At 40.6% G+C, this 541,297-nt stretch overlaps 6 protein-coding genes and 1 long non-coding RNA gene across 11 annotated transcripts; 4 read left to right on the top strand and 3 right to left on the bottom strand.

The window, feature by feature from the left end:
- The first annotated feature begins 192,006 nt into the window (after positions 1–192,006).
- Positions 192,007–238,383, top strand: DCBLD2 (discoidin, CUB and LCCL domain containing 2). The gene is made up of 15 exons (XM_037378339.1): positions 192,007–192,250; positions 209,889–210,116; positions 214,348–214,485; positions 215,706–215,757; positions 217,108–217,180; positions 220,683–220,816; positions 221,486–221,526; positions 224,153–224,368; positions 225,956–226,080; positions 230,036–230,183; positions 230,558–230,725; positions 231,690–231,783; positions 232,166–232,215; positions 233,931–234,068; positions 235,121–238,383. The coding sequence occupies exons 1-15, from the start codon at positions 192,142–192,144 to the stop codon at positions 235,561–235,563; spliced, it is 2,157 nt and encodes a 718-aa protein (XP_037234236.1). The 5' UTR covers positions 192,007–192,141; the 3' UTR covers positions 235,564–238,383.
- On the bottom strand, positions 230,733–252,048 carry LOC119143753. Its single transcript, XR_005102779.1, has 5 exons — positions 245,583–252,048; positions 242,776–242,875; positions 239,194–239,296; positions 235,274–235,420; positions 230,733–231,422 (listed from the first exon to the last, which is right to left on the bottom strand). It is a non-coding gene; the product is annotated as an uncharacterized LOC119143753 (long non-coding RNA).
- A 2,363-nt stretch (positions 252,049–254,411) lies between these two features.
- On the bottom strand, positions 254,412–264,391 carry LOC119143752 (cell cycle control protein 50C-like). Its single transcript, XM_037378350.1, is given in 8 exon segments — positions 254,412–255,767; positions 256,819–256,868; positions 256,870–257,023; positions 258,016–258,153; positions 260,336–260,426; positions 261,829–261,951; positions 263,223–263,333; positions 264,144–264,391. Coding segments are annotated over 8 exon segments (1,068 nt in total). The 5' UTR covers positions 264,357–264,391; the 3' UTR covers positions 254,412–255,579.
- Positions 264,392–264,505: 114 nt separating this feature from the next.
- CMSS1 (cms1 ribosomal small subunit homolog) lies at positions 264,506–501,878 on the bottom strand. The gene is made up of 10 exons (XM_037378348.1): positions 501,668–501,878; positions 284,950–285,050; positions 280,128–280,199; positions 277,051–277,180; positions 274,080–274,139; positions 273,284–273,386; positions 271,926–271,986; positions 270,995–271,082; positions 269,106–269,194; positions 264,506–265,797 (listed from the first exon to the last, which is right to left on the bottom strand). The coding sequence occupies exons 1-10, from the start codon at positions 501,726–501,728 to the stop codon at positions 265,714–265,716; spliced, it is 849 nt and encodes a 282-aa protein (XP_037234245.1). The 5' UTR covers positions 501,729–501,878; the 3' UTR covers positions 264,506–265,713.
- Positions 418,407–429,579, top strand: LOC119143751 (filamin A-interacting protein 1-like). The gene is made up of 3 exons (XM_037378349.1): positions 418,407–418,867; positions 422,051–422,224; positions 429,290–429,579. Exons 1-3 carry the CDS (start codon positions 418,601–418,603, stop codon positions 429,470–429,472), a joined length of 624 nt encoding a protein of 207 aa, XP_037234246.1. The 5' UTR covers positions 418,407–418,600; the 3' UTR covers positions 429,473–429,579.
- On the top strand, positions 465,685–485,721 carry FILIP1L (filamin A interacting protein 1 like). 2 transcript variants are annotated; one of them, XM_037378338.1, is made up of 2 exons: positions 465,685–465,783; positions 482,607–485,721. In XM_037378338.1, exon 2 carries the CDS (start codon positions 482,722–482,724, stop codon positions 485,380–485,382), a length of 2,661 nt encoding a protein of 886 aa, XP_037234235.1. In that variant the 5' UTR covers positions 465,685–465,783; positions 482,607–482,721; the 3' UTR covers positions 485,383–485,721. The 2 variants fall into 2 exon arrangements, with proteins under 2 accessions (XP_037234235.1, XP_037234234.1); XM_037378337.1 differs by lacking the exon at positions 465,685–465,783 and adding an exon at positions 469,433–469,816.
- Positions 501,879–503,011: 1,133 nt separating the features above from the next.
- TBC1D23 (TBC1 domain family member 23) lies at positions 503,012–538,957 on the top strand. 4 transcript variants are annotated; one of them, XM_037378342.1, is made up of 20 exons: positions 503,012–503,138; positions 511,024–511,135; positions 511,373–511,478; positions 514,152–514,356; positions 517,395–517,518; positions 519,137–519,261; positions 519,366–519,409; positions 520,342–520,445; positions 521,205–521,327; positions 522,331–522,423; positions 524,188–524,358; positions 524,576–524,618; positions 525,307–525,416; positions 526,086–526,228; positions 527,573–527,617; positions 530,655–530,743; positions 533,574–533,709; positions 534,871–535,065; positions 536,266–536,400; positions 538,527–538,957. In XM_037378342.1, exons 1-19 carry the CDS (start codon positions 503,101–503,103, stop codon positions 536,345–536,347), a joined length of 2,088 nt encoding a protein of 695 aa, XP_037234239.1. In that variant the 5' UTR covers positions 503,012–503,100; the 3' UTR covers positions 536,348–536,400; positions 538,527–538,957. The 4 variants fall into 4 exon arrangements, with proteins under 4 accessions (XP_037234239.1, XP_037234238.1, XP_037234237.1 ...); XM_037378341.1 differs by lacking the exon at positions 538,527–538,957 and adding an exon at positions 537,765–538,051; XM_037378340.1 differs by lacking the exon at positions 538,527–538,957 and adding an exon at positions 537,765–538,051 and having other exon boundaries at positions 536,266–536,499.
- The last annotated feature ends 2,340 nt before the right edge of the window (positions 538,958–541,297 follow it).

The following is a 541,297-nucleotide window of genomic DNA, read 5'->3' as shown; positions in this document are numbered from 1 at the left end:
TAATGGTTCAACTGGTTCAGTTATGTACATAAAGCAGAATTCTGCTCAGCTAATGTCTAAACAATCAGTCAGTTTTGTACTTAGAGAAATCTAGGTCAAGATTTTCATCAGTTAGTGTAAACAGGTACCCACCACCTTATGTGATGTTTAAACTGTTCTTACCATCTCAAAATTGCTGAGATTTCTGCAGGTCCCTTTTAAATTCAGTGGGTAGTTCTATAAACTCAGTACCTCCTAAAATCAAGCTCTTTTTCTCTTGGGAACAGCAGTTTAAATGTAGAGGACTAGCTGTATGTTTATTTTTTTAAAAATTAATTATTGATTGATTTTGCTTACTCAAGCCAGCTCAGTGTAACTCCTCCATACTCCATTGGTTGTGTGCACTGAATATGCATCCTGCTGTACTGCAGACTCAAGGATAGCCTTACCTTTTTATACTTCTAGAAGAGAAGAATGTAAGAAGTTTTCCTTTAGTTCTTTTCTTTAGGGAATCTTAAAGCACTGTACAAGTGTTAAATAAACCTATGAACACATAAAACAGATATAAAGTGTTGGACCTATATTAATGATCATTAAAACACCACCATGATGCAATTATATGGAAGATTACCTTATGAGACTAGAGCATGAGGCATAACCTGTGATTTTCTAGTTACCTCATCACTTATCTTCCCTAAAGAGATTTTTAGTAGATGAAAACTTTGCCACAATATTCGTGGGAAATTTGATTTAGGTTGTCACATGATGGTCTGGATTTCAGGGCATACTGCCAGGCTGATCAATGAACTCAATGTGGACACGTGGCGGGAAGGGTTGTCATGTTCCTATGGCTAGAAGCGATGTCCAATCTTTCAGTTTCCATCTACCTTTTAAGAATAAAGTTACTCTTTCAAGAGATACTTCAGTGCTCTAGCTCTCTTGCTCCATTCTTGCCCCAAAACATCCAGATTGGTTTGCCATGAACTTCTAAGAACTGTTTGAGGCAGCTTGTGCTTTCAACCAGTGCTTTCCAAAATCTGAATCAGGTATTTACTTTACTTGATGGCAAGGCTACACCTGTAGCATAGAATAGAACTATTAGTAAGGGAATCAACTTCATGAAAGTATCTTAGACTTGGATAGATTGTTTTACCACACTTGTGGGAACCATGCATATTTGCTTTTCAGTGAGTCTTCTATGAAATTAAATTTGATTCAGCATACAAAGTGTATGACAAAGAACAATTATCAACAGAGGTGGCACCATCCTTAAAACACAGGTTAAAATTATAGCTGTACAAACGACAGGCATTTTACTCTAGGTCTTTTAAAATGACCTAAGACAAAATCCTATAATTTGTTTCATAAAGGAATTCGGTATTACTCCCAGTTTGCCTTGAATGTAACTGAGCTAATGTTGGTGGTCGATGCAGAAAGAATCACCCTGGATAGACTGGGAGGATAAACCTTTGCAAATAAATGATGATTTATGTAGCATCACAGCAACAACAGCTCAGGTAGGTGGCTACATGCTATTTGGTGACATTGTCAAAGAAGGAGGGTGCCCAAACCGTTAGATAGCATGGTGGTGGCAGAAAATTAGCTATCAAGATCAAGGTGTCAACATTTTTTTAAACGCAAACCAGACAGAATTAGGTGAAGATCTCCTAATGTAAAGTGGGATAATAAAGGTAATGGCAACCTCATGAGGTAAAAGTTAACACTTCCAAATTTCAGCTACAATTTTTTAAATGCCATAATTAAAGAAAGAACAAGACATTTCAGAGCTTTGCTGTGACGCTTGTTAATAGAAAAATATTCTGAACAGCCTACAGGTAAATTTCTGTTAACCTACACAACCCTCATTTAAATATATTGTATTTTTCATCTTGTTTGACTGTAGGACCGAAGACACAAACAATTTCTCCATTTGACCAGTAGTATATTTTATTAACCTATGGTTTTAGGCAACATTCTGTCTTCCGCATGCTTCCCATCACTGTAAGTTTTATCCAAAGTCCTTGCAGCAAATTTGCCTTCTGAAGAATCGAATGTGACAGTGTTGCATTTTTTATAGAGCATTGTTTGGTTTTACAGTAAAGATTCACAAACCTAGAGGGGAGAGTAAGGGGAGAAAGTGAACAGTTTTCAAAGTGCCAGCTCAGTTAAGTTTGTTTTGTCTGCATGATACCGAGAATCTTGTCTGATACTGCCTTTCAGATTTGCATCCACAGAGTAGAGCTGTGGTCTGGCTTCAAAACCACTATATGCCAGTCCAATGCAAGATACAAAATCAGGATACATTTTGAACGTGCAGATCTCGCATTCTAGGTAAGCATACACCAAGTCCTGAATATACATTTGAAGGGAGCACATGTAAAAGATACGTGCCTACGTATCTTTTCCAATCAATGTTTCCTCCTGTATGACAAGGTTCATTCTTTAGCGCACAACCTGATAGAGGCAGAATTAACAAACAAATAAACAAAAAACAACCCCAAAAAGAATTTATATAGAAAATATTGTAGCCATAAGTAATGCCATTTTGTGTGCATCTTGGCTGTGCTGACTCTTTTTAGTGTTGTGTCCACTAATTAAAAGGGAATGCAGTCTAAAGCTGCTAGTATTAGATCAATAAATCCAGACTACAATTGTATCATTTATCGCCTATATTTACTGAATTCCTATATGTGTGTGTCACTCTGGAGCTTCTGCTAGGATTCACTAGCTGATGTTGATACTTACCACATCAAAACGGGAAAAAAATACATACTTTTAACAGGTGACTCTTGGCAGTGTTAAAAACTGGCTGTTTTTCTAGAAGGTGTATGACACAACATAAGCCAAATCGAACATATAAAGACTAGGAACTTACTGGCTGGGGAAGCAGTTCTGCTAAAAACAATGGGCAATGGGAGAATCTTGCTAGACAGCAAACAATGTGAGCCTACAGTAGGCTGTGGCAGCAAAGGAAAACAATGTCTTGGACTCTAATAATGGGAGCATAGCCGGCAGCCTGAGGAAAGTGATTATCCCCCTCTACTCAGCACTTACTAGGCCATATTTAGAAGACTATGTCCCATGTTGAGCCTGCCAGTGCAAGAAAGACATCTCTGAACTGGAGTGAGTTCAAGTGGAGGGCCTTCAGGATTGTCTTTGGGGCTGCAGCACTTACATTTTGAGGGGAGGCTGCAGGAACCAGGCTTGTTCAGCCTGGACAACAGTTTGTTGGGGGGACCTAACAAACAGCAGCCTCTAGTACCTGTGGAGAGGTTATTAAGAAGATAGGAGTTGGGCTCTTCACGGTGGTGGGAGGACAACAGACAACAGGCCTACGTTGAAAGAAGGGAGATTGTGTCTGGATATAAGGAGGAACTTTTTCCCTGCAAGAACAAACAGGCAGTGGAGCTGGTTGTCTGGTGAGGCTGTGCAGGCTCGATCCTTGGAGGCTTTTGGTTACCAAATGGATAAAGCCTTGGACAGCTTACTCTGACCTCATGGCTGACCCTCTTTCAAGCAGAGAGTTAATGTGATGAGAGATCTTCTGAGTTCCCTAATTACCCTGTGGTCCTGTGTTATTTTACAAAAAATACTAAATTTTCACTTGAGTGATACTGTACAAGTGTTTAGGTTAGCTGAGTTAGCAGGGTTTCAGTTCATCCACATTTAAGAGACTGTGATATTGGCCCAAGGGATGATCAAAGTTGATAAAATACCCTTGTATTCAAATCTAGTAGTGTTTGTGCATTTCTGAAAAATAACCAAGGTAACACATGGAAGTCTTAACTTTTAATGTATCACTGAGAATTAAATAAGACTTGTCTTCAGTTCCACTAGAATGTGCTTGGTGGCAGTAGTATGCGTTCTGTGTGTGCTTTTGAGTATTTTTCTTCTAAGTAAGTTTCCTGAAAGTTTACTTAATGAAGCCAAGTGGCACACATTTTGGCTGTAATATATATTCTTTTAAATCTCTCTGCCAGAAGTTTATATTGTGTTTTTTAGTTTAGAAAGATAATTTGTGCTCTGTTTCAAATGAAATATAGCATCCTTGGGAAAATATATTTCTGATCAAAGGAAATATTTGGCCCCGTGACAATGAAGTTAAAAAGAGAGTGAAACAGAATTTGAATAAAAATGTTCATGTTTTCTAATCCATTTCTACCACACAGGTCTTACGCCTTATTTCACAGGTATTGCTCACTTTGTAACTCCACAATTAATCAATTTACACATAATACACAGGTTTTGCTACCTTACTTACATCATTACTAAATTCTTTTGCCTTCTGCACAAAAAAGCTGTATAGAGGCAGAATTAAATTATTTATCTTCACTAATGTTCAAACTGTCTGGTATTATGAGAAAATCACTACGCCATAGGAAATTGATCCTAAACATAATAATGTTTGTTTTTTTCAGGATTGTGGAAAAAGTAGTTTTATTGCATATTTGGTCATTGGCAAAATTATCTTTAAAGTGTAATGACTGAGATTTTTTTTAAACTCAAAATTGCCTTGAATTATTATGGAAATGGACATGTGGAGACTTTGAAGAGAACACCTAAAACACACAATCTTCTTACTTTGCTGTAATAGATCAGAGCGTGGCCTATGGAGTGTGTAGGAAAGAGCCTGACAGCTCGGTACTGTTGCGTCTCATTGATTCAGTTATTTTTATCTTGTCTTGCTCTCTCCTCCATGCCCACCCCCCCACCCCCACCCCCCAACTTCTGGAAGAGCACTTAACTCTGGAAACGAGTCCTCTCAGTTCACATTAGCATGATGCATAATGAAGACTTTTGAGTGCTCTGTCCAGCTTCTGTCTCTGATTTTTCATGGAAGTCTCCTGAAATCATTTCTACCCGGCAGCAGCTAGATCAAAAGAAGTTCTGGTTACAGATGAAGAGGTTTTCTGGCATTACTGGTGAACAGATACAACATCAAGTAAATTTCAGTGGCATTAAGCTTTTTAAACATATTGGTTTATTATTAAGAACTTTGCTTGCCACTGTGTTCTCCAGGAAAAGGAATAAAAAATGAATCTTTCATGACACATCAGCATTTCTGCATGCAGTCCCAAATTGATACTTCGATCTTTTTTCCCATGGTGTCTCATCTGGAAAAAGCTCTTTTCTTGTGAACGTTCAGAAAATTACTTTGAAAGAATGAGTAGAAAATTATCACTTCTATGTTATATTCTTGACAAAGGCCTGTTCCTCACTGTAGAAATTCAGTTAAGGCAACTCTTTGAGGTTTATAATAATTTCTTTGTTTTTTGTTAACTTGTCTCATTTTTCATAATGGATACATTCTCAGGGTGTCCCCCTGCTCATGTTAAAACTGGATGAGTTAGATCAATGTTGACTTTTTTTTTTTTATTCTATCCAAAGCTTTAGATAGCCTTCATTATTAATGCACTGTAATGCATTTAGTAATGCTAGATAAACTAATAACAAGAAAGTTCACCACTTAATTAACAAAGACCTTTTGCATTTAAGATGATAATGGTAAGCTTGTTTTTCACTTGTTTTTGTCTCTTGGAGTCTCAGTGGCAATCTACCAACCAACCTGCTGAAAGGATTTTCCTGTTTTCCTCATCTCTGATCCCCCTTTGGTCTAGATATTAAGAGGAGCTTTTGTAAAATAAAAGAATATAGTGTGTGATTAATTAGAGAATTCTTCTCCTAGTACAGACCAATTATTAGTTTCAGGGGGATGAAGTATCCAGAACTGTATTAACTTTGTAATAGCACTGTGCTTCCACTACCGGAGAAGGAGAGTGGTGCATCTAGTACAGACCCTACGTTCTGCTATGGGAGATGTGTAGACTTACGCTCTAAGTCACTAATTAGCAATGTGGCATTCTTGCACTAGAATACTTTTAGACTGTTTATCAGACTGCTTATAAGCCCATTTCCATGTCAGAACTCAATGTTATAATTTTTTAAAATCACAGAGAACTTGACATTGTTTTATTTCTGTGAATGCTCAGTTCAGGGTTGTTTATTTTAGAGAAGTGCAAGAACTCTTCTAGCTAGGATCTGCCATTCCTGCAGTTGCAACAAGAAAAGGCAGGCTGAACTACTGAAGCTTCAATTCTCACCATAGCATGTTATGTGAAAGCCTTTCTGCTCCATCCAAATGCAAAGGCACTTCATATCTTAAAGCATTTATTTCTATTTACGCTGGACTAGATGGAGTATCCAAGTGTTACTTTTTCCCAAGCAGTTCAATGTTTATATGTTGCTGTTAACATCAGAATAAGCACTAAGCCAAAATCATTTTGTCCCATAGACCTTGGATGAAGTTTATGTGAATTAAAGAAACTTTGTATTTGTTCATTTTTCATTGTTTTTTTTTTTTTTTGGTGTGTTGTGTTGTGTTTTGTTTTTCTAAGTGAATAGAATCAGCTCTCTGTAGCTGTTAGGCTTCTCAGCAACAATTCTAGAGCAGTTCTTCACAGAGATTTTTAGGAATGAACCATCAGAAGTACACAGTTGACTATAGAAGGAAGTCGACTGTTTGGCAAGTCAGCTGCTGTTTTGGCAACTCATATCTGCATATTCTTGCCATGCAGCAAAGGTGAGCTAACTCTGAACAGAGAACCATTCAGGCAAGAGGAATTTCATGTAAAATGCTGACAGACTTGCTGTGTTGCATTTATGTGTTTGTGCCATTGTTTATCACCGTTTTGCCTGATGAACCTTATCTGGCTATTCCAGATAAATTCTGTGGGTAAGTCCTTGTTCGGTTTTTTGTTTGGATACTCAACTGAAGTCGAAGATACTTATTTATACCATCTGATTCAGGAACAATGGGAATAGCTTTCTCACAGGATTCTCTCTGCTTCTCTGGTGTCAGAGGAAATACCATGACTGCAGCTTTTCTCAGACTTCTATGTGTGGTTTTGGTTGAGGAGGACATTGTCACATGTACTTTGTTAATGATTTGGCAACATCAACTGATTTTCTCCAGAATTTTTCTTTAAGAGAATTTTCATATTAATATGTTTTTTTAGTTTTATGAAAGTGAGAAAATCACAGCAGAGTAGCCTTGTGCTGAGCTGTTCTGATATTTGCATCTCAGAAGATAAGCCACCCTGCTGAAAGACTACACAGACATTGTCATACTGTTTCCATGCTGGAGGGTTCAAATATATTTTGAAATTATAGTCAGGTTGTCTGAAGGAAATTAATTTTTTTAGTGTTTCTGTAATTATGGACTAAAGAAATGAAACTGGGATGAAGTGGCAACTTGAAGGCTAGGTAACACACTGTTTTTTGTTGTTTGTTTTTTTTTTTAAAAGAGAGTTTTGGTTTTGCACAATTTGCTTAAGGTTGTTTTAAAATTTATTACAGTTTTTTTGTCTTGTGCTTTCTATTCCACTTCTGGCTCTCAAACTCAGTTCCTCTGGCCAGTAAAAAACACTTTTATTTTTCATCCCTCTATACTGCAGGTAGTGAAGTAGTACAGTAACAGCAATTACCACTGTGTGGTAACAGCAAAACCCAGATTTTATTTTGTTTTTTCATGTTGTTCAGTTCAAGGCCTCATTGTGATGAGGAGCAGTTTTCATCAGGACTTTCCATTCATGTCTCTGTAGGCCAACTTTATGATTCTGGAACAGCAAACTTCAGGGTGAAGTTCATGAGAAATAGAGAAGGAGACTCAATCAAAGCTTTGCACTATGGAATAATCTACAGAGAGAAGACAGAGCCAATGTCAATTACACTCAAGAAATTTGCTGATCCTATTATTTTTGTCAAAACTTTTAAAAAAAATTTCATAGCTTTCCAAGATGACAACTTGAGGATTCAAATATGACTGTACTTGAGAGCTGGCTGATTTTTATTATTTTTTTTCTTTTTAGAGAGCACCTTGCACCTTTTTCTTTCTTTTTCTTTGGTAAATAAGGGCCCTACATCAGGTCTTGGCCTAGATGCTGAAGTTGCTAAATGTTTTCTAAACTTTGCTAACTAATTTATGGCACTCTCACATAAAAAAACCCAAACAACAAACTAGTAAAAGGGCAAATCTTGGAGAGGCAGTGTGCTGTACCAATATATTCTCTGTAAGTAAAATTTATCCAGTCAGAATTGTTGTGTAATATTTAGATTCTGCAGTAATTCTGTCAAAAAAGCCTAACATCAATATGTCTATATAATTTTCTTGTCAGTCAAAACAGAAGTCCTTATGTGCAAATCTGAGCTCATGTTACTTCAACATATTTTTTTTCCAGACTTGTGAGAAGCAGGGAATAGGAGGGTCCTCAAGAGATTTTTTTTCTTGTTTGACTGAACTTAGGATCTTTAGGAAAGAGAACGGTGTATCCCAAGTGTGACTGACTGGTGGAGAAAATTCCAGCATATGTGTTAATTTATTTACTTAAAAACAAGGCTTGAGAACCAGTTACAATCTGTAGATTGGTTAGTAAGTAAAATGGGAATGCAGTTCTGTTTAAACCTGGCATTGTAAAATATATGCGCTGTGCACACTGGCTACAGAAGGAGGATCAAGGGCATTTACCGAGTACAAACATTTAACTTTCTCAGTGCTCCCAAATAACATTTCATGGCATGATATTTTCCACATTTCTGAAGATAATTGAGAATACATGATTATATGTGTGAGGAAAGAATCTGTGACTTTTTATAAGGACAAATATGTGGTTTTGAGTATTGTCTCTGTGTAACTGTTTGATTTAGCATTCGGGGCTCTGTGTGTGTGTATTTCATGTATGCATATACATACGCAGCCGTCCTGTACTGGGTTTATGCAAAATGGCTTAATAGTGAGTCATTAGAGAGGTGGCTCAGAGCTTGTAATTTACCTCCCCAAGTATTAAAACACCCTCCTATTCTTTAGGTGGAGCATTTAAAGTTTAGTTGAACAGCTTCCAATGAAACTGGCATTGACTGATACGATCATAGTGGTGAAATGGGTTCAGTGCATTCCTTTTGATCAATTATTCGTTAATTGTCATTCAGCTGGTGCTTAACAATACAGGTTGAATAAAATAAAAGCATAGGTTATGGATATTCAGAGAAAGAAAATTATTTTCTTTAAACTGAAAAAAGATCAGTTCTGGCTTTCACTGTCTGGATATTTGGAGTATCACCTTCTCTCTGTTCACATTTGTTTGTTCACATAACATACAATGCTTTTAGAGCATGACAATTTCTGCAAAAAGGTGTCCACCTACATAAGCAAATACTCATATTCTCCACAGTGCTGACAAGGGTCCGCTTCAGGCACCCTGCTTCTAAAAATGTGTGTACAAATAACAGGGAAATCAGAATACACCAAGAAGAATGATCAAAGATCTGTGACTTCTTACAAGGAAATGTAGGAGAGCTTGGGTTGTTTAGTTGAAAGAGGAAATTTAGGGGAAATGTTAACAGCCTTCAGAAGCATGGCAAAGAGTCAAACAAATAAAAAGACAAAATTTGGATCAACAAAGAGCAGAGTTTGCCATCATATAAATTTTTTATTTGCAGAAGGATCTCAACTAGTCTGTTTACATTGGAACATTTGTACAGCCAACTTCTGTTTTGCACTGGGAGTTACCCAGACAGTGTGAGAATCGGTATCAAACACTTTAAATTACTGATTGCATGCTTTGAATAGCAGGTACTTAAGGCCATTGTGACTATGAAAACTTTGTGTGCGGTCCATAAAGTGGAATATGCACACATAAAAAGGTACTTAAATAATTTTGAATGCTGATAGTCTGTTCAGTGACTGATTCTGAACCTTTTAGGGGCTAAATTATTCCCATGAACAGTCCAAGCACTCTCAGTATTTATTTTCACTTGTGAATCATTCAGGATTACTGTTTCCAGGTTTTCCTGTGTATTCAATCTGTATGTTTCAGATTATTTTCCCCTCCTAGTACTAGCTTGCATTAATTTTGTTAAAAATAATATGGTTATTTTCTGCTAATGTTTCCAGTCTGCTATGTCTTTATTTCTTGGTCCTTGTTGGTAGAACTGTTAATAAAGGGTTATGTGTTGCTTGGAAAAAGAAAATATATGCTGAACATCTTTTCCAGATTTTATCTTAAGATACTTCAGAAACATTGGCCTACTTACAATTGTCTTTCAGTGTCACAGGAATCTGCTAAATTCCGGAAAACTGGGAAGCAAAAAAAAATATTGTTGCAATTTCTAAGTGGCTCTCTCTCCTCCCTTACCGTTTCCTTCCTCTTCCTGAAACAATTTCACCGTCTCCCCCAAATCTGATTAATATTCATGGCAAATTAATAGGATAGATGTTATGAGAGAAAATTACTAGACTTCTAGATAATAACTTTGAGTTTAATGATGGCACATTGCTGCTTTTAATAAGAGAAGAAAGCAGGCTTGATGTATGAGTCTTGTGTCTTAAATGTGAAGACTTCCAGTGGATGAGTGGAATACTGCAAAACTATGGTTTTCATGTATGATCTTAATATCCAAATTGTGAGAAATCCAGCTGTAAAATGGGTATTCGGGATCAGTATCAGCAGGTAGTAAACAATTAAAAAAATATTTGCTGCATTTGTTTCTGAAACATCACCCAGTACTCCCATTTAGTAGAATAAATGATAAACTGCTGCAACTTAGAGCTACTGTGTGCCTGTGTGTGACTGTAGAGATCTCAGAGCAATGTAAGTTAGCCAGTTTTTTTGTTTAATTGAACTATCAGATGGTTTGTCTGTTCCTTGCTCAGTAGCAAGGTAATCAAACATTAGCAAGGAAAACATTTTTGAAAAAGTAAAATTTGCTGCACCTTTATTTATGTCATAAATTTCGATTTATGACTCTGGAGTATGTAACTCAATCCATGTTCAAACTTAGGGTATTTGGAAGTATATTTGAAGTTTCAGTTGTGTCTGCAATTCAGTTTTCTATTGACTTACAACTGATTCTTTGTCATTTTATTAGGGAGAGGTGGTACATACAAGAAAATAGCTAGCAAATTAAATGAGTGTAGGTACAGTAAAATAAGCAATGAAGAATTGTTGAGGGATTTGAGCTGCGCATGTGTTTTCCATTTTCTCTCCGTGGTGGTGGAATGTTCTTCTATGCTGCAGGGGTTCAGAAGAATCATTGTGGGCTAAGGGAGACATGCAGGACATACAGAGGAGGCTGCATGTCAAATTCTGTGAGACTGAACCTGCTCCGCAGCATCCAGAAGGTGCCTCTGCAGAGGGAATAAAGGGGGGCAAAGGGGAGAATGTTGCATGCTGTATGCGTTTCAGGACCACCAACAGGCAAATCTAGCTTATTACTGACCATGTGATGGGGACTGTGACTGAACGTCACAGTTCTAGATCTTTTAAAAGACTAGGTCAGTTACTTCTTTAACAGTTCTTCTTAAAGTGGAAGAATTTTTCATACAAAATACAGGGAGAGGAAGGTGGGGAATAAACACACAGAAATGGAAGCAATGATAATTCTAGAATCTGCAGTGAAGAGAGAGCTGAATAAATGCTAGGGAAAAGGCTGTTAATTCCAATGGTCTGTCCAGCTATTAGTTTTTTTTCTTGTTCTTTATCTTCCTTCTCCTCTTCTCTCTTCCTCCCATTATTACTGCTTTTTTCTCTCTGACACACATCACAAAGATATTTTGTGCTACCTGAGAACACAAAGAAAACATTGTTTGCTGTTACAACACCACCTACTTCAAGTGTTTTAAGAATGATCCCTTGCCAGTAACTGCAGTGAATGTTCAAAAGTTTTTGTTGTTTTTGTTTTTGTTTTTGCATTGTGTTTGAATTATTTTTGGACAACAATGGAGCACAATCTGAACTAAGTTCCTAAAATGTTTGAAATAGTGGTTAAATGGGGGAAAAGAGAGGGGAAAAAAGTCTCTCTGTAGATGACTTTGGAGATGTGGGCCAGATCTACTTGTACATGCCCAGGTGTACAAGGGAGCTTTAACTGCTGTAGCGACCTTCCAGATATCTTACTGGACTACCTGCTCAGTCTGTCAATGAGCAGAACATCTGGGATGAGGGGCCTTCCTGGTTTTTCTTGTGTGAACTCAATGCTTGCTCATCATAATCTGATGATTTTTGCCCAACTATTTTCAAGATGTACATGAGGCAATAAGATGGTTTTTGCCATTCTTGTTTTTAACTGATCCCAAATATGGCTATTGCTTCCTCCAGCTTTCTCTCATAACTTTCTCATACATTTTTCTGTGCCCAATACCCACTGCTGTCTGGGTGAAATATCCTGGTCTGTGAACCAAAGTGCAGGGTACCTGTTTGCATCCATAATTGCAGGCTTGTGAAATGGCCTGTGCCATGTATTCTGACTTCAGCCTGAAGTTTATGTTTGTACACAGTGATGCATATGGAGGCCTGATTAGGGTAGGGCACTAGCTGACAAAACAAGCATTGGGGCAATTAAGTCATCCAGACATAATTTTGAGTGCTACTGAAAAGGCTCATAGAGGAGACAACTCTGTGCAGGGCAGTCATTCCGGACCATCAGGCAGTCAGAAAGAACAGTGCACCGGAAAGTTTATTATAAAAACAAATATACACACAAATACACACATGCAACCACTTAGCATAAGAAAATCCCTGGCAGGAATCTTAAAAATGTGTTTATGGAATTGTCACACTAATGACAATGTCACTGAAAATATAGTTAAACCAATGAGTATTTATGAGAGAAAAAATTACTTGGGCCTTCTGACTGTTTGGGGCATTTGCAGAGCTTCTATCACAGCTGTAGTGCAGTAACACCTAGATATGGATGCTCACTGCTGAGTCTGAACCACAAAATTGAGCTTGTGAGGGAATGATATTTAGGGGCAAAATAATATTATTAGTAAGGGTGATGATGTAATATTGTGGCACAGTTACAGAATAAACAGTGCTTTACACTTCTCTGAGTGTATCCTGGCTTCTCACTGAGCCTTGCTCTGGACAGAACCATGTGTACCAGTTGGTGGGGACATTTGGGATAACAGGGCAGCCTTGCCATGCTTGTTTCCCAGCTGTATTGGCTTGCTTGGTTTGGCACCTGTGGGCCCCTTCACCATGGGAGGATGTAGGCCTGTAATTAGGAAAATACCTCAGGAAATGGTCTTTGTTTTATCCTTTTGTCATGTGTAGGAAAAAGGGTAGAAGGAGTAAGGTAGCTTGTGTCTGTCTTGTACCTTCAGCTTTCCTTGCCTGCACTGTAAATCCCTTTCATGTCAGAGATTATGATGTTGGACAGGTTCTTCCTGTCTATTTCTATGAAAACCTGATTCCCTCATCTATGCTGAGCTGCAATTTCCTAGCCCCAGTATAACAAACTGCTGTAAATGGCTAGAGGGAAAATAGAACCTTCTCCTGTCTGAATGCCAGAGGTGCTGCCAAGAGAAGGCGTCAAGATCATCCTTCTTGCAGAAAAGGCCATGCTGTGTCTTTTAGGTAAGAACTATAAATGTTACACACTTTTTTTTCCATGTTGGTCTAAAATAGCCTCCAGACATAGTGTTTATAAAACCCTGGAGAGGACTGAGTGGTACTTAAATCTTTAGATGGTTCTTGAAAGCTGTTATCTTGCACAGTCAAGGTAAATTTGAATTACCTTGTATGTGACTGTAGCTGAAACTCTAGGCTACATGTGATAGGGGCAAAGATGTGATATAAGGCTTGTGTTTAGTCTGGGGAATTGCAAATAGTTTTCAGGGACATGTAATTCCTCTCACCTTGTTGTTTTTTTTTAAATGAGTTGGACAAATCGTGGAACTTCTTTCTCCTGTGTGATAGAATTGCAATATAGTGATAAATGTGGAAGATGTCTTTGGGCAGTTTTTGTCATCTTGATAGCTGGGTATTGATGCAGGCTGTTTCCCGATGCATAGTAAACCCTCTCTGAGTGAAAACATCTTGTCATGTTAATACCAAATTATATATACAGGAGTGCCATGATAGGTGCTAAGCTCTATGTGATGGCTAAGTTGTAGTCTTGATTGTTTGGTGATTATCTCCAAAAGTTGTGCTTTGTCTTAGGAGAGAAAATCCTGTGCATTCTTACATAATAAAAAAGGTAATTATTAGAGTTTGTCTTCTAGCCCAGATTTTGAGGATATGCCTGTCTGCAAGAAAAGGAGGAGGGAAAGCAATCTTTCTTCTGAAGTGACAAGTGACAACACCTCTTTTTTTTCCAGTTCGGTTTCCCAGGGATGTCTTGTCCAACTGGACTCACACTTTCCCAAAATAATTTCCTCTGGCTACAGACCAAACACGAGAACTTCAGGCAAGAAATGTTTCTTTAAAAAAAAGACTGAAAGGGTATCTATTGAGAGAGGGAAAAGATTACCAGGCTTATCATGATAAAAACAGAATGATATATGATAATGTTTATTTAGCACTTAGGACTAATAATTGCATTCAAACCAAATTCTGATTTTTATATGTCTGCTGTAGATTTTCTTCTGTCTAGTTGTTTGTATACATACAGTATGTAGGAATATCACATAGAAAGACCTTAGTGATATGTAAGACTTCGTCCCAACCAAATTCTGGCAATGCTCCATCCCCAGACCATTCACAGGACTCCTTCCCAAGGTCTCTGGTGGAAGGAAGTGGCACTGTTCAAGGCTTGCTGGCCTCATTGCTGTTTACTCACATGGGAAGAGCAGCTGGTCCAGTAAACAGCATAGGGTGGTGTAACCCTTTCATTCCAGTGTTTTGGTCACTACTTTGGCCATCTGTCAAAACTCAAAACCATCAAATTCAAAGCCCTCAGTGGGCATAGGTTGCAGCTGTTATAATAGCTGCATCTTCAGGCTTGGTATGTGCCTGTGGCAAAGGTGAGAGTTATGTTTTGGTTTTTGATTTTACAATAATGCCTAGATTCCTCAATCTAGATCAAGTCCTCTTCATTCTTTGCCTTGTACAAAAAAATGTAATGTGAAACAAGCCGTCTCCTGGGAAGTTCAAAATCTTGACAAATTTAGTAATCTAAATAGCTAAGAACACAGCAATTGCACTCTTTGTTAGAGATTTGCTACAGAATAAAGTAAAACACCTACATCCCAGCCACTGTTTTCTTTTAGTTGTGGAAGGATAAGAGGAAGGATTGAAATAAGAGAGCCAGCATTTAGAGATTTCTGTTAACAAAATACTAGATGGTGATGAAGGTGCATGTCACTGGACTATGTATAGTCCCTGCATATCACCAATGGTAACCTTAAAAATAGGGATAAAGTCATCCGTTGGGTCAGTTGCCAAATTTCACATGGAAGCTTTGGTTTTGAAAGATCCAAGGGTGAGCAGTGGATGCAAAGTTTCTTTGCTTGAGTTCTCTTTGCCTTTTAGGGTTAGATTTCCTATGACCTGTAGCGTTGCAGGAATGGAATCTGTAGCCCTTTACCACTTGTGGAAGGAAAGATAGACAAGCCCTGCTGTCTATCAGAGCATGCTATTTTGAGAAACTGCACAAGTAAATACTCAGCAGCAGCATTACAGTGTCAGACTGTTGCATGTGTAAAGTGTAAAACATGGAAATGAGTAATGTGGCCCTCATACTTACAATAGTTTTTTCACATATGTAAGCAATCAGTAGACTCAAATAATGAAAATGATAGTGCGAAGAGGGTAGAGAGGACGTAAACCTGCTGATTACAAACAAGATTCCATTAGCTAAGAAGGGGTGTACATGTATTGTTGTTTAGAGTAATTTATTGCATGTTTAAATAAGTGTCCTATTAAAATGTATAAAGTGTGTCTGAGCTTCTGCTAAAAAAATCTATTACAAGTCACTCATTTTCTGACAGACACGTGCTACTTTCTGCTTGAATTTCCCACAGATGTTATCTTTAGATTCAGCAGTGTCCTAATTTGGGCATAAATATCTTTTCCCTTTTTAACAGAGAAATTAAAATGTTAAACAAGCCAGAGTTGTGTTGTTGGGGTTTTTTTCTGCTAAGTCAGCCATATGATGTTGGTGACTTGCAAGATTCATCGAAACCTCACAAAACATGGATAGCAAGTGATGCTAATGGGGTTAATTTCTAAGTTTGTTGGGGGTTTTGTCGTTTTTTGTTGTTGTTGGTTTTGTTTGGTTTTTTTCCCCAAAGAGGTAATGAAGTGGATCAGGGCCTGTCACTTACCTGAAAACTGATTACAAGCAGGCATGATGACATATTTCACAGATCTGAGTATCTTCCTGGGGGAGCTTTCAGCCGTTGTAAGGTACCACTGTGGGATGCTGCAGAACCCACACTGGAATGTACTCAGCTGAAAACAGCAGTAGGGCATTGGGGGTTTTCTGCCAGCAAAGAGGCAGATGCTGACGGAAATGCTTCCTGTATGCATTACCCCAATTGTGCAACAGCCTCTCCAGGAAGGGAAAACATAAGCAGTCCCTGCCATGTCTGGTGGGCTAATTTGGTGGGTGTTGTGATGCAGGCATTTGTTTTCTTAGAACTAGAAGGAAACACATTTAAATTATGTATTTTGAACATTATATTCAAACCCTTTCAAATAAATAACTAATTATTCAGAATAGCTATTCCAAAAGAAGCTTGCTTTCTTTAAAAATCTCCTGGGGCTTTTGTTCATCTGTTTGCTTGAATGCCCAAATCACATCCGTCGTGGTGCCGCCCACCCTGGCCCTCCACTCCCACCCCCCAAAAAAAATATCATAATTACTCTGTAGCATAGCAGAAAAATCTTTCTAGGTGGAATTCTCCCAAAATGCATTTTTGTCTAAATTCCAGTGACAGTCAGTGGGGTTTGTGCTCTAAACCCAGTTGATTTCTTTTTAAAATCCTACTAATGAAAACAAATTATCACCTCGGTTTTACTGGGTAACATTTACAGAGCCTCCATGTAAGTTGTCTCCTCAGTGCAGAGGGAGCACAAAATGTTTTTAGAAATCTAGCTTGAAGTAGGGGTCATGTCAGTTACAGCAAAAAGTAATTGGTATCTTTCACTTCAGTGTCTTTTCAGTGAATGAAGCCAAAGATAAAGTGCTGTGTATTCAGCTAAATGCTGGTAGCCATGGAGGGAAGCAGCAGGTAATTGAAACCAAAAAAAGTAATAGCATGAGTCTCTTTTTGTTAGACAAACCAGTTTTGTCCAAGAAAGTAAAAGGCATGTGGTAACAATGAGTATAACTACCCTTCAGTTTTGCTGTGAGATGGTTACACTTAACAAAATACAGTGCAATTACCTGTTTAATCCCAGGTTTAGATTTAGAAATCGAGTAGGGCATGGTATGAGTGAGGTAGTTTCTTTAAATGCATAAATGACACATAGGAATCTAGTTCTTCTGTCTTTCAAAATTTCTTCTTCAGTGTATGCTACCACCATTTATCCTTTCTCTGATAGCAGAGACTTTAAAATCTGCCAAAGGCATCTAATTGCTCTGACAGTTTTCCACTTCTCAGTTTGGTGCTGCAGACCCAAAGTGCCTATGCAGACCCAAAGTGCCTATTCAGACCCTGGGTGTGATGCAAGAAAGCAAATATTTGCCCCATTAAACAGAAATGTGGACAGAGGCAAGTGACTTGCCAAGTCATAAAGTGGAATCCTTTCATCGAAGCACTCTTGTATGGCTTTTGGATCTAAATGTTGACGCTTTGATACAGTGTCTACAGAAAGGAATGAGTAAGTTTGAAACAGAACTGGGCAAACATCTTGGTGCAATTACCTGTTTAATCCCAGTATTAGAAATCGAGTAGGATATGGTATGAGTGAGGTAGTTTCTTTAAATGCATAAATGACACATAGGAATCTAGTTCTTCTGTCTTTCAAAATTTCTTCTTCAGTGTATGCTACCACCATTTATCCTTTCTCTGATAGCAGAGACTTTAAAATCTGCTCACAACCTGTGAAAGAACTTTGCTCACAAAACCTGTGAAAGAAAACGTCATAGATACATGTTAGTATAGGTAAAGTTTTCTGGTCAAAATAAGTCCCTAAGGAAAAGTGACATAGATATGGTAGCCTCTTATTTCTGAAGGTTTGCAAATCAAACACTTTGAAACAAGGCATTTCAGACAGCAAAACCCCAGCTAAATATTTGGAAGTGTGTTTTCAAAACCATTGTAATTTAAAAAGCTCCTTTGATTAGACCAAAACAAAAATAAAAAGAAATATATCATCCCTTTTGTTTTGCTAAAACCTGAAGACATACATTGGTTTATATTGTCATGCTGTAACTTTCACAATTGTAGCAATTGCAAAAGGTATCTGTACAGCCTTGATCAGCAGTTCTTAGATCAGTGTGAGAGCTCCCTGATAGTGATCTCTTTCAAGTTAATACCTCTATGATTGACCATGTTTTTATTACTGCAATGATGCTACCTACAGTTGCTGACCCTAGCTTGGCTGTTCATCTGTCTGAAGTTGAAGCTCATATAGTAGTTAGATTATAAATGGGAAAGGAAATACAATAGGATTTTGATATTTTTTCCTGTTTGTTTTTTTTTAAAAGAAATTAGACAGCTATTAAAAGATTCCCACAAACATGTACTCTTTGAATTTTACCAAAGTCCTGTTCTAAGAGCTTAAGTGGAATATGGGTTTTGCTGGTTGTTTTGCATGGAAGTCAGCTTTACTTTACATTAATTACTTTACTGCATGCAGTACTCAGCTGTTTCTGGTAACTGACATTAACAGAACTATCCAACCAACAAGTATTTTCAGTTTAAATATGAAAGGAAAGAGAAAGCCTGGCTGTATTATGTTGAAACACAGTTGCTTCATTTTTTTCTCCTGACAGTGTTTGATTGCATCCTTCATTATTTCTGACAGTATTTAATTTCCATTTTGCTTTACCCTGTGCCTACAAAAATAAAAGGAGCAAAATGACTTTAAAATAAACCACGCAAGACAACTGATTTACAAAAAAAAGAAAAAAGGAAGGGGTTGCCAAACCAAAACCCTGAATTCAAATGCACCCTCACAATGAGTTTCTAGAGAGTCCAGAACAAGACCTTGAATTTTGTGGCTCTGGTTATGCTCCAGTTTCTCCATAGCCCAACATCAAATATCTGGGCTCACAATTACACATGAAGTTTTAATAGAGTAAATGGATTGATTGGAAATACTCTGTGAAGAGGTTATGAGAAAAGACTTACATAGTAAGGGTGGCCAAGATTTAAGTCATTATTTCAGATGTGAAGCATTTGGCAACAGAAGGTGATTTTCATCAAAAAGGAAGTCCTAGTTCATTATTTTTGGTCTGAGAATAATTTGGTTCTTTGTTTAATGATACTCAGTCTACCACTAAACAAAAAATTACATAAATAGAATGAAAATTATTTTTTTCTTTAATTAAAATATCATCGCACCCTAAAGGGAAAAAACTAGTAACATTATTTTACAACCTTATGAAGTGTGAGATATGACCTGTTAATACGTGAAATTCATGCACAATCCCCCATGCAAAATGGGCCTATTTATTTCTGATTAGGAACTGGCACACTTGGCCCAAGTGACTATAAAGCTAAGTGGCTTTCCATGTGTATTATTGCAGTGCAGCATAGTTTCCACTGCATAGTTGTGCTAAACTGATGCTACTTTAATGCAGAGATGTATATACAAATGGATAGACCCACTCAGAGACTTAGTTTGACTATGTTTTGTAACTAGAGCATCTTATCTGAGCATCAAGCCCTCCCTTCTCCCTACTGCGTACCTCTGATCATCCTGTCATGCTAGGAAGTGGTTTGCTCCTCCTTCCCTCCTTCCTCTCTTCCTCCCATAGTACAATTACTACAGGCTTTTGATTCTTCTCACATGTTGTGGGACTTGGGTTTCCCTTCCTTGGCCAGTTCCTTTGGGAAGAAAATTGTTACTTTGCTGGGCTCTGGTGCTTGCTTCAGGGTACCAGGAAAATTCAGGAGTATTGTTTGGCCTCCCAGAGAATCAATTCTGTTCTACTGGGTTTGGAGGGTTTGATTACAGTAAGACTCATGACTGTGGAAAAGCGAGTAGACCTCAGAGGACTGTCTTAAAAGCAGGAGCATCTGGTAACATGAGGTCTGATGGGATGGGCATGGAAGAGGGGGAAAGAAGGGAGCCCAAGAGATCCATGACTAACACAGCAGTAGTCCAGACAGATCTGAATCTTAGGACAGATTTCAACTACGCCATGCACTGGCTTAACTCTGATCCCACTGCAATCAGACTTCAAGGAGGGGGAGAAGGCTTAGGCTACTGCTTATTGCTTTTATATCATCCTACCTTTCCGTCAAGTTCTGATGAAAATACTGGAGTGTATTTAATGTACCCACAAATTACATTTAGGAGTACCTTGCTGCTACTGCCGACGATAAATTTGTGAAATAACATACACTTCCTGTGCCTTGTGTGTGCCAAGTTTGTGCATGTCTGCATTCAAATACAGACGAAAAATTAAATTTGTTTGGCTTGAACAGTTTTCACTGACAGCATAACTAATTCCTCCTGAGTTCCTGGATAAGCTGTAGCTGAAACTATTCGTTCTGCGTTTACTGCCCAGTGCCTGAAAGCTGGGGTTAGAGCTGGCTTGCTTTAAATCAAAGCTCTGCTGAGACACACCGACAACCAGGACAAAGGCAGTAGGCTGCCTCCTTCCTAATCCTCCTGGTTCAGCCACACTTCAGAGGAAGTCTTTAGAGAAGGAATAGACTTGGTTGCAGATGATACTGGGAATTTCATATGACATTCAGTAATTGCATTCAAATGGGTTTCTTTGTATGATTTTTTTAAATTGTCTGATATTTGACAGTAGCCATATGTCTACATATCCTTCCTTTTCCATGTTGGAAAACAAAATACAAAATTGATGTCTTGCAGTATTGGTAATTGAAGTGAAAAGATATTCTAAGATCAGAAACTGTCAACCCCTCTTTGTTGAAAGCATGTCTGTTTTATCTCGACAGCTAATTTACCTCAGCACTTTTCCAGGATCAAGAGAGCATCACTCCAGTTAAGCAAAGACTCCCCACAGCTGACAGAAATGTTAGTTAACATTGGCAACTGCACCAATACTAAATACCAGCTTGATTTTAGAAGAAAGTGTGGAGCTTTTAATCCTGCCTGTTGATTAGATAGGGTGACTGTCCAAGAAGGAAATGTGGGGACACTTCCAGCTTAAGAATGTGTCTTTAAAAAGTGTTCAAAGCTTTTTGCAAGCATATTTATTAAATACAGGACCAGTTCTGATTTACAGTATGATTAGTGCCATTACTCTGGAAGCATAAGTTGTCCATAAAAATGTTAGAAATCAATTAAGTCCAACCCTGTAGGTTGCTGCTTGTTAAAAAGGAAAAATTCTTATAAATGAGAATTCATCATTACCAGCATTCTGTAGCTGGATTATTCTTGTACTGTTCTTGACTAGGAAATAATGGTTGATTAATAAATGAAGGTATTTCCTTCTACATGAAGGTATTAAGCATGCTTACCAACTTCTTCTGGTGTTATTAGTGCTTTGAGACGCCCCAGTTTAGGACATACTCCAGAGAGCATAGTTTTCAGAAGAATCAGGAAGGTACCATGTCACTTCGGGAGGTATCAAGTTGGTACAAAGTATTAGCTGTCACTTGTGAAAGAGTGGACAGTGTGGCAGATGGAGGCACAATTTTTGAATTCCAGAATTTATACCATTAGTGTACTAAAAATATTCTTTGCAGCCTCAAATTCTGTGTCTTCTATGCTTACTCATTCCTACAGAAAATACATTTTTGACTTGCTGCTTCCAGTATACTGAATACAAACTTTTTCTTTGATATTGCAAGTATTCCAAAATACTGAAGCACTCCAAAATACTGAAGCACTATGAGGGAAACATCATCTGTATGTTTTGCCAAACAGATTGGCTTTGGATACCCACATAAATTTTCTGGATCTTTTGATCAAATCCTCCACCCTGTTGCAAATTTGGAATTCATGCCAAATACAGCATCCAGCAATGAGATAGATCTGAATTCTTTCATGTGAGCTACAGTGGGTTTTAAAAAAAATGTATTTGTGCTAAATATTCTGTATATATTGTTATCAAAGCTGGTCAAATAATTTATTCCTCAAATAATTTGAAAATACTGTTGTTGCTTTTTAATTCAACCAACTTAACAGGCATTCTCAGAAAACTCTCTTACCAATACTGCTTACAAGTACTACTGCTTTTAATTTCACAAGTATTTTCAAATACATATTGCTAGCTTTTGTTACTATCCAGATTTTTGATGTTGGGAAAATGATATTTTTACTGGAAAATGACGTCTGGATATTGGAAAACAGAAAGCAGACAGGGCTCACCCATTGAAGTCAGTGGGACTGTTTCAGAAATTTCCATTTCGTGTGTCTGACAGAAATGGGCTTAAATGCATTATGCTACTTCAGTCAAGGTATTTCCAAAAACACTGCTGGGTGAATATTGTTGCTGATGGTTTTCATCAGGAATACTGGGTACAGCCAGATTACCTGTTACTTAAGAAATTTTAAATCAAAAAGGAACAGGTGTAAAAAAACATGCTTAGATTGTCTGGGGTTGGAAGGATACTATAAGGGAGAATAAGAAAGTTTAGCCAGCATAGTCAGGCAAAACAAAGGGATATGATTGTAGTCTATAAATATATTAGAAAAATAAATGCTATTTAAGCTAAGGGAAATGCTGACACAAGAACAGATGGGTAAATCCAACTGTGTACAGGTATTCAGATTTTAGAATGTGTATAATTCTAAAAGAAATGAGAATCTGTGACAACTTTCTACTAAGAGTACTAGGAGCAAAAAAACCCAGCCCCCAAATCAAAAAACTCTAATTGATTATAAGCAGAGCCTGAGCGGCATATGAAAAAGATTATATGGCATGGCTGCCTGCAAAAACAAGGGACTGAACTCAGTGACCCAAGAGTCCCTTCCAATCTGCTGTTCTTAATTAGATATATGAGTATCATGGGAGCTCTCCTAGCCTCCAGCCTGTTCCTGCAAGAGGATCCTTTTATTTCTGTAACTTCCCACTGAAGTCCCTGCAGATCTGCAGATCCCCACTGACATGTAGGTGATATGGATTCTTGGATCAAATTCCAGGGAGGGATTGTGATCCCAGAAGAAAATTCTCTGGCTTCTGTTTTCCTTCTTCGTTTTGCATACAGCTGCTGTTTCGATCTGTGAAACTCCCTTCTCTTCATTGTTTCATTTTCCTTTTGAAGGTAACTTTTCTTCTTGAAGAATTATTTAAATGCTAATAAATCAAACATTTATAATTAAAATCCATATGGCAGGAAATACTTTTATGTGCAGAGTACCTGTTGCCAAGGCCTGAGTGCCCTTGTCATTGAAATCAGTGCAGGTGGAGCATTTCAGTGGTTTTTCTGTCCCTTGAACCAACATTATACCTTTCATCACCACAGGTCAGGTCTTGCGCCATGAAACTTTAAACACATACTTCTCATAGGATCAGTGGGTGAATGTTAAGGTAGCCTAAGCTTCCAATATTTGTGAGGAAAAAAATTGTAGTGGGACCTTCTGAAAACAAAGTTCTTGATCTGGTAGCATCATGGACAATCGCACAGATTTTTCATGCCCTTTATGGTGCTCTGTAATGCAGTAATTTTTGAGATTGGATTCTTACCTTATCACTTGTGATCAATTCAAAATACTTGCTCAAGTCTTTCCTTTATGCAGGATAACCTGGCCGTTTCTGCCTCTATTACTTCACCTATAATTTAGTCCAGTGTGCTGAGGACCGAAAAGATTTGCAAGGGATGCCTGGAGTCTCTGATCCAGAAAGTCCTACTTGTAAATTATTATGATATTATTATGATAAAGATCTTTCCTAGAAATTAAAGATTGCATTGGAAGTTCTTACTTGCTGTGATGACAGATGGGAATGGAATGATTCCCACTAATTTGGGGTGGTTGGTAACAAAGCCTGACAACTTGAGTTACTGATTTCAATTGTTCAGTGATTCTCTAACATGCTGTTTTCCCAGGGAAGTTCACCAATGACAATAACCACAGCAGTTCTTACTGTTTGCTAGCTTGCTGTATGAAAGTCACGATCTCCAAAACTTCTGAAGCAATCCCAGGACCATTTGCTCATACCAGCAGTCATACTGGGTTTGACTGGTAGGCACCCTCTGCCAAGAGGGAAGTATGGTACCAGGGCCTGAAAGGAATACAAGCTAGCATTAAATTCTGAATAAAGATGATTGAAATTTTCTTCTCTCTCCATCCTGAGAGGAAAGGAAGGGGTTCTGGCATTTTTCTTTGGCAGTGTTTTTCTTTGACTTTGTACCGAAAATGGTGTATTTCCTTGTATTCTGGATACTGGAATCAATAACCTTAGAATTTTGTTACATGTTAAAAAATACATTATTGAAGCAAACCTCTGCCTTTGACATGATTTGTACCATTGTTAAAAAGTTGTTAAATTCAATCTTGATTATTAAACCAATGTAAAATCCATAATGCTGCTATTCTGCACTGCAGAAGGTAGGTGGGTACCTTATCTCTGGGAGTCTAAGGCACAACCACTAGTCTGTGACATGCGCAGACTAAGAACCAGTTTGTGTGAAAAAAGCTGCAGCTCTCATCAGGCACAGGGCAAGAGGTGGCCATAGATTTTTCAAACCTCTACAAATGCCTTTCTACTCCGAGCTTTGCCTGTGAATGGAAAAGAGAGAAATTTTACCCAAAGCAAGTTTGGAACTCCTGCTGCCCTTTAGCTGTCACGTGGAAGCTGAAGTGTCTTTCATTATCATGCGGCACCTGACATGCAGCTCTTTTACTTGAATTCTTCTCAATTTTGTCTGTACAGATGACAACCTGCAAGTGACTTAAATTCAGGTGGTGAAACGTTTTAGAAATGCAGATTGTCTTGATCTTCTAGTAAGTAGAACTGAATTCATGAATATCAGATCAGCTTTGTTTGTGCAGAGAATATGGGCAAAGGCAAGACTGTCTACCTGTGAGAGGTGGCAGGACAGCCTCCTTGCTTTATGCTGTTCATGCTCTTATTTACCATTTAAAAATGCTCAGTAATCTGTACTGCTGTTTATTTATCTTCACAGGACTGTCAGGGATAAGGAATTAACAGCATAGGGAAATAGAAAACATAGTATATGTTTGAATACTGTCATTTGCTCTGGAGGGAATTTCAGTGAATATTCTGGGCAACTTTATTTTCTTTAATTTTGTCTTTATAACTATATACTGGATCTGCCATGGTCCCTTTGCCAGTGCAAGTCATTTTGAATTTCACTTAACAATTTTCTCCTTTTTTTTCTTCACATTTAAGGTAGCAAGTGTTTTGTGTCTGTGGGAATCCTAGATTCCAAAACTTGCTGGCGCTTTTTCTCTTTATTTTGAAGGATATATTCACTGAAGTGAAGTTTTGGAGGAATTAAAATCTGCCTATTTAAGGAAATGCATGCAAAGCGATAATGGAAACATATGAAGTGTAACCATTTGTGAAAGAAATCAAATCTGTTGTCATGGAAGGAACTTTGATTTCACCTCTTTTGGCCTTAAAGTTTTCTTCTTGCAGAGGTCACAAATCTTTATTATTTGATGAAATTGGTGATTCTGAGATACCACAGAATCAGAGAATGGTTTGGGTTGGAAGGGACCTTAATGATCATCTAGTCCCAAGCCACCTGCCAGGGACAAGGACCCCTTCCCCCAGACCCGGCTGCTCCCAGCCCTGTCCAGCCTGGCCTTGAGCCCTGCCAGGGATGGGGCACCCACAGCTGCTCTGGGCAGCTTCTGCTGCCAGCACCTCACCGCCCCCACACTGAACCATTTCCTCCTCACACCTGATCTAAATCTCTGCTCTTTCAGTTTAAAGCCACCACCCCTGGCCCTATCACTACATGCCCCTGTACAAAGCCCCTCTCCATCCTTCCTGTTGGCCCCTTCAGGTACTGGCAGGCTGGTAAGGTCTCCCTGGAGCCTTGTCTTCTCCAGGCTGAACCACCCCAACTCTCTCAGCCAGTCTCACAGGAGAGGTGCTCCAGCCCTCTGACCATCTTTATGGCCCCTCCTCTGGACTTGCTGCAACAGGTCCGTGTCCTTCTTAGGCTGGGGTCCCCAGAGCTGAACGCAGCACTCCAGGTGGGGCCTCACAAGAGCCGAGTACAGGGGGAGAATCCCCTCCCTCGACCCAACCTGCTGATCACGTTTCTTTTGACGCAGCCCGGGATTTGGTTGGCTTTCTGGGCTGCAAGCGCACACTGCTGGGCCACGCTGAGCTTCTCGTCCACCAGCACCCCCAAGTCTTTCTCTTCAGGGCGGCTCTCAGTTCATTCTCTGCACAGCCTGTATTTGTGCTTGGGATTGCTGCCACCCACGTGCAGGACCTGGCACTTGGCCTTGTTGAACTTCATGAGGTTCGCACAGGCCTACCTCGCCAGCCTGTCAAGGTCCCTCTGGATGGCATCCCTTCCCTCCGGCATGTTGACCGCACCACACAGCTTGGCGTCATCAGCAGACTTGCTGAGGGTGCACTCAATCCCGCTGTCCATCTTGCTGACAAAAGATGTTAAACAGCGCTGGTTCCAGTACTGACCCCTGAAGTATGCCACTCATCACTGGTCTCCACTTGGACATTGAGCCACTGACTGTAACTCTTTGAGTGCAAGCATTCAGCCAATTACTTATCCACTGAGTAGCCCATCCATTCCGTGTCTCCTCATTTTAGAGACAAGGATGTCATGTGGGACTGTGTCAAATGCTTTGCGCAAGTCCAGGGAGATTACATCAGTTGCTCTTCCCTCACATGCCAGTGCTGTAACACCAGATGTAGAAGGCCACCAAATTTGTCAGGCATGACTTGCCTGTAGTGAAGCCATATTTGCTGTCCCCAATCACCTCCTTATCTTCCATGTCCCTCAGCATAGTTTTGAGGAGGATCTGCACCATGATCTTGCTGGGCACAGAGGTGAGACTGACCAGCCTGTAGTTTCCTGGGTCTTCCTTATTTCCTTTTTTATCCCTTTTAAAAAATGGGGGTTACATTTCCCCCTTTCCAGTCAGTGGGAACTTTGCCAGATTGCCATGACTTCTCAATTATGATAGATGGTGCTTTAGCCACTTAGCCCACCAGTTCCCTCAGGAACTACAGACGCACCTTGCCAGGTTCCATGGACTTGCCCACCTTCAGGTTCCTTAGCTGGTCTCAAATCTCATCTTCTCCTACAGTTGGTAGTTCTTCATTCTCCACTCCCTACCTTTGCCTTCTGCCGCCTGGGTGGTATGGCTGGAGCCTTTGCCAATGAAGACTGAAGCAGAAAAGTCATTGAGTACCTCAGCCGTCTCTGTGTCCCAGGTAGCCAGGTTTCCCATTTCCTTCTGGAAACGGCCCATGTTTTCCCCTGTCTTCTCTTCCACACTGACGTACCTATAGAAACTTTTTTTGTTGACCTTGATGTCCCTGACTATATTTAATTCTATCAGGGCTTTAGCTTTCCTAACCTGGTCCCTGGCTGCTCACTTTCTGTGTACTCTTCCCAGGCTACCTGTCCTTGCTTCCACCCACTGTAGGCTTCCTTTTTGGTTTGATTTTGTCCAGGAACTCCTTGTTAACCCATGTGAGTCTCCTAGTGTTTTTATCTGACTTCCTCTTTGTTGGGATACATCACTCCTGAGCTTGAAGGAGGTGATCCTTGAATATTGACCAGCTTTCTGGGGTGCCTCTTCCCTCCAGGGCTTTATTGCATGGTGCTCTGCTAAGCAGATCCCTGAAGAGGCCAAAGTCAGCTCTCCTGAAGTCTAGAGTAGTGATCTTGCTGTGCACCCTCCTTGCTGCCCTAAGGCTCTTGAACTCCATGATCATATTTGGATTTGGACAATTTGAAAGAAGCAGTGAAAATCATTAGCTACATTTTCATCTCTTAGGTTGGCACCCTAAACAGTCTTAGGTTTACATCCCTAAGGGATGAAATTGCTACCCTGCTCTTTTTGCTTTCTCTGTGTCGTCTGGACTTTCATTGTATTGCTTGATGGATGTTCAACTATTTAAAACACTTTGAGGAGATTAGTAACTTTGATTACAAAGTCCTCAGTAATCAAGAACTCTACTTCAGCATCCTTACATTCTTACACAGGGGCTCAACATTATAGAGGTTAAGAGTCAGAAAATCCACGTAGAACCCTCTTGAGTGTCAAATTGAAGGTAAAGGAGAAAATCAAGGGTGTTCTCTGCCTGTTTTATTTCCTTTTTGGGAAAAAGCCTATACATTTAATCTGTGAGTTATTTAAGCAGCTTGCAAACATATTAATAAGATAGCAAATCAGCAGATTTTATTGTGATTGCTGTAATTCCTTTCCCCACATGGAGCCAAATAGAATCTCTGTCAGCAAAGGCTTTCATAGGTACATGTTTTGCATCTAAGGCTGATAGCATGTGTTAAAGTATGTCAGAAATGTGTTGTCTGATCTGCTTTCTCTGTATGATCCAAAACATGCTGGCAATATTCTTCAGGTTAGATATGTCAGAAGAAATAATGGTGCTAAACAAAATCAGAATTCTGTACTTAGAGTCAAATAAGAAGAAGCCAGACCCACATAAGAATAAACTTTCAGCTGTTGATCTATTTTGCTTTGCAGCCATTATACCATCCCTACTGGGAGATAAGGTAGGAAATGGTCTATCAGATAGTAGTACCAGAAAACGGCAGAGCACCGCACAACCGCTCAAAGATTTATAAGAATTACCAATAAAATGTTGCTTTACTTAGTATTTCTGTAGATGCATTCATGAGCAAGAAATGTAGGTTTGAGGTGGTAGGCTTCTGTAGGAAATGATGGAAGGAAGAATGTCACACTTTGAGTCCAAATCAGTTTGCCTCACACAGGGCACCAATTGCTGCAGCACAAGCAAAACTAGCAAGCTGCAACAAAAGCTTTGCTGTTGGTCAGATTCTACTGTCCATGCTGTTTTTCCATCCTCCAGAGGCCAGGTCACACTGCTGCTTCTCTCTGCCACTTTGGGGTTCTTCCTTTTCAGGGCTTCTCCTCCATCCAGCCTCCCTCTCCTACACTCCTCAGAGCTATTTAACCACTTTGCAGGCTGCGCATCGTCCATGTCAATCAACCCACTGCCTCGAGGCAAGGCCACATCTGCATATTATCAATAGTATTGAACCCATTGCCTTCATTCCTCTACAGAAGAATATTCTTCTTTTTTAGATGACTTGCTTTATACTGTTTTGTATTTTATTTTTATGGGGCAACCCTCCCACCCCACCCCAAATTATGGTATACAGCACAATTTTTGAAGGGTATTTGGATTTCAGACAGGGACTGGGACAGAGCATGAGCACAATGAGGTTGGGTCAATCCGCACCTATTGGGTAGACACATTCTGTGTGGTGCTTTTAAGTGCCTGTAAGTTTGTGTTATGTAAGGATGAAAGTCATGGCAAATATTCTTGTATGCATCTTCCACTGTATAAATTATTTTGACAGCTTTGTTGAATTGATCAAGATTGACTTCATATATACAGTCCTTGAACACTTTTCAAATGTTTTCATAGAAATCTCTTCAATTTCACAACCTGTTTACGATAATCTCTTATGAAGCCATTTGGCTCTAGTGAAAGTTTCACTCAGTGTCTGTAGACGTAACTTGTCTTCAGTGTTACAAAACAGCAGTAAGACTTACTGGCATCACTACTGCAGCTTCTGCAAATGAAGTATCCTTTACACCATCACACTGTTTCTAAGGCTAAGGTGCATCTTTTTTTCAAACCAGAGAAAAACTGCAGGAATTTGATGAAATGAATCTTACAAAGGAAACCTGCATATGTTGTATCACTACATCAGATGTTTTTGCTGTATGCGATTTTAAACTGAATGCCATTTTCTTGCATGTGTGAGTTTGTTGCAGCTGTCATTTAAAGTTATTTTATAGATACAAAACTGCAGACAGCTGTATGTATGTTGGTTAAAACCTCTCTGCTGTAGCGTCATATCATAGGGCCTCAGATTTCCCCAAACTTCTGTTTGTGGCTAGGTGGAGGAGGAAAACTTCTTCTTGTCTCTGCTTGTCTATGAACCCGTTTAATAAGGTTCAGCTCAAGTAACAAATAACTTTTGAGAATGAAAGAAAGTAATTTTTCCATTATTAAAGAAAAAGTTTGCAGTCTTTTTGAACAGCTGTACTGCTGAGGTGGGTGTGGGTAGAATGTCGAAGTCTGGTGGGAAAGTTGCCAGAAAGGGCTTTGTGAGTTGGAATGTGCTTAGAAAAAAACAGCTCTGAATTACTTATATTTTTTGTGGGGGTGGAGTGGTGACTAAAGAAGAATATTCTGAATAGGTTTTTTTCCTCATAAGGTAAATCCTTTGGCTTGATTCAGGTCTGTGAACAGTGCAAAGTCAACCTGCCTTTGAGGGAACAACAGAGGCTGTTCTCTTTCTGGACTCCTGATGCCTTCAGGAGTCGTCTAACACATGAAGAGAGCGCCACAGAAACTCCTGCACCCCATTGTTGCACATGGCACTTGCACACAGTCCAGAGCCTGCTCTCTGCCCTTTTTGTTTTACAGCAAGTTTCAGTTAAAAGAATTAGGATACTGCTGTTCTACTCTTCTGAGTTTAGAGAGAAGAATGCTTTTTATGCTTTGGCCAAGCCCTAGAAGAGATGCTTCTTCTTACTTTATCCCCATGCTCATCGTACAGAACGAGTAGGAATGTAGAAACAAGGATTAATACTTCCTTCTGAGATTCTTCTAAGGATTTTATGACAATCATGAATTGACTACAACATGTTATGACATTAAATTTCTGCCACTGCACTTCTGTAGCACGGCATACCAGCTGTTGAAGCTTTAATACATCTTCATGTAGTATTTATCTATCCTCTGTTAGCCTTCCCTCCTGTCACCCATTTAGACTGACATTAAATCTTCCAGAGGAACATTTATGGTGGTGCTGCTCTGAGCTTTCTAGTACCTAGCAAAGACATTCCAAAGTGTGTGTGGGGGGACAGGGACAGGGACCATGACTGCTTATTACCAGAGTTACTTCTATTACATTTCACACAATTAGAATTTGAGTTATGATGAATAAACCAGTGAATTAGTGTGTTATAGGTCCTTCTAGGGTCAGTTTTTTGAAGCCATACTCTTATGTTTGGAAGTTTTATTCTCTTGGACTCCAAAACTTTAATCTCAAGAGACACCTGTATTAATTTTATATCAGAGTCATAGGGCTTGTTGACCTGGGGAAATCGACCAGCATCACTATAGCAGAACTTTACTTCAGTGTAACTCCCCCATGTGGACATTGTGCTGTGGAATAAAACTGACTTCATTTTGAAATAATTACTCTTACTAATTGTTCCAGAATAAAGTGTCCACAGGAGGGAGTTATGCAGAAATAGCTATAACAGAATAGTTACAGTGTAGCTGATTAAGTTCACTGGATAGGAATCCCCTGTGCAAGGTTGGCACAAGACTTACAAGGGTAAAAATGCAGTAGTTAGTCAGCTCTGCTCTCGTCAATGAAGGGTTGCTGGTGTTAGCTGTTTGTCCTATACAAAGATTTGTAGTTTCCGGAGTGCTCTGGGAAATTGCAGCAATTTTGCTTTCATAGCATTCTCCAAGTAACTCAATAAATTTAATATAAAATACAGCTTTGTTATGTATTGCCCCCCTGCCCTTTCCCCCCCCCCCCTCCCCTTTCTAAATTTAATTTACTTTTGGACATATAATTACTGGGTGAAAAATAAGCTTTTTATTTTTTCTTACTGTGTTCCCTGACCCTTCCTTCATGCCTGTCATTACATCTGAGTTAAAGAATACCTTCTTGAAAGATCTGTTCACCCTGGTCACTATATGGTCAGCCTGTACCACTAAAAGAGACGCAGGATTTCTGGTCTTTTGGTTGTTTTTGTCCCCTGTAAGGGCAAGGAGCTGTTTGCTGATACCACATTCTCTTTGTTTTCTAAAATATATCTCAAACATTGCTGATAGCTGCCTGATTTTCAAATGGCTGGAAGAAAACCCAGAGATGCCAAATAAAAGTGAAACTGTAACTTCTCCCATAAAACCTGCAGTTACAAAATACTCTTTGAGACTCTTCAGAAATCCTAAGGAATTTAGGTTTTTTGCAGTTTTGTGCAAGCTGTTCTGTAAAGGAACCAGTATGCAGCCTTAGTGGAATCACTAATGTGTCACCATTTGCTCTCTCTATGCACATAGACATGCTATAAAGCATGTCTCACAGTTGAAACCATCAGGTAACAGGTGCCATGCCCCTGCAAGTGCTAAATGTTACTTTTTATTGCTAAACGTGCAAGTTCTTAAAGCAATCATTAAGGAAAATGGCTCAAGAATGGGAGCAAAGGTGCTGAAACTCTGATAACCTCTCTGTTATATGTTGTGGGCAGTAATGAGACTACTCTTCCAGTTCTTCAAGCCAGTTCAAAGTTAGGTGGTTGCATTGCCGTAGAGATGAGTCCAAGTTCATATGCCTGTTTTTCCAAGATGTAGCACTGTCCTAACATAGTCACTTATGCTGCACAGTAACCTGGCTGTCACTTATGCTGCACAGTAACCTGGCTACCTCTAGGAGTGCTGGCACAGCAGGCCAGAATATACAGTGTAGACATTGAATACAAAGGTTCCTAGGTGAGGATTGCAAGAGGTTTGGAATAGTCACCCTCACTGAACCTTTTAATTGGGTTTCCAGCTTGCAGGAGAGTAGTCGTAGCCAGTGTATTCGGAAGGAAAGAGTGAGTGGAGAAGATGCCTGAAAGTGAAGGAGAAGTTTAACTACAGTTAAAATCAAAATTAATCCAGTAAAATGGGGTTAGCTGGCTCACTGTTCAGAGCATTAGCAACATGGATGTTTCAAAATAGTGACGACTGCTAGTATAGAATCAAAGAACCTGCATTAAATCTAGTGAGAGTGTCTGTAGTTAAAAGGGCAGAATTTGCCAAGGTTGAATGAAGTTCTGGTGGAATCACAGAAAACCAGCTAAACCAGATGGTTCCTTTCCCTTCCCTCAACAAATAGCCTGTCCCTCTACCTGTGCTGTTTCCCATGAACATAAAAATCAGTGGAATCCTCTCCACTCTGCAGCAGTCCTTTACATATTGAAATATTGCTTCTCCCTTTGGTTTTTTTTGTCTTCACTGAAGAAAACAGTTTCGGCTTACTCAGTCTTTCCTGATAGGTCTTGCTGCGTAGATCTCCACTTGTTCTTGTTGCTGTCTTCCAGACTGTTTCTACAAGTTCCTCTCTCATTCATACACTGCACTTGAGGCTTTAGCTGCACCTCACCTAGAGTCTGAAGGGCTACTTCATGTATTCCAAGTACTTTATGTATTCTGGTATGGTTTTTGTTTGCACTAGTTTTATGTGAGGAAAGAGAAGCAAGTGCTTTTGCAAATAAACCAAACTTACTCATTCAAATTCAGACTAAGAACCAAAGTGAAAGGGGGGAAAATAGGCTAGACCTGGGCTGCTACTGAGCTTAACAGGAGCTGGGAATAAGGAGTGATTTCCTCCCACAGAAGCAGTATAAGAGGAGAACCAGGAAAATGACAAGAGAAAGACCATCAAAGTGAGATTCTCTCAGCTAAAGGAAACAGAAAGATCAAGCAACTTTAGATTAAAAGGCTGTGCCTTGCTGTTAGATCTACAATTCAGTTGTTTCCTCTAACATGAGACCAATATGCGTCATACAGCTGTTAATTCAGATGTGTTTTTTTCTAACTTGGAATAAACTTGTTTTGGCTAGCTTGATGTGGAAAGAAGCAGAAGGTAGAGTGAGGATTAGAGACGGAGCTGAAGAAGATCAAGGGAACCAAGTGGTCATAAGACTTATTTTTCTTTTCTGTTATGGAAGGTGTATTCACTTTGCCATTACTTACACATTTGCATTTTAGCCAAAAAGGGGCCCCTGTATTTTCCAAGCTGCAACTTTAGCAAAGCTCTTCAAATGTTATGCTACAAGGTCACCGTGGGTACTTGTCTAGCATGCTCTTTCCAAGGGTTTAAGGCAGCATATTTTGCTGCTTGACTTTAAAACAGTGTCTCAGCAAGTACGAAGAAAGTATTAAAAAAGCAAGGCTGTAGAAGGAACTCAGGTAGAGTAGAGAAATCTCTTAATATGGCCACAAAGTGCTGATCTGTAACAACTGAGGCTTTGAGCACTGAAAACTTTTAATGCCCCTCCTTCTTTCTAATCTGGTGCAATGCCTCTGTGGGAAGTGAACTCTTAAATCTGCACTTAATTCTGACAAGTTGTACTGAGGCATTGAAGAGATTTTTGTAAAGAAGGATGTTAAGACAGATCTGTTTCTCTGCCCTGGTTATTGAATTACTGAATTCTGAAATTAGATGTCTACGTGTCCAGTGATATGATACTTTTCAGTCACTGGATAATGACCTCTGCAGAAAAAGCATAGCAGAACATTATCCCTGTGCTCCCATGTGTCCTTGTTTTTCAGCAGATTTGTGGAAGACTAAAGCTGTTACTAGGAGTACAGCGAAGCCCACTAAAATGGGTCACCCATGGCATGGCTCACTGCCCTGTTTGGAACACGTGACATCGTGGCAGTGTGAATAATACCCTAAAGGAATATTTACTTGAGATTGATTAGTTGGTAACTGTAACAGTTAAACCTATATGCGTTTAACATTATTCTTCATTAAACTGAGAGACAGGATGTTGATTAAAAAGAGGAATGTTTCTTCTAAGTTAAAAGAAATTGTAAATCAGACCAGCTGCTCACCTGCTGGACTCCTACAGTGCTGGAAGTGAGGGGATTCAGTGGGAAGGGTTTTTGAACAGCACTCATGTGGTCAGAATAGTCTCCAAGGTCTTGTCCTGAAGTACTGCACTGCAGTTGTTTCAGTAGCAGCAACCCATGTTAAAAGGTGCCTGGATATTAAGAGGAGGACAATGGGCATCCCATTCACCTGTCTCTTGGACACAGATCCTGACATAGACAAGATCCTTGGCTTTTTCCCCCCCACTCCCTGTGCAACTCAGAAAGCAGTCAGCTCTGTGCTTCCTCAGGTCTCTCATCACTCACCTTGCTATCTTCTCCAAATATCCCAGTCCAACATGATAACCTGGGACATCTGATTTGGTAGTGATAGACCAGTTTGCAACTGTGCCCAATTAAAAGCTCCAATGTAAAGCTGTCCTCAGAGGGCTGTAAGATCTGATCAAGGGGGTAAAGAGTGGTTTTTCTGTCCTCTTAGCTTGGCATGTGAAACTGTTTCTTAAAGAATTTAAACTATGTAGTTGAGGCTCTTTGTTTTGTTTTGTATTTTTCTTGAAACAGGACTAATATGGAAATTTAAAGATCTAAATAGTCCCTTCTGAAAGTTCCTAACATTGCTATCAGTATCATTCCTTTTTTATAAACAGAACTGTTACAGTTCTAAGAAATAAAGTATTCAAAGAATGCACTCGTAAAAGATTACGCATACAATGGAATTTTTTAGCCTCAATGGGAACAGAAGGCTTTGTGAGAAGTGTTTGTTTTGTGGGCAATGAACATAATGTTTAAATCAATTTTTAAGCTGTTGCTAATGAAACACCACCCTTTGAATAAGGGGCTACAAGGCATGCGTCTTACAGATACACAACGTATCAGTTCCTGGCCAGCATATCAAGGTCGTATGGGTTTAGACTGAGAAACAACTGTTCAAAAAAAAAGCATGCTAGAAGAGGAGCGGAGCATGGAAATAGCCTGAAATGCAGCTTGGACTGATGTGAGATTATTCCCTTAGCTTGTGTTTTCCATGGTTTCATCATATGATTTGGCAATTCTGCAGAGCTGATGTTAAATACATCACATAGGAATCTGACAGAAATACTTCTGAGCCTTGGATGAGTGACAGGTCTCACAGAAAAGTAGTTACATGACAGTTCCTACCTGTTCCCCTTTTGTAGTCCAGCTTTTGTTTCTGTTGTGGTCTCCAGTCTGTTTCTCACCTCAGCGACTTCCTTTAGGGGAGCATGGTTGCTGACAATGCCCCTACTTAAATTTTTCAATGAATGGGGAGGCTGGGGGCATCCTTCAGCTTCATCCTCCCATCATGTACATTATCTCCAGGCAGATAGATATCCTTCACAACTCAACCCTGGTTGGTCACTTCGCTCAACCCACTGCTCAAACTTAGCAGTACAGAAATGTGGTTCAGGATGAACTGGTTATTCTGAAGGGTTCAGTGAGTGGTTCAGGTGGGTATGTACCTTCCAGCCTCTAAGTTGCTTCTGAATCATTTCTTCAGAGAGCTGTGAAAGTTTGTTTCTTTAGTCTCCTATTAGGTTCATTGCCAGACAATATGGGTTCTTGGTCTTGACTGGATAACTCTCAAACTTAAAATTAATTTTCAGTGTGGGTATGTGAATGTTTCCATTGCAGGTAGACCTTATTGTAAACATCTACAAAACCTTACTATTGCAAATGTTCTCTTGCACACACATTTGTTCCTATGAACTGTCATGAATAACAAGAAAATGAGACACAAAAAAAGCCATTAAGTAAATTTAGTAGTTCTTCATTCAAGTGAATGTTTAGATTGACTGTTGCACAATAGTTGCCCCAAACTACATTGAGCTGAGTATCTCCAGTATGAATTTATCCCTGGAATTTCCACTGGTGAGCAGTTCGTTACATACTCACTTCAGCAAGGATAACCCACTAGAAAACAAGCCACTGGGAAATACTGTATCTAGCTAGACCTGTCTTTGGTGGGTTTTTTTGTTTGTTTGTTTTTGGGGTTTTTTGTGTGTATGTGGTGGTTTTGTTTAACTATCATTGCATCTGGCGCACATGTTCAGACTGGGGAGACGAAAAAAAAATAAAAGCACAGAGAGCGAGTGAGAAGTTCCTGGAATTTTACAAGCTGCTATGTCACTGGGAATGGCAAGGCAGGCAGGCAGAAAGCTCCTCTGTCCAAAGCTGATGCTACAGTGGGAAAATTTGATACTTACTAGGTAGTGGATTAACTGAACCCATAACTTTGAATTAAATGTATAGTTGCAAAGAGGTACTGAATATCCTGCTCTTAATTAATCTTCCCCTTAATTCTTATACCGTATGCTTTTTTAAGATATGCTTTCTGAACTGTATTCTTGGAAACCTTATGGCCCAGATGGCGTTATGTTTTGTAGACCTAGGGGCTACTGTAAATTTTAAACCTACTTCAGTTGTTTTTGTTTTAAAGTGATGGTCTCACTTAGACAATAAAACAGATTATTGTATAATTACAGTTTATACATGCCACTTGGGATGTGGCAAAATTTACCTTGTGTGTATTAAAGGGAGAAATTATTTTGTTCTTCCATCAGCAACAAAGCTAGAACTGTTCTGAATCCTCAGAGAAAGAAAAGCCTGGTTCCCATGCTGTCCTGTGCACCATGTTTCCCAAAGAATGCCATCTTCTGGCACATACAGCTCCTTTAGCCTGCAAATGTGTAAGCTGTTGTGTAAAACGAGAGGATGCATTGTCCTTAGAGCAGCAAAACCTGAACTCTGAGAACAGAAAATTTCTACCCTCATTGTTTACGTATGGGTTTACGCCATTATCAGGATGGCATAAGCAAAGTGCGTCTTCTTGTAGTCTCCTATTTCTTCTCCCTTAGAACTGTGCTCTCTGAGAGATAAAAAGGGGGATAAAACCAAACCAAAACTTGAGGGAGGTGTTGAGGGGTCAAATTCATATTCATAATTTCTAACCTTTCCTTACCCACCCCTCAAAGGCCTAACCACGGTGAGAATTAACTTTAAAATGTACTCATTTCTGGCTGGATTAATGGTTTAGGGCCTGGTTCCCAGACCCAATGAAGAAAACTGAAAGGCTTTCCTTAATTGATCCTGATAAACAAATTCATTAAAGAAGGTTACCTGTCCTGGCAGTTTAGGTATTCTTGTTGCACGGTAAGCAACAATTTTTGCTTCATGACAGACAAAAGTAATGTTAAAAAGACTAAAACATTACTCATTCCAGTCAAAGTTGAACATGGGGAAGAAGAGGGGAGATAAAGCAGTGATCCATGCACTTACCTGCAGGTTTCTGTAAAATGAGAACTTGGGGACCCATCCTCTTGTTAAGAGTCCAAACTGAATAATCAGTAAGGTCTGTAGAACTCTCATGGTGTAAACAAGTGTAGCCACTTGGTCAAAGGTTGTTTCTCGTCCCCCCTCCACCCAAGTGCTAGTAGCTGTTTCAGTAACCAAAATAAAAAGGCTCAGGATTTTAACCCTAATGTGCATGTTTTAAAACCACAACTAAGTTACAGTGTTTTTGGGGTGTATCTGCATAGTGATTATAGCTTCACGCAACCCCCAAGCTACAGGGGCTGGTGACAGCTTAGACTCGCAGACATTCCGATGCATGCCCATGCTTTAGCGTGGGCACTGATCCCATGCTAGTGCATCCCAGCCACTTCTAGAGCCATGCACATCCAGGCGTTTGGAAACGGAGGCAGAGCAAATTCACACTTGTCCGCACCTGAGTGCATAAACATCCCCTCTGATGCTTTCATAGCCTCAACATTTCCCCGTTTCAGCGGAGCTTAGCAGCTCGTCATTAAAAGTTTGCAACTACTTTTAGGGGAATCAAAGCATGCTGACTTAACTTTGACTTAACATCAACTGCAGACAGGCTTGCCAGCTTATTAACAGCAGTTGGCTGCGCAGGGCTCTAAAAAGGAGGCTGTGGCGTACGGATACATAACGCGGTGGCACTGGAATGGAAACCCTTCTTTCCTATACGTGCAGTAGTGGAGCATCTGTTAGGCTGCAGTGCAGCAGCGGCTGGGCGCAAGAGAGAGGCGGAGGAAGGCCCGGCTGGTCTGGAAGTCGTTGGCCGGTCGGCAGCCAGCGGCCTGGGGTGGCCCCCGCGCAGGCTGGGTCACCAGCGGGGCGCAAGGAGGGCGCCCCGCCGTTAGCGGCTGCCCGCGCCTCCGAGCTGCGCCGGGGCCGCGCGGGTGAGGCAGGCTCGGCGTGTCTCACCCTGCCCCGCACCGGGCTGGGCACGGGGCCGCGCCACCCGGCCGCCCCGCTGCCACCGGGCCGCCCGCCGAGGGGCCGCGGGCGGAAGCACCTGCCCGCAGAGGGCGGTGCGGCGAAGCCGAGCAGCGCGGGGCGCCGTTCTGCGCGCGCCGGGCGGCGGTGCGCGGGGCCGCCCCCCCCAGAGCTGCGACGCCGCCGGCCGCGGGCCCCGCGCCAGGCGGCAGTGCCGCCCCGCCAGGTGGCGCCTTCCCCCGGTCGCAGGCGGCGCGGGGCGCTCGGCGGCCGCCGCCCCTCTCCGCCGGCGGGGGGGCGCGGGTGCGGACCCCTCGGGGAGCCTCCGCGCCCGGCCGGGACCCGGGCAGGGCGGCGGCGGAACGCGGGCCTTGCTACCCTGCTCCCGCGCCGCCTTCCGTGGCCGGCGGGCGGCCCGCCCGGGGCAGGCCGTGCCGTGCGGCCCGCTCAGCGCGGCGGGCGTGCGCGGCGGCGGCTCTTGGCCACCCGCGCTGGCTGGGTGCCCGTGGGACGGTCGCAGGGGCTGGTGGCGCGGCAGCGGCGGGGCTGCGTGTCTCTCGCGGCAGCTGTGCCGTCGGAGCTGGGGAAGGAACGTTCTCAGCCAGACGAAATGCGTCCCTGCGGCTAGGAAGGGATGCTCTGCAGAGCCGTGAATGTTTCCACCGGGAAGGCTTTGGGGGGGAAGAGTGGCGCTTCGTGAGGGCCTGCGGGCGGCGGCCAGGTTCACAGCCCGGTGCCGCCGCAGGTCAGCCTGCTCGGGATCGGGAGTGGGGACACAAACCTGAACGTCAAATTTTAAAAATTACAGTAAAATTTCAAATCCTGTCAGAGTTGCAGTAAGACATTTTGATAACGTCTGTTTTTTATGAAACGTCACTTGGCTTTATATATGAAGCAAATTTTAACTTAGTAATCTAGAAGGCTGCCATGAAATGGAACCTTGTCCTTCTGTCAGCTCTCATGGCAATTGATTGCATTTTATCCTAATCATGGTGAGTGGCCTCTAGTTTATCAGGCTGCTATATTTATGTATGTTCTATATCTGTTTTATTATTTGCTAGTCACCATAAAAGCTGAAGTAAATAGCTCGATTCCTTGACCATTGCTTACATGCACTTTTCATAATTTTTACCAAATACTATCATGTATGTGTAAAACATCTATGTTTCACTTCACTATTTGGGTCTAAGGCCCCGAGGGAGAGAAGAAGCTCTGCTGAATGTTGCAGGCTCGTGTTTCAGTTTGCACTAGTTTTACAGTGACTGATAAGCACTCTGTTGTATTTCTTAGAAAAATCTGAACTTCCCAGAAATGTCTGAGGTATTGTAGTGGCAAAACAACTCAGTTTCGCAGACTTTTGATGATTTTGAACTTGATGGCAAACACAGATGCAAATGTGTAATGCAGCGTCGAATATAGGCTCTCTTTAGTTCAGTGGATTCCTCTGGAATGTTTGCAAAATTCTTTTCATTGCTGGGGTTATCTTTCTTGTAACCATTCATAGGTAGGAGACTTGTTAGTACTCTGCGCTATTAATATATGTTCTTGTTACTTTCTTCTAAGATTAGAAGCTTGAACAAATTCCTGGGGACCTGTCAGAATGACTCCCCATAGGACTGTGAGAAAGTTGTTTCTTTGTGCCTTACGGTGGGCTCAGCTGTAAAATGGGAATCACATTATTTATCTGTGAGAGAGGTCAGGACTCATAGGTGAAAAATGTGACTGTAAGTTCAGACTTTAGGAACAGATGAATGTGCCTTACTCTGTCTAGAGAAATAGAATGAAACCCCCACCCTTTTGTGGAGATTGATCCTGTTTCTCTGAAGCCTTTTGGAATAGAACTGAAGTATTTCACGTGTACAGAAACCTACACGAAGGCTATCCAAGCTTGTAAAGTGTCAGATGGACCAAGCTCACTAAATATGTGCAAGATTCCAAGAGCACTTTGGAAAATTATTATTTTCCTTCCACTGGCAACACTGAATTTTTTGTATCCCTGCACAAAAATGTTTATCATGCATTAAATTGTCACTGTATGGTGTTTATAAAAATTATTTCCTTCCTCTCAGTACTCCAAAAAGAAAGAAAAACTTTTATTTGTACATGCTAATTTTTCCCATTAAAGCACTCACACACTATAAACATCCTTTAATCAAAATTCCATGTGAAGAACATAGGTGATGATGACCAAATTATTTGGCTAACAGTAATTTCTATAGCAGTAGATTTAAATAGACTCTTGTTGTTTCCACAGGATTTTTGTTATGAGAACAAAGGTGGTGATGATGGTTTTCATTTGAAGGTGCAATTGTTGTAACTTGTCAAGCTGCTGCTTTCAGATACTCAGAACTTTCACAGCTTTCAGGCAGAATTATTATGTTCTTGTTTACAGACAAGCAAAAATATTATCAGGAAACTTTTAACAGAATGTATCCACCCTTTTTAAGTCACACTGGTCCAAGTATTAGAAACCACAGTCACAGTGAAGAATGCTTCTAGTGCTTTTACCAAAACATAAATGTGCACGTGCCTGTCTCAACAGCTGCATATACTATAACTCGTCTTTTTTTGTGGCTCTTACTGAGTCTCAAAACTTTGAAGAATAGATTATAAAGTTATGACCACTTACCTAGATTTGTAAATACCATATTATTTGCAAGTAGTGTCAAGGACATAGGAAATACTATACTTCAGCAGCATCTCTGTATTTGTTTTACCAGGGTGGGGCTGGCAAACTGCAAAACGGAAGGAACAAATATAACTTTCAAAATATATCCCCCACCTCTCATGTGTTTTGATGTTAGTCTTCCTTCTGTAATATTTAGCTCTGATTTTCAGAGTGCAGAGAAAAGCTTTAGTGCAGTGTTAAAGTTTACAGGTTCTTTAAAACTGACATGATTTCACAAACGCTTTAGGAAAGCTGTGAGTTTTGGTGCTGCTGCTGTACTCAGGCTTACAAGAACAAGAACAAGTGTTAGTATGAAGGCTCTCAAGTTCTGTTTCCCATTTGGTTGTCATCTGGCCACACAAATATTTCCATAACACAGATAAATAGGCATCCCTTTGGACTGGCTCTTACAACCATTAACATTTCACAGGTGGGAGGACTGAAGTTCAGGGGAGGATACAGGTTCACAGGGGTATGGGTGAGGAAGGAATCAGCATCTTAAACAGGATGAGGCTCTACCATAAGCAAACTTTTAACTTCCTTATGTCAACTCTTTCTTTGTCTCTAGGCAGATTACTTTGACAGTCTCTGCTTTCTTACCTGAAAACGGAAAGGAAAAAAGAATGATTGAAAGATAGTAACACTCAGTTGTTTAATATAGAATTCTTCCTTTGCTTATTAGCTTTTTTATTTGTTGACTGTATGAAGATGCCTAAGGCAGACACAGTGGTAAATTGTAAGTTAACACATTATATAATGCAAAGTTCAAGTGCAGTAAGTTTCAGTACAGCTCATGTATTTTTCATATGTGGCTCTGTCTTCAAGTTTCACAGAAACACACATGGAAGCCAAATTCGAAGATTTTTTTTTTTTTTTTTGAGCTTTCACACTGAGAAACTTATTCAACCTTTCCAGCAGGTTAGAAAGCCATTCTTTTGAAACTCTTCATGTAGGTTCCACTTGTATTGACATTAACATTATTAAAGTTGTTAATCATTGCTTTTCCTTCTGGTCTGAATTAGAAGGCTGCCCTCTCAGATCCCGCAGATTGCTAACTGCTGAGCTAGAAGGTGACTCTCTTGAACATTTATCCTATTTCTTTGTTTTCCTTCTGCTGTATCTACAATGTCTCAAAAAATCTTTTTTAGTATACCATCTCTGCAGGTCCACCTTGTTTTTCCATGGCCTGCAGAAGATGAAGCAGGAAAGTGAGAAGCTTGTTTCTGGTCTGTTAGTCTACTTCCTGTGAATTTAGCTACATAGTGAATATGTATGTGCCAGTTTAGTAGCTCCATGAAAGATTTGGTACCCTAGGAGAGCTGTCATAGCCTGTCCCTGCTTCATTTTGGTTGTACAGCATGTATAATTTCATAAATAAACATCTATTCACAGAATATAAATTTGGCTGAATCATTCTGCATATGTGAATCATTTACTTTTGAACAGAGTAATGTTCCATATTCAGTAACTTAAATATTATATAACCACTTCAAAACTTGTCCATTTAAAGGAAAAAAGAAAACACAGTTTTCTTCTGGCCTCTTTCCTTCATTTCCTTAGAAACCTTTTCAATTGTGATTCAGCTTTGAAACACAAAAATATTACCTCCATTTTATTCAACAGAGCTTTAGCTTGTGTTTATCAAAGGCACAGTGGAAAAAAATAACCTTTTACTGTCTTTTGCTTCTGTTGCTGTTTAGAGCTATTATTGCCCTGAAAGACAGATTCAAGTTATGTTGTGTCACAGGCAGCATCAAAGCTGTTTACTAAATTTTTAGCTTTCACAATACAGAAGCAAACCCACTGCTAGAGATTTAGCAAGTGTCACTTGAGTCACACTAGGAATATTGGTTTCTGTGCCCAGTCCCTCTGGTACTGTGGGCAATATATGAGAAAGTAAGTACTTCACATAATTTGAATAGCATGGGCTGTGTTTGCACACTCTGCAAATGATTATGTTCAGTTCTGAATCACTGAATGCAGTAAGCAGGGAGCTTCATGCGCCATTTTGCAAAACTGACTGCAGTAACTAACTGCTGTTTGCAGATGTGTACATCTGCCATCCAGAGGGACCTTGACAGGCTGGCGAGGTGGGCCCGTGCGAACCTCATGAAGTTCAACAAGGCCAAGTGCCAGGTCCTGCACGTGGGTGGCAGCAATCCCAAGCACAAATACAGGCTGTGCAGAGAATGAACTGAGAGCCGCCCTGAAGAGAAAGACTTGGGGGTGCTGGTGGACGAGAAGCTCAGCGTGGCCCAGCAGTGTGTGCTTGCAGCCCAGAAAGCCAACCAAATCCCGGGCTGCGTCAAAAGAAACGTGATCAGCAGGTTGGGTCGAGGGAGGGGATTCTCCCCCTGTACTTGGCTCTTGTGAGGCCCCACCTGGAGTGCTGCGTTCAGCTCTGGGGACCCCAGCCTAAGAAGGACACGGACCTGTTGCAGCGAGTCCAGAGGAGGGGCCATAAAGATGGTCAGAGGGCTGGAGCACTTCTCCTGTGAGACTGGCTGAGAGAGTTGGGGTGGTTCAGCCTGGAGAAGACAAGGCTCCAGGGAGACCTTACCAGCCTGCCAGTACCTGAAGGGGCCAACAGGAAGGATGGAGAGGGGCTTTGTACAGGGGCATGTAGTGATAGGGCCAGGGGTGGTGGCTTTAAACTGAAAGAGCAGAGATTTAGATCAGCTGTGAGGAGGAAATGGTTCAGTGTGGGGGTGGTGAGGTGCTGGCAGCAGAGGCTGCCCAGAGCAGCTGTGGGTGCCCCATCCCTGGCAGGGCTCAAGGCCAGGCTGGACAGGGCTGGGAGCAGCCAGGGCTGGGGGAAGGGGTCCTTGTCCCTGGCAGGTGGCTTGGGACTAGATGATCATTAAGGTCCCTTCCAACCCAAACCATTCTCTGATTCTGTGATTTGCACAGATGAGGTTTTATATTAGGACAATAATAACTGATTTAAAAAGCTGCAGTCCTAGATTGTGAAGGGCCTTGTCTGATGTAAGACAGGAAAAGCTGGTGTATCAGTAGCAGAAGCATGATTCACTCATGCAAGCAACTTCTTGTGACTTCTGAAGTCAGTTTATAGGGTAACAGGTGAGGGGATTTAAGTATTTATATGTAGATTTCCCCGTTATTTCCTCTTACTTCTTGGACTTTGGCCATGTAACAAAAACTTGCTGATGAAGGATCAGGTTTCCTGTGCTTCCTACTTAATTTGCCATCAGTTTGCTCTTACAGAGTGCAAAAAGCTTGGTAAGTTCAAGGAGATGGGACATAGCTGTTCCCTTCTGGATCTCTGTGAGTAACCCCCTAGGCATGTACAAGGCCTCATGCCTTCATCTTTTTTTGTTTTCTCACAGAACAGCAACCTGTCAATAAGTTGGGCTTACCCAGCAGGCTGTCATGTATTTCTGGTAACTATTGTTGCCTTGGACTAGCAAATTTGTGACTGAGTGGGAACAGAGGCTAATCTGTTTAAGCTAAACCGCTGTTTAATTCTAAGAATAGGCAAAACATAACATTAGAGAAGCAGAATATTAAAATTGTTTAGAAAACCCTCCAGTTTGTCTATTACAGGTTCTTATCAAAAAGAAAAAGAAAAAATGTTCTTGCCTTATTTTTCAGGTGCATGGTGAAGAGTGTTATTCTAGCCTCACCTCCATTTTCCAGCCTGATTGTCCTGCTGTTATATTGGTTCAGTATCTCTGTACAGTGAACAACACATCAAGTCAATACTTAGGATTCAGGAATTATCATGGGTGGGTCCCAATCTGTTACAGAGGAGAGGCTTCTTCTTTGCTTTTAGTCAAAAAAACAAAACAAAACAAAAAACCACTCAAGTGAGATATCATTGGTATTCACTCTCAAAAATAAATCAAAGTGGGGAAGGCATAAAAACTGCAGAAACAGTTTGCAGTTGCTCAGTCTGTGATCTGCGTCCCCGATATCTTTTAGGGTGGGATTTAAAGTATCTAGGTGATTAAAGATCAAGCCTGTTTGAGACTTAAAGCGTTTTTGTGCTTTTAAGCCCTCTCTGGACACTTTAGGCTATACTGTGATGCTAATTTTTCAGTCCCTAATGGTAGAAAACTGGAATGTAATAGCATCTGTGTGTCTGCTATGGTACTACTGGGCTCAGAAAAACACGGTAGGCCAGATGCATGTCTAATGTGGCTAGGCTCAACGATCCTGAAAATAGGATGTGGTTTGATCCAAAGTGAGAGATATTAGCTTAATTTTCCATCTACGAAAGAGTTCCACTGTTCTGTTTACATTACTTCTCTGAGCCTTCCTCAGCCTGAACACTCGGTACAGTTCTTTGGAAGTGGGTAATTCACCCTCTCCCTTCACAGGATATTTCTCTGCAAACTCCTGGGTCTCTGAGAGCCCCCTCTGTTCCCTTTTGCTTTACCTTTGCAGACCTTGCCACTCTGCTAACGATTCTTCCTGGCCAAAAAGTTCTGGATGTGGGTCCCAGCAGGGCCATTCAGCACTGCTGTTGAGTCAGGCAAAGGTCTGAATACAAAACATGTGCTGCTCCTTGTTACACAAACTGTGCTTCCTGCCTCCCCACTGCTCAGCAGAGCTTTCAGTGTAGCTCCTATTTAATGAAAAAATCTGACAAAAAAATAAGTAGCCTATTATCAGCTTAGGACTTTATAAAGATGCTGTTTAAGCCCTTCAGCTGTCCCAGAGTCCAGTTTACTTGATCCTCTGCTGCTTTCGGTAATATACCTTCTGTTTCTGGAGCCTGATCCAGGTTTGTGTGATCAACCTTAGGAGGCCAGAGTAGGTAAGGAGTTGGAAAATGTTTTCTGTTCTTCCACAAAGCAATTACCTGTTGTATTGTGATGTTCCACAAATGGTGTAGTCTCTGTTCCTGAAACAGTATGATACAATATTGCAATGTGTACTATGTATACTTTTGTGCAAAATTAGTGCTGAGAGCAATATCCTACTTTGGAAAATGTGGTCTGCTACTCAGCAGAAACTTGATGCTTTTCAAAGGCAAACATTTGAAGAAAAAATATCTTTATGTCATTGTAAGCAAGGTGGGTTTTACGTCTTAAAAGGTAGAAAGGAACTCATCAAAGGCAAAAGAAATCTCCGAGGTCTTCACAGTCCGAAAGGGCAGAGGTTCATAACTGGTGGCATTCAGGTTGCCACAGAACTGAAGGCATTCTGTAAGTGAGGCTGAGCACAATTATAAACGTTAAGCCCTCCACAGTAATCTGGAAGTAATCTCAGGAAGGGAGCAGTCCACCTGGTCATCCCAGTGAAGGGACAAAGCTGCCACCAGCAGCTCTATGTAAGGAAGGGAGAACAAAGTGGCAGTGAGGCTCAGGGAAAGGTCCAAAGACAAACTGAAGGTGCTGAAGCTAGAAGGGGCCCTGTCATGTGGGTAGTGAGGGATGATAGTAGCAGAGAAAAAAAACCATGAGACTTTGAATCAAGCATATGAATGGCATTGATAGGAGCACTGCAGAGAAGGGGAGAGTGCTCTCTGCAAGATGCACAGCCATGAAATTGAGAACACCTGACTTTCACTGATGGTGGTGTGACCATAGCAGAATCTTTTCCTTGTGTCTGAATTATTCAACTGTAATCTGGGAGCTTGTCTCATAGAGAGTATTCATATTATTTTGGTATTTGCCAGGTAAGATGTAAGAAAGAAATATTTAGTGAAATGTCTTCAGCAAAAGCCTCAGTGAATCTGAGAACTAAGCTGGCAGAGACATAGGTACTATACTGTCATTGACAATATATTTTTTCATGCAAAAGCAATTGTTTGTACTTACTCTGTAGTGTTCTTTATCAATGTCAGTCATTATACAGGTACTACATACATTCACAGCTCAGATTCCATTAAATCATTTCTGTACTTAGCAGCATTCTTGCTCAAAGCTTGTAGGTACAAGCAAAATCCTTAATATTTTCCATTGTGTCAGGTAGGGCAGACACTCTTCAAAAATCAAAGCTTTCACTATACCATTTCTCCTGCCAACATCTCTGAATGCTGAATGAGCTAAATTTCATATTTAGGAGCCAAAATAAATATTTCTGCCACTTACTGCTCACTGTTAGTCTGATTCCACTCTAAGCTACAGTAAAGATGTTCCTGGAAAAAGAAATCATTGGGTGATGGTTGTCTTTCAGAATGAATTAGAAAGCTGGATGTATCCTGATCATCAAGGATACAGATTTAAGTGAAAATTTATCAAGAAGGTTTCTATAGTGTGTTTATGTACATGCCAGCATGCTGGGGAGTATTTATTTCAGCTAATATGAGATCTCTTACAATACAGATAATTAGTCTAGCTCCTTATATAGGCTTTTTGTGTAGTCAGCAAGATCAAAAGTTCCAGAAGGCAATAATTCTGCTTACCTTTGACATCTTTGCTTTTCCTGTGAATTTCCCTGAGGTGTCTGTCTCCCTTCACTGACTACAGAGGAAGCCTATACAATCAGCATAATCTAGATGCCTAAGTGACTACAGTTACCTGTGATAAATTCACCTGATACTGTGAGTATACGTACATATGCAGCACAGAAAACTTGGAGAGCACAGAGAATGCAAAGTGGTGTGATGTGGTGTGGCTTAGAAGCTTTATTGTTTTACACAGCATACAGACAACTTCCTGTCAGCTGTGGCTTATCCCAGATTTGTCCCATTTCTGCAGCCTAGAACCTGGCTTCCCAAAGTGGAGTGTAACTTTTAACCACATACGCACCCTCACACATCAGTGACAGTTGTTTCATCTGCTGTGTGATACAGAAAATTTGTGTGTACACTTGGATATTACCAGTCATGCCCCAAACTCATGCTAAGTTACTCTTTGATCACACTGCATCTGTTTCAGAAAACATGTTCTCCAAATGTCACAGTGTTTTCCACAGACTGTTTTGGGTAGTCTGCTGAAATTCTGGTTGCTTTTGCAGAAAAAAGTTGGTTGCACAGGATTCTGAGGTACAGGAAAACTTCCTTCTGAAATAGAACCAAACCAGAACTGATGAAAAATTAACCTTATCTCCATAAAATTTCATAATCTGAATTTCTTGGATCTCTGACTGTCCTAGAACTAGAAGAAAGTGCTCAATTCCACTCAAATGAGCTATGGTGGACTGTGGCCCTTAAGAACTTAGGTGGTGGCAAATGCTGAGTTGAATAACCTGTATCTGGCAGGCAGAGGGATTGCTACCTAAAAAAAGTTACAAGTCCCTCTCTAGGCAATTTTCCTTGCAATTTTTTTGATCTGCATTTGTGCTGCAAGCCAAGGATTTTGCATAGGGCCGAATACTGTAAAGGCATATGTTCTACGCTGTGAGGAAAGAAAAAGGAAAGGGAAGAACAGATGCAGAAGAGGGGAAATGGACCATTGAGGTCTACCCACACTACAGGCTCCAGCATTTTTACCCAGCTATTTCTTGGATTGTATATTTGGTGATAAATGAAAACTGTGTAACTCCTGACTAAGAGAATGATGTCCAAGCTATGCTATAGTTAGTCCAATATAGTTAGTGAATATAGCCTGGTCTTCTAGATTCCTCTTCCACTGTATTTTGTAACCTCCCTCAAAATTTCTTCTAAATTGAACAAAAAGCAATTTATTATACAGTACCTGCTAGCTAAAAGAACGGAAGAAAACCACTGAAGATGCAGGCAGTGTGTGGTTTGTTTGTGTTTTTGTTTGTGTTTTTGTTTGTTTGTTTTTTCTCACAGAACTGAGAGAAATGGCATTGACTTATCTGGGTTTTTTTTGTTCTCACTGGAGATGAAACAATAAGGCAGACTTAGGAATCCAAATTTCATGCTTCAAAATGGCATCAGGTTATGTCTGAAATAATGTCAGGAGCAGCAAGAGCCCCAAAGGGGGTGAAACAGTAGAGATTTTATAAGACTGGTTTTTAATTTGTGTTAAGTGGGCAGTTCCAAAGAAGGCTCAGGGGTGAGATTTAAAGATAAAGGAAAACCAGTAACACTGGCCTAACAAAGCCACAAGTAGTTAGAAAGTAATACAAAACAACAGTTTGAAGGAATGGCTAAGGTCCATAGTACTCACAGCAGCCAAGCAGAGAGTGAGGCACTGGTTTGTTTGTGTATGGAAAATACTCTTCTCGGTGGCTGATTGGGGAGTATCTGGTGAATCTGTCCTCCGGCTATAATCATCACCTCAGGGACCACAACCTACAGTAACTCGTTTATAATCATCACCCATTTATAAATACAGGATCCAGGAGTTTCCTAAACAGTGGAGAATCAGTTGGAATTCAGAAGAGTAACCGAGGGTGTGAGTTCATTCTCACTTAGTGGCAGAGGAGAGGCAAACGTGGATTCACACACGGTCAGAAGTTCTGAAACTGCAGAAAATTCCCTCACCCTAGTTGTCAGGTTTTGGGGGGACAACCTATATGTGGTGATCTTCCCCCTCTCTCCTCCCCCTCCTTTCCAGTTTATCCAAGACAAGTATTGCTCATTACAGGCTATTCAAATACCAAGTTTCATGTTTGTTGTTTAGCCATCCTTCAATAGCTGTCCTGGAAAAACTTTCTAACAATGGGCAAAATGTTCAGTACATTTCTTTCTCACACACATAACTCAGAAAGTGTCTCAGTAGATTTTTTTTCTTTTTTTCCAAACATTCTCAAAAAATTTGTCTTTGGTCAAATACCAAGAATGAAAGACTTTGGCCAAAAAGACTAATATTTTATGAAGTTAAGGGTTTATCATGGAAATTACTTGATAACCTGTGCTAAAATGGATATTAATGATGTCAACATGTCGGTGTCACATGTGTGGTTGGTAGCACTGTCTATCTGCCCCCACTCTTCCCATAATAAAACCTTGCTTTTCCTTGCTTTATAGCTTTGTCAAATGTACACAGTTTGGGCTAAACATTTCCATGTCAGTTGTCTGCCCAGGGCTGATTATTTTGGAAAACTCCGTTCAGCCATTTCCAAAAATAAGACTATAGGAAAATATGTTGGTTCTGACCATGTCTAAAAAGCTGTGGCAAACTTTTCCTTGAAAAGCTCTAGAACTCCAGTGCCTTAAGGCACAGATGTAGCATTTTCTGGGGTGATGAGGCTGAAAGCAGAGAGGAAAAGCTTCATGTCAGTAATATAACTTCTGTTGTGCCACTCAATGCTGAACACATATGTTCAAGTTATAAACCTCTAAGAGCGCACATTTTGCATGGGCTCTGAAAAGACCTGCTTGAACACAACAGTTTAATGTTCCCAAAATCTATCTCTATACAGGCCACTTTGCACCTTGGGGTTTGGCAGGACTTTCTTTGCAACTACAGATGTGTGCTATGTCTGATCTAGGTAAGGGCAAGGCAAACAGAGAGTTGAACCTGTATGGGGACAAGAGAAGAAGATTCAGAGCAAAGAGGGGAAGAATAGCAGGGCAGAGAGAACAGAACTGGCTGAACTTGTGACTCAGTCAAGGGCAGAAACAGGGAAGTGGACAGAGACCTGACATCTAACAGTTACGTGAAATGTGAAGGGAGAAGTTAGCACTGGTGCAGAAGGACACTGGAGCAGAACTGCTGCAAATGAGGAGGCAGATTTGGTAGTAAGATGTTCTTTGAGATATGAATTGAGATTGCTGGGAAAAAGAGACTGAATAAGGGTAATGGAGATGAAGGGGGAAAGAGACACTTAAAAGTGGGGGCCATGACAGCAGAAGGGACTAGATAGGGAACTGAACAAGGAGGCAAATATGAATTATATTCAGAGATGGAGCTGGGATAAAGTAATTATCTGTGCCTAGTCCAGGGGGCAGGAGTAAGGAAAGAAGATCTAAAGGAACAAAACTGTGAGCTCCTGAACCAGAAGATGGATGCTAGGTTTGGAGTCTTGGGGAATGGCTTCAGGGAATGGACTAGAGAAGGAAGAGGAACTCTGCAGACCTGGCCCTAGACATATGCAAAATACTTAGGAGAGCAAAGCCCATTTACTTGCTGCTTATTTTGCCTATGCCAAAGCCCTGAAAGGTTGACAGGCTTCTGATGTTGAAGGAGGAGATGGGATATGCAAGGAAGCATGTGCTTCTCCTAAATCTCTAGTCTCTCAGTCTCTGTGTGATCAGGATGTCCCACTCCTGGTTGGTCAGGAATGGCTAAGCATTCATTTTGACAATCTGACCATTTGTTCCCAGGCCAGCCCTGAACAAGCAACAGCATGCATTATCCCTAGGGTGGCAACAGGCAGATTTGGTCAGAGCCCTAAGCACATCTTCATCTTTTCAGTGCATTTGTCTGCCTGGGCTCAGGATCTGTGTACATCGTACTTTGCTAGTGCAGTGTCCACAGCTGGTCTTGAATCGAAGAGCCTTGACGAGGTCTTGCCTGCTTTCCTCAGGAGCTGCTTTTAAGCTGAGGATTTTGCCCTTGGTTCTTGTCTGCGTTGCATTACAGCTATGCCCATGCCTGACCATGTCTCTTGCTCACTTGACATCCTGGCTTGACCTCAGACCTGCCTCATCACAATGGACTTGTCTGGCAGTCTGGGCTCTTGGCAGAACCTGGCTGCTATCATCAGACCTGTTCTGCTCCTGTTTGCATGCTATAGGACTACACCCTTTCCTGGTGAGGAGACTATGCCTGCTTGCCTTTCTACCACTCCAGCTCCTGGCTCCCCTTCCTTTATGAAGCAGCACCACTCCTGTTACTTCCTGACAGTTTTGAGGAATCTTCAGATGGCTTTGGACATCATGGAGGGTATTAGAGGAAATAGGACTTATGTAAACACATTCAGGGAAGATAGGCAGAGGCTGTGCCTAGGCATAGGCTCTTTGAGAGCCTGAGGTGGTACTAATACTGGAGGCTTAAATTCCTCTGCTGTCAGCAGCTACCCGTGAAATGCACTAACTTTTCTGATTATTTTTTTTTTTTTTTACCATGAAATGGAAATCCTAGCAGAAATGCAAATACTGCTTTTCCTTTGGAGAATTAATGTTTATAACACTGCGGATATATAGTAACATAAGCTGTTACTTTATTGCTGCTTGTTAGTTATTCACGGTAGGAAGGGTGCTGTTCAGGTGTCTATAGAACACCACCTCTGAACTACAAATACAAAAAGCACATCAGCTTAAATAGGGTAGGAAACAGAACCTATAAGTAAAGCCTTGATCTTGTTTGTACCAATCCAGCAGACAAAGCTCACACATGAGTGAAGCGTTGGCCTCTTTAAGTACATCAGCAGGAAAAGGATGACTAGGGAAAATGGGAGCCTGCTGCTGAATGAGGTGGGTGCCCTGGTGACGAAGGACACAGAGAAGGCAGAGTTATTGAATGCTGCCTTTGCTTCAGTTTTCACTGCCAAGGCCGGCCCTCAGGTTTCCCAGACCCTGGATGCAAGAGAGGAAGTCTGGAGAAAGGCAGACTTTCCCTTGGTCAAGTAGGATCGGGTTAGAGATCACTTAAGGGAACTCGACACCCACAAATCCTTGGCCCCTGGTGGGATGCACCCCGCAGTGCTGAGGGAGCTGGCAGATGTTATTGCTAAGCCACTTCCCAACATCACTGAGACATCACGGTGGACAGGAGAGGTGCTTGAGGACCGGAGGAAAGCCAGTGTCCCTCCAGCCTTCAAAAAGGGCAAGAAGGAGGACCCAGGCAACTACAGGCTGGTCAGCCTCACCTCCATGCCTGGAAAGGTGATGTTCAGCTCATCCTCGAGGTCATCTCAAAGTGTGTGGTGGAAAAGGTCATCAGGAACTGTCAGCATGGATTCACCAAGGGGAAATCATGCCTGACCAACCTAACAGCCGTCTGCGATGGAATGGCTGGCTGGGTAGATGAGGGGAGGGTGGTGGGTGTTGTCTACCTTGACCTCAGCAAGGCTTTTGGCACGGTCTCCCATAACACCCTCACAGGTAAGCTCAGGAAGGGTGGGTTAGATGAGTGGACAGCGAGGTGGGTTGAGAACTGGCTGAATGGCAGAGCTCAGAGGGCTGTGATCAGCGGCACAGAGTTGAGCTGGAGGCTGTAGCTAGCGGGGTTCCCCAGGGTCAGTGCTGGGTCCGGTTCTGTTCAACTTCCTCATCAATGACCTGGGTGAGGGGACAGAGCGTACCCTCAGCAAGTCTGCCGATGATGCAAAACCGGGAGGAGCGGCGGATACCCCAGAGGCTGCGCTGCCGTTCAGCCAGACCTGGGCAGGCTGGAGGGTTAGGCAGGGAGGGACCTCATGAAGTTCAACCGAGGCAAGCGTAAGGTCCTGCCCCTGGGGAGGGACAGCCCCATGCACCAGTACAGGCTGGGGCTGGCCTGCTGGGAGGCAGCTCTGTGGAGGACTTGGGAGTGCTGGTGGGCACCAAGCTGCCTGTGGGCCAGCAGTGTGCCCTCGTGGCCAAGGGGCCGGTGGGGGCACAAGAAGGAGCGTGGCCAGCAGGTCGAGGGAGGTGATCCTCCCCCTCTGCTCTGCCCTGGGGAGGCTGCATCTGGAGTGCTGGGTCCAGTTCTGGGCTCCCCGGCTGAAGAGAGACAGGGTCCAGCGGGGAGGGTCCAGTGGGGGCTGCGAAGATGATGGGGGGATGGGAGCATCTCCCTCATGAGGGAAGACTGAGAGGGCTGGGCCTGATTAGCCTGCGGGCGGGGATCTTATCAATGTCTACAAGTATCTTAAGGGCGGGTGCCAAGAGGACGGGGCCAGGCTCTGTTCAGTGGAGCCCAGCAACAGGACAAGGGGCAACGGGCACAAACTGCAGCACAGGGAGTTCCGTCTGCATGTGAGGAAGAGCTTCCTTGCCTTGAGGGTGATGGAGCCCTGGGACAGGCTGCCCAGAGAGGCTGTGGAGTCTCCTTCTCTGGAGACATTCAGAACCCACCTGGACATGGCGGAGAGCCTGCTGTAGCAGGGGGTTGGGCTGGGTGATCTCCAGGGGTCCCTTCCCACCTGACCGTTCTGTGATTCTGTGATGAGGTTGGAGCCCAGTGTGCTAAGTGCTGTGTGTTCTTGCCTGTGGAAATGCAATCTCAGTAAACAAAACAAAAGATAGGAGGGAAGAAGATGGGAGGTGCAAAGACATGAAATAATCAACATCAAGGCAGCTGAAAAACCAAATTGTAATCCATGTTTTCTAGGTTATATATGGATCACACTGACAACAGTCAGAGATATAAAAAATTTCATCATCTGAAATACCCACCATTTCCAAGTGGTCTTTGACCTTTACATTTTAATTAGGTATTTTTGATAGGACAGACTGTGAGTCTGTCTTGAGAGGAATTGGAAAGGAAGGGGTTGGGGGTGTCTTGACAAATGAAATCAGAATGCAGAACCATAAAATTACATGGTTTTCCTTGCTGGGTAACCCCTTTGGCTTGATTTGACACTTCATTACTTTAGTTTTACACTACTGTAGTTGTGGCAGTAATACTAACAAAGAACTGGAATTAAGCCTTGGCAGATCAGTAGGGAGTGTTCTTAATGTGGCTAAAATTAACTACATTTCTGAACATTTATCCTACTTTTTTAGGGGTAAAAATAGTAAGTTTGCATAACAATTTATCACATTGATACTTACTTTACCATTAAAGCAGGTTTTTCAAGTCCTGATTAAGAATGTAAATGTCACTACTGTGTGTCAGCATTCACAAACTTGTTTTCAATAGAAACACAATACAGTGTTTATCTCCAATAAATATGAGCGGAGTGCCCAAGGCATTATTGTCCGGAGTGAATCCTGACATTGTACAGTCATATTGTAATGCTTGGAAGTAATTTGGTTCTCACAGTACATTAGGTGATTATGTTATGCAGTAACCTAAGTTTGACATTAAAAAAATTTAAAAAATAAAATAATTTAATAAATCCAGAGGTCAGTTTGTGTCAACAAGTGTGTCGCTGATTTAGAAAAAAAAAAAGCACAACGCACCTCTGCTATATGCTATTGTGTTGATCAACCAGCTTTGATGTTCAGATGGCCAAGTGCTTTTCTGAGTACTGGCAAAATGACTCCATAGGTGGGTAGGATGTATTTGACAGTGTCCCTGTAAGTAGAAGAATTTAAACAACTGGAATACAACAGTTTATGGCAGGTGGTGGCTTATAATGTAGGAAGAAGAGAATAGGAGGTTGTGTGGTGTGGCATACACAGTTTGTAAGTACGGGTGTGGAACATTGCATCTAATGGGAACAGCAGGGAAGAATTGCACATAGATAATTGCAAATACGTGCTAGTGAAACCTTTTATCAAACTTACAGTTTTGTATTTATTGTATGTATACTAGCAAAACTACTCCAGGAATGTGTTTTAAAATTGTATTTGCAATTTAAAATTAAATTTTAAGAAATAAATAGAATAACAGTGACATTAACATTCAGAATTAGGTTGGAGTTGGTATGTAGCCCGATTTCGAAGTATGTGGAGATCGCTCAGTTTAGAGGCAAAAAAGTCCAAACATGAAGCCCCTATCCTCTGGGAAAGTTAAAATATAATTCCATAGTCTCGGGTGAGGCCTAGGCCTACAACATAGTATTTGCCTGCAAGCTTGTACACATAGGAGAGAAAGGTGAAAGGGAGGTCCTGTTTTGTTACACCAGAGATATCTGGGGTAATTCAAGTGGAGTAGGCAGAACCATGTATTTACAGCTGCATGATTAAGTGAACAGTATGGTCCGTGGTCTCCAGAGTGTTAAAAAAAAAATAAATTAGGGCAGTCTCTTGAAAGTTCTCTCTGCTTTTATACTATTGAAATTATATAACATTTAATAATCCTTTCTTTATTTTCAGTCTTATTCGTTAGGTCCAGGAATTATTACTTCTTGGCAACAGCAAATTCATCATTCTCTAATTTCCCCACCTTGGAAACTGCATTTTTTATTTTATAGTTGGCATCATCCTCAAAAGAAAACAAACAAGCTGCTAGTCAGTGAAAGAAAGGAAAAGAAATATTAAAGAAAGGAAAGGAAAAAAACCTTCAAATCATGTTTAGCCCCATCTGGCCCTAGAAAAACATGGAAATGGGTGATTGAGTAGTTTCCAGGATGGGCTGCCTTTCAAGGGAAACAAAATCTGGATATTTCTATGTCTAGACCACAGAAGAAAAAATTCTTTGGTGCTAATTAACCCATCAAAATCTTACAAACCCTGAGTGGTGCTCGGCAACATAGGTAGGGTAGTTAGTAGATTTAAGCTGCCAAAGGAAGTGTGGGAGGGTGCAACCTGGGACTCAGGAGATCTGGGTCCTGCTGCTTACACTAACTCTGGCTTGCTCTTTGATTTCAGGTGCATCAATAGCTCAGTTTATTGCTGCCTCATTTTTCCTTGCTTTAAAGCGGGGTTTTGACATTACTCTCCTTCCAAGAGCTCTCTGATATCAAGAGAGGAAAAATGCTGCGAAGCAAATGCTAAGTCTTGCTCTCCTGCGTGGTATATAATTTATCTGGCCGTCACCTAAGTAGAAACCACAGTCTGTAAGGTGTATGCTGTAATCAGATGTTAAACAGTCACTGAGTAAGCACCCCTTTAGGACCAGCTATATAACTAAAAGGGTCTATGTATCTGAAAATATTATATTCCATGCTTCTCTCATGCTGCGCTTGCTCAGAGGGGAAAAGTTGTTTGTTTCTAGGGGCAGTTTAGAGATGTACTGATATTAGTCCCTCAGAAACTAATTATGCTTTAGGCTTAGTTTTTGAATGACTAAAGCATGCGTACCATGAGCATGCCCTTAAAAAATTGTTTAAATATGGATGGAAATCAAAAAAGTAGAAACAATATTTCACCAGGCAGGTGCTGCCTTTGATTCTTCCCATGCTTCTCAGCCCATCCCTGCAACCACTTGCCATTCTGGTCCTGCTGGTTGTGAACAAGAGTGGAAATCATTCCCATACAACTGCTTTTTTAGTTAAACAAATACCCACTAGAAGACAGAAAAATCCGCATTAGCTGCATTAAAGGGAAATAAATCAAAATCCAGGCCTGCCTGCTTCTGGGAAATAAAGCGATCATCTGGTATCTGAGTTTTACCTTGTACTCCCTTGTCAGCTCCTTCCAATACCTTGGCAACCCTCCCACTCCTCTCTTAGCACAGCTGCTAGCTCAGGCCTAGCTGTACTAATTTCACTGTCTGCATTACCCCGTTTCCCATTTGGAAACACATGTTCTCATCTGTTTACATGCCACCTTTTTCTTGGATTGGTCTGAGCATTCACAAACTGGTGACTTCAGAAACCGCTAGGGAGGGAAGAGAAGTTGGTGGAGGCTTCTTTGGTGATGGCTAAGAGGAACTCTGTGTTAGAGCTTCAAAACTTAGATGAAACTTCAGTAACACAACAAGGTAATGAATGAATGTTCAGGGAAGGAACTTGGGAGGGAAGGGTCAGCATCTCTGTACCAGGCAGAGAGCGGCTGTGTAGGCTCAGAGCATCCCTGTCCTTCTGAATGGAGTGTTGTCCCTACAGGAAAGCACTGAGGTGGCAGTGTTACCTACTTGTCAGAGTTGGCAGGGAGAGGAGTAAGATGGGGAAGTACGGGTTAGAGCAGATGAAAGCAAGAGTGAGAACATGTGCAGTCTTTTTCAGACCTCATACAGATCTCTTTACTTTCTGGAATTTGGCATTTCTTCCATGTTTATAGACATTTCACACTAACAAATTAGTTCACGGTGTACCTTAGCATCTGCCTAGCTGATGTTTGGGTTGTTACCCCCTGATTGGTAGCTTAAGAAATGCCCAAACAAAACTTTACAGTCCTCCCATGTTGAGATGCCAGTTCAGCAGCAACTCTGGCATAGATGATTAAATAAATATTGGTACCTTGTCGTTCTAGATTTGCCTGGTAGGATCTCCTGCCATGCTTCTCTCCACTTTTTTTCCTCTGTATCGCCTCCTTTTTCTCTCTCCAGCTTCCTAAAGTGTATTTTTATCCTTCATCCTGCATAATTTAAATCTTTATTTTCATTCATTCTCATTGTGGATCTCATCTCTCCTTCCGATGGTGCACCTGCATCCATTCCTACCCATCTTTGTCACTGAATCACGAAGTGGCATCAAGTAGCTGAGGTTGAACCTTTCTGTAGGTCTCTAGACCGGTCCGTATGTTCAAAGTGGGTGAGCTAGAAGAGGCTGCTTAGGGCTGTATCCATTTGGGTTTTGAATATACCCAAGTATGGAGACTCTGCAGCATCTCTGGGCACCTTTCCCAATGCCTGACTACCCACAGAGTAAAAGAAAAAAAAAAAAAAAGATTTTTCTTAACATTTAAATGGAACTTTCCATATGTCAGTTTGTACGCATCCCCTCTTGTTCTGTCAGTGTGTACCTCTGAGAAAAGTTTGGCTCCATCTAGATCCATCATCTCCTCCCCTCAGGTATTTATATATACAGATAAGATCCCCCCTTTCCCTTGATAAGATCCTCCTCTTTCTTTTTTTCCCCTCTGCTGGTTATCATACCAAATGTAAGACAGCGAGAGGGCCACTGCAGTGAAAAAGCCCTAAGAAGTACTGGCTGACTACAAGATGAGGCCACCTGGAGTCATAAGCCTGTGCTTGGGAGACAAGTGCCCCAAGACAAAAGTGTATTTTTCAGGGAGGGGAACAGGGGGAGCATGGGTGGGAGCTCTCTCCTGGACTTTTCTGACAGTGCTGACAGGCCGTTGAACTCAGTATTCAGCTTAGTACTGGCTTGAAGCTGGGGAAAGGGAAGTGGTGCCAGAAGAAAGCCTTTTCTGGAGAAAAGGAGCTCTAGACAGAAAGGCAAATAGCTTAGAGGGGAATAAGGTCAGGCGTCTTCTTGATAGAGAGGTATGGGACATGGGTCGTTGTTTACATAGAGCAGGTTACTGCAGCCCTCTGGACAGAGGCAGAAATTTGAAGTTCATTTGGGGAGCACAGGGAAAATAGTATCCAGATCCTAGAAATTACTCCTATGCTGACAAAAAACACCGAAGGGAGCTTTGATAACAGAACTTTGCTAAAAGTGGCGTTACAGGGTGCAGAACACATTGGTGCAACAAGGGTGTCAAACACTAAGTTGTAAAGTTCAGGTTTACCTTTACATCCATTGCTATAACGTATTTCAGCATTTCATTTTCTCTCTTCAATCTAGTCTCCAGTCTGAAAATATGAGTGTTATTTGCCCTTTCCAAAGACTTTGTAAGTTCACAGGAGTGAGACCTTTAAATCATATCCTGCTAATACTCATGCCAGGAGCATGAACAAAGTGTGAACTCCAGAGGAGACAATAACATAAGGGAAGTCAAGAGAGCTGATCTTCTAAATCTGGTAAGCAGATTTGTAAAAACACGCTAAGATTTGATAATATGAGGGAAACTTGTTTGAATTTGGAGCTTTGTTATAATTTATTTTAACTCCTGAGTCAAATACAGCATGCCAACATAGTAAACTAAACTTACCTAAAGCCAAACTGTCGCATTAATGATGATTTATAACCTGTGAGATTATAAAATTACAATTGAAGAAAATGCAAACTTTGAACAGTCCAACTGCGAGTTCAGTTTTGGTCACTCAGGAAACTAACTTTTGTCCTTATCATTCCAAAAGCATTTTCTTGTCTAAATGGGAAACATTTCTCTTAGATTGAGATGCAAGTGTAAAACTTCATGGTTGAAAGTAGAAATATTTTGTTATTCTTTGTAGATAGATGGTCTTTCCACTCTTCTCCAAATACAGTGTATATGCATTTGTAGTACATACAGATTCCCAGTGTAAACCCTCACAAAGTTAGGTCGTGTCAAATAAAAATACTAACTTCAACCCAGATTTCCTGCACTGATTTTATAAAAACTGATTTTTCATTCAATAGCTCAACATTTAAAAAGTCAGATCGAAATTGAATTTTCTATTCCTGCCTAATATGAATAAATGACAGGGTTTTTGTAGGTCAAATTAACATTTTGGCATTTATAAAGAACAGATAAGCGGAGATGAATGACTTGACTTGAGGAATGTGGACAAAACCAGTGAGGGGGCTTTGAGGCTCTGAGTTAAAGGAGGAGTATTCTTGCTTTGGCTTTTTTTTTGCTTTTTGTACAACTGTTGCAGTATGTTGCAGTATTCTGTTAATGCTCAAATGGAATGTCCTGTGTGCAGGAAAGTACTTATTTTCCCCAGTTTTTCCTCTAAAGTAAAGAAAGGAAACAAAAAAAAATTGGTTCAGTCTAATATTTTTAAAATGTCTTGTCAAATGAGAAGTAATTATTTGCTCATTCCTACTGACTATTTATAGTTTGAGTGGAAGTAAGAGGATACACGAAGAAACAGCAATCAGTAGTAACTTCCCAATGATGTACAGAGAGCTACTTGATTTTGGGTTGATTTGAAGAAGCTCATCATTCCCATAAAATGCCCCATGTCCTATTAACTTTTTCTTTTTTTCTCTGAAAAAAAAGTTACACTGTGCTATATAATTACTCAGCATCATTCCTATTAATGTTTTATATCATTATTATAGAACATGGTGCTAAAGATTATACTCCTTTATCTTTCAAAATGCTTCAACATTAAGTAGTCAAAGTGAAATTAAGCAGACTATGTTAAAAAAAAGTCAAATTATTTCATATGATTTTGAAAAATACCGTGTTTTGCTCATGTAGGATCATTCTGTTAACTAAGTAAAAAGGTGAGCAATTTTTTTCACATAGCAACTCTGCTCATAAATCTATTTTTGTTTCTTCTTTCATTTCCTGAAAGATGAAAGCACATCACAGAAGAATTTGGAAAAAGATTAGAGAGTGTTTAAATAGTTTGGTAAGTGGGATTCTAATTTGGTGATTCCTACTACTTCTATTGGAACCAAATTTCATTAGAAGTAGAAACAGGCAGACTGTGCAAAAAATATTTTTAGTATCTGTTTAAACAAAACACAAAATTTTACACAGAAGTCATGATGCCCCCTGTTAATGTTCCCTATTAGTATATTGAATTGTGAATGTACACGTGTATCAAAATTCTCACCAGAAGCATTGAGATCCCACTTTCACATGTGTTTGTTTGGAAGGGTTACCTGCTCAAGCAGTAGGGTGAAACCATGTGACTCAAGCAACCATCACAGTAGGAGTAATGAAAATGTAAAGCAGTAGTTATTTCAATACACTGGATCTAGATTACAGGTCAAAATTAGTTTGTCTAATGTATTTCATGGCAGTGAAGGCCTGTACAACCTGTAACAGATGAAAAGTGCTAACTTGGTTGAATTCATAGTCCATTGTGAATAGTCAATACATCTGAATGAAGACCAATGTTTGGCCTCATTGGTGCAGGCTGATAAAATCATACTGGAAACCATTGCTGCTTACTCACTGTTTATAGTAGGTCCTCTGTGTAGTTTTGATTTTCCTCTCTTTCACACCTCTCTAATGATGCATTGCAATTAGTTTGTTGTCATGGTTTAACCCCAGAGGGTAACTAAGTACCACCAGTCACTCACTCACTCCCTGTGCAGAGGGATGGGAAGGAGATTTGGGAAAAGTAAAACTCGCGGGTTGAAGTAAGAACAATTCAATAAATAAAGTATAACATCATCATCATCATCATAATTGTAATGAGAAGGAGAGATAGGGAGAGAGGAATAAAATCCAAAAGGGAAAAAATCCCCAAGTGATGCACAATACAGTGCTCACCACCCACTGACCAATGCCCAGCCAGTCCCCAAGCAGCTATCAGCAGCCTCTGGCCAACTCCCCCTGGTTTATATACTGAGCATGATGTTCTGTGGTATAGAATATCCCTTTGGCTAGTTTGGGTCAGCTGTCCTGGCTGTATCTCCTCCCAATTTCTTGTGTCCCTCCAGCCATCTGGCTGGCAGGGCCTAAGAAACTGAGAAGTCTTTAATGTAGTATAAACATTACTTAGCAACAACTGAACGCATCCAAGTGTTACCAACATTATTCTCATACTGAATCCTAACACAGCATTGTACCACCTACTGAGAAGAAAATAAACTCTCTCTCAGCCAAAACCAGGACATTTGTGAACTACTGAAACGGAGTAGCCAATTTCTTAGCATTCCAGGACTAGCTAGTATTTGTACTTTTCCCATGTTTCCCTGAGTGGTAATGTCTGTTTTTCAGTTTTACTTGAAGCCCATCATCGTACTGTGTTAAGAGTGGTTTATGTCACATTAACATCATTCAGGGGGACCCCATTTTACACGAAATAGTCTGTCATTAGCTTCCTGAGCATCAAAATGCTGCAAGGAGTGTGGTTTGTTTTTAACTTTTTTAAATGTGATTCATTTCCTTTGTGGTGTCTGGCAGAGGTTTAGAGGTTGATAGGATGTAGTCCTGTTGAAACTACTTTATGCCTACAGTAGTGTGGTCCAGCCATTTTACATCTCATCACATGATGTCCAGCTGTTTCTTTCCCTTACCCAGCCATTCACATACCCCATTAATTTTCCCTTCATGATGTAATGGAGTGACATTTGTATGAGTAAAAGATTCCTTACATAGCCATGGCTGTGCAAAATCACCATGTTGTAGTTCACAGGTAGCAGCCCTGCTGTAAAATGCTTTAGAAACATGCAGATACTACAGTGGGATTTCACTACACTAATTACTGCACTGTTCAGGATCTTTGCCTTTCTGCTTGAATAGCAATCTCTGCCATTTTTTCTGGCTTTCTTAGGGTTAAGGAGAGAAAGACAGCAAGCAGAGAGACTCAAAGGACTATAGTCAAAACAACTTTTCCAGTCCCAAATCACTTAGTCTGTGAGAGTCTGTGAGGATGCTCAGCTGATGCTGCCATTACAGTTCCTAAGGCACTCCCAGTGCAGTGTTGTGGAATCAGCTGTATTAAGATAGTTATCTAGTTCTAAAGGAAATTTTAAGCATCTGAATTTAGGTTTTGATTATAATATAAAAAAGCTTGTAGAGAAATAAACGCTGCAGAGCAAATTCCCAGATGGTTATTTGTCACAGCATGCTGAGTTATACATCAGTGGTTTGCATGGGCATTTCTGTCTTTGAAACATTTGTTTTGGAAACTCTTGCCCCATTGTGAAACACAGAAAAGCACATATTCCTGTTCCTCATTATCGCATATCCTTTGGCATTGCTATTGATACTGCTTGAGTGTAACAGTGTGGCTGGTGCCCTTCTATCATGAGGGAAAAATAGTTCTGGCTTCAAATGCTATATCACATGTTTTCTCACTGGTCAAACTACTCTTTCTCTCACACTCACTCTTTTGTATTTGTTGTTTGGGCTTTCTTTATAGCCTTTCAGTAACACCAGTTTTCTCTACAAAAACAGGAGTGACTTCCCGGGCTGCTTGAAGCAGCTGGAAGTTTTACTTCGGTGTCAAAGAATGCATAAAAAAGGATTTTTCCCCATAGGGAGTAGTCCTGATAAAGTGTAATTATTTTTGTTACTGTTATGACTGTAGGGTAAGATTCTTTCTGGGTCTCCTGTGGGATTGGGATAGTGCAATGGAAAAAGCCAAGAAGAATTATGGTGAGATTTTTAAAAACATATCTTGCTCTGTTAATGTTAAGCAGGCAAAAAAAGATATGCGGTCAACCTGAGGAGGTTTGCGCTTGAATTATCAAGGCTTCCGAAGAAAAGAAACTGAGATGTGATACCTGAACGTCTCACAGAGACTGTGGGTCTGACAAAGACACATGTAATGTTTTGCTGCTCTTGTACTGCAGTGCCACATCCCTGGCAGATATATCCCTGCAGACTTTTTGGTAAGCTTAGTTATTGTGGATGCCAAGCTGGCTGGCAGTGAAGCTGAAGAAGAAAGACATGTGGGTTTTTGATTTCTTTGTGGGCCATGACAGAGCTCTTGTGTGTACAATCTCTAGGATCCCTGACTTTAGGTCTGCTAAGGTTCCTATGGAGTCCTGTATGAAAATGAACCCCAGACACAAAATGTCTGTCACAGCTGGAATTTTCTTAAAATCATTAAGACCTTTTTTGTTTTTGTTTGTTTGTTTTAATTTGGGGTTTGTTTACTTCTGGGCTTTATTAGAACTCCAGATAGCATTTGTAGCTGTTACTTCCAAACTCCAAACTGTGCCCTACAGTGATTATTTTGCAAGAAAAAAGCCATATAAGATAATAGTTTTAATATAATAAAAATAATAAACCCCAAGTAGTTTTAATTCTCTTTGACTTATGATAATATATTAAAAGGAACATTTGTTTTTATGTAACTATACTTAAATGTGGCAGATGTGCTGGGAGTGGTAATGGTATCTTGTCTGACTGACTAAAGAGTTCACTTCATTTGGACATGGAATAAATGAAAACAGTTTTGGCCCAAGTTGAAAATGAGTAGAGCACAGACTGATCTGTTGCCTCTTCTGCAACAGGATGTTACTAATAAAAACCAACAGTGAGAATTACGCAACATTGCAAATTCACAAATATTGGTTGGATGATAGTTCCCATTAAAATGTGCCCTTGACATCAAAACACGTTCATTGGAATTCAGTGGTAAATAAAATACTTAGATGTGATTAAGCAAGTCTACAGGAATGTCAGTCTACCTTTCATCATATTTTAAGTTTTCCATAATGACATTTTGGCAAGTAAACTTGGTTTTTGTCTCCATAATTAATGCACTTTGGGATGATTAAAGGCATACCAAAATTCTGATGGGAGTGGTCAAACTTCCCTTGTTTGACTGGCTGGCTCCACAACAGATCAAGGAGAACTCTCTGATCCAAGGTCTCTGTGTTCTGGTGGAGGCTCACACCACAGGTCTTAACTATCATGGCTTATGCTCACTTCTAGAGTTTACTTTGATGGCCATTTTGATTATATCCTATTGATCTTGAGCCTATATGACTCTCTTTAAAAAATTTCCCTTTTCAACAAAGTTTGTCAATCATAGCAAGATAAATGTCTGAAATTTTCAGAAAGGCCTGCAAGACCCTTAGACATTGTAGGTGTATCACAGACACATGTTCCTGCAAGGAGTGCTGTATTTGGTCTCATCAGGAGTGCCTGTTATTGCAGCAGGAAAAGTGAGAAGAATTGCAGAAAGGGGCTGTTACTTCAGAGGCCAACAACAAGGAAGTTCTGGTGGGCAGACCAGCACCTGATATTAACCACACAGAATTAGGTAAACAAACAAAGGCAACCAAGCAATGCACTAAGAAGGATGCAGAGACACTTCATAAATCTCTAATTATAAAAAACCCAACAGTTCAGCCCTTATTCTAGGCTGACATTCAGGGCAGCTTATTGTATTCAAATCTTTTCCTCTCTTTTCATCCATGCCTTTGTAGCATTGCGTTCAGCAACCACCGGTACAAACAAATGGTTAAAGTAATAAAATATCTTGAACTAAGCTTATCCTGTGAAGGAACTGCTGATGCTTAGTCTCTGAGAGTGTTGAGAGAACAGAAAATTGGTGGGATGATGGGTTGGAGGAAGACACAGAATGCCTGTTGAGTATATCACTTCCTATTCAAGTTCTCAACTGGATGCCATATCAGGAATGTACTTTTTCATTTGGCCAGGAGAGTCGGTCCTTTTTATTTCAGTAAGTGGTTGTTGGCATGTGAACCTGAAATCAAAAGAAAAAAAATGGAAGAAGCCAAGTACTTCATGTAAGATTCAAAAAATAGTGTTAGGGCCGCGTACAGCATTATACAGTTACGATACTTTTGCAGTGTTCTTATAATACAATAGAGAAAAATAACTGGCCTACACAGCTACCAGCTCTGTATCTGTGGGAATTTGGTGGAAGAAGTGGAGTTATCAATCAGCAACCTGATTACGCTTCCATTGAAGTTATCTGGAGTTTTGCCAACGGCTTTAGTAGGTGGAAGAACAGCATCAGGGAGGCTATAGATGAATAAAAGAAGAGTTTTCTCAGCATGTTAATGGATAAGTGCCACTGTCCAAAGGGCAGTGGGTGGCTCAGAGACTAGTTTCAAAGAAAAGAGATTGAAAGTGGATTCAAATAATTTGGGGCAAAAAGTCTTGTGTAAGAGGAAAGACTAGGCTTTTGAGGGACATGGTATCTCTGATCTTTCTGTTGATAGTGACAGCGGAAGGGCACGCTGTATCAGAAAAAAAATATCAGTAACAAGTCAAGGTTTGAGTTTTTAAGTGTGTTGTTTCACAAAGTGTTGGTATCAGAGAGATGCGCCAAACAAATAAAATTAGATTTGGATGGCCAATTGATGTTTGTAGCTGTTGGCCCACAGGAGCCAGGCATGAAGTGAGGGTGCAGGAAGATAGGTGCCTTGGAGACTTTTGTTCGTATATCCTTGTTTTAAGGAAAAATATCTTTCAATACTTGTAGACTGTTAAGTCAGGTGACATTGTCGCCTTGGTCTCTTAACTAAATCCTTTCCAAGGGGACTGCACATCAGTACTCTGTGTGACTCTGTGTAGCCCTATCATATGTGTCAGCATTGACAAATCACTAAATCGGTTTCCTTGTTGTCAGTCCCAGGACCATGTGCAAGAGTTGTTGCAAGCATTTGGAAAATTGACATCTTATTATACTCCCCACTCAGTGGAATGTAGTGCTGTAGTTACCATCCTGAGGAAGGGGCACAGTCAGGGAAGGGGGTATGTGAGAACAGTTCACACATAAAATAGGAACAAAATGGAATAATGAGCTTGATTATTCAACCACCCTCATTGATTTCCATTGGGTGGCCTGCTAAGAATATCGAGAATGGTGGTATATCAATTGAGGGTATGGTTTTTTCCACTTGCAAATGAGAATTGCCGAAAAGGATATATAGCTCAGGAATTTATCAAGGCCACATCGACTTTTTCTTGTCTGTCATCCGTGAAGACATCAGGAAGATGCCTGCTGGATACACAGACAAACTATATGTCAGGTAGTCTCCACATAGTAGTCAAGGTGCTATGGATAAGGTCAGGGAGAACTGAGCAAGTCTGGTCTTTGCAACACTGCTGTCACCATCAAAAAAACCCTCCACTAAATTCATTCAGATCCTGTACGAGAAATCATGGATAGACTGTATTCGTGCAGTTTGTGTGTCTAAGTGTTATTGTCTTCTTACCTTGATAAAAAACCGGGCAATTGATTACAAGTACAGGCATCAACATAGTTGAATCTACCCAAACCATCATGATGGGCATGGCTATAGGTGTGTAGGACAACACATGCACAGAGAGAGACTGACTCCTGGAGTACCAGCGTTAAGTATACAGAAAGAGACCTGAATGTGCTGAATTTAACAGGGCAGCCTTTGAGAAAGCAGAAAGACAGAGGTACTTGTATAGTGTAGGAGTGTTATATTGGAAGCCAGAAAAACTGACAGATTTGAAGTCTAGCGCTTGCTGTTATCTCTGAATGCCTGAACACACTATTCTACCCTTACATCTCATTGTGTAGAAACATAAAAATACATGTTGTTACTGCAGCATCTGCGTTTCTGGTTTGGGAATCCTGAGAAAAGTGCATATAAGTTAATATACTTTGGTTTGATCTGGGTCTGAAACCACTGTTTGAAAAGTCAGTCCCCTTAAAAAACACACCCCAAACCAACACCTCATCCACACTGGGTTATTGCTTCAAATATCCTCAGACATAACAGCAAATTGAGTGCAGAGGCCAGTAGCATAGCTTTAATCTGTTATGGTTTCAACCAAGGTTCAGATGGAAAGACTAAGATCTAGAACTTAAGTGCTCTGCTTTTCTGATGTTTTCCCTTATTTCTTTCCATATGTTTGATTGATTTCACATTATGTATGTTCACTGGCAAGAATTCAAGAGAAGATAATCAAAAGACAGAACAGGCACTGGTGCTGTGTTATCTTTCCCAGATTAAACTACTTAGAAGTAGCAATAGATGTTACCGTTTGCAACAGGAGAGGTCGGAGCACACGATACAGACTTTATACTCTTTACAAAAATACTATAGAAGGCCACAAAGTTATGTGCTAACAGCGGGAACTCCTAATTCAGCTTTTGTATCCCTTTTCAGCATTCACAAGAGAGGGATACAGTGGAAATTTATGTACCAGATGAGCTAAATTAAGTGACAGTCTAATAGCTGTGAATGACCTCATGCCTTTCATTAAACCATCAGATGATCGAAGACCTCTCTGTATATCATCCCATTATATTTATCTGCCAAGAAGCTTGGCTAATCTGTTCATCAGTTTTAAGTGGAAAATCGGTTTGTGTATGGTAAAGAACTTGCGTTTTCTTCTTATCAAATTTTTAATATTTACAATGAAAAAGTATGCATCTCATCTACAAGCTAGGGGCCAGTCACTATTGGGTAGATGAGCATAAGAAAAAAATTGGAAGGAAGGGGGACTTCTGTTCCACTGCTGTCTCCTTTTGGGATCCTTCCAGCAAACACACATTTAAGCACTTCTATAAACCTACCATTTCAGAAGAAATATCAACACCAATTGCATTTCAGTCTCTTTTACAACCTGATAATTGTATGTGCTTTTTTAGGGTCTTACGAAGCTCTATTTCAAATTGTAGTCACTGTTTTATATTGCTTAATGGCTTTTCCAATTTGCCCTGGTTAAATCTGATATTAGCACTGTGTGTGAACTGCAGGTGGGGATATACAGATTTCATACTGTGTATGTAGCCTGTTAAAGAGCACTGGCTTGCAATACTTACTACAGTGTTGCAAAAGTCCTACCTTACAACAAAGAATATGGGAAATACTTTTGCTATGAAGTCTCTTAGCTGTCTAGGTTTAGATGCACAATGAGGCCACACAACACTGAGCATTAGAAACGTTCTTTGCTCTTTACAAACAATACCTCCTTCTTGAAAGAAAGATAAGAGAGCTTTTGTGATTTTGCTGAGTTTACCATACTGTTTAAGAGCTGCAATGGCTGCCTGAGGAGTAAGTCCACTAAAGTGGCGGATTTTCAGGTATACGCACTGGTCAGGGAGCAGTGCTAAGAAAGTGATGGCCACATCCTGCTGCTCTTCGTGATGTCCTGTACTGAGCGCATACTCTGTTAGCTGGCACAGAAGTGGCTGCACAGATACACAGCACACATCATCAGACCAGAACTACGTTCACTTCTGCAAGGAGACCAAAATTAGCACCCTAATCGTGGTTTGGTCAGATTGTGTATCGATAATTTCAGGCTTCTCTCAGTTTAGTTCTCCTGCTTTCTGTAAAATGTTCAGCAATGTAAGCTGGAGTGAAGCAGAAATAAATCACAATTCAGAGCTTTCATTTGTTTCCACAAGCAAATTTAAGTGCTTTTGAATTCTGATGCTGCACGAGGTATCCTGCAAGTGGTACCAAGGGCTGTGCTAGTTGTGAGAATCATTGGTAACTGCTTTCTTGTTAATGCCTTCCTCTGAGGAACTGTGCTATAAACAGCATAGCTTTCATGCAGAGTAATTCTTTACACCAGCTATGCAGAACGCACCTTTATGCACATGCAGTCTCACACACTACTCAAAGGCGCATTAAAAAAGTTCAGGATATCACTTTTAAAAATATTATTATTGCCAAAAAATGCTAATTAAGGTACTCCAGATTAATAAGTTAAGATATAATATATAAGATAATTATAAAATAATTATTTTTAAATTTTGAAATTAAAAGTTTAATATTCTTCTAACACAAAGTGACAACATATTTGGAAATAAAACTTAATTATTTTTAAAAATCTTGCAAACAAAGCTGACAATGCTTCAGGTCTTGTTTTATTATTTTTTTCAGTTTGTTTTGTGTTTCCTGCAAACCATAAAAAATTCTTTTTTGCAATTGTGTTTAATATTTGCAAAAAATAATATTTTCCCAAAATACTTTCAAGAAAAAGGGAAACTGACAGCAGCATATCCAAGAAAGAGCAGCTTGGTGTATTAGAAATTAGTTAATTTTGGTAAGATCTAATTGCAGAACAAAATGAAAAATACATTTCATCTAATCTGGTTTGTACTTTTTAAAACAGTGAAACTAAGAATACAAGTTTTAGGATAGCAAACTATGGTTTTATTTTAAAAATAAAATGTTAGAATGCTTATATCTCAACAGGAATGTAAATTGTTAAATTTGCCACACTTGAAGAGCCTTCTTCCAAAACACCATGGTAAGGGTGGATGTCTAGCTTTTGTGGTCTGCAACCATTTATTAATTTCAAGCCATTGCTTTCAACATTCTGATTTTTTTTTAAGCTGTCTGTATTGAGATTGTGGTGCAGTTTACTGTGTCTATAAGTGTCTGTAAGTTTCCTTTTCACCTTTTGCAGCCGTGGCCCTAAGCTCACAGTCTGAAAATAAACAGATACTAAGAGTAATATTCATTGTAGTACTCAATTTAGCATGCTTAGTATTGACACAAAAAATTACGTAGTCTCCCTGAAAGCACTCATAAGGTAGTAATGAAAGTGCTACAACTAACACAGTGGTATAATGACCTAGAGTGTAGTCTCATGTACCCATTTTTTTTAATCTGAACCTCCCTTTTCCACAAGGATTTGAGAGGTACGCATCCACTATGTTTCCAGTGGAGATCCATGCAAACACAGGATCCAACCACACGTACATGTTCTTTGGTTCACATATAAAACATATGAGGTTGAATTCATTGGTTTTGTTGCCTGGGTAACTTCCACATTTTGTTCTGTGAGGTCTGACCAGAGGAGTTGCTGAGGGAAAGGTAGAGGCGATACAGTGTAAATGTGTCTTACAAAGTCATATTGCAAAAAAATTTTACGTGCCAAACAGCAGGTTCCTCAAAACCATGCTTAGCTTTAAGGACATGAATAGTTTCTCATACAAAGTGACTAATGTCTGGTCTTAATACGAGAGGAAAAAAAAAAAGATGGACCCCAAACTGGTAGCTAAATTTTGCTTTTTAGCCTAGAGTACTTACTCAGATGCCAAGCCTGCTAACTGTACCCCACCTTCAGTATTTGGCTGAAAACACTGATGAGCACTGTGAGTAGGAAGTTTTACGCCAAGCAAGCCAGCCGCAGCTTAAGTAAAAAGGAACTTTAGAATGGGATAAGTGAAAACAGACACTAATACTCTTTCAGTCTCTGCTTCAAAGCTGTGTGGTTCTCCAGGAATTGTAAGAAAGACACTATGTATGACCTTACTGCAAATTAAGTACTGTGATTAAATGAGCAATAACTTCAGACATATTTTTTTTCTGTGAAGATGAAAAAGAATCTCATAAAAATGAAACTTCACACACTTGATAAGGTGAGGGGAAAGCCTGTCACTTGACGAGAGTTAAGACGACTTTCTATTGGACTTCACAGTGGCTTTGGTTTTTGCTTTTGTTAGGAATTAAGTGAGAGGAAATTTGATTTGGATTTTCCAAGTTGCACTGCCAGAGACTTATGACAAAAACAGACTTTCAGGAACCCATTTGAAGGAAGTATATTCCACTGGATCCCTAGGACTTCCATGCTCTGACAGAGACCAGCATTTGTTGAATAAATGGGAACACTGACTCTTCCCTGGTCCAGTGGGGAATCTACTTACAGATCCCATTCTGGGAGATTCAGTGGATCTGAATCATATGGGAGCTGGATGAATGCCTGGATGCCAGCACAGATAAACAAATGAGCACAGTTTACACAGGAAAATTAATTTACCTTCCTTGTTTTGTTACCTTCCTTTAATTTCCCAACCAAATAGCGTATGGAAACAGCAAAAATTAACCAATACTGAAGAACAGCAGGGAACTCTGGCTAGCAGGTTTAAGGGTCTGCACTTAACCTGTTTGTTACGGGGCTTATATTGGCAGATGTATTTCCCCTCATTTAGGCTCAGAGTTTTGTTCAGCAGGTCAGCACTGAATTTTTTCAGGGACCTCTCTCCACATAGATGCAGCTGACAGGCATTTGATGTTGTCCAAGTGCTGCTCATGTAAAGAATTACTCCTCTGAACTACTTAAACTGGGGCCAGTAGATTCTTACTGGCTTCAGGCGAGATTGATCTGGGATTTTTATATCTGCTTTAGCTGTAGTGAGAGAAATCGTAGTGCCTTGGCTAAATGGCTCTCCCATGAGCAAACCAGTCTAATAATTGTCAGGGATGGGATTTAGGGATTGCTGTTTTCTTGAGAGGAGCAGGTCAGTGATGTTTTGCTATTCCAGGGTAGCAGATGGTAGGCAGAGACTGCTTCGGTTTTGTTGCTGCTGGTGCCCTATGGAAGAGTGAAGTTCCTTATGAGCCTCCTGCATGCAACTGCAGAGGGAGAAATGGTGTGTCTGGGGTGACCTGCTCGCCGTGCCAAACGTGCAGGGTGTGTTACCGTCTTAAGAATGAAGAGCATCTCCGCAGTGCTTTAATTCCCCAGTGCTAGTTAGCTTGACAGCATGTCCCACTGCTTAGGCTATGTGCTGGGTACCAGAACAGAGGCTGTGTTAGAAATAAAATAGAAATTTTCTGGAATATTCCTGTAACACAGGGGTTTCCTTAAGGTGTGTCACTATTCTTTGTGTCTCCCAGGTCACTCAGTAGACTTCTTTTATGTCAGTAAGTCACATCTGTTTTTCCCCTTCAACTACTGTGTGATGGAGGGATTCTTTGGATTGGTCCCTTCTGGATGATTCTTCGGCTGTGTTCAGGTTTAGGTTTCCCATGGCACATGTTCTGGGCTCATACTTCTGTCTGCTCTAAATATTTTCTTCTTTTGTGCATAAACAAAAAGATAAGGAAACATTTAGCTGTGACAGATACTGGCATTTGTTGCAGATGCATTCCCCCTAATACCTAATGCATTTCTAAGTGATTTCACTGTGAAGATTTTTAGTCATCTGTGTATCTGAAAATTTTGAAGTTGCATGTTTGATGGAAATAGCATTTGAGCTGGCGAGTCCTACTTGTAGGTTTTCAATGACAATAAAATGCTTCTAAGCTGACAAGCACAGCTGGTGCATTGCCAGTTTGTGGCATTATTTTCTTCTAGACTGAAATTTTCACTTGTGCAGATTACTGCCAGTAATTAAAAACCAACTCGCTCCTTGAATTCCTTTACTTTTTAAAGTAATGGTTGTCTTGGGTTTTCTGAGGTTTTAATCAGATTTGTCTTTATTACTAATTCATTTATTTTTTTATTGTCATATTACTAATTCATTACTAATCTGTTTTTTTCTGCATCTGGAGAATCTTTTATTTTTTTACTTGCATGTAAATTGAGTTTAGAAAAGCTATACCATCCGCAAAAAATGCATTGTAAATTGCTGTGATGTGTGTTATGTAGAGTCATTATACTGGTTTTTATATAGTCTTTTATTACATGCAAAGCTGTTAAATGCTCTCCTCTTAAATTCAAGGTTTCCTGAGAGATCCCTTTATAAGACTATTTTCATTTGAGTTAACTTTGCCAAATTTGAACTGTTTATACTGATATTTTCCATGTATGTCTTAGCCTGAATTTTTTGTTTTAATGTTTCAGATTAAATGGTACAGATGTTTCCAAGAACAAGATTAGGGAAAACTGCATTGTTTTTCTCCATTGCGGATTTTTTTCATAAGTTCATCATGAATCTCTAGAGTCTTTCATTCTCTGGAGCAAAGATTTGAAGCATTAGAATAAGAGGAAAGCCATGAAGGGAGGTGCAAGAAGAAATGAGATGGAAACAAGCCCTAAGGAATCAAATGGTCTATCTAAACAATGCTCTCCTGAATGCTGCTCTGAACCCATGAGTCCCAAGTGTTTCTTTTCCTTTGCTCTCAGCAATTAGTTCTTAGATGTTTTGGAAAATTATTACTACCCTTTTTTAGGGGCATGCTGGTGTCACTTGATCAGTCTTCATTCTGGCATTTCTTGGTGGTTTTTTAATGTGCTGGATTATAACTAACATGATTTTAACCTTTTTTCCTTTTGTGTGGGTATGCATGTAGTTTATATCATGAGGGTATTCCAAATGCAGTTAATGCAATGCAATGCAAAGTTCAAGGAAGAAATGCACCTCCATAGAGAGCTCATATTTTAGTGCAAGGCCTGACACAACATAGGAAGAATAGCAGCGCAAGAGACAAGGGCAGTACAAAGCTAAACAATGGAGGTACATAAAAAATTTTAGTTTTTTTTAATATTAAGCTATTACATAGTTAGAGACTCTAAGGAAAATCAAAGAAAAATAGGGCTTATATGGGAACTGGTTTTCAGATGCTCTTGCTAGTATAAAAGATTGTAATGTCTTTATAATTCCTGCATCCATCTCTGAAAAAAAAATAATTCTTTTTTAAGCTTTGACTTAACGCTGACTTATGCTATGATAACAAACTTCAGTGTGTATTATTTTCATGAGGGACATTTTGTCACATGGAGTTTTCAGTCTTTACAGAACACATAGTCATTATTCCTTTGCAGGAAGATACTGTATCTTGCAACATATCACATGTGCTAGTCACAGAATACCACTTGTCTGCATAGCGTGGTATTTTTCCCTGGCAACTCTGAGTGACTCACACAGTTCAGTCTTGCACCATTCGCTAATTAGAGTCTCCTTCCAAAATAAATGTCAAAGCATTAGCCAGGAAACAGATAAGATACTGTGTAAGAGGTGGGGGGGAGCAACCCTGTTCTGTAGGTCAATTTTTAGGACAGATAATGTAATGAAAATTTGTCAAAAGAAAATTGTTTCACAGATCTAAGCAGATCAATACTACAACAACAACTCAGGGTACCTTTTTTTTTTTTTTTTTTTTTTTTTTAGAACAAGGAACTTTATTGTTGTTACACACCTCTGCTAACACTTTCTGCATCCTTGGCTATCATAGTCTTACATGACTGTGGGGAAGAGAACTGATGCTTAGGAAACATTTCCCCTTCATGTAGTCCAGCATATTTCACAGGTCTGCATTGCCACAAAGCATAGCCAAAGATCAGTAAAACTTGTATTTCTTGTGAGGAAGGTCTCTGAGTCTGGAGAAGGCTCAGGAACACATGGAAGTCAGGGTTCGTATCCACTGAACACAATTTACTGGGTCAGATCAAGAGACTGGACCTGCAGCGCTAACAGCATCACACTGCTACCCAAACTAGTTGTGTCCCACGGTGGCAGTAGAGCAGCTGTTCTCATTTGCAGCCTAAGCATAGATGAAGGCTTATTGCTGACCTAAATAAGGTCATATATTATATACAATGAAAAGGACAAGCCTGAAAAAGCTGAAAAGAAGGAAAGTGAAAAGGCTGGGAAGAGATCTTACTGAGAAAGATGAGGCAGAAGGCAGGAAGATTGAGGAGATATGGCAAAGACCCTGTAATGGTCCCAAGAAAAAAAGACTGAATCACATATCTAAGCATGCTGTCATCATGCGTGTGCAGAACTAGACTACCTTAACCTTGCCTTTGACATTTCCCAGTTTTTGAGTGTCCTACTCTATTACTTTTTTTTAAAGTTTGTTGTTGTTTGGTTTGTTTTTTTTTTTAATTTGGAACTATATACACATGAATCAAACTTTCCATAGAGTGTGTGGAAGGGTGCATGTTGCTTTGAGTTGACATACTTGCACATGCAAGTCATTGTAATACGCATTTTCAGATGGAAGATTTGAACAGACATAAAGTGGCAGAGGTGGAAGATAAGGTGATTTGTTGTGACTGCAGCAGGAGTGTATCTTTTTTTTTTGTGTACATCTGCATGTTCTTCCCTGTGCTCTGCAAAAGGACAAAATAAGCTGAATCCATGTTAAAAAAAAAACTTCCAGTATGGCAAGCAGGAAAGATTTCTGAGTGCAATGGTTAGGCGTAACTTACCATCTGAAGGAGAATGTACCTGGGTAAAAAGCACAATGGGGATATGCTGGAAGTGAAGGAGAAGACAAGCTATTAGGGCCACCCTGTTTGCTATTTCCATCTTGTCCATCTGGCAATCTGGCATGGATCAGGGTTAGTTTTAAGTCTCAAAATACTAAGTCAGTCATGTACATGTCCTATAAAGCTGCATAACCTGCTGCTGTTCTGCTCTCACTCTAGTTGAGTAACCAAGAAAAGGCAGAGGTAAGGACTATTCCTGCTTATCTCCAGATCAGTTCTCTTGCCTGTTTCGGTATTGGTTTAACTAGCTAGCTAGATGGGCTAAGAATTTAACTCCTCATAGAGTTCAAAATCATTGGGCAGGTTTTGCTTTTAAATCAGATTTATCTATTCAGCACAGAACGCTATAGGTCTGTTACAAGGAATAAGATAAAATGCCAGCCCATTCCCCCCTCCCTTTTCCTTCTGTCTCCTTTTTTCTCTTTGAAACTTGCTAAAATGAATACCAGACAGTATCCTTTCACAAACACATAGAGCTTTCTGTGGGTCAGTTCAGAAGCAGTTCTCAACTTCTTACGGGAAAATCAGATTGCAAATTAACAAGTCCACATAGAATATAGTGTTTAAATACATCGTTGCCTTTTTGTTTTAACATTAGCATCTATCAAATACAATAATTTGTTAAAACAACATGAAGAATTTGAGGCTGCAATAATTTGTTTATAGGGAATAATTTTTATGTGATTTGTTGTAGTGTGCAGGTACTGTTAGTGAGTGAATGAAAACTGAAATTTGCAAAGGGAAATGGGTGCCAATGCCCATTTTGGTGAGATTTGAATACCTTAAACTCAATGTGATTCCCAGCCACAGTTCTTAAATATATTGTTTTAATCTGTAAATGTTAGAAGATACTCCAAAGTTTTAAAGAAAGATGTATTCATCTAAAATGATAAAGGCTCTGGGTGTAGGGTGGTAATGTGAGTTTTTTTCAGATGTTTTTCCTACACACATTCACATGCAGGAGAATGGGGCTGTCAAAGCCCCAGATTCTTCCCCCCTCCAATCCAAGCAGTCCCCACTCCTTCCTTCCAGATGAATATACAAGACTTCACATCCTTTTTTTTTTGCCGTCCATCAACTCATGACAGACAGTCTAGAAAACAGTGAGCCCTAAATGTCATGTAAATGTTAGTCTTAATCAGGCAGCCAAATATAATATTGTGCTACAGCTAAAAATGAATTAAAGAACCTGCCACACACACGTTTAAAAATTTCCCTAGAAAGGAAGGTTTAGGGAAAGTTGAAAAGGATAGAATAAGTAGAATGTAGTCATAACAGGATATGCCTTTTGTAACTGAAAAAATGAGGAAGAGTCAACATCTGAAAGAAATTATACCTGTTTAAAATGTTATTGTCGAGGGAATCCATTGATAGTGGGTGAGAAGGTCTACCTCTCTGTTCTCTCTGGGGAACATGGAAAGAGGATAAACAAAAAAAACCCCAACAAAACCCAAACCCATCTGCACAGCACGATATAGGAAACTAAGAAGACTTGAATCTCAAAGCACTGTGGAAGAAGAAGTAGCAGGGAAAGCCTTTTCCATCATTTCACTTCCACATTATCAATAACTCTGTTTCACAAAAATTGCCCACAACCGCCTTTTATCCTTACCTTTTGGCACTGTGTTAGTGATAAGTGGTTGGCCCCTTTTATAGTAGAGCTACCACTATAGCAATTAAAGCATTCTCTGTTTCTTAATGGTCTATACCGAACTTTGCAAACATCTAAGAAAGCTATCCTATAAATAATTACACTATATTTTGAGCAACCCAATGGTCATCTGAAGGGGCAGGCTTTCTCTTGGTTAGCAATTCCCAGTTCCGGCTCCAAAAAGTGACAGCAAAATGATACTGAGGGTCCTTTATTGCATCTCATTAATTTCCAGGTCAAAGCTCCAACAGACCGGCTACTGAATATGGTTTTTATAGTGTTCGCCACGCTCAAGTTCCAAATGCTTGCTTTATGTGGCATGCATGAAAATTTACCCTTACTGTGAGTTGTTAGTCGTGTGATGTGATGCCTTTCGCTTGTATTCCAGTCAAATATAGTGGCTGATTTTGGTTTGTTATTATGTTCTCACTTTAATTGCTCCTGGTAGGAGGATAATTAGGTGCAATTTGGTATGTTTGCTAACAGCTTTTACTAGCTCTGTGGATATCACTATTTGCAAACTGTTTTGGGGGCGGAGCTCAACAGCCTTGCTCTGACTGTAATCTGCAGGCTTTTGAGGAGGATTTTCACTTTTACATATGCTCAGTACAGACTGTAATATATTAGCATGTTAGCTGTCTGAATTCATACCCCTTTTATAATGTAGGCATTTAACCAAATAGCTAACCATATAATCTTACAATTGGTTTCTTGTAGGGAAAATGAGAATTAACGGAGTTACTTCCTTTTGTAAGGAAAGTTGGTATCTCATTTTAAATGCCAGAAATTAGGCAATAAAAAGTTGTTACACGTTATTTCCACTTGGAAGAAACAACCTGATGATGGTAGGGTACACATTTGATGCAATCCTGCTTATACATAGATGTACACAAATTGTGTTCATTGGACCAGATTTGAACAAAAGCAGTTACTTGGCCTGTAGCTCCACTCCTGTCTTTCTGGCAAGCTGCAATCTAAACAGCTGGTGCTCTGCCATGCTGTTTGTCTCCTCCTTTCTGTTTTCCTCCTTGCTGTTTACAGTATGCACCTAGGGCCAAATCCATCTCCAAATCCTGATGGTTTCTTTTGTTTTCTTGCTTAATAGAAGGGCACGTAACCTTCTCTGCTTTTGCCTAAGTGGCCTCTTCCAGTTGATTAATTATAGAGGTTTGTGATTTTCTTTAAATCACAGACTTATCAAGTGGTGTCTAATCAACCACTGATACTCTGGGCAACTGTGAAAGTTTTTTCTTATCAATTTCTTTCTGAAGCTCAGACTGAAAAGTATTTTAGATTTTCTAAATGTTTGGGTTGATTTCTCACATAACATAAAGAATTTTACCACTCCTGATATCTCTTCAGTATCATGTAATTCCAGGAGGGAAATTGGATTCCAAGCCAGGATCCCTTCCAAATAATTTGTTGCGTTTCAGTCAAAGAGTTGGTTTGGGATTTCAGCAGTCAAAGGAGCTAATCATCCAGCTCATTTAGCCTGGGAATAAATTCTCCCTCACTTTTTCTCTGGCTTTAATGGTGTCAGAGATACAGCAGCAAAACGCAGCTTTGTTTCCAGGTCCTTTTAATGTGAATCGTTCACACAAAAGGCTATAGCTCTGGCAGCACTTTAGTGCATCACATTTGTAGTATATTGGCAAAGCTGACAAATCCCATGAAACTACTAGACTTAGATTTGCTTCACTCAAGCTGTGATAAAGTTAACTCATCATAGTATAGTCCTCCAGGCAACGACTGGTAAGTCTTTACAAACTGCAAGGCACCTATTTTTTAACGGAAAAGTACCTATCTTTACTGATGTTGACATTAAAAATACTTATTTTCTACTTGATTCAAATTCCTCGATGTAAGTAACATTGACATTAGGTTGAGAATGTATTGTTTTTCTGAGAGGAGAGGTGGGAAAGAGGTAAGAAAGCTCCCCAGGTATTATTTTGGCAATTCATGTTTGAAGTCTGGATACAAGTATTGACTACCTCTTGTTGCTTGCTACCTGTGCTCTGCCTTTGAATAAGAAGTAGACTTATCTGAAGTTTTTTATGTGATGTATAAAATCATGCATAATCATAACTTTCCTTCACATATTTTGTGAATATTTTTACTGTTTATAATACAGACCTAAAACTCTTTCTTCTTTCAGCTGATACATTCAGAGGTTTGCCTTTTGCCTTGAATATATGATATAGGAGAAAAAGCTAGCTTCATCCACCATATTGCTAGGTACTGGACTGTTCAGTCTGTTTTGCCCTATAGTCCTGCCAGTAGTGATCATGAACATTCTTTGCCCTCCTAAGATTTCAAAAACCAATACACCAGAAGCAATTCAGAGCCACTGTGGGCTTAATTCTTAGTTTACCTAGGGGACTTAATTCTCCTTTGGTAGAGTGAAGGACCACAGAGAATCAACATAAGTTAAATTAACTTTAGGGGTTCTTCGTATTGCCTGAGCGTCATCAAAATATTTAGGACTGGATTCTCACATGCCTCGTAGCTCTTAGGAATCAAGTAACTTGTCTGCTTTCTCTGCCTGAAGAAGAAAGATGGTGCAGCTGTGTAGACTAAAGCTATACCAGGATGCTTTTGGTAGCAAGTATGAGAACTTGCACTTAATTGTGGGTCTGCAGATGGCTGCAGTCAGCCGCACCCCTCGTACTTCTGATTCTGGTGTCTAGTTGGCACCATTGTGTAGTTACAAATACATGAGACTCAGTAAGTTGAAGCAATGAATCCTGAGTCTGGCCAGTTTTTCCCTGGTCCTCTTTTTTTCTTCTTACCTCTCTGTTCCAGGTCCTGCTCAATTAGCATGATCTTGAGCTAGGCCTTCCTACCTCATATGATAATCCCAGCGCTGCAGTGTGATAACTGTCTTTGTCCTCACTAGGGAGGACAAAGCATAAGGGGTTTGCCTTGGCAAAGTAACTTGGCAAAGAGTCTTTGGCAGTAACTTTTTGACCGCCTTTTCCTGAACCTCTTGCAGTCAAGAGCTGGTTTCTCAGACTAAGGCTAAATTACTTATGAACGCACAAATTTCCTTGGAGCTCTGCATGGGTGTCTCATCTAGACACCAAAGCAATCTATAAAGAATAATACCCATTAACTGCTGTCAGTGAAGCAGAAGTGGGAGCTGCACTTATTCCTCCTGCTAAAAGGCAAGAACAACATCCCTTGCTCTTGCATGTGTGACCTGCACAGTAATAGGTCTATTAGTTCTTCCTTTGCCCACCTGTGTCCACTCTGCTGTTCTTTCTTGGCATGCAGAAATGGCATGGCAGTTGTGTTCAGAAGTTGTTATACAACTGGATTCACCACAGGGAAGCACATCAGCTATGTTTTCTCCTGAGCATTTTTTTCAAATGCTTTTCTGTCCTTGGCTCCTAATACTTCTGCTGCATAAAAGCCTTGACAAGGTTGTAGAAGGACTTGTGCATTCTGGTGTAGGAGCTAGAAGGACATTATCTGATTGACTTAGCTAACAGCAGAGTATCTCACTGCAGGATCTTCATCACCTAACACCTTTACCATATACAGCAATTGTAAATACACAGTACAAATGAGATTTGTGAACCTCTTTATAGAATCCTTCTGGATGCAGTGATATTTTATGTGAGGTTCAGTGTCAATGACTGTGAAATCTACAGCAGTGCTTTCCTTGCAGTTTGAAGAGACCCTGGCTTGCTTGTAACTTCAGTTCAAGGCACAGCTTTTATTATAGTGGCATTTCTGATGGCACAGGCACATACTATTAGTCTCACTGAGTGGGCCAAAGATAATCTGTAATAATCTCTTAGGAACTGATAGCTACATGAAAATTACAGTTTCCAAAGCAGAAAAGTATTGCTTTGTTACTTAGTACACTTTTTACACAGAGGGGCATTTGTTGCATGTGAGTCTTTGGCAGTAACTTTTTGACCGCCTTTTCCTGAACCTCTTGCAGTCAAGAGCTGGTTTCTCAGACTAAGGCTAAATTACTTATGAACGCACAAACATAGTTATTTTGCTAATGCTTTGGATATTAGTGTGAGTGATACCATAGCTCTAAGCAAATTTCTCTTCAGATTTTAGACTTGTGAAGGAACAGTAAGACCAATGATTTACAAAGGGGTTATTTATTGTAATTCTTACATTGTGTCTTTGCAGAGCTTGCTATTTTTACCATCTAAAATGCAGGGAAATTCTCAAAAGCAGTTTAAAATAATAAACTTGTCTTAAGTCAAGAACAGATCCCGTCAACCTACTGGCTCCCAATTCTGTTTTGAAAAGAGCATTGCTGTACCAGCAGCCCCTCTTCTGGTGTGAGTTTCCCATGGGCTTTCACTGTGGGCAATCTGTAAGTTTTGACCAGGTCTTAGACAGTGACATTATTGGAATTAACAGCTTCTGAAGTTCCACAGCTGCTGTGGAACAACATTTACATAATTTACGCCTTGTTTGACAGGTTAGCATAAAATCTTGACCTTGTAAAACGAGCCTTTTCCTCAATCCAGCAGAAGTCACTGAGAAAAGGGAGAGACCATTAAAAAACCAAATAATCCCCATTTCAGATTGTGGTTGCTTTGTTGGTTTTTTTTTACCCCCAAGAAATGAAATAGCCTATAAGAATTTGGGTAATGCATATACATGGTTTCTTGACTGTATATTGAGAATTTATGTAGGACGAAAATCAAAATACACAGTATCTATGTGAAGGATGTATGCTTGTCTTGGGGAGGCTTGACACAGAAAGAACCCACAGCAGTGTGTGACATGGTACCTCAGGGCTTGCTCTGCAGTGTGTGCTTCCCCAGAGGGCATTTAGCTGCCATTGCAGTGTTCCTTGGACTCTGTCTTCTTGGACCACAAGAGCTTTACCACAAACAAGTCTGACAATAAGCCTTTTGGATGTATAGGTGCCTCATGCTTATGGGCCAGCAATTAAAAAAAAATACTTTGCAGACAGAATGGTAAACAAATTCTGGAAATAGGAACATAAAGGATAGTCTCCCAACAAGGTTTTTTGTGGGTCCATGCAGGGAGGTCTGCATGCATCTGAAGCACTGCAGCCATATTCCGGGATCTAACCTGTCAGTTACTACCTTGTTGCATCCCTGTCAGCTACAGGGAGCAACACACGATGACTACAGGAACCTCAGCAACATGGTACCCAGGAAGTGGGATATCATTAAGACAGCTAGATGTCATCTATACTACCAGAAAACCTACCTCCACCTTCTTCCTGCCTGGAACAAATGGCATCCTATCACAACTGACTCACTGTTCCATTCCAGTACAGCTCTCTAGAGGGTGGTGGTCAAAATGGCTTGCACATTTTAATTCCTCTCTGTGGTGCTATATTGGACTTCTTACAGAAAGATTGCTGCCCCTATTAGAGATGCAGACTTAGCTCAGGCTTAGAGCCAGATGGAATCTCTTTGTTTCAGTTTCCACCATTAGTGGGGCTCCAGGTTGAACTGCACCCTGACAGACCTGTGCCATCTCTTTTTATCGGCTTTCAAATAGGTTCAAGGTACCTGGCTTGGGGAATTACTACCAGAATGATATATGAAAAAGAAGGAAACCACAGAAGAATATGCGTCTGCACATGGCAAATCTACTTAGAAATGGAAGATCCATCAAAAATGTGAAATCACACAGTGAAAACTTTAAAGCTATTTTTCAGCATAGACCTATAGTACCTATTCCCCTTGTTCATTATGGGATCAGGCCAGGTATGGTGACCAGAGAAGGCTGGCAGGGGGTACGGATTCCTCAGTTCTTTTCCGGAGCTGTAGTCAATCCTCTGGTTCCTGCTGTTAAGGCAACAGCAACAGCAATATGTTTGTATTTGAACAGAATATTTGGATTAGATCCCAAATGAGCTCAGCTAAATCAATTAGCATCTTTGCTATGTCTCATCTGTATTTGGTTCAGTAATACTTGTTATACATGGCACCTGGGAACAGTGATTAATGATCAAGATGTGTTTTCGAAATTCTTGAATGAAAGCAGCTACATCAGTACAATGTCTAAATACTTTAATGAGTTTGTAATTTTTTCTGTCAGTGGCAGTATTTTGTATATTGTAAACTCTTCAAACAGCATGAAACTAATCCCATTAAACTTTATTGAGCAACTTAATAAAAATGAGTTGTTCCAAAAAGAGAACAAAACTTAAGTATGAGCACAAAGAACAGTTTTGTAAGCCCTCTGGTGTGTCTGTGCAAGGATGCCTGGGTACCTATGGAGCCCTTCTTACTCTGTTGATGCAGGCTACCCCTTCTTGACATGAAAGTGTTAATCATGAAGAAATAACTGCAGAAGATCTTATTTCTTGTGCAGCGTATACTATAGCAGCAGTTTATATCTGCACAGGCAAACCTGCATTAGACAGCATTCCATGTGCCCAAAGCCTGACTTGCAAAGAGAGAAATCAAAGGTAAGGAATGTTAAGTGACTTTCTGGCTCCACGGCTGAGGTATGAGCCTTTCCTAATAGGGTTTAATCTATTTTTAATATTTAAACACTCTTTTCTCATTGTTGCTTCTAACCTGTAAGGTCGCAGAACTCATGAGCTTCTTTGCTTGTAATGATATCCCATGATAATTAGAGAGGCAGAAACAGCTAAAAATAGTGTAACTTTCTTCTGTTCAGCCCCCTAGGAAAATATTTTGATAAGCCCAGGCAGCAAGCAGGAAGGCTTGAAAGGAAAAGTAAGACATACCTCTCTGAATCTGAACAAACCTTAGGAAAGCATGGCTTAAGAAATAGACTACATTTAAGCTTTTATTTCATATGAATCAATTTGCCTATTGAATGTAAAACAGATGTCATAATCCATTCAGGTAATAGGAACAAGGAAAAATCTCTTTCTGTGATCTTGCTGCTTTCTCTGCACCCAGATGTCACCCTGGCAAATGATCAGAGACTTGCTTTACATTTTGTTGGTCAGCAGTATACGTCAGTAAGGCAGCCAGGGAGCTGCTGTTTTTTGTTCTTGCATTTCCATACTGAGACAGAATTATCTGGGCCATGCCGTGTCCACAAAACAACAAAAATGTTGATTTTACATGGAGCGATTATAGGTGGCAAAAAAGGATACACTGTAGCTCTGATTATCCAGATACTCATGATTTTTGGGTGCTGTACCCTTATGATAAGTAGTATAACACCAAGGAGGAGGAAGGGGTTAGAAACCAGGAAGCTAATTTTCTGAGAGTATGCACTATTTCCAGTTGTATTTCAAGAGTACTGACTCAGTATCTGACTTCAGTGTCTACCTTAAGTGCTGTGCCCATGGGAAGTTCAGTGCCTACCCCATGGTAAAAACTGCCACTTTCTGATCACTTCTGCAAACCCTGTCCCACAGTTTCTGGTGTAGTAGCAAAGGTGAGAAAGGACCTTTGCTTTGCAGCCCATTGTATGTGTGGTGACAACATAGTAATTTTTGTACTTTGGTCATTTTAGGTAGCAAGTTATTAGCAAATTCTGGTGAGTTTAGGACAACTTCCGGTACTACAGGTGAAAGCCTGTCTTTACAAAATAATGGGTATCTACATGCATGTCAGTTCTGTGAACCAAGGTGGGGGGGTGTTTCTCCATAGTTTCTACAGTGCTTATCAAAAAAACCCCAACCCAAACCCAGGTTATTTCTTAAAGTGATTCACCATGAGTACAGTGAGTGAGAGCATATCTGCAGGTCAGTGCCCTCATCTTTCAGGCCTGCCTTGAGAAAATTCAGTGGTTTCTAACTCAGGGAAAAGCTGGATAATGGTTTACCTGTCAGGAAAACATAAAATACCATATGCATCTGTGAAGTTTTGGAAAGCTCCCCTTTCCTATGTGCTTCATGTTCTGTTCACTGAGGAGCTCATGTAAACACACATCATGCCATACTCTGGAATCTGACTCTACCAATGTAGCAAGCAAACAGCTGTCAGAGTTCAGGCACTGTTTTCAAAACCTTGTAACAACCAAAAAAAGCCTAACCCAAACAAACAAAAAATCAACAACCAAACCTCTTGGCTTTTATCACAGTATTATAAGGACATTTTTCAAGAGGACTGTTTTCCAGCAGAGAGAACTGGAATACATATAGAAGAACCAAGTCAGTATATTTTGGTCAAGGCTGACGTGAACTTTGATATTTGCACTTGACTCTGACATTGAGTCCTCTCACTGACTTAAACTGCATACTGGTTTTGTCACCCAGTTTCTTATCTGTTAAATGTGAAACATACTTTCAAGGGAGTCATTCTAACACTTAGGGATTTTTAAAAGGATAAAATGTATGTGCTAAGGATTGCATATTTAATACGAAGTTGAATTGCAAAGTGGTCTTAAAATACTTTTGACTGCATAGAAATAGCTATGCATTCCCACTAGGAGAGTATTCCTTAGGTCATGATTCTTTATTTTGATTGTGGTACATATGGAAAACTCATCATCATGTACTCACAAATGCTGTAATTTACTGGAGCAAATGCATTGGGCTGGTACGTTCTGTGTTTGGTCAGACTGCTCTTCTGGGATTACATACCTTTTCTATAGTCTACATGGGTATGAAATAAACATGCTTAATGGGCTGGTCAAAGTAAGGCACCCACATGACACTGTTCAGAAAAAGAGTGTGTTACTTCCTAGCATGTTTGGAGAAGGCCTGGAGCAGAAAAAGCAGAGCTGTAGCCTACCTTTCCAAGAATTCTTAATGTCAAGTGAAGTCTGGAGCTAGAAAACCATTTTAATACCAGCCAGACTGTTACATGCATAAAGCTGGTATTTTATAGGGCATTAGATATTTTTGCCATATTTGTAGTCATTTTCTCTTGTTGTTGCCAATTCAAATACATGGTTCATTTTCTGATCTTTGTTACTGTCTCCTGACTAGCTCCCTGTTCATAGCTTTCCTTCCCTCAGCCTGCAGTTCTCAGGGGCATCTCATTTTTTGCTTTTTCCTCCTGCTATTTTACTGGTTTGTTTTCCACAACATCTACATCCTTTACAAGTTATTGATTTCATCTGTTCTTTCTTTCTGGTCTCTTTCTTTCTGGTCCGTAGTAACTTTTCATCACTTCCATTCATTTATAATGTTTTTTCTTACCAACTTTGTTTTCTATTTCTGCCTTGTGGAATCTGTATTTATGCTTTAACCTCACTCATTTAGTATATTTCTACACTGTCCAAGGAAAATACAGTCATGAGATAAAAGGCCCCTTCTGTCTCATACATTCCTTTCCCAGGAGACGAGGATTGTTCCCATCAGTGCAGGACCTGACTTGTCCCTTCCTGAGGTCGATTAGATACCAAATTTTCAAGCCCAGTTTTCAGTCCCTGAAACAGAAGGAACCAATCTCATTTCAAGTATGATTTTTTGGTAATGATCTAAGAATTAGATGGACATCTCAGATAATTAGTTGGTTAGTGATTGACTAGGGTGGGTAAAGGAAAATGAATGGGAAGAAAAGGGTGATCTAGGGGAAGAATAGCCAAGAAAGCTGTTGCCAAATAGCTGTTATTTCCTTGGTGTCCACATGGATGCTTGAAATTTCATTAAGTTTTGGGTGCAAGCTATTTTGCTACTGTGAAGATTTTGAAGCTGTGGTGCAAGCAGATTTTTATCTTAACCTACTGAAATGGACAGCTTTGTGTCCCTAATCTTGCCCTCAGAAGGGCCAAAACATTTTAATTTTTGCTAATTCACCAAACTTCATCTCTACATGTATACTGAAACAAGTGTACCTGAACACACTCAGTGTCTTCCCTTACTCATGTAAATATAAGCACATGAACTTGAAACATAAAGCCAAAAAACTCAATGGTAACATTATGAAACCACTTCATTTTAATCCTTTCCCTTAGCCAACGCGCTACAAATCTTCTGCCCTATATAGAGGAATGAAGACTGTAAGGACTCCCTCTTCAAAACTATGCAGAAGGCAGGTGCAGCAGCACGCTCAGCTTTTCAGTCTGGCACTTTAAATGGCAGCCCTCCTGTTATAGGGTGGTGACAAGTGCAGCACAGCCATCACCTCTTGTTGTATAAGATTATAAGGGCAGAAAGCAAAGCACTGTTCTTGTTCCCTGACAGAGTGGACGGAAGAGGGAACTCTCCGCATTACACAGAAATAGCAAGTCTGGCAGCACTGCCACTGTTGCAATTGTTTTTCCTCAGTGCTGGACTAATGAAACATAGGGCTGACAGTTGCATGGGAGAGTTAGCATGAAATATAAAGTGCATGGCCTTGGCCAAGCCTTGTCTGATAACTTCCAACCTACATACATACATCAATGCCTTGTGACACAGGGAAGAATATATATATGAAAATCCCTTGTCTCTCCCTTAAAAAAAAATGTTTTAAAAAGGAATATGGAGTATTTGAGAAGAGCTCAGCCAAGACTGCTAAGCACATCTCACAGGTGAGCTCCCCTTATTTTTGTATCGCCTGACTTGGGAGCCTGCACACACCTGCAGCTCCTTTGCTGTAAAGGTGCACAGAAGCCCCTGGCGTGGCCATGCCAGCTGAAGCCGCAGCCATCCTCTCCCTTCTCCTGTAGGACCAGCAAGGGCATTCTGCGCCTCTGGATGTTTGGATGGATCTTGTTACAAGTGAATTGGAAGCTGCAGTTATAGCTATCTGAAATGATAGGATGTGATTTTTGTTATTTTTCCCCTTCCTGGTACATGCTTTCTTTAATTTGTTACTTGAAGAAATATACTACTGATAGGTCTATATAACTATGGGAACAGACTGTAATGTAACTCCAGCTGCTGCATTTGAGTGTCAGTTACTCAGAGCCTGACACCTCCCCAGAACAGCAAAGTTTGCATGCACAAGCAAGAGGTAGATTTATTTCAGAGAAACTGTCTTGTAACTCCTAGCAGAATAAACACTATGCTGGTAACAAAACCTTAGTAATTAAGGAGTCCTTAGGATATTTATACAGAAATTGGTAATGTTGGCAGATGTGTCGCTTCAGGTTCTCTGTATAGCAGACATTATACTTCTCAAAATACAGAATCTGGGGTAAAGAAGCATTGGGCTGGATGAGAAGGTGAATCAAACTCTGGAATTTGAATAGTAAATTGTAGTAAGAAATACAGTACAGGCGTAGCATCTAGTTCAAATTAAACTTAAGAGACAGTTTTCAGAAGGCTATTGCAATTGTGGCCTTGCTGAATAGAGGTTTATTTTCTGTGCATTTGAGCAATAAGAGGGTTTATTAATCACTCACACTTATGTTAGTGAGCTGTATGTAGCATGCATATTTAATGTCTGGCATTGTCTTAGAAGTATGCAAGAAGTATTTTTTAAAAGCAATAATTAATGGTTTATTTGAGGAAAAACTTGGAAAGACCATGTTTCTCTTAAAGGATAAGAGTTCTGTGATTGGCTTTTTAATTTTGTCATAGCAAAAGTAAAATATAACAGCTGAGATTTCTTTAAGAACAGAACACAGCTGCCAATATCAAGTTCTGATAAATCTAGAATCAGCTAGCTAACTTAAGATCTAACTCCCCTCATCACGTATATGTGATTTTGAACTGTTCACAAAAAAACCCTGAAAATTCAGGTCCTGAAGTTTATCCAGTTGCGCATGTTAGTAATGATGATGACTGAAGATATTCCCATTTCCCTTTTGCATGTCAGTATATTGTTCAGTTGTCAGAAATCATCTGACTATATTTCTTGTAATTCTGGTTGTCTGAAAACATGAAATAATGTTGAAAGAATTCAGAAAGACAGTGATTCTTCCTTGTTTCCACATGGCCTAGGAAACTGATTTACCATCACCAATGTTGTAAGAAGGGGAGAAGGAAACTGCATTAAAAGTATGTAAGGGAGAAAGTGTATTATGAAAAGGGAGAATGTTGCCTATGTTTAGAAAAAACCAAAAAATCTAATGTACAGTTCTTTGTGCAGTCATTACTGTAGTCTAATACATGAAACGTTTCCAGAACTTGACACCACTGCAAGTGCACATACAAGGACTCACTTGTAAATGTCAGTGTCTTTTCTGGGAAACAGGCTACGCTATTCTAGAGTGCTGACAGGAGAAGATTGTTGCTTAAAACTTCATCTATAATATGGAAGTGGCAAATCCTGAAATAAGTGCAACAGTAGATGGAGTGCTCTCATTCATGCTGATCCTCTTCTCTTGTTGAATTCAAGGAGATGAACATATAACTTTTAAGATGAACCCTGGAACAGAGTTTATGGGGAGGGAAAAAAAGCGCATTTCTCTCTGATTTGTGTCAGACACTGTGGCAAGACTAGGGAGATCCTTAAGTATTGAGATGTTAATGGACATAAAAGATCAAAATTCATAGGTAATTAAAAGAATTCTGTTGCATTCTGACTTTAGGCACACACACAAGTTTTCTGATAAAACATCTCCCTGAATATGTGTTTTCTGAAGTGCAATCTAAGACTGTTTCTATTGACAGAGGTACTGCCCTTGAGAGGTGCTGAAAGCCCCTTGGACTTGAAGAGTATCCTGAATTTCCACTATCTTCATTAACAGAAGAAAATACTCAGCACCAGGTAGGAAGTAAAAAAGAGCCGATTTACTGTACAAAAAGTGATAAATCTTGAGATATATCAAACGGGCTTGCATTCCAAAGTCTTGCAAGTCTTCATGAATTCTGAATGAGTTTTCTTTGTTCCTTACATGAAAACTCTTAAGGATATGCCTGTCATCAAGCCCTGAATTGAATATAACTTATGATAGTCCGATTGTATCCATATTAGATTACTTTCTTGGCCTTACATGTGTTCATGATGGTGCCAATTATTCCTTTTAATTCCCCTACTTACTTTAATTTGATAGCCTGTGTTAGCAGAAGTGCAACAATTGGGGTAAAGACACCTAAAATTACTGAATGTTACCCTTTCTACTCTCTTTACCCTGTGTATATGATACAGCTAGTATCATTACTGACATTTATAGTCGTTCTGGCACGTTGCTCCATATACTGGAAAATCTCCAGCAAGGAAGCTTGCTGAATATCTGATCCTATTCCTAGTAAAGGATGTGGAATTGCACCAACATAAACACTGATACAAGTTCTCTCAAATAAGGGCATCTGACAAACAGAAAATATTTCTTTTGTTTGTGGATGGAAGTAGAGCTTAAGAGGGTGTTAGGATTTCTGAATCTACATGTACATGTGGCTGTGTCTTCAAGAATCATCTCTCACAAAGTATGAATTATGCAGCAGGTATAAACAGTTGCACCAGGCCTTAGGAGCCTGGAAGGGAGTAGAACGAAACATGCTTAAAGCACTGGCAATTAGTCAGCTAATGACAAAACATGTTTAGGTGTTAATGAAAACCCTTTGGTTGTGGCCTAGCTGGGATGCAGTTAATCCGCCAGTGGTTCTATATTTTTATGGTGGAACAAAGTTGCTGAGATCCCAAAGCAGAAACGGATTTTCAGAAGGTCAGTTACATGTGCTTGAAATCGCAGTGTGGTAGAGTTAGTAGGACAAAAAGCCCACCAATCTTATGCTAGTGTGAGAAATAAATACGTAACCTAACTACCTAACAAGTGGAAAATTATGTTGTTTAAATTACTAATCTGTATGTATCATAGAGGTGTGGTAGTTCTTTAGCAGAGCGTGGGAACTGGACACAGAAGTCTCAGATGGCCTTGACTGACTCCTTAAATTCTGCAAGCCAAGCTGGAGGTCCATGTATCATGTCAGCTCTTGCAATGAGGTGGGAGGGCAGAGCAGGAGAGGATGCAGCAGAACTGAATGATGGTGTATCAAAAGCTGAAGTCGGTCAGTGCTGGGTTCCTTTCCCCCCCTTTTTCCCCCTTTCCCCCTTCTTTCTTCTTTTGCCTGCTAGCCTGAGCACCAGGTGTCACTGTGAACTTAAGGGTTGTTGTCTGTGGCTGCTCCCAGGTTCCTGAATGTACAAGTAAATACTAATTAAGGATAAATGCTTAAAACCTGAAAGTGAATTAGAGATTCTTTAGTTAGTAGTGATTCTTTGGTAAGTAGCTGATACTTTGCCTCCTCACAGCAGAGACAGTGGAGGAAATGTTGCTGGCTGTCCTGCATCTGGTCTCTTTTCACATTCCTTCCAAACAGTCTGTGAGAACAAAAGGCCAGGCCTGTAAGTAGAAAAGCTGATTTTGCATATCATCACTATGTGATAAAAATAAACAAAGCCTGTTCCCACAAATGGTTTACAGGTGTTTTCCATATGACAGGCTTTAAAGTGCATGAACATAAAAACCCAGCACCTGACTTTTTAAATGCAGGTAGCAAGAAACAAGCTTGCTTACTTGTGACCATGAGTCGCTAAGATACTTCATAAGGAATCTCTAGTGAGGTGATTTGTATTAGCATAAGGGAAAACTTCCTTTGAGTCTCTCAGGGAATTCAAAACTGTGCTGACAGTAGTGGACTGTATCACTTCCTATGGGCTGACATTTCTTCCTGAGAGATCACTGTCTCTGGGGGCTTTTCTCCAGGTTTTCCAGGCGAACTCTCTTCCGTGCAGTATGTGGTTACTGCAAGCTGTCCTCAGATGGTCTGCGGGATTTCCTAGGCAGGCATTCCTGAAACTGAACTGGGATTACAGAATAGCTAATTTGAGAGCCCAGCTACAGTTTAAAATAAATTCAGTCCTGTCCTTGATGCTTCCAATTTTAACTTCTACACTCAAATGGTATAAATTACTAGAGTACTCAAGTGCTAGAGTCTACCAGCTGAGCCTGCTGTCATGCACCTTTCTGGCTCTTAAAAAATTAAAATAAAAAGGTAGTGAAGAGCTGTCAGAGAACAGCAGGAAACTGTTTCTTGGAGCTCAGCAGTGTGCAGCGTGGAAGCGCAGCATACCCTGCCCTGCCCAACCAGCAACAGATGCTAGCTGATGGGGAACATGTCCTCAGCATTGCATTTAGGCTGCGGTTTTAGATGTAATGGTAGCTGGCTGGTAGCTGTGACCAGCACGAAGACTACAGCTCTGACCAGCTCACAAGTTACAGAGCAAAAGCAGTGAGTTTAGAGGTCTGAATAAGGTGGATCAAGTCACCTGTTTGGTTAGAAGAGAAGGTGGGTAAGTGCAGCTCTGAGCTGGAGACTGCGCTATGAAGTTACTAACCTCTGTGTTGCCTGAATGAGAAGTGAGCAACCTGTGTTTATCTATGTTTACACCTGATTACACCACAGGGCAAAATGCAGGACAGGCCTCTTGCACCCTCTCCCCTCGCCTGCGCTCCTCAAAGGCCAGACATGGCCTGGCCTTTGCTCTGTGTGTGATGTGTCTGGAGGGGAATAAAAAGGCAGCTGGAGCTCTGGCATTTTGCCGTCTTGGTTCTGCCATGCACTGGTGGGGATGTAAACAAGGGTGGGGAAGGGGGAGAGCTTCCGTCAGCTGCCAGTCTACTCTCAGGAAGGTGGGAAGCCCAAGAGCCGAAAACATTATAGCATTGTCTTTTGGAATTGACTGAACATGTGCAAAATCACTGTCCTAATGACAAACAAGTAATACATATTGGCAGGACATGAATCCAGCCTCTACAAAGGCTTCTTTTTAAAAATAATTATAAAAGCAGCTCAAATCACCTTTTTATCACATTTTTAAAGTTTGTTATCCTGCACCCCTCTCTAGATTGCCGTATGGTGAAAGAAATGGTTCTTAGAACTGTTTTCTGTAGAACTGTAGTAGACATGAATACCAAACAACTTCACAAAACCACTAAATATTTGGCAACCTTCTAGTCTACTGTAATTTTTAAAAAATGCTCAAGACAAATGTTTATGTTGAAGGGGGGAAAAAATCCCCAGGATAGAGCTGTCAATTAGTGCATAATTTCATCTTTCCTATACAACCCTCTTCTATAAGCCATACTTCATAAAGAATGACTACTCTTCTAATTAAACTTTTCTAAAACCTTAAAAAGCATTTGAATTGTGAGTGGATGCTGCTCTGGCTTTTCTGGCATGTTATATACAGGATGTCTGGCCAATTCTCCAGTTTTCTCTCAGATATGTTACTGATCCAAAATATTTTCACCAGACACCCTGAAGTGGAATCTCAAGTTTGCCAATTTCCATGTCATGTATCTTCCTTAGAAAACTGAAAACTACAGCTCATGAGCACTGGCAATTTGATTGCTCAATGTTCAAACTTAACTCACTGGAACAAAATAACAACAAAGATGAAGAAGATGATGCCTGGCCTCTATGAGACAAGATTGCTTAAAAAAAAAAAAAAAAGAAAGAAACAAAAAAAGAAAATAAAAAAGAGGTTATATTATTTTGAACTCAGAAGCTAGGCCGGGGGGGATTGGTGCTCTTAAACCACTGATGAAGTACAGAGTACAGATCAACAATTACCAGTAGACCTTCATCAGCAAAGTTACTGCATTATAACACTGACATTTTCCTGAACCTGCCCAAGTCTCCAAAGCAATTCTTGGTGTCTTTACACTGTGTAATTTTCAATTTTCTTAATTCTCTGAGTTCCAAGTCAGCGTTTTTTTGGGAAACATATATGTTAGAAGAAAAGTTCTCAACAAACGTCTCGTATTCTGATTTCCTTGGACTTTACAGCAAAATTTCAAATGCTGTTGAAACTGCCAAAAAAGAAAAATGTGTGTTATAGTATTACAGATGATAACATAGTCCAGTCTGGGTTTTTTCCTTCTAACTGGTGCTGTGAGAGCTTAAGCAGTGTTATTTCACTAGGCCAGGAAGTCTAGGCAGAACTTCATTAAAATACAGCTGAATGACCTGTTACACAAATGTGGCTCTGCAAGGGGGTATTAGGGAGTTTGGCAGTGTAATGGTCCTGCAAGTTGGTTCCTTGTTCACTAAAGCTGTAGCCTGAGGCTTGAACATCTCTTGTCCTCTGGAAAGGGATAACTTTACCTAGATGCCAAATACAGTTTTCTAGTCCTCATATCAAGAAGATCTGCTCTGAGTCAGGTCAAACTCTTAAACTCCTTACCTATCATCCTCACACCCACCCAGTTTATTCAAGACAAATGCTGATCCGCCGCCACAGCCCATGATTGCTAAGTAGTTTGTCCTTGCTTGTTCCAAGCTGGGGCTACGTGTTTAGGCCACCTCTTTTCCTTCCAGAAAATCTTCAGGATGGAAGGAATATGGAAAATGGAAGAGAGCTGTGGCTTTAGCAGTGAATCCCAGGGGATATATGACGCTATGGTAATCTGACTCTGGAGGATAAAGATCCAGTTGATGTTGCTAGAAGCACTCCAGGAAGCTGGTAAAGATTATAGCTAGACCAGGTCCAATACTCCAAGTATGATTGCTCAGAATTACAGGGTACTTAGACCAGATGGCCAAGGAGGGACTGTTTTAGGAAGAATTTCAGATTTGTAGAGCTGGGGGTTGAAGCCATAGCCATTTTGAAGAAGACCACAATGTAACCAAAGCCCAGAAGTTCCGTAAGTTCAGACTTTGGTTGAGAAGTTTTGTCCAAACACACTTTGACTTTGAAGGTGCTACAAATCCCATGTAACTGTAGTCAGTGAGAGTTTCAGGAGCTGGATCTTCTAGGGAAATCCCTGTAGGGCAGAGGGACCACAGTTTGCAGGAAGTGATACTAGAAGCGCCCTTAGAGCTGAAAGGTGCCTCAGGTCAGGCGTGGACTCTGGTTTGTGGATGGTAGTAGCCCAGCTGAGTCTGACATTCCTGAGCTCTTGCACCAGCCTGGTTCTTCTTGAAGCCTGAAAACTTTTTCTCAGTCCTTGCTCAGTGTAATGTTGCTGCCCCACCGAGAAGCCCAGGCAGGAATTCATGGGGAGCGTATGGGTGATTTCCAGTGAGATCCAATGTGCTTTGTCTGAATAGTAAGCTTTACATAGTGAATATTATACTTGTTAGCTAAAAGAGTACTAGCTAACGAGGGAGGGGCTGCAAGCCCATGGACAATCACCCAGAATTGTAAAGGAAGGCTATCGTTTATAGTACTGTGTATTGCTTTATAAATATCATCAGAGGGTTAAAGTAACTGCTTACAGACAGGTCATAAAAATAAGGGAACCCTGAGGGGTTCCAGGAGCAGCTTAAGTGGTGAGAACATAGAATTTTTATTTGTAATTGGATACAGTCTATGTTGGTACAGCAGCCTCTTCATTTTGTGCAGAGGGGACAGTGTCACTTCTGGCTGTGTCATCCCAGCAAGTGCTTTGTGTCGAGCACTGTGTTGAATAAGGGCTTCAGTCCTAAAGACTACCATCCTAGCACATTTCACTGAGAAAAAGAAAACATCACTTTAAAATGTTAAAAGCCTTTATTGCCAAAACACATGTTCTGTGCTCGGGGCAGCAGCAAGGTGGACATCTCATGCCCAGCGCTCTCCCTCTCTGCTGCCATCCTGAATTTCTGCAAGGTGAGCAGGTGCAAAAGAATGGAAGTGGGGCAGATTTTGTATTTGGTTACGGGCAGCCTAGCTCCTTTGCAGCCAGTGCACCGGTGTGCATTCTGGCCGGTTCCCTGGCCCTGGTGCTCTGAGTTGCCCAACTGCACCCCGCGGTCCGTGCCGGGCAGCAGCGGGCCCGGGCCGGGCCTGGCCAGTCACCGCGGGCGCCCAGGCCAATGCAGCTGAGCGGGGGAGTGCAGCCGGGCGGCTGCGGGCCTACTGCAGCTGCCGGTAAGCATCACTGCGTCAGAGCAGGCTGGCGTCGCCTTTACGAAGGTGTTTCACAAGTAAAAATAATAGGGATTATTTAATCCAAATCGGATGATTCCTCCCCCGAATGGCGGCACATGCGGACTGTCCCCTCTGCCGCCTGGTGGTTGCTGACGCGGCCGGGCCGCCCGCAGGCCCGTGCCGCGGGTGAGGGCCGGCTGCGTACTGCGGGCAGGCGAGGGCAGGCGAGGGCAGGCGAGGGCAGGCGAGGGCAGGCGAGGGCGGCGGGCCCCGGGCCCCGCCACCGGCCAGCCCCGCCACCCAGCCCCGGCCTGACCCGCCATCCGGCCCGCCCCGCACCGGCCTGCCCGGGCCCCGTCCGCCCTCTGCCGGCCGCCTGCGCTGCGGCCATTCCGGTGCTTGGCTGATCGCTAACCGTCAAGAGGGAAATTGCACGTTGTGGGAAGGCCTGGTGAGAGTTGGTGACCCAAAACCACCAAGCAGAGGATCTTAAAGGGGTTTCTGAAGCCAGAGCTTTCAAGTGCATAGCCTGAAATTAAACATTTAAATCCGTGTTTAGGCATCAGAATAAACTGATTTTTAAGAGGTATGGAAGAACTCTGGTTTTCCACCCAATTCCCCGGAGGCTGTAAATTTGTTCATTTCCTCTAAAAATCTGGCAGCTTCTTCAGATGTTTAGGAATGGAACTGCAGTCCCAGCAATCCAGGAAAGCCTGAGAGCATCCCTCAAAACTTTGCTGAGTAAGGAACTGAGGGCTGAAATCCAGAAAAAAACCTGAGGCCCTTTGAAACACAGCAGGAATCTGGGTGTCTGTGTTCAGGAGCAAGACAAAAACAAGCAAGCAAAAAAAACCCCCCAAAAAACAGGTCCTATCTATTTGCTCACTTTCTGGCCTTGTTGGTCTTGTATGGCTTTCCTCAGCATTGCAGTTTCCACATCACAGCTAGATCCTTGGGAGTCAGTGTGCTACCTTGGGAGAGGACAGAAGTGGGCTCAAACCTGCTGGACTTGGGGGGTTCTCTTTTCTGAGCCTGTGTTCCAGTTCTTGTGCTGTGGTAGGAAACAAAGCACTGTTCTCGACTTTGTCCATCTTTTTTTTTCCTAAAGAAAACAATAGCAGTAACCCCAGTTGCCAAAAGGGTCTCATCATGTAGCCAAAACCATGAGATTTCTGCTACCCTCACATAATTGTATATGTGGCAAGACTGTAGCTGCTTCTCTCTTTTGATAATTTCAGTTCAGCTGCCTTAGGCAGCTCTTCCTCAGCACAGTTTTTTCTTGCTTGTATTCCTGTGCGCTTAACTTTTCACTGTTCCCTGAGTAAAAAAATCACCTGGGGCTGTGAATTTCTGCCTTGAAAACTCTGTGCCTAAAAATCATGGCAGCAACTACATTCCCCTGTAGATCCTGTGACCAGCAGTCCTAACACCTAATTGTTGCCATCTGAAAAGCAGATGCATAGTCTAAAATGCTTCCCTAGATCCTCTCTGAGATCATTTGAGGGAGGGTGAGGCCCCTGCTAAGGGCAATCCTGGCCAGTTAGCTTTCTGTTGGAAAGGGCAAATTGACCCCGGTTCATTGCTCCCACCAGTGAGAGGAAACCTAGATGACCAAGTTGGATTAGATACCTAATTGTTGGGTGGTTTAAAGTCAAGTGCAGTAATATACCATCCCCAGGGTCTGACAGGAATTTCTGCCATGAGCAAGAAGCCCATTAGTTGAGAATATTTAAGAAGGGCAGACCTGCCAGCCTGAAGATGGCTGTCAGTTTTCACGGGGAGTCATTAAAAATGTGGTGTGTGAATGGAGCTAGGACAAGCATTTCCAATCAACACAGTATCTCTCCTTGCATGCACGCCATTGTTACAAGGCATTAGTGAAGAATTCGAGTCACCTGTGCTCCAGGAAGATGAATTCATGCTGGAAGACATGTAGAGGGAGGAGAGTTGCTAAATAAAATGGGAAGTGAGGAATCTGTTTTAGGAGGAAGGATTAGAAGAGCTGGGTTAATTTGGCTTAGTGAAATTAATTTTGAGAGTGGAATGTGATTCTTTTCACATACAGAAAGAACATTATGGAATGGGAGGAGTTGTTTGATTTAAATTAGAACATTGGTAGAAGCTCCAGTTGCTATGAAGAGATCACAAATAAATGCAACACGTTTCTAGAACTTGCTTTGTCCCACAAAATTGAGCATATCTCTTCATGGCATTTACACTGCAGCAATTGGGGAAAGACAGCCCTGACTAGGACATGTTGCAACTCCTCCCTTATTGTGCGTGCCTCTGCCCCCTTCCACCTCTCCTCAACATGAAAATCAATGAAAAGGGTTGTATATTGAGAGAAGCCTGCCAAAAAACCCCCTCCAAATATATTGGCTAAAAGTCGTCTTTTGGAAAAATTATTATTTTACCACTTAAAGAAAAAAGTAGTCTTGTGACAGCCTTTGGAGTCATGGCTGTTGACCCTAGTGACTGATGTATGTGGCATTAGCAATCTTGGTCCAGCTGGAACGTGTGCTTATTTTCCTGTTGGCTATCCAAATCTTGAATGAGCAAAAGGTGGTACTTTCTTGATCAAATTGCCCCAGCTCAAAGGCAGTTTTAGGCTCAGAATCCCTGGGAGGGAGCCCTTCTAGGAGGAGATATGATGTTACCTCCTCTGCCAAATGGGTTGATCAGGTTTATTGCTGACACTCCCATGGAATCACTGATAATTTCCTTGGATATTTTTGTGTTAGACAAAATGTGATCATTTACCAATGAAAGCTACGTCACTTCTTAAATCCTTGATGCATACTAATGAGCTGTTAGACATTTGGGTTTTTTTCTAACCAGTAATACTCTTAAACATCTCAGCTGATAAGACTTTATTCTCAAAACTAATTTACAGCCTATTACAGGTGATGCCTCCATTTGTTATTTATTGATTTAGTGTTACAGATGGCATTTCATTTCTCCTTTTAAATGTTAGTAACCTGGAAAGACAGCCATTACACATACTTCATCTGTCCATGCCCTGTGTCAGAGCCAAACTGAGAGATGTTGAGAATGCTGGTACAATCTCTTTACTTCTAGAAAGGGGATATGAGGAAATCAAGGTTGACACCTTGACTTAAATCCATTGGTTAAAAAGCCATGTCCACCTATAACCAACGCTATAAAGACCAGCTATCAAAAATCACTGTCCTTGAAATCCAGCTTCGCAGAAGGCGAGGCAGAAAACAATGCTGTTTTTAGAGGAACTCCTGTCATCTGCGTAAGCCCTTTCTTTCTGGTAAGTTGTTTTAATGCAGCCAGCATTTTTCGTATGACAGATGTCTAATAAAATGCTAGTGATAGTTTCATATCAGCTAAGCAAGGGTGTTATGGGCAGGACTTGTGGCTTGGTGCTGTTCCACCCAAATTCCAGAATGTGGCTAAAATTCTGAATTTTCCTGCACTGGCTTTAGCTGTTTATATCGGTCATTAATGGGTTCTCCATAAAATCTGTTTGTTTTCTCTGTTTCTCATCTAGCTTTCTCTTAATGTATTAGCAATACCTAGTTTGTGTATAGTGCTTTAATCAGCAGGCCTTGTAGTCCTTTGCTGAGAGGTCAATGTCATTTGCTCTGAGAAATGGAGGTTCTAGGAGTGAGGCAGTAGCACATCAGATGATGAAGACAGCAGTTCAGTATTTTGTTTTAATAAAGTTAGTGCCATCCTTTCTGTCTTTTGGAAGGAGACACAGTTTCTGTGTGGAAAATGCAATAGATGACCTGTGATTAAAGGTTGCAGCAGAATGCGTGCCTGCAAGAAGGCCGCATTCATATTTATCAAGCAGCACTTGATTCTGACATTGCCTCACATTTTAGTGCTTGATTTTGTTGCCCTAATAGTGTTGTTTCTGGATATTTTCTTTAATCAAAAGTTCTACATACCTACTGCACCATGTTTTCCTAGTTTAAGTCCATCCAAGTGACTTATAACAGCATAAAACTGGAGCAATGGGTGTAGACCAGGGGTCCTCAAACTTTTTAAACAGGGGGCCGGCGCGCGGATGAAGTGGCAGGACGTCATCTGCGGCTGCTTGGTTTCCCCCCCTCAACCCCCGGCAGGGGGTGGTGGTGGTGGTGGTCTGTAAATACCAGGGGCCGGATTGAGGACCCTGGGGGGGCCGTATCTGGCCCGTGGGCCATAGTTTGAGGACCCCTGGTCTAGACTGTAAAGACAAATCTTTGTTTTGATGTTAGTGAGTGATAAACCAGCACTCAGAGTAAGTTTCGAAATATCATTTGGTATTAGTGCAAAGTACCACAGATAACTGTCTGGAGACTTCTGAACATTTTCATAGTATGAAGCATCTCCTGATAGAAACTTAAGCTCAGGAAAATGTTACAGCATGTTCTTAAGCCCCACAGAAGACAAAGCACATCCTTTTCTGAACCAGGGCCAGAGAAACTGTCTTATCCCCTCTTGCCCTCCCATTCACAATCACATAATGTCTTTGTACCAACTCAAAATATTATATACATGGAAAAATGTGTGTGTTCCATTACAGGCAGTTATGGATAAGTGGTTCTGTCCATTCTGAAATAAATTAATTATCTTGTCTGCATGTGTTCTTTGTTTCATCTGCTTCTCCCATCTGTTCTCTTGCTCCCTCTCTTCCAGCTCCCTCTGTTTTAGCAGAGTTTCTCAACTGAACTGAGATCAGAAGTTGGCCCAGCATGTGTTTGCAAATTTTTATTGTGTTAACTTGGTTTTATTAAGGGGGTTGTTTTTTTCTTTCCTAAATGTTTTTCTCTAAAAATGGATGCAAGTCCCAGGCCTTATGGTCTCCCTTTTGTGGGTAGTCGTAACATTTTCCCCTATAGGCGGTCAAGCGAGGAAGGCAGTGTTAACATAAACCTGCCTGATGGAGCCTCTCTGAGTTCAATAAGCCATTCAGCTTCCAGCCTGGTGGGCAAGACTTGCCTGATAGCCACATTTAGGGAGTGGAACGTGGGGTCTTTGTGAGGCAGGGCTTGGAGGCTTTATGCTCCTCTCTCAGCTTCTACACTAGCGTTCCACCCCAGAGTGAACATTGCACCACATGAAGTGCTTTGTACATACTCTTGAGAGTATGGCCAGCCATGGCAGTTTTATTTGTTTCAGTTAGGTATACATACCCTATTCATGTAGCTCCGAATGCAAACACTCATCAAAGTAGATTAAATAGACTAATGCCATCCATAATGAGACAAAGCTTCCAAGTCACTGTTTTCATGATGTATCTAATTCAAACATTCCTATATAGTTTAACCTGTGCAATAAGCAACCGGTTTGCTTCTTTTCTTCATCTGCTGTGAGGGCATCTTCAATATAAAGAAAAATGTTGCAAACCAAATATGTCATGATTCACTTGGAACATGATTTAAAGTTTCTGAAGGGTCACGCAGTTCTGCCCTGCTTGACTGTTCTTGCTACCCCGCCCCCCCCCCCCCGTTTGCTGCAAATGCATGACATTTGAGAACTTTTGTAGGTTTGTAGAACAACCTGATGCATTCCAGAACAAAGCACACTTGTAACAGTTATATGCAAAGCCCTGACTCTTACTGATGCATTTGGAAAGCAGAAAGTTTTCCAGTACAACTGAAGGATTGAATTCTGATCTTCATACTGCCACTGAAAAGTGAGAGTAACTCTGAAATCAGCTAAATTGTTACACTGGAGTAATATAAAAATCAGACATCAGTTGCTAGACATAACATTTTTCAGTTTTAACAGTAAAAGCATGGGATAAAACCTTGAAGGTTGCAACCTTTTTGTTTCTTGCCTGATACTACTGACTTTCCCTTCAGCCAGTTGGTTGTCAAGTCATCCAGTCTTTTGCAGGCACCCAGTACTGGGTTCATTCTGTCGTTAGATTCATTATTCTTGACTATTCCTTTTTATCCCATACTGTCTAGCACATACCACTTCTGAATTTGCTTCAGTGGGTTTCCTCTTCCATGCTGTTGGTTACTGGCAGTCATGTTATTAACAAAGAGAAAAGGAGGCTCCCTGCTTTAAGTTCCTATATGTAGTCTGGAATAATTTTCAGTTGCTATTGCTGTCCCTCAGTAACCCTGTGCTTGGCACCACAGCCCAGCTAATAATCACTGGAGCTGGGAGCAGTCTGATGATGCTCTGTGAGACAAGAGCCCTCAGAGATTATAGCTACTAGAAAAATCAAGGATTTTACTAAGTGTCTGTGAAATGCATTTTTTAAAAAAAAGCTTTCCCAAAGACAGCAAAAAGGACTCCTGGAAGGAGTGTCCCTTCCCCTGCCAAATTTTATATACATCATTTAAAACATTAAACAAATTGCATACAATAAATGGTCTCAATTTTTTATATGTGGGCAAAATTTATTTCCCTCTAACTTTCTTTTCAGAAACAACTTAACCATGACTCTTGAAATTTAAAAACACATGAATAACAACAGCCTGGAGCAAACACCAGGCATGGAAAATTTCAGCTGAACTTATAAAAGTTTAACTAAGTTGTAACAGCGTCTTTTAACATAAAATGTCAAAAAGTCGCTTCATAACAATAGAATAATGGTGAAGCAAATCAGTATTTCTGTGGAGGGTTGATTAGGGAATGAATAACATCACAGGAAGAATAAATGGAAATAAATGAATGGTAGGTAGCAATAGGTAGCACACACAAGCTATAGGAGTTGTAGAAAAGTTTAGAAAGCACTTCAGAGTCCACTTTTCTTAACATATTCTTTTCTAATAATAAGAAATGTTAGTGGCAGGTTTCATAACCTTTAACCTCATCTTTCCTACAGTAATAAAAGTATAAAACATACTGGAATGTTGCAAAGTGGTGACATAGTGAGGAATGCTTTTAAATATCCCAACTCTTTTCATGGGTGAGGAATAATATTTTGGGTGATCTTTTGACTGTGTCATTCCACTCTGATATTTTTGTAAACCAGGCTGATGTATGGCAGTTAACTCTGTGGCAGCCACTCCTGTTGCAGTGGTATAAGATCTCATTCCTCGCATCCATGGCAAAGAAAACTCTCCATTGCAGGAAACAAAACTACCCGTAAATCAATTTTTCTTATGCATTGTCATGTATGGTTTGTTAGATGTGGATGGCACTACTAGTGTACTTTGGGCCATGGCACAGATGAAGCTTTCTGAAACCCTCTCTTGTGCTTGGTTTTCCCATGTATTTCACCCACAGTGGATGTATCCTCTTTTCTGTTGCTGAAACATGGAAGAACAGATTCCCTTTCTTTTCTCTCTAAAAGGAGTGTTTCATCAGAGAAAAAATAAGTAGTAATTCACAAAGATGAACAGGCTCCAGGTGACGTTTTTTGTCTAGGAGCGTACAGGTTGTCTTTCCTTCTGAGAAGAAAAGTGTTAGCAACAAAGATGGGGTAACCATTTACTGTCATGGTCTATACTGTACCTGCACTGTGGCTTATGAAAGGTCATCAGTCCCTGGGGCTGTCAGTCCAGAACCTACCAAACCAACTGGATTTCCCTGTTTGTTGGGACTTCCTCTTATCTAGGATTCATGAGTAACTTTACACAGATATTTGGTCCCTCTTGTCTATCTGCAGTGCAGATGATTCATATGAATGTGCATCCATATGACTGGGACACTTTGGCCCTCTCATTAGATGGTTCTTGAGTAGAATAAAATAACCTGGGACAGTTGTACACCTTCTTTTCCACCTATTCTTGGAAGAGCTGTTTGTGTCCATAGGGGAGTATCAGCTCAGGGCTGGTCCCTTCCAACCGTTCTGTTCTGTCAGCCGTATTTTCTCCCTTATCCTGTATTATGGGTTTTCCCCCAGATCCTAGAGATTTATTTTAATAGACAAAAAAAACCCCACTCTGTGCAAGCAGCTGTAAATCCAGCTGACCTCAGAATAGGTACTGGTGCAGCTTTCAGCATTTTCAGCAGTAATGAGTTAGAACATACAACAATAGAAAAAATTTGTATTTTCTTCTGTGGAAATGGAAAGGAATAAGTCCCAGTCCACACAGGGTACAGTCCTTTAGGCAACATTGCCTGTCTGAAAGTCTTTATGAAAGCTGGAGCTTTGTGGTATGCCAAATGCAGAACATTCTGACAAAAGAGTAGAAAAGTATATTCCAAAGAAAGGAATGTAGTTATATTTAATTCCCTAAGAATATTTCTCTAGGTTTGGGCTTAATTTGTCCTCCAATATACTTTCCCCCAAAAGGCTTAATTTAATTTTATACTGTCTCTTTAACATGAAACAGTGGAATGCATCATAATATTTTCCCACTTGCCAAGATTTGCTTTTCCAAATATGTGCATTTATTGAACAAGGTAAAACCAGATTGTTTGCTAGTTGGGCAGCAGACATAGTAAATATCTCTTCAGAAACTCCCTAGTAAATGGCTTGAACCGTCTGAATCCTACATGGTCTAGCATCCAAGATGTTGAGGGGAGAGACAATGACACTCTAAGGAGTATTTATCAATAGGGAGAACTTTCAAAAAAAATGGCTTAGTTTTCACTAGATTGATGTGCTACTGACCTAGCCAGACATGACACAATACATTTCAACCCATCTTCAAGCCAAGGCAAGTTAATTATGTGCTGATTTATTTAGACTATGATTATTATTTTTTTTACAATTGGACATGTTCTCAAAAAAGACTGTGTACTGTGCATTCGTCAGTGCTGGGTTTTTCCATCCTCAACTGGAAAGCTGCATTTTCTGTTAAATATTTTAGTGTCATTTTCAACCTGATCTGATTTTGATGGCAGAGGAACAGTATCCCTTTTACTGTGTTTTGTGTTGCAGAACAACAACAACAAAATTACAAGGAGTCTCAGGTGGCCTACACAGTGATGGCTGCACACAGTCGTTATTAGTGATCACTACAATTTCAGGAGCGGATGTCCCTAAGGATATTTTATGCAAGGAAAAAAAGTCAGGGGAAAGGACACTGGCCGTTACTTTAAAAAAAGAACAAGCAAACCACAGTAAATTTAGTATAAGCAAAAATTATTATCTTGATTTCTAGAACCGGTTGGTCAGATTATTAATCTGTGGGTTTATTTCTGCCTAAGTGAAAAATGGCTTCTTGCTGGGGAGTTTATGTGTATATGCTCGTTCTCTTTCATGTCCTTCTAAAGCCTGAGGCCTTGCTTTTGGTTTCACTTATGTTTGGGGTTTACTCTACAGGCTAATTTAAAGCAATATACATCTGCTGTTAATGAGTCACATTCGCCTCTGTGCATCAGGAACAGCAAGCAGCCATCAATTCAGGATAACTTGTTATTTAACCCAGATTTACAGCTGCGTATTGTCAGTGGACTTCCCCTCTCAGCTTGGTTGTGCTGCAGCAGTGTTTTTCAAAGTGAAGGTCATGGTCCCCTTGAGGGCTGTAGAAAGGATCAAAAGAGTGGGTTGGAAGTTGCAGGAGAAGTGGTGTTAATCACTAGCAGCCCCAGCTGCGGTTCCACCAGTTTTGCTTTGACTGTGGTGCTGGTGCGTGTAGTCATCCTGCCCTCCCTCTCAGCTGTTGTCTCCGCTCCTGCACACCAGCCTCTGCGTGGCTCCAGTATGCCTCTGTGGAACCACATCACTGTGAACCAGGTCAAGGGGTGAGCCTGGCTAATGAAATGCTCTGCCAGGCAGACACGCACCATCACAGCCAGATCTGTTTCCAAGCCCAATTCACCATGCAGACACAAAATATGAAGGTGTCTGTTGGCTTCGTGCAGGCTGCAGCCCAGGGTAAGAGCAAGCAGCTCTGCAGAGGAGAGTACACAAACTTTGGACATGAGTTCAAGCAGCACAGACACCAGTTGAGAGCATGTAGTGTCAGGTCATTCAGGGTAGGGGAAAGAGGAGGCTGTAACTACTTGCTGCAGTTTTTAGACCAGCCAGGAAACTAGGACACTACAAAGTGACTTTGATTGCAGACAGTTTGTCTGCATGAAGATGTGAGCATTTAACTAATACAACATATACAGGCTGCCATTCTGGGTCAGACCTGTGTTCTTATTAGCACTGTATCCTGCCTCCAACACGAGCCAAGAAGTGTACAATTTCTTTGTACATAGTACTTTCCCCAAATACCCTCCCTGCTGCCAGCCACTTGCAGCTCAGGGGCTTTCTGAGCCACATATGGTTGAATTTAGCAGTCTTCAGTGGATTTCTCTTCTATGAATTTCTATTATCCCTTGAACCTATGTAAGATTTTAGCGTCTGCAATGTCCAAAGACAGGTTATGCCTTCATGTAGTAATTGCAGCAAGTCCTTGCTTCTCTGTCCTGGAGGGAATGGTGTCACACCAAGACAGATGAGCCAAAAGGAGTGGATGGGATTGCCACAGTTCCAAAAGGTTAAAGAAAACTCTCTTTTATGCAAAAGAAGAAACCCTATCAAAGTGTACATGAGTAGTCTCTTCAAGAACTTAAGAGATTGGATCCTTTAGCTGGTGAGCACAGGTTTATCTTTAGAGACTTCAACAGCAGCAAATTGCAGTTGAGCTTAGCTTTCTAAGTGTCCATCTACTGGCATGTTAACATCTGCTTTTGCTGCTGGGGGTCCTGTTTGAGGGGGAAAGTGGGACTAAACAACAATGAATAATAATTCGCTCCATGCATAATCATCACAAAACCAGAAAGCAAATGGCTTAGATTGTCATATGACAAGTCATTTGTTAGCTAAACATTGGCAGAGCTCTCTGGTCATTGATCAGATATTTAAATATCCAGAATTCAGTGTTTGATTTTTTGCTTATTGGATCAAAGCCCTGCCAACTTAATTTCTGCCAAGGTTCCATCAAGCTTTTGTAATGACCACATACTGCAAACGAGCTGTACAAATTCTTTGTGTTGATGCATTTGTCTCTCTAACAATGACTATTAACTGGATAGGTGTACAGTACAAGCATAAAGCCTGTCCCATTTAACTTCCAGTTTCTGTAGGTTGTTGGTTTGGTTTACCAGATATTGGCTGAGGTACATCTTCAGCAGAATGTGTACGAGCTTTCCTTCTGGTAAATTCACATCACAGCCTCCGTTCCTAGCTCACAGTAGCAAAAATGTGCCCTTCAGAGTCTCCATTTATTTTCTCTCAGAGTGTGTATCTTAAGTCTGCAAAAAACAGCGCTAACCTACAAGTCGCCCTTAAGGAGAGAGGCTTGGAAAGCTCAGAAATACCAAGCTTACAATTCCTAAGGGCATCTGAGCTGTGACATGATAGATGGGATGTACAATCAGTACCAGAGAGGAAACATGTACCATAACATGCACATTAGAAGATGCTGTAGGTTAGCTCTGGCAGGCAGCTCAGCCCCACCCAGATGCTCGCTCACTTTCCCTCAGTGGGAAGAAGTGAGAAAACCTGTGGGCTGAGATAAAGACAGTTTAATAATAAAGTCAGTTGTGTGTGTAAGCAAAGGAAAATAAGGAATTAATTCACTACTTCCCATGGGAGGCAGGTGCTCAGCCATCTCCAGGAAAGCGGGACTCCATCATGCGTAATTGTTACTTGGGAAGACAAACGCCGTAACTCCGAACGTTGCCCCTTCCTCCTTCTTCCCTCAATTTTTATTGCTGAGCGTGATGTCATGGTATGGAATGTCCTTTTGGTCAGTTGGGATCAGCAGATGCCCTCCCAACCGCTTGTGCACCCTCAGCCTCCTTGCTGGCAGGGCAGGGTGAGAAACAGAAAAGGCCTTGATGCTGCATAAGCACTGTTCAGCAGCAGCTAAAACAAGCCTGTGTTCTCAACACTGTTAATCAGAAATTCAAAGCATATCACCCTAGGAGGTGCTGTGAAGAACATTAACTCTATCCCAGCCAAAACCAGTACAAAAAGTCTGCATTTTCTCTGTACACTGGGTGGGTTATGTGTTGATTGGCCCACCATCACTTAGCAGTTATAGCATTTGACCACTGGAAGTCAGTATGTTTCCTAAACATTAAAGAGAAAATAAAACAATAAAGTCAGTAGCTAGTGCTGAGTAAAAGCCATGGAAGTATTAAGATATTATCTTCACCACTTTTATCATCCAAGTCAACTAGCTACTTCCTTAGTTTCAGCAATACTTCCTGTCGGTATTCAGAAAAAGGCTCCTGGAGGGGTTGATCCAGACCAATGCTCTGAATTGCTCTTGGAAGAGCTACTCACTCTGCTGTCATCAGAGGCAGAACTTACGAAACACCTGCTATTTTAGGTGCATAGAATTAGATGGCTTCCCCCCCTTTTTCAGGGGGTCTAAGTGACTGAAAATCAGAGAAATTCAATCTCCATATTGATTTAAGTCTTTTCAAAATTTTATGTGTTTCCAATATGATCTTTTAATTTAATCTGAGTTGTACTGCCACATTTAAAAGCCCTGCAGTCTCTTTGTGTAATTAATATACAACCTTGGAGTCCTGTAGTAGTGGTCTTAATCTGTCTAATGATAAGGCTGACGGTGGACTAGGGCACTGGATTAGAACTAAAGAGATGCAAGTTCTCTCCAGCTCTGCTGCTTGCCTACTGGAGGATAGCAGGAGTGGTGTTGTCCTCCCAGTGCTCACTTTGGCTTTCTTGTCTGTAGAACTGAGATAAGAAGAGTGTTACCATAACCTTCAGTAAAATGTATTGATGGAAAATTGACATAATAAATTTTACTGTAAGGTTTAGCACTATGGACTGTTTGTGTAGGCTCTTTCTCATCAATCAGATCTAGTATAACTTCTCAGATCTGGGCTCCAGGTACCTACTCCAACTGCATCCTGACTCCCAGGGATGCACACCATCTCTCCTCCTTGTTAGAAATGCAGGGAACCATGGATTTGAGGGAATCAGAGCCAGGACACGAGGCTGAGCAGTCAAGGTACCAGGACTGTGGAGTCCCACAGAGCATACCTGATACAGGTATTGAGTGCTGCAACCATGCATGCTAACTACATGCATGCATACACACATACACACTGAGTATACACATGTAACACCTTGATTTTCTTAGCTAGTTGGGTCCAGAGATCAAGGCCCCTGCATTTTCCCCACTGTCTTTATTAGGGGATGAAAAGAAGGGATGCAATTAAAGTTGTCTTTTTCACTGGCAGCTGTAGTGGCACTTTGTTACTGTTGAAGTATACCTGTGGCACAGAAGAGGTGTTTGAGAAGTATCTGACATACTGTCTTCAGGGTGGCAGCACCTGAAGTCATCTTAAAATCTTGCAGACATGAATGATATAGGTATGGCATAGCTGCTGTGAGCCTGGTGGGTTGTACACAAAAAATGCCAGCATCCCCTGCTGTAGCAAACAGCTGTCCTTTTGGTAAGGATCGCATAATAAGAGGAAGTTCTTTTAACCTCTGGGACTGTGCTCATTCAGATTGTGGACTCTGAAGAGCAGTGCACTTGAAAGGGTGCAAACTTAATAAACCTTTTGGATGCTGAAAAATAATGTCTGTGTACTGAAGCTAAATGTCATTTTGTATTTTTACTGCCCTTGGTCCTCTCAGTCTCCCTCAAGGACCACATCTAACTTCTAAAACCTGAAAGAATTTTCAAAATTATCTTTTAGTCACAGACCTTTTCTTTCAGTCATACTGATCCAGGGTATTTCCCACATGTTCATTTGCTCTAAGCTGCTTTGACCTGAGGTGTAAGACAGGCAATAAGCAGGTCTGAACTAATGGCAGATTTCAGATCCAGTGTCTCACCAGAGCTAGACTGCTCTCTGAGATACTTGATGGCACTCTGAAATCTCTAAGAAGTTATAGAAGTTTTTGAAAAAAAGAAATGCTTTCTTGATTTTTTTTAGAAGTTTCTAAACTGTGTTAACTGCAGATTCTATCTCTGAGATCCATGGTAGCTTTAGGTAGGAGAATAAGAAAATTTAAAATCCTCAGCACACATCCTGTATATTTTCCTTTAAAATGCACAGTGTTTGTTCAAACATACAGAATACTTGATAGGTGGCCTGATAATTTCTAGATTTTAGCTATACCTGTTTTAAGATATTTCATATAACTCATGTAAATTTTGACGATGTATAAACACAGCTGGGAGAATAATGTGATTTTTACTCTGTGCCTGAGTGGAAAAAGTTGAAGAAATACTATTTAGATCAGCTTTGGAGGGCTCAGGGAAATTGAAATGACAGGTGGTTTTGGATCACTCCAAATGTTTTTTTTTACTCAGAAATAAAACATTAGGATTCATTTGTCATTATACCTTTGTTTTTTAATAAGCCTTTTGTCTTTCCTTACTTATAAGGTAGGTGTTTCTAATGGAAAAAGGACATTTTAAAACCAGAAGTTAAAATGTCAAAGCAGACCTCTCTGGCTCTCCCTACACAAATATTCCATACAAAGAGAACTGGGGAAATAACCTTTTAGTCTTTACAATTCTCTTAGTTGATCTTGGCACAAATTTTGGACTGTTTCACTGCCTCCAGAGCTCCATGTCTTCTGCCACATCTACTGCTCACTGAAGGAAAAAAAAAAACCCAAACCCATCCAAATTCATGCCAGGAAAACCCTTTTGCCTTAGCACTATGTTCTGAAAACCTGCCATACAGGTACTATATGCTGGACTAATGTAGATTCGCTACAGCAGTTGTTAAATTGCTTCATCTTAGTCTACACTCCTGGCTGCCTTTGAGCATATCTGCAGCATTTCTGCATACACGGGGGACCTGCTCCATGTGATGACCCAAAGGATCTAACCAGCCTCTCTGAAACTACAGAAGTGTTTGTGGGGGAGTGGCCAGCTGCTGCCTTGCACACAGGGTCCGTAGGCAGGTTCAGCTTAGGCAGAACTTTGCATCATGGCTGATAGCAGCAGCTACTGTGATCCAATACTTACCTAATCACTGGAGTCAATGACTTTGAATTAAATATAGTGAAGGGAAGCCCAGCAGGACAGTAGCATGGAACAAAAGAAGCCAGCCTCGGACTAAGGGCATCGGTGAATGTTTTGAATGAAGAAGAATACAACAGCACTTCTGGGAAGATCCATTCCACAGGGAAATTCTGGAGCGACTGGCAACAGCTCATTAGGATGACAGTCTGTCAGAGAGACAGACCACAACCTGTACAACTAGCTGTTACTGCTGAAATGAACCAGTTTGTTGTTGTCACTAAATACTGCATCATGAAAGTTTCTGAAGTTCTGTCTTTTTACAGGTATAGTTCCTAAAATTGCCTGATGTCTTCAGCTACTTTTTGTGGGCAATACAAAGTACCTGCTAGACTTGCCATATTCATGCTTTCCCATTTGAAGAGTTTGTTTCATATGTGTGGAAGGGATGAAGTGGGCAGGAAAGAGAGGGATTTCTAGAATAGTTAATACTTTCTTGAGCCCTTATTAAGCATGTGCACATGGTGCATCTCCTTCATCTCTTGCCCTAAGGTATGGGTTTGATGCTTTATCAAAAAGTATTAAAAACCCCCAGAGAATCAAAAAACCAAACGTGCAGTTAGACTGAAAGAACTGGGAAACAATAACACTTTTTCTCAAGTCTGATTATCTTCATTTTACCTGCATAATGAAATGAGAAAACATGTTTTCAAATGGAATTATTTGGAATCAGACTAAATGTGGGATGTGTCATTCATCTGAGATGTACTAACTTCTGGGCTTATGTAGGAAAACATTGCTTTAAAGGGAGTTCCTCAGAAGAAAGCAATTACATTATATCTAGGAAAAAATGCATATTGCAGCGTAAATTATGAAATATGATTGCAAAATGTATAGCTTTCTCTCCTGGATTTATTTTTTCTGGTTGGACCTTCTCCACATACCTGGATGTATCCTGAACAGCAACAGCTAATCTTACTGAAACATAGGAAAGTTTTGGGGGGTTTGGGCGTGGGAAAATACCTACCAAAAGGACAACTTCTTGTTGCTCAAACCAGACTTACAAAGTTCTGATCTGACTCAAATTCCCAAGGGTGAAAAACAAGTGTATTGGAAGCTCATAAAAATCAATGGCAGTCTTTCTTGTTGCTCCACTGACCTTTAAAAATGAGTTTGAGGTTGAAATCCTGCCCTCACTAGCTTCAGTGGTTCTTGGATGAGGTCCACATAAAAACGTTTACTACCTCCAGAGCATTTCTTCAAAAAATGGGGAGCTTCCCTGTATTTGTCACATACCAACCCCATTGGCAAAGTGGAACCAGAACTCAAAGACAACTTTACATTGGATCAAATGTATTTATTGGTGAAAGTACTTCAAGCAATCCTGGTGAATGCCTGCATTCCTCCTACCAAAATCTTACAGATGCTGAGGGTTTTTTTCCCTATGCTTGATTCTGCCTGAGGAATTTCTGCCCTCCTCCTCCACAGGGCTCTGTGCAAGCACAGCAATCCTCATGGCTCCCTGCTCCTCACAGGTGAGGGCTCCCATGTGTGTGCGGGTTGGAAAGGTATCATGCTGTTTTAAAAGGTGCTACACTACCATGACCTGATTTTTCTCCTTTAGGGGTGGGAGTAAAAACCTGGATACTTCTCATAGCAGCCAGTTTCTGTATTTAAAAAAAAAAAAAAAAAAAAAGGAGAGACTGAAGACTAAATTTTCTCCCTTCATTCTCTGCTCCATCTTCCGTTACTTCTGTCGGCATATGTTGAGATGGCAGTATGTTTTGCTTAGGGAGCTGTGGTGACGTAGATTCCGTGCATGCCAACCATCCTGAAAGCGACCCTAAAAAAAGATTGCTGAAAATCTAGGTTTCTGTTAGGTCTCTGTTTTCTCTAATCCCCACCCCCACCCCCCAAGTAATTTTCCCACACTTAAGTATTGTATACCCATCAACAACTACAGTGGCAAGCAGAAAAAAAAGATCTGCACTACAGTTTTGTTAGTTGATTTCTTACCACTTCTGGGGCTACTACAGAGACTGTCATCTTTCTGTTTTCAATACTGAAGCTGTACTTCAAAAATGTATTAAGGTACTAAATATAAAAGCAGAATTGTATCAGCCTCAGCCCTCTGTTCACTTGATCCCCACTAGCTGGGACAGCGGTTCACATGCTTGAAGTGATTGTGGTTAAAAATGCTTTTGTTTCTATCTAAAGTTACCACCAATAACACAGGGCCCTCTACCAGCACCGTTGCAGGGTACAAGTTCTTGGAAGATGTAATAGCAGGATTGTTTCTCTTCCTGCTTGTATGATCATTTTAACCTTAATTATAGCTGTTCATTTATTAAAATAAATAACTCAGGAATATAATAAGTTTTAATTCCAGCTGTTTCAACAGTACTTTTATTTTCTTTGTGCCCACTGTTTGGTGGGCAATTTATTGTATCCATTTTCCTCCTTTTTTTTTTTTCTCCTTTGTTTTTTTCCCTAAGAATTGTGCAATATATTTTCCAGATAAGCTTGGGAACAATGTATGCAACCACCACTGGTTCAACGCAAAGCCATAATGAAAAATTAACTGTGATGTTCATTGGTATCTAATTCAGATAATGATTTACAAAGTATGCTTGAGACTGCTGCTGTCCAGCTTGATATTCCACCTGCCCCTTTGCTCTTCTCTTTGTGAATTACCTCCTTGCCCCTTTCCCCTGAGCTTGGCTTAAATGCTTGTTAGTGTCCTCCATGCCTTCTCCCAAAGGAATACTACTCTCTGTCCCTGACATAAACACCACACTGCATTTAGCAGCCTCCTCTGAGCTGAGCTTGATTTCCTACATCAGATGGCTGTGTGATGGGTGGTGTAGATTCAAGGCCAATCCCTCCCCATCTTTCTCCACTGAAGCCAAAGGAGGGCTTCCTCATTTTCGTCCTCCAAAGGAAGATGCAGGAGGGCAGAGAGGGTCTGGCCTCAAACTGTGCTCCCATGCTCTGTCAGTCCTGAGGAGATGCAGGGAAGGGGAGGCATCTTGCAGCCGTGGAGAGATTCAGCAGTGTTGGCTGGCATCCAGGGATGATTCAGAGCGCAAGTTACAAAAATGTGCTTAGGAGCTGTTTATGATTTTAAACTTTTAAATACTTTATCTACTCAGGACTAGACAATAGGATCACTGAATCCAAATGGAGTCTTTAAAAAGGAATTTGGTTTTTTTTTGTAGTTTCATGTTCTTCCTTGTTATTGCACCATCTCACACATCAAACTAATGGCCTTCTCACATTCAGTGCTGCAAAACACATAATGAAGCACCAGTCCCAGCAGTAAGACAAGAGACAAAGGAAACAGTATTTTGCATCTGCTGGGGAAATGGGACACAGAAATATGAATGCCTTAATTTTCGTTAGCATTTAAAGTTGGCAGTAGATTTGTTTAGTCTTAAAGTGGATATAGGTCCCCACTTTAGCACTGGAATAGTCCTTGTAAATCAAACCAAGGACAGGGTCTTCTGACCACAGACAGTGTAAAACTCTAATGTGGTCATGAAAGCCTCAGCCTGCAGCTTTCCTGCATGTTGACAGGTTTAAATAATCAGGAACAGTGCATATAAGGTCTGCTTCAGCTATTTTCTATGTGTGAATGTCTGTTTTATAATTGTGACATGCAAAAGCTTCCCATATCCTAAAAATGGTAAAGCCTATATAATTCACCACCGATCACCCTGGAATTCTGAATCCAATTTGTGAAAGGAGCCAACGAGTTCTGTTTCAGGATTTTACAAGTCAGATGTTTCCTTTCAAAAGCCAAAAGAAAATCTTTGTGAAGGTGTAGTTGCTCACAGGACTCCCCTCTTACCTGCTGACTCTCCTGATTTTCTCTGCATGATGTTATCCTTTACACAGACCAATTGTCAGCACATTCTGAGTGTGTCATCCAGCTTCCAGTATACTATAAGATGCTCACAGAGGAAAACATGCCATTATTATAAAAGATAATGTGCTGTCCCATGGGAGATACTTGGCGGAAGGAAGAAGGAAGTAAAGTTGGTCTGAAACTATAGCCGAACATTTGCAGACTCTGTTACAGAGCATGTAAAACAGGAGAAATCCCAGCATGTTTCAGCTATATTGGCTCTCCTATATTATGCACCCTGTGATCTAGACAGCTCTGATCCGCAGTTCATGAGAGAGTCATACTGGGAGAGAATAGATTAAAAGCAAAGAACAAAAAGAGGCAAAAGGAGGAGAAGAAGCTTTTCTAGCTTATGATGAGGAATGTCTAATATGAGTCATAAAAGCTGGCCTGTCTTCAGAAACATTTGCTTGAAAGTCCAAATCCTGATAATGCCTCGGGAAAAGTATTTTAAGCCTTCTGTTTAGGGGCAAGCGTGTGTGTGTGTGTGCGCGCGTGCAATATACTGAAATGCTTGTAACCTAAACTAGAAGCTAAAATGTTCAGATACCAAGACAGGCAGAGCGCTTGTCTGGAAAAATTTAGAAAGTTGCTCTGAATAATGTGTAACAAAAGATCCCCTTTCCACTTAGACAGTAGATAAACCAGAATGAAAAGAACTGCTTTCCACAGGTATGGCAAAAATAACTGATTCCTGTGAGAACCATGAACAGATGCATGAGGAAACCTTCTTCCCAGGGTTAGCAAAGCACTGCTTAAAGGGCATCAAAAAGCTTTGCAGCCTGGACCGATTGCTGATCTTTTTTGCTGAATACCACACACATGCTACCAGCCACCAGGGAAGTTGGAGATAAGTGATTTTGTCTGAATCCCTTCCCCTCACTGCTTTGCACACATCAGCACACATCCAGTCCCATGCAGGACTTTCCAAATCGCACATTGTGCTTCCCCTGAAATGTGCAAGCCATCTGCCACTAACTGTGTTTGGGTTTGAGCCATTTCTTTGTGAATAGGTGCTTATCAGTTTCTCTTATTATTTGTACTTTGAGGTAGACGATGGGGAGTCCAAGACCACCAATGCTGTCTTCATCTGACCAGATGCACGTACAATTATTTTCTATAAATAATGGAAGAAGTTTCTGAAAACCGTATTCCTGTTTATATTTCTGTTGGATTTTTCGTTAGTTCTGTCTTGTGTATTTATTTTTAATGTGTCAATAAATAAGAATAGTAAAGTATTTTAAGTATATTATGACAAAAGTTGTAATAACTTCAAAGAAAAAATCTGGTTTATAAAAAAAGGTGAAGACAGAGTTTAGGATTCACTATAAATGCATGCTAATGTTTGAGAACCAGTGTTATTAGCAAATGTTTTGAAGTATGTGAGGTACTAGTAAGCAGTACTTTTTTTCCCCCTGTGGATAGCTGAGATAGCCATTATTGATATATGGGAAGCAAAATGACTGTTTTTGTTTGTTTTCTTTTGGTTTGGTTTGGTTTTGAAGAAAGCCCTGGTGAAGAAGTGGCCTTTTTATTCCTTTGACCTACATGAGCCTAGGACTTGGTCTGCTCTTCCATAAAAAATTCCATAGCCAGTAATTGTAATCCCCAAAACACTCTCCCCAAACACTGCCTAAAAGCCCAAATACATCTTTCTTTGCACATACTGTCTCAGTGGAGCACAGCTGCTCTGTAGGCTGTGGACGGAAAGGTGATCTGATGCACACTTCCTTTGTGCATGCACATGAATATATTGCATTTATGCTACTTTTTTTTCACAGGAATTATCCTGAACACAGTAGAAAAATAAATTTGCTATTCTGTCACAAAATGGAAAAGGTCTCAATAATTCCATAACCTGAAGTATTAGTTTGATAGAAGTGTTTCTCACTTCCCTTTGAAGGTCGCAGGTTTATGTATGTGTGTGGAAATAAGATGTAAAATCAAAGAATCAAAATAATTTGGGGTTAGAAAGGACCTGTAGAGCAGGGCCAACTTTAGAGTTATTTCAGGTTGCTCACGGCCTCATCTGGTCCAGTTTAAATACCTCCAAAGAGAGAGAACCCACAACCTCCCTGGGCATGAAATACAATACCTTCATATGTTTCTGTATTTTAAATGGGAATCCCCATGGTCAGTTTAGTATTTCCACAGCGGACCTAGCCTTTCATATCTGTTACTGGGAAAACACAATTCAGCTTCTTGTACAGTTAATTTAGATTTTCCTTTTTCAGAAGCCTTCAGAGCGAGGGAACATGTCAAGCATACCCGTGTTAATTAAACTTAGTCACACAGATAGGAAGACAATAGACACAAGCTGTAAGCCTAAGTACCACTAGTCAGACAGATTCTAGAAAATACCTTTCCAAAAGCCTTTAGAGTTCTTAAGGCAAATTGTAATTTCCTTTTCACAAAAAATTGAAAGTGTTCAGTCCACTTGAGGCCCACTTGCCAGGAATATTTTAGTAAATTAACTTCTTTTGAAAAGTAAAAAAAAAATATTTACAGGAGATTAATTTAGAAGTTTCAGCCAGAAACCTGAACCCGAGTGTTAAGTTTATCCCATTACCATAATGCACTGTCCAGAGGAATAAAATGTTGTATGTTTGCAGCAGGCAGCAGTGCAAACAAATGACAAACTGAGACTCAGTAATGGGTAAGTTCAGGAAGACGGCATCCTTTCTGCAAACACCTTTCAAGCAGAAAAAGCAGCAATGTGTGCCAGGCACAATACTTGTAACAGTTTTTCATACACCTCTTACATGGGTGCAGTCTGGAGAATATGTTATTTCAGAAAATTACAAAACCAGGTTGGCTGCCTGGTAAAAGGGTCATCCACTTTCTCAGTGTTTATTTCTTAGCCTACATTATTTGCACCACTTCTGACAATAACCCCTAGGAAAAATTCCACTACATACACAAAATTTGCAATTATCTTGTCCTGAATGGAGGTAGTTCCTGTAACGCTGTCCAGAAAATAAGTTTTTGCTGAGTGATAAATCCAGGCCATCGGACTTCACATACCTTCCCTATGTTTAACTAACAAAGTGCAAGCTTTCAAAGCACCAAAGTACTCATATAACTCTATGCCAAATTCACTAGTGCTAGTAGATATGCTGCTGGAAAACAGCAGCAGGAAATTCCCTGGCCAAGGAGGTGAGAGACAGCTGCCCCTGCCCTAGACGGAGCAGTCAAGGAAGAGTCAGCAGCACAGGCTGAAAAGGGATGGATCAGCTGCGTAGCTGACTTAGCCCATGGGTTGATTCTGAAAACGCCATTACTTTTAATGGTGAGTGTCATCCAAAGCAGGAGGAGTTTAAGCTAGTTGGTGGGGCAAAGGGATTACAGTTCCTACTGTTGGGAGACCAGCTGTCTAATGGCAGTAGTTTTGGATTTATCAACTAATTTAATAACTTTCTCTAGCATCTAAACTATCTCCAGGTATCTCCTTTTTGGGCTCTATCATCAGCCCTTTGAAAATGGTGCTTGCTGCAGTCTGGAGGAAGCTGTAGGAAGCAGAATACAGGCTGAGTGTTTTAGCAGCAGACGGATGTGGAAAGCATGGGTTCTTTTGCCAAATCTTCTTGGCTTTTCTGAGCTGAATTTGACTCGCTTTTTTTTTCTTCTGTTTTGACCTCTCTGACAGTGTTGTTTTGGGGCTCTGTATTGCATATACCTGAGTTGCTGCTATGGCTGAAGACTCAGACAGTCACAGCAAAAATCTAATGACTTACTCATCCAGGATGTCAGGTTTTCAAGATCTAAGTTATTTTTTAGTAGCCAACACCTTTCTTAGCCGCAACTGTGCATCTCTTGGGCCTGATGTACAGGAGCAGCAAACACTCTCATAAAATTAATGCTTCCATTCTTTTCAATGTGGACAGAAATGGTGAATGGACTTCATTAAACCTTTAAATCTCCCAGTCCTTTTGATAACATGATTCTTGTTAAAATGTCCTGCAAGTTCTATTCACCAAAAAGAATAATAGTAGTTTTTATTCCTTTTAACACCTTTCTTCCCATAGTGATTCAGAGACTGACAAACTAAATACAGCCAGTTCCAAGGTGAAACACAGCAGCTATAAAATGGCAAACAATAACATTTCAAAATGGCTTAGGAGAGGACAGAAGGAGAAATAGTATACAAAGTGAAAATTCAAGGAGAACGTAACACTACAAAACAGGAATTTGGTCAGTACATACTGTATCTAAAGCTCATACTGAAAATAAGAATTGCAGTGGGAAGGTTAGTAGCTGAATATTCTTTTGATCCTACATTCAGCTTGTTGCCAAGCGTGTTCAGTGTGTGATAAAAGCAACTGAAATCTTTGTCCAAAATGTGAAACATTAGGGTTTTGTTTCACATTACAACTATTATTAGGGAATTATTATTATTTTTACCAGTAAGAGCTGTTCAATGCAAAGTAAAGAGCTACCCAGGAAGATAAATTGGCATGGAGAGGATCCATCAAGTTCAAGCCAAGAAGTGCTCTGGTTCAGTTGGCACTCTCACTCCCTGTCGCACCTTGTCCGCAGAGAGAGGGATGTGACACTCGCTTACTGACACTAGGGCACACTGTGTCTTAATGGTTTTATGTATATATATATATATATATAAAAAATAAAATCTGTATTATGTATAATATCGGTATTCTGTAAGTAAAATGAGATATCCAACCAACCACAGTTTAATTTGCAACTATTATTGTAAGAGGCCCTAGAGCTGAGGTGTCTTTCAGTAAACCCACTTTGTCTGTATTCTCTTATATCCACTTGTGATTTCCCTGCAGTACCTCTCAGGCAACGTGAACTATGCTGTATTCAGCCTGTGAAAACTCCCATTTGCCCACCGGCCTCATGGAAGTGCCTTGGGCTTAATTATTTTCAGCAAGGTAATATCGGGGTTTGGACAACGTAGACCCAACCGTGTTATTAGTCTTGTCCTGACAATCTTTCTTTATCCACTGCTCATGTTTCAGAGGCGATGCATAGCAGCTGCTGGCACAGCACCCCGGGGCGCCAGCCCTGCACAGGCACCCTGCTGAGGACACTAAGCTTTCTGCACTGGCGAGGGAAGCAGAAGTAATGGCAGCTAAATGATGCCATGTGCAGCAAACCTTTGGCTTCGGCTGAGGTAAGACACTTGCATCTCAGCCTAGGTCTGGTTGGGCAGTGGAAGCAGACCTGTACCCCAGACCGTTTTCCTGGCACAGCCATAGGCATTAAGCCCACGTGAAGGCAGGGCAGGGGGACCAGGGCTGGGCAGAGCTGCTTCCCCCTCTTCCCCACAACCGCTGCCCACCTGCCGGCACTGTGGGGGCCGGGGGGGAGCCCCAGTAGGCACCCTGTTAGGGACCACATTGTCAGTTCCTGGGGTTAATCTCTCTCCTTCTCCTGTCCCCTGGACTGGCACTCTCTGGCAGCTGGAGGAACTCCTGCAGGGCTGGCCGGGGAGGGAGGGTGAAGGGGGGAATTGCTCTGCTGCTGATGCAGGGTTGAATTTTGCCACATCTGCGCTGAGGACTGGAGAAATTGTTGGCTTTGTTCCTCCCCTCCATCATCAGGACAACAAGATTTGATTTTGCATGGGTTGCTAGGAAGTCTGGAACTAGCTTTCAGTACGCAGTAGAGCTTTATGTGTCTTTTAAGTGCCTGATACTGTTTAGCTCTCCTGAAAAAAACCCCACTGGTTTAGTGTGTAGCCTGAAAATCAGATGGATACTCCATGTCATTAAAATTATTTTGCTGTTAGTCCAGCTGAAGTGTGAGGAAGGAATCTAGCCATTTGACACATATTAGACCCTTCTGATAGCTGTTATAACCTCTAAACCCAGATGTGTCAGACCAGAATGTTTAGCAGAGGAACATGCATTTCAAAGGAGAAGCGTGTTGCTCAGTAGGTGTGATGGGAAATATGCTGTATTGGCGTTCAGCTAGCACAGAGGCCAGCTTCATTCTTTTTGCCGCATTGACATTCTTCAGCTTCTTTTCCACATTTTTTCTGTTTGTTCAGACAATCTGAATCTTGAAATGATGGAATGATGCCTGCAGCCTCCTGGGTAAACTGGTGGTGTTGGCAGTTCAGCCAAACGCTTCGCTATAGCTTAAGACTCCACCAGAAATCCAGTGGAGAAATCAAATGTCCATATACTCCAGCCCAAGCAGACAGTGTGTAAATGTTTAGTCTGAGGTATTTTATTATCTTGTTTCTCTTCTATTTGAGAACCAACATTTAACCTGTCCTGGATTTTTACTAATTTTTTTTCTGCAGTGGTTGAAAATATGATAAAGTCAGTTTGCTGAACCGGTGTCCTCCTTGTCTCAGTAAAAGAATAAAAATTTTAAAGTTCTCTAGGTTAAGGGGGCGAGAAATTATTGCTATGGACTCCAATTCTGTCCAAATTATTGCTATGGACTCCACAGAAGTCCATGATTTGGGGGGAGGGGGGGAGTCTCTCAAGCAGAATTTTTCAGAAGAAGATTTTAAAAAAAAAAAATTATTGAAAATTTTATTCGGTATGGACAAGAGAAGACATTCTTCCTTGAAATGCTGGAGAGGTTTCAATGTAATGGCAGCTGGGAAACATTATAGATCAAATTAAAACCTTCTGAATTGGACTTTTCATAGCGGTTGGTGATTACTACTTATTACAGTACATGTTAAGTTGCCTTTGCTCATTCTTGATGATTTAGCTTACATATTCACTCTTAAGTAGCTGAAAGGTTTGAGCAGTGAAATTGATTCCACTTGGAAAGAGGGTCCCAGACTCCAGCATAAGATGTCTCTTTCTGGTCAAGTATTTACTGCCTTTCCTGGTTGGAAGGTTTTCTTCCAATGAGAAGGCTTGAAAGGAAGATCTTATTGTTATTTCTTGCAGAGATGTGTGGGTGCTATTTTGTAGTTTTACTAAGTGACATAATGATGTCTCTCTTAAAATAAATGCTTTTTGAGAACTTCATTTTCACAGACATTGCAGATCAAATCCAGCTGAATCACTGGGCCAGAAGCCACCCCAAATAACTTAATTTCAGGAGAATGACATCAATGTTCAGTTTGCCCAGGAAGAAGAAGATTCAATATTAGTCACCTAGGTTAGGATGTTGGGTTGCTCTTTAGGTTATTCCATTCACTTACAGTCAATTAACTCAATGCTGGTATAATCAGAGTACCTAGCCATGTACCAGGGATCCAGTGAACCAAACCTCATTTTTCCATCTTCATGTCAGTATTTTACAGTTGTGGTGACCAGTAGTGCCAAAGCTTATGAGCTTTCAGACTTACTTGAATGTTATTATCAAGAGATCGGAAGGAGAGGGGCAAACTTCTCATTTAGTAGATTGCAGTGCTATAGGTGCTAGTGAAAAGAAAGGATCTTCAGCAGCATAGGTTGTTGTGATGTTCACCAAGTCATTTATTCAGTAGTGACACTGGGACTAGAGACCCACAATTTGAATCACTCATAGTCTTTCATCCAAGTTCACTTTGCTGCAAGGTAAGATTCAACAAATGCTTCAGCAGGTTTTTTTTGTTAAGTCTGTATTTAACAAATTAGGCAGAACTGCAACAGCTTAGAACAATGAAGTCTTAAACCAAGCATGAAAATATTTTAAAGCTTTCATCGGGATGGGTGATTGTCCGCCAGAACTTCTCCATGGTATAAGAACAGGCAGGATTATGAACATGTGCTTTTTACTTTTATGTTTGCAAATAAGATGTTTCTTCCTTGTTGCTCAAAACCTGTAATCCTCTAAACTTTATTCCTCTTGTCATTGTACAAAGCTATCTCCATTACTTAACTCTGCACAAACATAGAGGCTTTGTGACAAAGGTGTGTTTTTCAGGCACGGTAGGAAAATTCACAGGCAAGTTACTGCTCTATTGGGTTGAAAGAGAAAGCTATTTAACTCTGTTGTCCTGTCACATGATGGAGGGACATAAACCACATGTTTAAGGGGGGGTTGCTAAAACCTTTCTTGTTACCCTCACTAAGTAAATCCATGCCACCAGCTTCTACTGTCAATATGGGTTTCATTGCTTTAGTGTACTTACTTAGGTATTGAGTCAAAGGTCTATTAAAACCAGTGGGTTCTCCATGTGGCCTTCAAGAGAAAGAAAACCATAATCTAAAATTTCTTAACATCAAAAAAACTCTAAGATTTTTTTTTCTTTCCATAAAAGCCTGGAAAATATTACAAAAGTTGTTTTGTGAATTTTCATTCAAAATTTTAACTGGATGCTTAATGCAAAAGCAATCAAGATAGTTCTCTGCCTTGTTCTACCCACACATGGACAAAACTTCCTATAAAGTAAGACTTTGTTAGTCCTTCCTTTACAATCATGTAGGAGGTCCAAAAATTTACCCACCCCCCGCACCCCACCCACCCCCAGTTGTGATGGTTTTCCTTATGATCTGAGAGTTAGGATACATGGCAGTGCATCTGGAAACTTTTTCTACTTATCTCCAAGATCTTAGTGCAAATGATACTAACAGGCGACCAACCAAGGAAATTATGATGCTCGGACTGTGTCTTTGAAAAGGATGTTTTGAGTGATGCATGGTTATAATTTTCCGGATTGCAATTCAGATGTCAGAACTGGCAGTTGCTTCCCCAAGCAGCAGGTGTTCAAGCTGACAGAAAAGATGCTAATAATAACCAACAGAAAATTTATAAGGAACTCTATATAGCACAATATCTATGTTTGACTACATGCAAAGTCATTAGGCAGTGAAAGTTTTATTTAATCCATAGACTGATACAACAGAGATTGAATTCAGTCACTGAATTTGAGGAAAGTAAGGGATGTGTGCAAATGCTCCTTTATTCCTTGCTCAAATGACAAAGACTTTCTTAGTGGGATCTCCATATATTTACCACAAAGCTGTTCCATGTGAGCACCCCTGTAAGCACCCCTGAGACAATTACCTGTCCTAGCTCCTGGGATAGTCTCACTGTAAACTAAAGTAAAGAAAAAGATAGTGATAATAAATGAATTGTGACCCTGGAAAGTTCTGAGGCATAGACATGGGTAATAGAGGCAAATTTACAATTCGATGTATTTTTAACCAAAGTAAGGCTACATCAAGGTATTCAAAACCTTTTGTATTACAGCTCACGTAGAAGTGTCATGGGATAGTTTAGAAGCAATCAACAGAGTGTTTCAATACAAACTTGGCAAAGCAACCACAAAAGCAGTGTTAAAAAAAAAAATCATTTTTAGGATGTCTGTTTTCAGACTGTAGAAAGGATACAGGACTTGTTCTAAACTGCTGGATGATCCTTCTCACAGACCTGTGCTCCTATCCTGAAACGTACATATTAACTTAAAACATATATATATTGTTGAAATTTCTTCCAGGACAAAATTAAGCTAAAAAGGTGGGTGATCCAAAGAAAATGTGCTTGCTGTCCAAAATGTCTGTTGTTCCCTCACTTCAAATATTGACATTTGTCTGGGTGCTTCTCATTATTTTGGTTGTCCACAGACCAATTTAACTGAAGCCATCTTTGCCAAGAAATAGGACTCATCTCAGTAGGAAATTTCATAATTATTACCACTCTTTAGTGCACACTTTCTGTCTCATTTAATTTTTAAATTATAATCAATAAATAAACTTACAAATTGATGAAGCTTATTACCTGGATGTCACCATGCCACACTGTTCTGCCTTCATAGTAATGTTAAGTACACCATTTTTTCTATTTTCATTTTAATGTTTAGGTGTGCATTACTAGATCAATATTGTTTAAAGATCTGTTCACTAGTATGTTACCTCTGGGTTTTAATTCACTGCTACGTGCTTGGAGTCAGAGAAGGCAGTTAAAAGAAACACGTCACACACTATTACAGGGAAATGTTTCCTTAGGTCTAGTTTTCACTCTTTGTAAGGCTGGAAGATCTTGGGAGAAGGCAAAATCTCATAAAAGACTTGCTAATCTTAAATTTACCTTAATCTGTCCTTATTGTATTGTAGCTCTTGCTTTATAATTACTTTATAAACTACTTTCTATTTCCTATAGTTATGTTGTCATTTCAAGGGGCAGCTTAATGGCACAGGAGAACAGAGATATCAAGGGATAATCTGATTTGATTCAAGAAAAAGATACTCACAGTGAAGGAGATCAAACACTAGAACAAGATGCCCAAAGAAATATTAAAATCTTCATTCTTGGAAATATTCTGGATTTGCCTGCATATGGTCCTGAGCAACTGCTCTAACTTCAAAGACAGATCTGCTTTGAGTGGGGACTTGGACTAGATGACTTTCCAGAGGTCCCTTCCAATCTAAATCATTCTCAGATTCTGAGAATATTCTGCTCTTTTGTCAATAGTTTGTGAAGCAAGTGCTAGGGTACAAAGACTTATAAATTCTGATTTTTTTAAGGATAGCAATAAAATTGTAATAGTAATGTTTTCCCTCTGATTATCACTTACAATGACAGAAAATATTTCACCAAGTTACCATAGACTGAATTCACTATCATTTGTACCAGGGAGGTCACTACTGTTTCTCCCTGGCTAATGGGCCTAACTCCTTTTTGATGAAAATAAAGCATTGACCTCCAACTTCCAGTGATTTTTTGCTGGCATTTTGCCAATTAAAATAACAGAGATTGACATCTTCATGAATGGTTCATTCTGTCTCCCAGCAGTGGAAGAATCTTCCCTACTGCATGCTGATAGTGCTTTTCCTTGTCTCATTTTAAATCTCCCAAATGGTAGGGTTTCCACTACTGCATTTGCCAATCTAATTATTGAACAATAGAGAGAGCTCATGAAGTTTTGCCTAATCCCAACCTAAGTTTTCACCTCTTATCTTTTCCTGTTAATCTTAATTCTGTCTCACACACTATATTAATATACCTGTCTCTTTCCTTGTGTTTAAATATTTCTCATTCTTTTGGTAGTTTATGTGTTATCACCTTCATTTTCCTCTGGGCATTGCTCTTCCCAGCCATTTTTTGCTTCTCTGAAGTCTTGCCGTCTTTTTGATCAGTGGGCATGTGGAAATATGCAGCACCATCAATATCCACATGTACTGGAGCCAAGAAGAATTTAGGTTATTTTTCCCTTGCTCTGTGATGAGGTACCTCTGCAAAAACAGGACAGAAGTGCATTTAACTTTGCTTTCCTGAATTTATATTACAGTGCAGCTGTAGAAGTTTATCATCCAGTGCCCCATCAGGGCTCCTTCAGCATTGCTGCCTCCCCATGGAATAGTCCTGCTGCGTAGGTGTGCTCCAGGATGTCAGAGATGATCCTTTAAGACAGGTTGTTAAAATTACGGGGTTCATATTTCTCATTAGAAAAAACCAGAAATGGAGGATGAATGTAGTGAAATGCTCTATATGTACTGAAACCAGCCAAGCTGTGGGATCTGGCTCCAGTATAGCCTTCTTTTCAACATGTTAAAAATATTAATAGATGCTACCTGCAGCTATATGAAAGCACAGACTATATGCAGAGATTTTCATGCAGCACTTAATTCATGTCATGTGTTATAAAAAGGTCATCTGATGGACATGGGACCAAATGAGAAATACTTCAAGCATGTGAAGCAAATAAGCAGAGAAATGAAGAAGAGAATCAAACTCAGTGTGGGAAGGAGGAGGGAGCAGGCCAAATAAATGGTAATTCCCCAATGTAAATACCCTATATAGGTCTCCCACTCTTAAGTTCACATGATAAACTAACAGCTATCCAAACTCTCATTCCCTTTCCTCCTGCCAGTCTCCACTCCATCTCACTCCAGCCCCAAAGAGGCCTGCTGAGTCTGTGTCTCTGTGTGTGTGCACAAAAGGACCACTTGTACCTGCTTATCGTTTGGGTATTTTCTTCGTTCAACACTACCAGGAGTATGTTTCTGTTTAACTAGAAAAATAACATGTTCTATTTCACATTGAACCTCCCTTGAGGGAAAAGCAAACAAATGTGTTTAAATTGCAAGAAGAAAAAGTTCACCAATTCAAAATAGTCTGATGGGTCTCTAAACTCAAAACAGAAGCATGGGAGGTTTGCCCACCAGTATGAAGATGTGAGCCTGAATCCCCAGAGAGGGAGGCCAGCATGCCAGCAAAGCCCTCCCTTCACTATGTCAGAAAAAATCAGGGGCCCTGGGTTAAATGGCAATTCAGCAGCCTCTGACCGTAATCCACCCACAGGCAAAAGCGCTGTGCATCCACATTCCCACGTTTGCTGTGGTGAGGCACGCAGGCAGTCTTGCAACAGATGAATATTCAGCCCACTCCCCAGGGGACGTTACCACAGTCTGACCTGCAAGACACTGAATCCAGTGTCCATCATTTACAGCCCAGTCTATATCTGCCTCTGTTTATCATGAAACTTGACTGTAGAATCTGTTAGATAAAACAGCCTTTATTAAGCCTCTAAATAATAGCTGCACTGCAGTAACAAGCCAGTCACGTCTGTCAAAACCTTGGGAAAAGCTGTACTCGGTTCAAAACAGTACTTCTATTTCCAACTTTTTAACAGAGACCAGCTTCTAAATATGATATCTTTCTGCTAGTGTTTCTGGAATTCAGCCTCTCTGACTGTTTTTCTTTGGCATCTACTATTTGAGCAAAGAATGATCTTAATATATTTTATAGAGAGTCGGTTAGATTTTCATCTCACAGTTATTAGAAAAGCAGCGCTTACGAATTGGTCGATGCTTCAAATATATTCCAGTTTGCACCTCCAAAGTTAAAGCAATGATGATTTCTTTTTATTTATTCTGTTGTTTGGGCACATCTTGGGAACAGCACCACTTTTCACTTTAGCCTGCCTGTGGGCTCTATCCTGCTGTGTGTTTTCCAGCAAGGTTTGCACTGGCTTCTCTGCTTGTCCTTTGTGCTGTGTGATAGCAAAATGGCTTCCCCTTGGTGGGCAGATGGACCGTGGCCCTCTCACTCTGTCTGGAAGCTGTTCGCAAATTAAAAGCCCATGAAACCGAGAAACAGATTTCACAGAGATGTTCCAGAGCTCTAAACCAGGCTACTGGACTCTGCAACACAAAACTCACTTAGCAAGACTTTTAGAAAAACTTGTGCTGATGTTGTGTCTCGCAGCTGGGGAGGAGGGGAGGGCGCCATTAGATACTCTAAATGAACCTGATTTTCAGGAGATACAGATTCTGAAAAAGGTCCCCTTTAAAAGTATATCAAAGTAGGAAATTCCATTCAAACATTTTTTTGAACAACCATTGTTTTTCTGTCTTTTGTCTGTACCTGTTCAGTATTACTAGCTTGTTCTAACAGTCCTTTTCTTCAGCTGTGTAATTTCCACACATAATATCTAAACATCAAGTGAAAAGATGCTGATGTCTTAAGATCTTAAAAAGGTGATTCTCTCTTTACATCTAATATCTCTGTGATGTGGGAGTTGGCATCCTAGTTATTGACATAAATACAAACAAACACGTTTTATTTGTGAAACAATAATCTGAAAATACTAATTAGATTTTTATTAAGGAGTTATTTTTATTTCCTTGGGAAAATTTTTTACAAAAAGATCATTATCTAGAGATGAAAACCTTATTAAAGCAGGATTTTCCCATAGGACGTATGCTCTGTTTTATTTTTCACTGGTCTTTGTCCTTTTGCTGAGGGAAGGTGGAGTGCCTGCAGTCCATTGCCAGGGAGCAGCAGGGATCAGCGGCTCCCTGTGGGCTGGGGTGCTGGCAGTGGTGGGGGTCTCGGGCAGCGGGGCAGGGTGTCACTAGGCCCTGCTTCGCCCTGCTGCCTCTAGCCAGGGAGCAGGGCAGGCCAGGGGGCAGGTGGGGACAGCCCAGCCCTGGGCATTGGGCACCACTGTGGTGGTGTGGCAGGTTCAAGGCCAACTGGGAATGTAAGCCAGTGAGTTAGGGTCAGGATGGGGTCTGGTGAGGGTAACCAGGGCCAGGCATGGCCTGGTGATCACCGGATACATCCATTGTGATGGGAGGCACCAGACCAGCCTGTGGTCAGGGTCTGGCTCCAGGTCAGTGGGGTCCATGGGCAGGTGTGGGCTGCAGCGTGGTCGGGGCCATAGCTCAGGCTGGGGCCAAGGAGCCCCAGCTCAGGGCAGCTCCCACAAGAAGGGGGGTCAGCCCTGGCTGAGTCCTTCTCCTGGTCACCAAAGGACGGGGTCATCCTGCAGCTGCATTACCACCAAGTCAGCCCTGGGCCCTGGCAGCCAAACCTAGAGGACAAAGGATACTCTCACAGTGCTTACATCCTTTCTTAATAAATATTTGAAAATACTATTTTTGGAAACCACAAAGATGCCTGTTTCTAGTGGAGGCTGCTTATTATAATTCATAGAAGAGCTAAGGCTAGGTAGCCACCTTGATGTTTTTTTTCAAGGGGTGACAAAATTCAGCGAAAGACTTCCAATTGCCTACAGCACTTTTCCATGCAGTACCAAGAGACGTAACATGCAGGGACTATGCTATTCTAAGGATAGTGAATACTGTGTATTCCATAGATGTTTTTAAGGAAAAGGTTTCTTAGGGGTCAGAGGGAGAGGAGGAGAGGAGAAGAGGGGCTGAGTGATCTGGTCAGGCTAAAAGTATAGAGGTTGTTCAAAACTGACCATAAAGAAGATACTAAGATTCTACTTTACTACAGTTTAACAGCTTTGGCATAACTCCTTGGGTACAGCAAGCCCTTTCTGCCTCTCAGACTCTGCACTGAATTCCCAATTAGAGCTTTTCTTGGATAAAACCAGTAAGATCAGTATTAGGGATTTGATTTCCTACCATCTCTTGTAAGGGGGACAAACTGACTGTCAGCTGGACTCTGCAGCTGAGAAGCCCCACCTTGTTCTTCATAATTTCTTTAGTGCAACAGAGTGGATGACAATCAATCCATATAGCCATGAAACAGGGATTTCACACACAGATATTGAACTTGGTATTGATCATTTGTGACATGAGCAACTTAGTGCTTGTTGTAGCACCTGGCTCTTTGCTGTGCTGAACACCTACCACAGCAATTGCCTCAAATACTTAAACAGAAGTCAGGCCCTAAAATAAAACAGAAACCCCACTGTGTTGTCCCAGTCAGTCTTTGTACCGTCCTTAGAAATGAGCTTGTTCTTTCTCAAATTACATTTTCTTTCTTCTTCCTGTTGAAAATTTTTCCATTGTGAACTCAGACAATTAGTTTAAAGTTGTCTCTTCTGCCCAGCAATGACCTGTTTTGCACAGTCTGGCTGTAGCACAAGGAGAAAAATCTCTCTTTCTGGAACAGCAATTGTAATCTTCTTTTCTCACCAAATCCCTTATATTTTTTAGCAAATTGGTAGCGGGCAATAGAAAGAAAACTGTTTGTTCAGGCTTTTTCATTGTGTTATCAATATAGCAGGGGCCTGGGAAAGCTTAAGTCCTCAGAGGTTTGCCAAAAAGTATCCTTAAAGAAAACAATGAAAGAGCTATGTTGTACCGTTCGGGAAATAAAGAGGCTCTGTGTTGCAGTAATACGGCATCCCTATAGACCTGGAGATAGTATTATTTATGGTAATAAAATCTAGTTCCTATTTGGCATTTTTTCTGACTTGGTTGCTAAGTGTTTCACAAACCAAGTTTCTCACCTCCATTTTGCAGACACAATAACTGAGATATGGACTGTAAACTGCCTGTAAATCATCACCCCAAACACTAGCAGTAGAGCAGCGTCAGAATTTAAGACTTGTGGGCACTACCCTTTGCACGGAGCAGGATGCCACCCATGCTGCCCCTGCAAGGGCGCTGACACCACCATGTGGGAGCACCAGCTGACAGGAGAGATTTTTTTGGGATGGGTTTTGGAGAAGCACTCTGCTCTCCCTCCAGTCAGCCACAGTTCTGCTACTGGAGCCAGAGAGAGCTGAGTTTTAGATCATGAGGGTTTTTTTTAAGAAACCCTCTTCTTACGTGTAGCAGCACCTATTATTAGGGTACATATTTGCCTTAGTCACCGTGAGTCTCACATGGTTACACCTCTGCAGCTGAAAGCCTCTTCTGAACTCTGCTTTGGGATGAAGCAGCTGCTCTGCAGGCTGTTGAGATTGTCTCCACACTTAAGAGATAATACACCAAAGCCTATTATACCAGCAACTTAGGGCTTACTTATGGAACCATAATTTTCTTGTGTAAATAATCAGTCAAGATTTGGTTTGCCCAGTTCTTGTCCTGCTTCCAAAAGGGCAGCTGATTAGCTTCAGAGTGCCTTGGGTTTTTCTCCTGGCTGCAAAGTAGCCTGAATCTTCACTAATATGGGAAGCCCAGCGCCTCAGTGGAGTACCAGCTAGCAGGTTTCCAAAACACTAGAGAGAGGAAGACCTCTGAAGCTCTTAAACTTCTTATCTCTTACTGACAATGTCCAATACATCCCTTCTGCTCTGCTAAAAAGTAGTCCCCACTGCATCCATAAAAATTAGGGATAACAAAAGCATTCCATGCAAAATAATTGTTACTAATAAGAATCTGCCTCCCTCCTATTTACTGCAATTTGAACAGCTGCAGCCTTCTTTTCAGTCATGAAGGAGGTAATTTTTAAATTACCTCTGTCCTGATATTTTCGTTTTAGGGCTAATTTTATAGGGAAGGATGAATGGCTGTATCAGATTGAGTTGAGTTGAACTCTAGCTGTCCAGAATACTGCAACCAAGAAGTGACTGAAGCCAGATGCCTAGAGAAGAGTGTCAGAAAGGGGCAACTTCACATTAATACACTGTCAGCATAGTCTAGTCATGTTTTCAAGCAATCTGCAATGCAGAGACCGTCTGAAGCAGAGATGATACTGTGTTTAAGTTCTGTCAGGAAAAGGGGATCATCAGTTGAGGAGACACTGGGTCTAGGTCTAGTGCAGTCACATGACTAGTACATTCATTTTTTTGATGCCATATTACTTTCTGTTTAATTCACATATTTTTTTCTGCAGTTTGCATAACTCTGTAAATTATTTTTCAAAAAGCCCATTCTTGCTACTTGAACACAGTAGAGAATTTTTATTGCTGCATGAAGAATTTATCTGATCTGTTGTCACCTAACTCAGAAGTATTTTCCTTTTCGCCATGTCTGCCTACTAGCACTGTTTCCAAAAGATGCCAAAATCAAATTCTGTATGTTTCATGTTTAGATCATTATCAAACATCTCTTGAAAAGGATGAATCCTAATGAGAAACAAGCACCTTCCTGTATTACAAGTTCTTATATGTTTAGCTTTTTTCAGGAGGACCCTTGGATATTTTGCCTATTATGTGCTGTAATCTGGGATGCTACAGGGGCTCCTCCTTTTTTTTCCCTTAATAACAAGACCTGCAACAGCTTCTCCAAGTTCCTGAACAACTAATCAACTGAAATTAGGATAGTATGTTAAAGTTAATTATGTGCTATACTGTTAACTTCCTGACTTACCTGACCAAAACTAGAGTCTACATCTGTAGGATGATGTGCCTTACAAGCTTAATGTTAAGAAGGAAGTGGAACTGTGTTTACAATATAGAAGTTACAAATCTGATTCTCAGCAAGTTAATTTATTGTGATTTTGGGTAATAAATTGTGCTCATGCACCATTAAGGTTACGTTTTTCTCTTACGTGCTTCAACAGGCTAGTATATCAGTATGCATCATTACTATATGGTGCTAACAATTAAAATTCCATTGATGCTAAAGTGAACAAAATCTCTTAAGTCTTGAATGATGAAAGTCTAAAGCAAACAGGTGACAGGACACTGGACCAAAGACTTGGCATCAGGAGTATGTGGGGAGTTACTCTAGAACATGAAAGAAGAAAGGATAGCTTTGAAGAAGTACATTTTCAAGGTCATGAAAGTGTGTTTTTCGCAGAGCCTCAGAAAGCACTTATTGCTCAGAATTATACAAGAGATTTGGATTGCTGTAGGAGAGCTTATGTTGCAGCATACCTAAATGAGAAAATGTGTTCATTTATGTTAAAGAAACACTATCTCTTCTAATGTGTATACAGAAAGGCTATATCCTGTTCGTGCTTTTGCTGTCCTGTTAACTGAAGTCACCAAGGGACTAAGGCATACGATGAGTTGGTTCTGTCTAACCCAGCGACAACCCCACTGTTCCCCTGCTGCTAGAGACCTCATCTCAGGCTTTAGGCTGTATGTGAAATGCATCTTTCTTATCATTTGGCTACAGGGAAATCTTCCCTATGTCTTCTCAGTGAAAGTCGTTTGCAGTGCAGTTTGGGTTCTCTGTTGCACCTCCTGAGACACGTGGCAGAGGAGATGTGAAGTGAGAATGTATGTGTTAATGTGGTTTAACACCTCAAGGCAGCTATGGGAGCCAAAACATCCTCTGAGTATTTGTAAGAGGCTTTTATTTCTACCTTATGGTGCACTGTGCTTAGCAGCACAGTGAAACTAAACATAGGGGGACCGCCATGTACAGACATGACAGATCTTGTGGTGCTGGTGTAAGGCTGAGGCACTCGTCCCTGTTCTCCCACTCCCCAGCCTCAGCTTCTGCGGTTCTGTCCTTTGCCATGCAGCATGTCTCCTGCCTTGGCTGCATGTGGGGTGCTGAGCCCTCAACCCAGACAGAAATGCTGCTGTGCTGTGCTGAAGCTTGAGCGGTGCATCCCAGTTGGGCCCCATGCCTCATCTTCCCTCAACCCCCCTCCTGTTCCATGGCCAGCACAGGCAGCAGCCCTGGCATGCAGAACAACCTGAGAGCAACAATGAGAAGCTGAGGCAGGGCCCGCTCCCGTCCATTTATTTTGACAATGACTTCACATTTCTCCTGTTTTGCTCCTGGATTCACCAGCAGCCAAGTAAGAGTAAAGTCCCTTCCCAGGACAATCACAGTCTTCTCAAAGGTTCATTCATCTGCTTCAGAGGGTGCTGTTTTCCCTGCGCCGCAGCGACCCTGCCAGGCTGCCTGGCTGTTCATGTGCATGTGAAGGATTTAGGGGCTTACTGCTGCCACAGCTCAGGAAGACTAGTGCCCTCCAAACAGCCGAAAACGTTAGAAACAAACCCACAATTATTCTTTCAGTCCTCATTTAGGTGCTTTGATTTCAAAAATATTATTTTAATAGCAGCCTTTTTAATATTACTTATTACCTTCCCGGCTGCTTTGCACGTTGTTTTCCATTTCACTTAAGAGGTATTGCTTACGTTGGGAGAAGTTGTGTGGCCAGTGGTTTGAGAACAAGGACAGATGGCAGGAGTTCCCACATACAGTTTGCCACTGGTATGTGTGGTCATGGGCAAATTGTGTAGTAGCACTGCATATCAGGGCTCCTACGCATTTGTAAAAGGAGTAGAAACAGTAAGAGCTGCCCCATGGTAATGCTCTGACTGTGTCTCAAAGATCGCCTCAAGCACACAGTGCCCAGTGCCTTGCAGGGACCAAGTGCTTTTCACACTCCAGCAGACCCGCCTGTGCTGTCAATGGATTTAATCTGAAAATGTAGCATGGGAAGGAGGGTGTAAGAAGCAAGTGGAGTAAGTAGGGGGTAAGGGGAATGCTGGCCTGCTTCTCACCAGCATCATTCTCCCTAGAGGAAATCAAAGAAACATGAGTTTTGCAAACACTAGCCTTTTAGTTTAAATGCCTTCTGTGGTAAGCTTGATTACAGCTGTTGTTGGATACCTGTGCTTGGGCTTCACGTAATTTTTTCCAGGGCAATAATTCTGTAAGTATAAAATTAGAAATGTTTATTATTTTTCTTGGAAGATTTTTTTCCTTTATAATAGAACTATAGAAAGTTTTCTGACTGCAACATAACCAGAAGACAGATTGGTCTATACAGTCCTGCTGTTTTTTTTTCACTGAAGTTGTCTTCAAATGTGAAATGTGGTGGGGAGCTAGTCAGCGTTTGACAAGTTTGGCCAAGCAAGTGTCAAAGTTTGCTTTGAACACAGCAAGTTTTTAACCTGAAGCACAGTGTTTTTCCATTGTGTGTTATCCCAAAGCTCAAGTGACTCGCAGAAATGAGCAGGTCATTTTACACATAAAGAACTAGTATGCAAAGATCATTGAATAAGACACTTTCTTTTTTTATTTTCATTTTAAATAATGTATTCTTCCTTTTGGTTGTAAATTGTTCCACAGCACTCAGATCTGTATAGATGCTAACTAAAAGTCATGGAGTAATTTTAAGTTTCTCAGCACAAGGATGGCTCAAAGGTTAGGTTTAGAGCTGAATTATTTTCCACAAGAACCAGTCAGCCATTCCCCAGGAGTATATATTGCAGTCCATGAAGCTTTATTAAAACATGTAACCTGTTTAAAAATGGCAACCTGCTTTTTCTACTTGAAACTACAGAAGGTATGAATACCTGTAGGTGCATGTTTTTTTAAGGAGAGTTTCATTCAAGCATGATTATCAGAAAAATAGTTTAACGAAACATTTTCTGTTGTTACATGTTATTCATGCAAAGCAATGTGCTATGATTGGTTTTTATTAAACATTGGTCAGACGGATTATCCAGGGAATTCTCTGTGATAGCTTTCCTATGGGCTGTTTTCTCAGGTGTAGGAAAGGCAGAGCTAATGTCTCAAAACCACAATTCCCTAGCAGTTTCAGAAAGAACCAAAAAAAAAAAAGTTACATCAGGTCTCTCTGCTCACATTGCTTATTCTCCTGTAGAAGCACCTGTATTTAAAATCCACTCTGTGTGTTACCCCAATAGTGAAGCCAGGAGAATTATTATTGGCAACGTTTTCAAGCCTTAGATGCCTAGATTTAAGCATCTAAATATGTGGCTTGATTTTTGAAGTACTGAACACACACACACACACGCACAGACATACAGATACATTTTATTGAAGTCAGCTGGAGAAGCTGGGTCATAAGAATTTTTTTTAAATCAGGCCACTTATTTAACTGTCTAAATATGGCTTTATGAGGCTAACTTCAGACACGCCCAAGCCTAGTCATAGCTTTCACAGATACTAGTATATTGTCCCAGCACTGTGTGTCCTGCAGACTTCAAACTAATTTTTAGGTTCCATTCCAGAGCAACACTTCTGAAAATTAGGCTGGATGAAAAGAAAGTTGTTTGGGATAATCATGTCCATAAATTAAATCCAAGTTTTATTATTGTCTTAATTCTAGGCGGGAAAGGATATTATCCTTTCTCTGCAGTAACTGGAACTTAAACATGGTTCATTTGAATAAATGAGTAAGTATGGTTCATTCAAAATAGCCCTGCTGTTAGCTTGTGAGCATTAGAAAATCAGACTCATTTATTGCCCAGTTTTCTCTTTTGCTTCTTTTAAATCAGTGGGGCAGCTTGTGATTATTGCTTATAAAGAGCAAGGGCATTCCCAGATAGCCCTTGTTGTGCCGCTGCAGCATTGTCATTACACACCGCTTTCTGTTCCAGGCTTGGGACAAAAATGCGACCTTACCCAGGGGCATTAAAACTGATCACTGAAACTCATTTAACTAAAATTTTCCTTTGAAAGCTGATATTGACAAGGTGCAATTCTGTTGATTAGCACTTGAGCAGGCATTTGTCTACAGTGCGAGTTCATGCAAGCCTTGGCAGGGCAGAGTTTTCACAGAATCATGGAATCAGAGAATGGTTTGGGCTGGAAGGGACCTTAATGATCACCCACCCCCAGCCCCCCGCCATGGGCAGGGACCCCTTCCCCCAGCCCCGGCTGCTCCCAGCCCTGTCCAACCTGGGCTTGAGCCCTGCCAGGGATGGGGCACCCACAGCTGCTCTGGGCAGCCTGGGCCAGCGCCTCATCACCCTCACTGTGGAGAATTTCTTCCTCATATCTAATCTAAAGCTACCCTCTTTCATTTTAAAACCATTACTCCTTGTCCTATTGCTACAGGCTCTACTAAAAAGTCTCTTGTAGTGCTGCAGAAATTTGCTTTCAGGCCTTCTTTTGTGTCATAAAATCTGTGTCGTAAAATTTGTGTCAGGAAAGTGTAGAAAGCTATCTCAATTGTTGCACGTCTCTCATACAGTTCAGATATATTCAATGAACTGTTTTTATCCCAGCTGATGGCACAGAATTGGCGAAATTGACTGGAAGAAAGAATTCTTGGGAGTCCTGGTTTATTTGGTTTTTAGCTTTGAGGCTTTTTCCTTAATGTAGCATCACACCAGCTGCTAAGTCTGTTCACCAAGCATTGGTGTGAAGCATTTCCTTTACTGATAACTTGACTTTGTCCCCTAAACATGCCCAGTGCAGAACAAATTCATTCTTCTTCCTCAGTGGAAGACTCTGTGTGTTCTCAAAAGCTAGCATAGCTTATAGTCAAAGGTGGTCCAGAAAACATACAGGCACAAACACATTTGTCTATTTTGATTGAGCAAGATATTTTATGGTTTAGTTTACTCTCTCAGGTACCCTTAGACCATCTTTTCAATTGCCTCTTAGCTGGAAAAACATGAAGACTATTTTAATAAAATCTGGTTGCAAGGTCAGTTGAAAGGTACAAAGTAATCCTGTACAAACATAACTATTTCTTTTCTTCTTTCATACTACGACAGTCACAAATAAATGATGGGTTCATCCCTTTTAAATCTTTAGAGTGTACGTATATGTTTTTGGGATGGTATTAGCCTATATTTGTGCTAGTTAATGGAATGGAATCACACACTTTATGTTTTACTGAACAAAGCACAAATTAATCTGTCATTCTACTTCAGCTGAAGTTTGTTATCTCCTTTCTGTTTCTCTCTCCCCTTGCCACAGAGAAGCTGTTCAATGCAGCAGGCACTGCAGGGCTGAATCAGCTGGGCTAGAACTTTTGATCAAATCTGAAATAGTTCTTCCCCCACCTCAAGACAACTTTGTTTCCTCTGCCTTTTCAGCACAGAATTTATAAGGTGTATTCTAAAATTATCTGAGTGCTGAAAACATAAGAGCTAAAATGCAAACCAAAGAAAGATTTCCCATGGCTGAGTCCACCCAGCAAAACATCCCAGTGAATGTCAACAGTGTTTCATGGGGCAAGCTCCTTGAAATGTTCTAATTTGCTTTATGCAGGTTCAGGTACTGTCAATGGAATCCCCCCCCCCCCCCCCCCCCCAACATACCCAGAAACATACATTTAATATAGAACTTCCATTGGTATTAATTTTTCCCCACTGCAGAATGGCTTTCCCTGCTATTATTTCTATCCTCTTCTGCAGTACCTTGCTTCCTTGATGCTCCTTAACAGCTCCATAAACAATGAATGACAAACTAAGGAGACAGATTAGTAACCACTCTGGTCTCAGAAAAGAAATAGCAGGAGAAACTATATCTAGCTCTGAGAGTAGTAGAAGTAGACAAATAAGAAAGGGAATGGTTCCCAGTGAAGAGTGAAATGTGCATGCCAAGACCACAAAGGAAAACTGGTTGTGTTTTTTCATTATTTTTTTTTCTCCAGAGACCCAGTAACAAAAGCTTCAGTCGACAGCAGTGGCAGGTTCCCAGTTCACTCAAACAGCAACATTGTCAGGGCCCAACTTTCTGGACAAAGTATCCAAACAGTGTAAAAAGGTGCTTTTCACAAGTAGGGGAATTGTTCCTCTCCCACAGATCTTGAAAGCAAAGGGTGAAAGCAAGGAAGCTGTAATACTGAGTAAAGGGACCAGGGCATAAGCAGGTACAAGATTTTTGGCTGGCTGGCTTTTTGCTTCTAGATGTATAAATGTCCTATCCTTTAGCTTCCTACCGTGATTCAGTGCCTTCTTTTTTGCCTGCATCTGTTCACTCTCCATTCAGTGTCATCGCCCTGCTACTTCCTTACAGTTGTCCTGTCTTGCCCACATGAATATTGAGATAGTAAATATGCCATCTGCTTTGCTCCTTGCTTAGAAAGCCAGAGGTCTTCAAGAAAGTCAGTTGTCCTGTACAGGGAGCATACTCCACAGTTAAGAGGTGAAGGGGAAGAAGTGAACTTGACAGAGTGATGCTGATCGCACTCTGCAAAGACAATCAGATAGAAGCATGGGTATGTGCAGAGTATGAAAGTCAAATTACTTTGATTTTTTCACTCATGCAAACAATTAACGTATCGGTGTAAGGTTACCTCTGGTACTTTCCACCACATAAACAGGCTGTCTCACAGTCTGGGAATGATCTGGGAATCATCTGAAAAGTAGATCATTTGAAATAATTGTGCCAACCCTGGACAGCGCAGCAGTAAGAAAACTTAGATTTGTTAGGAAGAGAGGGGTTTGAGCTAGTCACACTATAAAAAGATATTAAACAATGACCAAAAAATGCATAGAAATTGGAGGTTGTGTCAGAAGATGAGATGTAAGAAAGGACATTTGAGGTTAGAAACAAATCAACATGTTTCTAAGACCTGGAAGCATACAGTGAGCAAAGTATGTTGATGTCTTAACCACAGCAGGATTTTCAGTTCCTGGCTACCTTCATCAATAAGGATCCCACTACAACAAAAGAAAATTTCATGTCAGATGTTTTTGGCAGCAGGACAGCAGTTATTCAGTTATAGGGACCTGTGGGTCATGTGCAGTACAAAGGCATTTATGACATCAGCAGGACAGGGATTTTGTTGGTTTTCTTACTGATTACTCTCAAAAAACATTACAAAATCAAGAGTAACTTTTTATTTATAGAGTAACACTTACATGCACATAGGCAGGACTATATGAAGAGGTCTTGGACTGATGTGGTGTAACTTAGGATTTTGGGGGGCAACGTTGGTTACATGTTCCATGTTCAGTATTAGGAGAAGTAGAATCGGTAATAGATGCTCCACTTATGGGCACACTGAGTTTGCTACAAACACAGAGCACAAAACCCGTTGCTTCTCCAAAAATCATTAAAGCTTTGGTTTTTGTCCAGTTATAGGAGTTTTTTGAACACATCTGAAGTTAGGCAAGCTAAAGCCTTTTTCTCACAGGCTTAGAAGCCTGAGTTTTCTAAAAAGACCTTGGACAGAGGGTTAATGTAAATTTACCCTGCTTCACTCTCCTCTTATGCAGTGAAGTGGTAGAGAAATGCTTCTCACCATTGTTAAAAACTAGGCACGTAAAACTATCTACCTGTCACTGTACACAGAACAGTATGCTCTGATTTCTCTCCTCGTTTAATCTCCCCTGGATCCCTGGCAGCACACTTCAGCATTGCATTTTTTTTCTCCATTATTTTCTAACAAATATATTTATCAAAGCCTGGTCTTCAGCAGTATAGCATTGATTGGATTCCTGAACACAAATATAGGTGAATTGAACTCATTTTTCTCATACAAGTGAAGAAAATTAGAAACTTTTAAATTAAACTATATATAACAATAAACCAAGTAAGCCTGTATTGTTCACTGAACCACCTCATGTAGATCATGCTAAAACTTCTGTATTCATTCTTGTATGAATTTCATTTACCAAAGAACAGCTATTTATCTGAACTGCTCTTATCCAGAGGCTTTAACTCATACAGTGCTTTGTCCTTTTCAGAAGTCCTTAAGAAGCATATGAATCTGAAGTTTTCTTAGTTTCCATAATAGTAGCAACCAAAAACTCACAAATTGCAAAGGGCGCCAGCTTTTCTCTGTCTTACCAAATTCAGAGAGGGTCTGCTACTGTTCCCATATTTTTTTTCAGCATCTCTGGGCTGATGTCATGGTGTGAGATGGTAGTGAGGAAAGGATTTTCTCCTTCCCATAATGCAGCCTAGCATGGTAGAGTTGAGGTGAGGTGTATTTAGGTCCCTTTTAACACTGGAGGTTCATCTGCCCTTGGGAATAATTTAGTAAAGGGATTTGATCAATCTGTTTCCATGAAATGGAGTGCTTCAAGGATCAAATTCTTTTGGAGGGAACAGTGATAGCAATCTGCAGCATAGACATTGCAGCAGATCGCGTGCAGAAGCAGAGGGATGTGCACACCAGCTGAAAACACATCTGTCAAATGAAAAGAGGCCTCACTCCTGCGTGTGTGTTGTCAGGAAAAGAATATTGGATATTGTTGATGCTATATGAAAATGTGAGGGTACTGCCTGAAAAATGTCAAAGTTAATGCCCGTTTGAGAGGACAACAGAAAATCCATGTGTTTCAGTCTCAGGCTGCACATAAATTTGTTGCCAGATTTGTAAAATACACTGCTGATGGTGTTTTGTCAGCTGTGAATCCTGTAGGTACAGGATTGCATCCTGGCCCCCCTAAAGCTGGAGTTGGGGAGTTTTGGTGATTTACTGAGCCGCAGCACCAGTGAGTCATGACTTAAATGGGGCTCTGAGACAGCACGAGAGTAGTGCTCCCCACAGAAATACAGCTCTGCCCCATCCCTGCTCCTTCTTCGGCCTCTGCGGTGCAACCTCAGATGGTCCCGACGAGTACATCTTCCTGCTCTTTCTCCTGCAGGGATTTTTGTGTGCTTTAAGGACGTGAGGCAAAGGTTGCTGAAACCTGTTCTCCTTTGACTTAGCTTTGTTTTAGAAGAGCATAACTATGTAAGCATGAACAGAATTTATTCTTATTTACAGATGGTCAGGCCTAGTAGGCAAACTGCACTTGAGTTACACTGCACTGCAGTAAGCCAGTGGAGCTGCATCACTGTAGCTGTGAAGTGTTTATTTACCATTCCGGCACGGGCCATCTCCAGTCATTTTTTTCATCTGGTGCTGCCTCCGAGCCACCTCTTTCTGCCTGAAAATGTTTGAATCCTTTGTTTTCCTCACCATCTCAACAGTATCCAATGGGCAACACATTTTCCCTCAGATATTTAACATTGATTAGGTAACTGAATTTAAATTTTAGAACTATGAAAGTTTGGAAACATCTGCAGACATTGAATAAAGTCTGCTTTCTCTTCCACAGTCTGTGAACAGCTGGAATCCTCAGCCTGAAAAGCCTTCTTTGTTTCCCAGGTTTCCATTACACATTTTTGTACCACAGGCAAACTATCCAGGCCTGTGAAGGAGGGACAATTCTTGTTTTTGTGAAAGATGTTTGCCATTTTCCATTCTGCACTCTTCAGATTTCTCCTTGTCCAATAAATGTTAGGTTGTTAAAAACATGCCTATTTTTCCCTCTGCAGCTATATTTTTAGTACAGATACTAGGCCAAAGTTTGGGTTTGCACCAAATTTAATCCTGTCACACACAATTAACTTCAGCAGGGTTCCTCTAGATTTGTGTTGAGGCATGACACAAGCTTACTTGTTAATCTCTGCCACAGAAGCTGTAGAACAAAAAGGGCATGTATTAACCACAGTACCTGCTCATAATTCTAGCAGTAGCATTGGTGAAGAGCTGTGTGCTCCTCTTTTTTTCTCATATTTCTAAACATAAAGAATGTTAGATGAAGTTTTATAAGCCTTACTCTGCAATCTGTTATTGAGCGTAATTCTCATCTTGATAATGTGACTTCACTGATACTCCTCTAATTTTCTATGATTAGGCCTGTCAAAAACTGTTCCCTAATAGCATGCTGGGCATGTTGTTGGTGCATGAAATTATTCTGTAGTTGAAATGTTACATAGATAACATTTGCTTTTGAGTATTCATCGGTAGGCTGACTCTAAATCCTTGGAATAAAAACAGTGTCTGGCCAATGTCTTATCTTATTTTGTCCAAGGTAACAGAATTGTTTTCAATGTGTAGTACTTGGTTCAAAGAATCATTGAGTATAGATAGAAATGTCTATGAAACTGAGTGATCCCAACTTCCTAGAGTTATGTGACACTATTTTCAAACCTGGTGCTAAAATCAAAAGATTGAGTTACAATATGTGTGATATTCTTGGTCCCTGTAATTTTAGACTCACAGAAAGAGAGGTTTTATAGAAGGTGGCTTAGTCTGCCCTTTACCAAGGACAGGATGAACTGCACTGTACTGTACTGTACTGTACTGTACTGTACTTTTAGCTGTCCTTGATGGGAAAAAATCCAACTTGAACTAAAAATGTTCCATGAAAACTCTGTTGCTTTCCCATGCCGGGAATTTCAGGCTGAAATCATTTGATGCTTTCAAAAGTTTTCCTTTGTCTTCTCTGACTCTCCACCTTTTTTCCTGCTACGGTGCACTGTGGAGAACAGCATACACACCTCCTCTTTGCAACAACTTCTCACTCTTTGGAGACTGTGCCTTCAAAACATTTTTGAAGAGACAGAGAAAAGATTGTCATAATCAAGGCATTTTGACTGAAATGCAGCACAACCTGGATTCAAAGAACTGCCTGTTGGTGACTGTGTCCGATGATACTTGAAAAGACCTGGAACAAATGTAAGTAGAGCATTGACAGAGAGGGAGACCAAAAGTAGTTCTATAACTAGGGATGTTGATTAACTAAGGAATGTAAAATTTTTTTTGGAATCATACCACCAGAAGAAAAAATAAAATAGCATACAACAATGGACAAACTAGTTAAAAGACAGATTTGCTAGAACTTAAATCTATTTCCACTGAGGGCACAGGTTAAGGGCAGAGTCCTGAGTTTTTTTTATCAGTGTGGAACTAATTTTTGCAGAAACATGTTTCCACTAAACCCTCACATTTCAATCCCTTAATGGAACTGACTGCATGTAGAATAAGTTCAAGCATGGATTTAAAAAGTAAAGCTGCTTCATTACTATCAAGTGGATATATTGCATTAACATCACATTTGCCCTGCCCTTTCAGGAGTTTGAGATACCTCATTTCAAAGTGACCTTTTCAAAAAGAACCCTGTGTTAGCTACTTACATAAATTTGATTTCCTAAAACTTCCTCCTCTTATTTCTAGGTATTCTGTCCCCTCTACCCCTTTACATTGACAATATTTTTCTTGGTTATGAACAGAAATGTGGCATCTCTGGATTTTATTTTATTCCAGTCAAGACAGAAAGAGAACAGGAGCTCAAATAAATTATAACTCTGGATAATACTAGTTATAAAAGAATGCCAAAGCTTCTTGGCGACCACATTTGTGAGCCAGAGCCAGAGAACCAGAAACTAATGTCTAGTAAAAGATGTCAGATTCAATTCTTGCTGCCAATGTCTGGCAAGGAAAATCTGCTCAATAGATGTTTTACCTCATATGACCCAGTTGGCACTCAGAGCAAGGATGCCTAATCATCAGGAAGATAGTGCAGGTAAATTGTAAGGGAAGCATGTAGTACTTCCTATACATCTCATTTCTGGCATGTTATTGTTCTCTAGATTTTAACACTAGGCATTTATCCATAACAGTACCGCCAGGGGCTTATAGGAACCTCAGTCTGCTTAAAATAGTGAAATATTTGTGATTTGAGTAATTGCTGGCAGTGAATGCTAGCCCAGTGGATTCAAGAAAGCTTCTGCTCTTCTTCACTGACCCTATCTCTCTCTGACTGTATTTTCATAAAGAAGTGAAATTGTAAAGTCCCTGTATTTCTGTGAAAAGAGTAACCTTTCTTTCCCTTCGGCTTCCCCGCTTCCAGATGAGACACCTTTTTCCTGGTTTACTATCATCTGATTTCTGTCTCCCCAAAGCCACAGGTACCTGGACAAGGAGGCAGTTTCATTTGTTGTTCTGGTTGATGTGTGTATGTGTAACAGTATTCCTCTAAGGGAAAAAGGCCAGGGAAGGAGCTAAGCCACCTTTTGTAAATGCAAAGAAGACCGATCTTTCTTGTGATAGCCAGCCAGTGCAGGAGTGACACTTGCATTTTCATGGATGTCTACAAAGATCAGGTACTCTCTGCCTGGTAACTGAGCCCCCTACTTCCACAGGCAATGATGTGAATGTTGCCACCCAAGGACCAGAGAATGGGACCTGCCTGGGGCTGGCTGCTTCTGGCCATGGAGAAGGCCAGGAGAAGAGGGAGCTGGAATAGTTTCCTTCTCTGCCACTGTTGCCATAGAAAAGAGTTGGATAGAGATAGATGGCAGTTTAGACACATGTAAGCCTCAAAGCACAGCATAAGCTGCAAGTGTGTGCCTCTCGTTGGCCGACTTAGGCACACTAAGCAGTAGGTCCATGGCTGCACTATCTCCCAACTCTTCATTGACCCAAGCAACGGCCTGCTTGGCCAGCTCCAGAGCTGAGCAAAGCTGTGTATTGACTTATACAGTGTTATTTTAACGGTCAGAACACAATTTCTGTGAAACACATGAAGCAGAGCTAGCCATGTTTCACTTCTTGTTCTGGAAAGTTGGGAGATTGTGTGCTAGATTTTGATGGCTGATTGGAGCTATTCTTGCTCAGCCCAGAAGCAGCCTTGAGTAGGTCTTCACCTGTACTGACTGTGATGGAATGGCACAAGAGCAAAAATGGCCAGCAGGTTTATCTAGTTAGTGGCTAATTGGCATTAACAGGAGCTCATGTCCCAGAACTGTGACACCAGCACCAAACTGACATCTCCGAGAGTATGCCTTAGATGGCCCGATAAATTAGATTTGGTATTTTAAAAATGTCTTTTCCCTCAGGCCATGTAGAAGATACTCCCTGCACAATAAGATCAGCATGCACAAACTGTAACTAACACCTTGGCAAACACATGCTCCCCAAAAAAGTCTGAAAACAGTCTAAGTCTTATCTTCACTAATTACTTCTGAATGGGTCTCAGTCAGGAACTCCATTACCTTGACAGCTTGATCCTAGTGAGGCCAATCAGATGCCGTTGGCTATTTTTAAAAAGCAGAAACCAGCACATGTCTTGTGCTCCTTGACAAAAGAAGGAAGATAAAGTGCAAAGAAAAAATCCTGGACCATTGGTAAAGAAACGAGATAAGCAGGTCAAATTTATGCCTACTTATAAAAGAAAGCCCAAATAATGTGAATTCCACCTGAACTCCTGAAACAGCATTTCATTAACATTCCAAGACATCTCTACAAAGTTAAGAGAAAATCAAATCAAGGCAAGAAAAGTATGCTTCAAATGAAGGAGAACTCAAGTTCGATCAGTTAACACTGACTGACAAAGTGTTAATCAAGACCAAGTTACTCAGTGCTTGCTTTGGTCAGCAGGGTACCATTCAGGAGATCATTTCTGTATGATGCCCAAAACATGCTCTGCTTTGGTATCAGCAGCTTTTGTGGTCATCAGGGAGGCTAGTCTGCACTAGGGCTGCCCAGCATGTTTAGTCCAGCTGGCTGGAGACATGCCATTTAAAAAAAAAAATACTGTTTGCAGTGCTGCTTGCAGTGTTCACGCCTGACGAGATTTCTGACTGACTATGCAACTCCCAGATAGCAAATACACAATTTACAGTTTATAAAATCTGATGAATAAGCTGTCCCCTGGGGTCTGGCAGGATTTGCTAGCTGCCTGAGATCTGCTGTAACTTTCTCCACTTGGCCTAAACTCTCTCATATGGGATGCCTGAAAGTTACACAACTAAAAGCCATCTTTAGTCCCTCATAAAAACAGACTTGGTTTAGTGACTCTGAAAACTACAATTCCAGCAGGAGCATATGGGAATGCTTGCCGTGAAAACCAGGCCATTGCCATAAATGAGTGCTTTAGGCACACAAGTCTGGAAAAAAAAGGCCCATAAACTGAATGGTATTGTTGGTGAATGATGTGCCAGTGGCATTTGGTCAAAAGCTTGGAGATAGCAGTTTGGATTTCATTCATTAAGATTTGCATGCAACTATTTTCCCATCTGCTCTTTAAGGAACATTATGGAACAACAGTGAGAACTCTTTTTTCAGTTTGGGTTCTGTACTTGGAGTGCATTTTTTATGAAGCATGTGTTTGGCTAATAGTTGCAATTTCATCTTAGCGGCCTCTTTGATAACATGCATTTTTGAAACAGATGCTTGTGCTGATGGAATGACATGTTCCAGGGTTAAGTGGGGCCTCCAAGACATAGCTCTGACTGCCTGCTGCTGGGGTCACTAAACTATTTCAGTGGTTTTATTTTAGCTCCCTGAATGACACCCCTTCTGATGTTTTTTAGCCTTCAGTCACATTCCTTTGCTTCCTAAGAGACTCTTCCTGACTTAACCATGCATGCAGAGGACAGTGTTCTAACAATTCAGTCCTGACTAATTTTCTTTTTTTCAGAGGCATTATAATTAACCATATCCATGGGTTACATGTTAGTCTGCCTCCCAAAAATTAATACACAGCAGCAAGCAAATATTGTTAGTCAAATTTTCACAATCCAGAGTGGTCTAGTTTGCAGCCATCTCTCATGAAAAGACATACACATCTTCATTCAGCACTTAAGAAAGCTTCCAAGAAAAGAGCAGTCCAGCTGCCTGCTCAAAGTCTCCAGGGACTGGCGTTCAACTCACAGTTTGTCAAGGCCATATTCTTATGTTTCTTGCTTTGTCACTTCATCTCTCAGTGTTTCAGATCCCTTTCTGTGTAATGAGAATACTACAGCCTCCCTCATCTCACAGTCTGTTGCTTTAAGATGAAACTTTTCAAGGACTGGGAGGCACTCTAATAATATGATAGTACCATAATTTAGCTTCTGTCAACAAACCAGTCTGTGTGTGCTGGTGCATCTACCACTTTTAAGCAAAGCTGCTCCTAAGGAGTCAAGAGTATTACTCAGAATCAGCAGCTGTCTCTCTTCAAGGCTTCAAGGAAACCTCACTATTTGCCCTCCAAGTATTTGTCAATTCTTCTTCAAGTTCACCTTTCAGGTTCTATTGTATGAGAATAAGAGCAGATCCATATGTCTGAGGTTCTTGTCATTGTCCCCTTTGCCACAGTGTACAAATACTTCATAGTCCTTAGGATAACTACTCTCACTGCACTGATGTAAAGTAGGGAACAGCTAATACCTCTTTCACAGGTAACACTCCTTACCTCTTACGTGGTGCTTTCTGGGAGCAGCTCTGGAGGACCACTATAAAAAACAGTTTTTCAGAAGAAACAAGGGAAGGAGTACAAGTCAAGTGCATAATGCCCTTTTTTAGCTCTGAAGTGAGATTTAAATAGAGTTTAGGTGCCAAGTCCAGGAATCTGACTTAGTTAAGCCCTCACATTCTCTAACTTTGCCAAGAAGGGGTCTCCCAAGAGCTAAACCTGTGTTTCTGCATATGCTCAGGAGAGCTGATTCAGCAAGGCTCATCCACCCCTAGATTCGCTGTTCAAGAGTTTAATCTGATGTCTCTGGTAATTCCTGCCACAGCCCTCTGCTACAGTCTAATTCAGGTATCATTTGTAAACAGGTTTTGGTAGGAATTATGTATTGTAGGTCAAGCCAATTTGTAGTGTTAACAATGCTACTGTAGGACCAGATCTCCAGGGTTTACTCACAAGCAGTTCATCTAGTTTACCTGAAATTCTTGAAAAAAACATGTATTTCTTCTATTCATAGTTGATGTCCAGACACCATTTTGGCTAAAGCAAAACATCTGGATTGCCTGAAGATGTTTCCAGTATCTTCTTGCCAGACAGGCATTACTTCCCATAGGGCAAAACCACTACTGTTTAATTTGTCCGTATGCAAGGCAACAAGTATTGACTGGGAACCAGAAACCACCCATCTGCACCAGAGAAGACATAGGTAGAATACACTGTGGAAGAGAATGAGCATACAGTTGTGGAAATGGCAGGTTTTGAGATCTAGGAGGCACGAGGCTTTGCATGGTGCTTCAGGAGATGGAAATGAGGCATCAGAAAAGAAATGGAGGCATTATATTCCAGTTCCCTATAACAAGCAGTAAATACATAATACCTGATATTCAGGTTGCCCTATGTTTAAGTATGGTGATCAATAAACTACAGCTATAGATTAAAGACTCTGATGGTTTGAAATTCACACCATTTATTGAAAGAATGAGTGGAAAATATCCTTAGTCCCAGCACTTGCTGTTGAATTCCCCTGCTTTTCTGTTGTATAACTATTACATTTTTTAATTTTAAAAGAAGTGAAGCAGACTAGACAAAAGATATTGTCAAATGCCCAAGGCAAATAAACTGGAAAAATACTAAGACAATTATATATAATTTTCTGTAATAGCAAAGGGAATATTAAGTGAACAATATTAAATTAAGAAAGGATTCTGACAAGAAAGGTAAAAAGTTGGTATCCCTTTAAGGCAAATGTCAAAAAGTCCACTGAATCCTAATGGGTGGAATGTTTCTGTGTTGCTTCAACACAGAATATGGAATATGAATCAATATTAATTTATGCAGTAGACTAATTACACTTTTTAAATGTGAATCAGATCTCTCAGGTTCTGTACTTAGAAAAAACACCTTTATTGGCCCCAGATGAGAGCTCAATGCCAAGACCACCCAGTGACAGGGCTTTTACTTTGAAGGATGGAGGAAACTGTGTAGTCTTAAATTCTCATGTGAATGCTGATTCTCGAATTCCTGATTTACAGAATAGGAAGATGGAAACTCATAGCACTCATTACAATAAAAACACCCTTTGCACTTAGAGAAAAGGTCACCTGTGAGGTTCCCTTCTTGGTTTCCCTATGCTTCTCAGGGATGTCCCCAGAAGGGAACAAAAGAAGTCTTACCTTAAAGGCAATTATCACACATCCACTACTTCCATCCCAGGGCATTATGTAGGTCCCCGAGGAGCTGCATCATTGAATCCATTCTGCTCTTTGGAAGGGAAAGACCTAAAACAGGAAAGGTGGCCAGTACCACGTTAAACTACTTAAGAGGTCAAGCAAAATCTGACTGCAGCCAGCAATGTTTGGATTTTTCCTTTGGCTCAGAGAACAAACTGCAAACCATCCAGCAAATATGTACTCTGCAAGGGGTTGGAGGAGAAAATATCTGCCCATACTGAGCAGCCACTTCAGTTCTTCTTGTTGCCAAGTTCCTAAAAAGTGCTCAGAAGCACTTAGTCTGATGCATCTGGTCTCCTGCCTCTTCCTGGGCTGGTGGGCTCATGCTGACCCCTGACTCTTGTGCATTAAACATGACATGGAATATGAAGAAAGAAGGGGAAGAGCACTCCTGAAGCATTCACTTGCCTTTCTCCTTGACAAGGCTGCACCTCTTACGTTGTTTTTTATCCCAGCTTGAAGGGAATTGTGGAAACCTTGAGAGAGCTCCTCACTCCTTTGCTGGTTTGCGTCCAGTCCACAGGGTTAAAAATCAAGGATCTTCCAGTCCTACCCTGGTGACAGTTTGTCTACTTGCAAGAAAGGAAACAAGATTCCCAGTTCAGTGGAGAGCACATAACCAGCCTGTGTCCGCTGCATTCAGCCTCAGTGGAAAAGCCAGCAAAGCAGGAGGTGGTGAAACCTTCCTGCAGAGCATGGCAGCATAGGAAAAGTGCTTGGCACAGGAAGGGGTGGTTGCATTAACATTTCCTGACCTGTGTTTTTCCTGTGAATATATATTAAAATATATACGTAGGTTTGTGACTGTGTATTTATCAGTCTCCAAAGCTACAAAAAGTACAGCATTTATCGGTAACACCAGGGACAGACTTTTAACAAAATCGGCTGTTCTGAGACACACTGCAAAGTAGAGTCCTTTCATAGATGTGGGATTTTTTTTTTCATATACCTGTAGCTCTGCTGGGGATGATTTCTGACAGGGTAAAGCAGACAAATGCAAGGAGAACTCCACGGTGCACTGAGCATGCTAAACTTTACAGCTACCTGCACTCATGACATTTTTGACATTTTTAGTGTTTCAGTATGATCTGAAATGGCGGTATCTGCAAAAGGGATGGAAATGATTTCTCATTTTTCTCTGAATGGGCTATCTACCAACCTGACTTTACTGAAAAGAATTTAGATTGGAGCCAGCCCGGGTATTTGGCTAATATACTGGCTTCCTGCCTTCACCTTGAGGTTTGGTTTGGTTTTTTTTCTCCTGGGCACAACAAACGCAGCAGTCTGCTTAAAGATGAAGAGGCCGTGACACCTAGCGGTGAGCGCGACACAGTAACTCCATTCCCTACAGAATTACTGCTTGTTTCCCGTCGGCGCATTGCTACGGGTCAGGCTGGGAGGAGCGGGATGTGAGCGCAGCCCCGCAGCCTTGCCGCCCTGCAGCCCTGTGCCATGCCGCGTCGGCTCCTGTGCTTCCCCGTCCCCGCAGAAGGCCCTGCTCCTTACGGCCTGGGGTGCAGCCCTCTTCACACTCCTTACTGAACGTGACATTTTGAACAGCCATTTATACTGAGATCAGGTTAAGCGCTTTGACTTTGGAGAGGAAGGGAACATGGCAGAACTCTGGTGTCAGACCAAGTGGGAATTTCAGACTTTTTTTCTTGTTGAGTACTTATTCATCAAGGCTATTTTTAGAAGGTGACTCAAAAATGTATTGTATGGCATGCAGCAAATTCCTGGCAGGCAGTTTAAACTGACTCAGTTGCTGGCAAATTCTTTTGCTTTTGAAGACTACTTAGAGTCTGCCTTGGTCAGCAGCAGTCAAAAAGTACACACTGGCTGTGATACCATGACAAGAAGTCCCATTGAAAAGCAGTAAACTGGTCTAGACATGTGCAAAAAAGTTATAGGTTCTTTCCAAACAGTGGCAAGCTTTGGAGATGGTTTTGTTTTGTTTTTTTTTCTTCAGGGAAGCAGAGCAGTGTTGAGTTGTGCTAGTGGTAACTAGGCTGCAAGCACCCAGTGGCAAGCTTTCTTGGCTCGTTGAGCTAGCTGTTTGGGGACCTGCCATTTTTTATCGCAAGAATGAGCTTCAGTGCAAGAAATTTCAAGTCAAAACATCACTGTTATGTTGTTTGGGAATCTGGGCGCATGCTTCCTTGCATCTGTAAGAGCTGCTAGCTGTGCAGCCTCCCAGTTTCATGTCCATATTTGTGCATGCTATATCAAGCATACTTTCCATTGCCTTCAATAAGACAAACTCTTTCCTCCTTCTGTGTCTTTCAGAAGAGATGCATTATAAATTTGCATGTTTAAACCAAGAAATGGAAACTAGATTACTTGAATATACATGATTTTTTTCATCTAAAGATTTATTTTACCACATGTACACATATATTAGTACCTATAACTTTCACAGTTTGCTGTGTTGGGTATAATTAACACTTCTACCACCAGAGTGTCTGGATATAGGGCAAGTGATTATAAAAACATCAGTTCTGTCCAAAATGTTCCAGTTTCCATCCCTTGAATCATCAGCATGTGACCTATTCTGTGCCAATATTAATAACCATTGCTTATGGCTTTCAAACAACTCAAATTATTCAAAAATTAATTCTGTTTACAGTACCTTCTAGAGGAAGTATTTTGTAAAAGTGAATAACTCAAAATGACCAGTGGCTACCCACAAAATATGACTATCCAGTAACAAAATTAATCACTTAGAACTAGTTGGCAAGGAATGGACATATTGTTGGAGAAAATATCAAGTGGAGATCAGATCCAGCAACAGGGAGTCCTGGGTTCTCTTTCCACTGTACCACACATTTCCCATGCTGCTCTGACATAGGCAGGCCTAACTGCAGTGGTGCAGGCAGCTACTTGCCCCAGTCATCCCAAATCACACCATTTACTTTTTTACACTGGGTTGTAAGCTGTGGGCTGAAGTTAAGTCCCCTTTCAGCTGTCGCCCCTAGAAACACTTGGAGTCATGAGTTGGAGCCCACAGGCGTGCTGGTTTGTGCTTTGTCTTTGTTTTCCCCTCTGTAAAATGGAGATGGCCACCAACTGGTGCATAGCAGGCTTTTCTGCAGTCCCTGGTGTGAGCCAAGGGCTAGCATTACTTTAGTCTTCACTGGCAGTGATGCCACTGCCATTGCTGAAGAGAAGCAACACTAAATGGAAAAGCAATACTAATGCTGGCAGCTCTAAAATATAACATAAAATATGCAATGCAGTCCTGGGTAAACAAGTGCAACATCTGGCAGAGCAGAAAGTTAGGTTCTGCTAAAGCCTTGGGTGATATTTGTTCCATTTTGTATTTGTCATTGTTGCTACAGCCAAAGCCAGGACATAGACTCTAAGCAGCCCCAAAACAGTCACAAACAGAAGTAAACCTTTCTGCTTCTAACCTCTCTCTAGGAGAAATGGCTTGACAGGCTGATAAGGGAAGGGAAGTTGCACATGACTTAGCACGGGTATGCTAGCCTGTGAGGCAAAGCTTTTGGAGTGCCAAATAGAAGATGTGACCTTGGGCTGTAGGTCCCGCAACAACAATGTGTTTGAACATGAGTGTCATGCCAGGCAGGACTGTCTGCTGCAGTCTGTGTTACATGGGCATGTCAGAACCTCTGCTATCTCTTGCTCTTCCATTTTCCTGATTCCCCTGCTGACTGATGTGACACAACAACAGCTGTGAGGGATAAAGCAGGTGTCAAAGACAGCACTGGCGAGTAAATACCAAGGCGATGCTCACTTACATAGGACTTTGAGTACTCAGCCGGGATGTGCTTTTTAAGCCAGTGTCTGTATTGAGTGCAGAGATGGTACGGGCAGTGAATCCCCAGCATGTTAGACTCACTTGCATGGCTAAGCCTAAACCTGCAATCACAGAATCACACAATGGTGAGGGTGAGAAGGAACCTCTGGAGATTGTCTAATCCAAACCCCCTGTTCAAAGCAGGCCCAACTAGAACAGGTTCCGCAGGACCATACACGGCTGATTTTTAGTATCTCCAGGGTCAGAGACTCGAAACCTCTCTGGGCAGTCTGCTCCAGTCCTGAATCACCCTTGCAGTGAAACAAAGAGTATTCTGATGTTTAAATGGAAATTCTTGTATTTCAGTTTGTGCCAATTGTCTTGTTCTTCTTCTGGATAGCACTGAGAAGAGCCTAGCTTTGTTTTCTTTACACCCACTGTATCAGGTGTTCATGCCTATTATTAAGAATTTGCTCTGACCCTTCTCAAGGGTAAGCAATGCCAGTTCTCAGCCTCTCCTACTGTGTCAGATGCTCCAATCCATTTGTCATTCTCATGGCCCTTCACTGGACTGGCTCCAGTATGTTCATGTCTCTGTTGTACTGGGGAGCCCAGCACTGGACCCAGCGCCCCAGATGTGGCCCGACCAGGGCTGAATGGAGGGGAAGAATTGCCTCCTTTGGCCTACTGGCCACGCTCTTCGTTGTGCAGCCACAGATGCTGTTGGCAGCCTTTGCTGAAAAGCACATTGCTGGTTCATATTCAGCTAATTGTCTACCAGGACACCCAGGTCTGCCTTCTGATAGCTAGTTTCATATTAATGGCTAGTTCCAGCTCTAGCTTTCTTCAGCTTCCTAAAAGTAGTGGCTTGGATTTCTCTCTAATACGTAGAGGAGCGTACATGGTTTGTTGAATAGCATGAACTGTTTCTGCATCAATGCTGCTTAATTGTCCAGTAGCGCTGAGAGGTCTAAAAAGGCCTTCAGGCTGTTGACCAGTTTAGCAGACTGGATACATACTTAACTGCCTAGAGCAAACAGAAGCAGCATCAACTCACTGTGTTTTCTGCTGAATCAGGGTAATACCAAACCTCTTGCTATGCCATAAGCTTTAATGGCATCCCAACAACTGCAGAATAGCTTGAACTGGAGGAAGGAGATGCTTCTAGTAATCTGGTTGTTGTCTGTCTTGTGGACCAAACAATGACACGTTCTCTGCATACACATTTGGGCCACCTCTCAGGCCTACAACAGAAAGGAAAAATCACCCTTTCCCTAGTAATGGAGTGAAATCCTTCTACAAAACCACAATTTCATTCTCCAAAGAGCAACAGAAGTGGACACAGTGGGTTAATGCTCCAAAGACAGGAAATACCCCTAACCAACACTATGTCATCACATAACCTAGATTTCAGTCGAGACTTTGGGTGTTGTTTTAGATAACAAAATACAACATGTGTTCATTGTTAATCTTCTTGAACATTTGTTTGGCCAGAAACTGCCTCTGATCAACCCACTTATGTAAACAGCTCTGTGCTTCAGACAGAAGTGGTAAGATGTTATTCCAAGTACTTGCATTATAGGGAATCTCTTCTTAACTCTAACAAGATACATTTAATGACAGCCTGAGTATTGGTGGCTGTACTTCAAAGACTTTTATGTTCAGTTTAATTTCAAAATTAACTAAAAATTTATCTTGCATCAAAGGGGAAAAATAGGACCTAGCAATTGTCCCTACTGTTTGAGGTAGTATCAAACACTTTTGCATCTGGCTTGCAAAGAATTGAAAACCGTTTTCTTCTTTCATTACCAAATGTCAGATGCTGCATTCTTTGCAGCTGAACACCCTGAAGATGTTTCCATTCATAATTTAATTTTTTACAGGTATAGGATCATATACAAAAATGGAAGAAAAAAATGACAAAAATAAGCTTTGTTTAAGGAAAATAAATGCTGCATTGTATTTGTCTCAGCTAGTACTGGACACAGTTGGTGCTTTTCATTTATGTTTGAAAATGTAGTCACATAAACTATCAAAAATTGCAGAATATTTGTGGAGTAAATGAATACATGTGATTTCCTACAAGCTCTTGCTCCCCATAGTTGATCTCTTCGTGCCTTTTTGTTTCAGAACAAAACAAGAACAAGCAAACAGCTTCAGTCCTGCCAGTCCAGAGACAGTGCATGAGTGGGGAACAAGGCTCTCCTGGAGTTGCAATCACTGCAGCTTCTTACTGGCTATGAACCTTACCCAAACTTCTTTGTCTCCATTTCCTCATTTGTAGAATGTAAAATTTATCTGAGAACTAGCCAAGAGCCGTATGCTTACTCACTGCTGGGGAAGTTAGTTCTTCACAGTCAAAAAGAGTTAATGCTTTGATTGCTTGAAAGTTAATCCAAGGCTTTAAACTGTCTGATAGGAACATACCCAGATACATGGAGCCCCAAATTTGCAATAAACCCAGCCATTAGAAATATCTATCATTGAGTTAGAGCACTGAAGAGGATTAGTCCCAACTGTGCCAATTCCAGAACTTATTATCTTAATTGCATTACATATTTTGGACGTTGTCCTGAAATGCTTCTGAAAACTGTAGAGACACAAAACTCTTTGAGTTTTGTTTTGATTTTAATCTGGAATTCAGCTTACCCATGACAATTGTTTTAAGAATTTCTTACAAAGTCCTGCATTCAGTAGCTGGGAAAATGGTACAGAAGAGACTGTGTTGATACAGAGTACTCAGGAAAGGACAGAAGCTAGGAGGAACAGAGTAAGGGGAAAGAAGAGACAACTGCACTGGCTCTTAATATTTCAAATGCCTGGAGGGGTGAGAAGAAAATAGAATTGCTTTTGTAGGTGGAAAGTCAATTTGGTAGCTTTAGAAAGGTGACAGCTGCTATAAATGACATGGCAGGTCCTTCTTCCTCCTCTTGGCAGAAATATTCCCCTCAGCAAACATGCTGCCATTCAGCTGCATTTTAATGATTTTAATGCATTTTAAAAGGCCAGATCTGCAGATCTGCAGAGCTTGTAGCCACAGAATCAGAAATGCTGACAAATGAAATGAGCTGAAGTCAGGCATGCCTTTCCAATTCCAAAACTATTAATGCCAGCTCTTTTCCGTTTGAACTTCTGTCCTGTTATACTGAACAGTTACAAGTCTTCAACATACTGTTGTGGGGTTTTTTTGTGTGTGCCAAGTATTGCTCTGCATCCCCTTTGTTGGTGCAGTTTGGCCTGCCACACTGCTGTCATGACAAAGTTTCATTTAGAGATATTATTCCATTAGCATCCACAAGCGACTGAAATCCACAGAAGTCTAGATTGGTTGTCTGGAGTTGTTGGAAATTACAAAAATCCATCTTAGCCTGTTACATAAACTTGTTCTGAAAGCAAAAAGAAATGAGAAGCAGGTAGGTTGGCTGGTATAAAGCGGGTAGGTGAAAACAATTGTGATAGTATTTACAGCTATTGAAGTCATGCAATGATTATGACAATGAGAAAAATGGGAGGAAATATTTGTAGCAGGAGTCACTGAAATGCGTCTTAAGAAATGTTCGTGGAATGTGGTTGTCAGCTTTCATGTTTATCTGAGGGTCACTGAACAGAGGTGGAGGAAAACTGCCTGGGAAGAGCTAATGTCATCATGGCTGTCATCATAGGGCATCTCAGAGGGATCCATCATTTCACTCACATGCTCCCACAAGAAGCCTGCTCTGGTGCTAGACCTCGGTATTAGCTGGATTTACTCAGTGAGACAACCTCACCTTGGAGCCCTCATTTCCTGAGTCACAGCTCTGGAGCACATTCACTGTCTGGATAGTTTTGGGGACAAGAATGTTAAAGGTGCCAGCAAGTAAGATCTTGAGCAGTTTTTTTTTCTAGAATAGAACTCAGAATCTGGATAGCTTCAAGACTCCCTCTTAGGATTTGAGAACTCAGTCTTTCAGGACTCAGTATTCCTAGACTAAAAATATATGTAGAAGTTTAAGAAGGCAAGAGGAGCCAAACACCTCCATGTCTACAGTCAACATAATTTTGTTTTGATACTGCCAAAATGTAACATTTAGATTGTGAGGGTTTTTTATACTTTCTCTTCCAAAACCAACTTCAGATTTCCTGTTTTTCTTTCTGAGGTGGTATTATTTCCTTTCTCCTCTTCATTCCATCACTCTCCAATTTCCATCCTAATGGAAATCATGACTGAAAAACTCCATAGTTCAGAAATGTGGGAAGAGTGGAATCATCATGAAAGATCCAATAAACTGATGTAGAAATGGGCTGGAAGAATCTGGATTACTTGGAAATGGATCTTAGCCACAAACAAACTTCTCTGTAATGGAAGAAGTAAGCTTGGCAATGACCAGTTACTTTACATATTCTTCGTTTTCTCTTAGGTGTGATGCATTTTGTTCATGTTCTGCTCTGTAATGGATAAAATGTAAAACTACCATGATCTTCATACCAGGCCTACTGTTGGACTGTGTAAGTCTGACGGTTGCTCTGTATGTTACTGTTGCAGTAAGTGGAGATCTGCAACACGTTTATTAAATATCTGTCTAATTTATGAGGGAAACAAAAGAGTAACGTAATTTTAGAAGGGGATTGGATGGAGTATTTACCTACAGTAGTACTGACTGTCCTGCAAAACACCTGGAGTGATGTCAAATACAGATAGAGCCTGAAAGTGTTTACAAATGATTGCAGCTCAGGTGGAAGTTTGAAGTGGTCAGTGCTAAGTGGTGATGGTATGAGACACACAGTGAGGGAAAGAAATTAGTTTTCTCTTTTGTAATAGGAGTTATCTGAAGTTGTTTCACATTTATTCTGTACACAGTACTGGCAGTAAACTTTTAAAAATTCTTGATGCTGTATTTCTAAGGACCTAACCCACTGCCCGTTTCTGAGTGTCTTTTGAGTGTTCAAGTTTCCTGAAATTTGACTGTGTATCCAACTTTTGCAGTTGGACCTGTCTTTCCAATGGGCCTTTCTCTTAATGATACAAACCAAAATCCTGACTCCAGCTGCCCCTCTTTGGAGGACATTTCCATGTTAATATCTGAATTTTGCTGCATGATCTTGCCCACAGAGGCAGACAGCCATGTCTCTCTACTGCTCATAATAGGCACTTCTTCAGTTTCCAGGAGCTGTGCCTGCGCTCAGAGGGAGCAGCCAGACTGTTCTCAGACTATGTTCAGGGTCACACTGAGGAAACACCCTCCTGGAAGCTGCCTGGCTCTTTGTTCCTTCCATCAGTCTAAAATAAATGTCATTGAAAATGTCTCATTCCTCTTTGTGTATGCAAAGACCATGGGAATGCTTACAAGTCAATCTCTTTCAAATACTGCATACAAAATCAGAGGAAATAACAATGTTTGGGTCTTTCAAGAAAATCCAGTGTCCAGATTTCTTTGGCAGACATTCCCACTCTGTTTTTCCAGGCTGAGAAGCATGGAAGTACCCTTTCCGCCTCTTTCCACCACCCTGTCACTCACAAGTTCAAGGCTGATGATGCCTGGACACAGAGATAAAATTTAGACGTGAATGGAAAAACATGTCCAGCTGACCCAAAGGGAACTGCATCCTTTGCATCCTCTACCTGCTAGTGTCTTCCTCGACATGTTTTACCTTATTTCTGCAAGTTAAGTGACTCACTACATTCTTCTGCCATTTACTTCTGTTCTGTTTTCTCTGTGTGCACACCAAATCTCTGATGCTCGTGGGACTGTTCCAAGTTCAATAAAATTTCATTTTCTGAAGGTTGTAAGATTCCTCAAACTCCAGTCGAAAGCTGGAGCCAGAGAGAGGTCCAGTTTGCATAAAAGCAAAGCTCTGCCACAGGCAAGTGACACATATAGCTCACTAATAAAGTTCTTAATCTGGAAGTGTTATTTTCTATGTGGGAAAAGTCATCTTAACTGACTATAAACTGTTGGTGAAATTTTAGCTGGAATTATGCACACAGTCCTGGCTGGAATTAAGCAGAAAATATTTGCACAGACATCCATTGTCCTGACCCACAGACAGAGTTCAAACAAACACTGATGGGAAAATTAAATTAGGAGTACAGGATATTGTCCTTCATTCTCTGCATTCAGGCTACTCAGATGGCAGAATCTGAAATTTATATGGCATTTTAATTGGTCATAAACAAACTCAAAATGATTCCAAGATTGGATCTGAACAGATTTCATGCATGAATATTTAATATTCATAATGTTTGCCAGAAGGATAACTCTGAACGTTGAAACTTTGTATTCATCTGCAAAACAAGGAAAGCAATGCAGGTGAACAGTCGATGCTTATGCAGAGTCCCTGTTAACACACTTCATGTGCTCCTTGGTGTGCTATGGTGCTACAGAAAACAGCTGAAGTGTTTACTTTTTCACCAATACCATGGATGATTCTGGTTTTCTCTTTAATCTGTCTGTCTCAGCCTCCATGCATGAAGTTAAAACTGGTATTCAAAAGGAATTTAGCACTATGAAAAAAGTTTTTAGCCTAGTTGGCCAAATGGAAAAGTTGGGGAAAAAATTTATTTTTGAAAACCTGACACAAGAAATAAAATAAAAAATGAAGGTTAATGTACACATTTGTTTTCTCCCAGCTATCAGTATTTCATTTAGTGTTTGGTTTAAAAACTTTTTTTGACATTTTGAAATATATATACATTTTAGATTAAAAAAAGAAAGAATATAAATATTTCTCTTTAAATGTTCAAATGAAACAGGCGTGACTAAGATGAAGCAATGGCAATGCTATTTACGAGCCCCACAAACAGAACTGATTTATTTCTTTCTTATCTTTACAGCAAATAATTCTATCCAGCATCAAAAATAATCCATAAAGGGATCACTAAAATATTGTCTTATCCTTCACCAGACCTCTGTTAACACCTGCCCCCCTCCAAAAATAACCAGAAGGCATAAATCCAACGTGTATCAGGAAGTCCAGTCCCCATCCTACCCCAAGAGAACTGGCAGCATTGCATTTCTCCAGATCCTCCTTTCCAGCCGTACTGAAATGAATAGTGATTCACCTTTCTTGATGCCAGTCTTCATCTCAGTGTTATAGAAACCCATGCTGAACATGGAAGTATTACTGAAGACCTAAAGCAAATCACAATTTAAAATCTTGTTGATACTTACTCCTGCCCCAGTTTGTCACATACTAGCTATCTGCTCTTCACGATTGGAAAGATCAGCAGTGAGATGGGAATTACTGGTCTCACAGAACCCAGCAACAGAACAAGCTTTGCAGGCTTTGTTTACCTAAAACATAGCACCAACCATTGCTCTTCTCTCAGTAGGCCCCTTGCTCACCCGTGCAGAAAGCACACACCTTTCCTAACAGTAGCTTCCATCCTGCCCTGCTCCAGAATGGAAAGGCTCCAGTAATAAGCTGACCTCTGCAGCCCCTGCTTTCCTGAGCTGTGGTCTTAACATCAAGTCTGAATTTCTTCATAATTCCTGAAAGATCACCTCCTGTGTTAGAGCCACTCTTTGTTCTAGGCCTCGGCACCCCACTGCACAGATCCCTGTCTCCAAAGTCAATCCTGTTGGTCACCACATCCAAACCCTTTTTCTGCCATGGCATTGATCATACATGACTCACAGGTAGGACCAGTCACAGCCTGTTGGATACTGCAAGAATCCGAGTATCTAAAGTCAGCTTTCTTCACCTTAAACCTAAACACAACATTAGCCAATTAAAAAAAAACCCAAAAATACCCCACCCCCACCCCCGCACCCCCCACCAACTCAGGGACCCTAAAAATCAAGTTTGGAAAGAAACACACAGCTTGCTACAAATAATAGCCCACGTGCTATTGCCACAGGCCAGAGTCGGTCCACCTGTTAACTTGTTCTTCTAGCCTCCCCTTTCCATATCCATAAGATAAGCATTAATGATAATGATGTTTTCTAAATACAATAGTGATCTGTACTACAGAGTTCGTACCATAATAACTGACTTCTCCAGAACCAAAATTTGCTCTTCTTCCTTAACTTCTTAAGGAACTAATGTAACACCAAGACCTTCACTGTCTTTTACCAGACCTGTGATCCTAATCCACGCTAACAGTTAACAGTCTAACATCCTTAGCCCAGTTACTGTTTTCTGTCACAGGATGAATTCTACATTATTCATTGCTAAGAGGACTAGTCCTGAAACCAGAACCTGAGGCTTAGCAGGATCCAGCAACAGGCAGCTCTACATTCCAAATGGGAACCAGATAGCCAAATACAGCCTTCACCTGCGGGTAACCTTACTCACCCTGTCCTAAACCAATACTATCCAGATGTTGTTGACCTCTGCATGTACCAACCCTCTCCACAGTCATCCCTTCTAGGATTGACAGGATCCAACACTCAGTTTAGCTCTCTATGCTTTCTTTTGCAGAAAAAGGGGAATGCTGCCCTTAGGATAGGCTTCTGGACAGACTAACAATGGCCAAAAACTTTCAAATTAATGCTAAGCTAAGTAGCTTTCTGGCATCAGCCCCAACTGCATCTCTGAATTCTGTAGGACCTACCAGTAAATTCAGGTCTTTGTCCTCTTCTACGCTGAACTGTGTCACTGCCAGATGCTTTATCTGTAGTCCTGTCACAGCTTAATCATTGGCAGTTCATTGCTGCAAAATCACCCCTAACTGAAGAGCAAAAGACTGGTAGGATTCAGCAATACATTTTTGTTTACAACCTCTGCTTTCTTAACGCCTGATCCTTCACCCAACCCTAATCTTACTAATATTGTAATAATAATCCTACCCATCCTCTTTTCAGTGCTATAGCATACAGACTGCACTCTTCCTTGCCAACCTCAGCCCTTCCCCGATGGACAGGGTTCATTACTCCCAATTCTCTGTCTTCTTCTTTCTTGCCTCACAGCTCCAACCATTTGCTTCATTACAGACTTACCAACTCCCAGATCAGAGCCAATCATCGTTTCAGACATCGTTACACCCCTCCGGGACCCCGCATTAAAAGTAGATCTCCCACCTTGGCCCTCCAGAATCCTAATCCTAACCACAACCAAGACAGTCGCCTTCACTATAGTTAGTCACTCCTGTTGCCTCTAGGATGCATCATCAGATCTGCACTTCTATGAAAAAGCATCTGAAATAAGGGCTGCTGTGAGGCAGCGATAAACACAATTCCACAGACTGCTTTCCTAAATCCAGACCATGCATCCAACCTTTATACCGCCTTTAATAACACGTTGGCTACCAGATCACATCACAGCTAGCCAGAAGGCTTAAGCCCTTGCTATCACCAGCCCACATCCAAGGCCCACCACACTGACAAGATCCTGCAATAAACCTATTTGTCCAGCTCTTGCTTTCCTGAACCGTAACCCTAACTGTAGGCACACAGTTCACCCCTGGCACTCGAGAGCATCAGCCCTAATCCCAGCCATGACTGTAGCCATAACTGCAACCAGTTGCTTCTCTCTACCACAGAACTAATCACCTGGAGACTAATCATCTCTCCATTGCTAGATGGACAATCTCTGAAATTAGGTTTACAGGGTAGCAAAAGGCCAATACAGGAAGATTATCTTCTAGTGATACATCTCTTTTTTCCAATCATTGCTTGAAAACATGTTTTTAAAGGTATCTGTTGTTAGTTTTAACTGTGGTTTTGTTTGGAGAGATGAGTTTTAATTTTAGTGTAGCTTGTCACTACTTTAGCAAACCCAGGGCTAACAGACAACCTTTGTTTTGTGGTTTACTAAAGAAAGGAAAAAAACCTGAAGGCTTCTTCAATATAAGGAATGCTATGCAAGGACAAATACAGTCTCCAGTAAATGTGCAAATGCTTTTCCAGATCTAAGCTGCGTAGAGCTTTGCTGGATGGGATTTTTATCTTTATCTTTCCTTACATTTTTATGTGTTGGAAGATACTTTAATTTATTCCCAAAGCATTGACTAAATTAATAAAAACATAATCTCTCTTTTCATCTGTACAATTCTGCCAAGAGCACTCACTCTAATCTAGTGCTGACTAAAAACTTGTGATTCCTATTAATTTTAATAGACACTGGAAGAAATTGCAAACCAATACCCTATAAAACTAACAGCATGACAAAATAATCTCTCGTAATTAACAGAAACACTTCTTTCTATAGATACTTTTCTTCAAGAGCAGTTCACTGGAGAAAATATACTCCACAGGTTTTCCTAATCATATTTCTTTTTTGGTAATGTAAGAAGTCATTCCCAAGGGCAATGTTTTGTTCCCATTCAAGTAAAAGATAAAAATTCACTTGAGTTTCATGGGAACATGAGTATTCTAAAAATAAAATTGTTCCTCTGATAACCTCTAGGACATTTTTTTTTTTTCTCAGAAAGAAAACACAACAAAGCTAACATTTTCATCAGTTCCATTTCTGTCCTCAGGGTGTAATTCTGTGCAGTGCAAACACAGTTTAGGGATATGTGGAGGTCCCTTACGTCATCTAATGCACCCTCTGGCTTGCCCTGAGGCTAAATTGTCTCTTTCTGGTGGTAGTTTACAGCTGTTTCTGGGCAGCAGTATAGCTCAGGAGCCTCCATATAAGCAGGGGAAAAAAAAGCTGATAGTCTTACGCTGCATCACAGCAGGGGCAACTCTTGCAATTTCTCATCAGTCCTGGTGTGCTGCTGTGATTGCCACAGAAGAGGCTGTAAGTCTGTTCATGATCACTGTGAATCATTCCTGAGGATGGCAAGAAACAGGGAAGGGTAGAACAAAATACTACAACTGTTTCCCAGCCACACATCAAAAGTAAAAATAAGAATAAAAAATGTTACATAGATTCAGCAATTGGACCACCAAGGGCGCTATGCTTGAGACTCTCTAGCTGTAGATTGTTCAGCTCTCTGCAGAGTTCCACAACAGACCTTGTGACCCAAGCCTTCCAGGAGAGATGGGGACATTTGAACTTTCTAGATCTCACCTCAAGTAAAACAATGAGCAGTCTGTTTGTGATGAATGCTGCCTGTGTGCCCATGCCTCTCTGTGTCATCTTGAGTTTGCTCCTGCAGTTAAGCCAGGCACTGAGGACATTTCCTAGTGTATTTTGGAGACTCGTCTGTCATTCTGCATGGATATCTGGTACCACTGTTACCTTACTCCATGGAGGCATTTAGCTGGGGGACCGTGCTGGAGTCAGCAAACACCACTTGAATTGGCGCTCCACTGTTTGCTTAGTTATGTGGGCGGAGTGAGGTAGAGGACCACACAAATGCAACCCACGCCTATCAAAAAGCATGGTCAGCCTTTCCTAGAAGACCTTTTCAAGCATCTCTTTTTAAATAAATGCTGCCCATCAGTCTGCCTGCTGAAACAGAAGCTGAGAGAGAAGGGTGTTTGCTTGTATAGGCACTATACTGCTATTTTGCTTAGGTGGATTGTTTCATAATTTTTAAATGAAAGTAGTGAATACGTGAGCATCCAGATTACAACAGGTAAAACTGTGAGAAAAGGCTGTAGAGAAGGATGTGGAAGGCACCTGGAAGAGCTAATGTATCGTGTGATGAGGCAAGTGAGGTATGGTGTTAAGCTTCTGAGCACACGTGAAGTGAACCAGATGGTAAAACCTTGAGCACCTCCAGCCAAAACTGGATCCACCTGCAGTAAAGAGAGTGCTGTGCTCTCCTGTAACCAGACTCCGTTCTGAATACTCATTGTTGTCTGTATGGAGAAGTACTGTGGGGAGGCTCCAGAAAGAGAGGGGACCAGAGGGATGCACATGATGGGGAAATGTGGAGCCTTGAAGAGAAGGAACTTGGCCTGGGCTGTGGGAAGTGAGCAGGAACCAGGGCAGGGGTCTGACCAGTGTAAACTGGATCAACATCTGGATTTCCAGATGGCAAGATGGGTGTTTGCAGCTCTATGTGGAAGCAGACAAAGCAGTGGGGGATAAAAAGGTATCACCTGGGAGGTGGGGGCCAGAGCCGGGGGAGCAGAGCAGCTTCACAGGGGGCAAGCAGGGGCTGTGACAGGCTACAGGAAGGAGTGAAAGTCTAAAGTACTTCTATCCAAGAGGAGAAGGGACAGGTCCCACCCCGCTGCTTTTTGCAGGAGCCTCACCCCTACCAGCTGGGCAAGTCCTGGGAAGAGCAAGTCCCTCCAGAGCTCATAACCACTGGCACCCACTTCCTGCTCAGCAGTCTGAGCTCCCAGGGCCTGGAGCATCCATGTGTGGCAGCCCACACCCTCCTGTCCTCTCAGAAGCCCATCTGTTGGAGACATTGCTTGGTGAGAGAGCCCCTGTGCCACCCCTAGGCTCTCGTACCCTTCTAATATCTTGTGGGCACAGTGGAAGAGCAGAAGAGAACCAACGTGCTGGGGACTTGGATCCTCATGGAAGACATTTTTGGCAAGAATTTCTCCTTGTCTTTAGACAGGGGGCACCAGAAGCAAACAAACCCTGCATGGAGAGCCTGTTGCCACAAGAGACAGGCAACCAGTGTGAACAGGCACAGGAAGGGCCTCGTGCCTGGGTGCTGCCCTGATAGAACCACACGTGCCTACACTGGAGGAGCACCACAGTCTGGTAGGACAGCTTTTCTGCTCCAGGGGCTCCAGGCAAGTATCACAAGGCTTCCCCATCCTGGTATGCTTGCCCTGTTTCTGTTGGGCTGTTGTCCTGGCAGGAACACTTGGAGTGAAAATGGAAGAGGTGGGCAAGGTCAGGAAGTGCTGAGTCCTTCCACAGTTCTGGATGAGGCTACCACAAAGGATGCAGAGGCTGAAGACTCTGGGTGGTGTGCCCATAACCCTCTTCCCAGCGCCTCGTTCCCTGTGTACCTCCCACTCAAGGGGAGACAGGGCAGGGGGTAGACTGAAACCAATAAGGTGTTTCCAGTCATCTGACATATTGCAAGATCTACAGGAAAAGATAGTAAGAAATAATTGGCCACTTTGCTACATAAATCTAAAGTGCTAATGCTCTTATCTTTGCCTGTCACCTAGTTCAGCCATGGGTCTGAGACACAAACTCGGTTATTATTTTAAGCAAGATTAAATTCTGAGCATTGTATTTATCTTCTTATGCTCACCTTAAGACTGAACCTCTAGGATTTGCAACTATGAAGAGGGCAGCTTCAGACTGGATGTAAGGAAGACTTTTTTTACGACGAGGGTGGCAAAGCACTGGCACAGGTTTCCCAGAGAGCTGATAGATGCCCCATCCCTAGAAACATTCAAGGTCGGGCTGGACGGGGCTCTGAGCTACTTGCTCTAGTTGAAGATGGCCCTGCTCACTGTGGGGGGAGTTGGTTAAGACGGCCTTTAAAGGTCCCTTCTGACCCAAACTATTCTACAGTTCTGTGACTGTCCATCTTTAAGTAGTTGAAAGTACCTGTGTCATATGATAAATAGAACAGCACTTTTTTTGTTGTCGTTTTTAAGAGCAAATGGGTATGATTGTAGCCATTCCTAAAGTAAACCTCTGGGAGCCCATTTTCAAATGTTCTTCAATATAGCCTCTGAATTTGCAGCTACAGTTCAGACATTCAAATTCCTATTTAAGTGAAAATTCGTGGAATTTTCTATAAAAAAGAAAGGCAGAAGGAGCATTATTACCAATGGGAAATATTTTCCTGCATATACAATAATGGCAGAATGTTTACATTAAGCTGCTGAATTTACTTGAGGCAACTGAAGCCTGAAGACAAAATCAAGTTTTTAGACACACACAAAAGTTAAGTGATAAGTATTTAATTTTAATAGTGACAATGTATTAGTTTGTATATCTATTACAGCTTTTGTTTAATTCCAAGTTTATTAAAATACCTCGCATACCATTCCGGCATCGCTTACACAAGTACCCAGGAACTTCTACGTCAATGTGTGCTCTGCACCAGTAGAGAGCAGCGCTAGCTTGCCTATTGCCTCAGTGCCAAAGTTGCTCTGCCTTTCTCCTCCTTTCTTTGCCCAACAGCTAAAGTCAGTGAAGTTTCCTCCCTTCCTGGTCTCATTACTGAATGTTTTGCAGTGAAGTAAAATTTAAGCATATGTTTTATCACTGGCAGAAAACTCTAATGATCACCTTACTCACAAAGCTGCTGTTGTGCCTGTTTTCTTCCTTCCGGGGTACATATTGCCTGGAGATCCTCTAACATTTCTCAGACACAGCACAGAGGTTAAACGTGAGCCTGACAGGCAGACGAACATGCGGTGTTGCCTGCAGTTTGCTTTTCAACTGATGTTGCTTCTCCATGGACTGACCAAGATAGGAATCACGGAAATGCACCAGCCTTAGAAAGCACACAGGAAAACAGGGTCCTTGTCCTAAAACATGTTTTATCTTACCTTAAACAAATATGACCCATGCAGGCAGGCAGAGAACCCTGGCAAGGAGATGAGCTGCCAATTCTGCGCTGCTGTTTATAGAGGATGACAGGAGGCAGCTGGTGTTTCCTTGCTATCTAAGGACTGACCAGCAGAGCGAGCTTACTGCCTGATTCATAAGATGCAGTGAATTGTTCTAAACCCCTAATTTTTTCAGCTTTTGCAGTAATTCTGGCTTGTGTTCCTCATACCTACCTCATCTACATCCATGATCCAGGCTCTGGGCTGTCCTTGGCTGCCATGCCCAGGCAGGCCCTGCTGGGCTCACTTGGGTGGCATGGGGCTTGCCCTGCCGTCCTTGTTGTGCTTGGCTCCCAGATCCCCGACCCTTAGGGAACAGCTGGCCTTTGCTGTGTCCTGACACTCACCCAGCTCACATCAGCTCAGAACCTGCAGGAAAATGATACACAGAAGCATTTAAGTTTTCAGCACTCTGTCTCCCTGCTTACATGAGTCCTATTTCTTTGAGTTTGGGGCTTGTTTTTTAAAGTGAGTGACAAGATTTTTTCCAAGTCAGGCTGCTTTAATGAAAAGATTATTTTTAAAATAATTATTTTTGTCAAATGGACTGTTCTGTGACCTGAAAAAAAGTCTGCTCCCAGTTTTTTATATCCAGAAGTTCAAAACTGTAGTCAACACCTTCTAGCCAAGAAGTAGTTATAGATAAGATGGCTTTCCTAGCTTAGAAGCTGTAGTACCACTGCTTTAGCAGCTAGGCAGAGCTTTGTCAAGCCTTACAGGGAGTCCACGTCTGGCCACAAAATGGGAGTTTGTAAAATAATCAATTTCTTCCACTGTAACTCTTAAGGTAACATCATCCCTCCCCTACTTTGCTCTACTTCTCTCCTGAACCACAAGTTAGTTTACTTGTGACCTTTTTCAACTGAGTTTTGTGCTCAGAGCCTTGCGTTTCCTGAGATGTAATCATAGATTTCCTGTCCTGAGGCTTGAAGGCCTTTTGAGGTTCAGCCTGTTTGCATTCTTACCTGGTAAGGGAATGCATCTGGCCAGTTAGTGAAAGATTCACCTTTGGAGTTGCTTACTGTGCTCCTTGCTAATGCTGGGCCATGTCATTCTGCCATTTTGGATTTGGCAAACTATTTTCAGTTAGTGAGGTGTATGAAGAACTCTTAACTTGTTGCATGCAACATCTTCTTCATGGGCACTGAGCATTAGATCTGGCATCTTGTAGTGAAATTGATCTTTCATTGATGGCTTTTTGTGGATTCTGGGTGGTTGTTTTTTGGGTTGGGCAGGTGTCAGTTATTCCTTAAGAAAATAAGAGAGAAGTGTAACAAATGGAAAATTCCTACCAGTAACTTGTTTGCTTAGAAATATGTCATCTTAACTTTTATGCTCCAGTCAACATCATTGTGTTTCCAGACATTTTTGGCTAGCTTTCCTCCTCTTCAGCCTGTGTGCCTCCTTTCTTCCACAAGGAGGAAGAAGCAAGAATAATATATGGCAGGTGGGATTTTCAGACATGACTAGCATTGAGTTAGACCAAAGCTAAACTTTTTTGGAAACACACCAAATTGATTGCTTACATATATGCCAGTTATTTTTCTTCTAAAAAGTACCAGATGGAAAATTAAGAACTATACAGAACCAAAAAACATTATTATTTATTGTAGAACAGTTTAGGGAATTAGTTACCTTAAGTACAAACAAGGTTTCAGTTCTAGCTGGGTCAGAACACTCTTGGGGAATGAAACACAGAAACAAGACCAACTTCACATGAGCCAATGCACTTTGTAAGAGTGGCATATGGTCAGTTATTGGTATTCCAACCAATCCAATGCTTACAACAGCATAAGTCAAACACTATATATCACAGCAGTTGAAGGCAAATATTGAGCACGCACAACCATGCTCCAGCATGACATTGTAGCAGTTCCTGGCATGACCAGTAAGCATAATTTTAAAACAAAGTACAGTATTATTTGTGCATAAAGAAATAAGTTTGATAAGAGTATATTTTATCTACGGAGAAGAATAACAGCCATAATGTTATAGTGGATGCACATTACTGAGGTCCTCTGAGGATTTGTAGGGAATTAGCACAGAGGGTTTAGCCCAACTTTTCTGGGCACTGGCAAATCTTAGTTACTTATTTGCTTTTCAGGCTGTTAACAATGATGACTAATTCTTAGAGCCATGTGTCCCTCTAAAGCACCCTGGTAAGTAGTGCCTCAGCACTGATGATATGAGCAAACGTAACATACCTTGAAGACTTCTTTTCAAATGCCCCATCTTTCCGCCTCACGTTTTGAGCTATGTGTCAAGTGTAGGCCCACTTTTCACTCTCTGTAGCCTCTAAAAAAGTAATCCTAACACATCATGATATGCATCTCCTCAGGTCCACTTACTCCAGTGATCTCTCTTCAGAGAAATAATAAAGAGCTGGGAAGAGCTATAAATGGCTTCAAGGAAGTTATTGAAACTGTCAGCAGCTTCTAAGGTCTGTTTGGCTTTTAATGAAGATAAAGCAATACCTACTCGGCAGTTTCCAATGCAGTGATTAGTCTGCAATGCTAGCAATTCTTCCTGCTCTGTTAAAATAACAGTATTCTTTGTTTTAAAAATCTCTTGTCTCTGTACAAAAAGAATCTGATTCAATATGATTATTTACTGACAATGTTTATTACATTCAGACTCTTGAGGTTGGGTGGGATATTTCTGAAGAGATTCCTTTCTTAGCTTTATGTAAATACTGATTACTGGGAGAGATAGGTTCTTGAAACCATGAGGATGATATTGCATTTTTATTACAACACATCTCTCTGCCCAGTGATGGAATCTAGCTGAGAGGAGCATCTGGAAATTGCATAGCCTCCCCGTGGCTTGGGTTGTTGCAAGCAAACTCAGGGTATGTTGTAATCCTTATCTGATGTTCCTTAGGATATCTGAATTCTTTTGGTTTTGAGTAGCAGTATTTCATCTCCTCTTTCAGGACAGATATGCATAATATAATAGTCCTTTTTTTCTTTTTTTTCCTAGAAAGGAAGACAAGAATGCCACAAATTAAATGCTAGCAGGCAAGTAACAACCTATCTATAATGAGCAAGGACAGCTACTCAGCAAGTATTTCGTCCTTTATCCATTTAATAGGAATGCGTCTGCTCTTCCTTGAGGCTACAGGCACAGCAGAATTTAGGAGTCTGTGATGTTTCTTGGAAATAGCATTGCTGCATAGAAAGGCAAATTTCTTGTATTACAGACACTCACCTAAATGCTCTGATGGCTTGATCAAATGTCCAATAAAGCTAATACTTCCATGGATTATTTGACCAGACTTGATAATAACATTTTCAGCTTGAAGGAATAAATGCTAATAGCAACTCCTTTTTATTCAAAACCATATACTTTCCTATATAATAAATAAGAATAAAAATAAATTCTTATTATCTCTGCAGTCCTGCATGTTTACCTCAACTGCCAAGGTATAATCTGTGTTACTAAGGTGGTCATCTTTTCTTTTTTTCCTTTAATATTAATTGAGTGGTTATTCCTTTACCCTCTTTAAACTCTGCTCAGTCACATAGTCCTTCCACTAAAAGAAATTACAGGCTGCAGGGAAATCTGGAGAAATATCTGTGTTTTAATACTAGCTGTATGTCATCAAGGATCCTACCGGAGATGACATTATTGCTTTTCAATGGCAAGAGGTGGTCACGTGGGAGGTGATGTTTTTATTATAATCAGCTGTGGAGAACTGATGGGGGTAAGCTCATCTACAGCTGACTATGTTTGAACTTTTGTACCTTTCAGTACCTTTCTGTGAGCAGTGGAAACTCTCTAACTGGGATGTGTTAGAGAGTTAGGTTTCCTGTAAACACTGAGATCTTAGAAAATGACCGCAGGAAATGAACTTTTCAAAAGAGAAGAAAATTGAACTGGAGAATTACGACGTTGATCATTAAAGCAAAGTAGACTCATTCAGGTTCAGTAGGAAAGGATTATTATCCTGTAAAGATGTGATTTCACTTCAGTCTTCCATTCACAGAATTACTCAGAAGACTTTTTCAATCTATGTGGTATTACACAAAGCAGATTCCACTTACACTGGCCTACCATTATGCTGGGAGTCTCTTGGGAGATGCTGAGCACCCTTAACTCCCACCTGAAGCTTCAAGGGTTGGTCTTTGGTCCAAGCCTCTATAAACACCGTATCTGCTTCCCTGGGATGATTTCCAGATGACATGCATTTCATTGACTTTCTGTGAGGAGTAAGTGGAAATCTAGTGGCACAAATGGTGCTGCCTTCAAATCAATTTACAGTAGTAAAATAGATCTGAATTGGCACTCTCACATGAAGAACCTGTCGTGCAGCTCTTTGTTCACTTCACTCCACTAATGTGGCTATTAAACAATTGCATTTACCTTAACACAGGTTTTGTTGGGAGAAAAGATGATAGTTTGCACATGGCTGAGCTTTCAGGCAGCTAATGAAATTAAAGCAAAGAACTCCTAGCACAGTAGGAAACCTGGGTAACAGGAAAGATTGTTTAGTCAGCACATTTCTGTTCCCCCGGGAGCCAAGGCTAATTATCAGGGCCAGGTTGCATACAGAGGGGTGAGGAGATGACAGTACAACAGTATTTCTCTGCACAGCTGCTTTAGTCAAATGTATTTACACGTTCTAGAGAAACAATGCTTTTAAAACAGATTTCTTCCCAGTGCAGGCTAGGAAGCATAGATAATGGAGCCTTGTAACTGCTGTATCAAATTTTCACAACAATTTGCAGTGTTTGAAAAGCAGCTTTGGCAGTTTATCCAGTACCATCCATACAGGGCGACCCTGCGTAATTTTGGAAAAGACGTATCAAAGAAAAAAGGAGTTTACAGAGGAAAAGGAAGAGAGCAGATCCAAGTCTGGAAGTTGTCTCCACAAAACAGACACTTTTTTCTTTCTTCTTTTTTTCCCCCTCTGATCTAAGTAAAAGCAAAATAACATTCCACAGTCATCAAAGCATGTTCTCTTATCACAGAGTAGGCTTTGGGTTAGCAGCATACTACTTGATCTTTCTCTATTCTCTTTACTAAACCAGATCATAAAAGGCGAGAAAGAGCAGTTTTGTCTAGAGCACTTTTATGAGTTAAAAGCATTATTTTGTGCTTAAGGCACTGGGCCAGATCTTTGAACATCTGGTTCAGTTCCAGCCTTTTCCATAAACTTCTTGTGTGACAACATGTACTTGCACTTCAGTCCCCTTTCTGCTAGGCAGGGATCGTGGTGGGTTAGTGTTTTACAGAGGGTCAGTTCATGGAGTCTATGCGAGTGCCTGCATGGCACAGTTCAATGAAAATATGACTTTAAACTGCCGACAAGTGTTGATTACCTGGTACTCTGACTATCCAGTCACAGCTCTATCACTGTTTTCTGTGGCTTTAAAGTATCTCTCTCAATATTACCATCAGCAATACAAGAGCAATGCTGCTTTCTTGCTTCCAATTACAGTTATGTAAGTTTGCAATGCTTCCTAGTGCATAGACAAAGAAATGTTCTCTAAAGATGGAAATTATTTCAGTCATGTGAAACTCATCCACTAAGGCATCTTCTGCATGAGAGTCCTTTCACTGTCAGTTTTGCTGCTTCTGCTCGCAGAGCTTCTTCCCTGTTGTTCCCAATATGAAGAAGTTCATGCAGACTTCACACGTTAGTATCTCCCAACTCTCAGATGTACAAATCCAGCTGCAACGGTGTGAAAGACTAATGAGTAAATGATGGTTGCAGTCTGATCTTGGCCAGAATGCAGATTTTATCTTAGCAGAGCATTTGGTGTCCAGGGAAAGGCCTTTGGCCTTCTTCCAGCTCGTGACTAATTGGAATGCTAGCCCTTGGCCAACAGCCCAGCAGAAAGTCAAGTTGTGCAACAGGAGGAATGCTTGAGTCAACTCCTGGAACAGGTGGAGCAGTCGCAGGGAGCTAAGTCTTCTTGCCATCCACTCTGCGCTACATTTTTCCTTCTAAAGATTTTATCATTTCTGTGGCTTCCTGGTAATTTTTTAGCAAGATTACAGTCTCAGCCTACAAAGCACCAGGAAGATTGATCCTAGTTGAAAATGGTCTCATGTGAACTGACAGGTTTCTAGGAAGTCTGCTTTGCTGTAAGGGAGCTGATTATTTGGAACAAATGCTGCAGACATCTCTTTAGGCTCAGAATTTCTGTTGTGGTTTAGTTGAGGGAAATGTTTTAAATTGCTACACAGGACTGTTAACTTTCCCAAATGTAAATATGCTAATTATCTGATCCTGTTCTTATAGTCCTATGAATCTTTCCTTTTTGTGGTCCTGTTCTTATAGTCCTATGAATCTTTCCTTTTAATCTTTCACTGAAGAACTGTATTCTCAAAATTACAGATTCAAATGTTGTAACAACCTGTTTATAATGCAGTATTTCTTTAAACAGTGTGCTGGTCCTGTTACTGCCTTCTCCTAACTGAAGGGGCGTATTTTTCTGTAATGAAGGGTTTTTTTCACAGTAATGCAGGCTCAGCAATTCTGTGGAGCACTGAGCAAATGGTGTCAATATCCTCCTTGAGCCAAAAACCAAAAGGAAAGCAAGCAAGCAGGCTTTTGAGGAAGGATTCAGCTTTTCATTCCAGGGTTCTTACTCACAGCAATACCCATTCCACAAGACAGCCAGTTCCTGATAAACACAGAACACACTCTGCTCTCTTGGGAACAAACATTTTCTAGTAATTTAAGGGTGAATGTTTGGATTGATGAAATTATAAGCTAGGTGGCTTGCAAGAATGCATGAGACATTAGGAAATCTGATCATACTTTCTCTAGAAGCACACCACATGTAGGGTTCCTCAGAGTCTCACCCATGGGCACCTCAAAGTACTTTCTGAGACAAAAAACTCTGAAGGCTTGTCTTAGGATTTCCTTTAGCCCTGGAGAAGCAAGCACTAATATTTTTATTGTGGTGAGTTTTGAGAAGAGGATGATTAGATAATACACAACAGCACTGTTACTGAAATCTCGGAATGAAGAACTTATCAACACCAATGTGATGTAGATAAGCAGACACTTCTTTATTAACGGCCGGGTGCGTGAGCGAGTCCTCTCACGATCAACGCACAGCAAGCTTCAAAATCAGGTTCCATATATAAAACTTATTCATACATATTCATTAAGTATTCATACATAATCATAATATTTCCCATAAATCATTAACATATTCCCCTCCCATATCCGATTCTGCGCAGTAGAGCTTAGAAAGGTCTAGAAATGGGTCTGGGGTACAATTTGGGTAGGTGGTATATGAGTCGGTGGTCGCGATCTCCCCCTGCCGGAATTACCTTTTACTAAAGTTCACGGTTTCTTGGCAGGCACCTACAAGCTGTTCCAGTCGACTCTTCCCAATTTCCATTAATCTCATATTCTGACATCTCAATACACTTTCTATATACAGAAGACTGGTCAGATACAAAAAAACCTTTCAAACCCTAAATTATTACTTAAGTTTCAACAATGATTCCAGCCCATTCTTCTGGCCTTAGTACAAGATGTACAGAGGGTCTCCTAACAACTTTTACTAAATAATCATAAATTTCTTCAAAATATATTTTTATCCTCCTATATTTCTATTCTATAAAATAACTCTATAAAATCAAATAATCAAACAAATAAAATCAATCAATCTTAACTTTTTAACAAATCGACATTTCCCCCCTTTGAAAGTGTTGAAAATCATTATTTCAATACTTTCACACTATTTACATGTCATTTGTTTCAACATATTTTGGTGGTGGTGGGCTATATCTCAGTGGACTAGTAGGTACTTCTCTCATAATCATACGATTGACTGCAATCCTATTGGTAAACTGCTTCTTCAAACATACATATACTAACATGATCATCAAAAAGACAATCAATAACAAAAACAGAGTTTTGATTATGGATTATATCCATGAGCTCAAGTTCCATCCTAATTTATTAAAAATTTTTCCAAGCCAATCTTCTAACATATCCTTTTAAATTGTTTCAATTTCTTTTTCAATTTTTCCCAATAGGTCTAGATCATGTTCCACATCCTGAGTAACATTTGGAATGTGGATACAACAGTGGTCCAATTTATCCTTGAGATACCCATATACTCCATGTTCTTGTTTACAATCCACAGTCTCATTTCCATATTCTAATTTGGTCAAATTCATGGTTAAGATTCCCCATGGAATAGATTCACCTACTGCCCTCGGTATTGATAAACAAACAGTAATTTATATAACATTTTGTAAATTGGCAAATTCTTTAATCAATCCTACCATCAAATTTTCCTCAGCCATTTGTTTGGGAATGTCAATCACTTGTTCTGTTTCTACTTGTCTTTTGTTCCTGTCCACCAAGCCGGCCCATGATCCCACCAACACTACAGACCAAAATAAAATGCAATATAAAAATTAAACATGTTTGAAAGTCAATTTTAAAGTCTCTGGGTCACGATTGACAATCTTCCACGGAATAGGTATTTTCTTCACAGTGCTTTCTTCACTCAAGTATAATGTATCCAAGCATCCGATTCTGCAATTTTGATAGCTGTAAAAGTGGTTAACAGTATCTGGAAGGTCCTCTCCAGTGCTCCTGCAAAGGTTTGGAGGTCCAGGTCTTCACATAGACATAGTCTCCTGGTTGGAAATCATGCACTGAATTTTCCTGGAATAAAGGTCTATTCCAAATTACTGCACTCCAAATTGCAGCCAAAGTTTTCCTTAGAAAAAGCAAATAGTTATACACATCTTGTTTTCCTTTTACATATATGTTTAGATTTGGTTCTGGAGACTCATATGTTTTTCCATATAATAATTCATAAGGACTGACTGAGGTTCCACTCCTTGGCTGTACCCTGATTCATAATAATGCCAATGTAAGCGCCTGAGGCCACTTTAGACTGGTTTCTTGACAAATTTTACTTATTTGTCATTTCAAAGTTTGATTCATCCTTTCCACTTTCCCACTAGATTGTGGTCTCCAAGACGCATGTAAATCCCAATTAATACCCAATACTTTGCTAACACTTTGGACTACTTCAGCAACAAAGTGTGGACCTCTGTCAGAGAAAATTCCAATAGGGACTCCAAATCTCAGAATTATTTCTTGTAATAACCACTTCACCACTTCTTTTGCTTGTGTAGTGCGACAGGGAAGGGCTTCTGGCCATCCTGTAAAAGTATCAACCCCTACCAGGATGTACCGGTACCCATTTTGTCTGGGTAATTCTGAAAAATCTACTTGCCAATAATCTCCAGGTTCTACACCAGATTTCAGTCTACCCATTTGAACCTTTTTCTTAATCATTGGATTATTTTTCAAACATACTTCACACTTTGCAGTTACTATTTTAGCTATTCCCAACATCTTAACTGATACCACTTGTTTTCGTAAGGATGTTACTAAAGCTTCTGCCCCCCAGTGACATTCTTGGTGCTTTGTTTGAATTATCTCTCTCATTAAAAGAGGTGGAATTACTACCTGTCCATTAGGAGTTATCCACCATCCAGCTAAGTTTTTCTTAGCATTTAATAACTGACCTAATTTGTCATCTTCCTCTAAATATCTCGGTTTTTCCCTAGGAAGGGTTACTGTTTTAGAAGGAATTATTGCCATTTGCAATGCTTGTTTCTTTGCTACCTTTTTTGCTGTTTTATCAGCTAAATTATTTCCAACTATTATTTTTATATTTCCAATCTGATGTGCTTTACAGTGCATGATTGCTACTTGATCCGGCTTTTGAACTGCTTGCAATAATCGTAAAATTTCTGTTTGATGTTTAATGTTTGATCCTTGAGAGGACAATAACCCCCTCTCTTTCCACAAAGCTCCATGGACATGCACTACCCCAAAGGCATATTTTGAATCAGTCCAGATATTTACTTTCTTGTCTTTGCTTAGCTCTAAGGCCCGGATTAAAGCAATAAGTTCTGCCTTTTGTGCTGATGTGGTACTAGCCGGTGCTCCTGCTTCTATAACTGTAGTGTCTGTTGTTACCACATATCCGGCGTATCTGACTCCTTGTTCCATGAAGCTGCTTCCATCAGTATACAATTCCCAGTCTGGTCGCTCCAATGGTACATCCTTCAGATCCTCACGACTGGAATAAACATACTCGATGGCAGCCAAGCAATCATGTTCCAGTTGTCCTTCTTCCTGTATAGAACTTAAAAATACTGCAGGATTTACCAGGTTAGTTGTTTTTAGAATCACATCATCCTGTTCAGTCAATACCACCTGGTATTTCATCATTCGGCTGGGGGACAGCCAATGTCCCCCCTTCTGTTCTAGGACAGTTATCACCATGTGTGGAACATAGACTGTTACTGTTCTTCCCAAAGTCAATTTCCGAGCTTCTTGTATGAGCATCACTGTTGCGGCCACTGCTCGAAGGCAGTTTGGCCACCCTTTACTCACTGTGTCCAGTTGTTTAGAGAAGTATCCGACTGGTTGTTTCCAGCTTCCTATCCTCTGGGTTAACACGCCCAGTGCCAGGTGTTGCCTTTCATGAACAAACAACTGGAAATCTTTGGTTAGATCCGGCAGTCCCAAAGCAGGTGCAGACATTAAGGCACGTTTCAACTCTACAAAAGCCTTTTGTTGTTGTGGGCCCCATACAAAGGGAGAATTCTTTTGGGCCTCATACAGCGGTTTAGCTATTAGCCCATAGTTCATGATCCAAAGGCGACACCACCCAGTCATTCCCCAAAATGCTCTGAGTTCATGAATATTTCTCGGCTCAGGTATACCACAAATAGCTTCTTTGCGATCTTTTCCTAATTGTCGTTGTCCTTTTGAAATCTCAAAGCCCAGATATATCACAGTCTGGCAGGCTATCTGGGCTTTCTTCCTGGACACTTTGTATCCATTTAGTCCCAGGAAATTCAAGAGGTCAATAGTCACCTGTATACAGGTAAGTCTTTCTTCTGTAGCAATCAATATGTCATCCACATATTATAGGAGTAAATGCCCAGGTCTTGATTTATCCTGTTTCCAGATTTCAAGTTCCTTAGCTAATTGTACTGAACTATGCTTCTAATGTTAGCTCTGAGAAGGATGAACTCCTTGTCATCTGGAAGTCTCTGATTTATAGTGACAAAGAGGCTGATTAATTCAATACATAGTTTTTTCTTCCCAATCAAAAAATGTTTGTCTCATTTTTTTTCAAGACACATTGTACCTATTCCAGTGATGCCCACTTTATTCTTTAAGGCTAGAGCCCTACCCGTTGAATAGTCCTGCTGATTTCCAATGGGGCAAATTTAGGGCATGATATGCTGAGAAACAGAAGAGAATGTGACCCTAAAAGAAAGGCAGGGAAAGCTACTGAGGGAGGTTAAATTTTATTGTTACTAAGGGTTGTGCTAGTAACTGTGGGAAGAAATTCAGGTTTAAAAAAAAAAAAAAAGGTTATCAGGAAAAGATATAGTGAGACCAAAATACACTACAGTCCAGAGAAATCTTCCAGAGGGAATCTTGGAAGCAGAAAAGCCTTGTACTTTTAAAAGCAGATTTGACAAAGCAATATAATAGGTCCTGTATTTTTAGGCTGGCTAGCAGAGATTTTTTTTTTCCATCTGTAGCTTCCATGTGTCAGTGGTCCCTACCTCCTCTTTCCCTGACAGATGTTCTACTCCTCATTAAATAAGCACCATTTACTGACTGTTCCTCAGTTTTAACCCATATGTAACTCCGGATTTCAAGCACTGCTGCACTGCTTTGCACCTATTCCACTGAAATTAATTCCAGCTAATTTCTGTCTTTTAGGTAGTGTTCCTGTCTGTGGCTTAGCCAAGGAGGGGAAGGAGGAAGAAATGCTACCTACCATTTAGCAGCTCTGTAAATGAAAAAAAAATTACTTTCAAGGCACAGCTTGCAACCTGTAGGTAGGACTCAAAACCAAATGATTTTTATTTGTTCCGTTTAGTATCACATACTGAAGTTTGAGGCACCAATGGTAGGTGATTGATATTTGTAGTACTAGCTCCCATATTTCTTTACACTCTTTCTGTGTATGTTGTTAGATTCACATGCATTCCCCCCTCAAACGTTAGGCTGGAGTCATTCTCCATCTTCCAGCTAATTAACTAATCCATCATTAGATGGACCCATGCAGATCCATATGAAATGTTTGCTTTTAAAGCCAAGCTTTCTTACATCAGCTTTTGACATTTTATTCACTTGGACAAGCTGATTCATGGTATCAGCATTGTACATTTGCTTTGCAATGAATACTAAGCACATGTTATACCGGCTTGTTGCCCCACACTGAGCATGAAGAAGTACATCCTGCAAGACCTTGCTTTTGTTAGTAGGTCAGTTACCAAAAGGTCAAATAGTGTCCCTTAGTCTGTTTTATACATAAATATGATATTTATTAATCTTGGGTATTTTGGTTCAGGTCTTCCGGGAGGGGCTTTATATTAGAAGTGTCGGGCCAAAACCTGAAGTGTCAGATTAGGCAAGTTGTCTGCTGACTGTAAAGGCATTTTTTTCTGTGAGGGTTTCCAGGTTGAGCCCGCTGTGAGTTGCTCTCATTATGCCTTGCATTTTCTCTCTCAGCAGATGTGCAGGCAAGGGCTGTAGGAAGAAGTAATGTCTTTTCATCAGGCCAGTGAGAGGCAACAAAAGAATGTTTCAGGCACACAAGTCCCTCTTTAGGTTTGCAGTGTAAACCATGAACTTCAAGCTCAGTACAGAGTGAGAAGGAAACAGTTCTACCAAAAAATCTGGGCAAGCATCCCTAGGATAAAAGGAAACGTTAGCAAGAGAAAAGCTGTACATAAGCATTTTCCTTCAACAGGGGCTAAACTTCAGAAATGAACCCACTGAAGTAGAACTGCACCTGTTTGACACTGCGGAAGACAATCAAGTACATTGGTACAGATTTCAGAAATGGGCCTATGCCACAAAGTTTGAGTCAGATCTGAAGCTTCCCAAAGTTCAGGAAGTCTCCAGGGCTTTTGGGCCCTTCTCACATGATTTACGAAATGGAGGCTGTAAGTCTATATTATCTGTTGTCCTGGGAAAAAGATTTTGAATATGCAACTCTCCCAGACAGAAGGGAATTATGATCTCCCTACTTTCTGAAAATCCAATGGAAATACTGATTTTACCTTCCTAATATACTAGTTCTTTTATATTTTTATATATATATATATATATATATATGCGTGTGTGCAATTATTAATATATTAACTTGTTAATTCCCATGTGGGGTGGTTTGGTTTTGTTGTGTTATGTGTCATCCCCCCATCCGTCCATCCCCAAATTATGTCCCTATTCTAGTCAAAAGAAGAAAGAACATAGAAAACCTACACATTAATCCCGTACAGGTAAAACAATCTATTTCAGTGGATGCAAGATACAAATATTCACAATGCTCTCAGGTCATACAGCCATCTCTAAGGCTCAGGGACTACCTCCTGACTGAATCTCTCTTAATACCCAGTATTCACCCTTCAAATGAGATTTTATTAAAAAATCTTGAGTGTTTATGGTATTTAAATACCAGAAGTACAATATTATCATTTTTATGGTGTAAAATGTTTGAATGTAAGCTTCTTCAGATAGAATGGCACAATTACATTGACGCAATTCTGCTGGTCAGAAAAAACTCTTCCTTTATAACTGTTCTTGTCCCACAGATTTCTGGGAGCTTGGTTATTTAGCCTAAGCTGAAGAGAATGGATTCACCTCTGAAGGTCCGTGGTTTGCTTTCTGCTTTTGAAGGGTATGACTAATATTTAATTCCATATTACATTCACCTCTTAAGAAGACAAACAAAATGACAAAGATACATAAGTGTAACTAGACCATCTTCTGTATTAAGTATATTTTCCTGATAATTACATGCAGTTGTTTGTATTTCTTTCCCTAACCATAGATATCCCAGTTACTTGCATTTCATTGAAGTAAGTCCTTCTCTGGCTTAACAACCAATGCATTTTAGGCCTGTTCGTTTAAACTGTTGAGAGCTTATAGGCATTAAAAGCCTAAAGGTAATAAGGCTTTTACTTACTGAACACCATTCATACCCCCAGTGTATCTTTCCCTGTGCAAGCTGTCTCAGCTGTGACATAAAGTGTTTCCTAACCAAATTCGTCACTTTCCAGTTGGCTGTACCCATCCCCTGGAATATGAATTTGCAAGCAAGAAAGCTATTGAAAGGTCAAGGGATAGAGAGAGGCACGCTGAACAGAATGGCACTTGTTCCTCCTGCCACTTCAAGTTACTGACGTCCTTGCTGTCTCTGTGCATTTATTTGCATAATAGGTGTGTTCACCTGGCCTTTATTACAGTGGATTGAATGTAAATCAGTTACTGCAACAGTAAATGCATCCTATGAAACTCTCTTCACACTGGCATACAAATGAAGGTCCTAGTGCTGCCTAGGGATACTGGAGGTGATTGTTACAGCTTGTACTAGAGGCTACAGGAAGGTTTCATGGTCTTGATGAAGTAAGTGTTTCTTTTAGTTCATCTTCTCCCTTCTGTTGCTGTAAAGTTGTTCAAGAGACTGAACTTATTTCAGTATGTAACTTGCCGCCAAAACATCTCCGTCTTTGACACCACCTTGGACTGAATTGGACTCTGTGAGATTTCTGCTTACACTGAGATATAATTTACTTAGTGACCTTATTTAAGCACCAAAATATATTTCTAGTTTCTCTGGTAAGACACTGTTTTCCTTCTCAACACAAAAACAGCTGCAGGCTTTTATTCCTGACATTTAGAAATACACAGAAAGTATCGGCCACACTCCTTTCTACTCAACCTTTTTGACCAGGATTCCTTACCTTTCCTTTCTGCTAAAGCAGGCTGGGATGCCATGCTGCCTTTGTCACTTAATGGAACTACTGCACATATACATTCAGTCCAGGACTTCCCAGGAAAAAAAAAAATTCCATGTTTCTGTGCCTCCTTTCAGGAGGCTTATCACATATTGCTCTAAACTTCTGATGCTCAGTACTGTAACCTCCTTCCCTTTAAGTTCACCCATAAGATGTTTTAGTGAACCTTTTTCTTCTCATCTGCTGCAACTGGCTGTCCAAGTTCTTCATGACTCTCTCCAAATCAGTTTTCAGTAACATTTGTGTAAGTCACATCTCATTCACAGAAGAAAAGATTGACACTACTACCTCGCAGTCTTGTTGAACTAAGATCTTCCTCCTGAAGTCTTGCATGAAGCACTTTGCGGCATGTGTTGGCAGAGCAGCTGTGGCGTTGCACTTTAAGAGTGTGTGTTGTATTTGCCTCATATCTGGAAATGGAAAGGGGCTAGGGCACTGAGTATTGGCAGTCACAAATTTCAAAAAACACTAGGGCCTAAAGCACAATACTGTTTTAAGTTGTGGGGCCAGGGAACATGAATTTTTCTTCTATCTTTTGTTTTATCAAACTTTCTGGTTGATTTGGGCCATCTTTTAAAATTATTTCAACAATCATAATGGCCAGAAACTTGCTTTTCTGTAACATCTGTTGGTTTTATATATATATGTACAAATATATATATATATATATGTACAAATTATTTCTTCTTCAATTTGGATTTTGATTCTTGAAACTCGTGCACAGTCATTGCTTACCAGCATCTAAGTGCTGGCAACAACACAAAGCAACACAAATTTCCTAGGTTTTGTAGTGACTGGCAAAGCTTTTTCCAGGGAGAAGGATTAGCCCTGTGCATAAAGCTTGGATTTCATACATAACAGCCCTATTTCTTCTTTAAATTTGATCATATGTTCTCATTTTCATGTATGTCTTTATTAGTATAGTACAATATTTATTTAAAAGCTTTTAATATTTTTAGGCTTCCTCCCATTAAAAATTGTGATTTTTCTGCTATTTCAGTTAAATGCTACACAAATTTTCTTGAAGCGGAGTCATTTTTGTGTGCAGTTCTGGCTCTGTATTTCAGCAGCACCAGTTTGGGCTGTCTGTCAGCAGCACATAAGGTACATTACAAAAGATATAATCAGCTTTTTATCAGTGATCTGGTGTTTCTAGAATATATTTTCATGTTTTGATTCTCCTCTTTTCATTACAAGTCATTTTACTCATCACAGTACTGATGTGGTTGCAGCTCAGCAAGCTCAGTTTGCTTTGGTGGGACTATAATAAATCAGACAAAAAAAATTAGACTGCTCTCCAAATTCTTTACCTGGAAGAGAGAGCTGATATCAGTATGTTCATACTCTGAATAACAATTTTAAGAACAGGCAAAGTATAAAGTGTTGAAAAAACTGAATGTATTAGCTACAGAGATTACTCATCTCATCTGCAAAAACCGGAAGAATGCCTCTATTTCCAATACAGAAAATTTTGTTTGAAGGTCTTCCTTTTTGCACCCTTCCATTGAGTGCACCCTCAGCAAGTCTGCTGATGACGCCAAGCTGTGTGGTGCGGTCAACATGCCGGAGGGAAGGGATGCCATCCAGAGGGACCTTGACAGGCTGGCGAGGTGGGCCCGTGCGAACCTCATGAAGTTCAACAAGGCCAAGTGCCAGGTCCTGCACGTGGGTGGCAGCAATCCCAAGCACAAATACAGGCTGTGCAGAGAATGAACTGAGAGCCGCCCTGAAGAGAAAGACTTGGGGGTGCTGGTGGACGAGAAGCTCAGCGTGGCCCAGCAGTGTGCGCTTGCAGCCCAGAAAGCCAACCAAATCCCGGGCTGCGTCAAAAGAAACGTGATCAGCAGGTTGGGTCGAGGGAGGGGATTCTCCCCCTGTACTCGGCTCTTGTGAGGCCCCACCTGGAGTGCTGCGTTCAGCTCTGGGGACCCCAGCCTAAGAAGGACACGGACCTGTTGCAGCGAGTCCAGAGGAGGGGCCATAAAGATGGTCAGAGGGCTGGAGCACCTCTCCTGTGAGACTGGCTGAGAGAGTTGGGGTGGTTCAGCCTGGAGAAGACAAGGCTCCAGGGAGACCTTACCAGCCTGCCAGTACCTGAAGGGGCCAACAGGAAGGATGGAGAGGGGCTTTGTACAGGGGCATGTAGTGAATAGGGCCAGGGGTGGTGGCTTTAAACTGAAAGAGCAGAGATTTAGATCAGCTGTGAGGAGGAAATGGTTCAGTGTGGGGGTGGTGAGGTGCTGGCAGCAGAGGCTGCCCAGAGCAGCTGTGGGTGCCCCATCCCTGGCAGGGCTCAAGGCCAGGCTGGACAGGGCTGGGAGCAGCCGGGTCTGGGGGAAGGGGTCCTTGTCCCTGGCAGGTGGCTTGGGACTAGATGATCATTAAGGTCCCTTCCAACCCAAACCATTCTCTGATTCTGTGATTTCTTTGGATCTTAGCTTCCAGACATTGTCTTCACAGGCCCCAGATTGTGCCATTATAATTTCATCTCAAGTTTCTGTTTACACCTGAGGCACCCCTGTAAACAGCATTAGGCACAAATTACACTACAACTAAATATTTTCTTGTTACCTGACACTGACGTGTGTATATAGTATTTTCTTTAGGTTGGCTATAAAGGCCTGTAACATGTGACACAACTCCGGTCTTTCATCTTCACAAGGGTGGAGGAAAGGGTGCTCTTAATTATTTTCCTAATTTCATAAATGCTCTCCTCAAGCATATAAACATATCAATAAAGAGATGCATCTTTTGAGGAGCCAGACATCTAAAATGTTTCTAGTTACCACTGGTCAATGAGACTGGAAGCAGGAATCAGTGTAAAATCAAATTATGATTAAATCTGGTACAGTGACTAAAGTACTTCAGAGGCACAGTGAGTGCCTGCAAGGATGCAGGCAGAGGAGGAGGACTAGCACAATATAGGGAAGATACAGAATTTTGATGAGGTGCACAGGTCATGAAAGACTGTTTCAGCCTGGGCTTTGCATAGAAGAAGTGAAGCTAAAACAGGAAACTTGAGTCCAAATGAGACAAAAATGTAAAATATTGCAAAAAATGTGGAGAACAATACGTTAACTATAAAATAGAGATTAAATATATGGAAATAATTGAAGCAGCAGACTCATGGTTCCAAATTCAACAAAACAGCTACAGACTTCCATTTAAGTGTGTTCTTCCTTCCCACAGAAGTGAAGTCCATGATTAAAATCCTGCCTGAGTTTATATGCTGGATTAATCCTGTGGTAATCATAGCCTCCTCCTTCAGCTTTCAGTGAGTCATAGGATTCACTGCATCCAGGGAATTTAGACTGCTCGGTACTTCAAAATACTACTTTTATTTAAGAGTACTAAACCCAGGGTTACAAGACAAGATTTGTCTTTAATATTTTTCTGGGTTTGCTTGAAGGATCTTCGTAATACTGGGCATTGATCCAATAAACGTGAGCTCGTTCAAGGGTACGAGACAGTATGAGATCCTCCCTAATATTTTTCTTCTCTATGTTACCATGTTTAAATAAGCAAAAAATAGCTTAATTTTTTTCCCTCAGCATCCCTGAATTTTCACATATACAATGCAGTGAAAATTTAAATAAAATTATTCTTTGAAATTATGCTACCATTTTTCCCTGATAATGACTTTAGGCACAGTAAAATTAACAGATGTGTCTTACCAAAGTAACCCAGAACTAAATGTTCAGTGTTTATTCTCTTTTGAAAACAAAAAACAATGAAGAACCAAATAACTAGAGTGTCAAATAAATGTGTTTTATGTAGAATCATGAGGCTCCTATCTGAAGTGAATTAGAAACTAATCTTAGGTAAATATATCGTGGTGGTTTTGTCAATGTGTTCCTAAGGATGAGATTAATTACATCCATTGATGTGAATAATATACGATCAATACCCATTTTCCTTTCTAAAAGGATTAAATCAAATCCATTCTGCAACCTGGAATTTGTTTTTATTCTTAAAAAAAATCATCATAATTAAAAGGCAATTAAAACAGGAACCAAGAAGAAATGGAAACAAAGAGAGTAGCAGAAGGATTTTTACTGAAAGCTGTAACAAAAACTAGAAATCCCAAATGAGATGAAAATGAGTAGCCAAGAGCATCAAAAGCTAGATCCTAAGGCCTGGATGCTGCAGTCTTTTAGTATCACCCATATACCTAATGCCACAGAGGATGCTGCAGGATTCTGGAAGTGTTTGCGAGATCAGGCAGGAACCAACCATTCAGCTTGTCTGTAGGTTAGTATTAACAACAGTTAGTAAAATAACATTTGAAATGTCATGTCAACTCCTGAAGCTCCAGAGATGTTTCCATTTTGTAGAATTCATGGTAGATTATGTTACAATTTTTCAAGGGTTTTCTTTGGATATTTATGCTAAAGTACTATGGAACCACTTATTAAAATGTGTTTTCCAAAAAGCAGAATTATGGCAAAGGAGAAGAGTAACTTTTCTGTTTTAGTAAGTTTCTGTTTTAATTCAAATACTTTCACAATTAAAAATAAGAAAAGGGTGGGGGTTTAGTCAAGTTTTGTTATAGCTGTTGAATCATAAACTGTATTTTGAAAAATAATCCCTTTATATACTATGAAGCCTGGACAGTTTTTAGAGATGGCATGTTTTTTCCATGGCATATGTCAAACCTGCCTGCTGAGTTGGGTCCTGTTATTCATGGGCAGGACAGTGGATCTGTCCACTTTCAGGTAAAAGGGCAACTTACCTAATGAACATGGAAGTTAAAGATTTCCTTTAACATTAAACGATCTTTTTAGAGTGGCACCAAGACATCCCTGTATTGCAGTAAAGAAGTTTGCATCTTCAGCATATCTGCTGGATGTTCACCATGTCCAGGAGCGTTTGGTCCAACACGGCATCTTAAGAATACTAGAAGGAACTAAAATAGAGCAGAAAACCTTACTCAGGTCCCTCACTCCAGAGTGAACTTTACTGTTGTTAAACTCTTGCAAATGCTAGAAAACATTCAGGCTAAAGAAAACTGTGCACTTTAGTTTTTGAGTATTATAGGCTTAAAGTTATTTGCTTGCTTAGGTATGATGTCTCAGCAGACTGCAAGATCTAACCTACATACTGGACGTTTTAGAAAGCACTTCCACAAAGTTAATGTGCAATAGTGAGGCATTTGTTTCTCATTTTTCTGGTATTAAGACCTCTAAATTTATCAGCCAAAATTGATTTTACTGCCACTGTAGCTGTAATCTAAGCAACTAAGAATATGCTTATTAAGTAGATAGCATAATCCTTTTGGCTGGAATTCTGCCATAAACCGTGGAATTTGTTTTCTGGAAAAGGAGGTAAAGTGATCTTAATAATTCAATGAATGGCAGAAACTGTGAAGCTGTGTACAGATCTGGACTTTCTCACAAGTGATTATTTAGGAACAGTGCTGGTAATAACCTTCTGCTGACATCAGAAAAGGAGACATATGGCACTTGGATGCACATGCAGCACTTGCATTAGCTGGGTGGGTGGGCCTTTGTATTTACCGTCACAGAAAAAATCTAGTGCATATGTGGCATCTAAAGATTTAAGGGATAAGAAGATGGAGGTGCTAGCAAAGATCTAATGTGTAAATATCATGAAGTTAATAATTTGTCTACTTTAAATGCATTATTCCTTTTCTTCAAGTTCAGAAGAATCAACCTTTCCAGAATAAATTCTTATTTCAACTAGAGAATACGAATAAGAAACCACAGAAACCAGAAAGTTGAAAATCTCTTTTGCACATTTAGAACATCCCCTGTCACTACACTACAGGACTCTTCTCCACAGTATGTTATGTGGTGCCTTAGAATTATACAATCATAGTTCAGGTTGGAAGGGACCTTCAGGCGTTAACTAGTTCAACTCCCAGCTCAAAACAGGACTCATTGGATCAGGTTGATCAGAGCCACATCCAGTCCTGAACATCTCCAAAGATGGAGATTCTACAACTTCTCTGAGCAACCTGTTGCAGTGTTTGACCACCCCCCTGTTTTTTTCTCCCCTTTTATCTGGAATGTGGCATTTAACATTGTTGCAGCTTGTGTCCTTTGCCTCTTGTGCCATCACTGTGCACCTCTGAGAAGAGGCACTTAGTTCCATCTTCCAATCCTTTCCTGCAGTCAGGTATTTGTATGCAGCAACAAGGTCTCCTCCTCTTCTCCAAGCTGAAGATGCCCAGCTCTCTCAGATTCTTCATGTGCATCACATTCTCCAGCCCCTGGCCGTTTTGAAGGCCACCTGATTAACTCTCTCCCATACTTCAGTATTATTCTGTACTGGAGGGAGCTCCAAACTGGACACAGCATTCAGGTGAAGTCTTAGGAAAGATCACTTCCCTAGTCCTCTTGTTAATACGGCTCAAGGTGCTTCTGGCCGCCATTGCTGCAAGGGCACTCTGCTGAGTCATGCTCAAATTGTCCACTAGGATGGCCATGTCCTTTTCTGCAGGGTTGCTTAGGAGCCGCCTCCAGCCCATACTGTTGCACTGCGCTGTTCCCTGCCAGATACAAGACCTTGCAATTGCTCCTGTTGGATTTCAGGAAGTTTGCATCAGCCTGTTTCTCTGGACTGTGGAGCTCCCTCTCAATAGCAGCCCTGCCCCCCCAGCTGAAATGCGGTAAAAGAATGCAAAAGCCAGAGAGCCAAAGTGGGAAAGAAGCCCTATGCATCAGAAGCCTCTCAAGCAAAATGAGAGAACCAGATGGAGATGATAGTTACCTCTAGAATGGGAAGGAAACATTACAGAAATGCTCGGTTGGCTAAGCATTCTTCTATAAGAAGTAAGAAGCTGGTTTGTTCCTCTGTCTTCCATCTTGAAAAAAAATACTTGTGCTCATTTAAGATGTGTTGGCAACTTGCCTTTTGATATTGGTATGATGTAAGATTATATTTGTATTTGCTTCCCATAACATTTTAGTTATATATCTGTTCTGATTTGATGACAGGCACAGTTCTAAGTCACAAACTAAAATGGAGTCTTTGTTGTACAGTTCTGTTTTCCCCCAGAGGAGATGCCTGGGAACTCTCACGGACCAAAATATGCAGTACTCTGCAGCTGGTCTATTAAAACGCATTTGGTGCTGAAATCTTCTTGGAAGAAGGAAAATTCTGAAAGCCAGGGAGACCATCTGGATTTATCTAATTCTTCAGATTTTTTTGTTGCATAAAACGGATGTATCAAGACAAGCCATCCAGACAGTTGCATTGCTAATGGGACCATATTCCTAAGTTTTTCAGATCCCATAGACCTTTAAGGCTTTTAGGGTGTATAACCTTTCATAGTTTGTCACTGCTTCCATCAGGATGGCGTTCCCTTTGCAAAATATGTAACTTAGGGCTCCACATAAACCATGTGTGGTCAGGGAATATGGTTTTGGGGCAAACTTTCAATATAGATTAAGCAAATTTGGCCTCTGGCTGCTTTTAAGAATTCTACAAGTTTTCACACCCCTTTTCAAAATCAACCCTCTCACAGATCCAGATACCCTTTATACATGAACAAATAAAAACCTTTAAAACAGTCAAATCAAGCTAACAAAACACCACACACAGCCTTCACAACACAAAATAACACAGGAGGAAACCTCTGTCAGGTCTGCCAGAGACTGTTACTGATTTATACGTAGGATGTTCAGGTGCTCGTGTTAATGCATGGAGCTACTAAGCCACAAATTATTCAAGGAGTGGTTTTTCCAGTACACAACAAATACCACTAATGATTAGCGATCTTAGGAATGTGCTCTCTGTAGTACAGAGAGGATGTTATTGTTGTGAGATAACTGCTTCACATGACCTGTGGCACAAACCTCTGTGTCTGGTGAATGGAAGACAAAGGCATGCATATAAATTACTTTTAATTCATCTTCCATTATGTGTTGCAGGATGTCTTGGTACCGTTACATCTCACAAACTGAGTTAAAACAGCCTCAGCTGAGATAACCTTCCATTGACTTTGCATTCATTGGGGTCTCTGTCCGTGTTGCTAAAAAGGTTTCAAAAGGGGAAAAATATGAAATGTACTTAAATACTTGTGTTTAACATTCTGTAAATATATGAGAAACCACCTCGTGGCAGCTGTGGAACAACTGCAGGCCAAAGAAGTAAAAACTGTGCATCAAATTTTTTCTCTCTTTAGTCTGAGCAACCAGATCTCTTCTGGATTCCTCCCTGATTTGGCACAAGTGGTAGGGCTGATACGCTCAAGGAAGGACAGATAACGCTCTGCCCGTTCCTTTGTGAAAAAAGCCTTCATAAGTCCAGAGCATAGCATCTTAACAAGGAATGGTAATGCTAAAACAATTAGTAAACATCATCTAAGTAGTTCTTCAAGCAGCTCTGTGGATTGGGTAAGAAAGGTTGGCTCCTGAGGTGGTTTTCCAGCTGTTTCGGTGGAGTCAGCTCTGGCCAGGAAAGCAGTCTCTGTTTCACAGAGCCATTTGGGAGAGGAAACGGAGAACGATTTCTTCCTTAAGACATTTGTACAGTGGAACCGCTGGAGGTGGACAGCAGCATTACATGGGGCTGACCTGCATCAGCCCTGCCACAGCAGAAGGAACCCTGCACTGGCTGAGAGGCTCATCATTGGGAGCAGCTGTGGAAGTCCCAGGTGTCTTCTGCTTCGTGGTGAGAGTAAGAGTGGTCAGTGGGGGGGCTGAGGTTTCAGTTCTGAATCTGAAAGACATGTGAAACAGTGTCTGGTGTGGGTGCTGCTCTCACCCTCCCTCTGGTCCTTCCAGCCCTGCTAGAGGGAGGCAGGGGTGGGACCCTGCCTGTGGGAACATCGCCACCGTCTCATCAGCATCTGAAAATTACCTTCCTTTCACCTGCCACTGGAAAACATGTAATGAGGTGCAGCCTTCCATGAAGATGATGGTGATGGTATAGAAAGGTGATTCTTTGATCCTACTAGTGCTTGGGGTGCTTTTCTCTCCAAAATGAGCTTTCTTAACAAGTAAATCAGTACAATAACCGCATTTCTTTTTAAAAAAGTGCCATTCCCCATGGGTGAATGCAAGCCTCCTGCAGCAAGCCTCCCAGTCACACGCTGTAACCGCTGGGAAGCTGGGTGACAAGGGCTGTAACGGCATGGCTTGGAGCTCAGGGCCAGCTGCCCGCTGCCCGGCGCTCGCCTGTGGGGCACAGGCCACCAGCCCGCCCTACCCTGCCCTGCCCTGCCCGTCCCTGCCCTGCCCGTAGCGCTCTTGTGCCGCGGTTCTGCCGGCCGGGCCCTGCTGCCCCGGCGGGAAGGAACAGCCTGGGCGGAACGCTCCCGGCCAGCTGTGAGGGCGCGCGGAGGTGGCACGGCGAGGAGATGTGGCGCCGAACCCCCAGGGCGCCGCGCCGGGGCCGGGGCGGGCCGGCAGGAAGCGAGCGCGGCGCCGCGCTCCCGGAAGCGGTTGGGCGGCCGCGGCGTCTGCGGGCGGCGAGGGGCGGTGCTGGCTGTCCCGCACGGCGCGACGGGTGCGGGGCGCAGGGCACAGACGCGGCCCGGCCTGGCCGCCCCGCAGCCCGCGATGCCCTGGGACCGCCGGCCACGCCGCGGGGCATGGTGAGCCCGGGGCGGCCGCTCCCTGCGGGGACCCGGCGGGCGGCCTCGCTGCTCCGCTTCAGCCTGCTGCTGCTGGTGCTGCCACGGGGCGCCGGGGCGCAGAAAGGTGGGTGCGGGGGCGGGCGGGCCGCGCTGCCCAGGGCGCCGGGGGGGGCGAGGGAGACGGGCCCTGCGGGACGCTGCCGCTGGGAGGGGAGTCCCAGCCGTCCCCGGCGTGGGCCCGCACCCCGGAGCTGCCCCCCGGCCCGCAGGGGCGAAGGAAGAGCCCGCTCCCCGAAGGGCCCAGTCCGCCCTCGCCTCAGGGCGCGGGGCGGCGGGGCCTGGCGCCGAGGGGGGCCGCCGCGTTTCCCCCGCGGGCTGCGTGTGGCGGCCGGGCCGGGGCAGCCGCCGCGCCGGGGCGGTGTAGGGGAGCCCACGCGTGGAGGCGCCCGTCCCGCTGGTGCCGGGAGGAGCGGGCCGGGTTCCCGGGATCGCGGGGCGGGCTGCGGCGGCTCGGTCCCGGCGTGGCGGGAGCTGAGGGGGCGCCGCAGGAGCTGTCGCTTCGGTCACACGCCTGGGGAAGGCGGTGGCAGTCAGTGCTTTGACAACGTCGTGAAACTTGCGCCTCTGTGGGTACAGGGGTTGAGAATAGAAATTTTATGGTCCTCAGTCCTGCGTGCTTCTTGCACTGCTCTGCTTCCTTTCAGAAATTAAACGCTCTTCTTGTGTAACTTTCAGTATGTCTCAGATGGAAATATATTTGAATGTCACAAATGCTGTATTTAAATGCACAGAGGGAATCAGGAATGTGTGCACCGTGCTGTTAAACGTACACTTTACTTAATTTTTTGAATGCAGAATGGTCAGAGATGTGTCTGTAGAGCAAGCTAGTCGTGTTGACTTACCTCTTCTGCTTACTTCTAGCTGATCGCATTTAGTTCTAAGTACATTCCTATACATGCACGAAGCTAACACTAATAAATCTTTGGCATACCTGGTTTTGTTTTATTTTGGTTTAATTTATAATGGAGGTGGAGAAGACCCAATTGCTTTTGAGGGGAAATGGGACAGTTTTAACATTTAGCCTTCTGAAGGCTGCTGCCAGGTCAGTGGGGCAGCAGCAAGGTGTCAGTTCCTGCTGTAGGAGCATCGTGCTCCAAATGTGTGTGCTGACCTGACACTAGTCTGACCGTTTGGTGAGCAGACTGAGTTTGTTGTTCTAGGAGAAAACTGAAGTAACTGGGTGGGGAGGGAAGAGTCATAATTTTCCTCCAGATTATTGAGTCGAATTGTCTCAGAGTGGTTGGAGGTGTGCTAGAGTGGGTGGGAACATGCAGCAAGAGGTTGGACTGTGTGGACAGCAGGCTTTTGGGTGTGCTGGTCACTTCATCTTTTTATACTCTGAGAAACCGCTGAAGAGCTTGTTCCCAAAATTTCAATTTATGATGTTCCTCCAGTTAATGCTTAAAGTTTGCACAGAAGTCTCTCTTTTGAGCAGTAGGGGAACCTCTTTACTGACAAATCTCATTTTATTTGGCATCAAACCCCAGCTTGTTTTAAGGTTAGGGTCTCTGGTGTTGTCAAATACAAACACTGAAGTATCCTTCAGTCATTGAAACTGTTGAAGCTTCTAAGAAAAGTTCTGCTTGTGAGGGACTGTTTCCTTGCCAAAATATTTCATTTATCTTATTCCAGAGAAGGTTGGGGAGCGCATATCCTGTATCTTTAAATGCTGGCATAGTTCTAATTTGGGTAAAGGAGTCCCATGCGGAAACGAAACTGCTGTCTTGCTCATGAAGGGTCTGCACAGAGCTGTTACTAAATTGATATATTAAATATATGCACAGGCTTCTAAGAGAGTGTGTTGAGATTGCCAATAGAAGTACCCAAGGTTTAGGGAATTCCACAGTTAAAGTTGCTTTTAAGCTCTTCTATAAAAAATCTGGTAAGTGATACTAGATGGGAACCTAGCCTCATTCCTTGTGTTAGGGTGGCTGGTCGTCTGTTAATAAGCAACTATTAATTTTCTGTTCTAGCATTCAGCAGCACTAAGCCTCACATACTACATGGTATTTAAATCTTGTTTTCAAGATACAGTATTTTCATTTCTGACATGCTTTTCTGTAGAGCACCTCCCTAGTATGAACTGATGTAAAAATAACGTATGATTTTGGTCAATTTGAAACTTCCTTTGAATGTTGAGTCAAATGTTTTCTCTTTCCCTCTCTGGATAGCTGGAAACTTGAGGGATGAAAAAGTGCAGGTACTGCTGTGGTGAATATGCTTCTCACTTAGTAGCCCACTGTATTACCTTGGCAGATTTGGGTGGGATTTTTTTTTTTTTTTGGTCTATCATATTGAAAGTCATTCTGTGTATGTAATCTCACATTCTTTGGTCAAGGTCTTGAACTTGAGCATCTCAGTGTCTTGGAAAATATGAGCGTTTTGCATGAGGTTGAACACCTTCAGAAACACTGAAAAAGACTCAACAGAAAGTAACTGGTGCTGTCATATGGTCTCATGCGTTGGGGACTGTCCAGTGGCAGCTGTGCAAGTCAACTCTTGTGATTTTGAAACAATTCTATAGTGACTAGCTCCTGGCTGCAAGGAAACTGCTATTTGAAAAATACTTCAAGTGTTTTATTTTTCATGTAATTAAGCAGGTGTGAGTGAATGAAAGCAAGCCAGCCCATGTAAGCTTCCTGCTCTTTGTAGACTGCATTTTGAGAAGCAGTGCTCTTAACAGATGTTCAGCTATTGATACAAATTTGGTGTGGCCTGTTCATCAGTTAAGTTTAACCTTTTTTTGGCTTTAGAAGAACACAGCTAAGAGAGAAATGGTTGCTTAGCTTTCATCAAAGTAGAACTTGAGTAATGTCTTAGTTATTCTGCAGGTACTAAGATCTCAGGGTCTGCGGACCAGGAACTTTGTCATCACACATGTAGTTTGGTAGCCATCTGTTGGGATTCCTAGTGGATACTGATTTGCTTATAAAGCTGGAATAAAGCTTTAAGTTAAAAAATAAACTCGAGTGAATCCCAAGTGATTTGAAGCAGATTGGTTTTTTTTTTCCCCCCTCAACCTTTTATTTAAAAGAAATTTACTCTGGGTGCTTGGTTTTAAATGTGATTCCCACATTTTGTTGTAAAAAAAAAATACCAAACCATACAGATGTTGTTATATACTCAAACCTTTTGAAGAAAGTACCAGAAAGTCGTTTGTCACCGTAGCTTAAAAATGTTTGTGTCAATGTAGCAGAGGAAAAGAATTTTTGAATGTATGGTGCAAAGTTACCATGATCTGAAATGCTGAGTGAAAGGACTGATGGCTCTGTGCACATTCAACCTAATGAAATTTTCTATGGTCTTGTGTTTTGTGATTGAACTGCAGTATTCCTGGACCTGTTGTGTGTTCCTGTTCCTCTCTAGTTTTGCCGTGTGCCCTCCCCTTCCCTCTGCAGTGCTCCTGGTCTTGCCTTGGCTTGTCCGTCCGGCAAGGCAGTAGACAGCAGTGGCTTTGACTTGTGGCCAGTCCAGAATTAAGCACATGCTGATCCATCAGCTTAGCTTCTGTCTTTCTGTAGGACCTGAAATGGCTCGTGATTGTCCAGATGTTAGGGGCTGAAACAACTGTTGCGACTGTTGTGACTTCCTGGCCACTTACTGTGCTGGGGTGTCTTTGTCACTGAAGTACTGCATTTGGTTTACAGTGTGCTGAGTTCAGGAGTTCCTGAGACAAGTGGGAAGACTAGAACTAGCTGTGTGATTTTTGTGAACTTCATTTCCTTAAACTTTTTTTTTCAGATTCGGAAATAATTGTCCATTTTGTTCACTAAGATAACCTTCCAGTTGTGAACTTCAATCCTGAAAGGATCTAACTATGTCCTCCAGCTATAGATTTGCAAGAGAGGTGGCTTGATTTGGGTAGAAGGAAGCAGACAAAGAGAAGGTTGGTTGAGCTGCGTATCCATCAGCTGGGCAAGAGGGAGGGAGAGAGGTTGTAGCTTCTCCATAGATGTCTTGGAAGAGGTTATTTCCTTTTGGAACAGGTGACTGGCAAGGGTTCCAGCTGCCAAGGTAGCCCATTGCAGGTGTTTGTTTTTTTTTTTTTCCTTCCTCTCCTGCTGCAGATTGCTCCTGGCTTGTGAATATAAAACACTACCACAAAACTGTCTGCTGTATGAGCAATTGTCATGTCTTGGCCTTCATACAAGTGCCATTTTCTACTCTTGCTAAATTAGATTGGGTGGTGTCCCGTTGTCCTTTGTATCCATTGTCCTTGGCTGGGCTCATCTGGGAGGGAGTCACAGCCAAACCCTTGAGGAATTATTTTGATTGAAAAGACCCCCAGCTCTTTGGATGAGAGATTTGTTATCCCTCAAATTAACATCGGAGTAAGTGTTTTATGATGGGAAGGGCAGTGCTCTATTGAACTGTTTGGTTTTGCTAATAGGACAGTTTTACTTGAGAATGCAGAGTGTTTTGCAGATGCAATTGTGCAGAATACAGACTCTTGAGGATTTGGGGATTGGCACCACGTAGGGCAGGAGTGCTGAAGCAAATCCCCTTCATCCTTGTGCTGAGAAGTACAGAAGAATTTTTCAAGGCCAGGGCTTAAAGTGCTGCCAGGCTTAGCTGACATGTCTGCTGATCCAGGTTTTCTTTTTCACTTCCCAGCATTGCACCTTGAAGATAGATGTAGTGAGGAGGAGGAGGAGCAGTGCTCTAGAGAATTGTGTGGAGGAATGCTGTTCCTGGGGGGGAAGTGAGCTGGTGTTGGAAGTATAGACCTAAAAAGCAAAGATTTTTTTCCGCCTTCATTTACTGAGCCTTATTTGAAGTGGTTAGGTGGGTCTGGTGGGCAGAGGTATGTACATGTGTTGTGCAGAGCCATCCTTTCTGGGAGGGTGCCTCATAGCACCGATTCTGTGCAACCCAGCTCATCTTTGGGAGCCTGTTGAGGTCATGCTTGCGTAGTCTGCTCCTCTAAAGGAAAGAATCGCCATTTTGTGTAAATACTTTCTGGGACCAAGTATAAGAACTCATAAGAGTATTACATTTGGTTTGGATTTAAGCAATACAATGCACTTTGGTTTAAATATATATATACACTTCTGTGTACATGGCTATAAAAATCCAGTATCTGAGCTCATGTTAAAAAGGTAATGTAATCTTGTATGCTGCTACTGTGTGCATCTCAAGCCAGTGACCATCTAGCACATTAGTGCATTCTTTAGGAAAAATGTTTTCCTGCTACTGAATGGATATATTCAGCTTTCAAGATTTGGAAAAATGTTTTCTTTATGTTATTCACGTAAGAGAGTAATAATCCATCTGCTTTTCTGCAGTTCTGCCACCTGCTTTATACTCTGCAAAATGATGCATTAGGTCAGGGGTCCTCAAACTTTTTAAACAGGGGGCTGGTGCGTGGATGAAGTGGCAGGACATCATCTGCGGCTGTTTGGTTTCACCCCCCAACCCCCGGCGGGGGCAGGGCAGGGGGGGTCTGTAAATACTGGGGGGCTGGATTGAGGACCCTGGGGGGCTGCATCGGGCCTGCAGGCCGTAGTTTGAAGACCCCTGCATTAGGTTTTTAATGTGATCGCTGCTGTTCTGTATAGTTTCAGTCATCGGCTAGTTCAGTGCTGCCTTGAATGCATCAACTTTGATAGCTTAGATAATCAGTACAAACACAATCCTTGTTGGAATTGCTGCTCAACATATTGACAAATGTTTCTATTTTTTCTTCATAATCAATATTTCTATTGGTTATTTTATCCATATTGTGAAAGCTTTTAAAATAAGCAATTGCATGTCACCTCCACTTTTGTAGCTGCATCCTGTGCTTTGGGAAAGCAGTTAGGATTACCTGGAATTTGTTTTGTAGTCAAAGGATTTCCCTCTCCTCCTGCATTTTGTGATTAACAGTTGCTTTTAGATTAATTTCTTTAATCAAATATTATGGAACATCCGTGGTCCTTTTTTTGGAGAATAGTAGTATTGTTGAAACCGTTGTCCAAGCAACATGGGTTTGTTACTAAACGGAGGTTGGGGGAGGTGGGGAGGGGGAGCAGTAGTAATGTTAACATAAAAGGCTGTGTAGAAACTTGCATTAAAGTAGGATCTATAAAGTTCTCAGTGCATTTTTTTTGTACAGTGTGGTGGGTTATTTTCTGTGAAGCCTGTTCATTAATGTGGTAAGAATGTGAAATACCAGATTTTGTTAAGCTTTGTGCTTTGCCTTCCATTGTTTGAGGCAAACAGTTTGAGCTGTACTATTCACATTCTGTTTGAACTTGTTGCTTTATATTTGAACACATTTGATGTTATTTGAATTAAAAATTAGAGTTGAAAATATGGTAGTGATTTGACATCTGGACCACAGAATAACATTGATTTTGAATATTGCTTTTGTTTGAATAATTCTTTGTCTAGTCTAGAAAAAGAAAACAAACCCCGACCCTTGGATGAGTAAGAAACATTTAACCTGTGCTATGTCCTTGCATGATCACTTAGTTTCCCTTGGTGAAGAGCTGTAAAAGGGTAACATTTCTTTATGGTTGCTAAACTCCTAAAAAATGGATTTAAGGGGCAGATAATTCATACTTGTTTAGCTACCGTTATCTCGGTTATTTCAATCATTTGGATCTTGGGATTGATACACAGGCACTTGATACTGCTTATGGCATTTGGACGCTTCCTGTTGGCATTTCTTACAAAATCTCCATGTTTTTAGTTATCAGTTCTGTTTGGGTTACATTCCTTTTTCTCTACAAATACTGGAATAAAAGAAATTTACCATGAGTTAGCAGACTGTGAGGCTTAGACCAGCAAACAGCCGATGCTTGCTGAATCTCAGTGATTAGTTATTGCTTTGACTTGAGACTAGTTGCACCTTGAAAATCAAGCACATCAGTGTTTATCTTTGACAGTAAGTGACAACTCATACTTCTAGAATTTTCGTTGCGAGTTTGCAGTAAGACTGTAATTTGAGTTGACATCCCTAGCTGTAAAACAATTGAAATACATTTACAGTAACTATGTAAAATATAATACTAAGTGCATTGGCAATTGTTCTAGTCGGGTAAATCCTTTTCAAGAAAAAGGGTTCCTGAAAGCAGAAGATCTGTAAGTAGGGGCTGAACACATACTTGTCAGATGTGCTTGCTTTTAATTTTTGCTAACACAAGGAGGATGTTTTGGCCTGTTCTCTGGTCTCTGTGTATGATAGGTGTTCTGCATTTTGACTCAGTCAGTTACTATTTTCGTACAATTTTTTTGACTGGTGATATTAAGAACCCCTGTTCTTAGAATCTTACTGAAAGTACAAAGTTTCAAGTTTTTGACTGAATGAACTTCTACCCTATTAATAGATGTTCCATGCATCTTGTTTTTGAAGGGTAACACAATTAGGAAAGTTCCAGTTCTGCACAACTGTTCCAATAGCATACATAGCTGTTGCATTAGTAAATGTTTTTGTGTAAGCTGAATAAAGTTTATGAACTTTGTTGTCTCATTCTTGGCAATAGTAGTATTGAATAATAAGGAATTAGCCCATATGCCATAAATAAAGTAGGCGTATTTTTGGAGAATATCTTTGAAACAGTTGGTTTCGTGGTTGTTTTTTGTTGGGTTTTTTTTTTTTTGGGTGGTGGTTGCTTGTTTGTTTTCCTCTCTTAAACGTTTAAAGCATGGTAGCTTTAGAAATAGTTAAAAATTCTCTCTCTCTCAAGATACCTTTAAATCAAGTCTGAAAACTTTCTGGAAAGTTAAATTTAATGCAACATCCTACATTCCCTTTGGTTAGAATCATAATTAGCCAACTGTAAGTAGTTGTGGCATACAAAAAATCAAACCTAAAAGGGTACTTCTGGTCTTCAGTACTGTGAATCTATCTTTCTGTAAAATGACCTATAAATTAGGGTCAGAGAGGTTCAAACCTGACATATGTTTTTTCTTTTTGGGAAGTCTGGAGGTTTTTTTCTTTGGTTGGGGGTGTGTGTGCCTGTGTGTGTGGTTTTTTTTTTCCGTTGTTTTTTTTAAGAAATGTTTCTCCAGTGCTTTCTTTATACTAAAGTTTGTCTTTCATTAGCAAGACTGTATTACATCAGTTTTGTTAATTTTATCATTAAAAAAAAAATCAGATATTTTCAGAGGGTTTTTTTGTTCTGTGTGGATATCTTTGGTTGTATTAACACTTTTAATTGTGCAGTAAAAGTTTAAAGTAAATTTATTACATTTTAACATTCCTGCATTCTTTGTGATGTGAAAACTGAATTCAGCTCCTGCAAAATCACAGGAGACTACGCTGTTAACCATATTCCAGAGATGCTGCATCATATATGTACTGAAAAATGAAAATTAAATCAGTGGTCAGATCATCTGTATGCTTTATTAAACACCTGCCTCCCTGCTTTATAACTTCCCTTGTTAATCTGCCCTCTAAACCTTCCTCTCAGATTTTTGAAGTTCTTTCCAAATCTACTTTCAGTTCAAGGAAGAGGTTTTGTCATCCAGGATTGGAATAGTATCCGAGTGATAATCCTGCAGGCTACAGATCTTTGCATCCTCAATCTTGCTGAAATTCAATGTATTGTGCATGAGGCCACATGGATTCTCTTTTTTTGATGCTTCTTCCCCACAGTGGTTCTTCATATAGAACCATTTCCTAAATGATATGCTGATTTTCTTGGTTCTTTACTTGAAGTGCTGTGGGAGATGCCCTTTTGATATGTCCTTGAGGAATATTATTAGTGGTGGAAGGGTAACTTGAAGAGCTTGGTATGCTTCTGTAAATGGTTGTGAGCAGATAACTCTTCTGTCTTGATTTTGAAAAAGATGATGGTGTAAAAGCTTCTCAGAGTGATGCTGTCTGTCATATTAGACTAATACTGTTGATCTTAGTCTGGCATTTAAACAAAGTTTGTAAATAAATATTCTATAAAATTATTCCAGATTTGTAAAAGGGTATTTAGGGATGAAAAATAATTAACATTTTCTCCTCATAATCGATGATCTATTTGTGGTTTTCTTTAGACTGGGTAATCCTGACAGCTCAGACGTTGCCTAACTGTGAAGAGGAAATCTTTTCAGGTCTCTTAATTGATGTTTCTTGGAGTACAGGTAGTAATTGTTTCAGTGCCCAGTTGCAGCTTCAGATACTAAGGGAGGTAGGAACACTGAACTGTTTTAGCAGTTTTGTCACAGTTCTTTTATACATCCTATTTTTGCACTTCTAGTTTTATACTGAGGTGGAACTAAAGTAGCATATTAATTAGACTTGGCAAGACAAGTAACTTGTATAGCTGCTTGGATGTAGATGTTTTTTGTATAGAGAAACCCCACAGGAATGAGGAGGTGAAAGATCTTCAGTATCTTGAGTAGAAAGATTAATTAGGAGAGCAATGGAAACAGAAGGTGAATTGCAGTGTCACGGTTTTGCTTGGTTCCTTCTAGGAGCCAGGAGATTTTGGCTGTGGAAGGGTAGTTGGCTTAAGAGATCTACACGCGTATGGAGTATGTTGTGCATGTATGTTTGCCAGCAAATCCGCAAAGGTTTTCATAGTTGGCAACTTGTGCATCTTCAACAGGACTGTAGCCAGTTAAAGCTGTGTCTGGTCGTTTTAACTTTGCTCCAGAATGTTTAAGATGTGGAGAAAAACATCTTGCCTTGTTCAGTGTGGTGGACAGAAGCCACTGGTGCTTAATTTTTCTTTTACAAATCTGTGAGTTTTGTGAAACCAGGAAGGCTTGAACCACTGTTACCTGTTAATTTATATTTTTATGCCATTATATACAGGTGTCAAAATATGTATTATTATCACAAGGGTGGAAAGAGAGACACATTAAATTTAATCAGTTTGACCACCTACATATGAAGTCCAGTGCTGATGAGTTTTTATCTTTTTCTCAAGTATAATTGAAAACGTCAAATAAAGCATTTTCATTACTTTATCTCTTCATTTTTTGAAGAGCTGATTTCAGGGTCTGCAGTTCTGTAACACAAGACACCCTTTTCTTGCCTTGAAGGAGTTACAGCAAAGCTGATGGGCAGTTTTAAAGTTCACAGGTCGTTTTTACTGGAGCTTCACACACTGATGACTTCCTACATGATCTTGCTATATTTCTGTGATAAATTTTGGCACCAGTGACTGAAGTGTGTATATTTACTGTTATCTTCCTAATCATCCTATTTTTCAGTAGCACATATTGTTTGTTTCATTGATTGTATTTATAGAAGGTCACAAGTGTGAAATCACCCTTCCTTTTAAGGGAACCTCTACAAGGCAAAATCAGGAATGAATTATCTTTTAGAATAGGTTCTGTATTATATTTCATTACACTAGAATGAAACCATGTTGTTCACGGGGGAAAACTCCAGACAGTGCCCATCATAATTTTGCAATTAGAGTTGAAAATCAGTGTTAGAAATCAAGATGATGCTGTATGCCACCTACACTGACAGAGATACTGGTGTAGGGATGTGGAGTGTTACTGTTTCATCAGTTGGATGACAAACTTTAAAAGAGGGTTAGAAACTGGTATTTAAAGTCACTTCTTGGTGCAACTACGGGATGCAAATAATTCCAGCTGTTGAGTTTTTCTTTTTGAAAGCATCTAGATGCCCTGCTGTTTTTTGATCAGGTACCCAACCCATCAGCTTCCTTCCTGCTGGCTTCTGTTGATTCCATGGTAGCCAGTCATGATTTTTACCACTGTCAGCTGCTGTCTCACCCTCTGCCCCCTGCCCCTACCTTGCATTATCTCCATTGCACAGGCTCCTGGGACTGTTAGACTGCTGTTGATGCATACCTGTACCTTTACTCAAGAACAGGCAGAGAAGGAGGTAACCTGGGTATAAAACTGCTGTGCAGCTCAACACAGGTATGACAAGCACCAGCAGTGGCTAGGGCGAGAAGTCACAGCTCTTTATAAAAGTCAAGATGGTACTGCTGAGTTTGGTGTTCATGTATGCCACCATGGATCTGCAGCGTAGGTGGTGTAGTCCCATTTATCAACAGGTAACAGAAGAGATAAGAAAATGACTGTGGTGTCATCTGGAGAATTTTTTTGCCTCTTTGTTGACACATGTAAGGCTTGTGAAATTTCGTTTGGTCCTGGTGTGGTGGTGGGTTTGAAGACCTTAGAAGAGATTGGAAGCCTATTCTTACCATGACTGCTGCTTATTCTCATGGAGCTTTGTGTGACCACCTGTGTGTTATTTTTAATTTCCTTCATCAGCTTTGTTTCTGCTGCATAGCACTTAAAGCACTGAAGCACAGCAGCGTTTATTTTTATGAAAGTGTTGGTGCAGATTGCTAAGTAAATGATATGTCTTCGGAAGTGGGCAAGCTGCATGTGCCAGACAAAAGACAAGGTACAACACAAGTTGTCACTGTGACTCAGCATGGGCAGCAGATCAGGAGGGCTTCTGCAGTATGTGTCATTGAACACAGAGCCCTCTTAGAGAGTCCTCACGTAAATCACTTTTCACCATGGCTAGCCTGTCTTTGTAGGCTGCTTTTGCCTGCATACTATTTAAGCAAGTCATAGCTGTCCCCGGGGACTTCTCTCGTTTTCCCGATTTCAGCAAGAAAAAGGTCTGCAGCAGTCTCGTACAGCTGATCTTTCCTGGTTTTTTGAAGTAGTCAGGTTAGTACATGATAGCAGAGGAAGAAAAGCTTATCTGCTCTGATGATTTAAGAATTTAAGTTAATTTGTTTTAAAAATTATACTGTATTTTGGAAGTTAAATTTAGCAAGGCTATGTTACTCTTTTGTGCAAAATTCAGTGGCTGGAAGCAAAGACTGCATTTCCAGAGATAGTGATTGAAAAGCTGTGTGTACAGATTAAAATAGTAAAGTACTAATTATCACTAGCCTAGCATGAAGCTAGCATTGTAGATGCAAACAGTAAAATTTTGTTGTAACGGCATCTTAAATTGTGTACTTTTGCTATAAGAGCAAGAATGGGCTGCTGTGTCCTGCCCCCGGCCCTCGCTGCACTGAGCTGCCAACGTTGTGAAAGGCAAAATGCCTGTGGTGCTTTACCTTTTGTCCTATTCCTCAGCCCGAGGTTTCCTCACCCTTCTGAGGGTGACCAGAAGCAAGCAGATAATCCGGGCCCGAGATAAGGGTGGCCCCGCCCCACCCGGGTGGCCCACCAAAAGCTAGAGGCAGACAAGGCTTGCCTTTGTCTGTGGCTGCACTAATTTAAAGTGCCTTCAAGTGTTTATTGAGCTATGGTCTCACCTGTGGAAGCGTGGGATTTTTTATGTGTGAAACATCTGTAATGGGATGAAATGTGCAAACCAGTGTGTTACTGAGGTAAATAAAGGACATAAAGATGAAGGTGGCCTGTGTACTTGTTGGCTTGTTAAGAAAATTAATTCTGACAGAGGAGCGGATTACTTCTGAAGAATGTAGTTGTGTGGATTTTGGTAGAAAAAGCAATGGGTCTGGAGGACACCAATAAGGACATTTGGAAATACCTGAACAAGCTGTTTAGAATTTGATGTCTCAGTGGTCTTCATTCCTGCTTCTTAATCATGGATTGTTATGTTGGTTGTGTAAACTTTCTTGCCCACACTGAGAAAAGCAAAAAGTGGATGCAGTGTCTCTTAGGGACACACTGATAAAAAGTGGGAAAGAGCACAGGAACTGAACAGAAGAGGAGGAATTACATCAGTGCATTGAATCAGAGGTAGTTGTGTATTTGCAGTGAAATTAAATGCCTTAAAACATCTTCTTGCTTACATAACTCTAATAGATTTGATTCTACCTTTACTTAGATTTGATTCTACCTTTACTTAGATTTGATTCTACCTTTACTTAGATTTGATTCTACCTTTACTTAGATTTGATTCTACCTTTACTTAGATTTGATTCTACCTTTACTTAGATTTGATTCTACCTTTACTTAGATTTGATTCTACCTTTACTTCGTTAAGAAAGAGTTAATTACATCCTGTATATAGTCACAAACTTAAAGAAAATCCTAACTTACATATGTACAATCTTCTCAGGAAACCCACTGGTTAAATTGAGTCTGTTCAAAAGGCAGTGCCATGTGTTAAAATTGAGATCAGCATTTTGATATGCATTGGTTATGCCTTACAGACTGTAATCTTAAACTGTCTGATGTCTTTATCATTCTCTCTTCTCCAAGTAAGGAATGGGAAAGCATCCTCTAGTCTTAAAGATTACTTTTCAATGTGTTTTGGTAGTGAGAACAAGATTAGCAGTCACTAACAGCAGCCAATTTCAGGGGGAAAAGTTCTGATTAATTGACTCCAACAACTACGAAGAATAATTAATCTTTTTGTGGGTATTATTAGAGTACTTAGCACCCACTTCTGCATGTGCAGTATCCTCTCATTTTATTAAATTTGACAGTTTCTTCTTACCCAGTGCACTTTGGTATGTTTGTACTGGTTCGAGTTCTGTATTTTGTTGATGTAAAGAACTTGTGTATGAGAAATGGTTTTAAATCATTTGCATGATCGCATCAGACATCAGTGTGCCACAGGCCGGGGGGTCACCTGAAATCTGTCAGGATAATTCATCCAGACTGCACTCGACGGCGCCTGCAGAAGAGATGAATGGTTCTCCTGACAACAGCAGTCTGCTTGCCTCTGCCCCCTGCTTGAGGCACCCATGTTTCCAACACACATTTTGGTGAAGAGCTGAGCTTATTCATGTTTGGTATGAACACGGTCCTCAGGACATGTGAAATTCAATGCACATCTGCAGACCTTCCAGCACATGTCAGGTATAATGTATGTGCAAGTGATGTGATGCTACTGTGAAGAGCTTTCTCTGTTCTGCAAGTGCATTAGGTCTGTTGTGTGACAGAGAAGGCTGAAAGAAAGCAGGAGAGTCATTAGCTGTGTACTGACAACAGAAACTGTCAACCCATTCAGGAATAATTGATTTAGGCATTGATGTCTGTCTCTTCTAGGTGTTCTCAGATATTCCACACTCATGCATACAGATTAATAGGAGCAAAAGATTCAGTGGCACTTAATGACTTGCAAATGAAGTAGCTAATGCTCCTATATAAGTGGCTGTAGCGCAAAAAATTGTACTTTCTCTTTTTATTGTAGAAATTGCTGAGTATTGCAGATTGCTCCCCTGATGCAGGAGATATATATATATACACACACACACACATATCTCTGGAGTTGATCAGTGGTATTTGTGCAACTTTGGCAGAAATGATGAAGCACCACTTACATAGGGAGGCTCAAGAGCTACCCTTTTATAGTACCAATAAAATAACATGAGGTTTCGTTCTTCTGCAAGTTTCACTGGAGATGTGATTTTTAGAAATTTCCAAATAGCTCCTGAATGATGTTGCTGCTGCACTTGGCAGACTATCTGTTATTGCATGTTGGACATGCAATGATAATCTTTAAATTCTTCAGGCATGATGTGTCTGGCACTTCTGCTATCACTAACCTAAGTGAAACACACAACAAAATGAGTTCTCAAATGTCCAGCCAGAATTAACTACTTTTAAAAATTGGCTTCATAGTACAACAATGCTGCAGATGCAGTTCAGCACAACATTTTTCCTTTCCATTTCTTTCTAGTATGATTTGACAACAGGTTCTTTAATGTGGATAGGTTAGAGGAGTATTTTTCCTCACATGTTTTCAAGAATGCCTTCAGCAAAAGGGAGATTTGAAATTTGCATTTCCATTAAATTGTGTGAGACAGATTAGTAAGGTTTTCTATCTAGCCACTGGGAACATGACTGATTGTTTCAAGCTACAAGGGGAAATTTGACATTTCTTAGTGATGCATCTTTAAAAGAAAAGTCTCAGTGTCTTTTTAAAACTTATTTTATTTGCATTTTATCTCCTAAATGTGTGTGTGAGGTTGTTTCTGGAGTTCTTTCGCTTTTCTCATCAGAAGGGTGTACCCTGTTCGTCATACAAATGTAGTGCCGGTATTGTTTTATGCTTGAGACAGCTGAACAGCAAACTAGTGAATAAGAGGTTTAAATGAATGTTAGGCATGATCTTTTCTGCTTTTAACTGGAGAAGTTTACAATTTAAGTACAATTTGGATCAAAGAAGATACCTGAGCTCTCCTTTGTCTTTACCTTCCAGCGGCATAGGCTTAAGATGCAAAAGTGTGGGGAAGAATCAGAAATGCATAATCGTGTGTGTTACTGGTATTCCTGGCTGTAAGAACTAGCATTTGTGTGGTTACTGCATTGCAATAACAGGCCCATTGAAATGAGAAATAATTAACTATCAAGTATTCTAGATAGCATAAACATTTCCTTAAAATGCACTCAGAACAATTTATCTGCCCTGTACAGGTGAAAGCTATTATGATTTCATGTTCAAAAAGCCACTTTATTAGTGTATCTGCATAATGTTTTCAATCCGTACATGAGTAAATGGTTGCTTACTGCTGTCACAAGTTAGGAAATGCAGAGAACTGCTTAACTGGCTTGTTGCATTTAAGACGTAACCTAAACCTGACTGCTGCATATGTTGAAAATTAATTTTACATGTCTGCAGTATAAAGAGTTTTGAAATACTAGCCATAAATATCACCATAAATACAGGCCTAGTATATATTTGTTGTTTCGATTGTTGTTAATAACTTCCATGCGTTTCGTAATGTATGTGAGTACTTGCTTGCAAAAAAACCCCAGTTTACTAGCAAAGAAATCAGTATTTTTCTTGACTGTTAATCATATTGTGACTAATAAGGAATCTGACATTTAAATGTTTACTAACTAGTAAACCAAACCCCTACAGGTTTTCAATGATAAATCTTTTACTTACTCTTAGCTTTATAACATGTCTTTGGAAAGAAACCAGGATTAAAGTGATACTCAAGACATGTGGTTTAAGCTACTTGTTTGTAACATTGGGCAATTGTGCCTCACGTATTAGAACAGCAGTAATCTAAGAAAGTGATTTCTCAGCTGTCACCCAAATGGAAATAATACTTGTGATGGGATGGAACAAAGCATTTTAAAGTAAATTGCTAAAACTGGATGAAGAAAAAACATGTCTAAGCAACAGCTTTTCAAATAGAAATTTTGATTTTACTGAAACAGTTATTCTAGTTCCCTTTCCAAAGAAGATGCCTCATTTTGCTTCAAAACTGCTAGCAAGAAAAAAAAAGCTGCAGTTTGCATCTGTTTGTGATTCTGTATATACAAGCAGCACTTAGCTTTTACAACATGCAGCTATTTGTCAGTGTGCTCAGATTATAAAGAGAATAGGTTAGTTAAAATTCTTAAATATGTATACAGTTTTTGTTCTTAAAGCTAAGCTTACCTTTCATGTTTAGCAGAGGAACTACATATGCTAGTATATGGTAGGAAACACTTTGACTGACTTCTAGCTGACAAAACAAACATCTGTTGATACAAATTATGTTGAGCATTGTGAACTTCTGGAGTGCGGGATTTTGACATAATGTTAAGTCGGTTATAATCACTTGGGAAGTACTATACACAGGCATGAATTCTGAAGGGTGGAATGGACCTACAGTTAATACATGTATTTTGAGTGGTGTAAAAGACATTTTTTAGCAGCATATCTAACCTGATTTTTGACTTTGCTATTTTTGCTTATGTTACTTTATTGAAGATCCTGAAAGGTCCTCATTGCTTTTAGGATAGTGTGTACAGGTCTTTTTCAAAAGATCTCCAGACTTTCATGATGCTGTTCCTGGCATACTCTTTTCATGAGACTAAATTCAATAAATAGGCTTTTTAGCCTCCGGTGCTACAAAAATAAACCTGAAATGTTACAAGGCTTATTTTCTGGGGCTTAGGTTACTGGAGGTATTAATTCTGCTGGGTGTGCCTTTATGCTCAGGAATACTTTGTTTCATCTTGATTTATAAAGAGCCAGTGATGGCCAGTGTTCTGTAAAGAACATTCTGATTTCCAAAACAGCCCAGATACTCTTAAGCTTCTTCTACTACGTACTGGGGGGAATTAATGTCTAGCTGAGTAAATAGATTTATGGGTTTGCTCTTTATAGTTTGATTTTGAGAATACACAATTTGTGCTGGTTTTTTCCCACTTGTTAAATAAGTTGTCTTTAGCATTGTTACTACTGTTTAAAATTAATACTCAAATGTTAGGTAGAGGGCTCATTATAATTTGTAATCAATATGTTGTACAAATCCAGAAAAAACTAGCATGGCCTCTAAAGAACTGTAAAAAATTAACTACAGTGTTAAAATTGTGCTATATTAGAAAACAGCACACCAACAGTTTGATGATAGTCAGGCCTGGCAGTTATTTTCAGTAGAGTATTTGCTTTCCATTGTCTTTATTCTTTTTCATTATGCTGTGGGTACAGCAAGAAGTAAAACAACTGATGTGCTTTTGTTTTATCAGTGGGTTTCTCCTTCCTTTTCAGAACGTGTTTTTTTCTGTACATAGGTTTTGAGGGAACGTGAGATAGCAGGGACACTTTCTGTACTAACTGTGCAATTTCTTAAGTAATTATGGAGGATTTTTTGTATGGTTGAGGAAGCTGTAGCAGCTCTCTGATCACCTGTGATGAGAAGCTAAACATTAGGCAACATTGGTTGAATGTTATTTTCTCACAATAGCTGTTTCATCTGCATGTGACTTACCCTGGAGTTTTCTTGCAATATGATTAGTATGGTTAAGAAACCAGCAAATCTTACACCACTGCTAAAAAACAGGATGATGAAATTGCCAGTGAAGCTGCGAAGATGAACTCGTGTTGCTGATTTGTTTTTATTCTTTTGCAGGTGATGGATGTGGGCACACCGTTCTGGGCCCTGAAAGTGGAACTCTTGCTTCGATAAACTACCCACAGACCTCTCCCAACAGCACAGTTTGTGAATGGGAAATTCGTGTAAAGCCTGGGCAGCGAGTTCAGCTCAAATTTGGTGATTTTGATATTGATGACTCGGATTCTTGTCATTCCAGTTACTTAAGAGTTCACAATGGGATTGGCCCCACAAGGGCAGAGATAGGTAGGCGCTTTTACTGTTGGTGTTTGAAAGCTATTGCCTTGTAAAGAACTTGGATATACTGTTGTTACTTTTCTTACTTTTTAAATTTCTCCTTGTTTACGTGCTCTGAGCATAGAGTAACTACTAGGTGTTAAGTTTTTTTTTGTAGCCCTGGAAAACTGTAACCGTTCAGTTTGATATTGGGCAGGGTATGACCTTGTCTGAATACATCATGCACTGCTTTGTACAGTGTGGGTTGTGAGTCTTATGAGAAGTGATGAAAAGAAGGAAATTTTCATTATTTACAGGAATCTCAAATAAGGTAAAGAAAGGGATTTTAATAATTTTGTAATCAGAGTTGTGTTTTTCCTGAACTTTGTATCAAGGAAACACAGCAAAACTGTGAGGAGTGCTCTCTGTACCTCACCTCATGAGAAAAACAGCCATCAGGGACCAGTTTTAATAAATTTACTACTGGTAGTACTTCTAGAAAGCATAGCTAAGGAAAGATTCTCTTATATGCTATAGGGGTCTTCAGTGCAGAGAGGGAGTACAGGTGCAACTGTAACTATATAAAAATAAAGAGGTAAAGAAAACAGTAATCTGTTTTCTTTTTCTCTGGTGACATGCCCATTTCAAGTATGCTTACCATTATTGCTCAGCAGATGAACTCTTTGTTTAGAACGCCAGAGTATTCTTAATGTAATTCTTAAATAATTGCATTTGGTTTACTGTTACTAAAGCGTATGTGGACATATCTTCTTGACACAATTCCTATATCCTAAAAATGTGCTGAAAAAAAGATGAGTAATAATGATAGCAGAACATCCTACCTTTAGTTCGTGCATACAACAACTAGATGCTGAAAGCAACACAGATCCTAAAATAATCTTTGATTCTTCAGATTTTCAAAGGAAATTTAACTGTAAGGTTTGTTTTTTCTCAGACATCTTCAGTAGTCTGTGAAGTTCTTGTAAGCAGCAGAGAGGGAGATGCAAAACTATGAGGATCATATATATCTTAACTGAAATGCTTTTCTTTTTATATGGAATCGCTCTGATTTGAGCTAATAATACTGCCAGGATTAAAGGATGTCAGGCTTGAAAAATTGTGTAGTTCAAGTGTCCCCCATTTTCTGATAATGTCCATAGTTTAATTTTTCTCCTCTTTAGAGGACAAAGTGAATCTCATGACTGTACGGCAGGGTTTTTTTCAAATAGCAGTGTGACATTATCATCTACATCAAGGTATATGTAGGCTTTTAAGACCCCTGTGGTTACTTTCCATAAAACTCAAAACAAATTGTCATTCTTCTTTTAGCAAAATTAGTTGTTACTGTGCAGATTAAAGCTTTAGGAAAGAAAATAAAATTAATCTGCAGAGAGACAGAAAGAGAGATTTACTTCACCAGGATTGTTTTTGTGCAACTCAAATGCTAATTCTGCTACACTGAGTCTTTTTATAAAGAGGCTAGTGGAATGTTAGCTTTTTTAATCCTCTTTTCCAACTGTTTCCTAGGTAAGCGTGTGTGAAAATCAGTATGTGCTTGGAGTAGTTGAGCCACACTTGGCCTAAAATAGGAAACACTGCAGTCCTTAAATGGCAAGGAACATTGAGTTCTGATAAGTCTATTACTCACTTGTAAAAGTGACTTAATGGTTTCAAGTAAATTTTCTACTTCATTTATTTCTCTTGACTTTCAGCTGTTCCCAGCTTGTGTAGTAGCATGGTATGTTGAACAAATATGTGTGTTGTTCTACTTTTAAATAAATTAAATCACAGAACAAACAGTGATATTAACATTGACAGATACAGATGATGCAGATTCTTGAATGTTCATATTTGAAGCAACAAACACTGGAGGGATTAAACAGTGACCTGAATTTGTTTGGAAGAAATCTGGATTTATCCTAAGTTTTTTCATTCAAGACTGCTAGCATGATCTAATGTTAAAATACTTGTATTACGTAAAATCTGAAATTCAGTGATACCTACTTTAACGCAAAATTACTTAAAAATTGGCTGATTAGATTAAAAAGTTGTTAGTGGGTTAGTTCACCGACAGAGGTTTCTAATGAAGCTTTTAAGGGCTAGTTCTAATTCCAAGCCTTTTCGATATTTACCAATAAAACAAAAGAATATTCAAATCCTTGGTTTGAAATTTGTCTCTAGTTTAAGTAAGATCTAGAGGTAGTTTTTATTAGCTTTCATCACAGTCCAATCACTGTGTGTCTACAGTCAGATTTACTTATTTAGTACATGCAGTGTAATGCTAGACCTACAGGAGCAGAGAATGTAAGCTGCTGTGGGAATTCCCTCTCCTGATGCAGTGTTGTTGTACAAAAGTACTTGGGGTCATTCAATGCCTAAATACAGACAAAATAGAGAAATTACATCTTCTGCACGTACCATTGACTGAGGTGTCATGACAGTAATGTTTTGTCCATTTCTAGTGCTTGCTTTTTAAAAAGATTGCTAAAAATCTGGTGAGAGGCCAGTGAAGAATTAGAAAAATGATTCATAGTCTCAAAAGTATGTCTTGCCATGCATCATAAAGTGCATCAGTCTACAGTTTGTCAAAGGCTGTATCTCCATGGTACTAGCAGCACTGGATAGTTTAGGCAAGCTAGATTTAAATGTCTTGCCCTGTATATTTGTCAAAGAAGAGGAGATATGGTTTCTTGAGGACATTCTGATCTACCCTGAGAGGAGTCTCATTCTGGTCAATTGTGTAACAAAACAAAACTTAAAAAACAAAGGAGAATAAAAGTGGTAGTTGAAAAAATTACGCAGTTCATCATAATAAATGCAGTTAATCATTGAAACATGACTTGGAGCAGAACATAGGGTCAATATGGAGATTTGGTAAAAGAGAACTTATTTCTTTGTATCTGTTGCTGATAACCAGTTTAAGTGGTGAGTTGAGGTAAGGTTATATTTGTATAATATTATAAATTTCATTGAAGTATTGTAAAATCTATTTTCTCTTTTTTCATTAGAATATACTCTTGCTTTGTTCAAAAATATATGAATAAGCAACATTTACAAAGCCTTGAATAATGATAGGAATTTGTATTTCTAATTTTTAAATTTATTTGATCAGTATTTGAGAGTGCAGTTCACTTTTTAAAGGAATTTGACATGCATGTTATATTTGTGTTGCATTGTATTTGTTAAGAACTATTCCTGCAGTACAGTGTTAGTCCACTCCCTCTAGTTCAGTTTCGTAATTTGCCTTTAGTTGAGAAGGGAGCCTGGCTTCTTTTTTTTGGTGTTTTATGATATAACATACTTATGCTCAAGAAAGCAAATAAATTAATGTTAGACTGAAACATACGCAGTGTCATTTGTTGCTGGTGATTATCCACTTCGATTATCCAGTGCAGAATCTTAAATAGTGTTATAGATGGTTTACAGTATTGAGTGATCAAGGGAGCCTATAGAACAGGTTTGGTTTTTCTTTTTTTTCTTAACAGGTTAATAAAATGGTCAGTGTTTTATTAAAGTTTCTAATTAGTAGAAGTGCAGAATTCCCTATTGACTTGGGTGCATTTAACAGACATTCATCCAGGTAAAGGCTTTTGGCAGTAATTGTGGGACTTCATAGTGCAAATACTGTCAGCATCTGCAGACTCCAGCATCTCAGTTTAAAATGTATAATTTTTGATGGCAAGAGAAGTATCCAGATGCAGAACCTCTCAGGTTTTATAGGTGCAGCAAACCAGAAAGTGAACCAACTGGCAGTTTATATTGATGGTACTTGCATATACTTAATGCTGAAGTGCCGTGAGTCATGCCTGCTGCTGTCCTAAATGAAGAAAAGCAGTTGACAGAAACCATGAAATAGTAAACGATAAAGAAGTGCCCCAACAGCTGGGGGAGGAGAAGAGCTTTTTTCTCATTTGCTTCTATAGGTGATTCTTATTGCCCTAACTTGATCCCATTCCCTAACAGATTTCTCACAGTCTTTGACGAACTGGCTGTGAGAGTTATGCATGGCTAGAGGTGAATGGGATAAGGTCACATTTATTTGCACGTGTTAAGGGTATGAGAGTTTCTTACCTGCTGACAGTGACAAATGTGGTACCCATATTCTTCCATTTGCCTTAAATGGACACTGATGACATCATTTCATGTCACGCACATGGATTTGTTTTTGAATATACACCAGTAATGTGAGCTTACACTGCAATTGAAATAAGATGCCTATTATGTATGTTGGTTTTGGTCTGTCTCCCTCTTCTCTCCATAGGAAAATACTGTGGGTTTGGCTTTCAAATGGATGGTTTAATTACTTCAAAAAGTAATGAAGTCACAGTACAGTTCATGAGTGGAACACACACTTCTGGACGTGGATTTCTTGCAGCTTATTCAACCACTGACAAATCAGGTATTTATTTGGTAATTTTTCTGTGCTGGTAAAATCAGAGCTGTCTCATAAAAACACGTAACTCATTTATTTATTCCCCTGACCTCGCAAATTAACTTCTAAAAATGAAGACTCTGAATGCAGTCTTCCTGATACTTCTGCATAGGAAGTGAGACCGGCAGTTACTGTAAGTTGCTGTAGTTTTAAAGAAACGGTATCGAAGCTTACCTTGGATAGCAGAAGAAGAGTCATAGTTATCTTTACGAATGAAAGAACTGCTTCAGATAAAGGACAAAATACATTTTTTCAGGTACTAGTCAAGCTGGCAGATAACTAACAAGTTTTCTTGCTGAGATTTATATATTGTATACAGACCAACCTCACAGAAAATTTTATTTCAATAACAGTATTGAAAAATCCCTCAGCTCTTTAATTATATCATCTGCTGACTACTTTTTAGTCTTTTTGCCAGTTCTTGTTTGTTATGTGGTTTTGGTTATTCTGGCCTCTGAAAGAGGTTGCTGTATTTGTTTTGCATCTCCTTCCACTCATTGTAAAGGTGTGTGACTTACGTGGTCCAGAAGGAAATGAAGGATTGCCAGCAACAGCTTCACAAGGCAAAAGGCTTGAGAAGACCCCTTCTGGAAGTAATGCTAAAAAGAGCAGATAAAGAGTTTTAATTTTTAATTTTTATTTTGTGGTTTTCCTGATGCTTTTCTCTGTATGTGTGTTTCAGACTGTGTGTGCTGAAACACAGCAGAGAGAAATGTGAAATGTGAGATATTGGTCATGGGTGCCAGTAACATGGCTCTTAATAGCTTATTCCCTGTGCTGCCTGGTTTCAGTGCTGTAGGACTGTTAAATGCTGAAAACACAGGCCTGTTTAGTCAACTTACTTAATTTTATGGAAAGATCGTATGTTTGTGTGTCTGAATTATCTTAGGATCTCTGCACTATAGCTATAAATCAAAATTAAGCTGCACAGAAAATGTTTTTTGTTGTGTTTCTCTTCTGGTCTATGTCACATTCTCAGTGATTTCCCAGTTACTCAGCCAAATTATCAAGGTTCTACTGTAATACCGAATCTGTTGCAAGAAAATTTAGTAGGAATGTAGTTTTTTTCATTCTGAATCTTTTGTTTAAGCCACAGAGGCTCAAATGTATATATTTGTGCACTTGAGGAAGCATATTCAAACTTATTGTCTTTATCATCCTCTTGACCTAACATTTTTTCTTTCCAGACCTAATTACCTGTTTAGACAATGCAAGTCAATTTTCCGAACCAGAATTCAAGTAAGACTGACTTTTACCTGTTTCCCCCCAGTCTCTTTAGTGATGTCGTTTTAATGTTTCTGCTTCCCTCTGTTACTTATACCTGATGCAGCTTGAAAATTGGCTGTCCGGAGAACCTAAGAAACAAACTAATTAGGGTTAGAGCCAAATAACTTTGACATTTGCGCTCCTCCTTCCTCCCTCTCTCTCTTTCCTGTTTTTGTTACATATGTGCAGCATACAGTAGAGCCTCGTTAATTTGCACTAACACAAAAGCGCCAATATTCACATAGAAAGAATATTGCTTTTAGAAACCTATATTACAGCAGGTATACACCTTAAATACTGCAATTCCTATTACAGTTACTTAAGGAGCACTAAACTGTGAAATGTGTTAAAAATTACAAACCCATTTCACAGTTTGGTGTGAATTAATGAGATTCTGTGGAGACATAAAATGCTGTACCTTCTGGTGGGGGAAACAGGCCATTTCCATGTTTTATCCTTCTCCGTTTCCATCTAAAGCAGGGACAGTGTTTAAAGCTGCAGACTGTTGTGAAGTACATAAATACACTTTCTGGAGAACTTCAGCCCCGGCATTATTAAATGTTTCAAAGTGCAACCTTTGCCTTTCTCTTTCATTTCCCCAAGTTCAAAATAGGCTTCTTATTGTAGGTTCTGGCCTTATTCAACATGTGCTGAAGTCTGTGAATCCCACTATTTTCATGGTACCTGCAACATTGCTTCAACTGCTGTTGAACTGCAGTGAAGATGTTAATAGTTTACTCCAGCTCATTGTTAAATCTTGAAGGTCTGATAGTTTTTGTATGTGCAATTTGAAATGGCACAAGAACACGAACATGGGCTTGCATCAGAGGTGCAGACATCTTGCCTCTTGCTTTTCAGGAGCTAGTAGTATTAACTGAATTTTGCCAGTTTTTTGCTATCAAAGCATTGCCAGGAGCTGTTATAAAAGAGCATTACTTTTCATATGTGTTACTTAAAGATGCAGAATAAATAGATATGCAAATCTCTTATTTATAAAATATAATTAATTAATATTGGTACTTACATGACTTTCAGTTTAAAGAAGCCATGCAGTATTTATGTTATAAAATGCTGGCTTTATTAATTTATTGTATTGAGACTGGAACTTTCAACTTTTCTCAACTTTTTCAAGTCTGTTCTGTACTTCTATTCCTGAGTACTTTTTTGTCTGATTTGATACGTCTTCCATTAGGATGTATCCTTAAATAGTGATATACGAATGATAACAGTGCATTGTAGATCAAAAACATAGTGACTATTCTATAATGTTGTAAGTGTTGTAGTTGCATGCATATATTTACTTGATATTTTCTTCTCTTCCAGTAAGTACTGTCCAGCTGGATGCGTGATTCCTTTTGCTGATATTTCAGGCACTATTCCCCATGGATACAGAGACGTAAGTAAAAATACTGTGGGCTCACATGAATTTTGATAAAACACGCAGTGTATAATTACAAGTCAATTGTAGTTGTTCACATTAGTTCTGCTGCTTGGGTTCTGGAATTTGTATGTCCTGAAGTGAATAGCATGGTGCTCACTTTTTTGCACAGCTGGTGAATGGCTGGTGCCTCAGATGTTGCCATCTCCAAGGAGTTAAGTAGTGAAGTAAAGACTCAAGTGTTTTTGTAAGGCCTGCTGAGAAGGGTGAATTGATCAAAATATTGTTTTCTATTTCCTGTTTTGTTTTTGTTGGCTTTCTCAGGTTGGGAAATTCAGATTCATAAAGAGAAAACCAGTTTTTTAATGATGTGGTTTAATCTCATGGTTACCTTAATTTTTTATTACAACATGATAGATGAAATAATATTTATACTCAGCAGCTATAAAACTATTTGCAAAACAGAGTTCATACTGTAATAGTTCTATAAAATGAAAATCTTTAATAATGTACTATTTACGTAGAACACTACAAAAACCTGCACAATTTTTCTGATGTAAGCTTTTGCAACTGGATTAGCATACCTGCTATAGGACTGGATAGTGTTTGTTTTGTTTATTTTAAAGTTATTATTATTTTTCCAGCAATGTAGTAAAAAATTACAGTAAACCTCTGTATTTATGAGAGGACTGGAGCACCTCTCCTGTGAGACTGGCTGAGAGAGTTGGGGTGGTTCAGCCTGGAGAAGACAAGGCTCCAGGGAGACCTTACCAGCCTGCCAGTACCTGAAGGGGCCAACAGGAAGGATGGAGAGGGGCTTTGTACAGGGGCATGTAGTGATAGGGCCAGGGGTGGTGGCTTTAAACTGAAAGAGCAGAGATTTAGATCAGCTGTGAGGAGGAAATGGTTCAGTGTGGGGGTGGTGAGGTGCTGGCAGCAGAGGCTGCCCAGAGCAGCTGTGGGTGCCCCATCCCTGGCAGGGCTCAAGGCCAGGCTGGACAGGGCTGGGAGCAGCCGGGGCTGGGGGAAGGGGTCCCTGCCCATGGCGGGGGGGGCTGGGGCTCGGTGATGTTTAAGGTCCCTTCCAACCCAAACCATTCTCTGATTCTGTGATCTTAAAATATTCTTTTAATAAGCCATTAGGTCTAGCACAGAGGAAAGACAATTTTAAAATGTTAGTAAGCAAAGATTTTAATATTAAATACAAACCCAAAGTGTGCCTCTCTGATGATCTTTTCTCAAATATCTGTAAATCCTAGGCTACCTGCTTAAATAATTACCCATTGTATAAATGTCACCACAGCATAACTGTGTTATATGATCTGGTCCACAGTGAGTTCTTATTGAAACGGCTGCAAGATAGTTTTTGTAGCTAGTAACAAGATGGAGTTGTTTTTCTATCAAACATATTTGCAGCATCTGTAGGAGTCCTGTTTGCTGGGAATTTTTTTGCCAAAATCTGGAAAAACTGTTTTTTATAGAGGAAAAAGGAAACGTTAGGAAATAATGTCCTGTGGCTTTCTTTTTGTGTACTTCATTGCTCCGAATAAAAAAGCAGATAATTTCCCAGAAGTCAAGCTGTGTGGAAAGAAATCAAATTGTCCAGCACTGCAGACCAAATTACAGGTAGAGATTTCTCCTGCATCTCTTTCAAATGATCAGCAGCTGCTTGCTGCTTTTAAAAATACCCTAAGTCTTGGTTCTTTTCTATGTGACCAAGTCCTTGCCGCTGACTTGGACCTCTCATTGCTGACATCTGGTGAGCAGGGAGGGGAGAGAATCCCATGCTCTTACTTTCAGGGGAAAGTAGGAAAGGAAGGGGGAGCTGTGTGCATGAGCAAGACACAATTACATTTATTTAGAAAGCTTTTGGGATGTTTGAGAGCTGGGGAGTAGGGTTAAAGTTTTTATGTGTGAATATACTGTGGAGAGTTATTTTTGGAGAAGTCTGGTCAGCAGGTATTTTTGCCAGTGAGCTTGAGATACAGGGGCATCCTGGCATGCTGCACCATGTAATTCTTTCTAAAGAAGCCACAACGGAGAATGTTGTTCTGTTTTTAAAACAATGTGAGAAAGAAAAAAAAATCATCTATGAAGCCTTCCTTCTCTGGAAAGGACCTGCTGACTCCTTCGGAAAGAATTGTGGTGAGGCTCTGTAGCACCCAGTGGGCTGGCTGGCAGAGCAGTGCAGCAAGTGCGTTTAGTAGTGACAGCTAGCAGTGGACTTTGTTTGGGGGAGCAAGTGTTAACAGTAAATAAAAATCTGCAGGCATCATCTATTGTTTATTGACTTGAGCAAGTCTGCATTGGGATACCACACTAGTAATAAGAAGCTAAATATGGTTTCTGGGAAGTATGTTGGGAGATAACCCAGGTGGTCCTTCACAGACAGCTTGGGCCCACTCGATCTAAAATTCAGGTTGATCCCTGTCTCACCGGTTATGATCAAGGGGCTGCAGAATGCAACGTGCCTGTGCATATCGCAGTGCTGCACGTTGCAGGAACGCCTGTGAATAGCTCTCTGTGCCCGTTGCACTGTCTGCAGCCAGTGATCTCCCAGAAGCCATGGTACAAAGCCGCTGCTGCTAAACTTCTTTTGGAAGTGGACTGTTTCTCTGCTCCTGAGCACTAGGGTGTTTCTTGGTTAAGCCCAGAAGGGTTTGGTTCCCAGCTGGAGAAGATCTCCTGGGCTAGCTTTTGTCCAGGAGATAGAGGTGTCCTGCTTTGCTCCCTCTGTGGTGCATCCGAAGGTCTCAGCGTGGTGAGTCAGCCCTGCTCTCTGTGGCGCAGCTGGCCTGCAAGCCAGCGAGATGGCAGCGCCACTGTGACACTTGTTAGTGGATCTGGGCTAACGCTCGTTCAGGGAGAGAAGGAAAGAACAGGATGTCCTGCAAAAACTTTTTGCATAACTGATCTCCATTGATTCTGTATAACCTAGGTAATCGGCTGCTTTAGAATTAATTGTATTCATGTATTACTGTGGGTTTATATGGATCAGAGTGCTGGGTGGCTAAACCATATTTAACCATGAATTAAAATAAAATATATAACCCATCAGCTAAAAGCTATGAAATCTGCAGTGCATCACTCCTTAATTGTGAGAAAATGGAAAAAAAAACACCTTTCAGTGTGCTTTCTATTAAAGGGTTTCCTATGTATTAATGTATTGAACTCTGTTGTCTAACGTGATAGATTTATTGTAGACTGAAAGTCTGGCTGGCTGGCTTTTTCAAACTGATTCACCTTTGTAATTTGTTTGATCTTATTTAATTACAAGAGTTACATTCCAAATATATCTGGATGAGGACACAGTGAAATGTAGGACCTTCTGTTTGTATAAATTCTATAATAAATCAAAGATGAATGGTTTCTAAATAATGGAGATAACAGTTAAATAAGAACAGTATCTTCATGTAAGAATAACAAAGACTAACTGGACAATGTAGCATTTACAATATACAGTATAGTATTTAATTTTTTTACAACGTAGTGTTAAATTTTTCTTCCCCCCCTCTTCAAGTCATCATCACTTTGTATGGCTGGTGTTCATGCAGGCGTCGTGTCAGATACGCTGGGTGGCCAAATCAATGTTGTAATCAGCAAGGGCATTCCATACTATGAAGGCTCCCTGGCTAACAATGTCACCTCAAAAGTGTAAGTATACTTCCCATGTTCTCTTTTTCTTTAGCACCCTAGATCTTGGTAGTGTCCCGTTGCAGGATGAATTTCAGCTAGTGGAGCTGTTCTGTGGATAGGTTCTCTTCTGTAAGATTCTCAAAATGCTCTTTTGCCGTGGTGTGATTGTTTTACCAGATATTTTTAACCTCTAGATTATAAAGATTAATTTTCCAAATTCTGCGAGGAGGTTTTATCTTGCAAAATGTGTGGCATGACCATAAATTCATAGTGGTTTGTGGAAAAGTAATAATTTAATGGCAACTTTTTAGTTGCAGGGAAAAGACTCTCATTTTATTTCAGAAGTCCCAGGAATGAGAGCAGTCAGAGGAGACCGTGTCTTGTTATTATGATTAGCTTAATTTGAAAGGGAAGCATTTTAATGAAGTCTTCCCATTTTCTGGATGGATGTTTGTTTGAAAGCCTGTAACTCGGTATATCTGGACTAGATGTCAGTTGAAAAAGTGTCGGTGCTGAAGACGCTGCAGCTTGATGGCAGGGAGTGTTACATTAATAGGGAAGTGCTTGTTCAGGCATTTATGCGCATAGGTTTCAGTAGCAAGCAGACAAGAAAAAGAAATTGAAGACAGACTCTTTCAGTTTTCTTCACTGACTACCACAAAAATCTTAATCTTTTGTTCTGTGCAGGGGACCATTATCTACAAGTCTCTTCACATTTAAGACAAGCGGTAAGCATTATTACATGTATTACATCTTGATACTTTCTTACAAATCTTGTGCGTAGAAATGCATGTGCAGGTATTTTATTTCTCTCTTTTTTTTTTTTCCTAGTTAGCGAGACTTTTTTTACTGCATTCCTCAGTAATGTATATTTGAATTGGTTTACTATCTCATTTTGATGATTGTTATCACTATTTATAGATAGTGATGTATAAAGGAAGCCTTGCTTATCTGCAGAAAGAGATTGTTTCAGGTTATGTTCCTCTGTTATAGTCTGGTTTAAAGTGACTTGACTCCCATACTTCAAACACACTGCTAAAGCAGAGCTGGGCACCTGAGAGTTGCTCTTTATTTATGACAACTGTGCATTCTAGGCTCTTTCCAGGTTTACTCGGTACACTTCCCTTGTTGCTCCCTAAGAGAGCTAGCAGAAATCCCCAAATGATGCCTCAACTTTCTCTACTTCCTTTTACTTTTTTTTCTGCCATATTCTTGCACAATGCTATGTGATAAATTCCTTCTCTCTCTTGCTCTGGAAGGGCATCTCTTGGGCCTGGCTCTGTGTGTAAGTTGTGTTCCTGCTTGACTGCCATGACACGTTTTGTAAACGTGTACCTGGTTGCTGGTTGGTAGAGCAAGTGTTGCCCCTTTGTCAACCTTTCTGCATTGCACAGTTTTACTTTCTATCAATTACCTATTTTTCAAATAAATAAGCTGTAGTTCTCTAAAGGGGAGTCACTTTTCTGTAAGTCACTTTGAATGCCATCCTTTGAGTGGATGTTGGAAGTATTGTGAAGACAGTGGCCTTTGTTTAGGCTCTTTTTAACTGTTTTAATTAATGTAAAAAAACCCCCAACCAAGAACAAAAGCATTGCATCTGTTTTCTGTAAGGATAAAGGTTTTTTTTAAACAAAAGGGGAAATCATACACATACTTCTCAAAAGTAAACAAGTACTTTTCCTATTATATAAATAAAACTGATGCTGGATGGGAATATAAAGTCAGGAATCCAGTGGGCAGGGGTGTTTGGAGATGGCGATGTATACAAACAAGTGAAAATTAGAAAATATAATCCACATAATACTCAAATAATTTTTCCTCCGGACCTCTACAAGAGCTGGAAGAAGGAATTGCATGTCTGGTGACCTTATGCATGGAGAATATTAAACACAGTGATCGAGGCAGCATTTGTTGTGGTTTTTTTGTCTTTCAAAATGTGATCTGACAGTGTATATGAAAGTAATTAAATAGCCTGGAAATATGAAGAGATAGGAGAAAATGCTGATCTAGGCTGGATCTGGATCCAGATCTAGATACGGATTTCAGTGACACATTTGAGAAATTGAATAAGCTGGAGCCAAGATGCAAGTCTAGATTAAAATGTGTGTAGTTGGGTGGCCTAGGTGTTAGCTGAAGGACAAAGAGGACCTCCATAGTATGCTCAGATGAGGTTTATCACACTGTGGTGAAGTTACTAGTGTAGCTCTGCCATAACAGTTGGTTTCATGACTTGTTACAAAACAGAAGAGTGTGTTACTAATGCTAGAGGTGCGGTTAGTGCAGAGGAAGGTGGAACTATTTGTACAGGAAGACCTGGCTGACTTTGAGACTTGAGTAACAGAAATTAATTGAAGGATCACAGAGCATGTATGAGGGGGTATGCAGAGACTGAGGCATTTCTGCTGCACACCGGTAGCTTGTTAGATGGCAAGGACAGATGAGGGAAGGGATTCGGTTAGTGAAGTGCTAATGTGATACTGTGCTGCAGCTGGTGAAGTATGGCCAGTCGGGTCAGTGAACTGTTAATGCCGTTGCACAGAGCATTGGCAAAGCCTTGTCTGGCATCCAGTGGGATGTGGGCTCTGCCACCTGCGCCTCCCCTGTTGAGGGGTCAGTGTGGAGCGAGGCTGCAGAGGTGCCTGCAGGGATGGGGGAGCTCACAGCAAAAGGGAAGCCAGGCTGCCTTCTTCAGGCTGGCTGGCTGAAGGCAGAGGTTGCTCTCAGCTGATGGATCTGGGGAATACTTGTTGGCACTGCAGAACCAGATTTCAGCAAAGAGCAAATGGGTATCAACTAGCCACAAGGAAATTCAGCCAGGAATTCAGGGGATGTGTTTTGGCCATCAGCAGAATGTGACACGGCAAGAACTTTGAGTAAGAATGATGGCAAAAAACATGACTTAATTTCTAGGATGTGTTTGAGCTCAAGGGCTTCCTACGTGCTTTGGTGTATTGTCCAAATTAACATTGTGATCCTGGGGTGGGTTTAAAACCCAGGAAGTGATATAGACATAAAAAAAGGAACATATGATCAAGTACTCTTAAACCATGACAGCTCCTCCAAAGCTTCTCATCTAGTGCTCGCTCTGGGTGGTAATTTGAGAGAATATCCACCTTACTCTTGAACAGGCATAAATCCTGAGATAATCATGACCACAAGTTTGGTTCCAGCATCACTGTTGTTCTGGCATCACTGTTAGAAAGCAGAAGATGGTGTGATTTGTTGGTAGTGATTTTATGGAATAAATTTAGATGGCAGTTTAATATTTGCACGTAAAGTCTTAAAATCCAAGCAGGTAAAATAATTGCGTAACTTGAATTTTCATTTTGATTCCTCACCTTTTCTGTTGCTCAGGTTGCTATGGGACACTAGGGATGGAATCCGGGGTAATCCCTGATTCCCAGATCACGGCATCATCTATTCTGGAGAGGTCTGACCCAACAGGACAAGTGGACATGTGGAAACCCGAAAATGCCAGACTAAAAAGGGTTGGTCCTCCTTGGGCTGCTTTCATCAGCGATGAACATCAGTGGTTGCAGATTGACTTGAATAAAGAAAAGAGAGTAACAGGTAGGTGAATCTGATGTGGCTTTTAAGCGGCATTCAAAAAGTTTGGTTACTGACTTCCTTTTTTCCAGTGCTTGGTCTTAGACAAAGTCCAAGTGACACTTCATTACCATTACAGCAAATGTGGTCCCAGGTCCTAGCTAATATGCTGGGGAGCCTGGAGTTGAACAGGTGGAGTTGCATAGTAGAGAACGCCTCAGTATTTGTTGAAATGTTTCCTGTGGTTTTATTGGATCCTTGATGCTTCTCGTTTCCTGCTGATTGTCTCCTTGGAGGTACAAATCCATATCCAGTCAGCTCAGTCCACTGGTACCTCTGATGCAAGTGTACTGGCTTATGTGTCTAGGTTTTCCCTGCTGCCTGTCATGGCCACAATGAATCCAACAGCGGAGATAGGAGCAGTTGCAGTGCAATGTGGGATAAGGAGCAGACAAAGGAAACCAGCTGGCAACCTCCCCTTCGCCTCGTTGCCTGAAGTGGGGCTTGGGCCAAGTGTTGGGGATGGGGGGCCCCTCTGCAGTCTGTTGTGCTTTCCCTCAGCAAATGGACCAGACAGTGCAGACTGATGCAGCCAGGCCCCAGGTCAGGCTCTGCTCCTTCCCAGAGGTGGACCATCCATCATGATTTTAGTAGCTGTGTTTATTTGGAGAGACGGCTGGTTGGAGGTGCTGTTTCCCAATCCGCTCTGGATGGTTTGCTTCACATTTTGGGAGCTGGGCGAGCGAGTGAGCTCACAGTTACCTGTTCCTGTTGGTCACAGTGTGGCCCATGGTGAAGCACTGAGGCGTTTGCGTTCTGGGTTTAACCTCAGGGGTAGCCTTAACTAGTGGCAGTGCAGCTGTTGTATCTTCTGTGCTGATGTTATTCTGTTTTCTATGTTGATTTAATTGTTCAGAGGTGATTCATTGTTGTTAATGGGTGTGTTTGCAATCTGACTTAAAAAATAAAGTATGCTTCATAGAGTCCTGGGCTTTAAGACTATAGTGAAATGTCCTCATTCAGTCAGTTTAGATTTGTCTCTTTCTCACATGCGTGGTTGGTCTCTGTAAGATCAGCTGCACACCCTGCCATCAGCAGCTTGGCTTCCTGTCATTAAGCAACTCAGGTTTGCCAGCAGCCTTTTGTTATTACCTCCCTGGGGACTGTTTGGATTTTACATTACTCTAATTTCTGTGCTAATAAGCTTTTACAAAACAGAATTCCTGTGTGAGTGGTTCTGCAGCGCTGGTGTCAGCTGTAGGAAGTTCAGTGGTCCCTTTAGGCTGGCAGTACAAAAGCAGGGAAGAGTGGTGCTGTCCCGGCAGCTGAGGCAGGAGTGGGCCGTGGTCAAATGAACAGGCTGTTTCCATCAAGAAGTAGGGGAAAAGTGCTTAGCGAGGTTGTATCGTGAGAATTCAAATATAAAAGTAAAATTATTACTGTTTCTGTCACTGTAGAAGTTGCAGACCCTGGCCCCTTGGATAAACGTTTTGAAATGTAACTGGACCAGTGGAGGTTCCAGCTGTGTAACTGTGGATTCAAAAGCTGATCAATTAATTTTTACAAACTGGTACTAGTATTTTGTCTAATTAGGCACCTTAATTTTCACAGGTATTATAACTACTGGATCGACCTTAGCAGGGTTCTACTATTATGTCTCAGCCTACAGAATTTTGTACAGTGATGATGCACAGAAATGGACAGTATACAGAGAACCTGGCATGGATAAAGATAAGGTAAAAGTACCGCATACTTCCTAGGTACGTTCTGTGGAGGTGTCACACCTGTAAATGAGACTAGTTTTGGTATGGTGAGGAAACATTAAGTAACTTTCCTTTTCAGCATCTATACAGAAGATAACATGAAAATATGCAAATATGTAAGGATTTGAACAGTCCTGAAATTCAGAGATTATTTTTATTACTATTTGTGGGTGGGAATGCTCTATACAAGAAACTTCCCTTGGTAGTGGTGAGCTGTCTGGCACTGTGTCCCTTTAAGAGTAAACAGATTTCTTTAAGGTTTACTTTCTTATCCTCTTGTGGTTACAGAATAAACCTTAGGGGTTGTATAACTTTCCATCTTTTATAATGTTTCTACCAATCTTACTTTATGACAAAATACTGGTAATTTTCTTGCTTGTGTAATAGATCGGCCCTTGCAGAGGGGTTTCCTTAAAAAATGAAATGGTATGTTCAGATGGCAAAATACTTTGCCACGCAATGTAGTATTGCATGTATACATGTAGTATTGCATACACGTAATAGTAACTAATAACCTAGTGACTTTTTAGAAATGGGTCCTAAGGAGGCCTGTCCATCTTTTTGGACCTACACATGAGCTAACAGACTGTTAACATGAAGTAGTAAAACGGAAAAAAAATTAATCCAGCATCTTTTGCTAGTTTTTCAGTGCCCTCTTCTGGCCATAAAATAAAATCTCAGCTAGCGAGCCACCTAGATTTAGGCTTCATGTTTAGTTTATTTTCTTCGAAAACCTTTGCAGCTGTTGCCTTTTAATTTAAGCATATTGTTTTTCTTGCAAATTCATGAAATGAAAAAAATTACGGAGCTTGAAATTACAGAAACAGATCTTTTTTTGCCCTCTCTATATCATTAGGTACAATGCATGAAGAACCGTACATATGCAGTTAGTGCCAGCTGTCATTAAATGACAGGAAAAAGGGTTGGGCATGGTTGATCTCTGGGGCTTCAGAACTTCAAAACCAGCAGATTTTTGCTCTGTCTGACATCATCTCACTTGATACAGCTTTGCTTTTGGATGTATATGCAGGTAGGCTTCTTGAAGCCTGACATAATTGCCCACCAGACCAACCAGGAGGTGCTATTCCCCATTTTTTTTTTTTAAAGACATTTGAAATTCCTGACGTTGTTGAGGACACTAGAAACCTTTCCAAGGGTTTCCTATAGTCCTCTTTGCAAATTGCTTCTAGAGATCTGTCAGTACTCAAGAAAAGCTTTTCTTAAAATTTTCCTATACGAAAAGATGATGATAAAATGCTTGAACTGGGGAAAAATGGGAAAGTTGCATGTTGGAAAAGTTTTGATTGACAGCACAGAGGCAAATGGAGAGTTTGATAGTAAATGCAATACGAAAGTAATTTCTTACAAGAAAACTTGCACTGTCTTGAGCTCAGAAGCAATTTTTTTTTTTTTGTCCAAAAAAATAAATGAACAAAAATACTGAGCTGCAGGTAAAGTTAAGTTATTATCATAACACTTGACATCAAAAGCTTGACTAATAAAAGCCTGGAGTAAAGAACTAATTTAGTGTTAATCTTTTGTGACGATAATAGTCAATGTTAATGATTCCTGTGGCCTTTGCTGTTACAGGCTTAGCCTCAGAAACCTGAATTGAGACTAATTTTTAGTGTTGGGCATCTGTTTTTCTAATTTGTAACTTCTGCATTTGTGGCTCAGGTAGCCAGATGCAGCTTGCCGCCCTCCTTTAGCAGTGGGCACCAGCAGGCACAGCACAAAAAAGGAGACAGTGCAGCAGGTTGGGCAGGCCACATCCCCTCAAACAGTTGCCTCTGTATTTTACTTCTTGTTTGCATCTTTAACCAAAACAAATAATTCTCTGGGGAGATATGTAGCCACAAGTCTGTCATTAAAAAAATAAAATAAAATAACGAGGGCCCTAGTTAAGGGGAGAAGGTGCTGTACATTGTGTACATTGGAACCCTGTCTTCTGTAGACACAGAAACTGTGACTGCTTTGTATTACTCATTTATTTCCAAAACAACACCATAGACTTCTGCATTTAATCTGTCTTCATTCATTGCTAGCAAGTATATTTAAGAACAATAAACTTAAATTCAGAGCAGGAAAAATATCACCAAGAGCCATGTGCTTGTACATCTGCACTGCAGTAAGTGGGGGACGAGCAGAGACTATACGCTTTGAAGGCAAACACGAGGTGTTCAGTACGTGAATAGGTTAGCAGTGAGTTTGATAGTGTTACTTAGATACATAAAAATGAAAATTCTGGTTACTAATTTAAGGTGTAGAAAAACCAGTACACTTGAGGTACTTCATTTAAATTACCAGATTATGTTTCCATGCCTAAATTGACTTATGTGTCTATTTGATCAGTCAGTGCTTTCAAACATGAGTAAGGACAAACCAAAATTTTTATGTGTAAGTAACAGTAATGAGGCTTGTGTATCTTCTGGGAAGGGATACAGGTTCTGTATGTCAGGGAGCCCAGGCAAGAGTCACTTGGAGTTGTTTGGGCTTTTGAATGGATAGTTTCCTGGAACTATTGTTTTTTTTCTCAAACCTGTAGGGATATTGTATTCATTTTGTTACAAAAACCTAAACACAGGGGTGCAATACAAAAAGCTCTATTTTGGGTATCAAGATTGAAACACCACTGATCTGCATTGATCGGAAAGGTGCTAAATAACTCCACTGCTCCATTTGATGCGGACGCATCAGCTGTCACACAAATAGGCTTGCCCTCAAGAGTGGCAAGATGCTTTACTGTTCACCAAGTGGTGTGAGTGAGCAGAAAACTCAAAACTCATAGTATTTATTTTTCAGGCAAGTGCCCTAATTCTGTTCTGTGTTATGTCCAGCATGATTTGCAATGTCTCTACTGGTGCTTTAAAACCGAACATTACTGTTTACTGCCACCTCCATGGAGATGTGTTACAATAACACCCAAGGGCTGCATCTGCGGAGCCAGAGCCCAAGTGCTACCCACGAACGTGGAGAGACAAGTTCACTTCCTACCCAAAGGCACGATACCAAACCAGTCCTCCCAGAGGAGATGGGATGGCTTGCTGGGTTGGAGTCTGGGCTTAGTTTCTGTATTATTTTAAGCAGGGTGGTGCAAAACCTGTAGTTGGCTGTACGTTTGTCAGCGTGCTTACACCACATCATACTGCAACTATAGGCTTTTACAGGTTGTACATTTCACCAGATTGTCACGTTTTTATGAGTTCTTTGTGTGTGAGGACCAGCAGTGAGAGACCAGCACCCATCCCTGGTGCAGAGCCGGTGCCCTTGGCTCTGGTGACACCGAGTGCTCCTGCAGTCCGAGCCGAGCCCTGTTTCACTTGTGGTGCAGCCCTTGCAGCCAGCAGCTGCTAGACGACAGGCTCATTGCATACCTGCCTGCCTCTCTCAGCGCTTTCCAAGAAATGCCATGCCCAGACAGACGGTGCTTAAACTGTCAGGCTGTGTGCCAGCACCACAGAATTCCTGCTCTCACGTTGTCACAGCTGCTTGTTTTGCTATATATATTTGAAAAGCAAGTGCAAAATACCAAAAAGGACTGAGTTAGAATTACTCAGTGCCATAAACATGATGTCTTTAACAGCATGCATTGCTTGGGGTGCAGCGGTAGAATATTACATGGTACCTTTATTCTGAAGTAGTTGTGTGTATACATGTACACCCGCCCCACCCCCACCCCCTTTATTTAGTCATATATTTGATAGGGCAAAGTGAGTGGATATGTGCAGGCAGCAGCACCATTCTGGGGTGAATTTTCAGCATTCTGCACCACTTATTTTTCCTAAATAAAATATCTAAATTGGTTGTAGTTACCCTAAATAAAACAACAAAATCGGTTGTAGTTACTTAGTTGCTATTGCTTTTGTATAACATAATGTTTGTCCCTCTCTTTTTTTTTTTTTTTTTTTTTTCCCCCTTCCTTTTCTAGGTATTTCAAGGGAACACTGAATTGTACCAGGAAGTTCGCAATAATTTCATTCCACCTATTATTGCACGCTTTTTTAGGATTAACCCCTTAAAATGGCACAAGAAAATTGCGATGAAAGTAGAATTGCTAGGATGTCAGTTTAGTATAGGTAAGGCAACTGAAAACCTTTCAACAAGCAGTGAAACAATTTGGCAAAGATTACATTGTGGGAATATTTTCAATGAGATAAAAGTATTTCTTAGCTGCATAATCCTTCTGTAACTGATACTTCTGAATTTCTTCCAAAGCTATTACACTTAACCTGGAAGATAACCCTGTATAGGCGTAAACAAGGTAATAAGTGTTTCAAAAGACACCAGTCACTTGCTTTCCATGTTACTGATTCACGGGGTTTTTTTTGTCATTCTGTAACATGAACAAAAGCTTTAGAGCAAAGTGTTCCAGCTCTCTTCTCCTGAAAAGGAACATGGAAAACAACCACTTCAATAAACTTATTATTTAATAATGTCTTTTCTTCTAAAGGGCGTGCTCCTAAAATCACCATGGCACCGCCACCTCCGAACAAGATTGACAAGAACGATGACTGTAGTGAAGACTTTATTCATTCAGTGAAGACTTCATTGCAGACAGACAAAACAACTTTCACACCTGAAATAAAAAATACCACAGTGACTCCAAGTGTAACCAAAGGTATCCACAGTTAAGCAGTAGAAGTGTTTGGGAAGTCCTTACAGTACTTTGGTATATATTAAGTGTGCTTTCTGAATTTAAATATTCTCAACAATATATTGTAGCATATTATCAATCTCTTCTTTTTAATATTTACCAGTTATTACATATACATACCGTAAAAAATGTACAGTTGCATACTGTGTGCAGAAACAAAACCAATCTGCCAAGTTTTATGCATATGGTAAATTCCGTCTTTCAAAACCTGTTCAAACTGAGTTCAGCTTTTAATGAAGGAATAAATTTTGTCAGAAGAAGTTGCAACTTGGACTTCCCTTCAGAATTAATCAGGTGTAGCTGCTTTGTTATTTAATTTGATAATTTCTTAGGACAAAATGCTTTCAACATAGGTAATTTTTATGGAGCAGTCATGTTGGCATGAAATTCAAAAAACATCACCTGGCATCATCATTTTGTCTAGCCAAGAAAATTGTCAGGAAAGGGAGCGGGCTCCCTGCAGATGTAGGCATGGGTGAAGTGACCTTTGGATGCCAGGGGCAGGGATGGTCCTGTTTCACATGCAGACCCAGCATACACTGCTTGTGGTTAACTGTTAAGGCACTCTGTGACAAGTACTTCGTACAGGAACTAAAAACTTCAGTGGTTGCGTATTCCTGGGCTCACTTGATTTTCCTTGTTAATACTGAAATACATTGTTCTAAAAGAAAAAAAAACCACTCACCTTTATTAAAGCAATCTGTTGACTCTGAAAAACCTTGCAAAAATCCCAGCTGTGCATACATGTAGAAGAGGTGGATGTTAATTGACATTTAGACTGGGAGCATTCAGCGGGGTAGCTTAGCTGGGGGATTTGGTGTTAAGACACTGCATGAAAACTGTGTGCTTTACCTGAGTAATTTTCAAATTAAAAACTGATGTATGAGAAGCTCTTCTGTCTGACACCACTTAATTTAATGGCTTTCAGATGTGGCATTGGCAGCAGTTCTGGTTCCAGTACTGGTGATGGTCTTCACTACTCTGATTCTTATCTTAGTTTGTGCGTGGCATTGGAGAAACCGGTAAATGAACAGATGAATGAAAAGTGCTTTAAATGACTGGTGGCTTGGTGCGTGGGAATGAAATGCTGCATGTATCTTGCTATGGGAACTACAAGGTCTACACTGGTGGAAGGATTTTTTTTCACAATTGTATTCTCTATGAGAAAATGCTCACTTGAATAGCAAGGACAGTGAAAACGTCTTTTTGTGACTCTTCATTAGAAATGCTTTTACTGAAAACTGGTTTCTCCAGGAGCAGCAGACTGGTGATAGCAAGCCAGGTTACTGGTGCTTATACTTTTAAATTTGAGGACCAGTTACAGCCAAAGTGATCATTGCTGTAGTTAATTAACACATCTTCCAACAAACTAGCTAAAATACCCATTGTTTCTTTTTTTCACAGCAAGAAAAAAACTGAGGGCACTTATGATCTGCCTTACTGGGATCGTGCAGGTAACAAAATGCTTTTATGAAATCCTTTACTTGGTGGTTTTGGTTTGATGCGTATTTCGGATTGCAGTGGCACAGTTAGCTTCCACTAGCAGAAGCCTCTTCAGTGCTAACTGATGTAGGCATAGTGAACACTGAATTTCTTTTCTGGACAGGCTTAGCTGCTTCATTCCCTGATTATTTTTTTCAGAAATAGAAAATGCCTTGTCTCCTGTTAAGAGCTTACAGCTTCAGATTTTTGTTTTAGTAAACGAAGTATAGAACCTCTTAATTACACAACATGAGGGGAAAAGTAATTTCTGAGGAATGTCTTTATATGTTTGGTAATCATCTGTTTGATACTTTTTTGGTCCTGGAAAAAAACCTTTCATCTTGGTGTATAAAGTCTGTCAGGGTTTGTCTTTCTTCACTGCCCTAGTAAGCACGTGGGATTGCCTGCAGCGATCCCCTTTCGGGCATATTTTCCATCCTACCGTCTTGTGCCCCATGAACTTGACATCAGACAATTCCACCAAGCAGCACTTAGCAAGTGTCCTGAAAACGCTTGTTCCAGCGTACGGGGCTGCAGCAGCAGCCGGGTTTGTACTGGCTGTGTGACTGTGCTCCACGGCTCTGGCCTCATGCTGACAATTTCCAGATCTGCGTGTTTGCTCACTGGCGTTTTAAGTATTGCCTTATCCTTTAGACAAGAAACCTCTTCATGACCCAATTTTTGTTTATTACATGTCCATTTCTGGTAGGTCATAGCATTGCTGTCTTAGAATATTAGACTCAACTCAAAGTGTCCTGTATTTAGATGGCAGTAATGGATGAGGGACAGATTTTTTTCCTGTTTGCTTAAATTTAAATGTTTAGTATGCAAGCCTGTTTTAGAATAAAATTTGGCAAAACGCAGTATCAAAATAATGTTGCTCTGCTTTCCTGTGGAACCTCTGTCCATCCCCTCCCATAGGCTATATCAGATTTTGCTAAACAGTGTTCTGTGGTTTTGAATTTCCTGTTTCTTGGGCTTTACCTGCAGGATGGTCTCTTACAGCTGGAATGAAATACGTTAATGGTCAGCAAAACCAGAGTGGCTCTGGCTACTGGGGGGAACCTAACAAAGCCAGCCCTCCCTAATTTCTCTTGAGATAATGGTCATGACCACAGTCACTCCTTTGCATTTCCACTGAAGTTAAAATCCTCTTTATTCAGTTTTTTGTAAATACTCACTGATTAGCCTTTTTCAACAACATGAATTAGAAACATGGCATTGGCAGCGAGAAGCTACATGAATTAAATGTACTTTTAGGTTTTGACTGAGTTTGTCTAAAATTTTATGTACATACTTGTTTTACAAATTGTAATCATGGCTGACTTCGTAGTATTTTCTGTGTTTTATTTTATGAACTAATTAATGTCATGAGTAGCCCCAGCACTGCTGCCAGTGGACATTTGGGGATGGATTTACTAGACTGCAGCAGTTCTGCAGGTGTGTGAAGGGGGTGTGTTCAGGCAAGGTGACTGGCTGAGAGTGATGTTGTCACCGCTGAATCTTCAGTCTACCAGAAAATGTTAAGCGTCTTGTAACCTCAGGGTCATACAAATACTGGTAATTGAGTTGTTCACCTGCTACTACAAAATAGAAAGTGGTGTAAAAATATTTTAGTAGCTTAAAACACAGTATATATGCAGTTTTGTTTTTTGTTTGTTTGGGGTTTTTTTAAATCCATGTAAAGGATGGTGGAAAGGAATGAAGCAGTTTCTCCCGACCAAATCAGCAGAACATGAAGAAACTCCTGTACGCTACAGCAGCAGTGAAATTAGTCACCTAAGACCAAGAGAGGTCCCAACAATGCTGCAAACAGAGTCTGCAGGTACATTTTACTGTTTTTGTGGGCTGTGTAATTACATGTATATAGGCTACACTTAACTATTTCCTGTTTGTTTTGGGGAACAGAGGAGAAATGAATAGTTCTGTTGCATTTCTTAAAATGCAGGTTTTTTCAAATCTGTTCTCCTGAGTATCATAAAAGTATGTATTAATTGACTCGATGTACTGTAGATAGACAATTTCCCAAGTTAATGCAGTCACTGAAGTTTCTTTACTTGTACTTGTTCTTAAACCCCATAAAGGGTTGAAGGATTTTTTTTGGTTATATTTTCATGCACTGGAAATAACTTCACCCCATTACCTTTGTGCACAAATCTGAAACATGGCACTTGGTTCCCTACATGGACTCTTATGGATTAAGTCATTCTTTTGCTCTGGAAAAGGCAGCGTTACTGTTAATGGCGTATGCCCTTTCCTTAGTAAGCCAGTCATTGGACGAAGATGTGCCTTTGGTTCTGTACTTACCTGCTGATGGCAGAAATACACAGACCTGCAGGAATTATGGCTTCACAGCAGGCAAAATTACTTTTCTCTTTTTGGCTGCCTCTCTGTTTTTACCCAGCTAAGCAGGTTTGTCACCTCCAGCTTAACTGATTATCTGTTGAACTAAAACATCTCAGCTGACCACCCCCGCTCAGAAGGACAAACCCTCTGCCCCAAGGGCCACTCTTTATCCAAAGCCAGGCAGGATAATTTCATTTAATTCTAATTTTGCAGGGAAGAACATTTCAGAAAACTTTGTTTTGAGGCAGATTTACAGCATGGGAAATTGCAGCTCACAAGGAAAGTATAAAACTGAGAAATTGGGATGTTGTGGCTATCCCCATGGCTTTAACTGTTGGGTGGAAATGACTTTTCCCAAATCAATTGGCACTGGCGGACAGAGGTGGACCACTGGTTTGATCTAGGATAATCATCTCTGTGACACTATTGACAGGTTGTATTTGACAGGTTGCATTTAATGTGATGCCACTGCAAAAAAACCACTCCATTAACTGTGTTTTTCTTTTGTTTTGTTGGGGCTTCCAACACAAGAGTATGCTCAACCACTGGTAGGGGGAATTGTCGGAACACTTCATCAGAGATCAACTTTTAAACCAGAGGAAGGAAAAGAAGCAAGTTACGCCGATTTGGACCCTTACAATTCACCCATACAAGAAGTTTACCATGCATATGCTGAACCACTACCTGTAACTGGACCAGAATATGCAACTCCAATAGTCATGGACATGTCCAGCCACGCCAGCACACCTCTTGCCGTTCCTTCAATTTCCACATTCAAAGCTGCAGCAAATCAAGCTCCTCCGCTGGTTGGAACTTACAATAAACTCTTATCTAGGACAGACAGCACATCATCAGCACAGGTGCTGTATGACACACCAAAGGGGCAGCCAGGGCCAGGTGTCACTGCTGAATTGGTGTACCAGGTACCACAGAGTGTGGCCCATTCCACTGGGAGCAAGGATGAAGCAAATTAGCTCACAAGTCAGGCAGAATGATGGCTTGTTTTTAAAAGCCAGTTCCATAAAGTTGACAGTTTCATTTTTTACTCGCATTGTTTTGATATTGTTAGTCTTAACTAATACAATGGTGAATCAAAAGATGTGGTATTGGAGTAGGGAAACCAGTAATTCTGCCTTTCATTAAGCTGTATATATAATTAACAGCTTGTCTCCTGCAAAATGGTGGACTTCTTTATTACTACTGTACAATTGTCTGTCAGACACGGGAGAAGAACTCTTCAAGATCAACTTCAGTAATTCATAGATGTGAATGATATATTGGGAGAAACCATTTAAAGTACAAAAGCCAAGAATTTCTTGCTATTGATAGTATTTCAGGGCAGGGCGGTGGGGTGGGGTGGGTGGGGAACAGACACCAAAACCCAAAGCTCCTAACTTTCTAAGATCTATATGTAAGCTCTACAGCTTCTAAAATTCGTTTTACCCTACAAAATACCTACACAACTTTGGACTTTAAAAACTACTATCAGTCAGGACTGATGGCAAAAATCCCATTAACTTCATGGCATATGCTCACTTTGATTCTAATTATGTTATTTTAGCTTTTGTTCACAGGATTAGGGAATCATCAGCTGTGTGTTCCTTAGAGGGTTCCTGTCATTTCTGTTAGCCTTCCAAAACCGGAATCTGCTGCCTGTACAGTCTGTTTCCTGCCTCATCTCCTTAAGCCACTCAGTCTTGTTCATTCCTAGGGATCCAGGAGGCATGAAGTCATCTAAGCACACTACGTAGCAACTGCTTTTTACATACTGCCGTACTAAGGGACAGCTACTCTGAATAGTATCTGCCTTGAATTCAGACTTCCCTGATGGTCACTGTGCAAGAAGCATCCAGGTGGTCAAGGTGACCGAGGCTCCCTCTCTGCCTACCTTGCCCTACCTCCCTGCCCCCTGGTCGGTATCTGTTGTTGTGTGTTAAAATGGGAGCTTAGGCAAAGAGGAATGTGTATATACTTTTGTGAGTGCTTAAGGAAGCACATAAATATTCTAATGGTGCACAGTTTGTGTTACACACACATTTAGCACATATGGTACGTTTCAGCACAACTGAAAAACCTTAGCCTTAGGAGGCTTTTCTTATTATTGTTCTTATTAGAAGTACAAAAGATTCTAAAACCTTTGCATGAGAAGCAGTACTGTTCCAAAGAGTGTCCATTTCAGAAGCATTTAATGGAATTTGCATCCTTTGAATGTTCCAGTGTGTTCCCTACTATGAAAACATTGCCAGAAGACTGAACACAGTCTTCCATTTGGGGTAATGTAGACTGGTTTTAGCTCGGTAATCAAAAAATGAAAACAGTTCAGATGTTGTATTTGCTGTTTTTGTCTTATTAGAAACAAAGCACAGCTTTTTAACCTAAGCAGTAGAAAAAACCCCACAATAAAAATGCTTTATTGTAACAACAGCACTGTTGGGAAGATGCTGAATTAAATTACACCTACTCCCTACCTACACATTAGCCCAGTTTTATGGCCTTCAGTGGTTACTCTTTGTTTCTGCGATGTAACTCAACTCAGCCTTGTTTACTGCCCGGGGTCCTTAAGCTAGCTGGAGAACATCCAGATTGGAAGTAAAACACTGAGGACTGCCACTGTATCTTTATACTAGAGCAGTATCCTAATCTAACACTTGATCATTTGTTTGCACAGGGGGGCTATAGATAAACTCAGTAATCCAGAATTACTTGTGGCCTGCTAGAATATGTTATTATATGCTCTGTGCTACCTTAAAACCTAATTCTACATTTTTTTCATCATTCATTGAGAATGATTTTTTTGTTGTTGTTTTTTAGAATTGGGTGCCTAAGACTAAATGTGAATGTAAGTAAGGGTGGTATATAAGACCCATTCATGTAAAATGAATTCCTGCCTATAGTTTTACTTTTGATGTTATTGCAACTTTTTCTGCTTGATAGACCGAGTTTGCAATCTTTGTAGTTTTGCTTAAACAGGTAAGAAATGTTCTTACCCATCAGCAGCAACTACAAATTTGAAATTATCAGAGCTGATTTTGAGAGGCGTGGGAGGTCATTTGTTTGCATGAAGATGTGGCATACTTATTCCAGCCAAGTTAAGAAACCTCTGCATTCTGAAACTGTACCAGTTTAGGCTTAGAAACATTAATCTGCCATAAAAATAAATGGATGTATTAAAGTCAGTAAAATTAACATGCCTGGATTTAATTTTTACTGTAGGCCAGGTATGGTAGAACTGTGGATGTACTGCAGGCTAAGATGGTATAAGGATTAAACAGTTTCTCTACAGTGGGTCATTTTTTAAGCAACCATAATGCAGCTTCATTATCTGAGCAGCATAAGCTGTTGACTGGGGTGGATGCTTTTAAGTCCATTTCTGAAAGAAGTTGGGCTGAAGTTTTGCTCCCTGCGTTCAGCTTTGAACACATTATCTGCTAGGGCTAAGAAGATAAATTTGAATACGTAACAGTGGGGTTTAAAATGTATGCTACAAATTTAAATATTGATTCCCAAATGTAAGTTGCATGACACACTTAAGATCAGCATTCTTCTGTTTCCAGTAGGTGCAGAGGTACATATAATCGGTTTGTCTTATGCGTGAAGACATATGCATATAAAATGTATTTCAATCTTGTTTGACTCGAGTATTCTCCCAGAATGTATGTTCTTACCTCAGCATGTATTGTAGTTGCTCAGTATTTGTATATGTTGCTAGAACTTAGACTGTAAAAATAGTGAGGGAGTTTTATATGTATGTTTAAAAGTATTTTAAATAAATTGTACATAGGTATTACTCAGTATGTTTGCATTTAACACCTATGTTATATCCAGTTCCTCTGTTGTATGGAAATGCAAGGGTTATTTATGAGTTACCATGGTACAGCTGGGGGTGGGGGGTGGGTTATGCCCACCTTGCCTCCTCCTGGCAGTGGGTGTGTTCAGCAGCCACCCACAGAGGCTGGGTCGGTCCCTGCCCCAGCACCAGAGACTCCTCATGGCTGAAGGCTGCTCAGGGGCAACTGGTACTCACAGGAGGGAGCTTCCCTGGTAGTAGCTTCCCTGCAGCTGGCAGAACCTGGCCCTGGAGTCCTGGGTGATGAGAGGCCGAGGCAGCTGCCCTCGGTCAGTGCCGTGAGAGGCAGGCTCCACCACTCAGGTGCAGAGACAGCCCCCGCCCCATCTCCCAGGCAGCATGCCACCTCCATACTGGCAGAGGGGCTGCTAGTTTATTCCTCAACTAGACCACATGTGTCTTCCAGTTACTGGAGAAAAGCTTTCAAAGCTTTCCACTTCTTTCTCTTAATTCTGGCACTGCAGCTCCTAAAATAAGGAAATCATAATTGCTGCTCTTTTGTGAGCACAAGGTTGGTATAAGAGCCTAATTACTGAGTCCTGTGCTTGTCAAACTGTAACATCTTTGTAACTTCACAAGCAGACTTGTCTTCAGAAAGTGAATGCCAGTGTGCCTGCGAGCATCCCTGCTGTAGTTGACCAGTCCTAGACGGACTGCTCTCTGGTGGGATGCCATCTGTGCAAGGCAGAACACTTGCTGTTTCCTGAGCTGTCTCTGCATCCTGCTAGACATACGTTCTGTCTGAAACACAACTTACCTGAAATGCTGCTGCTTCAGCATGGGCTGTCAGCTTCATGTGTAAGGTTTTCCACACGTTGGGTGATGGAGGGAACTAGGACTATTCTAGTACATGAGTTTGTCTGAAACAAAGGCAAAAGAAGGTGAATGTTATTAGTAACAAAGGATTCATGCTTTATATAGCAAAGGCATTAGAATGCTCCTTCAGAAGTCTCAGAAATAAGTATATCTCAAGCCACCCTGTAGGTTTACTTTATAACCTCTCAAAAGTAGATTGAAAGAGACTGCCTGTACCGCTTTACTTTCAGTAAGTAACTGCATGGTTGGTTTTTTTCCCTGTACCAAAAACCCCAAAGGCAGCCTTGTTACTGACAACAATGCTTTGTCACTTTACTCACCTCTAAAGTAAGTAGCCTACACCTTTTATGTTTAAAAGTTGTAAGTAATTATTACTAGGAGAAATTACCAAAAAGTAGGATTTGGTAATGAAGTTAAGCTAAAGCTCTGGTAAGGAAAAGTGGTCTGACACTGTTGCGGTGTCTCAGCTGGGAAGCAGTACGTCCCGGCTGCTGCAGGGGCTCGCTGGTACTTGCACGGTTAGCAGCACCCCGCTTTCTGTGCCTGGCAGCTGCCAGAATCCTGCCGCGGTGTCCCCAGGCACAGGGAACACCAGGGCTGAGAGGGGACGTCACCTGCTCATCTGCCAGCACCAGAACAGCCCCTTGGCACTGCCACGCACTGACTCGGGGAAAAGGTTTTGTTTGCTCCCACAAAAAGTCTCATCAGTATTAAAACCCACTACTAATAAACATTTGAAGTTCTTGCACCAATCATGACTTCATTTCACATTAAGGAAAAAAGCACACAGGGAGTTACTGTCATACCGTTTCTAGAAGTTCTTGCATTTTGTGGAAGGAGTTTTTGTGTGGAAAAGCTCCTGTTTAGCGAAGGGAGTATTTTGCAAGTGAAAGCACATCAGTTGTTAACATTTAAGACATTGAGACCCAATATGTACAAAATATTCTGTAAGTAAAAACACCTCAAAGAATGAAAACTTGAGCATGTGGAGAATTAGCGCTATTCTTTTCTAGAAACTAGCTGATTTTTTCTGTTTCCCCAGAAACCCCTAACTATGCTGGGAAAGTAAAGTGGACACCAGAGCAGAGCTGTTTTTCTCAGCATGAGCAGTCATGAGGCCACGTTATTTTACCTACACTGGTATATACATATCTTTGAGCTGTTAATCCACCGTGTCTTTGCCCCCCACAGCCAAGCCCCTCTACCTCTCAAGTGTAAAGTTACCAGGTTTATTTTTGTCAGTGTGCAAACACAATGGTACTTGGTTTAAGGAAAAAAATCCCACCTTAGAACTCATTTCTACCTGCACAGCCTTCAGGAGGCTACCAGCAACAATGTCAAGGCACGTTAAGTTGCTACCCTACTGCAACCTGCATTTTGTAGGTACCCGTTGCACAATTTACAACCACCAGGCTGTGAACGTGAGGTAGGAAGGGACTGCATCATCCAGCAAAGTCACCTGCAATTCAGGTGAGGAACTGCCTCTCCGCTGAAAGGATATCCGAGATTAGAACCTGATTTCTGTGGAGGAGGTGTGCAGAAGTACGGAACATTTTCTCACATCTTGCTCATCTTTTGTAGGGGAGGAAAAAAAAGATTGCCTGGCATTCCTCATTCTTTAGCACAATGTACAAATAAGCTTACCTAAAATATCTACGCTGGGAATGGTTTTTCATGTGTTGAAGAAATTCTAAATCCCCTCTTGTGCACTTGTAACATTTTATTCTTTATTACTCTTCCTATACACACTTCACTGGAGCCTGGTTACAAAGAAATACATGTTTTGGTTTGTTTTTTTGTCTAAAGGGAGAAATTAACGCCAGCTAACTCTCTTACTACCCAAGATGCCTAGCACTTGCACAGGAGAAGAAAAGTAATGTGCTAAAACACCTCTCCATCTGAGAAGAGCTCAGCTTGCTGCACTGCGTTATCACTGAAGGAAGTGACATACAATCTTCTGTCTCCTTGTGCACGCTCTCCGTCAAAATACCTGACCAGCTGGAGCACAATGGGAGGTTTGTAGGTGAGTTCTGTCTGCTGCTCTGCAGTGGGGAGCACTTGGTAGGGTTCTCTTCATCCAGTGATACAATTTTTTTTTTTTTTTTATATAAATAAACAAAAAGCCTGAGGACTGCCCTTTTTCAAGTTTGGCTGAAAAAGGCAAATGACTTTTGGCAAAGGAGAGCGCACAGCAGACAGACCATGCAGAAAGCCTTAATTCCTTCAAGAAATGGTAACAAAAAGGATTTGTAAAAGCTCCGTGGTCAAGAATTTCCATCAGTGCAAGGAATGCATAAAAGTGCTGCCTCTCTCAATGCTTCTCATGAGTCTGCTCAGGAAAGGAAAGCAGGTGGGGACAGACAGAGGATAAAGTGCAGTGGAACAACTGCCACAACACACGTATCTATGTTCACAGCTTTGAAAAGCTGGTCGCACTCCCTGACCTGCCAGTGATGGCATAATTCTGCAGTCCTGTGTTCACTGGAGGGTTGTAGTATCCATGTAAAAGGTAAACCTTGTTTCAACAGTTGAATGACATTCCTTAGCTGCCAAAGTCATCAAAAGCTATCTGTTTTGCATTTCATGAACTGAAGAGACAAGAAAGAGAGTTTTTCGTAGCAGTTATTAGGAACAAATGAGGACTGGCTACAAAGAAAACAGCAGAGGGAATTTGAAATGACAAGGCTCTTTAACAGTAGTTTTTGTAGTTTAAGATCAAAAGGCAGACAAGTTTCACACATACCTCTACCAGGCAATAAAGAAAGTAATTAACAGCCTGATGCAAAGAAACCAAAAAGACCAGTGATATTTTATAGTCCTTCACACTTCAAAGGGAGAGAAAACAGAACCTTACTTTTAACAGTCATCTCTGCTCTACCGCAGTCAACTCAATTTAAAGGAAAGGTGAAAACTGGACGAACCACCGGAAAACTCCTCAGTATAAGACTTTAAAACAGGCACCAACTGTCATACAAAAAGAAGCTGACCAGAAAAAATAAGAACAAAGTTTGTTTGCATTTATCTACATTTCAAATTCTACCACTGACACTAAGAAAGGGTGTTGTAAAGACGACAGACTGTGGGAAGGAGCTGGGAGGTACCACTGCAGCATGAGTGGCAGAGAGATGCAGCCTACAAGCTGGAGAGTGCAAAGCCCGGGCAGCACTGAACCGAAGCCTAACACCGAAACTGAAGCCTGAACCACACTGACACAAAGCTGACACCGGCACTGCACGAACACAAGGCATTTATGATGCCTGTCTATGTTTTACCTTAACTTTGATTCTCTCCTTTTAAAGTGGCTCCATTTTTTTTGTAAATTGAAAAGCCTTTCTGTTTTTTCAGGAGCTCACTGTAAGTAGAGGTCCAGGGAAATCTACCTGGATTTCTACCCCACAGAGGATTCTTCACAAAGCTATATAATTTGCACAGGAACTGAAATAGGAACGTATGTTTTACATTCACTGCAGTCTAGCATGTAACAGTATCTTAAACGGGAGTGCACACAGACATGGAACAGTACCTGTCTGGAACTGGTATTTGATGTATGGTTCAATCTCCTGGCACAGCAGTGAAAACTTCTGATTCACGGGAAGCTTGCTGAGATTTGTTTTTAGGTCCTGCTGTGAACACATAGTAGTAGTATCAGAAATAACAGAACTGAAAACCACACAAAAATGTAAACTCATTTGTGTATGTAAAACAGCTATGATAGAATATATTCTGGATTCATTCAGGATTGGATTTATAGAACAAAAATCAGAATATTCTCCAGACACTGAGAGAAAATACTGCAAACAAGCTTCTGCTCTTTTCTTCAGGTTTTACGATGACAATTTTGGAACAAAAAAACAAAATGGAGAAAAAAAATTAAATCCCAAAGGAAGTCCCTAAGCCTTCTATATTAAAAGATAACTTACTCCAATGTCTCCTTCTGCCCGAGATGACTGATTCATTGGGAGCAAAAACTTAAATTTTTCAGTAAAGCCCAAATAAAGGTTTCATAACTTTAAGAGATTTTCTAGCTGCAGTTTCATGCAACAAGAAAGCATCGCACTGGTCAAAAACTCATTGATGCGAAAAGGTAGCCAGAACAGGGTTCGTAGTTCTCAGCCCACATAAGGGCACTTTAGCTATAATCCTGGAAAGTCATCTTCCTTCAGACAAGTGGGCAAAAAGACCTCATGTTACTGTCCCCAAAGAATTACTCAGCATCCTGGCTTACGTCGCACCTGGCACAATGCACACTGTATCAATAAACCTGCCCTACTTAGAATATACAGTGCTCAATCCTACAGGATAAATCTCACTACCTTAAGTTGTTCAAGACACAAAATTATTTCTCAAACACCAATAACCATTCATTAATCAGTGGTGAAGAGCAGTTTTCCAAATACTGACAAACTCTTCAGGTGTAACACATGCAAAAAGCTCCCCCTCCCCTGGCATCCATGAAGTTCCTCAGGCTTCAAGTAAGTGACACTTCTGATGAGGACATGCTCTCTCCCAGCAGCAGCCAGGTCCCCAACACAACCTTACGTACCAATTTTGCAAGCAGGTCAATGCAGGACAGCTGCCATTACCGATCTCAGTGGGGCAAGGGCCAGCAAGCCACTGCAACAGTTCTGTCTTAGAACCTGCCCAGGCAAGGTATGGCAGGGGCGGAACACCAGCAGGCTCCAGGGGAGCTCTCTCCTAACTTCCAGAAAGGTTTGGGGTTTGGTTTTTTTGGGGGGTTTTTTTGATGCTTGTGAAGTCCTGGTTGTGTTCTATTATCACTCCTTCTTTTATGCCTACCTAACATCAATCCTTCCGTTACTAGCCTTGATGGCCAGCTGCCTAGCTTATTATTTTATATTCCTGAAGGTGTTTATAAGCACATATTACATAGCTGTAATAACCCACGGGGCACTTGGTTAACCAAACGCTTACACCACTCCTTCAGCACCATGAACTTCCAGAATTTTCAGAGCTGTCTTCCAGCCCAGCTTTTTGGTAATCACAGCAAACCACAACACAGTATTATTTTGACAGTTACTTTCATTTCCCAAAATTAAATGGGATAAAAATCCAGTACTTTTGATGTAAAGGAGAAAACCTCAACATTTTAACAAAATTCCAGTTCCTACCAGCAGATTGTAACCAATAATACTATGTTTTTACAGCAAAAGAAGAATAATTTATGTGTTTTTTATAGCATTTTTTCAACACAACAGGAAGATGAAATTATACACACAAAACCCAGTCTCCTACATAAAGCAAGCAAAAGAATGCTGATTATTAAACAAAAATTCTCCTCATAAAACTAGACCTCCCTGGCAGTATTCCCACTCCAAACAGTTGCAGATACTAAATGTGTCACTATCAAGAAACTGAAACCATTTTTCATTATTCCAAATGTTTTAACGGTTTTTCATCTGTATCAGATTTTAAACTCATACAACAGTGAAACGCACAGCCACATGATACCTAGTACTTACAAAGCTGCCTGCAAAAATGAGTCCCCACTGAACTGACCTCAAAGACAACTTCAAATACAACTGTATTACCATTTTCAAAACTTGTGGATATTTTTACAAGGCACATGTATGACTGAATTACCATTAAATAATTCCAAGAATATTTTTTTCCATAAGCATGCTACCAGCCCTCTAATACATTTTTAAAAGATCCTCCCATAGTCTCAGCTGTGGTCGATGCTATCAGCTTTTTGTTTTCTCTAATGCCAGAATTTGGACACCAAGAGACTCTAACATATATTGGCATAGAGCATCTTTTGTTGGTATAGCTGATCTTTTTCCTTAACACATATACCTGCATTTGAGATGCTTATTGTTCTGTCAGTCTCCACCACCAATGACCTCTCTGAGGTATCAGTCAGCAGGACAGGTACCTAACCTTTCCAATAGCTACGGCCAGCCATACACCAGCTGAATCCGCCTCCACAAGTGACAGTTTAAAAACTCTCTCTAGTGATGAATTACTTTGTTGGCACAAACAGCGAGGGGAATGAGGAAGCTGTTTTCCTGTGGGAACCACACTATTACACTTTAATTTAGGGCTTTATTTAGGAAAAATTAACTAGTTGTAAAATGTCAGACTTCTTCAGGACCTTGGAGACAGGACTCATCAGACCCAGCACACCAGCACAGAAGAATTCCAAGGGGCTGTACACACAACTTTACACTATTTCAACAAGGTTGTTTTTTTTCCCCCTCTTTAATTTTGCATTGTCAGATACATTTGAAAAATTCATTATTTTTAATTCTGCAGTTCACACACAAGTATTTTTCAGAAGATCTTCACTTGTATAGTTAAAAAAATGCTTACCTGCTATTCCTTTTTGCATGCCTTCAGACTTTGCTTGAGTATGATTTCAGATGGTTTGCATGTCTTCTTACCATGAAGCTTCACACATAATGAAACAGAAATTTAACATTAAAAAGAAAAGCTGATTTTCTTCAACTGATCATTTCTCTATAAACACCTGCACCAAGAATGTACGTACAATACTTGTTTATATACTTATACGCTCTATGTAGTTCTATTTCAAGATAGTATTACAATGTTTTACAAAATAAAAACAAGCCCTTGGGGAAAAATAGCATGTGAAACCACACTTTTTCTCTACAAACCAATTATATAAAAATACCACTGTCTTAACTGGGTTTTCTCCAGTACACTTGCAAGCCAGTTTTGCCATGAATGGAAAATTAAATCTTCACAGCACTGACAACTCCATGGAAACAAACCAAGTGGATTCTACTACCAGCTACCTGGAGGTTGATTACCAAAGACCTTCATGGTATAATCTAAATATGCAATGGTAAATACTTACCAAAAAAACCTACAGAGTCAAATTGAAAATTCCCTGAATTCTGAATGTAGGTTATTTTAGCTTTAAACAAGAAAGATAAAAATTTTTGCTTTCATATCAAGTGAGATATTAATCAGCTCAGAACATCATTACTTATACAAAAAAGCATTTTGTACTTACATGAAGTAATATTACTAGACATGACTGTGTATCTTTTTATTAACATAACTACTTTCAGATGAAAACTGTATTCAAAAGGCCTCAAAAATAAGGGAACCACATAATTCCTACTTTTCTACTAGGGAAGGAAAGGACTAATGCCTGGCAAATGCCAGGATCAATCCAGAATTGCCCTCTCAGGCACTTCATTGATCAGTGAGGATCACACAAGTTACGTGTGAACCAAGTCAGAGGGAGGATTATGGCTTTTTAGCCTTACCAAACAAACCAACTTCCCCAGATTTCGTTCTAGTGAAGAACAAATTGTGTCCAAATGTGCCTCTTTCATATAAAGGCATCTGGAACAGCTGAAATGGATGCAGACATTTGATTGAGTGGTGTAAATCTCGACGTAGCAGATACAAGATTAGACATGGTGCATTGCCTGGGATGCAGTTGTCACATCGAATCGTCTTGTATCTGCCTTGCCTTTAGCCCTGCCCAGCTCACAGCTGGCATGAAGGCGGTACCAACCCAGACAGACCTGCTCACGGCTGTTCACCTGTTACTGACTTCGCCCAGCACTGCCTGTGATCTGGGGGTTGCTGGGCTTGCTTTCCCAGCAGCTGTTCTTATACAGGTCCAAAAAAGCTGTTGTCTGATAATAAACGCCAAAAGAAGTAACAGAGAAAGGACCTGTACTCTGTTCACAGAGACACAGCACCATGGCAGGTCTGTTTCAACACCAGGATCCCTTCCAAGGCTGTGCCCAGTGTGGATCCCCACACGGGAGAGGCGGGAGTCCTGTCATCTCAGTGCCAAGCGCTTAGCACCCCGCACCGCTGTGCTGCAGGTTCTGGTGGCACCCACAGCTGCCAGGCCTGGTGGCAAGGGACCACCCAAAGCACCAGCTTCATCCAGTGCTCCCCGTGCCCAGTGTGAGGCAGCACTCTCATGGGGGGCATCCCTGAGAAAGCCAGCAGGGAGCTGGGCCCCACAGCCACCAGTGCATGGCCTGCCCTCCCCCAGGAGCTGGGGGGCACGGCATTGCAAATTGACCAAAGCAAGGATCCGCCAGTGGGAAGCAGGGCGGCAGCAATGGGCTCCACTGCTGGGAACATGCGCTAGCTGTGCCAGACCAGCTGAAGCAGAAAACCTGCGATTCGCCCCGATCGGCAGCACTGGCAGGATGCCTGCACCCCGCAGCCCCCAGCCATGTCGCAGGACCACGGCAGTGCCAGCCAACAGCTCCAGCATTCCCTGCCTGCCACCTGACCAAGCCCACCTTGCGGGGGGGCTCAGATGATCACAGCTTCTTCCCCACTGCTATGCCCGTCCCATTAACAAGGTGTAAGTTTCAGATGAGGCTGGCGTCAACCCCCCACCTTTTTCTAGAACAAAGGTAAGTGGTTTTACTTTTGGCACAGTGAAGTCTAAAGTACAAATATGCTAAAGGCCTGAATAAAAAAGACTTGCCTTTTCCATTAATTTCTAAGGAAATTAGAAGGCTCTAAGGCTCTGCCTGCCTGCATCCCCCCAAAATAATTTCTGGGGGACGCTTGGCTGAGGAAAACACACCAGTGTGCTGACGGTCCAGTGGCTGGGGCCTTGTGGGATCAACAAGAAGGAGAGCACAGGCACCGCTGCACCACACAGCTCAGGCGGCCTCTGCACGCTGGCGTGCTGACGAGCTACCGGCCAGCCTCGGGCAAACGAGGTAAAGCCCAGGATCCTCAACGGGGACAACTCAGCCAACTTTGGCACACTCTGGGAACTTTAAAATTACACTCCCTCTGTAGGAAGAGAACATTTCTCCCCCCCCAGAACTCAGCATTATTGAACTGAAGGCGTTATGGAAAATAATCTGTCAACAGCTGAGAACACTTAAAATTACACCTGACACATTCATACTTCATTTCTTTCTACAACATGATCACTATCACCTATTAGGTAGGCATAAGAATTCCTTACAAAACAAAGTAAGTTTCATGGCAAATCCCAAATTAAGAAACTTAAGCCTACTTATGCTGTGTGAAACATTCCATTTCAATCAAAACCCCCCCAAAAGCCAAAAATTATGAAAATGCCCAACAGGCTTGTGCTCTGTATTCCAATTTTCTCACCTCCCTTTAAAAAAGAACTCTTGACCTTTCTATTTAAGATTTGACTTTCCACTGGTTGCCTGAGGTGAAGTTACGAGCTTAGAAATCCAAATGATGGATTTCAAGCTACAGCCTAAAACCCATTGGCACAATTACAGTTTATACATCTGTTAAGCAATTCATGTATTTAATTCATTTTATCAGTAACAAAAATATGCAGATAAAATCTTATCTGTAGCTTTACTTCTTAGCTCATCAACTTGCTTCAGGATCAATGTCCTTTTTTTTTTTATGATTAACTGCAAAACCAGAAGTGCAAGCGCAGAAAGACAGCTGCTTCAAAGACCAGCTGCGATCATCACTGGATCTCACAGGAGACCTGGCAACAGCAAGATTAAAACATGGAAATTTGACTATAAGCACTGGATTTTTTTTCTTTACTGAACTCGGCAAATAAAAACCTATGCTTTGTTTTGCTCTGTCAAAACAGGCATGGCTGACACCAAAATTACATCTGAACACCGCCGATGTTTGTCAGTCCCGGGTTCTGATGGCCGATCTCCAGCCACGGCTTGTTAGTCATCAGAAGATACTACTATGAAAGACCTTAGATGTAGGAACCTGGCTGCTTTATAGGCCTTTAATTCCTGCATGGTTCAGCTGATGACTCACTGATAATTCTTTTTTTATTTTCACTTTTAGTGACTTTAAATTAAAGTAACACTGCTGCAGTCAAAAGCAACACACTGAGCACAGAGACAAGGTAAAAAATGAAGCCTGGGCCCTCTCTCACAAAACTGATTGTACTGCAGAAGTCAATTATGAAGTTCTGTTTTTAAATAAAATTCCCAGGACCTGAACCAAGACCCATTAGCAAAAGCACCGACGCCACCACTCGGTTTGTGCACGGGCTGCTTTTCTTATGGCTGTGCCTCATTCTGCCAGCCTGCAGGACAAACTGCATGGCAGCACCAGGTGCTGCTCCTGCGCAACACCCCGCAGTCACGGAGACCACTGCAGGGACAGAAGCACAAGCCAGAGAGACATCCCGGCAGTGCATGCTGCTTACTGCAGACACCCCTGAGGGCTCTCAAACTCCTTCTGGGTGTCCCGCCCTTGGGTGGCACAAGGCAGGCCAGTGAACGTTGGCCCATGCGGGCACTGTGACCCCGTTACAGGATGTCAAGGCACCACCTGCCACCCACTGGGGCGAAGCACCACCAGCCCACTGCCTCGGTGTTCCGCGGGAAATCACGGCTCTGCCCAGCACTGCAGGACACGGTCCCTTGTCTTCTGCCACCGCGACAGATTTCCCAGCACAGCCGCTGCGGGGAGGAGCGTTATTAACTGCAGATGTTATTATTGTCCTGAGCTGCCGTGAAGCCTCCCTGCACTGCCAAATAGCTGCCACATTTACAGTGGCTCGGCACATATCCCTCAAATGTTAACTCGCTGTGACAGCCGGAGCTGAGGGCAGATACCACCTCCCTCCCTTTTTCACAGAATCACAGAACGGTCAGGTGGGAAGGGACCCCTGGAGATCACCCAGCCCAAGCCTCTGCTACAGCAGGCTCTCCTCGAGCAGGCTGCACAGAGCCACGTCCAGGTGGGTTCTGAATGTCTCCAGAGAAGGAGACTCCACAGCCTCTCTGGGCAGCCTGTCCCAGGGCTCCATCACCCTCAAGGCAAGGAAGCTCTTCCTCACATGCAGATGGAACTTCTTTCAGCCATTCGGGTTTTTTGACACATTTCTTTTCCCAGTGTTCTCAGGTTCACTGTCACTAGTAACACAGCCCATAGAAAGCCCAGGGATTCATGGAAGTTACTTGAGAAACCTCAAGAACTTTCAACCTAGTATTAACTGGGTTAACAGAGCTGTTAATGAAACAGCTTTCATTAAATACAGGTGTCACCAAGGGGAAAAAGGGAAATGACTTTGGGTGGCTGGGTCTGACCCCGTAGAACAGTAGGGGTTTTGCAAGTTTTTTTAATTGATCCCTTTCAAACTGAAACATTTTAGGCACTTTAATGCAAAGAGACAATGGCTGCAGCAGAGTGGGAGGCCAAATAAATGGCTTTTTTTTGTCTTGTTTCATGCTGTATGTTTTTCAGCAGAGTACCTAGTACATACTCAGTAGATACACAGATATTTTGATTAGAGCTGTCTGAAATGTGAGCTTCTCAGGGTATAAGCCATTTTGATTTCTTTACCTATGGCAATTACCATTTGATATCATTTAAATACTGCCTCTACTTGCACTGGACCAGAATTAGCCCCATTGTCCTTTTCCTCTCCTAGCTGGCTATACAGGGAAAGGGAGGGAGGAAACTTTCTTCATGCGTTCATGAATATAAGCAACAGCCAAACCAACCCCACTCTTCCTCTTCCTGGCTTCCCACAGCCTGGGGAGATAGCAGGACACAGACCAAACAAAAACTGCTCTCCTTTCTAACCTCTCTCTTTCTAACAAGAGGCCACCAAAGCCAAGGCAGCTGCCCAAGGCACTCCCAGCTCCTAACAAAATTGTTCTTGGAATTGTAGGGAATAATGCAATTAGAGAGAACTGAGTCACAACACCTTAGCTCAAAAACTATGCACTGTTGTTCAGAGTGTATATTTCCCATTGAAAACCGAGAAATTTTTTTACCTAACTTGGCTGCTCCCCAAAATCATATGGGCTTTCCAGATCACTATCAGGACACGCTATCATCTCAAGCAGCTCAGCCAAATTTCTTTGCCTCCATATCCAAGAGCAGAAAAAGTCCTTTGCCCCTTCCACCATTCTCCCTCCTTGTGGTTTTTTTTTCTCAGTTCAGCTCCATCTCTCATACCATACTGCTCCCCCTTGAGAAAGATGGCACCTTCTCATCATGTGACAAGCAACTGCTTTCTCCTACTTTAGATCTAAATTTAAACCCAAATAGGTATACATTCTCTCTCTACAGTATCAAAACTCTCCAAGCTCTCTCTTCCCTGAACTGCTGTCTTTGACTTTACTCTGGTATTAATTTGATTTCTCTAAAGCACGACAGAAAGCTTTTATACCATAATGCATCATTAAAACACACAGCACCCCATCCAAACACTATTATTAATAATCTCCATGCAACATAGCTATTTTAAAAAAATAGATGCAGCATGTAGCCAGTTTTTCCAGATGCTATAGGTCTGTGATTCTGCTAATCTGTTTCACATGAAGGACTCATCCCATGTTTTTAGATGAGATGAGTTAAGCAAATGTCTATGTTTAGAACACAGAAATCCCAAACAAGGCAGACAGGCACTGGATGTATGTGCGTGGAACTCTGAAACCTGAAAAGGACTTGGAAATATTATGTAACTGAAGTGCTACTGAAATATCCTGTAACTCCTCCTTCACTTTTATGTCTCTCTCTCTGGATATAGATACATATCCTGTTAATGAAATTCAATCCTAAAGGGAGATGGCAACCAAAAGCAGTCCAACAGTTTTTGACATTAAAATACAGCACTCTCATACCTCCCTGTAATTGAGAAATGAGATTTAAATTGCATCTAAGTTTTTCCAGAATCATGTGATCTTTTCACCTCCAGATTATTTTTGCCACTGTTAAAACTGAACTCCAGAACTCCAGAAGAGAAAATGCTCCCATGTGTTAACTGCTGTCATCTTCAAAATTACAGATGAAAACATATATAGAAAAAACCCCAACAACCCAGAAACTTATATCCCATTTAGCTCACCTGTTTTGGTCCATGTTTACCACATAACTTCAGATTACATCCACTAACAGGAATCCTTTGTCCAGTTTCCCACTTATTAAATATCCACTTCCCAAAAGAAAAAAATTGCAAGAAATAATGTCCTCCCTTATCTGTTCTAGAAAGAAGATGAGGAAGAGAATAATGACAGAAATGAGTGAAGAACTGCACTTTCTAGTACCTTAAGCATCTATGATATCATTAAGTTTCGTTCACCAAACTTAAACCCTGACAAACATTTTCTTTTTTTGAGAGTGAAGAAAATAGGCAAAGTTCCATCAGCTCAAAGGGGCTGAGTATGCGGCACTGATGCAAGATATAGCTTTAAGTAGCAGTAAGAAAGGAACAAGTGTCCTCCTTTGAAAGCAAAAAGTATTTGTTTTAGCATGATGCTAATTTCTGAAGTGCTGGCATCTGTAGGAAAGTGATTCAAACAAATTAATAATTTTTATATGCCAAAATATTACAAACGATGGCAGTAAGTCTTTTATGGCTTAGCGATGTAGAACTCACAGTGATGCTGCTGACTTACACTTCCCAGGTACAGCTCCTAATTTCATTTAGCAATCTTAATCCCGGAAATCTTTGCATCAAACAGCAAGTCTACCGAAGTTTCCCTCTCACAGAAAAAGGCCTACTTACTCTTGGTCGAAGTATGCTTGATAGATAAGCTAATTAAAATTCAATTTTGAAAAGTTTTACCAAGGGTGGCTTTTTATTTTTTCTCCTGTTCCCAAGACATATAATCTCCGCTCATAAAACCGAATGTGCAAAGGCAAGCGCGGTGCTGGGCCAAAGGCACAGTACTGCACACGGCCCTGCAGGCATTCCAGAAGCCTTCTGTAGCTCTGTGGAAGTGCGACACCTCCGGTGCAACCACGGCCCCGCTCTGCAAACCTGGGGCTGCTTTCCCAACCAGTCCATCTTCCACATCTCTGGACAGCCAGGATACATTAATTCAGTGTCACAGTGGATATTCATCTGGAATCAGGCTTCCCACTGGTGTCGGTGCTGGTGGCAGGGGACATTCCCCTGGGACATGCCATAAGGCAGCGCAGTTAACACCCTTCTGCTGCTGGGCCCGTCCTGGTCCAGCCCCGCACAAGTGTGCCCGGCGGTGGCAGCAGCCACCAGAGCACGCCCGGCCGCAGGCACTGCGCACGCACCCACAGAAGTTTCTCGAACAGAAAAACCCACAGCAGTTTCTCAAGCAGGGCAGCGCAGCAGCAGCCGCAGCACTGGGCCCTTCCCACCTGGCCCAGGGGCAGCCCGGCCACCAGGCCCACAGCCGCAGCCTGGTGCAGGCAACGCCTGGCTCAGGGCGGGCACAACCCTGCGGCGCCAGCCTGAAGCTGTGGCAAGATGGAAAAGAGGTTCTGGGTCTATAAATACGGAATTACACAAATTCAGGCATAGCAGAATGTGGAGGATTTGCCTGAGGGCAGGCTCTCCCTGGCGGCGCCTGGGGGCAGAGGCCACACCTGTGGCACCCACTCACTGAACACAGGCCTCACTGCTGTCTGCTGTCTCTTCTTACTAACGCTTTCCCCAGCTACTTCATGAATAAAATCAGCGACAACTGCATTGTGACTAACCACCCCGATGTCATACCATCTCCTGAATGTTGGTTTCTTGGAGGGATAAAAAAAACCCAACAAAACCAAACACAGTAAAAAGAAAGAGAACAAGAAGAGTTGCCTGTGGTTTGTTTGGAGCCAGAAATTTTAAGTCCAGCTTTGGCAGTGACGCCCATCAGGGTTTTCCAGAGGGCTGGATGGGATTACACTTTCATTGGGATTTTAAGGTTCAGGAGCATGTCTCATTGTGAAAAGTGATTTAGACTAATGAACTTAAGCAATGGTAAAGGCACCACTTCCGGCTCTGTCCTGTCCTGGCCAGTGATGGGCAGGGTTCTCCCAGAGCTCCTGGCAGGTTTGGATGCAAGGGTTGGAATCCTGGCACCCCACTCCTCCAGCTCCAACGGAGGCGGTCACCGAGCGGGACAGGCAGAGGAAGGCGTCCCACAGCCTCACACCAGCCGTGGCCACTGCACGCGTGCGCCCACTGGCCCACCTGGGAGCTCAGCACCACCCTCCATTGCTCAGGCACAGCTGTGAGGCAGACATGAAAGGGAACAGTACCTTGCGTGGCTGCAGGCAGATCTGCTGGAGGCCACCTTCCACAGGGCAACAGCCCCTAAGTGCCCGAGACACTTCCAAAGGCAGAGGCAGGTGCCCTCGCAGCTCCCCCGGGCCACGCGCCCTCTTGCTCCAGGCTGCTTGCTTCTTTCTTCTTGTAGCGTGGAGGCTTTTTTAGGGGAGGTAAGGCACACAGAATACTTACCAAAGGAATTAAAGTGTTTTATTCCATTTGCACTTTTGCAACAGAAAAATTATTTTTAAAAATTTGGATTTATGTATGCTTGACCTAAATTCCCCAGGCAGAATGAATTCCTAAATTTATGTATGCTTCTCCTAAATTGTGAGAGACTGGATATAACTCCTAAACGTGTAAAATTTTGAGCATGAAACATGAAAATTGATAAGCCTATTCACAAGATGCAGCGTTTACTTTCTGAAAATTAAGTTGACATATTTCCTGGTGCTGTTTTCTATTGACAATAATTCACCATGCCACAGAGATGGGGGCTTGAAAGGGGAAGAGACATTTCAGGCCATGTAAGAGTCAGTGAACTTCTGTGTGGAAGGGTGGGTTAGGTAGGAGTGCATCTGTGGATTAGTAGTTATATTATGCAGATGTTTCTGCATAAATGTTTAGCATTAAAGGAGTTTTTAATTCAAGCTTTCTATAAAATAATTGTTTAAAAAATGTAAATCAGTGCTTTTATGCCCTCTAGCTTTGCCGGTTAGTCTCAGTACTTTGATAAAATCAATAAACTGGGTTTAAGCAAACTCCAAACTCCTAAAAATGCCCTGTATTCAATCGTAAATGGAGTATCAAACTGTGATGAATATGCTGCACTGCACTGGTTGCTTTTTCAGAACAGCTAAGGGTATATAAAACCTAAGGCAAGCCATTCAGCCCACAAACAGATTTTAGCACCAAGGTCTACTGGCTCAAACTTTTTGTTGGGTCAAGACCTCAGTTTTTACCCATCCAAAGCTCCACTCCATGTAAGTCAAGAGACACATTGTCTGAATTAAGGGCTAAGTAAGAAATTAACATGGACCCTGACTTCTGGCCAGATATTAGACCACATGATTTCTTTGCCATTGCAATTCTAACGCACTGTGCTGTCTGTTTGAAGCTCATCTTGCTACAAGTTTCCTAGGAAACAATTTTAGGGACATTACATTAATAAGAACACATCTTCATGTGAGTTTGGTTTTGGATGGTGGAATTAACACTGCCCCTCAATTTGCTTACGTTCGCCAAACCTAACACTGAAAGAGATCCAGAGCTCAGGGAAAAGAATGAAAGGTCTGTACGGCATGTTCTTCATTCACAGCACACCTTTGCCTTTGTCCAGAAAGCCACGGAGCCTTATTACTTCTGAAAGTATGTTTTCTTTTTTCTGAGCTTTAAGTGGATGGCAGTTATGACAAAACCCATCAGGGTTGCTGCTGTGCCAGAAACCACGTAGGCAATTCCCAGGAACGGGTTACTTCCTCCGCTCCATACCACAGTGGAAAGAATCACATGCTTCCTCCCCTTGAACCTGCTAACAGGGAAATCTGATAGATGGATGTTAAGGTTCCACTAAAAAAGTTTACATTATTTCCAGGAGGAAAAAAAGTTGTAGTAAATACTCAAAAACCTTTCAAAGGCATAAAGTGGAGATCTACCTTTGCTGCAAAAATTCCTTTATGTGATCTGCAATGTCTCTGCTATTGTGGGTCCAAAAACCCACTAGCAGCTGGTGGTAAGAAAACCAGTTGTTTTAGATACAATCTCTCTCTGAACATGGAGAATTTTTTTTTTTTTCATTATAGATTTCAGAGTCATAACTTATGTAACTGCTACTGTGTTAATTTGCTATGAAAACTCAGTTGAAAATGAGCCTTTGGGCAGCTTATCATGACGATATGCCACATGTTCTCACTGAGGGGACGTGCTCACCTCTACCTAACATGTTACCTACCTGGAATGCTATATGACTTTACCTTTCATCTCTCTCTCCACGCAAAAGCTTTCAGGACAGAACCGTGCCACAACATTTAAAATCATAGCTCTGTCAGCTGAGAGAGAAGAGAATTATAGTCATCTTGACATAACTCCTGCTGACAGGACAAGCGCTCCAGTCAATGAAGCGCAGGCTGTTTGGTGCGAGGGCGCATTTCCACCAGCACAGCAGCCCGTCAGCACCTGGTGCAATCTGCGGGAGGGCTCTGCTGGCACAGGCATCCTACACCGCTCCCCTGGCGCCTACACATCTGACTAGGCCACTTAAATATTCCAGCTAAAACATCTCTGCAGGTTCCCACTCTTCAGTTATCCCCTTTGTGTAAAGCTCCCACGTGTTGCCTCCAGCCAAACGCAGCCCCCTCAGAAGTCAAATCCAAAGTCATGTGCTGCCATTTGAGTAACACGTATTAACTCCATCTGCATGGGCTAAAGAAAATCCATTTGCAATGTCTCATCCCCCTCAAAACTAGGTCTTTTCATGGTGATTTAGGGTTTTTTGGGGTGTGTGTGCTTGGTTTCTTTGCCATTTTACCATACAAATCCCATCAATTTCCATCTTGTTGTAACTATCTAATAGTCTTGGATGATATGAAAGGATACTATAGGAAATATGAAAAGTGTAATTCCCTGCTGGGAGGCCATCTGCAAATTATCCATCTGATACGACGGTAAAGATTTCTGAATGTAGCAAAGGCTGACACTTGCATCCAGATAATGAAGTAATCGTTTACATAACCGTTGTTCCTTTCATCTTCCTCGTCTAACAGATACACCGGCTTCTGCCAGTAAGGAGGACTTGCTGTCCCTGATGAAAAAGAAGAAACCAGGAAAGACAGTCAGTAAACCCAGTGGTTAGTGACTAACTTCTGGGCCTACTTGCACCCAACACAGAAAATGAGATATGAAATAGACACAGGATTCTGCCCAGTATTGAAAAATTATATATGCTAGATAACAGTTTTCACTCAAGCATCTCCACTCACCTCAAACATGAGTGAACAGTACCCAGGGGTTGCTACACATTGGGAACTCAAAGCACAGGAACACCAAAGTGACTCACACAAATGAAAAGACTTCTTCTGGATTCTTGCTCTTCAGCAAGCAACATGCTCTCCGTGACGAGGAGCTTGCTTTCACTTTTATACATTAATTTATTCCTGTACAATCAGAATGGCACCTTTTTGCAATCTAACAGCACAGCCTACGACATTTAGAATCTGTCATATGAAAACTACTTAGACAATTAACTCTTGCATATTGCATCCAGCACAGCACTGGCTCTTTCCTGATCCAGAGCAAGGAGCTTTTAGTCCCACTTCAATACAGAGTAACCGTAACAAGGGAACAGCCCTAGGAAACAGCTGTTTGAAAGAACTAGTGATGAAGGCAGCCTCACTCATCTCACTGCTGCCTAAGAATCTGCAAAGGCATGAAGAAGGAAAGACATGACATGCAATTCTTCTTCACAGATGTTTCCAGCAGGGAAAAATGAAGTGACTGTATCCTTGCTTTCTCTGGACAGATTAAGCATTACAAGAAACTATACAGAAGGGTGTTGACATGGACTAATCACTTTCTCCCAGTTTCTACAATCAGTGATCCAAAAAAAAAACCCCAAAGTCATTTTTTGGCTAAATCTGTCTTCTGCTTTCAGTCACCCTCTAAAGCTGCTTCTCCAACATGTTTTGGGAGGTATTTCTCCCAAAGGCACTTTGTCTCATAATGGGAGACCCTCATACAGTGGGGGAGGGAGGGAAGCCATTGGAAAACAAGGAGTACCAGGAGAACCATTCTTACCTGCAAATGCAGGTGAGAGACGGTATGATTTTGGATTGCGAAATTTCACATTTTTATCTGTCCACCAACTGTTTCCAGTCTTCAGCAGCGATACTTGAATAACAGATGAGTTAAGACTGTAAAAAAGATCAATAATATCTGCAAGGAATACAAGAAGCAATATGTATGAGTAAAGACAACCATTCTAAATGCCAACGTGACTACAAAAACCATCACACTGAAGCATCTTTCAGGTGAACAGAGAACCAAAAAATATACTGGGAAAGGTTTCATTGTGACTGTGTACAGTGCACTGTACATTCCACAAGAAGAATTAAGGTTCCAGAGCCTTAGAACATCAACAAGTTTGAAGGACTGAGCATGCTCCTACCAATAACGCTATTGAATTCCTGTGTGTTAGAAATATGCGCAAGTATCTCATGTCCATCTACTCCTGTGTGACTAACTTTGCAAACCACTTTTGGAGCAATCTTAACTGGTTAGAGAAGTTACTCTGCTAGTTAGCCTCAGCTTTCCCCAGTATTTCTTCGACAGTTGTCCTAAACTGATTGCTTTGCTATATATAACGTGGTTTTTCAGGGAACAGGGGAGAAGCGAAAGCAGAATCAAGGGAATCCATGATCCTTTGGAACAAATTTTGCTTTAGTTTTATTCTAATCAGACCTTGTCTACCAAGTCAGACATGAACACTTCCTTCAATCAAAAAAAATTCAGTTAAAATTGTAGTTAAACGTGCCATCCTGTTTCAGTGTATAAAAAGCTCTTGTTATCCCTTACATTTTCCTACTTAGATTTGTTTAACATAAGACAAAAACATTCCTTGTTAACAACTGTGTAAACACCTAGGTAGGCAATGAGATGATGGGCAGGGATAGGTAGATGATATAGAAAGGGAGGGGCTGCTTTTTAGGTAACATGAAAAACACAACTCAACTGCATAAGCATCAGTAAAAACATACTTTTTTAATCCTGCTAGAAAACCTGTGTTCACAGAGCTCCTTAAGGCTCAGACACACTTTTCCAACTAAGTGATCCCTCTGTGTCACAGCCATCACTGGTTTATTAACAGGTGTTGCAATTCTCTGCGCTCTGCCTGCTTAACTGCCTGCCTGACAGCTCCCTTGCCTGCTAAGCTTGGGTTAAAAACCTCTCATACGGCAGGAACTCGGCTGTCCTCCTCATCTTACAAAACAAGATCAAAGAGCGATTAGACAACCAGCTAAACTGCCAAAAGTGAAAGGGAAGCACCCTCTGTCACAGCAGAGGGACAGAAATGAGCTACCATAGGAAGGATTCAGACATCTCCCCCTTCCCATGAATCACCAGCAGCTGGAACCTTCCATCACACCCTGCACAAAGGACAGGTGCAAAGGCAGACACAGGGAGGTTTACCTGTAGCACTTTAAAATCTTACTACACCTATTTGTCTGCAGGAGCATTCTGTCCTGCAGCCAGGGCTCCAGAACTGTGTGGGCAGGGTGCCTGCAGCTCTGCTGGCCCAGGTCTGAGCCCAGCCCAGTGGATCAGACTGCCTGGGCAGCAGGTGGGTACGCAGGCAATGAAAATCAAATGGATCTAGAAGGTACTGAATGCAGCTGCCCTTCACAAGTCCTGTGGTGTGGGGGGCTCTGCCTGGGAATTACTGGCAGAATAAAAAAAAAAAAAGCTGCTGCATTACTGAAAACTGCTGGGTGGGGTGGGGGGTGGGGTGGCGAGAAAAAAGGATGGGGTAGGGGACAAAAGTCTGCAGAAGTTTTTGTCTCCTTTGCTCCCAAAGAAATCCCTTCTGAAAATTGCTGGTGTTCACAGCTAGGAGCCCTCTAGGTTTCAGCCTAAACATACTCATAGGCAGGGTATATCTACTAGTTACTACAAACAAAATGCAACCACATAGATCCAAAGGTCCAAAGCAATATGAAGAACACGTCACCTCCTTCTAAGCACACTGCCGCAGGAAGGCAGAAACTGGGCTCTCCCACTGCTGTACAAGAATGTATTTTTCAGCATGGAAGCACACTAAATCTGTTGTATCATCATTCCTTATTTCACCAGAGACTCAATTCCTCGGTCTTGTTATATATATTCACATTGAAGAGGGCTTTGCTAAATGAAAACTTCCCCAGTTTCAAAATGGGGGCCAAGGTACTAAACAGGAGGAAGCAGAGCCCCATATTGACACTGCAGCACTGCCAAACAAAATCTTTTGTGGGAGAAAGACAGAGATGTTGCAATATCAGGATTGCAAAACTCAGCTGGACTGGGGGAACAGAAAACTTTTAAGTGGAAATCAGCATGGCAGATGTGGAAGGTACCTGCTTACCATTGAACATGCTGTTGGCAATGGCACCGCATGGAGCCATGGGCGTCCCGTTCCGGTAGGTGGTGAAAGGTGCGCAGTAGCTCTTCTGAATCTCCATTCAAGGCCACAGAACAATCAGACACAGAACCAGGGCCGGGGGGCCGGGGGGGAGGCTGTTCTGGTTTGCTGGTGGTAGCATTCTCCTCCCATTCCTCCTTCTCAAAAGCCACTGGATAATTAAGTCTCCAGTACCTTTTGGTCACATTTGGGCCAAATGAATGGATTTGTAGTTGAGGAACACCTTCCATATCACAGTAAGTAAACTGGAAGTCTTCACCCAATTCTGCTGTGGACTTGCAAACTCCAGACTACAAGAACTCATTTGGGGATCTGCTATTGTAACATAGCTACAATTTAAAATGTCCCCGTGAAGCCCTTACCTACCCTAAAACACCTTACTTTTCCTTCTTTTTAATTTCGGCCTGGACTGCTTCCCTGGTGGAGAACCGCAGATGCAGTTAGCCACACTGCTGCAGTTCTTTGTGGAGAAATCTTGATGTATAAAGACACAGTGTGAAAAATAAAACCCCACCTCAGATTTATCACTTCTCTCCTATCCCAGCTCATGAGAAACTAGAAATCTTCAGGTTTAAACACAGAGATATTTTCCAATAACTATTAATAAGCTTTGTACCTGATTGGCACAAAAGGCAAAAGCGCATGCACCTGAATGCACACAAACAAGCTGACTGGACCCCTGGAGTATCAGGTATATGGAGAACATGTCCTGAGAGTTACAAGAAGCATTTTATTGAAACAACAGATTATTATGGCACAATCATTGTACGTACTGAGAAGACAAGTGTGTGGACCGTGTGCATATTAAACAATGCTACTTTTAGGCCAAAGAAAATAAGTTTCAGATTTGTAAGTGAAAAAACTGCATACAATGACTGCCTTCTCCAATTTCCTTATGCAGCTCTGCTGCAAGTGATGCTGTCTAGCCTCCTCTTTTGACCTCTGAGTTGCACTCAGAATGCTACATGATCACCTATTTCATCATTAACTTTTTCTTGCTCCTTGTCCACTTCCAAAGCCAGATGGCAAAATGAAAGACTTAGAATAACTTAATTCCCTAACCCTATAATAAAAGCACAGCTTAAAACATTTCTGGCTAAAGCACTTGAAAACACTAGAAGGAAAAGCTTTCTGTAAATGTATTTCAAAAAGACAACATATTTTTAATCAGCATCTCTACAAGATGCGGGTTTGAGAATTACAACTCTGGGCTGACATCTTTATTTATCCCCTCAGTCTTCCTCTCTTATTAACTTATTAGACATAATGGCCCTAACAATCATAAAAGCAGAGACCGAACACTGAAAATCTGTACCTTCCTATTATTCCCTAGAGCTATTTTAACACACTTACAGTTATGCCTAGTTAGCTCTTCATATGGTCAAAGATGCACCTGATGGAAATACTGATGATCTCATAATATAAAGAAAACTTACATTTACATTTCGACCCAACAATTGTGCATCACTTCTTGATATCATGGATCGACGGTGGTTTTCATAGAAGTTTTGCAGGCCATAGTACATAAAAACCTCACCCCAGAATTCAAGGATAAGCCCCTTCAGCAAGGTGAGTCCATGCAGACAAAGAGAAACCCTATTATTTGCTAAAAAAAGGAGGGGAAGAGAATACTCCGTTAATGCTTAAATGTTGGTAACCACACTCTAAGGAGTTACTTCAGTGGACGCTAGCAAGAATCTAGTCTTTAGCCCAGCTGAAAGTTTTAGTATTTTGGCACAAAATTAAACATACTTCTTAAATCACCAAATGAAACCAAAATAAAAAATGCCTGATTATTATTTTACTCAAGATGGCATGGCTGGCCACAAACCTGAGAATTGTTTCACAGTGTATTCACAATATGATTGTGAATAACTTCGTGGAGACAGACACACATTTTCCATAAAAGAAGATGGACAAACAACTTAAAGTACCCATTAGCTCTTAATTCCTTCAGATTTTTTGAAAAATAAGGCTGCCTCTCCTCAGTTATTTGAGCCCTTTGGAAAGTTTAGTATTCTCCTTTTAATTACAAGACTAGGCAGGCAAACACAAACAAGAAAGAGGTTTAGTAAACTATAAAAAAAAATATTATTCAATTGAATAAACTTCTCATCTCAAACATCACTTATCTGAAGAATTACAGAGTATTTTAACAGCCTCTTCAATACACTGAAGAACCCTAAAGTGACTTTATAATTTAAATTGCACTGTAATTTTAAAGGGTCATTTATGCAGTACTAAGCACAAGATCTCTTTGGAAGAATATGAAGCATTTTAACAGTCTCAGAAACATGACCCAGTAGTTTAGGACAGGAAATGAAGGATACTTTTCCCAAATGAAACTGCAGAATGACATTGCTAGACTTGAATTATTTCAAGGACCTTGGGGATTAACAGCATAACCCTTGTAAAAAGACTACAGGGGTTTGCTTACGACAAGTGGTCAGAGCTTCAGATTTCCTTCTGATTTGAGATCCTAGCCATGCAGCAAGAACTAGCCCCAGGCCAAAGGCAGGGGATTTGCTACTGACTCTGAGATCCAGAGAAAAGTTGCCTCCACAGTCAACCACCATTTCCTCGGCCCCCACCTCCTCCCTGGACATCTCCCAGCCAAGGGCAGAGGTAGCCTGATCTTGATTATTTTTAACATGTACCAAAATGAATAGCAAAGGTCAAAGTGTAAAATTTTGAGTATGTCATGTTTTTAAAAAGTAAAAGAAAATTTAGTCAGGAGCTCTACAGAACACAATTAGTGTATTTTATTATATAGAGATATAAGTAACAGGAGGTAGTAAGCAACCTGAGTTAGTTTCTCGCGTCCACTTACCAATATACCTTCCTTTAGTGTGAAATTAACAGAACAGTAGCATTCCTTATTCCAACTAGAGAAATTTTCACGGAGTTTTGATCAATCTGAGCATTTATCTGAATAATCAATCTGTCAGAGAAGTGAACAAGCAGAGATATTGTAATAAAGGACATGCACACAGGAAAAGGTCAGTGTTTTAGCTCCAAGACTGCTCAGAGCAGTTCAGTTCTCTTCTAAGTGACTCTGGACTGACAAAAACGTTAGAAATCGACAGAGAATCAGGACTTGACCTCAATGAATATTCACAAATTTTATCCCTAGTTTAAAGCTGTTTTAGAGCCTTGTGATGATGGCTGCAGAACCTCCATACCTGCCCCGTGACAAAGGAGTGCTGAGTGAAGAACACTTCTGCAGCTTGGTCTGACTGACCAAGTAACACTTGGCAAATCCCCCCGTGCTGCGGCCCACCCCTCCTGCCAGCCTGGATGTAGTGCTGAGTGTTGGCTCCAACCAGGAGTCTACCAACACCACCACAGCTCTAACTTGCTCCAGGAGGCATTTGAACATCAGGGCTTACCTGCATTTTAAGATTCTGCCACAGAAAACATGTATGTTCTTCTAGCACCAAACACTATCAAAGGGATTAGTTTATTTCCCTTCAAAACCCCAGGAAATAATGACATTTCAGATACAACCAGCCAGTGGCAGGGATTACCACCCGTATTTCAGACATTAGCATGCAGTTAACCATCCAGTGCTTGGATTTTGCCGGTGACCAACTACCTCTGAGGATTTTCACAGGACTTCTGGCTATTGGACACATGTCCAAAGCATGAAGCCATCGCTATCATCTTTATCCAGAAGGAAAAAATCAAAGCCTTTTCCCTCCAAACGCAGCCATCATCTAAGAATATCCAAGAACACCACCCCCAAACAAACCTGGATTTCTCCGATGCTGTTTGTGGACAGTATGAGGCAGACTCCCACAGTAAGGCAGAACGTGCCTATGAGAAAGAAGCTGGAGAGCACATTCGCAATGGTAAGCTGGGGCTGCCAAGCTGGTAGCTTTTGCTGTTTGAATGCTCTGTTATCCGGACATCTGGAAGAACGCGCCTCTCCTTCTTGCGGAACAAAACTAGTCTTGTTTTTCATTTTCTTCTTGGTGAGAGGAAGGAATAATATACTTGTGCTGGAGAGTGCTGAAGCTGAGATACTGTCCTTACTGTGGGGAGACTGTATTGTTTGTTCAAACCTGCATTACGGCCAGGAATTACTTACTAACTAGATCTCTCTCTTCCTCATTTTCTACATTTGTGCCTGGATCCTCACAATCAACTTGTACCAATCAAACGATTACGTACTTTGGTCAGGGTGTTCAGCTCACGCCTTCTGGAATAGCTTAAATATATGCTTTTTCTGCCCCACAGTTCAGTAGGATTTGTTGTATCTTATTCATTTGCACGGATACTGCCAGCTGTACTGGAATTTCTGTGTGATCGGAGATGTGTTATTTCTTCTCCCCTCACTTCCATAGCTGCCCAGCTAACAGGCATGGCGTACAATGAAAGGATCTCTACTCCAATTGCACGGGATGCCACTGGGGAGGACTGCAAATGCACAAGGACAGCACTGGACAGAAAACATTGCTTTAGAAGACCAAATCAGTTTTCTTAACCTACTGCATTCATTGCTATTGATTCAGATGGAATTTAAAATTGTAAAAAGGTTATGTTTCTTTATCACAGAAGGGCAACTCATTCTCAAAACATCTGATTTGGATCAATAGCTTTCCAAAATGCTGATGCTTTGCTCTCACCTCAACTTATCTTGTCCTCTGGAAAAAATTCATCCATTCCCTACTATTCACAACAACAAAAGAATCACCCAGCGATCATCTCCTTTTAATTTAAATGGACAAACAGAAGAATAATTTTTGCACAATTCCAACAGTTTAAATCAAAATAAAGCCTCGATATAATACAGTGATAATTTATCATCTAATAGCAAAAAAATAGCATTCAGCCAGCTAATAGATGAAATAGGTGAAAAATACCTTTTCGACACATTATTGAAATCCATACAACTTTTTCAAAGACCCTCAAGGGTGAGAGCTAGATTACTATCATGACAGAAGTAAATGTCTCCTTTGGGACAGCAGGGGGAGGTAACAGAAAATGGAGTTGTACAAGGACTTTCATACCCAAGTTTGCTCATCTTCAAAGTCTTAAAAGTGACATATAGTAGTAAATCTACCAGGTAAATGCAATGTAACTCTAATTTCAGTATCACATTGTTCCTGCAACAAAAAACATACTAAAACTACACACAAACCTTCTGTTTCATTACTGAAAGAAAAGGAAACTCAGAAAAAGTTGCAATGTGCATTCTTTCTGTATTGGTAAGACTTCTGAAAAGTCAAAATTCTTGATTCCATCACCTGTTAATAACTTGCCAGTTGCAGGGAGCATAACAGTAAAATGCAGCTGCAAATTACTTCCTTGTTGGTACATTAAAAGAGTCCCAGCTTCATAGACCCCTCTCTGCACAGCTTTATAATACTCATCTCCAGTAGGTCAATTGTTTCTCTCTTTATCTGAAGAAAACAAAAATCAAAGGCATAAAAACTTACTGATAAGGCTTTGGCTAAATACCTTTATTTATTTACTCAGGCACCTTACTATAGGACTAGAAATTAAAGAAGAGGTTCCCATACAAGGTCTGGACATCCAGAACGTTTCTACCTTGTAAAACATCTAGCATTTGCTCTACAATCCTAAAGTGTAACTATGGCCTGTGAAGTCCCATCTAACATGGCTACAGAAAAGCTGTCACTGGTACGGAGCTGATAAAGCAGGCCGCAGCGAGAGGTCCACCCTGGGCTGCAAAATCCAGACTATCGACTGCTATCAAGGAGTCCAAGGGCACTACTGCACTGCAACAGCCACAATGCTGTCTGTGTCTGAGACACTTGAAGGAAAGCGAGCATGAAGGTCAGGTCTACATGTGCTGCATGCAAAGTACTTTGTAACACGGATATGGCCGTAGCTTATCGCTTATCTAAAGATAACAGACAAATGTGTTTGAGAGTAAATATTGACTACATATTTCAGCAGGAACACAAGATCTATCTCTATCATCACAGTTCGTCCAGAGTCTCCTTATAGCTCCCTCTTCCCACTTACAAATACTTTATTCACAAGTTTTCTCTCAGGATCATACCTTCTGTGCCTCAACTTTGCACAGGAATAAATGATGTGAGAAACCTGACCAACCCTTATTCCACACTGGATGTGCTATGTGAGGGCAAAACCAGTTGTCTTTCTATCACAAGTCCATTTCTTAAGAGCCTTTTTACTTTCATGAAGCCTGAAACTTAAAACTTTCTGTATTTTAAGACTTACTCAAGGTTCAGTGTTCGTATTGTTTGCAGACAATACAATATTCATTTTTGTTGAAAAAACTCCACTTGAATCTTAAGTAGTGAACTGAGACAGCTCTGTATTGCCGTCAACCTCTACATGCAAAGCTTTCCTAGCGGGAAGCTTGTCCTTTGGTCAGGTCAGAAAGTGTACAACCAATTTTTATTTAAATGTCTATGCTTTAGTATAACTCCAGTGTGCCAAGACAGAGTCTGACAAACTCATTCACCCCTCCTCTGGTTTCTTTGTGAGTTTTCTTTTTATTTCCTTCCCTCTACTGTTTGGGATGAATGAAGCTGGAGATAGAAACCAAAAAAAAAAAAAAAAAAAGACATCCAACAACATTAACTAATGAGATGTTGAGGCAACTAAGAGAGCAGTGGATCAGGACACCATCCATTATGTGGATATGATGGGATACAGGACTGTCACGTGGGAAGATTCCTGTGTTTTTAAATTCATATATTTATCAGAATATATCACTGTGTATGTAATTTTCCACTGAACACCAGGTGAATATAAAACCAGAAAATAGAATGGACACGTTTCCAGCTGCTCTTGCTTTCTGGTGTAATTACAATGAAATTTAGCAACACAGGACCTTAAATATGCAAAGAAATTATCTCGAGTTGAGGTTTGCACTGAAAGTAGGTCAGTGTGCCTTGTTTCTAATTTTAAGGGTACAATTTTGCCTCCACAGATAATACAGGATGAAAGAAATCAGTATGTCAAACTCCTAATTCTCTAAATCATGTTTTTGGTAATATAATTTCTCTATTCTTTGAGAAAGCTTATGACTATTCATAGCACATATTTGACAATTTTTACACAAGCAGAAGAGTAAGAGCCTCTGTTCACAAAGACAGTATTTCATACTTCAAGACTGCAGGTTGCCAGAACACCTCACTGTTTTCTACTGTGTTAAGATGAGTTATCTCCAAAACATTATTTGGGCATCTTTTATTGCTGACATTCCTTATAAATAGCTTTCAGGAATCTGCCTGATGTCTGTGGCAAGATGCTCAACTTACATAGCTCAGGATGTCAAAACCCTTTGTGTATGTTGGGTTACCTGAGCCAAGTGCAGGTCTGAAGACTTCTTTAATTATATATTCACTATTCTGTGATCACACATATTCCTTACGCTAACATTATATATGAAGGTATAACATTCTTTCTTACTTGGTTTTAACTTGAACTAAGCCTTAACATTTCATGCTAAGATATCCTTCAGATTTTTCCTTAATAAAATACCTCTGGAATCACAATTTTTGGCCTATAATCCCAGACAGACATGCAGAAATGCTGTGATACTACCTACAGTGAGCTGAAAGGGATAGGTCAGGTTTGGAATAGCTCAAAATGAAATATCAGGAGTGTAATCTTCGTTATTTTTGAGGTGGATCACCTATAGTCTACCGTATGTGTACGTACTTCAGTTGACTTAAAACATCCATCCCACTGCAACCAGCACCTCTTGTACTGTTATGTCTGTGAATTCGTGTTCTCTGGTCTTTAAAAAACTTCCAGGTAAGTGCAACTACCATACAAAAACCCTTACGTATTTACCACAAGAGGGAGCCTCCTTGCCTCAAAAAGCAAAGTTGGCGTTTTTGCTACTTAATTTCTGCAATGTATTTTTTTGCAGGGTGCTTTATCCAAGATTATTAGGAATGTTGTACCTTTGTGTATGTGGGACTGTAAAATACAGCACACTCAAATACATAGACAAGTGCAGAGAAGGATTAACGACTGATAATTTGTTTCACCTGTGAAACAGTGTAATGTCTATATGCAAAAATGTTCTTTTTCCCTGGAGATTCTGCATATTGGCCTGCTCTAAATGTGCAAAAAAATGGAAACACTTGCAGGAAATTGGGAGCTTTATAACAACGACTGATAGAGGAATCTGCCTCTTTCACTCTCTCTGGCAAGATACTGGCTGATGCCCCACAGCATACAGTAAACATGCCTTGTCACAGCAATAAATGTGAAAGCTGGATTACAGAATTGGGAAGAATCGGGAACTATCTTATGAGGAGTCTACAAATGATGGGTGGCTGTACACACACACACACACACATAAGAGCTGTCTGTAGATTTAGTCACAAGAAGTTATCTTACTCTCAGATGGAGACAAATAAGGTTTCTTTAGTTTTTGAAGAAGCTTTTGCACAGTCATCTTAATGAGAGAACTTCCTGAGAACAGGTAGAACCACCATGTAGCATACACAGGAGAAATGCACAGTACTACTGAGAAGTCACAGCTGTGACTTGCAATAAAAAAGGAAAAAACATCTTCCTCGGGCAGTAATTTTGAGATGTGAGAGTACAGACTTACCAGTCCAGTGTTGATGTTTTGTGTTTCTAGACCACTGAAATCAGCTTTACAGAAAAGAAACCTTACTGAGCACGATCTAGGAGCTTGAATCAAAAGTAATGAATGCACAGAATATAAGACATACAGGTGCTTATACAATACCTCAGGGATATCCATCATTCTCCTTAGTTTCTGATCTCTCCAGTTCCAATCCAGAATCATGTATTTTGTGGAGTTCAAGCACAGGCCATCTAAAAAGGCAACATAAATTTTACTACTAAGATAATACGACATGTGCTTATCAAAATGATTTTTGGCTTTTACATCTTTTGCTGTCTGTTTCCAAGGAAACTAATCTCTGAACACTTAAGTACTACGTTTGTTGGTTAGAAACTAATGCACTGACACTGCAAACTCCCTTAACCACATAATCCCATGCCTTTTTGGAAGATAAACACAAAAGCAGAACAACTACTGTTGCCAGCTTTGTCAAGAGCTAACATCCTGCCAGAAAATAATTCCTCAAGCTTCCTCTTGATTAAACCACAGGAGTTGAATTTCCACAGCTGATGAGTAGCTGGTAAGTTACAAGGACCCTAGCCTGAGAACCCCTGTTAATGGGAACTGGCAGCGTTTAGCAATTTACAGCCTGGGTGCTGTGTGCATGTGTGTCAGGTCAGTGATGCTGCTGAAGAATTCCTTTATCCTCCAAATAAATGGTTGTGAAAGACAACAAAGGTCCTTTCTGAACTGGCCCTCTAGCTGTTCCCCTATTTTTCCCTAATCTTCTACATAATGCCCACAATTTTCTGTGTTGGTTTTGACTCTTCTCCATTCTCTAGTGATCTGGGACTGCAACATTAAAGTGGCAAAAAATGACTAGACCTTAGGATAAGATGATAAACCTTGTGTCCCTAGCATAATCTGCCTCCACCTAACATAGAATCATGGAACAGTTTGGGTTGGAAGGGACCTCAAAGGTCACCGAGCCCCAGCCCCCCGCCATGGGCAGGGACCCCTTCCCCCAGCCCCGGCTGCTCCCAGCCCTGTCCAGCCTGGGCTTGGGCACTGCCAGGGATGGGGCACCCACAGCTGCTCCGGGCAGCCTGGGCCAGCGCCACGCTGCCCTCATGGCAATGTGCTGATGTACTGAGCAGCAATGATTTAATGTTGGTGGAGGGCACAGGAAGCAACAAAATTATGCTACTCCTGTACCCTTTTGGAATGAGCAGCGGAGTCCTAATCCACAGCCGGTCCCTGACCAAGAAACCACAGTTAGAGCAAGGCAGTGTTTAGAAAGAGGAACAGAAAGAGTCATCATCTTGTCATTTTGTTGTTTGTTTCTCTCTGTGTACATAGTATCTATTGAGTAAGTAAAAGTACTCAAAATTTGGAAAGAGAAAAGGAGATTTATATAGAATAATTAATTGCATTATGGGTGATCAAAAATAAAATCAAATCAGCAAGCAGATCTTTTATCCACCCCTCACAAAAGTTTACACTGAGCTCAGAGTGACATATGATACAATGACTTCTGCCTTTACTCCCTTTTGATTTACTTGCAGTGTTTGGTTTCCTGGAGCTTTAAATCTTACACCACGGTTTTGCAATCACTTCCAAGTCAGTGTAAATCAGTACTCTTGCCAAAAGAGGAAGTTCACTACCTCTGCCTGCTCCTTACCTGATTCTGTGTGCACACTGGTTTTGTTTTAATTGGGATCAGCTCACTGAGATGCCAGACTCTTGGAGCAGCACAAGAAGCAGGGAGGGGGAATAAATGGGCATGGACTGGGGCGGGGAGGGGGGATTATTACTCTGCCTTTCTCTGCTAATACTGACTTACGCCAGCTTTAAGTGATCATAAAATCAGCTACTAGAATCTTGACCTCATTTTGACTAACACAACACAAGTGGAGAAACAGAACTGTACAGTTTAGTACCCAAATTTACAGATTCATGTTAACTGAAGCACTTCAAAAACGACTGAAGCCTTGCTTCTCGTGACATGAAGTATAAAATATCTATGGAGAAAACCCTCCTTGTTCTCCTACCTTGCTCCATCAGCGCTTTTACTCTCCCAGGAGTTCCAACCCCGATGTGGAACACACCTTTCTCCAACATAGTCACCTGTTCTTTTATCTGATTTGATGAGAGAAAGACAAACCACAGTAAAACAATGATAGTTTTAGAATTTCTTCTCAAAGAGCTGGAAATAAATTCAAGATCTCAAAGAGTATCTTTCTAGAATACCATTAAGTAACAAATTCATCTTTCAAACTGTCAGACTGATGTATCTGCAAGAAAGTTTAAGAAATAGAACAGCCAGCTGGGCATCACACTTCTCTTGAAGTTCAGTCATTTCCAGCTTTGAAAATCTGCTATTGCACCAACTATTTTTGGAGGTGAGAACAGTCTGCTTCCTTCAGCATTTAAAAAGTTCTCTGGAAATATCTGGAAAACTAACAAAGTTGAATTAGCTCTAAACTCCTTCAAGACAAAGACACTGGAGAAGGGTGAAATAAAGCAAGTGACATTTGTGTGTTTGACAGCATTAATATCAAGGGCCAAACGTCCGCTCGTTACTTCCATCCTCCCCACAACTGGTGCTCTCCAACAGGTATGGATATTGGGTATCCAGGTGTCCAACTGGCAGAATGCAAGTGTGGGTGCTGGTACAGTTTGCTTCTACAGACCTATGTGTGTAAGCCTTCTATTTAAACAGGCAAAAGCCATTTGAATGAGCACCTCACAGGAACGTGGAACATCTTTAAAACACAGCACATGCATAAGCATCTACATTCTGCATAGGACTGCACCAGAGCTATTGGAGGTGGTGTCTGGGTAGCCTCCTCAAACTGCAAGAATGGGTTACCAAAGGAAGCGTTACCTAATGAAAGTCACTATTGCTAAATGCTTTAAAAAGGAAATGGTACTAATTGGTTGTTTAGTTGTTCTACCAAAATTCCCTTTCAGCTTTCTTACCTTTATGTGCTTTGCAAACAACTTGAGAACTCTGCAGTCTCCCTTAAATGCTGTCATTGACCTAGCAATAAAACAATTAAAAAAGAAAATGCAAGCATTAGGGCTGGGATTAAGAACACACAGGAGGAAAGCAAACTAACTGGCATTTCTCAATATTCTTGAGACACAAAGTCCCCCAGTGACCTCTGCTTGTACTTTGAATATGATGTACATTCTTGTTTGCTACTCGATCAACAATGATCGACAACTGGACCAACACAATAGAAGGTATCACTAGGGGGTAATATTGTTTAGATAGCTTTTCAGCATGCTTTCACAGCTAACTTACTTCAGAAGTGACTAATCACCAAATTCCAATTTGAAAATATCTCAGTTACTGAGACACAGGCATGAATGAACATGTGTGTGCATGCACAAAAGGACAGATCTGTGCATAGACCAAGCTGCATTTTAGGGAGTCTTCCTGCAGCATGACTGCTGGGAAAACCTAGGCTGCCACAGTCTTTACTGCAGAGACTGCCCAAATTCCAGTTAACCAAAACTCATTCACTGGGAAACCTGACTTATTTTTCTGACACTCCATTATGGCACACAGTAACAACTCTATGTTCTGTCTTAATCAAGCAGGAGACAATATATTCAGTATTTACTGAATATCATTTAAGACAGCTTTTTCTGCATTTTTTTTTTTTTTGCATTGTGCCACATTTTTGATTTTCTGTTGTGCAAAGCTAAAGGTTTATATACAAGTATACATACAAACCACCTAAGTCTCAGAAGGCAGTATCTGCATGCAGGAGCCAAGCACTACTGGCACATCTGCTGCATCTGTGCTTCTATCTGTGGCATGGGCTCAAAATTCCCAACTCTCTCCATCTCATGTTGTACTGCCAGAAAATCATAGGAAATGGGGTTGAGACACAAAAGACAACCATGAAATTTGTGAGGTACATATTAATTCATCAAAGTCATCAAGAGTTCTGGACTGAGAAGGGGGAGGATAGAGAAAGGAAAAAGAAAAAAAAAGAGGGCAGGGAACACTTCTAGTGGTGGATCATGATGCTTTACTGGTTTACTCTGTTCCCAAGTATAACACCTTGCGTGTTTCCCCAAATTGGTTACACTTTCTTTCTGATTTTTAACAAAAATAGCAATTCCATGCAACTGAAGTACTAACTGTTACTTCAGTCTAAAACCAACCACAGCACTCCCATAGTATAGAGCAGCAAGGGATATTGCATCAGTTTGAGTGAGTGAATTTGTTGGCTTAGCAGAGGACAGTGTCCCAGTTTTGCCTCTATGTCTGTGGTTCCTCTGACTGATTGCCAACGTCAACAGAACATTTGCTATCGACATACTTGATGAGTTCCAGGGAACGAAGGGCCGAGCTGCAGATAACCAGCATCACCACCGACTTCTTCTCCTTGTGGTTTTTACGGAGTTTTGCCCACTTAGGACAGACTGCAATGAAAAAAACCCGTGTACACACACAGTAGAAGTTCTACATGTCACAATTTCAAATTACTAGAGTACATGATGAATGGTAACCAGCAGCAGGAACACACATGCTGACGCCTATGAGGTCTGGATCTCTGGCAACACTTTTACATTTAAGTCATGGCTGAGAAATGGTAAAATAAAATGCCCAAATTAAAATACAGAAATATCACATAATTGAACAAATTAGATAAGCATTAAAAATCAACAGTTTGTAAGGTGACAAGCCCATTGTCTTCACTTGCCACATAGCACAATTTGTATCAGAGAAAATCAGTTGACGAGAAACATTTACCAGACCAGAAGTTCTATAGAAACATACAAGAGAATAAAAATTCTCTTTGTTCATGTCCACAGAGAGCTGCAGGTTTTTTACTGTAAGATAATACATGCACCTACTTAAGAAGCCACAATAAATTACTGACAAATAATCCCTAACAATTAAAAGAAACCCTAGAACATTTTGATACAAAAAAGTGATAGAGTAAAAAGAGCCAGAAAACCAAGACCTGTCATAAAAAACCCCAACAAACCTTAAAGTTATTAATATCTCATAATTAAAAATATTTGGAGGTACAGATAACAACTGTAATAATATTGCATTAGCAGTGTTTGTCGTACAACTTTCATCCCATTCATACCAACATTTTAACTCACTTTCCTTCAGGTATGAAGAAAAACTGTGGGTGAGATCATTGGCTGGCAAAAAACAGGAATCTGAAAATATAAAGGAAAAAATATTTTTGTTGATGTCTTCTTAATAGCAAAAGGAGCATAAATGTTTGCTGCATAACTGCTGGTTATATTGATGAAACAACAACTTTGTTAATCCATCATGAATAAATTACCATTTGTGAAACAAAGGTTAATGTACATCTCATGTACAAGAAGCTTTACATTGGATAAGTCAATGATGGTCACATCCCTCAAGTCAATTGCAATTCCTTTCCTTGCTCTCACCATGAAACACTGAACACAGGGCTGCACAGGTGCAATCACATACTTTAAAAGAAGTTTTCGTATGCCTTTGCCATAATTAATCAAAAGTCTTAGCTAAAAGCCTTACAGTCAGCCTGCTAGAGTGTTCCTCCAGCCTGCCGACAACAGGAGGCATTTGCAGATCACCCAAACAATTCACACTGTCTAAGTGCAGGAACCTACCAATAATTTACCTGTCAATGAGTTTGTTCCTCTTTCTGGCCTTTCATACTGTGGTCATCTACCTAACTGCACCGACCCTAACAGCAACACGCACACAGCATTTTAATGCCTTCCTCCTCCTTCACTCCCCACTGCCTGCCTGTCTTTTACCTGGTCACTGTGTCACCTAGTAAGGCTTGTAAGCTCTCTGTGGCAGACAGGCCATCGAACTTTAAGCTTCATGCAGAGGCAATGAAGAAAGACAAGGTACTAACAGGTTCTTTGGAAGGTCCTTTCTCCAGTGTCTGTACAGAAAGTGTAAGTTCTTAAAAAGGTGATTAAAATCAGATGGTCTGAAAACCTGCCATCGTTGTTAAGGGTCCCTTGCCCAGTGGAACAATATGCTCCCATAGAGCATTACCAGTTCTGTCTTCAGGGACCCACATACTTGGTGTCATTCTGCACAAAGCACAGCACCTCAGGGTGCCTGTCTATGGATGTCTGCTGATATATTTTAACTAAGTATTTAGGACACTTCCTTATAGACATAATTCCTGTTCACATGGATGGTGCATTGTGCTAATGCTGGCAGCATCAATCCATCATTTCCACCGAAGAGGCGGTGTGACAAACTTGGTTTGTAGCTGATGCCTGGCTGAAGTCCTGCCTGCGCAGCTCCTTGAGCACAGCCACTCTCCATCACTCTATCTTCCATTTAACCAGTGTCATCTTGCTCAAAACTTTCATTTTGCACTGATCTCTTTCATTAAATCCAGAGACTGGAATTTCCTGGGACTTGACCTCCAAATGGAGTGACTGTGTACAACCAAAGGATCAGCAGCTGATTCACTTTTAACGTCACATTTAAAAGACACACTCGATGCTGGTGGAGATGGGCAGGGGCTGCACTTCCACTGGCATTTGGTACATATAGGAGAGCTCTTCACACCCACCACGGCCCTTTCCTCCCAGTGGCAAAACATCTTTGTTATTGTTTTGCTCTTCTGAACACATCAAGTCTCATCAATGACTGAACAATTCAAAAGAGAGTTTCTAAAGGACAGGAGCTTCACTCACTGACTTTTCAGCAACAGCCCTGCAACACTGGAGCATTAAGAACAATTTCAAACGGAAGTTTCAGAAAGGGTGGAAGAAACACACAGCTCCAGACTGCAGCGAGAGACCATGCTGACTGCAAACACAACCTCCTCTGCCGTGTCAGTTAACAAGAACACGCAACTCCAAGTAGTTGCTTGTTATTTGGTCAGTGCTTCGATGTGAATGACTTGACAGCTGTAGAAGTTTGCAAACTCCTTGGCACTCTAAGCCTTCAACTCCCAGCACAAAAAGAAAGAGAAACCACCTCCAATACAACCCAAGAGCCAATCCATATGGAAATGGGTCACTTCACTAGCCCAAAGGGCTCTCTTAGCAAGAAAGAAACCAAAGCAATTTATTGTTTGCTAAAACCCCTGAAGGTCTAAAAATATTTAACACAAGCTTTTCAAAGCAATCTGTATGGGAATTCTCCAGCCTTTCTTGATTCAACAAGAAAGCTGAACCTGCCCCACAGAAATAAAGAAGGGTCAACCTAGAATCACAGATATTAAGGAGAAGTGTATTTATGTAGAAAGACAGACTTAAACATTAAAAGAGAGAAACCACTGCTGGGCTAGAAGGCTCCTATATTGGGCACAGGTCACTAAGGGTTCAAGAGGTATCAAAGGTGTATGCAGGTTAGTTACCAGGCCGTTTGCTCTTCATAAGCTCTACCAACAAATAATGGACAGTGCCAATAAGATGACAGTGCCTCTTTATCTGCAGAGTAAGAGGTAGAAGTTCAACGTTGCCTTTGTCTCTAATGCAGCCTCCAACTGGCAGAAGCTGACCCTGCTCTGCCTTTTCTATCACTGGCTCTTAACTGGAGACAGAATATGGGAAACGAAAAGGGTCCTTGTCGTGGTTAAAACTTGGTCACTTTACACTTGGACCAAAACCACCGTCTAATTTCATGCCACTCCCTGAAAAACCATTGTGTTCAACATCTCATAAGCATGTCAGACTGATGCCTCATTATTTCTTTGACTACTCCTGTCAACCTTCTTATTATGCACCCAGATCAACTCAGATAATCCCAGAAACAAACTACATTTTCGCTCTCTCAGTTAGCATCTTGGAAGCTATTATTAGGAATCATATATTTTCTATTGGAAAAGTGAGCTTCTGAAAATTAATACTTCACAATAAAAGGACAGATTTAAACAATGCTGCTTTTCATTTCTGTAACTCCAAGAATCCTCACATTTATTCCAAGGAAACTAACGTATCTACTTAAACCAGCAGATGAATACAGAGTATAAGCAAATATCATCATAAAAAAGTACAACTCAGGACCTGCCCCAAAAATCCTTTCTCCTGTAGAAAAAGTACTCAACAGTATCATGAAAAAAGCATTTTTTATTCACCTATTAAATATAGCATAAGTTACCTGACAGCTTTAATTCCTCTATTTCAATCACGGAACGGTTTTCACCAAAATGTTGACTTAGCAGGTTTTGTAGATCTGCAGGCACACCAGGTTTTAGAGCAGATTTCTCCAGAATATCAGAAATTTTCTTCTAAAAAAACCAAGTAAAATGAGTAAGTATGGCATTTCTATCATCTCTGCTCTTTGGCTAGCTAACAACACTGTAAATAAATGCTCCTTCATAACTTTATACAATTATACTGGATTAATTACAGCTTAATTAGAAAAAAACACTTTACAAGGGAACAAGATTCCCTTTGTCTTTAGTAGGAATGCAGATTTTAGATGCAAGTCAGATACTTTGATGAGATGCTCTGTGACCCTGAAGACAAAAAATCACGTGCACTCACCTGAAATGCTTCCCTAACAAAAACATAACAGAAAGCTGTTTTTGTGAGTTTTGCTACTGTTACACTTAAATATCAGTTTGAAAATTCAGGGTTTATTTAATCATTTGTTTTTATTTATTATTCTTAAAGCATAACAGCAGGACACAAGTAGTTATAAAAGTCTTGGTTATGCGTTGATTAAACCAGGGTACCTACCTATCTATTCTGGAAGGAAAGATGGCTAGCCAGACTCACAGAATACCATGCAAGTGTGATGAAAATGACGTAAAAGCTCTAAAAACCAGAAGTCAAGCAGAAAGAGCTCAGCAGCTGCTTTGTTCTTCCAAAATGTATAAACTTTTAAACCAAACTAATAATTTTTAAAGCCTGGATGCGAGTTCGTAATGATTGTGTGTTACACCTGAAGAATATCAGCAGACAACAGGTCTGAATTTTCACTCAAGTGGAAGTGTTGCTGTGTTTTTCCCCATAATTAAATAGATCACGAGGGTAGAATAACCCAGGGTTCCCACTGCCTGAATGATCTGCCAGCATTCAAGAGAACAGCGGATTTTCAAGGAGAGAAGCAGCCTGGAGACAACAGCAAGAATGTGAAGCCTCCCTTGTTCTCCCTGAGAAGCGATTCCCTTGATTAAGGTTTCTCATGAGGATGCATGGCAGCGTAAGCCTAGAAGCGAAAAGGAGCAGGAGAGCGTGGTTAGGATGGAGCAATAGGGTACACAGCTGTGAGGCAAACAGATTTCACAGAGGGATGAGGTGGGCCTGGAAGCATTTCTGGCAGCTCTGGAGGAGCGCCGAGTACCTTCAGCGCAAGTTCAGCTGGCCAAGGTCTGGGACGGCAAAGATGAATTGATATTTTAAAGAGTGCTATAGCGTCAATGTAGGGGACAGATCCGCTTCCATCCCTCTTTCCCTCGCTCTATCCCAGCACGCACTCCCTCCTGCTCTTCCATTCCCCACACTTGGCCTCCCCCTCCTGCCCAGTGCACCCCCAGCGCCCCTGTAACGGCAGCACAAGGGGCAGAAGGCTGGACAGGGAAGAGCTGCGCGGGGGCTGCTGAAGCCATCCACCCCACAGCAAAGGCAAAGCAGGCAGCCATGTCTCCCAGCCATCTGCCACCTGGGCTGCTGCCTGTTTCACCTCTGCTAAGGGCCAGCAGAATCTCCGACAGTGGGATACACAGAGATGCAGTGCTTACGCCTTCCTCTCAGCCCACCTCTGCCCAGGCGCAAAGCCCCCCGCAGCCCCGGAGGCTTTCCAGTGGGCACCTGGCTGTTTGGCAGGTGCTTACAGTGCCTGAATGTGCAGCATTCCTTCCCAAGATCCACCCTCACCTGGCCCCACCGTACTTCTCTGCCATGCAACAAGTGTCTTCCCAAAGTGTGACGAGAGGCACCTGCAGCCACGGCAGCCCTTGCCCGAGGCCCATGGCCACACCGCTTCCCTCTTCTCCCCGTCAACCACAGGCCTCTGCTCCAGCCCAGCGCCACAGCCCAGGGAACCGCGGCTCTAGCGGACAGCATGACAGAACCATCAGGCTCCTTTTACTTGGTAATTCAGCGTAAGGTGCCATTCCACAGGACCATTACATCATTCGGTGGGCCACTTGGTTCCTTCAGGAGAATTATGGCCCTCTGGAGGGGAAAAGTCTGATACTAACAAGAAATTCCATACGAGCAAGAGCAAGGACACCTGAGCAAACTCTGTTCCTTCAAGGAGAGCTGCGGGGAAATGTTCCTCATGCAGGAAGTTTTATTATTTTTCCTCCAATTCATTCCAGATGCTTGAAAGCAAAGGGTCTTTCCCCTCCTTTTCCTCATTTTTGGAGAAAGCACTTTGTTTGGAAACCATAGGTCAACCCAATATATACTTCCTGATGGATTTTTTTGATGGGCTGCGTATGTCATCTTAGTGGTGTAGCCCCACTGAAATCAAAGGTGTAACTAGGAGCCTATTGTCTGCCCGAGAACAGCATCTTTTTGTTAGGTCTGGTTCACCAGTCTCTGCTGTGGGATGCTTTTGCTCTGACAGCAGTGGAACAAGGACCACGGTCACTTCTGCCAGAGCTGCATTTAAAGCAAACTCCTACTCCTCCCTCCCCCCATTCCCTGGATGATTAAGAGGCCACCTCTCAGCCCTGTGAATGAGCCAACTATTTACAGTCTGTCCTGAAAGACAATTAACTTGCCTGGTGTCATATCATGGCCATCTAAACTGCAGAGCATGTTTGCTGTGGGGGGTGAGGATGGAGCACGGCCAGAGGGACAGTACAGAGTATTTATTTATATACTTTTGCTATAAGCAGAAAAGCAAACAAAGACAGTTCTTGGCTCAAATGACATTCACAGCAGCTGGAGCCTGAGCACATCACTGAAATGGGACAGATTTTGCAGCAACTGAAATTCCACCTTCCTTTGATGTGGTTACATTTTCCTGGCGTGCAACACTTCCAGGTGGGGTGTAGACATATACTACCCTTCAGTGGAGTATAGACACAATGCCACAGCTCAGGTTGGGAGTGGGTATTTTCAGTGAAGCCACAAATGCAAGGATTTCCATTCTTCTCTGAAAGAGGCTGTAACATTACGACCATTGACTTATCACCACATGGTACTCCCGATTCTGAATCTTGTAACAGCACATGTACCCACTGCCCAGTCCCCAAACACGCTCTAGGACATTCATACCTTCTTTCTCCTCTTTGCCTTTAGAGTCCTCTCTTGTTTTTCTTCAGGCTGACTTAGAAAACACTCTGTAGGCTGCAAAGCATGTATTAAAGAAAAAAAAAAAGGAAGGAAGAAAAAAAGATTCAGCATCAGATATCTGATCACCCTGGGGGGGAGGAAAGTGTCACTGAAGGGAGGTAAGAGTGGATACAGAAAGTATAATGCTGGGGGTTAGGCAAAAACAAACCCAAGTGTCCCTACCTGTAGAAGGGATCAAATTCTTAGAAATTATATATATATATGAAGTAATTTTGGACTTGACATCTATGTTACTGTAACCGAGAGGGCAATAAAAGAACAGAAAGTTGAAACATGCAAGTTGTAACCACAATTCCAGAAAATGGTGAAAAGCAGGTTTTGATACATTAAAGAAAAACATCAAACAAGAGGAAAACATGAACAAAACTTTCACAAACTTTGTATTTTTCATCTTTATTATTGTATGTGATTGTTTTTCTAAACTTTGCCAATAGTGCTTTAAAATAACTGGGTCTAAGGTGAGCATCCAGATGGTAAAAGATACTACAGAACTGGGCGAGAATAATTGGAAACAATCATGTTCTGGATTTCCTTTTACATTTGTAATGCAAAATTTAGGAAAACATGTTTCAAATTTGTTCTACCCCATTCTTGCTTTGTGTCCTCACAGCATGTAGGATCAAATACACAGAAGAAAAATACACGGTGCATTTCAGAATATTCTTCATCCAACACGTGCTGCTATCATTAACCCCCTGAGTGAGCAAGCTGAATCAGTCCATTTGTACCAGAGTCCCTGCTCACATAAGCCAGAGTTCGGGTGTGTCCTGAGCCATCTAAAATTGCCCAAAACAGAGGAAGTGAGGCACAGGCTTTCCTTGTTTTGAGCATAGCCGTTTTCTTTTGCCTTCCTAGGGACTTCCACTTCATAGAAATGCAAATTAGTCTACATAGACAGGCTTTAGAGCTTAGTAAGTGACTTGAAGAGCAATGGGAACATACACTGAACTGCAGGAAAAAGCTCCTTGATACTAGGATGCATTTGCCTGGAAAAATCTGCTCCTGTGAGAAACCATGGAGAAGTCTCATCACACGGGGCATTAAAAGCTCAGGAGCCACAAATTCAGCACTGCTCCCCAGGGAAAGCCTGGAAGAAAAGCATCAGCACGAAAAGGAGCCCAGCTGAAAGCCAAAGAGGCTGCTCCTTTGTTCCCCTGTGAGGGCAGCTCCAACAGGGCCAAGGGACCAACGAAACGCTAAGAGAAGTGCAGGATGTCAGAGTCTTTTGGAGCCTTCCTTGCACTGCCCTCCCTTAACAGAGGAACTCGTCACAACAACTGGCACTACACGATCCTCCCCAGTATATTTGCACCTTTCCAAGCTTATTCTCATATCCTTATTAGAAGAATTTTGTTTATAGAGTTTAATTGTTCCTATTATGCCTGCATTTCCCTTTTCCTCCCCACTCCCTGGCTCATTTAGCTATAAGAACCAGGACACCACCATGCTCAACACAAACCAGTAACCTACTGCTTCTCCTACTTTCTGTGCCGTGATGCAACCACAGCCGATGTACTTGCATAGGGCACATAGGGCAGCAGTAGTGGCCCTGAAACTGGCTGAGGTCTGACGTTTTTATCTAGGAACTACCAGAGAAGAGTCGGTTGGGGACTAGCTACAGCCAGCAAAGCACCCTACAGCTCGGGCTGGAATATAGTGCAGCCTGGATCAGCACCCACCCACGAGAAGTCGTGGCAGGGACCGTATCTTGCCTCAGCCACAGAGATCTGTCTGTGTGCTCTTCTCAGGTATAAAGAGGTACGGTCTTCACTAGAAATCAAGGAAATGACTGCATGCAGAAACTCACTTCAACCAACAAAATCGCTCCAGGGTTAAAAAAAGCTGCTCCTTTTTCTTCTGTTTCTTGTGTGAAAACCTCTGTCCTGACTCTGATTCAAGTGCTTTTAAAACACCACCATACATTCCTTCATTCTTATCCCTACCATCAGCATTCCCAGACACTGAGACTGAAACAGAGCTACCCTCTGCCTTCAGTTCCTGCCCTACCCTTATGCATCCCAGCTGTCCATAGACACTCAAAGACCACTTGCCAGGTGTTTTAATTGCAAATTCCATGTTCAGCATCATATTTTATGCAGAGAAAAAGCCTTTGGATTGATTTAGTCAAGGGAAACTACCAAACCATCAAAAAGCCAGAAAAGGGCCATCCTAGACCTCTTTCCTCCGATAAGGTATGATGGTTCCCTATCCTAGAAAGTGCTACCACTCTTTCAGCTTATTGAAAGATGCCACTCGTTCACTGCAGGCCCATTTCTCCCTTTGTATACATTACAAACTGTTTTACGTAAATCTGCAAAAGACTCCCTGCAACTGGTATCTGCATAAGAAAAGAATAAAACTGTGCCACAGATCTGAAACATTTTCTCTAAGAGAAACAACTTTTTCTCACTGATAACCCTTCATTCAGCTGTTTAAAAGTATCACCAAATGCCACAGCTTCTTTTTAGGAGGCAGTATACAACCCCTTTCTCTCAACAGGAACAGAAGTACGCAGCAGGCTTGTAGTCAAAGCCTTACTTCCCCAGAGAAGCACTCAAAATTACCTCCTTTATGACAGCTTATATATATGTAGGTGTAGTATACTATTAGTCCAGCAATAATACATCCACTTTATTCAGACATTCAAAATAATGCCCTAAGAAAAAGAGAAACTTAATGCTAGTGAGTGGCTGTAAACTTACACATCTTTGATGATCTGCAGTCTAAAATATTTAGGTATCTGATCTGCACTGAACTTCTGACCCTTATCCAAATGTTAGCTGCCTACCTACTTATGCAATAGCTCTTTGCATGACACCCTTAAGAAAAGGTCATTTGCATGTTTTTCTTATGCAAGAGACAGAGCAAACAACCAACCACTTTTTGACATAGCTCCCTTGTGCTCTGTGTTTTTATGCTGTTTTTACATGGAAGTTCTTAAAATGCAGAAAACAGGAAATTTGTGCTGAGACAATTGATTTATGAACTAAAATGTCATAAATTCCTTGTTTGTTAATCATAGACAGAACATAAAATATTTCCTGTATTATATTTCTAACGTTTTTTTTTTCTTTACGTGTTGCCAAGTTACTGGAAATTCAACTGTAGAGGGAAAACATTCTTGCGTGTGTGTGAAAGCTTACATTCTAGGTCAGCCATATAGTCTGACTTTTGGAGTTTGTGACAAAGTAAACACATCAATGCACCATTCAGACTGGAGACAAATTATTCATTTCACTATAAGCCCGAGGACAGACTGCAGACTAGAAACATAAATGTTCGTGTAACTATTTGGTTATCTCCTGACTGGCCTTAAGGTGCCAAGCCCACTGCAGAACAGCTTTCAGCCTGTGAATAAGTCAGGGACTAAGATGGGTTATGTTATATGTACCAGAACTACAGAACTATGAGCTTTCCGTAAACACATCTGATTTTGCAAATGTTTTGCTCTAAAAGTCAGGCACGTACCCATGACTTGAAGCTCCCATAAAGCATTGCCTCCTGGAGTTTCATGGCTAAACAATAAATTACTTGATTCCAAAATGCACTGATATCCTTATATGACAGGAAGAGCTGTGGCAGGTGTTCTACTACAGCTGAGCAGTCCCAGTCCACCTCGGCAGGATAACATGTGTTGGTCATCCTTTCTGATAGTCTCACATAAAGAGCAAAGCAGCTCCTCCAAACCGTCTTAACTTAGTCCTAAATGCTTAAGTGGAGATGATGGTGATAAAAAGTGGCTCTACCTGCATCCTCACAGAGTTGATGTCCTCAGCATCTGACCCCCTGGGAGACCATGTACAAAGAGCATGTACAGTTTTCTGTGCTGCTCAGTTCTCTCTTTCCCAAACAAAACACAGAACCAGCTCAGGTATTTGGCTCACTTCACCTTCGGTCTCCTTGGAAAGACACCCAAAAGTGTAGTAATTGCTACTGTGTTGTTTACACTTCTCTGTTACAAAAAAAGAACACTGCTGCAAATGGTTTTCCACTTGGGCAAGTGCCTAAGCATCACCCAGTGAATTACTATCGACCTAAGGGTCAAAATTAATATCCATAACCTCAAGGAGAGAGAGCTGCCAGTATAATTTTAGCTCTTTGACAGCCGTTTGGTCAATTCTGCTGTACAGTATCAGAAAGACAGAAGAAATTTACCTTCCAACAAGAGACTTCTTAAAATCAGCTGACCTCTACATAACTCTTTTTTGCTCAAGTTGGGGTGATGCTGTCTCTCAAAGACCTTGCTGCCTTTCCCCTGGCATACTCCATGTAATGCTGAACACCACAGACAGTATTGGTTTTAAAGGAAGCTTTTAGCGGTGAAAGGCTATTAAAACATCCATCTATGTAGACCCAAATTCTTCTTCACTTAGACATTGCACTGGGGACGCGCTTGGGTGGATGCTGTACAATACAAAAATATAGCTTTCAAGACCTTATGTGTGCAGGGAAAGGGAAAAGGTTACAGGGGAGGACATTCGGTAGCACCACCCAGGCTTTTATCACTGGATAGTCCCTTCGTAGGAGACAGACCTACCAATCTCAACTCACACAAAACGAGAGTGAAGTTGTTACTGAAATGTACCAGACCATGATCACTTCCAAATAAGGCAAAATAAAGTAATGAAACAATCCTTTTACATGAACATATCAGACAAACAGTGAAGAAAACTGAATGAAGGGGGACTACGTTTCCCTATGCATTATCATCTCTGTGCTCTACACAACTACTAAATTTACAAACCTGCTTTCTTTTCTTTGTCACAGTGGGTTTGGAACCTGAATCTTGATGTGGTGCTGTCCTGTTACCACTTGCTTTCTCAAGAGCTTGATCATCTGAAGGATCTAATGAGAAAAAAGAAGTTTTTGTTACTGTGTTTCAAATCCATCTCCTACCCTTGCATTCAAAAATAGGGATAAAATCTTCAGCTGAAAGGTTGTCACAATACAATCTCAAGACTGGCAGTAAGTACAGCTGTAACAGATTTTTTTATCATTTTAGAACACTGGTATATGAAATTCATTCTAAGAGAAATCCCTGGCTTCCCCATTCTCCACAGTATTACAGGCAGGCAATATATTTCTTTATCTTTCTGGAATGCTGCACAGTGATTGACAGCTGCAGGATCACAGGTAAAAATACCTAATCTTCCCAAAACCTCCCTTGACTTAAACTAAGCAGTGAACGATGAAAGAAGATGTTATTGATAAACTACATCTCAAGTTGTATGACATCTCTCTGCATTTTTTCAGAACAATTAAAACATAATCTTGGATCCGTAGCACTGCATTCACCACGTATAATTACAGACCTATCCCATCAGACCTCAAAATAAGCAATAGCACTGGTACTGTACAGTAATGGCACTACAGTCCATAGGATCACTGTAAAAATACATATTTCTTGCTAAGTTTGCTGACGCTTCTTTCAGAATAAGTCATCTCCCACTAAAACAAGTCTTGTAGATGAAGGAAGAAAAAAATAAAACCAAACACACAGAAACATGCCACCCCAGCTTCCATCTAAAAGCCCCAAATGCCTTACTGACCCCATTACCTAGAAGAGGAAAAATTACAAGATTGGTATAATATCCGATTATATAAAAATATATGCAGCCATTTTCTGCAAGTTATTTGTAGTATTGTTATACTATTATTTTATACTATCAACAATTAACTATACTTATTTGTGTAAGCAATTACAATTATATTTTGCAAGTAATTGTGTCTCTTCAGTAATGATTAGACAAAGGCACCATTCCCAAAATTTAACCAGACTGTCTGCAAGACCTAAAAAAGACTTATGTTTTGAAAGAAAACTATTTACAATAAGATGTTTCTACTTGTTCTCCTCTTCATGTCTTCTAACTACAGAGAGACTTGGGGAGGCCCTGGAATTATCCACAGCAACAGTTCCCTCTAATAGTGCTGTATCAGTGCTTAAATTGTATTCAAACGCAGAAGTTTCTGCTGGGGACTGAGTTACTTCCCTGATCATTGCCAGAAACATTATCACCCATAAAACTGAATAATTAGAAGGGAGTAACTCAGTTTCGGCACCTGGAATATTTCCATCCAACAGGTACTCAATCCTTGTTGCAATCTCTGTATTCTGAAGTTGTAAATTCACAGCTTCAAGATTATTTATTTTGAATAAAGAGGAACAGTATGGTTTCTTAAGCATCACCCTGAGTATGGACGACATAGCTACATTCATGCAATAAATAGCTGTGAGCAGAGTAAAATGATGGCCAGAGAAGGTGAGAGGGAGAAAATCTGGCTGGTATTTGGATCAAGCAGGGCTGGTATTTCCTAATTCCATGTTAAAATAGGTACCTATTGAAAAAAGGTAAGTGAAAGGGTATGTGACAGATAACCTCAAAAAAATTAAGTGAAAGATAAGTAAAAGGATATGAAGGGGAAAAGGCAGTCTTTATTAATCCACAGATGCAACATTATATATTATTCATCAGTCAGGTAGTAGCTTTGAAAATCCTAATGCAACAGACCAGGTAACAAACCAGGTACGTATTTATGCCTGGAAAGATACCACCTTGTAAATTCCACCCCTTCTTCCACTTTGAAAAGCTTGTGAAACAGTCAGCATCCTAAAGATGGGTTGTGACAGCTTTTAAGAGTTCAAAACCATTTGGGAAGTTGAAAGCTAGCAAGTGAAGAAAATCAGTGAATGTTTTAGCAGGTTGGATGTCACTTGTCATGAAATCTTACTCGGTATAGCTCAGATTCTTGGCAAACTGCCAGAGCTTTAGAAACTGAGCAGCAACTGAGAAGAGGATTTGTCTGTCCAGTACAACTAAGAGACTCCTACGTGAAGGGGTTAGAAAAACACATTGAGGAACTTCGTTCAGACCATAAGAAGCACCATGGAAGAAATGATGATGGTTCACTTGCACCTCAAGGCAGGATGAAGACATATTATGAAATCTTAAATGGGAACCCCCCAAGGAAAGGCCCTACTTCCAGCTGTAGCGCAAACACGAGCACCAGGTGGGCACTGCAGCCCGGCCGGCCTGCCTGCTGCCTCCTCCTCGCAGCCATGGCCACCACAGCAGCTGAGCAGGCTGCAGCCGTGCCCGCACCAGACCTCACGCAGGGCAAGTGGCTGGTGGCAGCGGAAGCGCAGGGATGTCACCCCTGGCAGCCCCTTACAACAGGCAACTGTAACACCAGGCTGCCCCTAAGCTGTGCCAAGCCAGCCTCAGAAAGGTGGCGGGCCTTTCGAGGGTCTCTGCTGAAAGGGCATGGGCAAGGGAGGTAACAAGCTTGAATCCCAGGCTTACTTGTACACTAGGAAGTACATGGCACTGGTCTCCATGAGTCACCCTCACAAGCTGTCTTCCTTGCCTTCTAAGGGATGAGCCCAGTCTGATTGACTCTTCTTCTGAGCTGCCATACAGTTCATGAACCAGAAGAACGAACCCCCATCCACAGTCTGTCTCTTTTGCTAGAAATCACTGTTACTGTCTCCACAGTGTTCATCAGACATTGGCTGAAGGTGAAAAGAGTTTGCTGGGAAAGCTTACCGGCCACCAGAAGTAAAAAGGAGAGAGGATTCCAAGGCCAACTGCCACTGCACTCTCCAAACTAGCCAGCTGTGAGAAGGTCTTTTACCATCTCATACCAGCATACTCTTCATGCCGGTCCCTCTACTGCCTTCTCCCAGTCTCTCCGCATTAAGGGCGCGCTCTCCCTCTTCTCTCTGCTTCTTCCTCGGCTGCTCTATTCATCGGCTCTCAACCACTTCACAGAACCAGGCACAGCTGCACTGTATCTACATTGGCCAACCCGCCGCCCCTGAAGCCAACCCACAGTTGTATACTATCAAAGCTAATTAACCCAGCTGCATTCCTCTACAGCCAACTTTTTTTTTTTTTTAACATCATCAATGGCAATATGGGTTTACTTTTTTATAAACTTACTATTAATGCACAAAAAAATGTAATATATATATAGTCCTGTACAGCCTAACACATGGCAGCAGGGGAAGGAGGAAGAAAGCAAGCTGAAGGTTTGGGAGACTAACAGATTTCTTCCTTATATCTGTATCAGTCTACTGGGCTCTTCCTTTCTGTCCTCCTGAGGACAGCTGAGTGCCCCTGCCCAGGAACAGCTCCTCCCCAGCCTATTCCTCTCCGAAGCCACTGACCACTTGTGTCCTCTGGCCACTTTGGAATCACAGATAGGAGATTCCATGAGCAGAAGCTGGAAAATTACATCATCCAGTATACTCCTGAAAGTTTCAAAGGTGTCTCGGTAACTCAGGGTTACCCCCGTGCACTGCCACGGGCTCGTTACGTGCTGTATCACCTTTCCCCTGCCAAGGAGGATCTCCCGTGCTTGAGAGCCCATCACTGACTTCTGTCCCTCCTGCCCTGACTCCGGAGGTACTGGAGGAGTGACCAGCTTTTACACACATCAGCTCTGCACCACCAGGGTCCTGGATGCACTACACCCAAGAGGCTGCAGAGCGAGGATATAAACAAAGTACATCAACGAAATCAGAACTAAGTGTCTCTTTGTCCCTCTTGTTCACTGTGCTTGAGCCCCAGACACCCCTTCTCGAGTGTAACTGTGTATGTCTCGCTGAATTGAGCTGCTGAGCCAGCTCTTTCCAATATTTCACACTGGAAATAAATCAGAACTGCATAAAATAGATTCAGGGGAAGCTGCCCGTGATCTTTAAGCATTCCTTCTTAAATCTCACTTGGCATTCTCCAAAGGCAAACAGGAGTCATCTAAGTTTTAAATAACCTCTTCTCTTCCTCATAAGTAAAAGACACACTGCTAGCAACAGCAACCTAAATCTGGACAAACGGTTTCCATGATCTGAAATAGCCTGACAAACAATGCACCACCTGCTCACTGCCCATCTGAGTGCTGGACTGCGCTCCATGACACAAGGTCCCCCACTTCCAGCAAGGAACAAGGGAAGAAGGAACCAGTGTCCAGCCCCAGACTCAGCAAACAGCTGTCAAAAGAGTTAAAATTCGAGCATCTTTCCGCAGTACCCAAGTACCTTTATCTCATACCAGAGGAGAACTTCTCATTTGTTCCAGAACCAGGCACTCGTGTCCCAGCCAAGACAGCCATTCGCTCTGAGCCCTGATTGCCTGTGACACCGTGTCAACTCCTGTGATGACAGCAGCATTTTGCTGTGGGCATCAAAGTACTACAGGCCAGACTCTGCCAACCATGCTCACGTTAAAGAGTGTACCTTCCTCTGCAAGCCGTTACCTTGATGTCAGCGGGGTTATTCACAAAATAAATCATAACGTGATGCAAATAAACGCAGAAGCGCTGAGCTCACAGATCCCAAACACATCTGCATCAGAGCAGCACTGCTTGTCCTGCTTCCAGGTGCCAGCTGCCCAGCAGACTCCCCTCTGACAGAACAGGACAGAGCGCAAATCCTCCCTTAATAACAAGTGGGCACAAATGCAGAACCTAATTGATTACTACAACATTGACTTTCATCTCCTTTGTGGTGCAAGCGAGTGGGCAAGCAGGCACTGACAGAACACACTGCTGAAGGGGCGGTGTTGTTCAGTGCAGCCGCCCTCTGTGTCTGCCGTCCTGCAACGTGTGGACCTTACGCAACCACAAGGTCATCAAAGACATCTGAACGATCATGTAATGCTCTCGATATAAAAAAATGAATGTGAATTCCGCAGCTCTTCATGTTTTTTCCTTTGGTGTTGCATCAGTAGCATGGCAGACACTAACAGGCTTCCCAGTCATTAAATATTTGTTTGATTTTATTTTGAACCACACTGAAATGGAGAAAGCCATTTATGCTTTAACATATACATATATGAATTATACAACTTTCTCCTCTATGATACTGATCACTATTTAAAATCATTCAGTGCAATGGTTTGTAACTTCCTTTGAATTTAATATTGATATAGACACATGTCTAAGTACATCACTATCTATATTATATATATACACACACGTATAATACATACATATGTCTGCAAGTTTATACACATAAACAAATAAGCATAGCGATATTCAGATAATATAACAGGTTCCCTTTAATCATCACCTTTATTAACCGATATACTCACAAAAAATGCACATTTGCTTGGTTACTTATACTAGTATTTTTAAAGGCAGACAAGACTGTAATGATATAAGGAAGAAATGACACATGCTTTGATGTGAAAGCAATTTTGTTCATGCAAAATAGCTAGTACACACAAATTTGTGTTTGCTAGGCTGATTCACCATTACTGAGACTTCTGACCTTCAACATGCCACTTTTCTCTTCTAAAGTGATTAATAAAGGAGTTATAGTGACCACAACATAAATACTTAATACTTACAAGAACTAAGGCTGACTGAAAAAGTGAAAATTCTAGGTAGCATGCCTCCAAATGCCCTGAAATAAAGAAAAGGTTCCAACAGAAATGTAACAGAAAATAATCTTAAAATTCTTTGGAAGTGAACTTGTGTTTCAAGCCAGCCTATGACTGAAATGAAGACAAGGGAGCTCACAGAAATGATGGCAGCTATGGGAAGCTCCTCACAGGAAGAGAGGACAAAGGGAACAGAAGGGGGTTTTTGAGAGAGAAAGGAGGCATGGTGCTTACAACTCTTCATAATATAGGAACAATGAACATTAATCAAAAAGAAAGCTCAGAACAGAAAAATATTATTTTGTGCACACACCGAGATAACTAAAGGAATTATTTCCACTGCTTTGGTTGGGGTTTTTTGTTTGGTTTTTTTTTTATCTGGAAGCCAAGTGAAATTAGACATCTATTTGGTATCCAGAAGACCTCCAGTGACACAGGTTGGTGCAGGAGAAGTTCATTTCTTACCATTAAACTCATCTCTGTGATGGAATTGGGAGGGAACCTGCCTTGCACGTCCATGAGGGAGACTCCCTCAACTTTTATTTGATGTCTCTGGCACTGCCCACTGTCAGAGACACACTCTGGGTCAGAAGAGTCTCTGGGTCTGAACAGAAGTCCCTGCTTTCTCTCTTATGCTCCCATCAGGGCTAAGTATCAGTACTAAACTATAATTACTTACATGAAAACAAAGTTTATACATAATTTATTATTGCCACACCCCCTGCCCTGCTTTTCCCCCTCCTGACTTCCATCCTCCTCCGACTGATCTAAAATGGCCTCGTATCTGAAACCAGACTTCAAATAAAGCCTGTGTTTTCTGATTTTTAACAAAAAGTCCTGTACACCATGGAAACAGATCTTGTATTTGTTATGCTCTCTTTCTAGTTTCAGGTATGTTACAGGAAAGTATGTGCTTGTCATTACCCTACAGGTGGGTGCAGTTTGTTCAGTTTGGGTGTGCTACAATGGACTGACTTCAGGCTGCTTTGCAGGCTGTGCTTGTATTTGTTGGTTGATTAAACAGTACTGATCTGAGTTCATTAATCTGGAGGGAAACTATTTCTCAGGGCTCCCAGCTTTAAATTCAACAGATTAAAAAATATTTGATGCTGGGTAAAATACCAAATTTGTTAGCCACATTCACAAGTTTTTTCTTAATTGCAATTTTAGATTCCTTTTCTTTGGGAGGAAGAGAGGAGAGGTGGGTCAGGGAAAATAATAAAATTGAAGCCTGAGGCTTCCTTATTATTATCATAATTTTGCCATTAAAAACTGGCCTAAATCTTTAGTGAATCAGATTAAGTAATCTTAATGCTACTGCACTACTCGAATCTTTCTCACTGCATCTCCCCTGCACGTCCCATCGGGCACACACAGTTCAAGGTCAATTAATTTTCTGTAAAATGTAACAGCTGCCAGCAAAATTGGCTCCCAGGTCCCTGTTCACCCTTGCTCAGGTGGGAGGCCTTCTCTTGCCACCACAGCTGTGCCGATCACAGTGATGAGGTAAAAGTGATAAGGACAGTGTTTTATCACAGTGCTAGGGTACCACTCCTCCGGGCAGCGCGGAACATGGCACTCAGGTGGTCCTGCCAGGATCCAATGGAGCAGACCACATCTTTACAATGAGACAGGCCTGGCTGGGGGGCTGATTAACGAAGAGAAAAGGATTAACATTTTAAATATTTTAAAGCACTCCCAGCTACACTGATTCCCTGACCAAAGGGAAAGGTTCCGTGCCGCAGTGGAGAAGCAGGCACAGAAGCCGGTGGTGCACAGCAGCAACAGGCAAGCAGCGGCTCAAACCGCCTCCTGGGCCGATTCCCAGTTACTCAGCTGCGTGTCACCGGCACTGCCAAGCCCGAAAGGAGGATCTCATTCTACCAGGACAATCCTCCTGAAGTTCCCTCTCTGTAGGCAATAGACAGCTTTGAATTTTCCCATTAAGCCTAATGACAACTCAGATGCCCTGGAGCCCATAGTGTAAAGCCAACTGGCCAAGCAATAGCTATGAAGCTCTTCTGGGGACCTCCAGACCAGCCACATGGGATGGCTAAGAATGACATTTTATTATTAAAACAATTCTTCAGACCAGTTGGTGGCTACTGACCATGACAATACTACAGAAACTGCCAGTATGTGAGATGAAACGTTAAGTTACAAAAGTAATCTATCCTTGGGGAAGATCACCACTTAACTATTGCATCAAAAATAGCTACAACAGTGTCAGTACTCTCTTTATTTCTCACACTGCTCTGACCAAAATTCCAAAGGGTTCACTAGCACCCCCAGAAAAATAAACAGTTCTCCCCATCGCACGCATGCACCATCTGCAGTGGCACCACTGAGAAATCCAGATGACAGATTACAGAAAAAAAATCCAATCATCCCTTTACCTCCTTGAATAAGGATTAGCTAAATCATTTAAAACAGTACAATGAAACAAGATTTAGTCTTAGAAATCAGTAAGAGAACACATGGACTGACAAGAAATGAAAAATGAATATTTAATTGCATCAAAGGACATAATATTACAGCTCATTGGAAATCTTTGATGTAAACAAGAATGACAACATGGCTAAGCAGTGTGCCGCTTCAAAAATAAAGGATGATTTTTTATTTATTTTTTTCATTTCAGCTTTTGCAACTCCAATTTTAAAATACTGATGAAGTTTTCATACTTTTCCCACTGGGGTCATGAAGCAATAGAAATGCCTTCACTCCTAAGGCCTCACAATACTTGCTATTTTGAGCATTTGTAACTAAAAAGGCAAAACTGTGAATGAACCAGTACCTGTTACTGTTGCCAGGGAGTAAGAAGCTGCACCTAAAGTGTTGCTGCAGGCGACCACCAGCGCGTCACTGTTTCTTTGTGGCCTTTCCCTGTCAGGCTGCTGCACCAGAGAGCACGGCTGCCTCCTGGCTGGGCATCTCCACCGTAATTACAGGTGGTGGCAGCTCCACCACCCCAGCCCAGCCGTGGCCCCCCAGGGCCTGGCACTGCCCTCCCTTCCCATCTCCATGGACTGAGGAGCCCTTTCCCCAGACAGGTCTGTTCCAGCACAACAGTAAGTTTTTGCATTTGCGAGGATGCCCTAACTGCAGACTTCAGCTGCCAAGGTACCTTAAAAAAGGTATTGTAAAGCCTATTTGTGAGGCACACCTGAAGGGCATGCTACATGCAACCGAGCAGAAAAAGACACAAGTTCTATTAAAGAATCAAAAGCCCTTTATTTTGTCCCATTAAGTAACATTCAGACAGCATAAGCTCCTTCCCACTCCGTCCTGCCTAAGCGTGTGTCAAGCCGGAGCTGCTTGCAAACACTCTGCAGGAATTCCCTGTAAGAGTTTCCAAGTATTGGCAAGAGCTGGTACTACAGAGATGACAGACACTGGGCAGTGCAGAAGGCACATCTACCACAAATATTTTTTTGCCCAATAAATCTGGTGACAGGATATTCAGTTTAGGTTCCTCTTTCTTACACTGAATGACAATTTAAATTAAAACCTTACCCATTCAAGCAATAAAGAACAAGTCTTAATGGAATAACATCAAATTAATTTTCACTATACTCTAATATGACAAAAAAATTTTCATCACACAGACGTAACTGCCACGCAAAGGATCTTCCACAGAACATTTCTAACAACCACTTCTCCTTTCTCCCTTATTTTTAATACTTTCTCTTTAATATTCAAAACAGGTACTTCCAAACTCGTTTTTGACACGACTTGCTGACTAGGAGTGAATTGAAAGGCAAAATAAAGGCCATATTGGAGAATAAGACCAGAGGAAATTCTCTGTTGTACACATGTAAGCCCAGAAGAATAAACTTTACATGGCCAAGGTTTGGGCCAGCTTGTAGTATAGTTATGAGCCAGCCCTGTTCATAATCCAACTTTTTCATTTTTATATATTGCCTTATAAGACAGAAACATGTTAGAAAAATCACAGAAAGTGACTGTTCCAACGTAAAAGCAGTGGGTCACTCTCCTAAAACATTAACTATTTCTCCTGCAAGACAAGGGTTGAATTTGACATCCTGACACTGCCTCGCACAAGGAATGAACAGCATCACTACGGTAAAGAGGGGAGAACTCAATATTCAGTCACTGTAGTCTTCAAGCCCATGGCAAGCAAAGGGCAAACACAAAGATTTGACAAGTTAGGAATATGACAGGCCCTTTCATTGTTTGCCATCCAACTTAATTTCTTCATTATGGGCCTGCCAAAGAAGAGCAACCAGAGCCTGAATATACAATAATACATCAGTTTGCACTCCTGCCCTTCACCAATGACACGGTGAGTGAAGGCTCAGATGACACCCACAGGTCGCTGCAATCTCCTCACTCCTTTTGTTCTCTCAAAAACATCTTTCATGCTGAAACTTCCGATGATCTCCTTAAAATCTCCAAACCCAGTTTAAAAGCATTTTTCTAGAGAGATGGGGAGTGGGAGACTGTTTTGTTTGTTTGTAGCATGGGTTTTGCCTGCTTGAAAATTTACTGGAAGAATGTTATAAAATTAAATGCTTAACCTTGTAAAAAGGGCTTCTCTTCTTGATAGATGCCTGGCATTACATACGCTACAGTCACTTTAGGAACCACTCAAAAGGACACCAGGAATGCTGTGCAGCACTTCATGCTAGTAAGAGAACGAACGCTCTCTCCGACTCTGACAAGCAGAGGAATGGGCCAAGCCAGTTCACAGTATTGACCATGTTGGAAACTGGCCGAGACATTACGGTTCACATATCTCACCTTGTGAAATGCACCACGGGGTATTTAAACAGCTACAAGTGCCTAGGGATTTGGGGTTAATCAAAAGAAAAAATCAGTTCACAAATTCTAGTTACAGAAGTATGACTGTAAGAGGGGGAATCCCATGAGGCTGGCTTGAAATAAGCATCAATCCCAACAGAGGCATCTGCGCGAGGAAAGAGCCTGGGCTCTGGAAGCCAGACCCAGACAATTCCAGAGGAAAAGCTACCAAAGGCGGCTGGGTAGTCAAAGAGAAAAAACATCTGCAAAGCAATGGAAAGACCACCTAGCATTACAAAGAAAACACAAGTTGTGAGCCCAGGAAAAGCTGGGCACGAACCAGGGCCTGACTCCCTGCGACACTGCCCTCGTGGTACGGACAGGAGACTCATGCAAAAGCCACCCTGAAGGAAACTTCGGTGTATACACTTGTCAAACAAAACACTGTTCCATCCATCTTGGCAAACCCATATAACCCCCCCTGACGCCATTTCCCCTCCTTTCAGGAAGTTCGCATTGCTGGGGCTGTTCAGGCAACATTTACAGCTCTGTACACACAAACAGCCCTGCTCAGTAAAAACCTCCCCAAAGCTTAATCCTCCCTCCCCAAAGCCCCTCAGCATGTTATCTGTGTAAGCAAGAAATCACTCCTTCTCCACAACGTTCATATAGAAGCAGTGCACGTCACAGTTCCTGGCAAGGTGTGACTATTCCCATGCTTCAGGACCCACCCAGCACCGTGAGTCCTTCTTTTTCTGAGAACTACTGATCCATCGTGTGTGGAAGCTGCTCCAGCTCTGTGCTGCTGAGGGTGAAAAGCACTAACTCCTGCTGGGGAGGAGTACACCTTCCCTCCCTCACACCACCTCCTTCATGCTCTGAATGAAGGGATCTGTGGCAATTCCAATCCCCAGCGCTGGAGAGAGGGGCAGAAGTGGCAGTGGCACCGTGGGGCTGAATCGCATCAGGGTACCACCCTGGAGCACAGACAGCACAATGCTATCCCTGTTCAGCAATGTTGGTATCCTTTACATTTAGAATTTTACTACTGACACAGTGCTAGTAAGTCACTCAACATATGCCTGTCTGGAGGCAGACTCATTCCTCTCTTCAAACACCAGCATCCTTCATTTGTTATAATATTCATTCCTAACAAGCATTAATTCTTGTTAATGGGGAAGAAATAGGTAAATTGGGAGGAAAGAGGAACCTGGATAAATATATAAAACTGCTTAATGGGTAGGCTCTAGTCTACGTCTGACTATGAGCAAATTTTGCCCAGGAATGTAGTACGGTCTCAGATGTGATATCCCCCTTAATACTGTAGGAGATTAATCTTCTCTGCTGTTCTCCCACTATCTTGGGAAGCAGCTATGGCTCACACGTGTAGTTCTTGGTGTGAAGGTTAACACACAGAGTCTGGCTGACTCTGTGGATTTTGAGCTGATAGATCGTGATAAAATTACACAGTGGAACTTGCCAAAAATAGTAGGCTTCAACTAAAAAAACCCCCATAGCACACTGCAAAGAACTTAACAACCTAAATTATTGTTCATAGATACACATCACTACCTTACACTGACACCATTCACACCCTTTTGGCTCATAAGTATTTTGCAGACACACACACATCTACAGCATAAGGTTATCACGGTCCTGGTGTTTTCTCAGGCTTTCTCTGAACTTTGAAAACTGCAGGCATGCATACAATGTAGCATACACTTAGATATACGTCACCAACAAATATATCCCACTCAAGAGCAATACTGCAAGCAACCTCCTATCCCAACCCTCCTACATGTCTTAATACAGAACGCGAGAGAAGACATTTTGAGTTGCTCAGATTCCTGCAGCTTTTTTTATATTCAGAAGCCTTCCTATGACATAGGAGTACCGGGTCCCTGACTGACAGAGGATCAGGTTGACTCCTATCAAGTTAAACTCTCCTTCAGGTTAAGAACAAAATACCCTGACATGTTGCCACACAGAGTTAAGAGCGGCAAATTCCCTGGATTATGAAACATCTGTTGAAAAGCAATTCCCTATCTAAGGCACAAAGGTTATGTTTCCACCTCTTATTCTCTTGCTTCCTCCTCTGCATATGCTGCATATTTCTCTGCAGTTTGGTCTCTGATATTGCAGGTTCTACTGCCCTTTCAAGCTATCTTTCAAATTTATATGGTGCCAGCGTATACGTTGGTGGATGTAACTCACTTTTCCAAAAAGTCTTATTGTAAGAGCAAGTGAAAGGAAGGATAATTTCTTCTAGACAGAAGCTTTTAGGGAAATACTACACACTCTGCTGCGTTAAGGTTTTTGACAGGAGGAAAGGCGACAGGCTTTCCATCTGTGTCAGTGCTCTCTATTTAAGACTAGCAATTACAACACAGTCTCTCATCTGGACAGGTCTTTCGTGAACTGGCATGCAGCTCATTTGTCTAAATGATCAAACAAAGCACATTATGACTTGATCAGTTGCAACGGCCATAAAAACAGGGCACGTACCCACATTCATTTGCTGCAGGCAGAGGGTTGATTGCTTTTCTGTCCTTTTACTCTGCAGTCCTGTTCCCTTAGATCCTCTCTTTGTAGACAGTGACATGTTGGGAGGGCAGTTTTCTGACAAGGTCATCTGCCTTCAGAGTATGAAGAGAACTGCATGGAAAGTGGGTTGGGCTATATTTAGAGTTTGGTCCAACTCTGTGCCAAGGTCCCCCCATTGCCTCTCTCTTGCAGCACCGTCTCAGGTCTATTCTTGCAGATTCTCAGCCCACAGAATACGCGAGGAGAGGAAAGTCCCTCTGAGCTACTGCTGGATCGAGGTTTTTGCAATTTGCTAAAAACAAGTGGATCAGATGAGGGCTCCTTAAATCCCTCACTCTTCTAGTATTTATTTTTCTTTATTCAAGTGGATTTTTCCTTTTCAAGCGAATAAGGAGAGGAAACTGCCTGGGATACAGCAAGAGTCTCCTGAGCTAAGGTAAGCTTGCTTCATTTTTGCATTGTCACCATAATTAGAGAGCAATTGATGATGACTTGGATCAGATATGCTTTTTCTGCTAGACCAGTTCTGCGTGTCAGCATTATGGGGTTTTTTGCATAATGAAATTCTCAATTCCAAAACATCAGTGTTCATCATCACTGTCTAAAGGAAATGGGAAAACAAAAGGATATCAGCACATGTAACAGAATGTATGTTATCTGATTCTACCTGTTTAAATCAATGTAAAAAGCACACAGCCAAGCCAATAGAATGTATCATTCTGAAAGTAAGAGAAAAACAGATGTGACTATATGCATGATGATTACACATATGGGCATGCATTTAGATGTGCTGAGTGATGTTTTATCCACGTTACTTTGTACAATATGAGAAAGTATGGCTTCAGGTTTGCAATACAGGGCTTGCTGCAAATAGCACAGACATAGAAAATATAATAAATTAATAGATGAACACATGCTCAAATCTCCTTGCAGTTCCAAAATAGTTGGCTCAGCTTCAACCAGAGTACAGGCAGGATTAAAGATCACACTGAATTTAGTCTCCTTTTCACTGTACGCTTTACACTGGCCCTGCATTGCTTATCCTTTTAAAAACACATATCGCTGTGCAGTTTTCCTCAGCACCACTTTAAACTGTTGTGATTCTTAAGGGGGGAAAAAAACCTGGACAGAGTACAGCATCGCATGCCTGTTTGTAAGGAGATCCTAGCACATTTCAGGTCACACAGACATCATGTTACTGTGGTGTAGACTCCAACATGAGATTGTTGTCATGTAAAGACACTCTGGAGCCATGGATTTAGCACTGGCACACCCACCCCTCTGATGGAACATGACTGTAGCAAATGGTCCACTTGACCCAAAGGTCCAAACACTGATGCAACAACACCAAGAAGTTCTTCATAACATTAACACTACGTAGAAATCTTAGCAGAAACATCTGAAGAAAGGCATATGGATTCTGGATTAATAGTAAGCAAAGGGCAAGAGAGGTCACTAAGTCACTGGGTGTTCATCTAAGCCATGATGACTGGGTGAATTCCTGCATGTATTTCAGGTTGTCTTTTCTTAATATACCTGGCTGGTTAGACAATGACATGTGTCAGCCTGAAAAAGTAAAATTTTACAAGGTGGCAAAAGTTTTACCTGCCGAAGAAACTTCTGATTTTGGTTACTCTCAACTCCGTAAAAGATCATCTCATCATCTCTTGCTTCTGATTTCTGCTTAGTAATTTATGCTGAGAGTCTTAACTGTTATGTTTATTTGGAGAACATCATCTTTTTCATACCAAGTAACTTCCTAGCAGTCCTCAGACTCTTTAAAAAATGGTAATTAGGGTAGTATGCCATGGAGCCAACTCGGGCTGTGTGTCACATGTAATTCAGATTCGGAAGGTTTATGTTGCAAGAACTCGAAGAAGACGCTGTTATAGGAGGGGTACTGAAGTTCATCAGCACGTACATCAGGCTTCTCAGTATAAGAGAAACTAGTGCAGCCTAAAGACTGGCAACAACCTTTTATAAACAGTTGTTACACACCAACAGAAAAGAGGACAAATACATCTTTATAAATTTTTAAGTACTCCAGTTTTAACTAAAGTTATTGCTTACTGAATCAACTTTGGTTTTGCGACACTTTGTGGTAGCTGTGCTGCGTTCGTGTGGGAAGATGTTATTTCCCATCAACGTTAAAGCCATGAGGGCTGCAGTGGTGGCCAGCAGCATGTCTGTGACTGTAGCTTGCTAACACAGCATGCACAGAGACCCTCCTGCCGGAGGGGCAGGAGTGCTGCTGTGTCCCAGTGGAAGCCAGCAACTGGTGTGTTTTGAGGGGAAGGTCATCACACCTTCCCCACAGGAGCTGAGCCTGAACTGTCTTGGTGACCCAAATCGGTGGGAAGTTTGTTGGCACTGGGATGAGACAATGACAACCGTGGAAAATGGCAACAGCACTTGGGTGATAAATATGAGCATGGCATTATGGGAAGAAGTTAGAAGGAAGCATGTCTGAGCAAACAGGCCTCACGTCCTAACGCAGACAAGTCTCAGTCTGCTTGTAACCTCTTTCTGGCTGAGGCTGATCCTGCTTGGTAGGACCATCCCCTTCCTACTCTCTCCATCATAAAATTCCAGCACCAAATGAGCTGGCTTCATCTTGCTAAACTGCAACCTCCAATGGGCATCGTGTGCCCGTACTAGTGGAGACCACCACTGAAGGGAAAACATTTAAAAGAAGAAAATAAGAAAGCAAATAAAAAGAAGGAAAAGATCTTTTTTTTCCCTTCTCTAGTGTGGAAAAGAAGGGCTGAAACCTTTCATTTTTATTAGGGGGGCTTAGACGGGGCTGAAATCCACCTTCCTCACTGGGGTGGGATGGCATGGCTGTATGTGTCGACTAACATCTCCAAGGTTTTGGAGGGGGAGGAAGTTTGGCTGATGATATATTCTGCCAGCTGGCCAGGCAAAGCTCCAAGGGGACATTAAAAAACTCCTGGCTTTGGCACCGTCACCCTCAGCTGACAGGTGTCAGCAGTGCCAGAGCCAGATGGCTAAATCCAAGCAGCGCCAGGGGGATGAGTAAGTCTCACCAGCAGCCAGATCCTTACTAATGCTTGCTGCATTTATGTTCCTGCTCATGGGCTTCCTCCTGGTGCAATTGAACAACAAATGATGCTGGGATTTTCCTCCCTCCCTCCCAAACCAAACTGACAGAAACAAGCTGGGGTTTTGAGGGGAATCAAAGCATACCTCAGCTCATCCTGAAACAGGTGTCTTTAGCAAAAGGCCCCGTCAGATGCCACAGCATCCTTGGCACAGGGCTCTGCAGGCAGCCAGCCCAACCCAGGACTCACCTTCACCCACCACCATCACTGCATAGCTGGTGCTGAGGCCAAAATCCAAGCAGGGCCACCCAAAAGGGGATGGAGGAGTGCGAGAAGGGTACAGATGACACCTAGAGAGTCAGTCTGAAAGTAGCTGGGTACAGTTCTCTGTGTATGCTGGCATGAGGACGGAACACAACTTGTGGTATGAAAACAAGTTGCTACAGCTGCTGAAGCAGCTCTGCCTCAATACCTACACAGAAATTCTCTTTCAAAACCTTTCGTGACTGTTGCCATGACTCCTGAACATACTTTCCAGGAAGGGACAGAGGATGATGTGCCAATAGATGCTGTATAGGAAACAGAGATACTCATAGGCACAGAAGAACGACAAAGCTATAGTTATGCAAACAGTTAATGAAATAATTGTAGTGATTCTGCTAAAGAATATTTCCCCCCAAGGCTTACTGGTGACAGGGAAGGGGAAGGAAATCAAAGTTCATACTCTCCACACAGCCCCAAGCTTTGTCTGACCTGCTTTCACAAATCCATCTCCCAAAAATTAGGAGGAAAAAAAAACAACAGAAGTTTTCCACAGGGCCCCCTGCTGCATTTTGCTCCCTGTGCACCAGAGGTACAGTGACACCTTGTTGTAGGACCAGTCTGTTCTGAGGTAAGAAACAGCCTCAGCAGCCTAAATTTTCTTTCAAGCCTGATACAGTGCTGGGACTAAGGGAGAGAGCTCCAACAAAGGCTTTCACATTTTTGCATTAGAAAATATTACTTTTAACCATGGCAAATTCACTCTTCTGCACCCAAACCACAACAATGCTTCATGCTCACATCTAAGTGGAGTAAGGCACAGAAAAAAAAATAATCCAATTGAAGATGTAGATACTCTACAGGCCTGCACTGCCACGCTGCTTTGCAGCTGCAATTGCCAGCTGCAAAGCGGTGAAAAGCACAGGCAGAGCACTGTCTGCTGCACTCGGTGCCTCCCTTCTTGCCCAGACATCTTTACAGTCCCGCTCAGGACAGTTTTATGGGTCCCAGCCTTTACTTCAGTGATTATTGAGGATTGGTAATGACTCGTGCATGTGAGGTAAGGTCTGATGCACACAGCCTCCGCATAACAACAGGAACCAGGGCTCTTCTCAGCACAGGGGAAGGCGAGCAGAGGGAGCGGCCCCACCTGACCTCAGCCAGTGACTGCCAGTGCAACTGGGGACACAGCAGATGCAGCCTGCTTTTCCCTGGTCACATCTGCATCTCTCTTGCACTCATGCAAATACCCGTACATACATACACTGGTGTGTACAGACAAATGACAAAGTTGCAGGGGGTGGAGACCTACTCTCTATCCATTAACAGCAAAACGTAGTATTTTAGGCTCAGATGAAGCATCTCCTCTGCAAAATGCATTTATTTCATATGAACTTTCAGTTTGGTAGATGAAATGAAGAGCAACTATGACAGCTTTGCCTAAAAATTATGATAATAATGAAACTAAACAACTGAAAGTACTTTGCCTAGAATGTTATAAAACAGTATGCATGGGTATGAGACAGCATGTATATACCCAGAGCAGCAGTGGTTATCTATAACTGAAAATATGCTTTCAAAGTTATTTAAAAAGTGAGCGTGTACAGCTGGCCACCTACCTGCACGGAGCATTATCATCTTCATAGAACTGTTCCCAACACCAAGTTTAGTGACAGCTGCAGAAGCAAGCTGAAAACAGAGTGCTCTGTGGGGCATGTGTTTCTTAGGGCAGTAAGGAAGGTACACAGCATGCTCACAGAAAGCCCTTTGCCCCCTCAGGGGGTTCTCAGCAGGAGCTGGGGGCCTGGGAAGGCACCAGCACAGCAGTAGCTGTGCTTTGCTGGAGCAGTGCCCCTACGAGCAGCGGGCTCACCGCCTCCTGCCGCTCCCTGCCAAGGAGAAGGGTTGTGTGCAAGGCTGCACTGTACCAGTACATCTCATTTGAAGATTAAGATGGTTAACATTAAACCAATTCCCGACAAAAATCCCACCTATACAATGTGGCATAGGCACACAGGGAGAATTAGTTAAAACTGGAGTTATACAAACCTCTAACACATATCTCTTATCTTCTGTTACTTAAGCCTAAATTCTTTCAGTGGCAGCAGATTCAGTGATCACTACTGGGGCTAAAACACCACAGACAGAAATCCAACAACATTTTGTCTCAGGCATCAGAGAAGGAAAGGGCATATACACAGGTGCAAAACTGCAAATTAAAATTTTATGTAAAATGAAATTTGGACTAAACATAGTCCTGTTAAAATAAATCCTTGGAGGTGAACTTTTCCATTTTTCACTCATAACCAGCTTTTTGGTATACCAATCTGTTCCTCAGGTATTCGCTTGAACAGGAGAACAGTGTAAAATCTCTAGTGCGCAAATAGCAAAAATAAATAAATAAATAAATCAGTATCTACAACACAGTTATATTTAGCATAGTACTCATGCTATTTTCTTAACCAGTAATAATATTGCAGAAGAATACATGAGCAAAGGATGTAAAAGAATGTAAAATAATCCCCAAACGAATGTGAAATGTTTTAGATACTCTCACCTAAAGAGACAAACTACAAATCATGTGCAAAGTAGTGAAAAAACAGGCTTTTTACATCAAGCCTTGCCTGCCTTTAAGAACACTCTATTTAAACAGAAAATCAGTGGCAGCCATTCTTCCTGTTGCTATGGTTCACTCTGCTAACATAATGGTTAGAGATGCCACGTGATACAGCTTGATGCATACCATCGTATGTCCGCTCACGATACCCGCCCAAAAGAGTGGGAAGACAAGGAGATGCCATTTGGGATGAAAGCGGGGCAGCGGTGTATGAGGGGAAGGAAGGATTGGGATGACACATCAGGACTCACGTGCTCCAGCAAATGCTGTTGCTGCATGGTTTGTCTCACGTGGCCAAGTTCCCCACTGGCCATCCACCCACCGACCCACACCGGCACACTGAGAAGGCGAGACAGTTGGCTTGCGACAATTTCTCGATATAGATAAGTAGACACCCAGAGACTGAAACTATGACCTCTCAACTCCTCTGCAACAGGAAACCTGAGACTCCTGAAGGGGGAAAAAGAAGCATTTGCTCCCCCTCACACCAACTTTCATCCGACCTCCAGCTGCCTGAGGTGGATGACATGCAGTCTAATTATAGTTTTCTTGAGGCTTCGCAGAGACTTTCCCCTCACGTGGGCAAAGAATCTCACAAATCCCTTTCAGAGCACAGATCATCTTTCATTTTAGACCCCTCTTCTGCCCTATCACGAATGTGCAAGTTTGCTCCTCGCCAGCGAAATGAATGGAAGAAATGCCAGGTTTCATCAAGCAATTCAGGGTATGGGGTGACCACTGGAGAAGGCATGGGTAGCTGCCTCTCTACTGTCCTTTCCCATGACAAGTCACTTAAAAAGAGCCGTTAAATTGGAGACATTTTAATTACTAGAAGTGCAAAGCTACAGTATGTACTCAGCAGCTTCATCCTTTACAATTGTCAAGGATGTACTACATATACAAGCTGACGTATATGTACATATGCATATTTCTTTGCACTTTGTGTACATGCCCTCTACTCGGGGTCAGAGGAGGGAACCCTAGAGGATTTATTTGGGTGGAAGTCAGGTGCATGTATGTGCTTTGTTACATTAAAGAGCTTGGGAATACACATTTCTACATCTGATGGGGACTGCTTAGCCTTTAGCAAATCATGAGCACTTCTTCCATCTCAGTTTTACTGCAAAAAACAAGATGCATAGATATCCCTTAATGGGGTGATTTGGAACCTACATACATACATGTGCTATGGGATTCTTGAAGAAAGTGCTATGGCAGAATAAAACAATAGTTGTTTATTATATTCAGACAGAAAGGGCATGAAGTCCCTTTCTTTAAGCCTTGAAAAAGCATCGGTGGTTTTAAAAATATTTTTGAGAATCCAAACCAGTTGCATTCAGATTGTTAAGATGAAAAACAAACTCGGGGCTCACCCTGTCAGAGACACGGCTCAGTGGGATCCCTTTTAATGTGGAGTTACACTTCTCCAGTCTCACTACTGACAGCCACAACCAAAGGCTTGTTTGTCACGTCTGCTATTCAGCAGCTCCTGGGAGAGTGTCCTGACATGAAACAAGAGAACGATACGGGTTAGCCCTATCCAAAGGGTCTCACTACAGCATCCAGCTCAAGGACAAACTGATGACAGACTATGTAAAGCTGGGGTCAGAATACATACGGCATGGGAGAGACAGAAGCTGTGCTTTATTGAGGCCCTGAAGTCTCAGCTCTGGAGACAGCCTCACAAGTCAGATGTCCTCCGGTGTCCCGTATGGATTCATGTGCTGTGAATTCTTCGTTTGAGACCCTGTTGGGAAACAGCCTCCTCCCACCTGCTCTGCTGCGGAATGGCTGATACACAGACCCACCCACAGCACACCAGGGGCAAGACAGGCAGCACATCTGCAGTGGAGAGATCGGCGTCTTAGCCAAACTTACAGAAACCAGCAATGTAAATTAATCCGAGTCTTAAAATATGGAAAACAGCATAGCCCTCAAATCAGACATACTTTGTCTCTCACTGCTTGCCCTTGGCAGCAGAATGAATGGCCACATACAATTAATACTATCAAACAGAGACAGCGTAGCCATGAAAAAAAATATAAATCCTATGTACTGTCATGGTAATTTTATCCTTTTGTTTATTTTTTTAAACTGAACTGTTTATTTTTTTAAACTGTCGGGATGGGAAGGCTGCACCAGGACTGTAATGAAGGTAAAACCCTGGGGAACAATTTTGATTATAGTGGAGGTTTCAGCTGACTACATTTTAATTAATCGAAGTAGTACAGTGCTCTGAATTCCCAGGTATCCCATTTCAACCTGCAGACTAACATGACTTGGTTTAGGGCATATTTTAACATTGTTCTAATAGGTAATTAATTTATTTTTTATTTTTATTATAGAGGTTTTCAATAGACATTTCAACAATAAATCACTGAAATGATGTGGCTGCGGAATGCCAAAAACACACTCAGACACCAAATACCTCTTCCATACTTGTATTAATTAAAAGCACAGTGAAATTTCTAATTATAAAAGAAGTTTTCAAATCAGTAAAGCATTTTAACTTAAAATAGGTCTCTTCTAACACAGAGAAGCCACGGTAGCATTTGGTTTAAAAGCTCAACAGTGAGCCAACATAATAATATTAGACATCATCTACTATAGGATAAACACGTAAGTCTTCAACGACAAGAGAAAAGCAGGATCTTCAGGGTTCAACACATAGTGCAGTGTCTACATTATCTGTATAATCCAGGCTTAAGGGAGCTGTGCCTAAGGACTGACAACACATGCATAGAAATATGCAGCAAACACAGAACCAGATCTTAAAATAAGCAAGCTTTGAGCTAATGCATCATAAGACCCAGCAGCGACTATGCAATTTGGATCTTTAAATTCATAAAGCACTTAAATTTTCCTTGGCATTCTTCTTTGCATCCTGAATTCACCAGTGTTTTGCCACTGCATGGAAATGAGAATGTTAAACTGCCCAGGACTCTCATGGTTCCCACTGCGAGAGTGCAGTCTCCTGCATCAGATAAAGGAGACCTGCAGAGGTGGCTGTACACTGCCCCTAATGCAGCAGCAGACCCTGAATCTTCCTCCAAGAGGGATGTAAACACCAGAAGAACATCCAGACATTAGGAAAGGACCAGGGGAAAAAACCCAAAGACAGCCATCAAGTAGAAAGGGCTGAATCCAAGAGGATTTTGCCCTGCCAAAGGGCAGAGCACACCGCTGATGCTAGTGCCAGTGGTGGCAGGAAAAGGGATGAAGACAAGTGATGTGGAGCTCCAGCTCTGAGCCAGCACGCTTCTCCACGCTGATCATGCGTGGTTTTCTACAAAACCTAGTCTTCCCCCCTTCTCTACAGTGTAAGCTGCTGCACCGCTTGCTCGGTGTCCGGGAGGTGCCTGAGCTGCTCCTTGGTCCCTCCATGAATCCTGCTGTCCCAAGGCACTCTCTGTCATACAGCTGTAGAAACAGGTTTGCTCTCAGCAGCACCTCCCCCTGCTAAGGGATACTGAGCCCCTCACTGCTACACCACCAGGCCAGATGCAGCCTGCCGCTGCCAGCTGTTGCCGTTACCTAAACCTTTTGAGAAGAGAGGTGCCATAATTACAACTTTCCCCTTACATAAGAAAAGGCTGGGGGCAAAAAAGGGTAAGGAACTTCCCGTGGTCCCTTACCCCAGTGTATCCATAAAGCTACAAACCCCCAACCTAACGTCAAATAAAATCCTGACCAGATTAATGTTCCAGGGTGAAACTGTTCTGCGTAGGATAAAAAAGAGGGTAGCTCACTTCTGTGTAGGAACAATGAAGCAAATGTAATTTAAGAGAATGATAATGGATTTCCTTTGACAAAGGTACAGACCTAAGCTCACATATCTGCCAAGCCATCTAGTTCAGGAATCACTCCTTTGCTTTAATTTCTGCTAACCTAACAGCACTACAGATACTCTGTACTACAGCTGTCATTACCACAAACATTACAAGAATGATTTGCTACAGTAAATAATCACAGAATTGGGTAAAGGCAATAGCATTCTCTGGAGCATGTAAAATTATTCCAGGATGGAGACCAGTCATTCATGCCTAGCAGTAACTGTGAAACCAACACTTAGAGATTTCGGACTGAAAACCTCAAAGAGGAAAAAGCATCAAATTACTGCTACAGACCAAGGCACAAAATCTGACTTTTTCATTCAGAGAGGCAGATTCTGCACAGATTTGCAAACCTGAAGCTTCCCCACCCCCCCACCCCCACCCCACGCCCCACACTGAGCAACCAACCAAGCACCCAGTTCAGACTCTAGAAGAGCTGGAGTGATGTATTTAACACCTGCTGGGTACACACCACTTATACTGTGTTTAACCCAGGAGGAAAGGAGCAGCTGCTATTGCCCTCCCTGCTTCAGGTTAAGCACCAGGAGAGCATGAAAGCACCAGCACTCGCACACTGCAGCCTCTGGTGATCTAGAATTCCCCTCCAAATTGTCTATTCTTCACTCATGCCTTGTCTTTTAACTGCATCCAAGGATGAACAAAGGTAAATAGCACGGTGCACTTTACCTGGGGCTGACCCTAAAAGCAGCTCCAAAACTGCAAGCTTGGGCAGGTCCTAGCCAGGATCCCTGAAAGGAACCCAGAAGAGCCAGAGCCTGCAATGCCTTACCACTCCACAGCCCCAAACACCGGCTGCTAATGCAGCTCCCTGGCAGTAGCAACAGCGACTGATGCCCCAGGATTTTTCAAAACAGCAGTCATTTTGAGAAAGTGAAGATAAATTTAAGGAGGGTAGGAAACTGAAACATGCTTCCCTCTGGCCCAGGTGACCTTGACAGAAGGTTGGGTTTGCTCAGCACCCCTGAAACTTAAAGCCCCAGGAAATGTACCTGGGCAGGAGGCTCGCCCTAGAAAAACAGGTTGTAGGTAAACCCGTCGTTGTATTAAAAGTCACCCACCTCCAGGTACTAGTTGCTGAACACAGGGCAGAGGCAGCGTTACTTCTGAAAACGCGGAGGGAAAACTAGGCAGAAAATTATTCTGCCTTTACTCTTGCACCTGTAAGAGTACCAGTGCACCAGTACAAAAAATCCAGTGCTTTATGAACACGTGTAACAGTAAAAAAGATGCTCATGGCTCCAAACTGCATCTATCATGAGAACTCCTGCCCCAGGCAGGAAAGCGACAAAGAAAAATGCTGCCTTAGCGCATGCATTGGTCTTACTGGGTTCAGTTTGTTTTTTTTAAAACTGGAGCATCCGTACACCTCCTTCTCCTTAAATTGCTCATGCACTTGTTGGCAGTGGAGACTCTGCGTTTGAAACAGCTGAATCACCAGCATGCCTCCCAAGCAAACCCTGCAGAGATAAGGGGGAAGTTATGTGCAGGAGAGTCTTTAAGCTGCCTCACACGCAGCGGCTGCCTCCTGCGGCTGCTGGACGTACCCAGTCAGCCCTTCTGGGCGCTCTTCAGAGCAAGCGAAATACAGACAAAAACACCGGACACTGCGGGGGGAACACACCTGAGCCAAAGCAAGGCGTTTTTTTGATAGGCTCAGACAGCTTCTGACCAATTTTAATACCACTTAAGCAGAAATTTTGTGGAGAACTGTTTTTGTCTCCCCCATTTGAGGAAGGCGAAGATCATGGCTTTGCTGCACAGACCAGCCATGGCAGGACACGAATACATAAGGAGCAAGAGAGGTAGGTCAAACCTCTCCAACCTGTCTCCAACACAGATGGCATTCAAGGGACCAGACAATTCTCTTTCTAACCTCCAGACTCAAAATGGGAAGGAGAAGTGACTGCAGAGGATTTCCATTCAAAAAACAGCCCCTGTTCTGGTTTGTCAGTCAAGACTCGTGTTAGCACGCACTTCAGGAAGCTCGCAGCACTCCTGTGCTCTGCTATACAAGTAGGAAACAAAGTTCCTTCTGCTGTACTCCTGTGCTCAGCTGCAGGGTCATTTTTCAAAGAGAGTTTTAAAGTGTACAGAGCTATCAGCTGGACATGATCACAAGTCCACAGCTCTGTCCGCTGCACTCAGCACAGCCAGCTCTGAGTGCGAGTCCCTCGCCTGCTGAAGCGAACAGGAGCTGATCTGGATCTGTCTCGGACGGTTCATCTCATCCCTCCCAGGAGCCCCACCAACAGGCAGCTGCTCTTCCTCACCAGGAGTGCTTGCCATGGCATCCCAACAGATTAGGCTCCGCTCCCCATGAAGCTATACATTATTAATCTTATCTGAAGCAGACAGTGCTGACACCCAGCTTCCTCACTGTCTGGAAGAATACCAGCTGTCTCCAGCTCAGCCCCAGTAAATGGGAAGAACGGGCGCATGTATCAGGAGGAACTATTTCTTCAACCTTTGCAGGGTTCAGAATCCTTCCCCTCTCGTTTTCCCTATGCGCCATCACAGCTGCTGCCTGGGACTCCTAGCCCACTCCATCTCTCCGCACAGCCCAGTGCGACAGACTCCTCTGTACCTTCCGCTCACAGGAGAACTGTGCCGCTGCCTCTAGGGCAAGGACCTGGACCCAACACCTGCCCACCTGGGGATTTTGGGGATGGGTTACTGCAGGACTGTCTTTATCAGAATAACAGAAGGAGATGCCCGATTATGCAGCCTGTGGAAGATATGGCAGCACACATTCCCCAAAGCACAGGAATGGGCACTGTAAAGGAAATTACAATGCTCAACAATTCCTTGGATTTTAACTCTTAGAAGTCCTACAAGGGCTTGCTTCTAAGGCTCAACAATCTCTATGGTCCTTTTTCTTCATCAGCCTTGGAGCACTGCAACCAACAGACACCACATAGTTGCTGGTGTTGTAAATAAAAGTTCCTTTCTACTGAAAGGCAACCAAGCTGAGGAAGAATTTTTACCTTGAACTTCAGAACTGGTCTGTAGGGGGTACTGGGTAAGACTTGTATTCATCAGCCCTTGTTAAAAAGTGCTCACAATCAACTGGATGGCAAATTACACAAAAAACAGGAGGAACAGATCTTTACCCATGTACATACCTTTCAAAAGCCTCTAACAACCCTGAAGATGTTTCACTAGTGCTGTACACATGGCACAGACCGGTGCTACACAAATACATGGCCTGACAGGCAGATCAAGCCCTTAAAAACCAAAGAATACCAAACACTGTAGCTAACTTTGTACCAGAAACTAGCTTCTTGGACCAGTTTTGCAATTCAGGATGCATTCCAGCAGTGAGCTGGTTTATGAACATGCACATGAAAACACACATGTCTTGCATATCCTATCCTCTCCAGAAAACTAGGGGTTTCCACTGTGGCAACATTACATGAGGCAGCAATATTTTTAAATAAAAGCCTTTTATTCTGGGGTAAAATGATTTCCAAACAGTTTCTGGTCCCCTGACTCGGGGACCAAGACTTTGCTAGCAAGTGGGAAAGTGTTCTACAATTTGACATGTAAAAGCCAAACTGATGAAAGATCATTCAAGCAACCTTAATGGCTCACACAGAGACATTTTTACTGTAGAAATCGACACGCCATGTTCACGTCTAATAAAACCACATTGTTTCTTATTATGGAAAATACACTAATTCTGCTTGCTACTTCCCACAGGTTTACAGCACTAATAAATCCAGATTTGTGTCACTGATCTCTAGAATTAATGACTGACTACCAGTAAGAGTGCAGTAGGTGGTGATTAAAGCAATAGAAATGCCCCATAAGACAGAAGTTATTGCCTTTGTGGGGGGAGGCACCGTGTGGTAAGTTTAATATTAAGTTCAAAGATCCAGCTCATTTTACACAGTTGGGCTCTCTGATGAAAGCTGAATTTGGAGCACGTTAGTGTAATAACATGCTCCCAATATTATTTTTTTAAATTGGTAATTATAATGAAACACTATGGCTGAGTATTATTGCCCTCAACCACTTACATCATCAAAATGAGATGACAATGTTACTTTTTATGTTCTAAAGGTTGTTTTTTGGCAAAGCAAGTCATCTTTTCTCTCAGGTACTATTTAGAAAGCAAGACTAGTAGATTCAGCCATTTACCTCCTCAAGCATCATGCTTTTTACCGTGCCATATTTACCACACAGCTTCAGGCATAGCAAATAAAACTGTCCTAAATCTGTGACTGCCTCAGAGCTGTCCGACAGGGCGCTCCGTGCATCCCAGAGCAGGCGGGTAATTTTGCAGCATGAAGTCCCAGGTAGCTGGGTTTCACCCTTACAGTCACCTGTGTATTTCAATTAAGATACATCCACTAAGCCTTCATCACAAGGCAATGGCAGTTTCCTCCATTACCTCATTTCCAATTAACCGTGCTCTTAGGAGTCTGAAGCCTCACATACTAACGTAGAGAGTTGGAGCCAAGATCTGCCTGTTTATACAAGGCAGAAAACAATTTAAAAACACACTAATGGAGAGTTTGATTTTAATTGCATTAGACACAGTATCTGTCCAAGAAAAAACACAAGGGGAATACATTCAAAACCAAACTAAAAAAACCCCAACCCCAAAACTTGGCTGTTGAAAGAAAATTACGGTCACATCTCATGTTTGAAATCTTGATAAAATGAGTTCAGGATGACAATAATCTCAGCAGAAACTCTGAATATGTATTGGCTGTTCAGACACTGGTCACAAGATTTAAAGAATAAAACATTTAGTTTTGTATAGATCTGTTACTTCATGTAAAATTAAACAAGTCGTTTGCTTTTTTTGTTGTTTTGTTTTCTTAAAACCAACCACCATTTAGCATATGTTCAGAAGAATACATACCTTTCAGGAGTCTTTTAATCAATCACAGCAATTTGTAAACCCATTTCAAAAACAAATATTTAGAGGTCATGTAAGCAATGAACTCAAAGAATGGCTTAGATCCAGGCATTGTGTAGACTGCATGATGTGATCCTCCAGACATTTTTCTGCCCATGTGGTGCCATCAAAGAATTTGGGGTTTTGGTTTTTTTGGTTTTGTTTTTTTTTTTAAACATGGCAAAAATTAAGGAAGGAAAGAAAGAGACATATGAGGAACTGAGAATTGTGAAATGAGAGGGGGGTAATGCAAGAGGCGTCATATCCTACCACTCAAACATGAGCCAGCAGAAGGGAAGGAATGAGATAAGCAAGGTCAGAGCAGCATCGGTGGCCAGATTTTTCTTGAAAAGAGCTTAAGAATGAAGTTAAAACAAAAAACATCCCTCACACTTCTCAGACATCAGCTACTCTCTGCACTCTCTTCTCACTAGTTTGGGTAAGACTTCTGCTAGACCTTTTTAATTGCTCACTTGGACCCCAAGGTGCTTGAGGAAAGCGCTGAGCGCTCAGCTGTCATCCCAGCATTAAGTGTGGTTGGCAAAATACTCTGCTCCACTAACTATCTTTCCTTGATCAAAGAACTTCCTGCGGGTCAAGGAAAAGGGGAAGGAGAAACAACACCTCGCTGTTGAGAAATTCTCTCTCATTTCAGACCACAGGACAGCTCTTTAGAAAAACGCTCCCTCTGTTTCAGTTCAGGAAGAGCACAAGAGGCTGAGGTACCCTCTTCTGATTGCAACAGCCAGGCAAAAGACCTTCTTCCCCAGCCTTTGCCATCAGTCATGCCAGGTTTCTGTAGCAGTTTGCAGAAATACACTTCATTGGGCTACTCTGCTAAATTAGTTGCAGATGCTTCTGTAGTAAATCTTTCCTTAGTCGTGTGCTTCAGAAAAACTGAACTGGAAAAGTCTGCTTCATAGGCTCCGTATCAGCCATAAAAAAACTACATGAAACCATGAAGTCAAGCCCAAAGCTCCCCCCTGCGAATTCTGGAGCACCACCGTCACATCCTGATTTTCCAATTTGATCCACTCAGCTGAAAGGATGTTTAGACCCAACATTTCTGGGGACAAAGAAAATCTCTTTTCATTCTTCTCTCATTATTGAAGTGTTGCTGAAACCTTCTATTCTCAGAACAGCAAAACATAAATAAATGCTGGTAAATGTAGGGAAATTTTAGTCTCAGCAGTGGAATTTCTCACAAGAACTTTTGAGCAGCTGAAGATGTAGGAAGGGACACTAGTACTTGCTCTCAGCTAGAACAGCTGCTAATGTGATTACATGGGCCCTCTTCAAAGGCCATGTGCACAAAAGCAGGTGAGTCTGTCAGTAAACAGCAGTCATTTGTCTTCCTAGAGTTGCCACAGACCCGAATGCTGTTGTCCATGAAAGTAGGCCCCATGCTCAAGGTGAATGCCACCTAAGGCCCTCCTGTAAACTCCAGCTCCGTTCCAAACCCTGAGATCCTGTTTCTTAACAATGTGACATGGAGCATCATGAAGTCAGTCTGTTTCTGGGACGTGCCACTGCACTTCCACTCCTGATTCTTCTCCTTTTTCAGGTTTACCTCCATAGTAGAAAAGCTTGTTTGGTGCTCCAACTCATCTATACCACAAGTTAAAATGTTAAATATTAAATCCTTGGTACTTCATTTTGGGTTTAAGGCTGACAATTCAAAATCTCATAAAACACAAGACACTGAAGCTATGGCTTAAAAATACAAATTACAGCCCTTCTCCCAGCACCTTCTGTACTTACAATGAAAAATATACTACAAAGGACAGAGGACAGCCATAATCTCCAATGCTAACAGCTATGCCAGAGCACAGAACAGTAAAATGATTTTCCTCAAATCACACACCAAGCTAACAGCAATGCCAGGAACAGCATGCAAATCTCACTGATGTGGTAAAATATCAATAAACACATGTGTGGCTTTTCTGCTTATTTATTCTATGTGTGTCTACATCTACCTATTTTTCACATGCTGATTGTGCAAGACTGAACTATGCTTTTCCCCCCACTTGGGAAGTGTTACAGGTAGCCACTTGGTATTTTAAGAGTGAATTACCACCAGAGTGGGAATCATACTTTTGAGCAGCCTTAGTTCAATTATAACCCCAAGCCTTTATGCTTGCAGTTACTGTATTTCTCTTACAGTTACTAGAATTATTACCGTATTTCTCTTATTTCTGAAAACGCCTTGTGGTTAAATAGGACAAATTCCTGCCACCTCCCGCCCCTACTACTTGGAAGGTAGCCTCTCCAAGTGCCCGCTGTGCTGAACTCCATAAGGATAAATTTGAGTGACAAGTTAGACTCAAAAAAAAAGAAAAAGAAAGTGATCGAGCATCCCCTGTAGTGTTAGTGGCACACAGGCAGGGAAGTTCTAACAGGCAGGAAAGAGACGCTGTTGCATGCCCACTCCCTGCCTTGCACGTGTGAGATCCCTGCCTCTCAGGACACTGGCAGCGATTCCCTGTCACACAGAGAGCCCCCAGTGTGGCTCCTGCTGGCCATCCACTTGTCTTCGCTTCTTGGGGAAACGGGGCTCATACGTGACGACCACCGTTATCCATGTATGCATGTCTATGCCTGTGCGCTCATCCCAGCGTTTTTGTTGCGGCCCACAGCTATTACACCAAGGTTTGACAGCAGGCTGGAGAAAGCAAATTCTTACAAGTTCCCACAAGTTTTGTGAAACCAGACAGGGAGGCAATTCTATAATTATCCCCGCAGAAGGGGAGGCTGGCATGCATAATCCCAGAGAGAGAGGGAAGAATCCCAGTAAATTCCTCAACCATGGGAAAAGTTTCAGCTGAGACTCTGTGAGCCACTGGACACACATTTGTAGGAAAGTAGGCATGTTACACCTGAGTGCTCAGAAAAGTACTTGTATGGCTAGGTAAGCACTGTAAAACATAGTCATATGAATGATTTGTTCCATTCTTTCTTCTAAGAAATTCTTCCCAGCACTGGAACAGGAGGGAGCAAACTGGCGGGTGATACACACATTTGCTAGCACAGAAAGGATCTTTACAAAAGCAGATTTTGTATTTTCCAAATTAAGAAGAAAAAAACCCCATGACAGGGTGTGGCAAAGAATTGTGCTTGTTTTTAAGCCTGCCTTTTCAAGCACTCTGCATGCTTATACTTTCAAATACAGAAAAGCATCCATTCTGAAATAAGCAACAGGACAGAGCCAACATACATGTTTTGGGATAGCTGAGTTTATTTTCTCAGGGTCTGTAAAATCCGATATATTACTGGGATAACTATTATGAATACTTTGACCACACATTCCCAGCCAGCGCTGGCCGTGGCTGCTAAAGTAAGGGGGGAAAGGGGACGACTGACCCCCATTACCACCCCTGTTCAAGTCCTGCCCCTTGGCTGCCTATGCCCAGTTCAGCTGCCACAAGCCACATTACTCAGCTGTTCACCCCCACCCTTGCTCAGGACGACCCAAGGCAGTCACAGAGAAGTGCAAGCCACTCAGCTGGCAGACCTACACGACTCGTGGGAAGCAGGCAGTGACCTTTTCAGCCAGCAAAAACTACAGCAGGAAGACAGTGCTTGAACAAACCTTATCATGCAATAGAAAACTTCCCCGCTGGTATAATAATGCAAGAGGGGACTATTTCCCACTGGCAGTTTACTATATGAGGCTGCAGCGTCAGTACAAAAGGACGCATGAACTTCCAGATTAAACATTTGCAACAGACCCCAGCATGCATGCTCTTCCATCTCTCCAGGATTTCAGACCTGGCCAGGCACATAGCACATTGCCCACCACGGCAGTACTCCTGCAAGGGCCAGGTATTTAACCACGCAGACTGCCCTCGGGATACAGGCAGCACACTACAGAGGGCAGGAGACTTGGGCACATGGCTGCACTGCCCAGAGGGTCTCACTAGCTTGTGAGAACTGAGGTTTGCCACACAGCTCTTGAACCTTCACCCTCCCTGAAACCTGGGTGCGGCAGGAAAGCTGTGCACTCCCTACAACTCTGTCTACCTACCTCAACTGCATCAAGTTTTGCTACCCAATACCGCCACTCTCTCCACCCAAGATTGCTTCCTTTCTTTCCCCTGTGAAACTTTGAATGCTATTTTTCACAAGTCGAAATCACCAACGTGGATAGAATTCTTACCTCCCTTTTTGATTTTATTTCAAAAAAGCCTTCCCTTTGCACTAAATACTTCTCTATCTACTTCAGCCCTCATGACTCAATCTCTATCAATACATTAATGGGATTTATTCAATTTATTTTATTTTATTTAGTTAGTTTCCCAGGTGATGACATGAGAGACCTTCAACCTGGTCTTGCACCATACCATAGGAGAGGTCAGTGAATTGGTAATAACAAAGGATTTGAGAGACAACAGCAGGGAGAGGGAGTTCAGATATTCAGTGACAATGCACTAGCACAAATGCAAGCTTCTCTCCTCAAAGGCTCCAGTACAAGAAAAAGCTTTAGGAGCAGATCCTTCGCAGCAGCATCGTCTCCTACACTGTTCCGATCCGATTACTTAAGCAGTTTGGTTTGCCTGCATTATCTGCAGCTAACCTGCTACCAAGACACAGATCTGGTGTCTGAAGTCTACAAAAAGGACCAAAATGCAACAGTCCCTATACCTGTGTGAAACCTGTAACAGGCAATCATACAGTGACCCCAGATTAATCCTTTTGCCCTGGTTTTCTCTTGCTTTCGCACTCCCCAAGCCCATCGTCACTTCCCATTTTAGGAATTTGGGACAAACATGCATTTCTTGGTGTGCCAGGGCTTGGGCATTCCACCACCACCAAAATGGGCACCGTGTACCTCTTCTGTGGAAGCAATGGGCAACCTGTTCCAGCAGAGATTCTTCTGCCAGGGCTGGGTTGTGACACTGGCAGGGAACATGGGCTGCAGGGGACGGCTGAGCCAGCCAGAGTCCTGCTGTGCGGCGCAGCAGGCCAGAAAGACACTTGTGTGAGGCAAGAGGATGGCAGAACGCTTCTCCCCAGAAACACTGAGAACTTGAAAAGGCTGGAGTTTGGCATAGAGAAACGCACAGGCTGCAACATTTTTTTGTTAGAAACCCTCCTTCATTCATGAACGCGTGCATCCCAATGTGAGACTCCTGAGTGGGAAGCTCAACAAAACACAAACTCCTCTTCGCCCAGGACAGCCTGGCTACCTCATGAGAACATGGGAATCTACATGGGAAAAAAACCCAGCAAAATATTTTTAAAACATCAATTTAAATCCAGACCAGTTCTCCCTCCTTGGTAAGGCCCCGTGTAGCTGCTCCTGCTGGCGAGGCACTGGAAGGGGTGCCATTTCAGGCCCGCTCTTCAGCAACACTCTAGAACCCCTGGCCATGGCACACGCCTGCCCATCACCACCTCACTCTGCTTGCATGCAGACCCAAGCTGAGCAACCTGAGCAGACATTTGCAACTCAACACTCACCGCAATTTCACGTTGTGGTCTGACCAAGTGGCACAAGCACTTAACCACAGACTTTAACAACAGCATGCTGTGCACGCTAACCCCTCCCTGGTATTTCATGTCAGCTCCCACTGTGAACCAGCACAGACGGCAACGGGTTTTGGCTTAACAAGCGGACTCAATTGCACTTGCACTTTTTGGAGTGAGGAAGATTATCATTCCTACCTAAATTATACCATGCTCCTGACTGCAGTCCTTGAACCTCCTGGAATGGCGCCTTACCGCAGCTAGCGTAGCCAGGGCTGTTGGGCTGGGATTGCCTCAGGGGCTGGCTGTCTCCTTCAGGGAAAAGGCCAAAGGAGCTGATGTCATTTACATGTCACCTGACTCTGATGAGCAGATGTGCTGGCAGTCCAACACCGCACAACACTGACACTTTAACAGAAGTGTTCAGGACATGTTTTTCATGTCCACAGTCAATCCAAACACACCACTGCCGCCTCCACCTTACACCACTGCGCAGCAGGCATCAACAAGCTAGAGCGCTAGCAATGTGTGGATGATGAGAACGTTCCAACAGTAGACTGGACTATGCTGAACACTGCAGGAACATCAAGTGAGATATTTTCTGTACCCTGAAGTATTTTTTCATGGCACATTAGACTTTCAGATTTTTTTTATTTTTTTTTAATTAACAACCGTGCTCAAGCTCCCTGGGGCTTAATTTTGCAACAAGGTAGAACTCCACAAGTGTGCTGATTTCGGCTGGGAGAGTAATTTTCTTCATAGTAGCTAGCATGGGGCTGTGTTTTGGATTTATGATGAAAAGTGTTGATAACACAGGGATCTTTGCGTTATCGCTGAGCAGTGCTTACACCAAGTCAAGGCTTTTTGTGCTTCTCACCCCACCCCACCAGCAAGTAGGTTGGGGGTGCATGAGAAATTGGGAAGGGACACAGCCAGGACAACTGACCCTAGCTGACCAAAAGGATATTCCAGACCACATGAGGTCCTGCTCAGCATATAAAGCTGGGGGAAGAAGAAAAAGGCAGGGGCATGTTTGGAGTTGCAGCGTTTGTCTTCCCAAGGTGCGCATGACGGAGCCCTGCTTTCCTGGGGATGACTGAGCACCTGCCTGCCAATGGGAAGCAAGGAATAAATTCCGTGTTTTGCTTTGCTTTGCTTGCATGTGGGGCTTTTGCTTTACCTATTAAACTGTCTTTATCTCAACACATGAGTTTTCTCACTTTTACTCTTCCAATCCTCTCCCCCATCCCACTGTGAGGGGAGTGAGCAAGCAGCGGGGTGGTGCTTAGTTGCCAGCTGGGGTCAAACCATGACAAGTATAAAAATCAGTTCAAATAAAGTAAAAAATGATATTAAAAAAGGAAAAAAATAAATAATCACAAAAAAGGCAACAACCCTTCCAATATTTTTTCCTCCAAAAAGAATGCATTTTTCCTTGTACCTTCTGATTCCCTCTGCACCTTACTTTGCTTTAAAAAACATGAGAGTAGAAATGGGTAGTCCGACAAATCAGGACTTCAGTAACACACCACAAAGCACTTGGTTACAGCATTAAGCGTTGATATTGTAGGTTGGTAACACTACACCTGCTCAGGGGATATGCTGTAGTCTTGCATGATCAAAACCTAAGAGCAATTTCTCAGCTCTCCAGTGGGTGAGGGGAATGAAAGAAGAAGTTCAAAGGCCTCAGGTCCAGAGCAAAGCGATGCCCTGAGGCAGTGTGGCACAGAAACGTGTGCAGCCAACAGGGTACAGGAAAACAGTTCATTTGACTTCCCCATCCTAAGAGGCCAGGCCCCCTGAGAGGTACTTGTGGCGCTTACAGCTGGCTGGTCCGAGGGAGTGGGTGACATCTGCTCAAAGCAAGGCTCCTACTCCATCATGTAGAGCAAGTTTTTTAACCACCCTATTTAAGAGCAAAGCTTTTGGAGGGATGACTGACCTTGATGGGTATGCCAACAAACTAATAGCTCTGCCAGCACTGAAGGCGTCAGTTATCTGAAGACAAGATACTGCACAGTGTTGCTTCTAAAGCAAAGTCAGTTACTTCCTTCCAACTGGTATCTGAAAGTTGCTACTAGCAGTAAGAAAAGTATTCAAGAGAGAAAAAACAAGGGAGCATAAACACGGGGATTAACTGGAAAATTTGACAGAATTCTTTTATTACTATTACTATTGTTAATTGCAAACAGGCTCAGAACACATCCTCCTAGTGACAATGTAAGTTAAGCAGTCTAATATTCAGTATTACATCGAAGCTACGTTCTGCAAAAAGTTAACCTCCACCCTAGGTTCATCCCCCTATCCCACCCCCAATATACTTATTCCAAAAAGACACTAAATTTATAAAGCAGGTAACATAAATGCTATTGCACTCAACTCTAGGGAGTTACTAGCACCGTGCTCTTGAAATCTCTAAGGAAACTCCTGCTGAGATAGTATTTAAGACTTTAGTCCCCAAAGCAACATTTCTTAAATGACCTCAAGCCTAAAGCTACCTAAGTTGCATCAAAACTGCTCAGACATGTTGTTGCTGGCATCAGCTCAAGTTCTTTTAAAATACAGTTAATCTGTGCAATTAATAGGGAACAATAAAGTCACCACAAGAAAGTTTTTTAAAGGTTACCTATCAGAAAAAGCAAGGCAAATCTTGCATATAAGGATGAGCAATCATGTTAAAGGGTGGCTGAGTGCCTTCTTCACTTGGAGCTTGCTCAGCCATTATGCTCTTCAAAGTACTGCATGTCTTACCCTTCAGCTGTGTTAAGATGCTATTGATTAAGGACCGAGATATACGTTGATATGTAACCTGTCAGACGTGTTTGAAATTCCATCTGATACTCATCAAAGGAAAAAAATTCCTCACCCTCATTACAGAGTGTAAAAAGTTATCAAATGCCCCTGAGCAGGATAGCTGCCCCTCTGGAATAATGCCTTCCCCCCACTGCAACACTGTCGGCTCCAGGTGAACCATATGGGTTCTCCATGCTATCTCCACCTTTCAATAGTGGCTTTGAACCAAGAATGTTACTACAGAGCGGAAGGGCTGAATCCCAAGATAAGTAAGCGGCAGGGCTGACCTCGTAAGCAGTTCCCTAGGGCATATCATTAGGATCACACGAGGTTCCTGGAAACAGTATATGAAAAACAGACATTGAGGTTTTACCATTCATAGGCAGGAAGTAAACAAGGTTTAGCAGGAATTAAACACATTTATAATTCAAAGAAATTTTAAACACAAAACCCACATACAAATCACACTGGGGTTAAAGTGGTACTTAGACCCCATAAGGGAACACAGCAGGAACAGGTCACAGCAAAAATCCACACTTGCAGCCTACGCACATGTGCACATTTGCGAAGGTACAGGGAGAACTACAGACACAGCTCTCCAATGCTCCTCAAGAAACATGCTCACTACATTAGAAAAGCAAGAATTACAGAAGCACTTAGCTTAGTCCAGATCCACTCCCAGAGACGTTTGTAGAAAAAACAACAAAACCCTCCAAAACAACAACCCACTTCAGCAGGAAAAAAAAAAAAAATCAAGCTACTGATGAGTACTTCTGAAAATCCTCCCCACCCTACTAAGACGCTCTGCTGAGAGCAAGCTGTGCTGTGAGCTGTCAAGTGTTTCCGCTTTTGTCCACTTTGAGGTCCACCCCATGCAGGTGAGTCTCACCTCCAAGTTTCTCCCTGTCCACTTGGAAGAAATTGACTCTATATACTTAAAGTACGTGCTTTAAACATTCTCCAATACTGAAGATCATCCTTCTGTTCTAACATGCCACAGACTTCCAGGGGAAATTAATTGGAAAACAAAAGGTTTGAGAAACATCAACAATACAGGAAAAAAGATGCAGAAGATACGTATGATGAGCCTAGAATCTGATGCCTATCACTGCAGCAAGCCATGACCCTGTACTCCAATCTCTTCACTTTTTCCATTGTGATGACCTCAAGGACAAGCATCTCTAGACCTTAAAACACGGACACCCCAGCTACCTAAGCTGCAGCATCAGGCCCCACAGCTGGAGGCATCTGGCACTGTTCTTGTTGCGTGCGCTCCATGCCGCGCTCACATGGAGCACACTGACAATTCCTAACAGAAACAACATGAGTCCCATACTGGTCCCCTGCCACCCAGTTGGTCTTAAGATGAAGTAAAACCGGAATGATGATACTGAACTATGAAAACATCACAGAGTGACTATTTCAGGAAAAGTATTTTAGTGGGCTTTTTTATTTTACATGGGTTAAATGGTTTAGAGTGACACCCCACCCCAATGCCAGCCCTACCTTTTTGGTTTGTTTTTTTTTTTGTTGTTGTTGTTGTGGTTTTTTTGTTTGTTTTTTTTTTTTCTCCCCCAGAAAGTTGCAGGTTGCTCTGAACAGCTGAGGAAGATTGAATACTCACTCAATACTCTGAGCTCAACATTTTTGTGTTTTCTTCCCTTAGAGGTAAATTAACTACTAAGGAAGAAATAATTTTAAAAGTACAATATTCAGTGCTTATATAGTGTCTTTTATCAGCAGAACTCAAAGTGATGCATATACTTTTTAAAGCATTTATCCACCACAAATCCAGAAAACTGGACATACAACTACTTGGTCTTTCACAACAGATACTGGCTTTTGGCAAAAAAACCTTTTGTTTTTTTAGTACTGAAAAAACATAGTTTTTAGGACCATAGGAAGATAAAAGAAAAACAGCTTTTGATCAATTCCACCTCATGCAGCCAAAGTCTCAGTCCCAACTAGTAAGAAAAAAATTCTCTTGATGTAGCCAAGCTGCAATACACTGAGATCCAGGTATTATCCTGGTGCTGGGATAACTTGAATCATAAACATCTGGAATTCTATCAAAAAGCTGATGGGACACAAAAATCTCAAGCGACAGGTACACCACCAGGGCACAGAGAACCCCTTAGCTCTGAGCTCACACACTACAAAACCTAAGCATCTACATTAGGTTCTGCAAGAGAACAGACACGTACCCCAGGGCATCCCAAGGCCAACCCATGGCTCTGTCACCCTGGCTTTAGAATTCTACACTGAACTGAAATAAACCTAACTCAAAGCAGCGTTCTGAAAACTCAATGTACTAAAAAGCTGTTCCATTCATATATTCCCATGTCCTAAAAGACAGGCATAAAACATGATAAAAATATTAGCAATTAGGTTTTAGGGACTGTGATCTCACAGATGAGAACAGAACAATTTCAACTGAAGCCAATGGAATTATACCCACTAACATAAGATCACAACATGGTACTCAAAAAATACCTTAAATCTTAAAATCCCCAGATGCAATGTCTGTGGCCAACATCTGTATTAGTCACACGTGCATTATCCTGAAAGGAGGTTTCAATTATTTTTATGGTGAGATAATGTTCCCTTGACAATCTTAAAGTCTTTGTAGCATGTAACAATTAAATTTCATTCTTGAGAAGACAATAGCAAACATCTGCACTTTGAATCTCTACAAAAACTAGCAATTTTTCCATTTTCTTCATGAGAACAGAGACTTTTCCACAATACCATAAAGCTACTGACAAGCTACATCCAGGAATTTGAGGGGAGAGCAGGGGGAAGCCTTCTCCAAGGCCAAGTGCAAACTGGAAGTTTTACACTTTGCCAGTTGCAAGAAAAATGTGAAACAAAACAAATCATTTGGTAATAAAGTATCAGCTAACATACTTAGCAGAAGGAAACCAGTTCTTCACCAGCCAAATCTAACTTCCATTTGGTGAACTAAAAATATATCTGCAGAGGTTTTTTAATACAGTTGACCTAAAAAATTGGAACTTTCTCCCTTCCAGATGCAAAATAGCTCAAAATCATGCATTTTCAGGGAAGGATCCAAAGGCTCCTCTACTGTCTATTCCCCACAGAAGTTAATGACCAAGCATTAGTGAACACAGCCAATCCTAGAGACTAAGGAAACATGGTTATGCCCACTTCAGACAGAAAAAAAATCAAGCAATTAAGTCTCTTTGGTGTTTTCCATGATATAATTTACAGCATTGCTATGCAAGGTTTAGCACACCGCATGATGCCATCGCTGACCTTTCCTAGTGCTGCTCTCCTATGTTTGGTCCTAAACTAACTGGAGGAAAGCAAGCAGCAGAGTGGTCAGGGCTGTGAGCAAATGTAGGTTCTTCTTTCTTTTCCCCTCCCCTTTTTCCTAAGATAAGGTTTCAAAAAGAAAAAAAACCAACCAAAACAAAAAAAAAACCAAACAAAACAACAAGGAAGACCACACCTACTTAAAAGAAGCACAGAAAAGGGAAAAGGTAACTTTAAGGTGGCTATATGAAAAAGTTACTTAAAGCTTGTTTTGCCAGAGGAAAAACGGGGAGCTGACATATCTTAACGGCAACATCACTACCAGTCAAGCCAACTGTTCACCTCAGGCAGTTAATCCAAACTACAATTTGATTTGTCTGTGCTAGGAATTGAAGAAAAGATAGCTCTTTTTTTTAATGATTATTAAAAAAAAAATTAGAAATCGTTACTATACCATAACTAAGAATTCCTTGTAACATGTCACCTTAATGCTTATCATGCCATGGCTGCATGTGGGAATGGTTCTCCGGCCTGGTTCCTCTAAGGACTGGCAGCATCAGCATCTTCAGATTGCCTTCTGCACTATGGGCATGTGATTAAAAGGACTAGCAGATCACACTTGTTTCTCTAAAATGTACAATCCCATAATTTTCCTAGCATGATCCTGGGGGCAAGCAGACAGGAATGGTAGTTGTGTTCATGCCTAAAGAAAACGAACACCAGTTTCTGGAGAATGTTCCTTTCTTCTCTAAATGACTGTTCACCTGCATGGGAATGCTATGAGGAATCTCACCAGCATGTCCTTCCCCTGCCCAGCTCCCCCAGCACAGGATCTCCAACTCTCCGGCAGCAGTGATGGCAGAGCCATGCTGCAGCAAGACCTGAAGCCCACCTGCCATCCTTTTCACCAGTACTCAGCAGACATGTGGATCTCGTCGGTGCCTCTGCAGACCTTGGGAGCAGGATTGTTCACTAAGAGATGCTGCTGGAGGTTACCTGCATTCACAGAATGAATGAAGCCCAATCCCTACCAGCAGCTCTACCACAGACACTAATAATGACGTACACATTACAATCTGCCACCCAATGTGATCACCTCTGAGCTCAGCCAGTGGTATGTAAGGCCCTTTTTAAGATGGCAATGCAGAGTAATGCATTCTCCTACAGCTTAAACCCCTTGAGGGTGCATGGAGAAGACCCCCTCTACCAGCAGTGTGGAAATTCTTCACGCAAGGATGGAAATACCTGAGAAGAGGGGAAGGGAGAAAAAGACAGCAGCTTCATTTCCTGAGCTGACATGTACCTTGACACACGCTTGAAGGAAGTTAGTCCAGGAGAAATGCTGCCTCTGGGAAAATGTCAGTGCATCAGGGATGTGGCACTGAGAGAGCTGGTTAGTCATTACAGTCTCAGTCTCTTCAGGTTTACTTTTTAGCAGAAAGGATACCCCATCAAAAACCTAACCCTCTGCGAACCAGTAAGGAGCAGGCAGTCTTCCACTTGTTTTTTTACGAGAACTTTCAAGACCCAATAAAAGTGGTGCAGAATGATCCCATTCATCTTCAGAAAGTGTCACCAGACCATTAGGAAACTTGAATATAGCCCACAGCTATAGATGTAAAGAGCTCAGTTGATGACACATTTCTGCACGTGTATTAGCACAGAAACACACAGTATAACACAGATTCAGAAAAACAAACACCCTTTTAGATGTAAGGCTGACATGAGCTCAAAACAAACCTGTTCCAGATCAAAGACTCACCCTTCCGAAGTTCCAGATATGAATCTAGGTCCCCTGGGTGACATGGATCTACTTCTGAGGTTCATGGAAAACCACTAAGTTTGGCTCTACCACCATGTCCTGAAAGCGCTCCAAGAACAAGTCCACTCCATCCCCACAAGCTGAGGACACTGAACAAGACCAGCCAAGAAGAGGAATTTAAAACAGGCTGCAGGACAGTGGTTGACCAAGGACAGAGTGTCTTTGGGACTGCAAACAGCCCAGCCAACATGCAGGGCACAGACACTCTGGCCAGTGGTCACAGAGGAAGAGGCAGAGCTGGACAGGCTCCCACCTGCAGCAAGGCAAGGTTCCCAGCACTGACACAGCCCTCTCCAAAGACTTCAGATTGGTCACAGCAAACACAGGCTCTCCCTGACTTGTGCCCATCAAGCATAAGATGGACCTTAAAAAGATTAAGGCACAAAGGATCAGGAACGCAGGCAGATGCAGATGTGTGGGACGGTCTATAGGGAACACAACATCTGCTTCAAAAAACCACCCTACTTGCTTCCAGCGAGCCACTAAGGTGGAAAGGACAGATTTTGCTCTGCTCCTTCTGAGGAGGGAGCCATTGCAAGGCTCTAATTGGCCTCAGCTGGGATCCCCTCATTAGTCATCATGGTTCACTGTGACCCAGAGGTACTCTTCTGTGAATGGCCAAACCACAGTGATGAAACAGATTTCTTTATGTGAAGCAAATCCCCTGCCACAACACAGACACTATCAGCTAGTCACCATCCTGCGTTTTCATTTTTGAGTGAAGATGCTCAGCCTGACCACCTGCATGTCAGAGGTAAAAGACCTACTGAGAAGGAAGCTCTGGATCGCTCCTCGGCAAAGCCCTCTGGCCCTAGGCTCTAAACCCTGACACAACACACGTAAGCAGGCTGTGCTCCTCACCCAGTGAACGAGGAGGTGCACCTCCTCAGCGAGGAACAGAGCTCTCGCAGCTTCTGTATGGCTACAGCTCCCATGAGTGAAGATCATTAGAAAGGCTTGAGCAAAAAGCAACAAATGCTGGAGGGGCTGGGCTGGCCGAGGCAGAAGCAGCAGCTGAGTGAGGGTGAGGCCATCCAGGCTGGTGCAGAGCAGAGCCGGGAGGCAGGAGGTGCTGGGCTCCCCTCTGCAGACACCGCTAGCCCCAAAGCTGCTCCAGCCCCAATGGCAGCATGAACACAAGGGAGAACACAGACAGCCCTGTGGAGAGTGCACCTTCCCCTACCAGACAGCATTCAGAGTTGCAGCTGTTTGTTTCTTACAAATTAAAAGGACAAATTCCTGTAACGAGCTGACCTTACATTGCCAATGCCATAGCAATCTTATATTGTCAAGGATCAAGAGCACCAGCAGGATTCTCCATGCACAGGGACACTAAGGGACAGAACTCCCTCAGCTTTTCTTCTGGGGGAACCCTTAGCATTCATCCAACATAATGTGTTTACAGTTACACCACTCCCAAGTATAATAATGGATTATACTCTGTTCTGCAAATAATAATAAAAAAAAAAAAAAAATCCCCTGTATAACTTCAGCATAGCTAGTGAGCAGTTCATTAGTCAGCCCCCCCCCCCCCCCCCCCCCCCCCGTTTTGGGCTAAAAAATGTACAGTCCAGTAAAATGTTGTAAAGTGAGCAAAGTGAGCACACATTTTTAAAGTAAAAGGAAATTCATGAGGTCCTACCCCTTGATTCTCTGAAGAATTCCTACAGCGGTTTTGATATGCGGGGATGTATATAAACCCATTATGAAGCAATTGCTTCATCCCAGACCAGAAATGACACTTGTTTTATTGGTGTGGGGGTGAGGAATGGTGAGAGTTACAAATCATGCAGTCACAGGAATTTGAGACATCTCAAAGACAAAATGAAAATAAAAGAACTACACTTTTCTATAGTCATTTACAAAGGAAGTGAGTATGGTAAAGCAAAACTGAAACATCAGTAAAGCTTTTGCTGAGTGCATCAGCACTGACTGACTGTTCCATTATGCTATGTTTAATTCAGAGGAGTAAGGTGGTCCCTCCATCTGAAATATTTAATCCAATACAAATTAAAATCCAAGAAAGTAAATGCAGCACTTTAAAAGACAGTCAATAGAACCTCAGAAAAATGGGTGTTTGCCTTCTATGAACCAAAGATGTATATTTTGATGGTTTTCACTTCACTGCTTAATTTTGAGGCTGGGCCTTGTTTGCACATTTGTTTCATTCAAACCACAAATGAGGAAAAATATATTCAGGCTACAACAATTTTACCTGTAACAAGGCTGTTTCACTATACTTTTAATCTGCTTTTGAACCCCAGTTTTTTAAGATGCCTTTGCAATAAAAAAAAGATGGTCAACTTTGCAGACTGACTTGACTTACAGTTTACATGTAGACACAGGAGCTCTTCACAGCTAGCTCACAGTAACACCCCCTGAACCCCCCTTTGCAACAGCTGAGGAGATCAGCACCATGGTTAGCCATGAAGAACCAAGAACTGGGGGGACAATGGCTGATTGTAGTGTTTGCTCCTATTTTGTATTCAGAAGTGACAGAGACATAGCTCATTATGCAAAAGACAGTACACGGCTCTGCCCTGCCTGCTTCGTTTTAGCTGAAGTTCATGTTACATTAGGTTGACATCGCTGCAGAAAAGCAAGCACAAAAGCAATAAATTACATTCCTAAGGAAGGACCAGCCACCTGCAGAAATGAACTAGGCAGGCTGGCAACATCTTGTAGCACCGTGCCAGCCAGGGCTTTTAGATCATGAAGACAGGCAAGGGGGGCAGGCAGAGTCAGGTAAGCAAACACCTCATTTACACTTCAAAACCTCAAATTATATCCTACTTCACGAACATTTTCCTTGTGTCACATTTTAATTGGTTCATCCAGTTAAATGGCTTAAATGGCTCCAGGATGAACCAGTGATACTGTAAGAAAACTAACCTGCCCTCCTGTTAAGAAGGATGCTAAAGACATGGGAGGAACACTGACAGAAGTAGCAGAGGGAAGCCTGTCTACGCAAGCATGTAACTGTACCCTCTGCACTGCTGTGTAACTTATTTTAAAACTGATAAAGTTCTTGGTTTTTTCCTCTCACCCTGAATCTGACACTTTTCCTTTAGCTGATGGTGTTCATTCACGTCTCTCTCACAGCTCAACCCTATTAGCTCGGCTGGCCTACTGGGGGTCTCCACCGTGCCTCTGACTTACACGGCAACTTTTCTGTTGGTGCAAAGAAATCCTAAGCAAAGCCTTCAAGTAAGGCCGGTACATATACTTACAGCTAAATACAATGGATCTGCAAATTGAACCAATACAGCAGCTAGATCAACTACAATTTCTTACAGTGACTAAGAATTTCTTTTGTATTTTAAAAGACTTACAGTCAACCGAAGCATGGGAAAATACTTAATGCAGTTTTCCAAAGCACAGCATTTCTGAAGCTCTGCCAGTCATGTAGTAGATTGAACACAGCATTACAAAGTATTCTCATGTGTAACCAGAGTGACTCTATGATACAGGTTATTTAAAGCCTTGTGAGATTTGCTTACAATTCTAGGTAAAGTACATTTCTTACAGTCTTTCACTGGCAACTGTCTGAAGCTGCATTCCAAAACCTGAAGTACAAATTTCACAGCCTCTACCCCTGGCAGTTCACATTCTACAAAATAATCAGAATTTTTCATCTTTTGCAGAATAGCCTAGATCCCATGAGCTTGCAGACAGCTTTTACGTTTTTTCCCCTGAACAATAAAAATATCACAAGAACTGCTAGCAGGTTGGAAGGAGGTCAACAAAACTAGTGTCAGGGGCTTTTTATTTCCCTTCTTTTAAACTCTTCAGGGAGTCTAGTGATCAAAACTTAGCAAAGTGCATAAGTATGTTGTGCAACAGGATTGTTAAATCTGTTGGCTTCAAACTAAGAAGACTATAAAACAAAATTCCTCTTATGGATATTTCTTGATGTTTGGTGGTCTGTCATGCATTCCCACTATAGATAGTCATTTTCATCCTTTTGCTATTAAGATCTCTGATTAAAGAGCATTGCTGCAATACTTCCATGAAATTACTGTAATTTGGGAATTTTACTTTTGGAAAAAAAATGTAACAGAATAATTAACATGTCTATCAATTCCACTCTAATTAATGCCAAAAGTAGAAGGGCTGAATCATTAACCGCTTGCTTGCTTTCGCTATCACATTGCCAGAATGTTGGACCCACTTCTAGCATTTCAGCAATGCCAGAAGCCATACTCTTCCCCTAATTTTGCTCACAAAGCCCTGTCCAAACAGACAATGCAGACTCACAAGAAACATCTGAGATAAAGATGTGGCTTCCTAGAAGCATCTGAACTAATACTTCACTGCTGTCCACACAAAGGGAAAGAAGACAAATTTGAAGCATGTTTTGTATTTATGCTTAAGCAATTCTTGGGTGAAACTTAGTAAGCTGGTTTTGATCTATGAAGTTCTCTGTATTTCCGTGCTGACTACATAAGGAATGCCTCGCCTTTCTTCGCCTGATGGGATGGCCTAAGACTTGCCACCAGTAGAGACATCTCCCCAAAGCTTTCCTTATCAGATGCTAAATCTCTTTGGAGAACTTTTACGTACAGTAACCCACCACTGCAGATTAATTATGGCCAGTGGCCAGCAAACAGTTTTGAAGCTTCACCAGTGTGACTGAGAGAAGGATCCAGCACAAGTGCCGTAAACACCATAAGCCAAGTCTGAGTCACATGGAATTCAACGGCTAACTTCCTATTGATTTTGTAGGATCCAAAATTCAGTTTCTAGTTAAGTAAACTTATCCATTAAAAAAACCCAAAGGGATCAGACATTAGACTTCCTTAATACATGTACTAAGATAAAGCATTTTGCTATGTTTTCACAAGCACCTAACATTGAAAATATCCTTCCAAAAATAAATTTTCACATCTTAGTATTCCTTACAAAGTATTCCACCTTCCCACTCTGCTAGTACTCCACAAGCAGTTTTTAACATCATAAAGCAGTACACCACATACAAAATTAATATATAAAATAAAAATATAGCAGACTTCTCTCAAAGAAGGTGAAATCACAAATTCTTTGGGCAGTTTAGCTGTTTAGAGGAAAAACTACTGAGTCAGTCTTTCCCCCCAAAAATGTAAACCAGCACTTTGTATCTACACTTATAACTTGAATATTATTTAACTCCTTAGAGAAAACACCAATACCTAAAGACCTAAACAGGCTCTATAAAAAAAAAAGCCCAAACAAGAACTGCAATTGCTTACATATGGAAAACAGAGGAAAATATTCTCAAAAAAAGTTGCAGCTGAAGGAAAAAAACTTAAGTGCTTACACATCTGCTGGAATTATGAGCGTCTTACCAAACACTATACAGTCTCCAGCTTATCTGAGATGGCTCCATGAATGTGTCTCTCTGCCCCCAGTAGGAACAGTTAAACATGTTTTAAAAGTCTCTGAGAACAATTTAAAATGAATCAAAAATGTAGAAATATGTAGCAAAAAGAAAAGCCTGAAATAAAGTCTCTAATACACATGGAAAGGTCTGAACTTAATCACAAAAATGACTGATCTCAAGTGTAGACAGTAATTTATTAACTGCGAAAATGTTTGACTGGCCTAGACATCACCAAAGACCTTTTCATTCCTTAATAACATATTTTATCAAATGTTTCAAACAAAACCACAAAAACACTCCATGCACTTTCCACGAAGGAGAAAGCAGCATCAAAGCACCCTTTTTCAAGACTGATGGTAAGCACGCTCCACATCATGCGTGTAAGACAGGTTTTCAGGTACCACTGTAAGAGAAGCAGCAGCTCTGAAGCTGGTACACCAGAAGCAGCAGCACTGCACATGGGGGTAAACTGGAACCTGCATTCACAAAGGACAGGGATAACAAAACAGAATAACACACTTCTTAGAAAGGTTTCTGGTTTCCCTTTTCAAGCCCAGAAAGTGCCCACTCAGCACAGCCCAGTACCTGCCACCACTGCCCCTCTCCCACCAGGGACAGAGGCAGCCACATCCTCGCCCATACCATAACCGCCCCCAGTAACAGCTGGCCAGCAAGGCCCCTGCCGCCAAGCCGCCTTACGGTCAGAGCAGACTATAAGCAGACTATAAACAAAAGCCCTCCACAGTGAAAGGTGAAAGGCAGGTGATACCCGAGGGGGAAAAGCCCCCCCCCCCCCCTGCCAGCAGCTGCTGCCTCTCACACATGAGGTGTCACTCCCCAGGTCTCTCGGGGCAGGCACTACGCAGAGCGGTACTGAAGGAAGACATGCATCACAAGCCTTTTTTTAATGCACAGGCCAACAGTGGATCCTGAGAGATGCAAAAGGAACTTGCTGAGGAGAACCACGGCACGGTTTCAGGATGCCGACAGGATAGCAGCATCTTTCTACAGCTCCCACACCCTTCAACCACCGTAGATGCCTGCAGCGGTGCGGAGCTAAGAGCCAGCCACTGGCCACCAGCTCGGTCTGCATCAGTCTGCCGTGCAGGTGTGCCCAGCTGGTAAACCTTCACGTCCTTACCAGGTTACTGGCCTCAACAAGCTCCAAAAAGAACAGAGATCAGGAAAGTGAGCTGTAACTGAATGTCCCAAAAAAGACTTAACCTGACTTCAATGTGACTTAGCTAGCTAACCATGAGAAACCCACAGCATATTTTCTTCTTCTTCAGCCCAGACCCAAATAAAATCAGCAACAGAAATCTCTGCTGAAACCATCAGCATCAGTAACTGCTGGACACAGGTTTTACATCGAGCCGTGCTTCATCCTAAGGTCCTACTGGTCTGAACAGTGACACATAATGCTCGTCTCTCCAGCTGGCTACCACAAATGTGGCTCAGAGCGGGCCAGGAGATGCTCAGGTGCTGCTCACGTGCCTGCTGCCAAGCCCAGCTGGCTCTGCTAATTGTTAATTTGTCAGAGGTGAACAGGGAAGGTGAAAGGTGTAAGACATGGAAGGGAATAAACCAGACACTCAAATTACCAGCTAAAAAAACAGCTGACAGAAGAGGGAGTAGGCCCTTCCTGACCCAGGGAAAATGCCGTGTCAGTCAGGAGGTGGTGTCTGACAGGCTTCTGGTACTGTCTGTGAAACACACCTAGCCTGTGCACGAGGTACAAACTTGAAGGAGTTGAAGACAGACAAATTTGATGGCTCCTTTTCCTCATCACCTCCACAAGCCTATAGTCTTCAAATGAGCACAGAAACTGAAGATGTCCCTGGCATCTAAATGTGACCCTTGGTAGCTAACACCTCAGCTCAGTTAACCCAACCAGCCAGCTCAGCAAGCTCTTCTCACCCAGACACTGCAGGGCAGGGGGGAGTAAAAAGAAAGTAGTCAACAAATTGAAGAAGTTAATAAAATGTAGCAATATCAAGTGAAACACTACTAAGTTTGCAGTTCCTTTTCAAATTATGACCAGACTTCAATTTTTTTTTAATTATTATTATTTTTTAAATTATTGTTCCAGGGCAAAGCACTGTTCTTTCAGAGGAAATTAACCATACGACTTTCCATGCAGCACTCAACAAATCCAAATGGTCGGTTAGTTCTCCTGACTTTGACTAAATTGAAGTTCATTTGATAATAAAACCTACAAACTGTAAATTCTGCTTGCAACCACCAACTGGTGGCCATCTTGCTGATCAGGTAACTTTCTTGTATTGAAAGACTGAAAGCCCAAACATGAAACTAAATAAATTTCTAAATTCCTGCATATGGCTGTACTTGCCTCAAAGGGCCTTACATGCATCTGCAAAATATAAACAAAAATTAGATAATCCTATAACTATAGTTCCAGAATTTATGAATATGAAATTATTATAGATTTTGAATAGTTATTTGCTTCCCTAAGAAGCAAATATTTAATTTGCATTTCTTTCTACAGCTTTTCCGGCAGAAAATGGTACACTTTATCTTGGTTCTTGGCCCAGTCAAGCTGTCTGTCTCTTGTGGAGAGACAACTAACATCAAACTTACGCTACAAACAAACCAATTGATCACTACTGGGTTTATAATTTGTCAGGTTTTAACACACTGAAGGCAGAAGACTTCAGGTAGAATACGAAGAAAGTAAAAGTTCAGGACTTGCCCCAATCAGAGGTACTGCATAGTCTGATTTTGATACCAGTCAGTATAGGCAAAAGCCAAGAACTGCCTCAAGTCAACACCTAGTTATGCAGGCAAACTGGGAAAAGATGACCAGAAAAAAACCAAACCATAAATCATACTAACCATATGTAAAATTAGGGTAGAGCACACAACTGCCATATTATTATTTAAAAAAATAATAATAGTAGTGGCTAGATTTCCATAAGAAGCAGATGCAGGTTTAAGGAGCGGCGGGCACCATAATTAGGTCAGCCTTTATGCTGCACTCATGCCTTTCGCAACCACTTGATGCACCAGAAGGTGCTGGGACAAGCTGTAGTCTTGGTAATTCAAAGCCCAGATAGCCATCAGAGTTATATGAGAGCTGACTAACATAACAAGGAGTTAACCCCTTAAACAAGCTATTGTAGGCCTCCCTCCCAAGGGATTTCTCAACTGTTATGAAAACATTGTTTGAAATCCAGCTTCCACTGCTAGAATGACAACAGATGCTACAAAGACTATGACTAGATGGAGGTCTTCACACAGCCACTGAGCTGAATGACGGGATCTCACATGCTGCTTCAGTTACCAAATTTAATAGTTTTAGTATTCCTGTAAAGACAGGCTTCAAACAGACACTATTCCAGAGGTCACAGCTCACAGATTCCAAGCATCCATCATCAAAACCCTTCAAAATAGCAGCCAAATTTGACATCAGCACCTGATGTGATATTATTAAACAGACAGACCTGCGCTAAAGCATTCTCACATAGGAGCTTACATAAAGCCCTGCAAAAATGTGTGTTATGATCATAAAATACACTTAGTCACCTCATCTGATCTCAGCAAGCAACCGTGGGTGAATTCACCTCATATGGCATTAAAATCAATGCTGCAGGTTCAGTGCTTTACAACTCTTCTTTCTCTTCAAATAACGACCAAAACCTTCCATATTCCCTCCTCCATAGATTTCTTCAGGGTGTCTTCTTCTGCTAAAGACGTAAAACTTAAGTCTTGGTCATTTATGCTCACTAAAAGATAAGAACTCTTCCATCCTCCTCCACTGCTAGCTTGTCCCAATCTCAAGATTGTTTCTGCCTCTCCAGATTTCCCCTTTGGTGGGAAATTAGCTGTATTATCTGTGCACAAATCTGTTTCTCCTGTCTTTTTTCTAACTGAACTGCCACAAGTTTTTCAAACAGAGGAAAAGTCAAGCTAGAAACTTGTTTTGGGGCAAGGGAACTGCTTTTGGCTTTAACTTTTCAAAACACGTGGTATCTGGGTCATCCAAACTAGCAACATCTTAAAATTCAAATGAAAGTAACAGCAATTAATAGATGCTTTTACAAGACCAGCAATGAGTAAAAACTAGCCACCAGGCAAATCCTAATAAGCCAAATTGGTTAATGATCAAGGAAAGAGGTGGCTGCATCCAACTGCAAAATCAACACTGTTTTTTTTAAAAAAAGACTTGTTTTAAACAATCTTTGGAATTTATACACAGATTTTATTTGCATTTTCTGCAATGAATTGTTGTAATCACATCAATCAAGAGATGAAAGTTGTGTTCTACCGTTATAATCCTCTTATCAAACTATTTTAGACACTGATTACAGCGTTACGAGGAACAGTCAAAATGAGAAAGTACAGGGGAAACAAAAAGGTTGCCAAAGGGCGTCCTTTCATAGGGGGAATGAAAAGGCTTAAAGAAGGCACTATAGGATGTCACCGCTTAACTGTCAATGCTCAAAAAAGTCACTTTGGTCATATCACTTACTTCACCACCTTTGTATCACTACTGCTAGCTCAAGGTCCAGCTGCTCACCTGGTACTGTACAACCCCCCAGACCAGATATGGTTACCAGTCTCCACCATCTTTCAATTTGTATGTTCATGGATTTATATGGATCTTATTAGGAGAACAGGCCCAATTTGACAGCCAAAAGATCGGCTGTCATGCTCCCAGGTGCAACCGTAGAGCAAGGCTGAGGCTGTATTCTGAGCAGGTACCAGCGCGCTCCGAGCACAGGCACACACTGCACACACACAGACCCTGCTGCCACACGGGTCATGCACAGCCCCGCTCTGGCTGGTCAGGAAGAGGGCTGCTACTGAGAATATATATATGTTACATATATACACAATGCACTTGTGTGTGTGTGTGTGTATTTACATACATATATACATACACACTCTCAGATAATACAGCTCCCTTCAGCAGCTGGGCTTAGACACTCAGTCTGCCCAGTAACTGCTCCTGGATCCCAGTCTGCCCAGTTGCTGGCACCTGGATGTACAAGTCCCCAGGGCCACTGCCCCACTCCAGCTGCTGGCACAGACCACTGCACACACATCCAGCGCTGCCTGGGACTACCCTGCTCCACACACACGTGCCTGGCTCCCAGACCACTTCACCTACTGACTGGCCCCATCTCTGCTGCTGCTTCCAGGGCCAGCTGTGCACCCGCTGCGCGCTTGCTCCACGTTCTGCACCAGGGATGCACAGGTCTCTGCTGGTCCCACCCCAGGCACTTGGTTTCACTCACTTTGGTGTCCCTAGGTGCTGGCACCAAGGCACATGAGCCCCGCAGCCCAGAGTCCCAGCCCAGCTGCAAGCGCCCAAACCCTCACTCGTTCCAGCTGCTGCACCACAGTTGCTGTACTCAGATCCCCATTCAGACAAAATACAGAGTCCACCACCCAGGAAAGAGGTAGAAAGGCATATATGACAACAGCACAGTCTTTCCTGTCAGGCACAGGTCATGGCCAGACAATTGTACTGACTAGCAAAGTATTTAGAAAACTTTGGTCCTTTTTATGCCATCAGCCGTCTATTGTCCCACTCACATTCCTCCCTGAATCACCTTAGTGTCCCCCTTTGTCTGCCATTGGTTCTTCCCTTAAACATCCCATGCCCGCCTTTGGTTCTTCCCTTAAACATCCCCTAATAAGTCCTGTGAGTCCCAAAATGCTTTTCCCCTGCATCACACCATGTGTGCCACACACCCCAGCAGCAACCCCCTCAGTCCGGAGGGTGCTCTGACATTGGCTCGTCTTGGTGGGTTTCGGGTCTGGACCCTGGGGCTGAGGCTCTCCTGTGACCGCCCTGGGAAGGACCCAGCCTGGGCGTCCCTTCCTCCCCATCCGTAATCTGGGTTCCTACCTGCCGTTGTGCCTTGGTGCTCCCCTGGGCTTCTAGAGGTGGCCTTTGGTGGGCTGGTGGCCCCTGAGACTGCCTGGGAGGAGCCTAGGGCAGGGTGCTAGCTGGGATCCCCTGCCTGCCTTTGTGCTCACATAACCTAGGAGATCTTCTCATGCAAGAGTGACCTGGCAACTAAAATGCCCTGCCTCCAGCCTTCTTTTCCATTTTAGTTTATTTATTTTTTTATAATTGGTGAACATCTGCTCTTCCTATTGAGCATTTGGTATAGAAGAAGAATGGAAGACATCTGTATTAGAAATGCAAACAGAGGCACTGAGAGCAGACCAAACATCCTCACAGAAAGCACAAAAATAAATTCCAGCTAAATGCAAAGGTGAATTTTCTAAATTCCAGTACCCCTCTTTTTAGAAAGTGATGCATTAAGTGTATGTCTGTGGTTGTTCTAAACTTTCAGTTTAATTATCAGGCAAAGAAGTCCATCAATCTCATTTAACATTCACGGTGACTGTGGGTACCCTCAAGCCCAGCCCAAGCCAGAGCTCATGAGCTGGCACTGGCACATGGGACCGTTTCTGCTGGTCCAGCACATCACCTGGGGAGAAGAGGAGGAGGGGTGGCCAGCGCAGCAGCCCAGCCTCCCTGGGAAACATGGGCGTGTGGGCCAGGCTGGCAACATGCTTTTGCTGAAAGTTATTTTTTCTTTCTGACCAAGCACTGCATGCAGCAGCCTGTGTGCTTGTGGGGAACTGTAAAACATTTCAACCGATTCTTTCCAAGTGTGGGGAAAATTACTGCTGCTTATGTAATTTGTCTTTTGCCAAACATGAATCTGAGAGCTCAGCTGAGCCGACATTAGTATTTTTTTAAAGTTAAGGAGCCAAAACATCTTTCAGTCTGGTGCTCTTCTGGCTTCCATCGTTAACTATAGATTCTGCTAAAAAGTTACATCACGGTCCTAAACACGCTCTATACCATCAGGATCAAGCAAGGCGTTTTGTTTTGGGTGCAGGTCAGAAGGCAAGGTCTGGGAACATGGCTACACTAAGAGCTACATGTAAGCAAACCAGCAGCAGCAGCAGCCCTCCGGCCCCAGGTCCTGCGGGATGCCCACCTTACCCACATGGCAGTGGGCTATCTTGCTGACCTGCAGCTCCTGGGAAGAGGCAGTCCCAAGTGTCTTCAGGCAATCTGCAAGTTTTCTACCTTGTTTCTTAAACTGGAAACTTATTTAACATCTTAACTGACAGCACATAATTGTACTGTTTTACACACGGAGTCTGTTCATTGCATAACCCTTGAAGAAGTTAATTTAGTTCCTGTTTTCCTATACCACTTAATATAATCATGTGTCACTTAAAGAAGGCATACAAGCCAAGAAAAGAAACCAGAGGCAATTAACAAGGATCCCTCTCAACAAAAACAACATACTGATTACTTCAAAGACTGTTTCATAATTTGTCTAAAAATATCAGTGATGCATATCAATTTCAAAACAACTACAATGAAACAAATGCAGAAAAACAACTGAAGGAAGACTGTTATAAAAACCTTTTACAGAAGCAATAAACCCCAGATCCTGGAAGGCTTAAAAAGGTCCAAGATCACCTGTTCTTACCAAGTACAAGAACTGACTTATAAACTGCATGAAAATTAAGAACAAAACAATGACAATAGTCTTCAGATTGCATCTGCAATGATAAACGGCTCATCCAAGAGGAGGCCAATCCACCTGACTCCGGGTTGATTCTTACTCTTAGTCAAGTTTCTACTAACTTGAGTGATAGCTGATCATATTGATGCTCAGAAAATGATTGCCTGAAGTTTAGAAACTTAACAGTTGTGTACATATCTAGGGAAAACCAGTCTCTCCTGTTCGTCTCACGATACCTTAAAAGAAAACAACCCATGAGGGCATACCAGTGTGAACAGGCATGACAGAAAGCACTAGCTCCCTCTTCTTTCAGTTGCGAAGGGGTTATTGCAGACTTCTCTGCCCATACAACTACTTAGGGATGACTTCATGTTAGCAAGGTTAAGGGAACAGCTGAAAGCAGCAGTACCATTTAAAAATACTTTCAACTCATAGGCCTCTAAACACTGTCCAACAGAGCAAATTTAAACTAAACAGAGCAGTGGAGTGTTTGTGTCCCTCTCTCCCCTGACTAGACTTTGGAGACCCCGCAAAAAGGACAGTCAGTGCCATCCTCAATTCAACCTCAGGGTCTGTCACTGCTATAACTGAAAGGGGCAACTGACTTCGTTATTCTCAAAATCAGCACCCTGCAGCAGCAGAGAATGCTCCTGCATTGTTATTACATCCACTGCTAATGAACTTGATTAACTGGTCTACAACCCTCTGTTGACTCAGCAGCTGGCAAGTCTGTTTTGGTAACCATGGGCACCGTTTCCTCCAAAGCTGATCCACATTTCCAGTGTTCCAAGTGACTTTAATATCAGCCACCACCAACTCCGAGGGATGCTACGTTAAAAACAAACAAACAAACAAACAAAACCAAAAAAGCAAAACAAAGAGATCCAAAAGCAAAATAGGTTTGCTTTACTTAGTCTGGCTAAGCATAAAACAGCAACAAAAATCCTACTGCAAAAAATTTGCTATAAAATTCTTACTTCTTTCAACACAATATTCCACCTGAATCCTGCATGTAGGGGTAACAGTACGACAGCTCATTTCTAGATATTCCAACATGCTCCAAATTGTGAAATGTACTTGGCAAACTTTTCAGATGTCCCTAAAGTTATTTCTGTCATAGCAAAAAGTAAAAGCCAAAGAACTGAGATACTTGATTTCAATCAGCATGAAGAAAATCTCACGGGGGGGGGGGGGGGGCACGGGACGGGACGGACACCAAAAAAAAGGCACCCAAACGCAGTTGATTTTGGCGATGGGTGCTGCTGCTGTTCTTTTGCTGCACTTTGTTTTAAGTAAAGCTACATTTTTTAGCAGTCACAGAGCTCAGTAACAACTTATTAGCTATAACTTGTATCGTTAATCTTTGTTCAGATTCTCCATCACTCAAAGCCTTTAAATCAATATTGGGCACCTCCTTATAAGATAAGCTGTAGCTCAGCCAGGTTTTTTGAGCTATATAAAAACCTGCTAGATTAGGCTCTATGGTTTATGTTTACGTAAGATTGCCACTATGACATAATGTCTCTAACCTTAAGTATCCACTAAGCTATAAAATATCCAAAATACAAAGGCCTTAGGAGCTACTAACTCTAATGGACACTTGTAAAACAGACTGCTATATGACAAATGAGAAATAATTGAGTGCAGTAACTCCAACAGGGGCAACTTCAGCGATGGATGGAAAATACTGCAAGCACTGTTACTCTGCAAATACAGTGCCAAAAATAAAAATTCACATATTATAAGAGGACAAACGCAACTACAGAACATACCTGTCTTACCAGTGCCATGGCAACTATAAGAGAACACACACACTGACCTCAAATAGTAGCAACATCGTCCAGTTAAGAATGTCGTTTATAAGGGAACAAGCAAGAGCTGGCTGACCATGTATCCATAAAAGCTGGGAATATTTTCTGTTTCCAGACAGTGTTTCAATGCCTTTACTATTTTTACAAAAAAGGTGGGTCTGTGCCTGATTTTACAGTCCCTGAGTGCATGAAGTTAGCAAGATGCACAGATGCACACTTCAGGGACTTCTAATCCAGAACGCCATGTTTCCACCCACCTTGGAACCTGCTAAAAAATATAAACTCCTTTAACCAGACCCTGATTCCACAGCCTCATCGAATCATTACACAAGCATCCCACTCCTTTCCCTCACCAAATGATGACCTGCTCACACAAATCAGCTGACAAATTCAAAATGAAGCAGCTGAATCTGCCCAGTCAGGGATTAACCGGCATTTCAGCCAGTCTGCACACTGAACAGCCTTCACATTACTAAGATTCACCACTCTAACTCCATTAACCACAGTGAATTTGTAATAAATGCTATGTACAATTAGACAGAGCCATAAGAATGGTTTTACAAGGTTGATTTGAGACTCCTTCCCAAAGAAAGCCTTGCATGGTATCTTTTACAACTGTCTATCAGGCACTGTCCCTTACCACTGCTGGCTAATTTCAAAAGAGAGAAGTCCTGAAGACAGTATGCTCCTAAAAATCTGGTGAGAAATCAATGCAAAGAATTTATTATTTTTTTTTTCCCCACACATGCTCCAATTAGAAACAGGTGAACTCTGCCATTGTAAGTTTTATTTGATAGTATAAAACCAATGCTGCTTCTGACTGGACATAGCAGATGCTGGCTCTTGCCTAGCAGAGGTTTCAACATGGAGCACAGCACAACACTGAAGTTACCGCAGAGTCGGAGGTACCCAAGCAGAAAAGGACACACATCTAGTCATTAGTACATCTTCAGGCCACAAACAGTTTGGATTTGCTTGTTTAACCATAATGTATTTTCCTATTAGCAAATGACAACAAGTACATTCACGAGCTCTCCACATCTGAGCAAAAACCCAAACCAGAAAAACCTGCCCTGGATTAATTATTATTTACCACCTCCTACAATAAATCTAACTGTAACAGAAGTAAGCTTACTCACACACTGCATTGGACATTTAAATATTGTCTAGCAAGCAAAAATAAAACCTGGTGCATACACCCCTCATGTCTTTACAGTGACTAAGACAGTCAACAGTCCAATTTACAAGTACTTCAGGATTTTGTGAAAACAAGATTAACATGGAAACTTCTGCAGCTCAGTGACCTGTTGGAACCAACTCAACACAACTGCTGTGCATGTATTTCTTCCCCGTAACACAAGCCTGTCAACTTTCTTCCCCGTAACACAAGCCTGTCAACCACCAAAGGTGAAGGGGAAAAAAGGAAAACCAGGGGTTTCTCATTTAATAACCAGTAATAGCTGGTACTGCTATTCTTTACTCTGCTCACTGACTTTTAAAAAGCTGTCACTTAAATGTCTAGAATACCTTATTTCTGAAAGTCCTAACAACTGCTGCTGTCTGAAGCATCCAGAACGTTACTTGCACATACTTTATAAAAGTGGCATTTGCTAGCAGAAGCAAAGCTTTTAAAGTCTGGGGGAAATAACCTTGGGGTTTTCCCCTTCTAAGAGCTTAAAGTTTTATGAGTGAACCTAAAGGATTGCCAGACTTTTAAAGTGACAACATATTATGAAAAAATCTCCTATGGGTTTTGAAAATTTGAAGTCAGCCACATTTCACAACTGACATCAGGGGGTTTAATATCAGCTCTAATGAAATATAATTCTCCAATGACATAGCTGTGAAGTACAGCATTTTCATTTCACTAGCTGACAGAGAGGTTTTGGCCTTATTATTATTATTTCTTATGTAGAGCCAAAAGCGTTCTGGTCCCTGCACAGACAAGGCCTTTTCCCTACATCTGCTGCAAACGCTGGGCCTGGAGGGTATTTTGCCTAACAGAACAGGTCTCGTGCATTTTCACATGACTGCTACGGCCAAGTCATATGTTAGGGCACAAGACCATGAATACAGGGCAAGGAATAGCTTGCCTCCGTCTTCTCTACAGTTTCAATTTCATTACATCTCTTTGGGTGGGATTGGATAGTTTCTGGTTTGGGAGAGTTTCACTGTTTTTGAAAAAAAACATGCAGTCAATGAAGAAATTCCAGTCATCAACAAAACCCTGAGGGGAGCAGGGGACAAGCTGAGGATTAAAATGACAGTGTTGTTTTTAAATCTGGTTCTTGTTGAGGTCACATTGCTTCTGCAGGGTGAGAGAGTGGGATTATTTATTTTAAAAGTACAGGTATACGCATAGTTCAGGACAGCTTAACCACACATCAGTAAAAATCAGAAAGCTCCCATTTGCAAATGAATAAACAAACTACATAACCGAGAAGAGCAATTCCTTCCCTAAACCCCAACAAATCAAGAAACAGGGATGAGAGAAAAAGCCAGACTTCTCCCCTGAAGCCTATACCCCCTTGCTGGAGATGAAATAGATGCATGGCAGACAGCAGAGTGGGAAGGGGAGCCTTGCCTACTCAGAAGCCTAGAGTAGTTGGTAGGAGCACCTGACATGGGCATTTTTGTCTGAGTTTGTTGTGGGGATGAACAACAACAGCAATGTTGTACTCGCCCCTTCACCTATGCAATCAGCTCAACACACATTTCTTCAGGACTCTGATGATGTTACTTTGGGAAAGAGATGTGCCTCAGCTTGGCCATTCTCAAGACACTTAAAGGCTTTGGAGACCACATGTTGTGCTCTTGAACAGAGCAACAACTCTTGTGTGACCCAGCGCTCAGGAATCCCAACACCCAGGGGACTCCTCTGCATGCACACCCAGCTCCAGTTTAAGAGGTAATTTGAAAGTCTCTCATGGCACAGTACACAGTAACAAATCTAGGCCTGACCTGACAAAACATAAACGCAAAAGAAGAAAAGGATAAGAGATCCTGACAAGTATAAAGGGGAAGCCACTGTTGCTAATCTAAATGCAACACCTGCAAGTGGTGATTGTGAGTGGAAAGCAGCAGGGCACAGCACCTCCACTGCGGCGCTGATGCATACACACTCAGCTTGGGTGGAAGAAAGAATCAGAACCACCACTTGGCATGTTAAATTGAGAAACGGAGAGAAAAGCTTACAAAAACCACAAGGGACAGATGTCTGGTGAGAGTTAAAATCACAGTTTGTTTGTGGGGTGTTGCCATCCTGTATAATTCCTGTGGAAACACCTTGTTGGCTTCATAAAACCTAAAAGCAGTAGATCAGTAGCAACTTCCCCTTCAGACTGGACTCTGATCAAGGCAACTCAGGGCCCATGCCTCCTTTTTGCATCTTTCTATAATCTTCAAGGATGTTTTTAATGGGGGTCTACAGCACTTGAACTGCAACCTTAACACAGTATGAATCCTTAGTGAACAACAGCTGCACATCAGCTCCGTTTGAGGCTAGCAGAAGCTGAAAAGCAACCATGTTTAGTTTTTCAAGTTTGGGGGGGCAGGTGAGGAGGGGAAGAGTCTGCGTAATACATTATGGTACAGCTTGCAGTGGTGGTGGTTGTCTTTTGGTGCCACAGTTCATTTCCAAAAAGATAGCTGTGCAGGATGAAGTAAGTGTTATCCTTCAGTTTCTCTAGACTGCTGACAAATATTAGACTGGTCTCCAAGGCTGATGGAATACAGAAGAGAAAACACAGCACATGACCTCCCAAAACCAGGCAAAAGCTTTGGTTCTCTCTGGAGGATGCTGTGGGAAGAGGTGGAAGATAAATAGGGTCTGGCAGTCTTTCCCAGCTCCATGCAATCAAGTGTAAGTTAGCAACAAGACAGATCTCCTCTCCTCTGAAGGGCTGTTTGAAGCTTGCAGGAGGGGACAGCACAGTAAGGGGAAAAGTGCCATGCATGTCTGCTCACCACAGACCCAAGAGGTCGTGGCTGGGACTCGCTAACATGCTTGCTGGAGGCTTTGCTCAGAAAGGAGAGAATCAGAATCATGTAAGGATGGTGGGGCTTGGCCCACTGCAAGTGCTGGTTTTTATAATGGACAACAGAGTGTCACTAGATGCCCGGTACAGACACTCATGGTCTGCTTTTCACAATGTCAGGTAACGATGCCTTGTAATGAGATTTCATACAGTAGGTCCTTAAGTTAAGGAACTGCATTTTGTACTAGTGGGAAATGGTCTGCACTGACCATACCCAATAAGCCACTGGCCAACCAACCATGTTTCCATAACCGTTTACCAGCATCTGTTCTAAGGCACCACCGTTTCTTAAGTGGTCCCTTGCCTCTAATCTTAGAGGACAATGTAAGCCTAAACCCAACAAAATCCTCTTCTCCAAAGAGAACACCCCTTTCATCAAGCACTGAAGCAATAAATGGCTTAGGAAGGGGGGAAACTAGTTAACTAGTTGCTAAAGCTATCTAGAGCCCCTGCCTGTGAACTCAAAAATACGATTTCTCACGTGGCTCTAGAGTCTCAATATGCAAAGTTATACTAAAATGGTATTAAAACTTTTACATCTTCCACCCACACAAATGAAGCAGTCCCCTCCTACCCCTCCACAGCTTCCAGCCTCAAATATCCTGGCATAAAATAATCAGACAAAATAGGTGACTTATGTTTTTATTGGTTCCTCCAGACTATGACGACATTTCCTAAAACACTGAGCCAGGAAACTATTAATGTCTCTGAAAAAGTGGAAAGGGTCAGGCTATTTCAAAGGGCATGTGTTTGCTATGAAGCCTTTGTTATAGATGTATAGGCCACTTAAGATTTGATTACTAACAACAAAAGTATTTAGCGTTCACATAACATTTCTAGCTTTATGGAACATTATGAACGTATTTGTAACACCTCTGTGTTATGAAAGTACAACCAACCCCTCTTCACCTTTTTGAGAATTAATATAAGAAGGTTGATCAGCTTGCCTAAGGTTTTGTAAAGTAGTATATCCATTCCAAGATCAGAATTCCCTGCAGATTTGTATGTGCTCCCAATCTCAGGCTGTTATTGGAGGTAGAAATGGAAACGGTCTCAACTTACCAACATTAAAAAAAGGAAGACCATGAAGATTTTCTAGATTTATCTCAGCTGCGTTGGCCTGCATTTGGCAGCACAAGTCAGGTCAAGCATTTGCAGGAGAGGTCAGAGATACCTTAAAAAAGTTCTGTCTGTTTTATATACGAGAACTAAACCCAACCAATTTTTACTGTAACAGGAGCACAGCAGAACAGAAAGACAGATCATACGGAGGCTCCACCAAACCTAATTTTCTAGTATGTACTACATGTATATACCTCTTTGTTTTGTCTCCTTTGTCAGCAGGTCGGGGACTTATCAAGGGGGACACAATGACTTGCACAGAAGCCTTGGAAGTAAGGGTGCTCCAAAGGCATCACCACTTCATTCATGGCCAGATTAATTTCACCCACAAAACCCAGTTCTGATCCCGACTGCACCAGAGTGTGCACGAAGGTCAGCTCCTTAACACAGGAGTGCAAAGCAGACTTAAACCCAACCTACCTACAACACATACAGTGTGAGGCATTTTACACAGAAAGAGTGCTGAGGCATCCTAAAAGTATGAGTGGCTCTGCTCTTACTGACTCAAGAACCTCGCTCATCGGTCATGCCTCAGCCAAGCACCGGCTGGTCACACCATCACACCAAGATGCTGCAGGTAAAAATCCCACTCTTGGCACAGTGCCATCTCCTGGGCAAGCAAGGCTGGAAAACACCTCACGCCTCCCGTCACTCCTGCAGCATCTGATGTTTTAGTGTCATTTCCCATGTGCTGGCAGGCCAGGGGTTACCTCTGTTCTCATGAGGCAGCCATGACCTCATGGGAAGAGCTGCAGACTGTTCACAGCTCCACCATGCGATGTGAGGGCCGGCAGCCATTCTTCAGAGAGGCGGCCGCTGCGCAAGCCAGCACTGCACAAACCCACACCTTCAAGTTCACTCTGGGTTGCTGGCTAATCACAAATTAGCAATCAGGGCTTCCTTTCAACATCCAAACAGGAAATGGGAGTGGAGGAAGTGAAAGTTTAATAATTCCTTACATGTTAACGAGCTACGTGAGCCACTCCAATAAAGAAAAAGTTTTGCTAAGTGAACTTAAGCCTAGCACATAATCTGCCCTGATAGCAAGCATTTGTCTTTAAAACCAAGATGCGAACCTTGGAAAGAAAACAGATGCAACCATTACATTCAGCATAGCTTAATTTCCAGGATCAGATGACATCAAGCCATGAACTACAGTTGAGGATCCCACCTTACTGTGTAATCACAAGTGTTGAGATTACAGTCCTCAAACCAAATCAGAAGTGGTAATCCTGGCATCTCTCTTGAAACATTCAGAAAAAAAACCAAACCAAAACCAAGAGATTAGAAGGGTAACTTTTCAGTTATCACACTGTTAAAATCTGTAACGACCTCTGACAAAGGAGCAAGGAAATCGGACACAATGTGTTAGCTCCATTTGTTTCCATTACTTTGGGCCTACTGTACTCATTGGCTCTGCATAACTCACAGCATCTACCTGGCCACATAGTAGAGGGTCAGGAAAGGTGGGGAACAAAATCCCTGTGGGACAATGAGAACCCTAAAAGGAGCAAAGAACTCTTATGCCTCCATGCCAAATGCAGTGCGGAACATCTCTCCCCATCTTCAGGTCACCATATCACAGCCCCTGGCAAAAGTGAAAAGCCCGTCTCATTACACACTCCGAACTTGGCGCTATCTTCACTGCAGGAAAAGAAAAAAAACCTAGTGCAACTGTTGAGTAATTTTCAGGAGTTCAAGACAGATGAAAGGCTAGTTTCCTGGTTGCCTAGAGATATTAAGACAGATTAGGGACAAAACTAAGATGACTTATATGGGTGGATGCAGACCGAAGTTTTGAAAGACCAAAACTGCCCCAGGACTATAAGGCAGAACTCCTTGATTTTTATGGATGGGCCTAGCAAAAAAGCAAAATCTCTTGGAAGAAGTTGTAAGACTCAACAGTACAGAAAGAGATTATTTATTTAAGTGGGCTGCAAGGATAACAGAGCAAAGGCAACGGAATTTGGAAAAAATGCCTGATGTCAGTATATCCACTGCACAATCTCATTATCTCCCAGGCATGCAAGAACAGACATATAACATAGATAGTTACCATGGCCCACAATAAACTGGCTGGAGTAAATAAGGAGTTAATCCTGTGTGGGTGCATGCTTTGCATTATGGAGTGTGAAGGCGGGGGTTCTTCCCGAGTTTCAGCAGTAGACACACAGGCAATCCCAGCTCCAGTGCAGCATTTACCATCAAGTGCTGCCTGCCATAAGCCACCTCAATGTACTTGTTACACCATGCATGTGGCTGGAAACGGGGACCTTACTGTGAACTCATGTTATTGCTCTGAGCAACAAAACAAGGGAGAGAGAGTCTGTTGTACACATGAACTTCCATCCTGGATACCCCAAGGTCAGATAGTTTTCACAGTAGGCATTCCCTGTTTCCAAGGTGGATCAGATACTTAATCAACCCGGGGTTTTAGACCACTCATTAGCAAAATCTCTCCAGAAGAAGAGTTTTGAAAGCTGAAAAACAATGACTCTGTAAGACTGATAGTTTTTTTGATTGTTTGGTTTTTAAGACTTAATCATAGGTAGGCATGACCTGCTTTCACTGGCAATGCTACTACTCTTTCCAAAGGACTCGTACCGCTACCTTGCACTCCAAGACTCATAGTAACACCTGTGTCCAAGCATTTACTTCTGTGGAGTCACCGACTGCCTCATTCACTTCTCTCTTAGGATGTTTGTATCCAGGGCAGCAATGCCACTTCCTACCACATGAGGAACCACCATGATGACTTTGCGGGACTGCCACACGCTCAGTTCCCAAAATGACAGCATCTGCCAGAACATTCAGGTTTCCAGCCTGTGATGCTCCAGCAGGTTAGTTGATCTTCACCAAACTTTTATAGTGCCAAACTCTTTTCCTTAAGCCAGAGATTTCCATTTATCCTTGCCTCTTCTCCCAGTAAGCAAGGTGAGAGTTTCCAGACAAGGTTACTTTGGTAAGGGGCACTGAACAGCTCATACCTGTTTAGCAGCTATGACTATATCAGCAATCCACTGCCAAAAAATGGAGGAGGCATGTGGTTGACAATTCTTAATGAGTGACAAATTATGATCCATGTCCTCCTTGTTCTACATTCACACAACATCCAAGCTCACATGTTCCTTTTGCTTAAGTGTCTAAAGCAAGATGTAGTTGCAACCAGTTCCCTTGGACCAGACACCAGGTAGCTCTTAAATAATAATAATAATGATTCATCATGAGATGCTTGTACTGGATCTCACCCAAAAACCTTCTATATATTGCATATATTACTGTTGTGCTGCAATTGCTGTCTCAAAGCAAAGCAAGAGCTCTGACAAATATATACATGAGAACATCCAGACGAGGAGGTGTGGTAATTCTTGACAAAACAGATTATCTTTTTCAGTCTGTCTTCCAAAATGAAGATTTTCTTGGATGATGAACTCAGGAGTTCCCAGAGTTTTGTCCATGGAGGGCAGCTTAATGGGTGGGACATCAGGCTAGGGGCTGTATAACAAAAAATCTGCATGACAGTGCAGAACAGCCGCAATTTTAAAATCCCTCTGAGGATCATACATAGCAGCTTTCCTGGTCAGCCTCTAGGAACCCCTGACTCAGATGCTGAATTCTTGTGAGGAATATAATTGATCCTTGTGGGATTTTTTCCTCCTCAAAAACACATTACTGAAGGTTTTCTTTTTTTGTGATGACTACTGGGCTGTGTGTTACACAAGCAGAAGACTGACAAGGCAAGAGCCAACATGCTAGCCTTTCGATTTATAATGTACTTGTAAACACTTGTAAGCTCAAAACAAAGTGATAGTCTTTATGGACAGGAAAGCACGTGCTGGATCCCAGGGCAGTGCCTGTGGTTGGAGGGCTGTGTGACAACAAGAACAGTGCTCTGCTACAGATGGAGCACCCTTGTTAAGAGGTCTCCTGTCCATAGCAGGCACGACTGGCTGGCAGACATCTGGCTTAATTGGAGCAATGTCCTTTTTGCTCCCCACCCCACATGACAGGCGCGGCTGGTTGAGAAATCAAGACCCACGCTGCCCCAGGCACCTGCCCTGCCTCCTTACTGAATAGAAGAAAAGCAGCTGCTGCTGTTGCAAAATGGGTGTGATCCAGGTTAAGCTGTGGGGGAGTGTGAGGCTGTGGCCTTACCTTCTCATGACAGTCTCACACTCAGTATATGCTCCCTGCTGGGCCTGGTCCCGGAGTCAGGCCGCTCTCAGTCCAGGTGAAATAGAAAGGCCCAAGAAACAGCACTTGCTTTTAGCTGAAGATCAGATAGTGAGGACATACGGCACAGCCCCGCAGTGTGGTATGCCATGCAGCAGGTTTTCTACACTGCAACCAGCCGAGGAGGCTGCATCTGATGTGTGGTCTGTTTAAGAACTACATCCTCACTGTTTTCTGTAGTTTTATCGCATTCTGATCACGATTAAACAAGCCAGTCAGCCTATTGTTCTTACCGTATGGTAAGTAACTAGCTACATGTAAACAAAACAATTAAGGTCCATAAGGAACTGCTTGCCATTCAAAGCTGAACTAAACATTGCATTTTGTTTTGGGATTCCAAATATGGTAAATTACTGACAGTTAACTATGACTATGGGATTATTTGATACACAGGAAGGGTAACTGGAACAGGCAGCACAAACTGGAAAATCCCCTTCCTCTTCACCATGTCACCAACCATCCCAAGACCCTTCTGGTCTCACTGCTAGCTGCCTCTTGCTGAGTATCATCTTAGCATAACTAATTCTTGATAATGGGCATGACAGCGAGATAAACTTCATGTGCTAGCACAGCTGGCTCTAAACCCCTCACTCTTCAGTTGAGAAACCACCAGGCTCCATCACTGCCCCTCCATGAGAAAACCTCTGAGTTGTTAACCTCTTAACATATTCGGCAGTCAGACAGTTCCTTAGGGGACAGCACTGCACACAAACACACACCAACTCATTATTTTCTTATTAGATGTGTTCCTGTTGCATCTAAAAGCCCTAATCAATATCAGACTGTCAACTTGCTAGACACAAAATATGAATGGAGGAAAAAAGAATCCCCTCCCAAATGTCTATAAGAGCAGAAGCCTGGTTACTGTAAACCCAACACACACTCCCAATGCATAAAAAAACCCCAACCCTCCCACTGCTAATTTGTGTATAAGTTCAGCTTTGCAGGCTGAATATTCCTATTTTGAATATTCACAGAATGTTTTGAACAGACAGTGTAGGAAAAAACCTCAAACAGAATCAGAAAGAAAACTTTATCAAATGCATTGGGGGGGGGTGTTAACAAAGGCAAAAAATCAAACATGCATTCTGTTGCCGCACTCACTGGAACATCCACTTTTGTATTTTAAATGTGAACACTTTTCTCCTTTACAAAGATTTAGCAGCTACCTCTAGTTACAGACCCGCACCGCAGCTCTCTGCTCCTGCTAAGCCACTGCGGGGCTGAAGCAACTGAGCTGAAGCAGGCACAAGGCTAAGGAAGGAAAACCTGGGTAGAGCTGGGACGGGACGTTGCAGGGTAGGTGCTGAGCTGAAGGACAGAGCGTGGAAGGTGACGACAGCTTCCAGGATAAGTTCACAAGTTTGACATTGGAAATCGGGGAATTTAAACCACAGTCATGGTGGATCTTCCCATTCCCATTAGTCATGTTCTCTCAACCAGTTCTGCTATGTGGTAGCTATGCTTGCACTGCCTAGAAATACTCCAGCCTCCTGATGACGTTACTACATAAACTGTTAAGTTCTGAAATACAGCTAGACAAAGGTTAAGAAAAACTACGGTCTATTTACTGTAGTACTGCAGCACACATCTCCATCTCCAATGAAGTATGAAAGACACGCTTTTGTGCAACAGACTGTTAAGGGCAGCCACTGGGAGGCTGAAATGGCCTATGGTGGTGTTACTCAAACAACATATAGCTATGGGAGGGTTGGACACAGGCTGTGCAGACACTCTCTCCAGTATATTAACAGAAGAGGCACAACTTGCACAAAAACCAGAAGCCAAAATGCTCTAATGTGGTTCATTTTCTATATCCTGGGTACCAAAATGAGAAGGGAGGGGGGACCAGAACAAAAAGGATAGAAATTGCCTTAAATGTCTTCCTGAGCTTCATCTGCCATCATAAATATTGCTGGTCATCAGATTATTACCACTTACCCCCTATATTCCTTGCAAATACTTATGGGCACAACTTCAAAGCTACCCACATACAACAAAGGATCACTGAGCATCCTACGTAGGAGGCAACAGAGCTGGGAACACACAGAAAAAGAGTCAATTGGTTTTGAATCAGGAGAAGTTCACATCAAGTGCTGCTTCCCTGTCCCTCAGGCTTTTACTTTTTGCCCACTGAAGTGAATCCTTCATCCAGCAGAGACAAAAAGGTCTAGAGCCTAGAGCACGGGTCCTCAAACTATGGCCCACGGGCCGGATACGGCCCCCCAGGGTCCTCAATCTGCCCCCCCGGTATTTACAGACACCCCCCTCCCCCCCTCCGCCAGGGGTTGGGGGGGGAAACCAAGCAGCCGCAGATGACGTCCTGCCACTTCATCCGCGTGCCGGCCCCCTGTTAACAAAGTTTGAGGACGCCTGGCCCACAGTCTAGGCATGTCTCAGGACATATCTCAGGGTGGAATATGGTGGGCAGAGATGCAGGCCTGGACTAGGACTTGTTTGAAGTCCTGGAGAGTCTGGGACTTATTCTATGGGAAGATCCAAGTTAACCCAGAAGCATCAGAAAGCACCAAAGGGATGTACTCTAATGCAGGGGTGAGGCAGGTAGTCCTGGGGCAGACCCTAGGACAGCAGCCGGCTCCTAGTCTCTGTGAGACTGGTGCCTACGGAAAGGCCCTATCCCTTCTGCAGCCAACACAGGAGCGATGGGTGTGGTGTGCAGCTTTCTTCTTACGGTGCAATCATGGCATTGGGAATTCTGATTGTGAAGCATTTGAGACCGGGAAGCAAAAGGAAAGCTGCTTCCAAACCCATGCAAAGACTAGAGACACTCAAAAGCTCAAGCTTTCACTAAATGGGCACAAGTACTTTCAGCAGGTTCTGCTTGTCCTTTGGACAGTTTACCACCCATCCTTTCCAACACAAAGTTTCAGAGAAAGCTACTGTAGGAGTGCACGTGTATGGCACTCAGAATGCACTCTCCAAAATGTGCAAACGTAGTAGAAGCATTAGGTTTACCCTTCCTTGTAATTTTAAGCATTATATTTCTCTGCCTCCTCCAATCTCTGAGCCCTCTTTCAGTATCTTAATCTTAGCTCTATTAACCATATTCTCTGCTCTTTTCTGCTCTGCCTTTACTCTCTCTAGTGTTCCTCCTCTTCACTAGAACAGTCCTTCCTTCTTGCATCTTATTTCCCCACTAACACAACAAAAATTGTAACACTAATCTGATTTCACATGTGTAGCACAGTTGATTTTACTTTTGCATTCTCCACTCTTTTCCCCGCATTGCCACTGTCCACAAGCCCTGTGGGACAAGGCCTGTTTAAATTTGAATTGTACTTACCAAACAGCACTCAGATCTTCTGTGGCCCCTCAGCACGCCCCAGACAAAGGCACTTGCCACCATTTTGTTAACTTGCTTCTTAGGGAGCCACCACCCTTATTCCATCTTTGGATTTGAAGTTTTAGGTCAACACAGTAACACTGCATCACCCCCCAGTACAATACCTGATACAATTGTTGTCAAGGTCGCTTTGCCAGCAACTTTAAAGGCAGTTGAAGAATTCCACCTCAGACCCCAGGCAAGAGGCAGAATTGCTGTATCAGGAAAAACTCTTCCAAGGTACAGAGCAAAAGGCTTCTAAATTCCATCCTTAAAAAAAAAGTAACCCTGAGTGCCTACACAGTGCTCGCCTCTGCAGCTCGGAGGGCTCGGTAAGCACTCGCATACCACGGTGTTGAGCATGGCAGCAAAACCTAGACAGGCTGCTCAAACAAGCTAGGACCTGGGCACCCTGCTGCTCACAGCACCATCCTTGTAACATAAAACTGTTGCCAAACATTACAGTATAAATTTCCCACTGAACCCAAGATGCAGTTGACAAATATACCAAAAAAGCATAAAAATATTTATATCTGAAAACATGTTGACTGGGTAAACAGGACTGTAGCTGGGTCTCTGTTATGTCTGGCTCATGGGTGCACAGGCTGAAGTAGGCAGGAACGTTCACAGCAGTCACTGGTGTGCAGCATACGTGCCCCATGGGCTGCCCTCCCCACTGCTGTGCCTGGCAGGAGCAGAGCAGTCCTAGACAGGATGATGGCTGCCCACTTATGTTTAGCAGACGGCGATGACCCAAGTGCACGCAGCAGATGCTGAGCTCCTCAGCCTGCTGAAGCAAACCACTGCCACCCGCACTGCATGCCATCAGCATGCACAGCCGCAGGTACAACTGTCAGCTTCCCTTCACGACCTGAATGCCAGATGGACCCTGACTGTGGCTACAGTATAATGCCTTTCACCAGCTTCATAACTGACTTTATGGACCCAATTTACTCACTCAGATAATTATCTAAAACTTAAATAAAAGTCGTGACCAAAAATGGTCAGTTAGTGGTTAACTTGTTGCTTTTACATAATCAGCTTCAATCCTACCCCTCTCCAGCTCTCACTGCAAGCATTTAAGAGCCCATCTGTCCATTCCACAGTTAACAGTCATCTTCCCCTTTAGGAATGCTGTGTGCTAGAATTCACTGTGTCATTAATGTGAAAAACTAATCATCCATTATGTTAATAGTCTGTGTCACATTTGGCAAAACTGCCACTCATATTTAAAGGCATGTGCCTTTAATAGCACAACATCTTAGGAACACATCAGGGTTTTTTAACTTTTAAAACTGAAGATACACGACTAAGGGTCTCTAAGCCTGTGTGTATCCTACCTACCTGTAACTGGAACGATATTCTTCAATATGACCAGTGAAAATCTGTAACCTGTAGAATGCTTGCAACATTTCAATCCCATGCAGAAAGTAGTTGCTATGCTTTAACACTGGCAAGCAAGCACAGGAAAGAACCATCCAAATAAAGGTACCTGCTAAGGGACATTTTTTTCAGTTAGCACCTTAAAGAATACAACATTCTAACTTTAGGGGAATTTAAGAATAATTTTATGACCAAAGTTAAGCACAAGAGCCCTGCTTCTGGCAAGCAGATGAGCCCACGACTTCTCCCAGACCAAAGGTCTGGCACACCCAGGCACAGCAGGGCTGGCTTCCAACGCCGTCTTTCTGTTTCCAGCCCAACTGGATACCCATACATCATTCTGCAGTAAAGGGGGAAGACCAGCTTCAGAGCTCCTAACACTGAGCTCCTTCTGAAATAAGTGCTTCCCATCCCAATGGAAGCACCTCAGATGCACTTACTCTGGAAATTCCTTCTTATAAACCAGCACCATTAATAGGAGACAACTCGCAATCTACTGAATTGCTATAAAGAGACCCAACAACAACAAAAAAATCAATCCTGTGCTACTGTCTACCCAGTTGTTCTAGTTAATTCTTGTGGTTTTATCAGTACTGTGTTTTCCTTTATCTTTTCATTGGCTTTCTCCCCTTTCCTTGCTGCCTGAGAGGCACAAACACACAGGATTTCCCTGCCTACTCATGCAAACACAGCAACGGCAGGGGACATGCCTGAAAAATGCCTGAACTGCCATTTAAAGAGGAAAAAAGAGGGTTCTTTTCCCCTCAGGTAGTCACAGCCACTACTTGTAACAGGGATATGCAAAAAACATTAAGGCAGATGTATGAAATTTAAGCTGATGATATGCTGTAGTCCATTACATCTGAGGAAGTGTTGTTATGGGGAATGCTAGGGAGAACATTTTGATATGGGCCACAGGACTAGCTCACACCAGTTTCATTGCTCAATGCGGCATATTTTTCCTATTATGTAATGCTTATTGTAGGCATTATAATGATACATAGCTGAAAGCCATCAATAAAGGCTTTCACAAGGGACTGCACAAAGAAAGCTGATACAATGATAAAGAGACAGCGCCTGATTGCTTTTCCTTACACTCTTTTGTACCTTTTGGTGGCTGTTACATCGGTATGTTCTGATCAGATCTCCTAACCTCACCTGCCACCTTTACGACACCATTTGTCAGACCGAATTTAGAAACCAGCTGCTGGGAGAAGGGCTACAGGCTCATCACTTTTGGAAGTTCACTAAATAAGGGGGGTGGGGGGAGGAGGTCTCTGCCAGGTCACTTCAATCGCTACATGCTGTACAAGCACCATCTTTCGCAGGACAATTTCTTTCAGCACACGCAGATTCCCAAATGGTTAGAGAACAGACTAACTAGCTGGAGTAATTACAGGGAAACCTCTCAAAACATGAAACCATATTAGGTGGCCTTTTATTGACTACGCCTAAATTAAAATTTATATGTCATCCAGGCAGACTTGCAGAAATCCTCATGAATGCAGTGTACTCAGGCTTTTATTAAAAGTGGTCAGACTTTTTCACCACCAAAGCCAAGATTTCATTAGGAACCTTTCTCTCGTTACTCTGTATAACTTTCTACATTTACAGAACTCTGTCAAAATTACTTCTTAAAGATTTGAGACTGAATTAACCGATGCCTTCCAGGGAGCTATTTGTCATCAAGAAAAAGTACACTAATTCGGACAGTTTAGGGTACTCAGATTTTATTTCTTTTGAGAAACTTTAACTCCACGGATGATGAGTAACAGATGAAAAAGAACTGCTTCCACTCCCAACCTCAGATATTATAATTATATTAAATGATCATTTAATTATTAAAAGGAGTAGATCGCAATGCAAATGCAAAGTTCAGAAAGTAAACAGTTTAATGTCTCAAAATCCCTTCTGTCACCAAAAGACCGCAGGGGCCTAAGAATCCACACTAAGTGGAATTTAAATATAATAAACAAGTTTGATTTATCTTTAAAAATTAATGTGAAATTAAATGACTGAGCACTACTACAAAGCAGCTGGCTATACAGTTACCCCACCAGTTTATTCATAAACCTATTTCCTGGCCAAATACTCTAAATTCAATACAATATCATTACAAAGTGCTGAATTGCATGTAGAAGCCTGCCTGTCACTTCTACCACAAAGTAGAGATGCTTATTCTAACCTCATTGTGCAAAATATAATTTTGGAACCCCTATAATCACTATTGGTTTAAAAATGCAGTATTTTAAAATTTAATACCTCCTATTTTGAGGAATAAAATATTTGCATCTCGCAAAAGGAGAGAAAGGCAGATCAGGTTTGTTTGTCCTTAAAAACAAGTCTGTCACATAATGGGAAAGAAAAAACATAAAAATTCACCAGCTGCTTAAACCAAACAAAACATTCAACTACAAACCCCAGTCTATTTTGGTACCTGGTCACCTTTGGCAGTGCAGATGCTTACACAGTGCGTAAGGTGTACACTGAAGACCTAAGAAGTTGCCCATTGTCCCATACGGTGGAAAAGGGATAAGACCTAGAAGAAAAACTACTTGGTCACAGCAAGCCCATATACTCATTGGTTCCAGACGATTCCTCTCCTTGGTTTGCTCTTCAGTGCCTTCTGGGCCACTAGAAAGGCAAGTTTCTTCAAGAAGAGATCTCAGTAAGGTCATCCCAAACATCAAATGCAGTAACAAAGATGACACACAAACAAGTATAAGAGAAGGACATAAAAAAGTTGAGTCTGGAGCAGCTGTCAGAATAAAGCAAGGCTGAGGCTGGGCAGACAGTAAGAGATCAGAGAAAGAAATGCTGGCAGATGAGCATCAAGCTGAGCAGTGAAAGCAAAAAAGGAAAATTCACTATTGGTCTCCCCTGGAACAGAAAACCAGTCAAGCTAAAAGGAATAACTTGGTGAAAGAATATAACTGCTATTACAATATTAGCCTTGCCAAACTTGAAAGTCCCTTAAAACGGCAAACTCTGTGTCTAAGACAAGAAATGAACAGGAAGCACATGCTATTTAGCCAATATTGAGAGAGCACACAAGATAAAATGACAGAATTCTGTCCTCGTATGAATATAATCAGAGAAGTTGGAAAGAAGAAAAAGCTGAAGATGTTGCAAGCATAAGGGAGGAGACTGCAGAGCTCATGTTGCATGCAGGCAACCAACACGGGTCCAAAGATGTGTCTGAGCTAGAGATGCTGCAACAGCCCAGTGAAGGTCAGGTCTGGGAGCAGCCCAGCTGACTGCAGAATGCAGTGCAGTTCATTAGCTCATAACCTACCAGCCCTGTTAGCAATCCTCACCTGTCAACAGCGACCCTCTCACAGTAGCAAAACCTGAGTGTAAGAGTATGGGAAACTTAATGCTGGGGGGGATGAATGAGACCCCTCCATCCCCGTGAGATCTATTTTTGAAAGCAGAAAGAGCTCCCAGTCGGGCAGAATCAGAAAACTGCATCTCTTCAATTCAGTCCATGAAGTCCGACCACAGACACAAATGATAAGCTTTAAACGGGGGTCTACATATCTGAACTCTGCATATACAAAGACCAAAAAAGGTTTTTGCTGCAAAGGATTCTGGAGTTGCTGAAAACAAGGGATATAGCAACCCTGAGCTACAAAATCATTCACTGATTTTTTTCATCTGTGTGTCAGGAACAAATGAGACCTCAGGCTTGCAATCTAAAACCCTCACCATAGCTTCTGCAACCTACTTTTCCTAGGGTAGAAATTATATCTCTCCAGGCATTAAAACAGGATTGTGATTTGAAGTCAGATTAGTACCATAACAATTTCTGGATCAATATACCTAGTCTCAACGTCATTTGTTCTTTTTGTTCACTCAGTTCTTCTCCAAGCAACTATCCGATGCCTAACACAGTGGGTCTGGTGGCAAGGAAAGCCACACAGTGGGAGCCTGTCTCAAACCAGCCAGCTTCAGCTCAAGTAGGAGACCAAATCTTTACACACAGTAACTGCTTTGATAAATTCAGGATGGATGTCAACTCCAAAAAGGGCATGAAATACCCCTATTTATATGAAGTCCCTGACCAATGTCTTACCATACCTAAAGTGCTTTAATAAAATCAGGAACTGCGTATATGGAACTTGGCATCTGAGTAAACAATGCCTGGTATAAAATGCAGCTTGCATATCATCTGTGCTACAAACCAAAACAATGTGGTCAGCCAGTACTGACTTTTGCTGTGCTTGTAGTTTAGGTAAATCCAGTCTATTTACCTACATCATGACAGAGAACAGATCAAATCCAGTTGATTTTAGGGGAAAAGAGTAGCAGTTGTAGACAGGAGAGCTAAAGACCCCCCCACAACACTCATATAATTTGTACGATTTGTGCCATGGAAGCCCAGAGAGAACTGATCGGTCAGGCTGCCTGTGGCTCTGCACAGGCTTTTTTGTGCACGAACATTTTAATAAACACTGTGCCCATGCCCTAAGGGATGACACAGACATCCTCAGAGCTACTGGAAGACTAAACTGACGGAAGGATGAATCATGTCCCCACATGGGCAGTATCACAGAGCTGGTGGAAGGCTGAACCATGACCTCAACTTCAGCCCCAACCGGACTGTGTAATACAACTCCTGTCCAACCTATGCACCTTTACGGAAAACGGAAAACCTGTTTCAGAATGTAAGCAATATTTCAACAGATGCTCAGACCACAGTCCGAGATACCCAAGTTCTGCGCGGGAGAAAGGCAGGGAATGAAATAATCAGCCTGAGGGTACACGCCAGTATTTCTTCAGTGACTTTTGTACGTGAAGTCTTGCATCTTTTCATTGTCTCAATACTTTAGGCAGTTTCCATCATCTAAAGAGAAAAAAACCCAGCAGTCCACAAAGGGAATTATTTGGGCCTGTATCTGTTTGTATTATAACATATAACTAAGATGTTGAACTGAAATGAATTAAAAAAAGGAGCTAATTTATATTGTGGATGAGGTGGTATACAGTCAAATGTGAAACATCAGTGAGTCTTATTTTCCCATGTAAAACCTTGGTCTGCATAGGAATTCAGACTCCAAGCCTAAATATTTTAGAGAGCTATTCAGTTACATACAAAAGACATTCTATACCTTTCTGTTACGAGGGCTGAAAAAGTGCCAGTGAAGCTCCGAGCTGTTCTACCTTGTGAGGACTACAGGCTGCAGTCATGTCAGAAACGTGACAACTGAATTTAGGAGCAGTCCGTGCAGTTTAACTCCATAATGAAAACAAATATTCTTTCTAACTCTACTCCTATGAAGGTATTCATTGTAGTGTTAAAAGGGATGAAAATGTCCTGATAGCTTGCTCTTGAGCTGCTGTGATGCAACTCAAGCATAAAGTCTTTAAATTTGATGTCAAGCTGTTGGATTTTTTGCGATTTTAATTGTTTCTTAATTAGAGAAGAAACTACAGTGTATGTACGGTTTATAACACTAAATAACACAAATAGCATTCTTTTTAACAATTGTCTAAATGCACATTTAAACTATTAGCCAATTATCACCTCAAATATTATCATGTCCAATTAAAAACAAAAATTATTTCAAAAGCACTCAAATGCAGTTCTAGTAGGAAAGCCATGAAAACCTATTTAAGTGATGCAAGAAGTCTAATCTGAACCAGGCGGACAGAACATCAATCCTAGAATGTCTTGATTCTGTGGGTTTTTATTAAAAGCTGGCAGAGGGATTAAAAAAAGAGATGAGATCAAACATTCAACTAAATTCAACAAAAGAGTTTTTTTAGAGAAACACAAAGGCAGAATTTGTGGTAGTGCAGAAGACTATGCAGACAGGCCAACTGACTTTGTCTCAGTGTACTGCTCCAAATTCAGCTTTTGGGAACTCTGTCCAGCAGAGATTGCTTTCTTTCTCCATCCCCCTTTTTGCCAAACACAGATGTATTATGAGAGCAGGGCAGGGAGAGATGAGAAAGACCCTAGAGAAGGGAGCTTCCAACCATACGCTATTATGTTTTCTGCAGCTTCATAGTAGACTTTAATTTTTTAAACTTTATTTCATGTACCTCATATTATCATATATCTCAAATGCATTGATATGAATTTCCCCCGCTTACCTCAATCTCTCAGTTAATGTGTGTTCCCTCATGCTTTCTGTGCTTCCGTGCCCAGTTCCACTAAGCTGTGCTATGTAAGATAGAAATTTCTTTCTTTCATGCTCAAGGACTCTTGCACATCTCCTCTGCGTTCTCGTACCTTCTCCTTTTTTTCCTTAAAAATAAAAAAATTACTATAGACTTCCCTCCTTTTCTCTTTCTACCCACTTGCTAAAGAGGTACCTTCACCTATTACGTGCCAGAGCAAATGACACAAAATTAAAGTAGTGGGTTTTCTGCTTCTGGCATAAATAACAGCTCAACTATCGTGACCTTTGCTTGTTCTCTAGATGGAATTTGTAGAGGCCTCAGTTCATATTTAAATCCCTTCTTCAGTTCATAATGAAATCCCTTTTAAGAGAGAGAGAGAGAGAGAGAAGCTATAGTTCACCAGGAGTGTCAAGTCAGTCAGTGACAACCCATCATCAGGCAATGAAAGTACAAGTAAGAGTAAAGACCAGCAAAGTTTAGAGTCTGGAGAAGTGAGAAGAGCAAAGCAGTGACAAAAAAAATTTGGTATAGAGGACCACAGCTGAAGGGAGACAGAGAGACACGGCAATACTGAGCTGTATAGCCCGTGGGTGATCACCAACTCTGGGATTAAACTCCACAAAGGCTTCCAAGAACACATCTAGGTTTGTTCTGAAAACTGGACAGGTATATGAAAATTATGAATATGAATAAATATATTATTGAAGCAGCTGGTTATTTAAGTAAAAGATCAGGAAAGATAGGAGTCAAATGCCTGCCAACAAAAATGGCAGGCTTCTCTGGCAAGAAGGATACTGCAACTTTTAAGAACCCGAGGGTTGAAGTGTCTGATTTTGTTCTAAATATCTGAAGGGGACAAAAAAAGATAGGAAGACAGTGCTGTTGAGTAGCTGAGGTTGGAAAGCAAAGTAGAGCCGTGGTAGTTTTATTCTAGTATTAGATGTGCAGTACACAGAACAGACTTAAAATAGCTAGGAAATGATGCCTGTTGCATTCTGGAGATTAGGATCAGGCAAAGGCTTTATGCTGGTTGCCAGCATTTGAATAGTTTTGAGACATTTCAGAAGATTATGTGATTCCAGCAGACCTTTTTTTTAAAAAAAAAAATCCCAACAAACAAAACCAACCAACTAACCAACAAACCTAGTGGATGCTTTTAATAGATATTGAGTACAGTCAGGCTTTGTTTGAGAAAGCACTGCTTATTCTGAAATAAGCAGGATCCAGACAAAATGCTTCATCAGTTCACTACCTCCTAACAAGATCTTTACTTAGGAGCTCTAGCCTCTCATATGCACATTGTTTTAAGTAAATCCAACTTGAAAAAGCAGTCAAAACCACCTAAGTGGGAGCAAAAGTTGTTAGCAACATGTTAGCAGGGCATGGGTGATGTTAAAGGGAGAGTAACTGCAGGACAAAGCGATGTCTCAAAAGCTAGTACCTGGTTTTCAAGCTGTATCGTCTGCCTTCTGTGTGACTGGAGCCTCAAGCAAAAGCGACCAGGGAACTACTGTTCGCTCTCACTCACCTGAGCAGGTCCTCACCATCTACAGGAGGACAGTCACAAGCACTCGGGGAGGTGGGTTCATATTTTTGGCCAAGAGGAAATGAGATAAACAGGACATTAAAATTATCACCATTAAAAAAACTGCACAACTCCATTCCCTTTGTGAGCAGTGATAGCTGGGTGGCTTCAGGATTCCAACCTAAGTGGGACAAAAGTATCTGGAAAACTGATATGAGGCCGCAACACATACTCCACTGAAGACAAACAGTAGTCACCAACTATAGAAATCACAGATTGACCCTTTTTCCTTCCCCCTTTCCTCCCCCCCACCCCCCACCCCCACCCCCGCCTTTTGGTCAAAAATTGGAAATAGTGACTCACTAGCTCTGTATCCTACAAATCTCTACCCCCTGCACAGAAGTTTAATCATTTGCAACCACTCCCATCACACTGAAATCAGTTGAAAAGGCTTCAGTTTTTAAAGGGAACTTGTGATTTTCATAACATTTTCTTCTCATACTGAAGTAAGCCATTTAAATCTCTCTACTTTACTACATGCTCCAGTACACCCAGCAGTCTGAACACATGGAAATGAATTAGATAAACAGAAATATTTTTGTTATGACCTAATTTAAGGATCTTAAAAATAATACAACTACTTCAAAAACTGCAAGGCATCAAAAGGCTTAAAAATATTGCAGAGACATGAGAGTGCAAGATAGCTGGCAAGTACTGATAGAGTAACATTGAACTTGAATGAGAAACAGGAGGCATTCAGAGACACATGGTTACTATTCACATAAATTTATGACCAGGGCATTTCTGTTACTGTAATACTCTTTGGCCCAGGAGCCATATGCAATGGCTCGCTCTTTTATGTGCAATGTCCATTTATGTCATATTGTGAAAATTAAAGAAAGGTTGAATTTGGAATTTACGTTGCTGTACAACGTAAAAGGTACAGCTCCTGCTCTTTGTAAAAGAAATCAACAGCCCTAGGAAAAGGGCACGCAGCTTTTACAAACTTCGCAGTAAGCAATGCAGGAGATGGCTAGGAGACAAAAGCATACTTGCCTCATCCTACATGCAGTTAACATCAGTCTAGTACAGCTCAGGCCACACCTTTATGAAAGCTGCCTAATGTTTCTACCAAACTAATGAATATGCTGCTTCCTTGATTGCCTTAAAAGTTCATTTGTGCATCTGCACGAGCACTGAGGCTTCGTTACAATTCTAGCCTCTGAAGGATGTCTTTAGTAAGCCACTTCCTACCACACAGTCAATGGTCTTCTGGTTCCTTGAACAGAAATTTAAGTTGAACAGTACAAAACACAGTCTGTGAAGCAGACACACAGTGCCATTGTATTGCAGTTCCCTCATCAGCCTTACAGTTTGCATTGTCTTCCATATTACATTCCTTCTTACAAAAGCATTTAGACATCACAGCAGCCTGAGTAATAAAACCCCAATTTATAAATAGTAACAACTTATCCTTATCAGGCAGTTAAGTGTCCAGGAACCCAAATATGGTGAAGCAATTCATAAACTGAAGAAATAAGGAGCTGCAGGAAAAAATATTCCAACTCCTATCACAAACGTTTTCCAGAGGTTGTCTGCCTCTACCTGTATACCAGATTCACATTGTTAAGATCTGATGGGAAGAACTCAGCCACACACTGTTCACAGCTCAGTGCTTTGATTCTTGGGTATGATGCCTGACCTCCTCAAGTCATTCTTTACTCGCTGGTTTGACAGGTTTATGGCTCCTCCTAAAGGCATTTACTTAAACGGGAGAAAAATGCTATGCCTAAATCCATAGGAAACGCCACTGTCCCAAACCTAATCTAAGCTTGTTTTACCTCTTGCTGCTACTTTAAATTCCAGTGCATGTGTCTGCATCTTTCTGTCATCTCTCTGAAGGTATTTGCACAGCCCCATATAGCACCGTAAATACCCACATGGAGCATCAGACTGTAGCACATCCACACAAATGCAACAGACAAGCACAGCGTACAGTGCTAGCGGCTTTTATGTTTCCAGCACCCAAGAAAGCTCACTCAAAACTAGGTGAGGTTATTTCTGTGCAGCTTTGCGCTGCACCATGGAGTCAGGCTCCCTAAAGAAGAAATAACCTTTCTGCTGTTTGCAGAAGTAAGGCCCCTAGGTGCTGCACAAGTAAAAATAATCAACAGTAGCAACAGAGCCCTCTTGTATATTCCTAAAATACACCTAAAATTGGCTGCCGAGAGAAATGTTTTCCTTTTTCCTATAAAAAACCAACATGCCAGTTGTTTCATGGTGCTCTGCAATAAACCAGGAACAGAGGAGTTGCAACAGAATGCAGCTCCGCAGGAGGCCAGGCACAGGAGATGGAGCCCTGACCAACACCTATGGGAACTCCAACCTGGAACAGTGACGAGAGGACTCCAGGCTTTAACAGCTCATTCCCATTTCCTTACCACAGTGCAGCCAGAGCTATCAGCTAGGACACAGCTGAAGTTAAATCTAGAAAACAGTCTTCTCATTGGTAAAGTTCCTTCAAAGGGAGATGGGTTTATTAAGTTAGAAACATTTTATCCTGTGAGTTGGTGAAACCTCAAAAGCATAAAAGTATCATTGCTCCAAAGGAAAGCAAAATTTTTTCATGCAATACACTTCTTCCCCTAGCTTCACTGACCATTGCTTCATCAAAAATGTCCCTTTTCCTACATCCTTCTACTAAAAAAGCTTCTTTGGAGAATAATAATGTGTTTTCCAGATGGAATATCTTGTTTTGCTTCCTTGTTTGTTTGCTAAAAAAAGCAACCCCAACAAACAAAAACCAACCAAACCAAACAAAAAAAACCAACACCCCAAAAAACAGAAACACAAAAAAAACCCCAACAAAAACACCCAACCATCCAACCCAACAACCACCCCAAAATGACAAAAAAAAAAATATTTCAACTTGGAAAAAGCCTTCTTGGCAGAGGGGGGAAAGTTAAGTACCTCACGCACACAGCAGAAAAATTGTTGTTTTTTTCACTCTGCTGGAATGCTTTATAAAATCACTTACATCCCCATATGGAATAAAATGTCACAGCAGTTCCTGACACTTCACCTATGTTTTACAAATACCTCAGTTAAAAGGTCATGTAAACATTCTTCAGTGTGCTTTGATCTTTCTACAGAATTTTTAAGGCAATTTTCAGATTATGGAGTAAAATGGATTCCATTTAACAGACATGGATTATCATACTGTAAGTAAAAAGGAAAGGAGAGAAGTAAATTTATGTTCTGGATAATGTTTTCAGAATTTCCTACATGAGCTACACATTTAATCCCATGAAGTTTCAATGGGATTAAGAAACCTAATATGACCTAGGTGCTGTCCCTGTACTGATTAGGTGAGCCTGGCACCCCCAAAGACATCAGCTGCAGACTTCCAGCCAGGGCGCAGCTCGTTCAGGGCAAACAGTGGGCACAATCCTCCCACCACGCAGGGAAGCGTAAGGGGACACAGCATGTCACCCCGGCCACCGGCTGTCACAGACCAATGCACAGCACGGTTTGCTGTATATGTTTACTCGGGGCTCTTCGTGACCACAGTTCAATTCCTGCTCAAGGCCACAAAACAGGAACCAAACATTTTTAGAAGTCAAGGCATTTGGAGACTCTTAAGGGCCTATTCTTTCAATAACTACAATCATCTGAAATTAATAAGTGAAATATTAAAAAGGAAAATTTCTGTCCAGCTTTCAACATTTGTGGAGATGTCTGGGTTTTTTCCATCAGCATCTGAGCAGCTGACAAATCAGAACTTCAGGAAGCTTGTAATGTTGCCATGGAAGACATTATCACCTCAAACCTTTAACAGTAGCTTAAGCACACTGTAAACTGACTGCAGTACACTAAAAATGGCCAGGATAGTCAGTACCCATCAACTGGGTAGGACAACATAACGATTTTACACCATTTGTAACCAATACCTTGCTGCTTGTGTTATACAATTAATGCCATTCACACTTTAACAAAGAAGAAAGAAAAAAAAAAAAAAAAAAAAAAAAAAAGGCAAAACCCCCAAGACTTCACTGCGTTTCCTAAACATAATTAGCCCTTTGCTCTGTTATTATAAAGACATCTTGATCGGTGTGGATGACTGATGGAGGGTTTACAAATTAATAACTCCCTAAACCTGCTTTAAAGCTACATTTCATGGATTTTTTTAATTCAAGCTCCATATTAGAAGAAGGGATTAGTGTCACTGTTACAGAGATTACTGCACATTAGTATAAAGACTTACAGAATTCTGAGTTGGTGCATAGAAGCAGAGCACTGTGCTGTACAGGAAACAGTTACTGCACTTATAATAGCTCATAATATGCTCAGAAACTCAACAAATCAGGAGAAATTCTCAGATCTAATTAGTTATGTACATATACTTAAAATAACGCACAGTGCTTTACAATTATTTGCTTTTCCATAAACGTGGTGGTATTTTGACATTTAAGCAAAAAGACTGCTCTGATTCATTTGCAGATTAAGTTGTATTTTTGTCCTAAATGCTCAGCTGCTCCGCCCCACAAACTACATCATGACATTTGTTCATATATGGTTATTCTCAGATCCATGCAAAAGAAAAAAAAAACCAACAAAACCAACCAAACCCAAACCAAGAAGTTACTCAGTTAAAAGCCCTCTCCATCTGCCTGGAGTTCTATTAATAACTCATCACCATGGTATCACAGCATCCTAAGGAAAATAAAACAGACAGATAGTTGCTAGGCTCTACAGCCTCTAAGAATAAAAGGGAATACTTCTTGAGGAAGAGTGGGAGAAACTGTTTTGGTCTTGTTTCCCTATCACCCCTGAGGGCAAGGCAAAGCCAAGAGACAGGCCTCATGTTGTGTTTTGAAAGCTGCAAATATTGTGGCCATCCCTCAAATCTGTCATCCATGACCCAATTCTCCACACTAGCGCTTGCATAAAAAACACCAGAAATATAAGCTGTCAAGGGACAAAATCTAAGCAAAGGGGAATCAGATGAAGGAATACATAGCTTTCTTCAGCACTCCCATTTAACCCTCAAAAGGTCTCTTCAACCACATCACTGTTGCCCCATTCACAATAACCTAAAATGAGCTGTTTGCTGACATGCACTGAACTCTGCCCTGCAGAAAAGGCTTCAGGACCAGCACATGGCACAGACTTGCCCTCACCGAGCCCCAACAGTGTCACGCTGTAAATGCATCTGACACCAATGGTGGGAACCAGGGAACAGTTCAGTGACAGTTCCTCTACCCAGAAGAGTCCCATGTGTTTCTCACAAGTATTTTCAGAATTATTGAGTTTGCAAAGTGCAATCCTTTACCTGCAGCATCCCCTCATCAATGCTGAGAGACACGATGTCCCCGTGCCTCTGCCAGCTTTAGGGTCTAGAAGGAACAGGCAGCCTGCACACTTGTAAACGTTACCTGCCTCAGTAAGCGAAGCAAGCTCAAAATATTCTATAACATTTTCATAATTCTAACACAGAGAAGCATCAAGCTGAAATGCAGTAAAACACATATAGCGGAGTTTGCTTGCATCCCACATTCCCTTCCAAAAAGTATATACCACAAGGTTGCTCACGTCCAATTGCCACACTATTATTCCAGGAAAGAATGAGAGAGCAAAGGAAAAAAAAAAAAAATCTGTAAAAACAACATATAGACTGGAGGGTACAAAACTGTGCTTCTTACTTTTATTTAATTACAAATAATAACAATGTCAACTAAATCAATTCTAAGGCCAAAGAGCAACACGGTGAGAAGTCACGCCTGTAGTTGGCATGCTACTCTGCTGAGGTGTCTCATGAGCAGGAAAGCTTTACAGAGCGTTCTGTTCTGTCTAGTGCCATGGGGAGACTCCCAGACCTGCAAACTATCCAGTCTGCCACTGGACTTAAAACAGCACAAAGCTTCATGTTGCAGGAATGATTGCCTTCTCAGACCTACAACTTACACCAGGGTTACAAGAAAAAAACCTGGAATGTGGCAGATTCGTCTCCAGTACCATCTCCTTGAAGTCCCAGCACTCATTACCTCCTTGACATGTAAGTTTAACGTAGCGAAAAGATTGTGCAGCTCAACGGGGAGAGAAGCCAAGAAACACTAGGAGTGCCTTCTGCACGGAGGGGCCGGCATGACACACAATGCCACAAGCAGCAGGGCTGCCCCACTCGCCCAGGGATGCTGCCACAGCTCAGCAGGCTTCCCTTGCTGGACCTCCACTCCAGCCTGTTCATTCAGTATTTTAGAAGGAAGGAAACTGCCCTTTATCACATCTTTTTCACACTCATGTTACTGCATACTAAAGCCTGTCACCTCCATCATGCATAAAATGTTGTATTTTGGTCTCTCAGCGGCCTCATGTTATATTTCTTACAGTTAAAGGAGAAGTTAAGCACAGAAGGAGACTGTTCCCCTTGTCCTTCAGTTGTTTGGCTAATTAGCGCAAGCCAGAACAAGCCAGAAAACCCTTTTATTGTTGTTAGATAGTTGTAGGTCTGAGAAGGCGATCATTCCTGCAACATGAAGCTTTGTGCTGTTAAGGGTCCTCCTTTTGGGGTGAAAAAAGGAGCAGAAGTCAAGGTATAAATCTCTGGAAACAAACCATCACCCTGATTTACCCCTACCTGTCAGGCCGGCTGCATTTTGTCTCTCTGTAGCCAGAACATATACAACTAATTTTATTTTCTAGAACTGCAATTGTTGATTGATGAGTCATCTTTCCTGTAAATTTATTTTTTTAAGTGATTCTGGCATTGTTCCTTGAAATTACTCTCTAGCTATGTAATGGAAATTTTGACCTCACACTCTGGTTTCTTCAACATCATAGATACTGAGATTATGAGTTTAGGAAGACCAAACAGTTGAATAAAGGATGCAATGAAGAAATTCTGTAGCTTAAAAAGAAAGCAAGCTGTACTAAAACTCTCAAGTAAATATTTAGCTGTATAGCCATTAGGTTATGTCCCTAATAATACAACAACTCATTTATCATAATCAAGAATTCATGGGGGGAGGGGGTTTGCTTCCCTCTTCCCCCTCCCAAAATTGATCATGTGGCCAAAGTTGTTGGCAAGTGAAACTTGACATATGTCAAAGTTCATTTTTTTCCTTTTCATTATCGACTCCCTATATTACAGTTTTGAAAACATACTGCAATTAGTAGTCAGAAAAAAAAAAGCAGAAAAATATAAACCAGGACAGAGCAGAAAGAAACCAAAAGCACCAAATAATTCATCTACGAGACAAAATTATTGCATGACACCTTTCAGACTGTAACCAGCAAGATGAGGGACTTTCCAGCTCCCTATACTTCCTCCATTGGGAGCTGTGTGGAAAGTACATGGTAGCCCAAATTTCTCAGGTACACCAAGTTCAAAAGACGTGCCAAAGAGCTTGGAATTTTGCACTGCCTTTGTCCCACAAGAAAAATTAGATGGATCTTTATAACAAGAATCAAAGCCAAACACATTTGTGAACTACTCTGATTTATCTAAAACCTCATTTTATAAAGAGAAGAGAAACTCCTTGATCCCCTCACCCAGTCTGCATTCAGCTGGCTGGAAAACCCCACAGCACTCAGACAGATGGCTGCTAGCACCTGCTGGAGCCTCTAACCAGGAATTACAATCAGCCAATTATAATCATCACAGTAAGCTAAATCTAAGAAGTGGCACATTTGTGACTCACAAAGGCTAAGCCTATTTAAAATTAATTGACATACATGCCTATCTTCTAAACGTGAAGTGGAGTAGCCAAGGGACATGACAACATGAGCTTCAAATTATGCATTCTTGGAAAAACTCTAAACGAGATTCCCCTAATGAGAACTCCATTATGGTCTCTGGTAATTCTTTACAGTGATGCCAGAGGCCATCCCACTCTATCCCACCCATGTTTAGCTTGCACCATCAACCAGATTTCGTTCAGGCCAACCAAAGCAGACAGTATTTGGAAATGAGCTCCACTGCTGCTCTAACCATAGGGCAGCCCGCAGCAGTCTCGTCACAGGCTTCATTAGACACTGGCCAGCTGAAACAGCCAATTCACACCATGGAGGCTGCAGCCAGTTTGAAACTTTGAAACTAGTCTCTGCTATTCCCCACCAACGTAGCACCCTGAATGGAAACTGCACACCCAGCAGTAAAGCAGCTCTGATCACATCGGCTGGGCCATGACTGCTGCTGGCACCCCAGGCAGCCTTGCAGCTGCTTTGGAACACACAGGAATGACTGTCCTCACTCTGCTGCAGTGACAGAATGAGTTAATGTGATGTGTTGCAGGTGTGATGACTGACTGATAAGGTTTCCAAAAATGCTTGTGATAAGATGCTACTGAAAAACAACGCATTATCACATTCCCCATTCTTGTTGTAACCTTAACGCAGCTGAGTTCCCAGAAAAAGACAGCATTTTGGTGGGAGGAAGGAGAAAGAAGATAGTCAGTTAATTTGTTTTTCACCTTTCTAGTCTCAGCAACCAAATTGACAGCTGCCAAACCCATTCTTATGTGGAAAAAAAAAATTTAAAAAAATCTTCAAATTTCCATGTAGAAAAAAACCCAACAGCTCGAGCTCTGAGAACAGGTAACAGCCAAGCTGAAACTGTTGCCACATACATTAATGGCAGCTGTAGGTTAGTAAAATAATGCCTGGACCAAGGATGAAATACAGAGGATTTTAATACAAGGTAGTACAGACTCCCTTACATACAGCTATTAGCTGATGCAGATGAGAAATGGCCAAAAGCTTTGTTATTACACTGACTGATGTAACTCTCCAAACCATTCTCTTCAGCTTCACTGATTCAAATACAAGTCATATACTGGGGGAGGTGGGTGTCCATTCTAGTGATGAACATACAAACATCATAAGCAAAGTTGGGCAGAATACGGGTAAAAAACATTTAGCATCTGTGTAGTTACTTGAGCTGCTAGGGAAACTTCCACCAGATGTTCCTAGATGTTACTGCCTCCCAAACCACTATCACGTCTGCTCTTTTCCTTACTGAATACTAGTGTTAGTAACTGGAACCATACATAGTTTGCTCCTGGGAGAAACCTTAGTATATTATTTGTAAGTCTGCCAAGCGTCACATCTCTTACTAGAAACTGAAAAGCTCAGTAAGTGTAACATGCTAAACTCAGTAACAGGTTATGCAAAAGGATCAGGAAATAAATGTTCTCCTCAATCTCCTCTCAGTCAGGGGAAAATTCAGCAAATATCACAGCCTCATTTTTACACAGTGGCAGTATTTTCCAATTGATTGTGTGAGACAGCATTTTAAGTACTTCCATCCACCTCATAAATAATGTTGCATGTCTAGGGAAGTACCCTACTATCAACACAATCACCAAAATATCTGAGGTCTGTAATTACACAGAAGAGGAGATAAGTAGCTGGCCCAGAGGACCCTGATATTGAAAATGAGAAGGGTTTGGGTACAGGGAACAGGAGAGAAATGCATTCCTCTTCCCAGCGATTCGGTTACGTTACATACAAGGACCTGATATAACCTAGGTAGCAATCCATGAAAACAGGGCAGCGGGAGCGATCAGAAATCAACAGCAGAAACATGTCAGAAAGAACTCTGGTTTCTGTAAAATAAATTCATGCTGACAATGTTTTCACCCTCATCAACTCTTCTCAGCATCAAAGCCACTAACAGCAGAGATTTGTGGACAGGGGGAGAGGAAGGATCTCCCCCCCGAGAGCAGGGGGAACGGGGTGTGGGATCCTGAGCGGGACGCAGCCAGCAGAGCAGCTGGGCCAGGGGATGGCCAGACCCCGACAAGGAGCAAGGTTTGGGAACACAGGGAAGAAGGGTGTGTTTCTACTAAGATACTACTAGTATTATCAAGAAAGAAAAATAAATAGGGAAGGGATGAGTTGTCAAAATGTATCTTAACCTCAAATGTAAACAGCTTCCTGCTTGCTTACCAAACACTAAGAAGAGGGGATGGTAGATGCTCGCTGCTCAATGAAGCACACCCATGAGAAATCAGCCTCAAACGTCTATAGTTTTAAAAAAAAAAACTACAACCAAAGCCAAGACCCCCAAAACCCCAACCCCCAGATTTCTTAACAATTGCTCTCTGAAAACTGTCCTTTCCTCTCGTCAGAGACATGGCTTCTGAGCTAATGTTTCATTTAACTCCTCTTTGTAAAACATTCTCAACACCCTACAAGAACTACTTCTTAAGGAGTTATGCTACCCTCAAAAAGTAATTTGAAACCCCCCTTGTAATTACATGATCGAGTAACCTGAAATTCTCCACTTATTTAAGATATAGGGATTAAAATCATCTATCCAAAAGTATTGTTGGAAGTGAAGATTTTTTTTTTTTAAAAAAAAGGACTGAAATAGAAACAGAAATAATGGTCCACATAAATGACAAGAATTAATGATGGGAAGAAAAGCCATCATTAAATTCACCTTTTTATCAGGGACACTAAAATCCTTCCACGAGGCCTTCCTTACATACCTAGTACTGAAATGATCTTCTGTTGTTCAGTCACTGAACCCCCACTCTGCCTATCACCACTGCTGTATTCAGGGTTTGATGACACGTAGCAACAGTGAAAGTATCACTCTTTATCCATCAGGAGGAAAAAAAACAGACCACACAAAACTCCTCCTAATTCTTCCTATTCTGGAATTTTAAAATTATCCTAAGCTTAAGGTTACACATAAGCAAATATACAGTATCCGTATATGATCTAAAATAAGTCCAAAAGGAAGTACCTTTGTAAGACTGCTACCGTAGTCCAGTTAATCTATTACTGTCAATAATAATTATTCTTAAAATGTATGAGGAATTAATTATTTCAGAGTCTCTCAAGTTGTTCTCCAGACTTTTTACTCTCAGCCCAAAGACTTTTTCTAGTTATTTTTTAGGTATGTTGTACTACACCAGTCTATGTAATGCAGAGAAAAATACAATCAAGACATCAAAAAAGCAAAAATTGTAGAGATCCATGTTACCACTATGTTCCAGCTGATACACTGGATGATGCCGAGCAAATCCCTTTGCCACATTCCCACCAAAAATAGAGAAGGCTCCAGACTCTGAAAAATGACTGTGAGATTAAAAAATGTTTACAGAGCAGCTTGCAATCATCAAACAGAGGGCTCTGCAAATGGAAAGTATTACAGCATATGCTATGATCTAGCCATGAGTTTAAAAAAAAAAACCAAAAAAACCCCCAAACATTAAAAATGAACCTTTGCAATCATGACTAGGCACATGTTTCAAACAGAAATTAAGCTTCTGCTTCTTGGGTATAGCTTTTTGATTTTTTCATTACTTATACTTGATAAAGACTAGGTACAGAAACAATAAATCAGAAGTTCACACATACAGGACCATATGAAAGCTGTTGAAATACTTCATATACTGCAGGCATGACAGGTTCTCGAAAAGCAGCGCTATCAATTACTAGATCTAATTCCTATAGCTAAAAGTCAAATTTCCAGAAGGCCTTCTTCAGGTTTCAGTCACCTTTGTAAAGTAAGGGATAAAAGGAAAAGAAGCACCTCTCAAAAAAGGGTGAGATGCAAGAGGGACATCCCCCCCACCCTGTGTCAGGTCAGGATGCAGTGAAGCACACAAACACCCTTGGTTTGACAGATGGAGATACGTTGGCATTTATTTGCAGGAAGAGAGCATGTCACCATCTGAAAGGAACTCAGCAAGTTTTTTTTCTCCTCCTGCTTGGTCAGGTTGGCAAGATTTGGATTAAGATGCCAAGAAACCAAATGCCACTGCTTTCTAGCAAAATGCTTGTTGCATGCAAATGACTGCTCTCCATGGAGAAGGTAGCAGCAGTTTGTGTTAGCTTCTTCTCCATCTTATCAGTTCCAAGAGTGAAGAAGCATCAGTAGGAACAAGAAGAACATTAGTACAGAGGCTCAAGCTGTAAGCATATGACAACTTATTAATAAAAGAAAATTCTGTTTTATAGTATACACTGGCCAGTGTTACCTGCCAGCAATCAATTATGGCTGTGAACAACACCAGCTAAGACAAGCATATAGTGGAAAAGAATTTGAATATGATTAGCCACTGTGCAGGAAATAAGAGGCAAAGACAGAAGTTGTAATTTTGCCTTTAACATCTACATAAAGTAGGGGTACTCAGGTTTTGAAGAATTTACTAAAGGAACCACCTGAGATTATATTTTCAGAAGGTCATTCTTCCTTTTAATTCTTATGCTTTAAACCAAGCAAACAAGCCAATAAAAACTAAGAAAATAGGACTGTGAAGTATAAAGGAAAGCTATACACATTTCATTACCCTTATTTGTCCTCCTCTTCTCACCTGCCTCCACATGAAAGAATCACACAAAACAAAGGAAGAAGTACATTCATGGATTACAAAGGCACTGCATAAAATCACCTCAACAGACATTGTTTCCAAATGCGTAGCACAAGCAACGCAAAAGCCTACCATATTTCCCATAATTACCTTTTCCTCTAAAGAAAAAAAAAATCAGATATACCCTTCATTCAGCATGTAAATCTAAGTAGACAGAAAACAGCAGTAAGTATTTTCTCTCCACGTGTGAAATGCATGATTAGTCTAAACAATTAAAAGCATCACTGTGCCTAACATCCATTGGTTTCTCCAAGCATTCATCCATACTGCATGTCGGGCCGTGGTTTCAAAGAAAATCTGGATTAAATAACATGATTCAGATGTGAAAAGACTAACGATAAACAGCATTTTAGTACCGCTCCGTCATAAACCAGCAAGCTTTAGTACTGCATGTCCACATTAGGAAAAGTGAAACTGTGTCTTCCGAGAACAACATGCTGGGTGCTTGACCCATGTGCCACACAATAAAACCAGAGGAAATTTGTTTTTCTTATTTCCCTTGTTCCATCAACATTTAAAAGCAGCCATACATAATAAAGTATACTACTAAAATATCTCAACTCCTCTTTTTAAATTTTATAAAAATATTTTTAATTACTCATTTTTGTAATTTTTAATAAATAAAGCCATTTTACGATGTTGTTGTTCTTAAGGAACAATGCTCACAGAAGAACTACAAACAAAGCCATAAATGGCTTTTCTTAAAGATCACTGAGCAGATGGGATGGCCTCTGATCAATGCAAAAGCCATTCACTGCAAGCATGTCATGATGCCAACATAAACGATAGGCCTGTCCATGGCAAGAAGGCAGCTACAGAGCTCTGGGAACAAAACACGAAGCATAGTAACTTCTCCCACATTTATAAGGGCATTCCTTATTTCCCTTCAAATTCCTACAGGAAAGGGTCTTTGGGTAGCTTCCATAACCATTAATTCTTCTATAAAATGGATAAAAGACAAACACAGTAACTGGACTCACCACATTTCTGGAGTCTTCTAGGTACAATGAACAGATGAACTTACCCTGCTGTAAAAGAAACTTCTCAAATGCAAGCGCATACCACAACACACCATTAGCAGACTGTGACTATAAAATGTATATGAAGGAGGCTTGGGTGTGCTTACTCATACTGTTCAGAAGACAAGACAGATTACTATGGACATGTTGCCACAACGATGCAGAATTTCCAAAATTCAAAGCTGAAAACAGATTTCAGATCAGAATTTGAGCAGAACTGCTGAAAACAAGATGTGGCAAAAAAAAAAAAATAATATTAACAGTGTGACTGTATGCTTGCCTTGTTCCTGTAATCTGTTGGTGGCTAACAGCTATGGCTAGAGACAAGATACAGAGCTAGGTGGACACTGGGCCAACAATACATCTGCTCCTGAGTGCTCAGGAAAAGCCAGATATGAAGAAACAATATCCTTTCTTAGACAGTTTAATCATGTTACAGATGGTGTGATCTTTTTATTACTTAATTATTTAATAGCAGTTCTTTTATTGTTAATGGATGTGCTTTATGCAAATTTTATCCACCACAGATACAGATTTATAAATCACTCTAAATTACAGTGTTGTAATTGGACAGTGTTGACATGAAATTCTAGTAGCTTAGGAATTTCCAGAGGCACGATGCCTCAAGCCAAAGTTTAATTTCAGCTCTGAAGCAGATTCCCTCTGCACCTTTAGGCTACTCATCTCCATACCCTCCTCTCTAAACTTGCCTCCCAGGATGGTGCTAGAGGTTTAATTAATGAATGTGAATCACCTTAGCATTGCCTCCTGAATTCCAGATATAACCAATAATGAGACAAAGTTTTACTCGGGCAAAACTGCACCTGCATTTGAGGAAAAGAACACCTTCCACTATGCCACTCATTAGTGGTCTTGTTAAAGACCACAAGCAAAGCTGCGCTACCTTTAGTCCCTGCCGGCTGCAGCAGCCTGCCTTTTAACTGTGCAGCCACTTGGGCTGCTAAGCCTTCACACAGCCCGCGCCCTGGCCTGTGGCATCACGGCTTCTCTGCTAACCACGCTCAAGTAAGCAAACCAAGAAACAGCAGTCAGATGATAATCTATGCGTACCTGCCTTCTCAGCCTTCACATGACTTCACATTCATGAGACTCCCTGCACACCAGATTTGATCACCTCCATCTCTTTGTTCAAGTACTTCTGTACGCTGTGATCCCAGTTGTTTTCTGGCATCAGTATCATGAAAATAATTTCAGGCACGTGTTACTGGAGAGACTGCGTTTTTTATGTGACACTAAACAGCTTTACACAGTAGAGCAAAAGGAAGAGGAAGCTACTGGAAGTACTGTAACTGGAAAGCGCCATTACTTTTCATCTGGTGACCTCCTGACAATTCCAGAGGTATCACAGCAGGCATGTTCCTGTCCCATCTCCCTGTTTATGTTCTCATGACAGTCATCATCTCCCTGTTATCTTGTTCTGGCCATTAGCATCACTTCACATCATACATGGCAGGCCAAAAATCCTCACTGAGTAATTTCAAACCTATTAACTTCAGAGTTGTAAGACAGCTTATGGGTGAACATCCAGTTTTAATGACAAGATGAAAAGCGATGGAGAAGCTATTATGCTTCTCAGAGGCAAGCTGTTCCTCTAAGTTTCAAGATCAGTTTCAGCAAATAAATGTCAGAAAGAGTTGCCCCCCAAAAATTAGTAAAATTAAACCTACATCAGTCATTTAGTATACAGAAAAGAATTAAACTGCTGTCAGTCATAAGTTCCTCAAGGTCTGACTGTTTCTGTACCAAGTATATTGCCAGATCCATTAAGAAAATTAGGACAAAACCAATGCATGTGCATGCATGTGCCCAGACACACACAGAGTGCACGATAGCCACTCCACTCAAACGCCATGGCAAGATCCATCTCAACTAACTGCTCATTACCATCCCAGAAAATACTGTATATTCAGATTTTGTTACTGATATTACAAAAGACATATATGTGCTGTTAACACAAGACAAAACATGGGCATCTCATCATGGAAGTATCTGAAATCTACCACTTTTCATTTCAAAACAAGACAGGTGGTCTGCTCATCACCAAAAGCTGGCTGTTCTTAAGAGATTTCAGCCACTGTGAAAAGCTTCTCAGAGGGTTACAGTCAACAAGAGATGGAAACTCACTGAAGGTTAAACTTGATTAAATTTCTATTGATATTAAGTTACAATCAAGACATTACAGGCCCTCTGTTACTGACTGCAAACCAGAAACTTGAATTCTCACAGGATTAAGGATTTAATCTTATTCTAAATAGTTAAATTTGGTTTCAGTTGCAACTTTGCCAGGTCAAAACAAGCAAATTAATATGTATTTTTTTAAAACTGAGCTCAGACGTCAAATCTTTCCACTATACACACCATTTGTCAGCAATCTCGCACATACTTTCCACCCATTTATGTTCACTGGCACCAAAGCAAAGAGTATGAACTCCCTTCCCCTTTCTCCCCCAAGCACCATTCTCTCCAACCTTCATTAGCTAAACTCAAACTAGTTACAGGATGACTAAAAGCAGTTACACATCTAAACCCAGTATGTTAGTCAAAAACTGATTATATTAAAAACGTGATACTCATTTGAGAATACCCTTATTAAAACCCTAAGAAACCCCATGGCTTTTTATGAGTCTTTTAAGCTGTAATCTAGTTTATATACACAGTTTATAGCACAGAAACTGAGTCAGCTGCTAGGTAATCAAGGTTCCTCATGAGAAGTATAGCTTTGCAATGACTCAGTGTGCATTGTTCTCAACCTACAGGAGCCAGAAACACTGCAATCATTACCAAGGGCAGCTCACCATGTCTTCCCTCCAAAATCCACAGGAAAACATTTTCACCTTCCCCTCCCACTCAGAAATTCTACTTATTGCTTTGTTAGAAAATGGAGTCTGCCCTTTGCTGCCACGGCTACTGCCTCCCAAACACAATTCCCACCTTTTGACATCTATGGGTAATTAAATGCCTCCAGTATAAAGCGTGACACCTCCATAACTTTATTCCTGTTCTCCCAGTTTGCTGTCAGGCTCTGTCCTAGCCTAAAGTAGTCTTGACACCTCCACAGAAAAGACTCCCCCTGCCCTGAAATGCCTGGTCTCTTCCTAACATGCTAGAAGAGGCTGGCAACAGAGACTCTACTCTGACCTAACTTTCAGTTCTCCCTTCCTCCACACTCTGCTGTCTCTTGTCCCTTTGCCCATAAGTCCAGGTCAAGGCCGCTGGCGGGAAGGGCTGCTGCTCACTTCTGCAGAAGTGAGACCTCCTCTGCACAGAAATGCAGAAACCCTCCTGTGAAAAGCCTTCCCTTTGAGTTTGGAACAGACCTGGGTTTAACTAAAGGCAAATTTTCCTATTAAAATGGGAAATGAGCAGAAAATGCAATACATATGAATAAAAACTCATGTGCGTGAGAATTCCTTTTCTTAGTAAATAATTATTACCTGCAGTAACAGGCACTGCAGATACTGCCTCTCTCTCTCTCCACTCCCCCCTCCTTTTCCCCTTTTTTCTTTTTCTTCAGTTACAGCATCGAAAGAAAACTAAGACCTTTAGAAACATAAATGAAGCATTCCTGCTCTGGAAAGGCATCAGCATCTGGACACCTGGGAAAACATAGTTCAATACATACTGTACCTATGTACATATATCCCTGACAGCAAGCGTGAATATTCTTGCCTTTCTTGGGTTTAAATGTTGTTAGTATATAAGAAGAGTGTCCAGAAGTCCGTTTCAATATTTTTTTTGTTCTGGTTACATTATAGCAAGCTGCTTTGATCTGGGCAAGGGAGGAGGAGGGGAGCACAGAACATCTTAAGCTCACAAAGCCAAAAGCCAAGATGCACAAAACTGAAACATTCCAAAGTTAAAAATAATTGTCTTTAAACTGCAAGAGCAGAGCTGTAATTTTGAGCAGTACAGCATGACATCACGGTTTATATGGGGCCAGCTCAATAAATCAAACCATGCCTAATTAGAGATCCTACTGCAAATCTACATTATCTGGGCAAATAATTAAAACAGGACAATGCATAACAGAAGACAGATCTGTTTACTAAAATATGTTCTTTTCAAACTTTTATGTTCACTACTGCTTACAAAGCTTTCACATTTAGTAAATTATAGAACCCTAAGCTTTTATTTTAGGCTGACTTCACTTTCAAGGAATTCTTCAATTAACTTTACGTTGCTTTAAGCTCTTCATCTAATAAGAAAACAATCTGTGGTTTCTTAGTTCTTCCAGTGCCAATGGCTGCCCTCCACGTTTGACTTGCAGACTTGCTGTCTTTACAGAGCCAGGGTCTGTTTGTCTAAAACCAGCCTAGTTGTCATAGCATTTTGACAAGTCCTCTGTAAAAGGAGAACAAAACTTTGTGGTGGGTAAACTGCTAAGAATAATGAAGGTTGTTCTCACAATCTCATCAGATGAGTGCCAAGTCTAAGGAACACTCTGCAACAAACCCAGAGCTGAAAGCCCCGACTACCTGAGTTGCCCTTCTTTCCTACCTACCCCAATTTTTGATTTTCCAATTTCTATTTTTCTCTTCTCAGTTGTTTTTCTAAAATGTATGCTTTTTCTCAAATCTAAAAGCTATGACATGCTCAAACATTTACAGCCTGAAAAAACCCAGTTCTATCAAACATTACTATCTGTAGATGGTCAGGACGCCTCTGGAATTGCTGGAAATGCTTTGGAGCCATTGACTATCAGTTAGTGGGTAGATAAGGTCAAATCAAGAGCCAAAAAGTTTAATAAAAAGTGTGAACTGAACAAAAGCAACAGGATTCACTCTTAAATGGCACATTTTTCCTCCTAGAGCTTGAGAGATTTGTATGCAACTTTTTAATCTCAGATTTAAAAAAGAAAGGAAAGTAAGCAGCCCTCCTCCCTTTTCCCTTCTGACATATGACTTGCTAAATGGACCAACATACAGAGGATTAGAAGAACTGTGAAGACAATGACTGAGGAGTAAAACGTTTGACACTGTCAACAAAAAAAAGGACTATACAAAAGTGAGAGCTATGTCTATTAGTGAAGTATTAAGTTGTCCAATTAATTTTCTTCTATAAATGTTCACCAAGCACCAGATATGGAGAAAGTATCGCACACTTCTTAATACACAGATTTTAGATAAAATAATCCAGAGGGTTTTAAAGGAATCAAGGCACATTAAATATTATATGCACTGCACAACATCATCATGCAGTGCATGTAAGATGGCAAATGCACCTCCCTCAACCACAGCCACCATGATCACCATATCCTTAAGCAGGAATGCACCTTTCAGACCCCCATTTGAATTCTTTCTTACCATAAAAATGCATCAAACCTGTAAATTAAGATTTTCTTCTTTTATTACATTTAATACTGTCTTTGGGGACAGAAACATTATGTCTGACCTCTGGTAACTGCAAGCATTTGGAGCTACAGCCATTTCAATCCCCTTACATTCTCAGTGTGCGGCAACAGATTGCTCAGGAAAAAGCCACCACCCTGTAACTATTGGACATACTTCTGAAAGCAACAGTGAAAATTAAGAAAGCAGCCTTCCCAAAGAAGTATCTATTTTTGCAATGTGTGCTTTTAAAGGCACAATGCTTACAGAATGAAATACTTCAGTTCTCTTGTGTAAACATGTACAGATTGTTTGCTATTGATCTTTTGAGTCATGTTTTGGCAGTAAACTAGCATCCTTGTAGAAAATATAAGTACTAGACATCAAATGATGTAACCTGTACCTATATTTAACTTTTTTTTTTTTTTTTAAAAAAAAAAAAAGGCAAGAGAAAAACTCAGGGAAGGATATAAAAAAGTCAAAGACAGGTAAAACAAACAAAATCCTACCCAGATTATTTATAGGTAAATTTATATTTCAAAATAAGTAATTTGGACTTCATGTTTCATTTTTTTCCCCAGATAATGAGCCTTCTGACAATGAAAACTTTCAGAAAAGAGAGATTGTTTGTAGGAACATGTCTCTCAAGTCATAGGACGGAACTCAGATGCAAGGCAGCAGTGTTTCTACCTGTACTCAAGATGTAGGACTATATTTTCTTAAGTGAATGATATAAAGTGACTATAAAATCAGAACAAAAGCTGATCTAAAAGAAGTGAAATCCACATTTTTTTCACAGTGAATTCTTCTTTCCTCCCTGCCCCCAAGCTACTTTCTATTCAGAAAGAAGAAGAAAAAAACCCCAATAAAATTGCACTGTATTGAGGCCATCCATGCGGCCCAGGCTTGTGTTCTGTGTGCGGTACATGCCCATGCACAGCACGTTGATGCGAAATTCCCTCTCCTGTTGTGGTTGAGAGCAGGTGCCACAGTCCGGGTTTCTGGTCCTCTGTGGAGTACATAACTCCGCATGGCAATTTGGGCAGAATCAGGAAGAGCCTACGGAGGAGGGTAACTAATATAATGCTTTTGACTGGTAATTAAAGATTTGCTCAGCCTCAAACTCTCAAACGTGATAAGTCTTTAACCAACAGTATGTGGGAGAAAGACTGCATGAGGAGGAGACAGAACACGTGCTTCCTCCCCCTTTCCTCCTCCCAGGTTTCTCCTGTCAACTGAGAACCGCTACCTAAGGGCTCAAATCTCTTCAAAGTCTGGTCACCCCAAACTCAAGAACATAGCCAAGACAAACAGGTAGAGAGTAGCTGGAGGAATCCTAACCTTTAAATCCTAGGTCAGTATTTTCTTACCTCTCTGAAGCAGTGACTCACTGATGCCAGCTTTTTTGTACCTTTTGCTTACTCCTCATGCCACCGGTATGACAGCCTCTCTACCCAGCCCTCCTCATCACACTGTCTCTCACCTCTTCCTCATTGCCACCTGGGAGCTAGTTGTGTGGGGAACAGTCAAGATGAGGATGAACACTGTGCATGCACTTCTGGGCAATTACAAGCTTTGTCTCTTGGAAAAAAGCATCTCATACTCCAGAAATCATTTGAGAACATCACTAATTGCCTTTCAGGTGCAATGGCAAGGAAGAAGCATACGTAAGACTTGAGAAAATTAAAATCCACACAACTTGCATTGACTTTATATTAGAGGCTGAAACCTACGTAAAATCTTTTGAATAATAAGCGAGAGATTTTTTGCCTTACATTACACAAAGGATCATATTAGATGGCTACAGAGGGTCTTTCTGACTAAGTTGTGACAATACAGACAACAGAGACTTTTAAAGATCAGGAGTATTACCCAGTATGGATTACACTGTTTATTGGTTTAGTTTTAGTGTTCTAAAAACAGACAAAACCCAAAGGAGTATTATGCACACAGCCTGCCTTTAGATGCTGTCCAAATGACATACTACTTTGACCAAGGAGATAGTAATACCTCTGTTTCCATTAATTCTCTATTAAGGATTCGAATTGTTGATTTTCAGCATTACCTCATGCCTGGGCCTCTCACTGATTAATTAAAACTGTATACGTATAGGAAAAAAGAACAAAAAAGCAGAATTGCAATGCTATGAACCAAGAGTGTCCCTCATAAAAGAAACAGACTGCTGTTCTCAACTCCTTTCCATAGGTTGATTGTGAATTGTAACCAGACAAGATCTCCTTTTTCAAGCTTCCAGCAACTGGCAAACATGCCTAATGCACAGGAAGTCATATTTATAGTTGCATTACTCTCCACAATATACCAATTCTCTTATAATCAGAAGTTGTCTCTAAGTCTGCTAAATGAAAGACCTTTTTCCATGGGATTGCAGACTTTTAACCAGAAACTTCCAAATCTGCAGTTAGTAATAGCTGTGGAGGCGAAAGCACAGTACAGTATAGCCCCCGCATCATTATTAGACAGTAAAGACATATCAGACTTTGTTTTTTTTTAAAACTGAACAACTCTGGAATCCTGCGAACTGGAATATTGCAACTGGTGCCAAGTATTCTGTTGAATCATCACTTAATTTACAGCATGTGTTTAACTTACCTAATTTTTGCTATCTAGCTTTGAATTCTTCCTGGGTACAGACAGATAAAGAACTTACTACTACGTTAGCTTCTGTGTATACTTGAGCAGGGCCTTTGAGCGCACAGATATTCCACAGGAAACGTGAAGTAGTGCACTGCTTCATTAAAAGAAAACTTATTTCACATTTCTTCAAACTACTGCAGGTGACAGTTAATAACTTCCTTGTGCATTTGTACTATCATCCTGCACATAGAAAAATCACTGAAAAACCCAAACACCTACTTGAAATTTTCAAATTCTCTTCCAGCAACCGTATCAGAATATTTAACAGGGCACAGCACTAGCCTTGGCCAAGGATTCCCCCACCTCCCTTAGATGCAGAGGCAAAACCCACCACCATTTTTTAAGGAAGACAGAAAAAGAGATTAATACTTTTACCAAAGGAGAAGTTCTTCAAAAGCAAAAAAAGTCACCACAAAAGTTGTTCTTACCTAAATTGAAAGAAAAGAGAGAGGAAAGTAAGATTAAGAATCATCCCTTAGAGCACTGCACCTTCAAAAACCAAAGAAATTCCCAAACAATATTTTACAGACATCATGACAGCCATGGAAGAAACCTGAAGAAAATAAGCAACACCAGAACAGGAAATTGCAATTTCTTTGAAACAATAATTAACCTTAAGAAGGAAACCACCAATATAAACAAACAAGTAATAAAGGAAGCTGTTTTACCACAGGGAAGCCTGCATTAAAGCAGTGGAACAAGGGAATATAAAAAGAGTTTGCCAGAAGTGACAGGTCTCTAAAGAAAACTGGAGCAATTCCATAGTAAGGATCACGCACACACAGACTCCAAACAGGTCACCTTCAAGGTTTCAAGGAGGAGGCTGGACCACAGAAATTCAGTAACATTTAAATACAGGACTTGAATTCAAACTGAATATAATTTCATACTGCTGGCACTTACACATAATCAGGAGGAGTTTGAAGAATATCTAGCAGGCTAAATTGCTTTTATAGTCATAGTTTTTGATGCCCAACCCTTGTCATATATTAGTAACTACAGTTACAGTAAGCATCCTGGTGATCATTTCATTAAATGGGAATTAGAAATGAGAAAAAGTGAAAAATCAGAAACTTGAACTTTTTTAATCAGAAGATGACAATTTCAAAATTGTTCATGAAACATGCATACAAAATTGAAAACCAGCCTGATTTTTAGATTCATTACTTTTTACATAAAACCTCCTTCTCAAATCTTAATTATTAATTTTTGCTTCCTTTTACTGCTTGCAGTTCTTAAATAGTTGCAAGTGAGTGGTAATCCTCTTGTGTTCACCAATACTCCAGTGGGAGAAAAGGTCACAGGGGTGTAAGAAAGCTGTAACTAAAATAAACACTAAAAACAGAAACAATTTTTAGATTTCAACTATCTCTGCAAGTAACAGTGTTTCAGTCTGTCCTTATTTGTTCTTGTTTATTACACTGGTGCCCTTCGTGGTTCCTAGTATTTTGGCAACTGCAACATACACAGTAAAGCTAGCAACACAACAAAAGTTCAGCAAAGGCAACCATAATTTGACTTTAAAAAACCAACACAGAATAGAGCAAGTAGCTTTACAAACAGTGGAACAAACATGGTTTGCCTTCCTATGAATTTGTGTCCTACGGGGATTTGAAAAAAACCCTCAGTAGGTCTACCAGCTCACATTAAGATCTTTTTCTTCTACCTGGGAAGCCACTCCAATTAAGTTTATTGAAACGTATTATCATCAAAATCTGTTTCTCAGCTGCTCCATCCCCATCACTAGGAATGCCTGTCAGACAGACAGGTAAAAGTCCTCTAGAAGAACAAGCCAATGACGGAAATACCAGATCCAGTACTTCTAAATATATTAATTTCATTGTTATGAAGTGGCATTTAACTAACAAAAAGAATTTGCTCTCCAAACTAGCTTCTTAACTCTATAGCAGTGTTACGTTTTGTGACTTCCCGTTATCTTTTACATGCATTTAGGAAGATCACTACAAGAGAAAAACATTTACACAATGCTAGAACAGATTCACAGTCGCAAATTCCAGTACTTAGCTACAAGGAGATTTTAGTAAAGTTAGAAATGGAAAATATTTGTTATGGAGATCTGAACACAAATATACTACCTGTGCTTCATCACCCTCGCAAAGTGAGTTTTTTCCTATCTCTCCTAAAGAGATTTGGGAAATGGAAATTTCCACAGCTAGACAAATGGCAGAAAATAACATGTACAAATTGAGAATGTCACAGTTGCACTCAGGAAGCTTAAGAGATTATCTGTGGAAACACCTTCTCAAATGGAAAAATGATGGGAGCAGCAATCATGGGAGATGAGGGAAAGTCAGGCCTATCTAAAAATAAGAAAAAAAAGCCAATCCCAGGAGGAAACTTAGAGCAGGAATGAAGGAAGATCACTGATGGTTCAATTACACACTTTCCTCATGCTAAACCAAAGGGCAACAGTGCATCCAGAAACGTCCCGCATCATGCAGTAGCTACCTGCCTAGCTGAGCTCCCCAGGCAGCCCAGCAGCAAGCCAGAAAGCTCAAAGGGCACCAACAACCCTGCCAGGGGCAGACCACCAACAAACCAAGAACAAAAACTTTGCTTCTGCGAAAGACCTGACAGAGGCATTCTCAAAGAACAGCAAGAAATCCCAAGGCAAAGCCGGTGTCTGAGCCCTTCTCAAAAGCCAGCGGGAGCCAGAAAGGCAGGCTCGGGGCAGACTGCACGCTGCTCTTCGGGCATCACAGCCATGAATCATCTCTCCCTGGCATGAGACACCTTCACAGCACAGCCTCTGAGCATCATGCCTACCCCACAAGATCATAATTTTCTTAAATCCCACTTGTTCAATTTTTTTTTTTTAAAAAAAAAAAACCAAACCCTGAAATTCCCCATACCCTTCTCGTATCTTGTAATGAGAGATCGCTCAAGTCATGAATGGATACCAAGAACAAACAAAATCTGAAAGGAGATTCAAAGAAGTATTTCTGTGCACTCTTCCTGGAAGATAAGATGTCAACACCCAGCTTTAAAGAGTTTGCTGTAGTCTTCCTATGGTCCTGGTACAACTAATGTACCTAGGTGTCTTTTATACCAGAAAAGGTCACAGGAAGAAAGGCATACACAGCAAAAATAAAATACTAAACCTTCACTGTTTTGGAGATTTTGCAGGGCTTTTTCTGAACGTGTAGGACTAACATTAGCCTTTTGCATTCCCGTATGCATGGTGATCTTTGGCCAAATACAAGATAAAACCTACTGAAATACTCAGATGACTACATAAAGCACTAGGTAGCTGCACACAGACACCAACGGTAACCTGCAGCGCTATTGAAGAAGCTGCCTGAGGACTGACAACACACCACAAACACCAACCAAAGAAAAGCACGCACAAAAGTCGCATTAATCCTTAGGTAAATCTAGACTTGGGTAGCCTGATAAGCAAGACTCTGAACTGGAGTTCTGGCCATTTAACTCAGCTGTTCTGGCTCTGTACACTTGTTACAGAGCCATCTGAGCCCTGACACTGCTGCTGACACCTCTGTCCTGCCTCCTGGGCCCTTCCTGAGCTGCCCCTGGACTCCGGAGCCTGATGGAGCCGAGGAGCCGGACGGAGCCCTCACACTCTCCGCAGACTCTTTGCTGCTTTCAGCAATGAGAAGCAGCTACGACTTGACATGAACTAGAGGGCAGGCAATATCCTGCCTCATAAACCTGAGGAGAAGCAAAGGTACAGGATTTATAGAAGCTGTTGAAAGCCAGTTTCTTTTTTCTACTTCATTCAGTGCCTTTTCAGTTTTGAAAAAGAAACCTTTAAACTTCGTTTGATTCATTCCTAATTGAATGCACTAAAGAAGAAAGGTTTAGGACAAAAAAGCAAAAAAACCAGTTCTACAGCCAAAGTGCTGGCTATTTAGCCAGAAATACCATTTCACTGCTCAAGCTGAAAGACAGCTTCAAGATAAACAGCTTACATAAAGGCACGTGTCAAACAACATGCCTGATTTTTGCTTAAACACTGACTCACTGAATAAAATCTACATTACTGTAACGTAAGCAGTTCTTTTAAAAGCAGCATAGTGAAAGACAACATTAAGCTGGACATGAACTTTTGCCACCCCCATTCAGGCATTTGTGCAATTATAATCATTAACTTCATTAGCATATACTGCAATGTACGCAAAATGTGCTGCATGTTGCATTAGAGAACTTTTTTTATCCCCTAAGATTTTTTTTTAATGGTATGTTTACATTAAGGATTTACTCATTTGGTGCACCTTTTGAGACTAGAAGGTCATAGGATGAGTTTGTTTTCTTTTAAGATACATTTGAAAAATGTAATCAGAAAGTGCATATAAATATTTTTCTCAGGCATCAATATGACCTGTATTAGAAGTAGGCAAGAGGTATGGCCTTACTGAAATAACCTGGGGTGTTTTGCTTTGGTTTTTCCTGGCTAATTATTCACTTTGACCATTCTTTTTACTTAAGGGAATGTTATTTCCAAGAAATGTCACTTAATCTAAGTAACAAGGCTGTTTGCATTCTATACAAATGTTATGCTCTCAAGCTTTCATTTTTGAAAATGTCAAAAAGTAAAGGGGGGTGATGCTGTACTCATAAAAACGTTCTTTATTAACACAATGAGTCTCATGGCATTTTAGGTTTCCCACAAGACATTTTTCTGTCTATCATTTTAGGAGTTTTTCCCACACATAGTGTTCCCAATATAGACTTTGGCAGGTTGAGAGATATGAGCTGGTTGGAAAATGATAGCTTGTTTTCAGCATAGCCTTCTACTGTAAAACATTAAGCACCTTTTGCACAAGATAATTCAGACTGAGCAACACACACACAGAACAGAAGGAAAGCTGAAGTTTTAGTTGAGGAAAGCTGAAGATCTGAAGGATGCCAGAGACTTTGTGACAGTTTTACAGAGAAAACAAAGGAATCCTGAAAAAATAATCACCGTTTCTCGCAAATTCTACATTGTCTTCACTCCAGTCTCCTAAGAAAGACTTGAGAGCATTTGACAGCACGCTTCCTAGCAAGTTCAGTGGAACATCAATAGACACTCTACGAGGAACTTGTAGGTGAAGGACATACATACACAAATAGTAGAACAAATACTGGTCTTCAGATACAGAAGAGGTCCAGTCAGCCAGCCCACAATAAGGGAATGACCAAGGCTTCAAAGTATATTGGCGAACATGCTCATGTTTTCTTGAACAGCAAGATCAACTCGCCAGCTATTCCATTAAGGAATCAATATGTGGACCAAATTTGATGGGAACAGTTGTACCTGCAGCCCCAAGAAGTTTCAAAAGCTGAAGACAGCATTGCAAACTCGCCATTTGTACTTCACAAGCTTATCTCTGTGCATATACAACAGAAGAAACCAGAGGCTTTACTGACAGACAGCTACTGACTCACCGTCCTGTTGCAAAGCTTACTGATGTTGTAACACTATCATTGCTAAACCTATGAATGTGAAACAGACTTTAGTTGATAAAAATCAGAATTCACATAAGGACAGCAAAAGTCTCTAAAGCTGCCTGGACCACAGATATCTAATGGCACTTTTCACTTAGCATTAGGGTCAGCTATCTGTAAAAAGCCTATTTAATGTTTCATAAACATAAGAGTTTAAAACAAAAGTGTTTCTAATCAGATCTGGCAGGAAAGGGAGAAATGCATACATAGAATGAGGTAAGTGTGATCTTGCCCAGCTGAGGAACAGGGAATGGCAAGGCTTCAGGCCATGACTCATACAGACACTAAACAGTAGAAAGCTACAGATAATTCTCAGGTAAACTTTGCATGAGCCACTACGTCACCCTTCTCTACCCTTCCTGCATTAATCATGTCATTAGTAACCTGACGCAGCCCAAGAAGAATGTCTGATTTACAGGGAGCAGAGCAACGCTAACAGAACAAACACTTTGGCAAGTCAAAAAAGGAAAGACCAACCTAAATTTCATTTTAGCTCGAACCACACCCCAGAACAACAAGAAAACTAGGAAAAACAACCCCCAAAAAAGATATGCTCCCACCGTGAGATTGCATACTTTTTTAGAAGTTCCTGATGAACAAGTTACTGAGAGTACAATTATGAAGGATATGCAAGAACACATGGATAAAGAACCAGCCCAAACACGTACCTAAACACAGCAGAGAGGGACACCACCACCACCACCCAAGCTTTCTTTTGAAGTTTTCACCACAGTTATGTAATTTCCACATTAGTCTCGAGGTTTATAAACATCTTTTATAGCATATAGTTGTGAATCAATTCTACAGTGAATACAAAGTGTACTGTTAAGAAAGATTGACGTCCCAGACAGGTATCTTGGTTACTCCACTGAATTAAGAAGGACAAGGGGAAACACTAGGGAAAGAGAAAAACATGAAACTTCAGACTTTCTTTTTTAGATTATTACTCACTCTGGATTGATAGCAGCCACTTTAATAAATGCGGCTATCTTTCAAGACACTGTATATGGCTAATTCACCTTAAGCACCTCAAAAAAGTCATGGTCATTTGAAGGAAAGGCATATCACTTCCATTCCCTCTGAAGCAAATAACCCACCCTGTATTTACTTTAAAACCAGAACGAAATTATCCATATGTTTCTCAAAGCAAAGAAAATTACTGCCCAAAGCATGCAACGAGTGCAGGTAGCAGCAGTAGCTGCATTAAAAGAAGTCCACAAGAGCCATTTCACCATAGCAATTCTCAGAAGAGCATCCACAGCAAATGTGTGCTGAAGTCTCTCTAGGTGTACAGAAGCCCCACCGCTTACGGGTTTGTTCAGATTCTCATTACTTCATCTGCTTCTAAGTTTTCCTAAGTAGGCTGCCTATTTTCTTTTTATGTTTCCTTCCAAAGAACACTCCCTCTTCCCTCACTTTCATTTTATCGTAGCGTCAATACTGTGAACTGCCAAATTGATTTCTTAGCTTCATGGCTTTAAACCACAGGGTTGCAAGTCTACTTTCCATCATAAAGCAAAACTCTAGAAATTGAAAAGAAAGTCAGAAAAAACTGCTTAATCTCCTCCTTTTCTCCTTTGTCTTTGGCCCACTACAACGGCTGCACCTGAGTGACTGACACCTAAATGTGTTACCCGACTTAAAAGACAGCTAATAATTTTGTTCTTACTCATTATTCATGGCATGCCTTTATCAGTATCAAAAGTAACATAAAAATATTACCAATTTTATAGCTAAAATGTTAAGACAATACAGCAAAACCAGTGGAATGCAAAATAACAAAGAAAATATGCCATTTATCTTCTGACACTGATACGGAAAGTTTTTCTATCGTTCCCTGACAGTAGGCCTAAATCTCTCACTGACATTTAAATGAAGGTGCTCTGAAGATTTTCTCAACTTATGAAACAGTCGCGCCCCTTTCCTGACTTCTTGCTGTAAACCCAGCACTGACCTGAGAAAAGCAAAAAACTGTTTTGTCCCTGATAGTTGTTCAATGTCATATGCACAAACACAAGTAATCCCAAATTTGAAACAGGCAGTAATCTGATTTACTATTCCCAGTCTCATCAGTTCTTTGAAGGTCAGCTAAAGATTACGTGGGCAATGGTGAAAAATCTCTCAGAAGAGTCCATACACAGACAAACAGGGTTTTGCCGAAAACAGTAGGTTGGTAAGTGTGACCTGTTTGTGCTTCACTCAGCAAAGGTGTTAAGGACAGTTTCATAACTGTGGTTTATTTTGGGAGGAGTGGGGGTGTCTGGTTTGTTCTTTTCTAATTTGAGACCTTTTGAAGCCAATGAAAAGATTCAGAGATACAATGCCATCAGCTTGATAGTGTATGTGAGCAGCCTGGGGAAAACCTGCACTCTGATAATCAAGTGACACATTCCATCTTCCCCTGCCCCAAGGAGTATAAATCAGGATCACAGTTTACACCTAATCTAATGGTTGCTTTCAAAACAAACACATTTCAGACATTTCTAGGCAAATACTCTACTTCCCAGTCTGCATCCAAAGCTTTCTTTTGAAAAAAGGCCTTCTTCCTTGACAAAAACTTCGAGGATATCTTCCAAATCTGCCAACAGCTTGCATTACATAGTACACCTAAGAATGTTAAACTGACCTTTGTCCCTTCCAAGAAAGCCAGTAAGCCTGTTCCCAATGACCCACGCACACTCAGGAGAGCACCAAAGCTCCCAGAAATTCTTTCAAATACATAATGTATCTGTCCCATGGGGCAAGACCGCGTGCACCTCTACACGCACACAGAAGGGTGAAAGGAGCTTTCTGCAGTCCTGGAGCCCCCCACAGCACCCACCGGGTCCGTAGAGGCCTTGCCCTGTTCCTTGCTCTGTGGCACTGCTTCCTTCCATGACCACATGTGAAAAGGGTCTCAAAAATTTACTCGCACCTTGTAAGTAACATGCACGTGCAGTGTGCCAGCACAGGCTGCGGAAAGGCAAGGAGGAGGAACGGTCACAACCCACTTATGCTGCACACCTACTGTAGCCAGGTTCCTCGGACAGGAACACGCAGTATGAACACCTCCCCCAGGAAGCTGCGCCTTCCCCAGGCAAGCACGCAGCAGACCTTGCACCGCTGACATATGCCCCATGCAAACGCACATAGCTCTCTGGTGGTGGGAACTGTATCTGATACCTTCTGCCAACTTAAAAACCTATCCCTAGTGAGAAAACCCCAAAACAAAGAAACAAAGCAGACAATGGCTACAGAGACTTCAGAGGAGTGTAATGACTATGAAAAAAGCCAATAGCAGTAATGTTACATGGCTTTATTAATGGGTCAAAAAACAGGCTGAAATGACTCCTCTGACTGAAGACAAAAAAGGACCATAAAGCATCTAATAGTACTATACCGAAAATCAGGAAAAGATTTTTTTTGTTGATCCATCAATCAACATCCTTTCCCATATATTACATCACTAGATGATTTTGTAAGGTGCGTATGTATACGCAGCACTTCACAGAGGCTTTCCTAGTAGAGTCATATTGTTTTAACCAACAATTAGTAAAACAGGATTGTGGTGTTATTGCTCTCCCATGGCTTCATCAGTAACTGTTCAGTAATTACAGCAAGTTTCTCAACAGATTAGCCCTTTCTGATCTTATAAATCCCATGCTTCATTATCAAAAATTGGCAGCTTAAATCAGAAAGCCTCTACAGATCCAAACTCTAGCACCTGTAATGTTAAAAAGCAAAAATACATAAAATCTCAGTGAGAACACAGGGCAACTGTAGTTTTAAAAAAATGCCAGAATGCTTCTTTTGTTAAGAGATGTTATTACAGCCATTATGATATTTCTTATCTTGTAATGATAGCTAATAGAAAAGCGATCCAATGGCACATTACCTGAAAGAGTATGAGGAAGACTATCATGGGAGTACTTGAGATTACCTGACACTGATATGGAAGAGGAGACAATTCATCATGTCCAAAAAGCAGTGGGAAATCAACATAGCCTGGTAAAAGAAGCTAAGAGTTCAAGAAAGAGTTATCCAGAACACGAGCTAACTCAGACTAACTGGTGCCTTCTTCCCTCTACTCTATCATTATCCATCAGTAATAGATGGTTTAATACCAGAAATACATTATGTGGTTTGCACTCTTGGCAGTAACTTCCAGAAACAGCAGGCAAATATAAAATACAATTCAGTTTGGAACAACTATGTGTGTGTATATTAATGAGTCGCTACCAGCAAATAACAAAAAAAAAAAAAATGCCTTCCAGTGTCCAAACAATCCCATTTTCCTTCCCTTTCTCTTCTGTTACATCCTTGGATTATCTTCCAAAAACGAGTTTCATTCCTCAGCACGTGGCAGGGCTGAGTTCAGTTTCACTCAGGTCTTCCTCCCAGTAGCCTGCCTTCACCTGTTCTTGCACCTCACCTGAGCTCCTGGTCACATCTCATTCAAACAGACAAACCATTGCTAGTATCCCATCCAACACCAACACCAACCTGTGCCCTTCTTTCCCTGTCCCGCAACTGCCGTGGGCTACACTTTTGAACCTTCGAGACAGGTGACCTAGCTTCATGGACCAGTGAATTCCCAAAGATGAAATACTCTATGTAACTTCTAGCGGCTAGAATTTGCTCACTCTCCACCAATACAAACAAATATTTTTGAAACTATTGGAGAATACAGAAAAAAAGCACAGAAGAAACATGTCTTTAAATGAAACAAAAACCTGAGTTTAAAGAGCAGTGCTTTATTTTAGTATTCTTAAAGGCATCTGCTAGACTTTGCAACAGTTAATCAGAAAAGCGTATTATTCATGGGCAACTTTTTCAATAGTAGAACCTTTACTGGATCTAGTCTAACCCTTAATAAATTATTTTATACATTTTTTTCAAATTAATGCTTAAATAAGGACCTTTGATGTCAAAAGAAATCTCTCAGTGTTTATTTACACTTGTTACAAAAAAAAAATCTGAATTTTGAATTTTTCTGCAGATTCATACTACAAGAGAGACAATTCTGGACACAATCAAGTAGAAAGTTAAGGAAAATATCCCTAACTATCAGCAGAAGAGCTCTGAACTGGTAGGTATTATTTTTATTTGCATGGTTTTAAGTGGGTGCTACCTAAAAACATAGATAAAATATAAGCTCATTTCTCACCTATGAATTTTTCAGTGAGATTAAAATAATAGGAACCTGTATATAAAGGACACTTTTTGCAGATAACTTGGGAGACTGACTAGTAAAAAATGTTAAATCTTTCAAAAAGAGTAATTCCTATTTCCTTGAAAAAAAAAATTGGAAGACTTTCTCCCACTGCCTACATATAGCGGGCATTGCTCCATTTATCCAATTCTTTTAAATTCTAAGTCATAGAATGCAGTGGGTGGTAAAAAAAGGGGGATTTTGTTCTGCTTACTAAGGAACTCTCTTAGTTGATTAAATTAATTAAAAGCTTGTCAGATATCAAGATTACTCTGAATGTAAAGTAAATGTGAAAATGTATTGTAATTAGACTTGTATTTCTCCTGTACCACTTTCTCAAGTCAAAGCCTCGTCCTTAAAAATAGTAAACAAAGCTATCAAAAAAGTATGTGAATCCTCCAGACGTTTAAAAAGAAGGTTCATATAGCCAGCAATGTTATTCTATTAAATACATACAGTGGTTAACTCACCTGCTTTTGCCATTTGCACACTAGAACAACAAGTAATGGTTTTTTTGGACTGAAAGACCGTTTCTGTAAACACATTCTGGAATTTCAGTGTTCCATTTAAATTAATATGGATCTTATGGTAAGTGACCCTGGGAGACAGCACATTTCTGATGTCTTTGCATGAAACACATACCTTCCTGAAACGCTTCCTGCCTTGCACCCGTTTTTTGGATATTATCACTTTTGTCTGACAAGAATGAGGTCAGCTAGGATTGTAGGGATACTTTACTGCAGCTGTCAGGTATTTCTTTGAAACTCAGCAAGCCTTTAACTCCTTAACTGCCTCACCAAAAGAGACATTCTAGCCTTGCAGGAACACTGGAAGGATAATGACTTTTCAGGGTGCACAGGATGCCGTCCTCTGAGCAGTCTCAAAGTGCTTAACTGAGGGAAATAAAAGATGATGCTCTCTCAGGTAAGAGAGATGATGAACAGGCCCCGTGATGCAGAACTGAGCAGTGTTACCACCCTGGCAGCAGCCAGGCCCAAAGAGAGCTGGGGAGGCAAGGCAACATCATTTATGCAGAAGAAAGAGAGACATTGTGCTTGAAAAACAGCAGAGACAGACAGGTTTAAAATAGTAAGGTTTATCAGCATGCTCCCACAGAGACACACTTGGCTGGTTCTCAGCAAATAAAACTGTCCAGTTGCTCAGCAGGACCAATAAAGCAGAACTAAAACTGCATAAGCAGCAAAGACTACTCTGCATTTGCACAGAACCTGGTCATGACGCAACCCAAACTTCCATCCCTGACAGCCTCACAAAACTTCCTGATAGTTTAAAACTAGCTGTCTCAGGTGAGGCAAACTGTCAGAAACCTTTTCAATTCATTTATGAAGCTGTATTCACACAATCATTACCACAAGATCTGTGTATGAATGAATCTTTCAATAGCAAAAATTTGATCTGTATCAATCATGCCCATGTTTCCACTAAACCAGCCAAAATTTGCACCCATGTTACACTGGCTGTGGGAGGACAGAACGAGCCATCATGATGCAGACTGATGATATCAGGCATACAAGCCTTACTTGTATAAAAGTTAATGTGTTAGATTTTTTGCTTTTTTTATAAAGTTCCACTCCTGGTGTAAATACACTCCCAAGCAGTTCACTGAACTGCATGGTGACCACGGTCATTTCCATTTGGGAAGCTTAAAGATGATACAAGGCTTACTGCATCGCCAAACCAGTTTTCTTGTTGGTTTTTGGCACACTGAGTAAGAGTTGTTGAGGGGACAAGGAGAACAGCTCTGCGCAACACCACAATCTCTCCAAGTCAGGCACCAGAAAAGGCTGCAAGAAAATAGCAACTGGGAGTGCAGAGCATGTTCTAAAAAGGCTCAGTTATGAGACTGATGAGACGAAGAGCCTGTGATCATGCGGCATGAGTGCCCCGTTAAGACGTGATTTCCACGGCTCCTTACTTGCCTTTTTTGCCATATGTTCACAAGCGTCATGCACATCCTCCCCCTTTATGTACAGTGAACCTAGTTTACATCTTGTTTCAAGGATACTGTGATGATTTGGTGATTTAAGCCATGATTTAGTTACAATATTAAGGTTGGCACAGTTTTAAAAGAGCAGCATTCCTCCTTAGGCTGCGTACCACTCACACTTTGCAGGGTTTTGGCAGCAAGCAACTTAGCTCATCTGTTATCATACAGTAACACTTCAGAGTGTACACCAGATCTAAGAAAGCATTTACAAACTCAACTTGGGAAAAAAAGGAATAGAAAAAAAATCTTTCACAAAACTGATTCTGTCTTGCAAAAAATCCATACGCCTTTGGCTGCTTCTGTTCCCACCTGAGGCAGGGTGTATCCACACGTAATGCATTATACATGTGCGTGCAGGTCTGAGGAACAGCCTTCTGTGTTTCTTTCCAAATGGCAACTTTTCAAAAAGCAGCTGCCACTGTATACCTTATTGTGTACAATAACTCAAGCTAAAAGCTCAGACGCCAGTCAACACATAAGAAATTAGTTCAATTTTGCCTACAGTAAAAACCAAGCAAAACGCAAAGACAAACACAAAAGTAAGCAATTTCCAACCTGAATCAAAAATCAAATTATAGCCTCAAAACACTGTACCAAAATCTGCCGCAATAAATATTACGCTGCTCTAAACTAAAGAAATTGTTAACACCAACCTGGCATCATCACTGTCAGTAGAGTATCTCCTTCTGCCCCTTCTTTTATACTAGCCAGGTCTCAGTGCCTCAAAGTTCTGTTTGAACCTGGCAAAGGACAGCCTGGCTCTTTGGATGGGTTGAAGCCTGACAACCAGCGATACTGAACAACAAGTAGAGCCTTTGTAAAATCCCAGGATTCTGTAGTTATGGACAACTAAAGGAAAAGGCACGAAAGCTGAAATTGGTGTAACAGAGGTGAGATGAAACAAGTTGGGTTTTTTTCCCAAAGCCATAAAGAAACCCATCAAGCACATGTAGCATGTTAGGATACTATATTTGAAGGCCTAAGGGGCCACAGATAACTAGCAAGATGGTTAGGGCATGCTTCATTTAGGCTGATATCATTATGTAGCATCACATTAATAGGACTGGGGTTTTATTTTGTTTATTTTTGGCTAGATTTTAAAATACATAATTTAGCACAGGCAAGAGACAGATGGACTCGAGTAATGAAAAACTGCTGTTTCCAACAAAGAATTTTCAAATTAATTAATCGTTGCATACTTTTTAAGTCAATATTTTAACAGATAGAACAATTTTGTGCCAAAAATCAGGTAAGTTGTGTGGAAAGCAAAAGAGAAAGTAAGGAGTAAAACTCTCTTCAGCTGTTTCTGGCATCTGACAACAATCTGCCAAAAGAAGGTACCTGAGTTGACAAAGCTCGACTAAGAACATGGCAAAAAACATTACCTCTAGCTAAAAATGGGCAAAATTGTCCATTTTCACAGACTTTCCACCACCACCACTTCTGTTCTAAGCTGAAGGCAATAAATTTCTGCAAACTAGATGATGAAGGAGAAAGATCTACTGGCAAGCTGGCAGAGCACACAGCTAACAGGGAATGTACAGTACAAGGCTCCCAGAGCTTCTACCTAGCATTTGCAAGCTGTCAGATGCCACCTTCTAGCCTGAATTTCTGAACAGGTATTAAAAATTCATTTAGGAAGAAACTGTTTCAGAAACACTGTGCAAGGCTCAAACCTTCCTGCCTTCCCAGCTCTAGAAACCTAAATAAGAACCAACTTTTAAGAATGATACATCTACCAGTAATTCTATCTTTGTTGTTTTAGCATAAGGGTATACCCACAAAGTCAATGCCTTGCAGTTTGTATTAGCTTACATCCCCCACTTTAGAGGGCAAAAAAGACTTACTAAATCTTAGGAACCAAGAAAATATTTCCCAAAGCCAAAAATTAAAACATGTATACTATCATTTACATTTGGGTTTCAGTTGCCCTCAATTCCCTTCTGTTTCCATAGCTATGATGATTTCATATATATTTAATGTTTTATATATACACATTATTAAAATAAAAAAGGAAGGGAAAAAAAAGAAAACTAATCAAATGATAGCAGACCAGAAATATTTTGGGTTTTGAAACAATTGCAAAAGCTACCGCATTCCTGCAGGCTCAAACAACTCAAATTAGTTTATCTTGTGTTCTGTACACACTGGCACCTAACTGTTGAGGTACAAGCAACACGTTCTTTAGGGACAAATTATCTCCAATGAAGTGGGGAAAAAATTGTCCAATCCTACAAGCAGTTTAAATGATTAGTTTTAGCTTTTACTTATTGAGGAAACATTGACTTCATCTTAATCTAGCTTTAAGTGCCTGTAATTGCCCTTTTCATATGACTATTGTAAGGCTTATGCACAAGTAGCTCAGTGTTAAAGGGGAAAGGGGTCAGGGAGAGGAGAACAAGGGAAACTGGTTAGGAAGATTTAAGAGACACCCACACTTTTTGTGCAGAAAATCCAGTCTGAGAGAAACAGAAGAAAATACAATAACAGAACCACTGACAGCTACAGCTACTTCACCCAATACACGAGGGTTGATTTCAGATGTTCACAGCACCCTCCAGCAGACAGTATCACAACACCTACCCTAGAACACTTGCAGTTTGAGACAACCGAGTTCACTGGTTCACTCAGTTGAACAAAAGCAGGCAGCAGCGAGAAGGAAGCCCGAGTTATTTTGCCAAAGCTAACAGGAAGGCAGCCCCTGACGGTTTGGGTGCAGGTTCTGCTCTGGAAATCTAAGGACAAGGGAAAAGCTTCACAAAGTCTTGTGAGAACTGCAAAATAATTTCCAAAGGAACGCAGAGAAAGTCTCAATCCTCACAATGCCTAAAACTAGAAGGAACAAAACAGTGGAAAGTAACCAAAGGAAAGAGCTAGTACTGGCAAGTTGACAGGCTATACGGAATACATCTTTTCTTGCATCTCTGACTTCTATTAACATTTTTGTGGCTCTTGAGGCAGCAAGGTAGGAGCTTTGGTTTATACTCCATAAACACAAGCCAAAAGCCTCCCACGGTTCCATTTGGTAACGTCAGCTTAACATGCTGAAATACACGCGGACTTCTGACAATGAGTCAAGTTCCCACTCAAACATAAATTATGCCAAAAAAACGCCCAAGATTATTTCAACTAATAAACACTTGGTTAAAAAAACATGTCAAATCAACTTGGTCTTTACATCAATTTAATTGCCTCTTACCACAACTATTGCCTTAGCCATAGTGTGCGGCAGGAAACACCAAAAGATAAAGGCAATTGAAACCATTCTCACAGCGCTCCTCTGACTGTCATCGCTTCTGTGGTTGCACAAAGCTAAGGACTTTGCACTAGGAAAAGAGGTTCTCCAGCAACCAGGCTTATGTTGTGAAAATCATTTTAAGCATGTCAACATCCTGGCTCCTGAAGACTAGAATCTGGGACAAACACAGCACCAAAATTAAGTTTGTAAAGCAAAGGTCTTGCATCCTGTCACAGTACGCAGTTTCAAGGCCCTTTCAAAACGCTGTCCTCTGATTCAACCTCTATAGTGTCATTCTTATAAAAGACACCTCTTCACTAGAAATACAATACTTGAAAATATGCACAATGTTACCCCAAGTTTATACAGATGATGTTCATTAACATATTTATTCTCTTCATAAAACTGTGACATTTGGACTTCAGATTTTTCCAAATTCCATTCCAACTCCCCTACTGAGTTCGTATACTGAGCATTAAAAAGACAACTAAAGCAAAAAAAAACAAACCCAAAAAATTCACACAAAGACACAACAAAGTGCAAAGTAACTTGTGATATGTTGGATTTATAGATCCTGAAGTCGTCTTCAAATGATTTTTCTTTCCAGAATTTCATATGTAGTTACAGTAACACAGAAGGCAGAGCTGGCGTGGTTAGCTCTTGCCCTAGAGCCTTCCCAATATAAGTAGCATCTCTAACAGACCACGCTCACAAGCGATCAGAGAAAAGCAAGGCAAATTTCTACCAGACAAAGGAACACAGCAGAAGTGCATTCGTCAGTTAAAACACTGATTGGAATCGCATCACCAGCAGCAGTTATAGCACGGAGAAAAAGACTGACATCTCCTCGAGACTCTCCTAGCACACAAAGCTGGTTTTCTTGACTAGGACCAAGCCACCTTCAAGAGGGTAGGCTGAAGTGTACCTTTTCCATAAAAGCAAGCCTTCTTCCTCCACAACTACCATGCTAAGGCTAGCCATGACTCTCCTTACTGAATGCACTAACACCTCTGCCCCGATGCCAGCCTGTGGCACTAACAGTCACAGTTTGACTGTGTGCTGTGTGAGGAAGTACTGCACTTTATTCCAATTTTGCAGGCAAACTGATTCACTGACTAAACCCCAGTTATAACGCAATGAGAAAATAATTATTTCCATTTACTTCATGTGTGCTGCTCAGGATATCAGAGTCCTAAATCAGATGCCTCTTACACATTTTCCTTCTCATTTGAACTGTCATGGTCTAGTATTCCCAGAAAATAGAGCACAGGTAATCTGGTGCTACCTTACATTTTATGGAGATTAAGAAATCAACTGCATCTAATACCCAAAATACATTTGCATGAAGGCATAATGAGGCTTTCTGGTTTAGCTTATTTGCATTGCTAAAGCCCTCTGTTTTCTGACCAGTGCTAGAGACCGAGCTGAATTACTCCCAGAACAGCAAAGAGGGATCCCCTAACAAAGCTCTCTTTGCTGAGTAGCAGTTGCTAATAACAACCTCTGGACTTCTTAGAGATATCATCAGAAGCACCTAATTAAATAGGCTGATAAGTCATCTATTTTAATAATTTTTCTGCTAAAACTCTGACATCAATTCTGCAGGGCTTCAGCAAAACAAATCCTCCTATGTTGCACTGAATAAGCAGTTTGGCATCTCTGAGAAGCAACACAGAGTGCTTTGGGAAGTAAGGCTGCAAAACAGGGAAGGAAGGAGTTTTCACACCTCAGCACTTAGGCACTTAACCAACCAGTCTCTTCAGCCCTCTGCTACACCTCATGGAGAATGCAGGACTTCTCCTGAGCCTTGGATTTATGGAAGTACCCTCTGATAGCTCCATCCCTCTTCACCGCCTACAGCCAGCTAGGCTAAGCTTCTATGCACACCTAGTATGGAAACCTTCCCACGCACTCCTCTGCATGGCTGAAAGCAAACACTTATATTAAGATACATGATTTTGGACAAAGAATCATCCTTTTTTACATGGTCTCAGCCCTTACAATTTTCCCCACAGTGGAGTAAGTTTGCATATGGGTATACTTATAAGTTTTAATATATATGTATTTTTAATATAGGTAAATACACAGGAGCCTTATTTTTGTCCCACCATAGGACACAGTGTTATTCACAGGCTTCCAGATGCTTGTTCCAGTTCACCCTGCATGCACAGCCTCTGTAAAACAAAGATCAAATGCCAACATTGGTGGCCACTTCCCCAAAACTGTCATATGCATTTTGCTAAGGGCTTCCTTCCTCCTTCGTGGCAGTTTCTCCTGTCCCTTCATCGTCCCAGGCCACCCTGCTGTCCCCAGGGCCACTGGTCAGCAGGTGCAGAGGTGCTCTGCGCTCCGGCACACAGCAGCAACCTGAGAGCCAGGCAGGGCCGCCCGCCCCAGGGTGGGGGGGCACGGCAAGGGCCCATGGTACCCCAGGAGCGGTGCTGGCAAGCACCACCAGTCTGGCAGTTAGACGGCCGAAATCCTGCCTTTGTTGTGCCTGCCAGTCCAGGGAGCAGATGACCAGTGTCCACGCTTAACAATGCAGCTGCAAATTCGACAAAGCTATTTCTTACAAGTACTGTACAAGCCCTTTGGGAAGGCGGCCTTAAATCTCCACAGGGTTACGTCTTGCACAGGTGGCCTGTATAACTTCACAAGATCCTGTTCTTAATATTTTTTTCAAAGCTCGCTCACTACATTTATTACTGTAGTTCTGACTAAGCCTCCAAACTATTTTTATGGGCCCTGAACAACAGCCATCATTTAGGATCAAGTTCAACTTGCTAAACTGAACTGTATCTAGTCCAGATCCTTAAAACCCCACTTCTCTGACAAATCCTGTTGATCACAGAACATAAGGGACATAAATTGTGATAATGTTGGTTTAAGAGATATATGAAGAACACCACAAGAACAAGAATTTGCCATAAAGCTTTTTCATCTTCCAGACCCCAAAGAAATGCAGTGCATTGTAATACCTTCTTAGCAAGAACTTCATTTTGAAGTGCGCAATGCAGACACGGTAAGGTAAAGACGATCGGGTTTCTGAATAATCACATTTGTCAGTTTTTTCAGTGGCATTTAAGAACCCTGTCTAGGACCTAACAGGACATTAAGAAGTTGCACACATTATTCTTCAAATAAAGCAACACAAACTAAAGCATACATTTGCAAAAGGCTACTTTCATTTTATCCAAAAAAGACTGAAGATTTTACTTAACTCTTCTGATGGGCAGCAAAAAAGTCTTTTGACTTGTTTGTAGAAGGTCAACTTAAAACTATTCCAGTTTAATTCAACTTCCTGAAACAAGAAGCACTAGTATTTTCTGTTGAAGCATTTGCCCGGAACCATATACATTTTAAAGAGATCACTAACTAAACTTAAGTGATGGGTAAGTTTCAGCTCTGCAGATTTAATTTGCTTGAAGTTGAAATTATGACAAAAACAATCTCACTATGTAAAGCTCTGAGAATAAACCTACACAGTTTGACTTAGGCTCACACAAGGTAAGAAAATAACAATGAACGTGTATGATACGATGGCATTGCTGTCATGATTAATACCAGTGTTATGAGCACAATACATACACATTTCTTGTTTTTCCTTCAGTTCTAACTTAGAATTCAAACTGGACAGTCAGTTTTACTTCTACCTTCCCCTTTACTTATACCTTCCCCTCTCCTACACCAGTGAACTTGATGTTTTGGTTGGGGGTGGTGGTGGTCCTCTTTTTCTTCTTTTTTAAGGCTATAGGGCAAGAAAACGACTAAACTTTACAGTAAGGAGAAAACATCTTAGTGTCTCTAGCTTCAATTCCTGAATTAATGATTATGTTTGTGTTAACAACAGACTTTTAAAAATGCTACATTTTGAGACTGGCCAGACTGTATTTAAAGGAAAATACATGTACTCAAAGAGTTATACTAGCAATAAGAGTCAAAAAATACAGTCCCCGACCCTGTAACCCAATCTTAAACACATGGCCCCAAAGACTTTACTGGGCCTACCTGCAGAATCCCACTGCATGCACTCTGATGTTTACTGGGTACTTGGTATAAAATGATGCAGGACAGATACTCTAGCCTCTCATTTAAAAGCCTTTCTTTTCTTTTATCTCCAGAAATTTATTTGAGTAGCAAATTTAACATTTTGGGGTCTGAGGAGTGTTAGAATCTGTGATCGTTCCTCAAATAGAATCGCTTGCACATATAGGAGCAACTAGATATTCAGGGCTGTGCATAGTCTTATTCACGGTAAATCCCCTGTACTGTTAACACTTTTAAAATACTTATTGACTCACTCAAAACAGAATTGTTTGGAACAGAGTATTAAGAAAAATTATTCTCTTGGAGAAAGAATGTAAATACTACTAACGCATGGGAACATATAATCACTACACCCATACCTGCTGTGTTAAACTGACTCCTTCACAACCACTCAGAAATCAAACAGGTGGCTACTTTGGAATTAATTGGTTTTTCTAACGCTAAGCAAATGTTCACAAGCAAACTTACATGTCAGAAGTTTGACAAAGAAGTGTCTTTTTCAGATATGTCTAGGAGAGATGTCTGTGCCGATGTAACACAGAATAAGGAGGATGTATTCAGATGATGAGGTGTACAGGTACTTTCAGAAGTGGTGTTAACCCACTGACCTAATGCATACAAATTAGCACTATTTATGTGCAGAAGAGGCACAGTGCTCTCAGGAGCTAAGTATTAGCTTCAGATAAAATAATTTCAGTGAAGTCTTACCAGAGCAGCAGCTCTAAGGAGACCTGAGCCTGCAGGAAGTGACTCATTGCTTCACTAGGAAGGACTTGCATGTTAAATGCAAACATTTATAGTCACCTGTGCACCCCCTCCCTAACACACCTAGAAAACTGCAGACCTGCCCTCAGCTGCCAGGAGAGCACCAACAGGAATGTAATATAATCACCACCGAGCCCAAAGAAGAAAAAGCATCTCCAACAGGACTCTCCTGGAAGATCAACCCATTTTATGATACCTGCTGCTCAGGGAGTGGCTCCTTCCCAGATCTTCCCATGGTAATTGCAGGGCTGAACACAGGCAGCAGAAAGGTCCCTGCCACATCCCTCAGGTCCCACCTTGCCTCACTGTCTGACACTGGCCACCACTGGCAGACAGAAGAGCCTTCTGCGAGTCTCTCCAGCACCAACACATCTAACAGCGCTCCAGAAAAATATAGGACAACTGGTGCCAAGCAGCTAAGCTGGGTAATACAAAGATTCTGCTTTAATTTTAATTACCATTCTTCCAAAAAGATAAACAGGTGTTTAAACTGGGCTTTTCAGAGAGGCCTTTAGAAGGCTGGGGATGGGGAAGAAGGCATACGGGCTGTAGTGTTCCCTTAGGACCTCTATGAACAGCAGATCCTTGTGAAATATTCATATAGATGCGTCCATTTACACCTGCAAAATCCCTTTCCCTCAACTCCCACTAGCTACTGGGCTAGCAACTGGCCACTGCTGTATTTTACTTGAACACAGAACAACAAAGACAGAAACCAACAACTGTATGTGCTCTAAGCCACCTCTTGAGCATGACTTGCTCTCCCTACTGAGGACTCAGCTACAGTATAATTTAAACCAGGGTGAAGTCACAGCTGCAGCCACAAATCAACATTTTCCTTTGCATATGAACCTCATGTAGCAAAACTTGAGGGTCCTTATGTAGCAATGAAAGGAATATATGCATTTTCTCCATCTGCCTTATGCCAAAGCACAGATGATGGCCTCAAGACCAAACTTCAAATATGGGGTGGGGGGGTGGGGGTGGGGAGAAAGCAAGAAGAAAAGAAAAAAAAAAAAAAAAAAAAAAGAAGCAAGCACTGCAAGGGACACAGAGGAGGTACATCTACCTGGCTCACCACCCTCCATTACACTTCCTTTTTTCTGTGAGAAGGCAATTTAACTTCACTGCTTTTAAGAAACTTCCTATTAGAAAGCTGCAGTTTCCAGTGCATTTTTATTGCATTTTCCAAAGTTGCGTCATCAGAGCAGGGTATTCCTACGGGAGCTGAAGAGCCAAAACTGTAAGCTGTTTTAATAAATAATGAATGTCGTGGCTAGTAAAACCTGTAACCTGAACACATACAAAAATTAATTTCACCGTGTACAATTACTTTTAAACTCTGTACATTTCACATTTTCCTGGCAGACACAGCCACAGTCACCAATTAATATGAACAATATAAATAATACAAGCCACCACTCAAAGTCGTCATTTTACTATGGCTTATTTAAGGCAATAATCAATCTTAAAGACAAAAATTCTACAAAACCTAAAAATGATCTACAAAGCTAACTTGAGAATCTGCCTGGAAGCTCACATTGAAATGTGAGCACAAATGAAATGTGTTCATTTGCGTGGAGGTGAACATGCACCATATAATTAAAAAAATACTACTGCCACAAAGTCAACAGGTAGAACCCAGATAAGTAAGAACAAAACAAAAGAATTATAAAAGCCAAAGCAAACAGAAGAAAAGCTTCCAAAACAAAAAAATGCAGAAGTCCACATTCTTGTCACAAGAAGTTTTGACTTGGAACACCAACACAACACTGACTTCCACTTCCACCAAGGCATAGATATTGCAGTTTTCAAAATTTCTTGACAGCATCTTGTATCCTAGGGGCACTCGTCAAAATCATCCAACTTGTCACCATGACTCATGGCAAGAGCCCACTGGCAGCATATGTGGAGCTGGGTGAGGGGGCTACAGGGACTGCCAGTCAGTACTCCTGGCTCAAAGGTGAGGAGGGAAGTCATGCCATTCGCCCCGATGGCAGCATCCCTTCCTTCACTAAAACCCCAAACCTAAAACCTCTGTTCCATAGGAAGCAAGGTCTAATCTGCACAGAAAGGTTACAGTGAGAAAACTGGAGACCTGAGAGAGATTTTGTTTCCATTGAACTCCTGAGAAATAATTATTTAGGGTATTTATCTAATCTGAATTTTTCTCTTTAATATTACATATGGAGAAAGTCAGTGTGGGGAGCAAGGAATCTTTCACATCCGTCTGCATGTTGCTATTTTGTAGTTGCAATTGAAAGAGGAAATTGCAACCGCAGATTTCTTACACAACTAAAGATTATCACAGTCTGAAAAAATGTTAGCCTGTTGTTACATACTTGAGCATTGTCATTAATGTGAAAAGAAAGCAAGGAGAAAATAACATGAAATCACACTGGTTTTGCATTACAGAATACAAAAGAAAAGCTCAGTATTTCTCCAACTATAGGAATACGAAGTAAATAATAACAGAATATAACAAAAATCTGAACTTTAGGATATATGAGGAAAATCCAGTCCACAGCTAAGTGAAAACCCTAAGATCTAGGAAAAAGTAAGTTTGAGTGATTTTGTTTCTGATCAAATAAATCAAAGAAAGATTACTGTCTGATTTCTAGGTAGCAGCAGAATAATACAGTAATTGATGGAGACTATGAAAAAGTTTGGCTTAAAACAACAAACAGAAACCCCCAAACAAACAAAAAAAACCCCCAAACCAACAACTCTGAAATCCTAGGTTTAGACACAAGCTAGCACTGTTCACAGATGCTTTGTGCCAGTATGACAAAACCAGTAAAATCCTTCACAAGTGAAAGTCTATTCTCAACAGCTTCTATGAGTTCAGTACTCTCTGCTATCAGCAGCACAAAGAATTGGTCTAAAGTATAAAAGATGCAGTTCATGAAGGCAAACAGGCAGTAAGAAAAACATAAGAAAGGAAACCCAGGGCTTAGGAAGAACAAAAACTACTGTTTTCCTGAAAGCAATCTTCTAAAGATGGGGAATTCCAGATTAGGAAGAAGCTCACAAACATTCAAAGCGTGGCTAATATGTGTTCTCTGTTGCTTTGATGCAAAAACAGATGAAAAGAGATTTTGGGGCATATCAAAACAAAGCCGACCAAGCAAACAACAACAAAAATATAAATCAAATCCACAATTTCTGTGAAGCCCTGAAAGCTCTATCTGGACATTTCATGTAACTTCAATAGCCACAAAAGCAGATAAAATTGCATACTTAAAAGTGTCGATCAACTCACTCTTACACAGAACTCCTGAACATGCACAGCTAAAGACAATCGTTTGAAGTAGAGCATCCCACACAACATGGTGGGAAAAACAACAGAGCTGGTTTTGAAAAGTTGTTTTATTCATGTCTGTCTTGGTAAAATTAGGGAGCATCTGTGGATTCCCCCACTTCTCCACCTCAAAACGAGGCATCTCCTCTCAGAGTAGGTTGCAAATGATCAGATCGGTGGAATAATGATCTTGATTGTTTCAGCCAGCTCTCCAAGACATGAGTTCACAAGAGAGGCAGCCATGCAGCTTCCTCAGATGTTGGTAAAGACTTTTGATCTTTCTTTGAAGAAACTTTTCTCAGGATATTTAAAAGTCTGTGGTTTATTTTCATGTGTGGGGAAGAGCAACAGAGGCAAAAACTCCCACACAAAGAAATGTCTCAACAAAGCTACACTTGTCAAAAATACCCTTGAAGAAAATTAATATATATTCACTTTGAAGGTGTACATTTTTATTCTGTAGTCCTCACTGTGATCTCTGCTGCCGATTTCATGACTCATGGATGTATGGCACTCCACGCAAACACCAAGCAGATTAAAAAAAAAAAAAAAAAAAAAAAAATCAGTAAAATTGAAATGGGAGATGGCTACAATGTTTAAGAAGTTTGGCTCTTGGATACCCAGACCAATTACTGTGGGGTAACAAATTAATTTACACTAGATAATCCTTGCTTACTAATCATACATTTTTTCATTGGAAACAAAAGCAAGATACTTCAACTCTGTGTGCTACTGCTCTTTTGATGAAAGCTTATAGAGGACCACCACTTCTCCATCTGCCACGAGAACCAAGCACAGGAGAATTACATAGACACACCCTCGATACACAAATACATTATTTAAACTGTTATATGTGTGCATGCCTATACACACACACTGAAATACAATACCATTGGTTTAGTCTTTCTCTTTTTTCCACAGCTATTATAGCTAATAATAGCATAACATTGTATTCCTTCAATTAGATTCTCTTTAGGGAATCGTGATTATAGGCTGCTTTTCAAAATGACCTTAAATCACATTACCAGCATGTTTAACGGCACACAAGAAGACTGTTTGTCACAAGCACTTCTTTGACAGAGAAAATTTACCTTCCATCAGGAAAGGACCATGTTATAGTAGACACACTGGGCACTGAAGTGGTGTTTGCATGCACACGTGCGTATGGGTAGGGAAAGTTATTCACTGAAGTCAGAGATGCAAAAGTTGCACAAGACTGGGTGAACTTTTTATTCTTACAGACTTTTCTTCATTGTATTTGTGTTTTGCTTATTACTTTGAAAAATAGTTTTAAAATGAAGAGATCTGTCAAGCTACTAAAAATACTGGAGGAAAAATATTGACATGACAGTATTTTAATTCTGCCTAAATGGTTAAAATGGAATATTAAGTGTTTCCATTTTGAGGGTGACGAGGAAATTTTGGAAGTGGGAGGGAACACAATGGGATAAAAACCCCACTGGTATCACAAAACTCACTTTGAAATATTTGTAAGATTTCCACACAGTGATGGCATTTTGGCTACATCAGGTCTGCTAGGGACAGCAGAAGAAATGTGGATGATAACCTGAATTGTCAGAAAGTCCAAAATAACTGCTTTTGAAGGTCCCCCATTTACGAAAAGCATGTTCAACCTGGGGAAGGAAGGGCATGTACCTGCCAGCTGGGAGACAAGCAAGCACATGGACCATTTCGAGAGCTTTGTGCACTAAGAAACTTTCCTTGGATTTTTAAACTCTGCTAAAACTGTCAGGTACTTGCACAAAATCAATTCCACTGCTAAGACAATACCTTCAGGTACACTTACACAGTGTTTTGGCATGAGGAGATGCTAAACTTGATCAGGGCCTCTCTATAAGATTTCATTTAATAAGTGTCTAACAGGAACAGGGAAAGCAGAAGCCGGAAACATAGGTATTGACCCGAGAGGTGCATGGAAAGGTCTCACGTGAAAGAATCAGAAACAAGATATGAATGTACAAACTAGATCAGAGCACTAACCTGCAAAACATAAAAGCCAGTAAAACCCTTAGTAAAGTTGCAAAAAAACCGCACCATTAAGTAGACAGAAGGTATGTGACTTACCATATAGAAATTTTTGGCCTATCCCGGAACCCAAAACCTAAGAACTTTTGGCTTGGGTTTTTTTCTTTCTGTTTTCAATCTTTCATGTTGTTATTTTACAAACAGATAGCTAGCCCCTTCTCAGGTCCTCAAATACCCTACTTTAGCTATTGCCTGTGGGACTTACTGAAACACAGTACACACCATGAAAAAATCTGTTTGTTTCACAAGTCTCAATATGCCACCCTTCAGCTTTATGAATAACCCCATGACAGACAATTCTGGGAAAAGGCCAACCAAAGCTTCCAGGGTATTCTTCCTAAAGATAGTCTGTTTCTCTGTGGCAACGAGGCTGCGTACTTTATCTATCCAGCAGTTCTATCCTGAACCACTGCCAATTTCAAACAAGTCAGAGAGGGGGTAAGACACTGACTTTTTTACAGATTTCAGGGAAATTGGTGCCTGCAAAAAGTTGAGATAGCCACACTGAGAAACAACTAAAATGTGGGATTCAAACTCAGCCACAGTAGTGGCTGCCTTTGCCTTTCTATAGACATAGCCCTACAGAAAACCAGGCTACGTTAGTACTCGTCTCTAGGCAGCTACTCCCCCCCTTTTTTTAATTTTTAAATTAAAAAAATATTAATTTTTACATTTAAAATTTAAAATAAATAAATATATATTTGGTTGTATATGCTACAGTATTTAACCTGTAGTTGACTGGAGCTGAATTATCCTGCTATGTAAATGTCTACAGCCCATTTAATTTCAAGATATTCAGGAAAAAGGATGTGTTTAGAGACACAGTTTTTAAGATGGGAACATTTTCTTTACATGTACCATTATTTCCTGGTTTTGCTTTGGATGATGCCCTAATTACAGAGTAATTATACCTTGGGGACAAAATTACAGCAGCTGAATAATAAGTATTAAGACACAACCACTGTATTAAATAACATTAACTGTTACTCATGCTCATGAAAAGAAAAAATTCTATACCTGAAAAGCAAATTCATATAATTGAAATTGGAGCAGCTGAATTTTCAGTGTGCTTCACCAATAAAAATCTGACAACTGCAAGATTCACTTTTTTGTTTAGAGAAACAGATAACAGCATTGCAGAGTTTACCTTTTCAAACACTTAGATCTACCTGATGTTACAATAACATTTTTTCACATGCACCCAAAACTCTCCCTTGCATTAATACTTATGAACAAACCTCTTTAATGTCTAATGAGAAAACAAGTGTGAAACATTCTTTGAAAAGAAAAAAGCCCTAAACCTGAGGAAGCAGAGAAAAAGTTCCCCAGATTAATCTCTCAGAAGCAATTCAGTGTAATTGCATAAAATTCCTCATGACTCTCAATTCCCAGAAGTAGAAAGTTAAAGAAATTCTACATTTTCAATTTTGATTCCTCCTCAACCTTTTGAACCCATGGCAACATGGGATTATACTAGTGTTGGTGCCCTGCAGCAGCACATCAAAGCTATGGTGCACATACACCTTCAGAGTCATTCCCCAACTACAACTAAAACCTCAGCTCTACACATGTGCCTGTACTAACTACAAGGTACAAGGTACTACAACCTTGCGGCATGTGTAGTTCCTCACTGAGAAGACAAATCACCTCAAACAAATCTAATGTGTTTAACCTATTCGCTATATAAACTGTATACACATAATGTAATAAATAGGGTATAATTTCCTAAGACCACCATCAATGTAGCAAAATGCTGGACCACAAACTAGAAGAGCTGAATTCCTGTGGAGGAGAGAAAAGAAGGGCTTAGCATGAGGAAAAAGTGATGCAGGTACCTTTGACTGTTAGGTGCCATCAGAAGTTGTTCTCAGGTATGACCAGACACAAGGGAAAAATCAGCCCATGTCAGCAAACTCTCCAAGTACTGATTTCTGAACTGGAACCTCTGTGGAATCCAGGTCTTCATTTCAGATTTCACACTAGCTACCCACTTTTGCCAAAGCAGTGTTATGCACTACAGCAGGGAGCCCAAACTCATGATTTTCTCGTCCATCACCACAAAGAGGTCTAGTACCCAGACCACTTGGTTTTACGGACATCTGAAGAACTCCGCTTAGAACGAGGTTTGTTTGGCATCTCTTAATAGGAGTATATATTCCTAATTGTATTTTCCTAATATGAAAATTTTAAGTATGTTCCAAGTGAGCACCTCATGCTTCCATGCAGAGCACTGCGAATGGGTGTGCTTCAGACTGGCACAGTATGAACTCAGACAGGCTGGCAAACACCTGAGCCTCAGGAGGAGCTGGCCTGAGATCAGTTCATCTCAGGAGGGGCCTCACAAGCTCAGAACCACAAATCCAGCAATTGACCACATGGTACAAGCTCTTTTCTCTACTTCCAGGCCCAAAATCCAGCGGTACATATATTTTTGTAGTTAGAGACATTACAAGAGTGAAGACCAGATCACAAGTTCACGTATCAATACTGAAGTGACAGACAACTGACAGAGACATCCTTCAGAGGGACCTGATGAAAACCTCCCACACAGACGCACACAGCCTTCTAAAGATTACTCTAAGTCTGCACAGGCATCATACGCAAAATGGACTTGGGGAGATCTTACACAACCACAATCATGGCATATGTGCAAAACACTACAGGATTGGAAAAAAGAAGAGGAAACAACAGATGGTGGAAATTTTCCAGCACCTCTACCACCAGCAGAGTACCATGACAACTCTCTAACACAGTCCAAAAGGCATCTTACTGTCTCAGAAGAGGCTCCCTGTCTCCAAGGGATGAGAAATCAGATTTGTGGTCAGATGACCATAAACCACAACCAGCACAAAAATGACATCCAGTTCTCAACCATGCACTCCATGTCTGGGAGTGTTTACATCCTCTGTTGAATCCAGATTTTCTTCCTGTTTGCATAATTGCTATTCTTGCAGGATCCCCAAGCGCTTCAAAGAGCAAAATTTGACAAGATCCCATGAGAGGGGAAACAGACTGCTAATTATTTTCTTTCTCCTGCTTGACCTCCTGCAGCTCCACATGCCAACAGATGCATCAGGCTACACAGGTATGCACTCCTGCACCCATTTTCCCAGATAAACAGCTTAATCTTGCCATTTGCATGCCAGGATAGAAACATTTACTTATCCCAGAGTCCCTGGGTGAAGAATTCATTAAAGCAAAGAAGTCTCTTCTCACTTACTGCCCAGCCTATGCATTGAAACAGCACAAGAGTCTCCTGTGAATAACAGCACAGCCTGAATGAGAGAGTCAGCTGTGGTATGACAGAACAGCCTCATAGACAGAAGCCACCGCAAAGTTTTCAGGAAAACACTAAAGCGGTATACCCAAAAGGAAGGGCTGTATCTTTGGAAGTATTGCAAATCTACCACACAGCAATGTATTCCTACTCAGGGGAAGGATGACAGTCCAAAACACATACTGTTAGAAGGCAGCAGTTCCAGAAAAAGACTGTGAAACCGCCAGATCCTGGGATTCCAACTACTAAGGAGATTTTGTCATCTTCTCCCATGGTTCAGCATAGCTCAATTGCTGGCCCACAGGGCTACAGAAGAACAAGACAAACCTGCTGCATTCTCTGGTGGAAGACTTCACATGGCCTAGCCAAGAGCCCTTTCCCATGTCTGGGCACTACTTGGCACACTGCCACACAAGAAAGCAGAACAACAGGGACAGGAGATTAACGTATGGTATGCCTGTGTGGCACTAAGCTGAACATGATGCTTCAAAGTAGCTTTTGCTACACAGGACAGGAAGAAATCTCCTGTAGCCCTGTAATAACTAAAGGTGAGGCCACCTCTTTTCTTGCCCCACACCACATATGTCATGATGGGCAGAGGGTTGCAGACCTCTTTCCAAAAGAGATCATATGCTTTGCACTCTCCCATTACATTGGCATGCTGAGCAATCACATCTCAACTCCTTTTAAAAGAAGTCTGTTGGTAGAAGTCTTACTGATTTCAGCAAATCAAAAGCATGGCCATATCTCTTTAAGGTATGTTAAAAACCAGAAAGACATAATTCCTTGCTTAGTCACGGATTTTTGGAAGATACGGCTAATTCTCAACTATTCAGGATCCATACCCTGGGGATTAAGGAAAGATTTGGTCCTGTGAGGGATTTTGCTAGCTCATAAGTCAATCACTGACTACAGAGAAAACACTAAGGGGAAGAATAGATGGAAAACCAAAAATGTATGTCTCTTAAAACCCTATCGTGTGTGCGGTGAAGTCATCTCTGAAGGATATTTCAGTGTTTCCCACAAAAGCACAGGGATTTCTGAACCACCTGCTTGTTCACTGCTGCCAAAGAGATGAATGCAGCTTCATCTCCTTCGGAATATGATTGAGAGGGTGGAGACCAAGTTAACATCATAGAAACATTTGGTAATTAATTCATCTGGGTCTTCAGGAAAGTATATTTTGATCCCTCAGATTACTTGCTCATCACCAAGGAGAGGAAAATTTTCTCCTTTATATGCGAAGCACAGCATACATGTTCAGAGATGAGCAAGCTCTTTAAAAAACAGAACAGAAAACTATAAAAAGAACAAGAACATGAACACTGAGAATAGACTCAAACTTTGCTGAGTATGTTACATGCAATAATTTACCAGAACGTTTCAGTGTAACCTACCCTTAACTCTATTTTGTATCTGGAACAAGTCTACCAAGCTGCACTGAATCCGATGAGCCTGGGTACCCATCACTTTGTGACTTCAAGCAAGATACCACTGCAAAATCTTTAGTAAAACAGACAACTCATAACATGAAGGAAGGCACTATAGTGCAGAACTCGGGCCTTATGCTCTTTAACTAGGACACTTAAGAGTAAACATACAGTAATCTCTATCAAACACCCACTGCATGGTGGGCTGTGACTTCATGATCTGGATGCTCCCTTTTAATCTTCTTTTATTTTTGATACCAGCAGATACTGCCTAGATGGTATGTAAAGCATCCTATGAGAATGCTGACAAGTGTCGTTGTCTCTTCTGCTCACATAGCTACAATCCCTGCTGTATAGTAATTGATCCAAAACAGATGAAGGATCACAAGCACAAGGCGCACACGCCCAACTGAATCTTCTCACCTCCTTTCTTCTTTCTTAGCAGTTATTTACTCTTTTCTAAGGTTACCTTATTTTGTCGTCCTTCCTGGTGGTACAGAGAAACAGGACTTTAATTAGCTTCTATACGGAAGTTTGCCACAAGATGCACAAGTCAGTCCCCCAGGAGAAACCACAGAGACTCTGTGAACTACAGTTGCTGTTACAAGAAGGAATAGTTCTTCCTTACCTCTTTTCTTGCACAACAGCTTTCTTGTACACAAACCGCATCAACATGTAATTTAAAGTGAAATTCAACGGAGACACAGATATGTAAAAAGACAAATTTTCCACCCATTAATCTTGAGAGCCTGAACTCAGGAGGGATGAGAGAGACACCTTTTAGGGTGGCATGAGAGAACTGATATCCACAAATTTTATTAGTCTATTAACACTTTGATAGGGGGTGGGATGTGTGTGTGCACAGCTCTTCATTAACCTTCAAGAATACAGGAGTTGTTCAGAGTAGAAAATAACCAAAACACATAGTTGGCAAATTTCAAATTACACTGCTTCTATCTTGACTGTTATACTAGGGCCATTCAAGGGCTTAAAAACATTGCAGAAAAAACAGCATCCTCTGGACTAGAACGCATCATCTTTCTGCCATGGTATAAGGGCATGACACGGTAGCTGATATTCTGTCGAAAACATCAGATGCACTTCGAGCGTTAGTCGCTTAGATGGTGCCACATCCATGTCACCTGACAATTTGAAGGTGGTGAGGAGTTTCAACGTAGGTGGATGAGATGTTTATTTTTGTCTGTTTCTGAGGTCCTGCTTTGCTTGCTGCACCAGCAGGTACGCTGTCTCCAGTAATTTCATCTTTGAATTGCCCTTCTGTTTACTCATACCTACATCCTTTGAAGACCACATCAGCACTAATGTAAACAGACAACACGACAAGTAATAAGAATGCCAGTCAATGTACAGGTAATAAGAAGGCTTAAATCAAGAGAGAAAGAATACTTTAATAATACTAATAGCAAAGTAGTTTGTGCCTCTCTTGTCACCTACATTCAAGTGCCAGCAAAAAAAGTGCTTAAAGCATACATTTAGGATGCAACTTCAACATCTAAACATTCATGTTAGTTGCTAAATCTGATAAATATCTGCATTAGCAGATTCAATAGCAGGCACTGGTGTTCAGTAATGCCAGAACAGAATGCATGTATAGTCTATGTAACAACTCTGCTCAACAAGAAAAAAAGAAAAATCCACTCTGGGATGCTGCAAAGGTGCCACCTCCATGGGAGGGTAACACATCTGGCAGGTCAGCTGGCCTTCTCAGGGACCAAGTGCCTTTTGCCAAAACAAAGTAAGGACTGATCTACCTGATTAAGAAGTAGGCACAACAACCTTAAAAGGGAGTAACAGCTAGCCGCCTGCAGCTGTGAGAACTATGCCTGGCAGGCAGCCTTGAAGCCAACAGCATTAGTACAGTGTAAGAGAAAACATGAGGGAGGGTGTCCCTCTTGGCAGGACCACTGAGACTACTGCCCTTTCAAGTTCATAACCCTGTTTCCACGTGCGGCCAACTCAAAAAGCTTGAAAAGATACAGACACCTTATGCACTAGTTCCTCTTCCCTTCCACCAAGAATAGTACATTGCCACTTGTTGACAACAAGACTGACAGTGGTCTGATGTCCAGTCAAGACTGCTGCTGCACCTGGCATGCATGAGGGGAAAAATGTAAGGACTTCTTGGACTATTTATGCATTTCATAGCATCCTGTGATTAGAGGTTCAAAGCATATGGACAAGATTAGAGTGCATTCAGGTTACCTGATTTAACTCACAGCTCCTGCATTTGATCTTATAAACACTAGTCATTAGCTGTACACAAAAGCCAAGCAGGCATTCAGCATTTTATGTTCAGAGGAAACCAACAGTCTTCTTCCAAAATAGTAGTACTTGTAAGCAAGATACAAAAGGTGAGTAAACCTAATATGCAGACCACAGAGAACAAAAAGAAACCCTGTTCAACTAAAAGGACAGTATGAGCACCAATTTAAAATAATCATCATCAGCTAATATCACTGCTGGCCTGCTGTGAACAACTCCTACATGCAGCATGACAAGCTCCCACCCTAACCCAACACTATCGAGGCACAACTTCACAAAACAGGTTCCTGTGCACACTGCCACGCAAATCTGACACACCTTGGTTTTTGGAGACCTGGAGAAACAAGTTCTTCTTCTGAAACACAAGCTATTATGAGTGCTTTAAGTGAGACTAGAAGAGATTTAAGCATTATAGAAAATGTCACTTGCTTTTCCTGTAATGTTTTTGATAAATTCTCCCCACTCTTAGCCATCACCCATTACAAACCAAAAGCTTCCAAATCTCCATTCTTGGAGGAAAACAAGAAAAGGGAGTCTTTGTAGTGTTCAGTGGAAAACTACCACAGTTAAGGAGTACAGTCACAAAGATTAGGGTTTAGAGTCAGAACCCCGCGGAAGGGGGAGCTCTTGAAGAACTGTATCAGCCACAGATCTGTGAGATCAAAAGGCAGTAGCGCAATCGTCTCCAGCCTACGGTAGGCCATAACAATTTTCTGGACCTTTCAGCAATTAGCTTTGCAGTTTAGCAAGAATTATGGCTTATTTGTATTTGGAGCATGTTTAATTTCACCTTTGAATAACGTGATCAGCCTTTTGTCTGCTAGACGGTATCCATGACCACAGTTTTCCTGTAGAGGTGGACTATAGTCCTTTTATACCTTAATCTGAGTGGCAATAAGCAAAACAGAGTTCCTGAGGTCAATCAATATTTAGACAGTCTTAGCCATTTATCTGCAAAAGCATTAGAGTACATTTACTTAAGCGTGGCACTTCACATGGGCCTAAGGTAGTTTGGTTGGGGGTTTGGGGTTTTTTGGGTTTGGGTTTTTTGGGGTTTTGTTTTCTTGGTTGGTTTGTTTTGGTTTGTTGGTTGGTTTTTTTTTGGGGGGGGGGAAGCTGGAAAAGGGGTGTTTACAAGGCACACCCCTTGCAGTCTGGATCTGCTAACTAACCCCTTAATTTCACCAAACATGGGGAACAGCAACTGCTTAACCTGTAGTACCGGAGGACCACTTTTGTGCTCTCCCTTGGAAAGAGAAAGAAAAACAAAACACGGCTATACAGTAAGGGCTCGGACAGAAAGAACAGAGAGTTCCTCCTAGTGAAATCATTCTAAACCTAAATTTGCTTCATCACAATGAATATCTACCTGAGGTTGGTGCTGTCTCTCAAATGGGGAAAGCAGTCTGTGGCGATGTGCACAGCACTGCTGCTGAAGGTGCTGCCTTTGGGAATACTGAGGAGGGAACAGTTAATACTGCATGAGAGCAGCTAAGGCTCACCTCGCTACAGACACCCAGGAAGGACCGCAGCCCCGTCCTGTTGGCTTACATGAGGTTGTCAGCTTTCGTCAGATGACGAACAGCCTTATGTGGGAGGGAAAACTACCAGTCTGGAGGGAATAATATCCACCATAAATTATGGTAATAGTTTTATAGTGTCTATTAGTTAAAACAATTACTTTTCTCCCCACCTTCCTTCAGCTTCAGAAATACAAACCATGCGTTCCAGAAGTAACAGCACAGAAAGCCCAACCAGACCAAAACTGAGCCAGCAAAGGCCAAAAGACCACCATAAAGAAGAGGCTGGTTGCAATGGGAGAGGAAATGGGCAAAGAAGGCAGAAGGAGGATGATGTAGTTCAAGCCAGTACCATCCTAAGAAGCCCTAAGGCAGAGAAAAAACAAAGAAGTTCTTCCAAGAAAAGAGAGGATCTCTCTCGTGATGACTTGCTATTTCTTCTTAGTGTCCTCGAAGGCGAACTACAGGTGACTTACTGTCTTATTTTATATTCCAGATTAAAACACACTCCTCCCCGCCACCCCCCAATTTACTGCAAACACATGCTGCTTTCATGTTAAGGAAACACCCTACATAATTTGATACAGAAGGACAAACATAAACTGCAAAGTACATAAAAACACAGATTATAACTATTATAGCTATCAGTCAGAAAAGGTGACCTTTACACCACCCCTAAATGCAACTACAATTTATTCACAATGCACCTCTATCACACTAAAACCACCCACGGTCCACTGTGAAGGATCACGTAACTCTCAAAGCAGAGAGCTTACAAAACTTTCCTGTTGGGCTACCCCATTCTAAGTACTCTGAATACATAGGTTTTGTCACCATAAAACGTACCTGTTAATTATTTCTTACCTCCCTGTCCTATGAAGTCAGGAGCATTACTCCCCACGAATTAGTATGTGCCAGATCACAAGTAACTCAAACAGTATTCTCATACCTTTTGCTAGAAAAACCAAAAGAGCAATTTTATTTCCCATAATAGGAAGCATAAGTGTTGCGTGCCGCTTAGCCCACTAGATATTGGATTTTGAAAAGCTAACATTTTTCTATCTGGAACAGGAGCCAGCTGCCAAGTCGTAACTGATGCCTAACCCGGTCAAATGTAAGTTCAGGAAGTGGGAACCAGACTTCCAGTGAGCAGGGAGAATATTTCTGTGGCAGACTGATTGCTATGAAGTAGTGATGGCCACTTAAAACTGCTCACAGGCAGAGGGAAGAGCAAACTGGCCAAAGTGGAATAAACGTGCGTATCACATGGTTTCGGTGCTCATTACCTAGACAGAACCTGGGTAGTTCCATTCTTGACATATGCATATATACTTACATAGCAATACATACATGCTTAACAGAACATACATGCAATGTTTGACAGATGTACCAATCTCTGAGGGTAAATCCAAGGCAAACTGCTACAGAACATTTTATTATACAAACAGAATGATTTCCATGTTTGCAAAACATTTCTCCCCAGCTCCTTTGCCTTTTCTTAATTTAGATTAAAATTCAGGTGTCACATATTCCTCCAAAACACTTCTCTCTTCCTCCCAAAAAACAGTGTTTGTGTATATATATTTTTATATACATACACATTACACACACACTTCATTACACTTGTGTAATATAAATTTTATATAAATATAAAAACAAATAAACCACACATTTCAATTCTTAAGACTTAAAACTGGAATGGAATAAATGAGAAACTGGAAAACAACGAGCCTGACGTGAACACTTTAAATCATGTCCCACATTCCAAAGGAAGCATTATGAATGAAAAAAGCGGGAAGTCATTTCATATTCCTAATTTTCCACCTCCTGTAATCCAAGTCAAATCTCTGAAGATCAGCTGTCAATCCAACCATAATTCAGTTTCTAAGTTAGATGTCATTACTCTCCTATTCCAGAAAGTTTAAGATGCACAAAGACCACTCCTCTAGGGTTTTTCCACAGTGATAAGGATTAGAAATAGATTATTTTATATTTTTTCCAAGCATGGTGACAAACAGGGGTCCAGCTAAGAGCAGTCAGACTGAAAGTAAGACCCTCTCCAGATACACTCTTTCTGATTTCATCCCTTCTAGGTTTAGCGTGTACTTTGTTTCTTTTTAACCGAGATCACTGCAGATATTAGATGTCTGAAACAGTTCATGTCACTGTAATGGAGTTTGAAACAGTTATGTCACTGTAATGGAGGCAGGGGACAACCTCCACCACCAGAGGATGCAGGGGCTTGGGGGAGGAAGAGATGGACACAGTCCTAGGGGGAGGTGATGACCTAAACGAGTTTACCTCGCAGTGGAAAGAGTCACGTAATCAGATACTCTCATGAAAAAGCATTATCATTAGAAGCGGAACTTCAGGAGAGTTGGCACAATATCTGCAGCAACTATTCTGCCCCTTCCAACTTAATGCCTAAGAGCTAGTAACTTTATAGCAAGGAAGCATTCTTGTTTGGTGTGGTGGATGTTTGGTTGGTGGGGTTTTTGTTTTGTTTTTTAAAAGAGCAAGGAGAATCTATAAATCACTTCAAATACTGCAGATACATACAGTATCTTTCTCCAGCATGAAGCATGGACTTAAAGAGCAAAGCTGTATGATAGGAAGAAGGTATATGCACCTGCAAACTTGTGCAAGAATTTCTGAAATACATACATAGAAGAACGTGGTGAAAACACACCTGAGAACATATTTTATCTACTCTTTGATAACAGGATGTCATCAGATATTCCATAAGATTAAGGCAACAAATGTAGTGACATTAATAAAGGAAAAGTACAATATACATTTTTAGACTATACTTCTTGAAACTACATGATTTTTGGAAACCAGAAAACACCACCTTCTCTTAATCATTACCTTTTAAAATGCCTTTTTTTAGCATGCACTAACAAACTGAGAATAGTCTTACAGCAGTTATTTCCAAAAAACTTCATACTGCCAAGACTGCTTATTATTTGAAGGCACATACACAAACGTGTGCACATCTACATGTCTATACATAGATAAAGCATGGCCTCACACATGCATGCACACACGCATATATGTGCACACAGGACACCACTGCCAGCTTTGAAGGCATTAAATCTTGTTTTAAAGAACTGCCATTATTGCATTGCTTCGGAATGTATGCTGTGAAGGGTCACTGCACACCTCGCTACATTCACTGCTCAAACAAGCTCAGTGTAACAACAGAAGCAGGTGACCCCAGGTTGGTTTGAACTACAGAAGGTACCTTTGCATCGAGAATATACAGAACGTACAACACTTCCAAGGATTAAAGAACCATCCTAACACCTTCCACTAACAATTTAAAACCAGCTTCCATCACAAGTCACACTGTGCCCTGAAATTTTGTATTGTGAATGCACCACACTGGTCCAGAAACAACAATACCATCTAATTGTTAACAAAATACTTGGGCATTGATGAGGGTTCTGAGGATGTTGGAGATTATGCAGAACTAATAGAACACAAAGATCAATACTGCCTTCATGTTGCGGACTATTTTGGAGTGCTTTGCATACATAATAGCAGTCTTTAAAAAGTTTTTGGTTTTCTTAAAATCAAAAGTAGAAAGCTAACCTGTAAATACATATACACGGTTTAACAAAATAAAGCCTTACTTTGTGTTTCTGCAGGCTCAAGATGAAGTTATAGGAGTACTTAAGGCTGAAAAAATTGACTTGGCTTTGCTTGAAGCACAATACGGCTTTGTTACTCCCAAGAAGGTGTTAGAGGCCCTCCAGCGAGATGCTATTCAAACAAAGGCTGAGCAATGGCAAGAAGATATCTACGAAAAACCTATGGGAGAGGTATGAACATGTAATTGATATTTAACCGTAATTCCCATCAAATTCAATAGAAACTATCTCTCTGACTTCAGAGGAAGAAAGCAAATGAGCTGTAAATCTATAATCTAACACGAGTAAAGTGACAGCAGAACAAAGTCCAGGGTCCAGTGGAGTCCCTAATAAAAACAGGTATTTAACGATGCTCATTTATACTGCGCACTGAGGGCTTTAAACATCGACAGACATGATTTTGTCAAACTCAAACTCTGATAATCAGCCTGCTATTTTTGACACTGTTGTCTTTTTTTATTTTCCTTTGTTATCCAAATTCACAACCCATACAATGAGATGCCTCCCCATTTGTCTCATTGAGACAATCTTACCAACGGCTGGCAAGGGCCCATGCAGCAGCAATGGCGCAGCTGTCTACCTTTACATAGCCCATCTCCCACTAATTCTGGGGGAGTCACAGGTATACATGCTTGCTCCAAGTAGTTCCTGTAATGAGCTGTCACTACAAACTTCATCCAGGTAGAAATCTAATATTCTCACATTATACCTAAGTAACCTTTAGTTTAATGTCATTGCATCAGCAGCCTTTCTTTCTCAACAATCCTACCTGAATTTTATGTCTGCCCTGCCATGCAAATCACTGGATAATAAAATCCCTTCATATCAGGGCTTCTTCCCCAAGTGCCTCCTCTTGAATTCAGACAAATATTTTTTAATACGCTGCTCAGTAGAGATAATCATCATAAAAACAGAAGCAGAAATTATTAATAAAATTATTCTATAAAGCATTTTCCAAGCTTTCTGAACATAAATGTACTTAAGGATACAGAGTTCATGTCAGAGAAAATTGTGTCAGGCAAAAAGGTCAACACTCATTTCAAAGGCTCAAAGGTTAAAATCTCTGGCTATAATGTGAAACAGATAAAGTTCAACTCTGGAGGTTAATTTGTTTTAGAACACTGTGGCATTATGTCACAGAAACTTGGAGCACAAATGGAAATTATTTGAAGAAAAGTCCAAAAAAGTTTGAAAACATAAGTTCAGTCTATTACTTTATATAAGTTTATACACGCTTTTTCCTTCTTAATGGCAAAGAAAGGATTTCTAACACCACTGAATTTTGCAGTTCCAAAAGGCAAAGGTAAACATCCTGAGAGCAACTGAAAGGCTAGAAGGACCCCTGGCACTTCGTATGTCTTGGTAAACCAAAGATGCCGTAATCATCAGGCATTCCACAATTTCAGTTTCAAAGTCCCCCCAACTTAAGTCAGAGATCCATTTAGTTTTTGTTTAGATTTTTTCCACATTTACAAAAACCAAGGAAGGGGTGGAATCAGGCACAGAGTATGGGAAATGGACCATTTAAATTCCCCCTTTGCCACCAAGACAATGTACTTCTGTTATCTGCCTACAAAATCTCTGCTGATCCAGTTCCTCTAGAGCATGTGTGTCTCACCCTTGACAATTTAGCCTTGTAGCCTTGAACACAGAAGATCTTCCCAAAACTCAATTGAAAATACAGTGAATTTCAGAAGGCATCTCTAAGGTTACCCATCCTTTAATGTTCTCTCACAACTCACTCATCTAGCCTAAACTTTATGAAGTTTCTTGGCAAATCTGGTTAAGAATGTAGTGGGAAGATCTGGTGACTGGACAGCTTTACACACTAGGAACAGGATTCAGCGGTAAAGAAATGTAGCAAAATACAAAATAGTAGTAATACACCTTCCTTTGCAAAACATATGAGGAGTGTGACACCAAAACTGTGTCTTCCTTGGCCATGAAGATTTGGGGTTTTTTTGAAAGCAGAGGGTTTTTTTCAGCCAAATTTGCACTACAGCTATTTCTTGCTGCAACCTAACAAATGCCAGATAAGCTTACTCCTATTGCTTACACTTCAGGATACAGTAAGTTGTTGTAAATGTAAGGGGCATAAAGGAAAAGAAAATAAGACTTTTATTTTGGTTTTGCTTCTGTCTGACAGAAAGGCCTGAAAAAGTTTTCCATCTTTGCATGGTTTATAAATTTAGATTGAGTCACTTATTTATGAAAAAATCTGGCTCCAGATCAATTGCCACTTCTCTTGAATAGAAAACAAACGGTATTCAACATTCAAATAAATACAGAATAATAGCATAAGAACCATTTTCCCAGATACAAAAATAAACAAACTTTTTTTAAAAGAATCAAGAAAACATCAGAGTCGGTGATGTAGGAAAAGAGAGATAAAGAGGAGGATACTGCAGAATTTATGGTGACTTTTTCTCATTTTTCAAACCTTCATGGAATTAGAAAGCCAACTGGTTTCTAACTCTCCCCAGCTTCCAGTAACACAGTCAAAGATAAAAAAATCTGGTGCTTACTGTTTGAAATGTGATGAAAAATACTGCCTACCACTTTGAGAACTCCTCTAAAAGCAGGAAAACTAGAGGGAAGTCTATATTCTGTATCCATCAAGGATAAATCAAAAGTGAATTGATTTTTTAAATTCCAGTGCCAATCAACTCAGGGAAAGATGCATCCTCATCAGCCTTTTAACGAAGTACATCTGATTGCATCCTCACAACATCTTACAATTGTTCATCACAACTTTCCAACGATGACAGCTGTAGAGCACCAATAAGTTAAGTGTCATATGAAGAGACTGAAACAGTAACACTGACACCGTGGCATTCCAGAAAAGCAGACAAACATATCCCCACAGAAATTTGGCTCAGCAAGGGTTGAAAAAAACAAGGGAGGAATTGCTCCCATAATCTACAGTAATCCTAAACTTGGGATTATACAGTGTTCATGAAGATACGATTAACAGGAATGATATTGCACTGAACTTTGGACAAAGAAATGTAACCAACCTGGATTTTATTCTGGCACAGCACCAAACACAAAACAATCTAAAAAGAGGAAGATGCCAAGTTCAGTTCCAATGTAATGGATATGAGACACACCATCCTAGTTTGACTTCAGACATGAGTTGGTGGCAAAATGTATTTAAACAGTTAAATTTCCGTGAAATTTTAGCTTGCTTAACTATTCACAGTTAACTTCAGACCATGCCTCTTACTTTCCATTGTATTGTATAGTGCGTTCAAGTATTAATTCTAGCAAAAAGCCCATATGGTTAGCAAGAACAAAACAACAAACCACTTAATTAAGATTTTATCACTTTAATTTTCAACAGAAGACATTTACACTGCTGCTTATTAGTCTTCTGTGGTTTTTAGCTATGAACTATAGATGCTGAGTAAACCCGTATGCATACATATAAATGGGTATTTCTGCAGGCATGGACTTAGCATTTGGACAGAGTAATTTGAGGAACCAGGGGCTGCTGGAGACCACTCCTGTGCAAGGATCTCCCACTGGCAGGGGTTCACACTTCTCTTTTCTCTGCTGGATACGTGGGAGTCAGCCACAAGATCTCACAGGGAAAAATGCAAGAGCCAAATCTGCTCCCCAGGGAAGTGCCCTTATCTTGCAAAGGGACACAAGAAAGCTTCCAAACAAACTACACAAGTGCCACAACCCAGTACCAGACTCTGCCCTGCTTGGCCCTGCAGGGAAGGAAAGGCATGCCGCACAGTAACAGACACAGATGTCACAAGGCCAAATGCCCGTAGCTGTCAGCAGCATACATGCAGATCCCAAGTGTCTGCATTACTTGTGATGTAGGATCTGCTGCCTCTCCAGTTCTCTTTTCCACCACCCACCCGTACCAGGCGACAGGCCCAGCACCTCTTCCCTTCTTTCCTGAGTGGAATCCCAAGCTCTTGCTCCCCAGCCATACACCAGCTGCAAACGCTCATAGTAGAACCAATAATGCAGCATTCTTGAAAAGAACACCTAAATGCATCTTCCAATCTGAGCAACAGGAGAAAACTGCAACATGAAAATAGCTTTAACACAGCAGCTTATTTACTTGTCTCTCTTGCCCTTTCATGCAAGCAGGTCTCCCCAGGACCCTACTGTTCTTTTACCCACTTTAAAATTCCCCACCCTGCCTCTCTCCCTTGAATGCACACCTCACCCATCCCAAACGCCAGTCTGTAATCCAAACTGCTAAACTCAGCACGGACAAAAGCACAACTGTGAAGTGAAAGGCACTGGCATTGCTCATTGAGAACTGCAAAACAAAAACCTGGAGTTACTCCCGTTCTTGCACACATGCTACTTGGATAACTGCTTGAATTCACCTCTTGTAGGCATTCAACAAATACTCTAGAGCAAACAAAATATACTGAACCCATAGAACACTGCTAGTAGGCCCCCACATCCTTCACACCCAACAGCGCAGAAGCAAGACTATTTGCTACGTGGTTAATGTTTGTGTTGATGACTAACCCTCACCTCCATCAGGCATGTATATGTTTGGAAACAGGAGTAATTTGATTTATGATCAGCTTATAGCTAGAAATCTCAGTGTTTTCTTATGACAGCAATTTACACATCCCCTCAGATTCTTACATATACTTTTGCAGTGGTGGTCCCAATCCATACATAGGCATCACTTTACTTTCTCAACCCCATCCATGCAGACTGCCTGCCAAAAGAATCAGAAGTTCCACACCTCTGCCTTCTTCCCCACCCAACCTTGCACTGAGGGCTCAGACCAGCGCGAACTATCACGCAAAGCTGATGCCAAGTTCATACCAGTTCAAGCAAGACAGGGCCATATGTATAGGCAGCACTGCATTAGAACTTTATCAAAAAACAGGAGGCAGGTTGCTCTCTGAGAACAGCATATATTCACCTTACAGCATGACCTTTAAAAAGGCAAGGATCAGAAACTCGGATGATGGTGCTTCATGCATCTGTGCAATAGCTGTTCCAAAAAAGCCTCCAAAATCTTGGTGGGGGAGGAAGGCTGATACAACACACTGAAACTTCTCTCTCTCTGGGGTCAGCTAGCAGCTGCACAAAAGATTTCAAATTTTGAAATTTCCACTTATAGTGGAAGAAAGGAGACACTGGAGAAATTAAAAATGGCCAGTTTTCTTCAACCTTACCTTTTAAGGCAATTCAGTTTTCAACCTCTGTAAAAGATACAGAAAACACAGCCAAGAGATTACTGTATAAGGCGGCATTTGCTTACTGAGAAAGCTTGCATATGCAAGGGTTTAGGTAAGAAATGTTTTCCCAAGAGAGGTCCTACTTCAGGGTTGTGACTCCAGAAAGCACTGACCTTAACAATGTGCTGTGAGAGCACTAAAAAAAAAAAAAAACAAAAAACCCAACAAAAAAAACAACGCCAAAAAGGACAGTCATAGGTTTCTTTACATTTTTTGATCATGAAATGAGCTCAGCTGTGCCGCAACAGAAAAGATGCTCACTAACATCACAAGCAGGAAGAACAGGCCACTTTCAAGAGCGTCCACGTTTCTGTTGGAAGATTTTGGACTTAAATCATCTTCAAAGTCTTGTCAATAGTTCCTTTTTCCTTACTTATAGTAGCAGTGTCACCAAAATGTTAAGAATTATTTAGAGGAAACATAACAGAATATATAAAGCTTAAAAAGAAGCTGAGGTAAGCAGGGGGAGACTCGGAAGCCCATGTAGAAATTGATGATACTCTCTCACATTAAAGAAACTCACATTTAGGCATTCCAGCTTTTTCTGTCATTGCTTCTACTGGCCAAAATGTGAATAAACATGAGGAAAAGATAATCAATCAAACTCCTTGGAAATAAATTGTCCAAAATAAGCAGTGGCCCTAAGAATCTGAAGCCCTAGTGTTTCTGGTGGCACACAGAATTCCTTGTGGGGGAAACATCAGAGAACCAGAAGCAGCCTTGCTTCCCACACTGCCCATTTGTGAATTCTTTCCTATTAGTAGAATGAAGCACTGCAAAGCAGCTTGACCTACTAGAATAGACTGTGGTTAAAAGGAAGCACTGGGCTTTGAGCTCAAAATTTCTCTTTTCCAAAAAGGACATGAGGATTCCTGTCTTGACCTGGTGAGGGAGGCTGTCTCCACATAGGAAGGGGAATAAGTAAGGAACAAAGATTCTCACAAATACAGACTCTTCCCAGGTCTTTAGATGGCCTCCTGTGATCCCTTCCTGAACCTCCAGCTAGATCTGTAATACCTAAGCACGAAAACCCCTTCTGGTTTCATACACGCAGTTGCATAATTGTGTCACATATTGAATTCAAAATTGAGAATCCTCAGAATTATAGTTTTCTCTCAGTTTATGGAAATCATTTAATTTAACAGCGTAACTCCAGTGAACAGTTTTGCCAGTACCTCTGTGGGTTAGAAAAACTGGAAGTTATTACCACAATCTAAAATAGATTATTTAAATTAAAATATGACTATATAGTAATATTTAGAAGCTCAGCAGAAATCCTCAGGGAAGGGAAGGGAATTTGGTGCTCAAAGTGTGCTATAAAGGTGCGATCTGAAAGGCAAACCCCTTTACAATGTGTGAAATTTCAGACAAAACAGGAAATGCCACCTTTAAATAAAAATACTTCCAACTATTTCAAAATTTAGCACACACTTATTCCAGAAACCCAGAGCCATGCTCAGTGTAAGCACAAGACAGGATTGGTTTCCACTCTTGGTTCTAACATGCATTTACTGTGAAACCAGACGGAAACTGCTTTTTGATCTACCTGTCTACCTTACAAAGATAACTCAATGTTGTCATTTCCTAGGCTGCTACTAACAAGGCAGCTACTTCCATTCAACCACAAGTCTGTCATCTACGGTGTGAAGAAGAGGCTTCTTCTGCCAAGACATCTGGTTCTCTACCACAACAATCAATGATCAAGAAAAGCACAGGCCTGTGAACATAACTGTTAATTAGTAGCTGTTGAGGATCAGTCATAGCAGGAGGGGGAACAGAAGGTGACCAAGGGTCTTGCAAAACAGTACCTTAGCTTGCATTTTTCTAATTTGTCGTAATTAGACTGACAGAACTAAATAATCTTTTCCAAAGAGATAAAAGACCTGGCCATTAGGCTATTAAATGCATTTTACATTATTAAGCCTCTCCAAATCTCTCATTAATGAAAGCCTGAGCAAATAAGAGTTTCAAAAGACTTCAGGAGATTTTGCCTTTCTTTTTGTAGCTTGATAAAGTTGTAGAGAAACAGAAAGAAACTCACAGACGAATGCTGGAGCAACTTCTAATGGTAGAAAAATCACACAGACAGACACTGCATGAACTAGAGGAAGAGAAGAGGAAGCACAGCAAATACATGGAAAAAAGTGATGAGTTTACACACTTACTGGAACAAGAACGTGAAAGGTAAGGTTACCTCTTGCCATAGTACTAAGAAATGCTTACAATTTAACATTGTGTCTAAGGATCTGTCCGCTTTCTATTCTGAATTCACTAAAAATCAGAAATTTTTGTAGAGCTGTTTTTTGAGAGTTCAGCTGAGAAAACATGAGTAATTACTCCTCAATAACACTAGTGTCTACTCCATCAGCAGGTGAGGTAGGACAAATGCTTGACAGATGCTTCATCACTGTTGCAGGATGACAGGTATGTTACACGACAGAATACAAGGAAATATGTAAAGTTACAACCAACATGAAACAGGTGAACCTTTCAGCATGTTTAAGGTGCTCAGTGTACACTATAGTATGTAAGCAACAATGTGAAATCAGGCATGCAGCCTTTGATGGCCAAAGAAAAAGACACAACGAAAAGTAGGTGGTGTTTGGACAGACCACAGAAATACAGAGAGAAGCAGCAAAGGCAGATGATAATTTACAGAAAGCTTTGAAAATAAGAACACCATAAAGCTCGTGTATCAGGATTGGCATAAAAAACATAATTCCAACATTATTTTTAAGTGTAACCTGAAAGCACCACAGCTTGTTTAAGCACAGTGTGAGGGTTTCAATACTAATTTTCAGATGAAGGATTAAGAAGAATTTGATGTCATTTACTGTCTTTTAAAAAGTCAGTTTAAACTGTGGCTTCTCTGAAACTGCAGTAAAACCGAACGCAGCCTAAGGGAAGGGAAAAAAAAAAAAAGAAAATATCAAAGAACATTTCCTATTCCCTCAATAGCTACTCCAGAAGATAGGAGAATATTGTCTCTGTTTCCTTTTGCTTAGGAACAGATGGAAATGTTTGGGTGTGAGAACATCAAGCCTATTCTAAACTCACATTATGCATAGATAATTATTCCTCTGCTTTGCCTGTGTAACATCATGTTCCACATTTTTGGCAGTGTTCACCCTTTGCACTACACCTCTCACCTCTCTCCTGCAGGTCTATCAGAGATAGCACATATGCTTCCCACCAAGTACACAGCTATATTTATGGTTTGCAATTAAAGAGGGTGGGGAAAAAAAGAAACCTCTTCTCAGAAAAACGTACACAGATGCAGGCCAGCACAGGCACACACAGAAAAGCACACATGATGTGCCCCCCACAAGGCACAGAACTGACTTTTTTCTCCTCTAAGAACTGTTTTTGTGAAACACCATCATATCAGGAACCAAAACCTAAGATGAAGGGAAGTTTTCATCTCTGCTGTCTTTTTCTCAAAAACTAAAGAGACACTCATCTCTCAGAGACAGAGCTAAACAACTACAAGTTGCTCAATGTGGAAAAGTGCTACATCAGACACATGTGCTCACACAGTGTGAAAAGCTGCACAGAAGGAAAGACTAAGCACCTTTTTTTTTTTTTTCTTATGAAAGCAGGGTAGACATGGGATTAAAACTCTCTTCCCTGCCCCACCTCCATATTCCCCCCAAGAAGACTGTAAAGCACTCACTCCTATTATCTGCAACATTTAGTCCATCTGCCTGGAAAAAGGTGGGGAGGGGAATGCTGAGGTGCCTAATGAGACCTTAGAGGATGTAATAATAGATTTCAGATTAAGTCTCAATTTTTGTATTTTCTTTGGAGGATGTATTTTATGTGGAAAACCTTAAGGGGGGGTGATGTCACATGTTGAGCTGATGCCAAAATGTTTGCCAAGTAATGTCGCCATCAAGATCTCCATGCAATTGCCTGCCATAACAAAAAAAAAAAAAAAAAAAAAAGAAAAAAGAAAAAAACCAAAACCAAAAGAAAACCAAAAAAACCCACAACACAAACCAACCCAAAACCCCACACAACAAAAAACCCAAACCTCTCAGCAAGTTAAGGCACAGCTCCTTCCACATTTGCCTGCCAGACTAGACATTGAGAACACAGGCCCATATGCAGCAAAGTGACCTTTTCTTCCATTTTAAAAACTTTAGTCCAATTTAAATCCTCCCAGGATGCGAGTTTTGCATTTGGATTAAGAACAAACAGAACTCTGAAATTTGCATACATAAAGCAATGGCAAATGAATTTTTGCTTCCTCCCCCTCCAATGCAATTAAAAAAAATACTCAGAGAAACAGTAACTATTCATCAGTGAACTTTCTCGTTTTTTTCAGCCAGAAGCAGCATTCTCTTCTGACTGTGGAAGGTTATATAGCATTCCTAACAGTATTTCACTTCCAAAGCAAAATCCCGAAATTCCATGCAATTAGTCAAAAAGTATCTTGCTTTTATTAAAAAGCAAGGCTACAGTATATGCTAAAGATATCTTTGAAGAGTACAGACTACACACAAGCCAAGGTACATGAATAATGCATGATTATGTGATCACAATGAAAAACCTTAGATGTTATGGGACAGTGAAGCACTGAAAACTACTCTTGATAGCAAGAATAAAGGAACTATCAGTCAGATACAACATATGACTAAATATAATTTCAAGTAAGGCAGAGAAAAGCATTTCCTCTTTCTTACATATGTACTCAGGAAGAACAGAGCTGAAGAATACTTACATGAAAATTACAGTGATGAACTAATTAATGAGATGATCATGTACTACAAAAAATAGGCATCTCTCCGCATCTCTAGGGCCCTTCTGCTGCCTTACTCCCTCCATACATGATACTTCTCATTAGAAGAGTTAAAAAACATGTTTGGAGCATTCAAATTCTTAGCAGTCTTCACTGACTCAGTGAAAACTCCTCACTTTAATCAATCAAGAATCCTTTTGACTTCATAGTGAGGCAACAAGACTAAGTATGGCCTCAGCAGTTACACTGTCAGATCTAGGAGTTTAAGCTTATGACAGGACTAGTGACAGCTTTTAGATGTGAGAACTGAATTAGCATTTAATTTTAACCCTTTAGGCATTTTAAAGTATTTTTCTTGTTGCCAGTCAAAACTAATCCCCCACAGTCCTGATGTAGGTAAGAGACAGATTAGTTGTCCGAACTGAAAAGAGTCTCAGTACTTTGCAACACTCACTTACCAGTCCAAGTTTGATAAAGTCATGATACTGTCATGGTATTTATTCATCTTTAGTCATATGTACTTTTAAAGCATGGAGCCACTGACAAACCCCTATCAGATAAGAAACAGTTCTGTGGAGAAAAGGCGGCCCATGGGCGGTGACTGGATACGTCTTTCCTGCACTTCAGCATGAATTGTGTCCTGTGTGTATGCAGTCAGACACAAACATGAAAGACAAACTACATGTGCATGACTGCGTACTAAATTAAGTCTGCTAGAGGCCAGAAGGGAAAATTTTATTGTACTGCTGGAGCCTAAAGAAATAGCAGCACACAAACCCAGAGGAATGTAAAAAAACTTCAGAAGCTAGATACAGACTACCAGGTGCGGATGAAGAAGCATAGCATAAAAAACACGGAGCTTGTTTAGAAGCTCTTGCATTTCACAGGGTTGGGGGATGGAAGGCAGGACTAGGAAGAATACTTACTTTAGATTCAAATACAGATTCCACTGTATCTTCCCAGAGGATGTACCTATTTGTCCAAATATATTTATCCACATTCTGTATTTTTGCCACACAAATAATAAAAGCTGCTATTTTAGAAGACATCTTACAAAGTTAAAAAATTCAACTAGGTTTTCCAGATATGCACAATCCCAGTTTGAAAACACATGCCATATGCATGCAAGTATTTACACATTACTCTCCACCACCCCAAAAAAAGAAAAATAGCAAAATTATTAGCATTTACAAAGCCCTTTTCCTCTGCAAATCTCAAGGAGTTTTAAATATGATGTAAACACAGTTATTCCCCATTTTCTGAATACTGAAAGGAAATAAAGGTATGAGCGGAAGAAACCAGCCACAGGTACATGAGAGTTAAATTGGAGGAAAGGAAGAAATCTCTCAATGTATAGATGTGTCCTCATCTTCAAACTTTCTATATACTATACAGACTCTCAACTATATAGAAAGGATAAAGCTTTACTATGAAGATACACCAGTTAAATAAGTGAATGGTGTTCAACAGGACAGGAAAAAATAGCAGTTTGCTATTTATATAAGCAATGTAAATAGATTTTTTTAAAATGTAGACATGATAAATGTTGGTCACAGGAATTCAAATGTTAGCACAAAACTTTGCATGTTGGTATTGCAACAATTAATAAAATCTTAGTTTAAGGATCATCTACTAAGACAAGGTGTTTTTCTACAGGGAGGAAAGGCCATCGTAAGTTTTTCGTTTAGCACTGAAATCACACTCACAAAGGTGATACAGAGAACCTAGTCCAAAGAAGAAAACACAACTGTTTACATGTAAAGTAATCCTAACATTTCCTAAAAGGTACTTAATCCTTACGCTCTTAAGCAAGTGAAATAAACTAAGCCAGACAACCAAACTCTATCCCACAGTATCAGACACTTCTTCTTACAACACCATGTAAAAGGCATTTTCAGTGTTAAGATCTAGAAGTTGTTATTATTATACCCATCTGAGGAGACAGCATTCACCAAGCATAAAAAAAAAATGGAAACTAAGCTGCAAATGTCTCACAGCTGGAGTCTTTCTCTTCTAACAGAACACCACAAAACACCGTGCCTGTTGCTCCAGCTGCTGCCCCCCTCAAGATCAGTCAGTTAACACGACAACCTGCTGAGTGATACGGGTTAGAAGGGATCTCCAGAGGTATTCAGCACCATCTGCTGAGTACAGGGCTAACTTCACATCGGATCAGGTTGCCCAGACCCTTGTCCAAATGACTACCCAAGATCCCCAAGGGACAGTGATTCTGCTGGCTGCCTGACTCCTGATGCCATCTTTGCCATCCTCAACGGGGGACCCTTCCCCTCAGTTTCACTGTAGGCATCATTCTGGTCTGGCTTCTGCTGCATGCTCAGCTGAAACTGCTCTCATTAAAGGCTCCATAACTTCACTTCTGGCAAACCTCGGAACTTAATGCATCTTCACTGTCTCTGATCTTTTGGCTGCCTTGGACACACATGAGCTTTCAGTGCTTCCTCGCTGTCTTACCTACACAAGAGTTTCTGCAACTCCAGCTGGACTCATTTCTCTAAGTGTTTCCAGAGTGTACTCAGAGTTGCAAACTCCATCCATAGACCCCACAGGTCTTATTCTTATAGTCTTTTCCTCATCCATTCACTCTCTGTGCTTCTCCTCACAGAAACTCAAAGCCAGCCATCACCTCTATGATGATAACTCAAGTCACTCCAACCACCACCACTGCCAAGCTCACCATTTGTAAGCAACCTCCTATCATCCCCCAATCCATGAGACCAGAAGGGAACTTAAGTCTTTTATCCCCCTGTCTGTGGCTTCATCCTTAAGGTTCTCGAAGACCTCAATTTTTAACACTGGGGTACCAAAGTCATACTGCTTGTCACTCAGCCTGTCATAACGAGACCCATTTTCTACCTGAGCCTTTCTACATTTCAGTTTCACAAGTTCTTCTTCATAGCACCTCCAAGAAAATAAAAAATTAAAACAACCAACTAAACAAAAACTCCACAAACAAACCAAACAATTTTTTGTCCATCCAAATAACTAAATTTTGCAGGCCCTCGCTTAAAAACATATTTTTTTATAATTTCCACATTTAATATTTCACCCCTCTACGTCTCCTCACTGGATGCGCTCTTAGTACTGCATTAGGGCTATGTATTTCCTCTTGTGTACCTTTATAGTACACTCCTACCTTCTCATGCAATGTTATTACATGAACTAAATGCCACACTAAAAATGTATGAGAATTAAATCAAACTATGTTATAGTATTGCTCAGGTATTGAGTAGGTAAGAAGTGTGATTTCACAAAACTGAGCACTCCAGGTTAAGCGGTTTCTCAGGGTTTTTTTAAAAGCTTCAGATGAAAGTAAGTGCTACACAATAGGTCAAGTGAGCAATGCTTCAACACTGGGACAGAGAGTCAAGAAGAGAAGGAACCATCTCAACTAAAAGGTGAATTGGGCTAGAACGTTGTCAGCTTTCACATTGCTGTACTTTAATTCTGACACATTCACACATTGGAATAACAATAAGTTGCGCGCCCAGCTCTGGAAAATTCAATATTCTGTAACAGTGAGTATAATTAGTATTTGCTGTTTTTCTTAATGAAGCCATTTAAATATTATAAGAAGCAGGATCTTATCTCTACAGAAAGCTACAGTAAAAATAAACAGTCAACTTCTTTATTCTACATGTGTTACCAGCAGTTTTTAATTTCATGCACACTGAACTATTGTTGTAGATTGCATTGTACTCAAATGCAATCATTTCCTTTTAGCTTTCTGGCAATGAGTTATATATATTATATATGCCTGAGACTATGTCTTGCAAGTTGTGAAATGGATACCAGATCTCTGTACATTTGACCTTTTTCATTGGTATCTAGTATTCTGTAGGTGAATAAGAGAGACCCACCACAAGCAAAACATCAGCATTGCTATTCTATGCTACAGCCCGATGGAACAGTCCCACTAATAACACCACTGAGGCACGAAGACAGACTCAAGGAAGTGATGTACACAGATTAGTTACCTCATGCTTATACATGAAAAACTATGTACCATCGCACTACATAACTTTCAACAGATGTTGCAAAATCAAACCCTTGTCAAAATTCAAGGATTCAAAGGTTTCCACAACAGTTTCTGTGCATGATGGAAGGTTAAAATACTTTATCTTAAAGCAAATAAATTAATAGAATCTGAGCTAACAAAGGGATTAAAAAAAAACTAAACCTGTTAAATAACATCACATTATGTTCATTCATAAGATTAAGAATAAATACAAATCAGAAACAGGGGTTTCACCTCAGTGTTAATCCAAATAAGAAATTCTCTACACGCATGGTACAATTCTAAACTATTCCTCCTGCTGTAATCAGCAAGCAGATGCAAGATCTAGGTGATACCATTTCTCATGCAACTCCACTGACGCTGGTGGAACGACAAGACAGAACTGAGGGTCACATTTAATTTTTTTAAGTTCTGAGCACATAAGATGTCTGTTCACTGCTTTAGGCTCACTGTCATGTTCACCAACCAATACTACCATTGCATATTTTGAGGCTGGGGAGGACACCATGAGAGTCAATTGATGTTCTCCTACACTGCTATCCTCTCTTGCCTCGTGAGTGGGGAAAGCGATGGTCATTGCCATACGGCCTCCTTGCAAAAGGGCAGCAATTCTGCTGAAAGAGATGATCATGGAAAACTGCCCTGGTAGTAGCTTTGGCCAGCACTTTCAACCGTAGTGTCAGGGCTCAAAGGGAAAGATGATCTTTCTAAGATGGCAAGTCCCTGAATATTTACGGCACTTGTAAATCAACACCAACTCCATATACTAGGCCTGGAACCTAACCAGTGCCCAGCACGGATGATGAAGCACTGGCCAAATATGCTCATGGTGAGGCGCTGCCCTCAGTAATGGGGCACACACTCTAGTCAACGATTTGCATTTCCAAATAAGACTTGAGTGCACCACTCAATGAGCAGCGCAGCACAGCATAACTAATCTAATCATACGCAACAATAGAAGTGGATGACTGCACCAAGACCTGTGACCAAAAAAAGACACAGTGCACTTTGATTCGTTTCAGGGTGGGGCTGTGAGAGAGGAAGAAACTGGCACAGAGTTTTGTAACTGGAGTTTTAAAAGAAAACACAAAATATCAGACAGACAGACAAATCTATAAATCATTCTCTGAGATACAAAGTTTGACACTACCATAATTTTCCAAAACAAACCATTGCTATGGGAAAAGTTAACACTCCTGTTTGCATGTGGAGGAGAAGAAATCTCTATTTTTCTCATGGCATAAAAATTTAAGTGACTTATATAAGCTATAATTAGTTTCATGTCTTAAGAACAGGCAAGAGAAAAAATGGCCATGAGAATTGAGCATGCAGGTCATACATCAGCTCCCAAGGCCTACAGTCTGAACTCACAACCAGGTTTCCCATGGCATACTGTGAGCTTCAGGGCATTTACGCCCAGGTACAAAGTCTCTCAGCATTATATAGAACACATGAAAGAAGGATGCATGGGAGACTGAAGCAGTTTAAGAAAAATGTCACAGCCTTAGTCTCTGTCCTAAGAGAGTAATTTTAAACAGAGAATAAACAAGAAAATCAGTAGCACTAAATCTGTTCAGAACAGAGATTAATGGAAAAAATGTTTAAAATAAATACCAAAATCTTCCTGCATGATAATTCTTATTTTCATGCAAGTACATTGGGTTTTTGTTTCTTTATCCTGAAAAGCATACTGTATAACCTTTCAGGAAAACACTACATACTCGGACAAGGTAACACACACCATTATTGAGTGTCTGAAGACCAAAGTGTGAACGCATTGAAAAAATGTTTCAATATTTGAACCTTTCTGCTAAGAAGATTGGGAAAAAGCCACAAAATATGTATAAATTCAGACATAAACTAAGAAGTCAGAAGGGACATGTGAACTTTCATTTATAAATTTCTGTTTCCAACTCGGGGCGGAGGGCAGCCAGACAGATGGATGGCTCAGAGTAGTAAATGGGAATAATAGGAAGTAGAAGAAAAAAACATTAGATGCTCTACTCTCACCCCTGGCAACAGAGGGTTGTTCTCCAAACATACTGTCGCCAATTTTACTTCCCATTTTGAATGTCCAAAATACAGAAAGGTCTCAACCCCTGTAGAACCAGTCTATAAAAGTTGCATTGTCATAAATAAAATTATACCTTTCTAGTCTTTCAATAGTTCATTCTCCTTAAAAACTCAATATAGCCCTTCCTGATAGGATATTTACTCTACTGAAAAGTATCTAGATACTGTGCTAACACTGAAAAAGAACCCTAAGGCACCCACTTTGGTCACAGACTCAGGCCCAGCTGAGATGCGTAGCATATAAAACCCTAAGACGAAAGTATGAGTGGGCTGCAGCAAGGTGTGCTGTTTAAGGACGATTCTGAACGGAGAACTGCCCGCTCCCCTTCCATGGCAGGTCTCCACTGTGCACTCCTTGCTATAAAAACCCGACAGCAGCCCCTGCAACATGCAATCTGAAGGAACTCCGAAGACTGAGCAGGCAGGCAGACTTAACCAGTCCTCTCACTCTCCCACTGAAAAGTTTGTGCCGGGGAACAAACTGGTAAAAGCTAGAGTTTGTACAGACATACTGACAACGGCACTAAAGGCTCTCAAACTGTCACTTCATCACCAAAAGCTTAATTTTCAAGCAGAAAAAACCCTCAAACAGTTGTGATGGGGTCATTGTAATCAGGCTACTGAAAGGGGAGAGAAGTATTTTGCCATAGAAAAGTTTTATTCCCCCCAAAACCAGAAATTAAAAGTGCCAAAGAGACAATAACACTGAAAATACCCAGACAGCTAACTGATTTATGTCTGCCAAATCTGGCCTGGCATCAGTTACCCTCTCCCAGACTCTACCTTTGCCAAGAGTGCTGGAGAAGTGGTGAAACTTACTGAATCCAGAAACACGGTTTTGTCTTCAAATATGCATATGAGCTTGACAAGATACACCTTGCACAGGTCTGCTCTAATTCTCTGCCCAAGACCCTCTTAGCAGCTTCAGCAGAGACAGCAGCAGGTTATGGCACTGCGAAAGAAAATGACTACAACTGCTCAGTGGAACAATGCCTCACTTGCCAATACCTTTTGAGTTACACATTTTGCTTGAAATTATGAAAGCTCATTAAAAATGTGCAACTTGAACACAGCACTTCAGTTTTAAAACCAGAGTCTTGTCTCTTACACAGTACTGGGAAATTCATTAGTCTCCATACTTTGATTCACAGTATCTTCAAGTCACTGGGGAATGAGACATGCCCCACAGACATTATCAGGGTACAGGTAACAAAACTGTTTTTCTTGAACTATCCTTCCATTCCAGTCAGTCATAATTGTTACCATTTCTTTAATTTTACCTTTATTTTATTTTATTTTATTTTATAAAATATAAAATATTTTATAAAATTTTATTTTATAATTTACCATTACTTGTACTTCCTTACATGCTATGCTAGCCTCCTTCCTGCTCATAATCTGGAAAAAAACCTGAGCAAAACCAGACAATCCTGTGGAAAAGGAAATAAAACCTAGCAGAAATGGAGATCATGCACCCTCCTCTCCCTTCAATTTGATTTGTATGCTAAGAATTTTAGGATTATCGAATTTTTTTAGCACTGTAAACCTTATTATGATGTACAAAATTATGACTACTAAAATGACTTTTAGGAAAGCCCAGATCCTGCAATTTGCATTTAAGTCATCAGGAAATTGGGACATCGTTTATTCAAATGTTTAGGCAAGATTTCACATGTTTCTCATTTGAAAATTTTATCTTGCATCCAACTGGGGAGCTGAGAACCAGGACACACTCCCTGAAATCCTAGAATTCTCCCTTTTTTTCAATGGTCTTGCCAGCTAAACTCTGGATGTCTTTGTGTTCTGTCAGACAGGAGAATGAGTCAGTCTGTCCCTAACTGGCCTTCTAAAAAGGAAACTGAGAAGTTTGATGACATATTTGGATAAACACACTCACTGGATAAAGTTGCTTAACTTTTTATATCTCTAAGTTTGCTATAAACCTTTAAAATCCTTATAGACTAGATTTAAGTATAGCCAATAAAAACTACAGATTATAAATAAACTTAATGAAAACCACCACATTAAAACTCAAAGGACCTTGTAAACATGCTCATCAAAGCTTCACCATTGTAATAGCACCATATCCATAAATCCACGTTATTAATTGCTAATCATCCCCAACTCTTATTGAAGTATCAGCCCTATACAGATCATCTTTGGTTCAAAACCAGTTTTCTCATGGTCTCTGAACACAATGCAACAGCCAACACTGTAGCTCTGACTGAAGAAGCAATGAATAAACCCAGTTTATACAGTTCAACTCTCTTGAAAAGACAGTGAGGACTATTATCATCTGTGCATACTTTAGGTCTCCCTGAGTGTAGTATTTGGCCTAGCAGTAAAGTATGATTGAAACATACAGTACTGAACCTATAGAAGGGCACGAATACTAAGCTGATTTAGCTTCCTAGGCCCTCAGTTTACCAAAGGGTAAGGAGGTTTAAAATACCATTTTGGAAAGCATCATTTTTTGCAACAGTGAACATCCAACAGCACAATGTGTAACTCAACAGAGTTTTATTAAAGGAATGTACGTTACAGATTCAAGATCCTGACCTCTATGAATCCCCATCTTCCTTAGCTCTGTATTAACTTCAGATGCAAAGAAAGAAAAGAAGGCATTCCAATGCAAAGAAAGAGAAGCAGGCATTCCAAACAGAGCTTTTACTAGTTGCATAAAATAAAACATTTATTTTACATGATTTATATATCAGACTGTTTTCCATACATGCTTATAAGCATCTTCAAATTTTAAGATTACTCTAGTCTACATTTCTTGGCTATAACTTATCTTAAAATGGAGCTGATTTCATGTAATTTCAGATTTCACTGCCAGCATTTCATTAACGCTTACGTATGCAAAGATCTGAGTCTCAGTATACACAACCTCGCCCTTGGGTATCCTGATTATTAAATGCAAAGGTAGTTGGGTTTATGATACCCAGGAGGCACCCACAGCATTTCTTGGAGAAAACTGAGACCAAGAGGTTCACAAAAACACAACAACATACAAAGTAATCTGTAAAGTCCTTGGAAACAAAATTAGGTTTTTTAGCCATCTGACTACAAGACTCTCCATGGCTACATCTTTGAAACGGTCCTAGTACCAAAGCCCAGGTTCAGGCAGTGAAGTAGCATTCCAGTAAGTAGTTGAGAAAACTATGCAGGAAGAAAGGGTTCAGTTCTATTATACTGTGGAAAGACTTTTGGAATAGGATGCACAGACTCTACCTAAAATAAAACAAAAACAGGCTGCTGGTACTTAAGCTTAAAATGAAGATGAAAACTGTTTTAACTTTGCAGAAAGTTGGCAGGTGCAAAGGCATGCACAGTTCAGGATGACACGTCAATTAGGGATGCAATCATTAAAATTCTGTATATTTGGAAATAAAGCATTAAAGCAGTTAATGAAGTTTGACAGGAAATAGCAAAGCTCTGTCTAACCAAATAGCCTTTCAAAAGACAGCCAGAGAACAAGGGTGCAAGGGCTCCTCTACAAATGCAAGTCCAAGAATCCAGCACAAAAACCAGACTGTCTAGTTTTAAATATGGACATGGGCAGAATGTGTTTCTCAAAGTGTGTGAGAAGAAAACATTCAGAGTAATATGCTTACACTATTGATAAAGTATTTAAATCAGAATGAGAGAACTAATTATGCTGATGTAGGAGCTGTACAGCTGTAACAAAAGAAGGAAAGCAGGAAAGTGGGGAGTGTGAAATAAGAGAAGTGTATTTCAGTCTGGAAAGCATATCCAGACTTTCTGTGAGCTGAGGCTCATACATAAAGAGATAATCATGTACATGCTAGAGTATGACCATCAATCCAAAATAATGACACTTCCCACATAGCAACGAGAGGTAGAAAGGGGGATCTGCAGTTATTTTTACATGCTAAATAAACATCACACTGAAGTGTAACAGAGAATAGCTATTTAAATACTCAACTTTCTGTAAAGCATCTAAACATAAATTTCAATAGTAGGAGCAAGTTATTGGTTTTGTTCCTACTAAAGTCATGAACTAGTCCACACTGTAAATACTGAAAAGCCAGAGATGAGCAAGTTCTCAAATTCAGCCTGTTTAAGGTAAGAGGGAAGAAAACAAAACCCAACTATTCTATCTAGCTTTCAGTGAGATAAACACAGAAAGGCAATGGAAACTTAATTAAACAGAGCATCTATAAGAGTATACCCCTTGAAGGCACCACAAACGATTTAACACCACCACCAAAGCAGATTCCATGTAAATGTGTACCAGCAAATTGAAAGCAACCAAAATCCTCTCCCCAAAGCCAACTAAGGGATTTAACAATAGATTAAAATAAATTAAGTATAAAGACATCTTAAAAGGGAAACATGCAAAGATAACATACAAGAAACAGAAATGCTAGTATGTTAAAATCCACCCATCAAAATTGGGAAGCCTTCATCCTACTCGAAGTGGAGAACACGTAATTGCTCTGGATGTCCTTCTCCTCTGAACACTGAGGCATAAAATTAATTTAGTTCATTTGCAAGAACCTTGGGGTTTTTTTCATTGGTATTTTTCCCTGACAGCATTGGATTCCACTGTTTGAGAAGTCAAGGAAGTTTTCACATTGCACACTCTTTACGGAAAATGAGTCTGAGAAGCCACCTGAAGTTGAACTGATAATAGAAAAAGCTTTAAGTCAAATTTGTACAACACAAAGCAACAAGCTTACTAGCACCTTACCAGAACTAAATGGTGTTCAGGTGCTCTAAAAGAACTTGCATGAGAAGGTGATTAACTATTAGCCAGTGGTTAATTCTTCCCTTAAAAAAAGCCAGAGAAATGGGAGGCAGCACTAGTTTTTATCAAGAGATTCTATGAATAACTCAAGCTGAACTCAAGACCAATTCATTTTGATTCACTAACTAATTAGAAGAAACTATAGTAAAGAACTGGCAGATATCAGGCAAACACTAAATACTCCAGACAGTTAAGAGAAAAGCAGAATCACGTGCCAAGACTGCTCTCCTTCCCCATCTGTCCTTAAACTGAGTAATGCTTTGCCCTTCTATCCTCCTGTTAATCCTGGTATCTGCACTGAAGCCAGACTAACTGAGCTCGCAGCAGTTCATTTACCTTTTTCCCAGCATAAGTATGTTTTTCATGCACTTTGACATGCACAAAAACAAAAGCCAAGGGTCTAACTAGTTACTTACAATTGTTTGAAACAGATGTTTACAAAGGCCAAGTTTTAATTGAGTTTCTTATCGCTGTGCGCCTATCCATCACCATCCCATTTTCTCATCCTCAGCTAATTTCTAATGAAATGCAAGAAAGTAGGAAAGATGTCTAAACCATGAAATGCCTACAGGGTTCTTGAGAACTGGTATCTTTTAGTGTCCAGGATAATAAGCAAGACTCCAGTTTCACTGCAATAAAAGTACATAGCAGAAAACCTTTGTGTTCATCCTAACAAATGGGAAAGGCTAGTAACAGGCACATCACCAGACACTAAAAAAAAATCCAGACATGAAACAAACATCCATAATTCAACTTGTTTCACTAAAACAGCTTTTTGCCTTAGCAATTAATACTGTTTTTACAAACCTTACGGAAACAGCTACCTGTCCTTACTGCACTCAAATGAAGAAGTAAAATCAGAATCTTGATTTGCTATTGCAAAAGCTGAATAGCTGGATAGTTGTAGAACATCACAATCTTCACTTTTTCCTTCTTTTCTTTCTAAAAATCAAAGAATGACATTATAGGAGCCCATGCATAAGTCTCCTGAAAATATCTATAAAGAAATACTTAGTCAAATTTTCAAGAAATAAGTACTAGTATGTGGGGTCAAAGTTTCAAAAGAGCTCAACATGCAGCCTTCACTCTCTTAGAGAACTGCAGCCAGAGTTCCCAATGCATTCAGGCATGTAGCAGTTCATAACAGGAACGGGGATAGGAATGAAGATGCTGAGCTCACTGGAACAGTTAGGCTTTTAAAAAGTATTCCTCATAAAGCAGAGCTCTCCCACCTCCAAGAAGAGAGGGAGAGACTGCCTTTTGGGTTTTTTTTATATGTAAGAAAAATACTAAAGATATCTTCAGTTACATTTATTTTTTGAAAAGCTGGAGAGAATATATCACAAGTCCTCTTCAGTTGAATCCACAAAAAAATGAGAGAAGGCAAAACATATATATGGTTAATGTTTAAGACACTGAAATATATTCAAGAATTAGGACACAGGAGTACTTAGATGCCAATACAAGATGACCCTGAGACTACAGACGCAGAAAAAAACCCAACACCCTGAACCATTTGAACACCACTCCACTGTCTTGTAAGCATCCAGACCTCTACCTTAGCTCCTTAAGAAACTTCTCATATTATCTTGTTTGTTCAGCTGTTACAATGACAGCAGATAAGTGAAAAGCTCATGATTTTCTGTATAACATTGAAGAATGTAGTTCCTTATTTAACACAAACTCCTCACTTACCTCGAGCATAAAATGGAATGATGACAAAACAACGTAAGTCATTAGTGGTGCCAAGTCTTACTCACTCTCATTGCATTCAGGACAAATACACAAGACGAGTACATACAACTATGCGCTGCAGTTCATAAAGCATATACTAAGCACACATTCCTACGAAAGCACCATGCATTAGCTTCTTTTTTTTAAAAGGAAGTTCATTCTATTTGCTCCATCTGTCCTCAGATACTTCAGTCCTTGTTATTAAAATAATTCAATTTCATTTACATTTTTGGTTCTCGTCATTAGCTTTATAATGAGTACTTAATTTTGCAGTAATTACGGCAAAACATGTATTCTTTTGGTTGCAGGCCGAAAAGAATCCTAACCTTCATTTTCTCTTCAGATAATGTTTCTGTTTCCCCATTGTTAAAGAAGGTATCCAAACTACCTTATAATAGCTATGTTGCCTCAATCTTTTAGTAAGCTTACTTAACATGGAGCAAATTTTGCCCTCCTAGCACTCATGTTCCCCTCTCTTTCAACTGTAGGTGTAAAGTTATGTTCAGAAACAAAAGGTAAAACTTTCTTCCATGTTTGACATAGAAGGTGTGATTCAGTTTATAGATTAAGACATTAGAAGTGACTGCTCAGATGCCTCCACGGTGAGGCATGCACCTAAGGTCCCAGTGCTGTCCGTGGCAACGGACTCGTGACAACTCTACTCAAGTGACTAAAGATAGGTGTCTCCACATGGACTAAAATCCCACTCCAAAGGTGATAACTTGTAGATAACTCAGCTACAGTCACTGCTCCTTTCTGTAAGCTCTCTTTGAATAAGCAATTTGAAAGACAAATTTTTACAGGGCTGTTTACACCACTTACAGCACAACCATTTGCAGCATGGGTTCTTGTACTTCTCCATCATGTGCCCCTGTTGGCTGATGACTCTGACCCAGCTTAACTGTTTCACATCTACTGCATCTGCCCATTGAGATTTCTCACCATTCTACTTGTTTACACAATCAGACTTTACATTTCAGTTCTTGAGGAAACACCCTTTTGGAAGAAAATTAATTCAGCAGATGGACACCTCTCCCCCCAAAGAAGCATACAGTAAACCCCCAGAAATAGGTGGAAATTACAAATTTTATAGAAGCCCACAAACTTTCATTCTGCACTTTGAGTTTAGAGCAAGTGGAACATGACGAACAGATAGGCAATGTACGGTGGAAGTTTTGTCAGTTCTTAGAATGATATGCTTGGTAGTAAAACATAAAATGGTTAGAAAATTGGTGCAAAACTCACATGGTTAAAAAAAATGTGAGAAAGAAGAAAAGTTCTTAGATTACTGCTGTCTTTTCTTATTATTCAAGTTAGGAGACCTCTATATATCAGCAAAGGAAAGGTAAAAAATATATAACGACATTTTCATGAGAAGTGGGAGAAAATACAATCATTATTTGATTTCTAACTGTTTGGCTATGTTTACAGTTACAAAATGTGTTTACATTAAGAAACTGAGCTTTGTTTGAATGTTTACTATATAAAAACTCCGAGTTGAGAAGCTAGCAGAATAAACTGTATTATCAGTGCCAGTGTAAATCACAGGTTTCGTTTGCCATAGCCCTCTGCAATGAGCGGCTGGCCAAGAGCCAAATGAAAGTGAGTAATTTAAAGCACTCCATCAGTTACATTCTGAGACATTTTGTTTAGCATTTAATAAGCTCTCCAGGGATGGAGAAATTACTAAAGCACATTGTTTTGACCTGAGCTAAAATGATCTTCTCTCTTCACCATATTTTTGGGATTTTGACATGAATGTATTAGATGTACATAGGTCCATATATATACACATATACATGCTCATATTTTTGCACCTATGTATGTTAAGATACATTTTATTTGATAAGTTTTGCACATCTGATGTTCTTTATTGCATTCCATCTTTGAACTGAACTGTTTGTATTCAGTAAAATTTCTGTACACATTTATACATTCACTCATCTACTCTCTGCAGGATTTCTTGTTTCATACATTAAGAGAGGACACAATCAAATGCATCATGCACAATGCATCACAAGTGGAGACTGAAGGCTCTTCAGGAGCTGCTCTTTAGTTTATCTCCCACTATCAAGAAAGACAGCCTCTATTAACATAAAAACACAGTAACACTAAACCTAAAACTGCTTATCCCTTGCAAAGAATACAAGAAAGTTTGACCTGTTGTTTCTCATCAAAAATATCTTTTAAGAATCTGTTCTGTGATTTTGCCATTTTTCTTCTTTTCCAAGCAAACTAGATTAGATTTGGCTAAGCTTTATGCTCATAGATTGTCTTCTGTTTGGCAGCATCAACAAAAAACCACAAAGGATTACACATAGAAAAGTTTATGCTACACTTCCCACCACTGGTTTGTGGGGTTTTTCCTGCTGCAACACCTTGAACTGCTGCAGGTTACTGAAGTGAGTAAAAAATGGCACAACTTGAAACCTTTACACTTTGGCTGTTTGATAAACAGGAGATCTTACTCAAGCACAACCAAAAAAAAATTCACCTCCAAGGATATCTGTCAAATAAGAAAAGCTGCAGCCTCATAAAATGAGTTGCACACAGCAATGTGTTGAATTTCTCTCAAAAACAAAAGTACATTTTGCAGCCCCTTCTTCATTTTCTTTAGTAACATTCTGAAAAGGCCAGAAAAATCTCTATCTGCAATAAACTAGGAAATATTAAAGTGAACTTTACTAAACTTAGTTTAGGCCATCTTCTTATTCTCTACTGCCAAGTCACTATGAAATGGCAGTGGCTGTTATTCATGCCCTAAATACACATAAACAAATATAAAAAAGTGAAATTAGAATGTTTTGGATTCCTGGAACGGGAAGGGAGCAAAGGGAATGGAGTTTGCAATGCCTATTCCTGGGCAGGGGAAAGAATCAACCAGAAATGTAAAATTCCTGATCTGGTGACCATAATATCGAAAGGTGAGTTTAGGTTTCAGTTACTGTCATCCATTTACATCGTTGAAACAGTTAATTCATTAGTCTACAAGTAAAGCTATTTCTATGCACTTTAATTTCTCCACACTAACTAGCTAGCATCCTAGGCGTTTACATCTTTTAAAAACATGCAAGCATTCTCCTAAAAAGGAAACTGCATAAATTAGCATTTGAAGACACTCTAGACCTTAAAAACCTAATATTTATATAGGACCTTTACTCTAATCATGTTGCATCCTCCTCTTAGAATATTTACAAACTGCAAATTATGATTTGCAGTAAAGCCCCAAAAGCATTAGATTTGTTGTCTCTCTAGTTTATCCAGACAGCCCTTCAGACTGTGCAGTTCTTAATCATGTCTAGGCAAAATTTCAACATAGAAAAGCATCTAAAACAGCAGCAGCAATCCGGGCAGGATGGGGAAGTAAACAAGAAAACTGATCCTCATGACCCAGGGAAGAAATTCATCCTAGTACAGCAAATCAACACAACCTATATTAAATCCTGAAAAAACAACTACAATTACTCTGGCTGATGGGATTTAAAGAATTCTACATTGTTAAGAACTTGATATCTACCCCTGTTAGAAGTCTCAGCTGAGAGAACATCTCATCTTCTCAGCATTAGAAAAGGTAGGTTGAACCCAAACATGACTGTGATATTCAAACCAATGTCACTTTATAACTGTCCTCAAAATGGTTCATACCCACTGCTGTGTAACAGCCCAGGTATGACAGACAGCAGGAAGGTCAACACTGATTACTCATGCCACGGTTTTTAGAACCAGCTGCATCGTTGATGGTCATCCTTACAATATGTTAGATCTTTAGACATTTTCCTGTGTCTTGCAGAAAGATGCATCAAGTGAACTAAGAACAAAACTAAGGTTTTGTTAATGAAGGTTGGGAGAGATGCATAAAGATATTGCTCCCTTTCAAATTCTGGGCAGCAAATTTAATGGGATTTCAGATCCGCAGGTCTGTAAGTGAAGCAGACAGCTACACCTCTGATCAACGCCCCACAATTTTAGTGCTGAGAAGTCAAAGGTAAACCAAGATCTCCCAATGTCCTGATGGCAAAACAGACAATACAAGTTAAATCCAGGAAGAAGATACCAATTTTGTCAGCACCACTAGCTCAGTTTACAAATAAAGCAGTCTGCTGAAAACAGCATTCAGAAAGCCTCGGAAAACAGCAAGCCTCTTTCCCCCACCCCAACATACAACTCTTGCAACAAATACCCAAACCAGCTCCTGAATTCATTCTAAGGACACACTTGGCCAAAATTTTCTCCAAAACAACGTATTCACAAACTTGAACACGAGCATCACTCCACTGATACTTGAACAGACTGTCTATCTGAATTCTCTACAAAGTAGGCAGAAATTGGGCATGTTTTCAGAAGTCAGAGCTACACACCTGCATGAAGCTTCTTTAAAAGCTCCAAAGACATGTTTTAAGCAGCCAATAGGTCACACAAAAGAGCAACTGTTCATAGGGCAACCAACTGGCAGATCTCCTGGTGAGAACAAGTTCCTGAAGCTCTGCTGATCTAGTGAAGGATTTGTCACTTTATTAGGAACACGTAAGATTCCTGGTGGCATAAAAGCACAGCCTTCAGCCTTCAGTCAGGGAGCAGCAGCAGCTGGCCCTCACCCAGCTTTCACTATATGGGGATTGAAATAACACAGAGCAGCAAGAGTTACAGCTGGACACAAAAGAAGGGGGGGGGGGGGGAGGAGTAGTTTACGTGTGCTGAAAAGTTTGTTGGCACTACACAAGAAATGACTGCCTTCGCTCCCTACCCAGCAGGAAGCCCGCCAATCATGACACACAGACTTGCTGCAACCCTGTTGCTTACAAAGGCTGTACAAACCACTTGCAGTTTCTCATGCTATAAAAATGTTGCATCTTGTAACTACAGGTTCCTGGTGCTGGAATACATTGGTGTAAGAGGGGTGCACCAAGTCTCTTCTGCCACCTGACAGTGGATACTAGTTGCTAAGTTTTAACCAACATACTGAAGCAAAAAGCTCTATTTCAGACAGGACAAACATTTGTCAAATCAAACACACAGCATTTTATGCTGGTGTGATGGCCAATTCAAGGAAAAAATCATATTGGCTGAAAGAAAGCTTTATAATACAAAATGTAGTCACTCCTCATTGATTACTCACTCTGAAACTCAAACAGAACAGCAGATGGACCAAATTTCTTTAAATGCACTCTATAAAATTGATTCATAATTAGGAGGCTGGGCCCCACAACAAGGATACAAGTCCTTGTCCCTTCTGACCTGCATCACTCTAGATCACACATAATTAGTTACAGGATTCTGTGCACATGGAAGTGATTCCACCACAGTCAACTTACTATAAAAAAAACCTATGGGACAAATGAATGCATTTACACTTCAGTAAAATAAGACACACAGAAGCTACCAAATAGAGTATATGTAATAATTTTCCTGAAATGTCTTTTTTCCTCCAAAACAAGTAGTACATTATGTTCTTTAAAAACAAAAAGGAAAAAAACAGGTCCCCCACCCCATATTTATAAGAAGGAAAAAACCCAAACAACCCTAACCAGCTTCACAGATTCCTACAAATTCCAGATGCATTTTCCTGGCTTTTTACTCACACAGGTGACAACCAAAATAACATAAATAGGTTTCCTTTCATAACATTTGTTTTCATTCCTTTTGCTGACAATATTTGTGATATCATTTACTCTGGTAAAGAAACCACCTCAGATTTCTCAAGTTTTCAGAGCATTAGTTGTTAACACAGAACACTAATTATTGAGGGTATTAAAAAAAAACCACCCTAAAGGTGGCTTTTTATTTATTTTTAGAAGTTTAATAACACTGCATACTTTCTGAATTTAAGTAAGATTGGTAAAGCATCTGCCCTCCTTCTCCCTAAAACAGGCTACATTTGCTGGCATAATGCAATCAACTTGTAAACGAGTATTTCTTTATAATCTCACATAGGACTTACCACCTAAGTATTAAATCACTAGACCCTAAAATCCCAGAGCCAGAAGAGGTCAGAGAGAAAAGCAAACAAAATTCAAACATCGTATAGTCAGTTTTCCTTCTCCAAGCAAGGACTGAGATCCCCACCAAGTCCAGGCTACACCATGGCCCACCAGCCGCTGAGTTACAGTTCTCGAAGGGCCCAGCACTCTTCTGAAGACAGGCCGCACTTCTGAAGGCAAGCATGGTAGGAGACGTCCTCCATGTTCCAACAGAAGGAATACAGACTGGTTTCCTCCTAAACATTTTTTGAGACCACATCCTCTGGACTGAGGAGTTTTCGGATGCAGGCCAAAGTTCCTAAACACACATTTTCTATCTCAACAGAAGACTTAATAGGACCAGGTTTGATTTTTACCTTCCAACTACACTCTCACTTGAAATTGATTATTTAAGTCAAGGCACAAAATAAACCAAGGAAATAGAAAAAGCTACCCATGTTTTCTCCACATCACAGTTTGAGAGACTGCATTTTGCTTACAATTATGCACAGATGTGTGTGCAGGGTAGAAATGCTTCTTTGACTAGAGTTAGCAGGTTATTTCAGCATGTATTTCACACTGGAAACGTGATTTTGGATGATGCCTGCTTCCAGGACAGCTAGTCTTTTCATTAAGCAGTAAATCTTAAGTTGCATTAAGCCATAAACATTCTTGCTAACTTAATAGGGCAAAAAAAAATCCACGAAACTGAATATTAAAATACAGTAGGCTTTCAATTTTTCCTCTTTTAAAATGAGAATATGAATGAAGGCAGATCTGTGTTTTTGCATCCAGATTTTTCCCTCTATTCCTTGGCAGAGAGGGTCTGAACCTCGCACATCACCTTCCACTCCCTCAGAGAGCTCTTTGGACAGACATTAAGAAGGAACTACAAGATACGAGCTACATAAAGAAAAGCTGAATAAATGGAACATACATTTTTGTCTTTAAATAAATCAGTCCCTCAGAAGTTAAGTGTACCAATTATGTGGCTAACGTTAGGGCAACAAATTTTCCCTTGCCTTCCTATTGCCATATGCCTGTCATTTTTTTTCCCTACAGTTTCCACTCACTGTTTCAAACATATGTTGCCACTTATGTGCCAAGAAAGGAATCTCTGAATTACCCCCTTCATGTATGATGAAATGGCAGACTGAATGGAGCCAGAGAGAGCACCATTAGCAGTTATTCACACTTCTGTTTTCTCTTAACTTCCTCTTCTCCGAAGTTTATTCCTCCTATGCAAGGGCATGTAGAACTATAAAGCCATCCATGACTCATGCTGCAAAATATATAGCTGCAACCATGTACTAAAGAAGCATTTTTAAATTTTTTTTTTAACGGCCACCTTAAATAAACTTTTTCTCCTTTCAGTTTCCAGATGGAGGATTCTTTTGTGAATCGCTTACCCAAGCATCAACACTGGTGATCCAACATTCTTTTCTTGTAAACTCACTGATCAGTTTACCAGTGGTTTGCATCCTCTCTCCCTGCAACTCCTGCTTCCCAGGGTCAGCCTGGGTGCACACTTCACAGTTCCATAGCAGTGGGCCTCAAAAAACATCTATAACACTACCCTTGCTCTTCTTCTTCTGCTGCTCAAGAGAAGACCAAGAAAAGATAAAGTCCTGCATACAATTCTTCAAACGGTGTGTGTGTGTGTATGGGGAGGGGGGGGATGTTTAAAAAAAAAAAAAATCAGTAAATTGTGAATGGAGGGAAAAAACAGGATGCACAAACAAACAAAACGCAATTCAGTTTGGTGACTTAAATTCCCACGGTGCCAAGGCACCCATGCTCCTGAGGGCAGTTCTTCTGGCCCCCTGAAAATCCAGCTGAGTAATAGTCCATTAGGATACAATACCTTCATTACTCTTAACAACCGAGTAGGAAAAAAGCTATCCAACTAAATGGATGCCAGCAGCTACCTTTCAACCTTGCTAACATTAAACAGGGGTAACAGGAAGGTAGTCCATCAAGAATTATTTTCTTAAAACAAGTTAAAAATAACCAAGTATTTCCAGGAGTCACTCAATGACAAATACAGTGCAAAAGTAGATGTGTTGGATAGTTACAAGAAAAACAAGAAAAATTACCAAAACATGTATTTTTCATTAAATAAAAAGTGTTATTAAACTCAAATGAACTCAAATAAAACTAATACCATCAGCGTTTTCTTCACTGACACTCTTGCACTGATTATCAGCATCAAAATTGCCATGGGGTACCACTTTTTTTTTTTTTCGGGGGGGGGGGGGGAGGCAGTTTGTGTGGAGTTTGTGTTTTTTTTAATGTGAGGACATACAGATAGAAGCTTTCAAAGCCAAAAAAACCCACGAACCACCATATATTCAATGCCAGAAAATTACTTAAATTGCATAATCAGAGGTCAAAGAAACACCTTTTGCCTCCATTTAAATTCTCAATACCACAATAAAACCAATAAAGATGCACAGCCTGAAGCCTGGTATTACTTTTTTTTATTTTGTAAGGATGTTGTTAATTACCTAAAGGCATGGGTTCACACTAAGAATAGAAACTATCCAACACATCTTACTTTTACCCTGTGTTTTGTTATTGAGTGACACTCTTCCTGGACATGCTTGGTTAATTTTACATGTTTTTTAAACATGACTGTCATCCTAGGGTCTTACGTTTGTTACTTCCAAGGTATGCTATGAAACCAAGAAATTCATGTAGAATAATGCTTTTCCTCAATTCTCAGAGTAGTGGCCCCGAAGTGAAGTGATGCTATGTTGTTCTTATTCTTCTTCAGTGCTAAAAATTTCCGCCCTTACTGATACCAACCTCATCTTTTCTGCAAGTTAACAAGAAGTTATCACATTTCTTGATAAACAGAAACAATTAGAACATAGCTCAAACTCTCATATTTATGCTGATTCAGAAGTGAAAATGGTAGAAATCCTCCACCACTTACTTCCATCATTAATACGAACAAAAAGGGCCTCACAACACACGAAGCTGTTTTTCAATTGCAACTTTCTTCAGAAAGCATATGAAGAAAAGGAACAGTCAGCAGAGTAAAGCAGAAAGTACTGGGTCCCATAAAGTTTCAAATGACTCACTGTTAGTGAGGGGATGCAAAAGTTATTTGGTCCTTTTGCTGAAAAAGGAATATTCAGGCTTAAGTCAGAGAGGCCAAAAGGCAGGAAAGTCACATGGCAAGCTCCACTGCCAAAGGACAGAAATCCCACCAGCTGATGTTGTTCTACCAGTATCGGGGGAGTGGAGGAATCAATCTCATTTCCCTAATCTCATTTGCTTAAACATACATCAGTAACATGTATATTTAGCTCTCCAAATTAACAAATAATCTTTTTGTCCCAATGCCTGCTCCACAACTGGTGCAAACATCACCTGGAAACTGAAATAGAAAGATGCCTACATGAGTAACTGTCAGGGAGAAAATGGCACACATACGCACCCCAAACCTTTCTAAACAGAACTGCTGATAAGTAAAGCAAGTTGGTAGGATACTAAACACCACCTATTGCTCATCCAATGGATAAAAGCTGGAACTTGCATTCATTTTATTTCATCAAAAAATTTAATACTAACTATATTAATTAAGCCTAATGAGTACTCATCCATGCTCTGTCCTGTGGATGAAAGCGGGGAAAAAAAGGTGAAAAAAAAAAGCCTAAGAACCACACTGCCTGCTGTGGACAGATAAATATATAATGAAGTTTTAAGTAAGTCTTTGCAGTGCTTGCCTTCCTTTCCATTTGAAGATCTTCAGTATTACATGCACTTATGCCCCAGTTGTCCACAGTATCTTGTTTCAAGATTTGATGGGAGCACTGACCATCTGGAACTAATATGGAAAAGAACTGGGGGATTCTATGAAATGACCACATGAAATTTATTATTTCTGAGGATACACTGAGATAGGCACATTAACAAAAAAGTTGCCAACAAGTTACCACTCCTCTGCAAATATATCTCTAAAGCAAAGTCAATACTGATGGATGAGACACACTGGTGCCTAATTAACTCTGGGAGCAGGGCAAGAGGGAAAAGAGAAGCAAAATCCATGTATTTGGGTTCAGTCAGTCTTTTGACTGAAAAACACCTTCCAGTCCAAAAAAAGTACACAAACCCAAAGGCTGACTACTGGTTTTAATTTGAAAGTTTGGTGTCATTTTACCCTGAAGCCACACATAAACACTATGTTAAGACAACACAGTAAATTGCCTGAGATTATCATAACATAAAGCTCTAGCTTTTAAATGTTGGGGTTTTTTTATTTTGGTGGGCTTTGGTTTTTTTTTTCTTTTTCTAATGTGGTCTCATTTCCCACAAAGTAGGGACTTACCTATTTATCTTATTTAAGGTGAGGTTTATGAAGTCCAGATTCATTAAAACTAGACTGAGATCATACAAAATACCATGACAATCAATAGAAGACCATACTTTGGTATCACTTCCATATAGCCTGAGAACTACAAAACCCATATCACATTTCTCACAAAAAAACTTGTCTTAGTTAAAATCAGACTGGTTCTGAACTGGGACAATTGAAGTTGCCAGATACATAACGATAATATTGCACATATGGTCCTTAACAAGTGAATAACTCTAATAAGTGCTTAAATTAGCTTAGAAAGACAAATTTAATATTCCATAACCAAAAAAAGTTTCTTTCCAGTATTTATAAGTGGATCACTTTCCAATAAATTAAAACCACAGACTTAGTGGAAATTGGTCTGCCTCCTTTGAATTCATTAACAGGAATTACACCACATGAAATTTTAGCAAATCAGTCTACAAACATATCTGTAAAACTCTTCTAGTTCTTTTTGTTTGTTTCAATGCATTCAAGTACATTTACAGAAAGAAGGTGAACTCTTAACCAATTTAAAATCTTATTTTCTTCGGCCACACCCTTCCCAAGTGAATCCTATCCCCAGTCTATTATTTCACTTTGCAGTTGTTGACAGGAAGGTTAGGAAATGGTTAATTTTGCAAGATTACACCTTCCATATGCAACTACCATTCAGCATCCCACCCTAAGGGTATAATCAACCAATAAATACTTTGTTCTGGTTATGTAATGTGTGTATTTGATATCCCACTTGAGAGCTCTTTTAGATGTAAAGACAACTGTAGTACTGACTTTGCAAATAAGATGATGTAATGTTACTTTGGAAGTAACAAAACACCTGAGCATGCCCACAATTCAAAAGCCTGAGCACATTTCAGTCTGAACCATTCAGCTGCTGGAGAGCTGTCTCCCCCTTTCTGGTTTGTTTGCTCTGTAGCTCTTACAAACTTTCTGACATGAAAAACAGAATCCCAACTGTCTTCAAAACTAGTCACACAAAAACACACCCAGAACAACCCACCTTTTTCTGAAGTTAACAGGTTCTCAAAAAACAGAATAAAAACCCTCTCCCAACTTGTATTTATGACTAACAACATGAAAAATGTATTCTAGAAAACTTCAAGCAATGCATATACCCAACAGGCAGCAGTCAACACATGCAAGATATGTGCAATTCTTAAGAGAATTTGTATGTGGAAATCCAACCTGTAGCAATACACCTGTAGCTTAAGAGTTATGAACATGTTTAACTGGGGATTCACATTCAAATGCTGCAACTGAACACAATACCCAGTACATTCTGTTCAAAGTAGAAACATTAATAGCCTATAAATGTCCAAAGACCACGTGCACACACACACAGTTTTTAAAAGGACTGTGACTTCATGGGGCTTTAAATACAGCATTATTCCAGGTCAATGACCAAGTGTTTTTTAAAAGAGGAAAAAAAACCTTTCTGAAAGTAAAATGTTCAAATAGTCACCAGAAGAATCACACCACAGAACAACAAAATTTGATTATCATCTCAGCAAAATCACTCTCACTGAAGAGGTTACTATGAATATTTGAGAGACAGAACAATGTCAGGGTCAGAAGAATTAAGACAGACAAACAAATCAAGCCCAAAGCTCTACTGGAAAACAAAGTGGGCATTTTTCTTCATTGTGAAAGAGGTGACCATTTTCACCATCCTCAATGCCATGAAACTGACAGCAATAAATTGGCCCTATTTGAAGAGTCCTAAGATAACTCCATGCAGAAATGCAAGACACAGACGTTTCCCTTTCTAAACTCAAATTAATGCCAAAGTAAAAAGTATGCATTCAAAACTGTGTGGACTACTGCCTGATTCTGGACCTCCTCCCTTTCCCATTGACCTCCCTCAGGGAACAGAAGTGCAATCATAAGCCTCCCTGCATTCCAGTACAAATGCTAAAAATGGCACTTTAATCATTCCTTTCCAGTCACTCCACTGGCAACTGGACATTGGCATCTTCACACAGTCCTCCCTCCACCGTTTAGTAATCCAAGTTTTCTTCTTTCAACATGGCAAAGGCAAACTGGAACCTCACCTGACAAACGTTAGCCTCTGTTACTGCTTTTGGCTCCTGGATGAACTTAAAAATCAAGAGACTAGCACAGACTAACACAAGAGAACAGAAAAGATTTGTTAATTACCTTGTGAAGTAGTTCAAGAAAAAAAAAAACAAAAACACCTTCACCTGTTCCCCTGCGGTTCTGAAAAGAAACAAATTACTATACTTGCTAAACATGATTTCCCATCTCCCTTTTGCCTGCTTCAGATACTAATGCTACTCCCTGAAGCCTGTAGAAAGGAATTCACTACCCAAAATGGGCAGCTTTCCCGCTTTTGAGAAATACCTAAAACAGAGAAGATCCTTTGGAACCATCATCTGAAAAAGCTCAGAAGTATCCACAACTCCTTCGTGTACATTTGCATATGCAAACTTTTCAGAGCAATTCCCAAAAGGTCTGGAGGCATTTCAGAATTCACTCCCACTCATACCCTGCTCTCCTCCAGCAAATCACCTGGTATGTGTTTCCACAGGCCTCTCAGCTGTGAGTGTTTCTGCTCCAGGGATACCTATCCCCATCAGGAATGCTCCAAGTAACCACCAATCACACTGACCACTGAGCAAACTATACATAGCAACATCTTTTGAGCTCTACTTCCATTGATTTAGATAATACACAGATAGCTACAAGTTCAGGCTCCACCTACGTTCCCAAGCCACAAGGTCAAAGACATGTTATAACTCTCAAACAGAGTGTTTATTCTTGTCAAGCTCTGTACAACCTTATGTCACTCTGGACACACCTTAGGCTTCTAGCAAAATGATTCCTATTTTGGTAGAGTTGGATCCATGTATGCTCCTCTTTACTCAGCAGCAGTATCAAGGAGGACTGATTGGTTTTATGTGAGAATAGCCTCTGCTTGTCTACTATAGAGATTCTGAAATAAAAACAAATAAAACCAGAAAGAGAGGGTAAACCAAAAATCCATCAAAGAACAAAAAAAAAAACTTCACATATCCTAAAACACAGACATCTTGGAATAGGAAAAGCCAACTTGAATCAAGTTCTAAGAGGTCACACACAACTGGGTCTTGGTTAACCAACACAACATACCTTAGCAATTCAGAAAATACTATTTTGCAACTTCTAGTTCTAGGACTCTGTTATACTTCATCACGTTTGCCACACTTCTTTATGTATCACTTAAAAAGTTAAAGTCAATAACAAGCATTGCCATTTTTCACAAAAAGGCTGCAAGGAGCATCCCAAGTACTATATTACAATAACTAGAATTGCTTTTCTCCCTTTGCCCTTGCTACTGGCTAGAGTTATGCACAAATATTTACTTATACATACAGTTACATATTTATTGGGGATGGGATAGAGGGGACACATGGGGAGCAACCCGAAGATTAACAAACTTACCATGCTTAAACTCTGTAGAGTCACCCAAGAGTACCAAGGTCTGTATTTTATTGTACTATCCTTGCTAGGAAAAAACAGCTATGTTAAAAAGATATGCAAGGGAACAACTTGAAATTATAACCCCATTTAAGAAATCAGCTTGTTTAATTTTTTATTGAATAATAACATAGTCTGCTTATAAGGTAAATCATTAACATTTATCAAACATCCCATGAGATTTCGTAGCAAAAGAAGCCACTTCAGAGTTCTCTTACACGAAATTGCATCACTAAAAGAAAGAATCCACATCTCCACATTTAATGAAGTCTACACAGTTCATCATGATCACACACAATTTTTTTCATGGACTGTAAACTGTCATCTAATTAATATTAATCTTCATATTATCGGCTTCTGAGTTCACTAGCCAGAGCAAACAGAAGCCAGAAACAATGCTCTGTCAGAATGCTTTCAACTAAGTTACCAAGGGGAAACAACATTAAAAGGCACAGAAACTTCATCCTTACAGCTAAAAATAGGTAGCTGAACAAAACAGATTAAAAATAAAAGTACTCAACTAAAAAAATCCCACAAAATAAAGCAGACCATAGAGCACTGGGGAAGGTTGCAGGGAAGACTGAAGAACATAGGATTTTAGGGACTAAAAAGGAAATTTTGTCTTTCCTTTAGGTGCTGCAAGAAAATTTCCTTAAATCACTTCTTTGTGCTTGAGTACAATTTTCAAGCATAAACCAATCTGTAGGTTATTTGAGCATTTAATTCATCTCCTGAAAGACTTTCTTAGTAAATCCTGTTGACATAACATCCAGAGACCGGAGATCAATAAAAGTATTCCCAGATAACGACACAACTTTAGTATTGCTGAGTTTAAGGTAACAGTTTTTAATGCAGACATGTGTCATGCAGGCTGCCATAAAAAAGTCAAATTAATACCCTTTTGTATTTGTTCTCCTTTCTCACTCAAGGGTTTTGTGAAATTTTTGTTGCAGACTAGAGCTACAGAGAATCCGAGTCTGCTAAATACATTTCCCCAAGCCCAAGAGACTCCTTGAACAGTACCTGCTGTGGGCAAGACTAACACAAAGAACTACATATGACTACACATTAGGAGATCAAGAAATTCTGTAAACACTTTTCCAGACTACAGAATTGAACCACACAACCCAGTCACATTTCTGAACTATGAATCCATCAGATAGCTCAACAATTCTGAATCCCAAAGGAATCAAAGTTTTACAAGTAATATTACATTGCTAGGAATCCACAATATAAACCCGCCCGTATAGGACACACTTGCCTCTGCATTATTTCAATACAGATTCCTTCAACAGGTATCAAAATCACCAATAACCTGAAGTACTGTGCTTTAAACAGGGACTAGTGTATGGCTACTGCCATCACAGAGAATAAGGAAAGCCTTTTAAAAATGTGGGGTTTAGCAGGAATCCTAAGAGGGAAAAATTTATCAATGCAGAAAAAAATGTCTCTTGTTATGTAGGTTTCATAACATAAATGCCAGCATCTAGAGGCCTGTGGGCCCAAGAGGATGTTTGTGTTTTACTCAGCTACTGCACGCAGGCCAACAAAAAAATATTTTCTCTCCTTGCAAAGTTTGCCTTCCTCAGCATCCATAGTCATTCTTTTACAACCTTTCAGACAAGCCCTCTTTAACAGCTGTATTTTCACTGGGTCAAGCAGTAGGAAACAAGAGAAGCCTACTCGGGAGAGTGGTAACAATGAAATGTAAGACTCACAATACATTTTGATCCTGGACTCTCTCTACTTAATCACTAAAAAGAGTATGACAACTTTGCACTATTCTACATATGGTATAAACAGCTCCAACAAGCCTCCTAACAGTTCCTTAGCTGCATACAAGTCTGAATTCACCTAAGTGTGTGCGCCACAAGCTTGCGTTCCTAAAGAACACCATAGCCTCAAGTGACTCCTGTAAAATTTGCAACCTACTAAGAAATGCGCCGAATATCAAATCCCTCCTCCTGCGTGCTGGGCTTTGCACTCCAAGGCATTGGTGGAACAGCACCACCCAGCAACAAGTGAAGAGACAACAGATGCGAACGGAAAAGCAGAAGGGAAGATATGGTCAGTGATACGGTCAGCAACAACTTCATCTACTTCTTCACCTCATGCACATCAAAACTTTGAAAGGAGCATCCTCCACTGACACCATGTTCAATCCACGTCTATGCAAAAAGTTAACTTCACTCAAACCTGTGTGTTTATTATTCAAACAAGACTTAAACTGCGCAGAAAGAGGTCTGATCACTTCGAACAAAATGGATTCATGGCTGAGGTTAACATGTACAAAAGATCTAAGATAGGGAGGGATTCATGTGGAGTCAGACCTGAAGCTCAAAATGCGTCAGTCACACCATTTCACTGAGGTTCTACAAGAAGAATCTTGCTTTTACTGAATTTCAAAGGAGAGGGATGAAGGAAAGTAGGAAACTAATCAGAGTGTCACATATTTTTTCCTGAGGTCTAATGACTAAAGACAGACATTTAAAATATGTTCTACTTCCAAGCCTGTTCACAGACACAGAACTTAGTACCTCCCAAGGAACCTCACCGCAACAGTCTCCACATGATTACAACTCACTTGTGCTATTCCAATAATACTGAAATGACTGTCATGCTTCCAGAAATAAACAGCCCAACTAGACAGGCATACTTGGGGGTGGACTGGGGCTGGTGGTGGTAGTATATATAATTAAAAAAAAACTCAGTGCAGAATACCACAACCAAAACAAACCTCCAAGCCCAACCTGCTTCTTAAAATACAGTATATTGTGCAGAGTTTTCATAGACTAAAGTACATTATCTCATTTCATTATGGAGACAAGATTACTTGGCTATATATGGTTTATATAGACTAGGGGAAGGCATACATATTAGATTTTATTAACCTTTGTTCATAGTAAGCTCTACCATGCGAAAAATGTCTTTTTCATAAAACATTATCTTATTATTCCTCTTATACAAGAGGAAACCATCTCACAAGCTGATATGGAGCACTTGCCAGTTCTCCTTAGGAGAGAAGTCATTAGTAGTTAAGAGATGTAGTCATCAACTTCTCAAGGCGGCGCCCAACAAAAAGGGATCTAATTATCTCTAATATTTGGCTAGGAATTTTATTTGTATTTGCCAAAAAAGAAAGAATAATGGAATCTGCAAACAATAGGAGTGTTTGGGAAAATATTTCTTCCTGCTGCCAAAAAAATTTAAAAAACACAGTAATGAAGATATTAATCTCTTTCTGTTCATGGTACATAGTAAAAGACACATGAATCTAAAGAATGTTTCCTTTAGAACTTTTCTCTGCTTCTCCCCCCTGCCTTCCACATGCAATTTATCAGTTGTCAGTGCATTTCAACTGTCACTTAGCAGTAATAGCCTCCATATTTCTCTTTGTAATATTCAGAAATTAATCTATGCATTAGGATATAAAACACTAAAACACTCTTTACTGATGAAATCTAAGAGAACATCAATCAAGACAAACTGGACCAAAAATTTTTGAAGGATTCTATCAATCCAAGAAATAATTACAGTGAGCCGCCTTCTACTGAGTTAATGTCAGAACTCCCATAGCCTTCAGAGACAAGGCGGAGCATACGTTGGAGAAAAATCCTTGAAGTCACATGAGTTATTAAAACATTAAACATCAGATCACATTCATGCAAGCCATTAAAATTCAAATTATCCATCTTGCATGTGTTTCAGTTCTCCAGTATCATTTGCAAAGCTTAAGCAGACCACCTCCAAAAAATCCAAACAGTTTTAAGTAATGTAAAATGCTAATAAAAGCTTTAACAGTATTTGTACTTCTGTAGATGGCTATTTTTGGAATATTAAAGTAACCTAAAGATTTAGACACCAGGGAGAATTTCAAAAGCCTGAGCTTCAACAATACCTAAATGAAGTAAATGTGACCAAGAGCCTGATTCAGGCAAGCATTTCAATATATCATTAAAATCACGCTTACGTTGAAGTACTTTCCTTTTTCAACACAAATACACAGGACAATGTTTTAAAGTGCTTTGCTGAACTGAGGCCCAAGTTCTGATTTCCTTTATTTATCTTAGATACAAAATGGCTAAAGGAAGGGTTCAAATGGTGCAATGGATAGGCTATGGGTTTAAGGACACTGGAACTGCTGCTATGAATTGCCACCGAAGAAAAAGGAAAGAGAAGTAGTTTAACAACGGAAGTCATGGACAGAATTACATAGTTTAAGTCTAACCAACAGCCTCAAAGTCTTTTAGCTTATTTGTCCTGTCTTTTCCCTGCCTGCTACAATATTCCATCTTTCCAGCTTCTATTTTTTGCAAGTAAAATCCTAAGAGAACGTGGGCACAAATCACAATACAAAAATATAAGCAGAGGGAGCAGATGAAAGCCACTGCAAGCAGGCTGCAGGGAGCAGCCCCACATTGTCAGGGGATGCATCAAACAATCTAAATAAGGTTCTCAACTGGTCTCTAATTTCTACAAATCCACAGTTTCTTTTGCCGTCACAATACTTGCAAATGCACCAATTCTGAACAACTATGTCTAGTAACTAAGGAAACCAAATTAATTTTCAGGGAGCAATGGAGAATGAGACAGGCATATGTGCCTACCCAAAGGCTTTTTCTTTTTTTCCCCCCCCTCCTTCAGTGAAGTTCACCAGTGCCAGGATTCCACCTACAGATACTGAAATACACTGTAAAAAACACAGTAAAGGAAGGCTTCTCAGCAACTCTATTCATTGTCCCAGATATAAAGAAGCTTTTCATGGTATAGTAATCCAAAACGTGGATTTTTAATGATATAGTTCCTTAACAGGGCTTGGAACAGTACTGTACCCTGTCCTTCACTAAATTGTAACAATACAAGAGAAGGAAGTCAGGTCATTACACACTCAGCTGATGCTCTTTGATAAAGCTGTTTTGCAGAAGGTCACAGATATGCACTTTTGTATAACAGAGAATTAATTAAGGAACTAAAAGTACATGCTTTGGCCATCCACAGATGTAAACACAGACATAAACAGGAAGATTTGCATTCCCTACTCACTGCTCTAGCCTGCCCCCAGACTGCCAATAAACTTAGCACCAACACTATCTAAAGCTGTGTGCCTAGCAACTCCAGAACAGAACTGGACCATAAGAATGAATTTTTGATTACCAGCTTTTGAGAAACCCTTTGCTGTTTATAGTCTACAGCAAGTGTTTCATGTGGGAGGACAAAAATGCAGGCAGTTTTCACAGAGATAGAACAGAGAAATAAGGTGTGTGCAGGTGAAGGGGAAGATGTGCGAGGAGGAAAAACCCACAAAAAAACCCCAAAAACCCAAACCAATTGCAAAGGGAAGGAGAGAAAAAAAATTAACCAAGTTAAACACAGAAACAGTAGGTTCCACTCTAAGCATCTGTATGCTTGTACGCACACACATATATGTAAAAAAGAATGTGTGCACATTTCAAGTCCTAGCTACCTTTCACAGATCTACTTCCTTGACTCCCCCCCACAAATCTTACCTGGATACAACATCCTCCGCAGCCTGCTCTAAGACAATACCTTGCACCTGCAGTTGTCCTGTCTTTTTAAAGACTCCCAGCAGAAATGGTGAGTTTGTAGCTGAAGATGAAGTCAACTCCATCTTCTGCATATCAAGGTCACCTGGATGAGCTTTTATGTAATTCAAATTATCCACATTGGCACAACACTTTTGAGAAAAATGATACAAAATCTTAGTTCCCAAAAGCATTGGCCAAGCAACTGAACAGTCTGATTTTAGCTAAAGCACAGGTTATTTTTTTTGTGTGGATTTGATTATTTCCTATTCTAGGGAACTTTAATAAAGTATTATCCTGGTCTGTCCATTGGTATATTCAAACAAGACACCTCATTATCTCTGAAACCATTTTGGAAGGGCGGTATGTAGGTATTGCGCTATTAAACAGATTTGGAAGTTTTCTGAATAAGAACCCAAATCTGAACTTCCTCAGAAACTTACAAGGGGGACACAGCAGGATCATCCATACACACAAGTACCATGCTCTGAGTAAGTCTACCCAGTCACAGTGAAAAGGACTGGCTGGAATTTTCCCACTAAAGCATAAATATCTTTTTCAGGCTACACTCAGGAGTAAATATGTGCAATGCAGCTAAGAGATGCCTGTCTTTTTAATGAAATGCAAACATTTTAATCACCATTCATCTTCATACCTACAGACGTTACCCCCAAATAAGTAAATTCATTGCACTCAAGTACAATAAAACACACAAAAAGCAGACAGTAGGACGGCTTAAGCTACACCAAAATCTATCTGAAAACTGAAATTCAAATGACTGCATTGTGGATGCACCTACCTTAACAGAGCTGCACAAAATAATGTAGAACCCCTTTCGATGGTCTCATTTACCCATCAACACAAAAGGAGTGTGTGTATTCCATTAACTCCTGATAACCCTTGGTGGAATTTCAACAAGTTTTGTGCCTATTACCAGTATTTCTCCCATGTGTTCTCAGTGTTTATTCTGGGTGTACACAGAAGGACAGGGAGTACAAGAGATACATTTTAAGCTCTTCAGTCTAAATCCTACTTTTTGACTTCCTGCCTTTCCTAAATATTAAAACAAACAACTCATTTCTTTAAGACCTTTTTACATTTAAAAAGAGTTGGTTGGACTGCTTAATTGTGTTAGCTGAAACACAAACATATGAAAAGGAAAGGTTTTTGTAGGAAAAACATCGAAGAGAAAAAAGAAATCAGATTTCTTCTGGCCTTCCCATCATCACTTAGAGAATTGTTTTGTAGTTACATCATCAGGAAATAAAACACTATCCTCTGAGGACCCCGACTCTTTACAGAAGGGAAAAAAAGGAAGGGTTGTAGTTCATATCACCCTCAGAGGGGTTCAGCAAAACTCACATATTTTGTCATATTAAAAAAAAAATGCAAAAAAGAAAAAGCTCCCTTAGAAGAACTGATTAACGAAGATGACTTGGAATTTAATTTTTCCTTTCTCAAATTCTAGACTGAGAGCTAAGTAGAAAGCATTGTAACTAATCAGCTAGCAGCTTCTAACGACTTCATCACTAGCGAGGGAAAGGAGCTGCCCCAGCCCCAACCCCTGCACGCTGCCGCCAGCCGGGGCCGCCGCGCGTCACCGGGCTCTCCGGGTGCCGGCGGCCGCCGCGCAGCGCCTCACGTGGCGGGGCGGTGACGTCACGCCGCGGCGGGGCGGGCGGGGGCGGGCGGGGGCCGGTCCCGCCCCGCCGGGGCCGCGGGATCCCGCACCGCGCGCGCAGCTCGGCGCCCGCACACGGAGCGGCAGCGGAGCCGGACGCCGCAGGCAGCCGGGCAGGTAAGGGCGGGCGGGGAATCCGCGGGCAAGCACTGGCGCTCCGGGCTTTCTCCACGGAAAGTCGCTTCCAACATCCAGGGGTGAGGGCTGAGAAACAATTCAACCCCCCAGAACAGCACCAGGAGACCTAGAAGATGCCCGATTACTCGGAAGCGGGCTGACTTATTTCAAGCGTTAAAAACTGTATTTTAAACAATTCCTACAGAGCCAACAGATGAGGAATTAATGTAATGTTAAAGACGGAGGTAGTTATGAATGACACACACTTTCCAAATGATCGGATAAAATCATGACTGTATTTAAAGCTGTGGAAAGACTCCAACAGTATTGTAATATATTAGGTAGAGCTACTGCCTCTCTTTATGCTGCATTTATATGCATGTGCTATATATTAGTAGACATGTGTGCACATATGTTTCTAAGCGTTTACTATACTTTTGAACAACTTTTACTGTAGTTTACAGAGGGATGTATAAATTGCCGCAAACATTACTTTGCAATAAGATTATGCTATGTCTGAAAGAAACAATTGTAACTAGTTTACTTACTAACAAACTTTTCAACTCCTACACACTGCTTCCCTCTTCTGTGTCTTGCGTGCAACTGTCAAATCACAGGAGGATAGAACTGTCAGATTTTGATGAAAAAACTTTAAATCCTGGTCACCAAATGATGAAGCTTTCAAAATCAGAATATCCACGGGTGTCTTCGAGGCTTAACTCCACAAGATACTGAACAGTATTGTGATTATTAACTTCAAAAAAACAAAGAATGGCAAACAGCTCTGATGAGGCGCTAAGCACCTTGGAAGATTAGTGTGCTTGTAGTTCACATCTGCGTAGCATACAAAATTACACTGTCCTCTCCTTTGATTAAGGACCAAACCCTGTCAAATCCTTGTTTGTAGGAACAACTGCAATTAAGTCAATTGTACTATCCTACTTGTGAATCTGAACTACTAAGCTTGCTCTCAAGAGTCTTACGTGTAATTTAACATGTTACAACAGTAAGGCTCAAGACCTTCAAACTATAACTCTTTCTAAAAGTTAAAACTTTTTGTTGTATGTTTTCATTTTCCTCAATAAGAAATAAAATCAGCATTAAACTTTGGACAAGGGGTGGGGGGGGGTGGGGGGTGTCCCCTTCATTTGAGGCTTTAAATTCCGCAAAATCCTTGTTCAAGTATATCTTCAAGAAAAATCACAGCTGATACAATCATATGCATTGCTGTACTGTCAAGCATATGTGGATTTAGGGACCAAGTCAAAATACCATGTGTCAACGTTTTCATGACTTTTTATTTTTTTGCTTTAAACAATAAGAAAAAAAATAACTAGTAATTTTCCACATGCTTTAAAAAATGTAAATATAGAGAGAGACATTTCGTTCCAAAGATAATTCAGGTATTTGTGTATTATTAACCTTGGCATTTTAGATAAAGGTCACATCCACGTTTCCAAGATAAACTTCCTAACTTCCTTGTAACAAGCAAAGTTTACACCTCTGTTGATGCCTTGAGTCTGCCTAGCTATAGAATCAGGGAAGAGGGCACTGTACAGTGTATATATAGAATGAAAAGAATCCTAACAACCAGAACATACCTAAATTCATTGTAGAAAACCAATACCCCAGATCAGTATCCTAAGCCCTTTACCATCCCTTCTGTTTGCTTTTTCTGCCATATCTTGAGCCTCGCAACCTGTGTCCTAGTATTTTAAGATCTCTTCGCTGATAAACAATAACTTGGTTTCCTATGCATGCTGTATCCAGTGGATTTAACACTTAATAAATACATTGTCAAATTATAATGTGGAAAATAGCTACAGTATGAAAAGATGTGTTATGAACCAAAGTTAAGTAACAGACCTCAAAAAATGTGCAGGAATAGAAAGGATAAACTGAAGTCAAAGGACTACAGTATGATGAAGAAAAAATACTCTTTTTTTCTGTATGTAGAAAATGTAGAAATGCTACACATGCAATAAACATATTTTTGATAAAGGCAGTAACTAGAAAAAGCCTACCCATAGGTAAGAGACTATTTCGGCTCCTCCAAATCCAGCGGAGAAGGGAGGTAACATCTACCATTAATTACTGCTTTAGCAATATCTAAAGTACCATCTGTACTGTGAATGGTGCTAGGCTAATACGAATGATAACATCTATCAAAAGCCAGAAGAACGCTATTTCCCATAATCAGTCTTCCTTAGATCAAAAGGGAAAAAAATTCTTTGCTTAATACTTACAGGACCAATTTTGCTCTCATTTATACTGGTAAGAGTAAAAAATAACTAGACTGGGGTATAATGATTAAAATGTCTCACTGTCATTTCCCCCCATCCCCCCAGTATTACAGTCCTTAGTTTTATCAGATTTCTTAATAGGGAATTGAGAATATCTAATTTTACGCAATAAAAATGTTAGCTTGCATCACTTAACAATAAAAGGAGGCAGTAAAGGAAAAGAATTATCACATAATTCAGTCTTCAACAGCTGTACTTCTTCACTTAAATTTTTTATAGTAATTTTTTTACAACAATCCAACGTAAAAAGAAAGCATTTTAGAAACAAATATATCCTCCAGAAATGAAAGACAACTTCCTATCAAACTGCATTGACCCTTTGTTCCTTCCCCGCCATTTCCCTTCCCTCCAGTGACAAACGTCATGTAACTACTGACAGCAGAATTTTTAGAGATTTGATCCAGAAGACCACAGGATATAACTTACACTTGTTTTATTTTCCCCATCAGTACTAGTAAAATCAATTTATTGCTTGATTTTTGCTGAGTAACAGCACTTTCATATTATTTACCTAATACTGTGATGAATTATCACATGTGCCATTGTCATGGGAGAAAAAACCAGCCTGGTTTTACTCTCAGCAACTTTCCCCTTGGCATGGGCAAGTGAGCAGCCACTGCTCCTCTGAATCTCTCCTGCAAACAGCTTCTCTCAAATCCTGGGTGTGACATTACCTGAATACAGTTCATTAAAGAAGCAATTAAAATATCTAAGTCAGAGAATCCTAAGGAGTTTACAATGTAGGAGGCATTCCTTTAAAACCATCCTATAAAATCTTAGTTGTGACTCATTACTAGTTACCCTTAATACTTTAGCCTGTCATCAAGATGATTTGAACTTAGAAACTATGCTGTACCAATAAAAATAAATTATTTTTAATTGCTTAGGCTTTTTTTTCTCATATTGAATTGATCCTGCCATGGCATCCTTGAGGTTTATGTTGAGCTTTTTTGAAGTGGTTGAAAGCTTGGTTAGTTCAGCCATTCACTAAACTGTATTACTCAGCTCCAAGAGGGTAAGAGGCATTGCTTGAAAAACTCTTTTTAAGTTTAGTGCCCAGTCTTGGGATTTAAGTGAAGTAATGTAGATTTTGAGTCGTAACACCTCTCAGTATGTCATGCTGATGTTGAAGTTTGCTGTGTTTCCTATCAGCGAGTCAAAAAAATCACTTTGACTGCATGTCAAGGCACCATGTTACTTTCAGAAGGTCAGTAACAGCAGTCATGCTGATGGACCAATGGAGCACGCTCAGGCATTCACAGCTCACTTTCCTCACATCTTCACAAATTCAACAAAAATATATTTGAAGATCTTCTGTGGCAGTCTGTAACCTCCAGTTAAAAACAGTACAAAACCACCACCTCTCAAACCACTGCCTCCTCACCAGAACAACAGAACTGAGTGACAAGGAAGAGGTGAATGTTTACGCAATGAATGAAGGCTAGCTGAGTGAACACCCAGCAATATCATTGTATAACCCTCATTTAATAATGGAAAGCTTGGGGGTGAAAGTTCAAACCAACCTTGCTAGGCAGTATTTCAACATAACTCAATGTCCTACAACCTCGGTCACTCAAGTTGATAAATGCACGTATTCTCTGTCTGTTGCAGAAGTCACCCCTTCTGCTACAGTTCATTGTGCATATCATGATGATGTAACACAACTGCGTGACTTTAGCCTTGAGCTGGGAATGGGACCTATGAACGACCACCAGAGAGTGGCTGCTGAGGTAAACAAGCAGAACTTGAGCCATTTTGTTTCACACTGCATGCTCATAGAAGCTGAGCAACCAGAGCCCACAACCACCTAGCTGCTCATGCTCAAGCTTCAAAAACCTTTACAGGCATACTTCAGGTAGGGTACACAAAGGTCCAGTGAATGACTGAAAACGTGGATGGAAAAAAACAAAATACATCTGAAAAGAAAAACATTAATCTTGAATACATTTCAGGGATATGAATCACTGCACCGACCAGTTTCCATCGTCCCTTCTAGGCTTTCAAAGGCCTGGGAAGCAACACAACAATTGCAGTTAAAAGACAGGTTAAAGTTCTTAAACATCTGACTTAAACCTAATAATCAAAGCAATTTCTTTCAAATTCATTTCAGAGAGTGGATTTAAATAACTTTGGTCTTTTTTATTGGAGAGACAAAGCTTACATAGTGTTTGCATGGCAACTACTGCAATGAGAGCATAAGAGAAAGAGGAAAAAATGTAAAACCTGAAATGAAGCAGCATGTTGCTGCTACCATGAAAAACACACACAAGACTGGCTGTTTAAAAATGGATAGTAACGCACTCATAAAACTTGCATTTTAACTACATATTGGATTTCAGCACATGAACAAGCCACCTTAGAGAAAGTGTAAGCTGACTGAATTCTGTCAGCTTTTTAAGGATTTAATCAATATTCTGGTAAAATGTGCTTAACTCAGTAATTAAGTCAAATTATCAAGAAATTTAGGGAATTTTATCAACCATTAAGCTTGGCTGACCCAAAGCTAATGTGTACCCATCACATTCACAAACATGATTCTATTCTACATAGCTACACAGAGGTTTCTCAGAAGTAGCCTAATACCACAGTTAGTTTTGTTTTCAGCTTCAAAATGCTCCCCCAGTCAAAGATGTTCTCAACCTCAGCAGAGCTATTCTGTTTCAGATTGCTACCTAGAAAAGAGGAAAGTGAATTACATGAGCCTAATTTCTTTCTCAAATTTTGCTCACTTGAACACGGGGGCTACAACAGCTCCACATCTGCAGTAGCCAACTCCTGTCCTAAATATCTGAAATCTAATGCTGAACATATTAACTTAGATGTAGGAAGGTGGGGGGGGGGGGGGGAATGCAACTTCAAAGCTGAATAATTTTCATAATTTGCAAAATAGTATGATAGACTCTTTGATGTAAAGAGAAACGTCTTTTCACTAGCAGCCAGTATCATTCCCAGGTTAAATACTGAATTGGCTTCAATGAAAAGGCCACCATGAACCTTGGCAGGCTTAAAACTTCCAAAATACACATTTCAAAAAACCTATCTAATATATAAATGGGTATGTGCATTTGCTTGCATATGGGTAAGCAGAGCAGGAGGATAAAAAGCCTCTGAAGTCAGCAAGTACAGCTTCAATACAGGTCAATTCAAGACAGACAAAATAGACTGCCTATGAGGTTGCTGCAGGGATGACACCAGCCAGAGGACAATGTTCAGGGTTGTGCTAGAAGGTGTACATACTGATTCCCTTTTGGGAAAGCAGCAGACAACAGCTGACAAGAATCTTCAAGTTTACATATTTTGCTAACCCCTACAAAGGAGGGAAGAAAATGTAACATAGTATACAAATGAGCAGCCACTTTGGAAACTGTCTGGTTGCCCTGGTTTTGTTCAATCAGGATTCCCCGGGGGGGGGGGGCGATTAGAATTTGACAAGGCAACAGTTTATAATCTGTAAACGACCCTCTCATACTTAGGCTAACCACAGTTAACCAAACAACTAGCAAGTTCTGTCTAGAGATAATTGTGTCTTTATTTTCACCATTTGAAACCACGTTATAAATTAATTATAAAAGCTAAGATGTATTACATCAGAAACATACTGGGCATGAAAGCATGCTACAGCTCCTTCATTTCCAGAGTGGCTCAGAAAACAGGAAAATATAACCTAAACATCACAGACCATCAGCCAAGAAAAGAGAATCAAATAGGGTGTGTAGCCAAATGCCCCTCAGGCACATAACGATACTGAGTTATAAATCAATTTGGGGTAGAATAATGAGGCAGAGAAGTTTGACTGAATTAACAGTTGTTTGAAGAACAGGGAACTCTTGGAGTCTGAAAGTCTTCATACGAAGGGGCAAGGGAAGCATACATGCACATAGCCCTCCTCTTTCCTAAAAAAGCCTTTTTTCTATGACAGTTTCTGTAAGGCAGAGAAAGAAACTGGAAAACAACTAAAGATGGAAAAAGCAAGTATCTCTCTTGGCTTTAGGAAGACTGTTCAGACCAATTTTAGAAGAGTTTAAGAAACCATTGGTCACAGAATAGCTAGAACTAGTTAAAACCACTTTGTCATCCTGACAGTTTAGGAGTTTTTCCTAAGAAATAGAGAAGCATCTATTTCCCAAAGCAAGCAACAGTTACTCCAGCTGCTGGATGCACACGGCAAGAAGCTACCAGAAAAAAAAAAAAAAAAAAAAGCTCCTTCCAGATAAAATGCTTCTAGATACAAACTGTAAATGGCACTTTGAGTGGACATGCGACTAAAGGACCTAATTTTCTTTAATGTTTAAGCAGGGTATTTGATCTTTAACACAGTGAACTACAAAGGCTGCAAAGAAAGGAAAATCTCACTTCAGCACATCATAATCAACAGATCTGAGAGTAAAAGATGTTCTTTTGTTAGACAATTCATCACAGATCAAGAGGCTACTTAAATTACTATTTATTATTTAAATATGTGAATTAAATATATGAAGTAAACCTTGGTTAGAACTATAACCTTTAAAAACATTCTCAGACTATGATCTTTAGCTCTCTGCTGTAGCTTCATACCCTGTAGTCTAAAACAGCATGTGAGTCCTCTTTGAAGAGGATCAGTTTGGAGAAACCATGTAAACTTAAATCCTTAACAAGAGCACCTATGCTAAGGATTAACACACTTTAAACAAACATGCATTGACTTTGCACCTTTAGATAATTCACCAAGTGCTCCCAGGCTGATGTGGCCCCAGGTCCTACTGAGACAAGAGAAAATGCAACTTCCCAACATCCCACACTTCCCCCAAATCTCAACACATTCAGATATAGGAGACATACTGCAAGAAGACATTTAGCAAGATTAGGACAGACAGCAAGAAAGTGAATTATCTCCCAGGGAGCAAGTCCCCAGAACTACAGGGCTTCAATACCCAGAAGCAATTTGTAAACCACTGGAAGTAAGTTTTAATACAATTTCTGAAGGTCACATACTGCAAAACAGGAAACTAGCGCCATTCTTCATCATTTGTCGCTTCAAAGCCATCTTTAGCTAGTTAACCATGCTGCAGTGCATTGCCTCTCACCTGCATCCTCCAAGATGAAGTGCTGGCCAAGTCAGTCTTAGAGAAAATGGACACTCTCACATTATCAGGTCTACAGGAAGAAGATGCGTATTTAGCTTCAAAGTGAAATCTCTGTTTGACATTACTGTTATTACTGCTGTTATTACTTCCAGTCTTGGCTACTGGAAAAAGGTGCAACTGTATCAGCAGACCTAATTAAAGTCTTTTGCCCATTTGGAAATCCCCAACTATACTGCTTCATACAACCTTGCAACAAAGAAAATTTAAGTTATCTCAGCTAAATTTGCAGTAACAATTAAGGGTCATGTTTTCTGTCAAAAAAAAGGAACAGGGTGCTGCCCAAGCCCAGTCTTCAAACACTCCTTATTATACACATACACAGAGCTACTTCTGGAAGTATGCACACCAGAAAAAGGGCTTACTTTTTGTCTTAGGATATACATATATGGTAAGGATTTTATGGGTATGAACAGGACCCTCACGTAGCCACAGAACTTCATCCTTCTGCACAGGAGTGACCCCACCCACATGATACCTGAGAAATGTTTGTCTAATTGTTTTTAAGTAGCCCCATTCCTCCAAATGATGGCAAACTCAAGTCTTCCCAGATAGTCCCATTCAGTACTATAGTACCTTTATTTAACTTAAAATGTTTAATCTGTGTGGTTCTAATCACAATTTCATCACAAATTGTTGTCATGTGCATTGAGCTTGTGGAGAACACACTGAAGTTTGCAGCCAACTTCCACCTCTAAAAGCAAGTGGACACTGTATGCCTGAGCAGCTTATCCAGGACTGGCAGCAACAAGGATGCCACCAGTTCAACAGAGGAAGTGCACGTGGCATTATGGAAAGTTCTAAATTTTACCACTGCTGGTGATGAATATACAAATAAGGTCGTGGTTAGCATAAGAGATAGGCATAGCACCTTTCTGCCCATGGATGAAAGTGTGGCCCCAGACATTTATTTATATATAAAATGCGTGTTAAAATTGTTTTAGAGAACATCTAGTTCCTGTAAATGTTATGGGAAAATGACATTTATGACTAACCAGTCTCCTCTGAGTAACATGATGTGTTTTTGTTGGCTGAGTGCCATTTTCTGTCATACCAAAAATATTAACTAAATGAAGTTAAAAAAAGGTTGTATGAATCTGATCCTTGCACAGTTATGCCCAGTTCTGGTCAAGACAGCAGCACTAGCACTGCCCCAGGTAAATCAGGTACTAGAAAAGCACCTATTTTCCCAAATGCCCCCCCAGAAAAAAAAGCATCCATAAAAGACATCCACTTTGAACCTACACACTATGATGTTATATACAGAATAATAAAAAAAAAGCACAATCAGAATACATACAGGATTTATCTACGGGAATGGCTTAAAGAAATAGAAAACTCAGGACTGTTCTCTTAATCTAAACCAAGTATTATTAAACTAAGATGATTTAAGGGTTACAAAATTACACAGAACTGAAGCAACTGACACATTCAGGGAATCAGAACTTCTGCAAACACCTCAGTCATTTGAAGGATGCAGATTAAATACCCAAGACAAAAACTCAGCCCTCCAACTATTCCATCAACAGTAAACACAGCATGGCAGTGGAAACTAAGTAGTATTTGCCTCATACAAACCAAACAGACATGGCTGGGGTAATCAGTGCTAGTAACAGCCTGACCAGAGATTTCCAGAACTTGGCCAAGCTGCATTCCCTCGTTTTTGCCTAATCTTCCCACAAGGAATGAGGGGGGAAGGCAGCCAGGGCTCTAAAAAACACTTTCCAGGAGCTCAGTTAACTCCTGCTACAATTTTTCACTTGCTAAATCCTAGCAGTAGGCTGCAATGGTAAGGATTACCAATATTAACACTTTGAACGGGCAAGGCAAACACATCCACCTGCCCATGGAGGGGAAAAAAAAAAAAATGGAAAATCACTGTCCTGTTTACCTCCGTAGTACAGAGTGTTTTATAACACCTGTGATTTTAAAAACAGCTCAATAACTGCGGTCAAGCAATAATGTTCTAGCAGGAATTCTTAAAGTATACATTTAAGACAAAACCCAGGTTCATAATAAAGACAAAGGATTTCTCCCATCAATTTAACTTCTTGTGATGTGATGTCAAGTATCAAATCATCAAATGCCATAATTTCAATGACACAGTCATATAAAAATCATAAATTATAAAAAGCAGTAGTTGTCTTGGTTTATTTTGCATAGCTACCATACTATTAACACCCCTTTGGGTTAATACTAATTCTCAAAATAATCTGTTACAGCAAGTCAGCAATGCTTTTCCGTTTTAATAAATCTGAAGTGTAGGCACAAAATTTTACTTGTTAAAGATGAAGAAAATACAAAAGCAGGGCCTGGATTAGTAACTGAGAAGTTATGCCTCAGCCTTGTTGCTTTGACCCCTATACCAGATCTCTTGTGTTTCATCTTTCCATTTCCTTCTGAAACCTTTCCATCTGTAAAACTATAATTTCCTGGCTGACGTAAATTTGAAGAGTTCCAAATTCTGGTGTTGCATCTGAAATTACTTGCTTTATTTCTGACTTTACAGGCAGTGTGGAGAGAGGGTGAGAGAGACAGAGAGAAGGCTAAGGAATTAATCTGCACTGTGGTAATACAAAAAAATCTCAACTAACAAACCCCAAGTCTTATTCCCATGAGCCAGTGAAGTTATTGATGCATTTCGATTCAGAACACAGAGGATTAACAGTCATGCTACATGCACAATTATATGCCACTGAAACACAAACAGTAATAGATACTGATTTTAAAGAATACCTGAAATAGCTGTTAAATCTAGAAAGAGGGAAGAAAAAAGAAGAGTGCATCTCAAAAAGAGTGACACTAAGCCCAGCTCACAATTCATTGCGCCATGTTTTCTAGTAGCTGAACTCTGGGACCCAGAGTTTTTAAGGCTAAATGAAAGTAATGCACATGCATATTGTGGTCTTGTCAGGTTAGCGCTCATTTACAACTGTTTTTCAGGATATGCAGTCAAGGACAAAAAAAAATGAAAACAAAACAAAACCATGCCAACAATTTAACAGGATAGCAGCTTCTTCATTGCCACCTAAAAATCCTGCACTTTCCTATCAATCCCAGACATTGTGGATGGCTACCATTACAAGATTATAAGTGAACAGACAATTAATAACTATCACCTTGAACATTTGAACAGTTACTGCCCAGAAAGCATTAATACTTTTTACACAGGACTGTTGTTTTGATAGGTGATTTCTAAGAACATCTAGATACAGAAAGACTATATAATTCAAGACAGAAAATTATTTCCTTAAACTGAGATTTCATGAGAAAATACTGAATTTTAGCCCTGAATTAAAATTAGTCCAACTAGAAATGAATGTTAATTCAGTCTTAAATCTTAAATTAACCAAAATAAATTCGTTAAAAATTTCTCATACCATTTACTGTCACCAGATTTGCACAGGATTTTGTAACATTTATAAGTGTCAGTATCCCTGTATCACCAGGAAGAATTTTCAGCAACAGAGTAGTTGTGAAATCATGGTCACAAGCAATATTACTGTTCCAGATGAATTATTTTTTAAAAGAATATATTATCTGTGTATGTTTACTCAGCATCGAAGCTAAACGCATTTCATTATCCATCAGAAATTTTGCCTGTTAACCCATAAGTGGCAACACCATTCATCACATACAACTTTTATTAAGACCTGTAAAGCAAGTCAGCATGTTAAGCATCAGATAAAACAATAATTACTGTGTGGTAGTCTGTGGAGTAATAAGCTGAACTCACACACCCTCTCATTAAAAATCCTCATTTTATAAAATATATTTCCTTCTCAGGAAATTTGCCTTACACACAATAACTTGTAGTTCAGAGACACCATTTGTGGAAGTTTGCATTCCCACTATAAATTAATGATTCAAAGTATACATATGTAAATAATATACTGGAAAACAAATTTTAAAATAAGTGTTCGCATTCTGTTGGGAAGTGCTGACTGATTCAGATAATGCCAACAGATTACACAACAGCTATGGTATGTTGTTGCTGCTGTAATTTCAAAGGCTTTTGACTTTATGACAGGGGGAAAAAAGAAACATTAATAAAGATAACAGAGCACCATAAAAGTAGCTATAACATATGTCTTCATAAAAACTGCACATCAATAAGTAGAATTGTAAGCAAAGAAAAAAAAAATGCATAGCCACCCTAAGATCAGAAACTCATTTTAATAAATCCAAAATTTTGCAATAAACTGTGGAAGGCACAGACAGACTGGCTTTCTTCTGAAAATAAGTATTTAACTGCATTGGTGTCAAAAATTACAACAACTTGTAAGACTTAGCAGAAATGATGAAGCATGTTTCTTCTCTTATTAAAGGCCAGACCATGGCTTATTACTAACTGGGAAGAATGCCTGAGACTAAAGAGGCATGACTTCATCTACATTTAAAAGCTTTCAAGCTTAGTGTTTTTATTTGCATTGTACAGGGGAAAATTCAAGCACATGTCCAAAAACTTTCAAAGAAAGTCTCCCTCATGTTATAACCTGCAGAATCTCTAGAAAGCCACATCTTTTACAGAGGGAATCGTGAAAGAACATGAGCTAGATTAAAATATATAATGTTATAGTTTACAAAAAAAAAAAAAAAAAAGAAAAGTCAGACATTCAAAGTCTCTGTCATTTCTGCAGAATGATCTGATAAAAATAAAGATATTGCTAAGGTGTATATTAAAATCTCCTGAATACTTTGGTGGAAGGAATGATAAAAGTACAGCTTTACAAACCAACACCTATTTCACTTGCATCCATACAGAATGCAGCCTTTTCTAAAGCTGTCATTACAAGATTGCTTAAACAACAACAACAAAATAATATTTTTTATTCTTATGATTTTAAGAATAATGATTCATTCCAGAATAAACTAAAAAATTTTAAAAATAAGTGTCTTGCAATCTCAGTGTCCCATGCTTTCTTTGTTTTCCCTGAAACTCAAAGGAAAAGCCACTCCCTTAGAATCCTAAAAATAGAAGTTAAACAAAGTCTATACCATAAAGGTCCCCCCATGACACCAGAAAACCCCACTTAAGGACAAAATGGTATCACATGACACCAAGACAATGAACTGCTTTAGGAGTCCCCACATCTAGCAGGGAAAACATAGTCATCATGTTGCTTAATATAATGTAGTGTAGCCGAAGCTATACATATTAAAAAAAATACCTGGAAAACAAGACAATCCCATTGAATGCATGGTATTGACACCAAGAAGCTTTAGTATGCATACAGAGGAAATTGATTACAATGAGCAGAGGAGAGCAGACACAAAACTATCTCTTTAAGGAAATAAAAAAGCAGGCAACTGGTATTGCAAACAACTAAGATAGTAAGCCACAATTAAGCAGTTATAAATAACAGAAGCTCTGAAGAAAAAGTAGTAAGACACTGCCCTGATTCTGCTTAATTACCTAACATTCATGTTCATTAAAACAGTTTCCAATGCCTGTTTTTGCTGGCCTGGATTCAGAATGGGTTCTTGTAGTCCTATGAAGTCAACTGCTTGGAATTATCTGTGAAAGCTTTGACTAAATGATATACCTACCTTTGCCTAATATGAAATTACATGATCATGAAATTCAACTGGAAATGAAAACAATAAAAATATTTTATTGGCTAGGGAACTGCCTGTTCAGGATTTAAAAAAAAAAAAAAGTATGCCGACTTTTTTTTGACCTTTGCATATTTTTGGTAAAATTACTCTCTCAAATACTCTGGATACTCTGACTTAAAAGTATGCAAAATATCACAAAGTGCTTTTAGCAGTTACAGCACTTCTGCAATTGAACGTGTGATTCACCTTAATTCAAATTATATACATAATCAAGCCCTGACCTGCAGAAGCCAGGTTCCCCAAGAAAAGCTGACCAAAACCAAGCAATGATTTTTTTCAAAAAACCCAAAGAAACAAAAAAAAAACCAACATCAAAAAACTCAAATATTTTTGGGTCCTCTCTCATTCCAAAGTGCATGTGTGCAGACACAATTGCTGTGATGTACTGAAGCATGAAACGGGAATTCAGCAGCCAAGGAAAAATTCTTTTGCAAATACTAATGGACTCTCAGCTGACTTCTTACAATATCAATCTCAACTCTGTCCAAGAAATTATTATCTATTCAGTACTGTTGAGGGCATTTTCTGTATAGGAATACATGAATAAGCATACAGTTATGAAAAACAAGTGCAAAAACTTATTTAACTACACAATATTAAATAAAGATCCCATGCCTAATACATCCCTTTTTATCTTTTCAGAAACATTAAAATCCTTTAACTCACTGCTTCTACACTATGCTCTGTAACTAAAGTTCAATGGAATGATTTTATAGAAGTATTTTTTAAAAAAGATATATATCTCAGGGGTTAGAAATATTTACTTGTATTCCTGTTTGGATTTTAAAACTGTATTTTATCTTTTGAATGAAGGAAACAATTTTAAATAGCCTAAAGTCTTTTGGCATAACCAAAGAAATGGAATCTCTTGAAAATCCTTCTCAGTTTATACAATTATCCAGGTCTGATGCCAGCAATTAAGGCAATTTCATTCAAATAAGCCTTGCAACACAAACTTGATCAGAGATTGGGTTAGACTGCCTCACTCAAGCACTCAGTTTAGGCTGGAACCTCAAGTGCTTTGCTGAAGCAGATCTTTAGCATTCCAGATAGCTTGAGAAAGGAAGTTATAAAAGGAAAAGAAAAAAAAAAAAAAGAGAGAAGACAGAAAAAATACAAATAGTGCATACAATGATAACCACTGGAAGAACTGCTGGGATTGTTCACTCAAACATTTGTTAACCTATTTTATTTACTATTTATACACAATTATCTTACCTGCATTGTAAAAATTATAGTGTCCCTGTGAAAATTACAAATGTTTGTTAATATTTCATGTAAAACTTTTCTTTCTAAAGCAATTTAAGGGACATCGCTCATTGTAGCATTACACTTTCATTTGGCCAGACAGGTATCAACTAGTTAATACAGAAGTGTTGGGTAAAACACTGATTGATTTTGGTATTAAGAACCTCAGCTAAATTTGCCTTACAAAAATGGATTACCGTGAAGCAAGCTAAAACTACTCAAATGCTAGTAAGCCCAAGTCTATTTTAACAGTATTAATATAAGATGTCTTAACTTCATGCACACACAAAAACTGAGTTCATTCCAAATGAAATTGTTAGTTATGCTTCTGTTATGGTTTTATATCTATGGCAACAGTAAATCATCAATTGAACTTCACTGCTAAAGCATTTAGAGACAAGGGTGGGGAAAGAAGAGAGATTTTTACACTAAAAATCTCAAAGTAGCACTGAAAGTGGACAAAAGTTTATACACCAAGACGACAGTAAAAAGCTGCCTTTGAAGATGGTGCCGTCTTCTTTCTCCGCATTTATTGTTCTGTCAACCAGCAGCACTCCTTCAAGCTCATTTCACAAACCTTTCCCTCTCTACTCCTACTTTTCATCTTTTTTCCCCATTATGTTAATCGATTGTTGTAAAGAATCTGGGGCTGCTTTAAGTCTTTGATATCAACTTCGTTTATTGCTACTTCCCGTTCTGTCAATTCTTCATATAAAGCATTTCATTACATTCAATATAGCGCAACTTGCGCACTAAAATAAAAACAGTGAGGATGGTGAAGAAATTTTGCAAGAAATTTCAGTCGCAGACTTCTATATAACATCACCATTAAATGAGATAAGTCTAACGGATAGCTGTAGAATGGCAGGGATGACTTCTCTCTGTGCAGGAAAACTACAATGCTGCCAAGAGGGATGCTGCTGAGGCAGCCTATTAAATGCCCAGAAATCTATGTCTCCAGTCAGTCAACAGCTAATAAAGAGCTGTGCAAAGGAGGCCACTATCTAAGCTCTTCCTGAACTAAAGGACGGTTGCAACAGGAACTTGTCCACAGAAAGCTGTAAAGACTCACCACTTGGACAAGGGCATCACAGTAGTGACCAGAGACAAATGTAGGACAGAAATCTTAAGTTTCAGCAGCAACTTCAAGAGGGTCATCGTCACATTTCAGAGGGGGAAAAAACAAACTAAACAAAAAAAACCCTCTAGACAAACAAAAAGAAAGCAAGGGGCCTCAGCTACTGAGCCCTAAAGCAGTCATTTTGTGTAAGTACAGTCCTGATACACAACCCTTTTCGTGATTTACACAACTGGATACGTACCATACATATCAGCAACAGCAAAAACATACAAATTCTAATACTTTATTGCTTCAACCTAGGCTTTACAGATTTTTATTTAATACCAGAATATACTTAAAGGTTGGCTGTGGGAAAAAATTTAACTGAAAGGAGGAAAATGTGCTGGCCAAACCTAGTCATACCTCAGACCAACTCTACAAATCTCTCCCTGACAAAGAAAAGCCTACAGAAAAATCCAATTATCGGAGGTATTCGGTGATTTTTTAGGATCTTACATAAACAAATGCACAACCTTATCCCAAGTCTATATCAAATTAAGTATGTTGCATCTCAGTAATGTGAGTACTAACATAAATTTGTAATACTAATTTTGGAAAACCATTATGAATACCTTCAAGGAATCATGTAAAAGCACGGTTGCACTTAGGTGTACCTGCAAGTTTTGGATATAAGACCAAATCCAAGCCTAACAGACAGCAAGATGGTTGGGCTCTCTTAAGTTCAAAAGACACAACCTGAACACCTGTTTATCTGCTGACTGCATTTTTTTTGTGTGCATACCATACAAGGTCACAAGGCCTGCATTTTCACTGAGGACAGACTTACCTACAATGTTTAATTTTGCTCTAATGTGCTGCTTAGAAATTCACATTAGGCAGCCTGACTAACTGCCTAGCGTGGCTACATTTCCTTCACATACTTTAACATCCACAAGGTTTAATCACAAAATATCGTAAAACATCAGGATGCTTTATAAGTAACTTAAATTTATTAGGAGGTTTACGATGCTGTAAATTATACCTGCCCTTGAGGGTTGCACTGATTTAATTTATCAACCACTATGATAATCACATCTCTTAAAAAGAAAAATACCAAAGCCTTGCATGCACATACCTAGCCTCAGCAAACAGCCAAGATCAGTGTTGTTCTAGTGCAGAATACCAAGAAGTTGTATTGCACTAATACCTGTCAAAAGCTGAAAATGTAACCTAAGATATGTAATTACGGAAGTTACTCAGTCTAAATGATCATACTTAAGTGCCCATTACAAAAGAACTTCTGAGTAGAAAGTAAGGCCTGTGAGCACTTCCTCATGATGCCACAAGGACAGATCTGCTTATAGTTACAAGTGGGTGTTTATGCATACCTGGTAGAGATGTCACAGTATTTCAAATGTGTTTTTAAATGCCCATTAAAATGACTACAAAATACAGTATTATTTCCTCCCACAGACTGAAAAAGCTTCTTGAACAAGAAACAGCACATCAGGCAAAAAAAGAAAAGGAAAGCAGCAAGAAAATAGCTAAACTGAAAGAAGAACTGACTAAACTGAAATCCTTTGCTTTAATGGTGGTGGATGAACAGCAAAGACTCACTGAACAGTTGAACCAACAAAGTCAAAAAATTCAAGAATTAACCATTTCTGCAGAACAAGCACATGAGAAGCTGGCTTTCGCTGAAGCCAAAGTTCAAGAAGAGAAGCAGAGAGCCAGCAGGCTGGAGGCTGAACTTCAAGCCCAAAGCAGTAAGATTTCCCAAGACCAAGAGGCAATGATGGCCAAACTAACTAATGAAGACTGTCAGAATCGTCAGCTTCGGTTAAAATTAACTGCTCTCAGCCGACAAATCGATGAGCTGGAAGAGACCAATAAGTCTTTACGAAGAGCAGAAGAAGAACTGCAAGACCTAAGGGATAAGATAAATAAGGGAGAGTGTGGGAACACCATGCTTATGACCGAAGTAGAAGAACTACGGAAACGACTGCTAGAGATGGAAGGAAAAGATGAAGAGCTCATAAAAATGGAAGATCAGTGCACAGAACTTAATAGAAAGTTAGAAAAAGAAGCATCACAGAGCACGAACCTTAAAGGGGAAGTTGACAAACTTAACAAAAGAATTATGGAGCTGGAGAAATTAGAAGATGCTTTCAACAAGAGCAAACAGGAATGTTACTCCATGAAGTGCAACCTAGAAAGAGAAAAAATGTTAACAAAGCAGTTGTCCCATGAGCTGGATGGCTTAAAAGCTAGAGTTGGTGAGCTTGAAGCAATTGAAAGCAAGTTAGAAAAAACTGAGTTTACACTTAAGGAAGATTTAACAAAGCTGAAGAGTCTAACCGTGATGCTTGTGGATGACAGAAAAACTATGGGTGAAAAAATAAAGCAAACAGAAGAAAAGCTGCAAGCTGCAACTTCTCAGCTTCAGGTGGAACAAAATAAAGTGATGTCCGTTACAGAAAAACTAATTGAGGAAAGTAAAAAGGCACTGAAATCAAAATCTGATGCAGAGGAAAAAATGTCCAGTGTTACAAAAGAAAGAGATGAACTGAAAAACAAACTCAAAGCAGAAGAGGAGAAAGGAAGTGATCTTGTTTCCAAAGTGAATATTTTAAGAAAGAGACTTCAGTCACTGGAAGCTGTTGAAAAAGAGTTTCTGAAAAATAAAATCAAGGAGAGTACTAAATCCAGCACCTCCTTGCAGCAGGAAAACAACAAAATCAAAGAGCTTTCTCAAGAAGTTGAGAGACTTAAGCAGAAGCTGAAAGAAATGAAGGCCATAGAAGATGATCTTATGAAAACTGAAGATGAATTTGAGTCTTTAGAACGAAGATATGCCAACGAACGGGACAGAGCCAAGCTCCTATCAGAGGAACTGGAAGCTGTGAAAATGGAAGTGGCGAGGTATAAATCAACAGAAAAGGCAGAGCACAGTGAAGAGCAGCGCCTTTTTAAGAAGCTCAGAGAAGAGGAAGCTAAATCAAGTCACCTTTCCAGAGAAGTAGATGCACTGAAAGAGAAAATTCATGAATACATGGCAACAGAAGACCTGATCTCTCACCTCCGAGGCGATCAGAGTGTCTTACAGAAAAAACTTCTCCAGCAAGAAAACAAGAACAGGGAGTTAACAAGAGAAATGGAAAGCCTCACAAAAGAACTGGAGAGATACAGACGCTTAAGCAAGAACTTCAGGCCTGGTCTCAATGGAAAGAGAATTTCTGACTTGCAAGTTTTTTCTAAAGAAGTCCAGACAGATCCAGCAGACAATGAACCACCTGATTATAAAACCCTCATGCCTTTAGAGCAAACAGTCATAAATGGGCAACTGTACGAAGACAGTGATAATGAGGACAAAGGCAACAACGAGGAAGAATTAAAGGTGTCTTTCAAAAGCAACCCATCCATTGCAAATGTCGTGAACAAAAAATTATGGATCCCTTGGATGAAGTCCAAAGACAGCCATCCTCAAAATGGAAAGATTCATACAAAGCAAAATGGTAACTGCACACAGACCGGAGACCTAGTGCTAAGCCATACACCTGGCCAACCTCTTCACATAAAAGTAACTCCAGACCATGGACAGAACACAGCAACGCTTGAAATAACTAGTCCTACCACTGAAAGTCCTCACTCCTACACAAGCACAGCAGTTATACCCAACTGTGGCACTCCCAAGCAAAGAATAACCATTATTCAAAATGCCTCCTTAACACCTGTAAAATCAAAAGCAGCAGAAGGTTATATGAGCCCAGAACAAGTAATTTCTCCTATTACTATGGCTACTTTTACAAGGTCTCAAACTCCTGAATCATGTGGTTCTTTAACTCCTGAAAGAACAATGTCCCCTTTGGCTTTACCAGGCTCAAGTTCTCAGGAACAAATACTCTCCTCAGAGCCTTTGGAAACGGGAGCCAAGCATGCTGTTTTTAGAGTATCCCCAGACAGGCAGTCATCATGGCACTTTCAGAGATCTAACAGTACGGGATCAAGTGTAATAACTACTGAGGATAACAAAATCCACATCCACTTAGGAAGTCCTTACGTCCAAGCTCTCACCAATTCCAAGCCCATCAGCCCTTGTAATCAGGTGCAAGACAACAGAACTCCAACACTAGCTAATGGCCTACCCAGTAAGCCCACCAATAAAATCACCAGCAGTATTACTATCACACCAACAGCCACTCCTCTCCCACGGCAATCACAAATTACAGTAAGTAATGTCTATAACTGACCCTCATCCGTGCTGACATCCCTACCAGCAACCCATCCTGTTTTTCATCCCAGCAAGAATTATTTGGAACAGCCTCTTTACTTTGGGAGAGATCTGTGCATGAACTATACAACAGTATATGGAACTAACGTTAAGTTTTGCCTGCTTAGTGTTATCAAGTGTGCACTTACTGTATATCTTCTCATTGAATACAGTTATGTAAAATGTTTAGTCTTGCACTTGTATAAATGCATCTTTATGTATTTCCATTTTCAAAATAACTCACACTACTTTTGACTGCAACTTGCCTTGGTAAAATATTTTAACATTACAAAAACAGTAAATAATTGATTATTTTTATCATTGCTTGCAGAATAGTTGTTTGCTGTGTGTATTTTGTATTTTTTTGCATGTACGGTAGAATTTGAATTAAGCCATAATATTGCCTGCTAACTTCAGATAAGACTTGATTCATTATCTTCCCTGCTATTTCCCAACTCCTCCTAGCCCTTTCATTTCAGATAATTACCAGTACGACACACACAAACACTCAAAATATTATGTAGCGTATCTTATTATAAGTTTATGATGCTTACATGATATGTTCCAGAGCACAATCTCCACTTTTCCTTACCATCTTTTTTACACTGTTTGGTTAAAAATCTTTTTACACCCCTTCTGTAAACCTTCCTTGTTAAGTGAGTTCAGAAGCTTGTACCACAAAATTACTCTCCCCAAAGAAACCATTTTTTCCCAATACAACAGAAAAACTGCTTTCATTTAGGCACACTGTCAAACAATAAACAGCAACACTTAACATTCCTAAAGAATAACTCAGAATGAATTCACACAATATTGAAATTTCATCTAAGCTCCTAGCCATCAGTTCAACATATAATATACATCACACAGGTACACTGAAGAAGAAACAAGGCTAGCAAACTGTGGCATACCTTCATGTTTTCACATAACAGGCAGAGAAAGCCTGACAGAAGCATTAAGAGCATAGTACTAGACCAACTCTCCAAACATGTAGCCTCTAGCACTAGGATACATAGGAGTACCATACAGAGTAGACAAACAGGTTAAGCTATTTCAATGAATACAGTATCAGTGCCTAAGAAAAGGACAGAAATGTAAGCAATTCTGTCCTTTACATGTACCAAGTAGTCAATCCTAACCTCTCAGAGAATAATGCTAGTAATGGACCAACTTCACGCTGAACGTGAATCAGCCCAAAAGGCCTGGACTGCACTTTCAAATGTCTCTTTTTCTCAAAAACTAAACTGCAAATGTAGATCGGAACTGTTGTTCCGAATTCCAAAAAGTTAAATGCCTATGTGTCTTAAGCTTTTTTTTTCCCCCCGCTTTTTTCGGGGGGGGGGGGGCAGGGGGGTGTCTGTGTGTGTGGATTATTTTTTATATAATTCACCCTCCTTATCAACAAGGAAGTTTGCAAGAAATCAGAAAGTCCCTATTCACTAAACACTTATCTTTATTCAGCTTACATTATCTAGAGAAGAAAATATAATTTCTGTGCTATAGCTGAGCAACTGATTCAGCAAAGGACTTCGGCACATGCTTTCACAAAACAAGGGAACTTTTATAATTTTAAGTCCTTTTGATGGACAGGAATCTAAATGGTTACAACTGTAGGTAGTAACTGATTTTAGAAGAAACAGATTCTATTGAAAAGCAAAGCCCACCACCCATACACACTTTTTCTCAGTAAAATTAACAATGGGAAAAAAAGATATTAAATTATAAGATATGAGATAGAAATGGAAATAACAAATGTATTACAGTTGAGCAGTGGCAAATTTTAAAAAGAAAAAACGTGGACCTACACAAGCCTAGCTTAAAAAAAAAACCTGATACAGCAACTCCTGAAGTTACCGGGCTTTGTAAGAGCTCCTTCTTACTTATTTTGTCTCAGTTTATCTTCAATGACTGCAAAAGTTAAGGTCTGAGTCAGAAGAATTACAGTCCTATCCTGCAAAGCAAACTGGCTCACACCAGCTTCATCAAAACTTACTGATTAAGAGAGCAGCCAACACTCAGGCAAGTCAAGATTATAACAACTTTAGAGTATGTTAATTATACAAACAAGTTACTTAACTGCATTCAGGTTACACATTCTTAACTGCAGGGCTCATTCAACATCAAAAAGCAGTCCATTCAAAATACGTTCTCTGCACTTCTAGGATTTGAGTTACTGCATATCCTGCTGATACCTACCCAAGATCTCTGCAGGGACACATTACAAGCATGGTACTGAGTAACTCCGTCTGAAGTATGCACTTGCCAGTGTACTGACAGACACCAGATTGTCCAAGCAATTAAACTATTAACAGTTGTCCTCCAGAAGCACTAATATTTTCTTCAGTTAGACTTAAAAACTTCGTAGGAAAAACCCACTGTATTTCATACCTGTGTTCCAAAATACACAGAAACATGTTGCTCATTAACCACCTGGCTATCTATTAAAACATTTTATAAAAGAAAAGCACAAATCAGGACATAGCAATAAGGACACTTAGTCCTTTGGACAATTACCAAGCTATTATGAAGAAGAACACTCAGAGTTTAAAGTGAAGTTTTGAACACAAAACCTATGTGAGAGTTCACACCACTTATACGTTTAATAATTAAACAGGACAATACTTCTGTTCCTGTCTTTATCCTTACACTCATGATGGTTTACCAGTAACTGCCCAATTAGCAAAAGACAAAGGAAGGAGCTACTCATGACCATTAACTCCTACCTAAGAAGCACCACCACTGCATGTAAACGAACTTGCTAGGTTTCCTAAAAAACACACCTTGATTAAAGGAGGCTTACATTCCCCTGCTAATGAAATAATCTATGCATAGATCTTAACTGACTGCACAGTGGATTTTTGGTCATTCATTTCAACGGATGAAAAATCAAATAATTATTTTGCCTGAAAATAAGATTTGCAGAATAAAACAGGTTTGCCCTGTTCAGATTCCCAAGATCTATTTCAAAGCACGCAGCAGAGAAAATAAACACCTGGATGTATTTGTTGAGCACTGCAACTTAGTTCTGTTCAAACAGTTAAGTAAGTTAGCTGTAATTTTATCATAAAATAACAAATAGGAAGCATAGCTTAAGGACTCAAATTACCAATTTACAAATAAACATCAAGTTGTTCAGATCATCACTCTGCATTTCAGATTATTTCCATTTCGCTGAGTGGGAGTATTCACCTACTTCCTTGGCAGACAAAGAGAAAACAGTAGAGCAAGGAGAAAATTAAACGAGTTGCCTGCAAATTGATTTAAACAGTGAACAAAACCCATCAAGCATAATCATATTTCAATTCAACCAAGTAAGGCAGCTTTTCTAGAAATTTCAAGCATTCCATAAATGGTAAGTATAGCTGTCAGTTTGGAGGCTGAGACTTTTGTTTTCAGCATTTACCCAAAAGCCTAAAATCTTGACAGGTATGCAATGATTCAATTAAATGTTAAAGGGAGATACAGTCACAAAGTAAGTGCATATATCAGAGGGAATAAACTGTGAAAGAAACCATGAAAGCAGTTTTCAGCAGACCATAATATTAACGCTTCTCTTTTCCAAAACCCTTAGCAAGCATCTCCTCTGAAGTCTAAAAATCTACCCTTTCCCCTGGATGTTAAGTCCCCGGGAAAATAAAGGGAGAATCAACTGATAAAAAATAGCAGAAGTCACCAGCCTACTTTCCTTCACCTTTTCAGTTTTATTTTGGTGAGTGAGCAAAGGAACACAAGCAAGGGCAATACAAACAGTTCAGTGCTCAGCATTTTTAAGTAACTCTTTTTATGTGATTACAAATTATTTCTTCTGAAATATTTAATTTTTGTCCTTACAGGGAGGATGGATGAGGGGTGGGAGGGAAAAGGAGGAAAAGAAAAAAAAAAGAGAATAAGAAGCAATAATGGTATTCTGAGAGCAAAGTGCCCATCCATGAACTAAGAGGTAGTATTTCAGGTTATGTAAAAACCTCCCTCAAGTAGCTAATTAAGATATAGAATTGACAAAAAATTACAGGAGCAGCCAGCTATTCTTCCTGATCCAAAGCACAGTAGATAATATGGTGTCTGGGGACAGAATGCAAGGCTGTAATAAGAAAAAAGATCTGTATGTAAGTATGTATGCAAGACTTAAGAAGGCATGCTCCCCACAGTGGGGAAAAAATAATCAGAAACAGAGCTGTACAGCACTGCTTTCTGATTTAGACTGAATGGATGCTGCAGGGTTAGGTGATGGAAATGGAGTAACCATCTGCGGGATGACTTTGTCCCTAGGAAACAGATATTGAGACAGGCAAAACAAAAACTGACAACTGCCTCATCTCCAGGCTAAAGCAAAGACAACCAAAACATTATGTTACCAAGAAACAGAAAAAGACCTTATGGTTCAAGTACAGCACGAATGGGTGTATAAAGACATTTTAAAATTAACACCAAGTACTGTAAGTGGGAAATTGCTCAAAAAAAAGACAAACCTTAAAAATTTATGAAGCATGAAGTGTTTTCACAAATCTGCAGTCAGTGGCCCCAAAATGTAGCAACATATTTTGAACACAAAAGGAATTCCATTTGTTTTTTAAATTTAAGTTAATTTAAATTGGTTTTAATCAATGACTCTCCATCGGTCAAGCAGTGGCCTGACATCACAGAGTCTTCATAAAGGGATGGGTAAAAGAAGCTCCTTCCCTTTCTTACCCCTACCACATCCCTCATCACACAACACTGCCCTTTCAGTTATGCTGTCATCACTGTCCAGGAAGGCAGCACTGTGAACCAGGTCAAGAAACTAACCTGGATTAAAAAAAAACCACCCAAGAAACACCAAACCCAAAACAAACAAAACCCAAACAAAACACACAAACCAACCAACCAACCCACCCCCCACATATTCCACATATCTTTATTTAAAAATATTTTTTAAAAGCGCAAAACAAAACAAACAAAAAAAACACCAACAAAAACAACAAAAAAAACCCACCACCACAGAAAAAACCCAGGATCCATTTCTTCACAGTACAGCTCTACAAAAAAGCTATATTAGCATAACTGATGGGTCAGGCAAAAAAGATGAGCACTTTATACTGGAATCACTGTCAAAGCCCTCACCTTACATGCTAGCATTGTTGTCTGAACAGATACAATCTAGCAAGCAAATACATCACCTAACACTCCAAATATACAACAAATATTCACCAGTCCTATTCACATCCTTCTGCAGTAGTAAGAACAAATTATTCCTCTTTGTGCAAAATCACAGCAAGGCAGCTTCAGCTGTGATTAGAATCTAGAACTTCTTACCCTTGATTGTCTCAAGCCATGATAGGTCATGCTTTATCCCATAGAAACACCAGTCTTGGATGGACAAAAGGTAGAGGATTTTTTCTTAAATGTAATTTTGATATATAGATATGTATCTCCATAGCAAGAAAAAACCCAGGACTGATTAACACACCTTTAAATGTGGCCTTCACAGAGGAAAACAGCCTGCTCCCAGACAGAAAAAAAGCCATGGTGGTAAAAGCGAGGGTTCTTTTTCCTTCTCCATGCAGAACAAATTTGGGCCCAACCTGGTTACCCCTGTATACTTCCTCAACATACATATAAGCTAATATGGGAAACATATTCAAAGCTTTTGAACAGACACTTGAGATGTTTTCACGTTAAAAGGTGTGTGTAGGTATGAGCACAGCTCCAAATATCTTTAAAAACCGCATACTTGGAAATATCCTAACACATATATCCCTACCTGCCCACAAGCTGTGCAGACTAATATCTGCTACCAAGAACCTTATTCAACAAATGGCAGCGCAGCTTTGAACCAAGTGAATTGATGATCTCACACAGATTTGTAAAATAATGTATTCTGTTAAGCGCCAACAGAAGCATTTACGTGCCGGCACTACCCTCCCCTGGACAGAACTAACATTGCAGAGTGTTTATATTCCTTAAAGGCCATGACACTGCTGTTCCTAGGGACCATACTAGGTGCCCTAACAAGGTGCCAGAGATCCATCCCTCCTTGTTTCAAGGGGCCAAGCGAAGAGAACTAACAGCAAGCAACTGTTCATGTCAGAGAACAGCCAGCTGCATGGCAGTGCTGATCAACCAGTCCCAGCTAAATCCTTGCCCTAGGGGAGCTGACCCACAACCTAGCCTTACTTATCGGTACGTCTTGTCACTTATCTATTATGATATAATAGATACAAAAAAATGAGCTTTAGAACTACCTTGTGTTTAAAAGATGATCACACTTCCCAGCTTGGGAAGACATGTCCCAAGAAAAGCAAAGGCACATATTTTTAGTAGTTAGGAATACAACTTCTGCCTCCAGCTCTGTCCAACCATACTTTTTTTCCCCACCACCAGAAAGCAAACTTAAACTTGGTGTTCAGGAAGTAAGACCACAGTGACACACTTGGCTACATGACTGCAAATTGTGACACATACATAGAAATTATTTCTAGCATTAATATAGATTTTTCTGCCAAATAGGTCATATTATTGACATCAAGAGTCCTGTAACAGGCCAAATATCAGCAGAAGAGTAGAAACTGCAGAAAACAGAGCTTAGAAGGGACGTTTCCCAGCCTGTTTCCCCTTACTAGAAATTGACTTAAAATCCTTCCAAACAAAAGCCTGGTTCCTCCTGTTCTAAAAAACTTCTGCCATGACAATTTCAGTTACCTCAGGAATCTATATAACACAGCCGAAATATCCTTGCCATTAAGAATCTTGGTAATTTCTAAGCTAAATCTCCTTTTTGGACACTGTAATCCAGTAATCCTACCCCTCCACTGGACTTCAAAAACTGCTTTTTCTGCAGCAGACTCCCACATATTAGAAGACAGTTATCATGACTTGCCTCAGTTTTGTTTTCTCCAGATGAAACAAGCACAGCTGCTCCCTCACTTAACAGAAACTTGGTATAGTTTATTTGCATAGGAAAAAAACCCTATAATACAGCTTTTATCCTCAAGTTTGAGCCTATGCCAGGAGTTGCACCAATTCAGTTACCGTGGCTATAAGCAAACATACACACAAGAGGGTGCAATACAAACACTGTAATCAGACCAAACCTTGACAAAGTCATCAGTGATAATGCAACTCTCAGCACTAAGTGGTAATAATTTAGACGTATTCAATACTGTCATTCAGAACTGCAAAACAGAACATAATTTCAAGGAAGAATTTTTTGATGACTTGAAATGAAATCTGATGGCTCAGAAGGCCATATTGTAAACAGCGATTTTAATGAGCTGGACAGTGGCACAAACTATAGGCCAAAGCACCGGGGTATTTTCACACTGAACTTCCCACTGATTTAATAAGACTTTAGAACCTAAATAGAACCTAAGACCCACAAAACCTGTAGAAATCTGAGCCTACAAATACCTTCTTAAAGCACTCATTCTGCTGTTTAGTTAACTACAGACAGAATCCTCCAACCACTTTGTACCCTATGGAATCCCTGAACTGGAACACTTCTCAAAAAAACCCCAACACACCAACAAAACCAAACCACCACCACCACCACTTTTTCTTAGAGATGCAATCACACTTTGGCATGCAAGACTTTACATAGATATTTTTACCTATTCATCTCAATATGCTCACCAAATGATTATCCAATTCTTTTTATAGTTAGGAAACTGAGGCAAATTTTATATCATCTCCACATTGACACCAGCCAGTAGCACTGCTAGGAACAGCCCACCCAAACTTTTTGTTCTTAATATTGTGCCTCGTCTACCAGGCCACACCACACAGTCAGAAGGCAACCTGTTTCAACTCAGTACCCATATAGCGTTAACACAATTACCCCCTCCACCACCAACCCTCTCTTTCTTAACACAGTGCCTTTGCTAATTGAATCAAAATGCTTTTTGGCTTGTGGGTTGGTGGCGGTGGTTTGGGTTTTGGGTTTTTTTGTTTGGGCAGTTTTTTCCCCTTGCATACTAACAATATGAGTGCTACAATTCAAGACTACCATGAAAAAACATGTTAATTTTTTTGTTTTAGCGGAAAAACTGTGACGCAGTACAAAAGAAAAACTTTGCTGCCACCTAGAGATAAAATCTTTAAGAAACACAGGGCAAAGAAAAATGCATCTCCTTTTTCCTCAACTTCCAAAGCCAAAGTCTTTCATTTCTCAAAATATTAAAAAAAAAAAAGGTACAAATTGAAGCTTTCTGATTTTGAAAATAAAATCACAAAATGAGTTATACACATTGAGACCCAGGATCTATGTATCGCATCTTTGGTAGTGACCAGCAGAAAATGTTTATTAAAAAAACACTAAGTACCCAGCAAGGAGAGTAATAAACCCAATCTCTAGCAGTCTACAACTTAGGGCTATCTGCTGTCCACAGCTGAAATCTACATCATGTCTTTTTGTTCAGCAGTCCTTGATGGATACTATGAATCAGTCTAAACTCTCTCCAAACCAATTTATATCATCACCTCAAAAACTGCTGTCCCAGTGAGTTTCATAGCTCACTGGCAAGGGAAAATACTTTTTACTTATCCTTTACCCAACCTTTATGCCCTCTCAAGCATGTTATTAGAGAGAATTCCCCTATTCACCATAATGCTAGATTTCGTCTGTTGGGTTTTTTCTTCTCCACAATCTATTTTCCAATCTGAAAAAGGTTTTTTGTATGTTGTTTAATCTTTCTGCAGAAGCCATTCCATAACTGATTGTCTTTGCCACGTTTTTCTGCATTTTGCAATACCCTTTCCTGAGCTGTTTAGACAAAACTCTGCAAAATACTGACTATGTAGGCATGGTTTGGATTTACACTCTTATTAAAAAATAATGGGGTCTGTTTTCTTCTACTCTTTTCATAGTAATTCCTAATCCACCTATTACCTGTTTGAAAATTGCCAGCTGCTGAACAATGAGGACCCCTTACAGTGACTCCAGGATCTGTATCGCAGTGGCAACAGATGTCATATTTACTACTGTAGGTGAACTAGTTTTCCCTACATATATTTTTTTCACTTGTTAACACAGAACTGACATGTTTTTATCACCTTGTTACTCAACACTATGAATTACTGCCAGCTCTTGCTTCTGTATTACCCTTCCTTGTGTACCATATGCAAAGGTAATTATTTCAGTACTCTCTTCCCATACAGTTTATGACTATGTTGAATATCACAGGTGTCTGTGAGGCTCAGATGATATCTCCACTATATTACAAAAACTGGCTACATGCTCTGCTTCCTCCACTTGCCACTTTTGAACCATGACAATTCTTCTTTTTCCACAAAACTTTAATCTTCCAAAATTCTTTTGTTAGAGACCACTATGACTTTTTTTTTTAATCATAATATAGCATGGTCACATCTATAATAGTAAGTTAAAAGGCACCTGCCTCTGTCCCTCAGACACAAGTCAACCCAAACTACAAGAAACTTCCCAAGCCTCCAAAACAGCCTTGACAGATACAAACTACATGCTCAAAACAAACCTTCCTCTGGGCTAACTCCCAAGCTATGCTCCAGGATCATTCCAGGGTTAGGTCCAGGTCACAGACCATTCAAACAGTTCAACACTATTGACAATTTCACAGTTCCAGTGCCTGGGACACTGACACTGCCTAGTTCATTACTAAACAATCTGATACCATATACTTATGTAACCTTATCTGACTATTGAACAGTATCCTCAAGAAGAAGTGTCAATGTTTTCCCAGTGCAAAACTAGTAACCGTGTGAGCAAACATGCTATTTCTTATTGTAATTTCTACAGTTTGATCAGTTCAGCCATTATACTTAAGAATCTTCTCTGAAGCTTTACCTTAAAAAGTAGCATCATATCCCTCTAGCACCACTAGCAATTGCACTGGCAGATCACACATCACCAATAAGGATGCAGCAATTTTTACAATAATCTCCTTCAGAACTCTTGAAAGAAATGTCCCATTGTTCTGTGAGATCATTACTATTCTTTCTATCCCTGTTCTCAAACTATTGTCCTCATCTGAACACCATTTCCATTTTATGGCTTTTAAAAAAAAAGCTCAATTAACTTTTACTCTGTTGCTCAACTACAAAAGGGATATAACAAGGCTTGTGATGTAAAAAGCCTTTCTGATGGGTAGTGTACGTTTAACCCTTGTTTCAGATATGGTACATTTCAAACAGTCTCCTTGCCTTTACAGTCTTCACTCATTTTCAGTGATCACTTTAACTTTATTTTTTTCTAGTTACTTCTTTGAAATTAAATATGACTATGATGGATTCCAGAAGGAGACTTCCCTCTTACAAATACATTAATTTTGTATACACTGTGGTCACTTTCAAAGAATGATCCCTCACAGTAAAGTATGATCTAAGTACTGCCTGCTACTCAGGACTAAATTGACTTTCTTCTGCATGCGGAAGTTCTCTGATTATTCACCCAGAGAAGTCACACAGTTCATTTGCACTGCATCGCTCGCTCAGCCCCTAGGGCTGCTGCCCTAATCAGAGGGCTGACAGGAAGCCTCTCTTCATACTCTGGATTTTGATCCGTTCAGATTTTTCAATATTCATGAATCAAATAGGTAAGATAAATACAAATCTACACTCTCATTACCAAGGAGAGAAAGGAAGTTCAGACCAACAGTTCTAAGAGCAATGTGTTTAGTTTTACAAAGTGGAAAAGACACTGACGAGCTAAACACACAGTGCATCTTTCCTCTCTAATGCATAACTTATTTTCTCATTTATTTCAAGATTACTGATGCGTTCCATCGTTCAATTCCAACTCGGATTCCCAAACTAAAGCCTACAAGCACAACCAAAGTACCTGTCAAAATTCCTGGTGGGCATCTCAACAAACCACTCCAAGACAGCAGTTCTGGAAAGCTATGCATTGTAAGAACTGTGTCCAAAACCTGCCTTCAAAGCGGAGAGAGAAAGTAAGTAATTTTCTGTGATCTATGCCATTAAAATGGATTGAGCAATCTGAATCTAAACAGCAATTGTTTCCATTGGGGAGAAGTCTAAACCATCCACATGGTCAGCACCCTCAATGGTCACCAATCACAGGACAGCAAGAGACAGTCAGATTCTTAGGAGCCAAAGGTAACTGCATGTCTGCAGGGATAAAGCGGTGTTCCCATTTCTCTGGTGAAATTTCAGAATTTGGCCCTCACAGTAGAGAAGTACATGAGACACAAATAAGCTCTTACTATAAATTCAGTTTTGACATGTTACACAAATAACTATACTAATGTTGTCTTAGTAGATTTATAAAAACATATGGTCAGTCAAATGAAGAGAGCTTGAAGAAGGTGCTGTTTTGTTTTCAAAGTTGAGCTAGTCAAGAGGTGCTTCAGGATACCTTATGTTCAATAGTAAAAACAGAATGAAGAGAAGTATGGAGAAATACATATGAAGATTAGACGTTTGTATGAAGTAGTAAGTAAAAACAGAATGAAGAGAGGTATGGAGAAATTTTATAATGCATAGAACTTAGACATGCAGAGCTCCTTGTGCCAAGCATCACTTTAAAAACATGATCTGAAGATAAACAACTCGCGTCTCAATGAGTTAAGTAGTGTGATTATCCTCTATCGCATTTGTGGAGATGTTATCTTAGGAAAATAGATGCAAGAAGTGAGATGGATATTGTTTGTATTAGCTGAATGAACTTTCACCATTTTATTTGTACTACAATGTTTAGATTTCAGTTCACTTAATCAGTATTCTGGAACTGATCAAAATTTGCATGAAGCTTAACAGTAAGTTTTAACTTACATAGAAGTGCAATTTTGTTCTTGCATTCCTCCACAATTTTGCCCTTCAACTGCTCGACATTCAAGTAAAACAGATAACCGTGTTCATAACTTTTTTTTAACCAAACTAACTCTTTGCACAAGTACTTCTAGTTCACCCATGAAAGAATTTTTTGCTTTTCTTGACACATACCTTCTTTAAAAGATTTACAAGTCACTCAAAGTTTCCTTTCAACCAAGGCATACCAAAAAAAAACCCCAAACAAACCAAAAATATCAGAACATTAGAAGAGACTCCAGGTTTGTTGCTTTCACTTTTCTGTGAAATAGCAATCATTGCTCTAAAAAAACCCCCAAAATTTCTCACTGTTCCACTTTAGAAAGTTTAAACTAACAAGATACCATTATTGCAAGAAATGTGCACACCACACACACCCCAGGAATCCTGTAATACCAACTAATAAGAGTTACTGTTGTAGAATATAAACATTAATTTATTTCCCTGATATTAACGTTTCCCTCATTCTTCTTCCCCTAACAGAGTGCATTCCAACAGTCTAAACGGCTCAACTGATAATGTGTGGAAAAACTCCTTTCACATAGGTCTTTCTTTAAGAACTGCCAAATCCTAATTCCTAAATAAAGCAAAAGCTGGTGGTGATCACAGTGCCATAGCCAGAATTGCGATCCTTTTGTTGAAGCAAGGAGTTTGATACATTCAGTTACCCGATTTTTTCCCCTTTTATTTCACAGCTAAAAGTTTAACTTAACCACTGAGACAGTACAACACATTAGCACTGCTGCGTGACTATTTTTACAAATCCACAACAGAAACCTATGTCTCTCACAACAGCTCCACAAGAAATTCTCCAGGAGTATTTAAAAAAAGAAGTTTAAAAAGATCAGTCTACTGAAAAATTATTTCAGCTTGTATCTTACAAGGCACAGTTGTGTCAAAACACAGAAATTAAAGAATGACTCTTCCGTATCAAAAATAAAAGCCTTCAAATTTTATTCACTAAATCTGCAGGTAACTGTAAAGTTCTGAGGCTCCATGTCATGTATGCTCAGATCCAAATAAAGTTCACATTCACAGAAGCATACCAATACATGTTCTTCAACTTGCACAATGAATGTATGTAAACGTGAAGAAACAAATTTCAAAAAGCAGTTGTCAACATGGCATGCTTATCAGATAAATCTTCAGTACAAGAACAAGTTTCATCAGAAGGGACAGCAACTCATGGATGAGCCAAAAAAAAAAAAAAAAAAAAAAAAAAAAAAGGAAGATACAAACCTCTTCTTACACACAGGTCCACCAACAGATCTCGGCTCCAATCAAGCAACAAATTTCCCACTGAATGTGCTACAACAGTCCAGTTCTTGGCAACTGCAAACCACGTATTACAAATTGACGCTATTTGGCACTCTTTATTGCCAGTCTACAGCAAGACAAGAAAACCTCTAGCAAAAGAAATTAATTCCCACAATAGCATCCTTTGCTTTAGAGCTCACAAAGGACCCCACAAGTACTGTCAAACCATTGTCCATGGTACCATATTATGCTTCTCACCTGTTTGTACTGCTGACATAGAAAAGTTTCCCGTCTTTTACTCCTGTCTTGGGATGACACAATTAATTTCTACCTATGAGGTACATGGCCCACATAGGCTCTTACTTAAGGATCTAAGCAAACTGACAAATGGGGATACTCTTATGGGATTAAGGGAGACAAATTAAGCACAGAGAAAGACAAAGAGTGGTAACATAAAAGGAGGAAACTGGAAGAAATTCTGAAAAATAAAAGTTCATCCCTCTCCCTCAAACTGTTTGGGAGATGTGGCATGCTGGCTACAAGCAAGATACGGACATTTACAGTGTTGTGAGCAGTGCTCTTTCTGTTCAGGGAGAGAAGAGGAAAAAGTTGGTGCCTAAACAAACTACTTAGTATTCCTTACCCTCTCCCTTAGGGTTCTAAAGGCAATACAAAAACCAAATCAAGACTGGACAAAGGGAGGGAAGGAAGCTCTGCAGTTAAATGACTTGGGACACGCATAACACTGACAAACAGACAATGATCCCTAACCACACTCTCCACAAGATTCTCAAAGTTAAAGGTGTGCTGAAGAAGTTATTGGGCAAGTTTCTTTAGTTTGTGTCACGTGACAAGGTAAATAGATGGATAACCCTTTCAAGTTTTTTTTTTCTTGGTTTTTGTTGGTTTGGGGTTTTTTTACATCTATAAACAATCTGCAGCAGGGTAAACATGTCTCAAAGGGAGAGTAACTACCTTTAATCTTTAATATGGATTATAAAATAATGATTTCCAATTATGTGGCCAAAGGCAAATTAAGAATTATTTATATACCCATACACTAGGATACATATTTTGTGATTTCATACCCTTTAAGTGAGTCCAAACACCCTTCACACACTTCATCTTACAACCAGCCTCTTCCAACTACAAGTTGTTAAGATCTAGGACACTTTTGAAGGCTGAGTTATTACGAGAGTATTCCATTGGTCAGACTTATTCTAGGACTAGACTTAAAGGACTTAGCAAAAGATCAATATTTAAAGATTACGTTTTTAATTCTGGTTTGCACTACAGTCGCGGTAGAGATGCTTTTCTAAAATAGGTCGGCAAATGAAGTTGAATAATAAGCCTTTTTTTTAACAAAACGATGTTTCACAGAAGAACTTGATCAAGTCTGTCAAAAGTGCTCACTAATAAGCAATTATTTTCTTGTATTGCTGCTTACATTGTACATCGTAAACTCTGATTTCATATTTCATGCCATCTAATTTTAAAGCATTTTACCATATCCATAAGATGCAATACAAATTAACCTTTGATTTTACGTCTGTTGTAAGCGAAAAATAGCTACACAAAATAAAAGTAACAGATGTTGTTCTTTACTGATGGCTTATGTCAACTTAATACAACAGGCTCCACATAAAGAACCTGCCGACAAGTTTACAATGCTGGGATACTGACAGCAGGTACCTGGTTTGCACAACACTCAACTGTACATAACACATTCAAATAATGTTCTTGAAGTGAAGTGCATATCATGTTATTAGCACAGAGCTGGATTAGACACCTCCAGAGGTTACTTCCCACTTGAATGACTGTAGTAGTTCAACAATGCAATTGCAAAAATCACAATGAGTTTTACATAACTGGAAGAGTTGTGATTCACAGTCTCATCTCTAAGTCAAATGGTTTACCCATAATGCCAAAAGTTTATCATCCAAGTCCTGCTTTGTATCCAGTTTCTAAAGGAAAGCTGCCAACATCATAAAAATCAGCTTACCACCCACCCAGATGAAACCTCTGCTTGGCAAAATATGCAGGTAGGCTCTTAACACATCTAGAACTCCTGAATGAAAAATTCCCAATGAAGAGCATTTACCATGGAAACTGGAACGGCTCATGGACCCTATACGCAACTAAAAATAAAAACAGAATGCTCAGGAGCCTTATTAGGGCTTGTGATCCCTCTTTATTACATACTTACCACTTTTATATTGCTCCCCCTCAAACTATTCTCCAAGAGCCTTTTCACACGAAATAAGCAACCATTGTCAAGACACTGGAAGATCTGGAGTCTTCCAAGAGGTGCAGATAACTCCCAATAACTCCCAAATCTTACCAATACAATATTTAAAAAAATAAATTTGAAAAAAACAAAATCAATAAAATAGGACACTACAAAGTGTTAAAGTCATTTTAATTACCTATATCTACCCAAATTTCTACACTAAATCTCAGCATTACAGATGCAACCACAGGCTGTAAAGAGCTTTAAGACACATTGACAAAGGCCAAGTATAGGAGCCAGATATTACAGTCAGGAAAAGAGACAAATCAGCCATAGTACCACACACCAAAGAGCAATGGCTGTAGAAAAGCAGTTTAACTCCTGCCCTTCTACAAAACACACGTCAAGCGTGATGTGCAACACCCCAGTGAGCACATGGGTGATGCTTCTCAAGTACCACACGTAATGGCAATTGAACACACATTATGCAATATCCTTCCATCACAGAAACTCAAGTTTGGAAGCAAACACAGCGTAGAAACTAAATGAATGCAGGGGACATCTGAGCTTGAACTCAAGGCGGTTTTCTCACACAGACACACCGCTTTTTAGAACTCGTTTAAAATGTATTTTTGCTCAGTGGGCCCCTGTTGTTACTTAAGTACCGGTATTTTCGCCTGCGTTTCATCCTCTATCTATCCCGAGTCTGAAGGGTTAGATATTAGATCTCGCCTGCCTGAGGAGATTTTGCCTACAAACAAAACCGCCACCGGTAGCAAGCAGCGAAAAGATGGCACAGGAAGAAAAAGCAAGTGAGAAAGGAAAAACAGAAGATGTAAATTAAAAGAGCGGAGGAGAAGAGAAAGGTGGAGGGATGGAAGAAGGGGGCAAGTGGGAGGAAAAAAACCCACAACACGAAAAGGAAGAAGGGCCGGGGAGGAGGGGAGGGGACCGGCCCTCGGGATGGCTGTTTCGGGGCGAGCTGCAGGAGACCAGTACCTGGACTGCTGCCTGCCGCAGACACAGCCTCCCACCACGGCTCCTCCAGCATGTCCCCCATGCCGCCGCCGCCGCCACGCGCGAGCCGTTCCTGCCCTGCCCCGCCCCCCCGACGCGCTTGCGCACTGGCGCCGCCCGGCGGCGAGGCGGGGCCGCGGGGGGCCGCGCTGTTATCGCTGTCCGGCGGGAAACCGCGCCTCGGGAGCGCATGACTGATTTTTTCCCCCCTAAGCAATAAAAGTAGGCGTTTAAAATGCATGGTGTTTTGATGTCGGCTTGTTTTTCAGTGAAAAAATACAGATTAAGCGGGAAAAAGAGAAAGGAATTAAAAATATTGCCCTCTCCTTCACAGTATTTTTTTTTAATTGCCTGGATCCGAATCTGCACTGTAAAATACTTTTCTTGATTAACGCTCTTCGTTCCATCTTTTCTAAGCAGCAAATACAGACGCGGAAGCACTGCGCCGTACCTTGGCAGGGCCGCCCCTGCCGCGGCGGGACGGGGCCGCGCAGGCTCGGCGAGGCGCGTCTCCCCCGCCCCGAGGCTGGGCTCTGCCGCCGAGCACGTCCCGAGGCAAGCTGCGGGGCAGGCAGACAAGCATAAGGACACGACTCCATCACGAGGTGGCGCTATGATTCCATGCATGAAATTACTTGACTCTTTCTGAACTTTCACAAGCGGCTGTATTATTTATTTATTCGTTTATTTTTCCTTGGAGGGTGTAGATGAGTTAGGAACGCGGGTGATCGAGAGCTTAGCGTTGTTTTGCCCAAGGCTGCTAACGAACACGGCGCGGTGACACCCAGCCCTCGGACACAGGACGCTCCGTAAAACCCCATTTCCTCCGGCTCGCGGAGCACAGCCTAGCACAACACTGACTACCGGGAGAGTCCTTTAACGATCGAACCCATACACAGCGAAGCGGTTCACCTTTATGAAAACCGAAAATATTCAATGTTTCACGGAATAGCTTTCCCGCCGGAGAAACCGATTCCTGAGCGCTGCCGAGGCAGGCAGCTGCCGGGGCGGGAGCCGACGGCAGAGCCTCCCCGCTCCAGCAGGCCTGCTGCCCGCGCCCCTCAGCGCCCCCCGCCGTCCCTCGGGGCGCTGGGGCCTCCCTGCTGCCTGAGGCTGTGTCTGTCAGCACGGCCCGGCGCAGGGAGCCCGTGACGGCTATGTCTCCCGAGCCGCCAGCGACGGCCCGCCCGCCGCCTCGCCCAGGTGAGCGCCCTCAGCGCTCCGCCCCGGGCCACGCCTACTCTCCTCACGCAGGCACGGCCCAGCCCCCTGTCAGCCGTCCGTGCTTTACGGCCGGCGCCCTCACTTCGCGGCAGCATGGGGGAGGTGGCGACGGGAGCCGGCGCGTGGGAAGGAGGGGAGAAGCCACCACCCGACTGCGCTTTACGGCCGAGCGAGGTGGCACGTCAACAGCTATGGCGGAAGGGGAAGAGGCGCTGCCGCCGAGCAGCTGGTGAGTTACGGCGCTGTCGGTGCTCTTCCTCCCGCTGCCTACCGTCCCCTCCGCAGCGGGGCTGGGGGAGGGCAGGGGTGGGCAGGCAGGCGAGAAGGCCCCTCCCCCCGCCGCGCCGCGATCGGGGCGTGGGCCGCCCGTGGTCCTGCCGCGCTGAGCGCTCGGCGGGGAGAGGGCGGCAGGGAGGGTCCCCGGGGCGGCGGCGGCCCCAGCCCCCCGCCGGGCAGGCCCCGACACGGGGGCGGCATGGGGCGAGCCCGGGGCAAAGGGCTCTGGCGCTCGGCGGCTCCCCGGCCCCGGGAGGGAAAGGGCCGCCGCCAGAGCCGGGGCGGCCCGCGGCCGCGCTGGGCCCGGGGTGGGGCGGGGCGGCTGCCCCGCGCCGTGCCCACGTCCCCCTGCCTGCAGCGCGGTGGCTTTGTTCCGTTCAGCTTCCCCTTCTCCTGCACACCTGTCCGAGCGCAGTTGGCAGCGGTGGGTCCTGCCTTGTTTTCGGGTTGGTTTTGTTCGCCACTGTCCTCGAGTGCATCTGTTACTTAGAATGGATTTTACATTGAACCTGTAGGACAAGAATAGAGACTATTTCTGGAGCGTGTACAGGATCGTTTTGGTGGTGACAGTGACGTTAGTATCTGTTGCATGCGTATTCACTTAAGACTGCTGAGGCTTAAATAAACGTTGTGTTTAAACACTGAAGCTATTCTTACTGCACCCCACATCTCTATTCCTGTGCATCTGCACTTTGTTTTCCTCTTTGCGCCTCTGCATTGCATGTAATTTCTTTCCTTCCTGTTGTTCTGTGCCACTGCATTGCTCTTTGTCCTTCCCATGTACGCACTTTTCAAACAATTACACAGACCCACTTTTTATGATCACTTCCAATCTGATGTTTTTGCATCTAGGCTTTTTTTTATGTGGTGGATCCAAAGTTTCTTCTTAACTGTGCTCAGCCTTCTTTGTGTTTAGTTATCTCACTGTAGGGAAACCGGACTTGACAGATGTGCAGGTGTAGCCGGTATCTGTTCTTTGTCTAGGTTGGTTCTATGAATACAGCTCTTGGATAAAACAACTAAGTATCGTTTACTAACTAATGAAAGTGAATCAATGTTGGTTTTAGTTGTTTTTTTTTTTCTTTTAGTTACAGTTTCAAAACTTATGAAGCACTTTCTACAGGTACAGTAAGTGTTATTTCTAAATACAGGCTTGACTGTTGGGATGTATAATTGCAAAGGTAAGGACAGATTCATTGACAGTGCGGTCTTGATGCTTTGAAGTATAGCCCTGGGCATTGAATAAGAACGCTGTTGAAATATCTCAAGAAAATACTCCAAACCCCTTTCATGACTAATGCTGAAAGAGTATTACAATCTCCCAGATCACAATAAACTGCTGAAATTTCTGTGAAGAACGAGGCACAAATGTGGTTTCTAGACATTTAAAGGCTCAGCCTAGAGTGTGCTGTTCTGACTGGCAGCTTCGGAATGTAACTATAGTAAATTTGATAGCTGGTACTGCTAGGAACGGCAAACTTGAAGGTATTTGTAAAAAGAGACTTTGTACATCTTTATGGAAACAGTCCAAGAGGCTTATGCTTAAACACTACATTAATATGCCAGAATAGGGCTGTACCCTGCAAATAACAAAGTTGTATTCTTTACTGCTTGTTTAGAAACTTCATGTGGCTTTTTGGCTTTGTTGTTGTGGGGGTTTTTTAAAGCCAGTTTCAATGAAATATTTTCTTTTTCATGCATTGATTTAAAATGCTGTCCTATATACTTACCTGAATACTGTTGAACAGTTCTTGTTTTTCTAAGTATAACTTATTTTTTGAATGAGCTGTTTGCTGCAAATTACTACATTATCATGGTTTTGACATATATAGGATTGAGCAATAAAATTTCCCATTTATAAAAAAACAGCCAAAATATAAAATGGTGTGTATATACACCTGAACTCTGCCGGCAACAAAACCAGCAGCACTGATTTCTTGTCCTCTGTTCAGTTCCTTAGGGAGATTCAAAGGCAAATGTAATTCTATGGTCAGAGACTGTGACAGCACCTTGAATATGTAGAATCTAGACATGCTTAGTAACATAATGTGCCCTTTTTATGTTTCCTCTGGGAACTTGACACTTGTGCTGGTGTAAGTCATTTAGGGTGGGGTGGATGGCACAAACAAATGGTGAGTTAAACCCCTCATTGTCCATACTGACTGCTTGTTTTGTTTAACAAAATAGCAGGGGAATTTGGCATTGTATGATACAACTTAAATTTAAAAAAACCTACTAAAACCAAACCACAACTGAAAAAAATGCCTTGTTACTGAGTTATTGAAGGTTGTTATTGAGTGGAGTTATTGAAGGATGAGATTGCCAGCTTTTTCTTCAGTACATACAGGAAGTTTATCAACAGTTTTGATACAAAAATGAGAAAAATCTGTCGGACCTTTTTTATTAAATACTTACTTTTAGCATTTTGGCATATTCTCAAAAATTAGTTTGAGAAATTGCTGGCAGTATTTGATGCTGGAAGACATATCTGCGTCCAAAGCTAAGAATGCTGTGAAACACAAGGAAGGCAGGCTGCTTTCAAGCTGTGCTGTAAAAGCTTAATTCCTTCATTTTTTTCTGCTTATTTGATTTGATTTTAGCCATAATTTTAGTCAATGCAACACTTCTAGTCAATAGGATGTATAGACACAAACAAGATGAACTGTTATTAGTTAAAGTGTTTGCAGTTAGAAGTCATAGAGTATTTTCTCCTCATTTGTCAAGTAAATGAATGATTTGAACTTAATTTTTCCTGTTCAGGTTCTCAAACAGATAAAGATATAAACAGTTATGAATTAATTCCTAAAACTTTTTTGTAGATGTTTGTTTAATACTCAAGCTTCGGGGAACTTGATCAAGTAGCGCTTTTTTAAGCTCTATACTTCGAAAGTTAACACCTGAACTAACTAAATATAACTGTAACCACAGATGGAGTTGTTCCTGTACATTTAACTTTGCATTGTAGTCATTCATCTTATGGTCCCAAAATACATTCCCAACTGCTTCAGACAACAGGGTGAGAAAATAATACTTTTTTTTTTTTTTCCCATGCTCAAAATCTGACTACTTAGTATTTGGAGCCATGATATTTCTTCTGAAGGCACACAAACAAAATAATGCTTTGCAGTCAAGTGTAAAATTAACACACTTGAGGGAAAAATAGAGGTAAAAATAACAGGAAATTAATGTTTTTCTCTGAAATTCCATGGGGGGAAGAAAAGTATTCAGTGGTGTTCTGAAACCAATGGATATTTTGAAGTACATGTAAGGGATTGATGTTTGTTTGTTTGTTTTTCAATAGAGAACAAACACTCGTTACCCGTGATTTAATATAGCTCTTGTTTAGGCTTTTTTCCTTTAGTCAGGAGAATCCTACATTAAAAGTAGGAATTGGAGTAACTAGATTATATAAAAGCATACTTTGGGAGGAGAAAAAAGAAGCTTTTATATAGATAATTTTCTGTGGTGGTAAGCTGTGTTCTTTGTTGTGGGAATGTAGAATGACGATTATAAAAATAAATTGATACTAGCTGTTGACTTCAGAAATTCTCATGAACCCTATTCACTTGCCCACTTTTAAGTAAAGCTTTCTTGTGATTACTGCGTGTTATAAACGTGTATGCTACTGTGAGCTTTTTCAAATACTTTGCTTAAACTGGAGTTTAGGCCAACATTAGTAATAAAAAATTAAAAAATATATTAGCCTATATTAGTCCAGTCTGGCACTAATGTGGATACGTACAGTCAGCCTTCATAATTGTTATATGTGTGCCTGTCTTTCTCTTTGCATGCTACAATTATCAGAAATCTATGGAAATTTGCAGACTGTTTGTCCTAGGAGACAACAGCTTTGTGGAAACTAAGACTGGTGATGCTCTTGGCTAAGGGGTCAGCTGGCAGCAGCCTGGCTCCTGATGGGGAGGACAGGAGTGAAGTGTGAAGATGTTTAAGAAATAAGATGACTTACGCTGGAACTGGTGGTGGCCCACTGGAGCGTATTGTGAGCACCTATGAGTGTGTTGCTTGAGGAGTGTGGAAGAAAATAACCAAAGAAGCTTTTCAAACGTTACACCATCAAGCAGTTCGAGCTGTATAATCTAAGTGGGAGGATTTGTTCGCCTTTAACAGGCAGGTGTGCAGTGGTAGTTTCAGTGTATATGGATAAAGAGTGATCATCTTGTTTTGGACTGATAAGTGTGTTTTGGTTAATGGATTTGGTACATGTAGAAGATACCTGTTGGGCTGTGAAAATAATAAATCGGTATTAGAGGTGTGCCCATCAGAAATCAAAGCTGTAAACTTCTGAAGCATTTTTCCCAAAAAATGCACTTGGACTTGGAGGAAGCAGCTCAGATGGATTTGTCTGTCTTAATAAGAAATGAGCAGGTGTAAGGGACTTTAGCAGGTACATTCCAGGCATGGTAGTCTACTTGATTGATTATAGTTTCCTTAATATTGTATGTCTTTTCCCTGTATTTGTAGTTTATTGAAACAATTCCTACCATCTTTTCTCTGCTGTTCACATACCTGCGATTTTTTTTAATCCCTTCATTAGTATTTGTAAGTGATTATTACCAAGTACCTCAGAGTCATATTTGAACAAAATAAATAACATTTAAAAAAAAAAGTGGCTGAAACAGAATTCCCAGCAGTTGAAAATTTGTATTGCGTGCAGCTTTCTTTCACATCTTAAGTGTTTTAGCTTAAAAAAAGTCATGTGGATTATCCGTGAAGGTAGTTAACTATTGATTATAGTATGTCACCAGACTGGCATGAATTTCAGAGATGCTTCTGTAAGTATGGAAATTTACTTCAGACACACTAATAGCAACATCGTACATTATGACATTTAAAACTGTATGTCTGGTGGGAATTAACCTTTCAGGCCATGGCTTGCATATAGGCTGGAATTCTACACATCTAACCAAAATTTTGAATAGCATCTAGGAATAGGCAGTGGAGCCATGGCAGAGCAGAAAATAAGGGTGTTTATGTCTGGAGCAATTTGCACATTCTTTCCACAGTAAGTATAATAATTATTCATATGAGCAGAAGACTTCCTAACTGATTTTCGCTCATGAAAGACAAGGATCCAGATTGCTAGCACTTTACTGGAATATTTGCAGCACAACACCAACTGAAATAAGGTAAAACACAGCCAGCAGACGTGTGTTGAAGCATCAAAATCACTCTCATACTTTGTACTTTGCAAGTTTGCCTGAATAGAGTATTTATTAGAAAATAATTTTCTTCATCTTTGAAAAGTCCTTACTAATAGCCTGTGAGCAGTCTTGGGAGTTGATGGAGGAAAAGAGCAGCTAATTGAATTGTAATAAATAACACAGTTTTTTCCCTGCTGTTATTTCATTTAACTGAATGTTAGTAGTGCATTACATGTCTTCATGAGGGAGATCGGCGTATCAGTTTCTTGTTTTTTAAGGTGAAGTAGTAAAGCTAGTATTTGCCTGTCATCTTTACACCAAACAAGATGTGGATGACAGTGTTGAAATTGATCATGATGTTAACCCATGCACAGCTTTTTAAGCTGTATTAGACACTAGTAACTGGTGTAGTTAGTACTCATGGGTCTGTGAAACATTCTTTGCCAGCTGTGTCTTGTAATTTGTGTAGATGTGGTTTTAAGTGTTGATTAACAGATTACTTTTTTTTTTTCCTCCAAATAACTTTCTTTGGAGGACTTAGAAACAAAATTTAAGTATTGGAATGTAAGACCTTTCCACCTGAAATACAACATGCATGCAGCTGCTAACATTCATTTCCATGTGCCAATTTAATACAACTAATCATGTTTTGTGTGCTATAATTCAAGGCCCCATGGTTGCTTTCTAGTCTGCTTGTCTTATGTGGTGTGTGTGGAAACCTGCAGTATATCTAAGAGCATCCAGCTCTTCAGCTGATCTTCAGGGTTGGCTTCCGTTGAAGTTAGATCATACCAGAGTTCATGCAGTTCTGCTGAGTGCTGGGTCTCTTTATGCAAATGTTCTGGAAAGAGCTGATTTTTATCAGGGTAAACTAATTTGGTGGTTTAATTTTTCCAGTGTTGATTGTTGTGTATGCAGAGCAACAGGATAGGGGATGGAAGTGCAAGTGGACTTGGGTGTTTCCCTCCCCGTTTCTGTCTCGGGAAAGGCATAGTCACTCCTGCATCCTGTAGTTCTTTAAGTGGGCTTTGGGATTTTTATTCTTTTTTTAATACTAAAAAGCTGAGAAAATATGGCAACTTGGTCTCTTTGTAAACTGTGCTTGCTTTCATCCAAATCGGCGAAATTACTTGAAGAAAACCAGCTGTTAGTTGTGCCCTGCTGTATATTTGAAATGATTTAAAGTGCTACAAAAGTGTATTGGCAAAGAAACTGACTGATGCAATGCAAGGATGATACTTCTACTTGTAAATACTTTGAGAAGTCTTAAGTAAGGCTGGCTTGTTGCTTATTACGTATATGCATATGTTCTCACAGGATTGAGATTTTAATCTATTTATTAAAAAGCATGATATTTAGAAACTCAGAAATGTGTGTCTTAAGCTTTCAGAAGGCCAAACTTGAGAACCTTTATATCAGGGAGTTAATTGTGGGTATATGGAAATCAAAGTAGTAGACAAGAACTCAACAGCTGACATTCTTTTTCCATGGGCATTTTGGAATTGACTACGTAGTATGTAACACAGAGCAATTATACCGATAACACTTTAACATCTGTTACTCCGTGTGTATAAATAGATGTGTTATTCACAAGGAATGCATCTTCATACTTAAATACCTGTCCCGTATGAACAGTCATGTTCTGTGTTTTGCTCTGGCTATAAACCTTTCCTGGATGTGTGTTTAACTCCTCGCGTACATGGAACAAAGCCGTTCTTAAGGCATATGTCAGAACTAGTAGAGAACAGTTAAGAGGATACAGTAAGGGAGAAGTTTTGCCTACGGGACCTGTGTACCGCTGCCATTGCTGTTTTTCCAGTGAACCTGGTGTTCTGCCCCTGCTCTGCTATATGATACTGAAATTTCTGAAATCATCAGATGTATTTCTCTCACTATTGACAGCATGAAACTGTAGAAAGTCTGCAGAAGCAATCAGAGAGATTGTAAAGTAATAGTTTCTGAATGCATACCTTCTTACCTATAATGCTTATGAACTTTTATTGTCTTATTATGGCAACTTAAATGTCGTTACTGTTTGACTGTCTTGCAAATTTGTGTATTTTGCTATTCTACACTATTGTTACTGGTTTTGTATGTTTTAATTTAGCCTTGTGCACATGTCCGCACTTACAGTACTAGAACTTTAAAGTTAAGTAAATCTGAGTTTGACTAAAAGGTCCTTTCCCATTTCAGGGAAAGATGGGGTTAAAAGCTGACTGTTCTAAACCTTTGAAAGAAGTTTTCTGTTTTCTAGGTCATCTAATTTTATTTCAAAGAACTCTGCCATCTAATTTAGGTGTAATGTTTTCTTTTAATGCATTGTGTTTTATGTGAAAACTTGCTGTGTACCTCCAGTCATAAACTATAACTAAATTTGCATTTTTGTGATACATTTTGCAACATTGCCACTTCCTGAAAACAAAACAAAAATGCCCTGAACATATTTGTTCTTGTATGTAAATTGAATGGCATTAGAAGGTTGGACAAGTAGCCTTTACAATAAAGGAATAAGTAACATTTTGCAAATATTTATTTTTAGTAATTGGCAAATTGTCTATATTATACATTTACATATGTGTGGGTTTTGCCTGATAGTAGCCTCCAGTCTACTTCTATTTAATAGATAAACATTGGAAAATATTTTACAATTCATTTTTAATAAACACATTATTGTAGGGAAAAAGATCTTGCGGATGCTCTAGAAGAAGGAGGCTGTGATCTTGAAACTGTGAGAAACATCATTCAAGGAAGGCAATTGCCTGCTGATCTGAGGGCCAAAGTCTGGAAGGTAAGTATAAGCATAAATCAAGAAGCAGGAAATACTTGGAGCTGTTTGCTTTGAGGTAAATGATTTAATTACCAGGCATCTCTACAAAAGATATGTAGTACTAGAATTTTAATGCGCATGTGTGTTCATTTAGTTTTAGAATATTCTTCTTTATTGAGTTAAATTACTGAGTTCAGTAATTGGGTAACTACAAAAGGACACCAAAATGTTTAGAGGGTTTTCTGTTTTTGTTTTCAGATTGCACTTAATGTTGTAGGAAAGGGGGACAGCCTAGCATCCTGGGATGGCTCTTTAGACCTACCTGACCAGGGTATAATTCATAAGGATTGCCAAGAGCTAATTGGTAAGTTAAGTTGCATGTAGATCACCTATGTGAAAACTACTGTATTCCCAGTTGTCTTAGGGCTTTGTTATTTGAATTAAATAATTTAAATTATTATTACATTTTGGAGGAAGCTTTGAGGAGTAAAATGAGAGAGCAGAGAAAATCACTAAGAAATCATAAGAAAACAGTACTTTATCTGCACTGTAACTCTGGGATGGGTGACATCACGGAATTTTAAAGTTTTAGCTTGTAAATGATAGTTTGCATGGTCATAAAGTTTCAGGAGTTGGAAAAAAATTACATTTTTTTTCATGTTCCATCTTTTAAATGAGACGCTCTTTCTGTAGTGTCCTTCAGGTTTTTGTCTGACTGGTTCTTAATCTGGAAAGCTGATATAGCACCAAAATGCATATCAAACTTTAAGGGAAGAAATATGTTAAACATTTTAGACGTTAAAGGACTATGTTTAAGAAATATATTTTTTGAATAGTGTTTTCAGCAAAAGTGAAAGGTTGTGTTTGTGAAAGCAAGAAGCTGCCAGGACATTGGAAATAATATTCCAGTATGTCTGTAAGGAGCTGCCACAGGATCTGGTTGGCAGCTCATCACAAAAATGGCTAAATCACTAACACCATGCAGTAGCATTAGTATCAGTGATCAGATGATGGAGTCAATGCTGACTGGTAAATTAGGGTAGTTCTTAATGGCATTGATAAGAGAATCTTCTGTTAGGCTACCTGTCATGCTTTAATTTATTCTTGCACAATTGAAAGTTAAGGCAGAGAGTGGAGTTACAGCATGGGTATATAACCTACCACTTTTAAAATGCAGTTCTGCGTTTTCTAGCTCTAGAATCTAGTAGGGCTTATTTTCCTTCTATTTCTGTACTGTAGGGGGAAGCTGGGAGGAAATTTCTCTTGTGTTATTTAATAACAGTGTCTTTTCAGGAAGATGGCAAAACATCCCTTCATAACATACGAAATGAAGCATTTCAATATCCGTTAGTTTTCCTGTCGTCTTTATTGGCAAATATTTTGTAACAGAAAACAATATTAAACTGATTAAAGCAATACATGTAATATTAGTTCAGAATGAAGGCTATATAGAGATGTCAGGTTTGGGTTGGATTAAATCTCTTCATTTCAATGCTTTAGCAAAGCAAGTAGTCTCCAAATTTGAAGTAAATCTTCAGATGGCATTTGGATTTTATGTACTCTTTTATTTTCCCAAGAGATGGAGGAAAGGCAATGCCAAATATTGACTGGCTTTGGGGAAGTATTAGAGACTTATGTAATAAAAAATTTATTAACAGTAATGAGACTCATGATCTTATAATTGAAGGGGGAAAATGTTCACTAGAAATTTAATGCCACTGCATTAATGTAGTGTGTAGTCATCTCTTCCCTCTGTCCTGGACATAACATGGTTATTACTTCTCTTACTGTAAGTCACTTTAGCTATAGTAAAATGGACAGAATTTAGGTATGGATTAAAATGAATTTGTGTGGAATAGAACCAATTGGATCTGATTGGATTAAACCAAATGTATTTTGAAAATACATAATTCATGGTGTACTTAATATTAAACTGAAAATTTTATGAACTTACACAAAAGTCTGGTTTCACTACAATCTATAATAAATACTGGTATATTTAACTGTAAGTTGTTATTTCGTCACATGGAGGAAGGCATAATTTGGGGTGTGGTACTGACATAGTATGTCTTAGATTGGTCGTCTCAGGTGAGGTGGATGCCAGTACTTCTTTGTGCAGGAAGATGCTTTGGAACTAATGAAAACTTAAGACTTCCTGTATGTATCCAACTCAGTAAGGACGGTATTTAAGAGGTGTTTAGCTTACCACCTTAATTACAGAACTGGTTTTGTACGGGGTTTTTTGGTGCATCATCCGGATGCAGCAGGATAAATAGGGGACATATAATCTTTTTATTGCCTTACATTTGTAAGAATCTGAAACAATATACTACATCTATATAAAAGATTATATATGTTCTTGATTAATGTATCTTCTGATTAGCAACAATACCAAATCAAATTTAAAAGCCAGGTGTAGTTGTATAGTTTAGTGTCTCTCTTTATAGTTACCCTAACAACCTCAAATTTAAACTACTGTTAGGAAAATTACTTCGAAGTAGAGATTTTTATTTATATAAAAATGGTTTATATGTTAATAATAAAACTTAAGTCTGTAAGCCAAGCTGATATCAAACTACTGATTTTCATGAATTTGCATGTCAGTGGGTTTTTGAGGAATGGGAGGTATGCGTTGTAGGTTGTTCTGTGTTGAAATTCAGATGAATTTTTTGATGTGTTCAGCATAAGTTATGTGCTGAACGCATCAAATAGGAATAGAAGAGGGGCATTCTGTTCATTAAAAGAATCTGCTTTGTTTCATAGAGACCCTAGAAAACTCAGATTTCTTTCATCCTGTTGTTGCAATATTTATATGATATTTAAATGCCTTATCCTACTGAGGTTATAAAATCACCTGTATTTTGTTGCCTTTTTGTAAGCATTTAGTCCAAGCTGCTAGTTTTCTGTTTGTCTGGTTTTGTTGTTTTTTTTTTTTTCCCCCAAGCAGTCCCTATAGGTGCAATTGTGCTATGAAATGATCTCAGTCAGTTTCTTTGAAAGGCTGTTAATACAGTTTATATTGCTGTGCCTGTTTCAGACCAGTTGTCAGTGCCAGAAGAGGAGAAGTCAGTATTACTTTTGGATATCGAGTCTGTTATTACTTTTTATTGTAAATCACGCAATGTTAAGTACAGTTCTTGCCTTGGCTGGATACATCTACTCAAACCTCTGGTGCACCTTCGTTTGCCACGCAGTGATTTGTACAACTGCTTTTATGCTATCATGAATAAATTCATTCCAAGGTAAAACTCTCTTTCTTTTGCCTGGGTGATATTTTTATCGGCATTAAAAGTATTCTCTGAAATGATGTGCATGTTGGTTTCAAGTAGAGTAGCAATGTTTGTTGTCAGAAACTTGTCAGATTCCTTTGTATGATAATAAATTGAATCATCTTTCACTATGCGTTGGTTTGAAGTCCAGGAGATGGTTGAGTTGGTTTAAGATCTAATAAAGAGTTAGCATGTCACTAGTTAGACATAGACTTGATATGCCTTTTAAAGAACAACTGGAATTTCATGCTATATGAAAAATTGTTTAGGAACTATCTAATTCACATATGTTATATGAAAGCATTTTTTCTTCCCTTTCCTAGCATTTTTGGTACCTAAAATGCTTCTATCCTTGTCACTTCAAAGTACTTTGGAAGCATTAATTAAGTCTCAAAATCTCTTTAAAAGAAGTGATTGATATTTTCACTGTTTATTCTACTGAGCTGGGACTGAAATAATTTTTTTAAGTTGTTAGGTTTTGGGAGAGGGTGAGGGGTGGTGAGCTTTTCATGCTGTTTTATAGGTGCTCTTACTAAAACAATTTTTTATTTATATTGGAGTAGCACCATGACAGTCCAGTGAGGCTACAGGGTCTTCTGATTAAGACCTTGTGAAATAACGTATGGATAGTCTGTAATTAAAGATCTTAGTCAGATTCCCTGGTGAGGAGATTGCAGTCCAGCTGCTGGATGTGTGTCCATAATACGAAAAGTGCACATTTGGTGTCGTGGCAGGAAATACTTATCCATCCTGTCACTTGACTCGGCTTGTGTCTGTTTCTGATTTAAAATACTGTTGGGCTCTGAACTGCTTGGGGATAGTGGCATTATGGTCATGTAACTCACGTACTTTCAGCCACAGAAGCCTTTCAGAGTGTCTAGTATTTGAGTTTCTCTGTAAGAACCTAGGTGGTGGTTCAGTGAGATGTAGACGGTTTTCTCTTCCCCACCCCCCTCCCCTGCAAAGGCACAGAAAGACAATTTGTAGTAGACTTGCAAATCTTTGCTTAGATCAGTTTGGTCTTGATTTGATATTTGAGTGCTGGACCATCATTACTATTTAATAAAAGTTTCATTTTTAATTTTTTGCTATTTTTGTTTTTTAAGTCATATGCTTTTTGGTCACATTTTCTCACATTTTGTAACTATCATTAAATATTTATTGGGAATTTATTCTAACAGAATATTGTCAACAGGTGAGCAAATTGTACAGCATGATCTGTTGGACCACATTTCTTCAATTTTTAATTTTTTTTTTTTTTTAAAGAGCATCTCTAGCAAGCCAAAGGAAGAATGAGGGCGAAACCCCCAACATAATAAGCTATTTTAGATGAGGGAGGTTTTGCTGTTTTTCTCTTGGAAAAACAGTTACTCTTAAGGCTTTTGGTATAAAGTGCCCTGTGCATACCTGTCTTTCTTTTCCTCCTGCCCTTCGTCTAGAATGGTAAGTTTTGTGAACTAATAAACAGCTGATATGGAAGTCCTTGGTTGTCAGTATTCTTTGTTTGGGCCATAAGCAGAAGAAATCAGATATGCAGTTGAGTAGATGATTTTTGTGAGAGCTTGTAAGGTAGTAAACTAATTAAAATGTGGCAAGTGGGTAATGGAAGTGTGTCTCATCGCAGGGCCTACTTGAGGATGATGCTTACATTACATCAGTGTTACCTCTAATGGAGGGTGGAAAATAGCTTCCTTTTTTTTGTTTTACAAAAACAACAGCAAACAAAACCCAAACACCCTACCCAGGAAAAAAAAATACTGACAACAACAACGACAAACCACCCTCTCCTAAACTAAAATGTAGGTTGGTTTCCAGGGCAATTTACTTTTGTTTAGCTACATTTTTAATTTTTTTTGCTTTGCTTTTTTGTTTTTTTTTTTACTAGTTCTTCCAGTGGCTGCATCTGCTGCTTCCATGGGGCTTCTGGCTAGGAAGTAACAGATAGGCACAGGAATTCACAATTCCTGATAACTGGGGGGGTTGTTGGTTTGGGGGGGGGATTGTTCTTGCATGGTTGGGTGGGGTTTTGTTTTGTTTTATTTAAACGGGGTATTTGTTAAGGATTGATTATTAGTATAGGTACCAGAAGTAAAAAAAATTGAGCAAAACAGTCAAGAAAAATATCTAAACGAGGTTGTTCCATTGCCAGTAGAAATGTGGAAAGATTCTTTTTGAAGTTATTTTTGGGTATATACCCATTCTTAATGTTAAAAGGTGGTAAAGAATGACTTGACTGACTGGAGTAATTGACCATATTAACCATTGAAACAGAGTAATTTGCAAATCTAGCTTCTTATGCTAAATTAATTAATACTTTTCTTTTCACACTTTTTGTCCTGGTAACTTAATGGGAAGTCAGAGTTCTTGCGATAATTTCAAAAAAGAATCCCCATGTATAATTTGCTCTGAATGTTTACATTTCACCCACATAGACTTACCCTTTTTTAAGAAAGTTAGGCTGATATTTGTGTTTGGAGATCTGTGTGTCAAGTTTCACATAAGTTTACTTAAGTTTTTAAGCACTTGAGATTTGTTCCTGATGTCTTTAAACAACTATTTCTTTATTTTAAATATTCCTTTATTTCCTGCTTGATTAATTGACATTTTGTAGTTATTCATGTATGAATTAAGCATCTTTTAACTTCACTTTGGCTGAAGGAATGATTTATATGTTATTAATTCGGTTTTTAGTTAACAATACTAATGCCATGCTAGCCCTGTTTAGATATTTAAATCTCTTTTAAATACTTCTGTACTATATACTCAAAGTATTGGCAGTATTTTGTTCTTTCTCCTGCCTTATTAATATAGTGGGGCGTTCAGTGTTTGTGGGCTTTTTGTTGTTTTGTGGGGCTTTTTTAACTCTTGAGGTAAGTTGACTTCGTGGTCAGTCCCTGTGAATTAAAAAAACAATATAGGAAATTGCATAATCACAACTAATAAAGAATTGCTGTAAGTCTGATAGCTGGATAGTGCTGGGGGGATTTATGATTTTCACTGCTACTTTTTAGGGATTGTTTTATGAAGGGAAGACCATTTCATCTGTTCAGACTGCTTCTTCAGTACCATGAGCCTGAACTCTGCTCCTTTCTTGATACTAAGAAGATGACTCCAGACTCGTATGCACTCAACTGGGTAATAAAGTGAAAGTAGGGAAACATCATGAAAAATAAATTCTGTTAAAATTTAAGTATGTGTTGCCAGTTTATGGAAGAGTAGTACAAGAGATTAGAACTGCATGTATTGAAATAAATTGCATGTTTTAGTGTAGTGTGGGCTTTTTCTCTTCAGTTGAACAGAAGGTATGAGATCTTGTTAACATCACATTTTTATTGTACTGGATATTAATTGAGCCACTTATATTAGGAACTATTGAAATAAGTAAGAATTACAGCAACTGATGTACTCAAAAAATAAGAAGCTGTGATGTTAGTTTTTGTAGTGGGCAGCTATATGGTTATAGATACGGATAAGCATCAGCCTAACGAGTCTTTTAAAGTCAAATTACTAATAGTTTTAAAAACCTCCATGCTAATATATTGGACTGCCTCCTGTGGTGTTGTGCCTTTGAGATATAGGTGCATATATTTTACAGTTCCTCAAGAACTGGTCACTTCCTCCTGACCTTAACTTCAAAACTGCTTCAGGTTGGGGGTAGTTATAAAGGCACTTACCTCTGTCACTGTTTTTTTTATAGAGTTTGTGCAGCAAGACTACAAAATAAACCAGCAGAATTCTCATGTTTCAATGCTACTTAGTATATGCAATGCAATACAGTGGTTGCAGAGGCAGTCTGTAAATTAATAAAGAAGACTTTGACCCATGAACTCTTCTAGGCTCTTTCATTCAGAGACCTGTCATTGCCTTGTTATTCAGGGACATTTTGTCTTCAGTTGTGTTTGGTTCAGAGTTGGATAGCTCTTCTTACCACTTGTTACAGGAGTATACTAGGAAGTGTTGAAATATTCCATGATAGTGTTTATAAAAAGATAAGTGAGCTTTCAAAAGCCATAGCTCTGTTCATAAAGAATTTGTTTGCATCAGCGAGTCAGTAGGACCCCAGTGAATCCAGCTGGTATGCATTTCAGTTAGATGTGACTGCAAATATTACCTGGCATGTATGAAAACAAGTTCTTACCTTTTCTTTTATCCACTTTGAACTTTGCACGTCAGAGAGGATATATTTTTAAATGAGAACATGGGAACAGGCACAGTTTGTTAAATGGTAATGAAAATTTTCTGTGCTTGCAAATGTTTAATTACTTAGCTATAAAGCACCATAATGGAACATTAAGTCAAATTAATGTGCAACCATGTTCAATTAGCTCTGTTCAGCTGTGGAAAACAGACATTGTTGTTTACAGGATCCTTTCAAAGTCCTGTTTGCTAAGCTTGTTGAGTAAATACATTCTCTTATTATTGTCTTGTTGGTATAATCGGTATTTAGGAGTGGCTATGAGCTAAACAGTATTCCAGCCCAATTGTGTTCTCTCTGGTTGAATTTGCAAGGCTGACAGTGTACAGCTGAGTTTGCTTTCACAGTAGGTATATTTATTCACAAATAATCTGTACCATTACTGCTCTGTTTCCATAAAAATTGTTTTTGAGGGTAGAACCATCCTTCAATACATGGTGCAAATGTATGTTTTAACATAATTTTGTTTATTTTGTTTTGGATATCTCTGCTAAACATGTTACCCCAATGAGATTGTTTCTGGTTATTCCTTTCTCACACCATTTTCCAAATTTATAGCTTGGAAGCCTCTTCTCATATTACTGTTCAGCTGAAGTCACTCAGGCAATATGGGATGGATATCTACAACAAGCAGATCCATTCTTCATTTATTTCTTAATGTTAATCATCCTCGTCAATGCAAAGTAAGTATAGTTAATTCTTGGAGATGTTCCTTGCTGACAGTTTTAATTCACTTTTGTTTTGGGTTTACTAACTTTATCTATGCCTGTAACTTCACTGTTTTCAGAGACGTTATCTTAGCACAAGAATCGGATAAAGAAGAAATGATAAGTAAGTACTTCTCATACATAGCTGCTAGTGAAATATTTGCCATATAGTGTAATCCCTATTGATTATTATTTTTCATTACTAAATAACTGAATTCTTTATTTCCCTGTGATTTTTTTCATTAATAAATTCCCTCATTTACTAACTACTTTCTCACTGCTCTTCTGTTGCATCACGTTTCCTCTGTCCTTAACATTCTTTTCTTCTGTTTCCTTTTAGCATGCCCACACTTGGGTTTATATTTCAGTTTGGAGTCAAATCACCATGTTTCTAAACCCAGAGCAGCAGCTTTCAAATCATTCCTCAAATCTTCTGCATTTGTTGCATTTTTCCAGATTATTATCTTTGTATGCACTTGATTTGACCCCAGTTCATTGTTCTTGTCTTACCCTCTTCTGTTTTTAAAGAAATTACACTAAATTTCTTGTGAGCCTATTTCACCTGCCTCTGTTTTTTTACATGGCATAATACAATATAATTAATAATCTTCTAGTAGTTAAAAATGAGGGTGGGTCCTTGGAATTTTGTCTTTGCTATATACTGCAGAACTGTACCCTTGTACCATTCTGGACATAACAGAACTACTGATTAAATACTGTTTTAGAGGATTCTCTTGGTCAGCCCTCTTTAGAAAAGGCAGCTGACTTAGTACTACAACTGAAAGCTAAAAGTATACAGAGGTAAAAGTGTGGTAAAAAAGAATCAGCATGGGAAGTTTGAACTCTAGCAGATAGCATAGGTTTCCTGTGGATGAGGAATATTTCCTGTATCTTCTTTTCCCACCTGGTGAGTGAATCAACTTTCATGTTTGTTTAATAAACTCAATTGTGTTGTGCCTTATTTAAAAATAAGATATTTTATTGTGTGAAAAGATGTATGGTCCTTCTTTTCTGTGTCTGAAATAATGGTGCACTCATGTTTTCTGTATATCTCAGAATTCTTAGAAGCTTCGCCAGCCAATCTTGATTTAGAGGATATAGAAGATCTCTTCTCTTTGGCACAATATTACTGTAGCAAGACTCCAGCTTCCTTCAGGAAGGTAATAAAGTAATCTTGATATTCTCTCACTTTTGGTACTGTTTAAGCTCCTTGTGACAGTAACTGAATATTTCATTGTGATGTGTTTTAAAACATTTTTTTCATGTTGTTACTCTGGTGGTATTTACTGTTAGGATCTTTGAAAGATAAGAAGATTAACTGAAACATGTTAGAGAGAAGCTTCCCTTCAATATTCTTATTTCATGACTGATGACCTTGTTTTGCAAACCAGGTTCTTGTAAAAACTGATGAAGCAAAAATGCTATACTGACACAATTGCTTTGTAGTAGACTGCACAGCAGTCCTAGCTGTACTTGTGACAGCAAACAGGAAAAAGTCACTTTCTAGAGATAAAGTTGTCATCACCTCCACTGTTCTTGCAGTTCTTCCTTACTCAAGATAACTGACTTCAGTGAATCCATGAAATAAGTGTGATTGATGGTTATTGCCTTTGGCTTGTGTGTACTTTGTCTGATGTGTGTAGACAGGTATGTGAGAGGCATGTGAGATTTTTTGGGAAGAAAAAAAAGCCAAAACAAAATGTTGGCATGCTCAGAGTGGTAAACAAGCATGTTTCTAATGGAAGTTCAGGCCTTGCCATGATTTGCAGAAAGAATTTCCATTAATCAAAATTTTGACTATGTGGACAAAGATGTGCGTGTATCAGGCTTAATGTTGTGACATGGATATAGTTTTACTTAAAGCCTTCACATCTAAAGACAATGGCTTCAGTTAACTTTTCTTTTCCTTGCCTTATTAGGACAACCACAGTCTTTTTGGCAGTAGCTTGCTGGGACTCAAAGATGATGATACAGATTTGAGCCAGGCTCTCTGTCTAGCAGTTTCTGTGTCTGAGATTCTTCAAGCAAATCAGCAACAAGGAGTTGGTATCTGAATTACTCTCCCCACCCTCAATTTTACAGAAAAGAATTGCTTTGCTTTGTGTATCACATATATTTAAGTGCTAACAATGCAGATGAATATTTTCTATCTCAGGAAAAAGTATTCTTGTTTTGAAGTTGTCTCCCTTATAAATCATCTGCTGATGCAATGCATTTGTGCATAACAACTAGATCTACAGCCCAGGGGAGCTTAATACAGCTGATTTGAATCTGAGGAGTGGGAGCTTAAAGGAATAGCTCACTAATTTGAATACCTTTCCAAATGTAACTATTGTAAAGGAAAATTTAAAACTTGCTACTTGGCACCTTTAAGAAGAATTCCATTATGAAATATCTCCTTATGTCAATGAAAGGTTTAAAAAACCAAAAAAAATTGGTTAAAGCTATTTCGGTAGTTAATTGCAAACATACTTACGTGCCTGGACTTCACTTAGAGCATTTAAGACAAATATATGGATAACAGTGTAGATAGTCAATAAGAAAAACTGTAATCTATTGGCTTTTCGTAGCAGTTTCCAGGCCCCAGGTTCATCATGCATACTTTTTTTCCCTACTGCAGGTAAAGTTAAGCATCTGTTTAGGTCCTGTTATCGGTATGTGCTGTGCTGAGTAGTAATTGACTGTTGGGTTGGGACTTCAGAGTTGTCCTTTCTGATGTCTTGTTGATGCGTGCCCTCATACCCACCATATGTGTCTCAGTAGAGGTGAAACAATTACATTGTGTGTATTGCACTTGGGTGATCCTTTCTGATGCACAAGCTGATATGTTAATGGGAAGTCACTATTAGAATATTGTTGGTGGTCTGTTAACTGTAAAAGTTGGGTTAATCAAATGAAATAAGATTTTTTTCAATAGCTGTTAGCTCCCTTGAGGGGTTCCTATAGTATTTGAATTAGTATAAAAATATAATTGAATTATGTACTTTTCCACCAACAATTACACAATTTCAAAATTGTCTAACAGGCAAAATCTTTCTCTTTCAGGAAGGTGTAAGATTCTTTGTAGTGGATTGTCGTCCTGCAGAGCAATACAATGCTGGGCATTTATCAACAGCATTTCATTTAGACTCAGATTTGGTTTGTATGCTTTTTGTTTCTTTACTGATTTTTTTTTTTTAATGCTAAGTTAAATAGGAGGAGACAGAAATGTCTGTCTTGAAAAATAAGTTATCCTTATTTTAGACTCCAGTCTGTGGACTGCAGTGTCTAGCTATGTGATGAAGTTTCAAAAGTTAGCTTTTCTGAAGGAGGTTGGTAGAACCATTATTTTACTGAGAAGTTTAGTCCTTAATGATGTTAGATTTTGGCATTCCATATTTCCTGTTCTTTGGTTAGAACTGGAAACTCATACAGGCTAAAGACTAGACATGGCTTGGAGAAAGAAATCTCTTTGTAGTATTATCATTTCGAGTGAAAGGTGTCATTAATTTAACAAGTAGTGTTATTTTTCTTTTATTCCCTAGCCAGTCTTACTGCAGTCTGCTTCTAAGGAGCTTATGTCATTAAAAGGATTTGATAACTTCTTGAAAATTTTTGCACTACAATATGAGAGAGGAAGTGCGTTAATTTTGGGACTGAGATGTACGACAGCCTAATTACTTTATTAAAGATTTTGCTGCAGTTTCCATTTGATTATGAATTGCTAACTGAATAGCCAATCTTACTTTTCCCCCAAATCACTTAGGCTTTAGTTGGATTACAGTGTATTCTTCACTTCTAGATTAACCCTCTACTATTTCATTTCCAGTCTCTGGATGCTGTATGGAATGATTTCTATGTATATACACCATTAAAAGCTTTTTTTTTACCTTTCTAAAGTTAAGAAGCTCAGTCCTGCATCTATTATCTTTACCTCTCTAATTAAAATGATGTATTCATTCATTTGGTAGTATTTGCACAAGTATAATTATATAGGAGAGAAAAGGAGGCCAAGGGGAGACCTTACCACTCTTTATGACTACCTGAACAGAGGTAGGTGTCAGTCGCTCCTCCCAAGTCACAAGCAATAGGACAAGAGGAAATGGCCTCAAGTTGCACCAAGGGAGGTTTACATTGGATATTAGGAAAAACTTATTCACTTATCAAGCACTGGAACAGGCTGCCCAGGGAAGTGGTTGAGTCACCATCCCTGGAGGTATTCAAAAGATTTGTAGATGAAGCACTTAAGGACGTGGCTTAGTGGTGGAGAGTTGGCAGTGTTAGGTTTATGGTTGGACTCAATCTAAAAGTCTTTTCCAACCTAAATGATTCTATGATTCTGTAATATAATGTTCTGGGTTTTAACCTAGATCAAAAGTTATTTAGGAAAAAACTTCCCCTGTGGTATGTCAGTGTCCTGCTAGCCTTAATCGAACACCATATTCAATAAAATAGAAATAACCATTATAAATCATCAAATAGGAGGACCTTACTGGCACCTAAAAATTCTAGGTATTTAAAAGGACTTCAGAGCTGTAAAGTTTGAATTTGTTGTGCTCAGGCATGTATAAATGTGGAAATCGGTCCCTCTGCCATATTGCCAACAATGCAACATGAATGTTGCAAAGACACTTTTTTCCACCATTATTTGGTGTCTGCAGAAATAAACTAACATACGTTAGCTGCATTTCTTTCCTGGGGAGAGCAGGATGGAGTGAGGGAGAAAAGGACCGTTCTCAGTGTTCTCTTATGTAACATGAGGTCTGGGTCAGGTTGTCATTTTTTTGGTGTGTCTTGCACAGTGCTGATATTGCTTTGTTTGCGTTTAACAAATTATAACCATTTTCAAAGTTTGTATCTTTTCACAAGTTGTGTTACAGTATGTTGGTGTCAAATAGGTGTTTTTGTTTGTTCATTCCACAGATGCTTCAAAACCCATCAGAATTTGCACAGTCTGTAAAATCCCTATTAGAAGCACAAAAACAGTCGATTGAGTCTGGCTCCATAGCTGGTGGGGAACATCTCTGCTTCATGGGAAGTGGCAGGGAAGAGGAAGATATGTATATGAACATGGTGCTAGCACACTTCTTACAGGTACAGCTAAATTGTTGTGGTTTTTAATATCTGAAATAAAGCGTATCTGCGCATATCACTGATACCAAATGGTAAAATTTTCCCTTAAAATCACAGCTGTTCTTTTACATTACTCATGTTTACAGTTGTTATGAAATTAACCCATGTTTCATTACAATGCTTGCAAAACTCATTCCACAAATTGTTGCTTCAACCAAAAATGTATTTTCTGTTGCAGAAAAATAAGGAGTATGTAAGCATTGCCAAAGGAGGATTTATGGGTAAGCTTGTTAATAATGATCTTTGGCTTGAGAAAACTTGATATTTTAATGGCGTTGATATTTTTATTAGGTTTGGCTAGAAATTAGCTAAATGAACAACAAATAGGTCTCATTTGCTAGGTTTTTGTTTTGTGTAAGTCAACACTGCACTTGCATGTTTGTGTTTAACTGTCATGGCTTACCCACATTTCTGAATGGTGAAAAATTAATACAGGAAGTGGGGAAATTCCCTCTTTCTTCTAATGTATCATTCTTGATGTTTAGCCTCTGTAAATTGCAGATCCATATGAACATGCTACTTCATAATTACTGTTAATTGTTGTTGTGTTTTCTTAGGTTATCGGTTCATAATTCTGCAGTTTATGTTGCTGGAATCAATGAGGCTGTACCACAGTATGAGCCTAGAGGCATTTCTAGTCAATGTGTAGTGTCATAACAGCTAGCTTTAGAATCAAAGCATTGATTTATTTTTAGTTGCTGCTGTATTTTAACTGAAAATACTAAAATAAAGATTATCCTAATAATGCCTTTGTACCACTGAAAGAAAAGCCTGGGATGATTTTAGCGGTATCTGAATTTATCTGTCTTATTAAACCATTTGGAATAAGAATTGTTACTGATTAGCCTTGGATATACGGTATTTTCATCAACAGACTAATTCCAATGTTTTTAAATGGCCTTTTAACAGCCCTCCAGCAGCATTTAGCAGATATCAATGTGGAAGGACCAGAAAATGGATATGGTCACTGGATTGCTAGTACCTCGGGCTCAAGAAGTAACATAAACTCTTCTGTTGATGTAAGTGAATTTTAAGCTGAAGTTGTATAGTGGGATGGGAGCCCCAGGTGTACTGAATTTTTTTCTTCATATTCCTCATTCTGTTCTATAAAATGCATTACTGCAGGTCATGATTGTTTTCAGTTGTGTGTTTAATTTCAAACTATGTTTACTGTCCAATCAGAGGCATCCTAAACGTTTTTATCCTCTTGAAAGGAAGAGCTTGTAGAGAACTTGCTGTAGTCGTTCTCCAGCAGAATATATATAATGGACAATTCTTTTCCTGGCTCTTCTTCACTTTGGGAATAAGTTACTATGAAACTGTTATATAGTTTCATGGGAAAGCTCAAAATTGTATCTTTTCTACAGATGATATGTTGTACATTGAATTTGACTTTTAATTTGGATACAATTTATCTTTAACAGAATTCCTTCCCCTCCCTATTTTCATAGCATCATGCTCAGTAGTAAGGTTTGTTAAGCTTTCTTTATTGGGTCATCTTTACCTCAGATGCATATTGTTGCTGTAATTTGATAGAACTCTAGAAGAGTACTTAATGCTGTAATTAATCTTCTACTGAGTACCAGAAAGTAGATTACTGTTTCGTAGTCTGTTTCCTTTCTTAACAAACTAGAGATGAAACAACATTATTTTTATATGATTAATCCTGAGAGGAGTTACTTTTACAGGGTGATTCTCCTAATGGTTCAAGTGATGGAAAAGGAGTAAAGTCTCTGGTGAATAAAATGACAGTTGCTTTGAAGACAAAATCTGTGAATGTAAAAGAAAAAGTTATTAGTTTTATTGAAAATACATCTACTCCAGTGGACAGGTACGTCAATTATACCTCACTGGGAATTAGCAGTGAGGAATGACTTCCCATTTCATGTGGCTATTTTGTAAATGTGAAGACTGTGCTAATTAGGAAAAGGATGTTATCTTCCAGTTTCAGCTTTTAGATTTCCTACCCCTGCGCTCCTCACAATTTCATCATGACACAGTAAGCCTGCTGTGTTGCCTTAGTATTGCAAAGCCAGTGTGAGCAGCCTTTTACCTTGAATATTTATGTAGAATTTGTTACTGCATGGTTAGTTTGACTTCTTATAAGGTGTCAGTTCTCTATTCGGTCTAAAAGTCAAGAATTAGTACAATTGAGTTCCCCACCATCCTGACTCTAATGGAATGGATGAATGACAGAGGATTCTGGATGAGGTTTTTTGTTTGTTTGGTTTTCTGTTTTGTTTTTTTAACTACCCCATCTTGTGAAGTTGAGGTTAACTGTTTTGAAGATCTTGGGTTTATATTTTTTTTCCCCAAGTCCTGATGTAATGCTGTTTTTCAAACCCAGAATCCACTCTTGTTCATTTTTCTTGTTCATCTTCAAGTAGAGCTTGGAACGAGAATGTGCAAACATGTTAAGACACTTTCAAAGTTGGAAGTCATTATTCCAAATGCTGAACTAGATCATAGAATTATAGAATCATTTAGTTTTGAAAAGACTTTTAAGATCGTCAAGTCTTAACTGTTAAGCCAGGACTGCCAAGCCCACCACTAAACCGTGTCTCTAAGTGCCACATCTACATGTCTTTTAAAAACCTCCAGGGATGGTGACTATACCACTTACCAGGGCAGCCTGTTCCAACAGAATAACAGCCTTCATCTGTCAAAGTTTTCATTGAATAGCCTGGTTTAGAATTCTTTAAACTATGTAACCTTTGGAGCTGTATGTTGCTAAAATATTGGTATTCAATAATCTTAACAGAGCTGGTGTTTGTTTCATAGCAGGATTTAAAATACGTGCCAAAAAAGTAGTCTTTAGTAGTTTGTAGGTAATCAAAAGGTACAGATTGTTGCTTCTTCTTGTGTTGGAAAATTATTTTTTAAGTTGTCGTTATTTCACAATTAGAGGCAACATACTCTTTAAGAGCACCTAGTAGTATCTTTTGTTGTATTAAGGCTTATATGTAAGCCATACATAGCATGAAAAATTAATCTTCCAGTAGAATTTTTACAAATACTTCTCTACCTTGTGGCTAGCTGTCATAGCTTTTATTTATAAGCATCCTCCTTGAAGACACATTGCCAATATACAGCATTTCATTTATTTATCTAGATTTTTCCTTTAAACTTTTATTTTTAATTCTTTTGTTCTGTCCTCTGCCCCAATGTACTGTAGAATACCTTTCACTATTCCCTGGCCAGACAGAGCAAGCCTGGAGCGGTAAGCTTGATAATTAAGCAGTCTGACTAAAACCACTTTTGTTGTATTTAGCATGGCATCATGATATTTGTAAGCATTGGTTACACTGACAAAATTGCTCTCATTTTTGTATTAATTTAGGTTTCTTTGGAATATTATAGCTATTGGTTTTTACAAGTAGTGGTCAGGGGACTAGAGGAAGAAAAGGAATGTATTGGCAGTGCTTTCTTAATTTCTGCGTCATCATTTCTGATCCCTCCCTTACTATTGCTTTTTTATGTATTCTTTTTTTTTTTAACTTGTCATTTCCTATATACATTTTATTAGTGACTTGTGCTAGTGAAAGACTCTAGGAGCAATTACTGAACAAATTATGGTTTAAGGTTTTAACAAGAGAGACTACACCTCTGAAAAGGGCTTGTTATAAACTGTTTATAAAGCATCGTCAAAGCTTAGATATGAGAGGGAACCTATATGGAAATTCTGTCTGGCAATCTGGATTTTTTTTATGCTTCTTATCACATGGTGATAGAACATGCTGATAGAAACAGAGGTGCTCATTACTGGGAAAAGAAAAATGCTGAGTTAGTAAGTAAATATGCTTTGCAACTCCCCCTCATCTTGTTCCCGTAACTATTGAGTTTCACAGAAATGTGGAGACCCTTCACATTTGTCTTGGATTTATTGCCTTATTTCAGAAATAAAAATTGTGAATTGAGGTTATATTAAATTACTTGTGACAAATGAAGGACAGCTTACTTTGGTTATACTTTAGGAACTCATGTGTTACAACTTTCGACCCTCAGACTGAAAAGCATGAAGATTGGCTCTGGAAGAATTAATGAAGATATAAAATGCTGTTTGGGTTGACAAGTTCTTCTTTCAAGTAGTTTGCACATAATTTGAGATAAGATTTACCCATAAGCATTACAGAAGGGTGTTGTGTGAGCAAAACCAACAGTAATGTTAACCAGTATTCTTAAAAAAAAAAAAAAAGTGGGAATATCTCAATAGCACGTAATGATTTGTTAATTTAGAAATCCTAAAGATCATGGGGATTTCTCCCCACATTTTATCAGTTTTTAGAATATGGTTAGAAAGTGTTAAAATTCCAACTTAAAACATGTGGTGACTGTGTTTGATAACTGAAAGATACTTGAATTTGTCACCAGGAAGTTTTGATACACTGAGATTTTTATGTCCGTTATTTTACTTGCTGTTTTCACTCCTGTTGCTCATCTTCTTTCATTGGGAAGATGCAATAATAAATTTGGTCACACTGTGGATCACTAAAACTATTCTTTTAAAATGGCAGCTCTTAAAAACCTGGAATGGCATTCTTTTCCCATCCATTTAGTTAGGTCCACTTCTGTGTTCATCACAAATACATTTCAGTTGCAGGTTTGCCTCTAAAGAGAATTGCATTAAATTTGTAACAATGTAATGATGACCTTCTGTGCCAATAGGTTAAAGGAGATCCATTTCTAGATTAAGATGTTACTAGGTTTTTATAAAGCAGCTTTTTACTTTCTTTTGTCTTGACTAACTTCCATCTATAAACACTAATGGGATCTTCTCTTAAATGCTCTCTGTATAATTTAATTTGACACTATTTAAATGCGCTGCTTCTTGCTCGATTGGTTATGTATTACTAAAGCATATTTGCAAAAGCCTCCATATAGAAGCACTGCCCTCTTGAATTGTCAGTGTCATTGATGCTTATTGTCTTAAACACTAATGAGCATGTTTTTGTATGTTTAGTTTCATTGTAGAATGCATTTCTGTTTTTTTCCTATTAAACACTTCCTTGTTTTGTCTACATTAGTAAATTTTAGCCATAGAAAATGTAGGTTTCTCTTTTAACTTTCAAATGCGCTTTCAGGTATGCATAAGTACAAGCATTCATTCGTATATTACTAAAGAAGTTGCCGCTCCAGCTTGCTTCTACAGTAGCATGTAAACTGGATATATGAATATACTTAAAACAGGAATCAGGGCTTATAGTTTATAGGAAATACAAATACCTGTTATGGGGATGGAGGTTATAGAAATTGAAATGGGGGAAAGGGACAGGCGTGTTTTGGTTTGTTTGGTTTTTAACTACTACATGTTGCCAGTTCTAAAAGCTAAATGAGCTGTTTAATTTTTTTTCAGCATTTGTGTGTTTTGTGGCTCTCTGAACCTTTTAGGTTTTCTCATTTTTCAGGTATTCTCAGCAGTTAAGGGCCAGAACAGTTAACATGACAGCTGTGACCATGTAATCACAGCACTCTGAGCTGGAGCTTTAAAATACCTCAGGATTTGCCACTGTTAGTGTCAGACATCAAGACTCAGTTGTGTGTGTTTGTGTCATTTAGTATAATCTGTAGAAATAGACTTAAATGTGATGATTTTTTTTTTTTTAAGTCAGTATCTATGCAGAAATCCCAGTAATGCTGGGACTTTAGCAGTGGGAGTAGCTTGACCAAAGTTTTCAGGGTCTGGCTTATGCTGGAGAAAGTAAGTGACAGGCAGGAAGTCAGAGTTCACACTGCAGTGGATGGTTTATTAGCCCCACCTGGAAGTGCTTAAGGTACTTTATCTTTTGAGGAATTAACCAGAAAAACTACCTTCCAGACATATTGGTTAGTAGTCTTCGTTTTTTCCTCCATCCTGGTTTGGCATCCTTGTAAAGCTGCCCTGACTGTCCAGAAATTTTTCAGTTTCATGCTAGAAACTTCATAGCATGCTGTCAGTTTTCAGGTCTCTAATGTATTTTTTCACTTGAGGAGGTGACCAGAAGTCCTTTTTAAAACAAAAAGGTATTTCTTTTCACTTTACTTGTTACAACAGTCAGCCTTGCCAAGTAGCTGAATTACATGCTTTCACTAACCAAATTGCTTGATGGGTCAGTCACAGCTTCCTTACAGGCAGCTTCATGAAATTCTCTTGTCCTTCTCAGTTGTGCAGTTATGTTCGCGTTTTGCTAATAGGTTATTGTAGGAGTTGTACCATCAGTTTGAAAGTTACTTTTCTTCTCACATCCCATGTCCTCTCCTGTCCTTTTCATTGCCAACAGACATGTCAGCAGCAGTGACAGAGTAGGAAAACCCTACCGTGGTGTGAAACCAGTATTCAGCATCGGAGATGAAGAAGAGTATGATACTGGTACAGTAGATCTTCCTCTTACCTACATTAGCTTATTTAGATAAAATTATTAAGTTTGGCTAAATCATAAGAGTGTATTTTACATCTGTCTTACAATGTGACATTTTTCTATTATCATTGATTGTGTTTGTTATTGTGGTGCCTAGGACCAACCAGGAAACGCCCTCTTCAAATACGTAGTGGCAGACTAAATAAAAAAAGATTGTGGTAGGCATGAAACAGCCAACAGGAGTAAGTGGGAATAGATGGGTTTAGTGGATCGTTCATGTTCACTTGTTGTTTGTAGTAAAAATCGGTTTTTCTGTGCTGGTCTTGTACATGTAAACCTGCAATTGTAACCTCTGTTACAACAGTAAGCAAAATGTAATGGACCTGTTTTTTGGCTGACAGATCTCAGGTTAAATCTCTAGTGTTGGCACTTAGTATAACAATCTGATTTTCTGAAAATATAACTGGAGCTACACTAAGGTGGTTGATGTGTGCACAGTCTCCAGTGTTTTGGACTTTGCTCTTTAGCATTGAATCTGTTAAAAATTAAATTTGCACATTTTTTATACAGCATTATGCGTACTTATCCAGAGATGATTCAATTATTAATCTAGTTGAAGAAGTTACAGCCAAAACTGGAACACCGCATTTTTCACAAAGGTGTGGGGCTATTTTGGTTTGGCTTTTTTGTTGTTTAGATTGTTTTTTTCCAGACCAGTGCTAACATTAGAATGGTGCGGAACTACTGCTGTCCTGGTTTTGTTACAGTAGTGCTAGCTTACTCCCAACCATCATCAGCTCACAAGCAACCATTCTGTGACCAAAGGGCGTACTCTGCTTCCATGTGAGAAACAAATAACTAGAACAAGAATTTTGACCTGCAAAAGAAATAATTTAAGAAGATTAATAAGGGAGATTCATGGATCTTGAGTTGTGTAAACAAGATTGACAACAAACGTTGCTTGTGTGCTATAAGAATTGGGAAGGAGCAAAATGAAACTATTGGGCAGAAGCTTTAATACTAATAAGATACTCCTCAAAATGCCACTTAATTAATTTTGCACAGTTCTTTGAACATCCATAATAGTGCTTGGCAAAGTCTATGTGGTTTCAGAAAACCAGGTCCTCAAAGACAGATTGTCTGGAACGTTTTTTTCAGTAATGGTTGTTCTGTAATTTCTATTTACATTTGCTTTTAAAAGCACTATTAGACTTTGTAAGTAACCAGAATTACTGCAATGATTTGAATAAGCAAAACCAGCACACAGGAGATAAAATACCTAGTTCAGTATAGAAGAATGCAAAAAATCGACCTGTTTCTGTATGGTAGTCTTTGTGAAATTTTAGTGAGTTTTTTTGTATTAAAAAATTGTGATCAGCTATAATAATTGCAGTCTGCTCTAGATGGCTCTGCTTGAGTAGGAGGGTTGGACCAGATGACCTCCAGAGGTCCCTTCCATCCTCAGCCATTCTGTGAAATGAGGATGGATTTTGTTCTACTCCTTTCATCGTGCCTTTTTTTTTCAGCGAAAGCCTTTTCAAAAGTATGGCTATAATTCTGAATTGTTTTGAAATAAATAGTTGAACAAAGTGTAGAAAACTGGCTTTGAAAAAGATGCTTTAAACGGGTATCTTTCGGGATTTACTCCTTTCTGGGAGTAATTTTTGGTGGATTTAATATATATAGTTCACTGCAGATAACTAGATTGCTTAAACTCATCTAATGTAGCACCAAATTACTATGTAAACATAATCACCATATTTAGACGTAAAAAATATTTTGCAACTAAGTGATAACGCAGGAGTTTTGGGTGTTTCACAGAGGTCTGTGCTGAAAATTTTGGTTTTGAGTATGTTCTTAAAAGTCCTTGGAAAAGGAGGTGAACACAAAGACAATCCTTGCTAATGATCCAAGATTATTTGAGGTAGTAAGGACAAACTGAAGAATTGAATGAGTCTTTTGCCAGTTTGAGTGACTGGGTGATAAAATAGCACATGAAATTCAGTATGAATTAGTGTGAGGTGAGAGACATGGGGGGGGGGGGGGGGGAAATCTAGTTTCAGATACAAAATGGTACATTGATTTGGCTGTGCCCAGGAGCCACAGGTTTATAAGTAAGTGAGTGCTCATTGGCAGTCAGAAAAGCAAATCAAACACTAGGAATTATAAGGAAAGCAACAGAGAATAAAACAGAGGTCATGATGTTGCTGTATAAACCTGTGGTTCACCCAGACATTGAATACTGTGTGTCTTGATCCTGTACCTCAGAAATATGTTTGAACAGGAGAAAGTTCAGAGAGGAATAAGAAGGTGAGGAAAGATGTGAAATGGCTTTCACAACAGGCATAACTGAATATTAGAACTTTTGTTATATGAAATAGGCAATTTAAGGGAGGAAAAGTGGCCCACAAAAATAATGCCTGGCCTGGAAAGGGATCAACAGATGTTTATTTCTTGTACAAGAAACTAGAAGCCACAAGAGGAGACTTTACTGAAATGTAGTTGACATCTTTTTGGTACTGCTTGCCAACAGATGTTGGTGCTGTAGATGCAAAACATTTGCACGACTTCAAGGAAAGTCTGAACAAGTCCATGTAAAAGATCTATCATACTTAATGATGGACAAATTAGACTAGCCTAAGAAATACCCTGAGCTGAAAATAGTTGTCTGCTGAAAGAGAATTAAAAGAGCAGTATCAGATATGCATTTTTTGTTCTTCCCTCTGAACAATTGTTTACGGTTAGGTTGACTTTGGTTTGAACCATAGTTTTAAGTAAGTTGAAAAGTTGTCTGATGTGTTGTGCTTTTTTTTATTTTTTTATCTCCTCCCTTCAAAATAGATGAAATTGATAGCTCCTCAATGTCAGATGATGATCGAAAAGAGGTTGTCAACATCCAAACATGGATAAATAAACCTGATGTGAAATATAACTTCCCCTGTAATGAAGTGAAGGAAAATGGGCATATGTTTCCCAGGTACAGGAATTAGTGTTAAGTTTAATGAAAATGTCTGTCTTGATACACATTGAAAAAAAATAAAATAATATTGGGCAATTAAGTTATTCTTTGTATTAAACTAGGAAATGAAAGTGCGAAACATCCTAGAACAAAATGTTACCACTATATTTGCATTCTTTTATTTGCAATATTATAGAATAGTAATTACCTACAAAAACCTAGCATGAAGTTTTGCTTTGAAAACAAGATAGTAAGAAAAATATTCTCGGTGTACATAGGTTTATTTTTCAAGACCAGGTAGACCTGAGTACTTGTGGCCTCACTTTTTCTTCTCTGCTTGTCTCTGTGCCTTGTACTACACACCAATCTTGCCCCCAGGATACAGTGACCTTATTAATCCTGAAGAGCAGAACATGATACTTGCTATATTTTGGCTTCCCCAAAAAGTACGAGTCCTGTTAAATCTGGAAAACAGAAAATGATGATGGGCTTTCTTTTTGCATCATGGTCTGTTCTTGTCTTTTATTAAGTTTATTTTGCCATTAGATTTATTTTATATGGTGTGTGATTACTAATATATCATAGTATGATTTCAGCTAGTGTGTCCCCACCACTAGTTGAGCATGCATTCCTCCCATGAAGAAGGCAAAAGTGGGACTCAAACTGAGCTGGCAGGTCAGCGTCTCCACGTTAGAGCTTGTACAGTGACTGACAGTCGTGGAGTGCCAGCATGTCCTTTTAACTTGGGTCTGAGGCTCCACATGTAGCGCTCCCGCTCTGTAGGTGGAGGGATGGGGTTGGGGGCATGATTGAAGGGTGAAATTGAAGCTGGAGGCATTTTCCTTGCTCCGTGCGTGGCCCAGCACTACTGGTGGTTGTGATCTTTGTTGATAGCACTCACGGCTGTTGTCATAAGGTGATGATGTTAACTGCTCACTGTGTTTTGTATGCTGTTGAGGATGCCGTGCTTGTTTTCAAAAATGGCTATGATACAGTACTCGAAAATCTGAAGTATTTTGTAGACCCTTCTAAATTACAGATTTGATAAGTATTAAAACTGTTTCTTAGATTTGGGAAGTTTTATCTACTGCTCTCTATATAGCTTATTTGTAGAATTCAGCTTTCTAAATAGCTGATATTTAGCTCATGAGCAAACCTAATTTGTATTTTTCCCTCAAGTCATCTCCTAGTAACAGCAACTCATATGTACTGTTTGAGAGAGATTCCGTCACGAAAGGGACTGGCTTACATACAGTCTCGACAGGCACTCAACTCTGTAGTCAAGATCACATCCAAGAAGAAACACCCGGAACTGATCACCTTTAAATATGGAAATAGCAATACTTCAGGCATAGAAATTTTGGCAGTTGAAAGGTAAGCCATCTAGTAGCATAGATATAAGTAGTAATGATATACAGAACGCTGTCAGCAGGAAATCAGGGGCATGCTGCAATTCCCAGAATTGAATTCAAAAGTAGTATTTTTTATTTAGGAATACATAATTCAGATGTGAACTAGAAGAAAGATCTGCCAGCAGAGAGGAACTCTGTGGTCTGCATCAACAGTTGTTGGGCATGGGATGTTTGCAAGCGTTTTCTTTTTGTAGGGTCTTAAATGAAAATGAAGTGGACTACTATCTGTAGCCTAAAGTACAGATTTGTGAAGAGCGGGATTTGAGAGTGGCCTTTCTTCTAACCTTCCTATCTCTTCCAATTTCTAACCTTCTGACTCTTCCTGTACATTCTGCAAGGAGTCCAGAAGCCTAACCTCAAAACTCTGAACCCCTGAAACCTGATTCTTGAAAGTTAGTTATTGTCATGCTCAGCATTTGAGTGGTTAAGACTTTGGGGGCAAGTCAAGAGAGATGGATCTGTTGAGCTTTCTTCCACTAGCTTAGCCTGTTGTTTCTTGACACTGTTTTGACAAAGTTGCTGCCATCAGTTGGACATCTTGCTGTCCTCATCCTTGGGGAGAACAGTGTGCAGTGGGTGCTCTGTTTTCACAAGAAATGGGAGATGATTTTTCTAGGTAACTGGGGAAGTTGTTCTATGCCTGTTGGCTGCTTTGCATGAAACTAGTTTGGTGGTAGGTCAGACAAAGAAAATGTTGCAGAGACCTTTGCCGCTTGTTGAGTTACTTCACCACCACCTTGTTGACTGGAGCAAATCCAGAAGAGAAAGGATTGCAAATAAATGATCTAGAGCTGTCTATAGGAATTAAAACAAAACAAAAAACAAAACCCACAAAGACTGCCATGGCTTAGTTGGATAGTGCAGGCTGCAGAGATCTTGAATTGCCTGATCCATACCATTGTTAATTAATGATGAACTTTTCCTTTCCAAGATAGCCTGTGAAGTCCTCCTTAACAGTTCTAAATTCACAGACAGGAAGAGTTTCATAGTATAACCAGGAATTAAATGTTATTTTCTCAATAGTTTTTCATTTTTATGTATTCCTCTCCTCCTTCCTCCTAGTGTGTGCCAGAGGAAAAATCAAAACAAGAACTACAGAATTAATACTAAAAAATTTTAGTGAACTAATGATGACTTTTTCTAAACATTTTTTTTTCTTTAGGTATTTGATTCCAAATGCAGGTGATGCTACCAAAGCTATAAAACAACAGATCATGAAAGTATTGGATGCCTTGGAGAGTTAATAACTAAAGACTTTTTAGACAACAGTTTATAAAGAAGAAGCAACCAAGATACTGTATGTGGACACAAGCTGACTGTTTCCCAATTGAATACTAACTTTAAAGAATTTTTCTGTCTGCTGATGGGAGTGCCTGAGTAGCAGGCTTAAGATAGGGTAAATTATTACCAATTTCTGGAAAGAATTTTTAATTTTGTTTTTGTTTTGAAGAAATGTTTATTATAAAGGCCAGTTGGTTTCATTTTTAGTGCAATCTTAATGCGAGTGATCTGCATCTTTGCAAGTGAAGATGCAGCTGGGTTTGCATTAAGCATGTTAAAGGAATAAAGCACTGCCAGATACAGAAAAGCAGTTGAAACCAGACAGTTTTTAAATTACTGTCCTTGAAAATAAAATGTCTCCATTGCCTACAGTCTATAAATTTGACTTGGCCTACTGGGGTAGCATCAAGGCCTGATTAAAAGTTTAGGTTTATAAGCAGAGCAGGTAAAAATCTTAGAAATACTGGTTCCTTCTCATTAAAAAGAGTTAAGTCCAGCTTGGGCTGCAGATAATGGAGTAATACAAGCAATTTGTAAAATTAGCTTTTTTAAGTCTTATCCACTCCTAGGCTAAATCATTGGAATTGGTGGTAAGGGTATTTTTAAATATCAAAATGAACTGTGCACAATAAGCTTTTACTTGAGGGATGTGATTTTTTTAAAATTATGCAAAATTATGCATTTCATAGGTTGAGGCTGTTTCTCTTGTGAAGTTGAGTGTGTGCATTGAAATTGAAGTTAAAGCTTCATGACAGAATAGGACAGTTGAACGCTAGTTACCTTGCTCCTCAGAAACAAAATGTCTAAGATAATAATTAGACCTTTAAAAACCTTCAGTTCAGCACCAAAGTATGTGCTGATCGAAGATGTGTTCAGCAAGACAATTAATGCACACAAAGTGAAGAGATTCAAGTCCTATGTACGTGTGATAAATGTATTCATTACCTTTTACCTTCACTAATTCAAGCATTTCTTTGTATTCTTTTAATTAACATCTTTTAAATTAACATTTGAGGGATTGTTTATCTATCTGGATTGTTTATCAGCAGCTGCCACTTGTTCCAAGAATCGTTCTCTTGTTAAAAAAGCTCAGTACAGGAATGTCCTTATGGCTGAGGCATAGCATCTTTGTAGACTGATGTGGAAATTGCCAAAAACTGTGAAATAAAGATAATGGGGATTAGCTTTGCTGTGTTGAAGGCTTCTGAGTATTTGAATAGAAACCTGTGAATTAGTACATCATCAGGAGCTAAAATACATTAAACTGACCTTTATAAAAAACAGTTATTCTAAGTTATTTTACTAGGAATCAAGCTAGGGCACCTTAATTCTGGAACTAATTCCTTTTTTTTTCTTTTTCTTTTTTTTTTTTCTTCTTAGTATCTGAGTAAACACCAATAGAACTTGAACTGTTGAAGATATTTGCATGAAATTGCACCTGGGCCAATGGTCATGTATTTATAGTTTTGCCCAGCAGCTGTTGTATTACATTTTCCCCTTCCTACTCCCTTCTGAAAATATCCTGAAGAGTCTCTGACTCTGTGCCTACTTCGGCAATGAGATTTTTTTCATGTAAAGATGTTTGTGTTACTGTTTATAAACTACAGCTGTAAATAAACCAGTACAATTTGAACATAACTTGTTCTATTAGAAAGCATGTAGTTGCATACTGTGTGAATTCTCTGATTCTATTAATAGTTTTTCATAAAGATATTTTATAAATGGAAGTGAATTTGATTTTTGGAGTGAAAGAAGCTGATTATGGATCATAGGTAGCTACTGTCAGTATCATCTTAATGTGCGTATTTTGGAATTCAGACTTAGACTGATTTTATTAAAGTACTTTTGGGTGAGCCTTAGTGAGCATTCATAGAAAGGTCAAAACAAGCTAGCAAGTGGTCACATTATAGAAAGGGTCTCCACATAAATTCCAGATTTCTCAGTGTCATGTTATGAAAGCATTGACAAAATGACAGCACATTTCTCCTAGTCATTGATGGGGGGAGAGGGGACTGTGAAAAGTACGTTGAGTTGTTGAACAGGTGTATCTGGGTATTAAATGGGGAAAGTGGGTAATGTGTATACTTATTGTTATAAATTATAACAATTAAAACAATTCTATTTTGGGTTCAATCAATTTAGGCTGAGAAACAATAAGCAAAACAGTGCTGGGTGTGCGGAGAGCTCCCTTAGCTCCACCACACGCACACAGAGTTCTGAAAACAGTGTCTTTTGTAGCAGCATCTTGACCAATCTCTTCTCGCCGGATGTTCGTCCTGCTCTTCCTCCATTGGGTCATCTGTGTTACTAGGGTACACCTCCTCCTCCTCTTGGCTGCTCTTTGGCGCGCTTTTGAGAGTCTCAGGGTCTTTGGCGCGCTTTCCTAAGTAGCGATTGCCTCTGCTCCAGGCAGAGTTTTCTAAGAAGTGGTTACATTGTTCTAAAGGAGAAGCACATTCGCCTGTTCATTACAATTGTGATACAGGTTACAGTGGTCACAAATTATTTTAAATTCACACAAGGTACAACAATTATACTTATCATACCATATGCTATTTTGACATGAATCATGCCTATGTTTTCCACAATTCCCCCCTTTGTTTTTATCTCATTGATTCATGTCTTAGTTTCTAATTCGATAACAGCTTTTCATGCTGTAGTCATTATTTCTAGTTGCATGCTTAGTACCACTGATAGTATTAAACAAATAAAAGATGGTATTAAACAAGGGATAAGTAACAACCCCCCCAAAATATTCCCAGGACTACAATACTATTTTGTATACAGCAACTGATAAGATTAAATTTCCAACAAACTCCCCCCTCCTGTGCCAACAGGTAGTCTGATGTTATACTGGAACCCCAATCACTCTCCCCTACTTATTGGCAACAGGAAGAAGCTAGGTTTATAATTGTACCTACTATACATGAGCCAACCCAGTTCTTTGGCAGAGGTGCAAATGCTAATTTTCCACAATTCCAAGTGTGTCTCCCCACACACATAACAATTAGTTACTCTTTGTTATATTTTTGACAAGTTTTACAAACAGATTTTTAGCAACTGTGGGAACTTCATATTTGACTCCTATTTCCATCTCATGATAAAACAAGTTAAATAACGATGTTCTTTATCTTTTCCTTTCTTTATCCATCCCTGTTTTCAATTCTATCCAATATAAAGTTGGAAGTATAAAGGGTGTCTACATCTTCCCACAGGGTTCCAATCAGGACCCATATCAAGAGAGGTTGGTCAGGATCATAATGCTCAGCGGTCACCGCCCCAGGGGTTGCAGCCCTTGGCAGACCTTGTCAGCTGCAGCACTGATTCCCTCCGGTCTTGCCCTCTCCAGTTTTTACCAAGGTGTGCCTTTCTTTTTAGGACTTCCAACGCAAACAGAGGTTGGGAAAATTGGGGGAAAGTGGGTTCCATCAGCTACTAAAGATAACATTGGTTCTCTTGTACTTTGAATTTTTGTAAATTCAATTAGAGTTTGCCCTTTTACAGAAGTCACTATGAATTTCCCCAGCCGTTACATCAAGTCCTTTTAAACGTAAGTTTGGTGTCCCCAGGTTCATTTACGACTCTCCATTCCTTTATTGGTCCCTTTACCCTTGATGCATGTGTCCACCCCTTTCCAGCTACCCTTATTGCTGTTTCTGTAGTTAAAAGAACAAGAAATGGCCCTTCCCTTCGAAGGTTAAGGTTATCTTCTCTCCAGGTTTTTATCAACACACTATCTCCTGGTTGAATTTTGTGTATTGTGAAATCTAAAGGCGTGCTCTGAGCTAATAGACCTTTAGCCCTGAGTTCCTTCATATTTTTATTCAATTTATGATATAATGTTGAATGGTCACATCCTCCAATTTTGGATGACCTATTGGTAACCCTTGGGTATAAGGCATCCCATACAACATTTCAAAAGGTGAGATTCCAGTTACTGAGTTTGGCATAGTTCTGGTATTTAACAGGGCCGAGGGAAGACACTTTATCCATGACATTTTTGTTTCAATCATGAGCTTTGATAATTGTTGTTTTAGGGTCTGATTTACTCTCTCCACCCTTCCAGAACTTTGGGGATGCTAAGGAGTGTGATAGTCCCACTGGATTCCCAAGGCTAATATAATATTTTTAAGAACTTTAGATGTGAAATGAGATCCCTGATCTGTTACTCTCATCATCCCGTATCGGGGAATAATATTTTCAAGTAATTGTTTCGCTACTGTCTGAACTGTGGCCCCTGTAGTAGGAAATGCCTCAACCCAGTGAGTTAGTTGGTCAATGATCACCAAAAGATACTTATATTGGCCCACCGTTGGTAATTCAGTAAAATCCACCTGTATCCTTTCAAAAGGTCGGTGAGCCGAAGGTCTCCCTCCTTCTGGTGTCTGTCTTATTTGTTTTTTATTAATTTTCTGACAAATAAAACAACCCTGTACTACTTGTTTTGCCATTTCAAAAACTCCTATACACCTGTAGAATTTTAGGAATTTATCCACAAGGGCTCTAGTTCCCCAATGTGTTTGTTGATGTAACCTTTGTAATATCCTTTTGGCATATCCTTTTGGTAACATTTCCCTGCCGTCTGGCAAAATCCATTTGTTGTCTTTTTGTTTAGCTCCCAGTTTTTCATATTCCAGTATTTCACATTCAGAATAAGCCTTTTGTTCATGCATTTGTTCATCTCTCAGTCTTAGTTGTTGGGTGGTTGTTAAGGTTAAGAGAGCCACTTGCTTGGCTTCTTCATCTGCTAAATTATTTCCCTGAGTCCTAAATTGTAGCCCTTTTTGGTGTCCTCTGACATGAGTTATAGATATCGCCTCAGGTTCTTGTATAGCCTGTAATATTTGTTTTATTAATTCCTCATGGATTAATCCCTTTCCCTGGGTATTTACTAAACCCCTTTCTTCCCATAT

The sequence above is a fragment of the Falco rusticolus genome, chromosome 2, assembly GCF_015220075.1.
Source record: "Falco rusticolus isolate bFalRus1 chromosome 2, bFalRus1.pri, whole genome shotgun sequence".
Lineage (NCBI taxonomy): Eukaryota > Metazoa > Chordata > Aves > Falconiformes > Falconidae > Falco > Falco rusticolus.
Note: the sequence above shows the minus strand (reverse complement) of the source record. Positions and strands in the feature narration are given on the sequence as shown.

What these genes read in the sequence shown, in the direction of transcription:
- DCBLD2 (XM_037378339.1), top strand. Translation starts at nt 192,142, where the DNA reads ATGGTGAGCCCGGGGCGGCCGCTCCCTGCGGGGACCCGGCGGGCGGCC. An exon ending in CCCCACAAGGGCAGAGATAG is followed by an intron (nt 210,117 to 214,347) that starts GTAGGCGCTTTT and finishes TTCTCTCCATAG; the next exon opens with GAAAATACTGTGGGTTTGGC. An exon ending in TTCCCCATGGATACAGAGAC is followed by an intron (nt 217,181 to 220,682) that starts GTAAGTAAAAAT and finishes CCCCTCTTCAAG; the next exon opens with TCATCATCACTTTGTATGGC.
- LOC119143751 (XM_037378349.1), top strand. Translation starts at nt 418,601, where the DNA reads ATGCGTTCCAGAAGTAACAGCACAGAAAGCCCAACCAGACCAAAACTG. An exon ending in TCCTCGAAGGCGAACTACAG is followed by an intron (nt 418,868 to 422,050) that starts GTGACTTACTGT and finishes GTGTTTCTGCAG; the next exon opens with GCTCAAGATGAAGTTATAGG. An exon ending in ACGAAAAACCTATGGGAGAG is followed by an intron (nt 422,225 to 429,289) that starts GTATGAACATGT and finishes TTCTTTTTGTAG; the next exon opens with CTTGATAAAGTTGTAGAGAA.
- FILIP1L (XM_037378338.1), top strand. Translation starts at nt 482,722, where the DNA reads ATGGTGGTGGATGAACAGCAAAGACTCACTGAACAGTTGAACCAACAA.
- CMSS1 (XM_037378348.1), bottom strand. Translation starts at nt 501,728, where the DNA reads ATGGGGGACATGCTGGAGGAGCCGTGGTGGGAGGCTGTGTCTGCGGCA. An exon ending in AGGCAAAGAGGAGAAAGAAG is followed by an intron (nt 277,181 to 280,127) that starts GTATGAATGTCC and finishes TGGTTTTTTTAG; the next exon opens with AAGAAAATTTCTGATATTCT. An exon ending in AGAGGAATTAAAGCTGTCAG is followed by an intron (nt 274,140 to 277,050) that starts GTAACTTATGCT and finishes TTATATTTTCAG; the next exon opens with ATTCCTGTTTTTTGCCAGCC.
- TBC1D23 (XM_037378342.1), top strand. Translation starts at nt 503,101, where the DNA reads ATGGCGGAAGGGGAAGAGGCGCTGCCGCCGAGCAGCTG. An exon ending in TGAGGGCCAAAGTCTGGAAG is followed by an intron (nt 511,136 to 511,372) that starts GTAAGTATAAGC and finishes TTTTGTTTTCAG; the next exon opens with ATTGCACTTAATGTTGTAGG. An exon ending in TGAAGAAGAGTATGATACTG is followed by an intron (nt 530,744 to 533,573) that starts GTACAGTAGATC and finishes CCTTCAAAATAG; the next exon opens with ATGAAATTGATAGCTCCTCA.